The sequence below is a fragment of the Sciurus carolinensis genome, chromosome 1 (genome assembly GCF_902686445.1).
Source record: "Sciurus carolinensis chromosome 1, mSciCar1.2, whole genome shotgun sequence".
Classification (NCBI taxonomy): Eukaryota; Metazoa; Chordata; class Mammalia; order Rodentia; family Sciuridae; genus Sciurus; species Sciurus carolinensis.
This window is the reverse complement of record NC_062213.1, coordinates 203,126,381-203,703,096: the sequence shown is the minus strand read 5'-3', so window position 1 is coordinate 203,703,096 and position 576,716 is coordinate 203,126,381. Positions and strand designations below refer to the sequence as shown.

At 43.8% G+C, this 576,716-nt stretch overlaps 2 protein-coding genes, 3 long non-coding RNA genes and 1 other non-coding gene across 7 annotated transcripts; 2 read left to right on the top strand and 4 right to left on the bottom strand.

The window, feature by feature from the left end:
• Positions 1 to 20,997: 20,997 nt before the first annotated feature.
• Positions 20,998 to 23,935, bottom strand: LOC124961527 (uncharacterized). Its single transcript, XR_007104272.1, has 3 exons — positions 23,181 to 23,935; positions 22,064 to 22,212; positions 20,998 to 21,272 (listed from the first exon to the last, which is right to left on the bottom strand). It is a non-coding gene; the product is annotated as an uncharacterized LOC124961527 (long non-coding RNA).
• Positions 23,936 to 55,884: 31,949 nt separating this feature from the next.
• On the bottom strand, positions 55,885 to 59,119 carry LOC124976666 (uncharacterized). Its single transcript, XR_007107046.1, has 3 exons — positions 58,452 to 59,119; positions 56,546 to 56,648; positions 55,885 to 56,021 (listed from the first exon to the last, which is right to left on the bottom strand). It is a non-coding gene; the product is annotated as an uncharacterized LOC124976666 (long non-coding RNA).
• Positions 59,120 to 126,650: 67,531 nt separating this feature from the next.
• Slc45a1 (solute carrier family 45 member 1) lies at positions 126,651 to 145,798 on the top strand. Of its 2 annotated transcripts, XM_047539589.1 has the most exons (9): positions 126,651 to 126,757; positions 131,639 to 132,058; positions 132,569 to 132,661; positions 133,055 to 133,279; positions 137,042 to 137,778; positions 139,962 to 140,115; positions 141,427 to 141,603; positions 143,300 to 143,505; positions 145,390 to 145,798. In XM_047539589.1, the coding sequence occupies exons 2-9, from the start codon at positions 131,662 to 131,664 to the stop codon at positions 145,654 to 145,656; spliced, it is 2,256 nt and encodes a 751-aa protein (XP_047395545.1). In that variant the 5' UTR covers positions 126,651 to 126,757; positions 131,639 to 131,661; the 3' UTR covers positions 145,657 to 145,798. The 2 variants fall into 2 exon arrangements, with proteins under 2 accessions (XP_047395545.1, XP_047395459.1); XM_047539503.1 differs by lacking the exons at positions 143,300 to 143,505; positions 145,390 to 145,798 and having other exon boundaries at positions 141,427 to 142,733.
• A 727-nt stretch (positions 145,799 to 146,525) lies between these two features.
• Positions 146,526 to 154,768, top strand: LOC124963023 (uncharacterized). The gene is made up of 3 exons (XR_007104630.1): positions 146,526 to 146,909; positions 150,518 to 150,617; positions 153,856 to 154,768. It is a non-coding gene; the product is annotated as an uncharacterized LOC124963023 (long non-coding RNA).
• Rere (arginine-glutamic acid dipeptide repeats) lies at positions 152,350 to 467,479 on the bottom strand. The gene is given in 24 exon segments (XM_047522366.1): positions 152,350 to 154,825; positions 154,979 to 155,159; positions 155,745 to 155,891; positions 156,841 to 157,561; positions 157,857 to 158,079; positions 158,208 to 159,553; positions 159,800 to 159,913; positions 160,381 to 160,542; positions 161,743 to 161,942; positions 162,346 to 162,438; positions 163,071 to 163,233; positions 224,847 to 224,927; positions 254,653 to 254,751; positions 285,831 to 285,930; positions 287,408 to 287,532; positions 293,889 to 293,937; positions 318,283 to 318,387; positions 333,728 to 333,824; positions 335,230 to 335,304; positions 335,307 to 335,334; positions 380,968 to 381,093; positions 390,651 to 390,721; positions 419,587 to 420,056; positions 467,086 to 467,479. Coding segments are annotated over 23 exon segments (4,665 nt in total). The 5' UTR covers positions 419,912 to 420,056; positions 467,086 to 467,479; the 3' UTR covers positions 152,350 to 154,791.
• LOC124968118 (U6 spliceosomal RNA) lies at positions 216,703 to 216,809 on the bottom strand. The gene has a single exon (XR_007105636.1). It is a non-coding gene; the product is annotated as a U6 spliceosomal RNA (small nuclear RNA).
• Positions 467,480 to 576,716: the final 109,237 nt, after the last annotated feature.

Sequence of the window (576,716 nt, the reverse complement as noted above, 5' to 3'; positions counted from 1 at the left end):
GACCCTGACCTCGAATTTGCAGTCCTCCTGCCTCAGCCTCCTGGGGAACTGGGATCACGGTGGAGCTCCCCCTCCCCTCACCCGACCAGCTTTGTATGTTGATCACTGATAGCGTTCAATAGATCAGATAGGAGGGGGTGAAAATGCTGTCGAAAGACAATCACAAAAAATTTAGTTGCAAGCCTAATAGGCTCTTATTTATGGTTCACAAATCTGGGTAGTCTCGCCTCTACAGAGTGAAAGAGAAAGGTCTCCCTGGACCAGCTGTGGAGCCCCCGAGTGGGAACAAAGAACAGGACAGCTGTTGTGAGGATCAAAGCAGAAGGGACTTCCCTTTTACATGGACTCTGGCAGGTTGGAATCTCCTGTTTTCAGGAAATATTTGGCCTGTTTTGGAATCTGTTTCCTTAAAGTTTCCGGTGACGGTGTGGCATTTACGGCTAGCGGGTCCCTATTGGATTGATCTGTACAGGAGCTCGGTCCAAAGCCATAGCCTCCCAGAATTTTGCTTGAACAATGCCTCGCCCCACTTGCTAAACATCCCCATCCCCGGGGCAAACAGAAAGTAGGAGACGGTTGACAAGGTCTGAAACATTTCACGCCACTGCTGGAGAATTTGGTTGAAACCCAGGGCTGTGCTCCGGAGGCTTTGGCTAAGTGCTCATTTCCTACCTGCTATCATTTCCCTCTTAAGCAACTAGGAAAACAACTGTTCCTCGGTCTTGACCAGAGGGGAAGAGGGAATCAGAAGTCCCTGACCCCTCATTTCCTCTCAGATTGTGAAACACAAAGGTAAACATTTAAGGGAATGTGGCAACTCAGAACAATCGGCCACTGTGGCATGAATGGTGGTTTCTTTCCCTTTTTACACAAACTCTTTCCGGTGGAGAAGCCCAACAAAAGGAAAGACAGCTCTGCCAGGGGCGGCCTCCCAGCCGCCTGGAAGCCAGACTCCAGCCACATCTGCGGAGACTGGCTTTGGGGGCAGTTGGAGGCTTTTTCCAAAGTCAGGGCTGAAGTGTCCTTGGGTTCCTCAGAATCCTTTTCTTTAAAGGAAATTGGCGTTAAAACTTCCGAGATCCTGGAATTTCTCTATAGCGTGAGAGGGGATCTGCCATAAGGTCCAACGTGTGCGCGGGGCGTCTGGACCTCTGACTGGCTGTGGTCCCCGCTCTGCTCCGCGCCCTGGCGGTCTGAGCCCCTGGCGGTCTGAGCCCCTTCCTTTTTAACTCTCCACTGAGCTGTAGGAGAACAATGTCCCGCTGATCTATGGCAGTGACTGGGGCCAGAACTTTCCTCTGCAAAGACTGAGCAGAGCGGACCACAGAGCCCTGCCAGCATCCCCAGGGGAGGTCCAGGTGGTCCATCAGAGCCCAGGCAGGTCCATTACTGGGTTAGAAGTCCCCAAGACCAGGAAGAGCAGACTGTCCTTGCATTCGCCTGCACATGCCTGCCTGGACCTGTGTCCATCTCTGGGGATGCATGGACAGGGCCAAGGCCACCTCTCACCTGACTCAGGAGGAGGTGGGCAGTTACAGCCACCCTCCCTTAGCACTGCCATGGGCCGCCCAGACGGTCCAGCGAGAGCTCCGCAGTCAGATGTCTGACCCCGACTGGGGTCAGCCACGGTGGAATGGAGGGAATGTGTCCCCCAGGCCAGGGAGGCCTTCCTTGACCACCCGGCTCCTCCGGGACAGACTCCCCTGCGGGTGTGAATAACCCCTTTAGACATATATTTAGGAGAAAATAATATGATGCCTTGTTCCTGTGATTCTTGTGATATTTTCACTCGTAACCACAAACCTACCAGAAAGTCGCAAGTTCAGTACAAAAACCTCTTTTTCTGGAGCCTCCGAGGAGTTGGTGGCCAGGCAGGCAGCCCTCGGTGACCGCAAACTTCTGTGTGTGACTCCAACAAGGACATTCTCCCCCAGGTCCTCTGGATGACCATCAACACCAGGAGTCAGCAGCCACTCACAGCCCCCTTTGGACCCCGGGACCCCCTTGAGTTTGTCACTCGTCCCTACGACATCCTATAGGGTGAAAGGCCCCGATTCCTGGTGACGCACTGGGCTGGGTTGTCATGGCCCCTTCTTCAGGCTTCCCCGTGTGACCTTGGCACTTTCGAAGCCACTAGGACAGTTGCACTGGAGGAGCACCTGGGTCCTCGGGGCCCGGTGTCTCCTCAGCTGTGGCAGGAGCACCCCGGGGGGTGGTGTCCAGTGCACGTCTCCCATCAGGACGCGCGGCGCAGGGCCCTGAGCCGCCACCCTGGCACCCGCTGGGCTTCCTGCCTGTGGCCGGCTCTTTGCCCCTCACGGTCACTGTGTATCCTGAAGCCCTTCCACAGCAAGCTCCTGGTGCTCCCTGGACAGGTCCACGTTTTCCCCTCTGTCCAGCAGGCGACCACCTGGATGGTGCTGCTCAGATTGCCCGGGAGCCACTGGCCTCTCCGAGTGGCGCCCGGTGTGGTTCGGGCAGCTGCTCATGCTTGGATTGCTGCTCGCTTCCTGGCCAGACGGAGGCTCCAGCCCTGGAATCAGCCCTTCCTCCAAGGCGCTCGTGGTGCAGAATGGTCTCCAGACACCACGATCGGGCACCAGGCGAGCTCCTGGCTGTTGAGCTGCTGCTGCTCTCAGGGCCTCTTGGTAGCCAGAGCCAGAAGGCAGCTGCGTGCGTGATCCCCACACTTTTGCCTGTGTTTGCTTTCACTGAAATCCCTGCGTCTGCGCCAGGACCTCAGTTCCAGGCCCACACGGCGGGGCTCGCTCTAGTTCCTCGTTGCTCTGGCCCCGGGGACCTGGCTCCCGTTGTTCCAAGTGCACGCGCTTATTCGATGCATTCCCTGTCACTTCCATCTGGGCCTCCGCTCCCCGAGGGCACCCCTCACCCCGCTGGGCTCTGACGCCTCGTCCCAGGTCTTTAAGGTGCACGGGTTACTCCTGAGCCTGCGCCGCCGGCCCACCTCACATGGCCTCTCCTGGCGCACTCGGCTGTGGGGCCCCAGGGCCCGGTTGCCCTCACCCCGCTGGAGGTCCGCCGCCCCGTGCCAGAGCTACCCTCCTTCCCTCACTGGGACTCTGACACCCCACACGGACAGAGGAGAAGCCACGGAGGGGGCAAAGCAAAGGAAAGAGGGCAGGGGCCACCAGGCGGAGGGGAGGGCCGTTGCGCCTTCTCCTGGCTCCGTTCTGGCTTCTTCCTTTGAAGACTGTCACCTGTCCTGGTGTCAGATTTTGTGTCTGTGCAAGGGGCCCCTGCCTGACGCCCTCCCTGCTGGCCCTCTCTCCTTCCACCAGCTGCTCCCTCTCCCTGTCCACATCCAACGGTCGCCCATCTTGGAATCCGCTCCAGGATGGACACACGGGACCGTCCAGTTTGTCAGCATTGTTGAGATCCAGTTACCAAAAAAGAAGGAAGAGTTTTAACTCCTCGAGGCGCCCCAGGACCGCAGACCCAGGACATCGGGTCGCTTGGATGTGGGTCCACCCAACACGGGGCCGTATCTCTGAGAGGGCGAATGCAGATCTACGGCCCTTCGAGGTTTAGTCCAACTTAAAACATGAGAATTGGCGTTATCTTTTATCTCGTCTTCGGATGGTTTTGTCCTTTGAGTAAGTGTAGATATTCATCACCTCCATATTTCAACCTTACTAAAACGAATTAAGAAAGTCAGAAAAATGAAAGCAAATGAATACTAAGAATACTTAAAAGTTTAAACTGTAGAAACAGATCCCAAATTTAAGTATAACATTTCAAAAGGAAGCTTGAACCAGTATTGTCTGGTTCCACTCAAATTAGTTCCTAAACGAACACACAAAATTTTAAAAACCCTCAAACAACTGGAGAGATAATTTATTCCACTCCAAATTTTAACTTTCCTGACATTTCCTCCCTCTCCATATTCAGCTGGGAAGCGGTACATTTTAGGGATTGTACAAATAGACGCCCACGGGCAGCCCTGGGTAAACACCAGGTCTGTGCAGGGTTGCAGTGTCCCCAGTGTCCCAGGCCCTGGGGTCCCCGTGTGAGCACCTCCGAGATCGACCTCTACCATCAGAGGAGACTCGCTTGGTAAGTGGAGGCCGATTCCCGTGGGTTGTGCTATGGCCAGTATCACAGCCAAACGTCAGTGCTGGCGCCTTAGCATTTATTCCAAGTAGGATCAAAATGCCACTTGGAAAAAAAAATCAGCATTTTACTTAAAATTTTTCAAATTCACAAAATAGCAAAATGAAGATCAAAAGCAGACCTCGGTAAGCATGTTACAGAGCGCCTCTCGGAGCCTGGCTGGTCTCCATCTTGTCGTTCTCTCTCCGCCAGGCCCCTCCCCGGTCCCCCCAGAGCTGGCCCCAAGGCAGAACTCTGGGTTCTGCTGGCGCAGGGCTCTGCTGGCCCAGGGGAGAGATCTGCGGCCTGCAGAAACTCCTGGGGGGATGGGCCTGTTCGCTGCGGCTCCAGGGATGAGCATCTGCCAAAACTGACCCGCATGCTTATTCATGTTCATCTTGTCTTTCGATAAAGCTGTTTTTTAAAAATATGGCGACGTGCAGAAAGGCTAAGCCCCGGTACTGTGGTCGGCAACTGTGTCACAACAGATGCAGGTTGCCTGGCTGGAGTGTGTCCCCCGGAGCTCACCTGCTGAAACCTTGGTTCCTCCGAGGGGCCCAGCGGGAGGTGGCTGGGTCACCAGGGATTCCTGCCTTTGGCTCGGCCTCCTGTGTACCTCCATCCCCTTCCACTGCCTCATGGAGTAGCATGAAGCCTTCACAAGACGCAGCTGCCTGACCTGGGACTTCCCAGGCTCCAGAACTGAGCTACGAAAACTTCTTTCCTTCATAAGTTACTCAGTCTCAAGTATCCTGTGCTAGCAACAGAAACCGGACTAACACACAGGTCAGGCGGCATTGGGCCTTTGGCTGGGAACGAGGAGGCCTGGTGCCAGTGACATTTTACTTACTTATTTTTGGGGGGTGCTCAGGATCAAATCCAGGGTTTTGTGCCTGCTGGGCACATGCTGTCATACACCCCAGCCCCCATAACTTACTTCTAACTGCCACGGTTGACGCCTAGGCTCTTAACTCCCTAGACCAAAGTTCTCATGGGGCTGGTGGTTCGTCCGGAAGCCCCCATTTTGTGTGGCTTTTGTGTTTCAGGAAGGAAAAGCTTTGCTTCTATCCTCCTCTTAGGTTCAATTCTGGGGCCTGCAAATTAATCTAGCAAAAGACAGATGAAGAGGAGGAAAGGCACATAGTTTTCATTAACATTTACACACGTGGGAATTTGCAGGAAACCATGAAATTCAATGAACAGACTCAGGGGTGTATGCATCATTTAACCAAGGAGAGGGAGTTCGGGCTGCCGGGATAATACCTCACGGGGATGCGACCGGAGGCCCCGGGGACCACTGGAGACGTGCTCCCGCAGACCAGTTGGCGACCCGCTCCACCTCTGGCCACGAGCACCCTGCTCCTCCTGGCACAGGGCACAGGGACAGCCACACAGGGAATCTTATGCCTTACTTCTAGGCGGTCGAGGGGAAGACAGAGAGCTCTTCCTGCGTTGGTCAACGGCCTCCAACTCCTGTGATCCTCATGCCAAGATGCAGGCTTTGGGAGGCTCATTCGGATCCTCCTCACAGGGACGTCACCAGCAACTTCTAGGACGCTCCTTCCCTCTCCCCCCACCCCAACCCTGTTATTGTCACCTTCTGGTGAGCAAGGAGGTACTGGGACCTCAGCCAGCCTGCCTTGGAGCAGCCAAGTCAGTGTCCCCTCTGGGACGCGGCATTTTAAGTATCTCTGTATCTTCTTTTTTTTTTTTTTTTTTTCTGTACTTGGGGCTTGAACCCAGGGTGCTTAACACTGAGCCACGTCCCCAGCCCTTTTTTATATTTTATTTAGAGACCGGGTCTCACTGAGTTGCTTAAGGCCTTGCTAAGTTGCTGAGGCTGGTTTTGAACTCCCGATCCTCCTGTCTCGGCCTCCTGAGCTGCCGGGATGCAGGTGTGCACCACCGCCCGGCGTCTCTGTGTCTTCTTGAGTCTGCATCTCCCCCTCTTGCCTGGGCTCTCCCTGGTGCCATCAGAAACTGAACCCGTTTGAAACACTCCGCTGTCTTTTTCCTCTTGATTTTGTCTTTCTATCAGTTTCGTATTTTTTTTTTCTGGATTTTCGGATCTTATACATTTTTATGAATGCCAATAACTTCTGTTTTTTCCAACTTCAAATATCCTCTTCTGCTTAATAACTTTGCCTATATGCTGTCTCCCTTTACAGAATCCCTAAAAAGAAAGAAAGAAGTCTGACTCAAAAGCCCTAAAATCAGCGGCCACCAACTGAGGTCCTAAAGTGACCCAAATGTGGAGCTGGGAGAGAATGAAATAAAACAAATCCCTTTCCAAGAAGTTCGGCCTTGGAGAAGAACATCTGTGGCCAACACTGGCCTGCGGCCACCTTCCAGCCTCTGTTTGGGTTGGCCGAGGGCCCGCCCCTCGCTTCCCTCCTCACCAAAACAATGCCTGAGATAATGAAGACCTTTTGCATGTTTCCTTAAAAACACTGTGTAGTTCAGTTAACGTTTAAATTTTCATTCACCAGGTGTCTTTCAAAAGCCTGAAACCCTGACCTCTGAAAATCTTTAAAAAAATTCGGCCGCTGGGAGAATCTGGGCGTTCCAGGTCTCAGACCGCTTCAGCCTTGTCTGTAAGAACAGGGGGGCTCCAGCGTCACCCTGGCTCGCTCACGGTCAAAGGCACCAGGAGGACTCGCCGGCTCTCCTCTGCTTTTGAGTCGGTCAACTTGTGCCACCCTGGTCCTCTCTCTGCTCCTTGGCCCACATCCTCCCTGAGCATCACCTACTGCTGGATGCACCGTGGTGGCAGTGGACGCTGGGTGGACTCTTCAGGGCCTGCTCCCCAGCTTCCCCGCAACGACACTTCCCACCACCCACATCTGCAGCCGCCAGAAAGCAGCAAAGAGAGCGAGGAGCCACCATAACCATTCCCGAGTTCAGATGGTCTCTATTCTCCACGCCCCAATGTGTCTTTTTCAGGGAATTTAAAACAAATTGTAGACTGGATGTCATTTTATCCACAAATGCTTCAGTACGTTCCTACCACAGCTGAGCCTACCAAACACAATGAACAGAAATCCTTGAACTGTAGTAACTGCTGTGGTCAGAGTGGACCACAGCCAAGCATCTAAGGAGAGGCTTGGGGCCACTGCTGGCCAGCAGAGCCGGAGGCTGGGGAGATGGGTGGAATGGGGACAGGGCGGGGAGGACACACTGGGACCCACTGACTCTCGGGTCTGTCTGCCCCGGCTGCTGCTTCTCTTGCCCTCCCAAACCTCACAGAGTGCCTCTTGGGCCACCTCTTACCCAGAGATGCATGGAGAGAAGAGTGCAGAGGAACCAAGCTCCAGCACTGGAAGGTGACCCAGCACAGCCACCAGGCACCTCACAGCCTGTGCTCACCTCTCCCAGAGACTCAGGGAGGAGTTTCAACAGCTGACTTGTTCAGGCTGGAGTCTATCCGAGGTCCACACACTCACCGTCTCGTTTCTTTGATCCACAGGGCTCTCCTCCCTGCTGTCCCACGACGCTGGTGGGATGCTGTAGATCCCCAGGCCACCGTCCCCATTCCGCCCCTGCGATGAGGGTGGTCGGCTCTCGGGGCTCCTCGAGGTCCAGGGCTCGGGCTGTGGCCATCTTGTTTGGGTGGGCAGGCCCGGGGTGGCTCAGCTCCTCACCTCCCCGGGGGCCTGGGTTGCCCCTTGACTCAGGCTGATGTGGCTGGGAGCAGCTTGTGGTCCACTTTGCCTTCAGCTCGGCTTCCTTAGTCACTGAGCGTCAGTGGCCCAGAGTCTGGGGCGTAACGTTCCGTGGATAATTCCACAGCTAAGGCTTCCCCGCCTCCTGTACCCACTCGCTGTAAGATTTGGTTAAATCTCCGTTATTTTTATTTATTTATTTTCTTTCTTTCTTTTTTTGGTACCAGGACTTGAACCCAGGGGTACTTAACCTTGAGCCATGTTCCAGCCCTTTCTTATTTTATTTTGAGGCAGGGCCTCGCTAAGTTGCTGAGGCTGGATTTGTACTCTTGATCCTCCTGCCTCAGCCTCCAGAGCTGCTGGGGTCAAAGGCGTGTGCCACTGCGCACAGTTGAATTCTCCATTCTAAGGCAGCCCAGGTAGGGGCAGATGACACAGTGTCACCTCTGGTATCAGCAATGGACTGGTGGATCTCCTAAGGGGCCTCTAACACTGCCTGTGACTTTCGCTAGATGGTTACAATCTGGGTTTTTTGTCACAACTCAAGAAAAGCTCACCCCAGCAACCCATGGCTTTCATTCCACACGGTATTTGTCAAACCCCCAGTTTCTTAAACCAAACTCATCCTCAGCAAGGCCACTTCCTCATCTGGGAAGAGACCCGTCAGCGGGTTCCTGAGCTCCCCCAAACTCTACCCTGACCTCCCCCAAACTCTACCCTGACCTCCAGACTCCTAATGTCCCGGGAAGTCCATTCCTGACAGTTGCCTCCTCCCCAACTCCTAATCGGTGTCCTTTAGTAGCGATGTTGGATCCAGAATATGGAGTGAGGACACAGGAAGCCTGTGTGAGTCCTTCCAAGATTTTCATTTAAAAGAAAACAGTTGAGATGTTTTTGAAAGAACTCACAGATGGTCAAGAATGCACTATGGGCCAAGGCTTGATTGACAGCACATACATGGAGCTAAAGCAGAGCCAGAGCTGGGGGTGTAGCCTCCTGTGCACAGGAGGACTGTCCATCTCCTGTAAGCAGGGAGAATGTTCTGGAAGGCCTGGGAGCTCAGAACAGATGTGCAGTAGAGGCCCTGGGTTTGAAAAGGGGCTGGAAATAATGTGGTTCCTGAAGCCCAGTAGATCTTTTCCACACCCTCCCTGGGAAGCAGGTGCTTGGATGTGGGATTTCCCCCCAGCACCCCAGAGGGAAGAGGTGAGTCCATAAAAGGAAGTTTGGAGGGTATTGGCCGCTGAATGGATGCAGGACACCTGAAACCCGGGCATCTCTAGGCAGCAGGTAGCTCAGAGGTATTCCTTTTATTTAAAGCAAGAAGTGACAGCCAGCTTCCTGGTATGAGACAAAGTTTACAGTTTCTGGGCTTTAAAGAAACCAAACCAAACCAAACCTAAAACCTTGAACATAACAGAATTCGCTTTCCAAAACCCAGTATTGTAAACAATACCATGAAAGGCCAGAAGGAAGGTTATCAGATTGGCATTTTTGTGTTTAATTTCTCAACTTACCACGTTCCAAGAGCAGATTTACAGTCCCACCAAGGGAATGTGTCAAAACGCATGGGGGATCAGGGAAATGCGGTCATTTGCATTTCGAAACACAGGGCTGTATGTTTCCTCAGCTGCTGGCTCACCCGCTCTCTGGGGATGCAGCTTAGTGCATCTTGGCTGAGGGACAGCGTGATGGATTCCCTCAGTCTCAGAAATTATGCTCCCAGGGTCCAGGGCTGGGGAAGGGGCAGCTGTAGAATCAGATCCTGCAGTGTGGGGGTGGGAGATTCGGCAAGAAGGGACGTGGGGGAAGAGATGCTTGTGCTGCTGGACCAGATGTTTCATGTCAATAAAAGCAGAAAAGAGTCTGCTTTCCTTGCCTATTAAAAAAAAAAGTCATTAAACTCCTGTTAACGTCCAAGGTCCCCACAACTCAGTCCCTCAGTCTGTGGATCTGCAGCTGATTCTACCTGCAGCTAAAACACACTTTGAAACCATTTTTCCCAGTGACTCAGGAGACTGAGGCAGGAGGATTACAAGTTCTCAGTCAGCCTGGGCAACTTGGCAAGAGTGACTCAAAATAAAAAATACAGAAGGGCTGGGGATGTAGCTCAGCGGCAGAGCCTGCGCTTAGCAGGCACAAGGCCCTGGCTCCATCCCCAACGCCACACAGAAAAGTCATTTTAATTTTTCGTTTATACCCGTCCTGGATCTGGAGAGCCAAGTGAAGGAACAGAGATGAGGAGGAGAAAGAATTAAAAAGTCTTGCTCACTGGCCCCGGGGTGAGTCTTCCAAGATTTCTCAGGTCATCTGATCGAAAGCAATTTTTTTCAGTATTGAAAACCAAAAATAACGATAGTGACATCCAGTTTCGCTGGTCATTGGCTGGGAATGCAGATGACCCACACCCTGTTGGTCACCTGCCGGGCCTACGACTAGCACCCTGAGGCCTGCTGAGCATTGAGTAGCAGAACATGAGGCCACGCACCGTGGGCGCTGGCACGGAGGGTTCAGCCCACCACAGGCGGAGGATTCTCAGGGAACCCGGTGGCAGACGTTTCTCCTGTCATTGTTCCCTGAGAAGCACAGTGCGACCACTGGTCACACAGCACTCAAACTGCATCGGGTACTTTCACAGATCAGAGGAGACCGGAACCCTGGGGGACATCGTGCGTAGAGGCTGGAGCCTCTCCTGGGCCCGCCCCCGGATCCGCCCCCGGACACCACCCCCGGACACCTAGCGGGGGCTGCAGATTTGAAAACCGAGGTCACTGACCCTGGTGTTGAGGCCGGTGGCCCCCGTGGAGGAGCGCACCTGAGCGCAGGGTCCCTGGGTTCAGGCCCCAGCTCCAGACCAACCAAAAACCCAACGGCAGACCTTCCGCACGATTCACAGGACCAGGCTGCGTCTTTTTTTTTTTTTTTTTTTTTGATGTCATAGCATGTATTTGACTTTGAGTCGACCTTCGTCCCAGAGCGCATCACTTTGAAGTTGGGTGATAAATCACACCGCCCCTCATGTAATTAACTTAAAGCCAACTAAACAGCACCTGCCTGTCCTCAGAAGAGATCAGACTGACATAAATGTTTTTATATCAAGTGGAGCTTTTTGGTAGGGGTGGAAAGGAAGGGAGGGCTGGGCAGAGGGCCTCAGCCTCCACCCCAGGCTCCTGTGTGGCCTCTTGTCTCAGCCTCTTCCCCAGGGAAACCTGGGAAACCTGCCTGGGAAACCTGTCAGCAGAGGCACTGAAAGGGGAGGTTCTGTGGGGTCGCTGGCTGCCGAGCCTCTCAGGGACCCACGGGCAGGAGACGGACAGGAGCCAGGCAGGCTCTTCAGGATGGAAGGCCCGGTTTTCTCAAAGCCATTGGCATGAGTTGCCAAGGTGCCTTCCAGAGAACTCAGAGACTCCTGCCTCCCTCTGCCTCCGCCCTCGCAGCTGCGCCCAGCTAGGCTCCCTGAGGGTCTCTCACCTGCGCTCTCCACTCACCCAAAATCCCACCTCCCGGCCCGCCGGAACCTCAGCCTTCCTCTAGCCTCTGGGGTGGACACAGCTGCCCAGTGGCTCTTAATGGACATCACCCTTCCACTCCATCTCCTGGCCCTCGTGTGTGATGGACCTGGCTTCTTACCTACTCGGTGACCACCCTCAACTTCGGATTAGTCATGAGGTTGGCACAATGCCTTTGCAGCTAGGGGTGGCCAGGTGACATGGTTCTGAGTTGTGCAGGAAAGCTGCCAAGGAAATCTGTAAATCCCTTGCTTTCATGATTACAGTAACATCTTATCGTCTTTCTCTTGGTCTTCATCTTCCTCCTTGGAATAGGGACATGAGACTGGAGCTGGGGCAGCCACCTTGAAACCAGGAGGTAAAAAAAGAAACACGCTAAGGATAGTGGAGCAGAAAGATAAACAATATCTAAAGGGAACACCTGGGGGCCGAGCTTGCCGCTGACCTGCGGGGGCCTGGGTCAAGAGAACAAATGAAGGCCTACAGAGCACATGCAGATCTTAAAAATCATCAGGCAAGAGAACAGACTGTTCAATAGAGCACGTTCCATCTTCCTACCTTGACAATACACTTCATTATGATAAAATGTAGGAAGCGTGTGTCAAGGTGTGGTTTTGTGTCTGCAAAATGTCAAAGGCAATTGAATATTTTAACACTTTCCTGTATTCCAGTACAAATCCGTTCAGCGTAAGCTGTGATTCGGGACCTCCTTGCGCCCTGGATGCAGATACTGGAGGAGAATTATCCACACATTACCCAGGACGTAGCCTGGAAGTTTTATTTTCTACTTTTAAGTAAATCTCAAACGCGGGCTCATTCTGTTGTGACTGACGTCTTCTTCAAGAAAAAGAACAGAACAAGCCCCCGTGTCCCCGGGAAGCTGCGTTTGGGTCTGACCTGGTCCTCGTCAAGGGCACGTCTCCCTCACCCGTACATCTCGTGCGGGGCTCTGGAAACCAGCTAAGCCAAATAATGATGAAAGCAGCTCCCAAGGGTAAGGGTTAAAGAAGGCCCGACCGCGCCGTGATGGACGGGAGCTTTCCCTTTCCTAACAGCCCTGCGCGGGTCACGCAGGAGGCAGACTTAATAGGTGGCTATTATGTCAACCACAAGTGCTTCGAATTCCGAATTCCGAGGCGGCGGATTCTCTGACCTCACCCACCGCCAGTGCAAGGAGACTTAACTCTTCTTGTGGTTTCAGATTCAGAAATGCATTCTTTTCCACAGCCCTTCTCTGCAAGTTGCCCGAGGAGAAGCTTCCAGCACCCTGGCGGAGTGGGCAGGTCTGCTTCAGGAGAGGGGTTCAGGGTTTGCGGGGCTGCGGCTGCATCCAGGAGCCCAACCCTCACAGCACAGATGCCGGCACCCTCAGGAGACCATTCTTACGGATGCTCCAGAGACTGGAAAGTTCCACCAGCCTGGCTCAGTGCACAGGCTCAGCTCTGCCGGCTCCTCTGGGCTTTCCACGCAGCCTCGGGCACCCTGCTCCACATGGGGTGCTGGTCTCTCTTTGGAGTCTCTGACTCGACTGCTCTCCAGACTTGTTTGGGGTGGACGTCGCCCAGGCTGGCCTCAACTCCCGGGCTCAAGAGACCCCCCTGCCTCAGTCTCCAAGCAGGTGGGACCACAGGTGCACCACCAGGTCTGCCTGGCCTCCCAGTTCGTGGCTCTGAAGTCATTTGGCCCTGTCCATCCTCCCCCTGCCTCCTTGAGGCCGCGGGGCCCTTGCTGCGGTTGCTGTTGAAGAGGATCTGGGGCCCTGGGGGGCTCCGTCTCAACAGCAGAGAGCAGCTGTGGCAAGGCCCACTCCGCGTCCGGGAGAGGAATCCGTGTGTGAGAGGAGCAGGTGTGTTAGGGACCGAACATGGTTCCAGCCCCCAAATTCACAGGTTGAAGCCCTCGCCCCACGGGGACTCGCTTGGTGGCTGGGCCCTGAGGTCCTATGATGCTGTAGGGATGGGGCCTTAATGTCCTCACCAGCAGAGGAAGTCACGTGGGTGCACGCAGAGAAAAGGCCACAGGGCAGGAAGGCGGCCATGTGCAAGGCAGGACGAGACCCCTCCCCAGAGACCAGCCCTGCCAGCACCTCCACCTTGGATCTGCAGCCTCCAGAACTGCAAACACTGATTGCTGTGTTTTCAAGCCCGTGCTCGGCCCCGCAGAGGACAGCACAGCTGACCTAGAGTTCGTCTCTGGTTTGCGTCCGTAGGGAAGTGCGTGCCCAGAGCTCTTCCTTGCCAAGACATTTGATAAGAATTTCACTGCAACGAGGTTTAGACACATTGGTGATTCCACGTTCCGCTGTAGCTTTCCCTGTGCTCTGATCATCATTGTGTGAACGCAAGGAAACTTCCAGGTGGACCGGTGGGAGGCAGGCCGAGGGGTGCTGGTGAGGCGCTGGGATTGTCTGCTTGGCCAGGGGAGAGCGCAGGTGTCCTGGTGCTGATGACTGTGACAAGCACTGAGCACTGAGCACTGAGCACTGAGCACCAGCAGCCCACAAACACCTGCCCGTCAATGGTGACAGCTGGGCCTCATCTTAACTCTTGCAGGTCTGGAGCACAGTGAAAAAATAGCATGTCTCTTCTAGAGGCACAAAACTGAGGCTCTGAGGAGTCAGAGGCTGGCCAGGGTCAGTGGTTGAGGGCCAGAATCAGGAGTCCACCCGCCCAGGGAAGGCAGGGTGGTTCCGTGTGCAGCGCTGTGTGGGGGCGTTTTAGGAAATTACCGTAATGAGCTGGATTATCCCGTGTACTTCACAGAGGCTCCGCAGGGAGAGCCTGGGCGAGCTCCTCCCGCAGGCCGGGCTGCCAGGCCCCCGGTGCCTCAGGGCCCTCTGCCCGAGGAGGTGGCTCTAGGCCTGGATTCCCAGGAAGTCGTATCCGTAACTCCATTTCAAAACAGCAAAGGTTTTCATAGAAACAGACCCATTTTCTGCCTCTCTGGGTCAAGAGCGGTTCCCTGTGGCTTGGCTCACCCTGGTGGCCAAGGAGGCCGGTCCCCGTCGCTTCTTGGAGATGCCCCTCAGAACGAGAAGCAGGAGAAAGAGAAGCACAGGCTCAGTCCTGGATAACCCCGGAGAGTCCTGTGGCTGAGCTGCCGTGGGGAGGCGGGGCAGACGGAGGCAAGGAGTCGGGGAGTGGGACGCTCAGCTGGAAGCTTCTGGAACAGGAGCGGCCCTTTCTCTTCGGAAGTCCAGGGTGAGCTGGGCCCGAAGCCTTGGGAGAGCCTCCTCACTCCTCTCCCGTAGACCAGACCCCAGGCCGGGTCTCGCCCTGCTGCTAATGACTCACAAGGGGGTTCCAGGTGCTGGCCTGGGCCTCCCTGCACTCTGCCTTCCCCAGCTGGGGCGCCGGGGCAGAAGGGCCTGGTTTCCTCTCCGGCCTTCCCCTGCTCTTTGGGCTCTGCTGGCCCCAGACGGCGGGTTTCCCCAGCAGCTCCCCGCTGGGGGACAGGCCACCGCTTTTCAGCACTGCCCAGTGGATGAGGCTGGTTCTAGGGTGCAGCCGGGGTGCAGCCGGGACAGCACGAGAAGCCACGTCGCAGCCAGAGAGCCGCCAGGGCTCATCTCTCACTAGCTCTGTATGTTTTCTCAGGCAGCTTCTGGAAGACAGGGTCCCTCATAACAAGGGAGAAACCAGGAGCCAGCAGAGCTGAGCAGAAGGGATGTCCAGGGGCTGGTGAAGGGGAGTGTGAGCCAGAGGCCAGGCAGAGGCTGAGGGAGCCCAGGCAGGGAGCCCGGGCCTCCGGGCAGAGCGAGCATCCTGGACACGCACACCGGCTGTTGTCAGATGGCTCACCATGGGGTCCTGGCTCACTGTCTGATCCTTCAGGACGCAACTTGTACAAGGTTCTAATAGTTACACGTTGACTACTGGCCTCACCAGAAACATCACTGCAACTCTGCCAGAGAAGACAGGGTGGGGGGACCCCCAAACGCTCCACCGCTGTTGGAGGAAGAGCACGTCTAGAATGGATGAATCCAGACAGCTGGTGCCGGGGCTCCAGGCACTTCACAGAGGTGATACTTGCCACCCTTACCTGGAGTGGCCTGGCGTGTGCAGCAGAATCCACACGCAGCCTCCCGCACACTGACTCCTCCCTACATAACTGCAATCAACCCCTCACGCCGTGTGACTGCTGCATGGACCGTCCTTGTACGTAGGGACTTGGGATTCACGACAAGAAAAAAACGTGTTTAATGCCAATGCCATTTTTTCCCCTAAATATATTTGCTCCATGGTCATTTGCATCTGTGGATGTGCATGATGGACAGGGAGGCCCAAGTGCAGTTAAAAACATGGACGTCACTTATCAGGAGGTTCTGCTGGGAGTCAGAAGTACCCAGGGGAATTGGCTGTGGGGGAGCAGGAGACGGTTCTGTTGTTATGCTTCTGCCTTGTCGTAAAAACCTTTAACCCTTCTTGACCAAACAAGTCTTTAAACTTGCTTTTCACCTTGATAAAAATAAAAATTAAGAAGTGCTTGCCTTTTGTTCCCAGCAGCTCTTGTGGTGCTCGCCTCTTCCGGGCAACCCTGGAGGCTGAGGCAGGAGGATTGCAAGTTCGAGGTCAGCCTGGGCAATTTAGTGAGACCAGGACTCAAAAAAAAAGGGCTGAGGATGTGGTTCAGTAGTAAAGCTCCCCAGATTCCATTCCAGTATCAAAAAAAGGAGAAGAAGAAGAAGAAGAAGAAGAAGAAGAAAAAGAAGGGGAGGGGGAGGGGGAGGGGGAGGAGGAGGAGGAGGAGGAGGAGGAGGAGGAGGAGGGGGAGGAGGAGGAGAAAGAAAGAAAAAGAAAGAATGAGAAAAAAGAAGAGCTTAGGCAATCTCTGCCCTGAAAGGTTCTCCACCTCTTCTTGCCCGTGGCCTATATCCAGGCCAGTCAGCTAGGCTAAGTGCATGATGAGAACGTGTTGCTAATGATAATAATGATTGGTGACATACCGGGACTTCTGCAGAGCCATTAATGCAGAAAGTGCAATTCTGTCGGCTAACGTCTAATAAAGAGGAGTTTGTGCTTGATTCCCAACAGGATGGAAAGGAATTCTGCCCAGTGCTGGGGATGAACCCAGGGCCTTGCACATGTGAGGCAAGTGCTCCCCCACTGAGTCGCCCAGTCCAGCAGGCATTTCGTTGATCCTGGGGTAAACTGTGCCACCCCCTTCGCCTCACACAACATCTGACCCATGTCATACTCAGAGAGCACCCAGGGACGCGCTGGTCTCTCAGTGCTACCAAGTAACAGAGACCCAGTGTGTTCTCAGAATGGGCACAGCGGTGCACACCTGTCATCCCAGCAACTCGGGAGGCTGAGGCAGGAGGATCTCAAGTTCAAACACAGCCTCAGTAATTTAGTGAGGCCCTAAGCAACTCAGGAGACCCCGTCTCTAATAAAATATAAAAGGTTGGGGATGTGGCTCAGTGGTTAAGTGACCCTGGGTTCAATTCCCCCCGCCAAAAAAAAAGACACTTTATAAGTAGAAATCGTTTGATCATATTTTAATACTAGTCTGTAGTCCCATATTCTTCCAAAAGGCTTTTTGCCTGTGTGCCTGTGGGACTGGGGATTAAACCCAGAGATGTTTTACTGCTGAACTACGGTCAAATAATGACAATGAAAATCAGTGAGAATATAGCTTTGTTCAGAATCGCCAAAAATTAGGAGCAACCAGGACATTCTCCAGCAAGTGGATGGGTAAACCCACATTGGTACATCCAGACAGAGGGATACCATTCAGCAGCAGAAAGAAAGGAACCAACACGCCAGAGAGAGACAAGGAGGAACCCCCGACGCAAGGTCTGGAAAATCTGTTTAATGTGGGACTCCAACTCCGTGACACTCAGACCAGGCGGGAGGGAGCAAAAACCCAGATTGCAGGGACTGGGGGGCGGAGCACAGGGAGACTGAGGGCTGTGAATCAATCATCCTGTGTGATATCATACAGTGGGTTTACATAATGATACTTTTGTTAAAACCCTTGGAATGAGCCAGGACTGTGGGGCACGCCTGTAAGTCCTGCAACTCAGGAGGCCGAGGCAGGAGGATCAAAAGTTCAAAGCCAGCCTCAGCAACTTAGTGAGGCCCTAAGCAACTCAGTGAGAACCTGTCTCAAAATAATATTAAAAAAAAAAAAAAAAAAGTAAAAGGGCTGGGGATGTGGCTCAGTGGTTAAGCACCCCCTGGGTCTGATCTTTGGTACCAAAAACATTAAAAGGGATAATAATAGGTCAAAGCTGGCTCACCAATTTTAATGTGTGTACCACACTAACACACCATGACTCTGTACTGTCTTTTCAGCTTTCTGTAAACCTGAGGTGAATAGCAACACCTCAGTGAAGCCATTAAAATAAGAACAAAGTGACAGGCACAATTACTTCGGGGAACTTAGTAAAACCACTCAGCGGGACACAGGCCTCTGCTCTGGATCCTCTGGCGATCAGGTCAGAGGAGGGAGGATTACACAGAGCACTTGTTCACGGAAAGGAAAGAGGCCTGTTCTTCGGGAGACACAGGCCAGCTCGGGAGGAGCCTGTCCCCCAGCGCCTGCTCCTCGGGGACGGGGACGCAGGGGTGCTGGGTGGTGAGCGCCGCAGGAGTCCTGAGTCTGGCCGGCCTGCAGGGCGGAGAGGACTGGGGGCAGAAGCGTCCTTCCAGAGGAGTGTCCCTGGGGCTTGATTCTGTTAACAGCTGCGTCTTCCTCAATTTCAAAGCCGAGGGGAGGCGGGGCCCAGTGGTGCTTTGTATGCTTCTACTTTCTGTATTTGCTCAATTTTTGAAAAAAAAAAAAAACTTTCACAATCAATGCACAAGACATGGTCTTATGATCGATTGAACGACAGAATTCTTTTGTTTCATTCCTTACGTTAGCAAAAGAAGCCAGGCTCTCATGCCTGTTAGAACTGAAGAGACTTTGAAGATGAGGGAGTTTGCATCTTCTACAGAGGACGGGACTCAGTTAACGCCAATGACTTGCTGGCCAGTGCAGCCACGAAGGGAGCCTCATCTTACCTCATGCGAGTGACCTGGGGGCAGAAAAACACCTGCAGCAGTAGAGACCAGTGCCCCACTCAGCGGCCTCTGCTCCCCTGCCCAAAACAACAAAAACTGCCAAACATTCGGCATCAAAGGACAGTCTCATAATGGCCTAACTCCTGAGGCTTCAGAGTGGGCAGCGGGGCCCGGCCTCGGCTCTGCCAGCGGATCCCTGGAGTTAGGACGTCCCTCTTTGCACTGGCTGACATTCCTGGTGCGTGTTTATTTTGTCTAGTAGGGGACAGCGCTCGCTGGGGACTCTTCTGGCTCGATACATTTCTTGGTCGCTTGGAATGGTAAAGAGGAAGCCATTGAAGCCATTCTGAACACTTGGGACATGGATTCTCCGCCAGGACCTTTGCTGCCGTGTGATTGGCGTTATTAGCGGTGCTGGGGTGAACCCAGGCCTTACCCACACCTGGCAGGTCTCTGCCTCTGAGCTGCCCCCGGCCTGGCCTCCCTGGATTCGCATACGGAGGCTGCGGACTCAGACGCCGAAGCCCCTGAGAGCGGCTCCGGGGCAATGAACCTGGGTCCTTTTCATCCCCAAGACGAAGAACTGGCTGGAAAGCATCTTGCAGACAGACCAGGAAGACGGAGGAGCGGCCCTTGCTCTGCGCCCCAACCAGCCTCCCGGAGGCTCACATGGCCGTCTCAGGATGGTCCTGGCGGGGACCCAGAGCTGGGACGATGACTGGAGCTGACTACTGCATCTGCAGTGCAGGGTGCAGCTCACCCCCCAGAGAGATGCAAAGGGCTCGCTGTGTGCTTAGTGTAAAATGATTCTGTCCTCAGAAGTCAGAAATCTGGATTGCATTTTTATCTTTAAAAAAAATGGGTTCAAGCATCTATTTTTTTTTTTTTTTAGTTGTAACAGATTTCAAAAATCTTTAAATGATGAAGGAAGATGTTTCTTTGTGTCTTGAAAAAGAACATATTCTCCTGAAAGAAACGAGGTAGACTTTGTGTCCAGCCAGAACTTCGAAAAATCATGGGTACTGAAAAATACAAATATTTTAAAATAATCATTAAAAGACAAGGAAAAAGCAGTAAATGACATAAAACTCAATTATTGTGAAGAGAGAAACTGTCTAGTCTTTCCGACCCTAATCCTGGGAAGCCAGTGTTTGGAGAGGTTGGCCATCCAGGAACCGAGGAGGATGGATAGATGGGGTCCTCGCTCCCCGGCAAGCAGCCCCCCACCCCCGCCGTCCCTGCTGCCCTTCACCATGTTCTGGTGGTTTGAAAGGGTTTGAAGACAGCGTAGATTTTGCAATGAGATTTACATGCAATTGACTCATGTGGGGTTCCTTTGTGTCCCTCTCCGTCTGCTCTGTGCACCCAGCCAGGCCTTGAAGGTTCCTGAAGTCCCTGGAGAACCTGGAGGCCAGTTTGCCCAATCCAAGCAGGAACAATCTGTTTTGGCCTCCACCCCTGGGAATTTGGTTCCCGGGGGCAGAGAGGCCGGGGAGGCCTCTGGAGGCAGCACAGTCACTCGGTTTGACGTGGGAAGGGACCGAGCCTCTCCAGGCTCCTCTCGTTGGTCAGTCACTTCTGCCTGCATCTCTGTGGCCTTCAGGGTGGCCACTTGCCCTGTCCTCCTCTTGGCTAGCACACCACCCGATCCTTCATGCCCAGGCCCTCCAACCACCCCAACATACGTGGCTTCAAACACAACCAACTGCGTTATGAAGGCAACGAGGGATCGAGTGATCCAGGAATCTCATCAGAGTCAGGTTGGCCTGTCTCGAAGGAGCCCCGTCTGCCTTTCCAGCTCCTCCATGCCGCTCCTACGCAGCTTCAAGTTCCCCAAGCCGGCTGGTTGGAGGACGAGGTCAGGTTTGCCCTTAGCAAGTGCTGACTGGTTGGCAGAGTGTTCAGGGTGCTTGGTACCCTGCTTGGTACCCTGTGATGAGGAGCAGATGTCCCTAGTTCCTGCACACTCCTCTGCAACTCTTGAAATCTCCAGAGCGATAAGGTATGTTTGCAGGCTAGGGAGATGATGGGGCCCTAGGTGGCTTCAGGTTGGGGGCTGGTCACCAGAAGACCTGGGCATGATTGAGGGGAGGAGCTAACACTCCACCCACTCCAAACTTTGGGGAGAGGAGAAGGGCTGGAAATTGAATCGATTGCCAATGGCTGACAACTTAATCAATCATACCTGTGTCATGAAACCACCACAAAACCCCTAAAGCTTGTGGGTTGGAGCACCCACCCCAGAGAGGGCACAGAAGCTGTGTGACCCTGAGCTCAGACTGTGTCCCCTGCCTCTCTTCCATTTGACTGTTCCTGAGTTGTAGCCCTTAAAATAAACCACTGACAGTAAGTACAGGGCTTTTCTGGGGCCTTTCGAACAAATCATTGAAGCCAGGGAGCGGGTTATGGGAACCCCTGATTTATAGCCAGTGGGTCAGAAGCATGGGTGGTCTGGGACTTGGGGCTGGCCTCTGAGCTGGGAACAATCGGCGGAGGACAGTTAACCTGCGGGGTCTCTGCTAACTCTGTAGTTAGCATCAGAATTGAGCTGAAATTTTGGACACTCAGTTGGTGTCTGGAGAATTGGGGAATAGGTTAGTGTAAGAAAAAATAAAAGAAAGAAAAAACAACAAACTCCATATATTTGGTGTCAGAGGAAATGCGAGTAAAACAGATTGCCTGGCGATTATGTTACGTGTCTTCTGTTTTATTAATCGACAATTTATTTTCCATGAGTCGTATTAACGTGAATCCACCTAAAAACCAGTTTCCGACCACGCACTGAGCAGAACCTCGGACCCTGAGCTCCCTCAGACATCATGTGAGCCCACCCTGCTCTTGGCATTGCTGGAGGCTCAGGCCACTTAAGGAGCTTGCCTGAACCCAGGGAGGGAGTGGGACAGGGTGAAAACCCAGATCCTTGGTGGCTAGTCCTGTGTTCTTTGCACACACTGCTTCCCGGGACCTGAGAAAGTTCTGGCCTGTCGGAGAGAGAAGAACAGGCAGCGTTACAAGCGTGTACAGTATAGACCGGTACTGTTGACTCTAAGCATGCCGTCTCCTGATCCCGGTCCCCGGCCCGGGAGAGGAGGGCCTTACCAAAAGGCTCTCGGAGGTCCTTGCATGGATGAGCTGGTGTGCAGCCTTCTGGAGACCCACCCGCCCCAGGTGTTGGCGAGAACCAGACAGAAGGTCCCAACACCAGGAGAGGGACCCTCAAGGATCAGGGGCCAGAAGAAGCCTCAGATTTGGTTGGTGAGGACAAACAGCACAGGATTTGACCACCAGGGGCCCTAGTGGGCTCTTGGATACCACCACAGGGGCCAGGGATGGATGGCCATGCCCGGACCTGGTGGGATAGGCCGTTCTTCTTTTTGGGTGCTGGGGATCGAACCCAGGGTCTTGTGCTTACAAGGCAAGCACTCTACCACTGAGCTATCTCTCCAGCCCCTGGCCATTCTTAATAGAGGCCAGGAAGGACAGCAGGCCATGGGCCGGGTGCACCCGTCTCTGTTCACAGCACCACGAGGCTGCACACACTGCCCGGACCCCAGGTTCTACCTAGGATAGGGAAGAAGAGGAGGGAGAGGGTGGACAGATGCCTCACCCTGTAAAAGAAATGGACTCTCAACCAGATGTCCGACTGACCTGGGACAGGAAGTCATGTTAGGCTTCCTGTTACCAAGCTGCCCACGGCTGAGCCCATGTCTAAAGCCCATTGCCCTGTCTGTCAACGTTCCCTGGAGGCCCCGGGCTGACAGGGTAGATTTACCGAGACATGTATTTAAGCAGTTGGCTTCATCGTGGCCACAGGGCTTGCCAAGCCTGAACTGCAGGGCAGGCCTACAGGCTGGAGGTCCAGGTAGGGGTCGCCGTGCAGCTTTTGGTTTTAACTGTGGTTGTTTCCACCTATTTGGGCAGCTGTAACAAAATACCATAAACAGCGTAGCTAGGAGCAACAGATTGTGTGTGTGTGTGTGTGTGTGTGTGTGTGTGTGCACGCGTGTGCGTGCCAGGAGTTGAACCCTAGGGCACTTAACCCCTGAACCACATCCCACACCCCAGCCCTTTTTATATTTTGTTTAGAGATAGGGTCTCACTGAGTTGCTTAGGGCCTCCCTAAGTTGCTGAAGCTGGCTTTGAACTTGCCATCCTCCTGCCTCAGCCTCCCCAGGCAGCCTCCTCCTGCCTACCCTTTCCTAACTGAAACTATACCTGGTATCCATAGACTCCCCATTCTTCTTCCCCACAGATCTGGTGACCTACTGAGCCAGAATTTCTTCCCTGGGGACCTTGGGTTTGGCTCTTTGGTGCACTCAACTCACAGAACGAGGCCCACCAGAATATTGAGAGTAGCCTCCTATCTTTCCAGTCAATGGATTTGTAAATGCAACCACATTCACCAAATCCTTTCACAGCAACACCTCGGCCACACTGACTAAATAACACTTGCCATCAACCATGACGGGGATGTTTTACACCATGTCCAAGTTTGTGATTCTGTTAAAATCCAAACCTGATACAAATGTGTGTGCATCAATATACATCCCGATCCTTCTAACCAGACTCCAGGGTAGAGGCCACAGGACTCCGGTGTGAGGAGAGCCCTGCCTGCCTCCACTTCCTTTGGGTCTCAAGTCATCCTTCCTCCACAAACAGGAAAAGAGCAGGTGCCCTGGAACAGCCTGACCTGGGAGCCGCTCCTTCTCCAGACTCTGGGCAGTCCTAGCCTCCCCCTCTGAGACCTTCTCACCATTCGATAAATGGAGGTTGCTCCTCCATCTTCCTCCCGGGTTTACTGACGGGTTGTGCCTCCCATCCTCCCTCCACTGCCCCACGTCCAGGCCACGTCTCCTTCCCTGAGGCTCCACGGCCTCAGGTCCACCCACCTTGCTGGTTCCTGCCGCACCTCCCGCGCTCCTCTTGACTCTTGGCAGGTGGGGGCTTAATCCCCATCGTGACACGGTGATCGATGGCTGCCACCAAGAGCAGTGGCCTCAACACCAAATCCAGGGCTGCCTCTGGCCCCTTCCTGCCCGAGACATTGGTCTGGGACCATCCCGCGTGGCCCTCCGGTGAACCTCCCGGCTCGCTGACCTCTCCTTCTCCTGCTCCATTTCCTCTTTCCTTATCCCTGTCCCTTGATGCGGAAGCCCGAGGTTTCCATCCATGGCCTCTGAGGTCTGCGGCTGCTCCTCTCCTTCCAGCTGGGAACCACTGGCTCTCAGATCTCCTTCTCCAGCCCCCGGTTCTCTGACCTCCTTGGATCCAGAACATAAATTCCTGCTACTGGGTCTTGGTGGTCTTGGTGACCTTGGTGACCTTGGTGGTCTTGGTGGTCTTGGTGGTCTTGGCGGTCTTGGCACTCTCTGCCCGGATGCGGAGAGCACTCTGTAGTGAGAGGCGCCCTCCTTATGACCGGGCCCCCCTCGCAAGCCTGCGGGTCTCCTGGGCTCCTGGACTCAGTGTGCATCAAATCTGCAAACGGCCGCCGCTGTGCCTCCTCCCTGCCCCTCGCCCTCCCCAGCCAGTCCCCAGGCCTAAAGAGCGGCATCCGGGTGGTGCTGCTCCCAGGCTCGGGCCCTCCACAGCTCCCCCCGCTGCTGGAGGGCCAAGTCCCAGTCCTTCAGCAGGAGCTCTGAGTCGGGAGACCTCCCTGCACCTTCCACCGCAGCTCAGACAGATAGATAGATGCCACTAGGCACGAATCCAGATGTAACCCACTGCCCCACAGGCTGGCTTTTGAAAGTATTTAATTCCAGCCTGGCGTGGTGGTGCACACTTGTAACTGAAGCAACTCGAAGGCTGAGGCAGGAGGATCCCAAGTTGGAGGGAGCCTGGTGACTCAGTGAGACCCTGTCTCAAAATAAAAAATAAAAGTTAGAAACGGCTGGGGACATACTCAGTGGTAGGGAGCCCTGGGTTCAATCCCCAGTACCACAAAAAATAGATGAGACACACGATCCTGTGTTTTTAGCGCATTCACAGGCTGTGCAACCCCACTACTAATTCCAGAACATTCTCAACACCCCAAAGACACCTGTGCCCATCAGCAGCCGTCCCGCACCTTCCCCCAGCCCTCCGGCCAGGAAGCTGCCGGTGACTGTCTGTCTGTGGCTCTGCCTGTTTTGGACACTCCACTCAAACGGGATCCCACAGCTGTGCCCTTCCAGGTCTGGTTTCTGTCCTGCAGCACGTGTTTGAGGTCCATCTGTGTCGAGGCAAGCGCAGAACTCCTTTCCTTTCTGTGACCAGACGCCGTTCATTCCACGGGGAGATGCACTTTATTTATCAGCCGTCAGTTGAGGAGCATCTGGGTTGTTTCTGTTTTCTGTCGGCCATCAACGGTGCTGACCAATGTCCACCTACAAGTCTTTGGGTGGACATATGTTTACAATTCGTCTGGATGTAAATACCCCTGGGAGCAGGACGGCCACTCTGTTTAACTTTGGAGGACCGGCCAGAGCGGCCTTCCACCAAAGCCCACGCTCCTGGGTTCCCAGGCCTTCCCCGCCCCAGCCGGGTCTGTTATCGCAGCCATCGAGTGGGTGAGCCCTGGCTCGTTTGTGTTTTTGCAGGGCTGCCAGCTGAGTGGCTCTGGATATTTTATAGTTGTGGACCCACTCACGCGTGCAAAGGATACGAGGTGCGAAGCCTGTGGTGCGCACGGCCTGGCCCTCCGATCACGTGACAAGTGACTTTCTCCTCTGCTTTCCTACCGCCTCCAGTGTGACTGCCTGGCTTTCCCCTCCACCTCCTGTCCCTGTCCTCCTTAAGGCCCGGGTCAAATCTAATTTCCTCAGGGAAAGCCTCCCCTGGTTCCCTTCCCGCAGGGCTCCTCTCACGCAGGATGGTGGCATTCATCACTGGGTCTGGCTCTTAGCCCTGGAACCTCCCCAGACCCTCGGGGACAGACACGTGCTTGTTCCGCTCCTCTTCCTGAGCCATGTCTAGTGCTGGGTACGGCGTTTGCTCACTGAATGACTGAAAGCCCAGGAGAGTGAGGCCCCCGGCCCCCACAAGGAGACACCCAGCCCTGTGTCAGGCACCAGGGCACAACCACCACTGAGAAAGGAGCCTTCCTGCCCCCAGGAGCTGGGCAGCCTCGGCCACCCTGAAGGTGGGGCCAACCACCGGGAGACCCCGCAGGCCACCCATCCTCCAGCCAGGGGGACCCTCCAGGTGACAGACTTGGAAGGCTGTGGCCCCTGTCCTAGAGTGGCATGCGTCATGGCTGGGACTCTCCAGTAGCCCTTACGGTTCTCTAAGGAGGTGTCGGCTCTTCCCTCCCCAGGAGCTCTGCAGGGTCCCCTAGTGACTGCCGCGGCCACTTGGCTGGCTTTGACCTACAGAACACGAGTGGACCCACGGGTGACTCTTCAGGCAGAGCCTCCAAGGCAGGTGTTTCTAGTTGTTTCCCTCCCGAATGGTGCAGTGGCCGTGGGGAGTGTGACAGACGGCACCTCCCTCTGCCTGACACACTCTGCCAACCAGAACCTTCCAGATCACGTTGGCCACACCACGTAGGAACCGTGATCTGATTTAGCCTGTCCTGCTGGAGTTCACCGGAAGGGAGTGACCCCAGGATGCTGTAGGAGGTGGGTTGACCCGGGTCCTGCAGGAGGGGTGGGGCCAGGGAGGCAGGGGGCGAGGGGAGTGAGGGCCAGAGAGACCTGGAGGGGCAGCTTGCTGCCCAGGAGGGTGCTGGGAGATGCCACTTGCAAGCCCACATCCCTGTTTTTCATGCAGGGTAAAGCCACTCCCAGAGTAAGCTCTCCTGAGTCTCCCTCCGTCCCTCCAGTGCTGTGTTTTAGTTCCCAGCAGATACACAGGGATCACGCCAGGATCACACAGTCTGCAGCTTCTTTCTTTGCAGGGACAGTGATGAAATGTTCCTGCTCTGTTTGGATCACATAATCACCCAATGCTGGTGCGCGGACGAGAGCAGGGGCCCAGCACCTGGTGTGTTCTCAGCAGAACGATGGTCAGGGTGCCCGGTGAGACCTACGTCCTTGTCCAGAGTCACCTCCGGGAGGCGGTGGCAGCATGGTATGCTTTGTGCACAGACCAGCCAGTGCTTCCGACCCAGTGCTTCTGGTGAGGCCAGACGGGGCTTCTTAGCAGGAGTTTATAAGCGCTCCTCGTCCCTCCTGGCTCAGGCCACACTGCTTCCTGTCACTTCCGCCGACCCGCATGGGCCCGGTACTCGTGAGTTAGTTAACCAAAACTGTCTCGGCACCCTGGCGGCACCTCGGGTGAACGTTGCGATCAGGGTCACTGGTGGCTTGTCCAGGGAGACCAACATTGCCTCTGCCTCGTGGCGCCCCCGGGCTAACCAGAGGAACCCGGTTCCCAGCAGGCCCCTTCGGCCGGCCGTCCAGATGCTGCTCTGTGCTTCCAGGGACCCGAGAGCAAGAACAATGACTCTGCTTCACCCATTGATGACTAAATAACCTTCTCCTGGGCCAAGAGGCCAGGTGCAGGTGTTTTCCCTGCAGGGAGTGTGCGCTGCATTTTATGGGCTGCAAACTCCTATCGGAAGGTGATAAGCCAGGCTCTGGGCCATTGGCTCTGCGCTGAGTGGAGACGTATTTCACCTCAGGATGAGTCATCCACATGGCCCACGAGAAAATGTGTCTGTCGGCACACACACCCAAATCCTAGGGCTTGCACGCGGGGCCCCCGAGGAAGAGATGGTCATCAGACAGGCAAGCTGTGGACCAACCCCTCCCCAGTGACGGTCACAAAGCGAAATCCCTCCGAAGAGGAGAAGGGTCACCTGGATACCTGGGAAGACTGCATAAGGGGTCCTGGTCCACTGTCCTGGGCAGCCCAGGTCTACTCTCTTGAGATTCCCTGGGGGGCATCCTGGGCTTTAAGTGCCACTGGACTGAGACCTCTCCTCCTGCCCACCCAGAACCTCCCCAGGACAAGCGCCAACCGCAGAGACTGGTCACCTCAGCCATGACGCGGTGGCTGAGGCTGGGCCTTGCGGGGCTAGGCCACCAAGCCGGCACCTGCGGGTGTTTGAACACTCGGGAGGTGTCAGACTTCCGGTTGTTCAATAAGTAATATTTCATAGCCCACATCTTCTGTCGCATGAGCACAGTACCTTTGGGTCTCGTTCTCTGCGTCCCCCACCCCACCCTCAGGTGGTAGGAGAGAGAAAGGTTCAGAGAATGATGGGATTTACCACCAGGGGGTCAGAATCGGAGTCTCTGTTATTTTATCTTTTTGAGGTCCCATGTTTTTTCAAATGAATGAAATCGAAAGCTCTTGAAAGTACCTGAGACTGGACACTCTTCAAGGATTTAACCAAGCCCATCATGTGAGATGACTCAGTGATGGTGAATCTGTAGGTAGAGAAAACGTGTCATGCAACACTCAGCGGCCAGGTCACAAGGGCCTCCCTGCGGCTTCCTCTTCTGACCTGGGGGGTCTGAGCTTCCCTCTGCCTTGGTGGGTGGTGCCCCCCCCCCCAGGCCTCCAGGGGCCTTTCCTGGCCTCTGCAACTGCCCTTGTCAGAGTTATCGCCCCTCGTGGGCTCTAGTGGTTGCTGGTGACTCTTGAAGTCAGGCTGAGATACGGCAACCGAGACGTGGCGTTTAAATGCCATAAACAGCTAGTGCAAAATCCACCTCGTCTGGGGTGACGGTTGATCTTAAGATGAGTGAGAGAAATAAAGAGGAGAAAGGGCGGGAGAGGTGTGAAAGAGAGAGAGGAACCATCTGGCATTTGTCCCAAGCATTTCACCCACAAACTGGTTTAGGCCAGTGAGACAGGATGTTCTGCGGAGCAAAGATCATGTGATCCCCATGAGCAAACAGATGGTGTATCATTAACAAACTGCAAGGCTGCATTTCCTAGTCTCTCCAGGGTGTCAGCGAACGAGGCGATTTAATGAAAAACATAAAAAAAAAATAAATAAAAAAAAATAAAAAAAGTGACCAAGGCCAAAGTTTCATCCTGTTCAGACTCAACCAGGTCAAGAATGTGGAAGGGGCCGCCCCTACGTGCCGGTCCACTACCTGCCCCAGAGTGTGACCAGTCTGCAGGTCCCCTGCACCTCAGTGCTCTGGCTAGCTGGGAGCATGCTGATGGTCACTTTGGCTGCAGGGGGTTGGGGGTGGCTCCCTGCCCAGAGGCTGCAGGACCTGGGGGAGGGTATGCACTGAATCCTAAGGATGCCCAGCAGTGGCCAGGATCCCCTTGGATCTGAGAAGCAGCTTCCTGCTGGGCCAGGAGCCACGGAGCAGCTGTGGGAAGACCCCGAGCCCCTTCGTGTTTTATCCCAGCAGATCTCGGGCTCAGTCGGCACGGTTCCCACTCCTGGTCACAAAGCCATGGCCGAGGGGCAGGCTGCTGGGTCTCCAGGCTCAGTCAAGTCCCTGCTCAGTCTGCCCATGGGGCAGGACCCCTGGCTGGAGTCAGCTTCAGGTTGTCACCTGGAGGTCTGGTTCAGCACTCTCCCCTTGGGAGGAATAAATGGGCTCCTCACTGCTCTACAAATCAACCCCTGCCTTCTGTCGAGGAGCTCAGGCAGGGCCATCGGGGAGCCAGGCTTGCCCCTGGGGAGCTGCAGATCACACGAGCAAAGAGGGAGAGGCCAGGCCCAGGCAGGCGGGAGGAAGGAGGGCGAGCCAGCAGGGACAGGGAGGAGTTCCACGGAGCCGCAGCTAGGGCTCGAAGTTAGCAGGCTCGGTGGGCCAGCTTGCTAAGACCTACGTGACCAGCACCAGGAGTCTGATCCACAGGTAACGAGGAGCTGCTGGGGTTTTAAAGGCAGGACCTGAGCCCAGGAGATAGGGTGACCCTCCCTCCATATCCATGGGCGCTGGTCCAGGGATGCCACCAAACTCGGGTCAAAATTTCTGGGAGAAGAACCGCGCCTGTCCAGGCATGCGCGGACCTCACATTCTGTCACTGATCCTAACAACCCAGCGTGACGGTGGTTTACGCAGCACTCACATCACCCTGGGCCTGATAAGTAACCCAGCGGGGGAGGGACTCAGAGGCCGTGTGCAAAGGCCGCATCACTTAATCCAAGGCTCTTGAGCATCAGTGGATTCCGGCATCTGCAGGGGTCCTGGAGCCCCTCTCCCAGACACAGAGGGATGACCCTGCGTGTCTGAAGTGAGAATCTGAAGGGACGGTTCACCCTTTGCCATCTGTGGAGAGCAGTCGCCATCTAGATGTAACTTGGATAAGCCTCGTGAGCACAGTGACACCTGTACAGGAAGCACAGATCTAACTGCCCTGGGGGGAGGGAGGCTCATCGCGCAGGGTCACAAGGAACATGCCAACACTCTGCCGTCTCTCCTCTCAGCGTTTGGGCCTCATCTGCAAGTCTTCACGAGCAGCCACTGCTCTAGATGTGGGAATGGCAAACCAGCCCCCGTCAACCCCGTTCCTTCACATTCTAGGAGGAGAAGGCACATAGAAAAACTAAGAGCTAGATCTCGTCAGCTCTGGTTACTTTAGGTCGAGCAGGTGTCGAGATCTCTGTTGTATTAAGTGTGATCTGAATGACTAGAAGATTCCAGGCACACACAATGTTTCGAGAAACAGCCTTCCAGGAAGATAGGCAGCTTGTGCAAAGGGCGTGAGGTGGAAATGTATCTGGCGTGTTTTAGGAAATGAGGTCAGTGGAACTGGGGTGTGGGGAATGAGTGGGGGCTGTCAGTGACATCCACAGGAGCAAGATCATCAAGTGCCTGTCAAAGAAACCTGATCATCGCGGACCTGCAGATGATGCAGCATTAGGGAATCTGTACAAAAAAGCAATTTGGCTTCAGTCAGCAGACCCACAAGCAAAGAAAGCTTTGGCTATACTGTCACAAGAATCGAATGAATATAAACTCACACATCTAGCGTTCTAGCGAAACGCCCAGGGGTTGTGTATTTCACACTTTATGATTCCTGCTCTAACCAACATTTTTAATCAGCCAATCCTGCAGCTCTAACTGGTTTAGATTCTAGGGCTTCTGCTGTTCTTAAATGCTCTGTTGCAAATGATGGCAACCATCAATGACTTTACAACAAAAACTAGTAATTCTACATGCATATAAAAATGGCAGTTTCTTTGCACCCAAAACCACACAATGCCTTCATTTTGTGTATGCACACGGACACACACAAGAAGACTGGAATTTCTTCCCTGTCCGCTTGGCAATGAAGTTTAATTCACAACCACCTGAGAGAGAAAATAAACCTTATTTTTGGAAGTTCTGTTTGATTGAGCCATGTCATCCAAGCAGATGAAGCATGTATTTATTAACCAAGGTCTACAGAAAGGCTTGGCTCTTGGAGAGATGTTAAAGCAGTTCAGTTGCTCAACCAAACCAATGAGCTAGACTTCCACACAGAAGCAAGAACGGGGTAGGACTGGCCACAAGAGAGGACTTTGGTCACTCAGACGGGCCTTGCTCTGTCACCCCTTTGTGGGTTTGCCAATGTCAGAACTGGCTTTCACCAAAATTTCTGTTGCTGACTGCTGTCTATAAAAACCCATGTCCCTTTCCAGTACGGCTTCTTCCAAGAATCCTTTTCAAATTTTCCCATCCCAAAGTAACCATTTCCTTTCGGTTTTTTAAGAACATATTATTTGATGCTTAAAAATTTCGGCTGTAACACCCACGTTAATAAGAGTTTAATAATCGGAGTCCTCAGACCCAGTACTCAGAGCAAGAACCAGAACATCACCAATAACGTGCCCCCTCCCTCAATCACTTGGCAAAGAATGTTGGAGAGCCTTCCCCGCTCTCTCCCCCAGGTTCCAGAGGTAACTTCGAGCTTCAATTTTGTATTTATCATGCTGTTGCTTTAAAAAAAAAAAAAAGTTGTGTAATTTCTTTCCAAATGTACTTTCTCAAATTAAAGTATAATTCACATACCAAAAAAAGCAGATTTGCAGCATCTCGCTTGATGCATTTGAAAAACGTTCGCACCTGTGGACCCACAAGAAACGCATAGGGCAATCCTGTTACCACAAGCCCTTCAAGTCCCCTCCTGCCCGCCCCTCACCTGCCAGAGGCTCCCCACACACAGACCCTGCTTTCCTGCTCTTATTCGCCTTGCTTGTCTGAGAACCCCGCACAGATGGACTCACGACGCGTACAGACGTTTCCCAGCACCTTGCGTATGGATTCTTCTGTGCTGGTTTGGCTGCTGCCGTTGGTCAGGATGCTTCTGAGTTTGTTCTGTGTTGCTGAGAATATTGGCAGCTATTTCTCTCTATTGTGAAGTAGTATTTCATTGTGCCTGTTACATTTTTTCATTTATTTATTTATAAGCAAATAAATTGGGTATGTAGGTTGCTTGCAGTGTAAACTTTTAAAGAATAACACTACAGTGAATTTTGTGTGGACATCATTTTTTAAATGATCTATCTCGGGAGAGTCTCAAATGTATACTTGTTTACATTTTGAGTTTTATTGAACTGGCATCATGTTATACTCAGTTTCCTGGGTCTTTTCCACCACTTTGTCTCCAGGACTACTAGTTGTGATTACACCCGACAGATACTTCAAGACGAAAGCCATCCTGCTACACCATCTTACTCTGTTAAATAATTTATCTTTATATTAGTTTAGATTTTATATGTAGGAAATCCTACTGCCTACAAAAAAAAGCCCCTTTTTTTTCTTTCTAGTTTTTTTTTTCCTAGTTTTTATATTTTGAATTTATCTTTGTTGTTTCTATATTTTCTAGGACGCCAGTAAATTTTGGGCAACAGTAGTGACGATGGCGTCCCTGTCTCGCTCTCGACACTGAAGGCAACGCGGTGAGCGGCTCCTGCTGCCCCTGTTGGCTTGTTGATGTTCTCTGATGGGCTGAGCGAGTTTTCTTCTGTCTATGATAGGTGGGTTTGACTTTTTAAAATTGAACTGAGTAGGAAATTTTATTAATTTTTTTGTGCATCTGTTGAGATTCATAAATGGTTTCTCACTGAATCGGTCACTGTGGTGAGGGACGGTGGTGTTAGCTAGACTCAAGGTTAGCAGTGGACTCCCAGGTTCACAGAAGCGGCTCACAGACCTCAGGGAAGGGCCCACTGGCTATTACAGTTTCCTTCTGGCCAAAGGGTACAAAGCAGAGGCAGTAGGTGGGTGCGGTGTCTATGCCTATAATTCTAGCGACTCTGGAGGTTGAGGCAGGAGGATCACAAGTTCAAAGTCAGCCTCAGCAATGTAGCAAGGCTCTGAGCAACTCAGCGAGACCTTGTCTCAAAAAAAGAAGCAAGCTGGGGATGTAGCTCAGAGTAAAGTGCCCAGAACCAAAATAAAAAACAAAGCAAAAGAAAAACAGGCAGTCAAGGAAGAGCCCCAGGGGCAGAGTCTGGGAAGGGCAGGGTGTCAAACCCAAAGCCGCTGTGTCCTCACTCAAGTCCCCTCTGGCATGGGGCAGTGTGCAGGTGCTGCCCACCCAGGTGCTGGTGGAGGCCAGGGTACAGGGGCCTGGCCACTGGGCTGTGTGCACACGCCCTCTCCCAGCCAAAGCCTCCATGGTGTCAGGTGGCCCTGCCCGCTGGCCACAAGGCCAGTCCCGATCACCTGGCCAGCCCCTTCCTGAGTCCTCTGGTTGGCATAGACTCTCAGATACGGTCCAAGGGACCCACCATGAGTCATTTCATTAACAAAACCATCGGGTGTGGCCCTCAGTTGGCCGATCGTGAATAACCAGGACACTCCTATCACTCAGGAAATGTCAAGGGTTAGAGGTCGCCTCCTGGGGTTTGAGATGAAAGGCAGGACTTTTTTTTTTTTTTGTCAGTACTGGGGTTGAACCAGGGGTGTGCTACCATTGAGCTACATCCCCAGCCCTGGGTTTACCTTATTTCGAGACAGGGTCTCACTAAGTTTCTGAGGCTGGCCTTGTACTTGTGACCCTCCTGCCTTGGTCTCTTTGAACTTGTGATCCTCCTGCCTCAGCCTCCAGAGTCGCTAGAATTACAGACATGGATACCACACCTACCTACTGCCTCTGCTTTGTATCCTTTGGGTCGCGGGGGTTAAAGGTCGGTGCCACGGCCTGCAGCAGAAATCTCTTTAAGTAAACCTAATTCCCCACTACCAGTGACATGGATTTTTCAGATGTCAACCCATGCTTGCATTCCTGGGAAAACACAACACTCTTGTCAAAACTTCGCTGGATCCTTTTTGCTGATCTTTAAAGGGGTTTTCCATTGGTGTGCCATTGGCTTATGACTTTCCTTTCTCTACCTGGTTTTGCATGGTTTTTAAACTTGCGTAAGCTCAGAGAATGAGCTGGAGAGTGTCCTCTTCCTGAGATGGAAGGATTTGTTAGATTGAGCAATTTGCTCCCTGAAAGATTTGAAGAACTCAGTTGTGAAACCCTCTGACCTGTGTTGTTGTGACCAGAATTCTAATTCCGTTTCAATTTCTTTAATAATTCTAGGATTATTCAAGCTTTCTATTTCTTCTTGAATCAGCATGAACATTTTTCTAGAAATGTGTCTCTGATATAATTTTCAGAGATAGTCATAAAATTGTTTCTTGTATTTTTATTTTTATTATCATTCTTATTTTTCAGGGCTTAAGGTGTGTTTTTCTTTCTCTCATTTTTTTATTATTAAGATCTTTTTTATTTTTTACAGACTGCATTTTGATTCATTGTACACAAATGGGCTACAACTTTTCATTTCTAAGGTTGTACACAATGTAGATTCACACTACTCACGTAATCATACATATACACAGGGTAACGCTGTCTGTTTCGTTCTACTGCCTTTCCGTCCCCCACCCCTCCCACTCCAGTCTCCTCTACACTATGCAAAGTTCCTTCATTCTTCTCTCCCTGCCCCCGCCCCCCATCGCCATCCCCCCTATTTTATATCATCATCCACTTATCAGAGAAAACATTCAGCCTTTGGTTTTTTGGGCTTGGCCTATTTCACTTAGCATGATATTTTCCAGCTTCATCCATTTACTAGCAAATGCCATTCTTATTTTTATTATTATTTTTCAGGGCTTTTTGTGTGTCTTTCTTCCTTCCTTCCTTCCTTCCTTCCTTCCTTTCTTTCTTTCTTTCTTTCTTTCTTTCTTTCTTTCTTTCTTTCTCTCTCTCTCTCTCTCTCTCTCTCTCTTTCTCTCTCTTTCTCTCTCTTTCCTTCTTTCTTTCTTCCTTCCTTCCTTTCTTTCTTTCTTTCTTTTTCTTTCTTTCCTTCTTTCCTAGGGATGGAACCCAGGGCCTCGCACATGCTAAGCACATGCTTTATCACTGAGCTACACCTCAAGCTCCCTATCAGTTTAATCTCTGTTGTGTTTATAGTTAAATATCTTCTGCTGGATTTATAGTTAAGTATTTGTGCCTTTTCTTTTTTCTTGACTGATAACACCAGATATGGGTCACTTTCACTTATTTTGTCCCAAAGGGTCAGCACTGGGCTTCAGTGAGTCTATCGTACCGTGGCCCCTGCTGGCCAAGCCACTGCTGTGGTTTGCACTGTTTGTCCCCCGAAGGCTCATGTGCTGGAAGCTGGGTCCTCGGTGTGGCCCTGCTGAGGTTGTGGGACCTTTAAGATCTGGGGCTACGGGAGGCCTGTGGGGCTTTGGGCAGGCTGCTCTTGGTTCTCCTGGGACTCCAAGTTGTTCTCGAGAGAGTAAATTATTATAAGATCGAGCCTGGACCAGCTGCAGTGGGTGGTGCTGCCTGAAATCCCAGTGACCAGGAGGCTGAGGCAGGAGGATCTCAAGTTCCAGGCCAGCCTGGGCAACTCAGCAAGACCCTATCTCAAGATAAAATAAACACATAAAAAGAGCAAGAGATGTAACTCTGCAGTTAAGTGCCCTGGGTTCAGTCCCCCAAACTGCCAAAACATAAACGAAATGAAATAATAATAATAATAATAATAATAATAATAATAATAACAATAATAGTGAGCCTGCCCCCCAAATCACGCTCTTTCTCCCAGCCTTTGCCTTGTACATGCCAGTTGTATGAAGTCATCACCAGCGATGAGCTGATGCCAGCACAATGCCCTTCAACCTGCACATCTGTGAACTCAATAAACCTCTTTCTTTATAAAGCTACCCAACTCAGGCATTTAATTATAGTAATGCACAGTGGACTAATACACATAATTTATTTTTAGATATCTGCTCTTATTCTTTGCTATATATGGTCCCCCCATTTTAGTTGGAGTTACTTTAATAATATTTGGCCTTCATTATTTGCAAATATGTGTATTTAACACTATGCATTTTCCTCTGAATATAACTTTCCCTATAATATACAAGTTCTATGTGATTTTATTATTGTTTTAAGTATTTTTTAAGTTTTCATTATAATTTCTTTTTTAACCATGGGTTATTTAGAGTTCCGTTTTTAATTCAAAAATATGAAAAAAAAAATTTCTTTTTGCAGTGCTGGGGATCGAACCCAGGGCCCATGTGCTTGCAAGGCAAGCACTTTACCAACTGAGCTATCTCCCCAGCCCTGAAAACTTCTTAATTGACATTTTGTTGTTGACTTCTACTCAATTATATTTGGTTCAGACTAGGGATGTAGATCAGTAGTAGAGCACTTGTCTCCAAGAATGAGGCCTGGGTCCAACTCCCAGTACCAAAACACAAAAAGAAAAAGAAAATCACATTTTGTTAAAGCAAATGATGGGTGTGATACCTACTGTTACAAAATGCATTGGGGTGCATTATGGTCTTATCTCTGATTAACCTCTGTGACTGGTCCCTGTGTGCTTGAGAAAAATGCAAACTCTCTAAAGGTTGCAAGGGGAACTTTTTACGTGTTCCTCAGAAAGGCTTTCAATCAAATTGTCCAAATACATTCATTGTTTTTTGCTCTAATTAACCTACCAGTTATTGAGAGAGAAATGTCTTCCTGGTGCATTGAAATTTTGGCATTATATTTCTCAGAGTCTGTGGGTGTGTGTGCGTGTGTGCGCACGCATGTGTGAGGTATTGATGTCACACCCGCTCTCTCCTTCAGTATTCCCGGGCGTATTTTTCCATCCTCTCAGTCTCAATTCTTCCCTTTCACTTTGCTTTCTGTGTTCTCCCCACACCAGCGTTTCTCCTTGTCTGATAACATCTGCCTTTTAACTCATGGATTTAACCCGTTCATGTTTGGTAGGGTGTGAATATGGTAAAGTGTGATTTTCCTGCCCTCTGCCAGGCTGTTGCAGAGAGTGAGGCTGAGGACATCCCTCGCTGCCCCTCCCTAGAGCCTGGGCCTGGCATTCGGGGACATTGCTGTCTTAGGCCCTCCCTCAATAGCGCATCTATTAACCGTTTTGCATCTTCAGAAAAATGTTATTTTCTGTTTAAGTACAGAGATGAAACCAAATCCTTGGGAAACTGGTGAATTCACATAATCACAAAGTTTTTCTCAGGAAACTCCAACAGGCAGTGTGGTTAGGGAGGAAGCAAAGTCTTGCATCCTCACTTAGCTCTGCCACTTCCAGGGGGTTAATTCCTTCATCTCACCTTCTGGAAACTGAGAACCGTCACACCTGGGACTCTTAGCAGGCAAGTGGAAGAACCTGCACACAGTAGGTGCTCAGTGAACATACCCACTCTCCTCCCCCCCGCTTTCCGCGCCTGTGGCCTTGATGATGCCAAGTACATTTCATAAAGACCACAGATAAGAGGTAGGTAGCGTCATGATCGTGACTTGGTGGAATGCTTCCTGGCTTAGGTAATTCACTGCAACCCAAAGAAAGATTTGCAACGTCCTGTCTGACAAAAACTTGGCAAACCAGCGCCTGCTGCCGTCTATCGCCTGTCCCGTGGAGCTGAGATGACACCAGCGTTGATTCAGGTGGTAGCTGGCTAGAGCCTCCTGTTTGCATATCTGTCTCGGCACACGCAGTCAGTGGCTGAGCTCACGTGACCACATTCTCGGGAATTCAGAGATCAGAACACGGGTCTGAAATTGTGCCAGAAAGAACAAGATGCCCCCAGTGTGGAAGAGCAGAAAAGCAGGAGGAAGCCAAACCTTCCCCGGCTGCCTCCGGGCCGGATGAGAACTGAGGACCCTCTTTCTGGGCGTGGACCAGTGCGAGTTGATAAAACAGGGCTCCTACTCTAACATCTACGGGTGTCGGAGGGAAGTGGCTTGACGTGATTCTTGGCCAAGGGCATCTGCGTGTCCCTCCGAGCCCCGCCTTCTGTTTGATTCATGCTCCCAGCAGCTTGGAATCTAGTACAGAGGCTACAAAGGGAAGACGAGGCCGAGGAAGTGTGGAAAGAAGGCCACAAAGTTGAGTTTCTCATGCGTGCCGTGGTTTGGCCAGGTTGGAAACGTGGGGTAAGCCAGGAAAGGTTTGTTAAGGAGGCTGAAGGAAGAGAGCTCGGGAGCCTTGAGCCTAGTGCTAGTGACGACTGCCCCTTTCCAGCTGTGTGATCTTGGGCCAACCGCTTCACCTCTCTGGGCCTGTTTCCTCGACGTGATTTGAGGATGGCGTGCCTTCCACTGCCCAGGTACGAGGCAAGTCAGTAGATACACAGTGCTCGCTGCCAACGTGTCGGACTGTCGCAGGCACTTGGCAATGAGTTTCCCGTCTGTGCACCCGGGAACGGCTGTTCTAAACTGGGCTTTCTGTGAGCGCCAGGAGATGGCCAGCTGGCGGGCACTGCCACGCCTGATTCTCCTAGATGGCCGTGTGGCTGTGGCAGGCAAGGCCCCGGGTAGGAGTTCGGCCAGGCCAGTTGACCTCTGAGGGTTTTGAGCTTTATTTGATCTGTGGGCTGCAGTGTCTGCCCCTGGGGAGCACAGCGGAGGCCACGCATCCGAAGTGACCGCGCCTCTTCCTCCAGCAGGAGTTGAATCGAGTGTGAAAAGCGGTTCCTCCCCGTGCACATTTGCACTAGGAGCTGAGCTCCTCCCTCCGCCCACCTCCCAGCACACTGGAAGCTAAGGCACCTTCCACAGGCTAGAGGATGGCGCGCCTCACAGCTAACTCCGGTTTGGAGGAATCGTCTCAACAGTTCGTGCTCCAAACTTTGTTTCTTGTCTGACTTTTCTCCTTTTGTCATTTTGAGAAGAAAGTCGCTTAAAAGCAACAAATCACGAGTTAAGACTCCCTGGGACCAAAGCAATAATGACGGGAACAGACGCACCTGTGCCTCCCACGGCGTGGACGTGTCCTGACGCCCCAAGGAGCCTCCCTCCGCCCCCGGAGTCCTCGCCACAGCCTGGAGGACAAGAGGACCTCCTCCCCGCATCTCGGGGCTGGAGACTGAGGCGCCCATTCCAGGTCACACGCCCACCGAGCACCCACCCCAGGCCACAGCCCCACTGCCCAGGCCCTTTGGTCCCAAGTTGAGCTTTGGCCCAGTATTTGGCAAAATCTGTTATTGCGCTTAGGCTTTGGGACGGGACCAGACGCCCACCCCAACAGTTTCGGCGGCCTTGAACCTGGGTGTGTGGCGCACCTGTAGCTCAGCGCCAGGATCACAGATGAGGCTATAGTCAGGGGGCCGTAGAACATCGGTCTCTGACCTTCCAAAATCCAGGAAGGCGTCTTAGATGCCCCTCGCAGGAAAGGCCTCCGACGTGCTCTGGTCTTAGAATTCTGCCACTGAAGAAGAAACACACCCTGAGGTCAAGGAGAAAGCCGCTGCAGTAACCGATGTTGTGAGAGATGTGAGTTTTGTGTGTCAAACGATGAAGAACAGCCCAGAAGTGAATAGAGAGGGAGATGGTGGAGCTGACACCCACCTGTGGGAGGAACTTAGCTAGATTCAAGGTCAGAGATAAAGAGCACGGGATCTGAGATGACCACAAGCAACAGTTGGCATAAAAAACAACAAATAAAACAACCCATGCTAGTGTGTGCAGCTTGGGAAGGTAACTCCTGTTCTAGGTTTTGAGTCAGTCAAATATTGATGGCGTGTTATATCAACCAGGATTGGCAAGGACATATAGACTCTGGGCAGAGTGTAGACTTAATTACATAAAATGGGCTTTACTTGGTGGATAGTTAAATAAACTAGAATCGTTTTGGCAACAAACAGTTGACGAAGCGTTATTTTGATTACTTTTTCAAGAATGTGACAGTTTTTGTTTTGTTTTTGTAGCACTAGGATCAAGTAAAGGGTCTTAATAACCTAATAATGCAAAAATACACATGGTGGCCCCTGGAGGCTGAGGCAGGAGGATCATAAGCTCGAGGTCAGCCTTGACATCGTAGACAGATCCTGTCTCAACACCAAAATAAAAAGGGCTGGGGATGTAGCTCAGAGGTAGCACACTCCTGGATTCAATCTCCAGTACCTGCCTCCTCTAGGCAAATGCAAAAGGAAATATTCCCTGTCTACAGAGGCTTGAAAACCACCTTGAAATTAAATCACACTTTTTACGGAGGATTTGGAGCCTCCAAATCTTCAATTACTCAATCCAAAAATACAGAGTGGGTTCAGATCATTGGCAGGTACTGCGTTAGGCACCGGGGACAGATGGGTAAGCGGGTGTTACCCCCACTCCTGCCCCAGACATGGGTACCCCACAGGCCTGAGGTTCAGGCACAGCAAAATAACAGAGTCCTAAATCGTATTAGCTACTAAATTCAGGGGGAAAAACCCCAGAGAGTAACGACACGAACAAACAACTCGGCTTTCCAGATAAGACAGCGCAGGTGGGGCATCTCACCAAGCTGATTCCACCTTGACACACTGTCGTCAGCAGAGAAGCCACAGCTCATCCAGGACGTCTGGTCTCGCTCGTGGGGAATCCACAGCAATTAAAACCCACGGCTGCAGCTCACACCTCAGGATCAAGAACAGACTGGAGAGTCGCATTTCAGAGAGACTCAGGTAGGTCCTGACTCGATGGCCAGAGTTCAGCAAGTCCTGCGTCTGAGGGTTTCCACAGACACTCCGAGGACCCAGGGGCCTTCACGCTGGGCGGACATGTCTCCTTTTCCGACTGTCCTGGCTGTGATGTGTCCATTCTGCAGGACGGGGCAGCACTGATGGACCCCCTGGAGGTCCCGGAGCTTGTCCCCCGCCTCAGACTTAGGAGCTCCGGGCTGCTGCGTGACACTGTGGAGCTAACACATGTTTTGATCCTACAAAAGAGATGTGGTTTAGAAAAAAGAACGGGGACACAGATCCTCGCATTTGAACCAGGCGCCACAGCGGAAAGACCGCCTGCTGTTCCAGCGTCATTATCTGTGATTAAAGGAGGTTCCCAACTGGGTGCAGCAGCTCACACCTGTCATCCCAGCAGCTAGGGAGGCTGAGGCAGGAGGATCGAGAGTTCAAAGCCAGGCTCAGCAATTTAGCAAGGCCATAGGCAATTCAGCCAGACTCTGTCTCAACGTAACAAATGCAAAGGGCTGGGGATGCGGCTCAGTGGTTCAGCACCCCGCGTTCAACCCCTGCTATACAAGGGGGGAAAAAGCCTGCGTCTAGGAGAAGTCTGGATCAGAGAAGTTTCCAGACTTTCTTCTGTGGTCCTTGAGTCTGCGGCAGGCGACAACGCAAGGCTCATTAAGAGAACCGGTGACTCCGAATCCATGGGAGCACCCTGGACACCGCAGACCCTCTCCCAGCCTCCAGACGGACACGGAGCTGCACAAGTCCCGATGTCAAACCAGACCGGAGAAGAACGTGTGGCCTACAAGAAGAATACCCGAGGCAGGGACCACGGGCTCCTGGCAGCGGGGCCAGAGGTGTTATGGTCACAGAGAAAGGCGCTCTGTTGGGAGAGGGCCTCTACATGTGAGCCTCCGAGGACATTCCCGATCCAGCCCGATGGACCCGAACAGCCCCAGGGTCCACATCGGTCCCTGCCTCGGTGTGGGATGAGCTGAGAATCCCTCTGGGTGTAACTGCATTTCCCAGAAACAAGGAAAAACCGGTGAACTGATCTGTCACCCTCTGGGCGATGCACCCAGTGGGGCCCAGGATGTGTCAGCAGTGCTTCCAAGGACCTGGGGAAAAGCCGGAAGAGAAGACAAGAGGCTGGCGCCAGTGGCCTGAAGTCCGGCTCCTTGGGCAGCTGAGGCAGGAGGATGGCTCCAGTCTGGGGCTGCAGACGGCTGGAGCAGGCACAGCCTCCCTCCCCAGCCCGTGCTCAGGCCAGGCAGGAGCGTTCCTGAGCAAGGGGACAGCCACCCATGGCGGGAAGAGCAGGCTGGACGCCAACATCTGCCAAGAGAGGGCTGCGTCCAACCAGGGGACATGCGGCCAGGCAGAGGCCTCACAGAGACCCCAGCATGAGCTGAAGGTGGGGACTGGAGAAGGGATGGGAGGAGCAGGAACCAGACATGGCAGTGACATGGACGCCGGGAAGGAGGGAGGGGAAGGGCCAGCGACAGCGCCAGGCTCCCTGGAGGACTCCAGACCAGTGGCCAGAGCCCAGCACAACAGGCTTGGCCTGGAAGGCAGAGCGAAGGCGTCTGGGTCACTGGAGCGCAGGCAACGGCGGGAGCGCCTGCAGTTCTAACCAGCCTGGCCGGCATGGCCAGGGAGGTGTGGACTTCGTATCTGTCACCAAACTGGAAATGAGAGGTTAACGTGGGAGAAGGAAGAGTGGGCTCCAGCAAGAGCCCAAGGAGGCCCAGCAGGCCCTCCTCCCCCCTCCTCCCTCCTCCCTCCTCCCCCCTCCTCCCTCCCTGCTGTCCTCCCTCCCACTCCCTCTCTTCTCCTTCCCAACTCTCCCCCCACTTCCCTCTCTATTAGTGTACCCCTTAAAATCTTTTTTAAATTCTCCCAGTCCCCTCCCTTTCTCGCCGCCCTCTCCTAACGCACTCCACGGGGCTGGTTTGCTCTTTACGCCACCTTGCACGCTGGGTGCTGCTGCTGGAGTGTGTATTCTAGTAACTTTTCATTTTGGTGTAATTTCACATTCTCATAAAGCTGGGAGAGCGGCACCAGGGGCCCCATGTGCTCCATCCAGACCCACTGAGTGCGCCCTGCCCACGGCCGTCCGTCCTGCACGAGTCCGCTCAGCACGCGCACGACGTGCAGGCTCCCTCTGGGCACACACGGAACCGCAGCACGGAGGCAGCATAACAGAAGGCCAGCTTCCACTCCCAGGTCCCCGGTCCGCGTCCCCGGAGCTTCCCCGCTGGGCCTCATCCAGGAGGGCAGAGAGGTGGAGGCTCGGAAGCGGCTCGCCTGCGCCTTGCGTAACGGCCTCCTTATCTCCGGGCTTGGCTAACCATCCGCTCCTGCCTGCTCGTCCGGAAGTGGGCCGGTCCCCGCCCGGCTTCTGCACCTCACCTCCGGGGGCCTGCCTTTCACCCACATCCTGCCCGCAGCTGCAGCTCCACGGAAGTGAGAGCCACGTCCAGGGACGAGGCTGGGGTCCACTGCAGAGGCCGGTGTCGGTGCTCTGCAGGGGACACCAGCGTCCGGGGTCGGCCTCTTTACTCCAGAGCGGTGCCACCTTGGGCAGCCTCAACCAGCCAATTCAGCTGCCAAACCAGGAGGGTGGTCGCCCTCTCAGGAGTTTCCTGAGGAGTAAACAGATCTGTTATGAGAGTGAAATTTTCATCTATGCAAATGATATGCAAATGAGCACTGCAAATGCTCCACTAGGAGTAGCACTCAGGATAGAGCCTGGCTCACAGTGCTCAGTAAACAGGCTCCTCCAGCGTCACCCAGCACCGTGCCTGGTGCGGAGGTGACACTCAACAGAGCACTGTGGGGTGGCGAAGAGCCCTGGGGAACATCTCAGCAGCAGGAGGGCTCGGAGAAGGGCGCCTAGAGACGGACAGGTCAGCTTTTCGCTCTGCACGTCGTGGACAGGTAGAAGAACCGAGAAAAAGACTTGTGAGGGAAGAAGGAGCTTGGGGCACAAGGAGGTGGTGGTGCACTGACCTGCCTTCGTGTGTGTGAAGATGCTCCAGTGCAGGGCAAGCCACGGGACTGGGGTAGCTCCATGGTGGGAGAAAGGGGAGACCTTCCAGGCTGATCAGGCTGATCCGTCATCAGGGACAGCCATTTCTGGCATGGCCATCACCTCCTGTGAGTGGAGTGCTGCTGACCCTCCAGAAGGTTCTGGGTGACAGCTTACCCCTCTATCTTTACCACAATGCCCGTGACTGATTCCATCAGCCCCACCATCCAGGTGAAGAAGTGAGGCCCACCCAGAGATTAAGGGCACTCAGGTAGCAGGGGCCTGGGAGGGCAGATGGCAGACCCTGCGGGAGAGGAAGGGATGCCCACCTTCCCTGGAGCCAGAAGCAAGAATGAACAGACAGAGAAGCAGCGGCTCGTGGAGGTGGGTGGGGGTCAGGGCCCAGGCCAGGGCCCCTTTCCCTGGCTTCTGCATGGTTTCCTGGGAAGGAAGTCGGACAGGGGAGCCCCTCAGTAGGAGCTGGGGAGTTTTGCCAGGAGGGAGTGAGAGGTGAAGGAAAAGATGGGCCAGGTGAATGGCTTGAGCCTGCGACGCGGGTCCTGTGTCTTCCAAGCTTTCTGTGACTTAGGAGCAAGAATGGAGAAGGTGGCTGGGCGGGAGTCCCTGGGGGGCGGGGCGATGTGCAGGCAGCACAGGTCGGAGGCCTTGGCTGTGGCTGGGGTAGTGGGGGGAGAGAGCGCCGGCTGGGGCAGAGAGGTCCGGTGTCCGGGAGGCCCCCACCTGGTGAGTCAGTGTCCTTTGTTGATTCAGGAGGGAATTCATGCCCTCGGTAACTGGGAGCAGTTAGACCCAGGGCGGGAGGTCCAAGGCCAGAACCTTCAGACTTGTCCACCTGTGGGGAGGAGGGAGGAGAGGTGGCCGGGGACGGCGGGAGGAAAGTGGTCAGAGAAGTAGGGCAGCAAACACAATACCACTGTGCCCCAGAGGCCCGGGGAGGACTGCCTGGGGCAGGCCCCAGATTCACACCAGAGGTCCCAGGGGACAAGGCCACCCCAACCCTCAGGTCCAGCATGAGCTAATATTTAAAACACAGAAATATAAAATTTATCTGGGTCAAGAACAATGCTTTCTTTCTGAAGAATGGAAACTGAGCCGTCCCTGCCTGGGTCCCACACCTGACCCCTCCCTGCACATAATTAGAGGAACAGAAGTGGCGGCCGCTGGGCCCCTAGCTGGCGGGCCTGCTGGGAATGGAGCGCACAGAACCTGCTGCTGAGAAGAGATGCTCAGGGTGACCTTGGTTGACCCTGGGACCCAGAGATGGGACCATAACCTGGACTTTGTGAGCACCCAGACAGGCTTCAGCCATGTGCAGGAAACCAGGTCACCAGGAAGGGGCTCGGGAAGCCCCGGCCGCGTCTCGCGGGGCGTGAACCTGCTGTGGTCCTGCCCCCATCAGGGAAGAGCACGCCATTTCCTTTCCCGCTCTCACCTCCCCATTTCGAAAGGCCTGGGGTCTGGGAGGGCCAAAGCTTGTTCATCCTGGGCCTTCCTTCATTTCCCTTTCTGAGCTTTCAGTAACCTAGTCGGCTTCATTGCGAAAACATTAAATGCAAAATTCCAGAAGCAAGCAATTCCTACTTTTTAAGTTGCACTGTGCTCCATCCACCCAAGTCGCTCAGAATACCCATCCTGGATGCTCAGGCCGTGGCCCTGAGTCACCTCCTAGCCATCTGTGATCAGATCACCCTTCTCTGGACCACAGTGCCTGTGTGTAGGCAGCTATTGTTTTACTTAATAATGGTCCCTAAGCACAAGAGCAGCGACGCCGGCCATCCAGATATGCCATGAAGCGTCCTGTGAGTGGAAAAGGGAAAGTTCTTGACTTAGTAAGGAAACAAGCCAGGAACCGAAGTGGCCAAGGTCTGGGTAAGAACGGAGCATGTAGCCATGTGAAGAAAGGAAAGAAGCCCAAGCCCGTGTTGCGGTCACCCCTCAGACGCCAAGCCTCGGCAGGCATGGGGTGAGCGCTCGGGTAGGGTGGGAACGGCATTACACCTGTGTGAGTGGACTTATACGGGAAAGCAGCACGTTCAGGGCTTGGCACTGCCCAGGTTCAGGCCTCCACCGGGGTCTTGAAATGCATCCCCTCCGATGAAGGTGGGCTGCTGTCACTGGACGGTCAGGTCTCAAGCAAGGAGGCAGCTTTGGCAGAGTGCTTCCGCATGCCCGAGGGTGGCAAGGCCAGGGCACAGGAGGACTGGAGTGCAGGCCCTGCGGCACACAGCACCTTGCAGGGAAGGGCGGGGGCTGCTGATGCCAGAGGGGCACTTCTGGGGCCAAGTCCTTGGAGCACCCACAAGAGCACTGAGAGCCACGGGACCCACAGCTACAGCAGCGCTCAGCCCCAGAGGCCGGGGAAGCAGAGGCCCCCGTGCACCCAAGTCTGCTTCCTCTGTCCCAGGCTATTGGATGAGCAGCTGGACAGACAGAGTACCGGGATAGCGACGGACAGTGCCTGAGATCAAAGCCAGAGGACCTCTGATTCGGAAAAACAGTGCAACGGTGCTTGTGCCCACATTGGGGAGACCAAACGCCCTCCTGCCTAGCCCTACCGCGCCTGATGCACGTTCTTCACTTCAGCTGCCTTAGACTCCAAGTGTTTAAGTTGCTTTAACAAGAGTCATCAAAGAGCCAGGCTATCAAATCAATCTTTAAAAAGACATGTGCATTCCTCCAGTTCCACCGAGCACACGCCGGCTTCCAGCGGGGCTGCAGGCGAGGCAGGAAGGGGACTCACGGGTCATGATTTCACACCTGACGCCAGCTAGGCTCTGTCAACAGAAGGCCTGACGCGGGTGGCTACTCCCTGGCCCACTCCCTGGATGCTCGGTGATTACAGGCCGGACAGCACGTATTAAGTGGGGCGAGGTCATGGCTCCAGAGCTGTGTGACTGTCATCTTTGCACAAGAGAGCGCCGTTCCCCTTGGCCTCATGCCTGTCCTGCAGCATGCTCTGGGCTGAAAGAATGGAGAAAGAAGTTGATTTATGTCTTGCTAATAGAAGCATCCAGATTTAACTAAAAGATCCTTGACTTCAGCCCGTGCTTGGCTCTGGGCTAAGAGCCCCGGGAACGGCGGTTGCAGGAGATGCCGTCACTCCTCAGCCCAGTTCCATCAGGACTATTTACGTCCTGTGTCCTCTCTTTCGGGACTATTTTTTTGACATTTGCCTTCTGGCAGAGCCAGGACCCCTGAGGAAGAGTTCCAGGGAGGTGGATTTTGGCAAAATGCAAGGAAGAATTTTCTTAGTCAGAGCAGTCCAAAAATGGAACAGCCTGACTCAGAAGACAGAATGTCCCCAGCCTGCATGAGGTCCTCCTGAGGTCCCTTCAGGGGAGCTCCACCGGGTGCTGTGACAATGTGTGCAGATCAAAGACCGCCCTCCACTTGCGAGGGCTAACTCCAGCCCCGCATGCTCCCAGCGTTTCTGTGTGCACGCGCCCCTGGAATCGCCAATCAGCCTGTGAGATGGGCGTGGCCATTGCTTTCCTTTTACAGAGGAGGAAACTGAGGCGGGGAGCAGCCTCGTTACCCGCCTGAGTTCACACCACGGTGTGCAAGGGAGTCAGGATTAGTCCCCAGGCATCTGGCTGCTCTGTTCTGCTTGCTCCTCCTTAGGCCCTAAGCTTCCTTAGCAAATGGCCAGATCTGAAACTTGTGGAGCATGGACCCGACAAGTGGAAAATTCCACACCTGACTTCGTGTAATGGGTTGCAGTCAAAATGCCCCAAAGTACTAAGAATATTGTATAAAATTAACGTCAGGCCTTGTGTATAAACATACACTGGCTGATATGAAGCATAAATGCATTCAGACTTAGGTCCCATCCCCAAGATATCTCCTTACGTACACGCGAACAGGTCCGAAATCTGAAAGAAAGCCAAACTCCACTGCGCTTCTGGTCTCAAGCTTTCCAATAAAGGACACTCAGTCTGTACTGTGATGTCCATCTGCTCATTAGGTGTTCAAGGGTCACGTGGCCAGGCAGTGACCAGCTGTTTTTGCCAAAAGGATTTAAAACTGGGGGTGAGGAGGGAAGCCTTGGATCCAGAGTCAAGGCCATCACACCGATGGGCTCAGGCTTCAGAAAAGTAGCCTCCAGATGGCCAGGCCCATCTGTTCTGGGCACAGGACAGGAAGCAAGTGGCACAGGAGACCCTGAGATCCGTGGCCCTAGGGCACAGCATCCTGTTGACTCTGCCCCTGGGGAGAGTCTGCCTGGGAAGTGGCTGTCTGCCTCTCTCCTTCGGGCAAATCTGACTTACCCTGCAGGGTCAGGAATCTGCCCTGACTTCTCCCTGAGGCTTCTCCCTGATCATTTGCCAGGAAGCTGACATCTCTGATATGGTCGTGGGGCACAGCAAGAACCCAAGCCTGGGGATCGCGCAAGCTCTGGAGAAGTAGCTCACCTCTAATCCACCTTCCCCTTGGTTGTGAGTGGGAGTGAGGGGCCCCCTGCCTGAGGTCTGGGGAAGACTGAAGGAGCTAATGGAAGAAATGACCAAGCCGTGGACAGTGGTTGACTCCGCCTTGCCCACTGTCGTCCAGAGACTGAGGGTCCTGAGGGTCTGTCCTGGGGTCCTGAGCTCAGTCATTTGGCATTTGGCCATGTGGATACTCCGGCCAGCTGAGAACCTTCTACAAAAACCCACAGCTCAACAAAGGCCAGGGAAGAATGCTCTTGTGTACATTTTGGGCCCACAGTGGAAAAAGTTAGCAGGGACCACCAGAGACACTCAGGGCCATTCAGTCCAGCACTGCTACATACGGGCGTTTTGCTCAATGATAGGACTGTGGGTCCGTAAGATCGTAAAGGAGCTGCAAAGTTCCCTGGCCCAGGGCTGGGGTTGTGGCTCAGTGGTGAAGCCCTTGCCTAGCATGTGTGAGGCACTGGGTTCAATTCTCAGCACCACATACAAATAAATAAATTAAATAAAGGTCTATTGACAACTAAAAATAAATAAATAAATGAAAATTTCCCTAGCCAGGGTGACACCGTGGCTATTGTAATGTCTTAGCAGGACACGTTCTTTGTGTGTTTCTGGTAATCCTGGTGAAACCAGCCTGTGGTGCTGCCAATCATATTAAAGCATACGCGGTAAAGTACAGACGCACCTTTTCAGGTCAGACTTGAGAAGGAAAATAAGCGACTGTTGCTGGTTTATGTATTTACTATACTTTTTTTTTTTTTTTTTGAGGTGCTGGGGATCGAACCCAGGGCTTTGGGCTTGCAAGGCAAGCACTCTACCGACTGAGCTATCTCCCAGCCCTGTATTTACTATACTCTTTATCGTTATTTTGGAGCATACACCTAACTGTTGGGCGGGCATCTCCCTCAAGAGGATGTCAGCTCCTTGCACGTGACTGCCCCCAGACCTTCCAATGGGACAAGATGCAGAACCGGAGGGCAGCAAAATGGAAGATCCTAACCCCAGGCTCACGTGTGCGTTTGTCTTCGTCTTTAACAAAAAAGTTTGTAAAGTAGAAAAAAAGTAAAATGTAAGAATAGGCAGTGCCACGAGGCCTGGAGGAGTCGCGAGCCATTCCTCTGGGTTGAGCGTGTCCTCCACGGCGTCTGCGTGGCGAGTGTCCCCTCTTAGGCAACGGCTGGCTGCGGCTGGGTTGAGCTGGGCTCTGACTCAGAAAGCTCAGGTTCTGCTCAGCCCAGAACCTGCTCCCCCCGTACAATGAGAAACAACTAGAACATTCCAAACACTCGTGGCTGTAAAATGCTCGGAGTCATTGGAGAGAGAAGGAAGAAAATGTGCATGTGATAAAATAGAAGTCCTTTCTGGCTGAGAGAGGACTGGGGCTTTGCCTGCCCAACTCAGGACCTCTGGCTGCAAGCTCAGCTCTGGTGTGACCACGCGCGACACACACACACACTCACACACACACACACCTGCTCTCCTTACACTCTCACCCCAGGGATGTTCCCAATGGCCTGATAATAGATCCTAATCACACCATTGTCCTGGAGGCTGCAGCTTACACAATGCAGGCTCCCCTGATGGGACCCCTGGGGTCAAGAGGTCTAACCCTGACCCTGTTATCCTCAGGATCAGGCTATAAAGTAGGTTGAAATGATTTTTCTGATTTTCTACTTGGGAAAATTGATGTACAGAATGTTTTAGTTATTTTTCCAAAATATGCTAACATAGGAAAAGTGGGAGAGGTTTTGACCCCAGAATTAGCTAGATCCTTCCTGACGAAGCCCTGGGATCTTTACCAAATTCCATTTTGAAAAGGAAGAAAACTTCTTCTTACCCTTCATCAAATATTTGCTCCCAAGTTACTGCACCTGCTGCAAAATAAGAGATTTCTGAGGGCTGAAGAGGTTGAAGCTTCTGTCTTTCCTTCAAGGTATCTTGGGTCTGAGACCAAAGTTTCATTCAGAGTAAAGCAGGAAATCCAAGCTGGCCCTAGGTGTCTGAGGGTTCTGCATTCACAGATTCACCCGATCGTAGGTCAAAGATATTTGAAAAAAAATTTATGGGCTGGGGATGTAGCTCAGTTGGTAGAGTGCTTGCCTTGCATGCACAAGGCCCTGGGTTTAATCCCCAGCACCAAAAAAAAAAAAAAAATTTACGCCTGTACTGGACACGTCTAGACTTTTTTCTTGTTCCTAAACAATCCAGCAGAACACTCAGAGATAGAGCATTTGCATTGCATTGGTGTTATAAGTAACCAGGGGATGATTAAAGTGTCCAGGGGTGTGTGCAGGTTCTGTTCAGCATTGTGCCGCTTTACGTTGGGCATTGGAGCATCTTAGGGGTGTAGTAGGACACCAAGAGATGACTGCCCCTCCATTGCTGCTTTCACTGTCTTAGGAAACTGGACCAGAAGCATTTTAAACCATTTTAAGCTTTTGAACCATGTTAATTAAGTCTCTGTTGTATGACATTTGTTAAAGCCTTTTGTTAAGTTCCTCACAATTATATTTCTCTTATTTTCATTCCCCAAGCTACCTGGCCCTTCTGGTGATTTGAAGTAACAGAATTTCTGAAATCCTAATCATGTCCTCTCTGCAAAGGTAACTTAGCATCCTGGAACCCTGCAAGCTGGTTCAGGATTGCAAATAATAATAATAATAGTAAGAAAACACTTCAACGTGCCCCTCTCCACTGCTTTCAGCCTCCACTCTGGATTTCTGATTTGCAGATGAGCACGCACTCCCCAGCCTGGTCTCAGGGGAACGGAGGAGCCTCTGCTGTTTGCAGTACCAGGTTTGCAGGAGCAGAAACCGGTCGTATCATGCACCAGGAATCCCAGTTACTTTCAGAACTAGAAAAGATGGTGAAAATCATGTTGTCCTGTCTCTTTTCACTGGGGAGGAAGTCAAGACTGGGAGCCGGTGACGGCTGGCCCTGGGCAGTGGGGGACAACCCATCATACCACACAGCCCTGGACACGATCCGTCCCTCGGCATGTCCCTGAAGAACAGGGGGGCCTTGTCCTCTGCTCTGTAATGCACAAAATCTAAGCTGCAGAATCCAGAATCCGATGCATCTCCAGCAGAGGTGGGATGTCACCCAGGTCAGGGAGGCAGGCCAGGTGGCGCTAGCTCCTGTCACTGGGTCCCTGCTGGTCCCTGCTGTGGGACTCTGTTCCAAAGCAGGAGGAAGGCCTTTTTCCTCTCCTCCAGGGTCTCCCTCTTGACCTCTCAGGGTCTTTTGGATCTACTATTTAATGGGACACTTAGGACACTGGGATTCTCACAGAGCTCTGGTGGCCCTTCCCCGTGACTCTGCTTGGGGTGTGCGTGTTCACGGTGGCCACTGCAGAGTTTGACCTCCCTGGGCAGGGTCCCCTCTGAGTGCAGAATCTGTCTGCACTGGCCACAACCTGAGAAAGCCGGACCTCAAGTGGGCACCCTTGTGATGGCCCCAGGGGCGGCAGAGACTCAGACGGGGAGGAAGCCAGCCCACTGTCATGACCCCGGGTCGGGGGAGGGTTTGGAGATGGACTCTAGAATGACATAGTTTCTCTTTTTTTAAATGTTTTTGTGGTGCTGGGAACCAAAGCCCCGGGCCTGCTAGCCAGCACTCCACCGCCGAGCTACAGCCGGGACCTGACTGGGGTTCTTCCTACCTGTTAATTTGTGTGCAGGTTGCACGTGCGCGTGTGCTGGGGATGGACTCCTGGAGCTGACTCTCCTTGGCCCGGCCGTCTCCTGAGAGATGTGCACAGGAGGCCCTTCTCGTCGCCATTAGAGCCCATCGTAGGTCCACGCCTATTTTCCACTGAAGCTGGCCTCTTCTGGTGACAGAGGTGTCCCATTCGGTGTCTGCTGAGTCTCCCGCTCTTTGCCAGACTCAGCTGGGGCTGAGCACTCAGGTATGTTGGGCTCAGGGACTTGAACCCTCAGAGACACAGGGCAAGACTCAGGCCGCGAAGCCCTGAGATGGGGAGCCCACACCTGGCAGCGCCACCTGGTAGCCACCATGCCCTGGGGCGGGATGCTGGCCTTCCAACTGAGCTTCATCCCCAGCCTGGGACAATGGCCTTTTTCATTCCTGGAGCCCCAGGGTGCCTACGCGCTGCTGTAGGTGCTGCCCAAAAACATGGAGTCAGCGTGTCCTGACCACAGCCCTACCGGCTGGTGCTGTCTTACTCCTGGTCCTTGGAGCCGAGAGGCCCCGGCTGACGGTCAAGGAGAGGCACAGCCATCAGCCCGGGTCTGGGAGCCCAAGTCTGGGAGCCCAGGTCTGGGAGACCGGGGGCCCTGGCTTGTGCCCCACCCCCAGGTACCACTGCCACAGCCACATGCAGCTTTGGGACAGTGACAGCGAGTGGGGAGACGGGAGAGAGTGCTGGGCATGGAGCTGGCCCGCGGCCTCCCCCCAGCGGCCTCCTCGGCTGGGGAGAATCTCGGGCTCCCGCTGCTGCTCCTGGCCTTTGGTAATGGAGTTCTTCTTAGCAGCCTTGGGACGCGGGAGTTTTCTTTCTTCCAGGCGAGTAGATACACAGGGGGAGGCGCGTGGAGACAAGGCCCCGGTACCCCAGCGCGGCCGTGCTTTGGGCTACAGGCCCCTGAACAGGGAGCACCGGCCCGCCAGCAGCGGGAGCCCGCAGCCGGGGTGCCCGGGGACGCGGCTGAAGGAGGCCTTTGGCAGCGCGTGCTGGCGACTAGACGTCTGTCTCGGGGCTCATTAGCCCGCGGCCGGGTGCCCAGAGGTGGGTGGAGGGGACAGGTGGCTTCTCTCTGGAACATCACGAAATCCCTGCAAAACTTGAGCTTCACTTTCAGGGATCGTTGCCAAGTTTTTGCCCTCAAAATAATTTTCCAGGTCCTGCTACTCGGAAAGTTGTTATGCTGCAGGGTGAGGGAGACAATGTGAGGCCTGGGAGGAAGAGCCAGGTGGGCCTCAAGCTCCGAGGCCCCTGAGAAGAGGGGATTAGAACGGCAAGGCCACGTCCAAGCACAGAGGCCCCTCGCACAAAACCACAACGAGGTCAGAGAATCTACCACGCCAGGTCCACCACCATCCTCTTCCTCCCTTACACATCCCTCTGCAGGACAGGGGTACAGCCAGGGATCTGCAGGCACCGGTGGACCCAGGGCCCCCTGCAGCCTGGAGAAAACCTCTGAGCTGACGGCTTGGCCACAGCAGCCCGGGTCGGGGGCGCCGGGCAGGCCCCTGGTGTCCTTGGACTTTCCACCAGCCCGTCCTCCTCAGCACCGCCCGGGCTCGGCGGTGGGCTGTGGGAAGTCAGGGGCTGAGTCACCCTCCTGCTTTCGGCGTGTTTCTGGGAATGCGAAGCACATGGGAGCGACGTGACATTCCTTAGCTCCCAGCAGCAAGTCAAACACCCACTTCCTTTCCAGTCATGTTGCCTGGGCCGGGGACAGGACTAAACAAATCTGCGGAGCGCCGCGTGCCCTCAGGAGAGGAAGGGGCGCGTGCTGGGGGCCGCCCTCCCTCGCTGAGCGCTGTGCAGGCCAGCGCTGCACTGCCCCTGCCCCTCCAGGGCCAGGAAGGCCCTCTCCCCAGGCATGTGACGCTGCAGCCCTGCCTGTTCCAGAACCCATGCGCACGAAGCATCTACCAACTCTTCCGTTCTGGTGACAGGCGTGGCCCTGTGTGAAATTCTCTGTCCCCGTCATCTCAGAGTTAAGTCACAGGGAAGGTAACACTGCTCTCTCTCAAACAGGCCAAAGGTGTTGCGCATCTGAATCCTCGAGTAAGGTTATCCTGAATCAGGACAGTGAGCAAACATGGAGAGCTGGGGGTGGGCCGGTGGAGGGCGCAAAGGGGAACCTGGGGCGTCCGCTCTCAAGAGGGACCAACGCCACGTGGAGACAGAACCTCAGAAGCACAACGTCAGGGGCAGGATCAGAGGACGGGGGCCGGATGCAGGGGCACCAGGGGAGACAAGCCCCAGGAGGGATGGGCACCAGGCAGGGCCTGCTGGGACCTGCTGGGACCTGGAGAAAGTCTCTGTCCAGGGGTTGGGCATATTTCAAAGACGGGTGGGGAAGGAGAGGGAGGTTGGAGCAGAGCTTGGGGCAGATGGAAGGGATGGTGGGGTAGGTGCAGGTGAGCAGACCCTGCAGCCAGGTTCGCAGGGCGAGTGGAACCATGTCAGGACGAGTCTGGATACGGAGCAGAGGGGGACATGCTCCAGACAGGGCTTGGAGAGGTCACCCCAGCGTGATGTGGAAATCAAGCCTGGCAAAGGTTGAAGGTGGGCACAGTTAGAAGGCGGCCTCAGTGCCGCAGGAGGACAGGAGCAGCCGGGGCAAGCAAGATGGCAAGGATAAGGGCCGCCAGGCTCCTCCCAGCCTCACCTCGGGGCACCAGTGACCGTGTGGTGCTAAGCACTGACCTGAGCTATCGCACTTCTCCATTAGAGCCGCCACCTTGAGTCGCAGGTCTGCTATCACCCCATCTAACAGATGAAGAAACTGAGGCTCCGGGAAGGGAGGAGACTGCTCTCAGCAGTGCAGCTCGGAAGCTGCTGGCCAGGATTCCAGCCGTGGTCTGTCGGACCCCAGCCACACCTCGTAGAGAGGACGGCAGGATGGCTTGAACCCCAGTTAACAGGGAGGCGTTCTGGTGGTTTCTATCCAGGTGCCTCAGAGGCAGATGGCATGACAAGGGCCAGCCGGCAAGGCGGGAGGAACTTACTCCTGGCCTGGGTGAGGCCGGCTGAGAACGAGACTCCAGCAAACGCCGGCTGGGGTGCCGACAGTCTGAGGGGGGCGCCGGGCACGGGCTGCTGCTCCAGGTGACGGCCAGGTGCACAGGAGGGGTGTGCAGCCAACGGGGAAGGAACACAGAGCCCGGCTTGAGGGCTTGCAGGGTGCCAGCTGCTGGCTACGTGCGGGACGTGCCCCCCAGGGACAGTCCGTGACCTGGTCCTACCCTCCAAGATGAGGGAACAGAAGCTCTGAGACGTGAAGCCCTCGCCCAAGGCCACAGAGCCAGGGGGTGGCGGGGCTGGGGCCGGAGCCGCCTCTCACCCCCCAGCTGTCTGGCAGCCGAGCGCAGGAAGAGTCCTCAGGGCTGCGGCTCCTCCCAGGTCCCCCTTGCGTCTCATGCCCTCTAACGTGCCTGCCGTCAGCATGCGGGGTTAACAGACGGAGGAGCAAAGAGGTGGAAGCATAAACCGGCAGGTGTTTGGAAGACAATTTGCCAGCGTCTACTAAAAGCTGAAGATCTGGCATATTCTTTGACCCAGGGATTCCATTGTAGAAGATAAACAAGCAGGCAGAGACCTAGGCAGTAAGTAATCTAAAGCAGTAGATTAGCGACAACTTGGAAATATAGCCCGTGTCCAACCCCAGGGAGTTAAGAAGAGTTTGGGCTCAGCCTTCCTGTTGACTGCAGTACAGAGTAGCATGTGGCTTGGAGGTCCCCTCGAGGCTCACGCTGAAACATCATTGCCACTGCGGTAGAATTAAGAGGTGAGGCCTTGAAAAGTTGGGACTTAGGGTCTGGGCCCTCATGAATGGTCCATGCCGCCATCCAGGAGTGGGCCAGTCACCTCAGCAGCGCCTCTGATCAAAAGGATGAGTGTGGACGCTTTCCTCCCTGCCTCCCTCGCATGCCCCCCGCCTTCCGCCACGTGCTGACGCAGCAGCAGGCCCAAGGTAGATCTGCCCCATCTTGGACTTCCCAGCCTCCAGAACCTTGAGTCAAACACTATAGTTTATAACGTACCCACTCTGTGATATTTTGTCATAGCAGCAGAAAACAGACCAAGACACACAGACATGTAAAGACCGCTCACGATACCTCAATCCAAGAGGGAAACGTGTTATAAAACATTATCTGCTGATGGAGCTCGTCTGGGTAAGGAGTGCATTCACCTGAATACACGTGTTAAAGTATTTGTAGAGAAAGAACCATGCAAATGATCACTTGAGGCTTCAGAGGCTGTGCCCCTTCACCCAGGCCCTGGTCAGACACGCAGACCCGGTTCGCTCACCTGCAAACCCCCAAGCTGAGTCTCATTCCAGAGTCTTCCTTCCCTCTCCCTACATACATTTAATGACTCTTTAAACATCACACCCCTCTCACCTCCAGGCTGCAGCCTCAGTCAGCTCCCCTCCTTTATCTAGACCAGCTGGCCTCCCTCCCACCCCCTGGCCTCCCTTGCAGCCCCTGGCCTCTGTGGCCCCACCTCCAGTGGGCTGTTTGATCCACATCATGACACCCTTCTTCAGCACCCACAAAGAAAGCCTCACTTTCAAACGCTGCAAGTAGTGAAGCGAGGAACTTCCACCTTTGCTCATGTACAAACTTGTTTGGTTTTTTTTTTTTTTTTTTCATTCATTTTCTTCCATAGAAATTCCCAGGTTGGAATTCTGGGCTGAGGGAATGGGATTTCTTTCCCTCCCCATTCTTCTCCAACATCCAGACTTTGAGGTCCTGTCAAAAAAAAAAAAAGAAACACTTCATTTCTGTGCCCTGGTTCTTCTGCTGTCCTTTCATCTCTTAAATTGGGTTGGAATGTGATCTTTTCATCCAGAAAATTTATTTTGATTTTGAAACACTTAGGCACCTTCTTCCCCATGTTTTTGTTTGCTGGGCTTCTCCTGTGCATGGCTTCGGGTCATGGAAACCTTTTTCTTCTAATTGGCCTGCGTTTCACAAGTTTACATGCTGTAATTTCTCCCCAGTGAACTTAAAAAAAGAGAAAAGAAAGAAAAGAAAAGGAGCCCAGCAGTGGGCCGGGCTTCCTCCCAGAGCTCCAAGTAGTGAACAGTGAAAATAAATAAATAATAACAAGAGTACAGGGGGGTCATCTGTGTTCATTTGCATTAGCATAATGAGTCATTCCTCTTTCTTAAAAAACAAAGACAAAAATGTAGCAGGGAGGGTCCCCAGGTCTGGAGGTGTGGAAGACCTCCTTTGAGTTGACTTTCAGCAGATGTGGTGAACTTTGGACTTACCTGGAATTTTCACTAGGCTAAAATGATAACAGAAGACGTCATTGGTAAGTTCCTCCTCTGGGGCATTGCTCCCTTCTCCTTCCTCTGGAATTATCCGGGAATCCTGTCCAAAGGTGTCAAGGCCATAAGTGCTTATAAACCTCTGACTGATGTGTGCACTCTTTTGGGGCTAAACAGGGAGATTCAGGACTTGGATCTTTTATATAAGCCATCTGCTTCAAATAAAAGTTATCATCTCCAGGTCAAATATGACTTTCAGCCACAGAGCCTTCCCCCAACAGGACTATACTGGGAAATGCATTTTTTAAATGCTCTTATTCCCTCTCTCCAAGCTTCCGACTGGCTGTCTCATCCTCACAGATGACACCCAAGTCACAAAGTTTGCCCCATCTACTGCTACAAATCACCCAGTCCTGCCCCCATCCTACCTTCTTTGCCTTCTACTTAGCAAAGTTTCCTAGAAGAAGCCCTGTCCCTCCTGCCCCAGGACCTTTGCATATGCTTTTACTCTGCCAGAAGGCTCTCTGCCCCACCCCACTCACTTCTTCCCAGTCTCAGATCCTGCGGGGCTGCCCCAGACCCTCTTTAGCTGCTCTTGAGCTCTCTGGACACTGTGTGCCTCTCCTTCACAGGTGTCACTTCATATTATTCTGTATCTTTGTTTATTTTCAGCCCCCCCAACAAGACTGAGCCCAAAGCAGGCAGGGCCACTGTCCAAGGTCCTCCACAGTGATTGCTACCCAAACAGTGATAAGAGCCCAACCATGAGTATCACCTGCACTGTCAAGATAGGAGCAGGCTTGGAGGGGCTGGAAGACAGCCTCACGCTGCAGAGCAGTACCCTCTGGGGAGACGTTCCCACGTGTGATGGGGTAGCCAGTGAGCTAACACCACGGGAGGTGGCGGCTGCCTGGAGAGAGCACGTCCAGCCGGGCCTGGGCTGCCTGCAAATGTGGACTCGCCCCTCTCCTTTCCACCACCATCTCCTGGCCAACGCCTCTGCCAGCTCTCTGTGACCATTCAAAAATCCTCCAGTCATGTCCCTTCCACTGTGGCTCTACGAGAGCACCTAGAAACACTGTCGAGTGGCACTGCCACCATGCTCAGAGCTCGGCCCGCCCCTCCTGGTCTGGGCAGCCCTGGCCACCGGCCCTGACCTGCCTCTCTCCTGGCCCCTCTGTTGCACCACACTGGCTGCTTTGAGGAACTTCAGACCTGCCAAGCTTGTCCTGTACCAGGCTGGTTCCCTCCACTGGGAAAAGGCTTCCCCAGGGTCTCCCTTGGGTGTCCCTCCTCCCGCCAGGCCGGGGAGACACAGGATGGATGCGGGGAAGAGCAGCTTACTCTGAATTGTTGTCAAGGGAAGAAATCGTGGTCGCGGTGGTGGAAAACTACAGAATGTTCCACCACCAGGGATTGGTCTCACCCCCCACCCCCAAGCATCCCAAGCGCAGCCTCCAGCTTCGCCTTGACCTCCTGCGGTGACTGAGAGCCATTCATGGCTCAGCAGACAAGGGAGATGAACAAAAGCAGCCACCAAAGTGACCGACGCCATGATCCAACAATGGGACTCTGCACAGTTTCCAGAAGCTAATTTAGGAACTCCCCTCTGATTCGCTTCTTAGCATCACACTGAGCAACACACAGCAAAGACCTATTCGAGAGGACGGGGACGAGCCCCGGCGGCAGTTGGGAGTGGGATGTGGCTTTCAGTTCGTTTTCCTGCTCCCAGTTGTGTCTTGGTGTTGGTGAAATATAAAAATAAAAATTGAAAAGGGTGGTGTAGGAAAATGGTCACAATAATACCTAGCGTGTAGTCCGTGTCCCCCAACACCCGTTTCCTCTCCCTGGTGATTGCTCCTGCTGGATGCAGGTCCGTCTGCTGGGTCTACATTTCCCAGCATACCTTGCAACTTCAGGGGTTGTCCTGGCCAAGTTCTGACAGGGTGAGGTGCAGTCGGCTGTGCGGGCTCCTGGGAGGGTCTCACGTCTTGGGCAGGACCCCTTTCCGTGTCTCCTTCTCCTTCCCCTGCACTGGAACAGGCTTAATGGGGACTACCTTCAACCACAGAGATGAGTAGAAGTCCCTGGAAGTTGACAGGGAACAAGAGCCTCCTGGCCAGCCCACGGCCTCCAGCCGTTACAAGAGGCAGGGGATGAACGGCTAGCTCAGCTGAAATTGCAGTTCAGGGCCCTCGGCAACATCGGCATTGCCCTTAACACACACCACCTGTCCATCAGGAACGCTCAGCCCAGCCACTGACATTTGAATTGTTCCTCCAGGGATGAGTAGAACTTCTCACAGGGGATAGTTGCAAACCCCTGGAAAAGGGAATTTCATCGTGTGCAAAAGTCCGGAGGTCGGAAAATCCATGGCATATCCTGGCCCAAGGGTTCTTAGGCTTTCCTGACAGTTAAGTCAGATTCCTGGCTCACACCAGCCCTACCCAGTACCACCACTCAGACCCTGTGGATCAGGACCTACAGGGCAGGGGTCAAGGAATAGAAAATTTTGTCCAGTGCCTCAGTCATCCTTGTGACCAGCAAGTCTGGTAAATGCTGGTCTGGACACCTTGGCTGTTGACGGAAGCTACGGGAGCACAGCTGGGCACGCTGGATGGAGCTAAAAGTAAATAGCTTTGGAATTTGAACTTTAACACGTGAAGTTGCTTCAGCAGCAACGGGCTGTTGCGTCTTATCTTTCCTTCGGGGAGACAGATGACACAAATTCTTTTGAAATTTCAGTGAAAGGTATACCTTTTTTCCAGAAAGTCCTCCCCTGCCCCCACAGTCGAATACATTTCCAGGGTCTCAATAATCTGTTCTCTGGAACCCAGTGGAAGGGACTCCAGGGCAGGATTTCAATGGAGGAGGATCTGATCAGATCAGCGGCGACCCTTGTGGAAATATGGGGACTGAAGGGCAAAGCAGGGCTCCAGGGAGCAAGTCCAGGTGAAGGAGCCCAAACCGGGTGGAGCTCAAGGCCACAGAGGAGGTGGCTGGGGTGGGTGGCCCGTGACCAAGGAAGGGGACAGAATTCAAGGCTGAGGGAGGCTTCGGGTTTTGCGGTGGGGTGTGCAGGGACAATGACTTCAGTTCTTTGACATGTCGAGTTTACAGCAATAAGCAAAAGGACTTTGAGGAATTCTGCAGCTGGTTCCTGGAAAGCCATGGAAACTCAGGTGGACGTCGGAGGCTTGTTGAGGTGGGGGGCAGCGGATGCCAGGCCTCCTCCAGGGAGAGGCTGGAAAAGAGACCGAAGCCAGACCAGGTGGAACCCACTTCAGCGGGGCAAAGAGGAGTCCTGGAAAGAGGAGACAGGGAAAGAGAGACAGACAGGGGAAGCAGGAGCAGAAAGGTCAAGCCCAGCAAACTGAAGAGGTCACTGGGGAATCTCTAAGAGTCTTTTTCTCACTCTGCCAGGCACACCCTTGTGGTTAGTGAAAACACAACAGAGAATTTAGGAAGACTTAACCTACCCAACCCTCCCACACACTTTAAACCTCCGGACAGCTTCTCAGACGTTATTCATGCTGGTGCCATTGTTGAACTGTACTGGTTAGGGACTAGCAATATGCATGTTGGGTAGAGACGCAATTTTTTCCCTGAATATTTTGTATCTGCAGGTGGCTGAATCCACAGCAGAGTCCATGGATCCCCAGGCGTTTGGATATATCTAGAGTGACAAGGAAGTGTGGGAAACACTCTCAGGAGCAGAAAGGGCACAGAGGCCCTGACAGTGTTCTTGGTTTTTGTTTGTTTATTTGTTTGTTTTTGTCTTTGGTTTGGTCCTGGGGATTGAGCCCAGGGGCTTTGCCACTGAGCTCCACTCCAGCCCTTTTTAGTTTTTATTTTGAGATAGTGTCTCATTGGTTGCTTGACCTCACTGAAGTCCTGAGGCTGACCTTGAACTTGCACAGGTGTTTTTGGTATTCTTACCACATCTTTAAGTTTGAAATGACATAAATGCAAAAATCCCCTTGTTTTAAAAAGAATCCTTTGAGGAGAGTGGCAGGGACGGGAGCGAGACTGTGGTGGGGTAGCCTGGTGGACCAAGCTTTGGAGAAGTCGGAGGGTGAAGGGGAGGAAGGGGCAGGCAGGGATAATATGAGGGATGGGATACTTGTAGAGAGGGGGACAGGGAGGAGTGGGTGCCTGGGCATGTTTGGGGGCTGAAACACTGTCCCAGAGAGGCAAGGCCAGGGAAGGAGGCCAGGGAGAAGCGGGAGGGGAAGACCAAGCGGGTTGAAATTGTAGACTCCCGCCCAAAGGTCAGCCTTGCAGGAGAATGGGGGACGCTCTCCAGAGTGAGGGCAAAGGAGGTGGCAAGGGGGGACATGTCCCTCTTGCTGAGAAGGGGCACCTGCAGGGCCCGCCACCGCGGCGGCCGGACCCCGGCTACAGGAAGCGATTGCCCTTTTAAGGTACCGGCGGGCGGGCTGTGAGTCAGACTGCGGGGGCGCAGTGGGCACCGCCCGCAGCCCGGCCGCACCACGCCCCGCCCACACCTGCCACGCCCAGCAGCCACGCCCACGCCCGCCACTCCCACGTCCGCGGCCACGCCCACGTCCGCCACGCCCCCGGGCGCCACGCCCAGGCCCCACGCAGGGACAGAAGGGTGAGACCACAGTGTGGCGCGGGCGCCGCAGGAAGTGGGTTTGGCGCGCGGGGTCCATTCCTTTCCGCTGAGCCAGGCGTCCTCCCGCGTTTATCAAAGCTATTTTTACGCCAGGAAGTTTTCAAGTGAGCACTTGTGCGGTGGCACCTCCTTCTTGTCGCGCTGGAGCCTTGAAATTCGCGGCCTATTTATAGCCCGCGTTTATTTTTACCCCGCTCCCGACGAGCGCCTTCTCCAGGGCTAGACCCAGCGGTGGCGGCGCCGGCTGACCCGGCCTTCCTGCCCCCTGGACCCGCCACGGGGCCTCGCGTGCCTTTCAGCGCAGCCTGCATCCCGGGGCTCAGAGGCAGGTGACCCCCGCAGTGAAACGGGGATTGTGGTCACTGTCCTCTCCCGCAGTGCATTTTGATCTCCGCAGTCTCCTTGTCCTGTGCCCCCACCTAGGTGCACAGGCCCAGGAGGGAAGGGCCGTGGCTCATGGCTGATTTCTCACAATTGAGGGTATAGATTAGAAAATGGGTTTCACTGGGAGTAGATCTAGACTGCTTACCCTTTGATGGACAGGAGGGGACCCAATGGTCCTGACACCAGATCTGGGCAGCAGAGAACCTTGGGGTGGCACCGGATTTGGGACTTTCAAAAATTGGTGGTGGTACTTGCCTGTAACCTCAGTGGTTCAGGAGGCCGAGGCAGGAGGATGGCTGGTTCAAATCCAGTCCAACTCATGAGACCTTGTCTCTAAATAAAATACAAAATAGGGCTGGGGCTGTGGTCGCCTCAGTTCAATCCCTAGTACAAAACAACAACAACCACCGGTGGTGGAAAGGATCTTAGCCCGTCCCCAGGTGTTTGCAGTTTAGGGCTAGGATGCAGCTCAGTGGCCCAGCACCTGCCTGGCACGTGTGAGGCCCTGGTTTCCAAACCCAGCACTGCAAAAAAAAAAAAAAAAAAAAAAAAAAAAGAGAGAGAGATAAATAAACTTAAAATCACAGTTTAGACATGTTTACACAAAACGTGTGCCTTGCCCCTCCCACCCTCTTTCCCTCTGGCTCCTGTCTGGCTGTGTTTTCTACCACCATTTTCAAGAAAGACACTTGGGTTTATGGAAAATGGAACTCAGACCACTTTTACTCACCCTTAGTCCCTCCTCTGGGGGCAGAGCAGTGACAGTAGACTTTGGTGGAAAGGGTGATTCAGCTGTTGACTCACCCCTAAGGTCAGGTAGAGACATGGCCTTAAACTTGTCTCTTCGGGTCTCAGTGCAGTGACATGGAATTCCACTTTACAGAGACCACATGTGGCATTGAGAAGGACTTGGAGCCACCCCAGGAGGGTGCAACAGGGCCATGAGGGACCACCCACTCTCTTCACACCCTAGCATTTGGTGGGACTTCTCTCTGCCTAAGAAAGAGCCATATATATATATATAAATAGATAGAGATATAGATATATATGGTGAGAAAGAGTGAGAGGTGTAACGTAAAGAAATGAGTTCCAGAGCTGCCACACACTGACTCCCCCGCACCCCATGAATGACTTACAGAACTTTCCAGAAGTTGCCCAGAGAGGGTGAGAGCTCCCAGCCCTAGAAGGTACTTCTGGCAGAAGCCCTCATCTGGGCTGGGGTGCTCCTCTGCCCTGGTCTGCTCCGGCCTGGTGGGGCCCGTGAGGGTCATCTTTAGGGCTCTTGCCGCAAGGCATAACTCAGCACTGAGTACGCCCCTCTTGGCTGTTTTACGTGTGCCCACAGCAGCTCACGCTGTGCTCTGTCCTGTGAGTCAGGGCCTTCTGAACTTGTTTTTCAGTCACTGTGAGAGCCCTCGGTCGGCCGCTGGCTCTCCCACTTCTGCTCTGTGCTCAGACACCCCCTGGCTAGCAGTCTGGTCAAAAGAAAGGAGCGGAGTGTGACACCCTTCTGCCTGATTTTGCTTTCACCCTTTCTGGAAAATGGGTCTGTGTGTGGGAAGGGATGGATCAGGAGCCCATAATAAAAGATTCCGCATCCTAGGGTGACCGGCTGGACCCTGCCACTGCACAAGCAGCCCGAGGCGCCCTGAGTGGGTTTTGTTAGTGGTTGAGGATGGACCTATTAGAGGAGGGTGGGCGGGAAGACTCACTGTCAGAAGGGTCAAGGGCTCCCGGCCAGGCCCCTCAGCCTGGACCCCTCCCACCGGCCTCTGCCTGGGAACCCAGGTGACTAACCTGGTTAAACGGGTGGTTGATCCTCTCCCCCTTCCCTCCTGTCCTGTGGGAGGAGCAGGGCCACATTAGGCAGCTGGACCCTTCTGAGAGTTGCCTCCCTGGGCTGGCCCTGGGCGGTCATCTAAGGAATTGGCCTGTCCGGTCAAACCCAGACTCCACCTGGGTTATTTAAACCAACACTCTCTCCTCTCGGTGTCGTTCCTTTATGTTTTATTAATGTCAAGGGTTCTTCATTGAGTAGTGGTAACGGCTAGAAAACTCTTAAATAAAAGGCCCAAGTGCCTTTAGTGGGACAGCAGGATGACTGACCGCCTCACGGTGAGGATTTCTGTGACATCAGCCTCATTTGCTCAGGCGTGTAATAAAGTGCATTTCATTTTCTTGCCTTTATCCTTCAGAATATGGGATGGGTACGCTCAGAACGGAACTTGGCAGAACACTGGGCTCTTTGAAGGAAGCATGCTAGACACCCTCACACCCGGTGGTCCCAGGTGAGCATCGGGCCCTGGAAAGTGGCAGACCCGGGTTAGTGTGGCTGCCAAACTTCTTTGCCTCTGTGTCATGCAGCCATCAGGGGATGAGGCCTGGGTGTTGGTGATACCTGCTGGTGACAGCCAGGCACAGGACCCTGGGACCGAGTCCCCAGACAGGCAAGCAGAGGCTGGGTGGGTGGGAAAGCACCTCGGGTCGGGAGCCCTACGTCCTCCATCAGAGCACTCAAGGACGGCTCTTTAGGAAACCTGGAAACTCGAGCTTCTTCCTCTGATGTGATTTATCAGCTTCCAAAATAATGACCGTCCCGTGATTTATTCGCATGTGTACAAACCGTGATGTATTCAACCTTGCTCGTGGGAAGCGTGTAATAATTTATCTTCCTGTTGTCAAAAGGGTTTCACTGAGCAAGAAAGATCAGAGGGAAGCACTTCATTTATATAAGAGAAAAACATGTTCGTCAGGACGTTAGAAGCCCGTGCTTGAACGTGGAGCTGATTAAACGGTCCTTCCCAGTTCCCCGGACTGACAGCTTCCGCTTCCTCTCCTGTGGGTTTCTCATACAGTTCCAAGGACATTATCACTGGGTTCCTTTAAAAATACTGAAGGGGATCCGAATACACCTCCCTTAAATATGCCCCTGGGGCACAAGGGTTAATTGGAGCTGATGGCAACTGAGGAGACCCGGGGAGCCCCCTGTCCTGGCCCATCCGCCTCCTGCCGGGACTGCTGCTCAGCGCCTCTGCACAAACCTTGGGGGACAGCCTGACTTCCATCAGCTCCCTCATGGAGCACCTTCCCATGGCCAAACTCCTTTTCCTGTGCCTATGGCTTCTCCAGAAGTCCTCTCTCTCTGTTAAAACAATATGTCAGCCCCCCAACCCAGTTTAACCACATCTTTGGGTCTTCATTTCTTTTCTGTCAAGACCTCTGGGCATATGAAAAATAAAATCCTAACATCTGATAAAACGCGCAGGCTTTGCCTCTGGCCGATCTGTCTTCCTCACTCTAATTTGCATACCCCAGTGACAGAACACAAGAGGACGGAGGCAGGCTATTTTTCCTCTGCTGGGGTATTCCCTAACTAGAATAAAGATCGGTGTTCCTATAACGTAATCTGATCTATAAGATTTTATCCCAGCATATGATAAGCAGGTTGAGGGAAAACATTCAATTTATTATTACACTTATTACTGCACAAAGGATTCACCTGAAGCCTCTGCGTTGTTTGTTGGGCGTCCAACACAGAGCCTTGCACAGGCCAGGCAAGGGCTCCAACGGGGCACACACCCCAGTCCCTAAAACCCCTTTCTAGACCGTTTTGAAACCTCTCCAGCACCCGCAGGGGTATTCATTTCCGAGTCTAGAGACAACAGCCGAGGGACCCTTCCTAACTGCAGCAGCGGGCGAGCTTCGATGTGGGTCTTCACCTTGGCTCACGGCCTGGCTGCTGAGCCCACGGCACTGCCGATGGTAGCCAGGCCTTTATCCCCGACCCAGAAGAAAGCAGCTCAGCTCCCTGGGGCGGGGCCGGTGGCCAGCCATCAGGGAGGGCCCCACCCAGGACACTGCCCAGCGCCCTGGCTGCTTCACACTCCCCTGGAGGAGCAGAACCCTCTGGATTCCACCCTACCCGAGACCCCGCATGACAGTCCCTGGGACCCACAGTGACGCTGTGCCAATGTGCATCTTCCTGGACCGGGAGAACTACAGTGGCTTCCAGGGCCCAAGAGAAGAGAAACCAGTTCAGGGCCAGTTTTGGCTTCTCAGGGAGGACGAGGAGTTCCGGGAAATGACTTATTCATTTGTGGGACAAATACCTGGAGAGCCTGTAGTGTGCAGCCGCAGCACAGGTGCTGGGGACGGGGAGAAGGAGACGGGTGGGCCTGCTCTGGGAGGGGAGAGAGCCTCCCCCAGCGTGGGGTGCCAGGCAAGTGGAGGAAACCAGCATTCTCAGATTTGGATCACTCTCCGCCCAGGACCAGATCAAAGAGAGCAGAGGACTGTGCCTCAGAAGAACAGAAGAAGAGAAGAAGAGAGCCCAGCCGCTCCTGGGAGTGGAGCTAATGGAGGCAGGAGACCTGCGGGGTGTGGAGAACCGATCCTTGACTCCTGGCTCCCTTCCCGAGGAAACCTTCCAAGTCAATAGCATTGAATCTGTGGAGGAGGGCAAACCTCCTCTACCCACCTAGGTGCAGTGAGGGGGGTGTGCAAATTAGACTGATGAAAGGCAGAGTAGCAGGTGAAAAGACACGTCGGTTTTCTTTGATGTTAATATTTTACAGAGGGTTAGGGGACTCCAAGTCAGAGTCTGATGAGGGTGGGGTGCCAGGAAGGAAGAGGGCCAGTTTGAAAATTCATCTTTCAGAGAAGCAGGCCCACAAATTCTCCCTAAGAAAAGGAAATGAGTCATGGGACTGGGTGCTCCCAACACTGCCCTGGAGATGTGTCGACTTCCAGGAGTGCCACAACCCGCCTGCCTCCACCATCTGCTGATTCTGTCCCTGCAGTGGCCACTGATCCCTGTGGCATCTCCAAGGACTGGAACAGACAGGTAGCCATGGTGCAGGACGAGGCAGGTAGAGGGGCAGGGGCTTGCGGTTTTCAGAAGGAATTTCTTGCTGCTGCGTGGAAACTGGCTTGAGTGGGCTTCTGAGAAAGTCTTGTCTGCCTTTTGAACTATTTGACGTCACGAAAAAACTACTCCTTGGGAATGGCCACTGTGCAGAGGGGCTGCTGGCCACAGACGGCACAGGTCTGGAATCAAGGCCACAGTGCCGGTAGCCTCAGGGCTCTGGATGTCCGAGAAGGATAACCAGGCAGGCTCCGCGATTTCCAGTCCTTAGTAGGGGAGATTTCAAACAGCATCCGAGGGGCTGGGCTGGGGCTCAGTGGTGGAGCACCTGCCGAGCATGCATGAGGCACTGGGTTCCATCCTCAGCACCACATCAAAATAAATAAATAAAATTAAGAAAAAGAAGAAGCTGAAATTCTTAAAAAAAAAAAAAAAAAAAAAGTCCAAGACACTTGTCATTCTAAGACCTTCTCTCCAGAGGGGAGAACCATTTGGAAAAACTGGGAGTTTCTGCTTGTAAGGACAAATAACTTCTTTCCAATGAGAGAAAATTGTGCAGTGACTGTAAACAGGGTTCCTGGGGAGAGCTGAGAGTTTTAAGGACAGGTTCCCAAGGAAGGAAAGCAAGTTTCCTCACACGGACAAACGCAGGGAACCCGAAGGATAATCTCAGGAAAGCCAAGCACAGTGTGAGGGGAAGCTGGAACCATCGGGGGCAAGGAGAGGGCATGCCTGCACTGCCCACAGCAGGGGACGGCTCGGGAGGAGGCTTCTTGCTGCACCACTGCACCCTGCACCCCACACACCTGAGCAGGTGCACTGGGGGCATCACCCCGCTTGACAGACATAAGTGCACAACAGGAAGGTGGAGGGTGGGGCAGAGGTGGGCCTCCCCGCACAGTGGGGAGCTGTCAAGTGGCCCACTGGAGTCCTGGGTCCAGAGTGTGGCCCAGCTGTCAAGGCTGCGGGAGAGACTGGAAAACATCAGTTTCCCATGACGCTGGCAGTTGCCGGAGGAGCAGGACCAGCCCCCAGGTCTCCGTTTTATGGAATGGGCGGAGGAGTCTCAGGGAAGGGGGCTGGACTGGCTGGTGAAGCAGGCAGAGGGGTGCAGGGCAGAGTCCTAGGTGCCAGCTGGGCAAGGGGGCAGTGGTCATCCTGGAGAGAAGGACCGGGTCCCTGTGGGCAGCCAGGTGAAGGACATGGACTCACTTTGTCTACACTCACAGTCTGTTCCTCAGTTCAACACAGTGAAAATCCACCCAGTTCGGAGCTGTGCAGGGCTGGCTGAAGCGAGGGAGAGGGAACTCGGCTTTGGCTGGGCACTTGGAGGAGATCTTCTTTCAGCCATGAGATCTTATTATGCTGGCTCTAATTTATGTTCAACCAAGGGGGAAAAAGAATTTAATTAAAATAGAAGTAAGTGGATCCAGTCACGGACACATATTTCTGGGGCTCCTACTGTGCGCTGGGCACAGAGCGGTGAGCAGCCACAAGTAGGACAGCTGGGCCCCGAGGAGTTTGGGATGGAAACCTTTAGTTCCCTCATGAGTATTGGTCAGCTTTCCGTGACTGTCACAAAATCCCTGAGGTAATCAACCTGTGAAGAGAAAAGGCTCGCTCTGGCTCGCGGCTCTGGAGGTTCTAGCGGTGGTTCACAGGCCCCAGGGCCTTTGGGCCACAGCGAGGCGGCATGGCATGGGGGAGAGGGGAAGGGGCCAGCAAAGCCGCTCACTTCATGGCCAGGAAACTGAGGAAGAGGAAAGGTCTGTGCCCCAGAGTCCCCTTCCTGGACCCTCCCACACTGGCCGAAAGGCCTCCCGGCAGGCTCCACCTCCTCAAGGCTCCACCTCCTCCAGGCTCCACCCCGTCTCTCCTGGCCACGTGGAGGCCCAGCCTTCGACTCCGGGCCTCCAGGGGGATTCGAGGTCCCAGGGCGGCACTTCCACGCGGCTCACCCCGCTATCTGGCGAGGGCCGGGCAGCCGCTGGCGCAGCGAGGGAGGACGGGCCTGTGTCTCGGTAGGGAGGAGCCGCTCCCCAGCCTTCAACCCGGGAGGCGGAACAGTGCCGTCCGGCTCCAGGACAGCGTCCCCTCTCGTCTCAAGAAAAGCCCCTGCCCTGTGTCTCCCCTGAGCGCGCGGTGAGGAGGTGGCCCCGTCGGGGCTCCTCCCTCCAGCCTCCAGGTGCCTCCGGAGGCCGGTCCGCAACACACGAAGCGGCAAAACCAGCCCAAAGTGTGCAGCGCAGCGGCTGCTCCTGCGCCCGCAGCACCGCCACCCCTTTGCTTCGCCTTCCTGGCCTCGGAGAAGCCCAGGCTCCTCAGGGCAGACGGGGAGCGGGGCCCAGGGGCGGAGAGGGCCGCAGGGTCCCGAGTGCAAAGGACAGAAACCAGCCCACTGGGCGAAGGGGAGGGCAGCCGCTCAGGGGCGGCCTCCCCACAGCACGGCCCCGGGGACAGGTCGGCCCAGGTGTGCTGGCCAGCGTGCCCATGCCCGAGCCCGGGCTCAGATCCCAGAGCGAGGTCCCATCGAGGGTCGCAGCTGGCGCTCCCCTCCGGGAGGATTGGGCCTTTTGGGGTCCACACCACGCGATGGGGGACAGGTCGTCCCTCCAAGGACAGTCTCCTCTGTTCTGGTGGGGGAGACATCGCCAGGGTCCCAGGAGGAAAGGAGGGGCATCTCCTGATTCAGGCATGGGGGCGGGGACCTAACCTGGCCGCAGAAGCGGGGTCCACATCCAGCCAATGCAAAACGGGCACCTGGCTGGGGGAAGACAGCTCAAAGACCCCCTCGAGATGGACCTCTGGGGTGGACAGATCACGTGCCTGCTGGGCTTTTCCCAAGGACCTGGGGAGGTGTGAGTCTTCTCACAGGATCCTGAGATGGGGTCGCCTCTGAGCAGGGATTTATTTTTTACATAGTTCTGGAGGCTGGGAAGTCCAAGGTGGAGGGACCTTCCTCTGATGAGGCTTCTTGTCCTGTCCTTCATGTGTGCAGGCCAGGGCGGGGAGGACAAACACAGCCCTCCATCAGGAGCCCACCCCGGAAACATTCCTCTGCCTGTGGGGGCCGACTCCTCGCCCCACCCTGGCTCCATCCCCACCCCTCAAAGTCATCGCCTTGAGAATGAAGTTTCCAACCCATGAACTTTGGGGGACACGTCCAAATCATAACAGCACAGAAAGATCTTTCAAAAGAAAACAGCGTGAACTTTCATTTTAAGGATGGCCTTAGCTGCAGGGTAGAAAATAAGTTAGAGGGTGCAGACGACAGACAGCTGCACTTTGTGGGCTCTGTGGAACTGGACTGTGCTTGAGGGGGGCCGGCACGGCAGGCGGAGGGGGTGTTATTGCAGGAAGGGGAAACGGTTATCACCAGTGGAGACAGAGCAGGAGCCTGAGTCCATCAGAAGGAAGAGCAGCAGCCACCATGGGTCCAAGTCCAAGAGCCAGGCTGTCCTTGGCAGCAGGGAGGAGCCCAGGGTACCAGGCACCCAGGCAGGCAGCCGCGGGCACGGGAAGGAGCAGCCGATGCTGGGACCAGATAAGCCATTAGGTCCAAAGTCTGCACAGGCTGTGACAGGAAAAAGAGAAGACGGGTCACAGGGAAAGTCCTAGAAGACAGGGCCGGCCATCTGCCCTCTCCGCCCAGGGTTGCCTTCTTCCTAGAGGGAGGAGGAAGAAAGACCTGAGGCTCTTGATGAAGCAGCACAGAGTCTGTCTGAGCTTCCTTGGGTGAAGAGCTGGGTGTGGGGGCTGGAAAACAGCCTGTGACTAGGAATTCCACCTGTTAAGCTGCAGATACACTTGCAAGATGCAGGGTATTCACAGGGCATTGGTAACGGCAGGTAAACAGATGAATCAGCAGATAAGGAAACAGCCTCAAATGAGCAGGAAAGGGGATGACGTGCCACAAGTCATCCACGCAGAATAATGTCCAAGATTCTTTATTTGAAAAGAAAAGAAATCATAGAATGGCATGCATGGTGTGTGCTCTTTGTGTGAAAAAAAAAGGGGGGTGCATAAAAATGTGAACTTGGAAGTGCATTTACATTTTTGGAAGGAAAGAAAATGTTAATAGTGGGCCAGGTGCTGTGGCACATGCCTGTAATCCCAGCCACTTGAGAGGCTGAGACAGGAGGATTACAAGTTCAAGGCCAGCCTCAGCAATTTAGCAAGAATCTCAGCGACTTAGTGAGATGCTGCCCCAAAATAAAAAGGGCTGGGGGTGTGGCTCAGTGGTAAAAAGCACCCTTGGGTTCAATCTCTAGAACTTAAATAAAAGATGTTCACAGTGTCTGCATGTGAAGAGCATGGCTAGTACTGGGAAGGGACATTTCTACCTTCTTACCTGTTTGATTTGTTTCTCTGATCACATCTAACTAGTATAATTAAAATATCAATTAGTCAAACTTTTTTTAAAACCAGAGCAAATGTCATACCCTGTCACTGGTCAGAGAGTACTTGCCAAAAGTCTGCAGCAAACACAGACTTAAAGATTAATTGGAAAACATTCCCTTAATGCCAGGACGGTGCCCATCCTTACCACTTCACCCAGCCCCAGAGGGTCCAGTGCTGACTTGCACACTGAGCTCAGAGGAAGGATCAAAGGCCCAAGGTGCCAAGGGAACAGTGACCTGGCGTAGTTCACAGACAACGTGAGCATCTGTGGAGGTCGGGAGAGTTCTGGAACTAAGACACGCTTTGGAACCAAGAGAGCTGGTCGTGGCTGCTGGACTTCAGACAGCTGCATCAAATCCAAGTGCATTCCTGCACATGGACAAGGACACTGTTTTCAAACTACCATTTACAAGAGCAAGGAAAACTATGTAAACAGAGTAAATGTAAAAAAGACCTGGAAGACTTTTGTAAGGAGAATTATAAACTAATTACAAGATTGCCATTTATAAATTATGTAATTTTTTTTGCAATGCTGTGAGATGGAACCACTATGCAGGCAAGTGCTCAGTCCTGAGTTACAGCCCCAGTTCACAGAATTTATGAAATTGTTTAAGACATATGTGTTAAAACATAAAAGATAGAAAGCTGTATACCACCTATACCACCTTCATGTCTAGAAATATTCAATGTCTCATAAAGATGTCAGTATGTCCTATATGAGTGTATAAATTCAACACACTATCAGCCAAAAGCACAAAAGGGTTTTTGAGAAATGGACACATTTGTCCTGAAGTTTAGATGGAAGAGCAAACAGCGAAAACTAGGTAAGACCATTTGGACAAAGATATAAAGGAGGTTGAGGAACTTGCCCTCCCAGGTACCAAGGCTTACCATACAGTTACAGAAATCAAGACAGGGGATTGGTCCAGGAACAGAACCCCCGAGTAAAAGCACACACACTATTACCTGATGTGACAGACAGGGCACCAATGATTGACACAAGGATAGACTGGTGGATAATGTGTGCCAGACAACTGATTATGCATATGGAAAAAAGGAATTAGATCCCTACTTCGCACTTCACGAATTCCAAGTGAATTAAACATGAAACAAAATTTGAAAACCTTTGGAAGATAAGTTAGGAGAAATAGAAGATTTCCCTCATCCCTGGCATGGAAAGTACAAACCATAAATTAAAAACCAACAATTTATTAAAATCCAAAACTTGTGTCAATCAAACAAAAACAACAAGGAAAACCGAAGAATCATACAAAGCACAAACTGGGTTTTCCCCACTCTGTGCAGTTCATAATTAGCGAACGATTCACATCTGCAATCTACCCGAGAACTCCTGCAAGTTAATTAAAGAGAACCCAAAACAGAATCCGGCAAAGCTATGAAAGAGAGTTCACAATGAGGAAGCCCAAACGACCCATGCATAAGAAACTCAGTTTCAAAATAATAAAGAGATGCCCATCAAAGCCACAGTGAGGCATGATTTCACACCCATCACACTGGGGGAAACGCAAGAGCCCTAACTCTTGGGAGGGCCATTAGCAAGACAGGCCAAAGGTGTGCCTTCGTCATAGCAGCAATGCCGCGCTGGAGACATGAGGAGAGAGACAAAACAATATTTTTACCGATCTGTTTTTATTACTAGCAAAAGTTCGAGAATGACCTAAATCAGGGTCAGTAAGCCAGGCCGTGGATGGAATCGGGCCACTGCTTGTGTTTGTAGTAAAGTTTCATTGGAACATGGCAACGCCCGTTTGTTTGCATCCTGCCCAATTGGGACGCGGCCACGCCCATTTGCTTGCATCCTGCCCAATTGGAACGTGGCCACGCCCATCTATTTGCATGTGCCCTAGCTGCTGTCCTGTTGACCCCCAAGGCAAAACTATATACAGTCTAAGGGCCTGGGATGTGGCACAGTAGTGGAGCGCTTGCCTGGCCTGCAAGGAAATAAATAAAATTAATTAGTTAGTTAAAATATATATAGTCTGGCTCTGCTATGGCATAATTCCCCAAAGTTCATTTGTTAGAAACTTAGTCCCCAAATTCAGATCTTGATGGTATCTGGAAGTGGAACCTCACCACCATCTTGATCTTGGACTTCCAGGAATAAATTTCTGTTCTTGGTCGATTGCCCAGTCTGGGGTATTCTGTTGTAGAAGCAGAAAATGGACCAAGATTAACTCTCCCTGGAAACAGTTTGCTGACCCCTAATCTAAATACACCCGGGAGAATGTAGATAAATAAATGTTGGGACCTGTTTAAAACAGATTCTATAATGAAAAAACTAAGTACATAAAGGTAAAAACAAACAGATACTAAAAAGCAGTGAAAACGGAGCACCACAGCTACATGTATTGGACATGGATAAATCTCAAACATATGATATTATGAAAAGCAAATCATGGAACAAAATAGCATGAGGCCGTTTCATAAATTGTGAAGTGTGAGCTCACACATAAAATGTGCACCTTTACAGATATATGTTTGTAGCAATAGAATTAAAATGTACATGGAATACCAAATTCTGCAAAGCCGTTCCCACTGGAAAACAAGGAACTAGCTTCAGGGATCAGGGACCAGGGAAGGGGGTACAGCTGGGGCTTCAATTATCTTCAACATTTTACTTCCTTGAATGACATAACATGCAAATATGGAGAAATGTTTAAAAACTAGGTGGTCGCCCGTGTGTTCATTGTAATTGTTTCCTGTATTTTTCAATGTGCCGGAGACATTTCCTAATTTAAAAAACCAAGGCTCTAGTGCCACGTCTCCCAGTCTGGCTGTGTCACCCGGGATAAGTCTCCTCTCCTGTTACAGATTGAAGGCTGTCTTCTGTAACTGCAGACTGTTTCTCCTCGCCTTTAGAAGACTCAGGGTCCACTAGAGGATCTGCACCCCTCTGACTTCCCTTCCAGTTTCAAAATTCAGTGATATGGATCTATTGATGTGGAAAATGAAATGCGGTAGATCCACACGAGGGGATGTTATTTGAATAAAGGAATGAAGTCTGACAGGCTACAACATGGGCGGGCCTGGAGAGCAAGTTCCTCCAATCGGCAGGGGACACATTCAAAGACCCCCAGTGAACACCTGAAACCTGGATGGGACCAAGCCCTACATACACACTGTGGTTTTCTTATGCACACATACCCATGATGAAGTTTAATTTATAAACTAGGCCTAGTAAGGGATTAAGAACAACCAACAATTAAACAATATAGTGGAATGAAAGGTATACAAATGTGCTCTCTTCTCTCTCTCTCTCTCTCTCTCTCTCTCTCTCTCTCTCTCTGGCTCAAATATTTTATTATTCTTTTAAAGAGTTGGTGGGTGGGTATAGTGGTGGCCAGAGCTGGGGACACCGGGAGGACTGAGCCTGATGGCTCAGTGGGGGAGGGTCCTCTGCGAGGGTGAAAATGTTTGAAAGCAGATTGTGGCGGTGGTCGCACAGCTCTGGGTATACTAAAAATCACTTAGATGGGCGAACTCCGGGGGTATGCGAATTGTATCTCAACGCAACTGCGAAAGATAAAAGCTTCCATGTAAAAACAACTTGATGACCCTATATTTATTCTGTGACTATGGTCTTTGCAGCAGCAGGGGCAGTAACCAATGCCACAGCTAGAACAAATGTCTTAAAAGCTCGGGCTAAGCCTTTTAGAAGAGCGGAGGCAGCCTGCTGGACGGGTCGGGTGTTGCTGATGAACGGCGGCTGCGCGGAGTCGGCCTTTTCAACTGCACGGGTTCGGATGTGGAAGAGAGAGAGGGGATTCCAGTTTCCCAGGGCAGACTGATGGAGGGGAGGGGAAGGGGAGGGTCCTACCCACTGAAGGGCCCAGACAGTCCTCCACTACTGAAGGCGGAAGAATCTAAACTGTGCTGGGGCTGTCGCTGCCACTGAAAGGAAGGAGCAGCAGGAAGCAGGGGTGGCCGGGGACTGGGTTAAGGGCCTCCTCCGGGTCCTCACAGGAGAGTATGCAGCAGCTTCGGTGGTTGTGCAACTCAGCGAATTTGCTCCCAACTCTAGCAGTGACTAGGTGCCGGATATCAATGTTAGGGCCTTTCCCTGGGTGGAATAACCGGAAAGTGCCTGGCAAACCTCTGCTGGGAACCTGGAGGCACACCGCTTCCATCCTCCTGCCTGTGGGAGCTGATGGAGAGCTAGCAAAGTGCATTAGTTCTGCAATAAAGCCTGGTGCATCCATAATAAAAGTTAATGATTAGGTCCGCTTTCAGACATGTCACGAGAGTCTAGACTGAAAATGCCAAAGAGATCTTGTGTTTCCTCTGTAGGTTCCACGAGGGGGGTTTTAGTTACTTCAGTGCCAGCCTGTAGCCATTGGTTGGTTTGGTGGCTGTTTTTTCTTTTGTCACCCAGACAGCCCCTGTTAGAAAGGCTCTGTTAGGACTCTCAGGCAGGTCTGGGCTGTGGACCGTCTGGAACATTCAAAAGCGGTAGCACTGAAATGAATAGCCGCGGCAGGACACTTGGGGTTTGAAGTTCCCTTCTCTTTCTCCAAACACTATAAATACCTCCTTTTAAATTCCCTCCAGTTCAGCTTTTCATTTCATAGAAGAGGAAACCAAAGGGCAGAAAGGTCAAATGACCTGGGTAAGGTCATGGCCCGGGGAGTTGGTGTCCTGAGACTGATTTCGACTTCACATGAGCATGCAGGACCCAGAACCTTCCTAGTCAGAAAGCACACTCCAGCTGGTCACTCACTGAGCCCTCAAGCACTTGCTTACGAATCCCGGGCTTTGGGGTCCCAGCTGTAGTGGCAGCCCCCCTCCCGAAGCTGACCACAAAGGGAAGGGGCCTAGGCGATGAGCAGCAAGTCCACCCAAGACATGGTGACTGGGACTGCAGGGCGTCCCCCAGGCTCTTCTGAAGAGGTGACACTTGAGCTAAGATGGGACCAGGAGGCAGCCAGGTGAGTGGGAGGCTGACACAAGGAGACTGAACCCAGAACATCCAACAGAAAGCCACCGAGAAGAGACAGTGACAGGTCTGACTTCCTGCTGGCAAAGCATCCTCTGGCCAAGAGGAGGGTAAACGAGGAGGGGACAGTGGAGGCTTCCACAGTGTCCAGATGAGGCGTGGCCAGCCAGGCGAGGGGGTCCAGGGAAGCTGGAGAGCAGAGCACAGACTCAGGGTCCTCAGGATGGGGCTGGCAGAGCCTGGGCACCCCACCCAGCAGGTAGCCAGAACAGTGAGTGGCCTCTTTCCTGGTCAGAGAGGGTTTCTGAGCTGATCATAGCCGGCCTGTGTGCACTCTCACCCGGGCTCTGCCCAGCTTTTTAACTGGACCTATCGGAGGGGACATCAAGACCAGAACAGATGACAGAAACATGCTACTAAAATACTTAAGTGCTGTATTATAGTATTTTCTATTTTGTTTACAATCATCAGCAAGAATAATGTCACCCTCAGGGATCCTTCTGAAGTCTTCCCGTCCTCCCTGACAGCCAGACCTGCGCAGGACTCGAAGGGCTCCAGACCACAGGCCCGTGAGGCCCTTATGTCCAATTTTTTCATTGAATTCTAAATCCATTTAATACAGTAAATAAATAAAAACCTGTAGACCTACCCCAAACTTTTATGGGGCCAATAAGTATTAATGCCCCCAACTGACGTCCCTCTGCTTCTCGTCTCAGGCCCCGTCCACCCCACCCCACCCAGCCCCTCAATCTCTGTGGCTGCCTCCTGCCTCACTACCCCAGGGGCCTCTTGGCCACCCTCCTGTCCTAGAGGTACACACACCTCTGTGGCCACTCAGGGAGTGGGGCTCTGTATCCCACAGAACCACAGTCCAAGCTGAAGGTGTGGCTGGGATCTTGTCCTGTAGGAGGGCAAAGGGCCAGAGCAGCCCCCCAGGGCGTGACAGCCAGGCCAGGGCCCCAGCTCAGGACCCTCCTGCGGGCACCGCCGTGCAGCCCGCAGGCCTCCCACAGCCCTCTGATAGGACAAGACAGAAGCCGCCTCAGCCTCCCGGGGAGGCTTGAACCGTCTGGTTCGTAACTTCCATAGCCTGATGCATCACACTGGGACGAGAAGCCTGCTGCTCTGAGATTGAAGGGAGGCCCAGGAAGCCGCTCTGACTTCTGCTGCAGCCTCGGAGCTGCCGGCAGCCCTGGTCAGCCCCCCGGAGGCCTGAACCCTCGGCCACGTTAGAGGGGGTGGTGAACCGTGTGGCAGCGGGAAGACAAGCATCCACCCCACCCTCTACTCCCGAACCAGACCCGCCCTGTCCGGCGCGCAGGGTGCCCAATGCTGACACCCCCGGTTTGCAAAAGAGTTTACTCCCAGGGTGTCCACGGAGGGGGAGACGGGAAAGCCCGTCTGGAGTCCACCTCGAGCAGGATGGGGCTGGGCACTCGCCGGCCGAGGCGTGAGACCGGAGGCTGGTTGTGCGCATGCGTGACCGAGCTTCATCCTACACGAATTGTGACCTCGGGATGGAGCCCAGGGCCTTGTGCGTGCCAGGCACGTGCTCTGCCGCCGAGCTGCTCCCCAGCCCCATGATGTTGTCTATACCAGTGAAACCGGTGACTTTTTTCAGTCAGCTAGAAGCCAGCAGCTGAGAGCAGGCGAAGTGGGTTCGGTGTTCAGGCATCCCCCGCTGGCTTCCATGACCAGTTTTCCTGGTGCGTCTTTCTGGCCTTTGCCCTTAAGTGTCTGCAGGTCTCTGTCTGTACGTCCAAGCTTGTGTTTTGCAGGTCTCATTAGCATACCGCCTGTTTGATTTCGACCTTTCCTTGACTATACTGTGAGCATTTGCACACATTAAATATTCTTCTAAGGCTGGATCGTGAACATGTTTCAAGTTGTGGGGTTTTTTGTTTGTTTGTGTTTTGTTTTTTTAGTACAGGGATTGAATCCAGGGGTCCTTAACCACTAACCCATGTCCCCAGAATTTTTTATTTGCTATTTTAAGGAAGTGTCTCACTAACTTGCTGAGGCTGGTCTGTAACTCGTGATCCTCCTGCCTCAGCCTCCAGAGTCACTGGGGTCATAGGCATGCACCAATATTTTAAGGTTCTGATGAAGTTTTCCAAATTGCACTCTGGACAGTGTAGCACTGTGTCAACTCCTGCAGCCTCTGAGTGTGCTCTACTCCCCAACATTGGCTGTGGGCCTCTAAGATGAGAAGACGAAGACCACAGATTCTGGGCACCTGCTTAGGTCCAAGCCCCGCTTTGTAATGACACCACATGTGACCTTAGATGTTTTAGTGCAAGGTCAGTTAACTTCTGAAGGCCTAGTTGAGGGGAGGTCTCCAGGGCTCTCGTCCTGAGCAGTCACAAGGATCCCGGGTCTCAAAGACCATCAAGTCCAGTTCAGCGCTCAGCCATCACTGCTTTACATTCTTAATTTACAAACAAGGGGCCCTGCATTTTCATTTTGCATTGGCCCACAAACCACGCAGGGCTGGAGGGTAAATATTTTTGGCTCTCTGAACTGCCAGGTCACTGCTGTGACTACGGACATTTGCAGCTGTAGGGCAAAAGCAGCCAGAGAGAGCATGTGACAGACAGGCCTGGTGGGGTGCCAATCAAACTTTATCAGCAAGTTCAGCCTGCAGGAGAGAACTGACCTGTAAGCCCCAGTGTGCTGACCGCTGAGCTAGAGCCTCAGTGTCCCCAAGGTAAAATGGGGAGAGCAGTGTTGCTCATTTCAGAGGGATATCCCAAGCACTGGGCTCTGAATGAAACAAACAAACAAAAAGACCATAAAGAGAAGGCATTGTCCACTGACTGCTCTATTATTTTTTAAGATTATTTATTTTTTAAAAAAATATGGTGAAATAGACATAACTTAAAATTTACCCTTTTAGCCGTAGCTAAACGGGCAGTTCAGTGGTCATAAGTGCATTACTGTGTGACTGTGTGCCTGTGCTTTTAGGGCCAGATCCACAAAATCCTGGCCCGGTCCAGCATCCTGAGTCTTCCCCCGATGTTTTCTTCTGAGAGTTTTATCATGGGTCTCGGGTCCACTCTGAGTTCATGTGTGTGTGTGCTGGTGGGTGAAAGTCCAGCTTCATCCGCTGCGTGGGGACGTCCTGTTCCCCAGCACCATTTGCTGGAAGGCTGTCCTTTCCCTGGTGAATGGTCTCGGCAAACTTGGCGAAAACCATCCAACCAGCTGGGCACACTTGCATTAGACATTAGCCTACAGGACGAGGTGGGGGAACAGCAGGGCAGTAGACAGACGGGGGTGGGAGGAGTCTCCAGACCCAGAAGTGCAGATTGGGCTAAGTGACGCCCAGCAGGGAGCAGCGTGCTGAGGGGTTGATGGAGCCTGGGGCTCAGGAAGTGGTACCACTGCCTTGCTAAAGAGAAGAAGGAAGCAACCAAAGGTGGTGTGGGGAGGGGACCCTCCTGGAGAGGTCCTGGCATGTGCAGGGACTGACAAGGAGCTGGCGTGTCCAGGGACATGGAATAATAATTGGAGCTGAATGTTTAGGATAAGAAGTGAAGGGAAGCAGAGGTGGAGCTGGGAGGAGAGTCCCAGACAAAGGGGGGCATTCGGACCTTCGGAGGGGCAGCGAAGAGTGTGTCCCACCCTTCCAGACCTGGGTTTCAGCGGCGAATAAGTCAGCCGCCAACTGAGGCCGAGGCCTATGGCTCAGGGTCTTCTTCCACCCTGAGTTCTGCCACTTTCTTTCTTCCTTTAATCTGCCCGCCCCACACTGACTATGAACCCTGCGCGTCTACAACTGAGCCACATTCCAGCCCTTTTCATGTTTTATTTTTAGACAAGATCTTGCTAAGTTGCCCAGGCTGGCCTCAAATTTGCTCTCCTCCTTCCTCAGCCTCCCGAGTCGCTAGAATTACAGATGTGCACCACTGTGCCCAGCCTAATCTCTGCCATTTTCTTGGATGAATTAATTCATCACCCCCATCCTGGTGGTTGCCTTGTTTGGCTCATTCATTTATTCCACAAATATTCATCGAGCACCGGGAGATGCACAGGCTTTGCTCAGAGCTGCTGGGGCTACAGCAGGGAGGGAGACGACAGAGTACTGGCCCTCAGGACAGGAGAGACCGGCAGCAGGCAGATGTGCAAATAAATCAGCTGATCTCAGATTAGCAAGTCCTTGAGGAGGATTGACGAGGAAAGAGTGCCAGTCCAGCTGCCAGAGCTGAGCCACCCGAGGAGGAGGCTGGAGGGCAGGGTGCTACAGGTCCCTGTGGTTGGGGACAGGTCTTTCTCCATCCTCAGGGCACAGGGACTTCACAGGGGGTTTTCAGCTAGAAAGTGTCCCCCTGGGATGAGTGGTTGGGAAAGGTCTCCTGGTTTCTTCCACTGAGCACAATGGAATGAGCAGCAGGGTGGCCCCTGGAGGTGATGGGAGGCCATTTTGGTGATCCAGGCTCCTGGGAAGGGGTGGAGGTACTGACCACAGAATGGTATGATGGATGGGTCTCGTGTTCAGGAAGATGATCAGCAAGACCTGCTGAAGGATGGAGAGGGAGGGAGCCCAGGATGAGGCCCAAGTCCTGGCCAGCAGGGCTACGGAGGGCGCCATTTATTGAGAACAGGCAGTAGGAGCCAGCTACCCAGACAGTGGCACTGATTTATGTAAATACGTGTCCCCATTTGTCCTCTGCCTTTTACTCCTGTCTACAGTGAAACTCATTCAGCTCAATACTGAGAAAACCGTTTTCCCTGCATATTTTATTAAAGTACAACACGTGGAGGGAACAGAAATCTGGAGTTATGTTGAACCAATATCCTCAAAGTAAATTCTTCTGTCTCCTCGGAAATAATCCAGCCAAAGCTGGGCTCACACTTCTTCCAACACCGGCAGCACCTGGGTTTGCAGGTGATGGACTCCCACACCGTCATCGTCCCCAGATTGTCCCCAGGTCGTCCCCTTCCTGGTGGGACTGAGAGCAGTTTCCACCTGGAGGTCGACAAGGTTACCTAAGAGCAGCACCTACTGCTCAAATCCGTTTTTTGTTTTTTTTTTCTTGAATCACTTTTTAAACAATCACCGAACAACAATTTCTGTTGTTCCCAGAACAGCTCTGAGCCACGAAAATTAATTACATCACCTCAGAAATTAGCCCTGTGTTTTGCATCCAAAGGTCAATGTTCACACTGAGAAACGGCTTAGTGCTTTCAAACACAGGGCTCAGCATATAAATATTTATCACCCAGAGGACAGGAACTCATTGTACATGGTGTGTTTACCTTATCAGGCAGTTACCTGGGGCAAAGAGTCCACCGTCTGCTTCCTGTCCCAATTTCTCTTGCCCAAGACCTTGGGCAATTATTTATTTGACAGAGTGTTCTGTCCCATGCCCTCTCTTCTGGGAATAAAAGCATGCGATGCTAAGCAAATAAATTACCTGGTCCCTGCATACCTGATTTCTGGAGACAGGAGAATTCTAGGCGCCTGCTAGAAAGATCCAACATCAGTTACAACAGAGAAAACAAGAAGGATCGTGCATTTCTCCGTCCGTGACTTTTGCTTGTGTTGGTCAGTGTTGCTAATGCCGTCAGTGGATTTTATGGAACCATTTTATCAAGCTTGGGGCAGTGAAAATGAAATCCTGTAACGGAGACACCGGTGAACAGTGGCCATAGGCATGATTTGTGGCGAAAGCACACAAATTGAAAAGCTTCAATTTTATTCTTTTTCTATGTCTGTGCAATGCGAACGTTAGAGAAACACTGGCCAAGTTGGCAGAGTCCTAGCCACATATTGATTTTGGCCACGCTTGGCTTTTATTTCGCAAAGTCTCATTCTAACTAGCTCAGGTCGCTGTTGCATAAGGAAGCCCAGCCGGGCTGTGCGCCAGAAACCCAGCTCAGCATTTCCCAGCTGCGCCCGGTGATGCCAGCAAGTGGATCTCTGAACCTTCAGAACAGAAGTCTCAGGTTAGGGGACAGCTGACAGGCGGGAGCTCTGTCAACAAACTGATTTCAAGTGGTGGCGCTCATATGCTCCAGAACCCTGTTCTCACTCGTCAGCCACCACACCCCTTGTGAGGACGTATCAGAACGTATTTTAAATCTCTTAGTTGAGTCTCTTCTACTGGCGAAGTTAACAATTCTGAAAGTTTACTAGCAACTCACTGCCTTATTGCACTTTAACTTGAATTTAATTCTGCACACATTTAATTTGCCTTTAGTTTTCATTCAACTTCATCAGCCCTTGAATCTCTTCTTTGCGACTTGCCTGCTGTCCTTCGCACAACCCCAACCCCCTTTATTTTTCAGTACCGGGTTTGAACCCACGGGCGTGTAACCACTGGACCTCACCCCCAGCCCTTTTTATATTTTGTTTTGAGACAGGATCTTGATAAGTTGCTGAGGCTGACCTCAAATTCATGATCCTCCTGCCTCAGCCTCACAAATCGCTGGACTTACAGGCATGTGCCAGGGTACCCAGCATTGCCCACTTTTTCTATTACAGTCTTAACCTCACGAGTGTAAAAACATCCATGCTTCTGTCGTCATATCAAATCCCCAGCTATCTGTGGGGCACCTCTCTGATCCTGGACTCTGTACATGGGTTCTCTTATTTGCTCTTAATGCAGACTTCATGTGATATTCCTTCCAACTAATTTTCCAAAAATTTGGTAAACAAATACCCCATGACCCTTCAAGGGCAAGACTTGGCCTGCCTTGTCCGTTGTTGGATCCCCGAACTTACTTAAACCTGGCCCAAGTAGGATTTTGATAGATACTTGTCTCACTAATAGAAAATCCATATGGAAATTACTCTCTTTTTCCCCTGGGCCACGCTCTTTCTAAGTTACGACAAGGAAAACCCTGATCTTTTATTCCACCCTCAACATCATCCTTTCATTCCTGTGATTAATATAATGGTTCTTCTTTAAGATGCTTTCTTGATGCACAATAATTAAAAATGCATATGGCGGACTAGGGGCGTAACTCAGTGGTAGTGTTCTCCCTTAGAGCAAAGCCCTGGGTTCAATCCCCAGTACCCCCCAAAAATGTATATGGTATTCTAGGTTATATACAAAAAGTAGGGACATATTTGTAGCTTTGTTTCCAAAACCTATTTCTTTTTATTTTTGGGGGGGTACCGAGGGGCTCTTAACTCCTGAACCACATCCCCAGCCCTTTTTATATTTTATTTTGAGACAGGGTCTTGCTAAGTTGCTGAGGCTGTCTTTGAACTCTTTTTTTTTTTTTTTTTTTTTTTTTACAAGATGACTTCATTTACTGAGTTATCAAAACCCACAACGTCTGCAAACCACAACTCTGCCAAGAAAGAGTGTGAGTCACCAGGACGCACAGGAAAGGGGCCGATGGGGTGGTGGGTGGGATGGGGTGGGCAGCATGGCACCATGAGGAAAGCTAGTATTTTGACAACACACAGATTCAGACGCAGACATAGCTCTGGGGACTGCAGCTCCCTGAGTCTCAGTTTCCTATCTTTAAAAATGGGGAATAATAAGAGTGTTTGCTTCATAGGTTTCTTTTTTCTTTTTTCCTCTTTTGTTTTATTTTGTTTGCTATTGTTTTGTTTTTCCAGTGCTGGGGCTTGAGCCTGGGCCCCTGTGTATGAGGCCAAGTGCTCTCTCTCTCACACCCCCAACCCCATAGAACCATTCTAAAGGTTCAATGAGTTAATCTACATAAAGGACTTCAGCAATAAATGTGACTTATTATTTTGATAACCAAGTTCTTAATTTTTCCCCAAGTTGGAAAAATGTGTCATTCTTTCTTCTCAATTCTCTCCTCACTTTCGCTGCCCCTGATAGGAAACTTTAACTTCATTTGGAGGCCGGGGTGGGGGGGATACTGGGGATTGAACCAACCCCGGATGCTCTACCGCCAAGCTACAGTCTTTAAAATTTTTTGTTTTTGTTTTTGTTTTTGTTTCTGTGGTACTGGAGGTGAACCCAGGGATGCTCTGCCACTGAGTTGCATCCTTCAGCACTTCTTACTTATTTTTTAAATTTTGAGACACATCCTCACTAAATTACTGAGGTTGGCCTTGAACTTGCAGTCCTCCTGCCTCAGCCTCCCGAGTCACTGGGATTACAGACCTGTTCATCTTCCATTTTGATGGAAGACCTGAAGCTCAGGCCTCCCTGTCTTTTTTTTTTTTTTTTTTTTTATTATTGTACACAAATGGGATACATGTCGTTTCTCTATTTGTACAAGGCGTAAAGGCATACCATTTGTGTAATCATAAATTTACATAGGGTAATGTTTGATTCATTCTGATATTTTTTCCCTTCCCCCCACCCCTCCCACCCCTCTTTTCCCTCTATACAGTCCTTCCTTCCTCCATTCTTGCCCCCCTCCCTAAACCTAACTCTAACCCTAACACTAACTCTTCCCACCCCCCATTATGTGTCCTCATCCACTTATTAGCGATATCATTCTTCCTTTGGTTTTTTGAGATTGACTTATCTCACTTAGCATGATAGTCTCCAGTTTCATCCATTTGCCTGCAAATGCCATAATTTTATCATTCTTTATGGCAGAGTAATATTCCATTGTATATATATACCACAGTTTCTTTATCCATTCATCAATTGAAGGACATCTAGGTTGGTTCCACAATCTGGCTATTGTGAACTGAGCAGCTATGAACATTGATGTGGCTGTATCTCTGTAATATGCTGATTTTAAGTCCTTTGGGTATAGGCCAAGGAGTGGGATAGCTGGGTCAAATGGTGGTTCCATTCCAAGTTTTCTAAGGAGTCTCCACACTGCTTTCCAGAGTGGCTGCACTAATTTGCAGCCCCACCAGCAATGTATGAGTGTACCTTTCTCCCCACATCCTCGCCAACACCTGTTGTTGCTTGTATTCTTGATAATCGCCATTCTAATTGGGGTGAGATGGAATCTTAGGGTGGTTTTGATTTGCATTTATCTTATTACTAGAGATGTTGAACATTTTTCCATATGTTTGTTGATTGCTTGTAGATCTTCTTCTGTGAAGTGTCTATTCATTTCCTTAGCCCATTTGTCGATTGGATTACTTGCATTCTTGGTGTAGAGTTTTTTGAGTTCTTTATAGATTCTGGAGATTAGTGCTCTATCTGAAGTATGATTGGCAAAGATTTTCTCCCACTCTGTAGGCTCTTTCTTTGCATTGCTGATAGTTTCCTTTGCTGAGAGAAAGCTTTTTAGTTTGAATCTATCCCAGTTATTAATTCTTGCTTTTATTTCTTGTGCTATTGGAGTCCTGTTGAGGAAGTCTGGTCCTAAGCCGACATGTTGAAACTCTGGACCTACTTTTTCTTCTATAAGATGCAAGGTCTCTGGTCTGATTCCGAGATCCTTAATCCATTTTGAGTTTAGTTTCGTGCATGGTGAGAGATATGGGTTGTTTCATTCTGTTGCATATGGATTTCCAATTCTCCCAGCACCATTTGTTGAAGAGGCTATCTTTTCTCCATTGCATATTTTTGGCCCCTTTGTCTAGTATGAGAAAATTGTATTTATTTGGGTTTGTGTCCGTGTCCTCTATTCTGTACCATTGATTTACCTGTCTATTTTGGTACCAATACCATGCCGTTTTTGTTACTATTGCTTTGTAGTAGAGTTGAAGATCTGGTATTTCGATACCCCCTGCTTCACTCTTTCTGCCAAGGATTGCTTTAGCTATTCTGGGTTTTTTATTCTTCCAGATGAATTTCATAATTTCTTGCTCTATTTCTGTAAGGTACATCATTGGGATTTTAATTGGAATTGCATTAAATCGGTATAGCACTTTTGGTAGTATGGCCATTTTGACAATATTAATTCTTCCTATCCAAGAACATGGGAGATCTTTCCATCTTCTGAGGTTTTCTTTAATTTCTTTCTTTAGTGTTCTGTAGTTCTCATTGTAGAGGTCTTTCACCTCTTTTGTGAGATTGATTCCCAAGTGCTTTATTTTTTTCGAAGCTATTGTGAATGGGGTAGTTTTCCTAATTTCTCTTTCTGAAGATTCATCGCTTATGTATAGAAATGCCTTAGATTTATGTGCATTGATCTTATATCCCGCTACTTTACTGAATTCACTTATGAGATCTAACAGTTTTCTGGTGGAATTTCCTGGTTCCTCTAAGTGTACAATCATATCATCAGCAAATAGGGATAGTTTGAGTTCTTCTTTTCCTATTCGTATCCCTTTAATTTCTTTGGTCTGGCTAGAGTTTCAAGGACGATATTGAATAGAAGTGGTGAAAGAGGGCATCCCTGCCTTGTTCCAGTTTTTAGAGGGAATGCTTTCAGTTTTTCACCATTTAGAATAATATTAGCCATGGGCTTAGCGTAGATGGCCTTTACAATGTTAAGGAATGTTCCCACTATCCCTATTTTTTCTAGTGTTTTGAGCATGAAGGGATGCTGTATTTTATCAAATGCTTTTTCTGCATCTATCGAAATAATCATGTGATTCTTGACTTTAAGTCTATTGATATGGTGAATTACATTTATTGATTTCCTGATGTTGAACCAACCTTGCATCCCTGGGATGAAACCCACTTGATCATGGTGCACTATCTTTTTAATATGTTTTTGTATGCGATTTGCTAAAATTTTGTTGAGAATTTTTGTGTCGATGTTCATTAAGGATATTGGTCTGAAATTTTCTTTCCTTGATGTGTCTCTGTCTGGTTTAGGTATCAGGGTAATATTGGCTTCATAGAATGAGTTTGGGAGGGTTCCCTCCTCTTCTATTTTATGGAATACTTTGAGAAGTATTGGAATGAGCTCTTCTTTAAAAGTTTTGTAGAACTCGGCTGAGAACCCATCTGGTCCTGGACTTTTCTTTGTTGGTAGGCTTTTGATGACTTCTTCTATTTCATTACTTGAAATTGGTCTATTTAAATTGTGTATGTCCTCCTCGTTCAGTTTAGGCAATTCATATGTCTCTAGAAACCTGTTGATGTCTTCGAAATTTTCTATTTTGTTGGAGTATAGATTTTCAAATAGCTTCTAATTATGTTTTGTATTTCAGTCGTGTCTGTTTTGATATTTCCTTGTTCATTCCGAATTTTAGTGATTTGGGTTTTCTCTCGTCTTCTCTTTGTTAGTGTGGCTAAAGGTTTATCAATTTTGTTTATTTTTTCTAAGAACCAACTATTTATTTTGTCAATTTTTTGTATTGTTTCTTTTGTTTCAATTTCATTGATTTCAGCTCTGAGTTTGACTATTTCCTGTCTTCTACTACTTTTGGTGTTGGTCTGTTCTTCTTTTTCTAGGGCTTTGAGCTGTAGTGTTAGGTCGTTTATTTTTTGAGTTTTACTTCTTTTATTAAATGCGCTCCATGAAATAAATCTTCCTCTAAGTACTGCTTTCATAGTGTCCCAGAGATTTTGATATGATGTTTCTTTGTTCTCATTTACCTCTAAGAATTTTTTAATTTCCTTCCTAATATCTTTTGTTATCCATTCATCATGTAATAGCATATTGTTTAATCTCCAGGTGTTGGTGTTTTTTACTCTTTCATTTATTTCTAACTTCAATCCATTATGATCTGATAGAATACAAGGTAGTGTCTCTATCTTCTTGTATTTGCTGACATTAGCTTTGTGGCATAATATATGGTCTATTTGTGCTGCTGAGAAGAAAGTGTATTCGCTCTTGGTTGGATGGTATATTCTATAAATGTCTGTTAAGTCTAAATTATTGATTGTGTTATTGAGATCTATGGTTTCTTTGTTCAATTTTTGTTTGGAAGATCTGTCCAGTGGTGAGAGAGGCGTGTTAAAATCACCTAGTATTATTGTGTTATGTTCTATTTGGTTTCTAAAATTGAGAAGGATTTGTTTAACATACATGGATGAGCCACTGTTTGGGGCATAGATGTTTATGATTGTTATATCTTGCTGATTTATGCTTCCCTTAAGCAGTATGAAATGTCCTTCTTTATCCCTTCTGACTAACATTGGCTTGAAGTCCACATTATCTGAAATGAGGATGGATACTACAGATTTTTGCTGAGTCCATGTGCATGGTATGTTTTTCCCCATCCTTTCACCTTTAGTCTATGGGTATCTCTTTCTATGAGGTGAGTCTCTTGCAGGCAACATATTGTTGGATCTTTCTTTTTAATCCAATCCGCCAGTCTATGTCTTTTGATTGATGAATTCAGGCCATTAACATTCAGGGTTATCACTGAGATATGATTTGTATTCCCGGTCATGTGGTTCATATTTAAAATTTTATTTATTTATTTATTTATTTTTTGACACATCTTGGTTCCTCCTTTATTTGACAGTTCCTTTAGGATAATTCCTCCCTTTGCTGATTTGCTTCTTTGTTTTTTATTTCTTCCTCATGAAATATTTTGCCGAGAATGTTCTGTAATGCTGGCTTTCTTTTTGTAAATTCTTTTAGCTTTTGTTTATCATGGAAAGATTTTATTTCATTGTCAAATTTGAAGGTAAGCTTTGCTGGGTATAAGATTCTTGGTTGGCATCCATTTTCTTTCAGAGCTTGAAAAATGTTGTTCCAGTCCCTTCTAGCTTTTAGGGTCTGGATTGAAAAATCTGCTGATATCCATATTGGTTTCCCCCTGAATGTAATTTGGTTCTTTTCTCTCACAGCCTTTAAAATTCTGACTTTATTTTGTATGTTAGGTATTTTCATTATAATGTGCCTTGGTGTGGGTCTGTTGTAATTTTGTGTATTTGGAGTCCTATAAGCCTCTTGAACTTGATTTTCCATTTCATTGTTCAGATTTGGGAAATTTTCTGATATTATTTCATTGAATAGATTGTTCATTCCTTTGGTTTGTTTCTCTAAGCCTTCCTCAATCCCAATAATTCTCAAATTTGGCCTTTTCATGATATCCCATAGTTCTTGCAGATTCTGTTCATGATTTCTTACCATCTTCTCTGTTTGTTCAACTTTGTTTTCGAGGTTAAATATTTTGTCTTCAATATCTGAAGTTCTGTCTTCCAGGTGTTCTATCCTATTGGTTATGCTTTCTATGGAGTTCTTAATTTGGTTTATTGTTTCCTTCATTTCAAGGATTTCTGTTTGGTTTTTTTTCAATATCTCTAACTCTTTATTGAAATGATCTTTTGCTTCCTGAATTTGCTGTTAACTGTCGATTGGTGGGATCATTCAATGCCTGCATTTGCTCTTTCATCTCATCATTCAATGCCTGCATTTGCTCTTTCATCTCATCGTTTGCTTCCCTAATCATTTTAATTATGTACATTCTGAACTCCCTTTCTGTCATTTCTTCTGCCATGCTGTCGTTGGATTCTATTGATGTAACATCTAGATTTGTTTGGGGCATTTTCTTCCCTTGTTTTCTCATATTGTTCAGGAATCAGTGGGTCATTAAGATATTGCAGATTTCCTCTATCGACTTATAATGTCCCTGAAGATTGCTAGTATATCCCCTCTTATCCTTCAGTAGCCTGAAGTCTTGGAGGAAGTTGATAATGCGGAGCTCCACGAAGAAGCTGCCTCTCTAGGGTGGTGACCCTCAGGTGGCGTATATTCCCTGCTAGTGGGCAGAGGTGCCTCCACTTGTTGACCAATGGTCATCCAACGGGGAACTAGGCTGCGGGTTGAGGCAAGTCCTGTTTGTGCCTGTGTCTCTGGTTTTACTGTCCCTGTGGGAAAACCTCTCCTGGTAGGGAAGACTCACTCGGTGGGAACATCTTGCTGGTCAGTTCCCCTCCTAGAGGTTCCCCTCAATCTACAACTACCACCTGGGCTGGGCTGTCTTCCTCTGCAACGTTCCCAGGGGCCCGGACCTACCTCCTGGGCCTGGGAGCCTCACCCTCCGCAGGCGAGTCTCCTTAGGATGCCTCTCCCAGATAACTTCTCTCCGCCCCTAGGCGTGTCTCTGTGTGGCTCTTCCAGCAAGAAGCCACCTAGCTCCTGGGACCCTACTCTGCACCTAATCGCCTGGCTATGCGGCCCCTCCTCTGAGCCACCACCTGGAGCCCCGTACAATAGCTCCGATACCCAGAGACCCGCCACACACCTCCTCCTCCGGACAGCGGCCGGGTTTCCGACGCAGTCCTAGGAGCCCAAGCAACTCACTTCGCGTCTCCTCCTCCCGCCAACCTCCCGTAGCCCTAGGCAGTCACTCCAAGTCCAAGTGACCCGCCCTGTTCCTCCTCCTCCTCCTCGGGGTAGCCCCCCGGGTGTTCAGGGGCGGTGGCTCCGAGACCAAGTGACCCACCGCGCTCCTCCTCCAGGCAGGCCACCGGTGTTCAGGAGCGGTCGCTTTGAGTGCAATCAACTCACCACTCGCCTCCTCCTCTGGCAACCGCCTGTGGCTCTGATGCAGTCACTCCTAGACCAAGCGACCCGCCGCGCTTCTCCTCTCCTCCGGACAACCCCCCGGTGTTCCGAAGCGGTTGTTCTGAGTCCAAACAGCTCGCCACGCAGCTCCTCCTCTGGCAGCCGCCCGGAGCCCCAGTGGTTGCTCCGAGTCCAAGCGCTGTGCTGAGCCGCCTCCTCTACGATGCTCCCAGTTGTCCGTGTTCACCGCTCCCTCGGGGGGAGGGGCATCTCACCGGGCAACTCCATTTCACAAATTCCCTGCGTTCCGGGGCTACCACCCCATCCGGGACACCTCCCCAACGGGAGAGACTCACCCGGCGGCTTTGAGTTGGTCCCAATTCTCTCACTATCTCCTCTTTTGAATCCTGCGTCCTGGAGCGACGTGAAACGCATGTCTTTGAACTCTTGATCCTCCTGCCTCAGCCTCCGGAATCACTGGAATTTTAGGCATGCGCCACTGGCCAGGCTCCCAAATCCTTTTTGTTATATTTTATGAATTTTGACCATGGGAAGCTATTGAACCATGTCTTCATTGGAATGGTCCCCTCTGCGTGAAAACTGATACAATAGTTTCTTATTCTATTAGAATGTGCATTTCAAAGCCAAATTTCCCTAATTGAAGTTGTTCACCTTGGAATGAGTCTGGGGGCTTCACAAGCCCTACACACTGGGGAACATGGGACGCATCACTATGCAGGGTCCCCTCGGGCTCTGGGAGGGCCCCTCTTGCCCAGGACACCCTGCACTGTGCTGGTTCTCTCCCTGTTTATTACACGTGCTGCCTCTGTGTGGGGAACATTGTGAGGGCACCTGTGCAGAGGTCTGTGCTTGGGCCAAAGATTTCTAGACATGCTCTTTTAAAGAGTAGGTTCAACAGGAAGAGACGTCCCATTAATCACCGGCGCCCGGGCTCAAGGTGGTGTCAGAATCCCCAGCCAGGCAGCCGGCTCCACAAACTCCAGGAGGTTGTCTCCCTCCCACGTCACTGTTTGGGGAGGGCGCTCCTTCATTCCAATCACCCTGCCGTTCCCCAAACAGGCTTGGAATTACTCTCTCGGCTTTGATTCAGTTCAAGGAGCCTCACTTTAGTTTAGCAAGCTGCTGGTGTGGTGTTCACGAGCCCCTCACTCCTCCTGCCCTGGTTTCCTCATCTGGAAAACGAGGAGATTAGACCCGCTGGTGTGTTTCACAAGGGTTCTTCTGGCTCTGGCGATCTGAGACCTGGAAGTTTCCACGGAACGACAGCGCTCCCCCCGTGGGGAGCGTGGGATCTTAGCTGTTCTCCGTATGTGGACATTTCCACTTGCCTGGCCCCAGGCAGGGCGGCTGGGTGGATTCTGTGGACAAAGCACGAGGAGAATCGGGGTGTGGGTCGTCCTTTTATGTCATCCGGTGGCACCAGAGGGAAACCCCCAACAACCCTCCGGCTTCTCTTGCCTTTACTTCCTTTGACCACGAATTTCAGGGCTAAGCAGGACGGTCCAGGGCTGTGCTGTAGATGGCACCTCTGATGCAGGTGTCAGCCTGGTAGCGTCGCCTAAGTTGCTTTCCGGGGACTGAAAGCAGCTCAAGCCAGTTGAAACCACGGCCCCGTCACTCAGCCCCATGGAGTCCGAGGGTCCAGCAGGTGACCTTCTCACGTCAGGGGGTCACGACCTACATTCTCAGAGAACCCAGCGTGGCCACTTTCTGAGCCCTGGAGAGCCCTGAGGTTTGGTTACACCAGCGCAGACCGTCACCTTTCCCACCCCTCGTATCTGTTTCTGTGTCCCACAGTACCCCCAAACCTCCCAGGGAGCTGGTTTTGAGACGCGGGGCTCCTGCCTCCTCACGTTCGGCCACCTTGTGCGTAAACTTTTGCAGAACTCTCGGCTTTGATGATTGGCGTCCTGCAGGGGGTGAGGGTCCTCACTCCAGCCTGCGATCCACCCTGACGTCCTGTTCACAAACAGGTATTGAGCACCCCCTCTGTGCCTCGGCTTTGTTTCTGTAGACACTGGGATGCACAGATCCCACACTCAAGGAGCACACAAGGGTGAGAGATGGACGTGGAGACGAGTCAACTGGACACAGGAGAAGCACCACCAAAAATCAGCCTGGCAGAGCCAAAGGCCAACAGCCGGCCCTGGGCAGCTTGTCACCTCGGGGCCAGGGCGGCTCAGTCTGAGCCCCTGGCTGGGTTGACTCATGCACCCCTGGAGCTTCATCCAAGTCCTCTCCCTGGGACAGTGAACGTGACCTTGTTTGGAAGCAGGGTGCTGCAGATGCAGTCACTCATGGTGAGGTCACAATAGCCCTTCGCCTGATCTCCGTGGCACCCTCGAAAGAAGAAACACCCACAGAAGAGAGAGCCACGTAAAGATGGAGGCCGGGATTCCACAGTGCGTCTCCAAGCCGGGGGCTGCCAACTGCGCCAGAGCTGGAAGAGACGGAGAAGGACCCTCCCACAGAGACTTCAGGAGGAGCCGGCCGGCCAGCACCTTGGTCTCAGACTCAGATGTGAGATTGGCCAAGCTCCGTTGTTTCAAGCCACTTGGTCTGTGGTACTTTGCTGTGGCGGCCACAGAACGCTGTGCCAACCCCCAGGAGCCAGCCACCAAGGACGGAGGCGGAGGATCCCTGGCCGAAGGCACAGTGTTTGCAATGACTTTGGGGAAGCAAGACCTCAGCAAGTTGAAGGAATGGAAACAAAGCCCACGAGGTCCAGCCCCATGGTCCCCTGGAGCCTGGACAGGCAACTGGACCTGGCCAGGAACCTGGCTGCCCTCACGGCGATGGGAGCCCCTGGGGCAGTGGCCGGAGAGTGGCAGGACCTGGCTCCTGAGAGATGGTTCTGGGGCGGGACCTGGAGGCTGTGCAGGGAGCCCAGCAGCCTGGGAGCAGGCGGAGGGCCCTGGGCTGCAGGGGGGGACGCCGCAGGACATTCTGGGTACACATATGCGAAACTCCGCTGGGAGTCCGTCGGGTGCGGTGCACTGAAGGGAGGGGACTCTCGGGGTGTCTTCCTTTTAATGAAGTCGGTTTTCAGGCTGGAGGATGGCGATAGTGTCAGGTAGAGCCTGGGCGGTGGGGACGGTGTGGGACGGGGACAGGGATGCCTGGCCAGTCACCTCTCCCACTCCCAGCCATCCGCTGACTTGGCTGCTTCCGAAAGTTGACCCCTCGTCCTCCTCAAGAGCGTCCTGTCCCAGGGCAGAGTCACTGTGCCCTTCGGATGGGCACACCGTTTGACCAGTGCTCCTGCCTCAGGGAGGAGCACCCACCTGCCCAGGTGCGGGTCCCGGCCTGGGTGTAAACCTGACCCCACTGCTTTAGAGCGGAACCGGCCATCCGGGTTCCAAGAGCCTGCCAGTGCGTGCCAAGGTGCCTGGCATGGTTTTCAAAGGCTGTTTGCTTATAAATAAGTGATAAACATATTTTCCCATCCCGTTTAATTAGGAGCTTCACAAGCTCACCCTGAGCTAGGAGTCTCACTGTTCAAACAAGGCAGCCGGAAATTCATAACGGCTCTGCCTATGGCCATTTCCCCTCGTGACTCAGATTTTCTAGGACTTAGAAGGATGTCGGTGACAACAGAGGAAGTGGCTTCGAGGTGGCCACTTTTACATGAACCGCTCGGGAGATGAGGCTGGGATGGGGGTGGCCGGGAAGAGAGAGGCAGCCACTCAGCCCCAGAGCTTTGTCATATTTCCAAACCATGGGACAACCGCGTCCCTCCCAGGTCCCTCGCCTCTCTCTCCCCAGGGGGGAGAGTATGGCCCCTGACTTGGTCTGCTAAGCACAGAGCTGGGCGACCCCCAGAGCTGCATTGTCAGCACCTGGTCCCACTCCTGGGCTTCCTATTGGGTCCCTGTTATCAAAGGCTGGCACTTCCCACCCTGGTGGGCGCTCTGGGTGCTTCTCCTGGGCCCAGGGGCACCTCCTCCCCAGTTCCCTGCCAGGGCAGCATCAAGCTCTGGGGTCCTGTCCCTCACCTTGTCACACACGCCCCCTGCCCCCGTGCTACGGCCATGGCCCAGGCTGCCACCGTCTCTGCCGTCTCTGCAGCGGGCTCCAGACTCACTGTTCTCCTGCTGTCCGACCCCCTGTCCACCATGCCCCCGGGATTATCTTTCAAGGATGTAAATCTGCCCAGAGACATAGGCCAGGAAGTGCCAAGAATGCCAGTCCCTTAACGTGCCGCTGCCAGCCAGCTCCCTGCCCCTGGGTCCCCTGGACCCCACACGTCCTCCCTGAGCCCCAGGCCTTCCTACCAAGAGCTCACCTCTGGCCTGGCGTGGAGACCCTGCTCAGAGTGGGTCTCACCGCCCACGGGCAAGAGCTCCCGTCTCCCTTTTCTCTTCATCCAGTTTGACTCAGAGCCTCCGCCCGCCCGCAAGCGGGAAGCTAGCGCCCTTCCTTCCTGGGGCTCCCGGCACTCTCCCCATCCTGGGCCAGTGTCCTAACCAGAGAACCGTCACCCCTGCATCCGAGGCCATGCTGGTGGCTCCAGATGCCCCCATGGAGCCCTAGAGTCCCAGGTACCGCCAGGAGGGGGCGCAGGTTTCCCTCCACCAGCTTGACTCTCTCCGCTGGGGGGTAGCCAGCTGTCTCCCCGGTGGGTCCAGACCTTTCCAGAATCCAGGGAGGGTGGCTTCCCAATAACTCCTGTCCCAGGAACCTCCTCGGGAAGGACCTGCGACGGGAAAGGGGGAAAGAGGGAGCCCAACACACACCGGTGTCCTGGCAACCTATCTGGATCCTTCGTCCCTCACTGAGCCTGGGAACACACATGCCTCTCACTTGGTTGACTTCACCCGTGCCCGGCAGCAGCACCACCCCGACCTAAGGAAGCCCCGTGTGCGCAGGGCTGTGGGGGCCAAGGGCTCCGACTGGGGCAGGACTGACCACAAATTGGGGCAAGCGCCCTGGAGACAAGTTGAAAACACTAGTGACATTTAAATAGGCCCCTGCCATGAGCCCCGCATTCCACCCACAGGGACTCAGGAGCCAGGACTGAGACAGACCTGAGAGGGACCTGGACGTCCATCGCCAGGCAGAAAGGCACCTAAGTCACAGAGCATCCCACAGGGACAGCACGGACCACCGCTGTCCACCTTCCAGCCTGTTGACCCCGGCAGGCGCGAGTAGAGCCCTGTGCCCGCAAACGCTCTGAGTCGCCGTCTAACATGTCCATCTTTCCTTAAAGAACTTGAAGGGGTCATTTCTAGGGTTCCGTAAATGAGTATAGACATTTAAAATTATTCCTTCCATCACTCTTTCAAATGTGTCTACTGACATATCTTATTTCATGTCTCCTGCAATCGATTTTTTTTTAACACAAACTTTTGTTTAACAGTGAGAAGTTTTTCACTTTTAGGGAATCAGTAACTCAAAGGGTTCACAATGAGCAACTGTCAGTATTTCCTACCAGATGCCAAGTGACTGCCAGAGAGAATTAATACATTTGAAAAGATAATAACGGAACTAATGAAAATTGGAAGAAGATTTGGATCAACTTGAGCTGTGAAAGCAATTTGGAAATTAAAGCAGGTCTTTGTTAGTCTGAATAAGCTGAGAAATGAAAGTAAATAGTTTGGAAAATGAAAACAGGTTTGAATGGTTGACTTTAGTAAATGATATAAAAGAGACCTCGGTACCTTTCTTGGCTATATAAGAAATGTTTCGTTGCTGGGCACAGTGGTGCAAGCCTGTAATCCCAACGACTTGGGAGGCTGAGGCAGGAGGATGGAAAGTTTAAAGCCAGCCTTGGCAACATAACAAGGACTTAAGCAACTCAGCAAGACCTTATCTCTAAATAAAACATAAGAAAGAGCTGGGATGTGGTTCAGTGATTAAGCACCCCTGGGTTCAAGCCCCGCTACCAAAAAAATAAATAAATAAACAAAAATAAAAACAAAAGAAAGAAATATTTCAGCTCAAATTTGACATTAGTGGGATGAATGATAACGTGCCTGAACTTATAAAATTAACATAATAAAACTGCCAAAGAGAAGCGAAAGATATTACAGGAATAAGAAAATGATACATAACAACGAAAAAAGTAATCATTTCAAGTTTAAAACTATTAGACTGTTTAATACATTGCATGAAAATTTGTTCTTTAAGTGTGAAATGTAAAGACATTAAAAATCTCTTGAGTTAATCCAATTTATTAAAATTTGAAACCTGGCTAAATGGGATTTGAAGAGTCTATGGCTTAAAGATATAACAAAAATTAATAAAATTAAGCCAATTTATCAAATATGATATGTCATTAAATTTTTATGTCTTAATTGACAATAGTTGGTGAATTTTTAAATCTCAGGACATGTAAAAACAGCTAGAAAAAGTTTCAGTAGAGTAAAACAGGCATTATTACCTCATGTACATATATGACTACATGACCAATGTGATCCTACAACATGTACATTCAGAAAAATGAGAAATCATACTCCATTTTTGTATGATTTATCAAACTACATAAATGCATTCTACTGCCAAGTGTAACCAATTAGAAAAAATTCAAAAATTAAAAAAATATTTTCAGTAGAAATTAAGATTCAGTTTCTTGACAAATATTGTTGATCTTAAGATCTTAAAAGAAAATCTCTGATTATGTAAACTGTGGGGACCTAATAATTCTTAGTGCAGAGGTCTTTGGAAGATCTTTTGGGTTTTTTTTGTTTTGTTTTCTGGTGGTACTGGGGATTGAACCCAGAGGGGCTTTACCACTGAGCCACATCCCCAGCCCTTTTTGTATATTTACTTTTTTTATTTTGAGACAGGGTCTCACTAAGTTGCTTAGGACCTCACTAAGTTCCTGAGGCTGGCCTCAAACTTGCGATCCTCTTGCCTCAGCCTCCCAAGTCACTGGGATTACAGGCATGAACCACTGTGCCCTGCTTCCTTAAAAGATTTCGATGTCAAAAATATTTTTAAGTGATAAAACCATTATAATTTATATAAGAATTATATGAACAAAAGATTTTTTTACTCTCTGATGAATGAGTTGATGTTGCAACCAGCTCTGAAGGAGATTTCAGAGAGCACACAGGTATTTCAATTTATTTATAGAAATAAATAAATTTGCAAATTACATCTCTATTGGACAATGTCAATCTGCATTTCTATGCACAAGTATCAACTGTGTCAGGCAGACAGATCTGTGACATAGCCCACAACAAAGTGCGGATGAGCCAGGACTGGGGACGTGGGACATCAGTTTATACCATGGATGAAAACATCCAGGAGGGGCTGGTGTGTTAGACCAAGCGAAAAGAGGATCGAAGAGAGCCAAGGGCGGCTTTGGTTGCCTGTCGCGGCTTTGCGTTGCTGGGGGTGGGACCTGGGCCTGGCTCACACCTGGCACGTGCGCTGCCAAGAGCTGCCCTCCAGCCCGAATGAGACTCTTGAGTGTTGACAACTGGGAGAAGCCAGAGGCTCAGGCAGGAACAGGGGAGGACAATCGGGTCTAGAAGTCAGGCCTTGGGTGGACACCCACTTCCAGCAAATTCCACGAGTGCATTTCCCGCGGGCCCGACCCTGCAGCCAGCCGGCTCCTCTGCCCCTGGAAGGAGGTGCTCGCACTTACTCCCCCCTCCCCGCCTCCCTCCACCGGGTGAGGAAGCTGAGGTCCCGGAGTGAAGCAGCTTCCCCCAGGCGCTGGGAGCGGGGATCGCAGCCCCGTGTCCTGGGTGCCTACTCCTCCGCACACCACCGGCCACGGCCACCCACTCATTACAAATCCAGCCACGACTAACGAGAACCTGAAAAGTGCGCTCACTTTCCAAGAAAACACTTGGGGAGCGTGCGGCCTCGAGGCCAAGCCACCAGGCCTGCTCTCCGGTCAGGTGCGGAGGGCCCAGCTGGGGGGAGGTGCTACCCACCTGCCCCTGCAGGAATCTGAGGCCCCTGCTGCCTCTTGGCCGGCACTCAGGATGCAGTTGGATCATCACATCTGTGAGGAAGGAGACCCACTTGCCAGCAAACCCCGTGCAAGGCCTCTGCGCGGCCCCCGGGGAGGAAGCCACCGCTGTGCATGGTGCTGCTGTCCTGGAGGCAGTGCCCCTGGGGACGAGAGAGTCAGGAGCCCTGCTGTGGCCCCCCAGGCGGCAAGGTAAGGCCACAGCTGATCTGTGCCCCCGTGTCTGATCCCCATCCCTGGAAAGGGGACCCTCCTCTACGCCATTGTCCAAGAAGTAGCTGGCTGCCGTTTAACTTCATCCAGGAGAGAGAGGAGACCCTGAGCAACGCTGATAAAGCCACCATCTCTGCCACCTTCAAGCCCAAGAGCCATCTCGCCTCTAACCCAGTCACCCAGGAATCCGTGCAGACCACTGGTGGGCAGTCACGAAGAGTTTTTACTCAGATCCCCCAGCGCCGCCCCCAGAAATTCGTTTCCAAGAGTCGAGTTGCAATGTCAGGCCCTCGTTTGAAAATTCTGACTCGAGTAAACGGTAAAATTTGAGCCCTGCTTCTTTGTTTTATCTTTTCTTTTTCATGGTACTAAGGATTGAACCCAGGGGTGTCGACCACTGAGCCAAATCCAGGCCCTTTTATTTTGAGACAAGGTCTTACGAAGTCGCCCAGGCTGGCCTCCAACTTGGCTTCCCAAGCTGCTGGGCTTACAGGCATGTGTCGCCGCACCCAGCTAAGCTAGGGAAATCCTGTTAATTTTTTGGTATGATAATCTTTTGTGGGATTTTTGTTTTGAGAGTGCTTTCCTTCTAGAGGTAGATACTGGACTCTGCCCTGATGAAATAACATCTGGAATTAGCTTTGCAGCAGAAGTGGGGGAACCAGAAGGGTTTCATCACATAAAAGATCGGGGTACCAGCTTCGTATGTTTGAATTTTTTCAGAGTGAAGAGTTTCTTATATTTTTTCAATAGGTTTTAAAGCAAATTCCTGGTGCCAGCTTCCCTGTTCATCTTGAATTCCCCTCACTTGTGGGGGCTTGTTCTCTGTGCTCAGCATGGTTTGGGGACGCCATGGCTATGAGCAGCCTCTCCACATGGCCTCTCCCAATCTGCCGCCAGCTTTTCTCCTTTAGGAGAATATTCTTCTCTAATTGCCCCAACTAATCAGATAAAAGATACTGGTCTTCTTTCTGCCCTTTCTGTTCTTCACTGCTTTCCCAACGTGAGAAAGAGCCCAAAGCGGGAAGAATTATAGCACGTTGCCATGTGAATGCAGAGGCCCGCGTGCCAGAATTTCCAGTTAGAAGGGAGGGATTGTCCGCTTGATTCTTTTCTAAAAAGAACGGTCTAAAAAAACGTGGCCTTTCCCTCGTCTAAGAACATTATCCCCTGCTGCTTAAAATTTACACTTGTTGGTTACTCTCTGTTTTCCATGGAAACCTTATCTATGGTCTGAGCTATAAACTATTTTAGAAACCAGAATCTCTCAGACCTGGGAGGACCTTTTATGCTACCAGCAGAAAACCTTGCAGCGAAGATTCAAGCAGAAAACTTGAGCAAGCCCTCAGTTTTTATTATGATCTCTAAGAAGATTCTGATCATGAAAATTAACGTCTTACAACCCTTCCATCCCAGAATGACCTCTTCACAAACTCAGGAACCACAGGACACGGTTGCCACTTAACCTGGGCAAACGGCAGGGGAGAACGTTCTTGCTGACGTTTGTGCTTCTCTTGGGAAGGGACCAACAGGTGGTTCCGCGATGTTAGAATGGTGGTTTTCAAAGTCGTGTGTGCCGCCCTCTTTCTGTGTGATAGGAACAGTCACACGATGAAGAGGGAGATGTGTTTACCATCTCTCTTTAAAGCCTCGATTATTTCAAGAAGAATATTTCTAAATCTGTAGATTAAAAATCAGACGTTGAGAAATGCAGGTGCATCACAGGCTGGCGGGGAACAGAAGGGGTTCAAGCTCGGGGCTCCTGACCTGGAAAGCCAGACGGAACACGGGGGTAGCAGGGACGCTCCTCTGCTGGGCCACCGCCTCTGCATCCTGATGAGCCCAGTGCTCCCGGGAACAAGAGGAAGGGAATAAATCTGGCCCTTGGCTGCTCTGACTGAAGTATGGCTTCCCTCCCCGCCTCCCGCTCCTCCTGGCAGGAAGGGCCCCGGGAGCTTCGTGAGCACCATGGAGACCTTGGGCCATAAAACTGTCTCCTCTCATTTTCAAGGTGAACAAATGTTATTACCGCCAGGAAACAGACCACATGAAGAGAAGCGCCGGGGCTGGAGCTGCTGCCCAGGCAGGCAGGCAGGCTTTGCAGTTTCCAGGTTCATTACCTCATTAACCAGAGTCAGTGGACAAAACACCAGGCCTCCTCAAGGGCCCGTGAGCACAGCCACTCGTATTTCAACTCTCCGAGGGTAAAATTGCTAAGCTGATTTTTCTCCTGTTCACAGTGCTTTTTCCATCCTTTCTCTGCCCATGTGTCTGGTAATCCAGTCCCTGAACCCTGCGCTCCCAGGAGCTGCTGATCTTGGACGTGTGGATGATGGCGGACAGAAGTGAATAGCAGGGACCAAAAGTTTCCCAGGGCCAGGTGTTCTAGATGGCGGACATGCTAGTGACCCTGATTTCCTCCCTGCACGTTGTATGGATGTAGGAAAATATGGCAACACACCTCATAAATACGTACAGTTACCCTGGGTCAAGTCAGCAAAAGAATTCCCAGTGTAGACGGTGACTGTGGGAGACAGCTTGGAGTCTGAGCTCTCTTGAGGGTCAAAGGCCTCTGTTTCTGTGAAATGTCTGGGGTCCTGGGGCCTAGGGTACACTAGGCCTTCCCCTCCAAACTTAAAGGACAGCAGCTGCACTTGGGGGTCCCTGCCAGTAGATAAGAAAGGCACATGATCGGGAGGTCACTGGCTCTGGAAGCCACATGGGGCACTTTCAGATTACATACTCTGTCCCACATACTGGGTGACACAAGAAAGCCACCAACTTAGAGAGGGCCAGAGAGCTAGAGCTGGACCAGGCTAGAGTGCCGTGGCTCGGACCCTTAGCACTCAAGGCCAGGCCTCACGCCATTGAGAGTCGCAGGTCTCGCCGGGTACGCCAGGCCCCAGAAGCACTGATTTTACAGGGTGCTGTGGGTAATGGCATACATCAGCTTGACTGGGCCTTGGGGTGCCCAGATAGTTGGTCAAACCTTATTCTGGGTGTTTGGGGAATGAGCTTAACATTCATATCAGCAGATCGAGCCAAACAGATCGCCCTTCCTGACCTGGTGGGACTCACCAGTCACTCCAGAGCCTGAACAGAGTGAAAAGGCCGAGCCTCCTGAGAGTAAGGGTGAGCCTCCTGCCTGGCCTGCGGGAGTGGGGACGTCAGTCTTCCTCCTGTCTTCAGACGGAAACAGCAGCTCTTCCTGGGTCTCCTGCTGCTCAGGCCTCAGGACGGGGTCTGGAGCTTCACCAGCTTTTGACTGCTGATCTTGGGACCTGTCAACCTCCCTAGTCACTTGAACTTATTCCTTAAAATAAACCTGTCTCTCTGTCTCTGTCTCCGTCACTGTCTGACTCTCTCCCTCCCTCCCTCCCTCCATCTCTAATACAGATTCTGAAATGGCCCTCCAAGAGCTCCAGTAAGTGTTGAAGGTTATGGAAAATAATATTCCTGCAAGATAACCCCCCAAAAACATAGAGAGAGGTGCAGCTCGGGAGGAGGGAGGGGAAACTAGCCAAGGATGAGCCTCCCAGGTGGATACTGAATGCTGGGCCCTAAACCTTGACCTTCTCCCATGGAAAATTAGTCCTACCTACCCTGTAAAACCCTGTAACCGAGGGCCAGTTTCACATCTGGAAAATGAGCCCCGGTCATGCCAAGTCCGCAAATGAAGAAAGGCTCCTCGGAATCCGTTGGGGTCTGCAGCCCGTCCTCTTGCTCTTACAACCTGACCAAGAGCTTGTGAAGGAGGGCGCTGCCCTTCAGGAGGCAGGGACTGTCCGCCTGCGTCTGGACATCCATGCTCGGGGCTCTTCTCCTTAGAGCTGAAGAAGGTGGGTCTGGACCCACTGGTGCAGGTGGCCCTGACCCTCTTGATCCCACCCTCCAGATCTCTTTTAAGACGTTTTCTTCCCGTCCCCCTGCCACCCGCCCCGCTGCCCAGAGAGGCTTTAGCCACCCTCAGACTCCTGCCAGACTCCTCACGTCTGCGACCCCTGGATGAGGCTGAAATGACCAGTCCTGTTGAGGGAGCGAGGCTGCCGCTGCACCGTGGCGGGGACCAAGGGCTGGACTCCAGCCAGGGTGTCCGAGGCTCCGATGCTGTTGGGAGCTGTCTCTGGCTCTGCAGGCCCTGGCCGCTCAGCATAGGAGGACCAGGGCCCCCATTGTCTCCGTCACGCTCAAAGGCACCCACCCCACAGGACACATCTTTGCTACCGTATGTGTGCGGTGTGGGGACCAAACCCGGGGCTCTTAGACCTTCAGGGCAGGCTCTCTACCTGAGCCACTGCCCAGGAACCTACCACTAAAATTTTTATTTTTTAATCATAGATGGACACAATATCTTTATTTTATTCGTTTATTTTTATGTGGTGCTGAGGATCGAACCCAGTGCCTCACATGTGCCAGGCAAGCGCTCTACCACTGAGGCACGTCCAGTCCTCTACTACTAAATTTTTGAAGAGAGTTTTTGTTTTTGACATTATTATTAATTCTGAATTTCAGTCTCTCTCTCTCTTTTTTTTTTTTTGGTACCAGGGGTTGAACTCAGGGGCACTCGACCACTGAGCCGTGTCCCCAGCCCTATTTTGTATTTTATTTAGAGACAGGGTCTCCCTGAGTTGCTTAGCACCTCCCTGTTGCTGAGGCTGTCTTTGAACTCTCAATCCTCCTTCCTTGGCCTCCCGAGCCGCTGGGATTACAGCCAAGTGCCACCGTACCTCCTTTATTTATTACCAATATCTCTTTCAAATTTCAGTCACATCCAGACCCTTGAAATGTTTGTAGCTTTCCAACATTGTCCCAAGAGTGTCCCATCCCGGGGACAACCCGTCCGTCTAGAAGGACAACGTGACTGCAGCTCTCCCAGGAATGAAAGCTGAGTCACTTGGGCCAGCGTGGAAGCAGGAGCCAGCAAGAGAGGCTGGCTGGTCCAGGGAGAATGGGCGTGTGTGCAGGTGGTTTGCAGGGTGTGTGTGCGTGTGAGATGCACCCGCCTCTTTTCCTCATGGCTTCACTCCCGCATGGGCTGCACGTCTGTGGTAGGTCCACCTGCTGCTCCACAGCCGGCCTCCGTCGAGATGGGCTTGTGAGGAGCGAGCTTTCCTGCAGACGCCGGGCTGGAAGCGCTGCCCGGGGCTGGGGTGAGGAGCTCCACTCCCCCTGCCGGTACGAAGCGGTTTCCGGGGCTCTCCTGACCTCATTCTTCTTGCAGTGACTCGGGCAGCCCAGCCCAGGCCGGCCTGCGGGGACCCTCTGTCCCGGCCCCGCCTCGGGTGGATTGCCATCTTGGATGTGGTGCACCAGTGCTGTCTGGGGAAGCCACTCCTGGCCTGCTGGACGCGGCCTCGAGGACACCAGCAGTTGAAAGGCTCCTTCCTGCCGCCAGCGGCTGGGAAGTCTGATCCGTCAAGTGCTGTCTTCAAAGCGCAGGGTCCTCACACAAAACCTTAAAACGACCTGAGCCCAGTCACCCCGGCCGGGACGCTGCTCCCGGGGGCCACGCCCTGCGGTCCCACTCTCTCCATCCTGCTCTTCCCTTTCCCCACGACACCGCGGGCTGCTCCGTGTCCTTCCTGCACGTTCCATCCGGCTTACTCGGGCCAGAGCCGTCGTCTCTGGGGGTGGGACACCGGGTAGCAGAGAGAGCAGCCCTGGGAGGGGCGTTGTGAGGAACCCAGGAGGCAGTGGCGTGGAGGCCATGATGGGCAGCTCGGAGGCCAGGGGAAGGCTGGAGAGGCCAGGTGTGGGAAGCCAGGGACGTGTGCCCGGTGGACACTCTGGCAGCAGCTCGGCCCCTGCGGGCAGTCCTCCAGGGCTGCAGCCGGGCCTGGGGGAGACAGCGGCTTCTGCCTGTGGTGAGGGGCAGTGGCTGTCGGCAGGAGATGTAGGGAGGGCAATGGCTTTTGGAAGTCACTTGCTTACCTAACTTTGTGGTCAAATAAGAACTGTGTGTTTATGGGGCACAACGCAGCGTTTTGAAACCCTCTGTGGAGCCGCTACAAACGCGTTGCCTCCCCTATTTATCATTTTCTGTGGGGAGAAAACTCAAAATATCTCTCAGCAGTTTCCGGGTGCACAGTGTGTTGCTAGCTGTGGTCACAGTTGTACAACAGTTCCCGTCAACTCGTCCTCCTGCCTGACTGAGGTCAAAGCCTTGGACCACCCTCGAGTCACCCAACCCTGGCCTTCTATGCCCTGCTTCCGCCTGAGGGAGGTCCTGTGGCCTGCACCACTGAGGCCCAGCTTATTCCACGTGGCACCAGTCCACCGGGGTCGTCCATCCCGTCATATATGACTGCATCCTAATTTGGGGGGGCCTGAGTGGTATTTCTTTGTGTAGGGATACCAAATTTTCTTTGTCCATTTAGGCTGAGTCCATGAGGACATGGGAGTGCAGATATCTCTTAGAAATACTAACTGAATTATATAGTAGGAGGATTGTACAATCATATGGTAGTTCCATTTTTAGTTTGGGGGGGAATCTCCATACTGTTTTCCATAATGGTCATACTAATTTACATTCCCACTAGATAAAATCTTAACTAAGGTATTGACTGGGCCACTTTCACAGACCAGATAATAGGGTCTTAGACAAGACAGAAGGCTGAGTTCTCTTTCCTGCAAAGGCCAAAGCATACACTGAGTGGGCTGTGTAGTCAGCTTTCCATCACTGTGACAAAACACCTGAGATAAGCAATGAAAAAGGAGAAAAGGTTTATTTTGGCTCCTGACTTCAGAGGATTCAGTCCACCGTTGGCCGGATCCACGCCTTTGAGCCTGCAGTGAGTCAGCACATCAGGGAGGGAGCCCGTGGCAGAAAAGGCCACTCCCCTCCGGCCCTGGGAAGCAAACAGAGGCAGGAGAGGCTGAGGGCCCAACATCCTTCCAGGCACAATCCATGACCTACTCTCCCACCTCCCTACTGTGCCCAGGGCCTCTGGGGGACACTGCAGAGCCAAACGGCAGCGCGGGCTGCGGGAGGGCGTCTCCTTTCCACCAGCCGTCCTGCCACCTGCTCCTTCCGCGGGTCACTCTGGTGCTCAGTGGGGCATTGGCCTCACCTGGGCGTCGACGCCAACGCCACGCACACCTGCATGTCCGCCTCCCAGTCCTCAGAAGGGGTGGCCACTTCCCTGATGGGCTGCGCCGCCCCATTAGACCCACAGTGGGAGGTCAGCGGCCACCGCGGCTGGTGAGAGGGGTGGGCGCGCGTCAGCAGCGTGTGGCCCGCCAAGCCCAAGAGAAAGACGGGGAGTGGCAATAGGGGCGAGAGCGGTCACGGTCACTGTCAACTCTGCCCAGGGGTGAACGAGCTGCGGGGGAGCTGGTGGGTCCGAGAAGGAGCAGCAGAGAGGGTGGAGGCCCATGAGAAGAGGCCATGCTCCAGGAGGAGGCCGCTAGGGTGGTGCCCGGAGGAAGAATGGACCCGATGGTCGCCCAGCCTGAGGCAGGGTGGGAGCCGGCTGGCGGCTGCCTCTCTGTACAGAATTGGAAACCAGGACTCCTGTGGTGACCGAGGGGCACGTGTGAGTTGGAGCTGGACAGAGGGGATGTGGTTGGAAAGGGTCCCTGTTGAGACTGCTGACCGGGGACGCGTGGGGCTGCCTGGCAGGACTGAGGCGCTGGTGGAGTCGGGTACCGCGTGCGGGGTGCCCATGGGCAGCAGCCAGAAGGCTCCCGTCGGGGCGCAGCGCGGGCCAGGTGTGGGCTTGAGAGCAGGCGGTGTGTTCCAGCCCCGGTCTGGACGATGGCAGGTGCACAGTCGCCCCCCAGGGTCCCAGCGGGCAGTCGGGAGGGAGGCACCCGCGTTGGCTCCCAGGTCCAGGGTCGGGCCTGGGGCCTCGCCACTTCCCTGGAGGCGCCGACCCCTCGCCTGAGTTAGAGTTGGATGAACGCCAGTGTTTTTTGAAACCGAGCGCCGTTCTTTGAGAACAGAAGCAGAATGAGTGGCTGGCTCAGAAGGAGCCCCGAGGTGAGCAGGCACCCCGCTCGGCCCTGGGCCCGGAGGCAGGGCGGCGGGTCCCTGCGGTGGGGCACTGGAGGTCCCGGCAATCGGCCAGCTTTATGGCTGGTAATGGTTTTCTGTAAATGACAGTCGCTCCTCCTCGCAGGGCAATTGAGTTCTCTCTGAGTTCATCTGGGAAAGTCTTGTTCATATTAACTGTGACATGCATGAGTCAGAGAGTAATTGTCACCCAGAGGTTTACAGGGCACTGCTGTCCTTTCAGCCAGGACAGCCCCGCGACTCTGGCCTCTGGGCTCACAGGGTCACGGTGGAAGGACGGGGGTGACCGTCTCCAGTGGACTTTCCTCCTCCCAGACTGGATGAAGTTCATCAGCTACATGTCAAGCTCAGCAGAAAGACCTTCCTTTCCCTGTGGCCTCTCTGCTCCTGTGGAACCAGGTTCTTGAGACGCGATTATGATAATAGCAACAGCAAGGACCCTCCCTCTCTGTGGGGTCCCCACTTAGGCCTTTGCTGATTTTCCCCAGGGAGTCCAGTAAGGGGAAAGAAAAGCTTTCACCTGCTTCCAAATGTCTACTCAAGTTCAAGTGTACTCAAGAATGAAACTTGTGTTTCTGGCACGTGGTTTTCCCCTGAAAGGCCCAGAGCAGCGAGCGCCGTTGCCTTCCGCGACGTGGAAGAAGACAAACGTCCAGGCCAAAGCCAGCAGGAGACTGGCTCTCGCTTGCTCCAGTGGTGGACACGCCCGGACGGCCCTGGACAGGGTCCCTGGGAGACCTGCACAGCAGTGTCCTCCTAAGGCCGTGGCTCCTGGCCACTTGCTGAGGTTAAGAGCACCTGGCGCTTACCAGCCATGGAGCAGGAGAGTCGAGCCAGGAGAGAAAACAGGTTTCACCACGGAGGAAGCCCGAGGAGAACAGCGTTTGCCATTCCATTAACGGACAGAACGACACCCCGACCCCACCAGCCACTCAGTTCTCAGGAGAAATTAAGCAGAATTGCATCAAGTCTCCGAGGACAGAATGGAAAAGGCGTGTCAGTGGCGAGTGGACTGGGCTGCTTGATGGACATGATTTATTCCGGGGGCTGCATGCACCGTCCAGATGAGTCATAAATGCCACGGAGTCGTGTGTAGGTTTTTAAACATCAACCCCAAAATTGAAAAGTAGAACAGCCAAGGACTCAGAATGAACTACAGAATCAAAGACTCTATTTTACTTTATAAAAACATCAGTGAGCCCTCGTCCCTCTGGTAGCTTTCTTGAGGATCTCTGCGTATTGTTAAGAGGATAAACTCGATGAGGTGGAACTAAGCATACTCACGGCGACCACGGGGACTCAGCTCATACGGTTCCCAATCAGCTCAAGGCCAAAGTCAATTTTTTTTTTTTGGTGGCGGGGGGCACTAAACCACTGAGGCACATCCCCAGTCATTTTTATTTTTTATTTTGAGACAGGGTCTTGCTGAGCTGCTGAGGCTGGCTTTGAACTCACCATCCTCCTGCCTGGGCCTCCCGAGCCACTGGGACGACAGGTGTGCACCACCGCGCAGCTCAAAGTAGATTTTAATACTTTCTTTTATTTTCACTGATAACCAGGCCTCGGCCTCAACTCTCACCCCGATGAACCCGCCCACAGAGTAGGAAGAACCCTCAGACGTGCACACCTGCTGGTCCTGGAGACCTCTAAGCCCACGCAGCACGGCGAATCTACCTGTTCAAAGAGGGGTCCGCGATTTTCAGTAGGTCTGAAAGTTTGCATCGAGATACAGTCTTCAAAGCATCTATTCGTATCAGACCCCTTGGGCTCCAGATCCCCGCTGCCCTCTCACTCTGGTTAGTCTGAGGGCTCTGCCAGCGTCGCCCGGGAGCACCTGGCACCGCTGCGCAGGCTGATTCCTGCCCAGCCCAGAAGTGTGGAGAGCACGGCCAGGTCCCCCTCGCCCCTGCTGGGTACCTTGCTCCCTCCCTTCCTGGAGGACATCTCTGACACTAGCCAGCTCCACAGGGCTCTTCAGAGGTCCTCGCGAATGGGCCCACGGGCCAGCTCCATGTCACCTGCCCCTGTTGGCTGCAGCTGGCCTCCCTCACTCCCGCAGTTGGCTGCTTTGGAGGGGACCCAGAGAGCGATGTGAGTTATTTCAAGGAAAAAAAAAAAAAAATTGTTACTTCTAACAACATTTTGATTTCCTAGGCACAGAAATTTAATTTTAATATTTCATTACGATTTTAGCAATTAAGCTTCACCGTCCCACAATGACACCTGGAACTTTGCCTGTCGTGATTACGCATCACATCCAGGGATGAAGCGTGAGGGGCAGGGGACGGGTGTAGAAGGGAGGCGGACCCTCCTGGGGGCTTCCGGGCCTGCCCTGCCCCTTCCTGTGTGTCCTTGGGCAAGTTGCTTCACTTGTCTGATTCTCTCAGACTCATTTGTTAAATTATCTTAATACAATAAAGCTAGAAATTAACAACAAATTTAAAAAAACTTTCATCTAGAAATTTAAGAACTCTTAAGTCAGTAGGGAAATAAACAAAACTCAGAAGGTCTTGAAAATGACGAAAACACATCGAGATTTGTGTCGTGGAGAGAGAGAAAAAAATGCCCAGCATCAGAAGAAAATGATGAATCCTTTGAAATGCACCAAGACTTGTCCAGCATTGGCCAGTGTTTGCCAAAACTCACATGCATTTGAAAGGATTATATGGCTGCATTTGGAGACAGAGTTCTATACATTTTTATATCAATCAAATCTTTGTCGTGTGTGTGTGTGTGTGTGTGTGTGTGTGTGTGTTTATTTTGCCACTGAGCTACATCTCCAACCCTTTTTATTGTTTTTATTTTGAGACAGGGTCTCACTAATTTGCCAAGGCTGGCCTTGAACTCGGAGAGCCTCCTGCCTTGGCCTCCTGAGGGCTGGGATCATGGCCTCGCCCTGGCGGTTATTTAACACTCTTCCTTTGGCTCTTCCTTTGGCTAGTGTTGGCCCGGCACACCCTTCTCCTCCTTTTTACTTTCAGCTTTTTTCTATCATTTTATTTTAGGTGTGCTTCTTGTTAGCAGCCTTGGGATGCCGTGGACTTTTTTGATCCAGTCTGACAATCTCGTCTTTCCGCTGGTGTTTCCTGTTTTCACATCTGACAGGATCACTAATACCCTGGTGCTGAAATCCGCCAACTTAATATTTATTTTAAATTCACCCCACCAGCCCTGTGCCCATTCTTCTCCCTTTCACTTCTTTCTTTGGGTTAAAATGTTTCCAAAACCTACTTCATTCCACCTGCACTGGCTGCAGAGGAAGCTCCCTTCCCCACAGCGCTGGTTCTGGGGTGCGCCTGGTGACAGCCTCCTCGGCTCCCCGGCACTGGGCCACTGTGACCAGTCTGCTCTTCCTTTTCTTGATCCTGCCATCCCATAGTTCAATGCTCACCCCGGGTTATTCCATGGGACCCATATTTCTTGAGATTCGCCCCGGTCTTTGCTCTTTTCCCTGTTGCCATTCCATCCTGTATCCCTGTACTTTCCTCTAGGATAATCTTCCTTCTGCCTGAAGTTTTCTCCTTATTAGTTCCCTTAATGCAAATCTGCTGCTGCAAAATTGTGTCCCTTTTTATTTTCCTGAAAGTCTCTTTATCTCGCCTTCATTTCTGAAATTCATTCTCTCGGCATCTAGAACTGAACACAATCCCTGTCAAAATCCCCACTGCCATTTCTACAGGAAAGTCCATTCCTAAAATCCACGGGAAGAACAAAGACAGAGGAGTCACACTTCTTGAATTCAAAACTACAGAACCGAGTTGGCAGAGAGGCAGGAGGATTGCAAGTTCAAAGCCAGCCTCCACAACTCAGCGAGATCCTGTCTCAAAATAAAAAATAAAAAGGGCTGGGGATGTGGCTCAGTGGTTAAGTGCCCGTGGGTTCAATCCCTGGTACAAAAAATACCCTACAAAACTGCAGGAATCAAGACGGTGTGTTACTGACAAACGGTAGGCACACAGATCAATGGAATTCAGTTGACAGTTTAGAAATTAATAATTAACATAATTCTATCATCCATCAAGTTTTGACAAGAGTGCCAAAACTATTCAATAGAGAAACAAGAGTCTCTTTTCTTTCCTTCTTTTTTTTTGGTACCAGGGGCACTTAACCACCACTGAGTCATGTCCCCAGCCCTTCCTAAAGAATCTATATTTTATTTAGAAAGAGGGTCTTGCTAAGTTGCTTAGGGCCTCACCAAGTTGCTGAGGCTGGCTTTGAACTTTCAGTCCTCCAGCCTCAGCCTCCCAAGCTGCTGGGATTACAGGCGACACCACTGTACCTGGCTTCAAGTCTACATTTTAAATAATTCCTAGTTAGATTTCTTCCTGCATGTTTTTAGGATTATGGAGCTTTATTTTTCTACATAACTTAAAATGAACTTCTAAATTCACTATACTATGTTTGGAGAAACAGGTCTGAATTATATCAGTGCCAAGCAACTTATCAAATTTATTTGTAGTCTAATAGTTGGTCAACTTTTTAAAAATGTTCTCTACGTACTTTAATTTTTTTTTGTCCATTTGACAAAATAAATAAATGTATTCATTTAAAAACTCTTGCTGGGCACAGTGGTGCATGCATGTAACCCCAGCGGCTCTGGAGGCTAAGACAGGAGGATCGTGAGTTCAAAACTAGCCTCAACAATGGCAAGGCACTAAGCAACTCAGTGAGACCCGTCCCTAAATAAAATACAAAATAGGGCTGGGGATGTGGCTCAGTGATTGAGTGTCCCTGAGTTCAATCCCCGGTACCAAAAAAAAAAAAAAGAAAGAAAGAAAGAAAACAAACCTCTTCATTTATCAGCCTGGGTTGGAGAAGAGAGACTATATTTTATTCTTTATCTAACATAAAAATCAGTTCCTCTGCTGCTGTTGATTTTGTAGGATTAAAACCATAGGATAAAGTGCAGTCAGCCCTCCGTATCCAGGGTTTCCATGTCCACTGCTTCAACTGTTTGGGGAAAAACTTGTGTGTGTCCTGAACATGTGGAGACTTATTCTCGTCCTCACCCGCTAAGCAACCTACTCTGGCAGCTCCCCACAGAGCCAGGGCTGGTGAGCCACGCAGCAGTTGTGCCAGGGCTTGTGAGCCACATAGCAGTTGTGCCAGGGCTGGTGAGCCACGCAGAGTCGGTTCTGAGCACACAGGGTTTGTGTGGGGTCCTGTGCAGCACTGAGCCTCTAGAAGGGAGGGAGCATCCTCTGGTGGACTCTGGAGCCCTCAGGTCCTGGAGTCCTCCCCAGGGACGCGGGGACACTGTCCCCACGCATGAGGCCTCTCGCTCTTCCATTCTTCATATCAGGCGGCTCTGAACTTCCGATAGGCTTGCTGGGCTTTGGCCTGGGTCTGGACCCTGATGAGCAGAGACGCTGGGGTCTCTTGCAGCACATGGGGACCGTCTCTCAAATGGACTGCATATTAAGCAGACAGAAATCCCAGGAAATTGCAGGGACTGAGAATCCAGACCTTAATGTAATGAATTCGTAAGTTTGCTCTTTAAAAGTTAGCTTGAAAGAGAGAAGGCCACAGTCCGAACAAAGTCAAGATGAAACCCAAGCAGACTGATTTTGCCTCTTGTCTGCTGTGCGCCTCTGGCGGGCAGGAGAGGGCAGGAGGTCGCCCGCAAGGTCGTGGCCAGCACGTCAACGTTCTCTTCTTGTTCTAATGGCTCCTTTGGAGGATCTGCTGCTCCCTGGGCCCTGAGCTCTGTCCTCCCCCACATGTCCGGGTGTCCCCAGGTTTCTCCTGCTGCCGGAGCCAAGCCCGTTCCCCCGGGTGACCTCGTCCCGCCTGCCCACGCACGCCGGTCAGTTCTGCCCTTGTTGTCTGGCTGGTTTTGCTGGAGGTGCTGCTTCTCTGGGGACTTTTACAAACTTGTTTTGTCCGCAGCTCCGGCCTCCTCCACAGGTCAAATGGAAACGAAGCCTTTTATGAAGTTTCCCCCTTTTGAAGCTGGAAAGTTGGCAGCCGCGGGACGTAGAAGTGAGTCGGAAAGTCTGGGCCTGGCTGGCAGCGCCACGCTCCTGCAGAGGAGGCTGGGTTACCAGCTTGTCCGTAAGACGCAGGTGAGGGGGCCGCGATGCTCGAGGGACGAGATCGCACCACAGGCGTGCCCACCCTCCTCCCTGCGGAGGCGCCCTCCAGGAGGCAGACGCCGAGTTCAGGGAGAAGGCAGCAGGCCCCCCTCCGTCCCCCTGCTACCTCACCTCCAGCAGAGCCCCTGGGATTGACCCTTTCCGGAAAGATCCGGCATTAAGCCCTCTCCGAGGTCACAGGGAGCTTGGAGACCGCTGTTGGGGCAGGTAGGATGGATCTGACCAACTCAGGTCACAAGCAGGTTGGCCAGGAGCAGCAGGGACAGAGGGAGACCAACTCCTGAGCTGGAAACCAGGTCGAGGCCGCCTGCTGGTTCAGTCCATGTCCATCGCTGTTCTAGGCCCCCAGAGGCCAGGGGCACAGCTCAGCTGCTTGAGCCCAGGGCCTGCCCAGGACGGCAGCCTGCAGGCCTGGATAGCTGAGCTGGGGCCGGGGTCCCAGGCAGGCCCAAGGAAGGGCTGACCCAAGCCCAGGACCAGCCTCAGCTTGCCCAGCCCAGGTGGAGGCCAGAGGAGGCCCCGTCAGGGCCTGGGAACGTTATTATGGGGGCTGGGCAGAGAAGACTCTCGGATCGTGTGCAGCGGCGTTACCGTCACAGGTGGCCACACTTCACCAAAAGGCAGGCTGTGAAGCACCGCTTCCTGGACAAGGAGACGGCATCCAGGGGCGGGACTCCTCCCAGGTGTGGCCAGGCAGAGCTGTTGGTGCGAGACCTCTCCAAAAGGACCACGGCCACCATGGATGTGGGCAGGGGACAGGGACGGCAGGTGCTGGCGGGCTCAAGGCGGGAGGGTCCTGGGTTCCGGGACTTTGCCTCCCCCTGGCAGCAGCTCCCTCCAGGAGCTTGTTTCCTGGGGGCAGAGGATTAGGGTCCTGCTGGAGTCGCCTCTGAGCTGTGTTGAGAGGCATGAAAGGGAGCCACCTACCTGCCCAGGCCGAAGGGCCCAAGGCCGACCCCAGTCCAGCCGCTCCCGTTCATCTCAGGGGCGTCTCTGCTCTGCTCCTGGTGCTGCTGCTCATCTCAGGACCGGCCTCGGCTGCCGGAAATGGAACGTCGCTGGAATGTGAGGACTGGGAGAGAGAATGGCTGGCTCTGGGCGAGGGTCCGCAGCGCCCCGGGAATGGCCTTCTTGATGCCCTCCTTGCCCACTGCAGTCATGGAGCCCCAGGCTTCCCCGAGGACAGCAGCCCCTGGTGTTGGGGTGGGGGCCCAACACCCCACGAGCCAAGGAATGAGCGCTGGCGCCGTGCATCTGCCCGAGGACGGGCGCTGGCCCCGCGCCTTCCGCTCTGGGGGAGCTTCGGAGTGAGTGGAGGCCCAGTCTTCACGCGGCGATCACGACATCCGCCGTGGCGGGAAGTTAGGTCTCCTCGTCTTCACGACTCGCGGCTGGTCTTCCCTCTCATTCCTTTTCAGGTCTGAAATGAACACTGCGAGTTGGCCAAGGAGGGGCGTCCAGAACCTGCTGACCGACTGAACACAGAGGAGGCTCCCAGCCTCACCGGAACCGTGTCCTTGTCTCCCAGGTCAGCGGGAAGGCTCCAAGGTGAGGTGTACACCCCGGACGTGGGTTCACAGACCCGCGACGGCCCGGGAGGTGCAGGTCCCTTTCACCTCTCTGACAAGGTGTCAGTGGGATAAGCTGGGCTAAGGTCTCACACTGTCTCCAAAGCTCCGCGGCCCCCAGCCCCAGCCGGTCGGTGGCTCTCCTCCAGCAATGACTCGGGGATCCAGCCTGCTTCCGTCCAGAGCTGTCATGGAGCCCTCGCCATGGGACTTGAGTGAGGTTGTCTGCAAGCCCCAGACCCCCTGAGGTTGACTGCAATGTGGTTAAAAACGAATGCGGGAGGAATTCCTAAAAGCAGTTGAAGGTGAACAGGAGGCGTCGGACTTGCTGAAGCCACAACCCGGCTCCCTGTTCTTTTTCACCAAACACCTCGAATGCCATCTGCTTTCCAGAAAGAATTCTTATAAGAAAGGAGCAGCGTATTCGAAGACGGACTGCACCCAGACCAGCTGGAGATGATCGAGCCGACCACGTGATAGCAAGGAAAGCTCTCGGCCCTCCTGCCCTAACCATAGACCCACCCGACGGTACACGCGCTTCCCGCCCAGAGGCCTCTCCCTGCTTCCCTGGCAGTTTCTCTGCCTGAAAAGAAGTCGGCAGATCAGCTGACCAACTCCTCCAGGGGAAGGGGCTTCCTGGAGGAAGCAGCAGAAGGCACCTGGGCCTCACTTGGTGAAACTTGACCCGTGAGCAATGCGGATGGCTGGGGACACAGATCTGCAGCACGTTGGGCAGGATTCATGGGTGTCCTACAGCCACCCAGAGCCACCTCAAGGTTACTTGAGTTGACAGCTTCCAAAATATAGGCCCAGAGCAAAGCGTCTAATTTTATTTGAAAGAAATAACAGCTGCTAACCAGGTGGCTCCTGAGTGGATGAGTCCGACCCACTGAGCTCAGTAGAAAAACAAGTTTAAATGGGGTTAAAAAAAAAAAAACCTCTTTAGGAAAGAGAACAACGTGGGCTGTGTTGGGGCCGCGAGCGGAACTTCACCCCACAGGAGCAACCGTTCCCATCAGAGAAAGAGGGAGGTTTCCAAGAAACAGGAAAATAATCCGGATTCAAGTTCGGTAAATAATGAGGTGTCTGTTGGCGACCTGTGCACCCAGCCCAGCGAGGCCCAGTGGGGCGGGGTGCACTGTCGGAGGAGATTCATGGAAGGAGGAAACACAGCCCCTTAATTAATACCGAACCGCCAGAAGACAGGGTGAAGCTCACCCTCCTTGATCAAGTTCAAACGAAGACAAAGTTCTTTGCATGCAAAACTGATTCTGGACACGGCGCTGCCATGAGTACCCAGGACCGAGCTGTGGCTTGTGCCACGCCAGCTGAGAAAGTCCTAAATGATGCTGGGAAGATCAGAGGTCAGGAAGCTAAGCTTTAAATTGTGCAAAAATAGAAACAAGGGCCCAGAGAGACCCAGAAATCTCTCGATTCTAGTGTCTCATAAATTGCCGAGGAAGCCCTTCCCGGGCAACAAGAACTATTAAGCTCCTAATTACTGAAAGGTCCTTCTAGAGTCATGAGAAGCCTTGGGACTTGGTTCTAAATCACAGCTCCGGATTTTAAAACAGTCCAGGCATTTGTGAGCAGGAGCATCCAAAGGGGCGCGCGTCCAGTTCCCGCCGGGACCTCCACCACACCGCACTGAGCACAGTTGGAAGCTTTCTTTCAATAGCCTGTCCTGTCTGTGGTTCTTTAATTCTTTTTTCCCCCAGTGCCAGGGATTGAACCCGGGGTGCTTAGCCAGTGAGACACATCCCCAATCCGTTTTTATTTTTTTTTTACTTTGAGACAGGATCTTGCTAAGTTACCTAGGGCCTTGTTAAGTTGCAAGACTGGTCTCGAACTTGCAGTCCTCCTGCCTCAGCCTCCACAGCTGCTGGAATAACCGGCATGAGCCACTGCGCCTGGCTTCTTCAATTCATTTTTATTATAAAAGCTGCACATGCTCATTGTTAAACAACCACACACACACAAAAAGCACCAAAGTGCCTGAATTTGAAAGGTTACTGTCACCTTCCCACACCAATGCACAGCCCAGGGTAGCCACTTTTACAGTTCAGTGTGTGCCATCCCAGGCGTGTTTTTGCATATAGAGTCCAAAACACGTCCCTCCTCATCCCCCTAAGCTTCCAGATCCCAAAGCAGAAGCTTTATTTAAGCCTTCCTTTCTCCTGAGCGCCATTTGATAACGTGCTCGTCAGAACCATGATCTGAACCAGGGAACATTCCCCGGGGAAATGTGCTCCATGCCACAGGATGGGGTCAGACCCACCCCAAGGTCAAGGCGATCGTGGGTAGAGGACCAGGACCCAGAGCAGGCTGCACTCGTCAACTTCGCTGGTTCCTGAGGCGTGTAGAAACCCGTGTGCAGGGCCGTGGGCTTAGACGTGACTCTGCAGGGAGGGCCCAGGGGCCCAGAAGCGGTCATTTCAAACCTGTTCAGGTTTTTAATGATCCTTTAGGAAAACCTGAAAGGAAATATGAAAAGGAGATTTCATTTAAAACTAGGAGGACAAAAGGGACCCTGTGAGAAAAGAAGTTTCCAGAACAAAGGGGAGTTTAACCTCCGAATCCACCCAAAACTCACAGAGGGTTGACTTGTCAAACTGTGGTCCCTGTTCCTTCTGCCCAGAGGCACCAGGCCCTCCTTTGAGCTTGCCTTTCCAGAAGCCACGAAGCAGACTCCTGGGGACAGTCACAAGCATTTCAAATGCACCCCAGCCAGTGGCTGGTCACACTGACGCATGAGAACCGTCATCGGGGGCTCAGAAGAGCAGGCAGAAACTCTGGTCTCCTCTGGGGTATTCCAGGTGGGGTCACCTGTCAATATGGCACATCCCCGCCAAGAAGACTGGACTCCCAGTGTCCAGGTGTTGGGAGGGGCCTCCTGAAGTGATTAGGTGACGAGGGCCAATGCCTTTCTGTGGATGTGGCTTCGCTCATGAGAGAGTTGGTGGCTAGACCACTAGGACACCCACACATTTTACCTCAACCGTGTAGTGAAGCAGTGTGGGGCTCCCAGCACCCACCAAGACAAAGACACACAATATCTGGCATTTAATTAAAAAAATCATTTGGCATGCATAGAAGCAGAAAAATATAACCCAGGATGAGGAGAAAGCCCAATCACTCTAAATGGTAATTCTCAGTTGAGGCCACTTCCCCGCCACCTCTCGCCTGGGAACATTCGTCGATCTCTGGAGAAATTTATAATTGTCATGACTCAAGATGATACTGGAGCTAGTGGATGGAGGTCAGAAGTTCTCCTTAGTAGCCTATAATGCACAAAATGTAAGTATTTCCACTGCTAATAAATCTTATTCTAAACCAATTAAGAAATTATAGAGGCCATTACATTAGTAAACAAAACCATTAAAAGTCATAACTTTAGCATATCAGTTCCAGAAGCTAGCAAAAAAGGGCACATATAGAGATATAAAATGTACATGTAGAGATATAAAAGACATAGAAAGGACACATATCACCCAGCACAGTGATGCACACCTGTAATCCTAGTGGCTCAGGAGGCTGAGGCAGGAGGATGGGGAGTTCATAGCCAGCCTCAGCAACTTCACAAGACCCTGTCTCAAAATAAAATATAAAAAGGGCTGGGAATGCGGCTCAGTGGTTAAGTGCCCCTGGATTCAATCCTTAGTATTAAAAAAAAATAAATAAAAGACACAAATCCAACTTTTAGAGGTAAAAATTAGCAAGAATGAGATGAAAAGTACACTAAATGGGATTAATGGCACATTAGACATTGCAGACGAAAGTTAAGTGAAATGAAAGCAGAGCAATAGAAACATTCAAACTGGAACAAAGGGGGAAAAAACTGGGAAAGAATTCACAGAACGAAAGTGAGCTACAGAACAACATCAAGTAATTCGGAGTCTCAAAAGTAGGAGGAGGGGAGATGGGAAAATGTAAAGGAAATTAGGGTTGAATATTTTCAAAATATAGTGAGAACTATAAGATGATGTCTAAGAGGCACGAAAAATTCCAAGCACCAGAATCACAAATACAATATGGAAGCCCATCATAATGGAATTGCTTCACAGCAGTGAGAAAGAGAGCCTCTGCTCTTCAGCACTCACTCTTACAGTAGAGAAAAGCAGACTTAGACAGCTGAGAGGGGCTCTCAGAGCCCTGACCAGCCAAGGCATGGGTACAAAAATCAAATGCAAAGCCAACTTCTCCCATGCAGAGGAAGTGAGGATTTCCGGAACGACAACACATAGTTTTTGATGTTGCAAATCAGTCCCTATCAGTCAGCAAGTAGGGCATATTTACTGAGAATTAAGTCTTTGCCAAACATTCTGGGGGTTGTTCAGGGACAAAAACCAGGAATACACAAAACAATATTGAACAATGGAAGCCAATGTATAATTAAGTGCTGAATTATGTAACCCAGACAAGGAAGTTTAAAGCGTAGTCCTGGGCAAATGTGGGTCTAGATTATGGGAGTCAGTCATTCAAGTCAAGAAGAAAGAACCTCAGTAGAGAGAGGGAAGCAGCCGATGGAGGGCCTAGAAAATGAGGCAGAAAGTTTATGCCCAGTGAATGGGAGATGCCCACAGGACATTCGCAAGCAGATGCTCAGGAAGTGTCAGTCTAATGCACAGAGACACGCCGGTCATCTTCTGACACACATACACACATCTTCACAGGCACACACGTGCAAAAGCATTTCCATAGGTTTAGGGTCCTCTAAGTTTCCCTTGGTGATTACTGAAGAAGCAGAGCTGGGGAAAGAAATATGAAATTCGGGTTTGGCCATGACAAATTCAAGGTGCCTATTGGACATCAAAGTGGAGAGGTCAAGGAACAGTGGGCTTGCTGACTCACTGGTGAGTTTTCTAAACTTTTAGTAAACATATAGTGCCAACCTTACCCAGCTTCTCTCTATAATAGAAAAAGAGGGAGGGACATACTCTGATTTATTTCATAAAGCCATCATGTCCTTGAACTGAAAACCTGATAGGATAATTTTTTGTTTGATTTGGTTTGGTTTTCTGTGGTCCTGGGGATCAAACCCAGGACACTATACCACTGAGCTACATCCCCAACCCTTTTATGAATTTTGAGTCAGGGTCTTGCTAAGTTTCCCAGGCTGGCCTTAAGCTTGAGATCCTCCTGCCTCAGCCTCCTGACTAGCTGGGGTCATGGGTGAGCACCATCATGTCCCACTGATGGGATGTTTTTAAAAGGGAAGATTATAGCTCAGTAGAAGAGCATTTGTCTTGCTTGTGCACGGCAAGAAAGAAAGAAAAAGAAGGAAGGAAGGAAGGAGAGAGAGCAAGAGAAAGAAAAAGAGAAAGAAAGAGAGAGGGAGGGAGGGAGGAAGGGAGAAAGAGAGAGAAAGGGAGGGAGGAAGGAAAGAAAGAGAAAGAGGGGGTGAGGGAGGGAAGGAGGAAGGAGGAAAGAAAGAGGTTATATAACTACAGATCAGTATGTGCAAGATAGTATCAAATCAATAAATAGAAAAGTATATTACAGCAATAAGGCAAGAAAAAAAGAAGAAAGAAAGAAGATCTAGAAATAAGGGGGATATTATTTCACAGACATGTCTATGTATACAGAAAAGCTGAAAGAATCTAAAAAAATTATGAAAATTAGTTAATGAGTCTAGCAAGGTTGCTTGATCTAGGATAAATATACAATTACTATGTTTCTCCTTATCTGCCACAAACTAAAAATAAATATTTTGACAGTGACACCATTTCCAATTGCAAGCAAAAATATTAAGTACCTAGGAATAAATTAAAAATACATACACCATACTACAAACCACTTCTGAGGGCTCGGGTTATAGCTCAGTGGTAGAGCACTTGCCTAGCATGTGTGAGGCCCTGGGTTCAATCCTCACCCCACACAAAAATAAATAAATAAAATAAAGGTATTTTGTCTGTCTACAACTAAAAACTATATGTAAAAAAATTACTGATAGAAATTTTTAAAGACAAAATAAATGGAGATGTACAGATAACGTTTATAGACTGAAAATAAGCAAAATGTTTAATTCTACTCCAACTGAGCTTGTTTTAAAATTTAAGTTTAAAAGTTTTTTTAAATACATGTATCATGGGTATGGAAAGACCGATTCCAAACATGTGCCGTCAAGAGCCGAGACAGTCAGAAACATTTTAGTAAAGTACAAAATCTGGCCTCACTGCATCACACATGGAGACGTACCTCAGAGCGACGTACACGTGGCAAACCCAACCTTGAAAGAGGCCCCACGGATCAGGAACCTCGGTGAGGACAAGGGGGCACTGTGGAGGAGTAGGGAAAGGCGCTTGGCCCCGGGGATACTCGTGTGGAAAAAGTCAACTTGACACCTCTTACCAAAAACAAAAGCCAGTTCTGTCGGGTACCCAGGCGCACGCCTGTGATCCCAGCAGCTCAGGAGGTCGAGGCAGGAGGATCGTGAGTTCAAAGCTAGCCTCAGCGAAAGCCAGGCACTAAGCAACTCAGTGAGCCCCTGTCTCTAAATAAAATACAGAAGAGTGCTGGGGAGGTGGCTCAGTGGTCGAGTGCCCCTGAGTTCAGTCCCTGCTACCTCCCCACAAAAAGTAAATAATAGATCTAAGCATGACAGGAGAAACGATGAAATTTCTGGACGATTCCAGGAGACGTCTTTGCGACCTGGATGCCCACTGGTGGGAGGCCCTGCTCTGTCTTGACACGTGTGCACCATACAGCAGCAGGATCTGACCCGTGTCCTGCCCAGTACCACCCTCCCACACCTCCGGCCTCCTCCTCGTCTCTTCCTTCTGCTCTCCTGATCTCCCTTGATTTTCACAAGACCCCTCCAGGCAAGGAGAAGCAGGCAAAGGCTTGATCAGGCCCCTCAAAAGGGGACACGCCCGGCAGCAAGCGAGAAAAGGGCGCTCGCCCTTCCCGGCCAGAGGAATGCAAGTTGTCCCTGCTGGTCCGCGAAGAGCTTGACCAGGGAACCCAGAGCTATGACAGCTCCAAAGGGCTCCGGGGCCAGGCAAGCTCGCTGCGTTGGCAGTGTGGGTGAGCAAGACCTCAGGGGGCACCTGGAGCCACTACTGATGGTGGACACGTATGCACTGCAAATGCCACTGATGGACACCCTGAGAGACACCCACGAGGGCACCAAGTGCACCTGGGTTTAGGACGTGGACACCCCGACAGAGATGCCACCAGCTCACCAAGTGCACTGGGGTCAGGACGTGGACGCCCCGACAGACGCCCACCAGCTCACCAAGGGCACTGGGGTCAGGACGTGGACACCCCGACAGAGATGCCACCAGCTCACCAAGGGTACTGGGGTCAGGACGTGGACACCCCGACAGAGACGCCACAAGGGCACCAAGGGCCCCTGGACATAACGTCCATTGGGCAGCACATGACGTCCCTCGGGTCTGGAGCAGCCCCGGGTCTGCCAGCAGACCAACCCCCTTATCCAAGGCAAGTGCACCTCAGGGACGCAACAGCATGAGAGTGAGCGCGAGCCGCACGCAGCATGGACACAGGACCCTCAAGAGGGACAAAGAACCAGACGGAAGGAGGCGCACTTCCAGTTTCATTGACATAAGCTAAACAAGGAAGGAGGGCCGAGGCCCTGGAGTGGGTGGACGGGTGGCTCGCGGCTCCTCGGGGCTGCTGACCCGGTACTGGCACCTGGGCCCCTGGAGTCAGGAGTTCCCAACCCGACATCCTGACCCCTGTGAGCTCAGGCACCTGGTTCGGGCGGCAGGACCTGCGGGTGGCGGGTCAGCAGCTGGCCACAAGCTGCACTGGGGAGGCACCGACTCCCCTGCCCTGGGGCTGGCGGGCAGCGCCTGCGGTTTCCCGCCCCAGGCTCGGCAGCCCCGGTTAGGGATGGAAGTCTGCACCCAGTTCCTACGGGAAGCCCTCCGCCCAGTGACCGTGTTTGAGACTCGGCCTTATGGAAGCCGTTGGGTTAACTGAGCCCATAGGGCAGGGCTCTAATCTGACAGGACTAGTGTCCATGAAGATGAGCCCAGAGTCTCTCTCCTTCTCTGCCAGGTGAGGACATGGCAGGGAGGCCGCCATCTAACCAGCCAGGAAGAGAGCCTTCACAGAACCCAGCGGGCTGGCACCTGGCCTGGGTCGTCCAGCCTGGAGAACTGTGAGAACGGGAATTTGCGTTGCCCGCACCTGTCCCCCCGGTGGTGCATGGCAGCCCGAGGCTAAGACAGCCACCACCAGGCGCCACTGCGAACGCCAGGCCCTGGGCACTCCCGGACAACCCTCGACTGCACGTAAGCAAATGCCCAGCCGCCTCTCCTCCAGCAGGGAAATCGTAAGGTGCTCTAAGCTGAGTGTGTGTGCTTTCCCCAAAGTCCTGTTAGAACACAATCTCCAGGTGAAGGATTTGGAGTTGGGACCTTGTGGGGTAAATAGGTCACGAAGGGGATTAGCACCCTTATAAAAGAGACCCAAAGATCTCCCTTCCACCAGGTAGGGACACAGCAAGAGAGCGGTTATCTGTGGGTCAAGAAGCAAGATCTTACAAAGCCAGACACGGTAATCCCAGTGACTCAGGAGGTTGAGGCAGGAGGATCGAAAGTTCAAGACCAGTGGGAGAAAATTAGTGAGACCACCTCAAAATGCAAAAATAAAAAGGGAGGTGGGGATGCAGCGCAGTGGGTGGAGTGCTTGCCTCACATGCACAAGGCCCTGGGTTCGATCCCAGCACCAAAAACAAAATAAAATAAAACAAAAAGGGCTGAGAGTGTGGTTTCGTGGTGGATGTGTACCCCAGGTTCAGTCCCAAGCACCACACGTGCGCGCGCGCACACACCAGCCACACACGCACCCAGGGCAGGAGGGGGCTGGGACGTGCTGACTCCTCTCAGGGAGCAGCACATGGAGGGAAGGTCGGCAGAGGAGGCTCCAGGCGCTGGAACGCCTCGGAACCTGGGGTCGGGTCGGCCATGGGGCTTCTCGGTCCTGGGGGGTCTGGCGCTCCCTGGGCGGCTGCCTGGCTCCAGGAGCTGTCCTGACAGTGTCACCAGATGGGGCAACACAAGACCTAGATGCCGAATGTCACTGGAGCACACGTGTGTGTAAACGTGGCCTGGTCACTGCAATGCAAACTCAGGTGGACGCTGTATTTTATCTGGCAACGCTGTGTCCCAGGGACGCCCTACCCCAGCCCACGGACGAGGAGTCCACCATGAGCCAGGGGCCGACCACTGCCTGGGCTCTAGAGCCCCTGGGTCCCCAGGCCGAGGCCTCAGCTGGCAAAGTCCACCCTCGCCCAGGGAGCACGGCCAGGGCCTGTGAACCACCCCAAAGCATGGCAGCCTGGCACATTGGCTCTCGGTCACCACGCAGGAGGGCGCAGGCCTCTGCTCTGCGGCCCTGGGCTCGGATCCCCACCCCAATCCTGGAGGCCATGTGGCCCTCCCCGCCCCACGGCTCAGACTTCTGAAGGCCAGGTGCTGGTGGGGAGGACACCCACGGCCAGTCACCACGAGCGCGAGAGGTGTGAGCACTCAGAACCTCGCCCAAGCCCGGCGCCAGGTCTGCTGCTGGAAGTGACGCCATTCACAAAAGCCCACGCAGCTCCGTGGTTTGCTGAAAAGTGTCTCAAAGTCAAGGGGAAAGCCAGCCTCAGAACCCAGAGTCCCCAGGGGTCAGAAAATGCTCGGAGCCCAGGAAAGGTGGCGCTCTTCCACCACCTGGTGGACACCCGGGGACGGCAGGTGAGCAGGCCCGCTGGCCCCAACCTCCAGCAACACACACACACCCCGCTTGGGTCGGCCGGTTCCCGGGGCCGACTGGGTCTCCGGGAAAAGCTGTGTCTGTTGCAGTCTCCATTTTCTTTTCCTCTTCAGGATGCAGTTGGGAGAGTGCGCGGGGGTCTGGTGACCTCCAGATTGGTGGGACTGGGTCCCCTGTATGTACTGGCCTCTGGGATTTGACAGACCCTGCTTGCCTGGGGTTCTGATATGAAGTTGGTGGGACCCTGCCTGGCCCCTGGAGCCCCTCTGGGTCTCTGTCACCATCTCCACTAACCTCCTGGCCCACCTGCCTGTCCACATTGAGATTAGGTGTCCCTCCATGACGGGTCAGCCCTCAGCCGCGCCTAAGGGGTCCATTGCTCTTTCTCTCTCCTTGTTCAACTCTGGTCTCCAGTCTAGACCTACCAGCAAGACAGAGGAGGGGGTCCTCCACACAGGGGAGAGGCACCACCCTCATGGTCTTTGAAAGAGTTGAAAACAGAAGGTTCTAGACTTGGAAGGCTGAAGAAGGCCAAAGGAATTTTTCCAATTCTTTTCTTTCCCAGCAATGCTAGATTCCAAGCCCTTCCTCTTACTGCAAAACCCTGCTGTGAATATTAGAAACTAGCCTCTAACTTTTGTTTCCATGGCGATCTGAGCCTCCCTCCCTCTCTCCCCACGCCTCTCCAGCACGCAGGGCTAGGAGGCCAGCTCCCGCCCCGACCCCTGGCTGGGCACAGGGGCCACATTCCCCAGGCTCCTCCCTTGTGGTTGAGGGGGGCCTGTCACTCCGTGGGAGTGTGGACGGAGCTCCTCGCAGGGCTGCTCCTCCCTGACCCACCAGGCCAGCAAGACCAGGAGCCTGAGCACCCACCCGTCAGGGGCACCCCGGGAAGGTCGCCTGAGCCAGAAATAGACCCGAGAGGCTGGGGGTCTGTCAACTGCTGCTTTGAGCTTCACGTAACTAAATGCGTAAGCGCAGGGCTGAAAGGCGCCCTGGCGTGCTTTCCGACTACCGCTTCTCTATCGGAGAGAGCGAACGGGCTGAACCAGGTCTGTGAAGGTGCCTTCTTCGCGGCCTGGCAAGAGGCAGGCACCTTCCGTTTGGCTCCCCTGGGGCCTCTGCCCCGAGTCTCCGCGTGGTCCACCATCAGGCCTCAGTTGCCCTCACGGGCAGGAGAGTCTTCAAGGACACCTCTGTGTCTCCAGTGGCCTGAGAGCTTCAGGGGCCCCTCTGACTCAGCATGTCCCCAAGCAAACCCTCAACTCTGGCTCACCACACACCTGCTCCTGGCCCGCCACCTCCTTCATTCAGGTGCTCAGGCTGGAATGTTCCGGCACCTCTCTCCCTCCTTCCCTCACCTCCACCTTGGACACTCCACCAAGTCCTGTTGGTTTGGCTTCCAAAATACCCAGCCAGTCTGTCACCTCTGACCCCCCACCGTCACCCCCATCCGTGCCCACCTGGCCATTCTGCACCCCACCTGGCGTGCCCACCTGGTCCCTGATGGCTTCCGCTTTGAGCTTCATGATCTTTGCAAAATAGGAACATGGTGTGTACCTCCAGCTCCACCATGGGGCCCCAAGGCTGCTTCTCGCTCTTAGGAGAGGACAACAGGGACACAGCTCAGGCAGAGCACTTGGCCAGCATGTGCCAGGCCCTGGGTTCTGACCCCCAGTACCGGGGTGGCGGGGGGACAAAAGAAAAAGACACACACCCTTTAATCACGGCGTGTAAGGCAGTGGGGTGCTGTGTGTGGAGTTCCAGGGCAGTGTAATGGTTATGTGGCAAGACCCAGAAGAAAGTGAGAGAAGGACAGGGGAGGAGAGAGAGAGAGAGAGGGGAAGGAGGCAGGGAAGCCACCACAGCCCTAGGCCCACCCTGCCTCTCCAGCTTCCACCTCCTCTAGTGACCTTGGGCCTCTGCATTCCAGCCCCAGTGGCCTCCTCCAGCGCTGCGCATGCCCATCCTCTCCCAGCAAAAACCCTGTACGCCTGATCCCTCTATCTGAAATCTGCTGCTGTCCCTACTCAGTCCTTAGTGGCCCCTCAAGTGACACTTCCTGAAGGGCCCTCGGTCGCCCAGTGAAGTCAAATCCCCCCACTGTGCACCCTCATGGAAGCACATGTCCCTCCCCAGCAATTCCTGCGGCCGTAATTTCACTGCAAACTATTTGAGTAGCCCACCTCACTTCCACCCCAGGGCCTTTGCACGCACTCTTTCCTGCTCCTGGCCTGACCTTCTCCCATGTTAGTGTTAAATTGACAACTCAATTTAAAACCACGCCCTCCCTTTCCCAGTCCTGTGTGTCCTAATCTCTTTCTCCGGAGAGTTATCTTTTCAAAATATATTTTAATTGATAAGCCAACATTTTATTACTATGTTATAACAACATGATGTTTGGATACACATATACATCATGGAATTGCCAAATCAAGCTAATTAAAACGTGCCTGGCCTGGCGCAGTTTTGTTTTCTTCACTTTGGTGAAGAGAACGCTTACACTCCACTCCGCAGTTTGCAAGTGTCCAGCAGTTTCCCGAGTCACCAGGCTGCTCAGCAGCTCCAGGACCTCAGCCCTGCTGTCTCACCGGCTGGGAGGGCCGCCACTTCTGGGAGTCTGTGCATCTCCTTTAACGTGTATCTTCCTCTCTAAATGTCACCCCGACAGGACTTTTTTCTTTTTCTTTCTTTTTTTTTCCCTTCCTGCTGAGTCAGCCGGTGCCTGGAAGGGGCCTGGCACAGCCGTGCGCACCCCACGAGTTGAGTGGATGCCCCAAGTCCAGGCAGGCTGCCCGCGTGGGGCAGCGGCCCTGTCCCCACCACATTTATTTACAGACGAAGGAGGGTGTAAATGAAGGCCGGGAAACGGGTGTATTTCTTTTAGAATCAGGAGAGGCAGGGCGCCCTCTTAGGCCGGGGAAAGGTCTTCCTCTTCGCCCACCGTCCTGCCCGCCCCGAGGAGGGACCCCGGCCCCGGGCGCTTTAAGGATGCTCTGCGGCCGCGGGCGGGGATGCGGTGACGTCACGGCCCCGCCCCGCGGTGATGCTGCAGCAGCCGGGCCGGGGGCGGCGGGCGGGCGGCGAGCTGCCGGGCGGCCAGGAGCCCAGCCGCGGAGAGGGATGCCTGCCGTCTGACCACAGGTACCCGTTCCTCCTGCGCCGCCGGCTCCGCCCGGGCGGCTGGCCGGGGTGACCCAGCGCCCGGACGCCGGAGCTCGGCCCCAGACCTTTGTTCTTGGAGGTCTGGTCACTGAGCCCCGTCTCGGCCCTCCCCTGGGGGACCCTCGGGCCCAGAGGAGGGTGGCAGCTGGTGGCAGGTGCATTCCCCTCTTGCCCAGCCCGGGGGCCCCGGGGCTCGCCAGGCGATGGTGCTTGCTGAGCCAGAGGCCTGTTCCCTGGCACCGGGGCTGGAGGCCCGTTTCCTGTCACCTGGGCAGGTGTCTCCAGCCTCCAGCTCACCTCCTGGCGAGGCGGAGCCTTGTCGTTGGCCAGGGGCCATGGTCACCTCTGCTAGGATGCTGGTTACTTAGGAACAGCACCAGAACTCCTGCCGACTCGAGTCACTAACCAAGAGTGACGCGCCGAGGTGGACCCGCAGGCTGGAAAGCCACTGCCGCCCTCCCCTTGCACAGATAACCTCCCGCTTGCCTCTGGAGTTACAGGGTATTTGTTTTCGGCTCTCACAAGGAAGTAGAGTCAGGTGCTGATGAGCCAATCCCGTGTGCTCCTGGCCAGGGCTCAGGGGACAAGTTGCCTTCAGGTAGGGCCAATTGGCTGGAGCTGGAAAGTGAGAAATGGGTCCCAGTTCAGTAACTGCCTCATAAATACGTCCCCGGACTGCAGGGTTCTCTAATGTCCCAGGCAGGTTTCCTTGAGGGTCACATCTGAGAATCCGCAGGAAGAGAAGCAGGAAGGCAAGGGGCACGGCGGCCCCACAGTGGGAAGCCACATAGAGAAGAGAAAACCGGGAAGGGATGTGGGCTCGCGGAATGATTCCAAGCACTTCATTGACATGGACATTGCTCTTTGGGGGGTAGGTCCTGAGGATTGAACCAAGGGTGCTTTACCACGGAGCCACATCCCCAGCCTTTCTTAGTTTTTATCTTGAGACAGGATCTTGCTAAGTGGCTGAGGCTGACTTTGAACTTGGGATCCTCCTGCCTCAGCCTCCTGAGTCGGTGGATTTACACCCCTCCCAGTGGATATTGCTTACTTTTATTAAGCTTGTGCCATTTAAACTCCCCACAACAGTTGAGGGGTTCATTATTTGACCCATCCTGTGTTCTGGAATCTCAGTGGGCCTATGTATAACATTTGGGGCATCCAGGGATATCATGCATTTCCTTCTGACTGAATAAACAGTCACTAGTGGGCTAAAGATGAATATTTATGTGAGTGTGCTAAAATTCTACTTCATTATTTTAAATTGCATTTTTGCCCATTTTATAGTAACATTCAAAATTGGATTTTTAGCCAGGTGCAGTGGCACATGCCTGTAATCATCCCAGTGATTCGGGAGGCTGAGACAGGAGGATCACAAGTTCAGGGCCAGCCTTAGCAACTTGGTGAGGCCCTAAGCAATTGAGAGAGGCCCTGTCTCAATATACAAAATCAAAAGGGCTGGGGATGAGGTTCAGTCATTAAGCACCCCTGGTTTCAATCCCCAGGACCGAAAAAAAAAAAGAGAGAATTTTAAAAATTCTTTTCAGGATAAACTTTTATGAACAGCTTTCAGTTCAATATATTTTTTTTAACAAAAAATGTGTAACAGGGGCAACGCCTAAGAAGCCTTTTCAGGGGTCTGTCTGGGGTGTGCGTTTCTCCCTTCCTCTGGGTCTGGCTGCAGGCCTTGTGTTAACGCTGGGGTGGCCTCGTCATCTCGCAGGTGGAGAAGTGGGCTATCTACATAGTCCATTTTAAGTTGGGTGGAGAAGCGTCCGCTTTCCAAAATTATGCTTCTTCCACATGTTGTTAAAGGGGAAATTTTTCTGAACTGGGCCCACAGTTCTTCATCCCCAAATTAAGCACGTGCAGTTAAGTTCTAAGTATGGGGTGAAATGCTGATAGGAAGGAGGCGGGGCAGGCTGGACCTGGGTGGGGAGGGGTGGGAGGGGTGGGAGGGACGTTGGCCCTGGAGGCAGTTGAGGGTCTGCAGACAGGTGCAGTCAGAGGAGCTTCCTGCGCGCCTGCTGAAGGTCTCACCTCTGATTCGTAGGGAGACACGGGTCTTGTTCTGTGTGTATGGACTCCTGATTTCTGTGCTTTTCGTGAATGAGGCTCCAGGAAACACTAGCAGCTCCCTGGGTTTGGGGCAGGAGAGCCGGCCAGTTGACAGATTTCATTAACCCAGAAGACCCGAACCAGACCAATGAGAAACATAAACAAGCTGAGCTTTTTAAAACTTCAGTCTTGATTTAGTCTTCACACATCAATTGTATTTTAAATGAAGTACTGCTTGTCTACACATGGTCCTTAGTTCCCTCTATTCTTGTTTTGTAGGACAGCCTGGCATTTTTCTAAGGTCACAAGATGAGTCATTTATAGAAATGAGAGTGGAGCCAGTTTCTGGCCATGTCATTCCCCGCCACCTCCGTGCAAAATCCCTCTCTCTGCAGACTTCAAGGCCCCTAGCTAATGGCTCCATCTTTCACCACACCCCATTGTGCCCAGCGGTTGATCTCCTCTCCTCTCCGTGAATGAGCCCACTGCTTAGGAAGCCTTTCCTGTGCCCTTTTCCTAACTCAAGAACAAGAACTCTTCTTTGCTTTATCTCTGTAACCTCAGTATCTTCACTCTCGGCACTCAGTCAGACTGAGGGGATGGATGAATGACTGGATAAATGGATGTTTGGGAGGTTGAATGGGTAGATGAGTGGATGGAGGGACAGGCAGGTGCATGTGTGAATGGGTGGGTGGGTAGGTGGATGAATAGATGAATGGAAGGGAGGTTGGGTGGATGGATGGATGGAGGGAGGCAGGGATGGTTAGGTGGATGGATATTGAATGGATAGATGGAAGGATGTAGGGAGGGAGGAATGGATGGATAGATGGATGGTGGATGGATGGAGGGAGGAAGGGATGGGTAGGTGGATGGATATTGGATGGATGGATGGAGGGATGTAGGGAGGGAGGAATGGATGGATAGATGGATGGTGGATGGATGAATGGAGGGAGGGATGGGTAGGTGGACAGATATTGGATGGATGAATGGGTGGGTGGATAGATATTGAATGGATGATATTAAATGGATGGGTGGATGAAGGGATAGAGGGAAGGAGGGATGGGTAGATGGGTAGTGGATGGATAGATGGAGGGATGGATGGGTAGGTGGACGGATATTTGATGGATGAATGGGTGGGTGGATGGATATTGAATGGATGGATATTAAATGGATGGATGAAGGGATGGAGGGAAGGAGGAGTGGGTAGATGGGTGGTGGATGGATAGATGGAGGGATGGATGGGTGAAAGGGTGGCTGGGTCATTAGATTAGCTCAATGTTCTGAATCCTGCTGGGGTGTCTCTAGGTCCAATCATGTCTACCATCGATGGCTTCTGAAGAGAAGAAAGGTTATCCCTGAGCATGTTGAATATAAATCTGGGGTGAGGAACTTCAGAGTGACTATAAAGAAGTTATCAACTAGCAGTAGTGTGATGGAAAGTGGTATACTTAAGTCAATGTCAAAAATAAGGGCCTTATTTCTGAAACTTAAAACTAACTTTGGAAGAAAGCCTATAATATTTTGATAAGTGATAAACACCGTTATCATGGAACCCACCAAGGCTGGGAACGTTGTCTGGGTTAGGGGGCTACTTCTCAAGAAGAACTTCAAAGGAAATGGAGTCGATTGCTTTTCAGAGAGGCCACGCGGGGCCTCGGACTTCCTCGCTCTGAGGTCTACACCTGTCTCTTTCCCTCTGATCTCAGTAGGCTTCTCCCTGTGCTTAGGAAAGTGGACATGAGCTAAAACACAAGTTGCACGCTGGAGCTCCTTCCTTTAATATGTATGGTCTAGATTCATTTCAAAGCAGGGAACAGCATCTGCAAGCTCAGGAGGTCTCCGCGTGGTACAGACTGTGCACCCCAGGGCAGGGACGGGGGCCTGAAGGTGGGGAGTGTGGGCAGGGGGCGCTGGGCAGGGGGTACACAAGGACATCGCCTGTGCTGATTGCCTCCCTTCATGGGTGCCGTGGAAATCGTTCAAAACCTAAACTCGCCGAAGCCGGGTCCACTTCTCACCCCTCCATCGTTCTTTTTCTGTTTCATCTTTGCTTTTTGCGGTGCTGGGGACCAAACCCAGAGCCTCACACACACCAGGCAAGTGCTCTACCGCTGAGCTGCGCCTCCTGCCCTCCTCCTTTGGAGAGCGCAGTTTCAAACCTGTAAAAGTCTCCAGACTTGACTGACGGTTCACTTGACTGACCGGTTGATGCTGAGAAGAAATGGCCGTGTTCATCGGTCCAGCTGCTTGGAGGCAGGCGTCCCTCTGGCCTCCTACGGGGCCTGAATACAAGGTGTAGGGAGCAGAGGGGATGCTGTGACTTTCTGTCCTGTGAAGGAAGGCTGCCCCCGACTCAGGGTGCCCACAGGTGGCTCCTGTCCCAGGCCTGGTCTGCCCATCTCCGGGCAAAATTGGCCCTGGAAGTGGGCCACAGGTCCTCAAAGAGCCAGGCTTCCTTCGGAGCCTGCAAGTAGCCACTGTGCCAGGGCTGCCCTCGCCTCACAGGAGGGTCTTGGCGCAACTGTCCTGAGAGGGCCGCGGGGTTTTATGTGGGGACCTGAGGACTGGGCTCCTCTCTCCCGGCGGCATCGGGCTGCGCTCCTAGGCAGCTAAGCTCAGTGCCATCGTCCTGGACAGGCGACCCTGCTGGGTCGGTGTGAACTGGAGGTCTTCCGGGTGGACTCAGCTCCTCCCGCGTGCAGAGGGCCAGTGGGTGGGGAGAGCCGCGGGGCCCCGGGGAAAGTGGACTCTTGTGGTGGAGGCCCTGGGAAGTAACTTGTCCCCGCTGGGTTCTCCTCGCAGGGACGCCCACCAGCCCTGCCGACATGATCCCGCCCACGAGCAGCGCCCCTCCGGGAGAGGCCCTCTTCCCCAGCTTGCCACCTCAGGACACCTGGAGGTCTCAGATCTCGGGCTACTCGGGGTCGGTGACTCGTCACATCAGCCACCGGGCCAACAATTTCAAACGACACCCCAAGAGGAGGAAGTGCATTCGGCCCTCTCCGCCCCCGCCCCCCAACACTCCGTGTCCCATTGAGCTGGTGGACTTTGGGGACCTGCACCCCCAGAGGTCCTTCCGCGAGCTGCTGTTCAATGGTTGCATCCTCTTTGGTATCGAGTTCAGCTACGCCATGGAGACGGCCTACGTGACCCCCGTGCTCCTCCAGATGGGCCTGCCCGACCAGCTCTACAGCCTGGTGTGGTTCATCAGCCCCATCCTCGGTGAGCCCCTCCAGCCCCGGTGGGGGGCCTCCAGACTCTCTGGAAGCTTCTGGAAGCCTCAGTTGAAGCAACTTGAGGGTCCTGAGGGGACAAGGGGGGAGCAAGCGTTATGATCCACTCGTTAGTCAGGCGCGGCTGATCCTGTCCTGCATTTCAGTTCCTTTATATCAGTCAGACGCTAGATCAGGAACTCAGTCGGCCGCAGTGACCAAGCGATCATCGAGGAGCCAAGCAGGAGTGCGGGTGGGATCTGGGTCTGTGAGGTCCTAGAACTTCTTGGATCCCAGGAGGGTCAGGTTGCTCAGTGCTCTGCGGAAGTGGAGAGCTCTGAGTGCTCGTGGGGGTTGCCTCCCTTTTGGTTCTGGCTGAGGTCCGTTGCCCACTCTGAGCTCCACCATCTGATCTTTTGGTGCATTGGGACATTTGAGTGCGGGAATGTGACGAGGCCATCCCCAGTGTCCCCTGGTCCCGGGGGGAGCCCAGCAGTGACACTGGCCTGCTCTGTTTCAGGATTCCTGCTGCAGCCTCTGTTGGGTGCTTGGAGTGACCGATGTACCTCAAGGTTTGGAAGGAGACGCCCCTTCATTCTTGTCCTGGCTATAGGTCTGTTGTCTTGGCATGGAGATAAAACGAAAAAACCAAACCAGCAGGCCCAGCTGCCACCTTTTAGGAAAATCTTATAAAAAGTCTGCCAACGCAGTCCCGGTGGCTCCCGGCCCTCACTGGTGCGGCCACAGAGCCCCGAGCCCGCCTCAGTCGACCCTCAGGATAAACCACTTTCATCATCACGTACAAGAGCGAGGGTCAACCGTTCACCCCACTCCCGCTCTGCTCCTCAAACCCTCACCTGGGGCACACACCTGGGCCGCAGGTGGGTGTCCCACCCACTCTGCTCGGAGTTTTTAAGATTCCTGTAGGATCCTGGACTTAGGTGGTGGACGGCAGGGGACAGAGCCGGTGCGCATTTTCTCCGGGTGACTTCGTCTCTCTTTGCAGGGGCACTGCTGGGTCTCTCGCTCTTGCTGAATGGCAGGGACATCGGCCTTGCCCTGGCTGACACGGCCAGCAATCACAAGTGGGGGATCCTCCTGACCGTGTGCGGGGTGGTGCTGATGGACTTCAGCGCGGACTCGGCAGACAACCCCAGCCACGCCTACATGATGGACGTGTGCAGCCCAGTGGACCAAGACAGAGGCCTCAATATCCACGCCCTCCTGGCGGGTGAGTGCCCCTTGGCAGGCTGAGCCTGCAGAGCCCCCGTGAGGTTGCACACTCGGGGACCTGACTTCGCTCCCTGACTTAAAAATAAGTTGAGAAAATTCAAATATAGGCTAAACATTTAAGTGATTGAAAATATGTATCTCACTGGGGGTGGTGGCATGTCTGTGATCCCAGCAGCTTGGGAGACTGAGGCAGGAGGATCACAAGTTCAAGGCCAGCCTCAGTAACTCAGCAAGGCCCTAAGCAACTTAGGGAGACCCTGTCTCAAAAATTAAAAGGGGTGGGAATGTGGCTCAGGGGTTAAATACTCCTGGGTTCGATCCCTGGTACCAAAATAAGAAAAAAGGAAGAAAGAAAGAAAAATGATCTATCTCAAACGACATGTCTCCACAGTGACGTACTGTGTTAACACACCTCTGTGTGCAGATCCACATCTATGGTCCTCCCTGTATCCGTGGGGAAGAGTCCCAGGACCCCCTACCCATACCCCAATCCACTGCTGCTCCAGTCCTTGGCATAAACGGCACAGTAAGGGCTGAGATGTGGTCCAGTCCTGGCCTGTGCAAGCCCCTAGGTTCAATCCCCACGACAGAAAACAGGAAAATAAAAAGGCACGGTGTTCACCCGTGACTCTGCCCATCTTCCCACACACTTCAGTCTCCTCACTTATAATACTTCCTGCAATGCAGGTGGCACGCTATCATTTAGGATGGAAAGAAGTTCGCACGTGTTCACAATTATCTTCTGAATAATTTGAATTTGAGGACGTGCACCCTGTGCATCTGGAGGGTGGGCTGCATCTGTGCATCTAACCCTAGTTCACGTACACAGTCGGGCTCCTTATTTGCTCTAGCTGTTCCTACAAGGTCAACGCAAACCCTGAGTCAGCGAGGACTGACCCCTTGCTCCCAGGAAAAGCACAGGGTTGGATCCTGTGAACTTCTCACAGTATTTTTATCAAACTGATCCACACGTAACCTCGTTCTGTATCTTCCCGTTTGAGACGCTTTATTCCAGTGCCGACTCGCTAATGTTGAACTCGGTGCCCGCAGCCCCGCGATGCTCACATGAGCGAAGCTTGCGTAACACATTTCTCCTCCCTCTGGCACCTCACAACCTCTCGGGCTTGGGAACACCAGGTGGTCCTTCAGCACTACTCGCAGGGGCCATTTGAAACAGACAGAACCGCAGGGAAAAATAAATCACAAACATGCAAAATCTGTGGCACTGATTAGACCACGCAAGGGACACTGTACATGGAGGGCAGCTGGGACCTCGCACCTGGGGCGACTTAACCTTTCACTGTTCTGTGCGCATCCTCGAATGACAGCCAGACCCCGTGAGCCGTGGCTTCAGGGAGTCCCTGAGTCCACGAGGGCAGATTCTACAAGTCGGGAGGCTTGGCAGCGGGCCCAGGCCGTGGCGCTCACGCTCGGTGCCAGAGCAGGACCTCCTTCCTCTGAGCGTCAGAGGGAGGCACTGAGCCCTGCACAGCAGCGGAGGGCAGGCGTCAGCACGAACGCCGGTTGCCTATGTCTGCACCTCTGGAGACTTCCTGGTTCTGACCATAGAGCAGCACAGGGACCAATCAGGCAATCGGTCATCAAAGCATCGCATGGACATCAGCGCCTCTGGCTTTCCTGCAGGAAAAAACTGGCCTCATCACAGAAGAAAATAGGAGAAAAAGTCCCACTTAAAATAGCAGTTGGAAAGAGGTTTAAAAATTAAAGGAAAGAATTAAGAAGACACTCGCAGACCTGCGTGGGGAGGCCGGTGGCTCAGTGGTTAGAGTCACAGGCTCTGGGCACTGAAAATGGGGCACTGGACAAGCTGCTGGGCTCTCCAAACTTCAGTTGAGGCTTCTAGCAAATGCCGTCACCTGTTTCTGTTCACACACCCATTTGCAGGGGCTGAGGGACATCTGAAGGGTGAGCTGGGCCAGGGCTAGGGCCGCAGGATAGGAGGAGGGACTTGGTTTCTACCATTCGTCTTCTGTATTGCTTCTAATCTGTGAAGACACACGTTTTAGGCAGCTTTTACGCTGCCTAAAAGGATCTGACAGCACAATTATAGAAGAGGAAAGGTTTATTTGAGACTCACGGTTTAGAGGCCCCAGTTCATAGAAGGCCGGCTCCATTCCTCGGGGCTGGAGGTGAGGCAGAACATCATGGTGGAAGAGCGTGGCAGAGCGCAGCAGCTCACATCATCAGGAAGCAGAGAGAGAGAGTCTTCACTCTCCAGATACAAAATATATACCCAAAGCCACATCCCAGTTCCAGTCTCCTCCAGCCACAGCCTCCCAGGTCTGTTACCACCCAGTCAATCCCACTGGGGATTAATTCACGGATTGGGTTAAGACTCTCACAACCCAATCATTTCTCCTCTAAACCTTCTTGTACTGTCTCTCATGTGAGCTTTTGGGGGACACCTCACATCCAAACCATAACGACACATCCTTTAGATAATTTTTAAAAAACTAGTTAATAAAGTTGATCTGAAATCTGACCTTTCTCAAGGGTCATGAAACAGCAATTATGTCTTCAAAGCGAAGAGATAATTAGGATCCTGATGCACGAAGTCAAAAAGAGTGAAACACCACAGGCACAGTGGCGCATGCCTGTGATCCCAGGGGCTCAGGAGGCTGAGCCAGGAGGATTGCAAGTTCAAGGCCAGACACTTAGCAAGGCCCTAAGCAACTTAGTTGAGCCCCTGTCTCAAAATAGGAAATTGTAGGGGCTGGGGATGTGGCTTAGTAATAGAGTGCCCCTGGGTTCAATCCCAGGTACCAAGCAATAAGCAAATAAATCAGGGAGAATAATGACATGCCAAAGGAGGGCAAAAAGCAGGATGGGCAGAGGAGGGATGGAGACTCGACCTGGAATTTGAAAGTCAGTGTGAGACACATGGAAGAGCTCGGATCCACGGCCATGTCACCCTTAGGCAGGTGTGCAGGGCTGAGCACGGGAGTTAGTGCTTAAAGGTGATGTGGCCGGTCCCCAAAGGTGAAGCCCGTTCCAGAGCACAAGCTGGAAGAAACCCAAGGAACTCGCCTCCCGACCAGGAGGTGGCTCAAGATCCGGCTGAGGGCAAAACAAAATTAAGGAATGCTGCCCAGAGGGTCGGCAGTGGAGGGGCGGGTGCTGGGGACGTGGGCTTCCCTGCTCCGGCTCCCAGAAGCACAGAGCGGCGGGAACGGCACTCTGAGGTCGCTGCTGCTGGGTCCCCAGGCCTGGCTCACCTTTCATGGGCGGCTCTGGGAGCCTCTTGGCCCTCTGGCCAGCGCCCTGGGGCTGTGGGGTGAGAACCCCGCACCCCGTTTGTTTTGCCGTGGCTGGAAGACCCTGAGAGCCAGGTGGAGGAGAGGCGGGACGTGTGGGGTGGCTTTCCTCCCGGCGACCACGGGCCAGGACACCGTCCAGGAGCACCTACGCGAGCTCGTCTGTGTCAGAGTTCCGTGACTCTGAGGCTGGCGGGGACCGAGGGGAAGTGGGACCTGGAGGGACAGCCACGTGGGTCCTCCTAACCGCCTGGGTGCGAGGGGAGCCGCAGGGCAGGGGCCACATGCCAGGCCCCGGGCAGGTGGCCTGCACAGGCAGAAGAGGGCACGTCCCTGGGGAGCTGCCCTGGAAATGCCACTGTCATTTTGGGGTGCTTGGGTGGGACGGGATGGGCGGTGCCAGTGCAGTGTCCTAAGCAATGGGACCCCGTCCTTGGGGTTCTCGCTGCCGTCAGGAAGGAACCCAAGCCCCTTTCTCTCCCCAGGTCTCGGAGGAGGGTTCGGATACGTGGTCGGGGGAATCCACTGGGACAAAACCGGCTTCGGGAGAGCCCTGGGGGGCCAGCTGCGCGTCATCTACATCTTCACCGCCGTCACCCTGAGCATCACCACCGTGCTGACCCTGATCAGCATCCCAGAGAGGCCCCTGCGGCCCCTGGGCGAGAAGAAGACGGCCATGAAGAGCCCCAGCCTCCCGCTGCCCCCCTCCCCGCCGGTGCCGCTGGAGGAGGGGGCCGGCGACGCCCTCCCCTCCCAGGCCACCAGCTTGTACGCCAGCTTCTCCAGCCCCATCTCCCCGCCCAGCCCCCTCACGCCCAAGTACGGCAGCTTCATCAGCAGGGACAGCTCCCTGACCGGCATCAGCGAGTTCGCCTCCTCCTTCGGCACCTCCCACATCGACAGCGTCCTCATCGACTGCTTCACCGGAGGCCACGACAACTACTTGGACCTTCCTGGCAGTGTCCCCAGGCAGGCCATCAGCGTCAGCTTCCCTCGGGCCCCCGACGGCTTCTACTGCCAGGACCGGGGGCTGCTGGAGAGGAGGGAGGTCGCCCTGGCCTCGGGCTCGGACAGGGACGTGCTGCGGGTGGGCTCCCTGGACACCTCCAAGCCCAGGGCCTCCGGGATTCTGAAGAGACCCCAGACCTTGGCTCTGCCGGAGGCGGCTGGAGGGGGCGGCCCCGAAACCAGCAGGAGAAGGAACGTGACCTTCAGCCAACAGGTGAAAGCAGTGTCGGGAAGCCAGGGGTCAGATGGCCAGGGGCAGCGGTCCCTCAGCAGTTGGGGGACGGGGGGAGTTGCTTTGGAAAGAACTGCCCATCCCGCTGGGCAGGGTCCCGCGTCCTGTCTGCGGGGAGGAGCCTCCGGGTTCCCATTTCCCTCTGCCCGGGAAGCCCCCGCTCCAGCACGCGTCTCTCCCTGGGGGCTACGGAAGCTCTGGAGCCCCCAGGGCCTGGCAGCTTCTGTGAAGGCACAGAATGGCCAAGAAGGGGGTTTGAGTCACCTCTGGTGTACGCTGGATTGGCCTCAGGGCCACCAACAGAGATGCGAGGTTTCACCAGCTTTCAGAATCCCTGATCCTAAGCTGGGCGCAGTGGGGCACCCCTGCCATACCAGCGGCTCAGGAGGTGGAGGCAGGAGGATCACAAGTTCAAAGCCAGCCTCAGCAACTTAGCAAGGCCCTAAGCAACTTAGCAAGAAACTTAAAATTTTAAAAAGGCTGGGGATGTGGCTCAGTGGTAGAGCACCCCTGGGTTCAATCCCTGACAAAAACAAAAACGAGAATCTACGATTGTGACCCTGAGGAGGCTGCTTTAAGCCAAAGGGAGGGATTCTCTTATTTAAGCAGACACAGTCCCGCCTGTGGCCCGCTGGTCTCGGGGCCTTACAGGGCAGAGTGCCAGGAACGTGGGGGTTGCTGACCATGAGTCCTGTAAAACCCTCTAGCCTGCACGGGCCCTGAGGGAGGCAGCTCTACAGGCCGGGTGGATGAGGCCCAGGGAGAGGCTTGCTCAGGCCACGGGGCCTGAAGTAGATCCAGGCCGACGCCACCCCGTCCAGGTCCACATGGCACCAGGGCCACGGGTCCCTCAGACAGCTTCTCCCAGGAGCTCAGGGTCCCTTCTCGGGCTCAAGAAGGCACCCTGGCTGAGTCAGAGGTTAACTGGAGACAGCCTGAGGTGGCTGCCACTCTGTCCTCACAGCGAAACACTTAGGCCTGACGGGGACTCTCCCGCGCTCCTCTGGTACATTATGGCTCTTGGATCTAAAGCCATGGCTGGCTTACGGTCTCATGTGTGGGAAGGGCCCTGCAGAGCAGGGCAAGAGGGAGGCTCCCTGTGGTGGTGTGGAGAGCATCACTTGAGCCCGTGTGTGGAAAGGGCTGGAAGGACCAAGATCCCGAGTCAGGAAGGCCCGCTGTTGGCTAAAGCAGGAGACGTCCTCATCGCTCTGTGAGGGGCATCAGACGTGACGTCCCGCTGACCAAGCCCGCCTTCTGTCAGTACCGGGCGTTCCTCGAGGTCTGCCTGAAGCCCTCCCTGGAACCCCCTTTCTAGTTCCACCCTCAATCCGCTGCAGCGTATGCACCAGTTCCTTGAGGAAACCACAAGTCACGAGCTAAACACGGACACATCCAGGCTTCGGAGGGGACGTGGTATAAGTGACAGTCTTCCTCCAGCAGGTGTGGGTGACAGGCTCTGTCCATGTGGCCCTGGGAACCAGCGTCCTGCACGTGCCTCTTCCTTTCCCTGCTTTGACACCTGGTGCGGACGATGCGCGAGTTCCCCCACGGAGCCAGGGCAGCGCCATATTCTCAAAACAGCTCAAGTCCAGAATGATGAGCTCCCTGGCTGCAGCCTGTGCCCAAGCCAGGCAGGGACTGGGGAGTGACCTTCTCTTCCAGGAAGAGCAGGCAGAGGCAGTGAGCGGCTGCGTCCCAGGAATGTTGTTCTCGGGTCCCAGAAAGAATAGTCCCCCTTCCTTCTGCTTCTCGTGTTGACAGGGGGTCCTTGGCCACACGGTGGGTCCCCGCTGAGCTGATGTGCCCGCCCTGTGCTCCAGGTGGTGGGAGTCCCACCTGTGCAGAGAGGTTCTGGACAGGTGTCCCGCCCCATCACCTTGAAACAAGGGACCTCCTGGAGAAGGGCCCTCTGGCGTCCCGGGTTGGACAGGATCCTGCTCTCTGAAGCGCGCTCCGTGCTTTGCCAGGCTTCACGGCCCCAAGTGGCACAGATCCTGCTCACGTGGCCCACAGTGGGCACATCCCCGCTGGCTTCTCCCGGCAGCCCCCGGGTCTCAGGAGGCGCGCTCCGGTCGTTTCCTCCACTCTGGCGCGGCAAGCGGCAAGCGGGTGGCCCATGCCAGGGACTCGCCCTGACGCAGGCTCTGCGGGCTCCGTTACAGGTGGCGAACATCCTGCTCAACGGCGTGAAGTACGAGAGCCAGCTGACGGGCTCGGGCGAGCCGTCGGAGCGGCCCCTGTCGCTGCGCAGCCTCTGCTCCACCATCTGCAACATGCCCAAGGCGCTGCGCAGCCTCTGTGTCAACCACTTCCTGGGTGAGCGGCCACTCCTTCCCGGGAGGCTCGGCCTTCATTGGCCGAGGAGCAGGGAGCTCCAGGGTGCCGCTCTGCACAGTCCCCACGAGCTAGGTGTTTAGGTGGAGCATTGTACCGCTTCCTAGGGCAGGGCTGGACACCTGGGTCTCCACAGAGCCAAACCTCACTCCCCAAAGCTCTTGGACAGCTCACAGTTAAATGCCGCAGTGTCCTGCTCTGCCCTAGAGCCCGAATGGCCGCCGCTGCCCCCGCCAGTGCTCTTAAACCCACAGGGCTGGCAAGCCCTGGGCCTGGCTACGGACTTGCCTCTTATTCTGCTTGGTGTCTCTTTGCGGTGGAGTTGCTGGCCTTCTGAGGGTGATTAGGAGCTCCAGGGTGGGTCATAAATCAGCAGGACCTTCTAGGCAGCCATCTGAGGAAGGGCAGGAGCCTTAAACACACTCATGACTTTATTCCAGTGATCTAACCAGATGTTCCATGCAAGCCCACAGTCAAAGATGTGTGTAAGCCAGTAGCCAAAAACTGGCCAGCAAGACACGATGTCCATCCAGCGGTCGGGAGGGTTAAGTAGACTACAGCACAGGCGCTCTGTGGAGTATTAAATGAGTCTGCTTCACAGTGTTTGAAGTCTTAGGAAATTGTGTGTGATAATTTCTCACGGCCCAGTACATACCCCGTCCTCCTCCCACAAAGAAACTGACACGGAAGTCAGAGGGACTGAGCTCTAAGGGTTTATTGGTGATAAAGCACATGGGGTCCATATGCCATTTGAACTTCCTGATATGTTTCTCCCAATTAAATGGAACCCCACCCTGTAACTGGAGCACCAATGGCAATGTCTTGCCTGGTGTTATAAAAATACACATTCATTTGACCCGGACGACCCCAGGGACCCCTAGAGAGCTTTAACAGAGGTTGTCTCTGAGTGGCGAAGCTATGGGTACGTCTACTTTAATTCTTGAGTCTATAAAAATTGTTTGCTTTGCCAGTCACGGTGGCGCATGCCTGTAATCCCAGCGGCTCAGGAGGCTGAGGCAGGAGGATCGCAAGTTCAAGGCCAGCCTCAGTAACTCAGCAAGGTCCTAAGCAACTTAACAAAACCCTGTCTCAAAATAAAAATTTTTAAAAAGTGGGGGGCAGCGGGGGCGGCAGAGGTGAGGATGTGACTCAGTGGTCAAGTGCCTCCAGGTTCAATCCTGGGACCAAACCAGGCCAAGACCACTTGTTTCTTTTGTCATCAGTAAAAGCAGCCTGGTGGGAGGGCGGAGGCTGGGCCTCTGCCCCCCGAGGTCACGCCCTCTGCCCCCCCAGGCTGGCTCTCCTTCGAGGGGATGCTGCTCTTCTACACGGACTTCATGGGCGAGGTGGTGTTCCAGGGGGACCCCAAGGCGCCACGCTCGTCGGAGGAGTACCAGAAGTACAGCAGCGGCGTGACGGCCGGCTGCTGGGGTCTGTGCATCTACGCCTTCAGCGCCGCCCTCTACTCAGGTAGGCGCGTCCCCGCGCTTCACAGGCAGACGCAGAGTCCCGCCCCGGGTGGGCTGGGGAGGCCTCACCGCTGTCTTCTTTCAGTCCCCCAGCAACTGCTGGGCCTGCAGGGCCTGCAGGCCACACTGTCCTGGGCCCCAGGTGGGCCCTGGTGGGTGCAGGTCAACCTGTGGGCATCAGACCTCCAAAGAGCGGGTGGCCTGAGGGGGACAGGTGCCCGTCTAGGCCTGACTAAGCCGGGGCCAAGGGCAAGTGGGGACAGGAACGCACCTGGGGCCACCCCAGCAGCTGGGCTGCATGACCCACCCACGTCCTTCCCCGGGCGTCCAGCAGCAGCGGGCCCAGAGGGCAGTGGGGCTGGAGGGGCCGTGCAGCTCGGTGAGGGGCCTGTGGGCGACAGGAGAGCCCTGGGAGTGGGCGGCGTGCCGAGTGAGCACAGGCCGCCCGTCCCCATCCTGCGGATCTGGCTGCGGTGGACGCCGGCACGTGTCCTCTCAGGGTCTGCACGCTGTCTGCAAAAGGCCACACGCAAGTACCTCCAGCTCTCTAGGCCAAAGGTCCGAGCCCTCTTGGCTTGGAAGCAGCCTTGGACGGTCTGCAGCTGAGTGGCCGTGGCCCAGTGCCGGGAAACCTCGCTGCTCCCCGAGGTGTGGCGTGCATGGGATTGTCATGTGTCCCGAAATATTTGTCTTCTTTAGATTTTTTTTTTTTTTTTAAGCTTTTTGGGAAAATAAAGCTACTCTTAGCTCCGGGGCCATGCAAAGGGGGCTGCAGGCTGCCCCGTGCCGGGCTTTATTTTCCCCACAGTGAGGCCGAGCTCGAGAGGCCAGCCGCTGCTCTCCAGGGCGGACAGAGAGGCTACTAGGAAGGAACTGGCAGCAGGGATCCCTTAGCCCAGGGCCTCCTGGAAGGGACAGGGGAAGGTTCTAGGACTTCTTAGGAGCACTGCCAGGCTCTAAGTGTCAGGGACCCCTGGAGCCTTGACCCGTCTGTGGGTCGCTTCGCCACGGGAGAGCTACGTTCCCGCCCTCATTCCTCCAAGGGTTTTGGAATGGGCTCTGAGTTTTCTTTCGTGACATATACCAAGCTCTCTGGCAAAATTAAAAAGGAAAGAATGAGAGAGAAGGAAGGGAGGGAGGAGGGAGGGGAAAGGAAAGAGAAGAGTTTTGGGGCTGTGGGTGAAGCTCAGGGCTAGCGTGTGCCTTGGCGGGTTGAGGCCCTGGGATCCATTCCTAGCACAGCACCTGCAGGTCTCTGGCTCCGCAGTTGGGACGTTGGGTCCCCCACAGCCAGGTGGCCTCAGCCGTGGGAAAACAGCTGTTTAAATAAAACAGACCCACTGCTGTGCCACCTCTGGGTACCCTGTGGCGGTCATAAAGATGGTGGCCAGCCAGAGGGTGGGCTGTTGCTGTCCCCGTCGTGGGAAAGGACAGAAAGGAAGATCATCCAAGCCCCACGCAGACTGGCTCCGACCCTGCAGCCTTGGCCTCTCCTAAGATTCTGCCCAGACCTCTTCCCCTGCCGGAGCCCCAGGGCCTGGCTGGGGCGGGTGCATGCGATGCCCCAGGCCCTGCCGTCGCACTCCCCAGGGAACGCTTTCTGGCTGGGGCCGGGCGGCCAGCCACACAGGGTGCCTCTGGGGGTGGCGCAGGGCGGCGCGGTGGGCAGCGCGGGCAGCCCTCTCCCTCCGCCGCAGCCCTCCTGGAGAAGCTGGAGGAGTGCCTGAGTGTCCGCACCCTCTACTTCATCGCCTACCTCGCCTTCGGCTTGGGCACCGGGCTGGCCACGCTCTCCAGGAACCTCTACGTGGTCCTGTCCCTCTGTGTGACCTACGGGGTTCTGTTCTCCACCCTGTGCACCCTGCCCTACTCGCTGCTCTGCGACTACTACCAGAGCAAGAAGGTAAGTGCTCCCAGTCTTGGCTGCTCGGCTACCCTGCCTAGAAGTGTCCCCAGACAGGCAGGCGAGGGGGCGTGCCTCCTGCAGCCACGACCCCCGAGAGCCACCCCTTGCCTCCTCAGCGGTGCCTCCAGATCACCGCACTCTGTGCAGGGACCCTGGGCAGGGAGAGGCCGGGCCCCTCTGTCCCGTCAGGCTTCCAGGTCCCCTGTTCACACAGCAGTTCACTCAGGCTCATGGCGGGGAGAGGGCTGTGGCCGGCGATCTCGGGATTTCTACAAACCAGAACTAAGGCCCAAGCCCTCGCGGCACGGAGACCAGCCCAGCCACAGGCCGCGCTCCCAAGTGCTGCTGCTCGGAGCCCGGGTGGCCGAGCATGGCCCTGCCTCTGCTGGAGACCCGCCTTTTTATGTGGTGTTTCCTCTGAGGCCGGGTTGAGCCACCAGGCCCAGGGGTTTCCACATCCTCACGGAATTGCGTGCCCACGACCACAGCCAACCTTAGAACATGTCACCCTCAAAGAAACCCTTTCGCTGCCACCCCTCTGGCCTCCAGGGCCACCACTGCTCAGCATTTCAGGCTGACGGCCTGGGGCTCCCGCGTAGCAAGGAGCCGGTGAGTCGCCCTCTTTTATGGCCCCTGACGCTCCCACCATGGTTTTTTAGTTTTTGGTTCCGCAGTAACTTTGAAGGTTTTAAATACCGCATTAAAATACTACCTTGCTCGCTGAGTTGCTGGCACGTCTTAATTTGGTGCCCAGTCAGCCCCGGCCCCGGTCCAGCCCTGGTTGGTTTGAAGGGTTCGGGTTTCTGACAAGTTCAGCCTGGGCTGCCCAAGGGCAGTGCTTTTTATGAAGAGCAAAATCCCCCAGTGTGATGCTCCCAGGAGCCACAGACGGGAGGCTGGTGTCTCTGGGTGGTGGCGGTGACAGCTCCCTGTTGGCCCAGTCACGCCACACGAGCTGGGTGTGGCTACAAGGACTTGGCCTCGGTGGCAGTCATGTCCCCTTGTCAGGCCCCAGAAGCTCTGTGCCCCCTTCACTGGAGTAAACCATGTGCCAATGTTGGGCAAAGGACTGTCCTTCCCCACAGGCAGGGGCACGAGGGTCAAGGGTCGCCCTGATGGGATTCAGTCACGGTTGCCTAGAAGCTGGGCCTCCGTGGCCACAGCCTCCTGGAGGCTCCGTCTGGGCTGAGGTTCAACCCAGCACCCAGTGGCCCTTCTCTGCAAAGGCAGAGTGTCGCCCCAGGGAGCTCCAGGCTTCCCCGGGACACAGTGGTGCCTGATCACAGAGCACCTTGACGGTGGCTCCCATCGGATGTGGCCTCGTCCGGCGCCCCAGAGTTGCCCGTTTGTGAGTGGATGCCGTCTCTAGTGGTGGGCGCGCCCCCCACCCCGTCCATGGGAGGCATTGATGGGGCACACAGGTGGCTGCTGGTGGCCCGTGCTGGGGGCAGGGCGTGGCCCACGCTGCCCCTCCCGCCCTGCTTTCAGAGTCCTCTCACCTTCCCCGGTAGCAGGGAGGATGGGGAAGGGCCCTCCAAGCTGCTGCCTCAGGAACCTCCAGGCCACAGGCCAAAGGCCACAGGGGACGTCCCAGGGCTGCAGGCTTGGTGGCCGAGGAAGAGACGGGGCCGCGGAGCTGGGCAGTGGTCCTTCTGGGGAGAGTGGGGCGCTCTTGGCGACTCAGTCCTCTGTCTCGTTAGTCACCAGCTCTGCTCCCTGTCGTCATTCCTCCGAGCACAGATGTTACCCAGCTCTTGCTCAGCTTCCTGTCCGTTGGCCTGGACAATGTGGAGCTGCTGCAGGAAGCTTGGACTCATGGCCAGTCGCCGCCCTGCGCAGCCAACTGCGGGGGATCTGGCTGATGGGTCCCTCTTCGGTCAGTTTGCAGGCTCTGGAGCGGATGGCACGCGGCGGGGCATGGGCGTGGACATCTCTCTGCTGAGCTGCCAGTACTTCCTGGCCCAGATCCTGGTCTCCCTGGTCCTGGGGCCCCTGACCTCAGCCGTGGGCAGCGCCAACGGGGTGATGTACTTCTCCAGCCTCGTGGCCTTCCTGGGCTGCCTGTACTCCTCCCTGTTTGTCATTTACGAGATTCCTCCCGGTGACACGGCGGACGAAGAGCACCGGCCCCTCCTGCTGAATGTCTGACACCTGGAGCTGGGCTTTGGACTCCTGCCTGGACCCGGGCGCCCACAGTGGGCTGGCCACTGGAGACCAGAGGCTGGGTGCACGGGGACAGGCTTCCTGCGGAGTGTAAATATGTGGTCCAACAATAAACGACAGCAGCAAAGCTCTGTCTCTCTGAGGGTGAGGTCACCTGGGCTTAGGCCACTCTCCCCGGGGACAGTAAACTCAGTGATCCTCAGTCGGGGTGGTTTTCCTCCCTCCTACCCCAGGGGGACATTTGTTAGCCCCTGGAGATGCTTTCTTGGTACAGCTCACCTGGGTGCTGCTTGCTGGCCAGGGATGCTGCAGAGGTCTGCAGTGCACAGGGAGCCCGCCCGCCTGCAGTGACAGTAATGCTGAGGACAGAGCACACGTGCTGCATGGTGCTGTTTCAGTCGGAGTTCTTTGGATCAGAAGGTCTCAAATTCATGCCCCCCCCCAGTCATCCTTCCATCTGTCTTCTGTCCACCTGCTGTTATTTGTTTACTTATTCATTTATTTATTTTTGTACCAGGGATTGAACCCAGGGGCACTTAACCACTGAGCCACATCCCAGTCCTTTATACATTCTATTTAGAGACAGGGTCTTATAGGTCCTTGCTGACTTGCTGAGGTGGGCTTTGAACTCTTGATCCTCCTGCCTCAGCCTCCAGAGCTGCTGGGATTACAGGCATGCGCCACTGTGCCTGGCTTGTTATTTGGAACTTAAGTGTTTCCCAAAGGTCCATGTGTCAAGAGCTTGGTCTCCAGACCACAGTGCAACTGGGAGGTGGTGGACCCTTTAAGAGGCGGGGCAACCTTGGAGGAAGTGAGGTCATTGGAGCTCTTGGACCCCAGCCCCTTCCCCTCTCCCTTTGCTTCCTGGCTCCAGGGGGTCAGCAGCTTCCCCAGTGGCCGTGATGTTCAGTGCCACCATAGGCCCAAAGCAACAGGACCAACCGACTGGACTGAAACCAGGACCCAAAATAAAACTTTCCGCCTTGTAAGGCATCTCGCCAGTGACGGAAAGCCAGCCGAAGCACCGTGCACCCCGACTGTCCAGCCAGAGCCGTGGGTGTGTAGGCAGGGGCGGGCACTGGCTTATGGAATGGCACGGGGGACAGGAAATGCCATTCCTTCAGGTTAGTGTGAGGTCGCAGGTTCGGGGATTGGCAGAGCAACAGATGCCACCTTATGGAACCGAAGTGCGAGGACCAGGCTCACTACGCACTGGGCTTCCATGCTTGAAGGTCGTGGTAAGTGCTGGGAGACACGTGAGCAGTGGGGACGGGGGCCAGGGACGTCTCTGATGAGATACTGATGAAGAGGGAGCCATCTCTGAGGGGGAACTTGCTTGCACATTCCAGGGACCACAGACACCAAGAAGCGCCTGAAGTGGGAGGTGCACCTATTCAGCACCCATGCTCCCTCTGCCTGGTGGGCAAGTCACTCTCCCCATCCACCCTCCGGTACCCTGTGGGACTTGGGTTGGAGACATGCAAGCAGCACCCTCTGCTCCCAGTGCCATTTGTAGACCTGAAGGGAGTTCAGACTGAGCAGGACAGTTGTTCCCCATCTGGCCTCTGATCACCTCCCATCATGCCACACCCCCAACTTCCGAGGCTCCTCCCCAGATACCCAGGCAGCCTCTGCACCCCACACTGTGATTACTGGCCATGCGGGTGATGACCTGGCCCTGGTGGTGCCCAGTGCACTGGATCCAGGCCTGGCATAGGACAGGGCAGCCCCTGGTACCTCAATGCACAATCCCAAGGTTTTACACCAACCAACAATGGGGGCTCCAATCCCGCAGCCTATCTTGAGGTAGGTCACATCATGTAACAAGTCACACGTGACCAGTCAGTCAAGCGGAAAAGCCACGGCCTCTGTAGAGTACTTTGGCCTCCTCTCCACCTGGGCCACAGTCTCCCAGCTTGTCATGCCCTCCCACATCAACCATGACCTCCTCACCTAGTCCACAGCCTCCCCCAGGCTTCTCCCTTGAGACCACTGCCAGCTGGACCCAAGGTGGCTGCACTGCTGTGTGCCACCACTTCCTGGCCCCCCTCTACCTCATGCAGGTTCCACCCTGCACCTGGGAGGCTACAGACAGCTCTGAGCCCATCCCCTCCCCTGACCCCTCAGGAGCCTAAGGAATGTGGGGTGAACTCCTTGTGACCTGGGGGCAGCCCATCTCCCCTCACCTGCTGCCTGGCCGCTGGCACTGCCATGCCCAAGCCCTGGCAAAGCCCACCTCTCTGCCCATAGGATCTGATTCTCCCCCTAGACCACCTCAGCTGCCACCTCTGTCGGGCCCTGGCTCTGCCTGCAGCTTGTCCCGGAGTCTCCTTGTCCTGATGGGGTGCAGAACGGCAGAGGTTGGTCAGCCACACCGCCCAGGCCTCCTGTCAGTTCCAGGCTTTTCCTGGAAGCACAGATTCATCCTCCCACACTTATGGTGCCTAGAAGAGCATGAGGTTTCTAGAAAATGTGTTGGATAGCTATCCTCTGGGCTGGGCTGTTTTTGCTCACAACAGCTTAATCCGCAAGAGAGAAGAGTAGGAGTTCCCCCGCCCCTACCTGCTGTCAGCTTTTCAAATCCCGAGTCCTCTTACTAGAACTTTCTAAGTAAACCAATGTTTTTCCATGTGCGAATGGAAGAAGCCATGACTTTTGTAGTGCACTTTGTCCCCGTCTCCACCTGGCCCATGGCCTCCCCCAGGCCACGCCTCTCCTGTCATGCCCACCCAGCCTGGCCACGCCTCTCCCGTCATGCCCACCCAGCCTGGCCACGCCTCTCCCGTCATGCCCACCCAGCCTGGCCACGCCTCTCCCCTGTCATGCCCACCCAGCCTGGCCACGCCTCTCCCCTTTCTTGCCCGCCCAGCCTGGCCACGCCTCTCCCCTTTCTTGCCCGCCCAGCCTGGCCACGCCTCTCCCGTCATGGCCGCCCAGCAGGGCCACACCTCCCCACTCTTCACGGCCCCATCGTCAGGATCTTCTGAGAATCTGCGTAGAGGGACACTGGGGAAGCAGAGCATAGAAGCACCTGCAGAAAGCTGCCCCGAACCTTGGGGCTGTTCTGGGACTTAGGACAGCCACACCTGCTGAAGTCCCCTCTCAGGATGGCTCTCCACTTAAAATCAAGCTGGGCTGGGACCGTTCCTTAGTCCTGACTCCAGGACTGTGACACACAACTTGCTTCATGCTTCAACCATGCTGGGAAGGAGTCTCATCACCCCATTTTACAGACCAGGACCAAGACAGGAACATCAGATGCCTGTCCCCATCACGTCATGCAGTGGCGTCACTTGCTCATGACTGGCAGAGTGAGATTTGAACCTGAGGGCACTGCCTGCAGACCCCACCCTGCCAAGTACCTTAGAGTTCCTGAGGCAGCAGCCTCCTCCCCTGGGCTGTCCACCAGGTCCCCTGCTGGGGGTCTGGGCACAGCCCCAGGGGTTCACTCAGAGGGAGCTTCTCACTCTCTGGAGAGCAGGGAGAGGCCTCCTTCTCTGCCCAGTGGCCCTAAGATTAACCTTCTCAGATGGTTAGAAACAAAATAAAGCCACCCCAACAAAATGGGAAGCTGCCCCTAGTCTCGTCCTCAGCAAACCTGAATGTCAGCGCTTCTGTACGTGACTGCCCGCCTTGGAGCCCTCGTGAAATGGAAGCTGAGGACTCAGGTTGTGCCAGTTTTGTTCCCATCTTCCCTGGGCCACAATTTGAGATCCTGGGGCCATCAGGTGGCACCTGGCACTGCAGGGTTCCAAGTGGGTGGAGGTGACCCCAGAAGACAGGCACCCTCACCCTGACAGCAGGCTCCAGGCTTTGTAGCCACTGCCACCTGGTGGTCAAGACCAGGAGTGGCCACTGTTCTGTAGCAGGGCCAGCCAATGGCAAAGACTCAGGAGTAAGGAGGACCTGGGACTGACCACCAGTGGTAGGGCACATAGACAACTATGGCCTTAAAACAGCTTGGTGGCCTCAGGAAGTGTCCCTGGTTTGAACAGGTCTTTTTTTTTTTTTTTTTTTTTTTTTTTTTTTTTTTTTTTGCGGTACTGGGGATCGAACTCAGGGCCTTGTGCTTTCGAGGCAAGCACTCTACCAGTTGAGCTATCGCCCCAGCCCTGAACAGGTCTTATAAATAAAAAAGAAGTGCTTTAAAGTCCTGCTGTTAAGTCCAATTCGCCACACCAGGCACTCATACTCCGAGGGCTCTCCAGAGGCCATGTAGATCCCTCCAGCAACCCAGACCCATCCCAGGAACCACAGAGCCTGAAGGGCAGCTCTGTCCTGCAGACTGAAGCAGGTCAAACCAAGTCAACCATGCAGCCTGCAGCCCCCTCCCCCCACCCCCGAGCATTTCCCTAGGGACACAGGGAGTTCAGGGCCGTTTCCCCAGGTCTTCACAGGCCAGTGGGAGGGACCTGCTCAGTGGTCCACTGTGGGGCGGCACTTCCCCTGGTTTGGGAGCCTATTAGCTTGACCCCCAGGGGTCTGGGTAACAGGTCCTAGTCTGACTTCAAAGCTGAGTTTAGGAACCTGGCTGGACACTTCTGGATTGGCCAGGGAGCCATGGTGGTAACTGAAGTCCCTGTTTGTGCCCCAATCACACTGCCCTGGGTCTCACTGTGTGGTCAGGGGTCCTGTGGGCGAGAGGTCCCCAGGTTTCCTCTCACTTCCATGCAGCAGGGCCCTAGTCTGCCCCTCCTGTCAGCAGTCTGCACCCCCAGTTGTAAAGGTCTGTGTGATGGAGTCCGGAGGGCCCCAGGCTCGCAGCTCCAAGTCCATCCGGGATGTCACTGCTGGTCTCTGTATGGTGCCCCCCTGCCCTTCCGATAAGCAACCTTGTTTTACCCAGGGCGCTCCTGCGGGGTACCACGTTCATCAATCAACAAAGCAGCCATGCGCTCAGCTCCACTCCTGGAGCTCAGTGGGACCAATGACCTGGACAGCCAAAGGTGAGGTCTGGCCTGGGGCAGCCACTGGCATCAGCACCCTTTCCCTCCTCACTGGCCCAGCAGACACTTGCCCTCTTCCTTAGATTGTGTGGCAGGGTGGTGACAATGGCCTGAGAAATGTCCGTGCCTTTTTACTTAGTTAATATGTATTTGTAGGAGTTTATGGAGCACAGTATAAATCAATACTTGTATCCAATGTACAGTGACCAAATCAAGAAGATGAGCGTTCTCATCTCCTCCGACACTGATCATTTCTCCGTAGGGGGAAGGCCTGTCCTCCTCTGGCTATTAAAAAAGGTTCATAAATTACCGTAAACCATAGTTACCCCGTTGTGCTCTGGACACAGGGACCACTCTTCCAGCCTTTGGTGATGTCATCCAGACTCCCCTCCCCTGGTCTCTAGTGAGTCTTCCTACTCTTTACTTCTTTTTACCCTCAAAGAATTAGAACATGCAGTGTTTGTTTTTGTGCCTGACCTATTTCACTTAACATAATGTCCTCCAGTTCAACCACATTGCTGCAAACAGCAGGATTTCATTCTTTTACGGCCAAATTCCAGCACGTAGATGATTTTTCTTATCCACTTATCAATCTACGGGCACCTGGGTTCATCCTCAGACTCCTGTGCACAGTGCAATCAACATGGGAGTGCGGATATGTCTATGCCATGAGGTTGTGTCCTTTTGATACATACCTGGTGGGGACTGCAATCACCTGGTTCAACTTTTAAGGGTTTTGAGAAACCTCCATGCTATTTTCTGCAAGTCCACGAGCACTTAACAAGGGCCTTTTCTAACTTTGGTCTCTCCTATCTGACCAACTTGAAACCTGTGTCTCATACACATTTGACAGACTAGCCACAATGCCACCTGGATTCCACACCCACCCCTCTGCACCCGGCAACTGCCCCAATTCCACCAGCTTATGAAGACCCAGGACATCAGCTGCCTCTATCTCCCACGGGACCAGGGGTATCCAAGCTGCTGACCACACAGGAATTGCCTTGAGGGCCATCAACCTACATACCACTTGGCCCATTTGGTAACACTTTCCAATGTCCTGAACTGGGAAGCATCTGACATCTGCTGTTCCCCAAGTTTCCATGCAGGTCCCAGATGTAAAGGTTTGCATATAAAATTTCAGGGCTAGCTTAAGGCTTCAGGAAAATGCCCAACAGGCTCTGAAACCAGAGTTATGAATCCATTTTGACAGCTCCAGCCCCCTTGTGGCCACAGCTGCCCACTGCACTTCCCTGGGCAATTCCCCCACAGACTAGAACACATCTTGACTCGGGCTGAGAACAGGGTGGGGCAGGATGTGCAGAGAGGGGTCTAGGCAGGAGAGGCCCCAGGAAGAGGCCACTGCCTGGTTAAGTAGTTCTGGCCTCTCTCCTAAGGAGGCGAGCAACCCCACGCCCCCGTGCCTTGGTGGATGTCCACAGGTTACAGGTGTAACTGTTACAGGCAGTGGCTGGAGGGCTGGTATTCTTGATCCCAACCTTCCTGCCAAGAAAGCATTTCCCAGGTAACAAGGTGACTCCTTAGAGAAACCCTTCCTCCCAACAGCACAGCCTGGACCTTTCTTTTCTGGAAGGAAGGTGAGAGGATCCCCACAGCAGAGACCAGCTGACTCCCTCCCCTCCTTCCCCACCCTGGGGTTAGGACAGGATCACGGCCAGTACCCCCACCACCCTCCAGGAATGACACACAATGTGTTGCTGGACACTCGGTGTTGTAGTGTAGCTTGGTTTTATTTATGTCCACAAATATTTCAAAAAAATTACAAAATACTCAAATGGAGAGAACACAGAAGTCACGATTTCTGGGTGTCTACTCTGTTTACACTGTGTTATCTCATGGCAAACTACTCATATATACATTTAGCTTCAAGATATATATAAACGTAGCAAATCAGAATATACACTCTGTTCTGCTTCTGCTGCAGTGAAACGTGAAGCTCAACCTCGACAACATTGAACAAGATACGTACAAAACACAGAAAGCAAAACCAAACTTCAAAAGAAAGGAAGGAAAAGCCAAACGGAAACCAAGCGGTCGGGCTTCAAGGACACCACAAAGGTCTGGGGCCTCCTAAACAAACTCTAGTTGATTGGGCAAGGGTTTCAGATTGTGGGTTTCAATGGAAGAATCTCAGTGCTTCACCTTGGGATATGGGGAGAAACCCGAAACATAACAAGGAAACACCTTCAGACGGTTTTCAAGTACAGACTTCAAAGTACTTCACTCTTTCTCTTTGGAAAAATGGATAATACAGGAGATAAACAAGCTGAACTGAAGGGGAGGTGTTCGGTTCTTCCAAAAAGTGGGGGAAGACAAGAGCAAAAGAGGAGGTGGCACGGGAAAGGGGGGGCAGAAGTGCACCCCGCGGGAGGAGGCCTCCCGGAGCCAGAGGCAGCCTGCAGGGAGGAGCACCTGGGTGGCGCGTCCCCCACCCCAGGAGGAACAATGCCTGCACAGCAAGGCGGCCAGTCGTTTGACAGTGAAGGGTTAATCTGAGCTTGCCTCCCCCAAGGAACTAAAATTAAGGCAGAAATGGAATGAGAGAATATGAAACAAAACAAACTACAAATATTTTCAACAGATAAAACAATCCTATCTGTCCCAACTCAAAACCCAACCCGGTTTCGGTAGAAACTGGAGGGGGCCTTGCTGCAGGTCTGCGTCAAGCCTCTACCCACCCTCACGGCCTGGGTCTTGGGTGCACCTCAAGACAGTGTGAGAGGATGGGAAGGGGTCCCGTCCTGGCAAGGGGTGTGGCCCACAGATGCAGCTCTCCCCACCCTTGGTTCTGCAGGGACAGCTCTGCTCTGGAAGGACTCTACCTCCTACTAGTGGCACCTCCAGGTGGAAGCCGGCTTCCCAGTTTGACGTGGGTCACCAGACTGCTTTGGGGCCAAATAGCAGGCTGTCACCCACAACCATGTTGACCCCAGGTGTTCCTCACTCAAGCAGCCTCAGTCTATGGTAGTGACGAACTGACTGGTCCTCAACAAGGACATCAAAATGGTGACATCACACAAGGGCAGATTTTGAACAGATCCCACTGGCAGGCATATGTCCTGGCTCTTTCATGTGCTAAGTTATATGGAATCATTTTCTTGGATTTTCTAGAATGTTTCTGAAATCTTCAATTTATCCAGAACAAATGTGTGTGCACAGAACCTTATAAGGAAATCTACCATCGGACATATGTAAACATGCGCTTTCTATCCCACAGAGACAGGACGACGGTGACACCAGGGAACTGAAAGCCAACACGGAACTCCCGCACTCCTGTACACAACTGAAGAGGCTCGCTGTCAGACGTCTGTGCCACTGGCAAAGCCCGTGCGGGGAACAGACGGAGTGAAAACCAAAGCAGCAAAATAAAGAGTCTGTAACATTGTCCCTGCAAACCCCTGGACGCTCACTGCTGTGACCAAGCCTAGTCCAAGCTTCTGCCTGTTTGTAATTAGTTAACGCCCATCTGTTCCCTTTAATTAAAGGGATAATTATATATAACTTTTTATTAAAAAATCAACTCTGTATTCTGTCAATAGCCGGTAGGAATTCACAATTAGTGACGTGGCTGGAAAAAATAGATCAGAATAGTAGTTTGTGGAAGGAAAAAAAGGCTGTTCTAAAATTATTTATTTACAGACATAAAAAGCCATGCTGCAGAGCTTTCTCAAATTATGAAGATTTCCTACAATGTATTAAAATAAAAGATTTTTTAAAAATTATAGCTCTTGGATTCCAAACTCATATGCCACCTCTCTGCAAGCCCTGCGGGTTCTGGAACCCACATATCCATCGTGTCTGCACGCACAGTGAAGGGTGTGAACGGATTCTAGCACCTACTGAGAAATCAAGGGAAGAAAACTAAAGCCAAACCCCAAGACTGCAGGGAGGTTTTCTGGATACTCAGTCCAGTCCAGGACTCACTAAATTTCTGGGGCACTGTCATGCAGGGAGACCCGAACTGGTCTCAGGGAATCCTTTCGACAAACGAACACTATTATGCAGATACATTTTAGTTGCGGGGTTTTTAAATATATAACGAAATCTTTAGAAGATACTCTTTTTGCTTTTGTAGCTCCTATTGTAAGTAAAAAGTCCTGTTTCTCCCCCCAAGAACTGGGGTTTCCACAGCCAGCATTAACAAATAAATAACTTATAACTGCTTGTCACCTTCTTTCTTCAGTCGACTGGAAAGAAGAAAAGGACACTGGCATCAGGCCCGGGCAGACAGGCAACACCACCCCACAAGCCACAGTCACAGGCCAATGGCCAGAGGCCCCTGCCTCTACACAGGCAGCCTCGCTCAGACACAGCCCCTCCCCTCCTCCCTCCCACCTCACCTGTAGTAATCTTCCTGACTTGGTAGGTGGCCACCATGCATGTGGGGGTGTCCATGCAGCCACTGTTGCTCCATGGCCAGTCTCTGTAGCTCGGCCGACTGGGCATGCATGGCCTGCAGCTGATGGGCCGCTGACATGGGGGGTGGGATGGCCCCAGGCAAGTCTCGGGGGTAGGGGGTGCCTGCCAAGCACAAAACAGTCTCTACTATGGAAACAGCCAAAGGAGTGGCCAGTACAAGGGTGGCACAGACACGGTGACCAGCAAGGAGGTCAGGGAGAGACAGCCAGCCCAGCAGCTGCACGCCACTGGCCAGGGATAGCCAAGGCAGACCTTCTCGAGCTCTGCAGAAAGCATTCCCCAAGGTGTGCGGCAAGAGGCTGCTCAGCAGTCTGAGACCAGGGAAAGGGAAAGGGAAGGCCCACGCGGGGACCTGTGGTCGCCCCACGGTCAGACCTGCCAGCCTCCTTGACCTTGCCCAAGCCCCAGTCTCAAGCATCTTCAGAGACCTTCCCTGAATCGGTCTAAATTAGAGGGTTCCTGCTACCCTCCCACCAGCCCAGGAGACCTGGCTCCCTCCTGCAAGACGGAACTGATGAGCCTTCTGAGAACTGAAGTTTGCCTGCCTTGCCCCAAGTGGATGCCGCGCATAAAGGGTGCGAATCCACAGGAGTTCAGTGCATAACTGAAGGAACGCGCAGGGACAGGCGGCCAATCCAGCCCCACTCTCCAGTGGAACCCCAGCGTCCTGCCCAGGAGAATTCTTACCAAAAACCGGGTGGCGCAGCATCTCGTGCTCATGGGGGGGCTGTCCAAGCAGAGGGTTGGGGAGGGTGCCAGGGGGGTAGGGGAAACGAGCCAGGTGAGGGCCAGCAGTCAGGGGATCAACCAGAGGGTGAACTGGACCTGCCGAACCTGAAGAAAAGGAGGACACAAATCCAATACAGGCCATGTGTGGCTCCTGGCTGGTAAGCAGTGGCTTCTCCCTCACCCAAGCTGGCTCCTGGTCACCTGGCTGCAAATGATCCTGACTGAAGGGGCTGTCCCAACATCTTGAGTGGAGCGGAGAGCAGGAGAGCAGGGACAGGCCAGTCGTTCAAGCACAGCTCCCCCCTTGCTCCCCAGCACCCTCCCAGCAGCACCACCCACTTGTTCAAGACCCAGGACCTACAGAGCCCACTGGCCTGGGCCCTGCCGGGTGAGCCTGTTAGGGCCACAGCAAGCCATCCCGCCCCGGCTGGAGGTGAGACGTGGCTAGGCACAGCACTGCTCTCGTTCCTCTGTGGAAGCACATGCCATGGCTCCCCTGCACCCTTCAAGCGGCCTCTGATCGGGCCCCTCCACAACACCCTGCAGGGGTCTTCCTCCTGCCTGTGCTCCCTGGTGGCTGGCACTCGCCCTCACGCCCTCTGTGGCCATCTTCCCTCTTCTACCTGCCTTCGAGTCTGCGCCAAGCCACCTCCCGGGCTGGCCTCTCCAGAAGCAGTGCCCCAGCCCTCTAGCCCTCTCCTAGCCCCACTCTGTCCCCAACATTGACCTGCTCAAAGACAGCAGCGGTCAGGTCCCCACGGGAATGCTGTGCTTCCCAGCAAGTGCTCAGGGAACACACATGGCTTCCCTCCCACCCAGCAAGGGGCCAAGAACCCAGGCTCTCCCAGGAGCTGCGACAGAAGGTCTGGGTAGCGAGCAGCTCTGGAGAGCCGAGGGAGGGGCCGAGCACAGCAAGGGCTGGCTGCCAGGCCTGACTCCTAGGGATGCTGGAAGCCCAGGAACCTCCCAACTACGCTTCACTCAGAGAACACTCTGATCCTGTCTCTGCTCAGGCCCCAGGCGCCACCCCGTGCCCCCAGCAGGGGGCACCTACCTTGGTGGAGGGGGTCCTGCTGGTGGAGGTGGAGGTGGGAGTGGATGTGCGAGTGCTGGTGATGGTGTGGGGTCACGTTGAACATCTGCAGTCGTGCCAGCGGGTCGCTGGTCAGCGAGGCCATGCGCTCGGCGTGGATGCGCTCGGCTGCCAGTCTGTCAGGGTAGCTCATCTCGGGCCGCAGCTGGGGGCCCGCCAGGGCCAGTCTCTCGCGCTCCAAAGGGTTCAGGCCCGGGTGGAAAGAGGCAAAGGGGTGGGGACCGGCCGCAGGGGGGATGGTGAGGGCGCTGTGCCGGGCGAAGTGCTCCATGGGGTTGGTGGCAGGGTGGAGGGGGTCCAGCTCTGGGGGCTTCACCTCAAAGCCCGGCTTCATCCTCTCCCGCAACTCGCGCTCCCGGATCTCCCGCTCCCGGATCTCCCGCTCTCGGAGTTCCCGCTCGCGGATGGTGGGGTCCACATTGTAGAGGCCCGGCATGTGGTAGGCCAGCAGCGGGTCGGTGGGGTTGAGGGGCATGTAGAAGGGGTGGTTGCGGTTGGTGGGTGACATCACGTGGGGGCGAGCATACTCGCTCAGTGTCCGGAGAGCAGGCGTGTCAGGACCAATGTAGGGGGGCACAGCAGCGATGGTGGTCGGTGGTGGCTCAAAGGAGGGCCTCATGTGGCCAGGACCACTGAGCTGGGGGTCGCCAAGGCGGGCTTCATGCGCAGAGCTGGGCGCCTTCTGCTGAAGAACAGAGGGCGTGAGGGGCGGGGCCACACCGCTTGGGTGGCAAGGGGCGGGCTGCAGGGACAGGCAGGCCCTCCCCTGCAGGGCCCTGCCAGTCAGCCTGGCCTGTGAATGCCCGGCTACCCCAGCGGCTCCAGGACAAGCCACATCACCAGAAAAACCCAGGGATGGTGCCAACGGCGTTGGTCCCTCCAACTGCAGAGTGCACGGGGCAGCACGGAGCAGAGCCCGTCGGCTGCCACAGCACAGCTACCCACAGGGCCCTCCCCACCCGCCCTCTGGCACTCACGGCTGCTCGCTCCGCCTCCCTCTCCCGTTCCCGCTCGCGTTCTCGCTCCTTCTCCTTCTCCTTCTCCCGCTCCCGTTCCTCCCGGGCTTTCTGTTCAGCCTCCCTCTTGGCCTTCTCAATGGCCTCCTCCCTCTTCTTGGCCAGTTTGGATCCAGCCAGAGGCATGAAATACAGGTCTGTCCGTGCACATGAATTGTAACCTCGGTCCAGGTGTTTGTAGAACCTATGAAAGTCACGTCTTTAGCTGGGGGGCTTCTGACAAGACCTCTGTGTGTGGATGCTGCCTCCGCCAAGTCCCGCGACATGCTTGGCTGGGCCCACCCCCATGCCCTGGTTCCTGGGAACCAATACCTGGCAGACTGGCTGGCATGGCTGGGGGTGTCCACCACAGTGGGCTCAGGGGAAGGGCTTCTTGGTGGAGGAGGGGGGCTCTCAGGCTCCTCAGCATCATCGAGAGCCTCCTCTTTGATTTGGACAGTGGGGAGTGAGCAGGGTGCCCCTCCTGGCACACTGCCTCCTGAAGAAACTGTAGCAGGGCAGGGTGGCTGGGTGGATGTGCTGGGCCCCGCAGGCGGGGTTGAGGTTGGGGGGCAGGTGGGGGGCGTGATGGGAGGAGGGCCTCCAGGGACAAAGGGGTGTTGAGCAAAGGGAGGCTGGGTGGCCACCTGGTGGAGGCTGGTGGGGGGGTGAGTAGCAGCAGGAGGGGGCAGGCTCTGGCTCTGGGTCAGCCCAGGGGGCTGGGCAGGAGAGGAGGGCAAGGGTTGGCTCTGAGGCATGAGCTGCAGGGGTGGGGGGTGGGCTGAGGGTGGGTGGTGTGTGGACAGGGAGCTGAGGGGCTTCAGGGCCGGAGGCGGTGGCAGATTGGCATTCAGAGAGAAGGGTGAGGGCCCTGAGAGGTGAGGTGGGTGTTTGTGGGCCTGTGGGGCTGGAAGCTGGGGGATGGGTGTGGTGGGTGGGGGCTTGATGTGAGGCATGGCCAAGGGTGCTGGTGGCAGAGGCTGTTCCCTTGGGGGCTGCTGAGGCTGCAGGGCTGACTGAGAGGCTGGGAGCTGCAGGGCAGTGTGAGGGTGAGCTGCTGCTGCGGGGTTTCCCAGAGGGGCTTGTCCTTGGGAGGCCTGAGGAGGGAGGCCAAAGGGCTGAGGAGGGCCAGGGTGCTGCAGCAGGGACCCGGCCTGCAGGCTGTGGGAGCCGGGGGGACCCTGACTGTGCAGGGAGGACTGGGTGTGAGGTGGTGCGGAGGCCTGGCCAGCCGGCCCAGTTAGGGGCTGCAGTGTCGGGTGTGGTGAGGGCAGCCGAGGAGGGTGCAGGGAGGGCGCCTGCTGGATGTGGGCATGGGCCGCAGGAGCCTGCGGCTGGTTAGGAGGCTGCGAGGCCACAGGGGAGCCCTGTGGAGGAGCCGCAGCGGCAGAGGGTGTGGGTCCTGGGGCAGCAAGCTGGGGTGCCCCTGGAGGGGCTGTGGAGGGGGCAGGGGTAGCCCCACTGGGTGCCTGCAAGGCTGGAGGCTGGGCCTGCAGCATCTGCTGCTGGGCTGACGAGTCCGAGTCACTCTCATTGTCCTGAGGGCTGGGGATGCTGGGGGACGTGCTGCGATTGTCCTGGTCGATGTCTTTGGGGTCACTGCTGCCCTCATCGTTGACACTGCGACTGTCTGAACTCTCTCCCTCGCCTTCAGAGGGCGAGTTAGGCCGGCTGATCTCCTAGAGTCAAAGGAAGGGATGGAGGCGCCAGGAAGGCAGAGTGCTCTGCCCCACAGGCAGCAGCTGGCACACAACCGAGCACGTGACAAAGGTCTACTGCACACAAACAGCGGCAAGCGTGGCCTCAGGGCAGTCCTGCCCTGGCCGGGCCAGTGTCGAGGGCCATTTCAGCTCCAGCCCCCTCCCTGGAAGACAGGGCACTGCCGCTCCACCCTGGAGAACCCTGGTCAGAGCTGCCAGCCTCACCTGAGTCTTGGTCTTCTTGGAGCTGGTCCTGTCAGCCTCCTCTGTGTCAGAGGCCACCTTCTCCCGCTGGCGCTTGCTGCTCTTCAGAGGGGACGAGGCTTCCTCCTTTACCTTCTGCAGCAGAAGGCCCATGAGGAACAATCAGGCCAAGGAGGACGTCACATTGGACTCAGTTGGGGAATGACCAGTTTGCGGATACTTTGCTCGCTCATTTTGTATTCCATCTCCAGAAGCAAGAAAGCTCTGGAAGGGGCCAGCTGGGGCCAGGAGGAAATAAATATCTGGGGATGTGAATACTAGGCTCTAGGGGCAGGAAGCCTTCCCCAAAACTTACCACCCTTTGCCTGAGGCCTTGGGAAGCCCGAGGCAGAGACGACCTCAAAGGCTGATGTCGAGAACTAGTGGGACCCTTCCTCCAGCCCCGGGCCTCTGCAGCCCACAGGCCAGGGCAATGCTAATGTCCAGAGGCTTCCCTGATGAGCTGCAGCCCCATGTCTGGGGAGCTGAGCACAAGCTCCAGCAGTCCAGCACCAATGGAAGGAGGGAGAGACATGGCTCGTGCTCCACCCAGAGCTCCTGACCTTGGCTGACTTCCTCACTGTCTCTGCTTTGCTGTCATTGCTGGAGGTGCTGGCAGCGCTGGGGGAGTTACGGCCGCTGGAGCGAATGTCTTCATTGATGGGCGAGGTGCGACCATCAGGGCTAGCTGGCTGCTTCTTCCGACCACTGCGTAGTGTAGACATCTGTCCCCCAAAGCAGAGGCTGGTGAGGCTGGATACCCAGGTCACACCTGAGCCCAGCCACAGGCAGGAGCCTGAAAAGCAGGCTCTATCACACACCTCACAGTAAACCCTCGACCCTGGCAAGAAATAGGCAATCCTCCTGTCCCTCAACTGCACAATCAGTGTGGCGCTGAGGAAGCAGGTGGCGTGAATGGACAGGGTCACACAAAATGGAAAGGAGAATCATTCTCAGATCCAAAGCACCCCAGGGGCCCTCCTGAACTCCTTGTGCTAGGAATAAATGCGGCTTTCTGAGAGTCAGAAAGAAGTCAGCTGGGCCATCTACTTTGATGCTCAAGGTCATCTTTATAGCACCTCACCTTTCTGTTTATTCCAAGTGACTGCCTGCTCTCCCAACAAACCAAAGGCAAACCATGTACTTGTGGAGTTAATCTGACAGGATGGGAAGTGACCCAAAGAGATGAACTGTCAAACACTGTGGCCCTGCTCCTACGCCTGCTGAGCGCTGAGCGTGCTCCTGCAAAGCCAGGAGGGTTCAGCAGAGATTAGGGTGTGATGGCCCAGGCAGCTTCACGGCTCCCTTCCGAGAGCACGGCGGCCAAGCAGACTGCATTCTGGACAGAGGAGGGTGGACAGTACCCCCCACCAGAGGGTGACTGAGGAGGCTGGCGCTAGAGGGAAAGACCCTTTGGTATCCGTAGCCCTAAGCCAAAACACCCTCTCTCCCTCAGCCCAGCCACATTTCCAACCCAGGAAACAAAGTTTCTTTATGAAAGGGCCTATGCAGTGAGCAGGAAAATGTACCAGAAGTTTTAAAAATGGGACCAAATATTTGGCTTTAAAAAAAAAAAAAAAAAAGAAAGAAGACAAGAAGAGAAGTTTGTAAAAGTTTAAAATGGCAGAGCCACATCACACTGGAAGTGACTGGTCCCTGGGCCAGAGAAGTTTTCTGAGGCACTGGGAGAGCTGGCACTGAGATGCAAACCAAGATCAAAGAGGTCTCTGTAGAGCCAAGCTCAGGATGCACCCCCAGGCCCCCAGCAAGAGGACAAAGGTCTTCCCACCCGCAGGGCAACACTGCCTGCAGGCCAGGTACCACCCCAATGGGTCTGTTTCTCCACCTAAAACCAAACTGTGCTTCCCCTCTGGGGGGATGAGCCCACGGCACCCGGCACTGAGGCGCAGGTGAGGGAGACTCACCGAGCCCCGACTCCGCCGCGTCCTCATGCTATGCTTCCCGCCGAGCCCATCCTCCTCCTCCTTGACGGGTTTGAACATGAATGGCGGGGGGTCCACGGGCTTCTCGATGGGCGGCAACTCCCCGTACTTCTTGAAGTGGATGCGGCACTCAGTGCACAGCAGGATGTTCTCCCGGCCCCCGTGGTGCCAATCTTTGGATGCTGTGAGGAAGAGGGGTTAGGAGTGCCAGCCCTGCAAATACCTCCCCTGGTGCCACCAGGGTCGCACAACGTGGGGCTGTTACTCAGACCATCCAGGGCAAAGGAATGTTCCAGGCATCCCACCCAGGAGGAGAGGGCCAGAGTCCCCATCACGCCCCCCTTGGACAAGTCCTCCTACCCACCAGTCGGTACAGAACTCCATACTGACAGACAGACAAGCAAAGTAAAAAAAAAAAAAAAAGACTTTAAATTTCTGAGGTACAATACAAACGTCAACTCAATCACTTCCTCTGGCATGTTTCCAATCTGCTGCCCGAAACATTCAGAACCTGCAAGTGCTGGAGCCTGGTCTGACCAAGGAAGAGCCCAGTCCCTTCCCCAGGGGCACGACAAGGCCACTTACTGGTGGTGAAGCAGTGGCGGCAGGCGTAGCCCTTTAGCTCCTGTTCGCTGTCCTCGCTGTCAAAGTCATCCTCGCTGGCTGAACTCAGGTCCACTGAGCAAGGCGGGCGTTAAGTGGAGATAAAGGAGATGCCATCATGCTCGGTCAAGTCTGGGATCACCTCTATCCTGCCCTGGGCTCTGGGCTACCAGTCAGAGGGGCTCCACAGGCTGAGGTGGGACAGCACTCATGAAGGATCCCTTTGAAGTCCTCAGGTCAGTCACCAGAACTAAGAGCTTCCATTTGAGGGGCAGTACTCAAGGGCCTGCCCTGCTGGATTTTGGGGGCTGATGTCACACACACATCCTGGCTGGGCAGGCACTGGTGCCCATACTGGACAATCTGAACACACACACATAACGCCTTCCCTGAGCAACGGGGCATTCTAAGGATCCCTGTCCCACTGAGCCTCCATCAAGCCTACCAGAGAATTTTTGGCTATCACCATGTACAACATGGTGACCCTTGTACAAATGTCCTGGGCAGGGACATAACTGCAAGGTATGGCTGCTACATCCTAGCTTTAGGGGAGGGAAGGCAGCGTCTCAATGTCACATTCCCAAGGGCTGTACACACATACACACGTGCCTCACACGACTGTTGGGGCTGCCAACTCCAGCAGGCCCAGAGTTGGATGTGTCGTGAAGTCTCTCACCACCCACTAAGGGGCCAACCCTCCCACTTACGGAATTCACTGGATGGGGGTCTGGAGGGCGTGTTGACTGGGGTGGATGCAGTGCGAGTCTTAATCCTCCTGAACACAGCCTGCCTGCGGTGCCGACGATGGGCTCGGGAGCTGGCTGCTTCAGGGGTTTTCTTCCAGTAGTAGTAGAAGGTGATTAGCTCCCCCTGCAAGGAAGAAGGGCCAGTTGCAAGGGCCACGTGCAGAGGGGTGACCTTCCTCTGCCTGGTGCAGAGAGCAATTAATGGCTATCCTGGGGACAAGAATGAAGACCAGACAGTCCCTGGAGCTGGGAGGAGGATCTGGTGCACTCTGGGAACATGGCTACCAAGCAGCCTGAAGGCTGCACCGATGGGGCTGGTCTCCCTCAGCCCAGCCACACCCACTGGAGAACACCCACTCTGCTGGGTGTCCACTATGCACCAGATACCACCAGCCAAGGACAGAAGCCAGACATGCAAGGAGGAAATGGAAAGCTATAAGAAAGGAAGAGAATAAAAGGGGAGGAAAAAAACCAGGTGAGCAGGCTGGGGCTGCCATGCTTCTGAGTCTTCCTTGAAGGCTGGAGATGCAGCCACCCAGACGTTTCTGAACAGCATCTGCCTAAACTGAAACTGATTGCCTCTATCTCTCAAATGTGAATGTTCTGAAAGAGTCTTGAGTGGTTTTAAAAGAGAGCATAACTTGCAGATTAAAAAAGAAGCCAGAGTTCAGAGAGGCCAAGAAAGTGACCAGACACCAGGCAGAAAAGGCGGCTCCAGGAAAGCCAGCTCTGCACTTGCAACCTGCACCTCTGCACTGTGTCCTGCTAGCAGGTGAGGTCATCCAGACCAAAGGGAAACACACGACCCTGGAACGAACAGCAGCTTCTTGTCAACACATAAGCAAAAGCTCTTAAACAAGAACAAGGAGCATAACATCTGAGTGCCAAGGACCAGCACGAGCAGACAAGAAGGACCCTCCTCCGCAGATTTGAAACCACCACTGATGAGAAAAAGAAAGAATATACTTTACATCTGGGAAGGTGGGGGAGTGACCAACACTTGCACACAATGTTGGTGGGACTACAATACGGTCAAACCACTTTGTAAAAACTATTGGCAGTTCCTAGAAAGTTACGCACCATGTGACCCAGCAATTCCACTCCTACACGTTTGCCCAAAAGATGAAAAACATGTTCACACAAAGACTTTTGCACATATCTTCAGACAGTTTATTCCTAAAACAGACCCAAACTGGAAGTCACACGAATGCCTGCAGACAGGAGAATGGATGCTGGATGGTGGCACAGCCTCTCACTGGAGTACCGCGTGGTGATTAGAAAGGCGAAATGCCGCTTACACAGATGATCTCAAAACACCCCGCTACACGAAGAGAGCACGCGACACAACTCCACTCTAGAAAGGTAGATCCAAGACCATGAAAAGCAAATCAGTGGTCGCCTAGAGGGCGGAAGATAAAAGTGCTGGTGAGGGACCCAAGAAAACACCAACTGGGTGATGGATGCAGTCTGTAAGCTGATGGCGGTATGGTTTAAAGAACGGATACAGTTGTAAAAAATTTATTGAACTGTGCACTTAAAATGGGTGCTTTTTTATTGTAAACATACCACACATGGCACATTTATCAATTATATGTCAACAAAGTTGATAAAACAACAACAAATCCAGACCAGGTTTTATTAGCAGCCTCTCAGCCACTGTAATGTCTACCAAGGGATTAAACACTGGAATGGAGCGAATCTGAATCTGGGAGGATTAGAAACAGCATATTGGTGACTGCATGGGTGGCGAGGTCTTGAGCACAAACAAAAGAACATGTCGGAAAGCTCTGGTTCTCCAAATAGGGAGTGAAGCAGCTTGAGGCACCACCAGGAATGGAGTCAATTGAACTTTAATCAAACATGCATAGTGTGTGCTGCAGAGACCACTGCACATCAAGTCAGGGAACAAAAGCTGTTGCTGAAATCAATAGCTTACTGAAACATTAACACAGGCAATCATTGATCAAAAGGCAGCTCCACAAAGGCAGCCTTGCAAATTAGCCCTGCTTGTGCTTGCGAGCAAACACTGAGGTCTGACCGTGGCAGACACCAATGACCTATTACGATCATGTTCCCGACGCTCCCCTCGCCTCACAACAAGCTCTTGCAGCCAATACATCCGACACCTTGGTGCTACAGCTGCACGCGGCACAACCAACTGAAGTGGCAGAGCACCTGGGTGAAGAGAGAAGCAAGGGGCACAGCTCCCCGCTCGCCAGCATCATGGCGGCCACTTGGCCAAGAGAAGTGCTGGGCTTGAAGCCACCAGCCCAGTTAGCGCTCTCTCCCTTTCCAGCTCCATGGAGGGAAGGTGGATTTCCCCACACATCGTACGTGAAAGGCCACTAGCAAGGCTCCCAGAAGCAGTGTCTCCAGTCAGCAGGGGTGTCTTCCCAGAACACACAAGGAGGTTAGAGAAGTAAGTGCCACTAGGTTCCTAGGATCTTTCTATAAAAAGAAAAATGGAGGGAAGGGAGTGCCACCACAGAGAAGAAGGGAGAAGAAAAATCAAAGGCTGCCGGGGCAGCAGCATCTGGACTGGCTGGGGCTTGAAGAGAGAAGCAAGAGTGAAGGGCGCAGTCGGGCCGAGGGCTGACTCCAGCCCGGGGGTGGGGTGGGGGTTGTCTGCTCCTGTAATTCACAGGCTGCCTCCTCCTGGGCTGGGCTCAGTCCACCAAGTTCACCCACACAGAGCACTCCCTCGGCCTGCTGGGAATCTGAGCTGAGCAGCCAGGGACCAGGGCTGCTTGACCTCGGGTACACGACAGGCTGGCAGCACAGCACGTTCCAGGGGCTGAGGGCTACCCACCACATAGCCGTGCCTGTGGCGAGTGGGAGGACTCCCCTGCTGCAGGTGCAGGCCCTGCAGGTCTCTTCCCTTCTCTCCGCACTGGATGCTACAACACTGCCCACAAATCAAGGCCGTCTCATTTCCCTCAGGCACTGCAGAGCCAAGAGAAGCTGTAACTTGTTCTGCCCTATTAAAAAACACCTGCTTCTAAAAGTAAGGCAAGCTCCATGCCGTGCCTCTCGAAGGGACGTGGGGAGGAAGGGTGTGAAACAGACTACCCAGGTGGCACTGTCGGAAGCATCCCGAGCATCCAAACGTCTTCATCATCAAGAGCTTCTGTCCCCAGCCTCGAAGGAAAAAGAGCTCCCCTGACCCCTGGCTCTCCTTAGGTTCAGCACTAACTTCTCAGACAGGAACCTCTGTGAGGCTGATGAGACTGAGTCTAAACTTTCTTCTGCAGAGATGGGGATGGAATCCAGGGCCTTGTGCATGCTAGGCCAGCTCTTCACCACCAGCAATACTATACCCCAGCCCAAGGCACAGTCTTTCTGTAATGGTACGATCCCACATCACTATTGCCACATCATGCAGGGAAGTCTGGACCCCTGAGGAAGAAGCCAGGAGTGGTGGAGGGGAGGTCTGGGACCCCAGTGCAGAGTCCTGGGTGCTCGTGGCATGCCATCCACGTTGGGCCTCCTCTCACAGCCCCGGGTGGCCTGCCTCTTGGGGTTCACCCTGCACACGTACCCTCCTTCAGTCCGGCTCTCACAGCCCTGTTCTTCACCTTCCATTCTCACCGCTGGTTCTGTGACCAGCAGGAGGAGGAGGAGGAGAACGATGACAACTGCTGGCGCGCAGCTGTCTAGGAAGCTGCATCCTACCTCCTTCCAGTAGCCCTGCACCTTCATGGTAAGGGACAACTGCAGCCCACTTCACCACCACCAAAGGGCGCCCACCTTTTCTGGCCAAGCACCACCCATGGGAAAGGATAAGGCAGGAGAGGGAAGGGCAGGCCTGGAGGCTGCTCTTGGATAAAGGGACCATGAACACAGCTTCTTCCTAATGCTATGTCACAGTCCCTCCAGCCCACCTGCCACTGTCAACAACACCTTAAATCTCAGTACTCACATGCAACTGGCTGGAACCCAGTGCCGTGCCTGTGCTAAAGCTCTGCTGATGGGTGCCGATGCCCTCGCCTGTGGCTGGAGTGGTGGTCCACCACTGTTTCCAGCTGTTTTCAGGGAGATGTTCCAGCAAACAATGACAATGAAAAGCAAGGCCCACACTAAGCAAGGAAGGGAGGGAGGAGGAAACGGGGTGCACAGCTCTTTCCAGCTCCAGCCCCAGACCACTAGGAAATGAGCCAGCCCTGGGAAGGGTGCACAAAACTCTGTCCCATGCGTTTGAGTTGTTCCTCTGCTCTCCACAATCACCTCTGCCTGGGAATTTCAGCTGCTTTATTTCTTGGCAAAAACTAATTCAAGGGTAGTGAGGCAAGCCACTAAAACTCCTGGCACGGAGTTTTAGGCCAGTCATTCCTTCCTTCCACTCCCGGACCCACTCAAGGGTTGGGTCTGACAACTGTTCAGAACATCTGAGGTGAGAAAAGCCGGGTATGGGGCGGAACAGCAGCCCTGTCCTGGGGCGGCCACCTCTTACAGATCTTTTTCCAGCAGGCAACTGGTTGTCTTCCAGTAACAACTCTGGTAATTAAAGCAGTGTTCTCCTGGGCTCCTTCTTTTGTTAACCAACCGAATCAAATCCCCTAATCCCTAAAGGAGCCCAATACTGTCAGTGGCTCTGATGCTAATTGTTAAATACCACCTCTGTGGTCTCCAAGTGCATTTGGGAGAATGATGATCTGCTTCAAAGCACACACAGCAGAGAAGTGGCACCCTAGAATCAAAGCCTCCTGCCTGAGAGAGGCTGGAAGAGCCTGTGATCTAACCCCATCCAACAGGAAGTCCAATGTTGGTGAAGCAGACCTGGCCCAGGACAGGTAGACCCTCCTCACAGCCTTCTGGGGCAGGCAAAGGGAAGAGAGAGAAGGTCTCGGGTTTTACCTGTTACAGACAAGACCAAACTATGGTGCCCACAGAGATGTTCCTGAAACAAGGGTCCTTTTTTTTTTTTTTTAAATTTTAAGTTGTAGATGAACATAATACTTTTATTTTATTTATTTTTATGTGGTGCTGAGGATCAAACTCAGTGCCTCATGAACATGTTGGGCAAGCGCTCCGCCACTGAGCTACCAGCCCAGCCCCAGGTGCCCTTTTAAGAGCTTCTCCCTCACCCTAGCAACCAAACAAGACCTCGTTAGGGCAGGTTTTTGTTTGGTGCTGTTGTTTCTGCAATCCTCACCACTACATTTATACAACGCAAAGGAACTGAACAACTCGCTTCTATGATCTTAACCAAAGCTGTAATGAGATCTCCTAAGCCCCTTTTGTCTTAGACACTGACTCAGTCACATGCCACCCTACCTCTGGCCCCACACCTCCAGGCAGGTTTGAGGTCCTACTACAGCCCTTCCCTGGGCTGGGCTGGCCTGACCCTCCTGCAGGGCTAAGTTATCAAGTCTTCCCAAGGCCAGCTCTTGCCCTGTCACTTCCTTTCCAAACCACTGAAGGCTTCTTGGGTCCTGGTGAACAAAGGTCTAACTGCTTCCCCACTTCTTCCAGACCTTTCCCTCTGTCCCCAGAAGACCTTGGTACTGAATTCCCTACCCTTTGGCTTATGTCAAACACCAGGAGCAGTTAGCTGTTACTCAGCACTTTCCTTCTGCCAGCAGACTGCAGCCCAGTCACCCCATCTCTTCAAAATCTGGGTCCAATCCCACTCACTGTTCAGGGCTCAGTTCATAGACACCCCTCCCCAACCACTGAAGGTTACCATGGTGACACCCTTCCTCCTATACTTGTCATTCTTGGCTCTCAATGGGTACACAGGCTTTCCTCTGGGCCATAATAACCATGAATGAGCCTAACTTCCTGTAGTCAGTGTCCATTTCATCTGGGAGTCCTCACAGTTCCAGGACAATATCTTGAATATAACAAATATTAAGTAAACATCTGATGGAAAGTGTATTTCCTGAGGATCAAAATTCACCTGAAATTAGCTCTAAAAGGACAAAACTTTTGAGAAATGGACATAGAATTGCCAACTTATTTTGCCAAGTAAGGTCATTAGGAACAACTGTCCCCTAGCAGGAAGTGGTGGCAAGAACCTGCAGCCTCAGCTCTGGGGAGCCTGGGCAATAGAGTGGGTGGAAGGAGGAACTGATTCCTGATCTCACATTATTTAATAAAAGAAATTTCATTTGCCCAGCAGCTCCGGAGGTTGAGGCAGGAGGATTGCAAGTTCAAAGCCAGCCTCAGCAAAAGCGAGATGCTAAGTAATTCAGTGAGACTGTCTCACTGATAAAATACAAAATAGCTGAGGACAGGGCTCAGTGGTTGAGTGACCCTGAGTTCAATCCCTGCTATGGAAAAAAGGGGAGGGGAGGGGTGGGAGAAATATCATTCTGTCTTCAAAAAAGTAGAAAAAATAGAATTAGTCTCCAAATAAGAGTTCAATTTGACTATATTAAGTGCTATGCAAAAAAAAAAATCACGACTTTTTGTTGTTTTATTTCTCATGGGCCAGTGAAAATGTAATGCATGCAAAAGTGTTTGGAAGTAAGTGCTCTGAAGGTGTGGAATCACGGCTGGGAATGTGAGCTGGTGGGATTAGGAACTCACTGCCAGTGTGCCTTCAACCAGTAGCTGTATTTACAAATAAGCAAGCAAACCACCACCTTTGACTAGGCTATAAAATCTACAATGATAATAGCCAAGCACTCTTCAGTATGTACTTCCATGTCAACATGCTTCACCTTCAGAGACACTAATAGATAAATTCCTTCATTATCCCTGCTTCATAATGAATGAGGAAACCAATGCACAGAGATGAAGTCACATGGCCAAGCTCACCCAGCTGCAAGTGGCAGCCCGGACTCTGGTCCCAGAGTTTGTATGCTCGAGTACTCCGCTCTACTGCTTCTTGGAAAAGGTTAAATATCACAGTTTAAAGCGCCAAGGGGAAAGGGTCATCCTGATTTTTTAAGCCAGAGTTCAACACAACAGCATCTTACATCTCTTACCAGGGCCTTCAACAGTTGCAAGTGAAAAGCACAAAAAACCACTGTGTGTCCCTGATGGTGACAACAGGCCTCCAGCCTTCCCACTGCTGGATGAAGGCCCCCACCATAGCACCCATAAATTACAGACTCTACCTGCTTAAAGCAACTTCGAGGGTGCCAAGATCAGAAACACATTTGGTGCACACAGGGCAGGATAAAAATCAGGAACAAGCCTGGACTCTCCATACCAAGGAAAAACTCTATGGCTTAGAGTGTGGACTGTGCAGCACACTCAAGAAGCCCACCACCACGAGCAGCCCCACCACCTACTCACCTCACCTCAAGTCAGCCAGCAGCTCATGTGATAGAAGGCTCTGCCTCCTTTTGGCTCCAGGCAACATATGCTCCAGAGGTGTGCCAGTTAGTAGCTATTATGGTTTAGATGTGGTGTCCCCAAAAGGTCATGTGTGTGACAATGCCAAAAGTTCAGAGGTGCAATGACTGGGCTATAAGAGCCTTAACCTCATCAGAGCATTAACCCACTGATAGGGAGTAACTGGGTGGCAGCTGCAGGCAGGCGGGGTGTACTGGAGGTGGTGGGCTATTGGGGACATGCCTTTGGGGGTTACATTTTGTCTGTGATGAAGGGAGTTCTCTTTGTGCTTCCTGGTGCCAAGTACTGAATTGCCTTGGCCCAGAGCAATGGGGTTGGCCATCTATGGACTGAGACCTCTGAAACCAGGGGCCCCCCAAAAAACTTTTGCCCCTCTAAAGTTGTTTTTGTTGGGTTTTTTGGTCATAGCAGCAAAAAAACTGACTACAAAAAAAGTTCATCTGCCTCTTCACCCAAAAGCAGCAATGTCCAAGTTTAGACAAGGCACAGTCCAAAACCACAGCCTCTTTTCTTCTGCTCAGAGTGCAGATGTACCTACTCACCCGCCCATCCACTCACCTACCTACCTATCACCAGAGATTGAACTCAGAGGTGATTTACTACTGAGCTACATTCCCAGTCCTTTTGGGAATCCTCTGGCGTTAGCCTCCCAAATCACTGGGATTATAGGCGTATGCCACCACACCCAGCTTAGGAGCATCTATTTAAAATAGTGGCTTCAAATAGTGCTTAAAACCACAGAGGTGTTCTGAAGCCACTTGAGTGGGTCCTCGGAACCTCTGCACCCTTGCTGCCACACCCCCTTTAAACAGTTTTCATTAAATCTGTTTGTCAAGCTATAAATAGAAGATCCTTCTGCTTAACAAAAAAACAGCATCTAAAAAATAAGTCACAGATATTCCAATGACTTGTTTGAAAACAAAAATCAAGGCTATTGCATAACTGTCTACAGACCACGCAAACCAAAGGGCTCCCCCAAGTGTGGCAGTTGTCCAGACCCTCACAGGGACACCCCAGGCAGTCCCGACACAGCAACAGGGCAAAATGGAACCTCACAGAGGGCACACACAGAGGCTTTGTTTTTGTTTTATTAAACTATTTGTTGAAATAAAAACTGCTCACATTTTAAATGTAATAAAGCCAATACTAGGAATCTCATTTTCTCAGAAGACCTCCTAGACCCCAAGAATTCATTTGTTGACATCAGTTTTTTCCCACAGCTGAACACTTCATTATTTCCTGCATTCATTTTATTGGAGTTCAGCGACAGGGCAAGAGGGATGTCACTGCAGCTGGCTCGATTGCCACATCACCTTTCTTAATGCTTTTTTTTTTTTTCCCTGTAACAAAACCACAATTCTACCAGCAACGAGGGAGAAGAAAGGAAAAAGAAAAGCCATAAAACTGTTAAAACCACCCTTCTCCATCCCGTAAACACTGTTCTATTTATTGGCCTTTCATTATATGTGCAATCTTATTATCCCTGCACAGCATCAAAGTGACATCCGTCAGGGTCACCCTATAAAATATACATTGGCAATGTAACATTTAATGACGAGAGCGGGACGAAAGATGAAGGATGCGTGCCGGCTGCAGGACGTGTTAAAGGGATCATCAGTTATATCTGTGCATTTCCCGAGGTGATAATTGAATGACAAGGGCTGGAGGGAAATCCATTTTTGAGCTCAGAAAGGAGAGTTAGGAGAAAAATGTTTTCATATTGGAAGCATGTAATGACTGCCAGGAAATGAGAACAGCTACTCCAAAAACATTGCTTCTTGTACTTTATGGTTTTTATGGATGCACAGCAAATGATCATGTACAATCTATTTCTGCAAGCCGAATTTTAAAATAAAGGACAGACTTCCTCATTATAAAGAAAGGTAGGAAAGTGTACTTACTTTTTGTCACAGTATCACATTTATTTAATAAAAGGAAAAGAAGCAAAGAGTACTCCTTCAAATCACAAAGACACAATCACTGTACCATGTTCTCGGATGTGAAACACCTCGTCTCTTTTGCCTGAATTTGGGATTTAATCTAAGGCAAACATCTTAGGAAAATAAGGCAAGCCTGCAAAACTGAACATATGCTCACCTGTGATCTTGTCTCACACAGGGCCCTTTAGCACAGAAACCCCACGACAGAGGGTGAGAGGCAGCAGCCATCTTCACGCTACTGCATGGGTTATACTGTGACCCTCAAAATTTATGCTGCTGTCCTAACCCCACTACTTCAGAATATGATCTTATTTGAAGACAGGTTTTTTGTTTTGGTACTAGGGATTGAATCTGGGGGCACTTAACCCTTGAGCCATATCCCTAGCTTGTTTTATATTTTATTTAGGGACAGGGCCTTGCCTAATTGCTTAGAGCCTTGCTAAGCTGCTGAAGCTGACTTCAAATTAGCAATTTTCCTGCCTCATTCTCCTGAGCCACTAGGATTACAGGCATGCACTACTGCACTGGATGAAGACAGGGTCTTTAAAAAGGTAGTTAATGTAACTGGGCACCGTGGTGCACACCTGTAATTCCAGCAGCTCAGGAGGCCGAGACAGGAAGATTGCTAGTTCAAAGTCAGCCTCAGCAACTTAGCAACTCTAAGCAACTCAGCAAGACCCTGTCTCTAAATAAAATACAAAAAAGGGGTGGGGTTGTAGCTCAGTGATTAAGTGCCCCTGGGATCGATCCCTGGTGCCAAAAAAAAAAAAAAAAAAAAAGTAAAATAAATAAAATGTGGTCATCTTGGTAGGCTCTAATCCAATCTGCTACTGTCCTTATAAGGGAAGACCATATGCAAAACAAAAGAAGAAGAAAGTCATCCTCAAGTCAAGACAGAAGCCTCAGATGGAACCCACCCTGCTAACACCTTGATCTTGGACTTCCAGTCTCCAGAACTCCAGAACTATGAGAAAATAAATTTCTGTGTTTGAAGCCCCCCATTCTGTGTCTTCTGTTATGACAGCCAGGGCAAGCTAGTGTACAAGCCCAAGGGCAGGAGGTGTGCAGAGGAAGTTTATGCCCACTCAACCATAAAGTCCTGTGCATGGGATGTCAGTTAGCTGCCTCATCTGGAGGGACACGACGAGAAGGAAGAAGAAAGGCCCTGAGATAAACAGAATATAAATGAAGAATTGCCCACATTCTCAGAGGACAGAGTTGAGCTCCATCAGACTGTGCTGGCCCCAACACGGCATTCCCCAGAGGCTGCCATTAGGGGAATGGTAGGTCACATAGCCCACATTTCAAGAACAACAAATGTGTGAGGCACGCTTAATGCAGCATCTTTGGGGTCCCAGGGGTCTCAAGAGAATGTCCAGATTCCTCATACAAACACACACACCGTGACTTAGAAAGTTCATGACACACCTTCAGAGTGTTGGGTTTTAATTTATAGAAACACTTGAGGATTCCTAATCACAGATCATGACATGGGATTTGAGGTTGTCTCTGCTTGGACCATGTCTAGTCTCCTTCAGGTTCTTGTCAGGTTGCCTGGGTCTTATTTCAATGTGGTAGGCATTCTGACCTCATGTGGGCTGCTGTGGAAAAGGCACTCATAAAGGGACACACAGATGGTTACTTTCTGGGGACTCTGTTGACTCAGTTGCTCCCTTTGCAACACCCCATCCCCAAGGGAACTTGGGAAGATGATTCTGCCACTTTGGGGCTAACTGCCCCACCCCTTTGGCCATTTACTATATCTCAAAAAAGGCAGATGGTTACAGGTCTCTGAAACAAACTGAGCCAGGGAAGGCTCTCGGGCTGACCAGAGTCACTTCCAACTTCGAACCAGCACATTTTAGGCTTGTGCACTGACTCCTGGCCATTTTGTTCTACTGACAAATCACCTCGTCTGCCATGGCTGGTGTAGGGCGAGGAAGAAGCAGCATGCTGAAGTGCTGCCAGCAGACGTAGTGACCCCAGCCCTACCATCTACGTGCTGTGTTCAGACTGGTCTAAGACAATGCTGTGCAGTCACACCCTTCAGGCCACTCGTGGTGAAAGGTTACTCTTGGGCAACACCATCACCAAGAGCTACAGAGGGAAGGACGCTGATGGATAAATTCTGCATTTTTACGGCACAAACCTGAGGTCCCAGTCACAACTCTGAGAAAGACAACAAACCTCATTAACTCAGGAGCTTTAAATCTTAAGAGTTTTGCCAGATGCAGTGGCAAACGCCTGGAATCCCAGTGGTTCAGGAGGCTGAGGCAGGAGAATTGCAAGTTCAAAGCCAGCCTCAGCAAAAGCAAGGCTCTAAGCAACTCAGTGAGACCCTGTCTCTAAATAAAATACAAAATAGGACTGGGGATGTGGCTCAGTGGTTGAGTGTCCCTGAGCTTAATTCCTCGTACTCAACCAACCATCCCCATGCCCCAAAATAAAGAAACTCTTTTAGAGTTTCCAGTTGCAGGAAGCCTCAGAATCTGGCTTTTCTCTGGTTTTGCTTCACTTCCCAACAGTAAAGTTCTTTGCAGTGAAGAACAGGAAAGTAGATATTTCCTTTTGAGGCAACTTCAGACTTGAACCTGTGGTCAAAGAGCCCCATTCTGCTGATAAAGGAACAAGAGTCTGGGCAGACAGCAGTACTTCCAGAAGCCCCCAATCTCTGCCTCCTACCACATTCAGCTTAAGTCTTTCCCTTGGGAAAAGGGACCAATGGCTTTTCTCACATCCTGCCTGTTTTCTGGCCCCAGGATCCTGGGACACCTTTCTCACGGTTGTTGCCAGCCCACTCCTCCACCCCACCTGTGGTGATCCTGTCCATCTTCGGGCATCCAGTCATACAGGCCACCTTGTACATGCTATTTTTTCCTGACCTACAGGGGAGAGTTTCTGTGAGCTTTTCATGAGTAACTGCCCTCACTTAGCTGTGACCTTCTGTGTCTCATCATCACTGAGTCAAGCAGAATGCTAGACTTTATCTGCATCTTGATTATCCTTCTCTTCATCCAACTGGACCTAAACTGCACATTATTAGGGGATGTGGCCACTCTGCAATCCCGAGCAATAACTCACAGAGCACCAGACGCAAGATAAGTAATGAATGAGTAGGATCCAGTCATAGGTACATGAGAATTACAGTTCACAGGGAATGTATAAAACTGAGAAGTCAGGCATATTCATAAAAATGAGAAAACTCTGGAAGATAGAAACTTGGACAGCTTTCAAAACTGAGATAAACATAAGTAGAGGGGATTTTTTACTATGATGCTCTAAAGTCTTCAAGATTACTGTTTCCATGGGACTTTGTCTCTCAGCACATTGAGACAGGATACCTTGATTCACCTAATTACTAAGGCAACTCTCAAAGATGAAGAGGATTTCCCCACCCTAAGGGATGCTGCAGTGTGAAGTGAGAACAGCACTGCACAAGCTGAGCTGCCTTGTGCACGTGCCGACCTGTGCTCCACGCCAGCCTGACTAGAAGCCGCTGCGGGGGCTGGGTCTTAACTTGAATTAACAAAGCTACTCAGAAGACTGTCTCACGAACAGAACAAACCTAGCACATTACTGTACCACATACAACAGATGCTTTGTGCTTCTGGGCCAGACTCTCAACCAGTGTGGCTAAACAAGACTTAACAAACCCAGGTCAGCACCTGCTGCTGCAATGACTGCCTTTCATTTGCACCCAGTAACCTGTGTTCAGGACAGATCAAAACACTACCACAAGCTAGAATCCACTTTTGGAATCCAGCACCCAACCCATAAGGTTTTCCCTGCCAATGTCAAATTCTTCTTTCCAGTCCTCTACTCAGAAGGACCAAGAAGCTCTCTGAGGCTCTTTCCTCACCTATAAACTAGGAGTGGTTCAATATTAGCTCCCTCCTCTAGAGGTTGTGGTGAGGATTCAGCTGTCTAAAAGGGGTCTGGCACTTATGCCAAATAAACAACTGACACTATTTTTATTCTATCTCCATTTGGGAAAAGTACCAGATACTCAGAACTTAATTAATTCATCTGAAAGGCCTACTTTAATTAACTGATACATATATCTTTCAAAGAATAGTCTCTGCAACTAACTTCCTTTCTCTATTATGTTTTCCCCAAAACTAAAGGTACATCACATGGTCAAAGAATAAGGGAATGGGCAGAGATGGAGCATGGGTGAGGTCACTAACTGAAAGTTAGCACAGGTCAAGGGGGTCAGCACGCACTCTGAAAGACCCCACCAGAACCAACAGAATGGTGCATGCCCAGCAGCCTCATGGATGCCCTTTGCTCAGCTCCAGCTTCCACTCTGACCTCAACAGCAAAGAATGACATGCAATATCATTAAACATTTCAGCAGGAATAAGAACAAAGTCAAGAAAATGCACCTGCCAATCTGAAGCTGGCTACTCTGGGGTTTATGAGCCACCCGCACACTTCAATGTAGAATTAGCTTTGATGCACAAATTGGAAAGGTCAACACCAGGAACTCATACCATCTCATCATTTATTTAATTCATTTTTCCCTACACCATAATTTTACTCTTTAAAAAGTGTCAAAGCCTAGCATGGTGGTACATGCCTGTAATCCCCACAACATAGGAAGCTGGGGGAGGAAGATCCCAAGTTTGAGGCCAGCCCCAGCAACTTAGTGAGACTCTGTGTCAAAATAAAAAATGTGCAGTGCTAAAGTGCCCCTATTCAATCCCCAGTGCCCCCCTACCCCCAAAAAAGTATCAAAGAAGCCAGGCATGAAGGAACACACCCTGAGGATCCCAAGTTTGAGGTCAGTCTTGGCAACTTGGTAAGACTCTGTCTCAAAAATAAAAAGTAAGAAGGACTGGGGATGTAGCACACTAGGAGAGCACCCCTGGGTTCAATCCTTAGTATGAGGGGTGGGGGAGTGGGCAGGGAGGCAAGTCATAGAACATGTACTTAAGTTAAAAAATATGCCTAACTGAAATGAATTCTACTGTCACACTTTAAAAATGTTCTCTTTTGATAATGGGGGACACATCAGAGTGTCACAAACCCTAGAATGAAAATTGATGACTTAGATTACTCCTGGGGGAGAGAGATGATCTAAAAGACTCCTGAGGAATTTCACTGAGAAACTACCTACATTTCTGATGCTGAGCTGAGGAGGGGAAATACGTAAGACTTGCTGTGTAAAACCAGCTGTTGCTCTGTCACCCTCTGCTGAGTGTGCAGGGCACAGGTGAGCTAGCAGGCTTGTGATCAGTCTCTCCCTGAAGCATCCTCCCGCTGCTGCCCCAGCTTTTCCCTCAGGACATGATACCAGTTTTGTTAAGTTTCCCCAGAACAGACAGACTGGGCTAATGCACCCATGACATTATCATGCTGCTCTGTGTGCACGAGGTTCTGTGGCACCTTCGTCCTAACAGGAAGCTGCCAAGCTGAGTCAGGATCCTTTCCTGGGAACACAAGCAATGAATCCAACATTGACTCCCAGATGCAGCAAATAAGAGGCAAGAGCTAGCTGCTTAAGGCAGCAGCAGAGATAAAGAGGCTGTACACCAAGCAGACAAGAGAACTGGCCTGATGAACATCACTTAAAAATTCTTGTCACATGTGATTTGGATCAAAAGGCTCTGAAGATACAACCACTAGCTCTGAAGGCATCTGCTTTGCTTCCTTGTTAAAGAGACCCTGGGTGTCTGACACACTCTTAGCACCGGTCCCAGAAGCTACTAATAAAGACATCTGGCCCATGCATGTCAGCCTCTTCAGTTCTAAGAAGTCCAGGCTAAACTTTACGCCTCACCCGAAGGGCAGGACGGAGAGTGGAGTGCAAGCAGGCCTCCTGTACCAGAGGTAACGCCATTTTAGCCATCGATACGCTAGTCACAGCACATATTCTCCATCTTTGCAAACCACCATATCCAAAGAGCAGTCTAGAAAGGAACTCACAGCATCATGTGACGAAGCCCTCTTGCCTGAACTCTTGTCCAGGCCTGCCAACAGCTGTTCCACATGGTCACCTCTGCCAGCCACTGGGATCTGTGTCCTCTGTCTTCCTTTCCTGGAATTCCTAGCAAGACTGTGTCAAGTATGGTCTTGGGTTATGCTACTTTTCACAGGTGATATGGACAAAAACAGGTGACTGCCTAAACAACCACGGACAGATTTCTTAGGCAAGAAAAAAGCTCAAACCATAAAAAAGATTGTTAAATTTAATACTTTAAAATTAAGGACATGCTGGGCAATCCCAGCAACTCAGGAGGCTGAGGTAGGAGAATAAAAGTCTGAGGACAGCTTCAGCAACTAAGCAAGGCCCTAAGCATCTTCGCCAGACCCAGTTTCAAAATAAAAAATAAAAAGGGCTGGGGACGTGCCTCTCGGTGGTTAAGCATCCCTGAGTTCAATCCCTCATACCAAAAAAATTTAATTTAGGAACATATCTATCTTAAACTTACCATAAAGAATATGGAAAGATAAATCACAAACTGGAAGATTATTTCTGTAATACATATTATTAAAACGAGTATCTACCATGCACAGCCATGTTTATCACAGCACAACTCACAACAGCTAAGTTGTGGAACTGGCCTAGGTATCTTTTAACAGCTGAATGGATAAAGAAAATGTGGTACATGCACTGCTATGAAGAATGAAACTATATCACCTGCGTTGTATTCCTGAACAGATGGAAATGGAGTGCATCATGTTAAATAAAGGGAGTCAGACTTAGAGAGAGGGACTACATGCTTTCTCTCCTATGTGGAAGTGAATGGAGAGTTTAAAAAAAAAAAAAAATCATAAAAGTAGAAGGGAGACCAGCAGGACAGAAGAAGGTGTGGGGAACTGGGGCCCTGGCTCAGCGGTAGAGCACTTGCCTAGCACGTGTGAGGCACGGGTGTTATCCTCAGCACCACATAAAAATAACTAAAATGAAGGTATTATGTACATCTGCAACTAAAAACGTATTTAAAAAAAAAAAAAGGAGGATGAGGAGAGGATTGGGTTGGGGGAGGGAGCAGAAGAGGAAAGGGAGGTGCTGAGGAGTGAGACTGATCAAATTACACTATGAGCATGTCTGGTGTAATACAATGAACCCGCCGGTCTGTACAATATGAACAATAAAAAAATTTTAATGGACTATCTAACAATTATCACAAATTAAAAAGAAAGACAATGCAATTGAAAAATGTGCATAAGATCCACATATGGAATCAGAAGGGTATTCTTGTTCTATGATTCTGTGTACATAAAATTCAAACCCATGTGACACTACACAGTAACTCACTGTGTGTGTGGATGTGTGTATGGACACAAAGGTCTGAGGCAAAAGTGAAGGAAGAGGAAGGGGAGCAGAGCAGAGGGCTCGGAGGGGTCCTCGCGTGCCCAGGACCGTGGCCGGGGCCTCAGCGTGCAGTGGTGCAGGGCGCTTCACCTCGCTCCCATCTTCACATAGCACTCGACTTTCACAGAGATTCTTTTGTAACTCAATATTCACTATAAAGTATTTTTTAACACCCAGAGATTATCAAACATTCCAACTCCGTCATTTAAAAAGTGTTTCTTGCCTCTATAGAGAGTATGAAAATTCACACAAGTACTTCCTACTAGTGCTCGCCAGCGTTCCTTCTGTGGGACTCACTTCCCCAAATGCCTTCCCTTCTTGAGGTGCTTTCTAAGACCCCCCAGCACATCCACGACAGACTCACTCCAGCTTGGGTTTCCTGTACTACCTGGGTACACGCGAGCTCTTCCGATCCCAGCGTGGGTTTCAGGTCTGTCTGAGACTTCCCTTCTCTCTCAGGAGCACTGTGCTCCTGAGCACTGTATTATCTTAAAGTACACATTCTTATAAAATGACCGTCTTTAGAAAGCAAGGTATGAGCTAGGAAGGGTGATGTGAGGCCTCAAAATTACCACATCAGCTTGAAATAAGCAGAACTGTGCTTCTAGATATGGCCCCAAATGACAACTCTACAGACATCACGAGTATTCAGTTCAACTACAGGACAAGCAGGTGCAAGGGAAGGGAAAGTGTCCGAAAACTTTCAACAACTCACGCTTACTGCTGAGTCCACATCCTGGAAGGTTAGTGGGCGCCTGAGAGACCAGTGCCGCCCTCACCGCCGCCTCGCTGGCGGGGCGTGCGTCACACAGCTCCTCGGCACAGCAGTGGCAGAGGCCTCCCTGCCCCTCCACCCTCGCCCTTTCAGACTGTGGCTGGAAGCCTGGTGGATGAAGCTGTTTAACAAAGCCCAGTGAGGGCAGAGCAAAACCAAGGGCAAAGGCCACCCGGCTGGGGACCCGCCAACTCAGGAAGCCTTCAGAGCCCTCCACCAACCAGCCACTGCCAACAACCATGAAGAGGGGCAGAATCTTCTTTGGTAACTGAGGCTTTTGCAGTTAGTTTAAGGCCCCACGCCCCTCATGAAACTGGGAAACTGACCCCTTGTGGGGTCAGATATCACTTATCTTTGTCAACTGCAATAAAAGCTGAAAATCTGTTAAAATAAAGGAGCCATTCACCTCCTCAGCGAGCCAGCAGTGTATGTTTTTAGATTAAAAACAAGTCTTCTCAAGCATAAGAAATGAGAACCAACTGGGACTCCCCTTCAGGTGGCAGGAGATCTGGGGGAGCTGCCAGAGAGGGTCCCAAACAATCTCACGGCTTCGCTTCCTCTCTAAATGGAGCCCCAGCTGAACAGGCAGATGAGACAGCCCATCGGCCAGCACTGCACCGTGTGTACACAGGCTCCTGCAGTGGGCAGCCGTCACAGCAGCAGTGGCAGCCCAGGCGCTAAAATGCACCTGCAACAACCCAGTGGCACACATATCTGCCCCCCAAGATCTGATTTCACCCTTCTATCAGCAGGTCTGAGAACATACAGAGCCACGGGGACCTGCAGGATGAGGTACACCTGGAGCTAAGGACAACAGTAGTTAGATGGTGAGGGCACAGCAAAAGGCATGCACAGAAAAAAGGAAAGCCAGTGCCAGACTCCTGAGACCCAAGGGCCAGAAGCAGCTGCCCCAGGACCTGCAGCAGCGACACTGTCCTTGGTGAGTGTGCAGAAGAGTGAGGGCTCATGGCAGAACAAGCACAGCTCCCACCTATAGACGGCAGCCCCCACACCACACAGAGCCCCGTTGGTGAGACACCTGGCCCTCCACCCCGACACCAGGTGGGGGTGGTGACTGACCTGAACAGGAAGACAAGCCAGGCAGGCAGGGCTCAGTGCCACCCCTAGTTTTATTCTACTACTCTTCATTCAGAACCTGGGGAAGGGAGGAGAGGTACTATTTCATTGGACCCCCTTGGAAGCCCAAATGATACTGGAGCTAGAGCCCCAGAAACCTAAATCTAAAATCTTACAAACCAATTTCCCTCTGCCTAGTAAATATTTTTAACAATTAAAAAAATCATGTTTACCCAATTAACATAGGTACAATTTAAGTTTTATTTTCACAGAAAGATTCCCATTCTACCTAAAATAAACTGATATACGCTGAACATCAACATCAACCTGTCCAAGAGGGAACTCCTGGTCTTCATTCCTATCTCCCAAACTTACTTCCCCCCAAAAACAGCATTTCCACCCGCCCAGTCGTGCACACCCAAACCAGGAATTCTCTCTTAAACCAGCTACATTCAGACACTGAGGATCCCACCTCTAAAATGTCTCCTCTTTACTTCTCTCTGCCTCTCCTGCCACACCCAAATCCCATTTTGGATCACCTCCTACTGGGTTTATCAAATTCTACTCTTGGACTATCACAACCCCCACTTTCCACACTGGCCCTTAAACATAACTAAATAAAAAGAAAAAAACAAATCTGACATACTTCCCTATTTGAAATTCTTCAGTGTCTTGTGGCGTTTTAGCATAAAAATCTATTAAGGTGTTTAATAGCATGAACCCTGAAGCCTGAATGCCCGAGAGCGAACAGTGGCTTGGTGAGTTCCACTTCTGTACACTGTGCATTGGGGTTAAGTCACTCTGCCTCCTATCTAGGTAGGCAAAGCTTCCACAGTGGCAAACAAGTGTCCCCAGGACAGACCATTGCTATTACGCAGCCTGCAAGGTTACATCAGTCAGACCTCACCTCATACTGCGACTTCCTATGCATTCTCCATTCTGTTCAATACACTCCAGCCACTTTCTTTTAGCTTCAGTTTCAAGCTCATCCTACTCCGGGGCCTGTGTATGGGCGGGATCCCTTGGTCTGGCGGTAGGGTGGCATGGTGAGCAGAAGGACTTCAGATTCTATACCTTCTTTCCTCATCTGAAGTCACAATTTAGATGAAATCTACAGATATCCCTTTCTTAAAGTCAGGATTCTCTGCTATAATTTCTCATAATACCTACCCTGTGCTTTGTGTTTGCCGTACTTGTGAGGATTTGTATTTATACACCTGAGGCATTATTTACTTAATATACTTTTGTTTACTGCTGCATTTCTATCATCTAAGTGTTCAGCATCCTGTAGATCTTCAATAAATATTTGCAAAGTGAATGAGTATAAGGAAATCTAATACCTACCTTTTTTACCTTTTTAAGAAATAACCTAAAAAGTCATTTATATACTCAAGAGTTTACATATTATGCACAACATCTCATTCTTTTGAGACAAAAAAAATCTCACAGGACACTAAAAAACACAAATCAGAGATCCAAGATGGCAGACTAGAGGGAGGATGCACTGCTTAACTCAGGATTCAAGCAAAGGAAATACTATTTCTCTGTGAGGCAGTCTTTGTAGCCCACCAATCCCCTATTGTTTACCCCATTCATCAGCCTTGATCACCGGATCACCCACCCTCTGCCAGCATATCACCTGCTTTTGAGTACGGATCGCTCATTGACCACAGCCTATCATCCGCCATTTGCCCATTTGCCTGCCACTGGCCTCTCCATCGCCCACTACCTCACATCCACCCACAGATCCTGCACCGTTAGCCTGCAGACTGCCATCGGATCACCTGCTGCCCGCTGTTGCCTGGAAATTCATTGTCACATATGCAAGTCTGGTTTCATGTGGCCGCCGCCATCTTGGGACAACAGCCAGGGCCTGCAGGTTTAATGCAGCCGTCTCCGGGTGTGGCCACCTCGGTCTGGGCACTCAGGCCAGGGCCTGGAGACATGTGGGGTACCTGCAGCTGTGGCGGCACCTGAGGTCTTTCTGCTCAGTGTGGTAGTGGCTGCCCTCTGGCTGCCTCTGTGCAGGGTCACTCCTTTGTGTGAGCACATCCCTGCTGGGCTCTTTGCAAGTTCCAAGGGCACTGAGATCTTGGGATTGCAGCAAGACAGGACCTGGGGAAGATGAAGCCCAGGTCCGTCAGATTACAGCTGGGTTTGCGTGGGCCAGTCTGGGTCTGGCAAGCCTGTGGAAAGCCGGAGACTAGGGGCAGTTCCCAGGGGGAGCAGAGGTTGAAAACTGGGTCCCTCGAGCTCAGTGAGACCTGAAGTGCACGGGGACAGAAGGTGCCAGCTACAACAGGTGGGAAGACTGGAAGAGGGTGTGAGGGCACCTTGCTGTCGGCTCACCCACCCAACTGACCCGGCACCCACGGGACTGCAGCTAACATCAAACTTCAGACAACCCCACCTGCTGGTGGAGAAGGGAAGCTGAGGAAACATTTGAAAGCCAACGGAAGCAATCAATTTTCCATTGAGACTTTCCTCCTTTTTATTTTCTTCTTTCGTCTTCTCTCTCACACCTCTATCATCTTTGACTCCAAATTTTTTTTTTTTTTTTTTTTTTTTTTGCGGTACTGGGCATTTGAACCCAGGGCCTTGTGCTTGCGAGGCAAGCACTCAACCAACTAAGCTACATCCCCAGCCCCCAAATATTTTTCATGCATCAATTTATTGAGGAATGGGATGTCTGAATAGTGTATGAAAGTTGTGCTGTTTATGCTTATATTTTTACTTTTTAAAAACACGTGTACATATTTTTTCTCTCACCTCCTGTCTCCCTGGATCCTCTTCCTCACTTCTCTCATACCAACAGCCAACCTCTATTAATTCCTCCCTTGTTCTTACTATAAAATTTTACCTCTATCTTCTCTCCCTCTCCCTCATAAACACATCTTAACCTGCTTCTGTTCCCTCACTGCCCATCATTTAAAATGGTAAACCCCTTAAGCAAACTTACGGTTAATAAGTAGATAATAATTGAATACTTCATTGCTATTGTGACAAAACTGTAAACACCTTAGTAACAGTCATTTGGTTTAAAGTGGTATATCATTTGCATTGAGCGCTGTTAATACTGGTCTCCTCCTTAAAAGTGAGGTACTGGAAGCCTTCAGGGACACTAAAAGAATACAGGGTAGACTCTGTACTGCCTCAGCTCCATACTGCTAGATGAGAAGACACACAAACAGCACGAAAAAACAAGGGAAAAAAGCGCCTCAAACAAAACCAAGATGTTCCAACAACAGAATCCATAGACAACACAGTAGAAGAAATATCAGAGGAGTTTAGAAAATACATAGTTAGGTTGATCTTCCAAATAAAGGATGGTAAAATTCAGGAAGTGAAACATCATTTCAATAAAGAGGTAGAGATTATAAAAAGGAATCAAGCAGAAATCCTCAAAATGAAGGAAACAATAAAACAAATTAAAAATTCAATGGAAAGTATCACCAACAGACTAGACCACTTGGAAGACAGAACCTCAGACAATGAAGACAAAATACATATTCTTAAAAATAAAGATGACCACACAAAGATGGTAAGGAACCATGAACAGAACTTTTAAGAAATATGGGACATCATGAAAAGACCAAATTTAAGATTTATCAGAATAGACAAAGTTGTGGAGTTACAAACCAAAGGAATGCATGATCTTTTCAATGATATAATATCAGAAAATTCTTACAGGACCCCAAATGTACAAAATTATAGCATGAGAATGACTAACATACAGAATAAGAATAAAATTTTAAAGGTTAAGAAAGAAAGAAAAAAAAAAATCAAATTACATATACAGGGAAACCAATTCAGATCTCAGCTGATTTCTAAACCCAGACCCTCAACACCAGGAGGTCCTGGAATAACATATATGAAGCTCTGAAAGAAAATGGATGCCAACCAAGAATTTTCTATCTAGTAAAATTAAGCTTCAGATTTGAAGATGAAATAAAAATCTTCCATGATAAACAAAAGTTAAAAGAATTCACAACTATAAAGTCTGTACTACAGAACATTCTCAGGAAAACATTCCATGAGGAAATCAAAATAACAACAACAATGAAAACCAGCAAAGGGAGGAACTACATTAAAGGAAAGGTCAATCAAAGGAGAAAATGGCCTAATCATCGATCAAAAGACAGACTGGGGCTGGGGATATAGCTCAGTTGGTAGAGTGTTTGCCTTGCAAGCACAAGGCCCTGGGTTCAATCCCCAGCACCACAGAAAAAATAAAAAAAAAGGACACGACTGGCAGATTGGTTTTTAAAAAAAGACTCTACAATATGCTATCTTCAAGAGACTCACCTCCTAGGAAAAGGCATCCACAGACTAAAGGTGAAAGTTTGGAAAAAAAACATGTCACTCACAGGAACTACGTAAACAAGCAGGGTTTCCATCCTCATATCAGACAAAGTAGACTTCAAGCCAAAGTTAGTCAGAAGGGATAAAGAAGGACATTTCATACTGCTTAAGGGAATCATATACCAACAAGACATAACAATTGTAAATATATATATGCCCCAAACAATGGAGCATCTATGTACAAACAAACCCTTCTCAATTTCAAGAATCAAACAGACCACAACACAATAATACTGGGTGACCTTAACACACTTTTCCCACTACTGGATAGATCTTCCAAACAAAAACTAAACAAAGAAACTACAGAAATAAATGATACAATCAATGACTTAGGCTTAGCGGACATTTATAGAGTATTTCATCAATCATTGAGCAAATACACTTTCTTCTCAGCAGCACATGGATTTCTCTAAAGTAGACCTATCTGTTATGCCACAAAGCATTTCTCAGCAAGCACAAAAAAATGGAAATACTACCCTGCATTCTATCAGATCATAATGGAATAAAACTAGAATCAACAATAAAATAAAAAATAGAAGCTACTCCAATACCTAGAGACTAAACAACATGCTATTGAATGATGAATGGATAAAAGAAATCAAGGAGAAAATTAAAATATACTAAGAGGTAAATGAGAACATTGATATATCAAAATCTCTGGGACACTATGACAGCAGAGTTAAGAGGAAAGTTCATTGCACTGAGTTCATACATTAAAAGAATAAAAAGTCAACAAATAAATAACATAACATTACAACTCAAAGCCCTGGAAAAAGAACAAATCAACACCAAAAGCAGCGTAACACAGGAATAATTAAAATCAGAGCTATACTCAATGAAACTGAAACCAAAGGAACAATTGAAAAAATTGACAAAACAAAAAATTGGTTCATTGACAAAATAGAATTGATAAACCCTTAGCTATGCTAACAAAGAGAAAGAGAGAGAAAACTCAAATTACTAAAATTTGTGATGAAAAACGAATTATCCTGACAGATACTACTGAAATACAGAAGATAATTAGAAACTATTTTGAAAATTTATACTCAAATAAAAAAGAAAAACTTGAAGACACAGACAAATGTCTAGAGACATATGATCCACCCAAACTGGAGGACATACACAATTTAAACAAGATCAATTTCAAGCAATGAAATAGAAGATGCCATCAAAAGCCTACCAACCAAGAAAAGCCCAGGACCAGATGTATTCTCAGTTGAGTTCTACAAGACCTTCAAAGAACTAATACCAATACTCCTCAAATTATTCCATGAAATAGAAAAGGAGGGAAACCACCCAAACTCATTCTATGAGGCTAGTATCGCCTTTATACCAAAGCCAAAGACACATCAAGGAAAGAAAACTTCAGACCAATATTCCTGATGAACAGGTGCAAAAATTCTCAAAATTCTGGCAAATCACACAGAAAAACATTTAAAAAGATAGTGCACCATGATCAAGTGGGGTTCATCTCGGGGATGCAAAGTTGGTTTAACATACGAAAATCAATAAACACAAAACACCACCCATCAATAAACTTAAAGACAAGAAGCATATGGTTATCTCAATAGACGTGGAAAAAACATTTGACAAAACACAGCACCTGTTCATGTTCAAAACACTAGAAAAACTAGGGACAGTAGGAACATACCTCAACACTGTAAAAGCTATCTACGCTAAGCCCATGACCAAAATCATCCTAAATGGAAAAAAAAAAATTGAAAACGTTCCCTCTAAAAAAATGGAACAAGAAAGGGATGCCCTCTTTCACCACTTCTATTCAACCTGGTCCTTGAAACTCTAGCCAGAGCAATCAGACGAAATAAATTAAAGGGATACGAATAGGAAAAGAACTCAAACTATCACTATTTGCTGAAGACATGATTCTATATATAGAAGATCCAAAATATTCCACCAGAACACGTCTAGAACTCATAAATGAATTCAGCAAGGTAGCAAGATATAAAGTCAATACACACAAATCAAATGCCTTTCTATACATAAGCAACAAATCCACTGCAAGAGAAATTAGGAAAACTATTCCATTCACAATAGCCTCAACAAAAATAATACACTTGGGACTCAATCTAACAAAAGAGGTGAAAGACCTCTATAAAGAAAACTACAGAATACTAAAGAAAGAAACTGAAGAAGACCTTAGAAGATGGAAAGACCTCCTATGCTCTTGGACAGGCAGAATTAATATTGTCAAAATGGCCATACTACCAAAAGTTTTATGATTCAATGCAATTCCTATTAAAATCCCAATGACCTTCTTCATAGAAATAGAAAAAGCAATCATGAAATTCATTTGGAAAATTAAGAGACCCAGAATAGCCAAAGCAATTCTTAATAAGTAGAGTGAAACAGGAGGCATCACAATATCAGACCTTAAATTATACCACAGAGCAACAGTAACAAAAACAGCATGGTACTGGCACCAAAATAGACATGCAGACCAATGGTATAAAACAGAGGACACAGAGATAAACCCACATAAGTACAGTTATCTCAGACTAGGCAACAGTGCCAAAAATATATATTGGAGAAAAGATAACCTCTTCAACAAATGGTGCTGGGAAAACTGGAGATCCATATATAACAAAATGAAAATTAAACCACTCTCTCTCTCATCCTGTACAAAAATCAACTCAAAGTGGATCAGTGACTTAGGCACTAGAACAGAGACCCTGTACCTAATAGAAGAAAAAGTAGGCCAAATCTTCATCATGTCAGCCTAGGACCTGGCTTCCTCAACAAGAGTCCGAAAGTGTAAGAAGTAAAATCAAGAATCAATAAATGGGATAGTCAAACTAAAAAGCTTCTTCTCAGCAAAGGAAACAATCAATAACATGAAGAAAGAGAATGGGAAACAATCTTTACCACATGTACCTCAGAGCACTAATCTCCAAGATATATGAAGAACTCAAAAAACTTAACACCAAAAAATAACCCAACCAATAAATGGGCTAAGGAACTGCACAGACACTTCACAGAAGAAGACATACAATCAATCAACAGACATATGAAAAAATGCTCATTCCTTGCAATTAGAGAAATGCAAATCAAAACTACTCTAAGATTCCATCTCACTCCAGTCAGAATGGCAATTACGAGAATACAAGCAATAATAAGTGTTGGTGAGGATGTAGGGAAAGAGGTATCCTCAAACTTTGTTGGTGGGATTGCAGATTGGTACAACCACTCTGGAAAGCAGTACGGAGATTCCTAAAAACAACTTGAAATGGAACCACCATTTGACCCAGCTCTCCCACTCCTCGGTTTATATTCAAAGGACTTAAAATCAGCACACTACAGTGACACAGTCACATCAATGTTTATAGCAGCTCAGTTCACAATAGCTAAGAAACCAACAGATGCCCATCAACAGATGAATGGATAAAGAAATTGTGGTACATATACACAATGGAGTATTACTCAGCCTTAAAGAAGAATGAAATTTTGGCATTTGCAGGTAAATGGATGGAACTAGAGGATATCATGCTAAGTGAAATAAGCCAATCCCAAAAATCTAAAAGTCACATGTCTTCTCTGATAAGTGGCGGAATGAGACAGACATTATTACCCTATATGCGTATGAAAAAAAAAAAAACAGCAACAAAAAATAACCCCACAAATCAATGAAATATTATACCTTTGAAAAATCAAAATAGCCAAGACTAACCAAATTCTTTTTTAAAATATCTTTTTAGTTCATATTTTTACCTAACCTGGATGCTAAATATATGTAACAAGCTTAGGAAAGACTTCTTCCTCTCCCCTGGGTCTCATTCTTCATTCTTACCTTTCTGAAAATTCAGCAAAGAGATAACATTCGATCCTCCCCATCCTCACTGAGCACATGCTTTGAACACAGTTGACATCTCCTCCATCCTTCCACTTAGCAATTTTGATGATGTCCCCAGGTATTCATACTCACACTAGCACGGAGTTTGTCTAAGGGATGTGGGGGCCTAGAGTCATGGCATGTAAACCGGCACACCAGAGCCAACCAGCACTTGCTACAAGGTTGTGGTGGAAGCCCTTCTCTGAACTGGGCCTACTGCCTGGAGAATCGCCGCCTGGAGAGACGTTTGCAATGAGCTCCACCACTCGAGAAGCAGCACTCCAAGCAGCACCCAGCATCACTAACAGAGTGGCAGAGCACAAACCGCCTCCTCTGGGGTTTCTATTTCACAGGAAATGACAGAAGAATTCTAAACTACACAGAACATGGTAAAAAAAATACAGTCTGAAATCCAGGTGTGGGGACACACATTTACAGAGTTACAACTCTTCAAGAGGCTGAGGCCCAGGAGTTCCACACCAGACTGGGCAACACAGTGAGACCCCATCTCAAAAAAAAAAAAGTCTGACACCACCCAAAGAAGATGTGCACTAAAACAAAGTATAGTTTACCATCATAAGAAGGAGTACTCGGGTCTCTTCTTTTCATTCATTCACACTCCTGGGATGAAACCCAGGATCTCACACATGCTAGGTAAGCACTCTACCATGGAGCTGCATCCTTAGCCTTTTCTATTTTGAGACAGGGTCTCTGCTAAGTTGCCCAGGTTGGCCTTGAATTTGTTATCCCCTTGCCTCAGCTTACCAAATAGCTGGGATTCACCAGCTGCTACTGAGTGCCACTGAGTTAGATTTATTCTTTTTTTTTTTTAAACTGGGGATTTGAACCCAGGGACAATAAGTTTAACCACTGAGCTACACCCCCAGTTCTTCTCTTTTTTATTTTTAGAGAGGGTCTTGCTAAGTTGGCAAGGCTGGTTTTGAGCTTCCTATCCTCCTGCCTCAGCCTCCTGAGTTACTGGGATTAAACATGTTCTCAACACTCCCCCTATCCCTACGGGTACTGCTTTTTATATATTACTTTATTTTACCTTTCCAGATATTTCTGTGAATTTTTAAAGTCTTATACTCTTTAGGTTTACCAATTGTTCTAGAAGGATCCAAGTATGCATTATCTGTTATTGATAACATCAAGAGAGCACTGGAAGATCAAAGAATAACTCTCAACTGTGATGCACCCAAAACTTAACGAATATATAAACCAGAGACAATTTAAATGATTTAAAGTTTACTGGCATCAAATTAAGAATGGATTAGTGGTATCCTGATAAAAGTAAAAACTATATGTAGTTTTGTGAAATACATATTTGGGAGCCTTTGTCCTCAGTGTGCCATGGGTGTGGTTATTTGAAATTTGAAGGTGATTTAAAAGTTTATTTAGGGAGTTTCAAGATGGCGGCCTAGAGGGCGGCTGCATTTCACGTCGCTCCAGGATGCAGGATTCAAAAGAGGAGATAGTGAGAGACTTGGGACCAACTCAAAGCCGCCGGGTGAGTCTCTCCCGTTGGGGAGGCGTCCTGGATGGGGCAGTAGCCCGGGAACGCAGGGAATTTGTGAAGTGGAGTTGCTCAGCGAGACGCCCCTCCCCCCGCTGGAGCGGTAAACACGGACAACTGGGAGCATCGTAGAGGAGGCGGCTCAGCACAGTGCTTGGACTCGGAGCAACCACTGGGGCTCCGGGCGGCTGCCTGAGGAGGAGCTGCATGGTGAGCTGTTTAGACCCAGAACGAGCGCTTCTGAACACCGGGGGGTTGCCCGGAGGAAGAGGAGGAGCACAGCGGGTCGCTTGGTCTAGGAGTGACTGCATCAGAGCCACAGGCGGTTGCCAGAGGAGGAGCTGCATCGCGAGCTGTTTGGACTCAGAACAACCGCTTCTGAACACCCGGGGGGTTGCCCGGAGGAAGAGGAGAAGCGCGGTGGGTCGCTTGGTCTAGGAGTGACTGCATCAGAGCCACAGGTGGTTGCCAGAGGAGGAGTGAGTAGTGAGTTGATTGCACTCAAAGCGACCGCTCCTGAACACCGGTGGCCTGCCTGGAGGAGGAGCCTGGTGGGTCACTTGGTCTCGGAGCCACCGCCCCTGAACACCCGGGGGGCTACCCCGAGGAGGAGGAGGAGGAACAGGGCGGGTCACTTGGGCTTGGAGTGACTGCCTAGGGCTACGGGAGGTTGGCGGGAGGAGGAGACGTGAACTGAGTTGCTTGGACTCTTAGTGACTGCGTCGGAAACCGGGCTGCTGTCTAGTGGAGGAGGTGTGTGGCGGGTCTCTGGGTATCGGAGCTATTGTACAGGGCTCCGGGTGGCGGCTCAGAGGAGGGGCCGCATAGCCAGGCGATTAGGCGCAGAGCAGGGTCCCAGGAGCTAGGTGGCTTCTTGCTGGAAGAGCCGCACAGAGACACGCCTAGGGGCGGAGAGAAGTTTCCAGGACTGCGGGCAGATTATCTGGGAGAGGCAGCCTAAGGAGACTCGCCTGCGGAGGGTGAGGCTCCCAGGCCCAGGGGGTAGGTCCGGGCCCCTGAGAACGTTGCAGAGGAAGACAGCCCAGCCCAGGCAGTAGTTGTAGATTGAGGGGAACCTCTAGGAGGGGAACTGACCAGCGAGACGTTCCCACCGAGTGAGTCTTCCCTACCGGGAGAGGTTTTCCCACAGGGACAGTAAAACCAGAGACACAGGCACAAACAGGACTTGCCTCAGCCCGCAGCCTAGTTCCCCGTTGGATGACCACTGGTCAACAAGTGGAGACACCTCTGACCACTAGCAGGGAATATACGCCACCTGAGGGTCACCACCCTAGAGAGGCAGCTTCTTCGTGGAGCTCCGCATTATCAACTTCCTCCAAGACTTCAGGCTACTGAAGGATAAGAGGGGATATACTAGCAATCTTCAGGGACATTATAAGTCGGTAGAGGAAATCTGCAATATCTTAATGACCCACTGATTCCTGAACAATATGAGAAAACAAGGGAAGAAAATGCCCCAAACAAATCTAGATGTTACATCAATAGAATCCAACGACAGCATGGCAGAAGAAATGACAGAAAGGGAGTTCAGAATGTACATAATTAAAATGATTAGGGAAGCAAACGATGAGATGAAAGAGCAAATGCAGGCATTGAATGATCGCACCAATCGACAGTTAACAGAGCAAATTCAGGAAGCAAAAGATCATTTCAATAAAGAGTTAGAGATATTGAAAAAATACCAAACAGAAATCCTTGAAATGAAGGAAACAATAAACCAAATTAAGAACTCCATAGAAAGCATAACCAATAGGATAGAACACCTGGAAGACAGAACTTCAGATATTGAAGACAAAATATTTAACCTCGAAAACAAAGTTGAACAGAGAAGATGGTAAGAAATCATGAACAGAATCTGCAAGAACTATGGGATATCATGAAAAGGCCAACTTTGAGAATTATTGGGATTGAGGAAGGCTTAGAGAAACAAACCAAAGGAATGAACAATCTATTCAATGAAATAATATCAGAAAATTTCCCAAATCTGAACAATGAAATGGAAAATCAAGTTCAAGAGGCTTATAGGACTCCAAATACACAAAATTACAACAGACCCACACCAAGGCACATTATAATGAAAATACCTAACATACAAAATAAAGACAGAATTTTAAAGGCTGTGAGAGAAAAGAACCAAATTACATTCAGGGGGAAACCAATATGGATATCAGCAGATTTTTCAATCCAGACCCTAAAAGCTAGAAGGGCCTGGAACAACATTTTTCAAGATCTGAAAGAAAATGGATGCCAACCAAGAATCTTATACCCAGCAAAACTTACCTTCAAATTTGACAATGAAATAAAATCATTCCATGATAAACAAAAGCTAAAAGAATTTACAAAAAGAAAGCCAGCATTACAGAACATTCTCAGCAAAATATTTCATGAGGAAGAGATAAAAAACAAAGAAGCAAATCAGCAAAGGGAGGTATTATCCTAAAGGAACTGTCAAATAAAGGAGGAACCAAGATGTGTCAATAAATAAATAAATAAATAAATAAAATTTTAAATATGAACCAAATGACCGGGAATACAAATCATATCTCAATAATAACCCTGAATGTTAATGGCCTGAATTCATCAATCAAAAGACATAGACTGGCAGATTGGATTAAAAAGAAAGATCCAACAATATGTTGCCTGCAAGAGACTCACCTCATAGAAAGAGATACCCATAGACTAAAGGTGAAAGGATGGGGAAAAACATACCATGCACACGGACACAGCAAAAAACCTGGAGTATCCATCCTCATTTCAGATAATGTGGACTTCAAGCCAATGTTAGTCAGAAGGGATAAAGAAGGACATTTCATACTGCTTAAGGGAAGCATAAATCAGCAAGATATAACAATCATAAACATCTATGCCCCAAACAGTGGCTCATCCATGTATGTTAAACAAATCCTTCTCAATTTTAGAAACCAAATAGAACATAACACAATAATACTAGGTGATTTTAACACGCCTCTCTCACCACTGGACAGATCTTCCAAACAAAAATTGAACAAAGAAACCATAGATCTCAATAACACAATCAATAATTTAGACTTAACAGACATTTATAGAATATACCATCCAACCAAGAGCGAATACACTTTCTTCTCAGCAGCACATGGATCCTTCTCTAAAATAGACCATATATTATGCCACAAAGCTAATGTCAGCAAATACAAGAAGATAGAGACACTACCTTGTATTCTATCAGATCATAATGGATTGAAGTTAGAAATAAATGAAAGAGTAAAAAACAGAAACTACTCCAACACCTGGAGATTAAACAATATGCTATTATATGATGAATGGATAACAAAAGATATTAGGAAGGAAATTAAAAAATTCTTAGAGGTAAATGAGAACAAAGAACATCATATCAAAATCTCTGGGACACTATGAAAGCAGTACTTAGAGGAAGATTTATTTCATGGAGCGCATTTAATAAAAGAAGTAAAACTCAAAAAATAAACGACCTAACACTACAGCTCAAAGCCCTAGAAAAAGAAGAACAGACCAACACCAAAAGTAGTAGAAGACAGGAAATAGTTAAACTCAGAGCTGAAATCAACGAAATTGAAACAAAAGAAACAATACAAAAAATTGACAAAATAAATAGTTGGTTCTTCGAAAAAATAAACAAAATTGATAAATCTTTAGCCACACTAACAAAGAGAAGACGAGAGAAAACCCAAATCACTAAAATTCGGAATGAACAAGGAAATATCAAAACAGACACGACTGAAATACAAAACATAATTAGAAGCTATTTTGAAAATCTATACTCCAACAAAATAGAAAATTTCGAAGACATCAACAGGTTTCTAGAGACATATGAATTCCCTAAACTGAACGAGGAGGACATACACAATTTAAATAGACCAATTTCAAGTAATGAAATAGAAGAAGTCATCAAAAGCCTACCAACAAAGAAAAGTCCAGGACCAGATGGGTTCTCAGCCGAGTTCTACAAAACTTTTAAAGAAGAGCTCATTCCAATACTTCTCAAAGTATTCCATAAAATAGAAGAGGAGGGAACCCTCCCAAACTCATTCTATGAAGCCAATATTACCCTGATACCTAAACCAGACAGAGACACATCGAGGAAAGAAAATTTCAGACCAATATCCTTAATGAACATCGACACAAAAATTCTCAACAAAATTTTAGCAAATCGCATACAAAAACATATTAAAAAGATAGTGCACCATGATCAAGTGGGTTTCATCCCAGGGATGCAAGGTTGGTTCAACATCAGGAAATCAATAAATGTAATTCACCATATCAATAGACTTAAAGTCAAGAATCACATGATTATTTTGATAGATGCAGAAAAAGCATTTGATAAAATACAGCATCCCTTCATGCTCAAAACACTAGAAAAAATAGGGATAGTGGGAACATTCCTTAACATTGTAAAGGCCATCTACGCTAAGCCCATGGCTAATATTATTCTAAATGGTGAAAAACTGAAAGCATTCCCTCTAAAAACTGGAACAAGGCAGGGATGCCCTCTTTCACCACTTCTATTCAATATCGTCCTTGAAACTCTAGCCAGACCAAAGAAATTAAAGGGATACGAATAGGAAAAGAAGAACTCAAACTATCCCTATTTGCTGATGATATGATGGTACACTTAGAGGAACCAGGAAATTCCACCAGAAAACTGTTAGATCTCATAAGTGAATTCAGTAAAGTAGCGGGATATAAGATCAATGCACATAAATCTAAGGCATTTCTATACATAAGTGATGAATCTTCAGAAAGAGAAATTAGGAAAACTACCCCATTCACAATAGCTTCGAAAAAAATAAAATACTTGGGAATCAATCTCACAAAAGAGGTGAAAGACCTCTACAATGAAAACTACAGAACACTAAAGAAAGAAATTAAAGAAAACCTCAGAAGATGGAAAGATCTCCCATGTTCTTGGATAGGAAGAATTAATATTGTCAAAATGGCCATACTACCAAAAGTGCTATACAGATTCAATGCAATCCCAATTAAAATCCCAATGATGTACCTTATAGAAATAGAGCAAGAAATTATGAAATTCATCTGGAAGAATAAAAAACCCAGAATAGCTAAAGCAATCCTTGGCAGAAAGAGTGAAGCAGGGGGTATCGCAATACCAGATCTTCAACTCTACTACAAAGCAATAGTAACAAAAACGGCATGGTATTGGTACCAAAATAGAAAGGTGGATCAATGGTACAGAATAGAGGACACAGACACAAACCCAAATAAATACAATTTTCTCATACTAGACAAAGGGGCCAGAAATATGCAATGGAGAAAAGATAGCCTCTTCAACAAATGGTGCTGGGAGAACTGGAAATCCATATGCAACAGAATGAAACTAAACCCATATCTCTCACCATGCACGAAACTAAACTCAAAATGGATTAAGGATCTCGGAATCAGACCAGAGACCTTGCATCTTGTAGAAGAAAAAGGAGGTCCAGAGTTTCAACTTGTCGGCTTAGGACCAGACTTCCTCAACAGGACTCCAATAACACAAGAAATAAAAGCAAGAATTAATAACTGGGATAGATTCAAACTAAAAAGCTTTCTCTCAGCAAAGGAAACTATCAGCAATGTGAAGAAAGAGCCTACAGAGTGGGAGAAAATCTTTGCCAATCATACTTCAGATAGAGCACTAATCTCCAGAATCTATAAAGAACTCAAAAAACTCTACACCAAGAATGCAAGTAATCCAATCGACAAATGGGCTAAGGAAATGAATAGACACTTCACAGAAGAAGATCTACAAGCAATCAACAAACATATGGAAAAATGTTCAACATCTCTAGTAATAAGAGAAATGCAAATCAAAACCACCCTAAGATTCATCTCACCCCAATTAGAATGGCGATTATCAAGAATACAAGCAACAACAGGTGTTGGCGAGGATGTGGGGAGAAAGGTACACTCATACATTGCTGGTGGGGCTGCAAATTAGTGCAGCCACTCTGGAAAGCAGTATGGAGACTCCTTAGAAAACTTGGAATGGAACCACCATTTGATCCAGCTATCCCACTCCTTGGCCTATACCCAAAGGATTTAAAATCAGCATATTACAGAGATACAACCACATCAATGTTCATAGCTGCTCAGTTCACAATAGCCAGATTGTGGAACCAACCTAGATGCCCTTCAATTGATGAATGGATAAAGAAACTGTGGTATATATATACAATGGAATATTACTCTGCCATAAAGAATGATAAAATTATGGCATTTGCAGGCAAATGGATGAAACTGGAGACTATCATGCTAAGTGAGATAAGCCAATCTCAAAAAATCAAAGGAAGAATGATATCGCTAATAAGTGGATGAGGACACATAATGGGGGGTGGGAAGAGTTAGTATTAGGATTAGAGTTAGGTTTAGGGAGGGGGGCAAGAAAGGAGGAAGGAAGGACTGTATAGAGGGAAAAGAGGGGTGGGAGGGGTGGGGGGAAGGCAAAAAAATATCAGAATGAATCAAACATTACCCTATGTAAATTTATGATTACACAAATGGTATGCCTTTACGCCTTGTACAAATAGAGAAACAACATGTATCCCATTTGTGTACAACAATAAAAAAAAAAGTTTATTTAGTATATAATACCTACTACTGAATTAAAATTTTAAACTCCACTGCAATTACATGAACACAGTCTTATTGAATAAGCATTTTTTTTTGTAATTGAGGAAATTCATGTTTTTGTTATAAATTTGTGTATAATACCTTCTTTATTGCAAAGATTGTGATTCTGTTTGTCTCTGTGTCCTGTTACTCCCTGGGGTGTTTATGTTAAGTTCCTCTAGTATGGGGGTCAAATTGATGTTCATTTCTGACTAGTGGTCTGGAAATCATTGAATTTACACTTCCTCAAGATGTTGTACATAACTTCACCTCCTTTCATACATTTCCACCAGTACTCTATTTCAGCATAGCATCTGAAATATTTTTCTTTTTCCCACTAAATGGGAAAACCCCAGCTCCTCCAACAATCAGGAAAGAAAGTAGCAAAAAAAAAAAAAAAAAGAAATACATATTTGGTTTTAGCCTCCATATGACTACTAAAAACCTTGAAATCATTAAAAAGGGCAGTGCCTGTTTCTGTGTTAACAAGCTGAAAGGCCAGAAGCCCCCAGGTAGCTTCTGGATAGGGGCTGGTCACCAGAAAGAACAGGGAGGAATGAGTAGGGAGTTGGGGCTTTCAGTCCCACCCCAAAACCTCCAAGAAGGACATAAGAGTTGAAGAAGAAATTGATCACCAATGGCCAAAGATGGATCAATCTTGCCCAAGTAATGAAGTCTCTATAAAAATCCCAAAAGGGCAGGGTTCTGAGAGCTCCTGGGTGTGCATGTGCATGCAAGGCCTGTGGGAGGGCACACAGAAATCCACCCTTGTGCCAGGAGGGTGGCGCACCCCAACTCCACGGAGATGGAATCTCATGCTCTCAGGACCCTTCCAGACCTTGCCCTAGGTATCTCTTCATCTGCCTGCTTATCTTTAAAATTTTAATTAGAGGGGCACAGTGGCTCATGCCTGTAACCCCAGCAGCTTGGAAGGCTAAGGCAGGAGGATTGTGTATTCAAAGCCAGCCTCAGTAACTTAGCTAGGCCCTAAGGAACTTAGTGAGACCCTATCTCTAAATAAAATACAAAAAGGGCTGGGGATGTGGCTCAGGGGTAAAGCACCCCTGGGTTCAAACTCTGGTACCAGAAAAAAAAATTTAAATATGATGTTAAATATAATCCGTAAATATAAGAACAATGCTTCCCCGAGTTCTGTGAGTCATCCTAGTGTATTAATCCTCACTAAGGAGGGGGATTGTGGGAACCCCAATGTGTCGCTGGTTGGCCAAAAGTTTCTTTCCAAGTCCCAGACTTGTGACTGGGTTCAGAATGGGGCAGTCTGGGGGACTGAGCCTTCAATTGGTGGGATATGATGCTATCTGCAGATAGACACTATCGGAATGAACCGGATCAAAGGATACCCAGGTGGTTTCTGCTACTGCAGAACTGATTACTTGCTTGATGATGAGGAGAACCCTCCAAATTTTTGGAGGTCACTGAAGTCTCTGTAAGAGGTCTGCTTTTACCACATACGATATACAATGGAGTTCAAAATATCTTAAGGTGTAAAAATGTAAGAGAACTTTAAAAACTTCTGTTATTTTCTGTTTACAAATCTGAGGGCAACAAAAAGTTTCAGAGAACAGGAGCTCAAGTCCTGTCTTCCCCAGCGAGGACTGACAGTCACCCATCTCCAATGGGGACTCTACGAAAGCGATCCCTAGTACAGTCTAAGAAAAACCCTTGGTTTCTCTATGAAGACTCCTGAAAGCTTAGAGGCAGCAAGATGAGTGCTCTGCATGGACAGAGCCAAATCTAATGTACTTTCAACGTGAAGCCACATGCCCTACCTTGAACTACAATGCCATATACTTCCTCATGATTGTCTGAGAAGCTTAACAGAAAAGTTTCAAATACACTGTATACAATTGCAAACTACAGTTTTGACTTTTTTGTGGTACTGGGAACTGCACCCAGGGGCACTTAACCACGGAGCCACCTTCCCAAGTCACTGAAATTACAAGTGTGCACCACTGAGCCCATCTTCCCCATACTTTTATTTTGAGACAGGGTCTCACTAACTTGCTGAGGTCGGCCTGGAACTTACGACCCTTTTGCCTCAGCCTCTGAGTTGCTGGGATTACAGGTGTGCACACCACCATACCCAGCTTGACTAAAAATTTTTGCTTTTCAGATTCTCAAGATATTTTAAGTATGAGTCAAGCATGGTGGTGCACACCTATAATTTCAGCAACTTAAGAGGCTGCGGTAGGAGAATCACAAGTTCAAGGCCAGCCTGGACAACTTAGTGAGGCCCTAGTAAGCAACCTAGTAAGATCCTTTTTCAAACCAAAAAATAAATATATACAAAAGGCTGGGGATCTTGATGGTAAAGCACCCCTGGGTTCAATGACCTGTGTGAAAAAAAAAATTAGGTTTGATAATTTCATACAGGCAAGATCATGTGACTATCAATAAATCCTCAGTGTGTCCTGGTAATTAAGTAATGCTATCTCTACTTTATAGATGGGAAAAGTAAAGCGTAAAGAGATCAAGTAACTTGTCCAAGGTCAGAGGGAGTGGAAGAAGAATTTATCTGTGTGCCAGTGACTTCAGATAAGAGGGAAGAGGCTACTGCAGCAGGGCCTTCTCCTCAGTCATGGTTCTCAACTCACCAGGGTCTGAGAGTGAGAAAGGCTTTCATAAAAAGTGAAGACAAGTCACAAGCCCTGAGTCTTAACTCAGCCAGTCACCTGATCGCTAGAATATCACCAAGATGGAAAGAGATAAAATGTCAACCTGCTCTGCAGGCCATAAACCTGTTACAAGTTAGTTATCATACCCCCAGTTACTGTGCAGGTCCACTTGGTTCTGTTTGTTTTTCTTAGTAGACTATGAACACTTTAAAGATAAAATCTCACCCATGTTTTTATATCCTCCCATCTACCTAAAATGTCTTACACAAAGGAACTCAAATGTCTGTTGAGGGACTGGATGGTAAATAAGTAAATGCAAATAAAATAAAAAGGAAAGCACAGGGCTGGGGAGATAGCTCAGTCGGTAGAGTGCTTGCCTTGTAAGCACAAAGCCCTGGGTTCGATCCCCAGCACCACAAAAAAAAAAAAAAAGAAAAAGAAAAAAAAGAAAGCACAGTTTTAAGGGCCAGTTCACAAGCATTCAACATGGGGAGTCTGTTAATAATATCAAGCCGATAGATAAGGTGTCCAGTACTTCCCAGATGCTGCCTATTTACCCCTCCCCCAAAGAAACTGAGTATTAGGAAACTAAAAATAAGCTTAATAATACCAAAGAATGAGCAATTTCCTCTTTGGCCTTGTTTGCATTACTAGTTTAGGAAAAAAAGGAACCTTTCCGGCTCAGCTGTGCAGGCATCTGAGGACACTGGAGACTGAGGGAGGAGGGGAAGGTGGAGGAACTGGCTTCAGAGCTAAGGATCTTGAACAAGGTGCGCTGAGACAACACCAAACCTGCCTGCTCCTGCCTGCTCCCTGCGTGCAGGTTAAGTTCCTAAATTCTTCTGTGGAGCTTACAACCTCTGGGTCTTTAACCAGGGAGGGGACCATCTTGCCAGTAAGAAGCTTGCGATGAGCAGAGAAGGAAGCATTAGGAGCTCTGCTGGCTGAGCTGATGGGCTGTGTGCACAGAATGAGAACAGGAAGAGCCCAGAGAACATGGGGGGCAAGAGGAGAAGGAACACTTGCGACAAGGGTAGTTTCTAGTACCTCCCTCTTCATGCGTAAAGACGGCCATTCTGTGAACTCCCTCCCGTCCAGTGGGTTTCAGGGAAGAACTGCCCACCAAGAGTGAGCAGAAGCCTTCGAGCCTCATGACTAACGAGAAGGCACAACCCGACCAGGCAAGGCTGGCCTCCCGGCAGCCCTGGGACCCTCTCATCCCTCCCCAGGGCACGCCAGCTCGCTTGGCACATGGGCTGGAGGAGAGGGGCCCGCTTTGCTGCGCAGTGTCCATTTGCTGATGACACTTCCACATGGAAGGTGAACTCCAGTTCAGAAAGCTAAATTCGGGGTTCTCTGTTGTCCATCACAAAGTGAAAAGCTGAAGAAGCCAGAAGTGTGACGGGAACACACCTCGAGGGCTATGGAAACTTAGAAAGCACCTGTCCTCTTAGAGCCTACCCCTGTTATATATCAACTCCTTTCTCTTGAATAAAGCGATGAAGTGGCAGGGAGTGCAGCAGAATCCTAAAGAAGGCAGAGCCAGGGCAGGCAGTTCAGTTCCTTTGTAGCTGTGTGTGACCCCGAAAGCAGGCACCTCACAAAGCTAGCTCACTGTAACAGTAGGGAGCATTGCCAGCACCCCACTTTCGAATCAGACTCCCAAAGGTAAAGCCAAAGTCAAGCACTTTAAAATTCTATATTGAGGTGAAATTCACATGACAAAAAAATCACTTTCAAGAGTATACACCAGAGACACTTCATACATTCATGATCTGTCCGTCATCCTGTGGACATCTATCATCTCCAGCAGACACACCCGATGCTCTCCATTACACAGTCCAAATTCATTTTTTTAAAATGACATTCATGGGGCTGGCGTTGTGGCTCAGTGGTAGAGTTCTTGCCTAGCAAGTGTGAGGCACTGGGTTCGATCCTCAGCACCACATATAAAGAGATGAATAAAATTAAATGACATTCATTGTAACAATATCATGCTTTCTCTACACACCATCAGTTTACTCACCTTCAACACTGCCTTCACATCTCAAAGGTCATGAGACCAATACCACAAATATGATTTCCAAACAATCATACGATTTTATTCATTTATTTATTAATTTTTGGTACTGGAAATTAAACCCAGGGGCATTTAACCACTGAGCCACATCTCCAGCCCTTTGTTTTTTTTTTTTTTTTTTTGAGACAGGGTCTTGCAAAGTCACCTAGGGTCTCAATAAGTTGCTGAGGCTGGCTCTGAACTTATGATCCTCCTGCCTCAGTCTCCCGAGTCACTGGGATTATAGGTGCGGGCCACTGTGCCTACCATAATCATATGATTTTATACAAACCCAGTGAGAGCACCATCTTGGGCAAAATGTACTTTCCCTGGGAGGAATACCAGAAGCTTACTCCAACTCAAATGTCTGCTAGGTGAAAGACACCGTATCAGAAACACTCAACACAGTGCCCAAGTTCAAGTCTGGACTGTGTGAACCATGTGCCCTTTAGGCAGATCAATGTGACCTCTAAGGCCTCAGTTCCTTTGTGTGTAATGTAAGAACAGCAACAGTGCTTGCCTCATGGAGGTGAAGGTTCAAGAGAGTTTTGGTGAGCAGAATAATGTCTCGCATGTAGCAAGTGCTTAATTTATGTTACCTACAATGTTTACTTGTTTCTGCACTGCTGGAGACTGAACCCAGGCCCTGGTACAAGTGAAACAAGCACTCTACCACTGAGCTGCGTTCCTGTCCCACACAGTCGCTGTCTTTATTGTGGGGGAGGTTGTGTGTGTGCCCCCATTTCACACTGAGAGAACGAGCGGGCAGCTGGGCCTTGAACCCAATCCTGAGTTGTTTGCTCAGCAACTGTGCAGAAAAGCTACCACAAAACAAAGCCTTCCTCGTCACATATACCAAACTCAGCAGAATCACAGGTGAAAATGTGAAAACCTCATCACGTCTGAAACTGTCACCCAAATGATGGCTAATCCAACTTGGCTGTGGTTTTAATCACTACCAGCTCCCCAGTTCTCCAGGCCTTGAGGGTTCATTCTCTCTACCCACTGTCACTGTCCCACACGCCATCGGTAGTGGTTGTCTGTCCTTCCACCTCCCTGAGCATTACCACTCTAACAGGCACTCAACACCCAGATCCCAAGATACAACTGCCATTTTGACTCCAGACTCCTTGTTGTCTGACACCTGCTGCTGCCAGACTGAATTCAACCTTCAACTCTGATTCTGTAGCACAGATACTTCTTGAGCACTAATGTGCAAGGCGCTGTGAACTATGGTGGAGAGCAACATGGGCAAGAGTTCTCACCTCCAGGAGCTTGCTCCAAAGGAGGCTCAAGAATGGATTCTGAAAGACAAAGCAGAGTCACGTGAAAATCCCAGGAGAGGCTCCTTGCTTTGGGTGGGGGGAGGATCATAGGAATTACACCCCCTTTAGCTGAGAAGGATTAATAATGGAAACAGATATGGTTTCCACACAAAGTAATAGAAGGGCAGACTTCTGCAGGAAACTACAGAAGTGGAAAAAGACAGGAAGCCTGAGTGTTTGGCAGAGGAAAACAGCAAGAAAGAAGGCTGGAAAGGCCGATTTGGGCAAAGGCCTTGGCCACCAAGGGCGCTCTGTCAGATCGATCTGTGCAGCCACCCTCTGAGCCACAGGCAGCTGCACTCGGTCTCTCCTCAGCAGTACAGGCTCTCCTGTGTCCACGCGCTTCCCCTGGCCCTAGGGCTCTGCTTGGCTGGTTTTCCACCTGCCCCATCACAGAAAACCAGCCGCGCTCTTCAAGGCCTCACGACTCACCTCCTCCCTCAAGTGTGCCTCAACCACTCAACTCAAAAACACCTTCTTTCCACAATTGCAGCAAATGCTGTCTCTACAATTTAGGTGGCGATTCATCATCTACTGCCTCTAATGTGTTATCAGTCTTAAAGCACTTTTTCCTCTTTATGATTGAACACGTTTGCTTCTGTCCTGACTCAGTGAAGAACTATCTATAAGCCTAGAGCGGGGAGGAGGTGCTTCCCGAATCCAGATGGTCACCAGAAAACACCAAGGAGGCTCTGTACGAGCTGAGTGTGAGCGCCCACCTCAGAGAAGCTAGACAGAGCCTCGTCACCTGTGGACCATCCCTCTTACCACAGACATCTGCCACTTTCCCATCAGCACTGATACAGCGATACCAGCTGCGCTGGGGAATCCCTTAGTACTCTCCTTAGTACTGTCAGACTTTCTGTAAACATGATGGGTTCACGTGAAATCGTTGTTAATTTGCACCTTTCTTTTTGCAAGCGAGGCTATGCAACTTTTCATACATTTTCAGATTCCCTTGGATAACCTGCCTGTTCATCTCGCTCACCCATTTTCCTACTGAATTAATTCTATTACAGATTTATACAAGTTCCTTGTTTTAGATACTTAATCCTATTATATGTGGTAAATATTTTTCTCCCTCACCTTGTTTATAGCTTCCCGAAATTTTAAATCCTTTTCTTCTTTTGGTGGGGAAGGGTGGGTACTGGGGATTGGACTCGGGGGTACTCGACCACTGAGTCACATCCCCAGCCCTAATTTGTATTTTATTTAGAGACAGGGTCTCACTGAGTTGCTTAGCACCTCACTTTTGCTGAGGCTGGCTTTGACCGAACAATCCTCCTGCCTCAGCCTTTCAAGCCACTAGGATTATAGGTGTGTGCCACTGCATAGGGCCTAAAATTTTAAATCTCAATAAGGACAAATACATTATCATTTATTTTTGAATTGTACTTTCTGTGTGATTCCTTCTGAATCCTTTCCTACTCTGGGAACATCAAAATGTTCTGTTTATGCTTTTGAAGTCATCTTTCCCCTGGAAAGATAACCTAATCTTATTTTTATTCCATATGCTAAACCACACATTCCCAAATCATTTAAGTTCATTAGTTCTCCACTGACACCATACAGGTCTGCCTCCATCCCACAAATTACACACTGTTAGTCACCGTAACTTTACAAGTCTTACATCACAGGGTAAAGCTTACCTCCTGTGTTCTATTTTTTTTTTTTTTTTTTTTTTTGGTGCTGGGGATCAAACCCAGGGCCTTGTGCTTACAAGGCAAGCACTCTACGGACTAAGCTATCTCCCCAGTCCTCCTGTGTTCTTTAGTTAGCATTTCCTTCCTATTCTAGGACATTTATTCTACCTTACAGGCCCAGCTTGCTAAGGGCTAGGATATAGCTCAGTGACAAAGGGCTTACATAGCATGCACAAGGACCTGGGTTCCATCCTCAGCGTTGCAAAATGAAAGTTTGCCACTTAAAACAAACAAAAAACAACCCAACTTAAAATTTGGTTGAAATCACATTTAGTCAGGCAAAGTGGTACATACCTATAATCCCACTGGCTCAGGAGGCTGAGGCAGGAGGACTGCAGGTTCGAAATCAGCCTCAGCAACTTAGTGAGACCCTGTCTCAAAATGAAAAGGGCTGGGAATGTGGCTCAGTGGTTAGGCACCCTTGGGTTAAATCCCTGGTACAAAATTTTAAAAAGAAAGAAAACAGAAATTATGTTGAATTTACATAGTAATTAGTCTTTATAATGTTGAGTACTTTTACCTATCTATACTGGCACATCATCTTTCCCTTTATCCTGGTCTTTTACTTTTAAGGGCCTTAATCTATTATATTTTCTCCTTGACTATTGGTCCACAAGAACACCACTGATTTTTTGAAATCTTTCCATTAAAGCAATTTTTCTGTTTTCATTTGTCCCATTAATAAAGCCTCCAGATTTTCTATGTGGCTAAACCTGTTCCTACAAATCACAATCTTATCTCTTCCTTTTCATTTCTTGTTGTGTCACACACTCAGGATTTATGTCTGCCACGTTTATGCAGAAGTTGGGATGTGCAGACTAATAATGCCAGTTATGACACTGAGCATCCTTATTTTGCTCTTTATTTTAAATTAATTACTTCTAAAAGTTTTATCTCTAAATATGAAATCTATCTCCTATGCTGAGTCTGCTACAAGTCACCATTATGAAGAAAGTGCATTTAACTATAGAAATGATCACATGTGTTCCTCAGTGCACTGTATTAGGTGGCAACTGCATTTCCAAAGATGCCACAATGGATCTCTCATCTCGCTTCCTCTTCTTCAGTGGGATCTTTCTGTTTCTTCACTTAAAGATGGGACTTGTCCTTTCCCTTGAATTTCAACTTGCCTTGGTGACTCACTGTAACCAATACAATGTGGTGGAGCAATGCTGATGACTTTTAAGGCCAGGTGAGAAATGGCCAAGGAACAAAGCCAGCCATCATGCTGAAAGAAGCCCAAGTACAAGTACTCCAGGCGGAGGTCCCAGACACGTTAGTGAAGATTCTCGCTGTCTGTGCCACCCTCAGCCATTCTGGGCTTCCCAACTGAGGTCCCAGAAATTGTGGAGAAGAGAAGTGACCTTTACTATGACCCGTTCAGAATTCCTGAGCCACAGGATTCCTGACCATAACAGAATGGATGTTTTGCCACTGGGTTTGGGGCCCCAAGTCCCACAGCAGCAGATGGCTAGAAGACATGTCGAAAGCCTTTGATACACACCATCCCTGCATCCCTGGTCAAATCTACAGGGTCTCCCTGTAGTTTTCCTTGAACATTTTGGGGTTCCACCTGGTCATGTTTCACTGAGGAGGCTGTATGTTTCTGTTTGTGAAGTGAGAGCTGGCCCACAAAAGTCCTCTCCTTCCCAGGTTGCACTTACATAGTTCAGGTATTGAGTTCAAACTGACCTTTTAAAAGAGTTGGAAAGCTTGTCTTCCTTGTCTCTGAAATAGTTTATGTAAGACCTGTTAATTAAATAGTGTATATAAGATCAGTTAATTAAATATAGTTTATATAAGATCTGTCATAATACATCTGGTAAAACAGCCTGGAGCCGGTGTTGGGGGAAGGGTGCTTGAATTACAGACAGACTTTATGAACAGTTATACAGCATCTTCATCCTTGAGTAAGTTTTGCTGATTCTTCTTGTCACCTTTTAAAATTTCCTGCCATAAAATTGTTCACAGTAGCCCTGGTGTGTGTGCTCAGAATTCTGCCTGGCTGCCTGTGCTGGGTCCTCTGTTTCGAGTGTTATTTACTTGGCCTTCTGTTTCTTTTAGAGTTAGTCTCACTCTATTATGCTGGCATTCTCGAAGACTTGGCATTTTGATTGGGGGTGGGGCTACTGGGGATTGAACATAGGGGTATTTAACCACTAAGCTACACTCCCATCCCTTTTTAATTTTTGTTTTGAGACAGGGTCTCACTAAGTTTCCGAGGCTGACCTCAAACTTGCAATCCTCCTATCTCAGTCTCTTGAGTTGCTGGGATTACAGTCATGCGCCACTGGACCCAGCTAAGTCTCAGCTTTTGATGAAACGTGGGTCTCCTTTTCTATTTCACTAATGTGTTACCTGTCTTGCTTCCCTTTTTAAATATTACTTTATTTAACTGTTATTCTTTTTCTGATTAAAAATTCCTTAATAACTTTTTTACTTCTAGTTTTTAAATCAGAGAACCCTAGAGATTGTGAAGTGAGATCACCAGTATTTAGCTCTCTCTTTCCACAGACACTGTTAACTGGCTACCTCACTAATCATGGAAATAGCTACCTTCAATTAATAGGAGTGAAGGAAGGGGAAGCAAAGCCCACAGATAACCCAATTCCAGTTAAAAATCAAGCACAGTTAGTGATGTACTCGGCTGCGCCCCAGGGCATAAGGACAGCAGGGGCTGGAGCTGACCACTCCAGCGGCCGGGCATGAAGAGGGCTCTAGGCAGGCAGATATGGCAGAGGTCGAGCAGCTGCCCCAGAAGCTTCCTCCCCACCTGACTCCCCAGAGGACAGTAATCAGCTCTGGCCAGTGACCACAACACTGCCAGGGCTGCGGAGATGGGGGCCCCATCCTATCATTCACCTTCCTCTTTATTATGTCAGTTTTCGGTTTGGGGGGTTAGGTTTTTTCATGTATCACAAAGTTTTCCAAGAACAAGGAGAGCTATGGGCTGGGTAAAAGTCACCGAAAAGAGTGACAATGGGGTCAAAGGTGAGTGGGGAGCACAAGGAAGAGGGCACTGGATGCAGACCTTGGAAATGCCCCCACTCTGCAGGAAACACATCTGAGAATGAGTCCTGAGGAAACAAGTATTGAGGAAATAAATGCCTTCGAGTAAGACAACTCTGTTCATTAGGAAGATTTTTCTTTTTTAAATTGGTGATGACAACCAAAAAGCCTGCATATTGGAAAGAACTTAAATGTTCAAAACTGGAAGTTGGTTAGAAATGGTATAATGTGTTTTTAAAAAAGTTGATGGAATCCAGGTGTGATGGCGCACACCTGAAAACCCAGCAACTGGGGAGGCTGAAGCAGGAGAATCTCAAATTCAAGGCCAGCCTGGGCAGAGACACTGTTTCAAAACATAAACAGGGCTGAGGATGCAGCTCAGTGGTTAAGCACCCCGGGGTTCAACCCCTGGTACCAAAAAAGAAAAAAGAAAAAAAAAAAAGAAAAAAAAAAAAAAGTATTTATAGATACATGCTTTACAAAAAAAGATCGCATACAAGTAAGTTCAAAAACTTACAGAGCAGAATGAGGTCTGTTTAAAATACTTACTTACATGTTTCTATAAACAGTCTAAAGAAAAGAACATGGATTACAAAGTTAACCAGTAGTCATCTCTTAGAGTGCAATTACTAGTGATTTTAATTTTCTGCTGTGTAATTTCCTGTTTTCAAATGGGAAAAATGACAAAAAAACATACCCCTCTTTCTCCAATACCTACAAAAATTAAACTTCAGTACACAGAGATTTTTTAATAGCAGTAGGCTGCTGAGTGAGTCTGTAAACAGATGAGTAGCTCTATTTTATTTATTTTTGGTACTGGGGACTGAACTCTATCCCCAGTCCTCTTTATTTTGACACAGATTCTTACTAAATTTCAAAGGCTGGCCTGGAACTTGTGAGCCTCCTGCCTCTGCCTCTTGAGTTTGTTGGGATTATAGGTGTGCATCACCAGACAGGGACAGATAAATATTTTAAAGGGATTAGTGATACAAATTTCACCAACAAAACAAAACAAAATTAAAGACTGCATGTTGAGGTTTCTTTGGGGATAAAAATCTCAATTTACCTTCAAATGACTTGGGTGGAAACTACCAAACCCCACTCCCACAAGAAAAAGAAGAGAAAGTAATATGATAGTGTTAACATCTGGGGAAGCTGGGTAAAGGACACACATCTTGCAGAACTGACGTTTGAAATTATTTTGAACTAAGGACTAGGAACTGTGCATAGAATAGCCAAACTTTTTGAAATTACAGCATCACTCATTCAAAGATGTTTATTATGTTTGTATATGTCTATGTGACAGAGAACAACAGCTGGGAATAATCTGCAGGGTTTGAAATTTCTAGTCTACTCTTTAAAAACCTAAGAGGTACTATTTACATATATGACTTTAGACCAAATTTTCAACCCAGGCATCACAGAAATCTGTGGGAGAACGGCTAAACAGAACCATGCCACAGATGTTCTAAGAGCCCTCTCTATTTCCACAATAAGTTAAAAAACAAGAATCCTAAACTCAAAAAAAAATGTGAGCCTCTGGATAGAACTGTTAAGTCAATGGGAAGTTAATGAACCCTGAGGGTGAGTTCCAGAAAATGCCATCTGCAGAGTGACCGTCAGGAAATCCACTTCAGCACAGGCTCTTCCTGTGGCCAATTTCTGTTTGGTGATTTGCATATTTTAGCCCCAAATCTAGAAATGATGAAGCTGTGCTGGTCATGACAGAATTCTGTTTTTTGGTGTGATCAAACTGTGGCAGGTTCCCAGGACTTAACCCGGAAGGAGGCAGGGCCACATTTTTTCTCAAGAAAAACAGACTGAGCGCTCTTGGAAACCGATCCAGCAGAAGTTCCAATCCCAGTGCCCTCTGCTAGTTTCCGCGATGGCATCTCAACAGCCAGGAAACACACCCTCGTGTGTAAGGGATCACACACACAGCCATACTTCAAGGAGCCTGGATGAGAATAAAGACCTCCATGAGAACAGAAGCTTGCTTTTCTCCCACAAGAAGAATGAGCAACACTCAACACTGCCTCACACCCAAGCAGCCCATGACCAGGGCAGGCCCGTGCAGACGCCATTTCTGGTGTCACAGTGCCTCAGTTTCTTCACCTGTGCACGTGCAACACTGCCAGTACCCTCAGAGGCCTGTCAGGAGGACCAGAAAAATGATGTCTACAAAGTGTTTCAATTGCAAGGATGAAAAGAGCTATAAATATGAGGTCAAAGCAGTACTAAAAAAACATTTTAAAGCTACAGCCACCTTCTTTCTTTTGAAATGAGAACCACAGGAAGATCAAAGCAGAGCCACTGCCTGCTGACTGCTGCAGGCCTCCTCCTCCCTTCACCTGGCAGAAGCCCCAGAGAAAAAGGTCTACGGTGATATGTAACTGGACTAACAGAATCTGCAGACTAGCCGTACCACGGCTTCCTGAACACCCTGAGCAGAAGCACTGGAAAACCAGCACGGCCTCCACACAGCTTGTCCCGCTCTGCTTGAAAGTAAAGGCAGCCTGGGAAGAGAAAGCAAACACGCAGGGAACGCGGCTCCCCTGCCACCCTCTGCCCAGGCCTGGCACAGCGACTGCACCAGGCGGTGGCAGCTTGCGCAACACCTTGCTTAACCTTGGCTCTGCTACCCCCTTAGCCGTGAAGACGGGCGAGGGGAGAGGAATCAAGCTTATGGGAAATAAACCCAATCAAAGCCCAGCGATTACAAACGTTTCTCCTGTATCACACCCACGGGCTGGCCAAGAGCCCAGAATTTTCATTACAACTTTTCAAAGAAAGGGAGACGAGGAAGAAAAAATATTTCATGAAAGCATTATCAAGGCCCCAACCCAGGATGCCCTGCTGTACAACCAAAATTTGTGAGAGGTCAGCTTTTCAGGGAGGCAAAAACCCAGCATGTGGAAACCTGCCGCCTTCTGTACAGTGGGAGGGGCTCTCAAAACGACCAGCTTTCTGCACTGAAGCCTGGCTTCACAGATCATTAAAGGTTTCTGAACCTCAGAGAAAGGAGGCAGAGTTAAGGAAATAAATCAAAAGTTCCTCTGGGATGCACAAATGCCTACTTGGATAGGCTTTCAGCACGAAGACCCCCCACAGTAAACAACAGGGAGGACGCTTCACAATAAAAGCAGGAAACAGCTTCCTGTTATAAGCAATATACTTTTTGAAGTAAAGGTTATGTCTGCTATAAAAAATGACCCCTGCTGTGAGTGCAGGGACGGGGGCTGGGGCTAGGCAGGGGTGAGGAAAGAAAACAAGGGAGTGAGCAAAAAGCCAGAAAAATGTTCCACGGGTGCCCAGTGACCAACAAGTTAAAATGCCTGTGATGTTTCGCAGGTAGGACGTGAGACAGGAGAGCTACGGCACTAGTCTCTTGCCATTCTTGCCTGAGAATGGAAATCACTTTCCCACAGCTAGAAAGAATGCTCTTGCTTTTCTTAGGCTGCACATAGGTGAAGACCTGGGAAGGTCTTGGGAAGGTCTTGTCATCTTGAAGGGGGCCTTGCGTTTCTTCAGCAAGCACATGCTGTCTCAGAGCCAGCGGAAGGAGGGAGCAGAAGGCTACCAAGGCAGGGCCCTGGAGTTGAGCAGAGCATCTTCTCACACTGCATCAGTCTGCCTCGGACCAGATTAGCTTGTGACAGCAGCCAGGTGAGGCAGCAGGGAGAGGAGTGGAACTGTCCCACCTCTGCCAGGATTCAGTGGGGTACAAAGGCTCAGGGAAAGGCTGAAAATTCAGTCTGGAAAACTGATGGCACACTCCAGAGCAGTGTTCCACCTTAAAATCCAGGGCTCCTAGGTTGGTCTGTGACAGCCATTTCCAGAGATTTTGCGGGGTGGGGGTAGGGGTGGGGGTGGGGTGGAGGTGAGGGTTGGGGGGGACACAACAACGGTACTGGATGGAACTCTGGTATCCAAGCTTTGCTTTCAACAGATGTTTTAAAACAAAGCAGCAAAGAGATGAGGGCCTGTGTCTGGTGAATTGCTGCTATCACGCTTCAGCTGTCGTTTACCAAAACATGCAGGACTGAAGAACTGCCTGGTGCTGATACTGTCATCATGGACAAGGTTCCTGCAGTGCATCTGGGGTCATAACTGAAGCAAATGGTCTCTGCCTGCAGGAAAGACCCTACTATTTCAGGCATGAGTATGCCCAGCCTGGGCACTGCCAGTCTTTGCTCAGGTCTGCTCTGGGTGTCAAAATGGCCCAGTCAATGGTCAGTCTAGGCATGCACTGCTGTGCCAAGTAACAACTTTAAATCCTAACATGAACATTTTCTCAAGATAGGCTCAATTCAAAAGAACAAAACCTCCATTAAAACTCAGGTTACCTAGGAAGAACGCACAGATGCACAGCAGGTACAGAATTACTACTTGTGCCTGCCTGCCAATCTGGTGAAGAAAAAGGCCAAGCGCAGGATGGGGGTGACCCTGGCCCTACTGGCCACTTTCTCCTTTCTGTGGATATCAGGTTTCATAGACGGACAAATAATAAATATCCCAAGGAGCTTACCTAGATTGATGTTGCTGGTTCCTGAGGCATGCATGGACAGCGGAGACAGGCTGGGCAGATGTGCCAACCACCCTGATCCACACAAAGAGCGCCCGAGAGGCAGTTAGGACAACAGTTCTCTATATCCCAGGGCTTCGCACTTCACCGTAGGAAAGGTGAAGTAAACTCAGATTTCAGCTTACTAAAAAGAAAACACGTCAAAAAACGAAACTGTACAAAACCACCAGGAGTTCAGGATCAACAGGAATGCTGTAGAGGATAGAGCACTGGTCAACAGACAGCAACGATACTTTGAGGACATTTTTGGCAAGGAATTTCAAACAATTTTTTTTCTTTTTCTTTTTTTTTTTGGGTACCAGGGACTGAACCCAGGGCAATTTACCACTAAATTACATCCTCAGCTCCTTCTAATTTTTGAGACAGGGTTTCCATAAGTTAAATCATTAAGGCTTGAATTTGCAATCTTCCAGTCTCAGTCTCCTGAGTTGCTGCAATATACCACCGTACTTGACTTCAAATAAGTTTTAACGTTTTAGAACACCTGCCCTTCAAAAAATTTCAAGACACAATTCCCTGAGCCTCCCATTACCACCTAATGTCCACACTGCACAGTTTAGCACTTGGTTTCACTCCAACTTGCACTGTGGCAATTAAACAGTCAGAGATTCCTAGGGAACAAAACCACCTCTTTATCTCCTCACCATGCTCCATAATCACAGGCAGTGTCTGATAACTGACTGGTATAAAGAACCAACTATGAACTTCCTAATTTCCCACTATCCAAACATTCTACTTCAAGGATTTCTAGAAAACTTTCATAATAAATAGAACCACTTACAGACTTGCCAGATATTAAAAGCATAGTAAATAGTAGAAAGAGAGAGAGAACACAGTATTGTACAAAAGAAAACAGTACCCTGGAGTTTGAATCTAAGAAAAGTACACAGGACAAATAGGTACATACCCCTATTTGTAAACATGTCATCTTAATACAGATACAGAAAGACCACAGAAAGCGCTTTCTATCCTTTAGACGTATCATTCTGCCTAATATCTGGTAGACATGAAATGGTCCTGAGAAGCATATGGACTTTTCTCCTGAATCACCTGGAAGGTTTATAAGATCAAATGAAGTAAGAGCTTCAAGTTTTATAAGCAAAATGTAGGTACTCTAGTAAACAGCACCTAAAGAGTACAGCTTCCCACCGTGCCCCCCAAGGTGGCAGATGGGAGGGAAGCCATCTTGGAACTTCAGATCAACCCATCTGGCAGCAAGAAAACAAAGGCCAGACTGAGTCTGGCCAAATTCCTGATCTACAAAAATCATGATATATAATAAAAATCTTTGCTGTTTTACACCATTAAGTTAATATTTTTAGAAGTGTGAGTTTTTAGAAATGTACTAAAGATGTTTTTTAAACCCCACATTCCACAGAAAGCACCTAGTTCACTGGCTCTCTCCTTCGCTTTGTGAAACCAGCCACATCACATTCTTCTTATTGTTCCACAAGTTCCAGATTCTTTAAAATCAAAGCACCTCCCTTGGTAACTTAAGGCCATCAAACCTCTGACCTGATTTCATGTGTTTCATTAGCATATTTCCCATACAGTATCTGTGGGGAGGAGAACCATGTTCTGATCTTAAAGGGGCATGCCTAGAACAATGATCACTAAATCCCAAAGACACTGGATATACCTTGCTCCAGCCAGCTAAAACAATCAACCACATGAAAGTCACCATTTCGCTCCAAACTTAAAAAAAAAAATCCAACTCCTGAACAGGAGGACAGAGAATTACAGCAGCTGAACATACAAAATCAAAGGCCTCACTGAAGAAAAACTTCATCTTAAGACTGTTCAGAACACCCTCAATGGTGCTGCACTCATACAGCAAAGACATAGAATAAAACATTCCAGAAACTGTTCTTAAGATAATAAAATGGCATATGATGGTGACTCACAGACTGAAAGAAAAAAATCCATAAACAGTCATAGGACGCTTACAAAGCTGCAGAGATCTGGCAACCTGAGCTTCTGGTCCCTCATCCCTTCTTTCTCTGTCTCTCTCGTTACTGTTTTGAAGTCAAGCCATAAAGACAATATTTTATTCTTGACTGATACAATAAAACTGCTAAGAAACAATAGGTTTTAATCTTTAAATAATCTAGAACACAGAACCGCTGTGCAGAAGTAGTGCTGAGTGGCTGACGAACAGAACAGAAAGGCCTAGTGTGGCAAAGTGAACCCCAAGCTCTAGTCTTAGTGTCTTGGGACACTTGAGTTAACAAGGATTTTCGGTCCATTACATAAAGCCAAAAGCCTAGGGCACCCAGGTTTCATTGGTCTTAAAAACAAAAACACAGCCTTGCAAACCAACACAGTGAGCAAAGGATGAGGAAACCATTTCCTTGAACACTAGAAGTTAAATTTTATCTTTTAGGACTGATTATTATATCTCTGTGGTTACGATGTATTCCTAACCCATTATTCTCAAGTGTGAACACACATATTTCATTTTTTTTCTCTTTCAACAACACACATTTCATTTTTGACAAATATTAAGTCAGACCCTATAAGGGGGCACTAAAAGTAACGTAAAGAGGTATGAAAATGTGGTTCCTGCCCAGAAGGCCTTGCATTTGACACAGATACATGTATGCATCCATGTGTACAACAGAAATGTATGGAAAAGAGGAAGCAGAGTCAAGTCCAAAACAAAATAAAAATCAATAGTCAAAGGGCAGAATAAAATGGAAGAGACAGTTGGGCCTCTGTGTGAACAGAAGGTGGCCTACAGGAGGGTACACAAGACTCTCACAACTGTGCAGCCCAGCAAGGCCTCTGTGGGCGAGGTCGCTGAGGAGCACCCATCCACCTGGCTGCTTCCAGAGCAGCACCACCCACCTGGTCCCTTTCCTAGGCTGAGAGCTTGGCTCACGCCCATACTAAATGGCACAAGTCTGGGGTTATCAAAAGCTCCCCCCAAACTCCCAACTTGGCTTACTGTGATGGCGCAAGTAACTCAACAGTCAGATCCTGGGCCTTAGGACACCATACTGAGAGAACTCAGAAGATGACTGAAGACAGAACAAAGACTCAAATTTCCAAAGAGGACAAAAGAAAATAACAAGGGCCATCAGTAGTAAAACTTAATAGAAAAACCAAACTCCCCAGGGGCAGGGGTGCAGCTCAGCGCAGGGTGGGTAGCATCCCCAGCTCTGCCCCTCCTGACACAAACAGGGAAATTGAACAGTTCAGAAAGAAAACAACTCAACGAATGCTGGCATTTCAAGAAACTTCTACCCACCCCCTTGCTTTTCATATTCACATAATACAATTAACAGTTTTCAAATTACATACAACAGGAAAATATTTCACTTGGGGTAGATGTTTTCAGACTGAGGTTAATGTTTTACTTTTCAAAACAATAATTTTTACTCCAGTCTCTCAAGCATTATCAAAGACATAACTTCAAGTAAGATTAAAATGAACCAATTATTCAAGGATAATCATTTCAGATACATTTTTTTTAAGCTTTAAGAAAAAAAAATGTGGAACACTTAACGAATTTGCATGTCATCCTTGCGCAGGGGCCATGCTAATCTTCTCTGTGTCGTTCCAATTTTAGTATATGCGCTGCCGAAGCGAGCACTCAGATATGTTTTTAAATTGAATTTAAAGTAAGTTTTCTAAGACATGCTATATTTTTCAAACTAAGTTTGCAAACTAAGGTTTCAAAGTCAGAATGCGTTCACAGATCTTATAAGTCTTAAAAAAACACGCACAAAACAAAGCCACAAATGTCCACCTAAAAGTCATCCAGATAAACAAGATCCAGGCAAATAGTAAGAAATACCAACAGCAAATAACAAACTGATCCTTGTAGGCAGCATGCTATTCAACAGCGCCTTAAACATCCGAGGCATTCTTCATTTGGGTGCAGGTGCCACTAGCAATGAATTTCCCATCATCACGCGCCTACACACCATTTCCACTAGTCCTCATGCATAGGAGGAGGCCAAACACAGGCCTAAGACCCTGACACAGAACACAGCAAATATCCAAAGCCCTTTGTTTGAAAAGCCACAAAACATTTTAATACCTCCTTTTCTTTCCAACATCAGCACCAGGAGTTTCTTATATACAAATTATTTAATTGCTTTACTTACATAAGGGAAGCAGTCACCTCTGTTGGATTACCTTAGTTAAGACTGGAACCCACTCAAGGTATCCATACAGCTTAGACTATCAGAATTAATAGATTCAAAGGTACAGTACAGTGATGCAGCCACGTCAATTATAGCAGCTCAATTCACAATAGCTAAACTGTGGAACCAACCTAGATGCCCTTCAACAGATGAATGGATAAAGAAACGGTGGTATATATACACAGTGGAATATTAATCAGCCTTAAAGAAGAAAAAAAATTATGACATTTGCAGGCAAATGGATGGAGTTGGAGACTATCATGCTAAGTGAAGCCAGCCAATTCCAAAAAACCAAAGGCCAAATGTGTTCTCTGATAAGTGGATGCTGATCTACAATGGGGTGGGGGTGGGGGGAATGGAGGAACTTTGGATAGGGCAGAGGGGAGGGGCTATGGGGTGGGAAAGATGATGGAATGAGATGGACATTATTACCCTGTATACGTGTATGAGTGCACGAATGGTGTGACTCTGCATTGTGTACAACCAGAGAAATGAAAAGCTGTGCTCCAGTGTGTACAGAGTCAAAATGCATTCTGTCATTTATAACTAATTAGAACAAATAATTTAAAAAGAATAGATTCAAGCCCGGGAACAACCCCTCAGCACTGCAATTTCTGTAAGATCACAGCACTTGCCAAAATTCACTGCCTGTTTCTACTGGCAATCCCATTTGCCTTGAATGGAAAATTCCAACTGTTTGCACCCAGGCAGGGTCAGTTATCAGGAGAAACAGCAGGGCACACGCTCTCTCCTACTCATCTCCTCAACCCCTCAAAGTGCTTACATTCATCCTCACATGGAGGGATGGCAGCAAAAGAATGCAACACCTGAAAACACTGCAGAAGTAAAGAACACAAAAGCTTCTTATTCATAAGATAACATCAGTCTTTCAAATAAAAAGTTTTGTTAGAAACTGAAGCAGGGTCTTATAGTCTAACTCACACACTGCCTTCATGCTACACAGTCTTGAGAAGTGTAGGATTTTATATGAAATAAGACAGGAGTCATAACTGTGTTTCTAGGGGGAAATGGGAAAATTCTAGAGTAGAGATGGGAAAATAACTCCAGTAAATTCTAGGGCTGGGAATGTAGCTCAGTGGCAGAGCACCTGCATGTCAAGGCCCTGAGTTCCATTCCTAGCAGCACAAAAGAGAAAAAGAGAAGGCTTAAAGAAATTCTAATATTGAGAATGGAAATAAGCCCAGATACTTTTCTATATGTTCGAAATACTTTGTAATAATTTGAAAAACAAAAATCCAAAAAAATCAACCCCTAGTAGTGAAACAATTTACAACTTAAAAGAATGAATAAAGACACTAAGAATGAACGTGCCTTACAGGGTGAGGGTTCTGAAGTCTGCATAGCTGTAAACAGCAGCTGCTCCCAGCACTTTTACTATAGATTTGAATCACCTGGGGAGCTTATTAAAATGCAGATTCTGGCTCAATGGCCATGGACAAAGGGCCTGAGAGTCTGCAATTTTCACAAGCTCCCAGGTGATGGTGATAACGCAGCCCTGAGGACCCCACTGGGGGCAGCCAGGAGCTTCTTAAGCAGTGTTATGTGACTGCACCACATTTGGCAGTTCTCAATAGTGTCAACTTCTTCAGGAAGTCCATACTTTGTTATGAAACATTAGATTAAGCATTAATGAGGCTGGAAACTTGTTTATCTAAGGTTATAATCTGAAATTAAATAAAGTTCATGCTGTAACCTCATAATGAATGCTAGAATCATTTTTAACCTCTCAAGATTAACAGAATCTTAATTACTTGGTCTTAAAGTCCTTTCTCAACAGTATTTTTTGTTGGGGAAAATAAGCCCTATGCAAATGACATTTTTGCCTGGAGAAAAAGAACAATTAATATCTAGTGGTTATGCACATATTTAAAAGAATTCAATTCACAGGAATATGGCCAAGAAAAATGGTTGATTTTCATGTTATTTCTCAAATTAAAAATCTCAATCTGCAAAATCAGCCAATGTTAATAAAAACATCAAAACCAACTGTCCCTTCACCTGGGCTCTTGGGCCATATCGAACAGTAGCACATTTTCTTTTCTTTTTTTTTTTTTTTTTTTTTTTTTTTTTGCTGTGCTGGGGATTGAACCCAGGGCCTTGTGCTTGCAAGGCAGGCACTCTACCAACTGAGCTATATCCCCAGCCTGCACATTTTCAATAGGAAAATCAAGATAAAAGGCCGGTTTCCATTCTCAGAAAGTCAATTTTCAACTCCCCATTTTCTATCTTCCTGTAAATCTGAATTATTACTAAGCTTCCTGCTCAGTTCCTATCCATACATGTTGCTCCTCCTGTTCCTGGCTCCACAACTCAGCCAGGGATGCCCTCACTGCTCTTCTCAAAAGTCTTCAGAAATGGGTCCTGCTTTCACTCACTCAAACACTCTTTGGAGGTAGTTCAAGGTCCCCCAAGCTCTACTCCAAGCTAGAATTTGGGCCCCAGTTCTCCTGTATCTGCTTATTTAATCTCTGCACATGTGTCTGTCCCTGCTGGGCATGTTTTACAATTTCCTGCCTCTGTGGTTTTGCTCATGATACTTCCTATGGCTGGAAAGTTACTTTTCCTTCACCCTCCCAACCAACCCCATCAAAAAATGAGCACCACCATCAAAGTCCACTTTCTTTTTTTTTTTTTTTTTTTTTTTTTGCGGTGCTGGGGATCGAACCCAGGGCCTTGTGCTTGGCAAGGCAAGCACTCTACCGAGTGAGCTCTCCCCAGCCCCAAAGTCCACTTTCAAAATCATGTTTTGAAATTAGCCCTTCAGGAACCCTAGCCTGTATGATCACTTTGTGGGGCCTGAATCATCACCCACCAAGGGTCGAGACATTCTGCCAAGTACTGCAAGGCATGTAAAGGGTCCACCTTCCCCCTGCAATGGCAGCTCTCTGCAGGGCAGGGGTGGCACCCAGTTTCTTGATAGACACTCCACCCATTAAAGCACTTACCCTAGGGTTGGGGAGATAGCTCAGTTGGTAAAGTGCTTGCCTTGCAAGCACAGAGCCCTGGGTTCGATCCCCAGCACCACAAAAAAGAAAAAAAAAAGCACTTACCCTAAACTTTAAAAAAAAACTGAATGATATGGAATGTTTAGTTCTGAAAATGAAAATGAACTTCTAGTAGAGTAACTATTAATGCATCATGAATGGGCTTACAGATAACATAAGCTTAACCTCTGTTGGGTTAGGTGCCCAGAAATACTGGAAAGTCACGTACATGCCTTCAAGCCTTCCCTCTCCTCCAGAGACTGGCAGCGTAGGGCACCTCTCCCCTTCCAAGTTAGGCAGATCAAAATGTTCACTGCATCTGAGACAAGAACAGCAGTGCCAGGTCACCAAGGAGGTGCTCCCATCTACAGCCCAATGCTAGGAACAGCATACAGCACTGTGGACAAAGGTCAGGATTCAACTGACAGTCACCCAGGTGTCAGAGAAGGAGAGAGACACTCTCAGAGTAAGAGAAGGCAAATGTCACTATGGTCTGAGAAAATATCTCATGGTTTTGCAGAAAATGGCAATGCATGTTAAAAAAAAAAAAAAAAAAAAATATATATATATATATATATATATATATATATATGATTTTATATTATCCATAATATTGCCCCTCTAAGTTTAAGATTTGGCTGTATCAGATCTCCTATTTTTTTCAGGTATGATCTTAACATCAAAGGCCATGTAACTCATCTACCCAACAATAAAGCAGCAGCGCTCAAAGCAAAATCCAGAGGCCTGGTTTCTTATTGTCATCTTAGAAGGCCAGTGACCGAATACTCACTGTGATTCACACAAACATACCAACACCCAAAACTAAGATGTGGTTTAGGACAAATGGTGCCTTGAGGGGGAATTACGTTGTCAAGGTGGACCTGAGATGTTCAGCTGACTTCTTACCACATTCTGCTACTAATTATACATTGTATAAGCATATTAAAGGGAAACAAATGGTCATAGAGAGGGAGAGGGAGAAACAGAGTGGGTAGAATAAACTACAGGGTATATGTACAACCAAGATACTAAAAGATTTGAATTGCAGTATTCCCTTGGGTACCATGAGGTTAACATGTAATACCCATCCAACTAAACCTCTATAAACAGTTGGTTTTCCACACTGTGGCCACTATTCCCACTTCAGTGGGTAGCAACGTTCAGAGAAAAGTCAGATTTAGTTCCTGTATAATAAACAGCAGAAACCAAAAGAGCTAGAAAAACTGTTTATGGCCATGCCCACCGGGATCCCTCCTCTGACGTAACTGCACAAGATGAACTGGCAGAAACCCAGTCCCCTCAACCCAGCTTCAAGGGTGAGGAGGAATGTTCCTAAACTAAGGAGGGCCCTCCACTCCTCCCAGCTTTTCAACTGAAAGGGTCTGGCAGGACAGATTAATGAAAACAGGTAGTTACTTATCTTATTCAGGCCCAACAAAGAAGAACAACTGCCTTCAAGTGTTCTTACGCATTCTTCACAGACATTACCTCACTTAAATTCTCCAAACAGTTCTAAGGGGTAGGAATTATCACTCCATTTCATACATACAAATTTTAAAAGAGAGAGCTTGAATAACTTGAGGCTCACAGCAAGTGAGTGGCAGAGGCAGCCAGAACCATTACTGTTCTCAGGCACAGCAAACGCTAAAGGTGTGCACACGTTTTTATAAAGATGGTAGCACTATTTATAAAACGCTCATGCACACAACCATAACTTCAGATAAAACAGCTTCTCCAGTCAGGATGTGACCTGAACGCCCCACTTCCCAGCTCCAAGCAGACTGCACAAAGATCATCAAGTACTACAGTTCCCAGTAAGGCCCAGAATAGCACACAGGGCTGCTGGCCCTGCTCCATGCCAGACGGGTATGTTCTTTTGGATGCTCATGCCCTTCTGAAGTTTCAAGTCACTTAAGAACAGCAAAGAAATGAGTTTAACAACTCTGGCAGACAGGAGGTGAATGTGGGAAGTACTAGATTAGAGAGATTCACTATAAAAAAAAAAAAAAAAAAAAAAAAGCAAGACCATAAGATTTTTACCAAGAAAGTTTGAACCAAAAACACTGGTACCTGCAGATCTTCCCATCTTCTGAAGCAAAAATGAAAAACCACCTTTGACCTCTCCTCCCTCAGGGCTGTGAATGATTAGCCTGGCTACACTGATAACTAAGAAAATAGTAGATGAGTGCCTCTCCCAGCTGATTACAGTATTTATAGGTTTACCCTACTACCAAATTCCTCCCTTGCAGTCCAAAGAGAGCAGGACACTGAATGCCCAGCAGGTCAGCCACAATAAATCTTCCATTTCTGCAAACCAGTCTCCCATTTACTCCATTGATGGTGCCCTGTGAGTAAGAGGAAGGGTGCCAGAAGAGAAGGGAACAGCCTCAGCAAGTGAGTGACGGGCAAAGGTCTTAGGAAAGACAACCACAGGCAGCTCACAAGGCTGGTGCACCAAGAGCAGCTATGAGAAGAAAAGGCTGTTTAGGTGCCATCAACAAAAAGGGACACCCAAGAGTGAGAGGACAGATAATAAGTTAACTTTCAGATCAAAGAGCCTTACCTAGGTTAAAGGTTAGTCAGGTCTGTTTCCACCACAGAGATAAAACACTAGATAAAACTGTCTGGCATTTCTTAATGATAGACCATAGACTCTTGATGCAATGCTTAATTGTGCCACTGTAAGTACTTTTTAAACGAGAAAGATAAAAATGATTGTCAAGAGATTTCTTGTGTAAAATTCTTCATGGTTTACAACTTTTAGCAGAGCACAGGGATATATAAAACGAGTTAAGAGGGACAAGCTGGCTGTTCACAACTTCAGGACAAATTTATTCATATGGATGCCTTTTCACTCAGCCAAACCAAAACTCCTACACTTGGGTCAAACCATTTTAAATTTTAAAAGTATGTATGAAGCCTAAACAATTGAAATCCCCAGACAACTTCAAGAATATTCATTTCAGTGTTTCACAGTAATTACCTCTTTCCAACCTGTTCTGGAAAAAGTAAAAAAATAAGTTGATTAAAGAGATCAGTTCCATAATAATTTTACTTTAATATTTATAAATGGCTCTCTCTCCCAACCACTCTCAATGACCCATCTCAGTATATTCAGATGCACAAAAAATATTAAAAGTTTAATCTAAGTACGGACTGACTGATATAGTCATCAACTGTATTAAGACCGTACTTAAAATCTCAGAACCTTTCTCTCCATTTTGCATCATGAGTTCCTTAAGGTACCACATAGTGAAGTATCAAGAAAGACAGTTCTTTCAAAAAAAAAAAAAGAGAGAAATAAAATTAAATAAGAGAAATTGGTAAAGGATACCAAGAGAAAACAAAAAAGCAGACCAACAAAAATTCTACTACCCACTCTTATAATGGATATTCTTCCTTTATCTTCCACTTCCTAAAAAACAGCCCAATGTATAGGCAGATTAAATATCAATTTAAATATCTGTCCAACCTCCCTCACCCCCCCCCCCAAAAAAGTCCTGGGGAGTACTTCCAGTTATTGGGTCTTACTGGTAAGTGGTGGTCCATTCCCTAGTGACCCCTATACTCTGGCCTAGCCAAAAGTCTAGTCTCTCCCACCCTCAATACCACCTGTAAGAAGAGCAGGAGGGCAGATTACAAGCAAATGAAACTGAACTCCTTCCAGCAATATCCTCATATAATTTCACTTGTAAGTTTCTTCAGCAAAACCTCCTACCCCAAGTTTATCAGTAGTATTGTCCGATCTGATCCCCAGCTTTGTAAAATATCAAAGGAATTTTTAAAAATTCTTCACTTAAGCAACTTACTAAAAAAACCCGGGGCTGGGGAGATAGCTCAGTCGGTAGAGTGCTTGCCTTGCAAGCACAAGGCCCTGAGTTCTGATCCCCAGCACCCAAAAAAAAAAAAAACAAAAAAAAAAAAAAACAAAAAAACCCTTATGTATCAGTCCAATGAGAAGTGCATACTTTTAGGGCTAGAATATTAAGAGTTAAAAATTACTCTTCAAAAGGGCAACTTTATATGAAGGGGGAAAATCCTAACATAATTCAAATTACAGGGAATCACAAATCCCTTAATTCTCTTGTCTGGCTTGGTTAATGACCTTTGCCAATTATCGAATCCAAACCAGTGATAAATGGCATTTCCTATCCCAGTCACTATAGTTAACATTAGAGGTTCAGACCCCACAATCCCTCCCCCAACTCACCCTCTGCTCCCCAAGGCTTTTCTATTCCTACAGTTACAACACAGTTCCTTCAGGGGGATGAGCGTATGTCACTTTACCATCTAAAATCACAGGCTAAAATTAAAAGTCAAGGAAGTGGGGCCAATACAATCTTAAACGCCACCCTTAGTCTGAGCACTGCACAGGGTTAAAGGAAACCATTTCCTAAGATCAAATGCAGAGAAGCAGCAGGAGCAAAGAGGGGGGGGGAAAAAAAATCAAGTTACATAAAGTCCGATTGTACTCACTGTTTCCTTATTGGGAAGCAGCTCTTTTCTAATTCTGAAGAAGTTCTTGCCGTACTGCCTGAGTCCCTTAACGAAGCGTTTCTATGATAAAAAGAAACAAATGGGATGTAAAACCCAAAAACAAAACAGGATGTCAGCAAAGCAAAGATATCTGCAATCAGCAAAATAACAACCACCAAAAAAAGTCTCAGCTAGGGAATATTGACTATGCTGGAAGAATATTTCGGCAGCACAGCTGGGACTCACCCGTGGACGAGGGCCTGGGGCAGCCCCCATCGGAACCCCAACCCGGGCAGCGCATTTAAGAGAAAGACATACTCTCTCTATAGCTAAGATTGTCTCCTATGCCACCAGACGTAGTCTGACCCACGAAGGTCTAAACAACAAATATGCCCATGTTTCAATAAAACAGCACAACTGCTTTCTGCTCCAGAACGAAGCTTCCCAGAAGTGTTGGGCAGAAGGGAAACAGAACCAAGCCTGGTGACTCTTCCAGAAGGGCACCCTAGGGGGTTAAAAGGCCCGATTCTTTAATCCCGAAATTCGCCAGGAAGGCACGGATATCGCCGAAGCCCGCCGGGAGCCCGAAGCCCAGCCGGCCTGCCCCGCCATCTCCGTCATTAAAAGCCACTCCAAATAAAGAATGGCCAGCACCTCTTCCTTCCTCCAGACACCCCTCACCGCCCCCTCCATTTTCGCAGCAGTCTCAGACTCGTCCCCGAGCCCGGCCCGGAGACTTTCACTTTGTCCCATTCCTCCCGAGCAGCCCTTCCCGCCCGGCCCCCACCTCCGGGCTGCGAGCCGGGTCCCGCGCGGCCGACCCCGGCAGCCACAGGTAAGTGCACGGGCCGGGGGCGGCGAGGGGCCGCTGCCTGTCACTCGGCGCCGCTCCACAAAGCGCAGGGCGGAGGCGGCCGCGGGCGGCTCGGCGTGTGACCGCGGCGGGGCCGCGCGGCGCGGGGCGCGGGGGGCGCGGGGCTGAGGCCGCTGCCGCCGCCGCCGCCGGGGGAGGAGGCTGGAGCGCGGCGCGCAGAGCCCGGCGCGGCCGCGGGCGGCTGCAAAAGGCGGCCTGGATCGCCGCGCCGCCCGCCGGGGCCCCGCGCTCCGGCCCCGGCCCCGCCCCCGGCCCGACCCCCGCTGGGTAGCCAGAGCCTCCCGGCTGCGCTGCGCTCCCAGCGTCTTCCTTCCAGAGCAGCAGCACGCCGAGGCTGCAAGGCACGGAAACTTCCTCCCTGCCGCGGAGCGCCGGGGGACCCGGGGCCCGCGGGGCCGGGGCCTGGCCGCTAGGTCTCCGGCCCACGCTCGGGGCGCACAGGGTCGACAGCGCCCGGGCCGCACGCCCACAGAGCCTGGGCTGCCAGGCGGGGGCCGCCCCCACGACCCCCGCGGCCCCTTCCGGCCGGCGATTGTGGGCGGCCGCTCCCCGCCCGGCCCAGGCATTGGCCTGCGCGTCACAAGGCGCCCTTCCACAACTAAATCACCGCGGAAGCTCCCCAGCCAATAAATCACCTGCCCACGGAGGAAAGAGGCCCTCCCACTCCTGGTGTTTTGAGACCTGCAGATTTGGCCTGCAAGACCCGTCGGCAACCCCCTACTCCAGTCCCGGAGACTTTGCATTTTCTTGGCTGATATATGACTCATCGTTGTCAATTTTCAATATAATTCACACAGTCCGAAGGAAATATCTGTCAAGGCACCAGAAAGAAGCACGCTTGTCCTCTTGTCTGAAGAAATGTGACCTTTGTTACTAGACCAAAGTATTATTCATATGATCAACGAGCATTCCCGACTGTGTGCACACAGCATCTCCAGAAGAGATGAGGTAAGAAAGAGATGGCCTTGCCCTCAAGAAGCCTCCAGTCTGGCCTGGGAAGCAGACAGGTAAACAGATTTGGGCCTGGAAGGAAAGCAGCAGAGAAACAATAGGGTGGTGGGTGGAGCTGAGGAGGAGGCAGTACTTTGCTGTGCTTGCTGATGTCTTAGAGGAAGTGACAAGGAAGAGCCTGAGTTTGCCAGGTGGGCTCCAGCAGGGCTCTCAGTCAGCCAGGAAGGCACACAGAACATTCTTGGAACCGCAAGGACACGGTGTGCGGAACAGCGTGCCTGCAGATTAAGACTGAGAGGCAGGCAAGGATCGGGATGCAAGTAGCCTGAAGAGCTGTGGTCCTAACTGTAGGCCAGCAGAGATGCTGACATGAGCTTTCCCTGAAGAGAATGGATAAGGACTGCTCCAGGGGCAGTGTCCTACGCGGGGTTAGCCTAGGTTAAGAGGCTAGGGACATAAGCCCAAGTGTGAGATGAGGAGGGCTTCAACTCCTGTCATCAGAATTCCTGCTTATTCACCCATTCTTTTAAGTATTTAAGAATTTGTTGAGCACCTATCCTGGGGGTGCTCATGACAGCCATGGACCTTTATTAAATGGATTCCTTTTTAGGCGTTCCTGTAATATGTGCAGTTCATCCAGGCCAAGCATATAAGTACTGAACAGCTGATCAGAGTAGCAAGGGAGCCCAGAGGAAGGGGGCCTGAGGTGGCCTGGGGTGGCCCAAATGCCTTCACCAAGGCGGGAGACATGGACCAAATCACTGAAGAGACAGCATCTGTAGAGGGCTCTCCATGAAGGACAGAGGTGGCACATGGAGGTGAGTAATGGAGTCAGAGTCTGCGTGGGGTTGAGGTGAGTGTTCTGACACCAATCAGGTGACAGAATGCCAGAACCATGTAATCAAATGTGGGTTTGATGCCCAGAGACATACAACAGGTTCATCAGGAGAGGCCAAGACAAGGAGGGTGAAATGTGAGAACACTGATTCTGGAACATCAGGTAATGTAGGAGAGGTGTACAGACTGGAGTTCAGATCTTCTTTCTTCCACTTATTATGATGAAATTCTCTGAACATCATTCCACTCAACTAACTTTTTCGTACCTTCTATACCACAGGAGCCTCATATGTATTAATTCAAAATCCTCCTAACTTAAAAAGGAAGTTCTATTATCAACCTCATTTTATAGACAAGGAAGCTGAAGCATAGATAGTTAAGTAATCAGATCAAGGTCACCTAGTTTCTCAAAGGTAAAGCCAGACTTCAAACTTAGCTTCCCAAATCCATGTGTATCACTGCCACACTCTCTGTAAAATTCAGACAACTTTGGTGATAATTTTCTGTCATGGCACCATTATCTGAAATGACACACTTCCCAGCTGGATCCAACATCAATCACCAAGGGCCTGGTTTTCTTCCTAAGAAAGGTTGCTCAAGGCCCTCCTGTTCTGTCCAGCCTAGTGCTGTTCCCTGGCCAGGCCTTGGTCCCTCTTTCCTAGTGCCTAGCAGTTCAGGCCACCTCCCCCATTCAGTTACAATCCTCTGCCCAGGAACTAGGGAAACAACAAATTTCATCATGAGTCCCACACTATCTTGTCCCAGCCCCTACCTAAGAATAGCACTTTGACCTCTCTGTAGGATAGTGTTTACACCCCCAAGTCCTGAATTCCAGGCCCTCTAGGACCTTGTTCATGCCTCCCTTTCCAGGCAGATGTCCATCAGTAATGTCACTACAATGTTAGGTACCTTCAAGGTTCATCTCAACCCAAGCTCAAATCCCTCACTCTAAAATGAACTCCCTGATCCCTTCCTTTTATTTCTTTATTTGCGTAAGACTTCATTTACTCAGAGTTCATAAAGTCTGCAAAGGCAGGGATTATATCTTATGCCACTTTGCCTACCTTGGCACCAGGCAGTTGGTGTTCACTGAGTTTCTGAAACATAATGAAATCAACCATGAGATGAAGAGGGCCTGGGCTGGGGTAGTCAGAGTAAAGATGGATTAGTAAAAGCTGGAGGGTCCAATCTGAACCATAACAACAGAGTTGACCTTGATTCCCTGACACCAAACATTCCTGGTTTTCTCATATCACTTGGCTTAATTCTCTGCTCAACCTCTAAATGTTTGCGACTCCCCAAAGCTTTGTTCTAGGCTTCCTCAATATGATTTCCACTGTTCCCTTGGCTCTGAACATCATCTAGGATATGCACTAGTATTTCTATGACTAAGTATGTGACCCAAGCCCCCACCTTGAGAACGCTGACTTGACTGTCTCAAAGACATCTCGAAAGGATACTTCCAGAAATTATACATCAGACATCTGGAGGTGAGCACAGACCTTCCACAGCTGTCCACGTATACAAACGACTAATGCTATCAAGTGCACAACACCCTTGGCCCCACTGGGGTGGGGGAAAGAGGAAGTAAAAGGTTCATGTGGCCAGTACTGTTACTTCTCTATGGAAAGCCACAAGGCCTCAAAACCTGCAAAACATCTGCTTCTCAGAGACCAGCCTTTACCTTGTGGTTTACCAGAAATGCACAGTAGCTGCCTTTAAAATCGAAACCAAGACAAGGCTCCAAGCGTCAGTGATTGGAACAGACCAACACTGAAACAGGTTTCCTTCGCAGCTGTCACTTTTCCTCTACGTTCCCCGCTTCAAATGAAAACCTGGCTGTTTTGAAAGCTCTAATTTACACCATCAACCTATCAACAGGCAGGTACTATATGCCTCTAAATGAAAGTCCATGGACATGGTATGTTTCTTAACCGTTTTATAGTGGTCAGGCTGGCCATCAGCATTGCCAACACTGAAACTGAGGGCCTCATGCGTTATTTCTACGTCCATTAGCTTTGTCTCTAACCAGGTATAGACGTTAGAAGGCAAACATGCCACCGGTGACGGAGAAAGAATAATGTGAACATGAAAAAGGTGGCAGGCTAAGCATGCTTCATGCTCCATGGTCCCACCTGCTCTCAGACCATGACCAGAGGGCTTGGAAAGCTGGCACTTGTTTCTCTGATGTGCTGCATGTCCAACCAACCTGAATGTGAACACGGACAAGTCATTTTCTCTTTCTTATCCCTACAGCCAGGTGAGATTCAAACAGAAATATGTATTTATTTATAGCAAGGAGACTGTTCTTTATGTTACAACTTGGTTTATGACTGTGCTCCAAGTCTTAGAAAAACTGATACAGTATTCTACTACTGAGCTAAAAACTCTATCACCACCTGGAGTTATCAACCCATGTAAGTTCTCAGTAGAGAAAATAAACTCCTGGCTTATAAACAAACAAACAAAAACAAAAAATTTGAGTACCTGAATCCTGTTACACTAGGGTTTTAATACAATGTATCTGGAAAGCTCTACTTCTTAACTTTTGGTAGAGTGAAAAGTACATGAGGTTCAAACTTAGAAGTCATAGGATCTAGTCCTTCCTTGTGTTTCATAAAGGAAATTCTGACACGGCTGTTCAGACACAACCACTTTTAAAATGAGAGATATGTAACAGCAATAGAAGTCATTTGGTCAAAATGCAGGAATATTATCTCTGACTATCAACTGCTATGTTCAGATGCTCCTGCTGCTGCTGTGTCCCCCCCACGCCCCCAACCGCTCCGGTGCTGGTCCCAGCACTGTGCCTCACTGGCCCAACAGCTGCTGATTCTTCTCTCAGCCCTAGGGAGCAGCTGGGCCTAGACAAACAGCCTCCCTGTAAAACTTACTTATCAATATGAATACTGTCCATTTTTAATGTGTCATGATATGAAGAAGTGAGGGACGAGCTGCCCAATACAGCAGTAAAAATGCTCAACACGAGCGTCAGGCACCACCTCAAGGCTCAACGCGCAACGCCCTGTCTGACCATCACCACCACCTTGTGAGGTGGGGACTGCTGGTATCTCCACCTTACATATGGGGAAACTGGCCACAGGTCACCAAATCCTTGGCCCAGGGCAGGAGGGCCAGGGTGACATGTGTAAACAACTGGGGAGCCTCAGGACTGGGGTGGTGCCTAGGAATGGAGTCAAAGGTACCGACTGGGGATGTGACTGGGTGACTACTGTTTGTATTTCAAGATACTGTATCTCAAAAAAAATGGACAATACCTAAATGGACAAATAAAGGCTAGATTGTCATAACAATTTATTCTCATCTCAATTTATCTTTTAAATTAGCCATAAAATAAGTGCTCCATGTAACTCAAGAAATTATTCTGAATAGCAAATTGTACTGCAGATGGAAGAGTCTGAGGTCAAGAGTAACTCCTCCAACGGGTAGATGTGCCTGTGCCCCTTGTCCACCCTCAAACTCCCAACATGGCTCATTCTGGTGTCATCTGAGGTGTGGGATCCCACCCGTGACTGCAGTGGGAAGAGAGCAGGCGAGGCTCTAAAAACAGCTAAGAGATGCCTCTGCATTAACCCCTGGCTGAGAGCTTTCAAAATTAACTCTCTCTGGTGAATTTTAACTAGTGTATCACAGTCAGAAACTCACCGGGACTTCTAGAGAATGGCGTGCACTCAGTCCTCTTACATAACTGTTTAGAAAACACTGTAGGTATTAAAATGATTCCCACTGTGAAAATGGCTCCTTCTGCTCTGCCCCGTTTTCTGCACAGAATTTTATGTTAATGACTTATTGGTTCTTAGGGGACCGAAGCACAAGCAGATCTGCAAGTAAGCAATCTCCAGTCTCCTCTGCCAACAGACACACTCAAGTTTTAAGCCCAGCAGCCCAGCACTAAGGAAAAGGAATACATCCATAGCTTTCTGAAGGTACAGAGCAGCTGAAGAAAATAAAGATGTGTCATGAGTGAAGTCCTGTGTTAAAGAGGAATAAGGTGGAGAAAGCAAGCCTGAAGTCAAGTGAAAAACACAAGCCCTTCAGAAGGGTGTGTTCATGATGCCTACTTGTTTTCCAGAGGTTCCAAGAGGCAACCCACTGACTGAGAGCCTGCTACAGCTCGCCCGCAAAATCCTATTTGTTACAGATTCCCATCATCCCATGTCAAAGACACATTTCCCTTTGGAGGTTACTGTTGATAGTGCTTGAAGATCTATCATTTGATTTTTGTTCTAAATATTTACACACTACGGGGACCTGCATGAAGCACTGCATTTTCAATAAGCAACACCAGAACCAATCTGCCTAGGAGGAGACTGTTGCTCCTGACTTTTGTCTCTACTTTAAACACACATTATACTTACTAGTGTTATTGCAGGACAGCGAATTAATAGTTTAAATGAGTTAGAGGGCTGTGGGTGTAGCTCAGTGGTAGAGCACTTGCCTAACATGTATGTGCAAGGCCTTAAGTTCATCGCCAGCATCCTCCAAAAATGAAAAATAAACCAGTGTTATGATGGTTTGGATATGAGGTGTCTCCCGAAGCTCCTGTGTTAATATAGGAGTATTCAGAGGTAAAATGGTTAGATGTAACCCAATCAGTTCCTCCTACTTTGAATGAACTAACTGGGTGGTAAGTGTAGGTAGGTGGGGTGTGGCTGGAGGAAGTGAGCCGCTGGTGGTATGCCCTGGAAGGGTGCATCTTCCCTGCAGTCCCTTCCCTTTTCTCTCTGTTTTGCAGTCACCACATCCTGAGCTGCTTCACTCTGCCATGCTTCTCCCCCATGATGCTCTGCCTCACTTTGGCCCACAGCAATGGCATCAACCATCCACAGACTGAACCTCTGAAACTAATGTTGAATTAAACTTTTCCTTCAAGTTGTTTTGGTCAGGTATTTTGAGTACAGGAACAAAACCTAATTAATACAACCCATTAGTTTTAAAAACAGCAAACAGGATAATTTTAAATACTTAGCCACTGTTTATTGATGATTCTTAAATCTCTCTTTGATCTGAAATTTTACCTTAGCTCAAACTTGATCCCACGCTTTGTATTAAGAGTAATATACTAGTCCCAGGACAAGACAATCCCAGTGTGGACACCCATCTTCTTCAAGCAGTCTGGTCATGAACCCAGGGAACTGACTAGTATTATTTCAATGTTGCTCAAGTTTCCCAGACTCACATGGTTCCCTCAAGTCTCAGTGCAAAGAGTGAGAGAGATAGTGCTGATGGCAACCGATATGTTGTCACTGGACCCATTCTACTGATAAAGAAACCACAGTTTAAATTGAATATTCTGTTCCAAACCATAGCTTGTCATCACTAGGGCCAGGATTCAGTCCAGATCTAGTAAGAAAAGCCATGCCAATGATAAGAAGGCTGTGCCTCCCACAGTGACTGCTAAGTGCTCTGAGTCCCCTCACTCCATGAGGTTCACAAATGCCCTCGGGCTGAGCCACAGTAGAGTGGTCAGGGCCCTTGAGGCCTCCCTTGTCTTCTATGCTCACTGGGCTGCAGGTTCTTATCCTCACCTCACCAATGACAGGAGTCGTCTTCCAGGGCTCACTTCCTGCAAGTACCCAGAGATCACCCAGTGCAGTCCTCCTGTACCCTTTATCTCAAAGGTTTCCCCTCAATGGCTGAGTTCCTACAAAGGACGCTCTCCTGGGATCTCCATAAATGTCCTACCCAACTCACAGTCTTAAGGGCCCCACACTTACCAGCTTAATCACTTTCAGGACTTCAGGCCCATCCTAGAGATATCCCATAGGTCCCACTTCATCACTCCCCATCAGAATCTATGATGGAATGGGGTCCATGCACGCTGCCATAGTATCTCATGGCCTTCACACCAAAGTTAGTGTGCCCTCTCTTAGCCTCCCGTGTCCCTACTACTATGAGATGCAGCAGACTTCTGCTGAAAGAAATGCCTGCTGTGTCCCTGTTCCCACACCTTTTCCATTACTTTCACAAGTCATCACACCCCCTGGATTCACTGTCCTTGGAATGTCTTGTTTACTTTGTTCCTCTCTGATGGGGACAGAGGGACTCTGCCAACTACAGGCCCACAACATTCCACGCCAATAACTGCACTTGTCTCCTCTCCAGCCTCAACGTCTCTCCATATACCTCCCCCAATATCTCACTTTTGGGCATTCGGTACATTAATGTATCCTCTTGTTTGAAGAGCTGCAAGGACTCCTAGCGGGTCCAAATGATTGGTTAATAGGTAACAGCTTTCATCACTGGGTCCCCAACCACCTCTCCAACCTTGTAGTGGATCCACTGCAATGCCCCATCCTCATTTCAGTCTCTGGGTTCCTGTTATTGCTGTTCTCATGCACCCAAACTAGAATGTCTCTTCCTCCCCAGGCGCAGTGACGCGCCTATAATCTCAGCGACTCAGGAGGCTGAGGCCCTAAGCAACTTAGCAAGTCTAAAAAAAATAAAAAAGGGCTGCAGGTGTGGCTGAGTAGTTCAGTACCCCTGGGTTCAATCCCTGGTGCCAAAATAAATAAACAAACAAACAAACAAACAATCAATCCCTTCTTCCTTTTGTTTACCCAAATACATCAATTCAACAAATGCTTAATAAGCACTAATTGCAGTGAATACACTGTGCTAAAAGCATGGCACACAAGCACTTAATGAAGGGTGACCCAGTTTAAATGCTCCTTCTACCATGGGCTCCACTGGGGTTCCCGTGGTTCACTCTCTCCCTTCTCTAGACAAAAACCTGTGTTTGGTGTTAATAAATACACTTATCATTCACATCGCCCACCAAACTATGGATTCCTTTCCAGGAAGAGCTAGGCCTACCATGTCTCTTGTAAATCTCAGAGTGCCCAGCAAATAGTAACCAAGTAGATGATACCTGCTGGACAACTGGATGCGATTTTGGTCCTAGAGGTTTTACGCAAAACACAAATATCTATTTGGTAGGATGGAAGCTTCAAATGAGATTTCAAAACAGGATTAACTGCCTGGAATCTAGGTGCAAAAAACATTTTTGGTACTTACTACATGTATGAGAGGAATTATAAGATGTTCTATTTCTTTAAAAACAAAATCTTTAAGGGAAATGTCTCTCTCTCTCTCTCTTTCTCTCTCTCTCTCTCTCTCTCTCCCCCCCCCCTCCCTCCCTCTCTCTCTCACTATTCAAGCAGAAGTACCTATCAGACTGTGTGCTGCATATGTATTAAAATTCTCCCAAGAAACAAGTCGTTCAGAGTACACAACCTGCCGCCCTGGCCCTGGTCGCCTGCCGCAGTGCTGCCTGTACCTGGCGTGAGATAGCCCACCTTCGTACCTCCGGTTCTCCAGCGCGGGGACAGCAGTGGAGGCAGGGCAGCCTCCCTCCCATCTGGAGATAGGAGGACAAACCTCTTTCCAGAGAGATCCCACTGCATATAATGTGTTTTGTCAACTATCTCAGACACTTTAATACCCAAAAGATTATGTGAGACTTAATGACAGCTGCCCAAATCCGAGCCCCGGGTTAAGTTCTCTCTGGGTCAGTGACAGCAGTTGCTTAGCTATCACAGAGGAATATCACAGAGGAAAAAGTTCTCTTCTGTCCCTTCCTTCCTAATCTTCCAAAGGCCAAGAGGACAAGAACGAGCAGTCAGCTTCTGCATGACTCCTCCCCTCCTTGACTCCTGGCTGAGATCCTTGTTTTATGTTCCCACCAGATGGGATTAGTGAGAAGAACATAAACACAAGGGGTAAATGAAGTGCCAGGTTCTTTAGGGTCTCAGGTCAGTGAACAGCAGCAGCCCCTTTCCTAGCCCCTAGCTGACTCCTCTGGCAATATGCCCAGAAATTTCTATAAAAGCCAGCAGCTCTCAACTCTACACTCACTCCCTGCCACACCTGTAATATTAGTAGATGCAGAGAAAGAAAAGGAAGGAAGCCTTGCAGCACCTAAACTTGTTAAAACCCTGTCTTACAGATGAGGACCATACGTCACTTAAAACAAAACCAAGGGCTGGGAAAGTAGCTCAGTGGTAGACTTGCTTGCCTGGCATGTGCAAGGTGCAGCACTGTGAAACAAAACAAATTAAAGCACACTTACCCACAAAATCTTTATTACATTTGTGAAAATGTATTTTCCAGAGGTGGCGCCACAACACTGTTACATCCCATGCGCTGCTCTTACAAGGTGGTCCCAATGCTCCTCCTCTAACAGGAGGGGGTTTCCTCCTTTGGAGCCTGGGTGGACCTTGGCCAGCAGAATGTGACAGAAGTGATACAGGGTGACTTCTGAGGCTATGCCAGAAAGGGAAATGCAGCTCTGCTTGGCTCACCCTCCCTGCACACACGTCTTTGGACCCCTGCAGATGAAAAAGCTCAACCACCCTGGATGCACTAGACTAGAGAGATCACAAGGGACAGAGAAGCCTTGGAAGCCGCAGCAGTTTTGGCCCTCAGCTCTGAGACTTCTCGCTCAGACTTGTGAGTGAAGGAGCTTTCAAGAGGACTCCAATCCCACCAACCATCTGACAGGAACCTTACTGCACAGCCCCAGTCACAACCACAAAGCCATTCCTAAATTCTTGTCCCAGAGAAACTGTGAGAGAGAGAAAATGAAGGATCCTAGTAGTTTTTAAATTGGGGTGATTTTTATTGTTAGGAATAATTTGTAACGTGGCAAAAGGAAACTAATATAAGATTCATTACTAAACCCAAAACTTTAATCTCGATGTTACCCAGTTGTTAATTTAATCACCCTGGACAATTTTCATGCCCCATCAAGGGCTGTTTTGCTATTACATCCCCAGGATCAAGCAGAGCACCTGACAACACACAGCAGGTGACCCACAAACAATGCTTGAATGAATATATGAATGTATCTGGGGGTGACTGGGCCTAGTCTTCCCACTGACTATTTCATCTTGAATCATCAGCCTCCAGATTTACTCAATGTGTTCAGATGTTTCCACTGTTAAGTTTCTAACTAACCAACTTCTTTTTTTATAGACAACTAAAGACTCAAACCAGTGAAAGTCCTCTTTTCTAAAGAGGTAAATTAACTTCATAAACTGTTGGAATAATGGGCAATGATATAAATAAAATAAATAAAACCATAAAGGCTAGTTATTTCAAATTAAGTAAAACTTGCCTTCCAGAAGAACTTGACCAAATCTAGAAGTTCTCAAGATCTGCCTCACTTCCCAAATCAAGGGAACTAGGGCCCTAAAGCATGTACAGGCTCACTTGAGCTCCTGGCATAGAAGGGATTCATGGACTTTGTTTTCCCTTCATAACCACATGACATGGACAGGGCTCCTTACTGAACTCAGATCAATTGAAGAATGATCTCCACAAAGGAGGAAAATCAATGATCCCTTTAGGAAATGATGAGCAGGGTGGGAGAGGGGACAGTAGCTCAATTACAAAAGGTAAACCTCAGGCGGAAGATCCCTGTCCAGTCAGAGGTGGCTGTTCCTTGCCTATTACAAGCACCCTGCTTTGGTCTCATGCTGTCCCCACTCAGGAAAGCTATCACACTTAAGAGTCCCTGGGATGGTATGACCCTACCTTGAGGTTGCTCTGCTGGCTTCTATTTGGAACAATAGTGCTCCCATGATAATCTCCCTCTTGCTGAAAATTTTGGCATTAATGGAGCATGAGCACAGCTGTGTGTAAATTACACACACAGATCAGATCTGTAAATCTGTAAAGAATACAAACATACTAAAAGAGCATTTACATACACCATTGAATACACTGGGCTGTACACACAGCACAGTTTGAGTTCCTAAGTATTTTCTTACAATTTTTAAAAAAGAAATGTTGGGGGCAAGCTAAGTCAGGCTGAGATTCTTCTGCTCCCACCCCACCTGGTGCAGAAGACTCCCAGAAATTGATTCCTCTTCATCCTCATATGCAGTATTGAAGAAAGTATTTGAGACTCTCTGAAGGGAAAACCTCAGCAACAACTGTTAGATCTCACTTTTACATGAAAAACACACCAATGAAATAATTTTTAGTGTGAAAAGTTTATAATTATAAACAGGTCAAGGGCAAGAGAAGGCAGTCTAGACAACAGCAGAAAGTGAGAAGAATGTGAAGGAATCAACAAATGGCAGCCCTCTCTTCCCCATTCACAGACGCACACTTGTGAAGAGGAAGACCCACTACACCTGTTACCACAGTAAGGCAGAGTCTTTGACTATTTTAAAAAGTGTTTTAATAGACAATTTTTTGGAGTAGTTTTAGTTTCACAGAAAAACTGAGCAGGAGATAGAGATTTTCCACATATCCAGGTCTTTGGGTTTTGTAAGAAATTTTGAAAAATAGGGGTAAGAGAAATCAGCATTTTATAGTTGTTGCATTAAATCAAGAAGAGAGGCAGGCAGTGGGAAAGGGGTGCTTCAGGCCTGACTCTGCAAGGCCTTAGGGTAGCCCTTAGGCCATGAGGTTCCCTAGCTGGAGTTCCTTCTGGAAACAAAGCATTCCAAATATTTACTACAAGAAGGACTGACTAACAAAATATTGAGTGTTCCAGTACAACAATTAAGGGGGGGTGGTGGTAATTATCTAACCAAGTAAAAATACCAACCTATACATGTGGTATGTGGACAGAAACATAATAAGCAGCTCATTAAAGGATCCAATTCTATTCTTTATAACTTCTGCAAGAAAATCGTCCAATTGATATTCTCTTATTTTTCTCCTGTGGTTTCTATAAACTCCTGGTTTAAAAATAATAATAATAATAATAATAATAATAATAAAGGTCCATTTCTGAGGCTTGGGTTTACTGTGCTTACAGTTCCACCAATAAATCATCTCCCAATCTGGACTTGGAAAAGCACTGGCCACGGTTTGATTACTCCGGCCCCAGGTTGCCAGGCAACCAACACAAGGGGGAAGTCTAAGAACCGCTGACAGATAGCCAAGTGGCTGAAACAACAGACTTCTCTCTGTCAAAAATGTGTTGCAGAGAGCCACTTGCCCACCTCTGCTCTCTGCTAAACACTACATGATTGTAAAATCAAAATCAAAGGCCACTGTAATAAAAACACACTTCCTGCTCAATTACAAATTGTTAAAAAGCTATGGGGAGGCCCAGATCACACAGTGTATGGCAAAAGGAACGTGATACTGTAAATGAGATAACGTCGGCAGCATGTAAGAAACATGATCTAAATGTAGCGCTGTGGTTTCAAGTCAGGGAACCTGGTGCGTGGAGGAAATCAGCTGCCTGAGAGCACCAGAAAGAAAAGAATGAATGTTAAGGTGTTAAAGACAAACCAAATTCTAAGTAAGTAGGCCACAGGTCAAGATCACCTAACCATAAAACCAATAACATACTGAACTGCTGTGAAAAGCAATCTGGAGACCTGTGAAGGTTTTCTCCCTCTCAGATGAACTTCAGGGGTAGAGGGCGAGGGAAGGATAGTGACCCTTGGGAGACATGCTCCCCTGGTAGTTCCAGGTGGATTCCATAATGCTAAGCTGTACACTGGATTACAGGCGATACTGGTGTCCTTAGGATAATTCCTGATAATACCACTCTGAGATCTGAGAGTCTAAGGTAACACCTGAGTCACCTAGGGCATGTGCCTTAAGCTAGCAACACTGCCATTGTCATAATAAGCATCTCTTCTGTGCAGTGTCCTTTCATGAAACCACTTTATTGAACTTGTCATCTTGGATGCTTTGGAAACTATCTGTGGCATTTGGAAGAGGCACAGTTCCTAATCTGTTTTCTACCAGGGACCCTTTGGCATTCTGGTAAAGCCTACCCCCTTCTAAAAACTGTAGAGGCCTAAAATAAAATATATGGGATTGCTAAGAAGTCAGTTATATTGACATTTCATTATCAAAACATTTTTTTTTTAAAGTGCTCTAGAGTAATATATGCTCTGTATTAACATTTAAAGGTAAGACCTAGGGCTGGGGATATAGTTCAGTGGTAAAATACTTGCCTAGCATGAGTGAGGCCCTGGGTTCAATCAATAGCACCACAAAAATCATTAAATAAAAGTAAACAAAACAAAAAGCAAAAACAAGATCTAGCGAAGGGTTTTCTTCATTATTTTATGGGTTCTTGGGGTAGGGAAGCTGTTTTGCTTTCTTTTAATAATGTGAGCTCATGTGATAAACTCCTAGAGGGCAAAGGCAGTAAGTCTGTCATCATTTAATCAGCAAAGCAATGTACAGCCCACTTCCCTGCCTGTGGCTCCCAGGCTGGTCCTCTCCACACCACCAGCCCACCTCAGACAAGACCTGCTCCCCTGGGTTGACCCAACACCCACAATTTAGCTTGGCACACAGGATGTGTAGGTCCATGGTCTGTAAACTAGGAAGTGCAGAAATGAAATACTTTCTTGAGGATACAGGGAGTCAAATCATTCTAAGGGAATTCATTTTCAAAACCTCGACTTTCAGATGTGCATTCACTTTCCTAAAATCACCAACAAGGATCCTCCTGTAAGAGGGTACTCTTCCATCTCCCATCTATCTCTTCACAAACAAACGCAACCCCCCTTCCCCTCTCCAAAGTGGAAGCTACTAGGTAGCACTGTCCCTGGGTCACTACATGAAGGGGCAGTTCAAAGCACTCCTGTTGGTGTTGGTTCCAATAGTACCTAACTCAGGTCTAAATGAGAAAACACAGCAAGTCAGATACCTTCCACTTCTTTGCTATCAACAAAACTGAAAAAGACCCCAGTGAGATGACATCTGATAGATTAGTGAACATAATGGTTGATGACAAGTTATATTTTGACATTATTATGGAAGGAATTCAAATAACTGAATGGCACTAACAAAACCATGATTCCCATCTCCTCATTCACATAAACAAGATAAATGAAGAACAGGAATAAACTTGACACAGAACATGACCTCATCCTAACTATAAGTAACATTCACCCAAGAACTAATGTGTTTTAAATAACCCATCCATCTTATTTCTAACAGATATTGAACAAAAAGTAAAATTATATCAACATTCATAGTATTTTGTTATTCTGATCAACTGTACACTAGAAGTGTTATAACAATATGAAAAAAATTTTCTAGCATTTATAACTCTATTGTTCATTTACAGCTCTCCTGCTAAAGGAAAGTACAAGCACATATTTGATACACATATTTTTGTTGCAGGGAAGTATAAAAGGGTGATCTGACACAAGATTCTCAAGTACAAAATGAACTGCCCTAGAATAAAGCCTTTGGATGAAACAGCATAGAAACAGAAGTTCAAGGAAGGAAAGGATAAGATGCATAATTTGCTAAAAAAAAAAAAACACCTCATTCATGTATTTTAAAAATAGATGATAATGGGTATAAATCCCTACAGTATTTAATATTCAGTGAATATATTTAAAAGAATGACTAGATAGTTTATTTTTAAATGTCAACATTGATAATATGTTAGAAATTTCATCCTTATAAAAAAAATTAAACTTGGGAGGGATAAGTTATTTTAGGCAAAATGCTTTCCGGGGCTTCATGGGGAAATTTTTTTACCTTTGTATTTACTGAACAAAGAGGGAAACGTTTTCTGGAGTTGCAAACAAGCTTCCACACATCGGCCAGACTACTAGACTGTTTTTACCAAGCCAAACTAGGGTTAAACATGCCACACTTTCTAGAACCAAGTCCCACTACCCAGGGAAGGTCCTGTACCGTGCAGCTATTGCTCCACCAAGGCACGGTGGCTCTCCATCTGAACTCCAAAACTGATTCTGATACTTCTACATTTAAATAAAGAGCGCAGACTCCACAGTGTGCTAATCAAAGTGCTTTATCACGCCAGCCTCTACTCCTGCCACCCCAGACGTGTGGATTAGAAGGCAGAGCTAAAGTGGATTCTGAGGTCACAGTCAGCTCGAGGAGATGGGGCTGTCAAAGCGTGTCTGAGAAGGATATGGGGGAAGGGGAGAGAGGCTCTGCTACACATCTGCCACCCCTGCTCCACCTGTGTTCAAGCTAGGCCCCTGCTGTTTCTGGGTGTGACCCATCTGCTCTGTGCTTGTGTCTCCTTATGTAAGACTTCTGTCATCCGGGGAGCCTTTCTTGGGTGGGACTATTTGGCTTGGATTCCTGAGTGCTTCACTTACCATCACTGTGACCCTGAGCAAATTTACACTGTCTCCTGCCCGAATTTTGTCTTCTTCCTCTGGGTTTCTGAACCTGCCATGGAACTTCCCACATTCCACCCTCACTGCCATTAAGGTATCAGCTTCTCATGGCGGGAAGGTCTTGCCTGTGCTATCTGGCAGAGAGAGGCTTTTGCACTGACGAACATTTAATACATGTTTCTTCAATGACACTTCCTATCATAGTATTAGTACCTGGGCCGTGGGGAGCTGGAAGGGCCTGCTTATTTAATAACACTCTTACTTCTTAGACGGAGGATCAATACTTACCCAAGGTACAGCAAGTGGTCCGAGACACAGACTCAACTAGATGAATCAGGTTTACCACTACTTCTGTCTGTCTTTTCAGCCTAAACACTCTAAAACGAAATAATTACATTTCTATAATGGGAGACTTTCTACAGACAGATGAGGGTTACTGGAAAAAAGCAGACAGCAAATGTTCGGAGGGACCCTCACCACAGCAGTGCATTTCTTTCCCTTGTTTAACCTGGAGACAGCCCAAAGGGTCAGCCTTCTCCGGGACAGATCCCAGCTGCACTAGCGCAGGCGGGCTGGGGGCTGTGCGACCTGCTCAACACGATGCGCTGGCTAACGGGCTTGTGGCTCAATAAAGAATCAAAGATGAAATGAATGACCCACACGCCAAACTACTTCTTATGTCTTCTGTTTGTTTTGGGTCCTTTGGCCTGCTTGACAAACATATCACACTAAGGAAAGAAAATGAAACCGCAGTGACATCCAAAGGGAGTTCCATGGCTGCACAGAGCCCCATTCTGGATTTTGTCTCAGCCTCCCCACTCTATTTCCTGCCCAGAGGAACATTCCCTCACATCTACCATCAGATTATCGGCAAAGGTATTACCAAGAACCAGATCCTTCACTTTTAATCTTTTCCCAAAATCTAAAGCCATGAAAGAAAAAAAAAAGTTAAAAAAGTTAAAGCATCTTTTTTTTGCTGTTAAAAATATTCTATTGTTATTGTTATGTTCTTTATGCTGAAAAAGTACACATATTTCTATATAAAAAAGAAAAAAAAACATCATTTTTAATTTCACAGCAAAGTCCCCATCTCTCCTTGCAGTCAAATTCAGCCTGTTTTAAATTCTTTTTAAAACTCTTGAATCCTAAAGCCATCTATCTGGTCCTGACAATAAGCAGTTTACAGGCAACTGAGACGTGACCCCAAGGGGGTCAAATAAACTGAATTACTAGAAAAACACCTCACTTGACTGACGTATCGGTGATACCATCTGTGCAGACACAGAAAGAAAAGCCATGGCATGAGAAGCAGCTGCTACCTGGAAGGTGGCGCTCCAGCTGTGTAGCCCCAGCCAAAGCAGCTTGTCCTCTTCACGGCACCTAGGTGAACACGCCCTGCTTAGGTGGTTTTATTTATGTGCCTGTGTTCCCCACCAGAATGCAAACTCCCGGAGAACAGCACGTCCGTGCTTCTTCCCAGCATTTAGACAGTGCCCGGGATACAAGACAGGCCCCGTCAAACACAGCAGAGCCATCACTGGCACCTTGCGTCTCAATTCCGCACTTTCATCCAGTCCCTTCCCCTCCCCCTCAGGCTTTCCTCCACATCCACCTCGCCCCAGCCCTGAGTAAGGTCTGCAAGAAACAGGTCAGCCCTCAGGAAGCACACGCCTCCCTCTACTCACAGCGCCTGAAGTGACCATTGCAGCACAGCTTTCCTTCCTTCTCAACCCTCTCCCTGGACTCCCAGCCCAATTCAGAGCAGACCTGCTTCGGACCAGGGACACTCACCAGCAACCCCCACTGGCTCTTCACACCACGGCCTGTAGGGACACATTGTCCTCTCTCTGATCTCCAGAGCCTGAGCCTGATGACTCCACTGCCCCACCTTGGCTTCCCTGAATAAGATCCACACAGCATCCTCCTCAACTCTCAGTCCCAGGCCCAGAAGCTCAGTTCTGTCAACAGCAGCAATCCAGGGAGACCAGCTGGGCCTCCCTCCACAGGGCGCTTCTGAGCCTAGCCAGAAATCTCCTCTCACCCTGTCTTCCAATGGCATTCTCAGGAAGACACAAATCTTGCCTGTAGCCCTTTTGATGCTCTGTCTGTGGCCACCATCCTTGGGCTTTGATTCCAGCAGAGCCACCTACTAGAACACACCTAAGACAGGAAACTAGAGATGCCCCGCTGCCCAGCCACCACTGATATCACATTACCCCTCTTGCCTGGGACCTCTTGCCCTCACCTCCTCTGCCACCTCTGTCCTGGTTTCCTAAGTGCTCTAAGCAGCCTGTGTGGGACTCACGATCACTTATCCCAACAGTGTGGTCAATACTTGGCATCGCAGCATCCTGAGAATGCCTCACCACCCTGTCCTGTACCAGTGTCCTACTCAGGTCATTTGGACAGGCTACGTCGAGACTGGCCCAGTCCTATCATTCACCACATGACTACTGTATACACGTGAATATATGTAATTATCTTTCATTTCTCAGAGACATAATGCTTAATAAATTAAATAATATGGAACCCAAACCTTTCTCCTGCCTTCTGATATTCCTTTTGTCTTTGTCACTGGCTAATGTCCATGTTCTGCCCCTCGACATAAGTATTCCCTAAGAGTCTTGTCTCAGGGGACCTCTTCTCATCCCTGGCCACCTCATCAGCCCCTGGCTCTGCCACTTACTGGCTCTAGGACCCTGGGCAAGCTAATTACCCTCTTCAAGCCCAATTTTCTCAACTGTGAACTTCCCTTATGAGCCAGAAAACTTCTATTTTGAGAGCTTCATTTCTAACTGCTACATCTACTTGTACCTTCTAAATAATTTCAAATCCAACACAAGCTCTGCTCTTCTCCCCTAAAGTCAGCACTTCTGATTTCCTATTTTATTAGAAGCATACCAGTTTCCTCCCCATCCAGTGGCAAAGCACCCAAATGTCCCCTCTCCCTACTTCTCTGCTACTCCCCCATGGGCTGGGCTCCTCTAGAGGCCACATGGTACTGAGGGTCTGTTGGGGGACACAAGCTCACCCAACAGCTTGCTCTGTGGCCTGGAGGGATCCCTGTTCTCTGCGACTGGCTTCTCCATCTATAAGAGGGCAACATGTGAGTTGATTCAAGTCACATGCTCAGAAGAGCACCAGGCACATAACAGAGGCCTCATGCCTGCTCCAGAGAGCCTGTCACTGTCACCCTCTTCTTGTTTCCTCTTCCTTAGCTCTCCTCCACCACGGCTGTACATTAGTACTCCAGCTGAATTAAGTCAGAGTCTCTGGGGTGACCCAAGTCTGCTTTGTGTGTTTAAAGTTCCTCATGTGATTCCAGAGCACAACCCAGGTTGTGAGCTGCAGGGAAGGGGTTGAAGTCCACACTGAACATCTAACAAGAAATGAAGAATAATTACATATATTGTTTTTAAAACACAGGGAATGAAAGAACTGTGTGTATTCTTGACACAAACTCAGCTGAAAGACTGAGGTAGAAACACTGTAGCAAAGTAAGAGCTCTTAACATCTCTCTTAAGGACTGTAAATCTTCCCAATTCTTACTGTAGTTAATTTAATATCTATTGTAAATCATGAGACTTCTAGTTTCCTTTGCTTTCAAGTAAATTTAACAAACTGGAGTCTTAAAAACAAAGAATTAAGCCACAGTCCCCACACTCAAGACTACCTAGTCCAGTGTGGAGGCACCCAAGCAAACCCAGTGAGCAGATGCACACGCAGGACAAGGAGAACCCTGAGGACCAAACTAACTTCCAGGCCTTCCCCAGGAAAAGGATACTCTTCATTCTAGGGCACCTGTGAACATCCAACCTCTCACAAGAAGGAGGGGCTGGGGAAGAATCGGAGCAACACTGCTGGGGAACAGTAACCTGGCCAGCATTCTGCTGGGCACGCGCAGCATCAATCCTCAAAACATTAAAGATAATCACCAAGGCCTCGACCAAGCAAATGTCAGTGGACAGGTACAACTGGTCTACTTGTTCAAACAATATTAGAGGGCCTTTCCTAAGCTGATCCTTAAAGCCAGGGTTTTGGCCCAAAGGAGAAAGATTTTTGAGAATACCTCCTCTTTCACCTAAGTGATGTCACTCAGCGCATGACAGCTGAAGTCCTAAATTGTCTACTCTTTACTTTCTGAATTAAAATTTGTTAGAAATGTCTAATGACACAACCAATTGCTACTCCACAACACAGGGACAGTACCTGCCCTTACCTTTCCGAGTAGCTTTCTTTTGCCTATGCAGGAAAACCAAACTCCTCTCATGAATACGAAACGCAAATAAACACAAGAGGCAGACACTGACTACACTGGTTACAAACCTGAAATGTTTCAGTCTAACCCAGCAAGCCACGGTAGGAGTCAGAGGGATGTGTGACTCAGAAGCCCGCACAACTGAACCATAAAAATGCCACTGCAAGGTATTCTGGGCAGAAGACTAAGCTTAGTCCTTGAGGCCGCCTCATTAATTCCATAACAATAACGTAACTCTGTGACACCAAGGAGCTGCTAAGGCCTCTGGTTTGAAAAGCCCCTGGCTTTCTGGCCTCACATCTTCCTCTGCTCTTCCACAATGGGGCCTCCTTGCTACCTCTGGACACCCCACCAGGAGTTCCTTCTCCTGAGGGCCTCTGTATCACGGTTTCCTTGCTCCAGAATGCTCTTCCCTGTATCTTTACAAAAATAGCTGTCACTTTTTTTTAGGTTTTTACTTGAAAGAGACATTTTGGGGCTATCTTGCCAAACCAATACCAAGCACCAGGAAAGCAGACCGACCGACCCTGGGTCTCCACACTAAGTTGGTGAGGTCTCTTTCTACGGTCACCAAGCATACTCTGCTTCCTAATACCTCAGTACTTTGCTTTACAAATGTGGAAAACACATTAGAATCTCCCCGTAAAAAGACACTTCAGAATTGGGAAGCTGAGACAGAAGGGTCTCAAGTTTGAGACTCATCTGGACAACTTAAGTGAGACCCTGTTTCAAAATGAAAAACTAAGAAAATAAATAAGGACTGAGAATGTAGCCCAGAGGCAGAACACTTTCAGGTTCAATCTCCAGTGCCCCCTAACCACACACACACAAAAAGGTCTAAAAAACGTCTTAAAGCAGTGCTGAAACCTCAGTCCCAAGGGCCCCACTGTAACACTGAAATGTTTCAAGGGAAGAGGATGAAGCAGAAAGAAGGCTGGCGCTTTAGGGAGGAAGCAGTGAGACTGCCGAGGCCCTGACTGCGTCCACCGTGACAGCTTCGGATGTCAGACAGCAGTGTGCCAGAGGAACACGTCTCATGCAGGTCGGCGTTCTTCACAGCCTCTTTCTGTCCCCGACCTGAGCTTGCCAGCCTAACACGCCTCACCAGGAAGATGCAAGGCTCCAATGCCACTGTACAGAGGAAGTTCCAAGCACACACATTAAAATTGACTTTCAGTTGCTAAGAAACTGCCAAAGAAAAAGATTTTCCATCTTCTTCATTTATAAAATAACCACTTTGTCCATGGGAGAACAAATGCAATCTCTCAAGTTGTCTTGTGTCGTGTTCACATTTTTTAAATGAACAGAAGACCAAGTAACTCAAAGTGTATGCTATCCTTAATTTTTTATATGCCCTTGAAAATGAGATGGAAAATATGGTTTCAACAATCCACTGACTATTTATGAACCTTTCAAGCACAAGATCCCCCCCATGCTCCCTCCTCAAGCAAAACTAAAAAAAATTCCATAAAAGTAATCTTTGATTTAAAAAGATTATCCTGAGCAGAAAGGAATAATTTAGGGTAAGCTTCTGTTCAATGTGGGGCTCCTTCCCAGCTCTCTCTTCTGCTCTGCCCAGCCTCAAGGCCTAAGCACACACACACACACAACGCGTGCAAACACGCACCTACTAATTCTGTGTGGGGCCTGGAAAGGAGCACAAAGGGTTCTTGATTTTAAGAAAAACATAAGATGGGGATAATAAATCTTTAAAAACATTACCAGTTAAATAAAATAGGACAAAGAATGATCTTGTTTAGAAAAAAAAAAGTGGGTGGGGGGGGAATGGGCATAAATATTTCTTTGACCACAATATAGAGAGGCAGCCTGGAGTGTTACAAAGCCATGTATGTGAACGGCAAGGTCACAGCTGAATTGCAAGTTTAACCCAGGGGCAACTTCTGCAGAATGAAATACTGAAGCAAATTCTTAAAATATCTCATTCCTTCTAATGCTTGTCCTATCTCATTTACTCAAGGATTTTTAAAATACATTCTCTTTCCAGCTTGTTAAACAGTAGAATCTTTCTGCAAACTAATGGACAGAATTGATTGCCTTACACCAACTTTTCTGCACATATAATTGATTTTTAATTCGCTGTCTCATTTCCGAAAGGACTTGACAATAAACTCTACTCTATCCACACTATCGACTTCTTTAAACAAGGATTTGGTACAAAGGTTGATGGGAGTTAATCACAGGAGAGACGGTCCTGTTTCATTAACACTTGAAATAACAAGCAATCTTACCTGAACCTACCTTTTTTTTTTTTTTTTTAATACCAAGAACTGGTTTTTACCATGAGTCACAATAAAAATGTATAACATGGAGTAATAAATGATTACAAATGTTTAGGCAATAGGTCAGCATTTATATTTCTCTTAATTTTTTCCAACTCTCATATCTAAGAATTCAGTTCTTCTTCAGAAACAGTTACCAATTTCATTTGAAAGAAGGGTAGGAGTAAAGAGAAAAATCTACTTTGATTCATTTTAAAATTAACTAAGTTCTGGGCTGGGCATATAGGCCCAGAATTTGACAGAGAACTTGTTTAGACCATGGGTTTGTTCACCCCTCTGCCCAAATTCACTAAGTTTCTAGTACATGATTCAATGATTCATCGAACATGCATGTCTGTCTTTCAGATTAATAGTGAAATTACCAAGTAAAGTTGTAAGATTTCTCACATTAAAATGTCTTTAGAAAGATTATAACTTCAGGGCTGGGGTATAGCTCAGTTAGTTGGTAGAGTGCTTACCTTGCATGCACAAGGCCCTGGGTTCAATCCCCAACACCATGGGGGTGGGTGGTGGGTGGGAAGAAGTTATAATTTTAACGTTATGGTTCAATTTTCATGTATGCAAATCTGCACACATAAAATAAGTTTACAATAACATAAAACCATAAACAAAGACCCAATGATCACAAGAAACAGTAAGTAAAATGTACAACATGGTGTTTAGTGATGATGTTTTAATTACCTTCAGTGTTTCTATAATGCATTCTTAACAGTAGAGGAAATTTACAAAAAAAATTGTTGAAAGAAGAAAAGGAATGGATTCATCTTAGATGACCTATATGACAGGATCCCCTTACCCTTCACATATTTTGTATGACTACATAAAATGGCCAAAAACTCAGGAAATTATATAGTTCCTCAAATAGGTATCATACAACTAAGCCTTCCCCCCCATATTGTGAATGTGAAATTTTAAAACCAAACATCAGGACTGTGGGTATCTGAAACCCACGTGAGGCCAACTGAAGGTGGTGGGAGCCTTTCTTTCCTTGCATCCCCTCCTCTGCATTCACCTCCACACTCTCTTGCTCTCCAGGGCCTTAACTTTTGATTTTGCTGTGAATTATATTTTCTTCAGTTGCCACACAAACAGTAAATAAAATTTATTGTATTTTTACTCCACTAAGCAGCTCTGTCTTTGGGCTTGTCCAGATGCCTGGTCTGAAAGAGTGAACAATGAAAACAATGTTTTCTCAAGCAGACATTCCAAAAAGGGTACAACAAAGGTACTGAGGACCTCTGGGGAGACCCCGCGCAAATGGCCGTGCCACTCTGCCCGAGTAATTCCCCCACCAGCCACACTGGTTCACTGGGTTACAAATACTCTGGAAATTAGTTTGCCATGTCATGTCAATTTTGAAAGGATTTTCATTTATATTTATGATAAACCAGCTTTAAATTGAAGGAAGGTTTAAATGTTTTAAAATTTATGAACTTGTAAATAAATCCATGTACATGGCCAATTAAGGTTTATCACTACCATGGATTACTATCTTTGGAGAAAATTTTCAGTTTATTTTTATCTAGGTTGTTCACCTCAATGTATGACATCAAAAGTGGTATAAAATATTTAATGGATGGCATATTTCAAGATAAAAGCTACTGTTAGCCAAGATGAAATGGAAACACTCTGCTGTACTACTCTAAGCAACAAAACCTTCACATATGCAGCACCTGGATTTTTGCTGAAAGCTAATTCAACACGAAAATAACTTCAAAAACTAAGTAACAGGCAACAGGACAGGAAGCAAGGGGTGAAAAACACCCAGCTCAGTGGAACACCCAATCTTACAACCTTGCAACTCAGGCTGAACTGCACAAGGAAAGAGCAGGCCCTGAATTTTAAAAAGAATTCAATTAACATCCCCAGTATTTCCCTAATCAACAGCTGAATGCTAATTAAGAGCACAGCATCAAGCAGCAGTGGAATCCCAGTGCAATAAGCAGCAACACAACAGCAGCCAGCGCTACCTTCAGCCTGCATGCATAAATAAACAGAATTAATAACTATCCAAGCATGGAAGGGTGACTTAATCTGTTTCGATTAGGTGCAGTTCAGCCCAGGGCCTTTGTGTTATATTTAAATGTGTTCATCATGTTTAATTAAAAACCTAATAATCTAGGATTTCTGGGGTTTTGCTTTTGAGGTTCTGATATGTAGCGCCTCCTTTTTCTTAAGTTCGAACAATTTGGATGATTTTTTGAAAAGAAATAATATTTTATTTACTAAGTCACTACTACGGAATTACATACACACTCCAGGTGGGCCTCAAATTTGCTTCTCGGCCTCCTGAGTAGCTGGGATTACAGGCGTGTGCCACCATACCTGGTTGGAATCATATTTTTAGCATAAATGTATGTGAAATTGGTTAATCACCAACAGAACAGTCAAAGGTGGCATCTGGCCATTTCTTGTGGCTCTGTCCCTGCCCTACCATAGTATTTGAAAAGCTTCATAAATTCACCTAGGATTTCTTCCAGAATGTTTCCCTGGTTTGACCCACTGTATTTTACCTAAAATATACACTATAGGCCAGCAACCAAAGCATTTCTTGCAGTCACTCCACAAAAGCATAACTGTTTTGCAGTATCTGATACAGAATCTGACAAACTGGCACAAATTTGACTTCAGAGCAACAAGATTTAAAGAATCTTAGCCCCAAAGCAACTTCAATTAGAAATACCATATCTACACTCACACACAAACTGTCAGAGCAATTACTGAGAGAAGGTGTGAGATGAAAGGCTTCTTCTAGTGTAATTTTTAGTCTCAGATCTACAGAATTAGTGATCTGAGAGACTTAGGAAGAAACAGTTGAGTGACGTTATGATGATGCTGACAAAAATGACAATGATGATGAGTAATTTGAAAAGCATTTTCCAAAAGTCAAATTTTCAAGGTCAGTTTTGGATGCATGTAAGAGTTTTTTGATGTTAATTCAATAATATTAACTATTACAAATTTCGAAATGCTGGACTGAGGAAGAGCTGAGTAAAGAAATTTTAGGAACAATAACCTTAATTAAACAAAGTGCCATCAATATTTTTCAAGCCCCTACAGGGAGAGACATTATCCTCACCTTAATAAGTTTACAAACTAGGAAGGCAATCGGCTCAGAAATAAAGTTTGTGAGGTACAACCAGCTCATGATCATGACATGAAAGTCAGCATGAGGAAGCAGCGGACAAGTGCCAGAACAGATGCAAATGAGAGGCACACTTCGGAAGGGGGCTGACAGTTGTGGCTGCAGAGGGCTGAACCAGCTAGGGAAGGGTCAGGCTCCATCCTGGTGGGAGAAAAGCTAGTTCCTTCCAGGAGCAGGGAGCCTGCCCATCAGGAGGTACAGCTGGCGGGCACTCCTGCCTGCAGGCACCGGTGGTCACCCCTCTCACAGGGGCAGCCACTTCAGCATTCTCATACAGGCCATGGCAACAACCTGTGGAGAGCTTTGCTGGTGCTGGTGAGATCAAATTAATACACCAGAGACAACAAAGTCTAAAAATAACTAGAATGTTCAAAGTGTACAGAAAACTGTGAGAAGAAATAAGGTAGGTCCTTATACTTATTTGGGTGGACACACTTGTTTACGTCTGCGATTCCTAGGGTGAGAAAAAGTGGCAAAGTCATTAGAAGGGGGCCGCTTGAACACAGCAGGTGTTTCTTCACAGTCAAAGGCAACCGAGGTAAAGAGGGACTGCCTTGTTGCCACATAAATCTATTCAAAGATTTGGATACATACATCAGACGCCTCCTTCAACCTACCAATTATTCAATCACTCCCTCTCATTCACTGTGGAAGCTTTAAAAAGCAAGCTTAGCTTCCTACAAATCAGAGAACCATTTGATCCCTAGGCTCTGCAAGGGCTGGGTGACTGCCAAAACATTTCTTGAAACAAGAAGCAAACATGATAAAAATAAGCCCAAACCAACTTGAGTTTATGCAGTTAGGGATCATTATCCCATACTTGGAATGGCTGCCACTTTGGAGTCCTGTTTTGTTTTTCAAAGTTAACTCTGGGCTCTTTCTGAGGCCTGAGGTTCCCCCGCACACACTGCCAAGTGGGGACACAGTCAGCATCGTGCCTGACAGAAGCAAGTACTGCAGGAAAAGGAAATCAGCTTTCTCTTAAGCAGGAAGAGAGGACTTTGTGCTGTGTATTTAAAAAATTCCAGAGGGAATGAAGGTCATGAGAAAAATGGCAGAAGGGAGAGGAGAGAGTCAGCGCCAGAAGGTCAGAGTAAGAAGGAAGGGGCAGGGGGCAGAAACTGAGAGAAGGTGGGGGGGTTGGGGGCACCACAAAGACGAAGTGAGAGGACAGAAGAGGTGCTCAAGAACCAAAGGTGAGCAGGTCAGGGGAGCAGCTGCTGTGGTACCCAAGCACCAAGAGAATGCCCGAGCCAGGCAAAGAGGAGGGAAGACAGCCTCCAAGTACTGCTTACATACTCATTCCCTCTTCTTCTCCTTTTATCCTTCTTCACAAAAAATGTGGAGTTTAAAATCTCACCAATCAAACCTGTCAACTTCTACCCACATAAATAGTTTCCAGTGAAGAGTATCAATGTAACTTCTCAAAACATCTGAATTTAATGTTTTCACTTTGGCCATTTTTGAACATTCAAAATGTTTAAGATATTACCATCTCTCTACTAATCGAGGAGGGTTTGTAATTTTAAAGCAGTTACAATAACTTCACCCACAGTTTGTGCAAGTTCAGTCTTGAGGGGGACCATTCAACAGGTGCCCTATCACCCAGGCCTGCAGGGCCACTTCTGTCTCCCTCTGCTGCCTCCTTGTCCTTCCCCACTCCTCAGAGCCCTCACCAGCACTTACTATAGTCCCAGGATGAACACATCCCCTGCCTCTACCTTCCCCAGGTCCTGCCACCACTCACCACCCTACCACGGCTACCGTCCTGCCCACCCCAGGTTCCAGCCTGGACCATGGATCTCCCTGGAACTCAGCAGACTCAGAAACTGTACATGCATAGCAGAAGACAACACCCTGCTACAGCCCACAGGCCACATGTGATCTGCCCCTGGGACAGTCACACCCTCTCCTCACTATGCCCCAGTTACATTCCTGCCCCCCCCTTTTTTTTTTTTGGTATCAGGGATTGAACACAAGGGTACTTAACCACCACTGAGCCACATCCCCAGGCCTTTTTATGTTTTACTTTGAGACAGGGTCTCACTAAGTCACTTTAGGGCCTCACTAAGTTGCTGAGGCTGGTTTTGAACTTTTGATCCTCCTGACTCAGCCTCCCAAGCTGCTGGGATTGCAGGCGTGCACCCATCTGCACCAGGCCTCCTGCCTATTTAAAACACATGCCAAGGATGCTTTCAGTTTGCGAACCAGGATTCTCTTCTCTTTGATATCAAGAGGCTCCCCTCCTCACTTCACAAAGTTCTTGCCTTTCCTGACCTCTTCCACGAGGCGATGCCCCCGCCCAGTTGTTCCCAACCTCATTACCTTAACTACGCTGTTTATTCTTTGTACTTTTCCACCACTTGAAACACAATTGAGTTAGGATGATCTCCTCTCTTAAAACCTAAGACCCTGAGGAGGGACCTCATGCTCTTGACACAGCTCCTAGCACAACACCTGGCACATGATATGCTCTCAATAAATATTGCTGCATAAATGAAATAAGCAGGATCAAGAAGGCACACGCCATTTCTAAACACTCTTCTTCAGCAGGCTTCATAAAACAGGTGAGGAACTCGTAATCAATATGTGAATCAGGGCCAGTCTTCTCTTCAATTTCATTTACCTGGAGGCAAATATCAAGCAGTAACACTCCAATTGAAGACTGTGTTTGCAAAAGCACAGGAAATCTCTCAGTCTTTTACAGCAATACCTTTTAAAAGTCACAAGATGGGGATGTAGCTTCACGGGATCTGTCTGCTAGATGGAACTGAGGGTTTGCAAGTCTGTATTTGTGGGCATATTTCTTTCTCTCCAACTCCTTTAATGTACCACAGCAACAAAATGAGCACATAAAATCTACTGTTTTTATTTCAAGTCTATCCCTCCTTCTTTTGATGAATGACCTTGAGAAGCTAGGGGTTCTGCAAGCCCTCAAAATAAAAACAAGTCACCAGGACCACTCTAGATTCTGTATCAACTGGTTTTGATGTGAATGTACCTTAAAATAGGGAGTTATCGCAAGACGGTTTAAACCAACGCCGACAATAAACCATGTTGACTTTTACAAAAGGAATAATTCATTTCTCCTCTCCAAGAAACCTGGGGACATCTTCCCCATCATCTATGGAACCTAATCTTACTAAAGTCAAATCTTCCTGTGTAATTGTGAGGCCTGAAGGTTCTTCTCTTTTGATTCACAAATGCCATGGGCAGTCTGTCTTCCAAATGAATCCCTATTCCCTGAGCAGCAGGGAGGTCCCGCGTGGAGGAGGGAACACCCTGATGGCCCAGAACACAAGGCAAACACAGGTCCATGCTCACCACTTCATCCTCCGTCCAGCACTTCTCGATCAGCTTGGGCACAGGCTTCTTTACCAGGCGCTGCAAGGCTTTGCCAGCATCATAGCCACTTTCATGTAGCTAAGAAAACAATAATTTTAGTTAGTTAGGAGAACCAAATAGCAGAATTGGAAGCAACAATAAAAGGCAAGCCCAGCATTTACTCTAACACAAGAATCACGGAAGGGTCACAAGACGCTCAAGAACTCCATCAGCAGGCAACCTGCTCTCATCCAGCCACAATGCCCGCTGCTGTTCTGTGAGGGTACTTTGGATCTAAAAAGTAACCTCGCCCCAAGGCCCAAGTGTTGAAGGTTTGGTCCCCAGTGTGGCACTACTGGGAGGTCTTATGTCACTGGGGGTATGCCATGGAAGGGGACTGTAAGGCACTGGTCTCTTCCACCCTCTTTGCTTCCTGACTGCCACTGGGTGAGAAGTTTCCTTTACCATGATGTGCTGTCTCATCACAGGCCCAAAGGCAATGGGGCCAAGCAACCATGGACTAAAACCTCTGAAAGTATAAGCCAAATTAAACCTTTTGTCTTATTAAGTTGATTTATCTCAAGTAATTATTATAGTAAAGTTGACTAACAGAGAGGGAGAGAAGGCAGAGAATATTCTGGCAATAACATGAATAGCATCGAGAATGACAAAGCAAACATCTGATGAACATGTGGCTTTGCAGAGTAAGTGGCACATTCCTTGCACTCACTGTCTTCCCTACTCCTGTAAGAAAAGTATTCTCTTATTTAAGCTCATGAAAAAGAAACTCGCACCATTTCATTTTATAGTTGAGAAAAGCAAGGCACAGAAAGGTCAAGTAAAGAGGCTCACCACACTGCACCACTGGGTGACAGAGCCAAGACTCAGATCTAGCCAGCAGTACTAGCACTCTTGTTCCACTTTTCCTGAAGCAGCCCAAGGACACCCTAGATTATGTTCTTTACTTTTGGCATTAAGTTTTTCTACTGCAATAATTCACTAGAAAGCATTTAAAGTGCCTGAATTTAAGTTTTTAAAGAAAACAATTTTGTTAACACTATGTTCATTTTTTAGTACTTATGAATGAAGATGCTGGTATATCTACTCATGGCCTTTAGACCAGACTTCTCTTGTCAAAGCTAACCAACCCCACAGGCAGTACTGGGCACCATTAACCTCCTCCAACCTTGCAAAGACACTCTTCCCACCACGGCCTGTACAGCCCCCACCCATCCTACTTGCTGAGCCCAACTTGCAGAGAGAAACAGCAGGTAGAAAGATTCTCTTGTTCAATCTATACCTCCAAACCATAGCTGCCCTCCAAAATCTTCACTAGGAACCTCCTTTTCATCAAGCCTCTAGTCCCCTGCCACTAGAAGCTTTCTGTATATCCATTGCTTAACACAGTCTGTAACCTAAGGCGAGCCTTCAGAAACACATGCCAAATCAAAAAATGACAGATTAAGTAAGTAAACACCTTTGACTATTGTCCCTTGGCAAACTCTCAATTCATCAGAACTCATTCACCCACTAGGATTCAGGCAATATGCTGGGAACTAGGATATGGCAGTGAAAAGTCTACTTTCAGAGATATAAAAAGATTTAAAATAAAGTTAGATGTTTACTTTGCCGAATATCTAGAACAAGTAGATATTTGCCAAGTTCCATAACAAGGATTTTTTAATGAGTTAACAGAGATTGAAAATGGAAAAAATAAAACAAAAAACTGTTTTCCCATTCAATTAAATAAATAAATAAATAAATAAATAAATAAATAAATAAATGGGGGAGGGCTGGGGATGTGGCTCAGTAGTTAACAGCCCTTGGGCTCAATCCTTGATAACAGAAAAAAAAAAAAAATTATACACACACACACACACAAACACATATATATGTATATATATATATATATGTATATAAAGCCTGGCATGATGGCTTTAAACACTTGTAATCCCAGAGACTTGGGAGGCTGAAGTAGGAGGATGGCAAGTTCAAGACTAGTCTCAGTGACTCAGTGAGTCTCAAAATAAAAAAATAATAAGGGTTGGATATAGAGCTCAGTGGTACAATGCTCCTAGATTCAATACCCCCCCCAAAAAAGTTTTATTGTGTGTGTGTGTGTGTGTGATAATTTGAAATCAAATTAAGTTGATTAAATTGTAAGTTTCTAAAAAGCTCATGGTAATATGGATGGTTTAGAAGAAGTGATTATGGAATATATGACAACTATAAGGAAGTGTGGAAAATCTATAGGCTGCAGAGCCAGACAACCTGGACTTTTGGATCTACTACTTAGTGGGTACATGATTCGAGCAAGTTACTTATCATCCTAGGTGCCTCAATTTTGACATCTCTAAATGTGGGCATCAACCTCTCAGGGCTATTGTGAGGATATCATTAGGCTATATGTTAGCTATATTTTGTTTTAAATAGAAATGCATCGTGGTGCACATCTGTAATCCCATGGACTTGGATGGCTAAGGCAGGAGGATCATAAGTTCAAAGCCAGCCTCAGCAATTTAGTGAGACCCTGTCTCAAAATAAGGGTTGGGAATGTAACTCAGTGATTAAGTACCCCTTGGTTCAATCCTCAGTGCCAAAAAAGAAAAGAAAAAAAGGAAAGCAGTCTTATCTCAATTTTCATCATTTTTCTAGATTAGAGAGTAACCTTTTAGAGATACAAAAGAATTAATTAAGCTCTAAATAAAAACCACTTATCTTCCACATAATTTCCCTCCTCAATACTGTAGTTAGTGAAATCTGATTAAAACTATGGTACAGTACACAGGAAAAATTTTAAATTTTATGTGCATGATAACAGGATATTTCTCATAAGAATGTAAGCCCCACTCGAAAAGCAAACTGCTGAGTGGGTGAGTTGAAATCACATATTGTTAATCCCCATGTCATTCCTGTCTGTTGATGGACCAAGGAGGAGATGACGTGAATGACTTGCTGTGCTGCTTCTTGTGGCCGTTTGGCTTGGAGGGGGCCACTGCCTGCACAATGCCCCTCAGCTGAATTTCTACTGAGGTATTCAATGGAGAAGTATTCACACTTCTTTACAAAACTCTCCCCTGAAGAAGCTACTGAACTGAGCTTCCTTCCACTACTAGTAAATCCCTCCGTTCCTTTGATCTACTGTCTGGCAGGTCTCTTCAAAAATTCCTGCTCCCGACCTCCCCATGATATAAACCTAACTGCCCTAACTCAAAGATATACATGCAAACTACAAAGTGGGATTATTTACCTAAAGTGACGGGATGCTTCCCGAGTGAGTAGGGCTGGCACAGCACTGTGCTACATAGTGTTTAGTAGCTGCGCGAAAATGCCCTCTTTCTAGAAGTCACATGGACCTTGCTAGAGGGAGACCTTCTTAATGTTAATGAATACTGATTTTCACCTACCAGGAATCTTGTCTGAGAAAACTCTGAGAGGGAGTCTTACAACTTTAAAGAAACAACACTATTTGCCCCTTATCCATAGGGACTGTGTTTCGAGACCTCTAGTGGATGTCTGAAACCATGGATCCCACAGACCCTATCTATATATACAATGTGTTTTCCCATACATCCACACCTATGACAAAGTTTATTTTACAAATAAGGCACAACAAGAGAGTAACAATAACTACTAATAAAATAGTATAATTATAACAATATACCATAATAAGCCAGGTGTGATGGCATACGCCTGAAATTCCAGTGGCTCCAGAGGCTGAAACAGGAGGATCGTGAGTTCAAAGCCAGCCTCAGCCAAAGCAAGGCACTAAGCAACTCAGTGAGATGCTATCACTAAATATACAAAAGGGCTGGGGATGTGGATCAGTGGTTAAGTGCCCCAGGTTCAATCTCCAGAACCAATAATAACAATAATAATAACTATTATTATTATTTAAAACTTGTCAATTTCTTATTTATGGAAATTTTTCACTTAATATTTTTGGACTACAGTTAGCTCAAGAGTGGAAAGTGTAACTGCTGGGGTGTAACTACATTTTATTAAATATGCTGGAAGTGCCAGGGGCCTATGCAGCTCCCAAAAGCAGATAATCTTCAGAGATCATTGGGACAGTGCCTGCAGGCCAGGGCCTCCCTCACCCCTGCAGCACTGGCTCTGTCATGCTTACCTGTGCCAGGCACTCTTTTGAGTTGCTGGGGCAGACGCAGATGCAACAAGAAGATAAAGGAACACAGAAATGTTCTTTGGCCAAGAAAGCCACACCCTCTGATACTTAATAGAAAGGACTGTGCCAAGATGACATATGGTTTTAAACGTCACACCCAAACTCGAGGGCCCTAAAAGGTTGTGTTCTACCATTTGCTGGATGCATTATGAGCAAGTAAGCCCTTCTCAAAAAGGCTTTCTTTTCTGAATGATTGTGAAGATTTCCTGTCTTCAGAGAGGGACCAAAATAACATCAAGGAAGAACTAAACTGGACACTTTGACTGCATTCCTCACGTAAATTGGTACATTTACCAAAATATTATCTATCTTATATCTTCAAAGAACTAGCATTAAAAACATTCTCCACCAATATAGCATCAAGCTCTAAAGAATTTAAATTTCATTTTGTGAAAAACGTTATGTTGCGTTCAAATTTTAAACACCTGCTTAAGACCATGCAGATGATCTGTATCCTCAAGACATTTGATGCAGGCATCTCAATATTGCTAAGGTCAAAGGTTCTTTAATGTAAGACTTTCATTTTCCAAGGGAAGACTGTCAAAAGAAATTTCAAGGAAGATGTTGGGGTGGGGGTGGGGACTGCTTCACTTTCTAGCCATGGAAAAGCAATTAAAGCAAGATAATTGAACCTTTCTGTACATTTTGTAGCCAAGTCAAGCTGGGAAAATCTGAAATGCAATTTGAACAGAGAATGTAGAGAACAGAATGCAGAGAACTGTACACATTCAGAGCTACTGAAAAGATCACTGCACATGCACTGAGATCTCACACCACCCCTCACTCCAGCGACCACTGCAGGAAGACCTCATTCAGCAGAAGCTATTGCAACCTCCTCCCCATAGGTGTGCAGTGTTGTTTTGTTTTAATCCAAAGAAAAAATACTTGTCAATCTGTCTGCCTATTTTTAAAGTGTGTAAATGCACTTCTACACAAGTGAAAGTCATCTTCCCCGAAGCCAGGGCCAAGACCAAGGATTGATGATTGGGGAATGTGGTAAAAAAATGGTGATTCTTCACCAATCCACTATTCATTTCAAGTGGTTCCATCACAGAACTATCCTGTTTTGCCGTCTTTCAGCAATGTGTTCCAGGGCCCCCAGGCTTGCCCCATATACTGCAACGAAATGTTTGTTTCTTTTGTTTTGTTTGGTTCCTTGTGAAAGAGCATAGGTGAACTCTTCTTCCCCTTTTAGGGTCCAGCCGTCTTCTACTACATCTTCTGCCCAGAAGTGCTGGGACCATGAGATCCACCAGGGCAGTCCAACTTGAGCAGCTTTCCGTTCACTGCTCAAAGAGATACTGAGCAACTCTTTTTTCAGGCAGTGGTGGGTACCGGAGACTGAACTCAGAGGCACTCAATCACTGAGCCACATTCCTAGCCCTATCTTGTATTTTATTTACAGACAGGGTCTCACTGAGTTGCTTAGCACCTCACTTTTGCTGAGGGTGGCTTTGATCTGGCGATCCTCCTGCCTCAGTCTCCTGAGCCACTGGGATTATAGGGGTGCACCACCTCGCCCTGTGCTGAGCAATTCTTTATGTAAATAACTGGGCTGGCCATAGAGCTACAATGGCATGCAAGGATGGGCATGCATGAACTCTTCAGAGTGGACTCAGGAGGGGACTAGGTGGCTGAGCACAAGAGGAGTCTCTGAATAACACCTGGTGTGGTTGCACTGTGACAACAGAAACGACTCCACTGACTCACTGTACATCTGGAACTGGACACATTTTGTCAACTGCACAAAAAGCTCTAAAGGACTCCAATGCCTTCTGCAACCTGGCAAAAATGGCAAAGGACTGGAGGCAGGAGGCCGACTCATTGCCACCTCCGTCCCAGATCAGCTGAGTGGAGATTTTCATCTGTCAAATGGGCACACACCACCAGCTATGTCACAAAACAATGGAAAGCACTGCATGAGACACACATGCCAAACGCTCAAATGTACGACAGCTGTGCACCATGCAGTGGTGTTTCCATGGCGCTGGTACTACAGATGCACGGCTCCTACACAAGACTGGCCACCCAACCAGGGGTCAACAAGCCAACAATGCTGACTGTCACTGCACATCTACCCTGTCTTGTTGCAGCCCCTGATCTGCAGGAAGGATTAGCAGTAAGAGTACCATGCCATGAGTAGAAAAACACATTTCTGCATAATTGCCCAAGTTAAATCTGCTCCTCTCACCCTGCCTGACAAATCATTCCCCGCTTATTACTTTCTATAATTTAATATATATAAGTGCTTTACTGGCAAGTTTCTCAAAAGAATAAATAATACTTAATGACTGCCTACAGTTTAATTAACTCATGATTGAACTTCTCCTGAATTGCCATAAACATTAAATTATATCCTTCCTCAAAGCTGCCACGGACAGAAATCTTGTTTCAAGCTTTAACTCTGCTCTAAACAATTTTGAAATTTCAGCAAATCTGTATGTTGGACAGAGGGGTGAGAGAACAGACCTTAATGCCTGGTTATAAAGTGTGTTATTTTATAGAGCAAAGACAAGGTCTTAATTTAAATAAGATTGAAAATGCGCACATGTCTGAACACCTCATTTATATTACAGCAGTCATTAAACATCTCTGGATCTCGGCAGTCTTATTAGCATAAACTCTGTATTACCACAAGGTTTCAAGTTTCTACTCCTGCTTCTCATCTGAGCTGCCATTTTCTGTCTGCATGATGTTGCAAATAAATTTTCCTTTTGGCATGGCTCAGCTGTCAGGCACCTCTGTTCCATAATGAACCCATGAATTACATCTCCCGGTTCTGACATCTCTGGTCTCACACATCAAAATATTGTTCTTCAATTGTAATTTATAACTTAATTTAAATGTCCCTTTTCCTGTGACCTTTTTAGATCAAATGGCACTGTACCTGGCAGTTTCTACTATACCAAAGCATCCTTCTGCAATCGTAGCTATTGTAACAACTGCAGAAAAAGCCCAGGTCAGCCTGCTTTCAGGCTGAATATCAAATAATTGTAGTCCACTAAGAACAAAAGGCGATCTCAGTCTCCTACTATGCAAAAATGCTGTTTACACAAGATAAGAAATTATTAAAATAATCTAGAAAGGAAAAAAAGTGGATTTGGAACCCTCGTTCTTATAGTTCTTCACGTAATTTAAATTATCTCAATTATTTCAACAAGTGAGAAATACTGACAAAATCTGTCAAAAACAAAATTAAAAATTTTTCTCCTAAACCATAATTCATAGATATAGATACATTTCATGCATACCTATATCACCAATGACCTAGCATCAAGTATAAAGTATGATACATGTATATGCTAAAGAAATGAGAATTAAAACTACAAGCACAATGCTGATTTTTGTTTGGTCACTGTCACACCAAATAACACTACTTAGGCACCAGAGGGGCTAAATTTGTCTGAATATTCAATAGGAGCACATTTCCCAGACAATGGCAAAAACACAGAATTTAACTACTAAGAGTAAAACCCGAGGGAAAAGGTTTAATTGATTTTCAGAAGGAACTAGTCTTCCCTCTCCTCTTCCACCTTCTAGGTGCCAGCAATGTCGCAGGAATCATGCTGTCCCTGAGGCTGCGCAGAAGAGAGCAGGAGCAGGGCAGGGTTTGCTGAGCAGAGCACAGGGGCTAGCAACTACTGGCCCTTCTGCGTTTGTCACTCTGTGGCCAGAGCTCCAAGATGAGAAAACAAAACCCAAAGGCTTAGCGTCTGCATAAACCCACATTCTGTGAAAAAGTCAGAGACACAGTCTCTGCTCCAAGCATCCCAACGTGCAGCTGTGGACAGGCACTCGGGTGGGAGTGACAGCACCAAGACTGCCTCCTGTTAATGACACAGCAAGTACACGCATGTTTCTTAACGTGTGTCTTGGAGCTGGTGGGGGTAGGTAGAAGAAAGGACGGAACCAGCGCTCAAAGAGGAAAGAAATACGTAAACAAAACAAAACGTATGCTATCAGGAAAAGGCACATAAGACCAGGGAACCCTGACGGGGATGACATTTACTCAGTCTGAAAATCACTGATTAAGTTCTAGAAACCACCGGTCAGTGTACGATGACTAGTCTTGCCTGTACTTGGTGACAGCAACAACCCAATAAAACACACTATTTTAGAAGCAAATAAAAATAGGCCATGACATGTCCAGGCCACACCTCACATGTGACTCAACTTCTCAGGCTGCCCTGCATCCCCCTCAGTCCCAGTCCAGCCCTGTGACACTGCATGAGAACCCCAGGCCACTTGGACCTGGCAGCAGGCTTCCTGACCCACAGGAAGAGAGCCCGGCCAACAAGATTAGAAAGGAAGCACCAAAGACGGTACTTCAACAGAGGCCAGCAAGCTGCTTGGAAATCAGGGAGCAGACCAAACTAAGAAGAGTTTTTTTCTTTTCTTTTTATTTATTCATTTATTTAGTTTTTGTTTGTTTCTTTTTGCTACTTTCCGCCACCTGTCTTTTTGAAACTGTCTTCACACCAACAAAAACACCAAGAAGAGCCTGGTACCAAAGACACAGGTTTGGGAGGTGTGAAAAGTTGAAGACTAAATAGAACCAGTTCTGGGTTGGATTTAAATGTCAGTTTTGCCACTGGCTCCATGACTTTAGGTCAACTATCTTGCTAAGTCTCAGTTTTCTCAGTCTCAGAAAGGGAGAACAGAGAATGTATTTTGGGTGACTACTTAGCATGAACTAAGATCTGTGATAAGTGCTGATTAAAAAGGGAAGTGGGCAGACAGACCACCAGGAAGCAGCTCTAGGAAAGAAGCCGAAGGTCCAAGAGCTCAGGACAGATTTTTCCTTAAGAGACCCAAACAGCCACATAATGACACTAGGAAGTGCATTAGTTTGTTAGACTAGAAGACAAGTTCTGACTTGCCAAGGGCTCAGGACAGAGAACAAGATGGAGATCAGGGGAAGCACGAAGGTACTCTGATTCTTCAGACCTTCCCATTTATCACATTCCTTCACTTTATAAAGATTCTTAAAAGGCAAAATATTACAAGATATCCCAAAATAATGAATGAATATTAATTCATTAATTCAGAAAAAAAGATAGCCACTGGTCTAGGCCACTTCCCCAGACCAAACATTCAACAGCTACACCACTTGCTTGTTTGACTTAGACTACAGGGATTCAAGTTGTCCTAATTTTCAAGTCTCTGTGCAAGTCAAGTTTACACAGATTTTTACATGAAATTTCAGATAATTAATCACTTAAGCCAGTTAGCATGCACACAACCTTGCTTCCTCCTGCCACAGGACCAAAGAAAGCAGGGGCAGTGAAGGCAAAGGCAGCAGCCAGTGCTTCTAGGGGAGGGGCTGGCTGCTCAGAACTCAGCAAGTGGATCTGCTATCACGCGACATCCAAGGAGTGGAACTCTGGCCACAGAGAGAAGCTACTGGCAGGTTCATGAATCCACTGTGTATGTCCTTTTCTGAAAGATTATCAGCTGAGAAAGACTTGTATCTGGCCACCAGTGGAAATGGTCCAGGATCACAAGTAGAAACTGAAATGTTTTTGTTTACTTCAAGCATCCCATCCTCATCTTGAAAACAGAAACGAACATGTAACATGAAAATGGGCAGAAGCCTAGAGGGTGACAGCAAAAACACAGCCGTGTCTATCTCCTGTAGGAACGAGAGGGCCACTCATAAATGTTGAATTGACCTAGCGTGTATAAAAGAGAGGTTTTGACCAGACTCCTTCAGAGAGTCACATTTTACTCGTTTTTTTGGTGGTTCTGGGGATTGAAAACCTAAATCAAGACTAGTTTTGCCAGGATTAAGAAACATCTATAGAAACTACTTATTCACAAAAGAGAGGCAGTGGAGAAACACGTGCAGAGGAGAAGGCAAAGTGAGAACGAACAGAGCGAGAAGTGAAGCTGCAAGTCAAGGACCACTAGCAGCACTAGGAGCTGGCAGAGATGAGGAACAGATTCTCCACCAGAGTGTGGTCCTGCTGCCGTTTCCTATTCCTGGCCTCCAGAACCATGAGAGAATAAACTTGTGTTGATTTCAGCCACCAGGTTTGTGGTAATTTGTTATAGCAGTCATGAGAAATTAATACACCAATCTTCAAAATTTGATGGTAAAAAAGTCACTAAGGAAATTAAAAAAGCATTCTAAAGAATACTTCAAGAGAGCATGAGAAACCTGTACTAGGACAAATACTGTAAATGCTAGCCTTTTACAGTACGCTTGAGAATGCACATTAGTGCACGAGCCTCTCTGAGACTCGTGGCTTGGTTTGCTCTAACAATGAGGTGGATGCTTAGGTCATCAGCACCTTCATCAGATGCTGTACCATACAGTATGCAAACAGCAAGAACTCACATGTTTTTATTACTGAAAAAATACAAATAATGAACTTTTTTTCCAAAGACTCTTTTAAAACTATGTTTTTGTTGTCATTTTTTGTTTTTGGTAATGGGGATTAAACCATGGTCCTCAGACACTAAGTCACACCCTTAGCCCGTTTTTTATTTTGAGACAGGGTCTCACTAAGTTGCTAAGGCTGGCTTTGAAGTTGTGAACCTCCTGCCTCACCCTCCTAAGCTGCTGGAATTACAGGCGTGTACCAGCATGACCAATTCTGAAAGCCTCTTTTAAGTGTAGAAAGGCTGATTTGTCCCAATCTGCTAAACTGCTATTAATGATTAATACAGGCTCAAAGATATTAAAATTTTAAGATTGATATTAAATGCACATTTCTTGAAACATCAATCTTTATCGAGAAAAAGTATCACCTGAAAAAGGTTCTTAGATTAACAAATGAACTTTCTAACTTTTGCAAAACAAAAATGAAAGAATCGCATTTCTCAGTCCCTGCCAAGAACCAGGAAGACAGGATAGACACACAGGGACATGCACGAAGCAAAGGAATTTCTAACTGGCTAAAGAGCAAATCCTCCAAATTTGCAGATTCACCAAGACCTTTCAAGAGGACCTGCTATAAAGCCCCAGCTGGCCTCACTTCTGTCCTCAAGTTTAAATTTTTATGTTTCTAATTATAAGACAGGTGCATTTATTAATTTATAGATGATAACTCACTTACTTTACAAAATTATTCAAGATTAAACTAAATTAGTTCATTTATAAAAAGCACTTAAACTTATGTCTAGTATAAAGAACTCAATTGATAATAAAATTTAATTTTATTGTTGTTATTAATGGTGTTAGGCAGCTAATAGCTGAAACCTAATAAGGTGAAAACGACAGTGATAAACGTAAGGCTCTATGCCTGGTTCAGAGTTCAGTGGAAAAGCTCTGGGTAGGAGACAAGTAGCCTTGCAAAGGCAAGCACACAAAGAAAAGCACAACAAACAACACGAGACTGAAACCAGACCAAAAGGAATGGAGCAGCACAGGCCCAGGCTGTGCTCGGAGGAGCTGTGGGGATGGCCGCCAGCACCTCCCGCTCAGCACTGCTCAGCTCGGCTCTGCTCCCAGGAGCTGCTCTGGTGAAGGGGCCATGCCTTAGAAGACACAGCGAAGCTGACCAGGAGGAGAAACAAACGGTTACACATAAAAACGGCCAATATCACACCTTCAGACGAAACCTGAAAACTCCACCCTTAGAAAAAGAAACTCATGGTGGAAGGCTAATACCGCAGCACCAGCTGTGTGACTCTCCAGAGGAGGCGGGCTCACAGGACTGCGAGGGCTGAAGGAGGGGGCAAGTGGGAAGCCATGCTGCCAGGGACAGGGTTTCTTTCTGGGGGTGACAAAAACGTTCCAAAATTGATTGTGGCAATGGTTGCACAAATCTTGAACACACTAAAAGTCATAAAAGTGAACGATTTAAATGGGTAAACTAAAAAGATTTTGAATTACATCCCAATAAAGCTGCCATAAGACAAAGAAAAGAAAAGAGAAGGCTGAAGAATCTTGACAGGGGCTCCTGAGGAAAAGCAGAGCCCTGTCTGTGAAGGGCTGTGCCGGGAGCAGGACAAATGTAAAGAACCCACGGTGAACCACTCTGCTAAACACGCACGTCACGGAGAGGCTGGGATACAAGTGGCCACAGTGCTCTCGCTCATCTCAGGGAAAGAAGAGTGGGGCATGAAACTCAACTTTAAGCAAAGCTACAGACCACCTGAGAAAGAACAAAATATTAAAACATTAAAATGTAAAAGGCATATTGTTCCAAAAAGACCAAGAAAAAGAAATAATCTGATAATTTCTTACAAATTGCCACCTGGCACTTGAAAACAGAAGGGAGTTTATGAAGTTCTTATCCCAAAGAAAACCACATTGGTAAAATTTCTTAACACTTAATTTTCAAAATCAAAGCTTAAATGTTTCCAACTGGTCAGAGCACAATAAATAAAAGTTGAAGTTTATATGTTATTATGTTAACAATCAGTTAAAAAGTATCGATTTTACCAGAAAACCTCAACTGCATGATCTCAACTAAATGCACTAATTAACGGCACAGCATGCAGCAGACTCCAATACCCTGTTATTACGTAAACAGAACACTAGCAGCAGTACTTGTCAAGACTGATTTATATGAGGCGCAGCTCTGAAATTTATTGGATTTCCATAATAAGAAATCATGAAGCACATCAACTTTCCCCATTATTCTTTTCAACAACAAATCAAAAACCCTGGAAAAACCCCCACATCCCTCCTTAAACCAAGTCAGCAAACATTAACCATTTAATGTTAATTCATCTGAATGGAGAAATACTAAAAAAGGAAGAATATAACTAAAGCGCGTACGCGTGTGGAATAAACATCAGAAGGATCCTGACTACAAGCTTTTTGCAGTCTGCACAAAAGAGCCCTCAGGAATGCCTAACTTGGGAGTTGAGAAATATACCACACATCCATTCTGTCACAAGTGCTGAAGAGCTAATCCAGTCTGGAGGCCTTAGTGACTTTCACTAAAGATGAACAAACAGCCAGTTGGGTGAAGTGGCACACACCTATCGTCCCAGAGGCTCAGGAGACTGAGGCAGGAGGATTTTGAGTTCAAAGCTCGTCTCAGCAATTTAATGAGGCACTAAAGCAACTCAGTGAGACCCTGTCTCTAATAAAATACTTTAAAGGGGGGGGACGGGCAGGGCTGGGGATATGGCTCAGTGGTTAAGAAAAAGAAGATGATGATGAACAAATAAGAAATCTATGACAGAAATCTATAGACTTGATATTTTTAGAATAAAACAAAGATGAAATTGATCCTTACTTTAGGCTAGTCTGCATATTCTGCAATAGTAACCTCATAACACCAAGTTCAGGATGATCAGATGTGATATGGATTTGAGCCTGATTTATGGATTCTACCTTTCAACAAACATTTAGTACCTTTCCACCATGAATCAGGTGTCAGTCAGGGTAGGGCTCAGGAAACAAAGATGATTAATATCAATGGTTAACAAACAGTAGTATTTATAGATCACAAATGAAAAACCATTAGGCTATTGGAAGACTCAAATTCTTTGTTGAAGAAGATGTGGGTATGCATAAATAAATAAGCAAACAGACACACACACTGATGAATATGTAAAAAGCTTAATCCAAATGTCTAACAGCCATCCATATTTCATGGAATAAAGCTGTCTCCATCGAGGTGAAATCCTTGTTGCATGAGTATAAATTTTACTTATATAAAGTGAGTGTGTATGCATGTGTCTGTGCATACAGATAGGTAGATAGAGATGTATAGATATAGTATTGGTGAGAAAAGGTAAACATAAAAGTGATAATAAATTACTAAGAAAAGGAAGTTAAAAGAAGTTTAATCTTATTAGGAAATAAGACAGATGCCTGAGTCCCAAGAAGAAAATCTAGTATCAGGGTATAAAAGAAGTCAGGATGATTTTTCCAGAAAACCATAGTCTCAGATGACAGGGCTTTTCTTTCTGCTACAGTTTCTAAACATGAATACAAAGATCTGTATTGAAAACAGAAAAAAAATATGGCTAAATAACCCCACGAGTCTAAGACTGGTCATCTGTATGTTGCACAGCATCATGCTTACAAATCATGAAAGCTGAAAGTGTACCAGGGAGCCTGTCAAATGCACACACAGAGACATTTCAGACAAGATCTTCCGGTGGAACACTACTGCTTCTTCATTATTTTAACATAATTGTATATTTAACATAACACATCAAAATATAAATAATTTTACATTTACATGTAACTATAAATACATTATAAGTAATTTTAAATTTACATCACAATTTAAAATATCAAAGTAGGGCTGGGATACAGTTCAGTGGCAGAGCGCTTGCTCCACATGCCCAAAGTCTGGGTTCAAGCCCCAGTTCAAAAAAAAAAAAAAAATTAAAGTACTATAAAACATACTATTATTACACACACAAAGGGATATGCCCATTATCACTGAGAATACCTTCAACTTCCAATAAGAAAAGAGGACATTTATTATCATATCTTCTTTCTCTACAGTAGTACAAAATTGTTCTTATATAAAAAGTAAAAAGAAATATATGTTAACATATATGAGCAAATAAAAACTGTCCTGAACTATTCTACAAGTTCCCCAATGAACCAAAAAAACAAGCCTTGTGACCATGAAAATAAGGTATTCACCAAAGTCCTCCCTTGCCCTCAGGGGATCCATTCTATCACTTCCAGTGGATGCCTGAAACCACAATGGTATTGAACCCTTGGTGTAATATTTTTTCTCCCTCATATAAACACACATCTTCCATGAAGTTGAATCTATGAGTTAGGTACAATATGAGATCAACAACAATAAGTAGTAACAAAACAATTATGACTATATTGCAATAAGAGCTAAATGAAAGTGGCCTCTCTCCTGGTACCATAGTGCCCTTCTTGTAGTAACGTGAGAGGATATAACTGCCTACAGATGAGATGAAGCAAGGTGAAGGACACAGACCCTGTGATCTAGCACTAGCCAAGTATTTCAAGGGTCACTTGAACACAAGCACTGGGAGACTACATCAATGGATTTGATAACTGAGAGGCTGCTAAGTGACTAATTGACAGGTAGCATATACGGTGTGGACACACTGGACAAGGAGAAAATTCATAAGTTCAACCCATCCAGGTGGATCAAGTGGGACAACAAAAGAGCACTGCTCAGAAGGACATACAAATTAAAAAGTATGAATTGTTTATTTCTGGAATATTCCATTTAATATTCTCAGACTACAGTTGTTCATGGTTAACTGAAACCACAAAGATAAAAACCACTGATAACGGAGAAACTATTTTATAAATTGGTGCCTCCTCTCGTTTTCCAATGAAGGCACTGATATTGAAAATGTGTACATGTGGCTCAAGTTTTATATAACCTGTGAAACATCAGCATTAAATTATAATAAACAAATCACTCCAAATAAAAGTTAAAGCATCTGACACTGGACTAAAAAGCAGGGAACAACTGAAGTACACAAAAATGCATTTTAAATACAAAGAAAAAAAATACGATTTAAAATAAGAAGCTGGAGAAAAGACATACCACACAAACAAGCACAAGCAATCTGAAATGGCTGTATTATCACCAGATGTGGAGAAAGATACAAATATACAAATGTTCATGTGTCTAATGACACAGCTTCAAAAATGCATGTAGCAAGCTGGGCATGCTGACACATGCCTGTAATCCCAGTGACTCAGGAGGCTGAGGCAGGAAGACTGCAAGTTCGAGGCCAGCCTCAACAACTTAGCAAGACCCTGTCTCAAAATAAGAAAAAAAGGGGGAGCTGTAGTTGTGGCTTAGTGGTAGAGTGTGTGCCTAGCATGTGCAAGGAACATAAATAACTAAAATAAAATAAAAGCATTGACAACTAAAAAAGTCCTTTAAAAAAAGTATGCAGCAAAAATGAACAGAACCAAGAGGAGAAATAATCAAATCCATAATCTTTGATGAGGGCTTTAATACATCTCTTTCAGTAACTGAGAATACAACCAGATTAAAAACTTTAGTACAATATAGAAGATCTGAATATCAATCATTTTTTATTTATTTATTTTTATGCGGTGCTGAGGATCAAACTCAGTGCCTCACACGTGAGGCAAGTGCTCTACCACTAAGCCACAACCCAAGTCCCTCAATCATTTTTTAAAAACTAACAATATAGCCATATACCCAATAATTGCAGATTAAAAATCATTACAAGTACATATGAAACATAAACCTAGATAAAGCACATGCCAACCAAGGAAAAAGACTCAATATATTTGAAAAGTCTAAAACCATATGGAATACTCTCTGACTACTACAAAAATAAATTAGAGCTGGGTGTGGTGGCACAAGCATGAGGCTGAGGCAGGAAGATCTCAAGTTTGAGAACAGGTTCAGCAACTTAGTGAGGTCCTAAGCAACATAGGGAGATCTTATCTCAAAATAAAAAGAGCTGGGGTCATGGTTCAGTGATTAAGCACCCCTGGATTCAATCTCCAGTACAAAAAAAAAAAGAAAAAAAGAAAATTAGGAATCAGTAATATACCAAAAGTTAAAATTTAGAGATGCTACAAGTATCTGGAAATTAAACAATTTAATTCTAAATAATTCATGGGTCAAAGAAACATATTTCCAAAACTCTAAAAAACATTTTAAACAAAAAGATAACTCAAAATTTTATATAAGGAGATCCAAGATGGCAGACTAGAGGGAGGCTGCATTCTTTGTCGCTCCGTAACTCCGGTTTCAAGCAGAGGATATCTATTCCTTGGTGATGCAGTTTTTGCTACTTATTGATCCCGTACTGTTTACCCCATTTATCTACTGTGATCACCTGCAGTCTGCCAGCATATAGATGCCTTTTTTTGAGTGCAGATTGCTCAATGTCAGGTGCCTATCACCTGCCATTTGCCTGCCTCTTGCCTGTCCATTGTCTGCCTTTCACCTACCCATCACCTACCACCCAAGGTTCACCTCCAGATAGTCTGACAGCTGCCAGCAGACTGACCGCAGATGGCCAGTGGAGCACCCGCTGCCTGCTGTTGCCTGGAAGTTCACTGTTACATGTTACAGTACCTGCAGGTTTGATTACACGTGGTTGCTGCCATCTTGAGACAACAGCCAGGCCCCGTAGGACCCCTGGGCAGACTGACTGAGCCCCGTCTCCAGGATCCCTCAGCAAAACCGATCACTCCCTGCCTCTGGGGCCCTCACATCGACTGACTGCTCCCTGCCGCCAGGACCCCCAGACCAACTGACTGTGTCCTATCACCGGGACCCCAGAACGACTGATTGCACCCGGCCTCCAGGATCCCACAACCACACCAAACACACCCGACCTCCAGGATCCCTGCCTGACCAGCCACACCCCTCCTCCAGGACCTCCAGCTGACCAAGTCCACACGGTGAGCTGCAGCTCCCCATTTGCCAACACATTTGGAAGCCAGAGCGGCCATCTTGGATAATCCTGGAAGCCATAGCTCCCATCTTTAGGTGGGGCAAATCCCATTCTGAGACGCCCACTGGAGACTTGAAGTGCATTGTCAGGTACCTCTCATGCATCAGGCTACTGAAGACTGGGAGGTTTGAATACTATGACTATTAGAGTGTAGATTTTCTTTTTTCTCCTTATTGAAAAATTTTAAGTCTTTATTTCTTTACTTTTCTTGCTCTCCTTTCCTTTTGTTTACCTGTTCCCTCAGAGTCTCTTTCTCCCTTTTTGCATGCTAACATCCAATTTCCTTTGATTACACTCTCACCCTTTCTATTATCTAGAACTTCTGTATATTCTTTTCTTATCCCATTTACAGCTACATTCTACATCCCTCTGAATCCTCTTTGTCCTCCATTAGAAACTGCAGACCTTATTGTAAATCTGTTTGTTATACTGAAGATAATATTTGAATTCATTCTGTTTATTATGACAATTTTGTTATTGCCCTCATAGGGGCTATTTGGTCTAGGATTGCATAGTGTCTGAATTGGGCACTGCTAATATTGATCTCCCCTTAAAGAAAAGGTTTTGGAAACCTATAGGGCCACTACAAGCCTATAGGGGGATATCTGCAATACCCCAGATCTGCACTGCTAGAGGGGAAGATACATGAACAACATGAAAAAACAAGGGAAGAAAATGATCCAAACAAATCTAGATTCTATATTAATAGAACCCAATGACAGTATGGTAGAATAAATGTCAGAAAAGGACTTCAGATTATACATGATTAAGATGATTCACGAAGCAAAGGATGAGGTAAGAGAGCAAATGCAGGCAATGAATGATAATATCAATAAGCTGAAAGAGCACCTGCAGGAAGCAAAAGATCATTTCAACAAAGAGATAGAGATTCTCAAAAAAACCAACGGAAATCCTTGAAATGAAGGAAACAATAAACCAAATAAAAAGCTCGAAGGAAAGCATCACCAAAAGACTAGACCACTTGGAAGACAGAACCTCAGACAATGAAGACAAAATATTGAATCTTGAAAATAAAGTTACCCAAACACAGAAGATGGTAAGAAATCATGAACAGAATCTCCAAGAACTATGGGACATCATGAAAAGACCAAATTTAAGAATTATTGGGATTGAGGAAGGCACAGAGATACAAACCAAAGGAATGAACAACCTATTCAATGAAATAATATCAGAAAATTTCCCAAACCTGAAGAATGAAATGGAAAATCAAATACAAGAGGCTTACAGAACACCAAATGCACAAAATCACAACAGATCCACACCAAGGCATGAAATGTTAGGCATGAAAATGCCTAACATTCAAAATAAAGATAGGATTTTGAAGGCCACAAGAAAAAGGCATCAAAAACATACAGGGGGAAACCAATACAGATAGCAGTCAACTTCTCAACCCAGACTCTAAAAGCTAGAAGGGCCTGGAACAACATATTTCAAGCTCTGAAAGAACATGGTTGCCAACCAAGAATCCTATACCCAGCAAAACTAACCTTCCGATTTGAAGATGAAATAAAATCCTTCCATGATAAACAAAAGTTAAAAGAATTTACAAATAGAAAGCCTGCACTATAGAATGTTCTCAAAAAAATATTCCATGAGGAGGAAATGAAAACAACAATGTAGGTCAGCAGAGGAAGAACCACCTTAGAGAAAAAACCACTCAAAGGAGAAACCAAGCCAAGTTAAAAACCAAAAATGAGCCCAAATGAGTGGGAATACAAATCATATCTCAATAATAACCCTGAACGTTAATGGCCTAAACTCATCAATCAAAAGACATAGACTGGCAGAATGGATTAAAAAGAAAGACCCAACAATATGCTGCCTGCAAGAGACTCATCTCATAGAAAAAGACATACACAGACTAAAGGTGAAAGGATGGGAAAAAACCTACCATGCACATGGACTCAGTAAAAAAGCGGGAGTTTCCATCCTTATGTCAGATAAAGTGGACTTCAAGCCAAAGTTAGTCAGAAGGGATAAAGAAGAACATTTCATACTGCTTAAGGGAACCATAAATCAGGAAGACATAACGATAGGAAATATTTATGCCCCAAACAATGGTGCATCACTGTACATCAAACAAATCCTTCTCAATTTCAGGAATCAAATAGACCATAACAAAGTAATTCTGGGTGACTTTAACACACCACTGTCACCACTAGATAGATCTTCCAAACAAAAACCAAAGAAACCACAGAACTCAATAACACAATCAATAAACTAAACATAATAGACATATATAGAATATTCCATCTATCAACGAGCGGATTCACTTTCTTCTCAGCAGCACATAGAACCTTCTCGAAAATAGACCATATGTTATGCCACAAAACAGCTCTTAGGAAATGCAAAAAAATAGAGCTACTGCCTTGTGTTCTATCAGATCACAATGGACTGAGAGTAGAAATCAATGACAAAATAAAAAACAGAAAATTACTCCAACACCTGGAGTCTAAATAATATGCTACTGAATGAAACATGGATAAGAGAAAACATCAGGGAGGAGATAAAAAAATTCTTAGAAGTCAATGAGAATGACGATACAACGTATCAAAATCTCTGGGACACTATGAAAGCGGTGCTAAGAGGATGCTAAGAGGAAAATTCGTTGCATGGAGTGCATTTCAGAAAAGAATGAAAAGTCAACAACTAAATGACCTAACATTATAGCTCAAAGCCCTAGAAAAAGAAGAACAGAATAACAGCAAAAGTAGTAGAAGACAGGAAATAATTAAAATCAGAACTGAAACCAATGAAATTGAAACAAAAAAAACAATTCAAAAAATTGACAAAACAAAAAGTTGGTTCTTTGAAAAAGTAAACAAAATAGACAAACCCTTAGCCACACTAACAAAGAGAAGGAGAGAGAAAACTCAAATTACTAAAATTCGTGATGAAAAAGGAAATATCACGACAGACACCACTGAGATACATAACATAATGAGAAGCTACTTTGAAAATCTGTATTCCAACAAAATAGAAACTACTGAAGACATTGACAAATTTCTAGAGACATATGCTCCTCCCAAGCTGAACCAGGAGGACATACACAATTTAAACAGATCAGTATCAAGCAATGAAATAGAAGAAGTCATTAAAAACCTACCATCCAAGAAAAGCCCAGCACCAGATGAATTCTCAGCCAAGTTCTACAAGACCTTCAAAGAAGAACTCATTCTAATACTTCTCAAAGTATTCCAGGAAATAGAAAAGGAGGGTACCCTACCAAACTCATTCTATGAAGCTAATATCACCCTCATACCCAAACCAGGCAAAGACACATCAAGGAAAGAAAATTTTAGACCAATAACCTTGATGAATATAGATGCAAAGATCCTTAACAAAATATTGGCAAACCGTATCCAAAAACATATTAAGAAAATTGTGGTACAGAATAGAGGACATGGACACAAACCCAAATAAATACAATTTTCTCATACTAGACAAAGGTTCCAACAATATGCAATGGAGAAAAGATAGCCTCTTCAACAAATGGTGCTGGGAAAACTGGAAAACTATATGCAATAGAATGAAAATAAACCCCTATCTCTCACCCTACACAAAACTCAACTCAAAATGGATCAAGGACCTTGGAATCAGACCAGAGACCCTGCATCTTATAGAAGAAAAAGTAGGTCCAAATCTTCAACTTGTTGGCTCAGGATCAGATTTCCTTAACAGGACTCCCATAGCACAAGAAATAAAAGCAAGAATAAACAACTGGGATAGATTCAAACTAAAAAGCTTTCTCTCAGCAAAGGAAACTATCAGAAATGTGAAGAGAGAGCCTACAGAGTGGGAGAATATCTTTGCCAACCATACCTCAGATAGAGCGCTAATTTCCAGAATCTATAAAGAACTCAAAAAACTCTACACGAAGAATACAAATAATCCAATCAACAAATGGGCTAAGGAAATGAACAGACACTTCACAGAAGAAGATGTACAAGTAATCACCAGATATATGAAAAATGTTCAACATCCCTAGTAATAAGGGAAATGCAAATCAAAACTACCCTAAGATTTCATCTCACCCCAATTAGAATGGCGATTATCAAGAATACAAGCAACAATAGGTGTTGGCGAGGATGTGGTGAAAAAGGAACACTCATACATTGCTGGTGGGGTTGCAAATTAGTGCAACCACTCTGGAAAGCAGTGTGGAGATTCCTCAGAAAGCTTGGAATGGAAACACCATTTGACCCAGCTATCCCACTCCTTGGCCTATACCCAAAGGACTTAAAATCAGCATACTACAGAGATACAGCCACATCAATGTTCATTGCTGCTCAATTCACCATAGCCAGATTGTGGAACCAACCTAGATGCCCTTCAGTTGATGAATGGATAAAGAAACTGTGGCATATTTATACAATGGAATATTACTCCGCAATGAAGAATGATAAAATTATGGCATTTGTAGGCAAATGGTCGAAATTGGAGAATATCATGCTAAGTGAGATAAGCCAATCTCAAAAAACTAAAGGACGAATGATCTCGCTGATAAGCGGATGAGGACATATAATGGGGGGTGGGAGGGGCTAGCATTAGGTTTAGGGTTAGGTTTAGAGTTAGGCTAAGGAGAGCAGTAAGAATGAAGGAAAGAAGGACTGTGTAGAGGGAAAAGAGGGGTGGGAGGGGTGGGAGGGGTGGGAGGGGTGGGGGGGAGGGGAAAAATATAATAAACATCATTACCCTATGTAAACGTAAAAAAAATAAATAAATAAATAAATTAAAAAAAAAAAAAAAAAAGAAAAAGAAAATTGTGCACCACGATCAAGTGGGGTTCAGCCCTGGAATGCAAGGATGGTTCAACATCCGTAAATCAATAAACGTAATCCATCATGTCAATAGATTTCAGGATAAGAATCATATGGTTATTTCAATTGACACAGAAAAAGCATTTGACAAAATACAACACCCCTTCATGCTCAAAACACTAGAAAAAATAGGGATAGTAGGAACATACCTGAACATTCTAAAGGCTATTTATGCTAAGCCCAAGGCCAACATCATTCTTAATGGAGAAAAACTGATAGCATTCCCTTTAAAACCAGAACAAGACAGGGATGTCCTCTTTCACCATTTCTATTCAACATTGTCTTCGAAACTCTAGCCAAAGCAATTAGACAGACCAAAGAAATTAAAGGGATACAAATAGGAAAAGAGGAACTTAAGCTGTCACTATTTGCGGATGACATGATTCTATATTTAGAGGATCCAAAAACCTCCTCCAGAAAATTTCTAGACCTCATCAATGAATTCAGCAAAATAGCAGGCTATAAAATCAACATGCATAAATCTAAAGCTTTTTTATACGCAAGCTATGAAACATCTGAAAGGAAAATGAGGAAAACAATTCCATTTGCAATAGCCTAAAAAAAATAAAATACTTGGGAATCAATCTAACCAAAGAGGTAAAAGGTCTCTACAATGAAAACTACAAAACATTGAAGAAAGAAACTGAGGAAGACCTTAGAAGATGGAACGATCTCCCATGTTCTTGGATAAGCAGAACATTGTCAAAATGGCCATACTACCAATAGTGCTATTCAGATTCAAGGCAATTCCAATTAAAATCCCAATGATGTACCTTACAGAAATAGAGCAAGCAATCATGAAATTCATCTGGAAGAATAAGAAACCCAGAATAGCTAAGGCAATCCTTAGCAGGAAGAATGAAACAGGGGGTATCACAATACCAGAACTTCAACTATACTACAAAGCAATAGTAACAAAAATGGCATGGTATTGGCACCAAAATAGACAGGTAGATCAATGGTACAGAATACAGGACATGGACACAAACCCAAATAAATTCAATTTTCTCATACTAGACAAAGGTGCCAAAAATATGCAATGGAGAAAAGACAGCCTCTTCAACAAATGGTGCTGGGAAAACTGGAAATCCATATGCAACAGAATGAAACTAAACCCCTATCTCTCACCCTGCACAAAGATCAACTCACAATGGATCAAGGATCTTGAAATCAGACCAGAGACCCTGCAACTTATAGAAGAAAAAGTAGGTTCAAATCTTCAACTTGTTAGCTTGGGATCAGACTTCCTTAACAGGACTCTCCCATAGCACAAGAAATAAAAGCAAGAATCAATAACTGGAACAGATTCAAACTAAATAGCTTTCTCTCAGTCAAGGAAACTATCAGTAATGCGAAGAGAAAGCCTACAGAATGGGAGAATATCTTTGCCACTCATACTTCAGATAGAGCACTAATTTCCAGAATCTATAAAGAACTCAAAAAACTCTACACGAAGAATACAAATAATCCAATTAACAAATGGGTTAAGGATATGAACAGATACTTCACAGAAGAAGATCTACAAGCAATCAACATATGAAAAAATGTTCACCATCTGTAGTAATAAGAGAAATGCAAATCAAAACTACCCTAAGATTCCATCTCACCCCAATTAGAGTGGCGATTATCAAGAATACAAGCAACAATAGGTGTTGGAGAGGATGTGGGGATAAAGGTACACTCATACATTGTTGGTGGGGCTGCAAATTAGTGCAGCCACTCTGGAAAGCAGTGTGGAGATTCCTTAGAAAACTTGGAAGGGACCCACCATTTGATCCAGTTATCCCACTCCTCGGCCTATACCCAAAGGACTTAAAATCAGCATACTACAGAGATACAGCCATATCAATGTTCATAGCTGCTCAATTCACCATGGCCAGAGTGTGGAACCAACCTAGATGCCCTTCAATTGATGAATGGATAAAGAAACTGAGATATATATCTATATCTACACAATGAAATATTATTCAGTCATAAAGAATGATAAAATTATGGCATTTGCAGGCAAATGGATGAAATTGGAGAATATCATACTAAGTGAGATAAGCCAATCTCAAAACACCAAAGGATGAATGATCTTGCTGATAAGCAGATGATGACACATAATGGGGGGCGGGAGGGGGGCGAAAATGGAGGAAGGAGGGAATGTATAGAGGGAAAAGAGGGGTGGGAGGGGTGGGGGGGAGGAAAAAATAACAGAATGAATCAAACACCATACCCTATGTAAATGTATGATTACACAAATGGTATGCCATTACTCCATGTACAAACGGAAACAACATGTATCCCATTTGTTTACAATAAAAATAAATTTTAAAAAAATTTTACATAAGATGAATTACTAAAATCCCACTTTAGGAAGAGCTAAGGGGAAAAAAATCTATTTAAACCCGCAAACAGGTAGAAACATACCAGGGATTAAACCTAGGGTCACTTTACCACTTAGCCGCATCCCCAGCCCTGATCATTTTATCTTTTAAAATGAGACAGGGTCTCACTATGTTGCTGAGGCTGGGTTTGAACTTGTGATCCTCCTTCCTCAGCCTCACAAGTCACTGGGATTACAGGTGTGTGCCACAGCACCTGGCTAGAAACAACGTTAATAAAAAATAATGAAACCTAACTCTTGCTACCTACCTCTAGCTTCCTCAACAGATCAATAATGTTGATAAATTTCTACTGAGATTGGTCAAGAAGAAATAAATTAGCAATTTTAGGAATAAGAAAAGGGTCAATATTAGAGACTAGAGGCATAGGCCTATAACTTTTTGTAACTTAAAGAAACTATCCATATATAAGTATTTAGACACTGATTTCCTGTGAATTCTAGCAAACATTTAGCACCAAAAGAAAACAAAAGCATTAAGACTTTATAAACACTTTAAGAAAATAGAGTTGGAGGAAATAGTAGCCAATTAATTTTTATATACTTTATTTTTTTAGTTGTCAAGGTACCTTTATTTTTTTAATTTATATGTGGTGCTGAGAATCAAACTCAGTGCCTCACACATGCTAGACAAGTGCTCTACCACTGTGTTATGAGCCCTAGCCAATTAATTTTTGAGGGTACTACTACTCCGGTATCAAAACCAGGTAAATAAATATATCTGAGCCCTTTTATTGTTTTTGAAACAGGGTCCCACTACTTTGCTTAGGGTCTTGCTAAATTGCTGAGGATGACCTTGAACTTGTGATCCTCCTGCCTCAGCCTCCCAAGTAGCTGGGATTACATGCGTGAACTACTGCACCCAGCTACAAACAGTTGATTTTCAAAATAAAGTCATCAGGGCAATTAAATGAGAAAAGATTTTTCAACAAATGTTGGTCCAATAACTGGTAATTGGATGGAAAAGAAAAAACTTTCAGCCCCAACTAGCATCACATATAAAATTAACTTAAAATATAAAAACCAAAATTTCTAGAAGCAAACGCGGAAACAATCTTTGTAGTCTCAATCAGGTTGCCATAAAAGAAAACAACTGATTTACTGAACTTGAGCAAAATTAAATATTAAGGACATCATTAAAGGAAAACAGATCATTGTATGGAAAAAATATTCACAACACATCAAAAAAGTATCAATGAATTTCTATCTTGAAGACAAAAAGAACTCTTACAACCAAATTATAAAGGACAAATGGTCCAATTTTTAAAATTGGACAAAAAATTTAAATAGAGACATTAAAAAATAATATATACAAATGGGTGATAAAACTTGAAAATACATTCAACATCTCTAGCGATCAGGAAATTCAAATTAAACCTTCTGTGAGCTATCACTACACACCCACTAAAATGGCTAAAATTAAAGGAACCGACGCAGCCACATCTTGGTTAAGACGCTGGAGAAATGAACCTGTAGCACACTGTGTATGGGAGTAGCAGCTGTTGCAATCACTGTGGAAACTTGTTGGGACGGTTTCTGGAAAAGCTGTCTACTCAACAAGAAGCCACCACCTGACTCTTAACCTATGAGAAATGAAAATACAAATCCACACAAAGACTTGTACAGTATTCATAAAAGCAGTTTTTCTAACTGCCAAAAGCTTGGAAACAACTAAAATGCCCATCAGCAGATATATGGGAAAAAAGGGGGGGCACATACCCACTCAATGGAATTCAATAAAAGGAATGAATTATTCCCAAATGAAAAAACATAAAGATATCAAAATTATTCTGCTGAAAGACGTCACATCCAAAGGATGACACACAATACGATTCCACTACACACAATTCTAGGCACTGTAAACTACCCCACGGTGACCGACGACGACGACACATGAGTGGTCACCCCGGGCAGGAAGCAGAAGTGCGTTTTACAGGGCGAGAGGCAGCTCTGAGGGCTGCTGGAAATGCATGCCTCTCGGTCATCACAGTACTTTCACAGGCACATACAACTGGGGGAAAAAACCTCACCTAAATCATAGACTAAATCAGAAAAGTTTACGTAAATTATATTCCAATAAGTTGTTTTAAAAGTTACATATTAAAAACCACATTTGTGAGGGATGAAGAAAAAGAATCAAAATAAGTAATCCAAGAGTTTACACTTAAAGATAGGTCCAGATAAATGTCACAAAGAACTGACAGTTCAGCCAGGCAAAGTGATTCAGGAGGCGGAGCCAGGAGGACTGCAAGTTTGAGGCCAGCTTCAGCAACTCATCAATACCCTGTCTCAAAACAAAAAATAAGAAGGGCTAGGGATGTGACTCAGTGGTAGAGCACATCTGTATTCAATCCCCACTACCAAAAAAACAAAAAACAAAAAAACCACAAACTATTTTTAAATGTATTTATATTTAAATAGTCTGACTGAGATGTTTAACAAACTCTAATGTGACCACATAGATTTCACATACATTGCCTAACCACTCATAGGTTTATTCTATGGTAGGAGGAAACTTATAAATGTCTAATCTTTTTTTTTTTTTTGGTAACAGAGATTAGAACCCTGAGACACTGAACCACTGAACCCATCCCCAGCTCTATCTATCTATCTATCTATCTATCTATCTATCTATCTATCTATTTATATTTTGCCACAGGGTCTCCCTCAGTTGCTGAGGCTCGCTTTGAACTTGTGATCCTCTTGCCTTAGCCTCCCAAGCCACTGGGATTTCAGTCATGCACCACCATGCCCAGCTACCTTGTTTTAAATCTATGCTATACTCCAAGAAAACATAAATCTCATATATATATATCTTCTGAATGTATTACTTAATACAGCTCAAACCTTCAACTATTAGGTAATCAAAACAAACACTGGGGATGTGACTCAGTGGTAAAGTGCTTGCCTAGCATGCATGAGGCCCTCATTCAATCCCCAGTTTTGCATAAACAAATAAATAAATACTTACTGCCTGGCACAGTGGTGCATACCTATAATCCCAGCAATTTAGGAGGATCACAAGTTCCAGGCCAACCTCACCGACTTAGCAAGACATTGTCTCAAAAAAGAAAAAGGGGACTGGGGAAGATAGCTCAGTCGGTAGAGTGCTTGCCTTGCAAGCATCAAGGCCCTGGGTTCGATCCCCAGCATCGCAAAAAAAAAGAAAAGAAAAAGGGCTGGGGAATATGGCTTAGTGCTGAAGTACCCCTGGGTTCAATTCCCAGAACCAAAACAAGCAAATATTAACTTCTCATCATATTTTTCATTCATTTTACTTTTTCCATTAATAGATTTAATGAAGATAAAGTAATATTGAACTTCTGTGATTATCACAAAAAATTTGGTAAATCCTTCATTTCCTAAGCTGCCAATCACTAATCTGGCCAGGGACTCTCTGATACCACCTATCTCATTTTCCCACACTAACTGGGGAATCAACAATTCAACTGAATTCTGAAACCATCTACCTGGAGTTAGTGTCAGATCCCTCCATTCTACACAATTGTCCCCATTTTAGACACTAGTTGCAAGACATCCAGTACATACATTTTACTTATTCTTTTAATTATTAACATTAATTTTTTTTTACTTACTTTTCATTAAGGAAGTACGTACAACCGAACTGTTAGCCAGTAAACAAAGAAGCACAAAAACTATAACAGCACTAACCTTTTCTGATCACAACTGATCCTAACTGATCACAAAATAAACACACAGTACACAGCCCTTCAGTGGTGAAATGCATCAGTTCTGCATAACAGAAGACATGGGAGACATCATGGGCCAGTCAACACAGCAAGAATGTCAGGTGACAAGGCAGCTTCATGGAAATAAAAACTCACAAAATCCAAAACTCTCTAGCAATGTTAATGAAATCTTCAGAAACAACCTGTCACAAAGGACCATGAACAAAAAGTCAAAACTATGCTCTATGGAATCCTTAGAGGTTATGGATAAGAATAGGAGTGAGGTGACAAAAATAGACATTTAATTAAATACAGCAAAATCTTCATTACTCAAAACTCAACTGAACAGCATAGTCATGAAAGCAGATTTTTTTCATCCACTATTTATTTATTTATTTATTTATTTATTTATTTATTTATTTATTTATTTTCAGCAGTACTGGCATCAGAACCCAGATTCTCACACGTGCTAGGAAAACATTCTACTACTGAGTTGCGTGCCTAGCCCCACCTACTTTTCTCTCTAAGTTACTGAAGCTGGTCTTAAACTTATAAACCTCTGGCCTCAGCCTCCTGAGCAGCTGAGATTATAGGCAGGTGCCACCACACCAACTCATAAAGCTTTTATACAAAATTCTCAACAGAAGAAAGTTCATATCAAAGACTTTCTTTGAATGCATACACACTTTTAAGGATTTATGGCCCTTGTGAATTCATAAGACACTTGCACCTAACCTACCACAAGCACTGTTTGCAGTATCACCAATCTCTGAGTCTAAGTTACCTCATCTGAAAGATAATCTCAAAGGTCCCCTCTGGCTCTGCAATTTTATGTTCAGGAAAAAAAAAAAAAAGACAATTCAATCAGTGAGAAAGTATACAAGTCTATTTTAAAGTACACCAGTGTGTTTTATGGAAATGTGAAAAAACATGCAGTTATTTGGAGCACAGCACATTCTCAAAAAGTTCACTCAACCTCCAAAACACAAGAGGTTATTACAGCTCTTTGTAATACCCCCGCAAACCCTAAACAGACTAGGAATAAAATCAACCATATCAGGCTTATTTCTGTGGTATAAATTGTGCAAGTAAAAAGATTCCCAGCCAGGTGTGGCGCTGCATGCCTGGAATCCCAAGGGCTCAGGAGGTTGAGGAAGGAGGATTCCAAGTTCAAAGTCAGCCTAAGCAAGTTAGTGAGATCCTGTCTCAAAGTAAAAATAAATATATAAAAGAAGCTGGGGGTGTAATGTAGTCGTTAAGTGCCCCTAGGTTCAATACCTGATACCAATAAACAAACAAACAAATAAATCCCTAAACTGGGAATGAGTATTATTTTCTTTCCTATGCAATGATCTTTTTGGACTCTGACCATTTAGAAAGTCATCTGACCCTTCTAAGCCTTGGATGCTTATTTAATTAGAGATAGAAAATATGAGCACTAAAGTCCCTTTCAATTATAGTGACCTCTCAAGAAAAGGGGGGAGGGGTGTTAACTAAATTACACTGGAAGAACTGCTCAAGCCTCATATTTAATGTCCCATATAAACATACATAACCAGGCAGACTATCATATCATATCAAACTTGATTCCACAGATATTCATTATTACTTATTTGGATTTGGTGATTTCATATTAGTAACCATACAGAGATTATTTCCCATACAGGGATTATTTCAGGTAACTTCAAGATATATTAATCTCCCTATATGGCTTGTAGTATATTCTAAGGTCAAAATGAAGTGTCCAAAAATAATAAACTGCTTTCAGTAATCATATTATTTATGGCAGCAGGAGTAATGCTGTTCTGAGCTGCTGTGTAGCTATTACAGTATTAAAGCAGATGACTGACTATGGTGGCACATCATGCAACAAACTTAGTAAGCTCAGTAAGGTTCAGCTCACTGATTTCATTTTGCTTCCCAGTTTCTGGTTTCAGGGGTCAGGGGAGTGGATTCTGGGGATTGAACACAGGGTCGTTTTAACACTGAGCTAAATCCACAGCACTTTTTGTTTTTTATCTTGAGAGGTCTTCCCAAATTGCCCAAGCTGGCCTTGAACTTGCTATCCTCCTACTTCAGCTTCCCAAATATCTGGAATTATAGGCCTGAATCACTATTCCCAGCAGGAACTCGCTTATTATCATGTGAAATTTTAAAATGGTCCCAAAGTAAACTTTTTAAAAAAAGAGTAAGTTATTTATCCTAGAAGCACAGCTTCTTCTGTAGCCCTCCATGCATTTTCAAACACATGCTTTCAGACAAAGTGGAGGAGGTTAAATGCATGATGTCTGTAGTCACACCATGTATGACCTTGGATTGTGATTTAATTGTTTTCTTGTGTCTAAAAAGGTGCTAACAGTAGAACCTACCACAAGCGGGTGCATGAAGATGAATTAAGATTATCTACACACAGGGCTCAGTTCATGAGCTTTCAGTGAGTATCAACCACTATTACCAGGATCTCATTTGAGGTTCATCACAATCCTGGAAGTGCCAGGTCACTGGTCTGAGGTCAACTGTCTGGCAACTGGAACAACTTGAGCCCAAGGGCCAAGACAACAACTCAGCTCCCTTTCCCAGCAGCACAACACTGCACTCCCTTCTGGAACAAATGGCTTCTTCACACTCCATGGTCATCATATACCCCTACAGCTAGCACAGGGGGGAAAAAAACTGTCTTTCTGCCCAGGGTGACTTCAAAGACTTACAGTGTTCAGTGCATTCAGGGTGGTGTCATCACGAGATGCTGCGACACAGCCATCCTCCGTGGAACCTCCATCACACATTCCTGCAAATGCTGCCATGCTCCTTGGGAAGAAAGGAAATTGTTTGCTTCATCAGCACACAGCAACACTACAGAGATCTTCAGAGTTCATGTTCAGCCTATTCCAAATTTCACTATCGCCTGCACAATAACCTGCCTAACATGCCTGTTATGACCCTTCACTCCTTCAGCAACAGAATGTTACAGTTGCATCCATCTGTTGTTTCTTCCCCATCTTTATTAGTCCTAAGATTTCAGATCTGAACACATGAATAATCTGAATCTATTTGTCACGATACTCCACTACTTTACAATCTTTTTTTTATGACAACATTACTTAAACACAGGAGTTGGAATCATTTTGACAAAATCATACATGCAAGGCATTTGGTTATGATCACCAACCCGCCCACTTGCCACTCTCCTCTCCCCTCCTCTAGGGATCTTCCTTTCACTCCTTTGTTTGTTGTGTACCAGGAATTGAACCCAGGGGCACTTAACCACTGAGTCACATCCCCAGCCCTTTTATTTTTTATTTTGAGATAGGGTCTTACTAAGTTGCTGAGGCTGGTCTCACACTTGCAATCCTCCTGCCTCTGTCTCCCAAGTCAGGGATTACAGGCATGTTCTGCCACACCCAGCTTTATTTATTTTTGATTGGTACTTTCTATATATACATAAAGCAAAATTTCCTTTGGTACAAATAATATATGCATAAAACATGATTTGATTAAAATCTTTGAAAGGAAAGTCTCCAAATATACACTCACTGTGTTAAATTAAAAAAAAAAAAAACTTAAGACATGTGAAATTAATTCTTATTAAAAGTGAAAAGTTGGAGAGAAAAAAAAACCCTTAGAAGTCATTCACTCCATTTGCACATTCTTATCTCTACCTTCTAACACAGTGCCTAGCACTGCTGACTAGAAACATCTGAAGCAGGATTCAGGCACCTGCAGCTGTGCTTTCCAGGGTCTTCTACCGCTCACTGGCAACACTGCAGTGTCTCAGAAATTAGTGCAGACTAAGAAAGGCTCTTCTGCCCATTATGTACTAGGAGGGGATTTAAACTGCCCTTCTGCATCTCTGGTATTTGTATGTTAGCAAGTTCTACAGAATCACAGGTCAAAGTTCTCATGTAGCTAAGCCACGAAAAAAATCAGGTTCAGGTCTGGCATTAATAACAACCACAAAGTGGAGAGAACGTGAAATCCGAAATGGAACTATAAGATGGGGTAAATGATTCAATTACTCAACTGGAACAAGGGTGGTAATTATTACATATAGGGTTTAAAAATGTTTTCCTTCTGAAGAGCTCCAAAATCTGATGTGGGACAAAACCAAGTAAGAAGAAAAAAAGTGACTTTACCATGGTAAACTGTTTTCTCTAGTAAGATCAGGGCTCTGATCATAGAGAATGCCCAATATACAAATAAAATGTCAGGGAAAGGAGAGTTTTTTGTCTTCTAATCAATTCAGATGGCCTAATTCAGAAAGCAGGAGGGGGCAGATTCCTATTACCTTGCTGCCCTCAAGTACATAAGGAGGTCACAGTCATTAACACCAGGCATCCAGACCAGTTCCTCATGCTGGGTCACAGTATCACCATCTGGAGAAGGAAATGGCTGCAAATCTGGAAGTTTGGCCTGCAAGACAGGGATGAAGAGGTCACAACCATGCATGTATTAGAAAGAGCTATCTCAGTAGGCAGTCCTTGGGATAGATGCAATGGTTTCCTGAGACTCTTTCTTCAGGCAACAGAAAAGTAACAGCAAAACCACAAGTCATTTAAGGTGGCCTAAACCACATCAAGACCATTTCACCACAGAAGTTATTATGAAAGACTGCTTCATCTCTATTTAGGAAGCAGAAAACACTGTCAAAGTAAACCTGTACCAGCACAATTCAGAGGAACAGAAATGAACATGTGTGAATAAAGTAAAAAACAGAACATAAAATGTTGTAGGAGATAATAGCTACATGATAAAGAAGTGAAACACACATTCATTTCCAACATAACAAGTTTACAAAGATATATGCAAATAGCCAAACCTTATCTAAGGATATATGATGAAAAAATTAAATTAAGTGAGCCATCCTATTCGATTAATGTGACTCAAGAGAGAGTCAGTAGCAACACTAGTCAACAATATATGGTCAACATCAGAAAACAATGAAGTATTAAAATTGACATTAAAAATTAACATAGTAAAATGGACCTATGGTGACAGTGGTGGTTGTGTGTGTAAAGTGGGGTGCTTATGAGAAAGAAGGGAAGAACTTTCTGGGATAACAAAAATGTTCTGTATCTCGATATGAATCATCAACATGAACTGAACAGTATACATAAGAACACTTCACTGTGCATAAGGTGAACCTCAAAAACATGACATATTTAACAACAGTATTCAACAACCAAAATTCTAAGTTGTCAGATTAAAATACCTCAGCCACTTTCTCATCCTCACTCTGCTCGGGCAGAGCAAAAGTAAGCAGGTTTCTATGACTACATATGACCATCAGAGACCTGTGAGAAATTAAATGTTTGTAAGACACACACATTCTTAACTCAGCATATGGTGAACATTTGCATGTGAGTCTAATATTTTAAATTGAGAGTTAAAGTTAAGAAGCTCTGGTGTACACAAACCCAAGGCAAAAAATCTGAATGAAGGACATAGGCAACAGTACTGCCCAACAGTGATGAGAGCAACATATTTAATTTTAAACAGTCTAGTAGCCACATTAAACAAAACACCATGTCCCTATGTGTACTAGCCATGTTACAAGAGCTTCATAATGAGGCAGGGCAGTGACTCCTAGAGCAGAGAGTGGGTGTTCTGTACTGAGAAGTAAAGTGGGCTGTGGTAAAAGGAAGGCCGGGAACAGAGTCACCCTACCCTGGGACTGTCACCACACAGTGACAGGAACCAGTATTTGAACACCCTCCCAATTTTCTCCAAACTCCAGAAATCTTCACTTTTATGTGAAAACTCATAGTTTCAAATGTTTTTAAAACAACTGTGTGACAAAAGACAACATCGGTAGGCCATGTGGCTCAGGCCAGCCTGCAACCTCTGCTTTGTATACTATCTTCTATACCCACAAAAGTACATGAAGCGCTGACTTTCTCTAAACAAGGATGCTCTTCTTTGACTTAGTGTTGACTTTTATAACATTCCCTTGTGTGACACAACTATTTCTGCTTAACATTTAGTGAAAATATTAAAATAATACTAAAACACAATAAATACTGGTATTGAAAGGTCTTCAACTTGACTACTGAGTTCTGCTTCCCCAAGTACAGAACCAGGTACATAGCTCTCCAATGGCTGTTTGTTAAAAGTCTTATTGTTGGAGAGCAAGACCAACTCCCTCAAGAGAAATGGACTAGAAATATAATTAGGTAGTATGAAGAAGAAGAAGAAAAAAAAAAAAAAGAAATGGTTTTAATCATAGGAAATGGTCAGCCTTGCTGACAAGAGAAATGCAAATTAGTAACACGGACACCGTTGCTCATCTATGAGTGATGACAGAAAGGAATCAAAACTACACATATGCTTGCCCTCCAGGCCTGCTACCCCACGTCTGAGAACAGACCCAAAGGCACAATGAGAAATATACAAAAGTCAATATGCAAAGGCTATTCACTGCAGCAGTAGTTGTAACGGTGGAAGACTTGGAGTAGCACAAATAGCCATCGACAGGGAGTGGAAGAATGAACTGTTATGTCCACTTGGAGTTCTATAAAATGGCAGAAGGGAAAGAGAAGGAGCTCTACATGCTGCTGCGGAGGAAACAACAGGATGTACTGCCGAAAGAAAAAAGAAGGGGGAAGAAGTGTGCAAATCATTCTATCATTTACCTAAATAAGTGATATAAATACATTAAAATAAGAAGTTTACAGAATAACAATCTCAGCCCAAAGTGGTGGCCATGTCTGTAATCCCAGGGGTTTGGGAGGCTGTGGCAGAAGGATGGCAAGTTCAAGGTCATCCTGGGCAACAGAACAAGATCCGGTCTCAAAATAAAATTTAAAAAGAGCTGGGTTATAGCTCAGTGGCAGAGCACTTGCCTAGCATGTGCAAGGCCCTGGGTTTAATCCATGGGACTGAAAAAAAAAAAAAAAAAAAAGAAAAAAGAAAGAAAAGGAAGAATGAAAGGAAGGAAGGAAGGAATAACAATAACTATGTATTGAATTGGTTCCACTCTAGAAGCTACTTCCAGTAACTCTAAAACATTAATTTGCCTATACAGCACTAATGGGATATATATATATTTTTTTTTAATTTTTGTCAATAGACCTTTGTTTCTCTGTGATGCTGAAAATCAAACCCACTGCCTCACACATGCTAGGCAAGCACTCTACCACTGAGCAACAATCCCAGTCCTAGTGGATATGTTCTACTGCAGGCCAAACAAAATGTAATCATACACTGATTCCAAGGGGCTGAAGGCGTAGCTCAGTGGAAAGTCATGTGCTTTGCATGTGAAAGGCCCTGGTTCAATCACCAGTAACAAACAAACCTCTTTCCAGTTCTCTTGCCAGTACAAAAACAAACAAAAGTGTTCGATATTGTTGTAGCAGTGTGAGTACTGCTATTCTGAGCTATTTCTACTACATATATATTATATATACTGAGATAAAAGCAAATAATTATATGTCTGTGGCATTAAAAAATGGGATTTAAGGCATGGGAGAAAGATTAAGACATAGATGAAAGAACAACAGAATATATATATATATATTCTGGATTTGAATTAGAAAGCACCAATAAAAATACACAACATATTTTGTCTCTAAAAAGAAGAAGAAAACAAAACAAAAGAAAAAAAGCTATTTTCTAACTCTGTCTACTGAAACCAGGCCTAGGAATAGTAACAAACCTAAAAATGAACCAGGTCATCCTCTAAATACCATTTTCCATCACAACAAACGAGGGTTCCACTGAGAAAAGTATGACTCCAAATCCAGAAAAGGAAATGTTCAAGGTGAGGTGATTAAAATCATGTCACATCGGATAAAAGGACCAAACCAAAAACACCAGGATCAAGTCAGAAGAACACCAGTGGCAGGAAGAAGCTCCTACTGGCTCAAAATGGATCACTTAATCATCAAAAAGAATTGATAAAAGACAAAGACCAACTTTAAATCCACTGGTGACCACTGGAAGATACAGCGAAATCAACTCCATACTTTGAAAACTGGGAACCAGAGGGAAGGAATTAAGCATTTACCTTGTTTTCCCATGTGATTCAGGGAACCAAGCAGTTGATAAGGAGGAAGTTTCATTTAGTCAGTAAATAAATGAATAGATGACAGAATTAGATTATCACCATTTTGAAATTCCCTAATAAAATAATGGATCTAAGAAATAATGAGCAGCTACTAATTATCATTAAAATAAAGATGTTATGTGCCTCCTGACAGAAATACTTACCATTATCTATGACATGTTCTTGCAGAAGGCAAGGGTACCAAACTAGAATGTGATTAAAGCTCTAGATTTAACTGCTAATTATTAAGAAATGCAAAAGACAATGAAAAATGTTTAATGGCTCAAAAAGAATGAGTCAAATCTAGACTGTGAGACATCCTATAGAATACCTTAAGTCTCTCCATCACATACCCTGAGAAAGGGGACAGGAGGGAGAACCCTGTGGATTAAAAGAGATTCAAGAGACATAGCAATCAATTGCAATTATAACAAATGGATCTTACTTAGATTACAATTTGAACTATAAAAAAGAAAAAGACAAACAATTAGGGAAACCTGGATACAGATTTAATATACAGCAGACATCTGGATAAAGAAACTGATCATTTTTATTTGGTGTGATATACTGTGATTTTTTTCTTTTAAAAGAGCCCTTCAATTTGGAATATTTGCAATTAAAGTGTTATATTTGTGATTCCTTTCAAAATAATGGTAGGAAGAGATGTGAGAATGAATGAAACAAGTCTGACTAGGACTTAATATCTGTGAGTCCCAAGTACTGACAAGAGGGCTTCATTGTACTATTTTCCTCTGCTTTTATATCTGTTAATATGTTTTTATAAAGTGCTTTTTTTAGTGCTTCTTGGAAAATAAAGCATATAGAATGTATTTAAGATCTGATATTAAATAAACATCTGATTTTAAATGAAGGGTAAAAAAAAAATCAGCAAATTTGCTTCTTTTCTAAGAACTTAATCATCTTTTCCTTAGAAATCACTTTTTCTGTTATAGCAAGAGGTCTATAAAATAATTCTGCTACAAAGATGTCTGGATACTGGAAACACACAGTGGGAGAAAGAATGCGTGGGAGAATGCAGTGCATGAGAAAGCAAAGAAAGGGATATATAACTGAGGGAAGCCAACCAGTTGCTGGGTCCCTGGTCACTGACAGGCAGAGTTTGAAGACAGCATCATCCTCCTGCAGCTTCCTTCTGCCTTCTCAGTCATCTCCCCAGTTCAAGGATGAGAAACGTGTTCCAGAACTTATACGACCTGATAGTTTCTGTGTCTGGGTTTTAATGTACCTTATTTTAAAATTTCTCGTTACACAGTTGAACTAGATTCTTTGAAAAATGTGAATGGCATACCAAAAATAAAAAAATAAAATAAAAAAATAAAAAAAAGCTCAAAATCTAAAGAGAAAAATGAAGCAGGAGACACCTGAAATCTCTACACCCATAAAGGATCATGGCTTGATGGGCTCAGCTGCTGGCTTCCCAACATCCATTTCAACTCAAATCATAGCCACACCATTCCCATTTCCTACTGCTTTAGAAAGAAGCACATGACTGAATACACAGCAATGAGAGGTGGGCTACTCTGAGGAAACTGTCCTTGCTCCTAAGGAAAAGAAAGAAGGTCCTTTCCTCCTCTCAACATTTGCTGCACTTCATTTATTCTAAGAACCACTATTAGTTTACATGCTAGAGAAAGGACAAATGTAGTCATGAAACTAAAATCACAGGATGAAGTCCAAAAGCAGAGCTAAATTGTGAAGGAAAAGAGTGCATCTCAAAATCAGTAAACAGCTACCAGCCTGAGGAGCCAGCAAGCACCATGAGAACTGCAGAGAAGCCCAGCAGAGCCCAAGTCTACCCTGCCCAGGACATGCTGATTCATAAGCCAGAATCCTGCCAGTCAGAGCATCCCACTTGATATTAGGGTTGAAAGTGGAGGAGTCTCAGTAAACTGCGTAAGATGAGTGGCATAGCTCACAACGCAACAAACTGCCAACTTTGAAAATACTGCCCATCCTGACTTGTCTGCAGGAAAAGGTGCTGAAAAAAAATCTTCTGGGGGAGGATGGGGAGGAACGTGGCTCAGCAGCAGGGTGCTTGCCTAACATGCACAAGGCTGGTATTCAATCCCCAGGGAAATCAAATCCAGGGCCTCCTGCATACAGTCTTTTTACATAAATGTATGCAGTAAACAAATGTTCATCAGTGGAAAAATATATAAACAATCTGTGATACAAACACACAATGCATTATTCAGCTTTAAAAGGAAGGAAATTCGGTTACATGTTGCAACATGGATGAACCTCAAGCACACAACTCTACATGAAATAAGTCAGTCAAAAAAAGACACGGCACTGCACAGCACTGCACAACTTGGCTTCCACCAGGCACAGAGACTGAACATGCAGAGACAGGAAGTCGAGCAGCAGCTGCTGGGAATGGGTGAGACAGGAACAGGGACTTACTGCATAATGAAACTGGAGTTTCAGTTTTGTAAGATGAAGAGTTCTGGAGATGAATAGTGGTGTGGCTGCCAACAATAATGTACTTAATGTCGCTGAACTCCTCAATTAAAAATGGTTAAGATGGTAAATTTCCTATTATGTACATTTTATCACAATTTTTTAAAAAGTATGTGATGATCTGAACACAACTTCCGAATTTAAATAAAATCCCACATAACAGTTTGCTGCTCAACAAAATAAAGTTCTAGCAAAAATGTGAGGACTAAAAACACAGTAAAGGAACAACTAAAATGTGTCTTACCTGGTGGCTTGGACCAACACGGATCTCCCCCTGTGTGCTGTTCAACCTCCTGCCATGAAAGAACAGAACAGATTAGGTCTGCACAACAGAGTTTTGACATAAATATTTACATATTTTTCAAGGAAAGTAATTTACTTCAAATAAATGAGGGATAACTTGAAGAATTCACTTTCCCAGGATTTCTGATGTTGCCCCTACATGAGCCCCCAACCCACATCTCTAACTCCTTCCTTCCTAAGACCTGACTGCTGCAGTTTCCCAACCTGAGTATCTTCCTGTACTGTCATTCTCTCATGCCTCAGACAGACAGACAGACATTCCTACAGTGCAATCCTACAGACATGTCTCCTTTTCAAAACACTCTGGGCGCCCTACCATAAACTTCAAGAAACACAAATGAGATAACTGATGGTCCTATAATTCCCTGGATCACTCGGTCACTCACTCATTCAGTAATTGTTTGTTTAGTACCTACTGTAAGTCGGGGATTTTCCTGGATGTTGGGGATAAAGCAAATTTTAGAAAAGCATCCCTATCTTTTTGAAACTTACATTCTAATTGGGGGAAATCAAAACAATAGATCAGGTAATAAGTGCCAACGAATTAGATGGCAAAAGATACAACATTTTTATAGTCTTTTACACAGGACAGTCAGAAAAAGCACTGCTCATAAAGTGAAATTTAAACAAAGAAAAAGAAATAAAGGACTGAGCCGAGCAGGTGGAGGAGGCAAGAGCAGCTCCCTTTAAGAAGGCCCCGCTCACTACTCTTTGCGACCCTCTCTCCCTTGCTCCAAATCCAAACCAGCCAGGCTTTAAAACGACCAAGACTGCAGGGAAGCATTTTTTGATCTCCTGCCCATTTCACCCCATGTCACCTCCTCACAAAGGGTACAAATGTCTTCCTCTTTCCATTCTTTCACAAAGCATTTTTTTTTTATTTTGTTGTTTATGGTATTAGGGATTGAACCCAGGGGTGCTACCACTGAGCTACACTCCCATTCCTTTTATTATTTATTTTAAGACAGGGTTTAGATAAGTTGCTGAAGCTGGTCTCCAACTTGTGACCCTCCTCTTTCAGCCTCCCAAGTAGTGGGCTTACAGGCGTGCGACACTCTGCTTCTGGTATCTTTTTTCTCCCAGGCTTTGCATAGGGCACTGTGTGCATGCTGCTAGATAAAGAAATCCTGCCCTCCCACAGCTTTCTAGAACTTGCAACCTGGGATCACAACTACCTGTGGTCTATCTCAGGAAAACCCTTCCATGCCGGTGACAAGGCTCTGTTTTTACAGGAACCACTGAATTTTCAGCAGAATGAAGGAAAAGGCTTTTAAAGAGTGAGAACTGATTGACACAGTGGTGCACACCTGTAATCCCAGCAGCTCCAGGCTGAGGCAGGAGGCTCATGAGTTCAAAGACAATCTCAGAAAAAGCGAGGTGCTAAGCAACTCAGTGAAACCCCATCTCTAAGTAAAACACAAAACAGGGCTAGGGATGTGGCTCAATGGTTGCGTGCACACGAATTCAATTCCCGATACCCACCCAAAAAATGAGTGAGAACGGCTTGACAGTTATTTGTTGCCGTGGACTAGGCTGAAGAGCACAATAATGCAAAGAACCCAAAAAGGGACCCAGTCCCTTGTTTACCTCCCGTGGATCTGACACTTATCCCCATTGTTTGAAGTGAAAACCACTATTTCCTTTAGAGTCCTTGGTTTCAGTACTCTTTTCTTCTTTAAACTCAATAATTCTTTTCATGAGAGCTTTGTTTTGGCAATGGTGAGTGGCAGACATGATAAAGGAAGAGAAGAAAGTAACACGAGAGAAGAAGACATGTGGTTCAGTCCTGAATATCAAAATCCAGCCAGCTGGGGAGGTAGTGCCCATCCCCCAGAACAGGCCCAACCCCTCTAATTACAAACATAAGACATTTCAGGAGCAACAATACAAAAATACTAAAGAGTGTTATGAAAATTAGACATTAGGTAGAAACAATTTCTAAAGTGGCGAAGTTCTAAAAAGCACCTGGAAGAGAAACCAATAAGTCAGGCAAGGGCAGGACCTGGGGTAGGGGATAACCCATGCCCAGGGGGCAGACCTCGGGCAGGGGCCAAGGTGGAGAAGAGCTGGCACCAGGGCTGACTCTGTTACCCCGCCACCTCCTTTCTTTAGAAGAATATCATGCTGGAAAAAAAGAAGTTGGAGGCAGATTGTTTTAGTAGGTTTGTGCAGGAATTAGAAGGTTTTATAGCAAGGGATATACCGATTTTATTTTCAAATGGGATTAAGTCTGAAGAGTGAACAATGGCATACCTATTGTAGCCAGGGAATACATACAGAATAAATGTTGAGATATTTCTTAGGTCAAAGATAGAAAGAGGCAGGAAGCAACACATCCCATTAGACAAAGTGGGATGCATCCGACAGGAAACTATCAAAACTGAAGATGAAAGGCAAGAAGTCTGGAGGGAGACTGGCCTCAGAGGTGCAATCGCAGTTCTCCTCCTTGATCAGACGTGCTGCACCTACTGTCCCGGCCCCTCCTCAACACACACCTATCAGACACTGCTACTCCGGAGGACGGTGGTAGAGGCCTGCTTTACTGCAGGAGGCCCAGCAAAGGAGGGAGGGACGCTCTAATCTGGGCGGCAGCCTGGGGCTGTAAACTGTAGAGTACAAGTGCTGAGATTAAATTCATACTTTGTGCCCTCAAAATCTGGTAAATTACCTTACCTGCCTGCTTCTATTTATATACTTAGCACACATTAAAAGTTCCTTGGCTTCATGAACATTTCTAGACTACTAACACGCAAAATTTAACAAACAAGAGAAAGTAATACTTAAACATAATACCAACAAAAAAAAATACTCTTTTATTTTTTTTCTTTTTGGTACCAGGGATTGAACCCAGTGCCACTTAATCACTGAGCCACATCCCCAGAACCCCACCTTTTTTGATGTTTTATTTTGAGACAGGGCTTCACTAAATTGCCAAGGTTGTCTTTGAACTTGTGATCCTCCTGCCTCAGCCTCTGAGCCACTGGGATTATAGGTATGCGTCACTGTGCTTTGCAGGAAATATTCTTAATTTTCATTATGATAAACTCACTACATTTTCCCTCATACTAATGCAGCAATTTTAAAAAATTTGGTCTGAGGACTATTTTATACTCATTAAATGACCAAGCATACCAAGGACTTGTAGTTTTGAGAAATTATAAAATATTTGTTTGTTAACTTAAAAATAGCAACAAATCAATCCAAATAAATAGTAACAAGGATAATATATATAAAACAGCAAAAACATAAGCACTGTTTTACAATGCTGCAAATTCAAATCTTGTTATTATTTGACTTCACAGGAAAGCAGGATTCTTTTTTCCTTCAGTTTGCTGTAGTAAACTGTTTTGTCTAAAGTATATTAAGAAAAGTCAGCCTCACACAGCTATGTAACTGAAGAAGGGAAGAATATACCTTGACAGATTTTTGACATTACACCAAAGCTCAACAAGAGATTTTCTTTCTCTCTCTCTCTCTCTCTCTCTCTCTCTCTCTCTCTCTCTCGTTTATTTTTTTGGTACCAGGGATTGAACCCAGGGGCGCTTAATCACTGAGCCACATCCCCAGCCCTTTTAAAAATATTTTGTTTGTTAAAGACACGATCTTGCTGAGTTGCTTAGAACCTCACTAAGTTGCTGGGCTGGCTTTGAACTGGCGAGTCGCTGGAGTCGCTGGGATTACAGGCGTGCACCACTGCTCCAGGCAAGAGATTTTCTTGAAGGCTTATGTACAATGTGATTCTAAAAATTTAACAGAAGCCAGGTATGATAGCACAAGTCTGTAATCCCAGCTACTCGGGAGGCTCAGGCCAGGAGGATTGCAGGTTAGAGGCCAGCCTCAGCACTTTAGTGAGACCCTGTTTCAAAATAAAAAATAAAAAAAGATGGGGATATAGCTCAGTAGTAGAGCAGCCCTGGGTTCAATCCCCAGTGCTGTAATCTATCAGTCAATAAAATCTTAATAATTTTTTAATTAAATTAAAGGTTTCTTTTTGCCCGTGAATGGATCTTCTAACTCAAACATGATTTTGCAATGTCATGAATTATTATATGGAAACTATTGCTTTGCTAAGTTTTATAAACCTTCCATATATTGACAGTTCATTAAACAATATTTTTATAAAATTACATTCATTAATATCACCATCCACAGTCTAAGAAAAGTCTTCAAAGTACAGAGAAAATGTCAGGTTCATGGTGATGGGGCCAGGATTTTTAAATTTCTAATTTTTACTTCAAAGTTCAAATCTTAGCACTGGCAAACATCAGTTGTTTCCTTCAAATGACAGTCTATACTTCATTCATTGTCAAGTAATCTCCACCAAATCCACAAGTCTAAGGCACCACAGTTTGTCAGTGGTTCTTTCAAAAAGAAATGGTTCCATGAAAACAATGGTCAGTTCAGCTTCCAATTCAAATCACAGGAAGTCTTCCTCAAAACCACCATCAGCCTTTGGTCTGCAGCAGAACACATTTATATCCCTTCCCATTTCCTTGTAAAGTACTAAAGAAACAGGAAGTCAAGGATGGAAATTTGATTAAAAATTAATAATCATTTAGGCATGGGTCATAAATTCAAAGCCAGCCTCAGCAACTTAGTGAGACCCTGACTCAAAATAAAAAATAAATATTCCATTGTGTATATATACCACAGTTTCTTTATCCATTCGTCAATTGAAGGGCACTTCGGTTGGTTCCACAATCTAGCTATTGTGAATTGAGCAGCTATGAACATTGATGTGGCTGCGTCACTGTAGTATGCTGATTTTAAGTCCTTTGGGTATAAATCGAGGAGTGGGATAGCTGGGTCAAATGATGGGTCCATTCCAAGTTTTTTGAGGAATCTCCATACTGCTTACCAGAGTGGCTGCACCAATTTGCAACTCCACCAGCAATGTATGAGTGTGCCTTTTTCCCCACATCCACGCCAACACTTATTATTGCTTGTGTTCTTGATAATAGCCATTCTAATTGGAGTTAGATGAAATCTTAGGGTGGTTTTAATTTGTACTTCTCTAATTACTAGAGATTATGAGCACTTTTTCATATATTTGTTGATCACCTGTATATCTTCTGTGAAGTGTCTGCCCAGTTCCTTAGCCCATTTACTGATTGGGTTCTTTGTATTTCTGGTGTAAAGTTTTTTAAGTTCTTTATAAATTTTGGAGATGAGTACTCTGCCTGAAGTGTGTATGGAGAAGATTTTCTCCCACTCTGTAGGCTCTTTTCACATTTGCTGGTAAAAGGATGGAGTTTGAGAATATCATATTAAGTGAAATAGGCCAAGCCCAAAAAACCAAAGGCACAATGTTTTCTCTGATAAGTGGATGACAATATGTAATGGGGTGGGGGTGGGGGACTTTGGATGGTGTAGAGGAAAACGGGGCAAGAGGGGATGGGGGAAGGAAAGATAGTAGAATGAGACAGACAGTATTACCCTATGTATATGTATGATTACATGAATGGTGTGAACCTACATTGTATACAAGCATAGAAATGAAAAGTTGTACCCCATTTGTGTACAATGAATCAAAATGCAGTCTGTAAAAATAAAAATTTAAATTAAAAAAAATAAAAATAAAAAAAATAAAAAGGGCTGGGGATGTGGTTCCGTGGTTTAGCACCCCTGGGTTTAATTTCCAGTTCCATAAACAAACAAACAAACAAATAAATAAGGAGGTCCAAAAATCACACTTTGGGAAGCACTAAAATTCAAAAGACCCCTAATCTACAAGATGCCACACTATCTTCCATTCTTCCATCATCAAGGGGAGTGGCTAACATCTAGGCACTCACCTCCTGCTGCAGATGCTCTGTGGTATTCTCTTATTTCTAGGCATTATTTATGTTTCGACATTACCAAAAGAATTAGTATTGTTATTCCAGAAATTCAGGGCTCATTCTATTCTGTATTCAAAGCAGCAGAGTCACCAAAGAGATTTCTGCCTGGATGGACAAAGTTGCACAACTAGCCCAGTGAGGCAGGGGAAGTGTGGCAGGGGGAAAATCCAGAAAGGATGCTTGCTCAGTCACCAGAAATGAAGGGAACTCCAGGATGATGTAGGACACCCGGCAGCACACACACCGTTTCCCCTGCCTCAAGGTCTTTACATACACTACCCTAAATCCAGGTGTATTGTAGTTTTATGATACACACACACAAGCACAAAAAAATAAGAGAACTCTCACTCATGAGGTACTTTTATATCCCAGGTGTACATTATTCCAATGACAACCTTAGTCCAATGACAACCCTGTAAGACAGTATCTCCACTTTATAGATAATAAGAATACTAACTGTCACACTAATAAACAACAGACTTATACATTGAACACTTACTATGTACTAAGTGTCACAAGCTAATTTCCTTATATGGGGCAGGTAATGAAGCCCAGTGATAAACTGCTTGCCTAGCAAGCACAAGGCCCTTGGTTCAATTCCCAGAACTAAAAAAGAAAATATTAGGTGGCGGGCAGGGAGTCCCCACCAGGGATTGAACCCAGGGGCACTTAGGCACTCGGCCACATCCCCACCTTTTTTAGGTTTCATTTTGAGGCAGGGTCTTACTAAGTTGCTTAGGACCTTGCTAAGTTGCTGAGGCTGGCCTGGAATTTTGTTCCTCCTGCCTCAGCCTCCCAAACTGCTGGAATTACAGGTGTGCACCATCAGGCTCGGTTCCAAAAGTAAATTAAAAAAAAAAAAAAAAAAAAAAAAAAAACCACACATACATAGATATTTTCTTACCTACTCTTAAGGTCTGATTCTGTAATATAGGGGCTACTGTAATCAGAAAAAAAAAAAAAAACTGAAGCCTTATATAGTAGTCTAAGAGCACATGGCTAACGAACTGAAGTTTAACTGACTAAGTCATAGCTCCCAATCGCACTCCCATAGTGACTGATTATTTATAAAACCAAACAAACAATGATTACAAATAAAAGTATGAGAATACATAGACTTTTCTCTATTTTGGTTCTATGTTACTACAAAATAATCTAAAACTTTCTTTAACAGCACTGAAAATCATGTTGAAAGAGAAACCGATTCAAGTTAAAAGGCTAAGGTTTGTGTAACATTCTTGAAATGACAGAAATCACAGAGCTGAAGAGGAGCCTCGTGGTTGCCAATGGTCAAGGAAGAGGTGTGCTGGGGAGTGTGCAGTGCCAGGACAGTTGAACCCTGACCACGGTGGCCTCTGCACTAGCCATTTAGGTGACAAGCTGGCACAGAAGTGTACACACACCATGTACTATTGCCAATTTCCCACCGTCATATGGTATACTACTGGTATAAAATGGAACCACTCGACAGTGTCTTTGCAAGTTCTTGTGAATCCAAAAATTTTAAGTTTTTAAAGTCACAGGCGGAAGTAGATATGAGAAAGCTGAGTACAAAGACTCCCCCAGTTCTCCTGCAGACATCTGAACCGAGAGGAAGTGATGACATTCGAGGAGTGACTCCAAGTCCCGTACTCCCTCCCCTTCCCTTCCCTGCTTCCTAAGGGTTCAGGCCACAGTGCTATCATTTTGAAGATATCCTTAAACTGTGGCTCAGACTACATAAAGTGAATTAAGAACTGTCGCCATCCTTGCCAGCAATAGGAGGCATTTCTCTGTGTAGCTAATAATAATAATATATGTTTTTAAAACAGTTGAGATTCAGCTTTCATTATTCTACAAATCTTCACTTAGGAATATGTAAAAAAAAAAGTCCCAGAAGTCAAATTATAACAATAATGGTAAGTCATTGTGTTTATTTCTTGAGTATAAAAAAAATAGAAATTCATTGTATATGAAATTTGATACAAAAGAAACCGATGTAACAAAGCAGTATCCATAGCAACTACAACTTAATATTTCAGTCCTCTTCAGCTGCAGTGGATTAAATAAAATGACAAGATGTTCCCTTTGAAAAGTAACCTGTTACCATGGAAACATTTTAGTCTAAGAAGTAAACAGAGAATGGACAGAAAGGAGCGGAGAGCCTGCAACTGAATATCAAAAAGGGAGCAGCTCTCTGCAGAGATGAGAAGGCCATGGCCAGACGCAGGGGCTGCCCCAACCCAGGCTTGCCCACTGAACCTGACGGCATCACGACAATCACCTAAGAGAGGAAAGGGGCACAGGGGCAACAGTCTGAGTGCTCACTCAAGATGCTCAAATGTCTTGAGTCTCCTGGGAAGAGGAGGGACAAATGCTCCAAAGAGAAGACAGGAGCAGAAGCACTGCCGTGACTGACCAAGAGCAAGAGCTAAGAGAACGAGGCCTTTCATAGACAGGTGGCATTACATCCCATTGTATCCCAGAACTGACCCCACCCCCAATCCTGGGGACAGGACAGCAGTGAGTCCTGTGGCCCATTCCCAAGGGGCTGGAACTGACCACTCACAGGTCAGAGACTGGGCAATCTTCCCTGTTCCTATCCTTCAGATCTTGAGAATGTGATAGTAATAATTCTTATCTTTTCCACAGGGTGTTACACTGAGAAGGAAGGCTGACATGACATCAAAGCAAAGAACACTAGAACCTCTACTTAGTAGCCCATTTAGAAAGTGACCACAGAAACAGTCTGAGAGTCCAAAAAAAGACAAAAGAAAAACCCCACCAAATTTTAAAACCAAAGAGCAATTCATTAAAATCACTTATTTTGGTGAAAAATCTCATTTTAGGGGATGAGGAAAATGAGGATGACAGGAATAAAGAATAAAATAGTATGCTGAGTTTCTCAATAAAGTAGTATGCTAGGTTTAGCCAGCATTATTGCTTACTTCTAAAGCACTTATTAAGTTCAAAATTTCTTTTAAGGTCAGATGTAAATCTTTAAAACTCATTCAAATTTTGTATTCATTCCATAACACATTACCATTTATTTCAAGGTTAAGAAAAATTTCACTGACCCTGCTTTGTAGATCCTATTGGGATGTCCATGACAGGGGCAACTCACTGCTGAGCACTGTCACACATACTTGAGTCTAAACACTAAGGTACAGGAAGAGGGCACAGACTTCAGAGTCAAATGAACTGAATGAATTAACTTTTCAATACAAAGATTCTGTTAGCTCGTGTGTGTGTGTGTGTGTGTGTGTGTGTGTGTGTGTGTGTGTGTGTATTGTGGTACTAGGGACTGAACCAGAGTTCTCTACCACTGAGCTGCATTCCTAGAACTTTTCATTTTTATCTTGAGACAGGGTCCCCTCAAATTCCCCAAGCTGTCTCGAACTTGCAATCTTCCTGCCTCAGCCTCTCAAGGAGCTCCAAGTATGATGTTGAGGACATGATTCAATTTCTCTGAGCCTTGAGTTTCCTCATCTATAAAATGAATTTCATAGTGACCATTTTGCAAGGTTGCTATAAAAACAACAAAACATGATCTACAGAAAGAACTAGGCACAGTGCCTGTTATAGGGAGGTCATGGCTGTTACTGGTAACCAGTGAAAATGGGAGCTCATCCCTCTCATGTGTTCTCACAGCACTACTTCTCTCCCCTCCCGCAAGTATCACAGTGGTGAATTCTCGGTTTTGTGTAATTATTTCTTTCAGTGGCTGTGTTGTCCTCCAGATAAAAAGCATCTTGAAGGCGGGAAGCAAGCCTGGCTTCGGCTCACTACTGTATCTAAGAGCCCACACCTCTCGCTACATATATTTTGAATAAATAAAGACTCCAAAAATCTAAATAGACTACTGCTCAGTCACAGACAGTAAGATATTTGTCATAAAAATTAAGATAGTTAATTGTGTTGCTTGTGACAGAAGACTAGCCCTCCCAGAAAAATTAACCTGAAAACAGCACTGATAAACTGACAGAAAAAACAGCCTTCTTTCAAAAACAAAAACAAGAACATAAAGAGAACCAGTCAACAACTGAAAAAAGTAAATGTTTCAAACTCATATGCAACTACAAAGGTCAACACAGGTCAATTTACCCAAATCTGCAATCATAAAATTCTAAATTTTCTCTTATGTAAGTTTCCTGAGAGGCTAGCTAATCGAATTTAATAGCTTTATAGAAGAAACCAAGGCCTGAGGAAATAAGAGTGCTCTTCTGAGAGGTCACACCGAGTTCAAAACAGGATTCCAGGCACCGAAGCAGCTCTCCCACAGGTTTCTCCTAAGTATAATTCAGAGTCCACAACTAAGAAACTAAGGCATTGACAGAGGAATAATGAGAATTTCCATGCTGACAATAAGCTGATAATGGCCTCCATATACAATAATGTGTTCAGTAATTTCAGGAAAAAAATGGTTTTAAAAATTTTTAAAGGTGAGAAAGATCTCTAGAAGTGCTATAAGGGTCTTGGCTCCATTGTCTGCATTTCTTTTCTATCCTATTTCTCCATCATTGCCATTCTGTGGTAACATTCCAAGTACTTGGCAATGACATATAACTCAAGTTATCTCAGGCTCCTCAGGGCTTTCCTTTAATCACCTGCTGCAAAGATGGAAATGGCGTAAGGACTGCAAAGCTGCATGCACATAAATATCCAGCTCTTAAAAAAAAAAAAAAAGAAAGAAAAAGAAAAACCCCCACCACAACTGCAAACAATTTATAAAGCAGCAGTCTTTGAAGATTAAGCCGATCTTCTGACCAAAGATGTTGCTGGCTTTTCTGTGCATTGAAATAAAACTACATAATAAACCTGAATAGTGTGTTCCAGAAAAAAGAGACTTTGGACCAAGTAAGCATGTCTACAATACAAGTCTAAAGGTCTCTTTGTTCCCACTGGGAAGACTGAAATGCTATAAAAAGTATAACAAATCTCTCTCTCTCTCTCTCTCTCTCTCTCTCTCTCTCTCTCTCTCTCACACACACACACACACACACACACTCACATACACACGTCCTGAAGAAAGTGGTAACATGCTGAATACGCCAAATATTACAAAAATATGAAAGTACAGTATAGCTTCTTTTAAGAACAAAATTTCAAGAAGTGTAAAGAAAAACAGTCAAGAATAAAAAGAGAATAGATCAGTAAATTGTGGTTAAACATATTGGTAACTAACTACCTTAATTCCTAAAATAATTTTAATACTGCTTCAGTGGACCATAAGCAATAAAGATGCTGTTGAGGTAATCTTATACAAGAGAGACTTAGGTCTTTGAATGAATAACAAAAATGTATCAAGCAACTATGTGCCAAGCACTTTCCTATTATTTTCGTCTCATCTTTACAACTGAGAAATATTTATCTCCATATGATCCACGAGAAAATGGAGGTTCAGAGGCATATAAAAAGAAAAGAAGCATGTGCCATGTCATGTGTAAAGCAGTATATAGACTCTAACTTGGCTCCCAATCCAGCCTTTCTGCTTATCCTAGGTGACGCTCCCTCGTGAACTTATTCATGCCAAAGACCCATTTGCCAGGCAGTCTACTGGGAGCCAAGACCATAAGAACACACACAGTCTTCAGAAACTTCAAATCCAATGGAAAAGAGAATCAGACCATCACAAATAAATGTACAGTCCACAGACATTTGACAGGTATGATCTCTAATTATCCTAGATGATTTAAAATGAACTGTTTTACTTTAGACTCAAGATACCACAGGGTATACAAAATGAAAATAAAAAGTTTTCAATCTGTTTTAAACACATATCCATTTGCCTGCATGTGCCCACATTAGGTAATGCTCAATTCAGATGATTAGCAATTAACTGGACTTATCCAAGAGAAGACTCATGAATACACACAGCATTTCAAATATTTCTTTAGCGTTTAGATAGAGTTTCTTGTCTTCTCTCTTACGAACTGTCAGATGTTTCTTTCATAGTGTTGGGAAAATATCTTTTGATGAAAAGACAGCCTGGTTCAGTAATGACCAAAATTAAAATGGAAAAGGAAAGATGAATTCAGAAGGAAAAGGATCGGGAACAAAAAAGAATTGGAGAACTACAGACATTGTAGAAGTCAGGTCCTGGGTGTCTCAGAGTTCTCTAGATCATCAGTGAGCACATTAGGGTGGAGGAATTGCACTATGAGATTAGAAATGATGTGTCAAGGAGACACAATCAGTTTTCCGTCAGGGACCACACCACATTCGCTGATGGAGGAACACTGCAAATAGAAAACACAACTGTGCCCTGATTCAAGAGTCTACCAAGATGACATGAAAAACTGATAAGACAATGATTTAGTGTACTTCTATGTGCCTTCCGAAACATACTTTCTATATTCTCCCACATTTCCTGAAACTCTGAAGTGTCTCAGGAAGGGAACAATCAGCCAAAATGCAACTGACTAGCATCTTTTCAATGTTCAGCTCACACAGACCCCAGAGGTCCTCCCAAACCAAGACAGTAACTTCCACATGCTGTTCCCTCACCTCTGCCACATCCACAGAAGCAATGAATCCCTGAAGCAGGAGATGGGTGGTTAGCGAAGAACATTCCAGAAATATAAGAAACACTCTGGTGACTTACTTTACTTTCAATGTGAAATAGGGGGGAAAAAAAAAATCGATTCTTAGCTACAGAGGGTGTCCAAGATTAGAGTCAGCGAAATGGGTGGCTGCACACAAGCTCCATGAACACAGGCATGTACCAGGCCCAGTCAGGCATTTGTACAAGCAGGAGGAAGCTGAGCCAGAGCTGGTCAGTTGTGGCACAGCTTCCTGTTCACATTTTATTTGCTAAGTGTAAAGAAAGTTAAGACGTAGACACCCAACAAAAGACAAGACCCCATTCTTCAAGTCCGAAACAGCAGGCCTTCACGGAGCTCACGTGTGCATGACCAGAGTGCTACTGTCTGGTTCCTCTAAGCTAGAGAGAGGAGGAATGTTTTAGACAGAGAATGGAAAGGAAGAGCAAAAGGTGCTTCTTTTTTCCTTTCTATCTCCCTTTTTTCTTGTTTCCAGTACTCAGGATTGAACCTAGAAGAAATTTTACCACTGAACTCTATCCCCAGCCCATTTTTATTTTGAGACAGGGTCTTGCTAAGTTGTGGAGGCTGGCCTTGAATTTGTGATTCTCCTGCCTCAGTCTGCTGAATAGCTGGGAAAAGGTGCTTCTATCTCCTTTGTTCTTTTATTTCTTTTTTTGGGGGGGCTACCGGTGATTGAACTCAGAAGCACTCAACCACTGAACCACATCCCCAGTCCTATTTTGCGTTTTATTTACAGACAGGATCTCATCTCACGGAGTTGCTTAGCACCTTGCTTTTGCTGAGGCTGGCTTTGAACTCATGATTCTCTTCCCTCAGTTCCCGAGCTGCTGGTGTTACACGTGTGTGCCACCTCGCCCAACAGGTGCTTCATTCCAGAATCAATGCTACACAGTATGGGGAAAAGTGGGAAGTTGCTCCAAACCTCCAAATGCAATGTTCAAACAAATATGATCATAACGGGAGGAGAACCCTCACATTATGGAAAAATAGATCTTAAGATAGCAATAAATATGTCAATCTGAATTATTCCTCTTTAATTCATCTCCTTAGTCACAATCCTAAAATTAAACCTGCAAGAATACAGATTATATACTTCAGGAATATTTTAAGTGTCAAGAATCCACCAAGTAAGTGGGGCTGCAAATTAGTGCAGCCACTCTGGAAAGCAGTGTGGAGATTCCTCAGAAAACTTGGAATGGACCCACCATTTGACCCAACTATCCCACTCCTCGGCCTATACCCAAAGGACTTAAAATCAGCATACTACAGAGATACAGTCACATCGATGTTCATAGCTGCTCAATTCACAACAGCCAGATTGTGGAAGCAACCTAGATGTCCTTCAATTGACGAATGGATAAAGAAACTGTGGTATATATATACAATGGACTATTACTCAGCTATAAAGAATAATAAAATTATGGCATTTGCAGGCAAATGGATGAAATTGGAGAATATCATGCTAAGTGAGATAAGCCAATCTCAAAAAACCAAAGGAAGAATGATCTCGCTGATAAGCGGATGATGACACATAATGGGGGGTGTGGGAGGGGGACAAGAATGGAGGAAGGAGGGACTATATAGAGGGAAAAGAGGGGTGGGAGGGGTGGGGGGGAGGAAAAAATAACGGAATGAATCAAACATCATTACCCTATGTAAATGTATGATTATGCAAATGGTATGCTGTTACTCCATGTACAAACAGAAACAACATCTATCCCATTTGTTTACAATAAAAATAAATTTAAAAAAAAAAAAGAATCCACCAAGTTTAGCCTTAGTTAAGAACCTTCTGCTAAACTCAGAGGCTTTCTCTGACAAAAGCTGACCATGCAAAGGTCTGTATTTATACTAATATATACAACTAAAGAGTTTACACAAATCACTTCTCCTTTGTATCAATATACACTAAATTTCTTTCCCTACCTATGAGGGTTTTTCACACTTTTCTATATTGTATGTTTTCTTCACAAATACATAAAACTTATTGTAATTTCAAAATTTTTCCCAAAATTTATCAGAAGAAAAAAAGGGGGAGGGGGAGCAACTAACTAACATAATTCAGAAACTTCACTTAAAATCTGCTTGAATAAGAATGCAACTAGTCCTAAATCTGCCTATTCTGACTGGCTCCCTAAGTTTACCATGGAGAGAGCCATCTGTCTGAGCCCTCTCAGGGAACAGGAGGCACCAAAAGGACAACTTTCCCTGCGCAGTAAAGACCAGAATTGGCCATCAGGCCATGGGCACCCAAGGTGGCCTTGTCAACACCTCTGCATCCTAAGGCACCCACGACTCTTTTCACACCTCTTCTATGGAATTCACAAGTCACACAGCAAAACACACATGCACACAACAAATGTTACCCTATTTTAAAATGAACTTACAAAAATAAATGCATGGAATACATGGAACCTCAACTTCTGACACAAACGTCAATGCACATATTTTTCAAATAATTGTGAAGAAATCTTCCTAAACTCCAAAAGGAAGATGGGTCTGCTTCCTTCTGAACACCACAGTACAAACTGATGTGATCCGACCTTTTCCTTTTTAAAATGCCATTTTAAGGTGAAACTGTTGCCACCCTAGTCCACAACTATTCCTTGTCTGTGTCAGATTTCAGAAAAAGATGACAAGAACTGTAATTTGTTCTGGCAAACAGGCTCTCAATCAAAACAGGTTCCACCCACCTTCAAAGCAACCAATAGCTGCCCACCTACCACCATTCCTAAAACATCCAAACAGAGCTGCTCTCTGGCCCAGGCAATCCCGACCGACCGCCACATGCGCAACAGGGAGGGGGCCTGCAGGCTGGCTCTGCAGGTGGGGAAGAGACAGCAAGCACCCAGCACGCTCAGTTAAAATCACGCCACAGGAGGGAGAGGTGGGGGGAAAGGTGGGGAGGGCAGGGAGAGAGGGACCCACAAGGCTTCACATTCCACATCTGCTTGCTGCAGCCCTGGGTAGAGCCCGTCCCCAGCTGTTTCCACACTCCCAACACCACCTCCAGGGCCAGCCGGGCGGGATCAGAGCACTCCCGGGAGCGTGCGCTCGGAAGGATGAAATGATTCAGGACACCTCCAGAAGTGAGGAGGAGCAGCAAAACCACCGCTGCGCCCGCAAGGCCAGAGGAAAGAGCCTACCTGCAGGGGCCGAAGGGATCCTCCATGACTAACAGAGCCCCGGGTGAGTCTAGCTGGATCCTACACCTCTACTTACCGCTAAAACTCTGCCCTTTTCTACTCTAACTACTCAAAATGGAGGCACATGCAGTCTGAGAGACCTCACAGAGCTTTCACTGAGCTTGTGCTATGACCTAAGCCTCCACGCAGAACGCAGAAACTTCCCCTCACACTGACAGGACTGAGCATGTGCTGTGACCCTCCCTCATCCACACACTGTCTCTGCACGACGCAATCAATCTCAACCCTGCTGTTTCCGTAAATAAAGCCCAGCCAACAGACGCTGCAGCTTCTCCCTGCACACCAAGCTAGTGTGCAGGGAAGTGGGGCCTTAGGAAGGGGATCTGAGACAGCCAACGCCAGGGAGCTCGGCAAGCCCTGCCAGGCGGAGGCTTCAGTCCATGCCTGCTCCTCCAGACAACAGCAAGTTCTGTTTTATCTTTTTTTTTTTTTTTTTTTTTTTTTAGGAAATGGTGGTTTTAAATAGCAAGATCTCCCAAGAAAGAACAGAAACAAAAGACATGAACAAGTAAGTAAGATTAATTAGCAGAAACATTCCAACACATTTAAAATCATGTAGGAGCTAATTAAGAAAAGCGACTCCATCCATCTCTCTTTGAAAATCTTCAACATTGGGAAAACAAACACATCAAGGTAAACTATGGAGTGCATGGTACTGTCAAACAGAACAAACGCAGTGTCTGGATGGTATAACAAGAAGGGTAACTCGCAGTGACTATGAAGGCTGAAGCAGGAGGATCCCAAGTTTGAGGTCAGCCTCAGCAACTTAGTGAAGACCCCACCCCGCAAAAAAAAAAAAAAAAAAATCTGTACTGTATGCATAGACCTAAAATCTTCCTTAAAGAAGCTAAAAAAAAATCTCCCAATACTAAATTAAAAGGTTCCCTAAAGTAACACTAGCCCGATCTGATCTAGCTTGAAGACTGTCCTCACAGTAAGAAGGGCAAGAAAAATTCAAGCCAAGAGTTCAAAGAACGCCATGCCACAAACACCTGAGCACCCTCAAACCACATTTGAGGTCTCCTCATTCAAAACTCTGAGACCTGGGATGGGGATGTAGCTCGGCAGCAGAGCACCTGCCTAGCATGCATGAGGCCCTGTGTACAATTTCCAGCAGCATAAAATAAATAAGTAAACTCATTAAGGTTTACTCAGAAAGATTTCCAAATCTACATAAGCAAGGTCATCCCATCCTAGGTTGGTGAGGATGAGGAGAGTACTCTTGCTGCTTACACTACCAGCAGAGACACTTTCTATTAAAAATCTTTAAACACAGTTCACACCCTCTCTCCCAATCTCTGCCTCCCACAAACAGCAACCATGCTCTCCACCCATAAGAAACCCTCTGTGTAGGCTTACTCTCCACCTGCAAACTTAGGAATGATTTTATGTATTAATTAGTTAAATTAAAAAAGAAAAACAAAAGGAAGACCATGACTCTCCCCAAACCATAAATAACAAGAAAGGATGAAAAGGCAGTGCCAATTCTGTTTCCCAGAGATATAATAAAGAATTAGTACCACAGAAGCAAGCCCATGTCCACAGTACTCCTCCTATGCTTGGTGTGAACTAAGATTCAGTAAATCTCACTCTGCTCAAAACATGACTTAAAAAATACAAAACATGCCAGATACACTTAAGTTTGCCTTTTGACCCAACACATGATATAGGATCTCCTAGGGTATACAGGATATATACGACATGTCCACGGAATTGTTGTAAGAAGGAACAGTCTAAAGAAAATTACTTTCTGAAAACAAAAGTAAAGGAATTAGAACCTGGCAGCCAAATACCATGAATATGACCAGAACAGAATTCCTCTCAGAAGGATTCATTTAAACACATACACACACACACACACAAAAAAAAAAAAAAAAAAAAAAAAAAAACTATCAAACCTTATCATAGAGAAAATGTTCATTGGGAGAAATCAATGTAATAATAATCTAATACATTCATCATTACTCTGAGAAACCATGGGAACTATTACATAGAACAGTATAAAACATCACTTTACAACAAGTCAAGAAAATTATATTTTCAAAACTGTGTACTTTATCCCATTAGATACCTGGGAACCACCAGAGGCACTTTATCAAAACCTCTGTAACATCCACTTACATCAACATCTTCATTATCTTTCCTAGCACTGGCATCTCACAGTTGTTCTTTACATGCCAACTGGAAAGACGCCCATTTTTCCTGTCACCCATCAATAACAGTACACCCTGGGTGACGCTCCTTCACACCCTCTCTCCCACAATTCCAGCCACCCTCTGCCTCCCCGCTCCTCTGCCTGCACCTTGCTGGGCAATTCCCCGTCCTAGATGGTGAGGTCTTCTCAGGCAAGAACAATGTATACACCATCTGTTTAGAGTCACCCAACACTCTCATGCTGTATCTCAACAAATAAACCTGAAGACAAAGATGGATACAATATTATTATATAGTATTTCTTGGCAAAAATTACATAATTCATGTAATTATGAAGAAAATATCAAAACAAACTCAAATTGAAGTTCATTTGGTAAAACTGGTTCCTACTCTTTAGAAAGGCCAATGTCATGAAAAATGCAGAAAAGTAAGGAAACATCAGGAGACTAAAGACAGCCAAAGGACAATTAAGAGATAGCAATGAAAAGGTGACACAAGATTGTAGGGAAAAAGTACTAAGAACAACACTACTGGAAAAACTGGCAAAACCTGAATATGGACTGTGTGGTATTATAGCAGTGTTAACCTTCCTGATTTTAAGAACACATGTATTGAAGCATTTGGAGAAGAGAAGGTTGCTGTCTGCAGTTCAGTGCCAACCTGGGCATCTCAGCAAGACCCCATCTCCAAAGAACAACCAAGGGGAAATACTCTAGAAAGTACTGAAGCAAAGATGGCAAACACAAAGATGAATATGGCAAAAATGGGCATAATAAACACATAATGATGTTGAAAAGGTAGTAACATGAAAAATACATAAGACAAAAAAATTAATAAAAATAAAATAGGGCAAAATGTTAACAAGTGGTGAGTGGGTAAAAAATATATTCTATGTACTAATCTTGTATCTTTTCTTTACATACCTAAGATCCCAAACTCAAAATTCAAAAATACCCAAAGCAAACTAAAAAATACCTTTACTAGCCCTCAACATCCAGTTTTCGTGGCCTCCAATGAACAAATATGTTAGGGCAATGAGTGACTTGCCTGGCTACTTTTGCCCCTGGTGCTCCGATTTCCAAACTGAAGCCACGTAACACCCAGTTACAAATGGAGTCCAACATTGGAGGGCAAGTCTGGTGCCAGCAGCGGCGGTAATTCCAGCTCCGATAGCGTATATTAAAGTTGCTGCAGTTAAAAAGCTCGTAGTTGGATCTTGGGAGTGGGCAGGCGGTCCGCCAGGAGGCGAGCCACCGCCCGTCCCTGCCCCTTGCCTCTCGGCGCCCCCTCGATGCTCTTAGCTGAGTGTCCCGCGGGGCCCGAAGCGTTTACTTTGAAAAAATTAGAGTGTTCAAAGCAGGCCCGAGAAAGAAAAAAAAAAAAAAAAAAAGAAAGAAAGAAAACAAAAACAAAACAAACAAACAAACAAAAAAAAAACAAATGGAGTCCAAACTCAGAATATGGTTAACAGCCCTCCTTCTTCTCACAGAAGCTCAAGGAGCCCTAAACATAGTGATCAGGAATCAAGGACACCACTGTGTTCCTTTTAATCTTAAGTCCCAAGGCTAGAAATGGGGCTATGCATCCTCTAACCAATCCTTGCTTCACACAGTATCTCAAATCCAGGACTCAACAATGCCAGGCAAGTGCTCTACCATTGAGCTGCATGCACTACCAGGTCTCTTCTGATACTCTTGAACATTAGATGTCTGCTTCCTGATGCTGACTTCGCTCTGGACCCCATCCCTGTACTGCTGTTCCTAACCACAGGGACATACATATATGCCCCCAGGCTGCCCTCCAGGGTTTCAGTCTGTGGACTATTTCTGGGGCCTTCCCAGAAGTCATGTGATCCCAGATGCATCTACACCATTTCTGAATCCCAGACATCGCTCCCTCATCCTATTGATCCCTATAGAACAACAGGTGAAGGAAGCACACTTCTGAACAGTTTGGGGGAGGGGTGCTAAGTAAGACAAATATACTGTACAAATGGATTTTTTCTACAATTAAAAACGTTTATTATATAAAAACTGACTGAAATACCACTTGTCCACCAGAAAGGGACCCTGTCCCAGGAATAGAAGACACAGACCCAGAAGGAACAGGAGTACAGAAAAAAAGGCACTGGCCCATGGAGGAGTGCTTGACCTGGGGAGATGGGAAGACAGGGAAAGGGACAAATGAGTTCAGAAAAATCTAAGTGCTATCAAAAATAAGTTCATTTGCTATAAAAAGCCCAAAATCTCTTTCTGAATTCTTGTTCTGATTTTTCATTAAAATAGTCCAATTATAAAAACTGTATTATTTCACATTATTTTCTTTACATACTCAATAAATATTGTTAGGTAAAGTTCACTATGGTCAATGAAGAAGTTTAGCAAATGGTGCATATTTGCAAGGGATTCTATAATCAATATTCCAGTCAAGAATTCACAGTACTCAGGCTTCCTTGTCAGCATAATCAACCAGATGGTCAAAAAAACCTCTACCAGAGGTTTTTCAGGACTCAAAAATTTTTAGACTTTACTACTACAGTGAATATATCACACAGTGTGTAACACCCCAGCAGTGTCTAGACTACCTCATATACTATCACATTTGAATTTTTACAGCAAAATTGGTACACATTCACATGAAGCATATAAATTAAAAACAGAAATAGCCTCAAGATGATTTTCAGGCCAGGTCTGGCCACCAAACAAGCTGGATGCTATATTTAGCATACGGAGTTTTGGATTTTCAGAGCTTTCAGATTTTAGATTGAAGAGAGTATGGATAAGTATTATCATAGATCCTTTATTATATTAATGATTAGTATTCTAGGCTAAAAATGAAATATAAGTTTATACCTAATAATAATACTCAAGTGATTCTAAGCCCACTTACCAAAAAAAATCAATATTCCCAAATTTCAAAGGCATAAACCAAAGAGCACAGAATAGTTGATTTGTTTCCCATTATGATACATTAGTTCAACTAGTAACACAATCAGGACCAAAAGTTCAGAAAAACAAGGTCCCTGAAAAGACACAACATTCAGAAACATAAAGACCACATTAGTGGAGAAATAAAAAGGGAACTGAAGGAATCCTGAGATTTTAAAAGGATCTATGAAAGTGAATATTAAAATTTTTTTTCAATAATTTAGTGCTGACTGATATGCAAAGTAAATTTACAGAAAAATACATACATTAACTTTTAACTATCAGAAAGTTTGCTTTGAGAAATAATTCCACCTTGAAGTTCAATTTCAACTGCTCACTTAGTGTTAAGCTCTTGCATTATGTAAGGGGAAGGTACCAGTTATCAGTTTACAGTCACAGAATTCCTACCCCTTAACTTTCAGTGGTCTTATTGATACATCTGTTATCTCTGAGGAGCATTCCACAAGCTTTAAAAAAAAACAGCTTAACATTTCCTCTCCACATGAACTTCCACTTACCTAAATGGCACAGGGTGCCAAAGGCTGGCACACAGCACTACATCTATGTAGCCACGACTGCATCCTAGTCCTGCTCATTCAAGTAAGGGGAAACTATACAAGAAACCAGTTTATCACACAGCTTCAACCCTCACAAACTTGAAACCAAGTCAGAAACAGGTAACTCTACAAGAATATGCACCCTGGGCAGTCTAAGAATCGGGCTGCACATAAATGAGATGAAGGAAATGCAAAGTCTTTTTGTACTGTGTTAAATCACACAAATTCTTGTGATCTTTTGAGCAGCTGTGAAAACTACTCAATCAACCCTGAATTTCAGAGATATAAAGTGGTATTCAGGATGAGACCAGCAAGACAAAGTGACAGGCCATACTGGCTCTAATGCAGCAGCAAATGTCTTTCTTTTTCTTTTTTCTGAGCTAGGGGGTATTGTGTGGTACTGGAGATTAAACCCAGGGGGTGCTTTACCACAGAGCTACACCTGCGTAGACCTTTTGTTTTTTTTATTTTAAAGTTTTAAACTTTGAGGCAGTGTCTACTGAGTTGCTGAATGTCTTGCTAGGTTCCTGAGGATGGCCTTGAACTTGCCATCTTCCTACTAGAGTCCTGGCTCCCCAAGATTAAAGACATGTACCGCCATGCCCAGTGCTGTACCAAATTTCTACAAGGGCTTTGACACTTGAACTGTGAAAAGTGTGATGTGCCTCAAACTGTATTTATAAATAAACATTCATATATTTGCTGAGTTCAATTCAACCAATGTCTCTCAAGCACTTAAAATATATGAAGCACAAGTTGAATGAATGTTAAGTGTAGAACTGAACAAATAACCACCACAAATTTCAAAATACTTATAAAAGGGCATTACTGTGCTCTTTTTCTGTAAAGAGAGACAAACAATATTCTTCTACTGCATACTTAACCCAACTTTTACAACAAATCGAGGGATGGAAGTATAGCGCAGTGATAGAGCACTTGGTTGGCCCTGGGTTCAACCCCCAGTACCTTCTGCACCACCCCCAAATAAATACCACCTGATAGGAAATGTGACCCTGAATGACTGCCAGCAACACACAATGAAAAAACTGAGACACCCGGTGTGCCTCTCTAGCTTAAAGAGGAAAGTTATGTATTGCTTTTAATAAGCATTCAACAAAAAGGGCTATGGATGTACTCAGTGGTAAAGCATCCCTGGGTTCAATTCCCAGTATAAAGCAAAACAAAACAGAGGTACAACTTAAAATAGTAAAAAATAAATTTGAGGGCTGGGGTTGTAGTTAAGTGGTAGAGCGCTTGCCTAGCACATGGGAGGCACTGGGTTCCATCCTCAGCACCACCTAAAATTAAATAAATAAAATAGAAGTGCTGTGTCCATCTATAACCAAAAAATATTTTTTAAAAAAATTGATTGATCATGAATCTTAGAACCAAACATTTAAAAGACAAAAACTATTGTAGCTAATTGACTAATGCACTCTAACTTGTACAACATATATATCACAGTTAAATAAGTATGGGATCACTAAAATAACCACAGTCAGGCACAGTGGCACATCCCTTAATCCCAGCAACTTGAGAGACTAAAGCAAGAGGATCATAAGTTGGAGGCCAGCCCCAACAACTTAGCAAGATCCTGTCTCAACACAAAAATCAAAGTTCAGTGGTAAAATGCCTCAGGGTTCAATCTCCAGCATCAAAATAATAACAAAAACAAACTGCACTGAAAACCATCACCAACTCATTTTTCTCTATACAGAAACTCACCTAGAAAATAGAATGACATGACAATGCACATATAAAAAATTTTCAAAATAAAAGATACTTCTGAAATATGTCCACCAGATCTTTTTTAACCCTTAAAACATGGCCTTCTTTTGAAAAAGAAAAGCTCAAGTTTCACTGTACTATAAAGGAAAAAAAAGGGTATTCTTAAGAGGTTAGCAAAAATAGATAAGCATAATCCTCCTACTCCTACAGCTATTGTCCAGGATAGAGAGGAAGAGACAGAAAAACAGACACACTAATATATATTATGCCTCAACAGTTCTCTGTGCAGACTTATGCAATCACAACAAAATATGTTCCCTTTAATCAACTCTTCAGTGACTGTCCTAGAATATTCAGAATTTTGTATATGACTTCTCAGCATCCTCTAGAAAAAGTTTTCATTAAAATAGTATTTGTTTTGCAATTACATTCAATGGATAATAAAGTAATATTCCTTGAGTCAATTTTATTTCTTTCTAAATTTTCACATTTGTAAATAGGTCTTGGGTGTCCAGAGCATGAATTACTTGATCACCTGCTAATATTCTCCATCTTTTCCCCATCCCCACTTCCTGGCACTGATAATTGAATCCATGGGCCTTCTACATGCTAGACAAGCACTCTAACACTGGGCTACATATTCAGCCCGTTTGTTATTTCTTTTGAGATAGGGTCTTGCTAGATTGCCCAGGCTGACCTCTAACTTGTCATCTCCTTGCCTCAGCAGGTGCACAACCACACCCAGCTCCTTTTTCAAAAAATACTTAATAAATCATGTAGTCACATGATTGATCCAGGGCACATGTACAAACACACATTCTTATTCAAACTTTTCCATATGCTAAGAGTATTACAGACATAAACAAATTCTTTCTATGAAATTATTTTGACCCTACTGCTTTTTATTTAAATAATCGTAATTCTGTTGTTACATGGATCTTAAGTTGGCTAACAATAGGAAGTTTCTGTTTCATAACAGTAGCCTCACTAAAGATATTTCAGTGAGCGCTCCTGGGATTTTATTACCAAGAGTGAATAAAACAAATGAGTTACCAACAAACTTTCCAAAATTACCTAGTCTTTTTCAACATGGTACCATGGAAACACTTGGATAAAATATGCATCAGAGAAAAAATGGGCCAATTAAAAACACAGATCAACGAAGTTTTTTGTCCCACCCCTCTACACCCAAATTTTCCCATCTTTCCTTTTCCTAACAAAACTAAAGAATAAGCAACAAGCTGATTTAGGTGCCAAAGACATTAAATACAGAGTTTACATCCATGTGTATAAACATATACATGCAGTTACATACACAAAACACACAGTGAGAAAAGGAAAAAAGTTCTCACCGAGTGGACACAAGTGACTCACTTACCTTGTCTCAGGGTTGTAGCCTAATATGTAGAAAAAGGAGTCTACTCGGGCTTTAAACTCTCTAGCAGCAAATATGTCAGAAAAATGGGAGATGTTACACTTCCCTCTGGGGGCAGAAAAAGATAAAAAATATATTAGTAATAACCTCGACTGTCTTGCAAATCAAAATACTACTGGAGAAATAAGGAAGCACATGACTAAATCCATGGTACCTGTGGAATAAGGTTACAAATTCCATACTTGTTTCTTAATTCATGAATTTTTTTAACTCAAGGGCTTTTATTTCATCATTTTGGCAATAAAGTAAAAATTAATAAACTGGAGGTAGGACTATGATAAAAGAACACTAAGCAAACTAGAAATGAATGGGGAAGTTAAGATTAAAACCACAGGAAAAGTATGGATGGAAAATTCAGTCTAAAGACTTTCTAAATCATCAAAGCAAAATGGGCCTTTTCTTAATGCTACATATTAAACTGTTAAAGCTAAAACGGGTATCAGACATTTCTTGGCAATACAGCTTCAGGTCAGTATTTTTCTTCTTCTGTAACATGCAAGAAATAATCTGGCTTGGAAATGAAAACAGAGAAATTTGAATTTTTTATATAAAGATGGGCTCCGGTACACAAACAGTTCCCCAAATGTTCAGGCAAAATTAACTGACTAAGTTGGAAATTACTCTCCTACAGAAATATTGCAAACAAGAGCAGTAAGCTTTCTAGGTTCAACTAACAACAAAAATCAAACCACCTTGTAGCTAAAAACCACAATATGACAGAACTGCTTGAGCATCTTTTTACACACCAAGAACCCAACATAGATGTTAGAAACATTATACCATGCAGCAGGGTCCAGCTTCCCATTATAGACATACAGATAGACAGACACACACATACATAGTGTAAGGGTTTCCAAGGAGGCAAGAATTGGAAAAACTTCAACTCAGTTGGTGATCACAGAAGGTAACTTTAATGTCAAGTGGAAGCCAAAGCCTGTAATGCAATTAGATGGAAATCAGAGGATGGACAGCCCCCATTTCACATCCATAACACCTAAAGCAAGCCTTCAGGACTTCCCGTCCTGTCCCCCGACTCCAGCAGGCTATCCTCATGGGTATGCACCTTAACAACATACTCAACAGCTAGAGAGAAAAACTGGCTGAGGGATACCAATGGGGTACCTTCATTTCCTACTAAGAAACTTTAAAACTCTTCCTTTCCCCAAGGACTTACATAACTGTGACCAAAGCTTCAGTAATGAGCAGAAGCTAAGAATGTCTCAAACCAACTCTATTTTTTAAATTAAATAATGACATTGTTGGCTTATTAAAGTCCCTTTAACTACAGAGGAGAACACAGTTCAGGGTGACTAGGCACTTGAAACATGGCTAATAAAATTTATAGGAACTGAATTTTAAATTTTACTTAATCTTAATCAATGTAAATTTAAATAGCCACACGTAGCTGGTGGCTACTATTGAACAGCACAGATTTATAGAACATTTCCATCACCACAGAAATTTCTACTGGAAACACTATAACATTCCTACTATAAGTAGATATCAAGAGTCAATTAAAAAAATATACAAAGCAGACATCAGCCTTCCAGGCCCCCAGAACCTATCCCTCTGATTTTATTTATTTATTTATTTTTTGTGGTGCTGGAGATTGAAACCAGGGCCTTGTGCATGTGAGGCAGGCACTCTACCAACTGAGCTATATACCCAGCGCCCCAGCTGATTTTTTTTTTTTTGAACAGTAATGAGAAATATATTTTAGAAAGATAAATTATCAAAAATGGAGCTTTTTTAAAATTTATTTTTATTGTAAACAAATGGGATACATGTTGTTTCTGTTTGTACATGGAGTAACAGCAAATGAGCTTCTGGAAAAGCAGCAGCAAGTCAGGTCATTGAGCCACAATAGTGGGCTCACTCTGAGACCAGCTACCCATCTATGAAAAGTGGTTCAGTCCCTGGAGCTTAGAGGAGGCAAGTAAGGACCTCTTCACAGTTAAATAGGATAATGATACCTATTACACCTACCTTGAACAATACTAAGACAATCACATAAAGAAAGTCTATGAAACTCTGCATATCACAATGCAATGAAGAATAAGTTATTACTATTACTGTTCATTACCAAAGAACGATTCTTATTATTCTTTTGATACCTTTAAACTGGAGAAATTAATTAAAAAGAATAGAAACCCAGCAACACACAATTCTAAATATAGGTACTGCAAATCAAACATGTTAGGGCAGTTTATCAATGTCAGCATTGCTGATATTTTGGACTGAATAATACTTGTCAGGGGCTCTCCAGTGAACATTAGGACGTTTAGCTATAACCCTGGTCCCCTACCCAGCAGCATTCACACACGGTTTTTGAAATATTTTTTTTTTCAGTTGTAAATGGACACAATACATCTATCCATCTGTCTGTCTATCTATCTATCTATCTATCTATCTATCTATCTATCTATCTATCGTACCAAGGCTTCAACTCAGGAGCACTCGACCACTGAGCCACATCCCCAGCCCTATTTTGTGTTTTATTTATAGAGACAGGGTCTCACTGAGTTGCTTAGTACCTCAATCTTGCTGAGGCTGGCTTTGAACTCCCTATCCTCCTGCCTCAGTCACCCTTACCACTGGGATTACAGGCGTGTGCCACCGTGCCCGGCTTATTTTATTTATTTTTATGTGGTGCTAAGGATCGAACCCAGTGCTTCAACACATGCCAGACAGGCCCTCCACCACTGAGCCACAAGCCCAGCCCCTCACACACATTTTTTTTTTCATACCCATATTTTAACAATCAAAAATGTCACGGGACATTGCCAAATGTCTCCTGGGGAGGGCAAAATAACTGGCTAGGGAAAGCCAAAACAGCAGGAACTGAATCATGTCGTCTGCTAAATGGTTATGAAACTGCAGCAACGGTATTTTTCTCTACCATGTGTCCCCTATGTGCTTAATGTTTGTGTCTTGAAGGTTACTGATCTTTGTATATTAATTTTATATCCTGCTACTCAACTGAATTATTATTTTACAGAGGGGATTTTTGCTGTTTGGTTTGGTTTTTTGCTTTGCTTTTTTCTGAGACAGGGTCTAACTATGTTGCTCAAGCAGGTCTAGACGCATACGTTTAAATGATTCTTCCTTCTCAGCCTCCCAGTTCACTAGACTAGACATGTACCACCACACCAGGTCCACAGTTTCACCCTTCATTATTTAAGACTTGCAAAGAAACACAGCTGTACTTCTTACCTTTCTCATGCCTCTCACTGCACCGTACATCTGGTACAACATGGAAAGCAATAAAAGTAGTAGACATTGTTGCATAGTTTCTGATCTCACTGGAAATATCTTACATGTTCCCATTATATTAATCAAATCATGATCCTAGCTTTGGAGAATATCATATGCTTTCTTCTCTAAGATTTATTAATATGGCATAGGACATTCAGAGTCTGTAACACTGAACCAATCTTGCTTTCTTGGAATAAATTCCAGTTGTTCATAATATATTTTTAAATGATATTAGGATTTTAAAAAACAGGACTTAATTAGCTCTAATGTTGTTTCCCCTTTAATTTCTGCTTTATTTTTCTCATTGTACTTTGTACTTTTCTATAAATAGCTATTATTCATAACAGCTTTATTCATAGTACCCAAAAGAATTCAAATGTCCATCCCACATGAAAATAAAAACAAATTGTGGGGCTGGAATGTAATTCAGCAGCAAAGAGCCTGCTCATATACACAAGGCCCTGGGTTCAATTCCCAGTTCCAGAAAAGAAAAAAAAAAAAAAAAAAATGTACTTGTACAATGAACAATACATAACACAAAGAACCACTGATACACAGAACATCATGGACACAACTAAAAAATGAATGAAACCATACGCCCAAAAAGTATATACTGAATGATTCCACTTATAAAAAGTTCTAGAACAGGCAAAAATAATGCATGTTGAGAAAAACCTGAACAGCAGTTTGCTTCTGAGTAGGAAATTTTGAGAAGGAAAGAAACCATAGGGAAATTTCTGGGACAGTGGGAATGTGCCAGATATTGATTCAAGTAAAAAAATTCATGAAAATGTACACTTAAAAATCTGCATTTTATTGTGATTTTGAAAAAAGTATTAAGGGGTGGGGCTAGTGATATAGCTCAGTGGTAGAGCACTGGTCTAGCAAGCACAAGGCCCTGGGTTCAATCCCTAGCACCACAAAAAAATTGTTAAAAAATAAATACAGAAGCTGGGCAAGGTGGCACACACCTGTAATCCCAGCAGCTGAGGAGGCTGAGGTAGGAGGATCATGAGTTCAAAGTCAGCCTCAGCAACTTAGCAAAACCCTGTCTCAAAATTAAAAACGGGCTGGGATGTGGCTCAGTAATAAAGCGATGCTGGGTTAAATCCCCTGAACCAGAAACAAAAAACAAAGCAAAACATAAAAACTTTCTGAGGCCAATAAAACAACGGGAATCATCTGCACACAGCTGTGGCTGTTGAAAGGCGCTCCTCTTACCATCACTGCAGCCTGCGGCCCTGAGTACTAAGCAAAGCTCGAAGACAGAGTTGACATAAGCAAAGGACTGTCTGTGACTGGTTCCCTCTTAAAATTCCCGTCCCTCCCACCTTGCTGAAATACCTGGTCTCAGAGTTTATAAGGTTCTGCCTTCTCCCCATACAAAGCAATGCTTCACTGTCAACAGCAATACAACTGAAGGCAGGGAAGCCCCGCATCCTAGAACCCTGCTGTTCTCCAGTAAAGAAGTTGCCCTGGGTACGATACCAATGGAGGAGTCCTCTGGCAAGTGGAATGGGCCAAGGAAGGATGAAGGACAAGAAAGAGAACCTCCACCATGCAAGGAGACAGTGCAAATGGGACCAGTGGCCTAAACATTCACTCCCACAAGCCACCAATAACTGGGAGTATCCTAATACCCTAGCACAGGTGAACCCCAAAGAAACTTGTGAAGAGCACACCAGCACACATGGAATGTTTATGGTACAACTGTTTCTGTAACTCTTACCTGACCATGAAAACAAACAAGGAAAAAACTGAGGGAATCACTATCTTGTCTACATATCCTAAGCCACTGGATTAGACAGGTACAGAAAGTTTTTAAAAATTTACTGCCTGTTTTGCATTCTTCTGTTTCTACAGTCCTCCTGTGGGCTACCTGAACTTTTTTCAGAATCCCATCTTGATTTATATTTACTGTTTTTGAGCACAATACTTGGCATAGTTTTCAAAATGCTTGCTTTAGGTATAACAAGTATACACACAACTTATTACAGTCCACTGGTATCAATGCCTTATCAGTTCTAGTCAAGGGCAGAAATCCTACTTTCACTTAGGTCCCCACTTCTGCCTTTTCACTTTTTAAATATAACTGACTTATGTGTTTCTTCTACATACATTCAGCAAAAAACACATCACTGTTTGGATTCCATGGTTGTATTTATAATATAATCTTGAAATTTCATTCATTTAACTGGTTTTTTTTTTCAATTTTATTGATATGTTTGATGCAAATAATTTCTCTCTGATCACTGCTTTAAATGAACACTGAGAATTCTGAAACACAACATTTTTATGATAATTTTTTAAAATTTTCTTAATCTCAGCTTATATTTCCTCCTACACCCTAAGAGAAAATTTCCAGGTGAAAGAGACTTGTTCATAGTAAATAAACTATAGGCTTATTGCATTACAACCAGATATTTTCTCTATAATCTAATATATGATTGATATATTGTGCCAAAGAATAAAAGAATATACATTGTCTATTATTAAGAGGATACAGTTCACTATATGTCTGAGATTAAGGGGAAAAGTAATCAAAATGTATAAAATCTATATGAAGAAAATTTCCAAACACTCCTAGAAGGATACAAAAGTCATCAAGGACCAATAGAAAAATACCACTTGTCCTTAGATAGGAAAACCAAACACTGCACCTCTCCACAGCCTCATTAGTAAGCTGAATACAATACCAATACTAATGCCAACATACTAGTTATGGACTACAACAATACTAATGATCGCATGGAAAAACAAATGACTAAACAATGGGGAACTCACTGCACCAGACATTAAATCACACTAAAAGGCTTCTTTAGTTAAAGGAGTATAGTGCAAGCATATAAACAGACAACAGAATAATAAAGAAAGAAAAGAAAATCCAGATAACATATGAAAAATAACACAGACAAAGCTGGTATCTCAAACTACTGGGTTAAAGACAAACAAGCCAGATGAGATGGCACACACCTGTAATCCCAATGACTTCAGAGGCTGAGACAGGAGGAATGCAAGTCTGAGGTCAGCCTCAGAAACGTAGAGAGGCCCTAAGCAACTGAGTGAAAACCTCTTGCAAAATGAAAAATAAAAAGGGCTGGGGATGTGGCTCAGTGGTAGGGCACCTCTGGGTTCAATTCCCAGTATGGGCAAAAAAAATTAAAAACAAACTTGACTACATGGTGCTGGGACAATTAAGTAAAATTCTTCTTTAAATATGTTATAGGAAAAGGCTTTTTAAATATGGCTTAAATTCCAGAGTCATTCATGAAAGAAAAGACAGATTCATCTGACTGAATAAAAATGTGCATAAAAAAAAAAAAAAAAAACACTAAACAGGGGTTGGGGAGATAGCTCAGTTGGAAGAGTGCTTGCCTTGCAAGCACAAGGCCCTGGGTTCGATTCCTAGCACCGCAAAAAACAAAACAACAACAACAACAACAAAAACTAAATAAAATCAAAGAAAACTGGCACTAGTGGAAGAAAATATTTGCCACATGCACAACATACCCCACACATATAAAGAACTTTTTAAAAGTGAAAGACAAAAACTCAACAGAAAAGATCAGATAATTCATATTCTTTAAATGTAAGGAAAATGTTCAAACTCAAGTAAAACAACACTACCATGCCACTTCTAACCTACCAGACAATAATGCATGTAAGTGGTTTACACAAATATACACATACACACTTATGTATTTGTTTATTTATTGGTACCTGGGATTGAACCAAGGGGTACTTACCCACTGAGCCACATCTCCAACCACCAGCCCATTGTTTAAAATTTGAGACCCTAAGTTGCTTAGGGCCTCACTAAGATGCTGAGGCTGGTCCTTGAACTTGCAATCCTACTGCTTCAGACTCCCAAATCATTAGGATTACAAGCATGTGATACTGAACCTGGTGTAAGAAATTTTTAAATAAAACAAATGGGGTTGTGACTCAGTGGTAGAGCACTTGACTAGTATGTGTAAGGCACTGGGTTAGATTCTCAGCACCAAAGAATAAAAATAAAGGTCTATCAACATCTAAAAAAATATTTTAAAAATAAATAAATAAAAAATACTAGGAAAACAAGCAGTTTTATACATCATCAGAGGAAATGCAAATTGGCAAATACCCTCTAAAGAGAAATTTGGTAATAGTTAATAAACCATGTAAACATAAACCATTCCACACAGCAATCCCACTACTATAAATTTACCCATAGATATGCACAGTCAGTAAGAAAATACATATGTACAATGATATTCACTGAAGCACCACTTACAGCTGCAACATTTACAAATCACCTAAATACCTACACACAGCAGAGCAAATGAATAAACAAATGAATAAACGATCGTAAATACATTTAACGAAATACAAGAGAGAATGAGAAAGATCTCTATAAACTAATATGAGCAATTCCCAAAACATACTGTCAAGTGAATAGTGCAAAGGACAAAAGATAGCAATAGCATTCTGCTCCTCATGTGAGAGGGAATTCTGAGAAAATAGACATGAATTTGCAAATTTGTGAAAAGAAAGTGCAGAGAAGATAAACCAGGAAGTAAATTAATCAGCTCCTGCTACATAACCTGGATCTTGCATGACCCACAAAGGACCTTGTGGGAAGTGAAGTAATCTTTGAAAGGAGGGTTAGTGGGAACCTGGACCCTTTTTCTTTTTTAGCACCAAGGATTGAACCCAGAAAAACTTTACCGCTGAGCCACATCCCCAGCTCTTTCTGTTTTTTGAGACAGGGTCTCGCTAAGGTGCTTGGGGCCTCACTGAATTGCTGAGGCTGGCCTTGAACTTGCAATCCTCCTAGCTCCAGCCTCCTGAGTAGCTGGGATTATAGATGTGCACCACCAGGCCCAGCTCTCCTCCTTTTCTGTTTTCTGGTCATAAAGTGAGCAGTTTGACTCTGCTGCACTTTTACACCTGATGTGCTTCCTCTCCACAGGGCCAAGGGAATGTGGATTAGAACCTTGAAAACTGAGAGCCAAAACAAACGTTTCCTCTTCACAATTATTTCAGGTATTTTGTTATAGTGACAGAAAGAGGACTAACCCAGTTACCAACTGCAGGCAGACAGGAAAGAGGGAAAGAATGAAAAACTGAAACACGACAGCCACTTGAAGTGTCTATTTTATTATAGCTCTGACCTTTAGAACCACCCAGATATGGTGGATGCCGTGGTGTATGCCTGCAACCCCAGCAACTTAGGAAGCTGAGGCAGAAGGCTTGCAAATTCAAGCTCATCCTCAGTAATTTAGCAAGGTCCGAAGAAACTTAGTGAGACCTTATCTCAAAATAAAACGTAAAAGGGGCTGGTGATATGGCTTAGTGGTAATTCCCAGGGCCCGCTCCCCGCCCCCCCCCCCCCAAAAAAAGAACTCACCTAAGTAATTGGAAAACAGTATCTTACCTATACACTGTAAGGCTAAAGACAAAAAAATGAGTCAATAAATGTGTTTTTCACAACAAAATGGGTTACAAATTCTGAAACTAAGTTCTATGTATTCTAGAATTGAACAAAAACAGGTAAATATATTTTAACAATAAAAACCAAGTTCCTCACTATTGGATAAAGAAGTTACAAAAAAAGGGGAAGAATAAAACAAATAATGTGGAATTGAACTGAAATCCAAAATATCAGTATTATCTCACAGTGTGTGGTGCAGGGTGGGGGAATGCAGACAGGAGTCAGTACACACACATATACATCCTGCTCTGTGTAGCAAGAGAGCCTAGAGGCAACAACACCCAGTGGTTCATGAGTAGGCCTAACAGTCAGATCTTGGCTTCCAAATTCTGTTATCCACAAAAAGGAACTAGGGCTCCTTGGAAAATAGTTAATTCCAGCACCAGGGCTGGGAAATTATGAAACAAGTCTGAGAATATATCATGGAGTCCGAAAATAAGAAAGGTAGCCATTAATAGCCAGGTTCGCAGGCACACACCTGTAATCCCGGCAGCTTCCAAGGCTGAGGCAGGAGGATTACAAGTTCAAAGTCAACCTCAGCAACTTAGCAAGAACCTATCTCAGAATAAAAAGTAAAAAGGGCTGGGAATGTAGCTCAGAGGTAAAGTATCCCTGGTTCAATTGCCAGTACCACAGGGAGTGGCGGAGTGTGCTTAGCTTAAAATGCACTGATCTCAGGAGCTAAGCAGGGGCAGGCCTGATTAGTACCTCAAAGAGAAAAAGTGCTCAAAAAGAATGGATGCTTGCTCAAAGAACTCTAGGGTCAATGTGAAGTGACTCCTCATGGTGAAAGCTGGAGTAATTCAAGCAACAAAACAACAAATGATAATATTAAACTATAATCAACAAATAAATATTCATGAGTTCATGATGATGTAAATATTTAATTAGATTGATTCAGGAAAGGGAGAAATTTTTTTCTACAGAATTCTATTTACCAAGCACAGGGGCAAAGACAGAAAATAGAAACTACCACTAGACAAGCAAATATTAATAAGAGTGGCAAATGAAATCCACTGATAAGATGCTGAAATCAGTGCATGAAAGCTTAAGGAGAGAAAAGATCTGCACAGTCTCACAGACTCTCCTTAAGTAAATTAACTCCAGGGAAAAAGCTGCTTTACAGTGGAGGAACTTGGCAGAAGCAACATTAATCAAGTGGTCAAGGTCAATGTCACCAGTAATTAGACAAATCACCTCATGAAGCCATGATAAGAGAGCTAGACACATTATTTCTGTGGTATTCTTGCCAAAAAATGTGTTAACTTCAATGCAATCATGTGAAAACACCAGGCTAAGACAAACAGGAATGTCTGGCAAAATTCATACTCTTTAATTAAAAAGTATCAAGGCTGACCGGGTGTGGTGGTGCACACCTGTAATCCCACTGGCTGGGAGGCTGAGGCAGGAGGATGGGGAGTTCAAAGCCAGCCTCAGCAATTTAGATAGACCCTAAGCAACTCAGTGAGTCCCTGCCTCTAAATTAAATTCAAAAAAAGACTGGGGATGTGGCTCAGTGGTTACATGCCCGAGGTTCAATCCCTGGTACCAAAAAACAAAAAACAAAAAAGTATCAAGATAATGTCATCCAAATAAGCCAAGCCCCAAAACTAGAGGCCAAATGTTTTCTCTGATATGCAGGTGCTAATTCACAATGTGGGGTGAGGGGATAGGGAAGAATAGAGTTACTTTATATTAGGTAGAGTGGAGTGACAGGAGGAGAAAGGGGATGGGAGTAGGGAGGACAGTAGAGTGACAGAGACATTATTACCTCATGTACATAAATGACTGCATGACCGATGTGATCCTACAATATGTATGATCAGAAAAATGTGAAATTAACTCCATTTATATATGATTTATCAAAATGTAGAAATGCATTCTGCTATCATGTACAACTAATTAGAATGAATTTTTAAAAAGATTATGTCATGACAGACAAGGATGGACTAGGGAATCATTACAGAATACAGGATACTAAGGAGAAACTAACTGTAATGTGGGATCCCCAAATACGACCCTAAAAACAAGAACAACAACAAAAAGGATACTGCTGAGACTGAAAGAGAATCCTTAGCTTGGTGGGTGGCGTTAAGGCTGGTTCCTGGTTCCCATCACTGCACCACAGTTACAAGAGGCTGCCATTGTGCGGGTAAGGGAGAAAACATGAGAACTCAGTACCTGTACCTTTTCTTTGTGTCAAAAAGTAGCTCCAAATAAATTTTTAATGACTATGAAGTACTCAAGGGCATAGAGTATCTTTTCCATGTTCCCAGCACCTGACAGACAGCCCTCCATCTACTAGTAGGACAACAAGGTTATTAAATGATGAATAGATGAATGAACTGACAGAATGTGACAGTGAAGTACTAAGCCTGTGAAGACAACATAATAAAAATGTGGTCAAAATTATTTCATACATAAAACAACTGTAGAGTAATAGGTCTCAAGCTACAAAACTAAGAGCAGGAAGACAATGAAACTCCTTAGGGAACTCACAGGAACTAAAGGACTTATTTTTGGGTTTTTTTTTTTGTTTTTTTGGTGGTGGTGCTGGGGATTGAACCCAGGGTCTTGTGCATACTATGCAAGCACTCTACCAACTGAGCTCTATCCCTGGCCCCTACAGGACTTTTTTAAAAGGCAAACAATGGTTGAAGAATTGTCCACAGACGTAATTAATCTGTTTAAATCCCTAAATATACATTATATTTAAGGGATTTATATGTATATGTAATATACATAATTCATAATATGCAATATTATGATAAATGTGGATTTAATATATATTTATGTATTTTATAATTATATATACTGTGTGTGTGTGTGTGTGTGTGTGTGTGTGTGTATTTGGAACACACACATACATATATTTTTCCTAGATGCCCACAACGAGGCAAGGAGATAAATTAATTCAGGATTTAATAAATGAGATTAGAAACCCAAAATAGTTTTTTAGGGTGTCTTGGCCCTGGGCGTCTAGAAAATTCAACCTAAGATCTCTTCCTATTGTATAAATCCCTAGGTAAGGCGATTGCTTATAGCCTACCTAGGATTTTTTCCTCCTGGCTGCTTGACGTAGGAAGCAGATAATGAGAAAGCTGGAAAAGCCTACCGCCCACAAGCCACTGCTGATCTGGACTGTCCCCACAACCAACACTTAAGGATGCACTGGAACAGGCGTACAGTAAACCTGAGGCTTTCCCAGGTCACATGTTCTCAGTCCCACTGCACAGCAACCGCCCAGATTCCTGGATCACCAACAAAACATTATCCACAGGGGGAAATTAGTGACATAGCACGCAAACTGAAAGCTTGCAGTGCCTCTGCCCATCCTCAGGGAATCTCTAGATAACTCCCTGAGAAGATGATTCTTCTTCCCATACCTAAAGTCATCTGAAAACCCAATCTACCCATCCAGCAGACCACCAAGAAATAAAACCAGTGGATGCTGAGTACTCACACTGTCACTCTACACAAAACTGATTTCACTTTTAATTTTCTTCCTTTTACACGTTCACAAACGCAGACGCGTTTCAATGAGCAGAGGGCTGTGAAAGAGAATAGGACCCGTGAGCTGCCCTGTGACAGGCCTCCACACACTTGTGCACTGGGTATTGAATCAGAAGGTTATGTGTCTGTCTGGTTCAGCGTGCTATGGCTCAGTCATGCCACCCTAAACAGGCCTGTCAAAAGGATAACTCAAAGGTTAGCAAATGTGACACTGATCACAAAGCTATATGGCGGAGTCACAAACTAAAATCTTCTAATTTCAATCTCGTTTTTTTTTTTCCCCATTATATCACAAGATTGGCCAAAAATTCTTACTTGGGAATAAGGAGAACATAAGAAATACTCAAGATGCTAGCTTTTCTAGTGGTAGCTACCTTAAGAGCAGTGTAGTGAAATATGAGAATAAGTCGTTATAGGAACTTTGCTGAAAGGTGGAGGGCCAGCCCAGGCAGAGCGCATTGCCTCACCACACAAGGCACAAGCACAGAGGTCCACAGTTATTTCAGGAAATGAATTTAGTTTTGGTAAGAAAAAGCTTTAACCTCACAATTCCCAAAGACGTTACATAGGAATTTTGTTTTCCTTTTGATTCATGATGATGGCTAAAGGATAAAGCTTTCACTCCTCCTTTATAATCCAACTTTAAAGAAAAATGTATACCTGTTTCCTCCCCACTGAATGGAATGGACAGAGCCCCCCAAGAGTTACTGGGAGCCCAGATAAATCCAAAGGACTGAGCCTCTGACAACCAAGGAGAACGGTGCTAAGCACAGGGTTATCAATCTTTTCCTCTGTCCTCTGTGGTTTTCCTATAACTTTCCTTCCACTCCTTTTATGTATCCACAGACTACTTTACTTGTGTTTCTCTCAATACTGAGTGTATTTTTGGCAGTACTGGTTTCTGTGAAGAAAGAACAAGTTATTTTGGGTGGGTAAACTGTGGAAAGGAAAATTGTAAAAAAAGGTTAAATCTTAATTCCTCAAATCACCCCAAACATATGCTTAAGTTAAAGTAATCTAACGCTGGTGAGGAGAAAAGGGATGAACAGACATCCCTGGGGCACTGCCATTCCATTCTGTTTTCTTGGAGGTGAGGTGAGAGGCAACCCAAAGCTTCTCTTGTGGAGAGCACACTGCTGCTGAGAATGTGGTGGGATCACTACACAGCAGTAAGAACCACACACACGAGGAACAGATGCCAGCAAATGCCCGTGCATCAACAAGTAAATTATCACCAGGTGTCTGAAGAAAAATCCAGTTGACAAAGTGGCAAAGACAGGCTTTTTTTTGAAGCTAACAAAATCAAACTTAAGATGAAAATTTTATAACAGAGCTATCACTTTTCATAACAACTTTAAATAAAATGCCACAAGAGGAAAAAATTATCAGTAAGAATTCTAATCACATACCCAGGAAAAAGAATCTCTAATGTTCCCTGCAGTGGGCCAGTGTAAGGACAGTGCTTCAGTTACAGATCTCCAGGAAGTATCTGAGTGTAAACCTCCTTAGAATAAATTTATCTGGATCCAGCTGGAATTATTTGAGATAAACAGTTCTTCTAAAAATGATACAGTGAAATGAATATTCCTCTACAAATCTGAATAGCATTGATAATACTCAAATATATTCATTTTATGCAATTATGTCAAAATAGGTTGAATAGTATGAGTTATGTATCTCACCTATTTGTTTTAACTGGAACTTTAAATCCCTCAACATCATTTACCTCAACCAATGAGATAAGATGAGAAGATGGAGGAAAAAGTAAGCAAGCAGGATAAGAGCTATGTTACCTATCTCTGCTTACAATCTAATTGTTCCATCAATCAAGTCACCTTCTATTAACTTGCTTTGTTCAACAAGCAAGCTTAAGCTAGCAAGCAAGCTATCTCCCAAAGATAAATAAAAGCTTATGGGGGTTTAGAAGAAGTTTATGAACCACCACAGGAATTTTCTAAATTTATCTAAAGTCTGGTCAGAAGTCAAATCTAACTACACCCACTTCCTTCTCCTATCGCAGGGGTCAGCAAACTGCTGGTCAACAAGCCAAGTCTAGCCTATCACCTGTTTTCATATGGTCTGAAAGAATGGTTCTTATATTTCTAAATAGCTGAAAAAAGAAATCAAAGAAACATGGTTCTTCCTGATGTGAAAAATTAAACTCATATTTTAGTGTCCATAAGTAAAGTTTTATTGGAACACAGCCACCCCATTTATTTGTATACTGCCTATGGTCTTTGTGCTACAATTGCTGAGACATAGGCCACATGAAATATATCTGGTCCAAAAAGTTTGCCAAAATCTGCCCTAATTTACCTTGAAGTAACTGGCCTTCACTCTGTAGCTTTGCACAAGAGATTTTAGATGGTTTTACTGGGTACCATGAGAGCATTGTAAAATAGAAATTACTGTAGTGAAGCTAAAAGCTGGCAAATCCCAATGACTTTTTAAGAAAATCTTATTCTTTAACAGAGAAAACAGTTCTTTCACTGCACTATTGTTTATTCTTTTTGATGAGGAAGAGATGTTAAGGATATTAGTTGTTATACTTCCTATGCCACCTACGAGGTCCAAAGTCTGCCACATATATGCAAAATTACCTAAGACATTAAGACTAGCTGCAGTGTTACCTTGTCTTAAAATCTTCAATATAGTTTCCCTACCACCCCACCAAATCTGGTAGGAAATTTTTCAGACATAAAAATGGAAATAAAAGTTGGATGAAAATCCGTATAAATTCTGCTGAGATAATTAATAAGTATGCCACAATATTTGCTTAACTCATTTTTTCTAGTGGTAGGGAATCAATCACTAGAAAGTAAACTGCAGACCATCAGAATATTTTACCTTCAACATCAACAATATCAGAATATCAAATTTCAAGGAGCTAAAGATACTTCAGCAAGGATGTTTTTAAAAAAAAAACCACTAAATTAGAACAAAATATAGAGGGAGGTAAAGTCAGATTAATGAAAGTACTGGCAACCTCTAAAATCTCAATTATTCAAAGTCTTAGCTTACTAAGACCTTAACAGTTGTCTAACTAATAATAGTGGTCATCAAAAGAGATGAGGATAGTTTAGATGTTTTGCCTCCCATATTCAGTGACTTCTCCTTAACACGGAATATCACATCCTTAGTACTTACCTAAGGGCAGCAGCATGGTATGTGTCAACATAATCAGAAATGAAGAGCTCTCTGTTCTTGATAACTGGGTCTGTAATGACAAGTTCTCTTCCAGAGTCTGTCCAAAAAAAATAATAATAATAATAATTAATTACCTAAAAGGCTATTAAAGCCAATTTTCCCCAAAAAGAGATAGAAAGTTTTTGTACATTTTTTTTTTTCAGGTTCACCTCCCACTAAAGAAAGCCCAATAAATAGCCAGGCCTGGTCAACATCTTAAGTGTGCAAAATAGGGCAGAGGAGTAATACCTGACAAGAACAAATAATACAGTTTCAGACAACTGACAAATTATCTGGTTGGATGCATGTTATACTCTTTACTAAATTCCCGATTTGCTGAAATGAATTAATTTAAAAAGTAAAAAACTAAAGAAGGAAAAAGAAACAACTATTACATCCTAAAAACTTGTGAACTACTAATATATTTAGTGATCCTATCCTTCCCTCCCACCCCCCAAATATTCCTGAATGGAATGAAGCCACACACTAATCCAGTTGAAAAAAATGACCAAGCCAGGCACAGTGGTGCACAGCTATAATCCCACGGACTCAGGAGGCTGGGACAGGAGAATTTCAAGTTTGAGGCCAGCCTGGGCAACTTAGTGAGACTGTCTCAAAACAAAACATAAAAAGGATGGGAGATGTAGCTCACAACAAAGCAACCCTGGGTTCAAACTCTGGCATCCACACCCCCAGGCAAAAAAAGAATGTCACTATTTTTAACAAAGAGTAACAATTTAACTGCTTTAACAGAGTTTTTATTATTTTGAAGATGAGGGGGTAATTAGTGAGGTATCAAAACCAACATTATTCTTTAAAATCATTTTGATCAATGATTTGTGGACTCAATACCTATCAGCAAAGGCAACGCAAGAGCAGAAGAGCCCAGACATCAAGGTCAGACAGACTGCTCCTCCTGCTCCAGCACCACCACTTAGAAGATATTTGCCCCAGCAACTCCCACAGCACCTCTAAACTCAGCTTTCTCATCTGCAACTACAGGCAGGCCTGCCTCACAGGATTCATGGGTGACTGATGTCAATTATACAGCATGAGGCCTAGTATCTCTTGAGAATCAATTTTAAAAAGGTTATTATACACCTATACAAATGTAACATACATTTTATGTATGTATCTTCTATGTCAATAAAGTTACTGGGCAGAACCACAATGTCAGGGGAGAGGAAGAAAAAAAACTCAGTTGCCTGGAACTATCTTCCTATTGTTCTCAAAGTCAGGTATCAAAGCTGAATACTAAAACGTAATTCTGAAAACTTTGCTTTGAAAATTGAAGTTCACGACCCTGAAAATATAGGAAAGTTCAATAACAGATTACAGGGAATGGGGGACAAAGTTCTTTCAGAGAAAATTTATCATAGAGGCTATCTCCATTTAATGATTTTTAGAAAAAACTTTACTCAACCTAAGATTTATAAGAATCAAATCAAAAGGACATAACTTACCATTTTCATTATGTCGATCCTGAACCAAATGCTGATACACAGAATCTGGAACTTCAGACTGACGGTAGTACCATTGACGTTCATGAGTAGATGGTCCCTCTTACTCTGAAAAGGAAAATCTACAGCATTAGAAACAGGATTTCAGGTGTCCAAAAGTGCAGATCACACCCATGATTGAAACCCTGTAAGGAGGCGGGCAGCAGACAGGGATAGACAGTCCAAATGTAATTTTTCAAAAATCCCATCTGACCCTGCTCCTCAAAGTAGTTTATTTCAGAAAACAAAAGAGACCAATCCCAAAGCTGTATCTCCCACTGTAAATAACTATTTCATTCACTGTATTTTCATTTGACACTATACATGAAACATCCTTCTATCTTATTTCTTAATCATTTTGGTAAATATTTATCATTGAAGCATACTGTGGAGGTTCTTAAAAAGCAAGTGACTAGAAAGAACTTACCTAGCAAGACATGACATTAAGTCACCTTGTTTCCAAGGTCTATCATGCAGACTGTGTCAGAATCAACCTCTACTTTGTTTTGTTACAGGACTTTGCAATTATTGCTTTATGCCAAAATAGGGGTAATAGGTAGTGATGAAGGTGCTGTGAATCCACAGAGCACATCTTATTTGTCTTAGAATTGTCAGAGAACAGAACTACTTGTACATAATTATTGGTTAACAATGAGTACTTCTATGTTGATCATCATCCTATAATGTTTGTAGAGCAATTAATCATGTTATCTCTAAAAGTCAAATTTGTTCCAGTTCATTCAAACAGGAGAATAGCTCAGTGGCAGAATATTTGCCTAGCATACAACGAGGCCCTGGGCTCCACCCCCAACATAACCAAAAACAAAAACCAAAACAAACAGGAAAACATGGAGGTAAATATTGTCCTTTCATTTGAAGGCTATGGGCCTCAGCTTGAGGTAGACTGTCTACGTTCCTGGTCATGAAGCAGTTCAACAGGGAATGCATGAAGATTTCCTGGGCTTCATAAAATACTTTTCAACCCAAGTTGGGGAACTTACTTCCCCCAAGGTGTATGCAATATGGTGCCTCTTAGCAGCTTCTACCTTCTCATCACAGGCCCACTGGTCAGAAACGAATGAGAGATGGTTAAATCCTAAAATATGTCAAGAGCCCTCCTTAATGAAGGTGCCTCCTGCTTTATTGAGAGATCATAAATACAGACCACACTTAAAGACCAGGAAGGTTCCAAACACCCTTTGCTAAAATACTTAAGTCACTAAATGAATCAGAAAGGGTGGGGAGAGGGGGACCTGCCATAAGTCTCTCAGAATTTCAATGTGAAGAAGGCCTATTCCAAAGTATCATGAACACCAAAAATCTTCCTTTGCAATTAACCGTGTCAAATAGCATGACCTTTATTTAATAAAACAGACTATATATATGAAGAATAATCCTACATGATGTACAGTCTTTAATTTTTATCCTTCTTGTGCTTCTATATTGAAAAGTTTAATGACGAAACTTATTCTGGGGCTAGGGATGTAGCTCAGTTGGTAGAGTGCTTGCCTCGCATGCACAAGGCCCTGGGTTCAATCCCCAGCACCACCCAAAAAAAACAAAAACAAAAACAAAAACTGCACTGCCTATTCTACAAGGGGGAAGAGAGGACAAACCAGTATGAGGATAAATAAATGAGTAGAATGAATGTTGTAGGTAAAGGAGCAATTATTTTCAGCAGGAGACTATGGTGTAGGTAATATTTGACCCAGAAAAACTCAGAGATTCCAATACACTATTTTTAAACAAAGGAGGAGACCTGAGAAATAAATAAAAATAGGCAAAGTAGAAGATGCATTCATACTTCATACTTCACATGATCCATCTACATGCAGATGGCATAATACTGAGAAGAGTCTAATCCTCTCTGTGGCCTGGCCTTTAACTGCTGACCACACAGGCACAAGGATCTGAAGAAGGCACCTAGAAGGCCTGGGAGGCCAGAGTATGCCACCCTGAATATGCCTGGAGGGCAACAAGGATGGTTCCAGGGCACAGGGACAATTATTTTTCCCTCTCCTAAAAAGCTGTAGTCTTCTCTAGGTTGGGTGATAAACAGCAGGATAAGGATGAGTTTACACACTGTGGAAAGAAAAATAAAACCTGGAGAAAGAACAGAGCCTACCTGAGTACTCAGAACTAAAGCCATTAAAGTAAAATAGACTGTCTAACACCAGTGTTTTCACCTCTGCACACTGACATTTGGGCCAGATGATCCTTGCTAGGGCTCTGTCCTGGGGACCCCTAGACGTTTAACAACACCCATGGTTTCCAACCACTAAATGTCAATGGCATTCCTCCCCCAGTTGAGACAACCAAAAAGGTCTCTGAACATTGCCAAATGTCCCTGTGAGGACAAAACTATACCCAGTTGAAAACCACGGGTCCGTTTTTCATTTTATTTTGTTTTCTAAGGAGAGTAAGGCCAGGATGAGAAGTATAAAACCTGGCTCAAGCCCTACAGGCTAGGGAACATGGACTACTGGGAAGAATACAGTCAATCCTGTTTTAGTTCAATCCCAGTGCCACAAACTCCCCACTGTAGAAATGTGGGCACTGACTAAGAGTCTCTGAATCTCCCCTTTTTCTATAAAATGGGGATAGTGAGACCAATGCAAAAGAACTACTAGAAGAATTTAAAAGACACCCTCTGGAACTGAGTAGGTGCTCAAAGAAACACTGCATCCTCCACAAGCAGGTGGCTGTAACCAGGGCTTCACAGAATCATTTCAAGAACTTCGCTGGGAAACCTAAGAGTTATTCTCCATCAGGACACTGTTCCATATAAAGGATGTTGCTGATCTCTCATCACTGGGCTTCCAAGCTCATGCTAACTACTAAACAGAGCAGGTAGGAATTCAAATCTACTAGCAGTCCTAGCAACAATGTTCTAAAATCTCTATGTCTATGTATTTCTGCAACACATTTAAGATATCTGGAAACCTGAAAGTCCCAGGAAATACCCCTGAAGTATAATGCTGGCAACTGTAAAATTGCCTCTTTTTCTGAATCAAGTTAATAACTCTGGCAACCTTTTGAAGTAGTTTTTAAGTTGTCATCTGACCTAGGAATACTGACTCATTAATAATGCAAAAAAATCAATGCTCTGGTTTGGGGCTCTGGATTTATGACTTTTTACAAGGACTGCTATATTTCCTAATGTAGTACTACCCCATAACCAGACAGTGGCAGTATTGTGTTAAAATAAAAAAGACCGAAGAAACAATTCCACTGATACAACAAAGGTATACAGAAATTTTAAACAAATTTAAGTAGCTGTAATAAGCATAATATTTCTTAAAAGGCCAATAATTTAAACATCTATAAAGGAAGACAGTGTGCTGTTTCAGAAAGTTTCACAAGGTACTAGACTGAAATTATCTAACTCTAATTTCTAGGAAGAATTGCAGCTCAGTCTGCCACACCACTAGTGAGTTCCTTTAGTCAAGTCACTAAAACCCCTTACAAGTGAAAGGACAGAACCAGATGACTTCTGTGATCTAGATTTCTTGCCCAGACAAAACCAAACAGATAAAATGATGTTTGTGAGGCAATCTCTCATGCCTTCCCTTCCTCTGTTCAATGTATTAGCTAAAGGTTAAAAAGATCACCTCCACACTGGGGGTAGTCCAAAAGTCATCCACAGGAAATTCTCACATATCCTACTCCTTCCGAGCACAGTGGCACACACCTGTAATCCCAGGGACTTGAGAGTCTGAGGGGAGGAGGTTCAAAACGAACCTCAGCAACTTAGCAAGACTCAGCCTCAAAATAAAAAATAAAAAAGAACTGGGGATGTGGCTCAGAGGTTAAGCGCCCCTGTGGTCAATCCCTGGTACCAAAATAATAATAATGATAATTCCTACCCCTAACTAGTCAGATCTTTGCTCAAAATCACAGAAAACCAAATCCAGAAATAAACTTAGGATCATCTCATTCAACTCAAAACACTGGGTTTTTGAATTCTGGCTTTGCAACTTACTAGCTGTGTTACTGGGCAAGAAATTTTTCTTAAACCTCAATTCTCTCGCATATAAAATGTGGGAGAAAACACAGGTTCCCTTCCTCGTTAAATTGTGAGGATTAAACAAATTAGTATCAGCTGAGTGGACTGGCTCTCAATGGCTGGACATTACTATCACTGTTTCACAGATGAACAGTCAGTCAGGAAATATCAAGAGGTCCCATACAGGTTTTGCTCTTCTCTGATTCAAAATCATACTGGTAAGGCGACAATACAAGCCACATAGGCCGTGGAGTAGAACATCTTCATGTCTTAAAAGTTCTAGAAGCCTATCAAGTAAGGCATAAATATGCCTCATTATTTACTAGTGATAAAACTGAATTATGGTATAAAAGTCAAAGTGTTAATAAATGACATATTTTAAATAGTTCTGACCAAAAGGGAAGGCGGGAGATGCTTCCTAGGTGAAAGTATCCTGGGGAATATATCCAGATAGGAGAAGAGCCCACCAGGAAATATTTCTCCTCATTTCACCTTCACAATAAAAGAAAGATTACAAGTGCTGGGATACACCAGAGCCAGACAGAGTACCACACAGAGGCACATCACCTTCTCCCAGTAAAGTTTCAAGAGAGCAGCTCTGTGTAAAAGGGGTGGCGGTGGGTGTGTGCTCCTGGGTTAAATTAAGGGTTGCACATCCCAGGTCTGGGTCTCACTGGAAATGAAAACTGCACAGGAATTTAAGGAAATGAACAGAAGACAAAACCCACCCTTCCTTCCCACCAGGGCTTAGAAAAAAAAGACAAACACCTAATGGTGGGTATTTGGAAGAAGAGGGATGATTTCTATAGGGCTTTAAATGTCAGGCAGAAGTGCTGAAATTACCTAATTCAAAAGTCAGAACTGAATTAAACATTCAAAACCATGACTAACTCACAAAGATGACTGACAAGCACAGACCAGGGAGAAGGAAGACGGAGACCAGAAGGGCTGACAGGGGACTACTGGTCAAGGGCAACTCTGCTCATTTTATCAGGGCCACACCACTCAAGGGACCCTTCCTTCTTCCCACAGAGACACAGTGATGAGAGCTTTGAAATAATGTGTTTTCCTAGAGATTTTTTATGATGATTAATATAGCACTTTCATTGATTTAAACAGTCTTTCCCAGGAACAGTCTTAAAGTCCTTAGGAAAATGTTTTTTCTGCAACATTAAAAAATAACAATATCAAGCAACGAAGAGGAGGAATTCATTGGTGACCAACAGGACAGGTGCAGAGATTTCTTTACACAACTCAGAGGCAGCCTGTAGACAAAATGAGAACAGCAGCATCTTAAATTTATCTGGTTAAAGAAAAGAGCTTCTTTAATCGCCTTGCCGCTGTTCCTGGCAGGTACCATAAACTCTTCACAAACCCCAGAGGAGGCCACTCCTGTCCCTTCAGTGTTGTTGAATGGACAGATATTGAAGAGGACTGAACTGCGCATGTGGGGGTTGGGGGCACTTCGGAATGAAGAGCAACTTCCTGGCATTGGGTGGAGGGGGTTGCTGACGGGTGCCGAGGAAGCCTGGTGGAGACAGCCCTCTTCCTGCTAACTAACACAGCTAACCCAGCCTGTGTGTGTCCCCTGCCTCTCCTCCTTACCAGCCTTCAGAGATTCTGAAGATGTAACTTTGGAACAATAAGTTTCTTCCAACTTCTATCAAAGCTTGCCTTGAACAGAACCTAATTTTAGAGCAAAACTGTTTTTGGAGTAACTACCTTATAGCCTAGCATCTTCCTCCGAATGGAGCAGGTGTCAAGAACAAGTTGACCAAGCTACAAAGCTGGACATTATCAAATGAACGATAATCAAGTAAGAGTCATCTGCTAGAGATGGGAGTATCTCCTTCAAATTTTTACCTCCTTAGTTAATTGGGGGAGTATATTTCAAATAATGCAAGATCTGGTTTCAGAGTTGGGTGAAATAAAAACAAAATTCTTGCTTCATAAGCCAATATAGCCAACCAAGATTTTCTAGAAATTAGGGAAATAAGGGAGTATAAGCAGCTCACATTTGAATACTGAAGCATATGAAGACATCTTCTGCAGAAACTTCTCAAGTATTTCCACAAACAGCAAAAGTGAAGTGAAGGGCTAGATGATTATTAGAGTTTTACTACATAATTGAGAAATGTGGGTGCTGAGGCTGTGGCTCAGTGGTAGAGTGCTTGCCTCACATTTGTGTGGTACTGGATTTGATCCTCAGCATCGCATATAAATAAATGAATAAAATAAAGGTCCATAAAAAACTAAAAAAATTTAAAAAGAAAAGAAATGTACACATAAAAATCTCAGCTGAAAGGACACTTCACATACAGAGGGAGGGAAACTCTACCGAGATATCATGGTATCCCTCTGAGTGTGCTGCAACTACTGCTTTCAGGTGGCCCTTCAATCCTGCTGACTAACCTACACCTACAGTCAAGAACTGCTGCATCCATCACCCTCACTAAGACCTTGGGGAGACAGTGGTTTCAATAGTCCCCGACTTTGGGGGAGAGAGAGAAAATCAGTGGGGTCAAAGATCACTATTCTTCCAGAGTCAAAGACAACTACAAGCATATTGCCATTCTACAAAAACCAATCAATCTAAAGATTAAAGCTTTCCATAGAGCCAGAGGATCATATTTACCTAATTTCTGAGTTAATCAGGGTTAAAAGAGACCAACCAAAATGAAATCAAATCCAGCAATCCTTTTACTGGTTATTACCCCAAAGATCTGACATTAGTTTTCTAGAGACGTCTGCGGTGACTACAACACCCTTCACAATGGTGAAGTTATAGAAGCAACCCAAGTGTTCATCAACAGACGAACAGATAAAAGAAAATGTCCCATCCACACGGGATAAATACTATTCAGCCTCAGAAAGGAAGGAAGGAAAGTTTGTCATTTGTGACAGTATAGATGGAACTGGAGATTATACTAAATGACATCAGTCAGGCACAGAAAGTCAAATACTATGTCTGCCCTTACGTGAGGAATCTATAATAATCAATCGCAGAAACAAAGCACGTGGTGGTTGCAGAGGCTAAGAGACAGGGAAATGTGCTCCACGGCTGAGCACTTGTCTAGCACATGTGAGGCCTTGGGTTTGATCCTCAGCACCACATCAAAATAAATAAATAAAATAAAGGTATTTTGCCCATCTACAAGTATAAAAAATTTTTTTAAAAAATGAGATGGGGAAAAGAAGAGATGATAATCAAAGGGCTCAAAGTCTCAGAATGGAAGAACAAAGGTTTAGATCTACTGCACAGCTGGGGAACACAATAATAGCGTACTATACAATTCAAAACTGCTCAGAGGAAATTTTAATTGATCTCACCACAAAAAAAAGGATAAGTATTTGAGGTGATGGCTATGTTAATTAGGTTCACTTAAGAATTCTATATTATATCTATGAATTATAACATCACTTTGTACCCCACAGATATATGCAATTATAACCTCCATTTACAATAAAAATTTTGTAAAATTTCTTTCAAAACCTATGAGCGGCCCTCAATCCAAAAGACTGTTGTCAAGAGACTGCAGCATCTGGGCCATCCAGGAGGATGTGAGTCATTGTAACTCCAATGGTGAAACATGAAGGAGGAATTCTAGAAAGGCAGAGGGCTTCTGCAAGAGCTTACATCCAAGACGGACACATAACTGAGTACACACAACCCCCAGAAAGATGAGGAAACCAAAAGTGTTCACAAACAAAAGCTCAGGTGTATCAGAAACAATTTCAAAACCACTGTTTCTTGATGAAGTCTTGTTTGTTAAAGAAACATTTACCTTTCTATAAAATTATTTTTACAGCTTGAACTAGACACAAATCAATCAACATCCATGAAAAGTAAATCACCTCTTAATTGCTAAAGAGTCAAAACTCATTAAGACATGTTCTATCTAGGATTATACCATGTATACACACTAATATTTTCAGGCAATTCCTGTATACTTTTGCAGTGGAGAGATCAAAACTGATTACCTGGGTAGCCATAGGAAAATTCCTATTTCTTGGCCTCCACTGGAAACAAGGAGGCTGGTGAAGGTCAGAATTAAAGACAGGCAGTCAGTGTAGATAGGTGGGATGGAGCGAATGGAAACCTCCCCTGGGAGACTGGAACGTTCATGTCTCCAGAGCTCTTTGATTCTACCCATCCCAAAAAGGCTGTTAATGAAGCAACTCTGGAGCAGACAGAGAGCTACTAATCAATGCCCCCTTCCTGCCTAGCACTCCACCTTGGCCCTTCCAGCCCACCTGGCTCACCCCCTGGTCATCCCACCAGCATCTCCTGGGCACAGTCATATACTCAGGAAAGAGATGTAAGTGGGGAGAGAGCAGGAGAACACAGAAAGGAGAAGTCTATAAAGAAGCAGGGCGCTCTCCCTTCTGAGATACCAGAATACTAGCTATGGCCCCCTTCTCCTTCCCATGAGACGTCTGTGTTACTACTTTTAAGTAAAACCTGCTTTATATGCTTGTCTCAGCGTGCTTCTCTAATGTTCAGACTTCAACATTTGAGGAAACAGAACTCATTACCAATAACTGGTGTTATCACTGGGTCACTAGGTAACCTGTTGTCCTTAAGGTTGCATATACACAGACAGATAAGCTCTATTTAAAAGGAGACTTCACACATGGGACAGACATGCTAAACTAATGAGCACGCCTGTAACTACTCATGTGTCCCACACAATGTCTACCACCATCATTCTGCCTGTGATGGTCAGTGTCAGTATTCTGGATGGATTAAGGAATATTAGGAAAGGGAGTAAAGCAGTACGTGTGTGTGTGTTTGTGTGTGTGTGTGAGAGAGAGAGAGAGAGACAGAGAGAGACAGAGAGAGACACTCTGGAGGAGACTGGTGTTTGAGTTTGGGAAGAACTATGTTCAATGTCAGCAAGTGCCATCCAATTTAACCTCGGGACTGGACGGAATAAATAAGCGGAGAAAAGGAAAATTTGTTCTCTTTTCAAATCCTGACACCCTTCTTCTCCTGCCCCTGGACATCAGAACTACCGGTTTTCCAGCAAAGCTTTGAACTCTGTGACTCAAAACAGGGAGCCCTCAGCTCTCAGGCCTTTGGACCCAGACTGGGAATTATATTGTAAGCTTCTCTGATTCTCAGACTGAGCCAAGCAATCAGCCTCCCTGGGTCTCCAGTTTCCAGGTGGCCTGTCATAAGACTTCAAGGCCTCCACAGCTGTATGAACCAACTCCTTAATAAATGCCTTCCCACCCACCCACCTGCTCACTATTTTTTTCATCTACCCATCTATCCTTCTACATCTACCCACCAATCCTTCTACCTAATTGGTTTTGTCTAATACAGTGACAAAAACATCAAACATGAGATTCAAACTTTAAAAGTTCCAAAGTAAGGATGTGAAAAGTCAATTTAGCATGTAAGATCATACACTTAGATCCCAAAATGTGCAGACCAAACCCAAATGAATTCCCTTCTAAAACCCACTTTCTAGCTAGGAACTATGGTCATATCAGATAAGCACATAACCACAAATTTTCTATTTGTCCAAAAGATTTCTCTCATTAAAGGAAGAGAAAATAGCTATTCTATATAGCATAGAAACTGTCACTGTTACTCTGTTCAGGCCCAAGGCTAATTGAATGGTGCTTGCCAACACTGAAAATAGTTCTTCTCCACTTAGCCCTAAATTCTTACTAATTAAACATTATTATTTTTAAAATTCAAGCTCAAATGCCATAAAATGTGACGTTTTTAAAATACTTTGGCTTTGTTTGGTGATGGTGGTGACAGTGCTGGTGATGTTTCTCATTTTGAGGGAGTTAATGACTTCTCATTCATGACAGGAAAGACAAAGCCCTGCCATATATCGTACAGGGTTAGGTGCTGCAATAGTGAACAAGATATTGGGGAATGGCAGGATGCCTGGACAACGGGGTACCAAAATGTACATTCACACACTGAACTTAACATCTCACGATTTTGATACTGTATCATTTTTAAAATAAAAATCACTATTTTGTGCTTAAGATTATCACAGGGATTTTGTACTTAAAAATTGATGGTGAAATATCCTGAAAAGATTTCACCAAGTCAACTCAGGTATTACAGAAGTGGTTCTTGAACATCTTTGATTCAGAATTCCTTACTTTTTTGGGGTGGAGTTACTGGAGATTGAACCTAGGGACCCTCTACTACTGAGCCACATCCCCAGCCCTTTTTATTTTGAGACAGGGTCTTGCTAAGTTGCCATGCCTGGCCTTGAACTTGTGATCCTCCTGCCTCAAGTTCCCAAGAAGGTATAGGATCGCAGGCATGTGGCACTGCAGCAGGCTAGGATTCCTTGCATTCTTAAAGTTATTGAAGAGGGTTCAATTTAAAAAAAAAAAAAGTTATTGAATAGTCAGAGGAACTTTTTATGTGGGTTATATCTCATTGACATTTACTACATTGGAAAACAAAAATTTAAAGAGTTATCAATTCATTTACGTTCATGTTAACATAAATAACACAACTTCTAAGTAACTATAATGTTACACAAAATTTTGTAAACGAGTAATTCTTTTATTTTTGTATGTTTCCTATGTCTGACTTAATTAAACAGATTCTCACATCTGTTTCTACATCCAATCTGTTGAGGTATCACACATCAGTTAGCATTTGGAAAATGCAGTACATATTCTTGAGAAAATGAGAGCAAAAAGGCACATGATGTCTTGTTATTGTTGTAAAAACAGTATGAATCTACAGACCACAGGTCTGCTCTATCAGATGAACGAATTGCACAAATAGACCCTTTCAGACTCTAGTAGTTGAAATAACATAATGTTTTGTTTTGCGGTGTTGGAGATCCAAACCAGGGCCTCGCACATGATAGACAAGTGTTCTGCCTACAGCTGAAATAATATAATGTAAGTACATTCCCCAAGCCAAACCATGACTGGACATTTTAAAGTACAAATGCACTTAGATGGGAGACACTATGTTAAAATACATTTTCCTGGGTCTTGACGCCTTAAAAAAAAAGAACCAAGATTTTACATTTTTTTTTTTAATATAATCAGACATTCTAGTAAGGAATAGAAAGAAAAGAAAAAATGGAAACTCTATATTAAAAGCTCTCATTTCAAATTTAAGGCATTTTTCTTTCTAAACATTGAGTTCATAAACTGGGAGTGATGGTGCATGCCTGTAATTCCTGGGACACCAGAGGCTAAGGCAGGAGGATCACAAGTTCAAGGCTACAGCAACTTAGCAAGACTCTGACGCAAAATAAAAAAAAGGAAAGGACTAGGGATGTATCTCAGTGGTAAATAAAGCACCACTGGGTTCAATCTCCAGTAGAATAGACATGTGCACCTATGAAAGTGTGCTTAAGTATGAAAATTGAGCTCATAATATCAAGAAATATTTTAAGTTTGATTTAAATAAGTATTTACTGGTTCTCTGTTTAGATGTATTTTAGAACAATAGTGAATCTATTAAGCTAAAAGCATGCAGAAAACATCATCCTGGATAAACTTTGTTCAATAATATGCAATTCCAGGCAGCTTTACCATTTCAAAAAAAAATGATAATGCTTCCTTCCTGAGAAAACTGACAACATTAAACAAAATTAACTTTTGGTTTTTTGTAGTTGTAGATGGACAGCATGTCTTTATTTATTTATTTTTATGTGGTGCTAAGGATCGAACCCAGTACCTTGCTAGGCAATGCTCTGCCACTGAGCTGTAGCCCTAGCCCCAAACAAAATCAACTTTTAATGTAAAAGACATTGGTTATACTACTATTCTAAATCATCTTTCATGATGACAAACATTATCTATTTTGTGTGATTCTAGCAAACACCCTCCCCCTCCACATGATGAGCTTTTGGTACATACTGCTTCCTGAAAGTCTGAGCCAATAACAACATAAAATAAAAACTTTTAGCAGCACAAGAATTTGCAGTTTTAAGGAGCACTAGTGATAATGGTTTAGAAATTTTTATTGACTTAAAGACTGTCTGAATAAAATCAGAATTACGGGGAGAAAACACTTCCAATTTGCCAATAAGCAAATTAAAATAGGTAAGAAAGAGGAAAATCAGTAGGAACACTAAAAAAAAAAAAAAATCACACTTTCCTATTTTATGTAAATTAAGCTGTCTTTGTTTTGTTTTCTTTTCTTTTTGCCTTAGGTCAAAACAAGTTTTGTAACCTTTAATATGTATCTATTTATAATTATTCTATCTACAACCTTTTTCTAATACAAACATGCCCTGATGGCTTATCTCAGTCCACATGCCACACAACAAAAGGCCACTGGCCGGCTGGAGAGAAGAAATGGAAAGCAGGAAATGAGAAGGTTTAGCTAATCCCCACATAATCAGTGTGTTCAGTCAAGTGTGAGCTGAGCTAGAAAAGTGCTGCTGTACAAAAAAAAGGAAATCAAAGAACATATTGATCAGAGCCAAAACTTATTTATTTATTTATTTATTTATTTATTTATTTATTGTAATGGGGATTGAACCCAGGGGCACCTAACCACTGAGCAACATCTCCAGCCCTTTTGTAATTTTTCTTTTTTCTTTTTTTTTTTTTTTTGGTGCTGGGGGATTTCAACCCAGGGCCTCATGCTTGCCAGGCAAGCACTTTACCTAACTGAGCCACATCCCCAGCCTGTAATTTTTCTTTTAAGACAGGGTCTCCCTAAATTGCTGAGGCTGGTCTCAAACTTGCAATATTCCTTCCTCGGCCTCCGGAGTTTCTGGGGTAAAAGACATGTATCCCCATGTTGGGCTCAAAATCCATTTTAAAATATGATAATTTAGGTTAAAAAGATTCTCCACCATGTTCAAGCACCCATATCAACATATAAGTAAATGTCCTTTGCAGTAAGAACTTTTGTCATCTTTTTTTTTTTCCCCAAAAAAACAAGTTTTACCTTTTGGATTTTATTTCTTGTTTGATTTCTTTTTTAATACTGAGGCATAATTGAACCACAATATAATTAATTCACACATTACTTCAATTAGTATTGACAAATGTATACAAGTTGTGCAATAACCACTTCAATCAAGGTAGGAAACATTTCTATTACCACAAAGAGACAGATTTTAGAATCAAGCTGAAAAGGTGTGGGCTCCAGAGACAATTAGAAAGATAACATTCTAATCTTAACTCCTTCCTCATTTCAATACACTAAGAATTTGGACAAAAATATAAGTAAGCTGTGACACTTCTGTCTACTGCTAGAGAGTACCACAGAGAAGAAAAATCAAATTATTTTATTAGGTCAAATTTCTGGGTCAAGATGCAATATGATCTCTTGAAATTCCCAGAATATGGATAAAATTAATAACAACACTAATGAAAATAAATGAACAATAATTTCGAATTAGTTTTAAGGTACTCTTTTCTCAAATCATGTAATCAATATTTACCAAACATCTACCACATATGCAGATGATCACCAGGGCTGATGAAGAAGCCCTGAGAAAGACTGCATTCTGAGAGGAATAGACCCTTTTCCAATCCCTCAAAAGCCGCCCCCCTACAAGTCATAAATGTTAAGTGCTTCAAAAAAAGTTCCGGGCAGTGAAATCTCCCATTTATTAACCACATACCCTAGGCAAGTAACATCTATTTACACTGATATTTAATCCCTTTGGTTATTATTTTCCTTAAAATTAGTGGTCTTCTAATAAGCACCAAAACACATACTGTGACTTGGCTGCTTTGCTTCATACAGAGAAGGGGATAAGTAAATGGCAAACTTCAACACCTACCTCCCTCCTCCAGAAACAATGAAGAAACTCAAATGTGCTTCTTGCTCATTCTGTCAGCCAAGGCTGAGCTTGCTTATGGAAACTCCCAGTTCTACCTTCTACTTTCATTTCTTCCTTTCTTTCCTTCCTACCTCCATTCCTTTCTTTCTTTGGCAGTGCTGGGATCCAACCCAGGGCCTCAAGTACCACTCAAGTACACCACTAACCCAACCTTCTTTCTTGATTTTTATTATTTTTCTTTAAAATTATTTATTATAAAATATTTGACATTTAGAAACATAAAAATGATATAACCAGACAGGCGCTGTAATCCCAGCAGCTCAGGAGGCCAGGGCAGGAGGATTGGGAGTTCAAAGTCAGCCTCAGTCAACAGTGAAGTCCTAAGCAACTCAGTGAGATCCTGTCTCTAAATAAAATACAAAACAGGGCTGGGGATGAGGCTCAGTGGTTAAGTGCCCCTGAGTTCAATCCCCAGTACTAAAGAAAAAGGAAAAAAAAAAAGGAAAGATATAACCATATACCAAACATTTTTTTTGGGGGGTGGGGCTCAGGGGAGGAGGGGTGATACAAAGAATTGAACTGACGGGTGCTCTACCAGTGAGCTACAGGGTCTCCTTAAGTTGCTGATGCTGGCCTCAAACTTGTGATCTTATGCCTCAGCTTCCCACAGAGCCAGGATTGCAGGCAAGCAATCCTTAAGTAATAATAAAACATTAGTTTGTTTAAAAAAAAAAAAATACATACTCAAGTATCAAGAGCAATGGGGCATTATTTTGCCACTTATTCTCAAGTGATAGGGGGAAATAAGGTTCTTTAACCGAACTTCCAGTTTTCTGTAAGATTGGGGTTGGTCAGATAAAAGACTGAGGAAATAAACTCTAGTGCCAATTATAAACATGCATAATAAGCACAGACACTAAAAATCATTGTGACAAGTATTCAGACTTAAAGCTGGGAAGATGTGTAACATGTAATTTTAAGGATAAATGCATGCTACTGTCAGTTTAAAAATTACCTTCAGGAATTTAGACTATGAGAAAGATAGCCATCAAAACAGTGAGAGAAGCTGAAATTCCACTGAGATTACTGGGAAATCAAATAAGGGAAAAAAAGTGATATTCTTATTTTATTATGCCTTATGCCAAAATGGTTCTAAATAAATTGGTCAAATTTAAAACATGAAAAGTAAAACCATAATAAGAAAAATGCAAATTAAAATTACACAAAGAATGTAGTGTTCAGATAGGCAAATAACAAAGCGGACAGGCTTCCAGTCAAGTTTTGGATAAACAGATTCTCATAACTTTATAGAAATATAAACTGGCACAAATGCCTTAGAGAGGGCAACAGGGCAATACCTATGAAAATCAGAAATATATTTACCTGTTTCCCTAGCAATAGCACATATTTGCTCATATACAAAACAATAAATAAATTTATTCACTGCAGCAAATCTAATAAGGATTAATAGGAGACTAATTACTTAAATAGTTTGTTTAAACTACAAAACATCTATATGACAGAATACCATGCAGTTGTATATTTTTAAAGAGAACGGGTAAGAGGAGAAGGAAATGTTCTATACACTCAGGGCAAACTACAATATACATTTCTTTTTTTTTTTTTTTGGTGCTGGGGATCGAACCCAGGGCCTTGTGCTTGCAAGGCAAGCACTCTACCGACTGAGCTATCTCCCCAGCCCCTACAATATACATTTCTTAGTGCCAGCTGCAGAACAGTGTGCCTATTTTGATAGCTTTTGAAAATATTTACTTACACACGCGTAGAGTCACTCTAAATGAAACATACGAATGTATTAACAATGATTGCCTATGTTGGGAGAGGTTTGAAAAAGAAGAATTTAGGCAAATAAAAGTTCGAGAATGGGAGCCTGACTTGTCAGTATACCGTCTAATACACCTTGGTTACTAAATCATGTGAATAGATGTACTACTACCTATTTGAAAACAATTACACAAAAAAACAAACCCAGGTTGTTTTGCGTCACAAGCCTTGGCATCCATGTTTCCCCCATCCTCTTTCCATCTCGGTGTGTTTCCACTGTTTCTTTTTCACATAGGTAGCCTTCCAGGGGATGATGGACTATGTAAGAGAGTCAAAACCAACACCCATCATACATACAACTAACCAGGAACAAGTCTAAATAATTACAGTTGTCTGTGCCAACGGTGTGGTGAATAATTTTTTACACTTAAAAGCTCCTATAGCTTTTAAAATATAGAGCAGTCACACATTCTCAGCTACTTGCAGGAGAAAGTCACATATTCTAACCCCCCATTCATATCACACCATCCTTACACAGTACCCCTTGCCTCAAAAATGCTCAGTGTTTCTAAATGTAAAGACACACAAAGCATTTAAATATGGAATCTAAAGAGTCTTGTACTGATCCTAAGATGTTCCACTCAATGCAACCTTATAAACAAGTCCTGAAATGAAAACAGTATTAATAATCAAATCCCACCCATACTGTTATATACCACTGAGGCAGTGCACAATTAAAAAGGGAGGAAGAAAGTCATTAATACAGTATAAGTGAAGCCAGGTGAAAGCAAGCAATAAACACTACTTTTTATCATAACATTTTCTATCTGTTTGCTATTTCCACAAACTTCTCTTTGATTACAGATTATGTCTTTCCAAGAAGACTACTTGGCAGCAAACTGCTGACAAGGTATTGATGGGGGCCCTCTTTACATGCAGGCTTATTAGCATTTCTATTGTTGCACTGCATACACTGGCAGTGTAAATCATGCACAATAACCAAAGAGTCACCTAACAACTAAAGGCATTACAAATGCATCCCTCATCTTTGAATATATGTTCTGATAATTAAGGGCAGGCGACACCAAAAATGAGTGCCATCCACAGGGTCCTCACATTTGCCATGAAATGTCATTTATATTACAGAACTCACATCCAATTACTGAACTGCAGCAGTCAAAATGTCTATCACTTACATTAAAACAAGCAAACCCAGCAGTGGGGCTGTTAGAAGTCATCATGTGATTTAAATGGATTTCTCACCTTTCAAATATCAAGGGGTCCTCTTTCCCAGAATATCTCACTAAAGGGGTTGGCCTTTTAAGAAAGAGAGCTGCCCAAGTTGAAAGAAACATTCAAAAGACATACACGCTGCAAAGCTTAGCTTAAAGCCAGAGACATCTGCCCCTTGTGTTACAATACAAAACAGCAAAAGATCCTTTATAGGAAAAATAAATATGTGACAAAAGGGGGGGGGGGCGCTTTTGTCAAAGTTACTAACAAAGAATTAAATTCCTGTCCCTAAAGAGTCCCTGTTTTTTGGCAAGTACCTCCTCAGAAATTAGGGAGCCCTCCATCTGGAAGATCTATTAATTTCTCAACTCTTATGAACAAAGAAACCTTTCTTAAGTCCTTACTTGGAGTCCTAAAGTCAAAGCTGACATCAAACACAAAGCTCTGCTTTCTGTGCCCACGTTATTCATTCAGAGTTACAAGGTTTATTGCAAACTAAATCTCACGGTTTGTAGAAACACGTATTTAGACTCTGCCTACTTCCATCAACTGATGATCTTTAAAACAAAGAGTCAAGATCACGTCCCTAACACTGTGTGTTCAGAAAAGCTTTTACTGTCAAAAGAAAACTTTAATAGCGGATTGCTGGCAATTAACATGTAATAGACCCCCATTTACCTGTGAACAATACTACCATATTCTGTAACTAGATGGTGGAAATAACTATAGAGGGAATTGCTCTAGGAAATAATTTTCTAGCTCCACCATCCATGTTACGTCAGATAGGCTAACAAGAGAAATTGTCAGAGTTCTAATTGGCAGTAATTATTGGGACAGAAAATGAAACAAGCCCCCCCCTCAATTTAATCTGATCAAACAACAGAGGTTACAGTGGAATCAACTAACTAGGGAATTTAGAGAGCCTAATGCCTCTTTGCATGTACATAGAAATCAATATCCAGTAGCTACATTTCAAGTCGGGCTACAGAACAAAGGTTCCTAACCTCTCCTCTCATCTCCTCTCTCTCAGATTTCTCTCCCCCACCCCCACCCCCCATACGTGTCATTTAAACCATGTCTCAGGCTGACAGAGCATTCCAAGGCTCCCAGTTTAAGAACCACCATACCTGGTGTAGCCTTTCCTGTCTGTATCTTTACCCGGCAGTCTAAGAGAACCTAAAATCAACAAGTACAGTATTAATCATTAGTTTTGTTCCTAGCTATTCCCAGGAGTGAAAACCATGTCTTGCTCATAATAGACACTTAACTAAAAGGAATGAGTGAGCGACTGGCAAAAAGAAATACAATAAAAATGTGATATAACCCAGGCAGACATGGTGGTGCACATCTGTAATCCCACCAACTCGGGAGGTTAAGGCAGGAGGATAAAAAATTCAAGGCTAGCCTTAGCAACTTAGGGAGACCCATCTCAAAACAAAACAAAACAAAACAAAAACGAGCTGGGGATGTGGCTAAAGTAGTAAAGCATCAGTGGGTTCAAACTCCAGTACCAAAAAGTAAAAAATTAAAATTAAAATAAACTGCTATAACCTCCTCAAACAACAAACACTAAGTTGCCCTAGTCTAAAGGGACAATATACAATATAAAATTTAAAACTCTCACTTGGCCCTACCCTAGTGATAGTCTGATGCCTCTACATACTAACTACACTCAGATCTTCACCCACTTCTTTTTAATAGCACACAAGCAAGGGGAAAATTCTTGAATGTTACACTTTCAACAATTCATAACAAAAGTAGATTACCGCCTAGGCAATTCATTAACATATGGCTCCAACAAAGTTTTTAATAACCAGTAATTTTTTAAAAATCACAATTTCTAAAGGAAGGATTCAATTTTATGAGTTCTGTTTGTAAGCATTATTTGTAAATCTGTTTACCATTATCACCAAGTCAGATTCAGCCATTATTAAAAAAATTCATTATTGTTGCTCTGTTTAAGAGGTAAAAAACAAGAACCAGCGTCACTCATTATAAACAGAAAATTAATGTCTTCTTAGTCCCCTTTCCCAAAAGAGCTGCAAACAGAACCCAATTTTTATTTAGTCCACTGACAATATCTTGATATATTTTTATATCATACAGAAGTGAAGAGGCACAAATTCAGTAAGGTGAAACACATTTCAAGAAAACAAATATATAAAGGATCATACTTTTCATAAGGATTCATAAAAACATCATTTTATCTTAAAGTCTCATGAACCTGAAAGCTTTACACAGAAAAACTTCTTTGTCTTTAAAAACCTGGCCTCAGCTGGGTATGCTGGCTGATGTACCTATAGTCCCAACAACTTGGGAGGTTTAAGGCAGGAGGACTGACTGTATGTTCAAGGCGGCCCAACTTAGTGAAATTCTGTCTCAAAATAATAATAATTTTAAAAGGGTTGGGGGATGTAGCTGTATCTCAGTGGTAAAGCATTCATTTAAAAAAAAATCTGGCCCCAGACTAGGGATGTGATTCAGTGGTAGAGCGCTTGCCTGACAAGTGTGAAGCCCGGGGTTCCATCCCCAGCACCACAAAGTGAAAGAAAACAGAACAAACAAATAACACACACACACACACACACACACACACACACACGCACACGCACGCACGCACAGAGCGAATCTGACCCCATTTCTCCTGTACTTTACCTGAGGGAGGAGCAAGAAATAAAACAGTTCCTAACTATGAACTTATTAGCAAAGTAAACATAACCAACACCATTTTCTTATAAATGTACCTGAACAAACTCCATGCCCAGTGACTAAATGAACTCTACGAGTGCCTTTCTGTGAGTGCCCAAAGAAAATGTATGGTATACTACCGGCACGAACGCAGAGCTCTCGGTGAAAAATAAAGCCCTCCCAACTAACACTGGGGAAATCATATTATTTTCTAGATTATCATATTCTGTCTCCTTCCTACAAGAAGAACATGTTAAAAAAATGAACTATATAGTAAATAAACATTTAAGAATAAGTTGTTTGCCAAATTCAGTGGCACATGCCTACAAATCCAGTCACTCAGAAAGCTGAGGCAGAGGGATCACAAGTTCAAGGCCAGTCTCAACAACTTCGGGAGCCCCTGTCTCAAAATAAATAAAAGGGAGGTAGAGCACCCCTGGATTCAATACCCAGTACTCCACCACCCCCAAGAAAGAATAAGCTGCATTTCATATTCCAGTGAGTTTTTTATATAAACATTAACAAAATAGCTAAGACATAAAAAACAGGACACAGAGGTAATTCAAACTAGTTTGCATATATAATAGCCAGTATTTCTAGAGGTTCCTCTATCATAAAATAGGACAAAGGGTATTTGAAAACTAACCAGATATCCGGTTGAGAACATAGTTCAGTGGTTAAGTGCTTGCCTAGCGTGCACAAGGCCCTGAGTTGATCCAGTGCCATAAAAACATATCCAAATATAAATGGTAAAATGGAAGGATCCCCCCCTATAAAGGGGGGGGTTGCTGCTGGGAATGGAACCCAGGGCATGATCTTCTCTTTGATATTTATCATCTCATCACAGGATCCTAATTAAATAGTCCACAGTGGAATAATGAAGGCAAACTTTCATGAAAAAAGACTTTCATTACCACAAGCTATTATTAAGATATCTTATACATCTAGAAAAAGGCTTCATTGATTGGAGTGACCTGAATAGTTCATAGCACAACCATATAACCTTTAGTTACATTTATCACATAACCAGTGCATGTTTATGGGAACTCGTCACATGGGCTATAGTAATGCCTGCTAGACAGCAAGAAAGAACAAATGTAAAACCTTTGATTACAGTTCTACTCTAAAGCATTTTGTAATAAAATTGAAACATACATTCAATTAAGCTTTGAACCAAATCTAAAAACTGAAACTTAATGGAACAGCATTATAAAATTTATACCTGCAAAAATACATTAAAGGTTATCTAATCCGCATTGGATTTTGAAATTTGTAATCATTTACAGGTGAAATGTGGAAATTTTAGATACGCTGTTCTGTTTCTTATAAAGTCATATACCTTTTGTAATCCAATCCAAAACATTTCTACCACACCAGAAAGTTCCCAGCTAACTCCCAACTCACCTACAGGAAGCGACGATTCTCATTTCTCTCACAGATTAATCAGAGGGAGATATACATTTAACAATTAAGAAACTGTCATACTGTTGCTGTGCCTGTACTATTTTCCTTCCCACAAGAACCTAAGAGATTCTCTTGTGTGTGATGACATCCTTGCCAGCACTCCAGGTTACCAGGCTTTTCTGTTTAGCCACTCTTAATTAATTCACTTTAACTTGCATTTTCCTGAGGACTAATGATTCTTAGCACTTTTTCATGTGTTTATCTGTCATTCATATCTCTGTTTAACTCTGTCCATTTCTTAAAACTGATGTGGCCTTATTATTGACTCTTAAGAGTTTTGTTGGTTCAGGTTTATTTTTATGTCTTCTAGATTCACTTCTCAGACACATGCACTGTGTCTCAATCCAAGGCTTCCCTATTATTAATTTTCATAACTGTCTACACCAGGACTGTAAAATGCTCCCCTGTTTTCTTCTTGGAGCTTTACAGTTTCTAGTTTATGTTTAGATCAATGATGCATCTTAAATTAATTTTTATGTATGACACAAGGTAGGGTTGTTTTTTGTTTTTTCCAAATGGATATCCAGTTGTTAGAAAACATTTGTTGAAAGCATTTTCCTTTTTCCATTGCAAATAACTTGATAATTATGTGTAGGTTAATTTAACTTCGCATTCGATAAATAAAGGGTATGTCTTAGTGCATAGAATCATTAGCATTTTATTCTTACTTTATATTGGTATTACCAATATTGGAAAGTATCATTTCCTATGGCAATACTTTATATTTAAATAAAATAAGCAGTAATACTGACCCAATGGTTATACATTGAGATTTTTTCCAGTTGAAGTATGCAGCTACATTTCATAAATACTTATATTTAGTACGTATGTATGCCATACACTGAAACTGTCAAGACACCTAAAAGGGGTATGTTTACATCTGTAATACGTAAAATTTCAGCTGTAATTGTCCTTGGGCTTATTACACCAGATAAATGTATACAACAGAACCAGTATAGAGTAACGCATGTCCTCAAATATCCAAGCCTACCCACCAACTCAGTTGCTCCTTTAGCTGGAAGCAAAGTTTTCCTGAAAAGTTAATGTATTTTAAGCTACCTTTTAACAGATATGCTCTTAACAGATAAGGAAAACTCAAACCTGACACAGGCAATGGGCTGGGTGGTGGTGTGGAAAATGCATACTCTTAACACCAATAGTAACATTTCACAGGTCAGTCAGGGCATCTATATAAGATGGGACCAGGGAGGTCTCTTGTAAGAATCTAAATCTGGCCTAAAAAACTATTTTAGAAAATATCAAATATTTGTGTCTCTGACATAGGCTGGACCAGTATGTAGATGGGATTAGGGGACAAAGGCCAGTGATAGAGATAAAATGTTCCTTTGTCTGGATGTGCCTTTGATACCAACTTCCCCAGTCCCTAGAACTGCATGGTTTATGCTGGAATAATGGCAGCCATGACAAACAGCAGGTCAGGATTTAATAATTAGCATTTGTGGACCAGAGCTTAGTATAATGGCATCTGGGAGGATGGCACATGCCAGCATAGTTGATGGACATTCCTGAATCCTCAGGTAACATAAAGGCAACTAGAGGGTCAAAACAGACCCCTGTAGATACCATGTTACTTTCACAATCTCAAAATACAAACAGATGGGAAAGCATAAACTACCAACAGCTACAGGCCTAAGGGTCTAAGCAACTACATGGGAACAGAAGACCGCACTGGGGATGAGGGGATTCCCCAAACAGGTACCAGGCAAGGACCTGGGCTAATGCTGAAGGCTACAGGCACCAAGAGGTTAGCATATAGAGACGGGGTCAGGCTGGAGAGGCTAGAGTAGCCTACCCACTTGTGAACTCAAAAACTGGCCCACCAGAACTCCCTGCCAGAACAGGCACTCCCTGCAATGGAATATAAGTTCCACAAAATGGGAAAAAGAGATTAAAGGAAAAAGAAGATCCAAATGAAAGAGAATGAGAGGAACATAGTTGGAAAATTACAGACAATAAGTCAAAATTTTAACATGAAAATAATAGGAAAGCTTTGGGAAGGTAAAAGAAAAAACTACTGTGAACCACATCTCCTTCTGAAAGTTCAGAAAAATTAAATTCACATAAATATAAGCAAAAGAAAAATGTGGAGGTTAAACTTCAAATACTGTTACTATTAGGAAAAAAGAACAAAGGGCAGAATAACACCCCTGGAAAGAAAAAAGCACAGCAAAACTAAATAACACACATATTCCTGAAACAAAACTATATTCTACGATTGCAAAACAAACCAAAGACGTTATCAAATAAATGATACCAAAACTTAGAGAGCAACGTAAATCAAACAGACAAAAGTCACTTTAGAAATGAAAGCTAAACGGCGTGGGTGGGGACAGTGAAAAAGCATAGCTAACAGAGCCCTAAGAAAACCAAGGTAAAAAGAAGAAAATTTTAAACACCCAAAAGAAATATAAAGTATTAAAAGAATTCAAAAAGTGACCAAAAAGGGGCTGGGCTTGTGGTTCAGTGGCAGAGCACACGTGAGGCACAGGGTTCGATCCTCAGCACCACATAAAAAAATAAGTAAATAAGTAAATAAAATAAAAGGTATTGTGTCCATCTACAACTTAAAAAAAAAAAAAAAAAGTGACCAAAAAGAAAGTGGCAGCATGGTGACAAGACAGGAAGATTCCAAGTTGGAGGCTAGCCTCAGCAATTTAGCAAGGTCCTCTGTCTCAAAATAGAAATAAGAAGGGCTGAGGATGCACCACCCTTGGTTCAATCTCCAGTAACCCCCAAGTGTGTGTGTGTGTGTGTGTGTGTGTGTGTGTGTGTGTGTAGAGACAGAGAGAGAGAGAGAGAGAGAGAGAGAGAGAGAGAGAGAGCGCGAGCGAGCGAGCGTGGCACACACCTGTAATCCCAGCAATCTGGGAAGCTGAAGCAGGAAAATTCTGAGTTCAAAGTCAGCCTCAGTACCTTAGCAAGGACCTAAGCAACTCAGTGAGACCCTGTCTCAAAATTTAAAATAACTAGGGGTCTGGGGTTGTAGTTCAGTGGTGGAGCACTTCCCTAGCATGTATGGGGCACTGGTTCTTTGACCCTCAGCCCCACACACATACATACATAAATGTTTTTAAAAAATAACATAAAAAGTGCTAGAGATGTGGCTTAGTGGCTGCGTGTCCCTGGGTTCAATCCCCGGTACCTAAAATAAAATAAAAAGGACAGAGTATGGTATATACTCTGAAAATACAGACATACTACTGTCATTTAAAACAGGGAGAAAATAAGGAGAGTGCTAGCTAAAATTTTTCCTCCTTTTACTGTTTTCAGAAATCATAAATGATGGTAGCACTAGTATTATTACTCAGAAGCCATTATATGGGCACATGAGATAAAGACTATAGAAATAAAAGATATTCAATTTTGTCACTTTCTAGTGTCCTTGAGAACCATGAGTCTGAGTGAAAGGAGATACAGGTGGAATACAGTTGAAGTTAAAAAAAAATTTAGTGATCCTGGATTTCAATAAGAAATATGATTATGACTAGTAAGGTGTATATTTCTCAGCCTTGCCCACTGATATTATAGAAACATTTTTACATTAATAATATATAAATCAAAAAGCTTAGAAATAATAAACCCAGCAAAAATAAGTCCCAAATGTCCTAGATTATGCTCTGTAAATATCACTTCCCAGAGGTTCTGCAGGAAATGCAGATTTTCAGTCTGATGCAGGAAATACACATGAAGATGCAACATCTGGACAAACACTACAAGGAAACAATCAAAGATTCCAGAGTCATATCAAAAGGACTCAAGAGCCAACCTACAGCCAGGCACAGTGATGCATGCCTGTAATCCCAGCAGCCTGGGAGGCTGAGACAGGAGGACAGCGAGTTCAAACCCAGCCTCAACAAAAGCAAAGTGCCAAGCAATTCAGTGAGACTCTGTCTCTAAATAGAATTAAAATTATTTAAAAAAAAAAAAAAAAAAAAACCTAGGGCTGGGGATGGCACAGTGGTCCAGTGTCCCTGAATTCTATCTTCAGCATACACATAACTCCCCCACCAAAAAAGAAGACCCAACCTACAAAGGCGAACCAACGGTAGGACGGCACGGCATCTATAAAGGTTAAGAATTACAAAAATTAGCTGGGTGCCAGAGGATGACAAATTTGATGCCAGTCTGAAAAACTCAGCTAGACCCTGTCTCAAAATAAAAATAAAAGTTAAAAAAGGTCTGGGGATATAGCTCAGCAGTACAGTGCCCAAGATTTGATGCCCAGAACCATAAACACAGGAGCAAGTATGTGTGCATGTGCACACACCCACACCCACACAGAGGAATTACAAAAATTAACTGAAATCCATCCAATATGTTTAGAAGTACTCATTATTTGAAAACTGCACAGCAGGAAAGAATTATGCCAATGAATTGGGAGATGGAGGCAGGATGACCACAAATTCAAGGCAAGCCTCACCAATTTAGCAAGACTCTAAGCACCTTAGTAAGACCCTGTCTCAAAATTTAAAATTTTAAAAGGGCTGGGGAGCTGACTGGACTGTAGCTCAGTGATAAAGCATCCCTGGATTATATCCCCCAAACGAAACCAAACAAACAAAAACAAAACAAAACAAAAACCATAGCCCAGGAAACTAAAATAAAAGAACTACTCTGAAATATAAACAAGGAAAACCAAACTCATGGGAGCACTTGCATTCATTGGTTCTCTCCTTCATAATAAATACTACAGGTGGAACAGCATCCTAACCAATCCTATCTCTAGTCTCTCTTTGACCATAGTCCTGACTGTGTACTCATCTGCCAAAAAGTCATCCAAGAAGGTTGTGCTCAGTGGTAGAGTGCTTGCCTGGCATGTGTGAGGCACTGGGTTCAATTCTCAGACCACATATAAATAAATGAATAAAATAAAGGTTCATCAATATCTAAAAAATGTTTCTTAAAAGTCATCTATGATTCCCCGATGACTAACAAATAAAATCTAAGTTTTCATTTCAATCCCTCTGCAACCACTCACTTCATGAAATCAAGTTAATTTCTATATTCAACAGATATATTCTAAGAGGTTTAGAATATATATATATCCCTTGCCTAAAAGGTTTTTCTGCTCTCCAAACATCATTCCAGTCCCATAAGCCACACCTGAAAAGTACCATCCTCAGGCTGCTTGTCTGAGTCCTCCCAGCCAAGTCACTCTCAGCTCCTTCAAGCTCCACTTTCTGAGAATTTGGAAAAACACATGACCAGCATGCTTCACTTCTCCCACTCACCTGGAACCACTAAATACAACGTCATATTTTATTCATACTCTTACATTCAACAAATATTTATTAAGCTCCACTATTTGCCAGGCACTGTGAAGTCCTGGATCTGCAGCAATGAGCAAAGCATGCACACATCTCTCCCTCTTGAAGCTGGCCATTCTTGATAGGGAGACTAATTCACATCTCTTTGCTCCTGCACAATAGATGGCTCTGCACATAATAGTCATTTAATAAATGTCAACAGAACTTAAAGGAAACATTTTAAAAGACCAATTAACACACTGGGAAATTTTAAATTAGTGAATACTCTCATTTAAGATCTAACTGGCAAATGTGACATATTCTAGAACTATTTCTCTTTCTCAAAACATATTTGGCCTCTTGTAAATTCATCAGAAGTCCCTAAAAGCCACCTGAGTTAGAGAAGTCCCCAGGGCCACCCTCACCTCACTCCCTGGGTTAAGTTGCCCAATCCAGTCTCTCTTGGTGGCCACACTTACTTTTATGTGGCTCTGACCTAGAACATACAACTGACTGTATGAGAAATGACCACCTAATTCAAGAGGCAGCTAAATCCTGAGCAGTATAAAACACCCAGGACCCAAGATGATAAAACAATCATACTAAATTCCTTCAGCAACAGGAAACAATGGCAACTAAGTAATATCAGTGGAGCTCAAGAAGGAGAGATGCACTAAAGGTTAGAAACCAGCTTTTTAACCATCTTTTCCAAACACCGTATTTACAGTTAGTTCTAATAGTGTACTTACTCATCAGCTAAACCTTCCTCTGGCAGAAATGGGGCCAGAGCCGCCCTCATGCACCCACCCTCTGGCCACTTTCCACAGGCACCACCTCAACATAGTTTAGCTTAGGAAACCAGGAACCCAGACAAAAACCAAGTAACCAGAGTTTACTACGTTGCAAATATTTATTCATTCACTCATGAATTCAATGCCTATTATTGACTATCTGAATGCTAGGTCCCATGACAGTCACAGAATAAAACAGATGAGTTTTCCTTCTATTTGGAGAAGTAAACCAGAGTACAGTCTCCCGATTCCCTTCTTTGTACTGACTGAGAACCCAGGATGCCTTGTCAGTTCTCTGACCCCATAGCTGCATGCTTTCCCTGCAGGCTAGAGCCCAAACTGGTGCCTTTAACATTTCAAGGCACCAATAGTTTGTTAAGATTGTTACCTCAAACACTGAAAGACCAAACGTGACTAATTCAAAGCCCCAACCCCAAAGCAAATTCCCTAAAACTCAGACAGCATCTATGATCTGATCCCTCCTTATGGACACAACTATGTAGGACAACTTCCTACATTTCTACTGTGAAGACAGTACTGCCCTAAGATCCTTTGCCCATCTGCCAAAAAAAATGCTTGGGGTTTACTGACTCTCTCTGAAATCCAACTGGCCCTAATTTAAAATGGTTTGGGTCAATTCCTTCTTGGAACCTTGCTATTGCTGCCAATTGTGGGCTCAATCCAGCTGCAGGTTTGGTAAGACAGACCAAGTAAATGAATCTGCCAGTAAGATGATTTTCAATGGTTATCAGTGCCATAAAAAGAACAAAGAAGGGATGGGGTTGTAGCTTAAAGGTAGAGTGCACTGTAGCATGTTCAAATCCCTGGGTTCAAAACCCAGCACCAAAAAAAAAAGGAAAAGGGAGGGGGAAAAAAAAAAAAAAGCAAACCAGTAATACATAATAACGGGACAAAATCTAAGATGACTTGCAACCCACAGAGAATGTCAGAAACATTTAAAACAGAGGTTCAATTAAAACGTTTAAACAAGAGGTTCAAGTTTCATTGGAGGGAGGAGTAAATTAACTCACAGAACAAATTTTATAAAACTTCAGAATCAAGCAGAAGACCAGACATGTCCTAAGGACTGAAAGGGAAATGTTCCTCTTCGAAGCCCCACAGGTCAAGTTCACTCAAGGGTTGAGCCAGTTGATTTGGTATTATTCTGGTATATATGCTGCTGGGAAAAGTACACAAACTATGCCTTTAAGCTTTCCAATGTGGAACCTGGAGTTTTAAAAATCTTAATGAGTTCACTCATAGAAAGTAGGGAAGGAATGCTTCTCAGCACCAGGGTAAACCAAGTCTCAATTTGTCATTCTGGAAAATCTAGACCTCGAATTGCATTTCCTTCATTCAAACTGTAGGGTTTGACTATTTGACTTTCCTCCCATTTTTGCAGCCTCCTAGGTTATGCTGATTCATAGTTGCTGCTTCCCTCAGAGAGACCACAATACCTGGGCTCATCCAAAATCCTCTGGCAGTTTTTTTTTTCTAGAAACAGTTGAAGAACTGCTGAATGGAAAGAGTCTACAAACTGCCCTGACTCAACTGTCTGGTTCCGTTAGTGCACAGAGCAACTGAGGGTGATTTGGTCATTTCAGATGTCAGGTCTGACCATAACCTTCACAAGGTTCACTATATGGAAGAAAGCCAGTGAACCTCTTTCAACTGAGACTCTGGAGGGAGAGCTACCAATTTTCTGTGGCTCTGTCTTCAGATTCACTGCCTTGTTCCAAACTTCAAAAGGCAATAAGGTAAACATCAAGTCACCTGTGTTGGCAGACAAGTTACATTTTTTTCCTTCTGAATAACCTAGTGATAAAGAGGATTTTTTTAGGATTAAAAAAAAAAAAAAAAAAAAAAAGGAAAAACATATTTAACATGCCAAGTGGTCAAGAAAAGATGGTCTGAGAGCAAGAAGAGCCTTGACCCTCTTAGAGGCCACTGACCACCATTGGTTCTCTCACTGACAGTGAATGCAAAACAACCAGCACTGACTTTGCTGAGTGGCAGTAAAAACAAAAATGGCAGTTTAGGCCTTTAGATGAAAATCCAAGCATCACCTATTTTCAGTGCAAAACTGTTTACTTAAGTGTATTAATGGGCACCTCCCATACAATCTTCCCCTACTCCAAATCTAGTCACTATGACTAAAAATTATCCCTATGATGGTAACTGCAGAGGACAAGCACCACTGTAAGCTACAAGCACAGGGTTAAGTTTCTCCACCTAGAGTTCACTTTCTTTTTCCTTCCACTGCTCTACATCTGTCTAAGCCAACTCCAAACTCATCCCCACAAATTCTCCGCTTACCATTACCAAGTAATACGCTGCACTCTCTAGCATGCACACCTGCCATGGCATGCATGCTCTTGCTACTCTAAGGATGTCTACTTATGTCTGCATCTCCCCAAACATTTGCACATGCTGAGGTAAGAACTTAGATCTTCTCTTAGAGTCAGAATTCTTTTTTTACCCATCCCTTTAAGGTGTCCAGTACCAAATACTACACAATGTGAGGATTTAATAAATTCTGATTTAACATATTGGAGAGAGACAATTTTTATATCTGGAAAAACATCGCAATGCTAATCCCCCACGTCTTACATTTTAGAGTAAAGACATGTTACAATTCCTTCCTGCTCAATGAAAATGGACAAAGAAATAATTCAACTAAATCACAAGCCACTTCATTCTTATAAGATTGTTTTAAAAATCATCCCTAGACTTTCAACCTATATGCATTTAATGCAAGATTACAGGAGGCTAGGACCAAGCCAGGCATCAAGGCGCACGCCTGAAATCCCAGAGACTCAGGAGGCTGAAGCAGGAGGGCCACGAGTTTAAAGTCAGCCTCAGCAACTTAGCAAGGTCCTCGATAACCTAGTGAGACCCTGTCTTAAAAATAAAATACAAAAAGGGCTGGGGATGTGGTTCAGTGGTGAAGCTCCCCTGGGTTTAATCCCTGGTGTTTTATAAAAAAAAAATAAAGAACAAGAGGCTCATGCCAGTTTCAAACCAATGAAAAGGTGCTTTTTAAAAATCATCTTCCCTCATCTTATATAGGAAAATCAGACTTAATCATATTTGCACAAAGATAATCCATATTAGTTCAAGAGAATGAATGATAATTCAATTCACAAGTTTAGATCAAAGTTATTAAAACATACATGCCACATCTGTTAAAAATGTTCACCTCTACAAACAATGGCCATATGATCTCTTATCTACTTCTACTGGCTTTGGATACTCTTAGTATGTTTTTCCATGTGAGATAAACAGCAGTTCTTCCAGTCCCCAGCAATGGCTGTGACCCCTGAAGTCATTACTACTCAGGAGCTGGGCTGCATTTGTGGATCTGGTTCCGTGCTGAATGATGCTGCTGGTTTCAGACGTGTCTAACGGACAGTTCACTGCCTACTCAACTCCCTTTCCCCCAAAAATAGAGCCCATACATCGCCGGAGCACAGCCTACCCTGAAGATGGAGGGGCTATGTAAATCAGAGCTGTTGAACAGAGCTACTGGGAAGCTCAGCAACAGGCCTACCTAGCTCCTGCCTGTGTGCTGCTATCTTCAGCAGCCTGACTGTGGTGAAGGACCAATGTCCCCTAATCTACCACATAGCAACAGTTTTATAAAATACAATTAAGATGTTGGGGATTATCAAACAACCAGAAGTTTCAGAACAGTTCCTCTTCATTTCTGCACTTCTCTCACAGTGGCTGCAAACAGTTGGGCCTGTGAACCTTGGTATGACTCACAAGGCCCCACAGCTCATGAGGAAAACATGCCCTGAGGACACCAGCACCTGAGGACCATGGTCACTCTCCCACTATATGAACCTTCTTTTATTATGAGAACAGACATTTATCTTAAACCACTGTGACTTAGGGTTGTATTACACACGGCCAATCCTAACAACTGATAAAGATACATTTGAAAACCACTGCAAATTTTTCAAAACACTGTATCACGGCTTTTTATTTTCAAGTGAGAATAATCCATGAAGTAAGCAGGATGAATATTATCTTGATTTGACAGCTATGGAAATAATGTCCTAGAAGATTAAATCGCCTGTCTCGGTGACACAGCTAGCCAGTATGAAATGGAAAACAGGAGTCAGCTGGGTACACTTTCCACATGAACGACCCACTCCTCAGTGAGGTGAAATTACCCCACCAGGATCGCATGTACAATATAAATAAATGATTAGAATTTGTACTCAACAAACGACACGAAGGCCACAGTTAACTAGTAAAGACAGGATCAGATTTAACGGCTATAAACTATACCACATTTTACAATACTAGCAAAGCATTTTTGAAAAGGAGAAAACAAGCCAAGAATTGCAGCCTTTTTTTTTTTTTTTTTTCTTTTCTTTTTTTAAGGCAGGATCTCGCTGTGTTGCCCAGACTGGCCTTGAACTCACAATCCTCCTGCCTCAGCCTCCCAAGTAGCTGGGATTTACAAGAGTACTCCACAGAGCACAGTTTGTAATGTCAGTCAGCAACACAGCAACTGAACTATGAGTGAAAAACACACCACATTAATTTAGCTCAGGACACACACAAACCCTCAAATTCTTGTCTGGAATAAAACATGAAACACTAATACTGAATATAGATACAATCTGTTAGTGGAGTAAGAATATTTCTAAAAAACAGTCTAGAGAATAATGGCATGTAGGAACTATGTAACTGTCCCTTGTCATAAATAAGATTTCTGAGAACCATTATCAGATGAATTCTAAACCATTTGCTCCTTCGGTTATGAAGAGTTGCTGGCATGCAGACATCCCCACTCACTTCTCATGATGCCCTTAAGATCAAAAGTGTGCTATTCAGAAGCTGCTGGTTTGGATCAGCCATGTCATCTGTGACTGTCCATTAACTCTTATTTGGGCAAACTTCCTTTGCCTCTGTGGGCATCAAACATTTAAATTCACCTGAAAAAATGCTAATAGATTTGCCCATATATCAAGACTTATCTATTAAATACTAAATTAAACAGAAAAGTCATACTTATTAAAATTTTCTGCTGTCATTGATATTTTGTTACAACTTTTTTTAAAAAATAAGAAAAATCAGGACATCAACTTTATTCATGTATTTTATTTTGCATTTAACCTTTCATATTTTCCCTGAAGATACAAGTTAATTTCCAAAGAAAAAGTGAGCTGAAAAGGCCTATTTACTCCTAATATCTATAAAATCCTCAGGGATCATTACTGAGAACGAGTTCTTGCATCTGCTAGCTCACTATATAAAAAACAAGTAAAGAGGGGTGGGTAGAGATTGAGGCAGGCATAGGTGTAGATATAGACATAGAAGAATTCACCAGTTCAAAATAATACAGGTGGAAAACACCTAATTTCCTACTATTCTGCAAATCATACCCCATACCACAGGGGTGTGAATTAGAATGGAGGAAAGCAAGCTGTGGACAGCCTACTGCAGGGGACTAACCCTCAACCATTTATATTAGCTCAGGGCCAGCAAAGGGTCAGGGGCCAGCATCTACTTCTGTAAATAAAGTTTTGGTGAAAGACAGGCACACAGTCATGCACATGTGTTTGAGCATCATTTCTGGCCAAGCTGAATCATTACCCAAGAAAAGACAAAGATGAAAACATGTATTATCCAGCCCCTCATAGAAAAGGTTTCTGCACCTGGTGCAAAAACCATCTGTCAATAATAACGTTACTAATCAGCTGGCTGAACCACAGCACAAAATAAGATGGCTCTCCTCTAGAAACCAGCAGGAGACCTTTTTTGGTAGCAGCAGTGGAACAAGGTGGGGGGTTGCCAGGGATTGAACCCAGGGGTACTTAACCACTAAGCCACATGGTCACATCCCCAGTCCTTTTTATTTATTTATGTGTGTGGTGTGTATAAATATATTTGAGAGGACAGGGAGACAGGGTCTCACTAAGTTGCTTAGGGCCTCACTAAATTGTTGAGGTTGTCTTTGAATTTGCAATATTCCTCTCTCAGTCTCCCAAATTACAGGCATGTGCCACCACAATTGGCAGGAAGAAGCCTTCTATCTCATAAGCACCTCCATGGGTTAGTGTATGTAGTCTGGGCTCAAGAGAGATAAGATTTTAGAAAAAAGCTGACCTAAGTGCAACCTAAGTGCAGACACAAGTCAGAATATGAGGCAAATCATATTCTGGCACTGGTATTTCTCCTTAGAGAAAAACCCAGTTTGAGTAAGGAAATAAATTCTCCAGATTAACAGATTTGTGGCATAGTGGAAACAATGCTGATACTGAACACCTGACAGTGCTCAAGTTAAGTCCCCTATGACCTGAGAGAAATTTCAGCTTCACCAATCCCTAAGATCAAAAGCATTATTAAACATAACAGATGCCCAAGGCATGAGCCAGTAAAAGGAAAAGTTCACTGCTTCTCTTGGTAGTTAAAACAGCATGAGCTTAAGCATTTAACAACTTATTTTGACACTAACCTCTAATGAGACATTCGAATTTTCAAAGAAATTCACGTTGCCTCTTTACTAAATCAGGTCTCTACAATAAGCCAAATCAGAGACAAAGGGAGGAAAAGAAAAGATTGGAAAACTGAGTGAGAATAACAATCAGTGTGTTAAGATTTCATAAGTAGAAGATCTAGAGAGCAAGGAATTTACCCTGCAAGGTAACAAAGAAAAACCCCTGCCCTATGGTTACAGTCGCAGGGAAGGAATAAGATCTGCAGCACAGGCCTTCTCTCTCCAGAGTCAGAACCATGGCACAGAGGAAAGGATGCACACTGAAGACCAAAGCTGATGTGGACAAAAATGCAAGGGAATTTCAAATAACATTTTAAACCAAAATTTTACTAGATTTTGCAAGGGGGTGGGTAATAGGGATTGAAGCTGGTGGTGCTCTGCCAATGAGCTATATCCCCAGTGCTTTTTATTTTGAGATAGGATCTCACTAATTTGCTGAGACTGGTCTCCAACTTGCAATCCTCCTGCTTCAGCCTCCCCAGTTACTGGGATTACAGATGTGCACCACTAAGCCAGTTTTCTGTTTATAAAGATCAACTCTGCTGACAGATTTCTGGGCCATCTTGCAGAAAAATTATTATTCCTCTGCTCAGCTAACTGCATGGTGTTCCAGTCAATGGAGGGTAACTTTCCCTAAGAAACAGAAGGCAAGTAGTGTCGCTTGATTCAAACAGGAAATCAGAACAATGGTTATTTAGGTTTCAGTCCTTCTGTCTTCTTCCCCAAAACATAAAAGTGTAATTTGTCCCTTTTAATTGTTTTTCAGATAAAGTTAATGTGCTCAGAAAAATTTCAAGTGCATTCAAGGCAGCTAAATAAAACAAGCTGAATATGTGACAGGACACACTTGTGTACTCTAGACTTCCTCACTGGGGCTGTGAAGTATACAGCTGGCCAGCCTCCTAAGACCACCTCTCTTTCACTTCAGACAGACTACACAACCTGTGTCCTTCCCTTATTCATTCAACCAAAATTCATTCAAATTCCAAAAACAATCTGGTAATGCAAACAGAAGCAACTCACTCACAATATACTTTAAAAGCAGCACAACAAAAGAACAGTCAGGCAGAAAAGCAGCACATAAAACATAAAGGATTATCTGCAGGAAGATTATCTGCTTGAAGCAGGTGACAGGTAGGACAGGAAGGGCATTCCCAGCCCTCCAGCACATGCAACATCAGGGAGCAGAGCATGGAGGTTGCATTCCTCAAAGTTGCACAGCTCTTTCCATCTGCCCCTGGGACTACAGGTGTGTGTCACAGTGCTTGGCTTGAAGTTCAGCTATGGCTCCACAAGAAAAGACCTCCAACCTAACTTCTGCAGCTGGTGGGCAGCTACAATGCCAGCACCGAAACAGCTCAATGGTAGTCTTCTGCCCCCAGCCCCCACCCCCCAGATCTTTATTTTGGTGGGGAAGAAGGGTGGAGGCTGGAACCCAGGGCCTCCTGCACTGGGCAAGCTCTCCCTGTGAGCTACATCCCTAGCCCTGCTTTTCTTTTTCAATGTTTGGCTGAAATCCTGCTAGCCATCTAACAAGTTAATACCCCCACATCTACCCACCAAAAGACAAAAACAAAAACAAAACAAACAAAAGTCAACCCAACTTCTTACATAATTTCCTTCATAAGGGAAGAATATAAGGCTTAGTGTAGGTAATCAATGTGCTAGATTAACATAATATGCCAAATGCACTTAATATTTGCTAAGAACTGTAACAATCTGCTAACCAGGTAACCACAGCTACAAGACACAGAAAACAAAGAAAAAATACAAAAAAAAAAAAAAAAAGTACACGTACCCAACCAATAATTCAAAACAAAACAAAAGCCCCCCAAAACCACTTAGGCAAAAGCAAACTACAAATCTATTCAAAAACACAGTAAAATGAAAGGGAATTATCCAAAGGGATTCACCAGCCTACTGACTAATTTTAATACAAAATGCCTCACAAATCTCCCTATGCCTCAGACAAGTCACCAGCTGAGGTAAATCCCAGATAATAAAATGCTGTAAAAAGGGTTTTTTTCCTCTTTCTTCTTTTTTTTTAATAATTTGGCCTATCAGGAGAAGGTACTGATTCTTGTTTGCAGCATGAGTGTGCTATCTTCAGCCTTACAGATCAGTGACATCAGGGAATTTAACCACAGTGCCTTTCCTGCCACACAATTCTCAAACTGTACCCTGAGATTCTTTGTCACTCTTTATCCATTTCTAGAAAATCCCTGGTCTCATGGATATGTCTTCCCTACTCGACCCACAGTAACTACAGCAGCATTTCAAGTTCTACAGATTAAACACATCTGTCAATAATCACTTGCCAGATCTTTTTCTTTTTGGGGGGAATGAGATTTAACCCAGGGGTACTTTACCACTGAGCTATATCCCCCAGGGCACCCCCCCCCGCCCTTTTTTTTGAGAGAGGGTCTAAGTTTCTTAGGGGCCTGCTCAATTGCTGAGGCTGGTCTTGAACTTGCAATCCTCCTGCCTCAGCCTTTGGAGCTGCTGGGATTACAGGTGTGTGCCACCATCCCTGGCAACTAGCCAGCTGTTTTTCTTACAAATAATTTTCACAATGTACCAGATATTTTGTGATTCCCATCTTTTTAACAAATCTGCTTGATACCTCAAGAGCAGTGATTAGGCCAATCCCTGGACACCTGTGGATATTTTTTAATCTATCCAAGACAATACTACTAACAAAAGGAAAAACCAGCAGTAAGTATCAATCACTATTTCTCAATTCCAACATACAAGATTGAAAATTCCCTCAAACTTCAGGGAAAATTAAGCAAATTTAGCCATACTACAATGACTATTCCTACCTTTTTAATTACTAGAAAAAAATACATACATACATATATATATTGTGTGTGTGTTTGTGGTGCTGGGGATTGAACCCAGGGTCTTGTGCATGCAAGGTAAGCCCTCTACTGAGCTATATTCCTAGCCCTAGAAAAATATATTTTAAAAAGAATTCAGACTGAAAATAAGTTAGTGTGCTTTCTGATTCAAGTCGATATCAAACTGCTGTCATTCCTCCCAGGATGTTCTGCACTCCCATCACACTACCCTAAAACTCCACTACTTTCACCTTGTAATTGGTCCCACTCTGCCTTAAGAGGCTATTCTCATTCTCCTGGGATCATTTAGATTCTAAGCCAAAGTGCCTTCATGTCCGAGGTCCCTACACAAACATCTTCTACGATGGGGCACCAGAGGCATTTACAGTTGCCTCTTTACGTCCTTCCACATTCCCACCCAAACTGTACACTGCTACAGGGCGCACGGTACACAGCACCCAGCACAGTCCACCCTACATTCTGATCAAGCATCAAAGAGAAGATCACTGTCTAGAGGCTACGACCAAGGGCAGCTGATCCTGTGGCAACCACTCTTCTGCCACAAAAGTACACAGTACACTTGTCTCTAGGGAAAATTCAAAAGCCCAAAAATCAGCATCATAGGCCAACATAGAATAACAAGATAAGGAAAGTTTCACGGTAAATGGAAAGGATATATGCATGTATATACAATGTTTATGTTTTATGAGCTACATAAACCCCACAGGAATTATAACAGTTGAGGCAAAAAGTTAAACTTAAGCTAGGTACTGACACTACAGTCAGGAACACTCTTGATTCCACACTCATCTCCTTTTTATGGCAGGTGGAAGGCAGTGGAGAGATACAAAACAGTTGCTGTGTTTTAAAAAATAAAAATAGTAGCTTACCTCTAGCTAGTACTGGCCAAGATTTCTCCCGTTAAATGCTATATTTTGCTGGTGCAGGGCTGGAAGCAAATAATTGGAATTCTCTCAAGTGTGTATCTTAATGTTTTTAACATTCATTTTTTTGGATGATATATTTTACAACTTCATTAACAGTTTAAGATTTTGACATTAAATAAATTTACATACAGTTAAATAATTAAGTAATACTACTGTAACTATCAAACGCTAGTAAATAAATAAGATGAACCCAACCTGCCACTGGCACATTTTGCCAGTCACTTCCTGGGAAAGTCACTTCCTGGGAAACTGAACTTAAACTGACAGAGGTTTCTCAATGACAATAACAAAAATACAGAGAAGTGAAAGAAAAATTGAGTTATCGTAAGAAACCAAGTGATCTACACATGCCACAGGCTGTTCCAACTCTCAAGAACTTGGACTAAAAGCAATCAGGAACAGATTTATGCCATATATGGTTATTTTATTTCAGAAAAACATCACCATAAATCCTACTGAATTAATGCTGGTAATTAGGATTTTAATAGTTTTGCCATTTTGGGTGGGGGCTCTGGTTATTTTGGTAACAAGGATTGAACCTAAGGTCACTTAAACAGTGAGTCAAATCACCAGCCTTTCTTTCTTTTCTTTCTTTCTTTCTTCTTTCTTTCTTTCTTCTTCTTTCTTTCTTTCTTTCTCTTTCTCTCTTTCCTTCTCTCTTTCTCTCTTTCTCTCTCTCTCTTTCTTTCTCTCTCTCTCTTTCTTTCTTTCTCTCTCTCTCTTTCATTCTTTCTTTCTTTCTTTCTTTCTTTCTTTCTTTATTTATTTTGAGACAGGGTCTCGTTAAATTTCTTAGGGCCGCACTTAATTGCTAAGGCTATCTTTAAACTTGCGATCCTCCTGCCTCAGTCTCCCAAGTTGCTGGGATCACAGGTATGTGCCACCATGTCTGGAAGGATTTTAATAGTTTTGTAGTTTGGTTTTTAATTAATTAGTGAACTGCCTTTTATGGTTACATTAGAGCTATAAGTACACAGATTATACCTAACTTATGTGCTGGGTAAGGAAGGAAATTAAGTAATACAGGAGTACCACAAAACAATTTCTGTCTTGAGTCCATGACATACTTAGGCTTGAGAAGCATAAGAAATCCTAGAACCTCCACATCCCACAAAAACGACAAGACCAGAAATGCTTTTACAAGGGTTCCCAGGGTGAAGAGCAGACCTCAATTCCCTAAAGTCGCTGCCCATCAGAATCTCCTGGGAAAGATTAGGAAAGAAAATGGATGGATTCCTGGGCCTGACTCCAGCATCCCTATTTTGGTTTTACAAGTGAAACTGAGACTCAGTCAGTGAATGTTGCCAGCACAATTCAAACCAGCACCATTATGTCAACAGTAAAATGTATGGTTTTCAGTCACCTCCCTGACCTGGGGGAGGGTACAAAGACAGGTCTTCATACTGTAATCCCAGAGGCTCAGTAGGCTGAGAAAGGAGGATTGAGAGTTCAAAGTCAGCCTCAGCAACTTAATGAGGCCCTAAGCAACTCAGTGAGACCCAGTCTCTAAATAAAAAAGGGTTCAGTGGTCAAGTGGCCCTGGGTTCAAGCCCCAGTAAAGATATTCTGTGAAACTCGGAATTTAACAGTACATGCCATCCACACACCTGACACTTTGTCATCTTAATGAATCAATGTGAAACTGTCCCAGGAAATTTCTTCTACCATTTTTCACAGACTTCCTTTTAACACTGTCTCTAAAAAATTTCAATGAGTAAAACCCACTGACACTCCTTTTAAAAACAGGGCAATTTAACTCTTTCAACTTATTTTAAATGGGTAACGAAAATAAAGTGATCAACTAAACTGATCTATACTGCTAGCAGCAGGAACTAAATTTGTTTTAAGAAATACTTAACTTTTACATTATACAGATGAAGTTGATGGCCAACTATTTCTAAACCGATTATAACATAATGTGGTTGGAATTAGAAACTTAAAATAATTCAGCAATGTCTGCTGGCAAAAGAAGAAGTGGGCTATGCCAAAAATCTTTCTTAGTGATCAACACATGAAAGAGTGAGGCTATATTCTTTGGCCTACAAAATCTGATATAACCATGGCCCTGAATGACTTTCCTGTGCTCCCAGTACAGGCAACATGAATATTATGAAATGTCTTTACAAATGGCTTTTACTAATCCTAATTAGTTTAAGCTACATTTTTATATAAATTTCTATTTTCGAGATTCAAGAATTCTACCTGCTTTTAAATCTACGTAAGTGTCATGTTAAAAATTTCAAGATAAGCCAGGCATGGTGGCCATGTCTCCAATCCCAGCAACTCTGGAGGCTGGGGCAGTAAGTTGCAAGTTTAAGGCCAGTCTCAGAAACTCAGCAAGACCCTCAACAACTGAGTGAGACTGTGTCTCAGAATAAAAAATTAACCAAACACAGTGGCATATCCCTGTAATCCCAGCGACTGGGGGAGGTTGAGGCAGAAGGATCATGAGTTCAAAGTCAGCTTCAACAATTTAGTGAGGTTCTGAGAAACTTAGCAAGACCCTGTCTCAAAATAAAACATAAAAAGGGCTGGGGAAGTGGCTCAGTGGTTCAGCGCCCCTGGGTTCAATCCCTGGTACTTTAAAAAAAACAACCCAAAGGCAATCTTAATTCTGTGGGTTGAAATGTCTTTGGCAATTATGTCAGTAGAAGCAATTCTGGAGAACCTACAAAGCCTAGAATAAACAGACAGCTGTTTAGATACTTTTTCAGTCAAACAGTAGGAAAGACCCCAAAAAGGCAGGGTTGAAAGACCTGAAAATGCCCAGAAGTGATAAAAGGCAATGAATGCATGGCCCTGAAAGAGAAGGCGGCTCAATGAAACTTGGACAGGATCATTAAATGCTACACTGACACACAGTAAAAAAAAAAAAAAAAAAAACTTGCTTCAATCACAGCAGTTAATAAAAGCATAGGATTGCTGAAATTCATGTTCTGAAAACATGACTTAATGCCCCCCTTTGGTAAAAAGGATATGAATCCAATGGAAAGGCAGCCTTCAGAGAAATTAGCTGACAGTCGGCTTCTATGGGAGAGCAGGGTATGAAAATCAACTGCTCTGGTGAAACCAACTAATCTGGAAGCAGAATGTGTGTTCTCTAATGTCGACATCGGTGGGTTACTGCAGTATAGGACAGCTGGGTATCTAAGAATTCTTTACAATTTGCTATGTTAGAATTCAATAGCTAGTAATCATCTTTCATTTGGGTTTGCTGGATTAATTGCAGCTTTGATATTAGCAATTCTTCCCAAAATTCAGTCACATTAACACTTTTCACCATACTCAGATATAAAATATAGTGTGACTCATCATTTTTCCCAAGGTTATTTTGTCATACTTGATGTCAATTGCAACAGTAAATAATGAGAGTCCCACAGCTTCTGAAAATCCTGCAAGGCTAAACAAGCAACCAGATTAGACTTCTTTCTAAGCACCAAATAGGTAACAAACATAATCAGCTTCACTTCTAAGATAGCATTTTATAATAAGTTTTCATTTTTAATTATTAAGTGATACTGATTCCCAATATGAAAAGCACTAATATCAGAAAAGAACAGTAGAATACCTGGGCACAAAGTTAAAAAAAAAAAAACACCCAGTCCATTTACTTTCTGAGCAAACAGCTAGCTGATTTGAAGTTCTAAGTGACCTACTCCACAGCAGTTCTTTTTTATAAAAAATATATATGCTTTTTAGTTGTTGATAGACCTTTATTTCATTCATTTATTGATATGATATGTGGAGCTGAGAATCGAACCCAGTGCCACACACATGAGGCAAGCATTCTACCACGGAGCCACAACCCCAGACCCATCCACAGCAGTTCTTAACCTCAATTTTTACATTATTTTCAACACCGTAGGAATATACTGATTAATATTCATGACAAAAAAAAATGCACACACACATCCCTATATTGTTCCTCTCAAATAATCCTCTTTGCAGAAAAATGCATATACACGTAAGACTTTGCAAACAATGACAATAAGCTCACAGATGCTCTCAAACTCAGAAATTAGAAGTCTATATGGACATCAGATTAAGAATGTCTAGAAAACTTAAACTAGAATTATTAAAACCAAAATTTGCATAAATCACAAGTCTTATGTAAGGTAATAACAGATAAGGATGAAGGCATTGTTTGTTGTATGCTAAGTACAGCTATGTACCAAAAGTTTCAATTAACACTGGACCACATATATGCTGATGGTCCTATAAGATTACAATACAGCATGATAATTTTTATCATCTAGTATTTCTATGGTGCCTTTTCTATGTTTAGATACCATAATGTTATAAATGCCTACAGCATTTAATACTGTAACATACGCATGGGTTTGAAGTCCAGAAGCCGTAGGAAGTCCAGAAGCCGTAGGCTATTCCATATAACCTAGAGCTGCGTACTTACATTCTATGATGTTTGCACAATGACAAAATTGCCTAGAGATGCATTTCTTAGAACGCGTCCCCAACATTAAGGGGACACATAGATGGCAATGTGCTCAAGAATTTAATGAATCATTTCATTTAATTTTTGCAACAACCCTCTGAGGTAGACAGAATTACATCCCTTTTACAAATGAGAAAACTCAGGGTTAGGAATTCTATTTATGTATGTGTCACACAGGACCAAAAAAAAAAAGAATGGAAAATTCCCTAAAGGAAAATGCACCCAAAACAAAACCAAGTGTCTTTTTTTTTAAGTTACGGAAAACAAAGCAGCTTAAATTACTGCCTTTAATTATGTGTTAGCCATTCAGGAGAGGTCTTAAGCACTAGCCCTTCATCAGCTAGTGAGGAAGTGGACAGGCACAGTCCACATGGCCTGCAGGACCACATACATGACAATAGAAATAAATGTGCATTTTAAGTCCCCTTGAAATGGCAGCACCTTTCCTTCTTTAGCTCAGCCCTCTGCTGTGCTGTCAAGTAGTTTCTATTCAAATTAGCTGGTGGGGGGTGGTCACCTCTGACCAGTCCAGGGAGGATCTGGCCATGTCATCTTTGTCTTCCTTCCTCCCCCACTGCCACTTCCTACCAGTGAGCATAGTACTTTTTGTTAGATAAACATCCAAGCTAGTGAATTCTCAGTAACAAGTAAAAAGGTTGCCTCTCTAGCACTGATACAAAAATAAACAGAAGCCAAGTATGGTGGCTCTGTAATCCCAGCTTCTCAGGAGGGTCAGGCAGGAGAATCACAAGTTCAAGGACGGCCTCAACTACTTACTGAGGCCCTGTTTAAAAATACAAAGGGCTGGAGGTACACATAAGAGGTAGAGCAGTCCTGGGTTCAATCCTCATCACCGCTCCTCACCCTACCCACCCTGCGCCCCGCAAAAGGTAAAAACTTATAAAATTAAATCTGATGAGTTTATGCTACCATTAGTATAGAAACATAGATCACATATACCTGAATATACAAAGAAAGCTAAATTATGAAACAATTATTGCTATCCTGTAAAAACTAAATTAGCAAAAAATAGTCTATTAGGGAAGACATCTGGTGTCTCATGGCAAAAAAACGTTAATAATATTGTCTGCAACCCTGTAATCATTTTTTTCCCAGTGACTCTCATTACACCATATTAGATCTGTGTGCCTGCAGAATTTATGAGAGTTCCTCATAAGGGGCGGGGATGGAGTGGGGAGAGTGGGGGGCTCTGACAACTGGATCTGATTCAGATCAAGCACAAATGACTATGGCAGCATGAAGCATCATTAAGAAACAATACAGTTAGCTTTACGCAGCATCATCTTGACTAAAAGATCTATCATCTTATACAGAATCTTCTAAACCCACATGATGGTATCTGATAGTTCCACCAATCATGAATATATTTAAATCCTCAGTGGACATGAATAGTAAAAATAAATACTGGCCAAGAACAGTGGTGCACACCAATAATTTCAGGTACTCAGGAGGATGAAGCAGGAGGATCACAAGTTCAAGGGCAGCCTGGCCAACTTAGTACAACATTGTCTCAAATTAAAATATTTATAAAAGGACTAGGGATGTAGCTCAGTGGTAAAGCACTTGACTAGCACATGGGAGGCCCTGATTTCAATCCTCAGTACTGCAAAAATTAATACTGGTCATCACTAACGCTGTTATAGGAAGTTTATTTAAAAAAAAAAAATCAGTGTTATGGGCAAATTTTAAAACCCATTCAGTGCGGGGCTGAGATTGTGGCTCACATGCCTGGCACGTGTGTTGCCCTGGGTTCGATCTTCAGCACTGCAAATAAATAAATAAATAAAATAAAGGTCCATCCACAACTAAAATAAAAATTTTTTTAAGAAAATTCAGGAGCTGGGGAGATAGCTCAGTTGATTGAGTGCTTGCCTTGCAAGCACAAGGCCCTGGGGTTCAATGCCCAGCACCCCAAAAAAAAAAAAAAAAAAAATTTCATTCAGAGCTGAGGGTGGCGGCACACGCATGTAATCCCAGCAGCTCATCAGAAGGATGCTGGAGGATCACAAGATGAAAGCCAGCCTCAGCAATTTAATGAGCCCCTAAGCAACTTAGCAAGACCCTGTCTCTCAAAAATATATAAAAAGGGGTAGGGATGTGGTTCAGTGGTTAAGCACCCCTGGGTTCAATCCCCAGTACCCAAATAAATAAACAAATCCATTCAGCAAATCCTTGTTATTTAGAATTAAAGTAAATAAAAATTTGACACATCACATTGACTCATGAGTACAGCAAGGAAGTATCAACCTGAAAAATAAAACCAATTCTTTAGATATACTTATTCCCAAGGCAGAAAAAGCTGAAGTTTTACAAGTAAGCAGTCAAGACTGGACTAATTTGTCCCTCAGGATGTCAACATCATAATTAGATGTTTACCCTATGCTGGGTTCTTTCTTCCATTGTGAATAACTATTATTTCAAGAAATCCAAGTGTTCCATAATATGAACCGTTTTTTGGGTCTAATGCTTGCATAATTATGGCAACTATGTTTGCTGTTGTAGTGATATGGTTGTTACTTCCCATCTCTCATGTCTTGGTCTTCTCCATTTTAACACAGGGATGTCTGTCCAGGTAGAACTTTCCCCGTTCCACACTGCATACTGGTGTCCAGGGAATATTCTGAAGTAATGGCCTGCAAAATAGCTTGCCTGTAACTTAAAAAAAAAGAACCTACAAAAGTTCTCTACTGCCTATTGCATAAAGATCTCAACTTGTCTAACCTTTAAGATCCACTGTGATCTGGTCCCAGTTCATATTCCCACCTCTGCCTCCTAAGACCCACTAACCTGTACTCTTTCTTCACTGACGTGCTGTAGGTCACCTTTCTTCTCACCCACACTCACCAGGCACATAGTACAAGTTGCTTATATACACAGGAAGGCAGGCGCACCTGGAAGGCTCCTCCACTCTGCCTATCCACATCTTACTGGTATGTCAAAAACATGCCCAGTTTCTCAATCCAACCTGCCTTCTCAAAACTCCCCCACAAGTGCTACAGTCCATCTGGAAAACTCTCCTTTCTTAGTGCCAAAATGTTAATATCATACACTGCAGCTGAACAATTCATCATGTATCAACAGCACCTCGTACTGCATGTGTGCTCGGGTGGGGAGGAGAGCGACAGAGACTAAAATTTTCTAATTCAGTACAAATTTAAAGCTCAACAGTCCAATTACACTTCTTTAGTGATTAACAGTCTTAGGCACTCAGCTTAGAAACAATAAACACCTGTTGTTCTAAAAAGTTACCGCCAAGCCCTCCCAAAAGGGAAAGGAAGACAAGTGTGTACACAGCTTTCAAAAAGGGGGGTACTGCATTACACAGGAAGACCTCTTATGGATCACCATCAGGAGACCCCTGCGTCCTAGGGGTGGATCACACAAGTCACTGCTTCTTGCTGCATCTTACACCTCTGTACACCATCATGTAACAGCAATTACCACAAGAAGCAGCTGGGAGAGGTAGAGCTTTATTCTATATCTAGCATTACTGTAAAGCCTCACTGCTTCAACAGCCTTTTACAAAACATCCTCTGAGAGAAGAGCATTCAGTTAATGTCCGAGGGCCATGAGTCCCAGTGAGTCTGGAAAAATGCACATTCCACACTTGCACTCAAACTTACCCCCTTTTCCCCCATTTCAGTTGCCAACATCCATACTCGCTGCTGATTGCCAGCTCCTGCTCCTTGCAGCAGCCCAGCATGCTCTCTGCTGGTGCCAAAATACCCTTCCACCAAACCCCGCTAACTCCTGGAACTGTCCTAGAGGGGTAAGGCAAGTCCCGTATTTTGCTTCCTCTGTGCATGTACTTGTTACTCCTTTAAAAACACATACAATACAGCACATTTTTAAAGGGGCTCTGGGGAGGGAGGTAATATTCCTATTTTATACCCTATGGGATATAAAATACTGACAGCTTTTAAAAACGGGATTCTCCTTACCCCTACAGGCCCTCTCCCGGCTTCAGAAAGATGCTGTGGTGGCTGTGATGCCACCGGCAGAGAGCATGCTGGGGGGTCACACAAAGCAGGAGTTGGAGATCTGCAACAGGCCTGGGAGTTGTGGACCTAAAAAGAAAAGAGTTTTAAGGTTAACGTGCCCAATGCCCCCTCATACCCTGGTTATTAGGGGCACTCAGCACACAAGCAGGTATCTGCAAAAATCCTTTAGCAGACGGCCTCTGAAATCTCAGAGACTTTATTCTGCCACTAGAGTTAGGCATTCTTCATTAATCAGTCTCCTTATTTCCGTGTGAACAAACATATGAACCTTCTGGCTCCATATTTTAACTGGGTCCTGTCCTAAAAGTATGGTGTGTGCCCCTCAAAATAACCAAGTTAAGATGTGACACAGTGCCAAAGCACAGTAACAATGGCATGCTTTGCTTATAATACAACAAAACACTCAATGTTGTCATGTTAACACAACAGTAAAAATAAACCACGGGTGGACCAACAAGCTTTCAGAAGAATTTCTAAAGCAAGATGCTAGAAGCCCATGTATTTAATAAGGAAAGAGTCAAGGTATTAGGGCAGCCAAAGAGATATCCTGCCAATTTCTTGAAGTACTAGTTTAATTTTGTAAAGATGAAGGCAAGGTAAATAGACAAAGGTTTAAAAAACAGAGGGGGAAAAAGGAGGACATTCAAATGAGATTTAATTTTCTCAAAATGCCCACAAGGTGAGGCTAATGAACAGGCACTGAGCACAAAGCTCAAGATAGTCATTTTTTCCTGGGGGCAAAGTCAGTTAAGCATGTACCACATCTCCATCTCTCTTCCTCTTTTTTTTTTTTTTTTTTTTTTTAAAACATTTAAAACTAGCACACACACACACACAAAAAAAAAAAAAATTAGAAAGCACTTCTGAAAGCCAGTATAGTCCTTCTAAGTATCAGAAAAGATGCCACAGATAATAGTTTGAATATGTTCCCTTTCAAATATTCTAGAAAGCACATATTTTTTTTAAAAAACCAACCAACTCAATGTCATGTGGTTGTGTATAAACTTCAGAAATCTGTAAGCCCAAATCCTTAAACATATAAGAACCTCTGTTCTTAAAGATGATTAAGTAACAGAAAATTCAACTTTTTAAAATATTAAATCATCATCAAGGCTCCGTCACATGGGATCCTTTTTGAGAAACAATCACTCTCTAAATACTTCTGTAAAACAAGACTGTCATAAAATCCATTAACCACTATTTTTATGTCTCTTTTAACAACCACAAATCAAGAAAATAAGCTATTAGAAATGTCTTTATCATGATCAAGCTCTTTTCCTTTCTTGCTCTAAAGATCACCATCTACAGTATATCTTCAGCTCCTCATGACTTCTCTGCAGTGTCTGTTCCCCAGAGCCTCCATAACAATATCGATGACTGTCTTGTGTCAGCAGAAATAACTTCCTCCAACATACACCTCCCTTCTTCCCCCGCTACAAAGCAAATTCAAGTAAAAAAAAATCAACGGTACATTTAAATGTACAACATATTTAATATTTTTTACCATAAGCATCAAGACAAAGATGAATTCCTCTTTAATGCCCTGTACTAGGAATTCAATGATCCAGAATTTAAAACCAAATAAAACATTCAAATTGAGAGTTTTCAAATTTTAACACATAGTAAAGGATTTCTAAACACTTTGGCATTATTTTAAATATGCAAGTAGTTCAAGTAATGATTAAAATAGTTTAGGCCTTAAAAACAGCCTTTCCAAAGCAAATCATTATTCTTTTTTTTTTTTAATTGTAAACAAATGGGATACATGTTGTTTCTCTGTTTGTACATGGCGTAAAGGCATACCATTTGTGTAATCATAAATTATACATAGGGTAATGTTGTTTGATTCATTCTGTTACTTTTTCCCTTCCCCCCCCCCCCCTCCCACCCCTCTTTTCCCTCTATACAGTCCTTCCTTCCTCCATTCTTGCCCCCCTCCCTAACCCTAACTCTAACCCTAACATTAACCCCTCCCACCCCCCATTATGTGTCATCATCCACTTATTAGCAAAGTAGTTCAAGTAATGATTAAAATAGTTTAGGCCTTAAAAACAGAGCCTTTCCAAAGCAAATCATTATTCTTATGAATCAGAAAACACTGACAATATCTCAGTTCCCTAATTTCCTCTCAAGCACTTGGGGTGTTTTCTGAGATTATTTTGAATTGGTTCCTAATACAAATACCCATATATACATACAAATTACAAAATTTCCAGTTCTAAGGAGTCAAGTTTGAACAAGACTTTACCAATATTTTCTTGCACAGATGTCTGCAAATACTAGACTGTCCCAACTTTCTTAAGTACCATGAAAAATAAAAATTAGAATATTTAGAGTTTTCTGCATGAAGTTTCATACACATGTAATAAGTAAATAATATTTTCAGAAGTATTTTATGGAAACACATATAGTTAAAACTTAAAATGACTTCTTGGAACCCTAAAATCTAATTGAATTAGGAGAAAATGAATTACCCAAATTCTCAGTGTTCATGTACCATTAAAACTTTAGTTTCCAGGGTCCCATCCTGCCCAGCAGCCAGGAATAAAAACAACTGCTGAGAAATAGAGAAAACAGAGCCAATAAAATGGCCTGAGATTATTTACTCCCAAAGCCTCACTTTAACGTCCACTTAAGTGAACATCTCTCTGTCCATTTCTAAATTGACATCTATGTCATGCAAACAGTATGTGTTAGTCAAAAACTCTGCCAGCACTGCTCTGTAACTGAGAGGGGATGAGGTACAGATACCCAACAACCTCATCTGACTGTATGTTCATCAGATGAGTAACTCAGAGTTAAGGAATTTCATTCCTTCCATGCCTCTTAAAAAATTAAATGAAATTATAAACTTCAAATTTACAAGTGCAAAGGATGTTTAATCCTTGCACTTAATAGCATGGAGCAAGCCTAGGATTCCCTTGTACTTTTTTTTTACAAGGCTAATATAAGCGAGGATGGCCTTTATTTCAAACAAGGAAAAACAAAGGTATGGCCTCTAAAACTCTGGCACCAATTCAGTAATAGGCACTGTTTCCTACCTTAGAAACCACTGCATACTGTGCCCTACAAATATATACAATTAGTATGTGACAACTTAAAAAAACAAATGAGGGGCTAGGGATGTATCTCAGTTGGTGGAGTGCTTGCCTCACATGCACAAAGCCCTGGGTTCAATCAACAGCACTAAAAACAAAACAAAAACCCCACAAATGAAGTAAAAAAGAAACCACAGTATAAGGAGAGTACAACCACATGGGTGCACTCACTTCTGCAGATGAAAGCACCTGAGCTGAAAGAAAACACCAGCTTCTTTCCAAGAAGCATCCTACGGGCTGGGGAGATAGCTCAGTTGGTAGAGTGCTCGCCTGGCAAGCACTAAGGCCCTGAGTTCAATCCCCAGCACCGCAAAAAAAAAAAAAAAAAAAAAAGCAGTATCCCACTGTGCATTCATTATCTGTTTTTAAATGACACTTAGGTCTGCACTCTACAAACTAGAACATTTCTGCTACATCATCCAACACAACACATACACCACAAAGCTATAACTGAATGGTACTGAAATTTCTTATAAAGCACAAACCAGGAGGGTAAAAGAAAGGAACTACAGAAAGAAACACTGAATTCTACAGACCTGCCCTGGGGGATGTCAGAAACACAATCTAAACCACCACAGTCACTCAGAAGCTGGTCCTCACACCCTGAGGCACTTGTCATAACAGGTGGCCTTGTCTGGGATGTTCACATATAGACTAAGCCTCACTTAACTTTTAAAAGCCAGTCACACTGAAAATTTAAAACAGAATATAATGACACCTAAAAAATGTTATGACACTCATTTAAAAATTGTTTATATTGGAGAAATATTTTTAAAGGAATAGTTTCATTGTTTAAATATATTAAATAGCAGGCTATTTAATACATTAAACTGCAGGCTAACTAAAGGTAAGGGAGCAGATTTCTTGGACTTGTCTTTTTTCCCCAAACTCTTTTCAGTCAACCAATATTTATTGAACATCTACATTTTACCATCTTTTTAGTCAGACAAGATGTTTAATAGTCACAACATTAATTTGTAGTTACTTCATGAATTTTGTCAGACAACTACAACTGAAGTTTTTCAAAAACTTATCCAGGGAATTTTTTTCCACTGAAATGTTACTTCAGTCAATGTTTAGTATCACTATGGATGTTAATGTCAAGTTGAAGTGCTAAGCACATGATATTCATCAGTGAACAGAATAGACATGGTATCTGTTCCTATGAAATGTAAATCTAGAACGCCAATTAAATATCAACATCATGATTACTGTCATTCTTCAGGGCAGGCCCTGTGCTACTCAATTTGTAGGTTTGACCTTTAGATCTAAAAACAGCCTACCTGGTAAAGTAAGTCTTTATACCCCAACTTCACAGATAAATAAAGCAAAGTTAAAGGGGTTCAGTGTCTTGCCTAAGATCATTAAAGACAGCAACTCATGGAACAGACCATAAGAACCTAGACAACCCGATGTCAAAGTTCATTAGTCCCAGAGTTACATATTCCAACAGACCTCCTCCCCAACCATTGAAAAAAGGCTCCAATATATGATTTACCTATTATTAAAATGAATGTCCATTTCATGAATATGCATATACAGTCTGTGCTCTACAGTCACAATAGCAAAACTGGAATTAAACAACTGTAATATGTAATGCGTGTCTGGTAAGTCATTATGTATACTTGTGAATATGTACCCAAAGAGTACATGTTAATGAAGTCTCTACATGACATTTCCTATGTTCCGTAAGTTTTCATTTTAAAAAGGGAAAAAACAACTTCTTGTTGCTTTTAATCCACTTCTGAGCAGCTAAATTTGGTGAAGGGAGGGCAATTTCCATAAGCAGAACTTAAGCCGAAGATAGCTTCTCTGCAGCCTCTCTTCTGCTGTACTATCAGAGATCACATGAATAAGAACTGACAGGTGGTAATAAAGACCAGAGATCACAAATAAATTTCATGTTTCCCACTCCAGCTGCCCATATTTGGCAAAGAAACATAGATAGGGTATGTCTGGATAACCTGGCCTCCTCGTTCATAGCAGAAATGGAGACACGTCCCCTCCAAGGTGACTAGTGATATGTACTCTTAGTTATTCCACACTCACAACTAGCAGTTAAAATATATGCTCTTTGGGGATATAGAGAGCAACAGCACACTCCTCCATGTAGTATTGCTAACAATGTACTTGGCCAACACTCCACTGGAAACACCACAACATCCTCAATGACCATGTCCTCAACTCTAAGGACTAAACCAAATTCAATCCTAGGGATGATTTTTCCAATTTTAATAAAATGGATCAATTGTTGTCTTAAATGGTATTCAAATGATTACATATTTTTCCTGGAAACTCATTTGGCCTAAGTAACAGCTGAAACCCCCCCCAGTGCATAACTCTAGGAAACCAAAATCATACTTCCTTTTAGTGTAAGAGTTATGGCAACTCAAGAATCCACATAAAATCCCATGCAGAATATTAAAGAAAGAGTTTCAATTACTGATCTATGAATAAAGAATTAGGTAGGAACTACTACAAGGATTTCCTTGGTATTACACTGAGTCAAAATTACTAATCTTGGTGATCTTTGTTAGCATTCTCAGACTCCATGATTATTCCTAGATAGCAAATTATCTCTATTATACTTAAGACTTGAATTTTTTATAAAAATGGAATTGTACTATTTTTAGTAAAAAGTAAGAAATATTTCTTTTATAACAAAGTGAATAAATAACTTTTTCTCCACCAATCCTGTTGAGTATTCTCTTTAAAAAAAAAAAAAAATGACATCAATAATGCCACAAACTGTCTATCCAATTATAATCTTAACCACTGAGAGAAGAAACAATATTTTACACTTCTTCACTCCCCTTTATGGTTGTTCAACAAAGAACACAAGTTTTCAATAAATGTCAGTCAGAGACACTGAGGATGGCCAAAATTGCATTTTGGGACATACTATACTTCTCCTTAATGACGCTGACTCATTCATGAACAAACCTTCCAGGCAACCTAAGTCACACAGTAACCTAGAAAACACAGGAGAGGGCAGTAGAAGAAAGGGCTGAAGAGGTCATACCAAGCTCTTTCAGTTGCAGCTAATGGAGATCCACTCAATCTAGCCCAAGTAAGGAGTTCTTTACTGAAAGGGAGCAACGGAATGATCCAAGAACTCAATGGGTGGAAGCAGCACCCACCTCAGGTGGTCCTCTGCTTTCACAGATCTCCCCTAACTTCTCAGTGTGTCACCTAACATTCAGGCAATTCTTGACTCATCCTTTCAGCCTACACCCCTGCTAACTGCCTCAGTTTTCTGTATCTAAATTCTTTAAAAAGAAGCAACAGTTTGATTAATTTTTTCAAGTCAGGCCACAAAGATCACAGATTGTCACTCCAGATTATTACTGTTTTAAAGAACTAAAGATTTTGCCAACTGTTTTATTATTTATGAGATAGGTGCAGAAACCTACTTTCTTGTTGATCCTTCTTTCTTCCTGCTTCCAATTAAGCACATACTGCCTTCTGCTCTTTTGAGCCTCTGCTTTTGACGACTTGTTCCATAGAAAACTTTGGTTGATGTATTCAAACAAAACCAGATCTCCTGGTTTGGAAATAAGCCAAATCAAATGAGTAATTCCTAAAAGTAAGAAAGCTTTCTAATAGAACACATAATTCGCTTCCCTTGAAAATGCTACCTTTAAATACCTCAGCACAGTTAGAAACGTAATTACTCTGCACCTTCATAGCCTCCACCCTCTCTGAAAGTAAGTGCTATAAATATGCCTAGCAGCCCTGGATGACTGTATTCTGATGCTTAGCATTAATAAGGCAGAGGCCATGGGCCCCACCCAACCAACAAAAGGCCCACATATCCTATTATCTGAACTGAGACATTGTGAACAGTGAAAGCGGAAACTGTTTAAATAGTCTGGCTGGACCAGTAAGTTATAAGCCAGGATAGAAAAGGAGCTGTGTTCTGTCCTACAGACCCAGATTCTAAGGGAATGTAACAGAGCTTAGAAGACAACCCAGGTCTCCACCTAAAATCCTTACCTCGTGTGTAACTAGTGTGTGAAATGTTACCCAGAGTTCAATAGCTTAGCATTACTCTACTGTCATGACAGGTAGAGGGTATCTCCTCATTCCCACTTCAACTCATTAGCTTTTGTTCTCTTAAACACTGTAATTTTATCTTAGAATAATCTTACCATTGTAATACATACCATAAAGAACAATCATCAAATTCTTTTTACAATCCCCTTTCACTCAATAAACCCACAATGGTAAAATGATTAATTCTCATTTCTGGTATAAACAAAGAAACACATTTCACATCTCTCAGTTACAACACACAAACCAAACTTCTGCTTTATAATAGCTAAAAGATAAAATATGTAATTACAACATTTCAAAGCTATTGGATTTTCCTTTCATTTTTCATTGCTTCACTCCCCATGTGACTTGCTATGGGCAAATCCAACTCCAATTCTTTAAAATCTTGCAGAGAAACAAGCATATTTCCTTCTGTTCATCTTTTCCCCTTATTGCTTGGGTGAAGTGAAGGGGGAAAAATCTTGATTATTCTCATAAGAAGTATGCAGAACCAAGGAAAGAAGAAAGTGAAAATAACTAGTTTTTCCAGGAGCAAATATTTCACCATCTCCATTATTCTCACACAGCAATTACAAGTATGTACTAAACAGAATCTCAAACAAAAAGATAAAAATGCAGTGTGTGTAGCAGAAAAAGGTTATACATACTACACCATACTTCCCACTTATCTTTGCAGAGAGCTTTGTATGTATGGTATTAGACCCATAGTGACAACAGAAGCTTCAGCTTTTATTGCTGTTAATACCCCAAGCAATTACTGTATCTCAGCAGGAGTCGCTGCCCAGAACAGAAACTATCACACTGTAATCAGCATTTTGTAAGGAGCACTGTTCAAACATGAAGGCACCTGCTAACATGCAAAAAATTGTACAAAGGAGCTCAGAATCTGAATAGGTAAGAGAAAAAAATCTTTGCAATTTTATTTCACAGCTATGTACTTTACATGGCACACAGGAATTTGGTTTAGTAAAAATCACAAACACAGATAATAAACAAGGACAGAACCAGCAGCCACTACACCAAAATAAAACTCTTCAGGAAACAAGGCAACCTCCTAAAATTTCAGGTGTCATTGCAGTATCTGTGAAAAAAGAAACTTTGTAAGGAAAGATACAATAAAGAGCAAAGATCTCTGAAAATGGTAAAACTTCATCTTGGCAAGAAACTGACTATAAAGCATTTAATTTCCAAGATAAAACTGCAAAGCTGCTTTGCAAAACAGCCGGTGAAGTGGTAAGCAGCCTGCAAAGAATCAATAAATCTTAAAAGTAAATGGCACAGTTTCTCTTCAAAATCAGTAAGCATGTGTTATTGATGTAACTTTTTAACAAGGAAAAAGAAATAACACATACTTGTTTAAACAGCTGAGTAAGAATATACTAACTTGATGCTTGGGTCATTGAAAATGATAAAAAGAAACAAGGGAAATGAGGAGTTCAAGAACTTTTCATATTACATTACTTTTCTTTAGATTGAAATACCAAATGAAATGTGTGTCAGAACACAAATATTGTTGAATTTCAAAGGATTTGGGAAACAGGACACTCCCAGGTACTGATTGATATACATTCTCTACAAACGTAAAGAATCAGGATCTCTCTCTACCTAACAGTAGAGACAGTGGTTCACAACTTTTAAGCAAAAGGATCCCATTCTAAGATCAAAACATTTCAAAAGATTCCCAAATGATACTACTTCCATAGTATTTTCATATATCAGGCCTTTGAAGAAAATATGTTAATACACAGTGATTTTTAACTGCATATTGCTTGTAAGAGTAAATTCTGAAAAATCAGAACAGCATGTTAATATACTTGAAAAAAATTTATAGACATGTCAAGTGCATTTATATACATAAGATTGAGAATGCTTAATTTTCAGATATGTGCAAAAATCTTTCAACATCTAGAGATCCAAAGACCAAAGTGTGGGAACCACCCACCTAAACCCAAGAGATTTTATAACAGGGAAGAGGAGCACAGCTGATGTTCTCAGAGGGCAAATCCCCTGGGAAAGCAGGACAGCAGGCCCACGCCCGACGCAGACTTCCTTCTCACAATCTCCACCTCTGACCCCAAAACCAGGGGCCAGGTACACTCCATGCCCACCAAAATGTCACAGAAATATTTACAGTTTTTCACAAGAAACTAGTTTCTGGCTCATTTGTATTACTCTTCCTACTTGTTAATTCCTAAATTTACCTCAGACTCTCAATAATGGCAAAAGCAAACTACTCCAGAAACTCAAGAGAATCTCTGAAATTGTCAAAACAGCTACTAAAAGAATAAACACTCAGAAATATTGTTTACAATATAAAAATGTGATCACACCAGTATGACAAAATTGAAAAGATTAAACCAGCAACTGCCTTGTTCACTGCTTCCCATCAGGGGTGAGGGCGAAGTGAGAGCCGAGGGGCTGGCCACAGGAGGCTCAGAGCAGAAGGAACGCACAGGAAAGCATGCTTACCAGTTTGAAGTCTTGAATGCTACAGATGAAATACGGTGTGTTTGGCCTCCGACTCTCGATATACACACAGTCTTTAAAAGAAAAAGAGATTTTAAAACAATGGCATTTACCTTTAAGGGAACAAGACAGGGCCCATAAAAGCCACTGCATAACAAAGCACATACCTTCTATAGTACAATTTCTTTTCAAAGGCAATACTAAATTATAAATATCTTTAAGCTAAAAGAAAACTGCCCTTTGGTTCTCTTTGACCACCTTCTTGATAATTTAAAGAACCTGATGTAGTTTCAATGATTTTTTTCAGGGAAAGGGGGATCCCATAGGACTATCCATACCCAGATGAAGAAGTTTAGATAAAAGGAATTACTTGCTCAAGATTACACATCAAGTCAAAATTGCAAATAACTTATTCAGATAGATGTTCTCACATTCACAAATAAAATGACTTTGCCAAGTGCTACTTTATTTTCAATAAAAATTTTGAGGAAATAAATGAAAACTGCAAAGAAAACTATTTGAATATACTATTACAATGACCTTGTCCTCTAAACCACAAAAAAAAACTAATCTCTTGTACATAACTATTAAATATCAACCTAAACATAATTTATTTTCTAATTGTAAAGAAAACCATGGCAGCCAATCAGAGATGGAATAAAGTAAACCAAATTGCATTTTCTTCATGGAAAAAAGAGCACTTTTCTAAACTGCATTTGATATGGCAATGGTTGGATAATTATTTGCTCTCAAACAGCTGGAGTAGAAAAGGTTGTTTTTTAAAATGGTATGTTAAAACTTTAAAAAAAAAAACGCAATAATTTTAAGGAAAGCAGTAATCTATAGAAAGGTAAAATCCCTCCACATTACAACTGACAATCATCATAAAGCTTAGGACAAGAAAATGTACAGATTATTTACCGAGAAGGAAAGGTACATAAGTCAACCAAGCCTCCCAGGGAGATGCCCACAAGGCCATGATGAAATGCCATTTGTTTTATCCTTTCTCCTGACCCTTCAGAATGAGTTTGTCTCAGGAGTTCTTGACAACACAGGCAAATTCCTCTACTGCCTCACTCTTCACACGTTAAGAGCCAAAATGAGAAAGGAGCAGCCATCTGGAATCATCCCTCTTCCAATGGAGAGTTCAGGCCACCAGGAACTCCAGCAAACCCACAAAGATTTAGATGATGAAGAAAACCCTCACTATAGAACACATCTTTCCAGGAAACTATGTGCAGGACTTCAGGATCTCTGTACCCAAAAGTCATTCAAAAGAAGAAGAGAAGAGATCTGAATGTCAACTATTTTAGGCATCCAGAATTCCCCAACTGATTTCTCTCCTTGGATGCAGACTCAACAGATTCAATCCCTGAGTCCACGCACAACAGCAGCTCAGAAATGAGTTACTGACTAAATTTTCTATCTTAATCTGGGTCCCAGATGCTAAGGAAACAAACAACCAAACAAAAACTCCTCCACTTAACAAGTTAGAGGCCTCTTCCCACTAGGGTAAACTTTGTCTTCACAGCCCTAACATGGTATTCAAGTAAAAACAGAATTTCCCAGATAAAAACTGTAGCTCCAACTTACATGACATTGGGATGACCCAAGCTCTTCGTATCTGTGCCCTGGCTCCTCTTGTACACACTCCCAGCATTTCAAATCTCTGGGTATCAGTAATACTCATCTTATTCAACTTGAACACAGACCACAGTCTACAATGTCCTCTTCTTCCAATCACTTCCTATAGAAAGCTGTATTTTTCCATTTCATGACAGAAAGTCATCCTAGCCCAGCTACTCTTCACTGGTTGCAAAATGAACAGGTCACTTCCGAACTAATGACTTTTTACCTCTTAAGGGTCAAGTGACAAAAATAATTCAATGCTTTCAATGACTTGGTCCTATGCCAACGCAATTCCTCTTCCCCTGGGCTGCATTCTCCAAAAGAAACATCAACTCCTATATCCCATCTGTGCCAAACTGCTTTCATCCTTCATTCCACCAGCTTCTGATCACACCAATCTTATAATTAATTATAAATTAGATAGCATAAATTCTCATGGTTCTTATGCAAAGAAATAACAACACCTCCCTTTCTATATATAACATTAACAATTCTCATTCCCTGTTTTTTTTTTCAGTTATTTGTCCACTGTAATATGAACAGTGAAGGGCATATAACTCTGATCTCAATCTTACAGGATCCGAGAACTCATGTGTACATTCCCTCTACCCACCAAGAAGCCATTTCTGGTATTAGTGTGAGTAAAGTAAGACAGGACTGAATTAAGGAACAGATGCTTAAACACGCAGTATTAGGTACATCTTTGTCATTATTTTACACAGAGAAAAGTTTTACATGTTTTTCATAATCAAGAATCATTTTGGGGGGCTAGGGTTATGGCTCAGTGGTAGAGCGCTTGCCCAGCATGTGTGAGGTACTGGGTTCAATTCTCAGCATCACATAAAAATGAATAAATAAATAAAGGTATTGTGTCCATCTACAACTAAAAAAAATTTTTTTTTAAAAAGAATCATTTTTACTCTTATTTTCCCTCTTATTGTGAGACATAAAGCAGCTAAGCTATACTCTTTAACTTCTTACTACAAATTGACATTCAGGGAAATGATTACCTGTAAATATACCAGGGGATAATTCTGTTAAGAGAAGGAAGGAAAGGAACCTGCTGGCCTGTCAAGGGCAGCCCTTGACATCTGCTTGCTAAACTCTTCTCTGCAGTCTTGCACGCTGGCCTGAGGATGCTGCCAAGAGGAACAAGGTAGGGGAAGGGCAGATCCTCAAGCCTGGCCTATGGAACGATCACAATGACTTATTAATGTCTTATTCCTAGATTTAAAAAAAAGCTATCTCTTCTTGTTTAAAAATTACCATGGCAACCTAAATGATTCAAACTGATTTCATGAGATCTCAATATACAATCTGCAAAAACTGGCTATTTCAAATCATCTCTATCAGTACTTTGAAACACATTCCAAAAAGTCAGATAAGCTCATTACAAAATTAAATGACAAAACCTAGACTTTATTTGATATAAATAGTACTAAACCACAAAAAAAAAAAAATCAGAGGTGATATGAACCAAAATTTTTTAAGCCAAGTCAACATACCATAGGAGGTTGGGGAAAGGGGGCTGCATTGTTTTGACCCAATTTCTTTCATTCACTTTATAAATGAAAATACGAAATTAATGGAGAGTCATATTTTTCTTTACCACCTTCCTACAAAAATTAGGGTGATCACTGTGTGGTGGCACTTACCTATAAGTGACCCAGTGACTCTGGAGGCCTAGGCTAGAGGGTCTCAAGTTCAAAGCCAGGCTCAGCAATTTAGTGAGACCCTGTCTAAAAATTAAAAATACAAAGGGCTGGGAATGTGGCTCAGTGATATAGAGGCCCTGAGGTTCAATCCCTATTTCAATACTGCTAGAGGGCTGGCAGAGTGATCCTACTAAAGGAGACTATTTTTCTTCCTTTCTTCTTCTTCTTTTTTTTTTTTTTCTAATTTGGTACTAGGGATTAAACCCCCAGGGACACTTTTACCACTGAACTATATCCCCAGCCCTTTTAAATTTTTATTTTGACACAGGATCTTGCTAAGTTGCTTAGGGTCACACTAAATTGCCGAGTCTGGTCTTGAACTTACAATCCTCCTACTTTGGTCTCCCCAGATAATTATAGGTAATTATAGGAGTGCACCACCAAGCTCAGTTTTAAAGAGCATACTTTCTAAGAAACAATTTGAAATTCAAGTCTCACCCCCTCAAAAAAAAAAAAAAAAAAATATATATATATATACATACTTTTTTTCTTAATGTTTTTCTTAATGTTATTCTGAACAAGGTAATTAAATTAAGGCCAAACAGTGATTAGAAGTATTCCCCATTTGTCTCATTAATCTCATTTATATTGTATATAAATGTTTGGAGTTATCACAAAAATTAAGTGGTTTATTTCATAGGGAAAGACAGCCTATGTTGATAGCAATGTTAAAATCTCAGTTGGAATGTGCACCCAGTCATCTCCTAAAGCCAAAATGATTTGGCAATATTCTCATGCAACTTAGGACTGCATGGATCATCAAAAGTTGGCTATAAAGTTGGTATTAATCAGTTGGGCCAATGACCTTCAACCTGACATTCTGAAATAAGTGAGCAAGCTGATGCAACCTACTAAATGCATGATGTACATTTTCAAAATTACCCACAGATTGAGCTGTGGGAAAATATACATTTTTTTAAAAATCTTTAAAAAATGATTGAAGGGCTGGGGCTGTAGCTGAGTGGCGGAGCACTTGCCTAGCATGTGTGAGGCACTGGGTTCGATCCTCTGCAACACATTAAAAAAGAACAAATAAAATAAAGGCATGCTGTCCATCTACAACTACAAAAAAAGGGTTTTTTTTTAAATGATTGAAATAGGTCATAAAAAAATAAATGAGACTATTTCTATCAACATCAATATTCCAAACATCATATCGTAACTAATTTTTCTTTTTACTGAGGATACCTGGAAATGAAACTATGGGTCTTTGTGGAGATCTATTCTCTTAACACCAGCTTTGTACATAAATGAATCATATGATTAAGACATCTCAAATCCTTATGAACATGGACAATAAAATCCATGATTTGTGGAATGACACTGAACAGGGGTGTTTCTGGTCATTTATCACAACTGTTACATAGTTTTTTGTCCGAGAATCTCTTGTGCCATCTGCAAACAACAGAGCATTCACTCACTATGCTGGGGCAGGAAGTCAGCCAAAACTTGAAGGCAAATTCTCAAGGCAAGTCTACTTTTTCAAACCCAAGCAAATCAGCAGGTTTATTTATGTAAATAGAGCAACAGCACATTCCTCTAGAGGGTAAAACTCACAGCCTGAAACATTGGGCAATTGGTCATCATGAAACAGAGAACCTGTCAGCCTCCTTCCTGAGAGCCTCCTCCCCAGGCAGTGTGAACACTTACTTTACCCCCAAATTTAGTAAGCAGGTCTGTGGCCCCAGAATTGAAGTTGTGGTCATAATACACAGGCAATGCTCAACCACGGCTCTGTCCAATCAAGAAATCTCCTCTCCATCAGTGTATTTCCACCTATTAATTTTTAAAATATTGTCTTGTTCCCTTTACAAACCATGACAGTGCGACTTGAACAGAACTTCCAGTAGAAAACCTCTGCTCATAAAAAGCACATATCAACAAAGTCTCTCTCCCAGAAATTCCCCAGAGACACGGTAGGAGGTCCTGCAGTGTGAATAGGGGAAGTTGACAGGTTAAATAAACTAACTAAAAGGAATTTTGTTCAAATTTCCACATTTCTTTTCTAAAGAAGAGCATTGCTCTGCTCTTCTTTCTATTTCTCTTACATATAATTCCTGCATCTTTGGTGCTCAGAACCATTCAACTAGGTAACAGTAGGTTGGTCTTATTTTGCAGAATGAAAGTTCACACATATATACAGTCTCCAAAACAGAAACAGGGTAGACATATATTTCTGCACATGTGGATGATGGAAACAATGAAGTTCTGATGCCCAAATCCCAATCTTGAGGCACTGCCATACAACACGGCCTCTGACCATGGCCTCCTGGCTCCACTCTCCCTTTCAGCACAACAGTCCAACCCAGCACCACTCATCACCTCTGTAACCAACAGCATATTGTATTCTACATAATAAACACAAAAAACATATGAGGATGAATGAATGAAGATGTGAAGACAGAAGCTGACTGGGATCCTAAAATGCTGCCATATTCACAGCAATATGGAAAAAGGAATGCTGTTTTCTAATATCTAAGCAATAACTCGACTAGAGGGAGGCTCACTTCTAGTTTCTGCTAGATAGTAAGAAGCTAAGTGTCTGGTGACAGTGGACAACTCAAAAGAGAAAAGGAAACAAGCATGAGGAGAACAGGACCTCAGCAAGGAACACCTTCCCAGCTACTGCCACTAAACTTGTTTTGCCTCTTATCAACTGTCACCAAAATTGGCTGTATCATCTTGAAGATGATAAACTCACTGGGAAAAAAAATCTCAGGTAACATATGTCACTAGCCCCTTCCTTTTTCAACATCATGAAAATTCAGCCCCATACACTAAAATATCGATGATTTTTAAATAGGGTTACAAGGCTTATTTGGGCTTTTGTCTAAACACAGAACATCACATGCTTCTAGGGAGTGTTTATCTGTCTTTATCCTCAGTGTTAGCAGGTAAAATTAAATCAAGAGAAAAAAAAAGTAGGACAGGAAGGATAGGAAAACAGGTTAAATAAACTAACTAAAAGGAATTTTGTTCAAATTTCCACATTTCTTTTCTAAAGCAAGGAAAACTTTCAATGCATCAAAGCTTTTAAAAAAAAAAAAAAAAAACTCATTATCTCCCTGGCTTTAAGAAGTGAATGTTTTGATATAACTGCTATAGTATGTCCCTTTCCCAGTCAATCATGTTACATGGGCTTAACTCAATAAAACAGGGCACAGCAAGATCACCCTGCCAGCAGCAGAATACTTAGTTATACTGATGTACTCAATTATTAGCATAATTTTACATCCACAGTACCCAAGCAAAGAACATTTTAAGCACCCTCATCTCTATAATTTATTAAGAAAATGTTACTTTAAAAGCCCCTTCTTATAGCTGGGTAAGGTGGCATGTGTCAGTCAGCTATTCAGAAGGCTGAGGCAGGAAAATTCCAAATGTAAGGCTAGCCTGGGAATAGTAAGACCTCTATCTCAAAAAAAAAAAAAAAAAAAAAAAAATCTCCCTATAATGCATATTTAAAGTCCTACCTACTATGATCCCCAGGACCACAAAAATTTTAAAAATAATAAAGCCCTACAATGAAAATGATTCTAACCCAGTTTAACATCCAAACCCCAGTTGAGTGATGTGGATCTCTCTCTTAACTTGTGTTTATGTAGTGTTTATGCCAAATGAAAATACACTGCAGATAATCTGAGGGGAAACGTGTATTTTGAAAATTGATGATGAGACTGAGGTCTTATACATAGCTCAATGGCAGAAAGCTTGCCTGGCATAAGTAAGGCCCTCAATTTGAGCACCAGCACACGATAAAAAATAAAAATAAGCCAGGCTCGGTGGCGCACACCTATACTCCCAGGAGCTAGGGAGGCTGAGGAAGGAGGATCACAAGTTCAAAGACAGTCTTGGCAACTCAGCAAGGTACTAAGAAATTCAGTGAGATTCTGTCTCTTAAAAAAGATTTTAAAAGGGCTGGGGATGTGGCTCAGTGGCTAAGCACCCCTGGGTGCAATGCCCAGTACCAAAATATATAAATAAAAATTTTTTAAAATTAAAGAGGTGATGGTCATCTACCTATGGAAGTAAAGTGTTCATGGCATTAGACACCGTCTCCTCTTTTGTGGCCCAACATACCTTCCTTAAAATGCCGGAAATGACTCTACCAAATCAGTGACTCCTGTGCAAAAGTAATTTTTTTTTTCTTTTAAACTCTGCTATAAAATCCCTATTAAGTAAAGGGTAATTACTAATGGAAATGTTAACACATCTTTCACTCAAAGATTAAAAGTGGAACATGGCTGACATCATGTACATTTAAGAACACAATGCAGAACACAAAGTCCAGTATCACAGGAAAAAAAAAAATCATCAGTGACAGGTAGGCTGTTGTGAAGATTCTTCTCTCCCCATATGGCTGACAACAAACAAATTGCTCATCTGATCTGGTGTCACATCCTGCAGGGCAGATTTCAAGCAACACTGCTGGCTCTGTTTTAGAAAACAACACACTGGGAACCTGGACTTCACAATAAATGCTTCAAATCACTTTGCAGTGCTCACTGGAAATACACATGAGAATTCACAAAGCCTGGGATATAATTCTTATTTGGCAAATGATTTTATCATAAACTGGTATCATAATGAATCCATTTTCTGTACAGATTTTCTGCTACTGTTTAATGAACTGTCAGTATAATTTAGATTTCAACTATTTAAACTCATTCAAGCCTAGTCCTGATCGTACAGTAAATGGAACATAGTTCTATTCAACAAAATTAATGACAGTTAATTGTAGTCTCCAGTTCTCAATTTTGTAAAAGCAACTGTTCCACAGTTCAAGCATCAAAATTTCCCATACCAATTATTTTTCTGTACTTTATAAGCATCCACATATCATGATGCCTTTCTTATAACACTAATGTTCAGTAAATATTCCCTTCCATTCAAATACTTACCTTCAACTTTCCACAAGAGTTAGAACAACTTAAATATAATCGCAGTGGATAAATAAAAGTTTCACTGTCAGATTGCCAGATAGATGCTCTAATACTATGAATTTTTTAAAGTTATCAAAATTGAAAATCCAAATTTTCTTTCTTCTTTAGTACTTACTATTGGATGTTTTTCTTATACATTCCAAATCAGTCATAATGTCTACATGAAACAAATGAAATTTATTATGAAGTAGACTAAATATACCATATTTGGATCTGGACATATGAAGCACATGGCAAATATTAATATATACTGAACTCAATTGCTTCTGAGACCGACAGTCTACTTAAAAGAAATTTCCTTCTGTGTTTTATTTAGCAGGCAACACAATGCTATGAGTGACTTTTCTTCTTATGTGATTAGTCTTTCACCTCAGCATCCATCCAGTTGTGTAAGAGATGTTTCAAGGAGAAAAGGGCATAAGAAGAAGCACCTTGAAAGAAACTTACCAAACGAACATTTAACGACCCTGAATTTGTTGCCCCAAAATATTCTATAACCCTTATGGTTATAGAAACCACAAGGGTTATAGAATATCAGGTCATAGTTCGTGTTCTCTCTCTCTCTCTCTCACACACTCACACACACACACACACACACACACACACACACACAAAGGCGGCAGCGGGTGGGGGGCACAGATACCTTACCCTGCCCTTCTTCAGTTGGCTTTGCGTCTCTCCTTCCAGCCCAGCAGTCCTGCCCTGCCAGGCCCTTCCTCCAGTGGCTGTTCCTACCAGAGGTACTCTCCCTCTGCCACATCACAGATAATTCTGGTCAAAATCCAGGACCCAAGTCAAGGTTTCCATGGCCCTTCTGATCTTCCCAATGCCACCAAATTATAGTCTGTCCTGTTCAGCTGGCATTTTGCCTTCTAACTGCCTGTTACTTACACATGACTTTATTTGAACAAGTGTAATTTCTCCCCATAAAATGAAGGATCAAGAGTGAGGATCCAATTTTTGTATCTTGTCCTACCACACTTTAAAAAAAAAAAAAAAAAACCTTCCACAATCAAGAGAACACTGTGTACTTATTTATTGGACAAAAATGCTAATAGCATAGTTGACATTTAAAATTTCACTGGCTTTCCCAAAGTCTATTAGTTTCAGTGAGTGTCAAGTTTAATCATTTGCTTTTTAATTAATATAAACTTCTAGGGTAAATGAAACCTGTTCCCCAACTATCAAATTCCATTTACACCTTTCTTCTTTCCTTTACATCATTGTTGCTTTGCTTTGGGGTTTTGTTACTGTAGTTACTAATGTTTGTTTGGTTTTTTTTTTTAATGAAATACAAGAGTAAAGGTGATTTTATTTTTCTTTGAGTACTGGAGATCAAACTTAGGGCCTTTGAACAAGCTCTTAGCAAGGGCACTACCAATGAGCTACATCCTCAGCCCCAAAACTAAAGGTATTTAAAGAATAATTTAAAATACCTAGTCACCTTCCCATGCCTGAATAAACATTGAGACCTTGAATTTTCATTAAATATCTTCAGCCTACCATAAATTACACATGTCATATCACAGCTATTCTACAGGTTTTTGGAAAAAATATAATTCCACCTACACGATGATTTCCATTATCTATCTCCTTAGGAGTCTACGTGGAGCAATTCTGCTTTATAACATAGACATCATTATTAGCATAACAAGCATGGGTGACAACTATCCTGTCTGGGGTTCCACCATCCACCTGTTATTTTTACAATCAAAATTAGCATAGATTTGAGTAAGGTTGTAGTATTTAAAGTATCTAAATGCTTTTTGATTCCTAAAAGGAGATGGGAGATTTCATTTACTGTTTCAGCCATAGGAAACTCTGCTGTTTTCCATATGAAACTGTATTCAACACACTTCAACAAGGAAGTGCAGCTGCTCTGGGCCAACATCACCCTTCATGAGAATTTTGCATCAGCACGCTCCTTTTGTAATTTGTACATTGGAAAAATCATATTTTGAACATCTGCTGAGACAAAATGAATCTGAACTTCAGGGGGAAAAAAGTAAGACTTCTCCATTTCAAAAGTGGTAACAATCTGTTCATATCAAGATTAAAATAAAAAACCGCAAATATAAAATATACTACAAGGAAAAGAATCATAAATTCATAAAACATTCAAACACAATATTACTGGGGACCACCAATGTGCCACTAAGGGCTGGAAATACAGAGATGAACAAATATATTGCCCTTCTCTGGACAAGTTCAATCTAAGAACTAAATATGAAAAAAATAACTATGTCTTCAATAATTTTAGTTGTACTTGTTTTTTAGTATCTGTAACAGAGACTGTTAAAAAAAGTTCAAGATTGCCTCCCTGCTTCCCCCTCTTCATTAACAAAAGAACATCTGGTTGCTTAGCTGGGTACATGGCCCCTTCAGAAAGAAGACATTTCTCAACTGGTTTAGTCATGTGGTTAAGTTCTGCCCATGGAATACAAGCAGATCTGTACTACTTCAACTTCTAGAAATAGAATCTCAGGAAACCCTGCTCTTCCTACCATTCCTGGGAGCAAACATATAGGCTGGAGGTAGAGCAAGGTTCTGATGGAGTCTGAGACAAGGAGGAAGGAAGCCACATACAATGAACTAAAAAAAGGCTTAACCTGTAGCTAAAGAACCAGGCCAAGAATCCACATCTACTTATCCACAATTCAACATTTTGGGATGCAATACTCAATATTTTTACTTTTTTTTTTTTTTTAAAATAGGGAAAAATAGGGCTGGGGTTGTAGCTGGTAGAGTGTTTACCTAACATGTGTGAGGCACTGGGTTTGATTCTCAGCACCACATATAAATAAATAAAATAAAGGTCCATCAACAACTACAAAAATTTTTTTTTTTTAAAAAATAGGGCAAAATATTTAAACTATGTTCATGAATAACATCCAGAACACTAATTTTGGAAAAATACCCCACAATCCCCCAGTACTGGGGGCTGAGCATAGCAACACCCTATCACTGAGCTACATCCCCAATCCTTTTTAAATTTTAATTTAAGACAGGGGTCTCCTAAGTTGTCTAGGCTGACCTTGAACTTTCCATCCTCCTGCCTTTACCTCCCAAGTAGTTAGGATTACAAGTATGTGCCACTAAGCCCCACCTGGGGTCTTTAAAACAGGGACAGCTAATAAGCCAGGTGTACCGGCACATATCTGTCATCCAAGTGACTTGGGAGGCTAAGGAAGGAGGATACCAAGTTCGAGGCAGGCCTCAGCAACTTGGTAAAACCCTATCTAAAAAATTAAAAGGGTTGGGGATGCAGTTCAGCAGGAAAGGACTTGTGGGTTCAAGGCCCATTACCTCACCCCCCCCCCCAAAAAAAAGAAAGCTAGGAACAGGTGACCTTAGAAAGTATTCTTTAAAAACATAACACATAGTACACATCCATAATCCCAATGACTTGGGAGGCTGAGGTAGGATAATCACAAGTTCAAGGTTGGCCTGGGCAATTTAACAAGATCCTACCTCAAAATAAAAAAATAAAAAGTACTGGGGATGTAGCTCAGTGGTAAAGTGCCCTGGGTTTAATCCCTAGTATACACATACACACACACACACACACACACACACACACACACACAAAGAACTTTCTGCATGGATTAAGAATCATCCCCTAGAGGCAGACTGAAGTGAGTTCACAGCTGGCTCCCTGAAGCCATTACTTACAGGTGAGTCTCAGCCCTGCTGGATTCTACAACACGGTTTTGCACAGAGCAGTAAGAGAAGGCAAACTGGCTGGGAGAGGTGACTGGCACAGATTAACTGGCACCACTTGTCTCCCTCTTTATTTTTCTACTTCCGTATGGATTTGATTTCAGAACTTCAGAGGGAACTCATGACTATTCCTTCCAGAAAAACACAGGGACTCCTGATAACCACCTTTTCTGGACTGTTAAAACACCTCTAAGAGTTCAAGGTAACTATAGTCACAGCTACTCAGGAGTTCACAGATGGCTCACCTGAACCTAGGAGTTCTAGGCCAGTATAGGTAACAGAGCAAGACCCTATTTCTTTTTTCTTACTTTTCTTTTCTTTTTTTTTTTTTTAAAGAGTTTTAAATGCACAAAGACAATATGCTGAAATATTTATCACAATGAGAAAAACAAATTTGCAATACATGTACTTCTTAATTGGTTTATTAAATAACAAGATTTATAAGGGATTATTCCCTAATAACCTCCCTAACTTCAAAGCAGTGAAGAATATGATCATCATTTTGAGGTGTTTTTCCTCTATGTGATGTGATATACCTGCCTCAGGTGACACCAGTATCACTGTGGTTACTGCCTGCCTTCATAATTAAATGGAATGCTAAATGTCACTTGAAAATTAATCAATTAATGAAAAATACAATTTTTTCTCCAGTTCACAGTTCCCTATTCATACTTTCTTTGATTGGTCACATATACTAGGTTATGAATCCCTAAGCATTAATGGTATGCAAAGTAGCATACCATTTATGGCATGGCAATAAAGTCAGGACACGCTGAGAAGCATATTATAAAGCCACAAATAGCATAACTCACATATGTTCACTAAGAAAAGTGACTATACAACAGATGTCAACAGTGGCATCCGTTTATCTGAATTTTAACTTTTACTTTTGCTAATCTGAATTGTTCAGTTTTCTTTCTTGAAAATGCATTATTTGTTCACTAAAAGGAAAATTACAGGAAGGGAAATGGAGGGGGCATATAAAAAGAGAAGGCCTATAACCAAATATTATAAATGAACCTCTAAAGTAAGAATTTTTTTTTAAAAATGCAGTGCATGAATTCAAGGGAGAGAACTGAAAAATGCAGAGTCTCTAATTATTACAAGTTACAAAACAATACTGAAAGAGCAACTGGAAATCCATATGTCCATGTATCAAGCATCTTAATCTCAGTCCTAACAGCTGGGAAATAACAGAAGTTAAATATGTGACAAAAACGATGGTCTCTACAAATAACCAGCCTGGCACCAATCCTGACCGGAATATCAAGAACAATTTTTTTAAAAGACTGTACTCCATGCCACCAATATCTATTTTTTGGATAGTTGCTAAAGACATCAAAATCATTCTAATTCACAGGCCTGAAAAGACCAGAATCTTTCTTCTTCAAAATGCCGTCCAGTTAGAACAAAGAACAAACAGGAAATCAGGTTGCCATTGTCTATCCTAAAAGGTGAGATATAAAACTCCTTTTAAGGAAAAAAATCATAATCTCAAGTCTGAGTGTTGCTAGAATAATTCTCAAATGCAAACTTCAAAACCTTAAGTGCATTTTTACACTATGGAAGAGTTGATAATTAAACCACCATTTTTCAGCTAAACTGTTACTGATGATATACAAATACAACACACCAAGTGAGACCTTTTTGTGACAATTCCCTTCCCTGTACCAAAGAAGAAAAATTACAATTATACACAGTATTAACATTCCCACAACAATGAAACTGTATAATGCCTATGTTTTATAATACCAACACAATGGGATGCCAGGTCAAGTGAGGTATGAAAACTAAGTATCATCTAGTAACAACAATACCTTGCCTGAGAGTCAACAGCTATGCATAGCTTTTACCAACAGAGGACAAACTAAAATGTTAATGTAAAAATTGAGAACGAAATGCAACATACTTAAATATTTTAAATCTGTATTATAAACTCACTCCATTTACCTTTAATAGTCAAAATCAATCCTCCCTCTTTTTTTTTTATTGTTAACCATCTCTATTGATCAGTCTGAAGTGAGATACTATCACGCCATCTGTCAAACACCAGCGTATGCCCAGCGCACAAAGAAAGCCTGAACAATGCCTGCAGACTTCAAAGGGATAGAAAACAACTATATCTTAGCCTTTTACAGCAAAAATTCCACATTCTACACATTACAGTATCACACTAGACATTACTGAAAAAGGCATTCCCTTGGAAAGGCAGCTGAATGGGAAAACTTACAGATATAAGGAAAAAAATTAATTTAGGGGTTAAATGAGTGAACAAAATGTGGAATATCCTTTACATGTAACATGCACTATTGCTGTCTCATTAGCTTGAGCCCGTTTTTAAAAGTGAAATAATGAAAAAAGATGTACAGAGGCAGGACAGTTAATGCATACATACTGATAGTTATTATATATGAATTTAATAGACCTGTTAAAAGTGACTTTAAGAAGTCAAGTAGCTAATTTACCTCCTTCCATCTACTTTCTGGCACTTAACATACCCATTACAAAATCTATACTAACACAAACATGGGTAAGCAAAGAAACAGAAACACATACATGTATTTACTTTGTCTAGTATTTAAGGTTTTTTAATATCTTCAAAGCAAAAATTCATGCACATAATCACCTATGGTTCTGGGTTGAAATGTTTTTTCAAGAGATATCACTCTTATCCACACATCTGTTACCTAATTGAACAAGGCTAATATACTGCTCCATTTTTGAATTCAGAGACAACATTTTTTAATTTTGGAAAGTCTAATTTTCTCAGCTGGGGGAGCTGACAGAAAAAAGGAAGATAATATCTGGAAAGATGTCAAACACATGGGTCAATATCAAACACAACCCAATTTCTGTCAAGAACAGAGTCAAATTCCTGCATTTCAATTTGAATTATGTTATCCAACTCAAATGCCACCATGCCACTTTAAACCAAAATTGTTTCCTTTTAAAAAGAGCTTTTTCACAAAACTGATAGTATATAACAGATTAAACAACTTTTTTAGCAATTTCCTCAGCTACTACAAAGCAAGGCATCAATGTATGATTATAATAAAGGGAACATTTAACAATTAATTGAGCCAGCAAAAACTAACCCTCCAGAGCTTAGGAGTTCAAACGCTTGCTCACTAAGCAAAAGGGCAGAGGATTTGAACATAACTGTAGGAAATCTCAGTCCAATTATATTCTAGGTAAACATAAATCTCATTCCACAGTGATTGGGACTCTATTCGTCACACTTCACTGGGCTGATTTTAGCATCCAGCTTGGAGATTCAAACAAAAGAACCGCCTGCTCCCTCTGTGGTCTCTCCCTGTGCTTGTGTATTAATCACACACCTCCAGGTTCCAAGCTGAACAGAGAAGGTCTCCCAAAGGTCGTAAGTTTTACAACAGAAGTATCATATTGTTGTGAGCTAGTATCTTCTCTGAAGACACTCATGATTTGTCAAGGCTGCAATGGTTACAACATAACTAATTTACTTTCTTTCATTTAGTTTCTGTTCAGATTCTAAGTAGAGGATATATATATTTATACTCTTTCATAAAGAATACAGAAATGAACACAAAAGATTTCCAAGAGGCATCCTTTGGAATAGTAATCGCTTCCCAGGGTATCTTCTCTAGCCAGTCTCTTATGAAGAATTTATACTAAATAAATCAGGGAAAATCCCAACTGCCTTAAGAAGGCATCCATTCTATGCCTGGTAGAGCTTGAGAAAAAACAGAGCAGGTTGTAACTTGATACCTAAATGGGCTCGTCAATACAAACATGTAAAAATTATTTTAAAACAATTTACTAGATAGGTCCAAATATATTTTTAATGTTGCACAAAATATCAGAGGATGAAAGATGTTGTTGTTGTTATTTGGTGGTGCTGGGGATTGAACCCAGGGCCTGGCACATGCTAGGCAAGTGAGTCACCACTTTTAAGGATTATAAGAACAGGCTGAAATAGAGACTGAGGCAGAAACCTTTACAAAGAGTAGAGATGGGCAAACAAAAGGCCTATAGGTCTGCTCAGACTTGTTCACTGTTCTTGTAAGGCCCACAGGGTTCTACATTTTTTCTTGGTTAAAAACAAAAACCAACCAACCAAAACAATATTATTTGTTGACAAATGAAAATTATACACAATTCAAATTTGGTGTCTACAAATAAAATTTTCGTGGCACACACACAATCACGCCCACTCATTATCTACTGCTTTGTTGCTGTAAGGGCAGAGCTGCGTAGCTGCACCAGAGACCACCCGGCCCCTGACAGGAAAGTCTGCTGTTCTGGCAATGCTCACTGAGCAACAAGAAAAGCTCAGTTGATAACATGAACTCATAGGAGACCAAAGATGTAAAAGACATATGCTCAGAAACCATCTGGGAATAGATTACTTAAGAATTCCTCTACTTGGGGGGCTGGGGTTGTAGCTCAGTGGTACAGCGCTTGCCTAGCCCATATGAGGCACTGGGTTCAATCCTCAGCATCACATAAAAATAAATAGATAAATAAAAATAAGAGGCATGTGTCCATTACCAAAAAAAAATAATAATTTCTGTCCATGTTAATATTAACCTTCACAAGAGTAACAGAGTGCCTGCAATATCATGACTCCAAAGTTCTTGTCATATTCATCATTTTGGCCGAAAACTTAATTCATTTTATGAATCTAGATGAGTGATGGCAAATATTTCCATACTGTCAAAAGTACTCTTTCCAAATGGACCTATATTCACCCTGGAAATGCCAGGTTTCCAAGAGTCCCTGTCAGCTGGATAGAAAAGTTCATCTGACATTTTAACTAGATCATCTGTTCTATTCTTCTTAGAAGAATTCTATGAGATGACATCACCAGGAAGACAACTGGCAAGCAACCCACTGAAGATCATTCCAAACTTCCATAAGGATTACAGTTCTAAGAAAATGAAAGAATGCAGGCCATCCTGACAGGTTCAAAGTTCTCTTCTTTGGAGAGGAAACAAATATCTTAAGATTCCATCATGTTCAAGTCTTTAGAATCAAACACGAATACTACGATATAAGTAAATAATTTAAACCAGGGCATCGACCCCTAAGAAAGTTTCAGACTTTTGGAGTCACAGAATCAGATAATGTGAGGTGAGAGGCATCTGGAGTTCTGACAATGAAGACCCTGGAACTGTGAACTCTTAGAATTAAAAAGTAACACTTGCCAGGCACAATGGCGCACACCTATAATTCCAGTGGGCTTAGAAGGATGAGGAAGGAGGACCATGAGTTCAAAGCCAGCCTCAGCAACAGATGAAACTCTAAGCAACTCAGTGAGACCCTGTCTCTAAATGAAACACAAAATAGAGCTGGGGATGTGGCTCAGAGGTTGAGTACCCCTGATTTCAATCCCTGATACCAAAATAATAATAATAAATAAATAAAAATAAAAATTAAGTATAACACTAGTAACTGGGGTGGTAACTAGCTACCTTGAATTGATATGCATTTTCTACCCCTGTGAAGATTTAGAAAAGTAGTCAGGTTAGTCCTAGCTGCTGGGAGGCTAAGAGAGGAGGCTCACCATTCAACATCAGCCTGGACAACACAGCAATACCTGTGTCTTAAAGGAAAAATAAGGGGGCTGGAAGTGTAGCTCAGTAGTACAGTACTAGCCTAGCAAGGCCCTGAGCTCAACCCCAAAGTGGGTGGGATTTTTTTTTTTTTAAGTGTAACAAGATTCAATAGAATCAAAAGTATCATAGTTTAAAAAAAAAAAATAGTATCATAGCAGCATTTCCAAGGTTAAAAAGAAATCAGGCTGGGCACAGTGGAGCACACCTGTAATCCCAGCAACTCAGGAGGCTGAGGCAGGAGGATCGTGAGTTCAAAGTCAGCCAGGGCAACTTAGCAAGACCCTGTAAAGGCTGGGGATGTGGCTCAGAGGTTAAGGGCTTCTGGCTAGATAAGGGAGGGAGGGAGGGAGGGAGGGAGGGAGGGAGGGAGCGAGCGAAGGAAGGAGGAAGGAAGGAAGGAAGGAAGGAAGGAAGGAAGGAAGGGAGGGAGGGAGGGAGGGAGGGAGGGGGAGGGAGGGAGGGAGGGAGGGAGGGAAAGGGAGGAAAGGAAAGGAGGAGAGGGGACGGGAGGAGAAAGAAAGAAAGGAATAAATAAATCAGGCTTGACACAGTGGTAAGTCTGTAGGCCCAGCAACTTGAGAGGCTAAGCAGGAGGATCAATTCCAGGTAAAAGAAATAAGAAACAGATAGAAAGGAGACAAGAAGGAAGGAAATAAGAGGATTTTAATGCAGAAGTTCCACATGTATTTCCAGGCCTATCACTCCCTAAATCTCTTGATTTAAATATCTTAAGAGAATTTTTTAGGTTCACTCATTTATAGGTCTAATCAACTTATAATAAGAGTTAAGTTTTGGGGAAGGTTTATATTAATAGACTTTTAAAAATGAAAAAATAAATAAATTATTAATAGGAAACAATAAACCAGGGGAAAGTTTAGAACACATATTTAAAAAGTGAAAATTAATTTTAAAAACAAATATTAGATTTATAAAGATAAATACAGAACTATCACATGACCTAGTAACCCCACTACTGGGTACATATCCAAAGGCAATAAAATCAGTTATGCTGAAGAGACATTTGCAGTCCCATATTTATTACACCATTATTCATGAAAGCCAAGATAAGGAATCAACCTAAGTGTTCATCAACAGATGAATGTCGTACATATAGTCAATGGAATACTATTCATCCATTAAAAAGAAGGAAATCCTGTCATCACAAAAACATAGATGAACCTGGAGAACATTTCTCAGTGAACTAAACTGGGCACAAAAAGACAAATACAGCATGATGACCTTTCTCATATGTGGAATCTAAAAAACTGATCTAATGAAAGTAGAAGAACAGAGTAATAGTGACCAGGGGCAGAGGTGGTTGTGAGTGAGTAATAGTTGGAGAGATGCTGGTCAAAGAACACAAAGTTCCACCAAGCACAGTGGTGCATACTTGTAATCCCAGCAACTCAAAAAAAAGGCGGGTAGGGATGTAGTGAAGTGGTGAAGTGCTCTTGGGTTCAATCCACAGCACTGCAAATAAATAGGTTTATATATAAAGTCCTGGGTAGAGGACAGGTTACCGAAAACCTATGCAACTCTGAAATCAGAGAGCCATTTTTATTTTGGGTTTTTTTTTAAAAATCATTAAATACACCTTCAGAAATAAGACCATCCAGGCAGGTATCCAAGAATGGTTGAAGGCTGCCTTAGGGATGATAAAACCAACAGATGCTGGCTTGAAGGCACCAACACAATGCAGATAAAAGACAGGGGTTTGTGGAGGTAAACACAGCAGTTTGTAAGGCTGGGGTGCACCTCTCTACTAAGGGGTAAGTGCTCGTTTTTTATTTAATTTTAAATAGAAATGAAAAAGTTCTTGCCTGTGCCACTGTCAGACTGAACTTTTAAATTTCCACTTTCTTCCTTTCCTGACAAAACCCAATCCCATATTATGCCATGTTATAGATCATAATTCTAACTCCTCTATTCACACTCCTCTTCCTTAGGAAAGCTACTTATGAACCAGCACAAACTGCACATGTCTTCACATCAGTCCTCAATTGACCTATCACACACACATGGCAAAACAAACTGCTTCTAAATATCTGTATGTGATAACAAGTTCTCACTGTGGGCTCTACGCAGTGTTCTGGAAGTGAATGCAATGATCGTGTGTCCTTTTCTGGCTATCCCACATCCATCTGCCAAACTGAACTGCTTCCCAATTTTGTTGTGGGGAACTACCTGAGCCCCATCATGTACAGGTTTAGAGGAAACAATAAATTGGGGTGACAGAGACATGGAATACAAGCTGAACCAAATGAAATTACTCTTAGGGACGGTGACTTCAATTGACTAATAGCAAGAGCAGGGAAAAGCTGAAGGGCACCTATTCCATGGGAGCATCCAGGTAACCTGGTCAGTAGTTCCCACTAACCACATCCCCAGCATTTTTTATTTTGAGACAGGATCTCACTAAGTTGCTGAGGTCCTCACTAAATGCTGAGGTTGGCCTTGAACTTGCGATCCTCCTGCCTTGGTCTCCAAATTTGATGGGATTACAGGAGGAGTCACCATGCCAGGTACTATCCCCTTATTTCTTTTAACATGGGTGCCTTTGTTTTTATATTCTCTTTCCCATTTATGCAAATGTCCATTCACTCTTGGTTTTAACCAGTTCTCACAGGTTTGTGCCATTTTACAAACTAGCCATGTGACCCTGGCCTCTCAGCCTTTATTTCATCTATCTATATATTAGGGAAACAATGCCTAGGTCTTACAGAGATATTTTAAGGACTAGAAACAATATGTGCAAAGCAAGACCAGCACTAGAAAATATCTGGTACTTTAAAATTGGTGGTGAGGTATCATCCATAGTTGATACTCCCTCATGTCTTTCTATATATGCCCAATAAGCTCACAGTTCTCTTTGCAAACAGCACAGCATTTTAATTAATTAATTTAATTATTTACAATACTGGGAACTGAACCCGGGGACAGTCTACCACTGAGCTACATCCCTAGCCCTTTATACAATTCACTTTGAGATAGATCTTGCTGTTACTGAGGATGGCCTTGAACTTGCAATCCTCCTGCCTCAGTTTCCCCAAGTCACTGGGATTATAGGTATGTGCCACAACACCCGGCACGTTAGTAGAAGAACCAAATCATTTCCAATCAACTAAGTCAGGATTTAATTCCTCTGCTCCTCCTGTTGAACTGTAATGCATTATACATTTCACATCAAAATCTCAGGCCAGGAAATAATGTCTTCCTTTTTCCTTTAAAAAGTTTTTGGCTAAGTACAGTGACACAATGCCTGTAATCCCAGTGACTCGGGAGGCTGAGGAGGATTTAAAGTTCAAGACCAGCCTCAACAACTTAGTGAGACCCTGTCTCAAAATAAATAATAAAGGCTGGGGTTGTAGCTCAGTGGTAGAGCGCTTGCCTTGCACTTGTGAGGCACTGGATTCAATCCTCAGCACCACATAAAAGTAAGTGAATAAAATAAAGGCCATCTGCAATTAAAAATATTTTTTTTAAAAAGGCTGGGGTTGTAGCTCAGGGTTCAAGTGCTCCTGGATTCAGTACCCGAAAAATAAATAAATAAATAAATGTCTTTGGTTATTATTTTGCTTTGTTTTTGATCTTCCTGAATTCTAGCTATGTGAGTGACAAGCATGCTGGGATACTCTCCTCTCAGCTCCCAAGACTATGAACTCATTTTCTTTTTGTGCATAAACTTCAAAAAGATTGGGAAGTACTGGCCAAGATCAGTAATTCCCAAACCTTAAAGTGTATTTAAATATATTTATCAAATAAAAAACAGATTCTGGATTCAGCGGATTGGGATGCAGCCTGAGCTTCTGCATTTCTAACCCAGTCCCAGGGGATGCCCATCTGTGGACAACTGATTGGGGCCAATTACTTTAGAAGCAAGCAACTAAAGTACAGGTCACTAGACTTACTGATCCTGACTTAGGAAATTTAAAAAAGACAAGGTTAGCCTTAAATTTTCTATCACTTCCCCTTTTTTTTAATTAACATAACTTCAGAATAGCAGTTTCTCTTGTTTCTTCTAACCCTCAGAGATAAAATAATCATTTTCTTTTACACATGCAGGATGTGATTCCTAACATACACTAAAAAGGAACCATTCCCTTGAGCTCAGAAAGAAGATAAAATTTCAGCAGAAATGAAAAACTAGCAGTATAATGTACTTAAACACATTTTCTAAGGGAGCACAACTAAGAGTTAACGTAGTCACTCAGCCCAGGGTAAATCAAGTCGCAGTCCATCGAGCAACAAAGGTCTGCCTGCCTGTTATAGGCTGAATTCACGTATCAATGTCCCGATTCCCAGTACCTCAGAAAGCATCTCAGAATATGGGAAAATAGGGTAGTTGCACGTTGGGTCATGATTATGCTACAGATGTTAACGAGTTAAATGAAGCAGAGTGGACCCTAATCCAATATTGCTAGTGTCCTTATACAAGGGAGAAATTTGAAAAGACAAAGAGATATGTTTACAAGGAGAATGGTAAGTGAAGACTGGAATTATGCCACCACCAACTGCAAGCAGGGTCCTGAACAGCTTCTGCCCCAGCCCCTTCAGAGGGAATATGTCCTCCAGGCTCCAGGACAGTGAGCCAACATATTCCTGTTGCCTACACCACTGTTTTGTTATGGCAGCCCTGACAAACTAGCACTGCCTCACTGTGCTTCCTCCCAAATAAAAGACCTACAGATGACTATGGAAATGAGTGGCAGCTCACAGAAGGCGTAGCATGCAGGACAGAAACCCTGGGCTTTCACTTGCTGGCAATCCATGAGAAGGCTTCACGTGGAGTCTCTTACGTAACAACAGACTCTGAACAGGAATCATACACCTTTATTCAAGCTAAGCTAAGCCCAAAAGTTTCTTTGTGCCAAAATTCGGGTTTCAGTCATCACAAAACTTTACTGTACCTCAAAATAAGAATGACTCAAGAAGATATGCATGTCATATTTATCAAAAACCTTCTAAATATTAGATTAAATGTTACAGATCAAATTTTAAAAATAATAATATATCCTGGAACACCAAAATGCCAGGGTTTTGTTTAACTTTATCAGGAGGAAGAAGTGTTTGAGCGATTTCCTTAAGACAGTTTTCAATAACTCAGAAAATGAAGACTAAAACTAAATGCATGAACTGGGGCTATGGCTCAGTGGTAAAGCGCTTGTATCACACGTGAGGCACTGGATTCGATCCTCAGTATCACATAAAAATAAATAAATAAAATAAAGGTACTGTGTCCATCTACAACTAAAAATAAAAATAAACTAAATGCAGTCTGTAAATCACAGACTAGCCCCTAAGTGGAAAAAAAAAAAAAAAAAAAAAAAAAAAACCCAGTAGCTAAATGTGAGGATATGCTATTTGGTAAAGGCCAGGACTCCTTTTTCCCTCTTAAAATAGTAACTTTAAAAACTCAAAGGGAAATTATCCATTCAGAAAAGTTTCATGTTTAACCTTACTTTTCTTTTCCAAGCAAACTTTTCATTGAAGTACAACACACACAGAGAAAAGTGCAAAGCATGATAGATGCTGACACACTGAACATGAAACGGCATCACCACAGCCTACCTGCTGACACTGCGCTCAGACATCCAGGCCCACTGCCCAGCCTCTCCTGACCTCAAACAAGATTAGCTGGGCCTGTTCTTAATGCTATTTAAAAGGAATCTTACCCTATTATACTCTTTTGCAACCACTCATCAGTTTGATAAGCCTACTTTTAATAATTTAAAATATGTATATTCCATTTTTAATTCAAACTAGACTCCCAGGTCTCATTTTGCCTAGATTAGATTTTTCCAGCTTAAATTCAACATGAATCAAAAGAAATTAACCCTTTGGTATTCAATGTATAATCAATTCTAATTTCCAGGTCATTTTCCAGTTAAGTTCCAATTCCTAAAAAAAAAAAAATTTGCAAATAAGAGGCAGATGTTCTATATCACATAAGAGTTCCATAACCACAAACTTCAGTTCTTTGTTTCTCATATATAAAATTTATCTTCATGAAAAATTAATTTCACACTTTGTTCATGAAAAAGCATAAAGAATACAGATGATAAAGACTTGAAAAACTTAAATTTGGGGCTAGGTGCCTTGTGCATATCTGTAATCTCAGCTACTCAGAAGGGTGAAGTAGAAGGATTACAAATTCCAGGCCAGCCTGAACAACTTAGTGAGATCCTGTCTCAAAATAAAAGTATTAAAAGGGCTGGGGGTGGTGGGATAGTTCAGTGGTAGAGTGCCCCTGGGTTCAATCCCAGTACCACCCACTCTCCAAAAAAACCACCTTCAATTTTTATTTTTCCCCCTTCCCTTTCTTGTATGTGCTGTAGATTTCTATTATCCAAGGACCATATCTAAGGCAAACAGTAGTCACAAATTATGAGCTAAAATGACAGAATACAGGCAAGAGAGAACCAGCTTAACAAACTTTTCAAAGAACCTTTTTTTTTTTTTTGGTCTTTTTATTTTCTCCTTAGTCACTTATATTACAATTTACTTAGCTGGTTCTGCAAGAACTTGTTTTCTTATCCAAATAACTGATAGCAGACATATGCCAAAATTTTTAAATGTCCTACAATAAATTTAATCTTCTGACCACTTCTACCTGGATCAAAAATAAAAGAATTGAGGCTGGGGATATAGCTCAGTTGGTAGAGTGCTTGCCTCGAATGCACAAGGCCCTGGGTTTAATCCCCAGCACCACAAAAAAAAAACAAACAAACAACAACAACAAAATAAATAAATAAATAAAAGAATTAAAGTTCCTAGTATTTAATTGAAAATAGAAAGAAATTAATATGCCACCTACAGCAAACTAGAAGTCAATATCCCATGCTCAGAAGCCAGAAGGGAAATCTGGTTGCACACAGCCCTGTAATAAATCAATCCATTACCATGACAGTCTTCTCAACAGTAGAGTTATGGATGAAAGACAACAAAGAAGTAAGATCACAGGGGTGGTCTACAGTATAGCCATACAGGCTTTGGGCTTTTTTTGTTGGTAGTGGTATTTTTTAACAAGTCTGTTAAATCATTCACTGGATAACAAACGATTCAAGATAGGATTTCACGGCTAACGTGAGTAATAATAAAATTTTTTTAAAAAATATTTTTGTAGATGTTGATAGACCTTTATTTTATTCATTTATTTTTATGTGGTACTGAGAATTGAACCCAGTACCTCATACAATGCTTGGCAAGCGCTCTACCACTGAGCCACAACCCCAGCCCCAGGAATAGTTAAGTTTTTTAAAAATGTTTTTAGAGATTATTTATTACACAGGTATTATGCAATATACATTATGTATAAACTTTTGTAACAGATAATTGAAATTCTATGATAAGCAAAAACAGAGCTGCTGTCATTTTGGAGGAAGGAGACAAAATTAACTCTAAAATAACAGAAATAAATTAAAAATGATTACTGCTATTACTGCTATAAGTGCTAGAAGGAAAGCTACAGACTGCCACAGCAGTATCTATTAAGGAAATTCTACTAACCTAGGAGAAGAAATACAATGCCACTCAAGTAAAAGAGCTGAAGAAAGGATGAGAATTTTTAAAAGTAGGTAGAGGTCCCGTAACCAGAGGCAACAGTATATGCAAGGGCCCTGAGGTAATGTAGGCAACAAAGTCCATTATGCTGAGCTCCTAAGGACAAAATAAAGGTAAACTTCAGAGATGAGGAGAGTGCTGGTTATGACAATGTGTGAACTTAAACCCTAGTGACAACTTCTACATAATACTCAATTTCTCAAAAAAATCTCATGTTTCTCAGATCAAATATTCTGAACGTAGACCTGTCCCAAATCATAGTTCCATAATAGCCTATTTTTATCCTCAAAGTATCACTGCTGGGGTTTTTTTGTTTCTTTTTTTTTTTTGATCACCTTGTGAGTGCAGGTGGGTACTAGAGATAAACCCAGGGGTGCTTTACTCTAAGCTATAACCCTAATCCTCTTATTTTGAGACTAGGTCTCCCTAAATTGTTAGGGCTGGTCTCAAATTTGCAAACTTCCCTACCTGGGTCTCCTGAGTCACCAGGATTATAGGTATGCATCACCAGGCACTCAGTTTCAGCTTATTCTTCCTCCTCCTCCCTAATCTGTGGTTTATATCTTAAGGAAACAAACAAGCATTAAAGACCTACCATTAGAAACCTAGGAATCCCTTGAAGATGTCCCTCATGGCATTCTCTAGGAGACCTAACTGTTGAAGAGACAACTAAGCACACAGAATCTCTGCAAGGAACTGAGTACAGTTTTTCATCATTAACTAAAGGTATTATTTTAATAGTTTACACCAAAAGAGAAAAACAGCAGAAGAAAAACAAAGGAAAGAGAAAATCAACTACTCTACTTTTGACTCTTCACTTTAAGCAAGCCTAAAGAATAGGCAATATTTACCCTCCTCTAGAAGTTATTTGGAGAAGGCAGCTAAGTTATTTAGCTACAAATCATCCCCTCAAAAGAAACTACTGAATAAGTCAAAGACAATCTCTTTATCAAAGAGTGAAATATTCACTGTATGTGGCAGGATGCAAACCACAGGCCACAGCGCTGTTCCCAACCAAACACAAGGGACACCACACATGAACCAGTTGTGCTTCAGGAACCACAGGAAACTTCAAGTCATTCTGAGCCTTCATAACATATTTAGCTTCCAGAAAGAGTATACTTTTTTATATTTCCCAAAGGTTTTCAGATTTACTAAAACAATGTCTCCTTCATAAATATGGTCAGTTCTATTATCTGCTGGTTCCGCATCATGGTTTCAACCAACTGGGTGGAAAATATCTGAGGGAAAAAATTTTGCCTGTACTGAATAGGAGAGACTATTTTCCTTTCCATTATTCCCTAAACAACAAAAGTAGGGCAACTATTTACACAGCATTTATATTATATCATGTAAGTAACCTAGAGAAGACAAAGTATTCAAGGGCATGTACATAGGTTATGTGCACATACACCATTTTATATAGGGCCTGATCATCTACAGACTTTGGTACCCAAAGGGGGATTGGAACCAGTCCCTCATGTATATCAAGAGATGACTGACTGTACACATTACTTCCCAAAGCACTTTATTAAAAACCATTTGATATAATTAAAAAGAACCAATAAAAGTTTGTTTGTTTGTTTTTTTTAAAAAGAACCATTTGGCAAATGAGCCCTTAGCAATGTACTTCCACATATTCTTGGAAAGATTAAGAAAGGAAGAATCCCTGTCATTGTGGAACAAGTGCAAAAAGAATGTACTTTCCCAAACTTCTAAAAACATTCCACAGAAACAGGGTGCCATGATCCAATAAATGGGGAAAACAGCAGATAATTTCACATTTAAGAGGTTTCCTTAACTGCATGGCTTCTTGGAGTCACTAATTATGCAACTCATTAGGGGACAGTTTGGGCAGCATTTTCTGCACATATCTGACTACTAACATGTTGGTAAATGGTCTCCACTACACAAAAGTAGTGTCCTATCTCATACAAGATGAGAAGGTCTGGCATTGAGACTAATGCATCAACTGGTATTTGGACAAGGATCCCACATTCAACTATTATATACCAAGAGAAAAGGGGCTGAGTGTGATGGCACACTCCTGTGATCCAGCAACTCAGGAGGCTGAGGCAGGAGGATTGCAAGTCCAAGGCCAGCTTCAGTAACTTACCGAGGTCCAAAGCAACTTAGCAAACCCTGTCTCAAAATAAAAAGGGGAGAAATGGAGCTCAGTGGCAATAGCTTCCCTGGGTTAAATCCCCAGTGAGAGACAGGGAGGGGGTTGGGGGGAGAGAGGAAGACAAGACTTCCCTTATTTTTATCTTGATGTAATAATCATCTAAATGAGTTTAAACACATTCTGTTCCTTTCTCAGGATTTAGAAATATACAGGCCCTCAGTGAGCAATGTTGGAAATAGTCTTACTGTCCAATATCAGAAAAGATAAATACCAACAGTACTGTAACCTACGTACTGAAAACTACATGAGACTCAATCTGCACAGCTGAGCTCCAACTTCTCTAACCTTTGCCTTTGTTTCTGTTGTTTGTTTGTTCCCCTGTATTTGTTTGCAGTGCTGGGGATCCAACCCAGCGTCTCATGTATGCTAGGCAAGTGCTCTACCACTAAGCTATGTCCCCTAACCCTCCAACTTTGATAATTCTACATATCACATACATATCTTCTCCATTATCTTCAACCGAGAAATGGGAGTTGTGAATACATGTGTGTCTGTGTAAATTCTAGTACTGAATCTTTAGAAAATCAAAACTAATTCCAATAGTATCAAAATAAAGTCTGGAACTTTTTGCGAAGTTCAGAACAGCTATAGTACTCATTAAAATGACTGTGCCAGGTTGACGACATAACACAGTTAAGTCCTTCAATCCCTTTCAATCGAGACTGAGTAACTATTAATTAAATCTATGCAACTGCTGTCACTACTCAGCAGTGTAATTCAAACAAAATGACCTTCGCTCGTTTTATGGCTCCTATATGAAAAATGTCTTCGCTGGTGTGCAACAGATTCTGAATCACCTGCTTCCAAGCATCTCGTTTAAAAGCTGGGCCTGCCTCCTTGAGCAAAGCCATGAGCAGCAAAACACTGAAGGGCCCAAGTTTATTTTCTGGGAAACTACACAGGTTAGTTACTTACATTTATTTTCACTGATTAGTGAGCCTGAAGCTCAATAGTTTGGAAAAGGATGGCAAGGAGAACAATAAACATTGGTCAGAAGTCCATTAAAAATAACTTTCTAGGGCTGGGGTTGTGGCTCAGTGGTACAGTGTTTGCCTCGCATGTGTGAGGCACTGGGTCCAATCCTCAGCACCACTTAAATAAATAAAAGAAAAGGTATTGTGTCCATCTATAACTAAAAAAAAAAATTTTTTTTTAATAAAATAACTTTCTGATTCTGACCAATACTGGTCCCACATAAAACTTTCTGACTTCAAGCATCTTAAGGTCTACTCAAGTTTATGGTGTATGTTTTCCATTCCTCAGGGTCATCACAGACTAATTTGTGGCTGAAGATGAAAAGCAAGGATGAATCCAAAAGACAAAAAGTACTAAGCAGAGAATTAAATGAGAAACAAACAGCATGAGAAAAACAAGGAAAGAATTTGTACATGTACAAACCAAGACAGGGGGTCAAGGCAATAAAGACACAAGCAAGAAAGTGGCTCTCGTGTTCACTAACTTAGTTTTCCTAGCCCAGACTAGTGTCTGCTGGCTGGGATGCAGCCTCCTCAACCCGTCCACAGGGTCTACTCTCCTCCACGCTGCAGCCAGCCTCTCCCACAGCACCCTGGCAACTCAAGGGCTCCTTACCTCCTGGCCTGTAGACCACGTCGTCCTCGGTGATGTAGGACGTTATCTCGCCTGTATCTGTCCTTTCGTAACGAGATTTCTTTTTCGGTGGTTTCTTCTTGTTCTTCTTTGTGGACTCCTCTGTGGTGGCACTGTTGTTGTCATTGTCCTCATCTTCACTGTGATCACTCTCAGCATAATTTTTGGCTCCTCCTTCCAAGGTACAGCTCCTGCGTGGCCTTGAATTCTCACTCTCTCTGGCTTTGTCTCTTTTCTCTCTTTCTCGGTCCCGATCTCGGTCCCGGTCCTTGTCTTTGTCTTTGTCTTTGTCTTTGTCTGCTGTCATGATTCGCCACGTGCCTTCTTCTGTCCTCTCACGGCTAGGCCTCCGTGAAAGGTAGACAGTAAGCCTGGGCTTCAGTCTTCTGAATTTCTAACTCAATTCCAGGGAAAATCCAACCACTCCAACAACCCCGACGGTTTCAAAAATGCTACGGACGGGCGGGGGGCGGGGGTGGGGAGGAGAGAGAGAAATTGGCTTTATTTAATGTTTCCTTCTTAAAATAATGTTTTGTTAAACAGATCTCTAAGTCATCCTTTAGCTCTAACTCTCCCCACAGGCCATCATTAAGAACTAGAACAAGTGACATGCAGTTTCAACATATAGATTTTGGGTTCAACTAGCAAGTGGTCAGGGGATTTCTCCCACCAAGAGTGAAAACTGTCTGGATACCTACGAGTAAACTATATTTCTGTACACCAACTGTTTTCTCCTTTTTAAGGAAAAGGTAAAGTATACCCCAGTGGGCAATATATAAAAGGAATAATTTCCAAAGGAACTTCATAACCCACAATATAAATTTAATGAGGGAAAGAACATGCAATAAAATTATTTCCACCTGAAAAAATAATAATTTGGACAGCTGTGGGGAAAATCCAGGATGTCACATAGTGCACTATCTTCTGAAGACTCAGCCTACTACTCCAAATTTCCAGAGTTCCTTACAAGAATAAACACAATATTTGGCTCAAATGCAAGGGACAGCTTCAAAACAAGGGTCTTTCAACTACCTTTAATTACATCTTACACATTACCTCAGTATACCATCCTAGTTATGTTCCAGAAAATTGGTTTCCCTAAAGTCTCTGCTTTAACAAAACTAACTGCATTTAAAAACAACCTTCCAGCTTTAGGGACTATTAGCTGGTTTTCACATTCTTCCAAATTTCCGCCATTAATTACTTCCCCAAAAAAATTTCTCCAGAACTAAACCCAACAAGAAAAGTCTGAAGTTTTTAAGGGTCTGCAATGAGAACAGTGAATTCCCAAGCCCCAACTCAATATAATTCTTACAAAATGTTATTGTAGGTAAAAAAAAAATTTTTGTTTACATGTCAGTTAGAAACTCCTCATAACCAATAATTTATCTTGTACAATTTTTCATTATCTTCCCTGATAGCCCATGTCATTTTTTCAACAATCTTTATTAATAGTGTCTAAATGCCAGGTGTTCAGAACTAAAAATACAATGAGTGAAGCACTCATGATCCTTGCCCTTAATGCTCAAATCCAAGGGAAAGGAGGCAAGTGATCAATCTGAGAACCACCTGTTTCTCATGCCACTAGGGCCAGACAGGAAACAACACATACAAACAAACAAAAGACTGATCCTGTTCACTTAAACAACAATGGAAATCCATTGCAATTATATGCCTCAGATGCAGAGAAATTCTCTTTGGTCATGCCAAACCATAAAAATTATCACAGACTCTTTCCAAAATTCATGGATCAAACCTGACACCAGAAAAGACCTACCGATAAGCAAGTCAAAAATCCTTAGAAATTGAGAATAAAACAATGTTAAACAGTACCTTTGGATGGTACCAAGGAAAGGGCAGTCACACTGATCAATTATAAGCAGGTTAAAAGGCCAGAAGCACGTAGTACAAACCAGAACACTTCTTTCTACATCAGAGACCCATCCTCAAACAGGTCTTCAGTTTCCTAGGCATATTCCAGTGACCAGATGAAGCATCTGCTAAACAGGCAGGCCACTGGTGTTAGCAATTTAAAATACACAAACATATTTTTCCATCAGGCTTAAGTTAGAGAATGAACAAGTCAAAGAAAGAAAACTACAAGATGGAGTCGTCCATATTATTCTTTGACATCATAAACCTAACAAAGTCTACTGGGAGCCCAAAAAGGAATAGAACTATAGTACGAAAGCACCTCTTGGTTGCAGTTCAGAACGAAAACACTTCTCATAGGTTTAAGAAAGATTATTCTCTCTAGGATTAACAAGCCAACTGTTTCAGAAAATTGTATTTTAAAATGTTATTTCAGCACTCAGAGAAGAAAAAATAATAAATCCAATTGTACATTAAACACTATTCATTATAAAAAATCTTCATTGATTTCTATTCACAAGGAAAATAGAGTTATTTTTGCCAAAAGTGAGCATGTTAAAAAATTCAAATTTGGAAGAACGTGGTTTTCACATTCATCTAAATTTCCACAATTAATGGAGAAGACATCCACAAAATGAAATCCAGCATATGGGTGTGTGTGTGCTCACATGCACAAATACATAAATATAAGGTCATTATTGTTCTTGGTTATCTGAAAGTTGGCTATATTTACATAATAAGACATATATATTCATATATTTAATATGTTCATTTTCTTATTTAGGGGGAGGGGTATACTAGAGACTGAACAGAGGGGTGCTTTACACTGAGGTATACCTCCAGTTCTTTTTTTATTTTCAGACAGCGTCTCGCAAAATTGCTCAGGATGACCTTGAACTTGCATTTGTCCTGCCTCAGCCTCCTGAGTCACTGGGGTTGCAGGCATGCACCACCACATCCAATTATATTATGTTATTAATGTATAAATTTACAATATGTAATAAAGATACATTTATATAGTCAACTTTCAGATAATTAAGAACATGGGTAATACAAAGCCAAAGTCAATCGAATTACCACTTACACTTAGCTCTAAAATACAGCTCAATAGAAATATTTTTTTTTCTCCTCAGCACCTAACGTACTAACCAAATTTTTCTGAGACTCAGTATACAGTGACCCACACACATCAATAAAGCAATCTTTGAAAAAAGAGACCCAGAGAGGAACCAGATGGTACTGAGGACAGCTGTGGCTTCTACTTTATAGTAATAATCTATAGGGTACACAATACAACAGCCATCTTTACAGCAACCTAAGATTTATGAAGCAGATCCCTAATTTCTGTAAAGTAACTTGGACAGAAATTGTCATCTCCACTTCACAGACTACAAATCAGTTCACCTGCACAAGGCCACACAGCCAATGAGCAGGGCAGGATTCTACAGCAGCTCTTAACAAAGCGAATCCTGTCTGACCTGAGTAGGATGGGCTGCTCTCTGGGCCACTGGGGTCCAACTCTTCACAAGCACCCTCTTTCCTACATGTTAACAAAGACATGTTTAGGAAACACATTCACTCTGCCCTCTACCTCTTTCCCCTCCAAAACTGATGTTTTTCTTCAGTAAGAAAAACCAAAATATTGAAAATGTATCCATCTCCCAGTGAAGCAGAAACACAGTATGACATACTTTAACAATAAAAAGAAGACAATCTATAATCTAGAACACAACTCAGATTCACACGTGTCATGCATTTATTGAACAAATATCCAGTGAACATCTACCATGTGCTACTTACTGCTCTAGGTGCTAGCAAACAACGGAGAGACACACGAAAATCTCTGCCCTCACAGAGTTTATATTCCAGGGAGCGAAGAGAAGCCACAAACAAAAGGGGATCCATGCACCTGGGTCAAAGGTTTAGTTTCAATTTGGTTTATAAAGCCATGAGACTGAGATATGAGTGAAAATAAATTTCTTAATTTCACTAAGAAATGAGTGAAAATAAAATTTTTGATAATAATTTTAGCACTCACAAAAACATTTATTATTCATATTTGAGTAGTATGATACATAAACACTTATCAACTATACACTTCCAAAAGCAGTACTCCAGTATTCACTGAAGTAAAAAGGACATTCCTTTTACTAGTTTCCTGATTATCAAAATGTAGTTTGTCATTTAATCTTAATTGATAAAATTTAGCCAGCTGACTTAATTTAGTTTTAACCTAAACAGGGTCAAGTCCTTCAACAGTCAATGATACAGAACTACTCTTCCTTACTTTGAGTTAGTTTGACCTCTACAAACATCTTTATACCTCCTCAAAATGAAGCAAGAAACACCTCATAGTACTTCTCAAAATCAATTCAGACAAAGTACCAAAAATTTTAAGGGTGCTCAATTCAAATCTCATCTAAGAAAACCACTTCCTGTCACCACTAAAGATGTCCCAGAAAGTGTGGTTCCATGACAGAAGTGCTTCACACTGGCCTGGGAAGCCAAAATCCAAGGTCTTAACACTGTCACGTGCTGTGCACCTTGAGTAGATTACTCTGCCCGTCCGAGTCACAGTGGCACTGCTCCAAAATGGGGACAGCACCTGGTTACTTCATAGGGCTACTGTTAAGAACGAAGTATGCCATGTGTAAACGCACTTACAGATCACAAACTGCTTCACAAAAGCAAACTCTTTTTTTTTTTTTTTTGCGGTACTGGGGATCGAACTCAGGGCCTTGTGCTTGCGAGGCAAGCACCCTACCAGCTGAGCTATCTCCCCAGCCCCACAAAAGCAAACTCTAGATCATATATATTTACATCAGCCGTGATTTCTGATCCGCCACAGATGGTGACAGTCAATAGCACACTGTGCTATGCAAGACAATTTGCCAAAACATCTCTATCAGGAAACTTACTTTTCCCATTGTATGATTAAGAAATGAATCATGCAGAATTAACTATGAATCAAGTAAAAATTCCAAAGTAACTTCTTTTCAATCATGTTTAAAATTCAGTTATCCAAAAGCTTGACCCTCCCCGTTCCCTCTTGAGCTTCCAGTCCCTGAGTTCTATTCGTCTCAGTTGATCAAGCCAGCTTCTCTGCAGGACACTGCATCAAATTCAGTGAGTGGAATCTGATTAATTATTCTCATTCTCCTCAGCAAGAAACCTTTGGATTTTCCAAATGCCTAACCACACACCAAACACACCCTGAACATCTTCACATGCCTATTCCAAGTCATCATCCTCTCTCCAGATTCACACGACTGCCTTCTAAGAGTTCCCGTGATTACGAGCTTTCCTTTGGATTTCCTCCCAATCTTCCCTCCAGTGCAGCCAGTCAACAAATGCCGCGCCACTTTTGTTAGTTAGTTGGGTTTTTTTTGTTGTTTTGTTTTGTTTTGTTTTTTAATTTTGGAAGGGGCAAGGATAACAGCTTTATTGAGATATAATTCACACAGCAAACAATTGACCGTTTAAGGTGTACAATTTGAAGCCCACCATTCCTTTCCAGCGTACAGGTCAAGTCCTGGCCATACCATCACCTCTCTAGCTTCACCTTTCCCCCTACTGTTGCCACCTTTATCCCTCCTACAGGCTAAGACCTCCAGATACTCCTTGGATCCCTAGAACCCACCCGCCCTCTAGCCTAATTCTGTTCACCGGCAGTCTCAGGACTTCTGCTATCCAGATGCAGGAAGCCTTCCAGGTCCACCAAAGCTCAGCCTCTCATTTAGCCCCATCCTGCCTGTACTACAGTCCCTTGGGATCCCACCAACAACAACAACTGTCACTTCTCCACCCACTGCAAATCCATAAAGAAAGGACACCTACCACATCATATTCTATAAACAACTCCCACAGAAGAAATCTCTTCCTGCCTCAAATCCACTGCAGAGTCCTCCTCCTCATTTTCATGACCGTTCAGCATCGGCAAGGGGGTTGACCACGCTTCTTCTGGAATGGCTTCCTGGCACACTCTTCCCCTGGGTCTGACTGCTCTTCTGCCTCCAGAACTGAGACCGCCAACCTAGGAGTTCTGTCAGGTACAGTCTGGAGCCCTCTTTTCTCACCCTCTACTCCTTCTTCTCAATCTAATGTGTGTCCATCAGTCCTCGGATACCACCAACACACAGGGAATCCAAAAATGTACCTGTTTGCCAAACTTCTTGCACTCCAGATGCATGTGAAAAACTCCTGAGAACTTTTTGGGGTTTATTTGTTTGTTTTAAATATCACACCTATGCTCCCCAGGCTGTTTCCTCAGGACTTGTCAACTCCCTAATTTCTGGGAAATCTACAAATCTTCACTCAAAATCTTTTTTTTTTTCCCTGTTTGATGTCAAACTTTTATTTGATGTTTGATTTTTTTAATTCATTTTTATTGTAAACAAATGGGATACATCTTGTTTCTATGTACATGAAGCAGAGGCATACCATTTTTGTAATCATACATTTACCTAGGGTAATAGTTTTTGATTCATTCTGTAATTCCCCCCCACACTCCTCCCACCCCCCTTTTCCCTCTATACAGTCTCTCCTTCCTCCATTCTTGCCCCTCTCCCACCCCCCATTATGTGTCATCATCCGCTTATCAGCAAGATCATTCGTCCTTTGGTTTTTTGAGATTGGTTTATCTCACTTAGCATGATATTCTCCAATTTCATCCATTTGCCTGCAAATGCCATAATTTTATTATTTTTTATGGCTGAGTAATATTCCATTGTGTGTGTGTGTATAATACATATATATATTATTTATTTATATATATATATTATATATATATATATATATAATATATATATCACAATTTCTTTATCCATTCATCAATTGAAGGACATCTAGGTTGGTTCCACAATCTGGCTATTGTGAATCGAGCAGCTATGAATATTGTTGTGGCTGTTATCTCTGTAGTATGCTGATTTTAAATCCTTTGGGTATAGGCCAAGGAGTGAGATAGCTGGGTCAAATGGTGGGTCCATTCTGAGTTTTCTAAGGAATCTCCACACTGCTTTCCAGATCGGCTGCACTAATTTGCAGCCCCGCCAGCAATGTAAGAGTGTACCTTTTTTCCCCACATCCTCACCAACACCTATTGTTGCTTGTGTTCTTGATAATCGCCATTCTAATTGGGGTGAGATGGAATCTTAGTGTAGTTTTGATTTGCATTTCTCTTATTACTAAAGATGTTGAACATTTTTTCATATGTCCGTTGACTGCTTGTAGATCATCTTCTGTGAAGTGTCTTCAACAAATGGTGCTGGGAAAACTAGAAATCCATATGCAGCAGAATGAAACTAAACCCCTATCTCTCACCCTGCACAAAAATCAACTCACAATGGATCAAGGACCTTGAAATCAGACCAGAGACCCTGCATCTCATAGAAGAAAAAGTAGGTTCAAATCTTCAACATGTTGGCTTAGAATCAGACTTCCTTAACAGGACTCCCATAGCACAAGAAATAAAAGCAAGAATCAATAACTGGGATAGATTCAAACTAAATAGCTTTCTCTCAGCGAAGGAATCTATCAGCAATGCGAAGAGAGAGCCTACAGAGTGGGAAAATATCTTTGCCACGCATATTTCCGATAGAGCACTAATTTCCAGAATATATAAAGAACTCAAAAAACTCTACACCAAGAATACAAATAACCCAATCAATAAATGGGCTAAGGATATGAACAGACACTTCACTCACAATCTTAAAGTCACTGAAGTTCACCTGCTTAGAAATTTTGCTTTAAAGTGTATAATATAGGGAACTATATCTATTAATTAGATAATAGAGACAACATCAATCTAAGGATTCTAAGAACTGCCACATCACCAGATTAATGTCATCCCCACATACCTTCCAACGCCTAATCTTTATAAAGTTTCCTTTAAAGCTGAGTAAAGTGCAGTGGTACAGACCTGTAATCCCAGCCACTCAAAAGGCTGAGGCAGGGAATCACAAATTCGAGGCCAGCTGGAGCAACTGAGCAAGATCCTGTCTCAAAATAAAAAATAAAAAGGGCTGGGGACATGGCTCAGTGGTAAAGTGCCCCTGGTCTCAAACTCTAGTACCACACACACACACGAGCCTGGGTCTCCCAAAAGCACCTCTCACCCACGATTGTGTATTCCTTGCTTTTCTCATAACTAACTCTGTTTATGCCTCTGGCAAGTCTTAAAATTTCTTTCTACTGGGTTCGTCAAGGACCCCAATGTCAAGAGTTAAGGTCCCCCTCTCCAGGACCCCCTCAGACTCCCTACAATGAGAGTCTCTTCAAATCCAGTTCTTCAGACCCCACAATTCAGGGTACTTTCAAAAGGCTAATGGCATTATGCCAATCCCCACCTTCAATACTTTGGTGACTTTCCTTTAGATAAAAACCCAAATCCTTCCAATGCTCTGCAAGGCCTTTATCTTGTTCTGGCTTCATCTTACACTCCTCTCCTGCATTATCTGCTAAGGCCCCAAGATGCTTCAGCCCCAAGGTGCTTCCTCAGGTCTCTGAACACTACACCCACTCCCAGAGTCCTCTGTGCATACTCTGCCTGCTATATGCCCTGCTCTGCTTCTCTCCTGCCCTAAGTGTCTCTTCTCTTCCTTCAGGTCATGGCTCAACAGCAACTTACTCAAATACCATTCTTGTCCAAGTTAGGAGGTTAGACTCCCTTCAGAGCACATTCCCCATCTGTACCTTTTATGTTTATTTCTGTGACTTGATTAACTTACTTCTCCACCTCAAGCTAGAAATTCACTAGGGATGAGCCCTTGGCCATCTTGCCCTCTCCTACCGGCACACATAGACAAGGAATTAGTTACTGTCAATTCCTTTTCTCCTTCTCACACATGAGCTACATCAATAAAAAGGGCATTGTAATGAGACTTTCATTTGGGAAAGAAAATATTTCATGAATTACTAAAGTGGTACTTGAGCTGGCTCATAAACCATGACTAAAACAAGGAGATGCAAAGAGAAGGAGAAAGCCATTTGGTGGGAGGAACTTCAGCACTCAATCAGACAGCTGTCCTGGAGAATGGATAATGGAAGCGACCAAAATCATAAAGCTGCTAGCACTCACTGGGCGCTAATTCACACCTAAGCACTTTACACATGCTAGCTCACTTCATCTCCACCATAACAAGGGTGACTACATTGTCATCTACAGTGGAACACACCTGAGAGTGAAAAACAATCAGAAATTACACAGGAAAAATATGCAAACCAGACCAGACCATTTTATTTTCCTAATTATGAAGCTATTCAGTAGGTACTGCTTTATGTACATGTTACCAATGTAGAAGTAAAACAGAGAGACTGAGCAGTTTGACCAAAATAACACAGCTAATGTGTTAGACTTGGTTTATGAACCCAAACTGCTGACTCCAGAACCAACACTCTTCCCCCTGGCCCCTGGCAGTTCTGGGGATTGAACTCAAGGTCTCAAGCATGCTAGGCAAGGGTTCTACCACTGAGTTACATCTCCAAACACCAGAGCCTATCCTCTTAAGGACAAGGCTTTCCTGCTTTACATTAGGAGTCCTTAAAAGCCAAGTTACTCAAGGCTAAGCAAACATGGTTTGCTAAGGCTAAGCAGCAGGTTACTGGGTTCAACCCCCAGTATCAGGGTGGGGGAGAGGACTTGGTGTCATTGCAAACAACTTTGCCTTCAAATCCATTATTTCTGAGGTCTAAGCAAGGAGCCAAAGCATCTCCATTACTTCTGCCTTTGCCATTTCTGCACTGTTTCAAAATCAGCAGTTTGCTCTGTGGGTCTTGCCTCCCAGAGGCAGCTGCAGCCAGTACACCCCAGAAAGCCAAGGAGGCATTCGACATCTGGGAACTTGCTTTCAAAAGGAAATCAATTTTCTTTTCCTCTTCTCTTTTGTATCAACACACCTGGTAAAGAAAATGTAACGACTTTTGCTCTGGAAAAGCAAATGTCACACAACACTTGTATTCACTGCTTAAGAAATAAGACATTCTTTCAACAGCAACCTGCTGTGCAAAATACCTCAAAACATGCCTACAACTACTGAGTAAGGTGCAAGGTGACACTGAAATGTGGAGTCAGCAGACCTGTAGACCCTTGCAGAAATAAAATGTTGTCATCTGAAACTGATGTAGTACTAAGAGTAGTTTATCCATGCTTAAAGTCCTTCCACTTGACCAAATCCAACCACAGAAGCAAATGACTACAAGAACCTCTGTGCAATTCTCTACACTTATGGTTAGTGAATATTCAAACACAATCAATCCTGTTTATGTGCTCAATCTCAGAACACAAGCCTCATGGAAGGAGTCTGACAGCTGTGACGGAACACAAGTCAAATTCAGAAAGCCTTTGTGGTAGCAGAGCAGGAGGCACAGAGTGAACACTCTCACCCTGGGCAGCTTAGAGTTCCAGAGGCCTTGGGAGAAACTGAGAACTAAGACTGACAACTATGACAACTCACTTCTTTCCATAAGACATAATAGTAACAAGGAAACACTGGAGAGAGTGGCAAAGTACCCAGTGCAGCAAAACTCTAGGTTACAATTACCAGCCCAATTACATTAAATAAGCAGGGGCTGGGGATGTAGCTTAGTGGTCAAACACTTGCCTAGCATGTGTGAGGCACTGGGTTCAATCTTCAGCACCACATAAAAATAAATGAAATAAAGGTCCATCGACAACTACAACTAATATATATATATATATATATATATTATCTTTTATTATTTGAAGTAAGAATCCCCAAAGATAAGGCTGCCCCAGGTTTCCAGTAAAAATTTAAAATCCTGTCTTTCAAGAAAATACACATATATTCATATAATAAATAAAGGAAAGTAATAAGCAATTACTTTCCTATTTTTTTTTTTTGAGGGGATGAGGTCCTGAGGATTGAACCCAGGGGTGCTTTACCACTGACCTATATCCCTAGGCCCCCCTATCTCCACCTCAAACAGATTCTTGACTTGTTACCCAGGCTGGCCCAGAACTTACAATCTTCTACTCTACCCTCACCAGTTGCTGGGATTACAGGTGCATACCACCGCACCCAGCTCCTTCCTATACTTTTAAATGTGAACCTTCTATCAATAACATGCAGATTCTTTTTAGTAGTTATTTTTCTACTATGAGTATTTCAAAGGGTTAAGCATCTGTGTTGCTTTTTTCAAAATTATGCCTAATATGGAATCCATGAAACTAACACTATTACAAAAACTATAATGTGCCATGTTCTTTGTTCTCTGAAATAAACTGGATTAATTCAAGCATGGCCTGAAACAGTAATTACACAGATGTCTGAAGCTGAATTAAGAAAACAGAAGCAAATATACCAAGAATCTTGGTGTTGACTGGCAAGCCCTGAAGACTATAAAGAACAATGTTACTTTCTGGTGATCTGCCCTGCTCACAAGGCCAAGAGAAGGTTTTTAAAGAGAAACCAGTGTACCAAGAGCAAGGGATATTAAATGCCTGTAAACCCAAGTCTCTGGCATGAAAAGAAGAAAGGATTCCCAAACTCACTCTCCCAGAGCAAGGCAATAAACTGAAAACCAAAAAACAGAACACCAAGCAGATGGATAAATATAATGTGGCAAATTCACATAGCAGACTATTGTTCAATGATAAGAAAGGAAATACTGATACATATCATGACATGGATTAACCTGAAAAACATTAGGCTGTTTAAAAACCAGTCACAAAAGCCCATACACTGTGTGATTCCATTTATATTAAATGTTCAGAGAAGGAAAACCCACAGGAACAAAAAGCAAATTAGCAGTTATCTAGAATTTGGGGGAAAAGGTAAATGGGGTTTTCTGCTATGGTTATGGGGTTTCTCTTGTGGGCAACAAAATAGCTTATGATGATGGCTGCCAGTTAACTGTGAACACAATAAAGGTCATTAAATAGTATATTTCAAAGAAGTAGATTATATGTGAATTGTATCTCAACAAAACTGTTTGTAAAACATGCACTTAAAGCAAGTAGCAACATTACAAACTATTAAGAGAAATTTCAAGCTTTGCTACAGCACAAGAAAGAAGATACAGCTGGCTATAAAATTCACAAGGAAAAGTTCTACCTCTGTGATTGATGGGGGTACAGCAGAGACTGGGGATTGAACCCAGGAATGTTCTACCATTGAGCTACATCCTAGCCCTTTATATATTTTCTTATTTTGAGACAAGGTCTTACTAAGTTGCCAAGGCTGGTCTTGAACTTGCAATCCTCCTGCCTCAGCATCCCAAGTGGCTGGGATTAGAGATGTGCACCACGAAAAGTCACCTTTTTAAAGCTGTAAAAATATAATTAATTAAATACATAAATAAAGTTTTTTGCATGTAATGCCAAGGATGAAAGAGAACCATTTTTGGACTACATCAATCTTTAATATGCAGGAATTCTTGGTCAGGCTCACTACCTCTGCATACCATGTTTACAAGCAGATAAGGTAGACAGAGTTTCTTTCCATTTTCAGAGCTCTAGGATTCAAAGCAATCTGCAACCATGGCACATAAGTTCTCAACATTTGATGAAAGGAAATGACAGGATGAATTTTACACTTAATACAATTACACTTCACATATATGAAAAAATCAAGAGCATTCAAAATATAGTTGTAATCCATGGGTACAAATTATATCAAGGGAAAAATGGAATTATAAAACTCACCAGAGCAGTCCTTCCTAAACACTTAGAATCTCTAACTCTTAGATGAAAGAGAAAAGAGGGTCTGACTGAAAGCAGAAGGCTTAGTCAAAACTCAATTTCCATTTTCTGAGTCTTTCTAACTGGGTGTGATTCTAGGTTGACCTAATTTACTGACCCTCCCAGTTTTGTTAACCTGATATCATTCAAGGAGAAAAGCAGAAAAGTCACTGGAACTATTCAATTCCAGGTGCCAGTAATTAGTTAACAAGGCAGAGAATAGAGAGGTGAGGGCAGACCTAGGGCCTGGATGGAGGACAACACCTAGAGGCTATAGCTGTGACACTCATCATCAAATAAGTATCAACCTGAGAAGAAGATTTCCCATCAATTCCACTATTATTTCAGCCTTCCGTATCAAACACATATACTAGGTGCTGAGCACTGCCCAAGAATATATGCATGCCCAGAACACAAGCCTAACCTTAGAGCCTACAGTGTAGGGGGAGGAAACAGACAACAGACAAGTAAATGTATACAAAACATAACCATGGGCGGTAGTGCTATGAGGAAAATTAAGCTAAGTACAGTGCATTAAGGATCATTAATGTATTTAAGATAGTCATTGACACAGGGTCACTTGACCTAAAGGAAGTAACAATTCAAGTTATATGGTTATGCGGGGCCACGCACGGGGAAGCAGAAGCGTGCCTGGCAGTGGCAAGGTGCCAAGCTGGCTTAATCAGTGAGATGAAGAGGCAGATGGGTGACATCTACTCAAGTAACAGAAAAGCTGTGGCAGTTATGCCTAGGAGGAGTTATTCGAGTTACATCTTAAAAGGCACCCTCTCCTGGCAGCCCTGACCCTGGAAGGTTAGGAAACAGTTATTTCAGGCAAGGCAGAAAGAGGAAGGTGGTCAGCAGCAGTCATATTGTGCATACATCTGAGGGAGCAGGGCCATCAGAACCCAGGGGCAGACTGGATGTGGTAGGAGACACGCGAGTCAAGGAAGATTTGGTTTGACCAACTGGAAAAGCAGATCTGAGCAAGAGAAGGAAAACTCAGAATTGTGTGGAATGTGTTAGGTTTGAGATGCCTAGCAGGGATACAAGCATGGGTCCAGAGGTCAGACAGCTCCAGGATAGATGTAAACCCAGAAGTCGTCAGCATACAAGCAGCACCAATGACCACGAGGCCAGACAGGGCTGAAACACACTACCAGGGAAGGAGCAGTTCAGGTGGAAACAAATACTTGACAACAAGGAAGATGCTGTGGGCAGGACACAGTGTGCAAACTGCTGATGAAGCTGCACTGAGAGGATGATGGGAAGACTTCTCAGAGAGCCCAAGATGGAAACCATGCACCGTCTGTGTCTGGTTCACAGAGAAGCCCTCTATGTACTTAACAAAAGCCAGTGGACACATTCCATATTAATGCTGCTACCAAATGCTGCATTTAATAAAATCCAGGCAGTTCCAGTCCTGGCTGGAGGAAGACACATAGGATGGGAACACCTCCCCCTGCCGTTTCCCAGAGAAATACACAAGCTGTCCAAAGGAAACCTTGTCAAGCTAAAAGAATTGAGAAAAAAACTCAATGATCCTCACACGTTGCAAATTAATGGAACGGTGCTACTGGATTTTAAAAACCTCTTTCTTAACTAACACTTTTGAGGATCTAAACTGAAAATGTTAAGGTCCATTTAAAAAAAAAAAATGCAGTGATCAAAGTACATGAACTAAAAACAAAATTTCAATTTGAGGGAAAAAATGAGATTTAATAGTGATGTTTAGTTTGTGCCACAATTCAAATCCAGAAGAACTAATTAATTGGCTGGGTATGGTGGTGCACAGCCTATGATCCCAACTGCTGAGGCGGGAGGCGGGAGGCGGGAGGCGGGAGGCTGAGGCAGGAGGATCATAAGTTCAAAATCAGTCTCAGCACCTTAGTGAGTCCTTAAGCCCTTAAGCAACTTAGTAAAAACCTGTCTCAAAATGTAAAATATGGGGCTGGGGATATAGCTCAGTTGGTAGAGTGCTTGCCTCGCAAGCACAGGGCCCTGGGTTGAATCCCCAGCACCAAAAAAAAAAAAAAAAAAGAATGTATGTCTCAATTATTTATCCAGTACTTGATTGCTGGGTTGTGGACGTGGCAGTGACTGAGCATCCCTAGGTTCAATCCTGGGTACCAAAACAAACAAGTTAATTAGAGCAGTGTTTATATATGATTCAGGAAAGCTTGTCTTTAAATACTTGATAATGAAAAGGCTTAACTGGATTAAAAATTGATGGGTATTATCACAAGAAACTTATGATTACATTTCCATGAAAGAAAGGAAAACTTTTAATTTTAAAAAATTTTTTAAAGAAAAGGGTAAGCTGGTTACTGACAAGAATGATGTTTCCAGCAACTACTGAAAAATTTGGCATATTTCCCAGCAACTCAAGAGGCTGAGGCAGGAGGATTGCAAGTTCAAAGCCATCCTTAGCAACTTAGTGATGCCCTAAGCAACTTAGTGAGACCCTGTCTCAAAATAAAAAATTAAAAGGGTTGGGGATGTGGCTCAGAAATTGAGTGCCTCTGGGTTTAATCCCTGTACCATGGTGTCGGGAGGGAGGAAATATTGTTCTATCACATGCCACTTACTCCTGAAGGAGTAAATTTTCCCAATAAGAGTACATACAGAGGAGGAAACTAAGAAGGGAAACCATAGAACATTCACTAAAGGTCCTCCTGAGCGATCAATAGGAACCTTTCTGGATATTCAGCCTCAGCTATGCCTGGCTTCTGATCCCACAATGTTAACTCCATTGTAATGTCACAAAAACAACTCGATAAGATAAAATAAACACAATAACTCAAAAACAACAAAATAAAATTTAAAATATGCCAGCACCTCTGTATCAAGTGTTCACACACAAAAAAAATCTTTAGTATCTCTGGCTCAGGGTGAAATACCAATTCTATATGCAAACCCAAAACACAAAACTTGAAACACATAATCAGTGATAATCAGAATTAAGAGAGCAGAATGGTCACAAGAGGCCAGGTGTCTCTGAAAAGGGTCCAAGGAGTTCCTGGAGAGAAGGGGGACTTCAACTTAGGGTGAGTGGGGTTCCTGGCATTCACATCAGCAAAGAATTTCAGCACATGCCAGTAAGAGCACGGACACCAGTTTTATTAGGAAAGGAGATACACATTGAAGGGGAAAGAAGGCAACCTCCAAACAGTGGCACCTTTAGGAATAATCAAGGAACATACATCCCAGGGGGAAAGAGGTTCATTTTGAGAGTGGGAGATGCTGTTTTAGGGGCTCCCAGCTCTTCTATTATAGGAAACTTGGTGAGAGCGGGTATGAAGAGGTTGGAGGAATGATGTCTGTCTGGTCTGAATCAGGATCCTCAGGCTGATGTGGTCTTCATTATCTGATCAGTAGACAGAGCTGTAAAGTCCCATGAATTATACATTTCTTGAAATAGCTTACCTTTCTTTACTTAATCAATTTATTGGAGGCTTACTTTACAGTGCTTGGATAGATTTACAGATTTCCCACGAATTTGGGAACAATCAGCCTTGAAGAGAAACTGACTTAAGGAGTGAAAGGTCTGAAAACTATGTGGAATTTCTGAATTAAAATCTTACTTCCTTGTCCTTCCTTTATGTCTCCTTTCTACACATTTATTTCTTCTTCTGTCCTACCTCAGAATGTTTAGAATCAGGTGGGGGGAGTGTTTTTCATTTTCACCCTCGTGATAAGGGGAATAGTCACACATTCAGGAATAAAAATCATCCTTATCTTTACAGAGCTACTTAATTTAGTACAACAAGCTTTAAAGTATGATGTAACAATCTCATGTCACAGGTGACATATACTGGTCCCATTCCACATGTAACATATTCTCTAATGGAAAACTCCTTAAACCCCCTGACCAGGCCCACCTGAGATTGAAAAGAAAGTGTCACCCAAGTCTACATCATTAGTTCACAACACAAATACAACTCCTCTCTAAACCAAATGTCTGTCAAGATTTCGGAAAGAAGGTCATTACTGAAAAAGTCATTAGTTTGTGAAATAAAGGGCTCCAAAAGTGACAAAATATGAAAACATGTTTCTTTAAAGAATGGGGGGAGAAAGCAAAATGCTGTTTTTATTTTAGAACACATTTAATTTAGTCATAGCACTAGAATAATTTTTGATTTTTAAAAAATATTTTTAATTATCAATGGATCTTTTATTTATTTATTTATATGCAATGCTGAGGATCAAACCCAGGGCCTCACACATGCCAGTCAAGCATTATACCACTGAGTCACAACCTCAGCCCACAGCACTACAATTTAAAATGCAAATTTTAGTTAAAATGTTAAAAAGTGCAGCTTTTACCACAGACCAAAGGTCTAAGACAAGGCTCATCTTAATATTTATGAATTATAAGCTCAGGCTTATATGTATCAGTAGCTTAAAAGAGAATTTTTTGGAGTTGGGAATGTAACTCAGGGGTAGAAGGCTTACCTAGCATGCTCAAAAGCCGTGGGTTAAATCCCAGCACTGGGGAAGGAAGGGGAGAGGAAGGGGAGAGAGAAAGGGAGTGGAGGATGGAGAGGGAAAGGGAGGGGATGCTAGGGGAGAGGGAAGAGGGGGGAGGAGAGGGGAAGAGAGGGGAGGAGGAACCTGAAAGTTGTCATCAGAAGTAAAGTAATACAGACTATTTTTTCAGGTTTAAAAAAGAAAAAGGAAGCCAGGTACAGTGATACACACCTGTAATCCCAGCAACTCAAGAAGCTCAGACAGAATGGCAAGCTGGAGGACAAGCCTGGGCAACTTAGTGAGACCCAGTCTCAAAATAAAACAGGGTCCAAATGTAGCTCAGTTGTAGATGGCCTGCCTAGCATACAAAAAGCCCTGGGTTCAATCACCTGGGGGGCTGGGGAGGGGGGGAGTTCTATCCTTAGAGCTTTCAATCAACCAAGTTTTATTTTATCTTTTAAATATAAAAGCAACTGAAAGGGATCGATCTTATGAATAATATCTGTGATAACACTCAGAACTGAAGCAGACCTTCCAAGACCAGTATTAGCCATGTGTTGGCAGGTTTTTTGTTGGTGATGGGCTGAGTGGTAGGCGCTGAATCCAGGGGTGATTAACCACTGAGCCACATCCCCAGTCCTTTTTATTTTTTATTTTGAGACAGGATCTCACTAAATTGCTGAGGCTGGCTTTGAAGTTATGATCCTCCTGCCTCAGCCTTTCAGACTGCTGGGATTCTGGGTGTGCCACTGAGCCTGGCACTGGCAGGCTTAATCAATACTACACGGCCATTCTTTTCTAAGTTTTCATCTTGTATAATGTAAGATAACAACAGTACAGTATTGACAGATAAGGTAATATGGTCTGGTTCCAAATGTTCAAAAGTTAAGGTCCCTTGACAAACTTCCTCAATATTATAATTAAGAAAAAATTAAACGTACAAGCAAAACACTCATTCCATGCTCCATAAACACAAAAATCTCAGAAGCTCAGCTTATGGCCCCATGTAAATGCATACCAAAGAGTTCTAGTCTCTAGTGACCTTTAAGATCACTGGAAAATGCAAGCAAGGCAACATTCAACACTACAGAACATAAATCCAAAAGCAACTGACAAATGCCACCTGGAAAGCTAAAACATAAAGGGAACACAGGACTACAAAAGCATTCTCAAAAAACAAAAAGGCCTCTTTCTCACTTCAGCAAACAGAGGAATTTCTTCTCATAAGCTTTCAATGGAAAAACTGCCACGTTTGATTAAAGCTAATTTGATCTAATCCATGGGACCTGGGGGAAATGCACAAATCCCTTGCCTTTCTCTCCTCCCTGCTTTACCTTGCAAATTCCAACTGAGTAACAATATGGCTAACTACCTGGAGACTTGTGTTTTCAGCACCTGGTAATTTACAGTACATATATTTTTTAAACTGGCTGGACATGATGTGTTATTTCTTCCCTATGGGTCTGTCACTTTTGATATCTTTTAAACAAATTACATGTTACAAAATATGTGCGAGGCATGTTTAGAATATTAAAGAATTGTAGAATTCTGCAGAAAAGACAGTTCTTCACACCAAAGAAAACCCCACAGGCATTCACAAGAGTAGAGTAGAGATGTCTAGCATTCTGCCCCCATTACCATAACCACACCCAGACCAAGCTTTACTCTCCACCAGGATCAAAATCAGCATGGTATGTGTTAGTTGGTGACATTATAAACATTTCCTGTAGAATTCAGGTTGGTAATCAACCAGATGGGACTCAAAGACAGAACTGTTTGATTTTAACACCTGGAGGTAGGCAAGTCAAATGAACTGAGAAAGTCAAGGAAAGCAGGGAGCTTAGGTTGATGGCTAATGAACATTAAAGAGATTTTTTAATTTTAAAAAGTGCTGGTTGGGTGTAAGCTGCCTGATATAGGGCCATCTACACTGAGGTATCAGAGGGTAGCTGGAAATACAACCTGACACTCCAGAATAGACAAGATATAAACTTTGAACACACCATCACACAAGAGATACTACAATCCAAAGGAATGAATGAGATGACCCAGGAAGAGCATGAGGTAGAATATCAGCTAACCACAGAAACCTTCAGCATTTTCCAAACCAGATTCCTCAGAAAAAAAACATCTGGAGACTCTAGGGCAACCCCATACCAACAACCACAACCAATGTGTAAAACAATCACAGCACACATTGTCTACAAATACTTTGAAAGTGTACAGCATGTATTGTCACATAAAAGATCTCGTAAGTATGTAGGGAGGAAAACCACTGAAGTTAAAAACAAATCAAAACTCAGTAAATTTCCTGATGTATTTTCACTCCACATTATAAAACAACCAATGTCAACTGTCACCCTTCTTTGGTACAGTATGTAGGTTCATGGACAGGAGTTACGAAAACCTAACAACTGCATTTAAGTGACCTGTGTTCATGGTGGCAATCAGACTTCCAAACACCTGACACACCAGCATGTGACTTAACCATTAATCAGGTGGGAGAAAAGTAAACCAAAATAGTAACTGGTCTTTCTTGTCAGGTTACAGACTCAATTCAAACAACCATATATACACAATGATTTGTCACAAAGCATTCCTAAATGGCAAGTCGGAGCTCTAAATAATGCAAGTCAGATTTTTAAGCCCCACCCACCCAAAAGAAAGAAACCCAACAGTCAGCAATAAGGCAGGAGTCAGCCCCCTCAAGTGGGACCTTAAATTAAAATGTTAATAAATCAAACAAACAAAAAGGACGCTGGGGGAGAGCAGATGATCGAGAACTTCAATAAAACACCCTGGGCATGCAAGGTAACGGGATCATATCTGCTCATGGGGCACCCTCACCACAACTCAGGCTCCAGCCAGAGGAAAGGGCAGAATTAGCCCACTGCCCCAAAGACACCAACCAACCAGACACGAGCACTGCACGACAGGAAGAGTACAGCACACAGGAGGTTGCTACTGGTCACTCAAACAACAAACTGGAAGAAAACATTCAGGGAAGTTCTGGGAATCTTTCTCTCCATTCCCAGTGCCCTCATTTATCATGGGCCTTAAAATTCTCATTTTTTGGGGGGGGAGGGTCTGAACCCAGGGGTGCTTAACCAGTGAGTCACATCCCCAGCCCTTTATTTTTTTTTTTTTTTTTGATTCAGGGTCTCCCTAAGTTGTTGAAGCTGGCATTCAACTTGGAATCCTCCAGCCTCAACCTCCTGAGTCACTATTTCATGTGTTTGTGATGACATCTGGCTCAATTCTTACTCTCTATAAACACAAATGCCACTTGACTCTTGTCTTAATTTTTAATATCTTATTCCAGAACTTATAAGGAAAAGCACATCAAATCCAATTTATTTCCGAAAGGTAAAACCACTCCAGTTCTTCCCACACAATTCTTGTACTAAACGTATTGTTGACACCATGGTAAGAGGACAATGTCATAAAAGTTGGGGCTTGGGAAAGTTAGCTTAAGAACATAAATAAGTACAAATATTAAAAACGGGATTACTCAGCCTCCATCTGATTACAAAGTCTGTCCTTTTCAATTGAAATTAAATATCCTCTTTAGCTATGGCTTTAAAATACATTTTAAAAAAAGAAAGATAACAAATCACATTTTTCACATCTTTAGAATCCCAGGCATTCAATAAACATTTCTGCAGAAAACAGGATCTAAAACATCTAGTTGATCCTAGGAAAGCTCATTCAGCTTGTATTGCTAGGTAGGAAGGGTTGTCCATTCTCCAGGCCCGACTCCTCTAAAGTGCGAAAGGGTGGGCCTCCACACCCTCTGGGAGTCTGCTTTCCCCCGGCTTGAGAAACATAGGCTCTTGCTTGGATCCACAAAAGCAGACACTGTCCCATGTTTCTTTTGAAAGCAATCAAACATGTGATGAACTAAATCTATTCATTATACTTCATTTTTTATTATCCACTAAAAAAGTCTCTTGTATAATCAAATGGCACAGGTTCTTAAGGCAAAATGATATGGTTCTCATTAATAATTTTCTTATACAATTAAAAAACAGACTACCTTTAGGCATTTGGTTTTAAAAATTAAATTCTAACTCTCCATCTCATACACAAATAGTGCCTTTATAATCAATCCCCTTTTCTTTCCAATTTTCTCTTAAATGAAATATAGGAATAAAAGATGTAACCATAAAACTACAAAATGTCTATACGTTAGAGAATGTCCTCATTTTACAGCCATGTACATCTCTTACAGCTTTAATCCAGGGCTGTGCTATCTAAGATGGTAGTCACCACTCAGAACGGCTACTTAATTTAAATTAAATAGGAATTTCAACTCTTCAGTCACACTAGCTGCATTTCAAGTGCTTAGCAGCCATTAGCGGTCAGCAGCATTAGTGGTCACCACACCAGACAGGGCAGGCACAGCACACTGCCAGCACCTCACGAAGTGCTCTTAGCACTGATCTACTGCTAAATGCATGTAAGTAGAAATATTTAAGAATCCAATTTTATCAATAAGCCTCTCTTTTAATCTGCTCTAATACTGTCAAGCACAACAATATGCATATATATGAACCCAGGGGCTTTACCCTTGACTTTCACAAAGGCAAGAGACAACAATTCTTCTTAGAGAAGATAGTGAGTCCCAGAGCAATTCAAGGCTTTATTCTTACATTTTTTCAGCAATTTATACAACCTGACCTGAAGGAAAAAAGAGCAAGAAAGCATTTTTCTCCACTCTGCCTTTATCAACATAGTCACGTCTGCCAAGTTTTTAGAATCACAGATTCCATTACCTTACACTGTCAGCACTCTTTCATTGTAAATTCCCACTCCCACACCAATCTCTGACTCACTGGACATATTATGCCATCTCTCTAAAATCAGGGCCTGGAGTCTCTGGTATATAGTCTGCAATGACATGCAATGACAGTCTGTGAAAAAGTCTTAAGTCTATCTGCTCTCTGAAGGCTTTTCTAATTCTATGTCACTGTTGTGCAAGTCTGAAGGAAACTGCACATTTTTCTTCCTAATCAACGCACAGTCCCAAACTGCAAACTTGGTATTTATAACACATGATGATAAGAATTCTCTTTTTGTATAAAACTAGAGACTTTAGGAACATGTTTTCAATCACTTATTTCTCAAGAATGACTGAAATATCTCAAAGCACTCCCTCCCTCCCTGGGCTCTTCACTATTAGACCCGCCACTTGCTATCACAGGCTGCTTATGTACAGTAAGAACTCATGACTCGGTTCAGGGATGCTTCATAAAACTCCTCTCAAAAATCTGAACCCTAAATGCTTTCCCACAATGTAATATCATGGTACTAGCTTAAAATGATGATCAGGGAAGACCTGTTTTCTGAACAATGTTTGGGAAGAGAGGTGCAAACACAAGGCCTCCCCCAACCAAGGGAATGGCAGTCACCAGACCCCCGTGCCCTTTTCATAGGGGCCAAGGGCAAGGTGGGGAAGATCCAATAACTTTGTTCAATGGTTATCATTCCCAGTCTTTGGTCATTACAAGAATAAAAAACACCACCTTGAGTACATATATGAGTTGCATTTCTCTGGAAAAGTCACTTCCTTTCACCCTCAAAGTCCCAGGTAACAATAATCTGTGAGAGAAAGGTCAGCCATTTCTGGTGAGAACAGAAGAGGCTAAACCCTGAGTAACTACTCCGGTTTTGGGAAGAGTATGTGGTGATGCAAAAGGTCTGGTGATGGTCTATGGAGCAAGTTATCCCCAGGGAATTCTAGGATTTCCCCAGGAAATGGTCTCAGAATCTCACAACAGGAAAAATCAATCCAAGAACAAGGCCATAAAGTCTTATAGATGGATGAAAGAAAGTGGAGGAAGGGGAATTTACAAGGAGGGGAGCATTAGGTCCTGGGCTTGATAATCAAGAACTGTGAGCTCCAAGGCAAAAAAGAAACAACTATGTGCAAAGGGGTGCTGGGAGAAAAGCGGCACTGCTCCAGGGTCAGGATTCAAGGAAAAGAACCCAAGTCCTGCGCCCCCAGGTGTGCAGACCCTTAGGGCCTGGAAGAGCACAAGCCCTTTCCTGGTTCCTCCAGCTCCAGTTAGGACCTGCCGACCCAGGCGGCTATAACCCAACAGAAGTGCTGGGGAGGGTTCAGGAGCACCAAAATGGCGGAGGAGGGGCACAAGAAAAAATGCACTTGAGGGCCAGACCAGCAGAGGACTCGTCAAGTCCTATTCACGGTGAGTCCCATTACCATGATGATCCCGCCACCAGGGATTCATCCCTTTGAAAACTCCACCACAGACTCCATTCCATGTTCTAAAATAGCCAATGGGGGCAAAGCAGGGAGCATTTCGATTAGGTGTTTGAAAGTGACCAATGGGGGTGAGGCGGGCAGCATTCCTACTAGGTGTTCTAAAGTGACCAATGCGAGTGAGGCAGACAGCATGCCCACTGGGTGTTCTAAAGTGACCAATGGGGGTGAGGTGGGCAGCATTCCAATTGGGTGTTCTAAAATAACCAAAGGAGTAAACTTGGGACAGTATCTTAATCTGGTATCACAAGGCAGTCAATGGGAGCAAAGGGGTTAAGGTCTTCAACTAGGTCCACATAGGCAAGTCACCGCCTTATAGCTCAGCCTATAGGACAATAATTCCCAGGGGGGGCCTTGAGTGCCTTCCTCTCTAGGTCCACTCTGCTCTACCTTCTGAAGTGCTTTCACCATCACCTTCAAAAAATCTGGGCTTCCCGTGTTACTTCTGCGTGTCTTGTTCAATTCTCTGGGACACCAAGGACCTGGATACCAAGTGAAAGCCCCAATGATAACAAAAGGAGACAGGTAAATACATGCAAGAATGAGAAAACTGCTTGTCAAAACAAAAAACAAAAAACCAGTGTGTGTCTTCTTACAAATGCTAAAAAAAATACAGCTCAAAATTTCCAAAAGCTCAACCACCTGGTTGGAGGGCCAGAAAAGGGAAATAGTGCATGTAAAGCAAACAGAGAAAATTAAAATATGAAAAATCATCATAAGAAGATGATTTTTTTCCCCCCAGAAAAAAAGAAAAAATGGGAGGGTAAGCAACAGCAGAGAGACAACAAGCAGCTACTCTCCTACCTAATGCTGGGACAGAGGTGCAGACACTTCCAACAAACCAGGCAGGAATTCCATACATAAGGAATAAATTGTAAGATTTTATAGACAATCACTCATATACTAAGTCATTCATAATAACTAGGGGGTCTTTCTCTAATACTTTTGTCAGGTGCTTTGAATCTAAGGTTTTAGAAACCACACCTTACCTGTTCATTTTAGAAGGTAAGACAGCTGGTTCTTCAGTTTAACTAAGCTTTAATTTCTATAGTAAATATTTAACTTTAGAACATCTAACATTGTGGCAAAAGAGCAAATACTTACTTAGCTTAATCATTCTCTATATTATACTACTTCCCCTGTAAATACAAAATGAGACATGAAACCTAAAATCATTAATGCCTCAATTTAGCCACAGATTAAAATGTGCTATAAATGTCAACAAAATTTGAGTTTAGGTAATACTTTAAATTCTATATCTCAGTTGCTCTATTCTATCAAGAAAACAAAATAGAATTAATCTATAAAACTCAATACCCACACAGACAGTAATGTAAACTAGATAGTCATATAATCACCAGGTGTTCTTTTTGTGTAGTGCTGGGCTGGAACCAAGGCACTCATGATAGGTGCCTCATCACCAGTCCCTATAAGCACAGTAGATTTTCTTAGATCACAGTAAAAATAAATACAGTTCCTTAACTGGAATTTTAAGGGCAGCATTATGGAAGTAAGACAAGAATTGGAAGGAGAAACTAACTCTAATATGCTTTAAGAAGAAGCAAAAAAACATACTGAGTGATCTGGGCAAATATGATAACTCAATTTGGTTTTAGGTTTGACAAATAAGCACTTAAGACACCAGAAATATTTGTATATTCTACTCTCATTTCAGCATAATCTTGCAAAGCCCTAATAAGGTTTGGGCAAGATGACCACTTTACTTAACTGTGCATCCCAGCCTACTTGCTAAGTGACAGGGATTTCTGCCTCCCTCACCAAGAGGCTTTTCTCCTGCACTGAAGCTCTCCCCTATCATAAGATCAACTGCATTAAGTCATGTGTGACAAAGGGGCTATTCCTTTCCTTGCATTATAGGTTGTCTAGAACAAAGTGAATCTGTACATCCTTCATAATTCCATGACTAATAATTTATGGAATCTGATACAATAAATTATTAACATTTCAATATAAATCTTGCTAACAACACAGACTAAACTATAGTGTTTCTGTTCTGAGTTACTAGAAATTATTGTCTTTTTGGTTTGGGTATTTAAATGAAACTTTCAAATGTGCATCTCTGTCACTGTACCACCTTTAACATTATCTATCCAGTGGATTTTACCTACCATAATGTTTCTCAAAATGAATGCAACCATTTCTTATTTTATGAGTATTTTTCCTGGTTTAGGATTAAAATGTTCACTATGTGCTGACAATAACCCTTCTAATCTAGAGGTAATGAAAACTATTATCTACAAAATAAACTATACTAACTCTCTACTGTCTCCATATACAAGATTGTAAGGCATGTAATGATTGCTTAAAAAGAAATGCTGGCTCTAGTAATATAACCTAGAATAAAAATTAGACCAGTAAGCAATGACTCATATCACAGGTATGCCAACATCAATCAGGTTTTTGCAATCAAGTCTTTATTAGAAATTACAAGTGCTTCTTTCACATGCCTTAATTCAATCCAAACAGCAACCAAGTATCTAAGTCTTAGGAAGATAACAGATTCAACGATGGGAAATAAAACTGCTGAAGGCTGTGATTTGATAGAACACCAGTAAACCTCACAGATGACAATCACAAACTGGACCTTTTTATGAACCAATTGTGCCCCACTTTTCTTTGCCTTTAAAAGCAAAACAGATGAATGGAACCAAACTTCTACTGGTATGATCACCAGACTTCAACTAAATAACTTCATAAACCAAAGAAAATAGTGTCGCATATTAGCAATATTTTAAGTGCCAAGAGCCTGTAGAGTTAAGAACACCAAAGATGGAATATTCAGGTAAGAGAGGACAGACCCATAGAGGTCAAGCCACACCCCATGCACAGCCACTCCCAGGCCCTCCACAGCTCAAGTTCATATCCTTTTCTCCTGATCCCATACCCCCTTGGGCTTGTTCATTTTTTCCCCTAATTCACAGCTAGAGTAGCAATAAAGAACACTACTTAGATCTAATGATGCTACTGAAGGACTAAAGAAGAAAGTAAATTGCTAGACCCTGATGAAGAGAAAGAGAAAAAAAAGGAAAGAAAATCACTTTTCTACAAACTAGCTGCTGTAGATTACCTCGGGGAAAGCCATCCCCAGAATGATGCTTTTGACAGAATATCAATACATGTACAAAACATAGAAAATGTTCATATATAGCAGAAATTTAAAACAAATGTATCTACCTATATGGCTTTGATTTTTTAATAATAAATATCAACCTAATCTTAGTATAAAAAACAAACTTACTGCATAAGCCCTCTTTCAAAGTTAAGCTAATAATACTGTTTCATATTTTTTTAACATTGGCCTTAAAATCATTACAACCATAGAAATGAAATGATGTACCCCATTTGTGTACAATGAATCAAAATACAGTCTGTAAAAAATTAAAAGCTAAAAATAATTTAAAAAGGGGGGGGCTGAGGATATAGCTCAGTTGGTAGAGTGCTTGCCTCGCAAGCACAAGGCCCTGGGTTCAAATCCCCAGCACCGCAAAAAAAAAAAATAAAAAATAAAAAATAAAAATAAAATGCAATCTACTGCTATTTTGTAACAATATTATGCCCAATGTCATCTTGGAAATGCTTAGAAATAAGGAATAATATCTTTTTTTAAAAAGTCATACTATTGCAGTAAAATATTTTTACAAATACATGGCATATGGCCCAGTTCAATTTGAATATAGTTTAATAACCTATATTAATTACCGGTCCTTTCTCAAGTCATTTAGTAAAAAGACAAAAATCTCTGAGTATGAGGTTTCTTAGCTCCCAAATGGAACCAAGGATCTCCCTTGCTTCTGTTGCAAGATTCTTATATGTATCTAGTGTGGACAGAGTGAAAACAGCACTTGATTAAGAATCTAATCTTCAATTCAATGAAAAGAGTAAAAAAGGCTTTGGGTACTATTATTACACAAGAGAAAAAGGGGGAGCTCATATTAAATATTGAATGGTATATATACACAATGGAACATTATTCAGCCATAATGAAGAATAAAATTATGGCATTTGCAGGTAAATGGATGGAGTTGGAGAATATCATGCTAAGTAAAATAAGCCAAGCCCAAAAAACCAAAGGCCAAATGATTTCTCTGATACGTGATGATGGTACATTACCAGGGGTGGGGCGGGGGATGTGGCGGGTAAGAGAAGAATGGAGGGACTTTGGAATGTGTAGAGGAAAATGAGGGAGAGAGGGAGTAGGAGAAGGAAAGACAGTGGAATGAGACAGACATCATGACTATGTGCGTGTATGATTACACGAATGGTGTGAATCTACATCATAAACAACCATAGAAATGAAAAGTTGTACACCATTTGTGTACAATGACTCAAAATGTAGTCTGTAAAAATTCCAAAAAATCCTTTAAGACTTTATAGCATATATACTATTGTATTCAATGATCAGAATGATTTTTATTAAAGTAAGAAATAATTTGGAATGTGGATTACAATTGCATTAAACACATTAAACATTTAGAAAGAAAAAATATTGAATGAACATCCAAGAAGTCTTTTCTAAAACACAAAAAGGATACAAATAAATAAAATGTTTCCCCAAAAAATCATTACAATAGAACACTGAGAGGCTCTTAGTAAATGAAAAACATATATTAAATAAAATTTCCATTTGTAGTCATGCTAAAGTATGACTTACTCTTACTCTTTCAAGGATAGATCAAAGAATACCAAAAGCCTTCCTTTTAGCATACTTCAGTAATCAAATACATTTTCAATTGATCCATGTACTAAACAATACATTAAACATATTAAAACGTCCACTTTAATTATAGATATGAAACTGCTAGAAAAATCAGTTTCATCAAGTCAGAGTCATAAGCCAGCAGGGGCTGGGGTTATAGCTCAGTGGTAGAGTGCCTGCCTAGCACGTCTGAGGCACTGAGTTCTATAATCAGTACCACATAAAAATAAAGGCCGGGTGCGGAGACACATGCCTGTAATCCCATCGATCAGGAGGCTGAGGCAGGAAGATGAGAGTTCAAAGCCAGCCTCAGCAAAAGCAAGGTGCAAAGCAACTCAGTGAGACCCTGTCTCTAAATAAAATATAAAACAGAGCTGTGGGTGTGGCTCAGTGGTTGAGTGCCCCAGAGTTCAACCCCCAGTACTGCCACCAAAAAAAAAAAAAAAAAAAAAATCCACTGGATATAAGAGGCCCTCCTTCCCCCATGATGGGATTAATCCTAAAACACCTATTTTGAACTCGCTTGTTGAATTGTTGTATTAGCACCAAGTATCATACTTTAAGCAAGGGGATCAGGGTTTAAAAGCCAATGTTTTCAACTGGTAATATTTTTTTAAACAAACAAAAATTATGAAATAAGCAATAATCTGGTTCAAATTTTTTGATTAGATAATCCTGTGGCTCCAGCAGAAAACTATTAAGACCAAGCACACTATGATGGTCTGCACCCCTTCCCCCACTTTGAGAAGCTAAACACGTTGGAACAGAAACCTCTTACTAATTCAAAGTTAGCACTAACCTCCTGAATTCCCAGTAACAATTTACACATGCCATCAGTCTAAGCAATCAGTTTTCAATTAAAAAGTTCATTTTTTCCTAGTCTTCTTCAGAACCTAACTGACAAATTTAGCTACTACTAATTTAGATTATTAGCTTTTAAGAATATTTTTAACATTCTGAAAATCAGAATAAATTTTCCTTCAATTTTTTTTTTCAAATAAAGTATTATAGAAGTTAAAAGAAATAGAACCTAATTATAGAATATCTGGGTGAAATATGTCAATACGTTAAGATCTGATTTTCATCTTAGAAGACAAAACATTAAAAAATGAAAAAGAAAAAAAATACACATGATCAATCTAACAGTTAAAGCAAGTCTGTAATCCCATCAACTCAGGAGGCAGAGGCTCCAGATTCCAAGTTCAGGGCCAGCCTGGGCAAGTAAGCAACACTGTCTCAAAATAAAAAATAAGAAGGACCATATAACACAGTGGTAATGTGGGGTGAGGGGTGGGGGTTTCAAGCCTGATCACCAGAATTAAGGATATCCTTAAGAACTTAAAAAAAAAAAAAAAAAAAATTTGAATCAGATTAAATCTTTTAAAGATACATTATTGGGATAAAGTCCATTTTGCCTCTCAAAATACTTCTCTAATCTTCCCCAAAGAAGAAACATATATTTAGATATGTATATGTCCGAAACCATCTTTCTAAGGACCTTCTCTAAAACCAAACCATCAACCCAAATCAATCACAAAGTATTATTTAAGACAGTCAGGCAGCCCACAACTATAATTCTAGCTACTTGTGAGCCTGAGCCAGGAGGACTGCAAGTCCCAGAGCAAGACCTGTCTCAAAAGTAATTAATAAACTAATTCAAAATTAAAAGGGCCAGGGATATAGCTTGGAGGGGGGAGTACCCCTGGGTTCAATCCCCAGTACCAAACAAAAACAATAAACCACCTACTGTAAGCTTCCCCTTCCTCCCTCTGTACCTCTGCACATCACATTTGGTCCCTTCCAACCATTCTAGAGGCTGTAGTGTAGAAGAAATAGAACTGGATGTGGAAATCAAACTAGAGGCTGAGGGACACTGAGCAAGGCAACTACCTTGACCTTACAGAGTTGTTTCCTCCTCTGTTAACAGGAACTAGATCCTACCTCTAGAGTTGTTTTAAGATTTAAGTTTCAGACGTTTTAGTGTTACACAATGGAAAAGTATTGCCAGATTTGTAAACAGAAACTGTATCTCTATCTTCGACAGTTCATCACGGATCTATTCCATACTGAAAGTTTTTCAAATGATTATCAAAGACAAATCCTGCATAAAGAAACTCAATGAAAAAGTAAAATCTTCAGGCAAATTCCTCCATTTTTGCCCATCTACCAAATACCAACCGACCTTTTCACAAGATCAACCAGGTTATCTTGGCAAGGTCTGGTCAAATTCTGATTTCCTTTTACAACACTAACACACTAAATCAAGATAAACAGGATTGTTCAGTTGGTTTCCTGGTTCTAAAAAAAGAGAAGACATCATTACAAATTTCTTTGACCTCTTTCATCTAGGAAAATCTAATACTCGATTAAGCACATGTATGTATTAAACAAGTCCCTAGTCATTTTCCCCTCTAACAGGACTGCCTACAGTACCCAGACACGGTCCTGGAAATGACCAATATGTACTGTCATCTACAAAGACAGAATTCTTTGCAAAAGTTTTATGGGCAAAATGAAGCAAAAAAAAAAAAAAAATCTAATAACTACTGTTAGATATGAAACTGAATTCCCACTTCAATCCAATTTGAGAAGAAAACTATCTCAATACTTTTGAAGCTATGTGGCTTGATCAGCATCTCTGAAAGCAATGTTCAAACAGCCATGTCCTGTCAAAACCCCACCTATCAAGTTTGGATTTTGAAAGGTTAATCTGATATTCCCAGAGAGCGCAACTCTTCATATTTATTGATTAGACAGTTTGCCTACTACATACTCAGCCTTTTTAAGAAATATTTTATATTTCCTTAGTGCATGACAAAATACTTCAAAAAGCAAGCCAGTCACAGTGGCACACGCCTATATATCCAGCAACTTGGGAGGCAGAGGCAGGAGGACAGCAAATTCAATGCCAGCCGAGGCAAAGCCAAACAAAAAATAAAAAATAAAGAAGGCTGTGAATGTAGCTCAGTGATAAATTGCCCCTGAGTGCCTTATGCCACCCTTGAATTTTATGAACCAACACTAAGAAATTCACTTAACGGGAGGCATCAGTTGACTACCTTTCTATTAACAAAGGTGTCTAACATATTTGGAGTACACCAAATCTAAACCCATGCTGGGGGAAAGTTGCAATTTCTCCAGATAATATGCTGAACAAGGGCTGGGGCTGTAGCTCAATGTTAGAGCGCTTAGAACCCAGTGGGGAATGAAGATATCGTGTCCATCTACAACCAAAAATATATTTAAAAAAATATATCCTGAACAAGATTACACGCCACTTTCACATGGCATTCATTATTGCTTCATCATACCTTGAAGGGAGCCCAGTCACTGAAGGACTTAACAACCTCAGGCTGACCTGTCAGACCTTAACAACCTGTCAGACCACTATAAACAAAAGCTGGGTTTGAATACTTTAAGTCTATTATTTACTGCAGTAGTGAAGCATGAATTTAGTTATATTCTTAGCCAGAGAATTGCAAATTTACACACAAAAGCTTATCTAGGAGCACTCAATAATCACCAGAAACTGCTATGTAAAAATCTATTCCTAATTATAAGGTGGTAATGGCTGCACTACCTATGAATATACACTCAAAAACCTTTGATTTGTACAGTTTTTAGGCGGATAAATTATCTGATGTGGGAATTTTATCTCAATAAAGTAAATAATTTTTTAATCTCGAATAGCTTTTATTATCACAAAGTAAAATCTGACTATTTTCTAGTTTCTTTGTTAAAATTTCAATGGGAAATGGAGAAAATATAAGTCTTTTCTGATAAGCTTTGTAAAGACCCAGAATTCTTTCAGAGTGAAGGGCAGTGTGGACTGTGGTTTTGGGATATCTTTCTTCTTTAAAAGCTTAAAAGTTTCTACCTTCTGATGCTCCCATTTCATTCATTTGATGTAAAGGTCACTTGGGACAGAACAAACAGCAATCTTCTGAGGGTAGACAGTCACAAATAATTCCTACACTCCACCACAGGCACTCATCAGCAAAACTGAATGCCAAACCAAACCAAAATAAAATGGTAATACTCCTCAGAATTATGACACTTAAAAGAAATTTTATACTTCAAATCTAATCATCAGGCCGAAGAATTTAAGTTCTAATTTTTTCCCTGAGATAAAAGAAAATTTCAACAATTTTACCTCCAAAGTTTCAGTTCCCATGCTGAAATGTAAAGTGGGAGATTTCTCCACCTTAGAACTACTACTACAGGCCAGGCGCGGTGGTGCACTCCTGTAATACCAGCGGCTCAGGAGGCTGAGACAGGAGGAAACTGAGTTCAAAGTCAGCCTCAGCAATTTACCAAGGCCCTAAGCAACTCAGCGAGACCTGTCTCTAAATAAAATACAAAATAAGACTGAGGATGTGGCTCAGTGGTTCAGTGTCCCTTGGTTCAATCCCAGTGCCCAAAAAAACCTACTACTATAGTAACCACCATATGACCCAGTTATCCCACTCCTTGGGTTATACCCAAAGGACTTAACATCAGCTTACTACAGGGACACTGCCACATCAATATTTATAGCACCTCAATTCACAATAGCCAACCTAGGTGTCGTTCAACGGATAAATGGATAAAGAAAATGTGGTATATATATATACACAATGGAATATTACTCAGCCATTAAGAATGAAATTAAACCTATGTAAATGTATGATTACACAAATGGTATGCCTCTACTTCATGTACAGAGAAACAAGATGTATCCCATTTGTTTACAATAAAAATAAATTAAAAACAAAAAGAATGAAATTAAAGCATTTGCCAGTAAATGGATGGAACTGAAGAATATCACGCTAAGTCAAATAAGCCAGTCCCAAAAAATCAAAGGCCAAATGTTCTCCCTGATATGTGTATATTAAGCTACAACAAGAGAGGGTGAGGAGGTGAAGTAGAAGTCCACTGGATTAGACAAAGGGGAATAAAGGGAAGGGAGGAGGAGGAGAATAGGAAAGACAATAGAATTAATCGGACATCACTTTTCTATGTTCATACATGAATACATGACCAGTTTAATTCCACATCACGTACAATCACAAGAAGAGGATTCTAATTAGAATAAGTTATACTCCATATATGTATGTCAAAATACACTTTAATGCCATGTATATCTAAAAAGAGCAAATAAAAACAAACAACTACTACAAAGACTAAAAGCAAAGGTTATGTTCTCCTAACCAAAGGAATTAGAAGATTGACAATATTAAAGTGCTTGTGGAAGGAACAATGGATTCAGAAATCAGAAAACATACCTACTAGAAGTCTAAGCGCCTTCCAAAATGGAAACTAAATTTAGGCAATTTAACTGACTTCTCTAGACTTGGCTCTCTTGTAACCCAGAAGCCGGCATCTGCTCCTCCTACTTCATAAGGTAGCTCTGAGACCTGAACAAGAGGTCAGTGAAGGCTTTTCAGTGGGTGTAAAACCCTTCTACAAACAGTAATCTAATCCCACCCCCCCACTCCCGTTTCACTCCCCAAGAGCTCGGTCTCTGTATAAGCTACTGATCACTTTCTATTCTGCATGTGTAAAATGTACTCATTAGTCTGCTCAGGCTGTTACAAGGATGCCATAGGCTGGATAAGCTTGGACAAAAGGGATTGGTGTCCTAGTTGAGGAGGCTCCTGAAGTACCAGATTAAGGTGCTAGCCCATTCTGTTTCCCAGTGAGGGGTCTCTTCCTGGTTTACAGACAAACACTTTCTGACTGTGTCTTCAAATGGCAATGAGGAAGAACTCTCACCTCTCTTCTTTATACTAACCCCATCATGGAGCCCTACCTCCAAGTACATCTCGTTGGGAATTTGGATTTGAACATATGAATCAGAGGGAAACAATTCAGCCCCGCAGAACTCTCCCACACATTTCTTTACTGACTCTACTGAAGCAAAAACTAAACCTTTGTATCTATCTAATATCTGAATCAGGGAAGAGAAAACATGAGACTGAGATTTAAAGGATGGCTTACTATTTTAAAAGGGCTTAAGGCAGCATAATATGATTCATATAATATAAAATCTAAAATAAATAAGGGTACTGGGATAATGACAATAAATAGGATTTATTCAGCATTCACCTGTACCAGGTACTGCTTGCTCTAAGATCATTCCAGTCTGCTCCTGTAGCCACAAGAATGAATTATAGAACAGGACCCTGAGCAAACAGCTTCCCTCAGGTCACACAGACTACCAAGCCTCTACTCTTCCCCTAAAGTTGCAAAGTGAAAAGAAGAATTCAAGAAAATGAAACAATGAATGAAGTAGTACATAAATGTACATAGATTTCAGGTTAATTTTATACTTGTGTTAAGTGTGACCAAAATTTTATGGGCAAATAGCTCAAAGGAACAAAAGAACTTCATCAGTTACAGGATTCTAAATTCTTTACAAACTACATGCTCGGGAGGTGAGTTTTTTCTTTTATCAAAAGTTTCTCCTCTGGGTACTCATAAAAAGAGAGTAGTGTGACATGGTACAGGACAGCCTGGACAGTCTCTCTACAAACCATTCAGCACACTCAAACAGTACATTCTCTAAGTCTCCATATAAATCAGTAGCCACAGATCAATATGATCCAAGTAACGTATATCTGCACAAAAAGAGAACTGCATAGCCTCCCCACTAATTCAAAAAGATTCAAGGCCACTAAGACAGTGTCTTGATGACAGGTCCATGGAAGGTATTTAGGGATTCCATAAATGACCTGCCACGAAGTATTGTGGATATGGATCCAAACAGCTACAAATTTTTCTTCAGGGGGAAATCATGTCTTTCACCAATATTCAAAGTTAAGAAGCCCTGACAGGAATTAATGAACCACATAATCATCAGGAAAAAATATCCAAATCATCTTTATAACCACATCTTTGGGTACTAAAAAAGCACAGTGGGGTTGTTGTTGTTAAATTCCAGTAACTAGTACTGGATAACTGCAGTCAAAAATGTTCTAAATAGGGGCCGGGGAGATAGCTCAGTCAGTAGAGTGCTTGCCTTGTAAGCACAAGGCCCTGGGTTCGATCCCCAGCACCCCCCCCAAAAAAAAAGTTCTAAATAAGCATGGCTGGGACATAGTACTAACCTCCTTTTAGAACAGAATTACACACCACTGGGGCTAGGGATGTGGCTCCGTGGTATCGCGCTTACTTCATACATGTGAGGCACTGAGTTCAACCCTCAGTACCACATAAAAAATAAAGTTATTGTGTCCATCTACAACTAAAATATTTTTTAAAAAGTAGTACACAATATCTGCAGCATAGCAAACCTTTCAATAGTTAACTGCCCTGATTATATTAGATACATTATAACTTTCAAGGTTAAGATCAAACCTTCCTCATTTATGAATGCCTTGATCATAGAAATAAATGGCATTCAAAAAGAAAATAATACAACTCTAAGTCTACACATATCTAGCAAATTGAGACCCTGGCAAAATGAATTCATTTGTAACCATTCTAAGTACAGGATCCTACTTTTTTAAAATGAAACCTTTGAAAATGATGAGCACTGGGGAAATTACATTTACATGGAACCACTAACAAATTAATGTTACTACATTTTACATGAACCCTAACCTAACAACACCCTAACAGAGTAATACCCACTAAAGAATCCAATCAGGCTACATTATTCCTTTTAAATTTTTACCTTTATGCTTTCTTACTACAGGATAAAAAATGAGACACATGTAACACATAAAATTTATTATGATCGTTTCTCTATAATAAAAGTACAGAAAATTAAAATTGCCACACAGCAGACTCCAGAAATGAGTAGTCATATTTAAAAGTTTAATAACTAAATGGGCCTAAAATCCACAGCACCAAATACCAACAAGCATGTGGAGCAACAAGAACTCTTTCATTGCTAGTGGAAATGCAAAATGGTGCCAACCCTTTGGAAGACAACAGTACGGCAGTGACTTACAAAACTAAACATATATGCAACAGCAACCACACTTCTTGGTATTTACCCAAAGGGTTTGAAAACTCATCTCCACAAAAAAACCTGCACATAAGTGTTCATAGAAGCTTTATTCATAATCACCCAACTTGGAAGCAACCAAGATATTGCTACCTTCAGTAGGTAAATGAATAAATAAACTAGTGTATCCATACAATGGACTGCTATCAGCGAAAAAAAGTAGTGAGATATTATGCCACAGAGACATGGAGGAAATGTATTGCTAAAAGAAATCAGCCAACCAGAAAAGGTTACATATTATTATGAGACCAATTATATGACATCAAAAAGCAAAATTATAAATACATTAAAAAGGTCAGTGGTTACCAGGAGTTTGAAGGGAGAAAAGGCAGGATAAATACATGGAACACAAGGTATATTTAGAACAGTGTAACTATTCTTTGGCACTGTAATGGTGTCAAATATTTGTCAAAGTCCACAGAATATATAACACAGTGAACTTCAATGTAAACTATGGGCTTTAGTGATATATAATGTATCAATATTGATTCATCACCTATAACAGGTACAAGGGGATTCTGGGGGTCAAGGGCATATAGAAAATACTTTTGATTCAATTTTTCTGTAAACCCAAAATCATTCTAAAAATAAAGCCCATCTTAATAAAAATCATTAAATGTTTTTGTATTTTCAATTTGTTTTATTGGAGGAGGAGGGTCACTAAGCATTGAACCCAGGGGTACTCGACCACTGAGCAACATCCCCAGCCCTTTACTTTTCTATTCTGAGACAGGATCTCTCTAAGTTGCTCAGGCTGATCTCAAACTTGCTGTCTTCCTGAGTCATTGGGAGGTACGCACCAACATACCTGCAATAGTCATTAAAAAAAAAATTAATGTTGCTGGGAGTGGTGGTGCACACCTGTAATCCCAGTGGCTCAGGAGGCTGAGACAGGAGGATCTTGTGTCCAAAGCCAGCCTCAGCAAAAGTGAGGCCCTAAGCAACTCAGTGAGACCCTGTCTCTAAATAAGATACAAACTAGGGCTGGGGATGTGGCTCAGCAGGTCAAGAGCCTCCATGTTCAATCCCCAGTACACCCAAAAATAAATAAATAAAAAATGCTGGGAATGTGGCTCAGTGGGTTTAATACCCAGTACTCTATATAAATGTTTTAATTTATCACAAATAATAAAATATTAATAACTGAAGAACACCAATTTTCTTTTTCTTTTTTTTTTTTTAAGCCATACTGTTTTAATGATCACATTCTGCAGCATGCTTTCTGCTCTCCATTCAGACATCAACTTTACACCCGAGGCAGGAGGATCACAAGTAAAAGAAGCCTTAGTAACATAGGGAGATCCTATGTCAAAAGTCAAAGGACAAGGGATGGAACTCAGTTTTGGAGGACCCCTGGGTTCAGTCATCAATATGCAAACGAAAACAAAAAACTGCTCCAGACCCCAACACACTAGTGGAATACTGACCGCTGCCATTCCTCCTGGGAAATGTGAGCACTGCATGACTGAACATCTGCCTATGTTCAATGTGATAATCACGCTCTGTGGAAACAGTCTATGAAAGAAAAGTAAGCAAGCAGGTAGGGAGTCAAAGAACAGGTACGCTAAGGTGAAAACTCTTCTGCACAATTCCCCTAAGTATTAAATATTCTCCTTCCAAAACACAGTAAGAATGCAAGTGTGAAACCAAAAGAAAAAGATATTCAAAAGGTTCAATCTAGACAATGGTTTTTCTATATATAACCAATTAACACATCTTTCTTCCCAACTATACACACACACACATACACACACAAAATTACTGAATATCTCACATTCAATCCCCAGAACTGCAAACATTTTTTAAAAGCCAGGCGCAGTGGTGCACACTTACAATCCCAGCTACTCGAGAGGCTGAGGCAGGAAGATCAAAAGCTCAAAGTCAGCCTAGGCAAGATAGCAAAACCTTGTCTCAAATTAGAAACATAAAAAGGGCTGGGGAGTGTAGCTCTATGGTACAGTACCTCTGTGTTCAATCCTCAGAACTGCAAAAAAATAAATAAACAAAATTAAAACAAAAGCACCAGATGCAGTGGTGCCTGCCTGTAATCCCAGCAACTTGGGAGTCTGAGGCAGGACTCTGAGTTCAAAGTCAGCCTCAGCAACTTAGCAAGGCCCTAAGAAACTCAGTGAGATCCTGTCTCTAAAAAAAATGCAAAAAAGGGTTAGGTATATGGCTCAAGGGTTAAGTATCCCTGAAATCAACCCCCCCAAAATAATAAATTAAAACAAAAATCCTGGCCAACATTTCTATTTTCCTGTGTTTTGCATTTAATTTATGCAAACTTCATTGTACTACATTGTACTATTTATTGTACCTTATTTATTTTTATTGTATTTCATTGTACTATTTATTTAATAGTAATATGTGTAGCAAAAAATTAAAATGTAACAGAATAAAAGCACTCATGACAGAGTAAGATTTCGCTGAAGGTTCTACCTTGGTTGGTGGGTAATATCAAAAAAAATTACAGAAGGTTCATCATATATTATGCCACATACATGGGAAGTGTCAATCATACATAACATTTAAGTGTTTACAATGATAAAAATGTTGGTGGGTGTGTTGATGCATTCCTGTAATTTCAGCTATTCTAGAGGTTAAGGAAAGCAGGAGAATCACAAATCAAAGTCTAGCCTGGGCAACTCAGTGAGACTCTGTCCTCAGAAATAAGAAGTGCTAGGTGATATAGCTCAGTGATAACCCCTGGGGTCCAATCTCCAGAACCACAAAATACAAAATTAAAATGTTAGTAAAACAAAAACACTTTTGAGTGACAAATCAATAAAATTTCTCACTGAGAGACAGCCACAAAAAAATCTACTAAACTGCCTCTGTTGTTTGTGCAAAGCATAAATTGGTTCAACTAAGAAATCCTAAAGGCCATTCCAAAGAACACATTTCAAATGCCATTTTATTAAAATACATACACGTCAAATCACTACAGCTGTTGAGGTTCAAAACAAGCAAAAACCTGAATATACTCTTCTAATCAGATATTTTTTAATTATTAGTAATAATCTGGTGAGCTCACGGTACACAGAGGTATGAACACAGCAGCAGACACCATTTGGAGACAGTAATTTTTCAAATATACACTATATGCACTCTATTTTGTTCCTCTGAAGCTCAACAGTCACATATAAACTAGTCCTTTTTTAAAACCACAACTACAAGAGTCCATGCACTTTGTGAAAAACAAGGCAGGAGACCAAATCTAATTGTTCATTTTTTAACTCAACAATTATCTCAAATGTTAATGGAGTACCTTCAATCTTATAGAGATCTCCTATACATACCTACCATACTCTTAACTATCTTAACTGGGGTTGTGGTTCAGTAGTGGAGCACTTTCCTAGCATGTGGGGGTCACTGGCTTTGGTTCTCAGCACCACATATAAGTAAATGAACAAAATAAAGGTCCACTGATAACTAAAATATATATATATATATATATATATATATTTTTTTTTTTTTTTTTTAATCTTAACACATGCCAGATACTTTGGCACAGGCCTATAATCCCAGCAACTTGGGAGGCTGAGGCAGGAGGATCACTAAGTTTCAAGCCAGCCTCAACAACTTAGTGAGGCCCTGACTCAAAACAGAAATATAGAAAGAGCTAGGGATGTGGTTCAGTGGTTAAGTGCCCCTGGGTTCAATCACTAGTACCACTCTCCCCCAGCCCCCAAAAAAACTTAAATCTTAACACATAACTTCCAATAATACTCTAAAATGTTTCCTATTTTCTTTTATAGCTAAAGTCAGATGCTTTAATTATAGTCACTATATAAATGTATTCTACTTTCTAAAGTGGCTTATATTCATTACCTTATTTTAACCACAAAACTGAACATAACTGTCATATTAATCACCATAAAATCCTACCTACAGAATGTCATATGCTATTTATCTTCTGCATTCAATGCCTTAACCAAGTCAATGCCATGTACCTTCAGTCTCTTCTTACCACTATTCTGTTATTCCTGCTCTCAGTGCCAAACCGCTAGTTTCCACATATCACTCACTGGCCATCCGTGACTTTTTAAACTATAACCGTTAGCTTTAGAAGAATGAGAATTTTCAGCCCAGTGCAAGGGCACATGCCTATAATCCCAGTGACTCTGGAGGCTGAGGCAGAAGGGACTGCAAGTTCAAAGCCAATATTGAAGAGACTTAGCAGCGAGACCCCGTCTTAAATAAAAACAGCTGAGATGTAACTCAGTGGCAGAGCTGCCTTGGGTTCAATGTCCAGTACTATAAATAAACAAACAAACAAACAAAATGAGTTGTAGCTCAGCGGTGGTATAGTGCTAGCCTAGTACATGTGAGGCACTGGGTTTGATCCCCAGTACCACATAAAAATAAGGAAATAAAATAAAGGTATTGTGCTCCCCTACAACTATTTTTTTAAAAATGAGAATATTTGGGGCTGGGGAGATAGCTCAGTCGGTAGAGTGCTTGCCTTGTAAGCACAAGGCCCTGGGTTCAATCCCCAGCACCCAAAAAAAAAAAAAAAAAAAAAGAGAATATTTGAACAATTGTCCAACTTCTCTGTAGGTGAGGGCATGTTTAAAGTTTTTTAAATAAATGTTATCTGATTTTTTTAAAACCTCAGGTATCTTCAAGGAAACCTGATTTGCTTAATTATCTTTTCAAAAAACTTTTGATAAAATAAGACCAGCAATTCTACATCTAGGAATTCATATAAAGTTATGAATAAGGAAGCACAGGTTTATGAACTATTCCCACAGACACTCTTTGGAGTACTGCTTATAATAAAAAAAAAATTTTTAAAAACCCATAAATAACAAAATGCTCAGCAATCAAGTACTGGATAAATAATTGAGACATACATTCTTTTTTTTTTTTTTTTTTTTTTTTTTTGCGGTGCTGGGGATTGAACACAGGCCTTGTGCTTGCAAGGCAAGCACTCTACCACTGAGCTGTATCCCCAGCCCGAGACACACATTCTTTGTAGACCCAAAAAAAGCAAATAACAAAGAATGAAAAAACCATAATAATAATAATAATACTGCACATGTATTTGTAATGTCAACGTGTGTGTGTGTGTGTAAAGGGGAACAGGGAGAAGCTATTTTCACTATATACCTGTTTATAGCATTTTAATTTCTTAATAAGAAAGCAAAAAATTCATAGAAAACCAATTGTTAATGAAGTGGGGAGAAGTTACTGTTCTGAGTGTCAGGCTCAAAATGACAAATGTTTTCTGGAGCATTTCAAAAATAAGAATGAATATAAGCTCCAAATTTATCAGTATAGAACCTAAAGATCATAAGCAACCCGCTCTCCTTTCAATTGCATGGAGTTTTGCCTGAATGTAAGTTGTTCTTTTACAGGAACAATTTATATGAGGAGCACTCCTCCCATTTAGGAATTCAGTTAGCACCCCTTGGTTAGCAACAGATAAGTGGTATGGGCCACCAAGTAACCAACAGGGTGAAAGAAAGCCCTTTCTCAGAGTCAAGAACATGGGATCAGGGACTTGGCTTGGAATCCTAGCCTCACCATTCACCATTTGGAAGGCCATAACACAATCACTCAACCTCTCTAAGTCTCCATTTCCTCACTTCTACCTCCATGTTATTAAACCTGGAGAGATTCAGTAATTCATGAAAAGATAAAATAATATTAAGGAAATGAAATCATACATAATCTCACCAACTAGAGATCAGCACTCTTAATTTTTGGTGTATTTCATTCCAATCTCTCTCCTCGGTATCAGCTGAGTAAATGCTGGTGTGCGCATTACTGGAATCATACTGATTAAACAATGTCATCTATATAGTTTTTTTCCATATAGCTTTACATTTTTTTTTTAATATCACAATGATTTCCCCTATTGCTAGGGATGGAACCCAGGACCTGGCACATGCTAGACAAGTGCTATGCCACTGAGCTCCATCCCTATCCCTCACATCGTAACGATTTTTTAATGGCTGAATAATATTTCTTTGTATAGATGAGTCATAATTCAAATATTCCCCATCTAATATTGAATGCTTGTACTAACAAATCATTCTTTAATCTCTTTTCTGTTCCTCACCACCCCCGCTTTACCAGGAGAAGTCTCTTACTCCCCCTCCTCTATTACACATGAGCCAAAAAGAGTTAACACTAGCTAATAAATCCTCCTACCAGTAGTATGAAAAATGCATTCGTTACCATGGAAAAAATGATGCCTTAGAGACTGATGTTAGAGGGGGCTGTGGTTGTGGCTCTGTGGTGAAGCGCAGTTGCCTAGCATGGGTGAGGCACTAGGTTCAATCCTCAGCATCACATAAAAATAAATAAATACAATAAAAGCATTGTGTCCATCTAGAACTAAAAAAAAAAAAAATTAGAATGAAATTAGACTTCTCATGTTATAGTTCTAAAAACTGCTAGCATGCCCAGAAGTTGTCTTTGGAAGTTTCACAAATCATTATGCTCAATTTTATTTACTTCTTTTGCTTTCCTCCATTGCAGTGTAAGTGCTAGACAGACCAGGACTTGGTTTTTTTTGTGTTGTCACACCTATTACCAAGCACATAGTCAGTCAGTGCTCCCTGATGCTGTGAATTTGGTGTTAAGTGCCAGGCACGGCCCTGGGCACTCTATACTGCTATGGTTTGAGTCTCTCCCCCAAAGCTCATATATTGGAAACTTAATCCCCATGCATCAATGTTGGGAAACAGAACCTAGTTAAGAAGTAATCAAGTTGTCTAAGGAGTGGGTTAGCTATCCTGAGAGTAGGTGCCCTCGTGCCTTCTCAGGAGAGCTCTCTTGTCCTCTACTTTCTGCTATGGGATGAGGCAGCAGTGGCCCTCACCAGGTGTTCGCACTGTGCTCATGAACTTGCCAACCTCCAGAAGCCAAGACAAATCCGCTGTTGTAAATGAGCTAAGCCATGGTATTCTGTTAAGAGCAATGCAAAACGGACTAAGCACAACCCAAGCCCTCCAGGCAGTCATCATTTCCTCACATTAAGGAAGCAGCCACAGAAGGTAAGCAAATTATCCCAGGTCTCAGAGTAAACAGCAGAACTAGGAAAAGCTTCTTGCACAGCAGTTGACTACCAGGGTATACTGAATAAATTGACTAATTACACAAGAAGAGCTTCCCTGCGACAGCAATAAAAACTGAATGAGGGCTGGGAATATAGCTCTGGGGTGTTGCTCACCTAGCATGTGCAAAGTCATGGGTAGGATTCCAGCACTGCATTAAATAGAAAATTAAAAAACTGAGTAAGATTACAACTAATTTGGCTGGGCATGGTGGCACACACCTGTAATTCCAGCAACACAGAAGATGAGGCAGGAGGATTCCAAATTCAAAGCCAGCCTCAGCAACTTAGCAAGGCTCTGAGCAACTTACCAAGCCCTGCCTCAAAATAAAAAATTTTGAAAAGGGCTGGAGATGTAGTTCAGTCATTAAGTATCCCTGGGTTCAACTCCCAGTTACCAAAAAAATAAAAATAAATTAAATTACACTAATTTTTCTGCTAATTAAATGTCAATATTATTGTTTGTTTTTCATTACAAATGTATATCCACTATACTGTGGATTAATTGTAATTCAGAGGGCAAGTCTAAGAATCAAATCACCATTAATATTTGAAATGGAGCTGGGGTTGTGGTTCAGTGGCAGAGTGCTTGCCTACCATGTGTGAGGCACTGCATTCAATCCTCAGCACCACATATAAATAAATGAATAAAATAAAGATCCATCAACAACTAAAAAATAATAATAATAATAAAAATAATTTTTAAAAAATTAGAATCAAAAAACATGGTCACACCAAGCACAGTGGTACATGCCTGTAATCCCAGCAGCTCAGGAGGCTGAAACAGGATTTCGAGTTCAAGGTCAGACTCAGCAAAAGGGAGGCCCTAAGCAACTCAGTGAGACCCTGTCTCTAAATAAAATACAAAATAGGGCTGGAGATGTGACTCAGTGGTCGAGGGTCCCTGAGTTCAATCCCTGGTACCAAAAAACATGATCACAACAACAAAAAGACTTAAAAATGAACTTTTGAAATGATATGTTTGGAATGGACGTAGGATACTTCTTTACTTCTCTCTTTTTTGCTTGAATTCACCAGTCTCTTGTGACCAGACTAAACCTTTGAATTTCCTCTAACTAGAGAAAATATTTTCCAGAAAAATCATATACAAATTACCACATCTTCTATACAATGTTGTACTTTTTTCCTCATTTTAGGTTAAGAAGGATACTTTTCTCCAGTAAGTTATAAAAATAATATCTCCACCTAAGCCAACTTCCCTTCCCACCACATACCAATCCCCTACACCACACCCACCAGTAAAAAGGTATCAAACTAGCTTTATTCATAAATATTGAAATTTCAGTTCCTTTAAAAAAATGTACGGTACAATGTTAGAAGCCTGTGATAACAGCTCTAGATAGTTTTATCTCAACCAAAAGGGGGACAGTAGGGAGATTTGATCACTGAGAAAACAGGTTACTTATAATCTGCTTCACCCTGTGAAGTCTGACTTTATCACAGGTCTATAACCAAAGATTTAAATCCAGCCAGCACAGTGGTGAATACCTATAATTTCAGCTGTTCAGGAGACTGAGACAAGAGAATCTCAAGTTCAAGGGCAGTATGGGCAATCTACTAGTGTCCATCTCAAAATAAACTTTAAAAGGGCTGGGTATGACCTACCTCAGTGGTAGAGTGCCCCTGGGTTTGATGCCCAGGGCCTTAAAACACAAAAATTCAAACCTATCCACTGTGTGTGTGTGTGTGTGTGTGTGTGTGTGTACACTAGAGACTGAACCAGCTCAAACCAGTTCAATCTTTTGTTTTTTAAAGTATTTTTTAAGATGTTGACAGACCTTTATTTTATTCATTTATTGATAAGTGGTGCTGGAGAATGGAACCCAGTGCCTCACAAATACTAGGCAAGTGCTCTACCACTGAGCCACAATCCCAGCCCCTCAGACCAATCCAATCTTAAAGTAAATGCTTTCTAATTAACTTGGAGCCATTAACACAATTTAAAATTTAAAATTCTCCACTGAGCAGAGACATTTCTAAACCCTTCTACATTCATCAACCAGCCCATGATGTCTCTCTCAGTTCCTTTGTATACTCTAAAGAGGTAAGAAGGAGGAAACATTTTAACCATGTTATGCCATTGATACTAATGCTTATTTGTTTTGAGTTTTACAAACTCATCCTAGACTGGGAAAACAAAGAACTACCTCCATTTTTAAGCAAAAATATTGGTTTCCTATTATAAGTGGATGATTCTATTGGCGTTGGAAGAGCATGATAAAATGCAATTACCTACTAATAAGGTACATGGTTTATCAGTTTCCTCAAACCAGAAATAAATATCTCACAAGTAAACTCTTACATGAATCAACAAAAGCTTGTCTTGTTGTATCATTTGCTTAAAAGCAAGTACAGGGGCTATGGGAGAGGGATTAAGAAACATAGCCAGTCAAATCCATAAAAACCTCTAGTGTAAGATAAAACTGTCCTGCGGGAGCAGCCAATGCATTCTAACCTAACAGCTGTACACAGTTGCACTAATTAAAATGAAAAGCTAGTCTGCATAACACACAAGCAGTTCACTGAACCTCACTGACAAGTTGACAGGGTTCACCCGTCAACTTCTCCCGTCCCCCTACCCCACGATGTAATTAATTAAAAAAAAAAAAAAAAAAAAATTGACACATAGCTAGGGGTAGGGGTTTGTGTGAATACACATACACAATCAAACATTTCAGAAATAATCACAACCACATAGACTGGAACATATCCTATAGGCTATAAAAACACATAAGCACACAAAGGAAGTGGTTCGGCTATATTACATCAGTTCTCGCCTCACTTCATAAATGCAAAACCACAAAACAAGACAAAAATCTAAAGGCCTTTTTCTGGAAACCTTAGAGTGAATGAATGGATGTGGTTTAAGTCTTTATGTTACTGAACAATTCTCATTGATGCATCACTTTCAATGACCACAGGGAGGGAAAAAGTGTAATCTTAGTCAATTCCATCATGCAAGAGATCAAATAGCATTTCAAACACAGCCTGTCAAGCCCCAGCGCCTGCCAGAGTACAATGAGCACTCAAGGGCTCTGGACTAAAAACCACCTTTCACTAGTCCCAGAGATCTTTATAAAATAGTTTAAACACAGTAAATTACAAAGTTGAAAAAATAAATAAATACAAGCTCCAAACTGGTGCCCTCACACTATTGTGAAGTTGCTGTTAAGCATCTAAAATTCTGCCTTGTGTTGATTTACTAAGCCATATAAATATTCAGGAAGGCAACTGCCTCTCAGGGCCCAAATCCACATGCTTAAAAATGTAGAGTGGGGGCTGGGGAGATAGCTCAGCTGGTAGGGTGCTTGCCTCGCAAACACAAGGCCCTGAGTTTGAACCCCAGTACCGCAAAAAAAAAAAAAAAAAAAAAAAATGTAGAGTGGGTGTGCTTCTGGAAACAATTGCCCACAGAGCAATGGGCCTACGTAGGATATTGTTCCCATGTGTAAGGTTTCAAATCATGTCTAATTTAAACTTGGAGTCGGGAGGTGGAGGGGACTGAACACAGTATTTTTGGCACAGAATTTCCCAAGATTTTGTCAACTGTTTTCAACTTCTACTCAAATGTCTCAGTCTTTCAAGCACACATGCACACAATTTCTAAGGGAAAATGTAATCTATTGACCCCTGTATTCATTACATACCACTTTTTAGGTTTTCCATATGGCTGGAAGGAAGACCAGCCAAACAATGCCCCACAGAGTGCGGTGGCACATGTGCGCCAGGGACGCTTACAGGCTGAGAGTAAAACAAAGTAACCTATTACGTGAGTTTTTCTCAGCAAACAGAAAGTGGCCAAGCAGGTCTCCCCAAGGCCTCAGAGAAGGAGATGTGAGTCAACAGGGGAGGAGGAAAGAAGGGAAGGATGGCAGAGCAGTCACCACACACGCACACAAATTTAAACTTGAAGAAATCTTCAAGACTATCCCCTGCATTTTTGCTACTCCGGCAAAATAACACTATTCTGGCCCCCAAAGCAAATTATATTAGAGCTTTAGTAGCCCCGCATTATTTCATAATCGAATCCGTCAAATTCATCTTATTTTTAGGCTTAAATTTACTCCACTATAAGCAATGAGGTTTGCAGATCAACAACTACTTTTGCATTACACAGACTTTCCTCTCAGAAGAAAAAACATATATACACACACACTCATATAGTGCTTTCTCTGCCCCAAAGATGTTTCCTGTTCGGTTCAATTGAAATTTCCAGAGTCTGAGGCAACTAACAAGCTAGGAATCCAAAACAGAAATGCAACGGAGACGCGATGAACCCCCACTGCCTATTCCTGGAAAACCACTGCCGTTCTCAGCACTCGAGCTCATCCTCCTGGGGTCAGCGGGACACGCGAACACCCACCTCCAAGAGCGCCTACGCCCACGCTTGCCCAACTTCCTGCCCGGGACCGCTTCGCCCTCGTGGCCCGAGGCCACAGGCCACTTGCCAGCGGCGGGTCCGCCGCAGGGGCCGAGCCAGCCCGCCCGTACTCCTCCTCCGCGCAGGGCCCCGCAAACTCCCTGCGGTGGGCAGGGGCGGGGCAGTAGCGCGGGGCGTGAAATTCACTCGCCAAACAAAAGGAGGCCCGGGCGGCCGCAGGGCAGCGCCGGGTGCCCGCAGGTCCGTGGCTCGAGGACTTGGAGGCGGGGGCCGCGCGGGCCCGCCCGCAGCTGGAGGATGCGGCCGCTCCGGCCCGCGCCTGCTGCCCGCGGCCGCCGCGCTCCGCTCCCGCTCCTTCAGCCGGGGCGGCCGGGCCAACACTACCACTTGCCCGTGACCCAGACACAGGGAGAGAAAGAGCAGCCTCCCCGCGACGGCGGCGGCCGGCAAAACCCGGACTGGAGCCCAGCCCGCTCCGTGCGCGCCGCTGCGGGCGCGCTCGCGCGCGTACACACACAATACCGGCTACGATTTTATCTCCTTTTTTGCTTGGCCAGCCTCCATTCCCCGCATCTCCCCCCTTCCCGACAGCCGGAACTGGGAGGCTGCGTGATTGATGGCGGCTCTTAATAGCGTGGTCAGCTAGAAAATGCATCTGCAAGCAAGATATTAAAGAGCAGCTCATCCCCGTGAGTGATCAGCAGTTCACACATCCTAGAACTGCCTCTGCTTCTGCCAGGAATAATAATGCCAACCACTTCTGACGTCTAACAAATGCAGATGGAACAACCAACAACCATAGACAAGCCAAACATTTGTTTCAATGATGCATAGGAGAAAGCAGCATTGGTGTCAAACAACATTTCCGACCCCAATTGTCTTTATAGTTTAAGAATTCTTTGTAAGCCACTTGTTTTAAAATCTCTCCAAACCCTTTTCCACAAGAAAATAAAGACCCATCTGCTAGACAAGACACAGCTTAAATTGGGCTTGATTGAAAATTCATCTAATAAGGAAGCAAAATAAATGCACATTCCCGTACCATGTGGCTTTAAATAAACATGTAACTCACTGGCTACTGGATTCCAGACTCCCTCATTAATTCCCTTTGTATATGCAAGTAAAGACAATTTCCAACTGTTGACCGCCCCCCATTAAGTCTTAAAAATACATCAACTTACCATTACGTACAATTTTTATAATGCACCTTTTTTTAGTGGAAGGAAAACATCAACATGCTAAATTTCATTAACATAAAATTAAACTACCCTTATGTCATGTATTGACCTAGTAGTGATCATAGCCAAGATCTTTTTTTTTTTTTTTTTTTTTGGGGGGGGGGGGGGGTTTTGAACCCAGGGATGCTTTACCACTGAGCTACGTTCCCAGTCCTTTCTTATTTTGAGACAGGGTCTCACGAAGTTGCTTAGAGTCTTACTAAATTGCTCAGGATGGTCTGGAAGTGGCAATCCTCCTACCTCAGCTTCCAAAGTCGCTGGGTTTAGAGAGGTGGGCCACCATGTCCAGCATCCTTCTATCCTCTTAACACTCCATAGGAATTATTTTTTAAAACAAAAAAGAATTCTCACAGAATATGAATTCAAAATCTAGGGACTGGAATTGTGGCTCAAGGGTAGGCGCTCACCTAGCAAGAGGCTCAGCACCACATAAAATAAATAAATAAAATAAAGGCATTGTGTCCATCTACAACTGAAAAAATATATTTTAAAAAATATTAAGCTTACTCAGTATCAGCCCAAATTTAAAAGTTACAAGTTCAACATTTGAATGATCACTTTTGGTAACTTTACTATTATAACTTGGACCTTCCAGGCAAGTTTCAAGGAACTCTCAAAGTAGCTTTATAAATGTTAATTAGACTTTCTAAGGTTCCTTAAAGTTGCTGGATTATTGGGTACTCTCTAGCCAACAGACAGGGAGACTGACACAAATTAAAGTGATTTGTCCAAAGTTTCTCACACACGTGGGAGGTGGGGGCATTGACAGCAGAGGCCCACAGGTCCTTCCTGTTTGGCACAAATAACCAAATGACAAGCAAGTGTGCTATTTAAAGATCATCCTGCATTTTTAAATAAAAATCAAATTATTCTACAGGAGATTGGAATATCTAAAACTAACAGCATATGTCCTGAGAGCAAGAGTGAATGAAGCACCTGAAAGGTGGCTGTCACTGATACAAACAGGAAGTGTCTATATCTATCAACGTCCACTAAACACCATTCCTTGACAAGACCATCCTGAGATTTAAAAATCTGCTTCACAACTAACTGATTCTGAGATCACTCCACATATCTAAGAGATGAGATCCATCCTAAGGCCTGCCCACAAAAGCTCCTCTTGTACTTGGACTTACTTCCAATTTTCCAACGAGCTATATCCAGACATGTAGCAAAGTCTGAAGAGGGTTTTTGTTTCCTCCACATACCATTTAAAAAGTGCTGGTTTACGCTGAATTGGAAAAGGCTGGTGAGAACTACCAAATCCCTAAATTCTTGGAATTCACCAGTACTTAGCCTCTGAGAAATTCTAATGTTTTGGTGGCATTTTATTACACAAAGTCTTTTGTTCTGGGCTGGAGATATAGCTCAGTTGGTAGAGTGCTTGCCTCTCATGCACAAGGCCCTGGGTTCAAATCCCGAGCACCGCAAAAAAAAAAAAGTCTTGTTCTTGTCTTACACCCTCTGCTAATCCACCCCCACCCACCACCCCACCTTCCAGTTATACCAGTCCTATTCCCCTCAGGTATTAGAATTCCTACCTCTGCTCTGCATTGCTTCTTCCCACTGAAACAGGAATAACCTCCCTGCCTCTCTCCACCACATACACAGTTTAAAGCTTGCTCCCCCTTCAAATCTCAGGTCAAACACCCCTTTTTCAGAGAGGGTTCCCCTGAGGCCCTATTCTAGGTCAAATTCCTTTATTGTAAGTCCTCACAGAACTGTGTTCCTTTCCTTAAGAGCATTTAGCTTAGTTTGTAATTCATTGGTGTGATTTTCTGATTAATGTCATGGCCCCTCTAGACAGAGTTTCATTAGAGAAGGTTCTATACATTTGTCGTCCTCAAATTCCAGTGTCAAGCACCCAGATCTGTGGAATGAACAAGTGAACTGAAGGCAATGACCCCATTTTATTCATTTTGTATATTCTCTGTACGTTTCCTGGCACAAAGAAGCCTATCTCAAACAAGGAGTATAGTATCTCAAGTAAGTAGCACCTATACAAATAAATATATCTACTATTAGTCTTCATAAGCCTAATAAAATGATTTTTATCCTCATTTTACGGAAATGTAAACAACTATGCCTAGCATTATTCATAAAAACCCTGATGCTTTAACCAGGGTCCTATTTGCAAGTTACGTTTTTTAAAGAGTTAATGAGGTACAGAAGGCATCATTAATTTACTCAAAGTCAAGTTTTTCCTACTTACTGGCATTTAAGCAGCATATAGACAGTAGCAGGTAAATCGATAGACCACTAAATTTTGAACACACGGAGTAATGAAAACAAAATATAAAACTTGGAAGGAACTTGTTCACTAGTTTGTCTTCAAAGTTTCTTGGAATGCAAAAGTACTACCAAATTCTTCTCCAAAGAGAGGAATTAATCCTCACCCCTCTTTGGCACTGAACTTTATTTGCATTTTTTTCCTCTTAAAATAAAAAGCCTCTATGGTCCCTAAGATGGAAGCTTACATAAGAGCTCTTTTCACCTAATGGCTTCTAGTCAGTGGTCAGTGGTAATAGAACATTCCAAACCCCACCCTCACTTTTCAAAGTGAAGAACAGATTTTAATCACCATTAGAGTGAATTTGTAAACTGAGGAATCTGCAGAGCAGAAATGGAAATTTTAATACAAGAACTACAATTTTTCAGGTGCTTTGCACATAAGCACATTAAAAGTGAAAGAATAATTGTGTAAGATGAATGAAAAAATATTAGATATAACCCCCAACCCCCTAATTAGTACACATTATTGCTGTGAGTATTCCATATGGCATTGCTTGGCTCCTACATGACTCTCCCTGGCCTTGTCTGGCATTTCTCCCTTTTGTCCTGCGCTCCATTCCATACAAAGTCCAGCTCCCAGTTTCACAACTCCCTTCATTTATCAAAACAACCCTGGCAAGTTGAGTACCATTAACAGATAATAAGAGGAGGCAACAGATGCAGTTAGGAGCAAAGCACTCCATATTCTACAGGCCTCAGCATGCAGCCAAGTGAGCTGACATCTGACTTTATCCTAACAAGTTATAATTAAATCGAAAGTCTAGTTAAACTAACATTATAGCTATGACCAGGAACCGCCCACAGGGGAAAAGAGAAGTATAACCTTAGTACTAGGTAAACAGGACCCAGGTTATTCCAGACCCTGACCCTCAAAACCCCTGCTAGATGGGAAATCACTGTCCACCATTGTCACTGTAAGGAGGAGTCTTGGCCACATCTTAAGATGGCCTCATCTGGCCAATACCCAAGACCACCAAAGGGAGAGGAAGATTGCATTTTTATGTGATAGTTTAAACAGTAATATTCATCTAATAACAACTGAAGTCAACCAATTGTAACTATTAAGATGAGACAATCAACCTTCTTTCTAATAGTGCTATCTAGTGCATTCAAACCTAGCAACTTGACTCACAAGTGTCAAAATGTCAGAATACCCAACTCAAGAAACCAGTAACTGAATCAAAATAGCCATGTTTGCACAGTATGCTTCGGGGAGGTTTTAAGTTACTCTGCAGAATATGGATGTAGAATTTTATGCAAATTACCTCTTCTTTCCCTTTTCCACTCACCAAAATGTCACAAAACAACAAAAAACTTAATTTTTTTTTCTTTTAGAAACCCTTTTTAATTGTTTTTTAAACTAGAGCAGTATATGTTCCATAGAAAATACAATTCCACTTAATACGTTCAAGTCTCTCCAGGTTCTCTTCTAGAATGTATGTAATACAAACATGCACACGTATCTAAGAACACACATATTTATTTGTCTGAAGGTTCATCCTGTTAGTTTTTATTTCACAAAAATTCAGATCTACTATTAATGTTATAAGGCAAACTGTTTCTCTCGCTTTATATTAGACGATAAACATCCCATATCTGCATGTAGATGCACAGAATTTTACAATGGGAAAGTAGCAAAAGTACCAAGTTCCTAATTAAAACCACTGCCACCATTCTTCACTCTCAAGATTTTAAAACAAATTTGTGTAAGTCTTTGTGCACTTTAGTTCTACAGTACAGGAATCCTTAATTCAGTGGATACATACTGTCAGGGTCAGAGAGATTCATTCCAACTGCCTTCCAAAAAGGCTGAACCAATGTATACTCCTTCTTTCCCCCATTTTTTTTTTATTGGTTCATTATAGTTATTCAAAACCAATATATACTTTTATCAACAGTGGGTCTTATACCCACACTTTCTTTTTTTTGCTGTACTGGGGACCGAACTCAGGGCCTTGTGCTTGTGAGGCAAGCACTCTACCAGCTGAGCGATCTCCCCAGCCCTATACCCACACTTTCAATCTGGCTTTTTGCTCCTCTAATTTTGGATTATGTATTCTCCTAGTTTGCATACCTTTCTGGCCATTCTCTATTTCATTCAATGATTCCTCCTAAATTTAAGTAGTCCTGGACATGTCTAGCCTCTTCTTATCATACCCTGGCTTCCCTCACAAGGGAGGAGATTCACTCTCAAGCTGCTTCATGTTAGTGATTCCAAAATTTTATTTTTCCAGCTGAGCTTGCTTCTTAGCAACAGACCCACGTTTGCAAATGCCCTGTGGGGTCCACCATAATGCTATTCTACAGACACTCTCAAATCATCTCAAATCAAATCAAAATGCTCTTCTCCATATGTCTTGTTTTCTCCAACAAGGTCCCAGGATAAAAGGAAATTGTGATTTTTATCCTTAAATGCATATGAAATCGGAAATTAGCATATGAAACAAAACACTTCTTAGCTTTTAGGACTACCGAATGACTCACATTATTTTGATAACAAGCAATATAACCTTAAATCATAGTTCAAAAATCTTAAATGCAAATTACAGCGAGGTATATACTAATATCAATCTTTAAAACAGCCTTCCTAATTATCTATCCATTCATTTATCATACCATTTCCATACAGTCAACATTTAATGATTAACTACACTTTCTTTGTAGGTAAAGGTGGTAAAGAACAGAGATGAAACATTTTAACTCAATTGGGTTGGTGATGACAATTATAATGACATCCACAGAAAAAAGGTTTACACAGAGAACCATGAACATATATGGTATAACAATTAGGCAAATATTCTATCAGTACTAGGGAAAAAATGAATTTTTATATTCTTTAACACCAGCATCTTAGTAAATATTTACTCTTTTCTACATATCAATAAAACTTATGCATTAACTTCAACCTAGAGAAATACTATTGAAATCTACAAAACAGACTCTTGAAAAATAACCAAAAATAACATAGGGTTATAAAAATCAAGACAGTGGTCATCAGAAATCTATACAATACATACTCCAATATTAAATATGTAAGTACATTAAAGCTGAGCATTAATTAAAACTTGACTTTTATGTTTTATACTTTCCAACACAATCCCAAGCATATCTAGTAGCAATAAATTGCTGCTAAGTATTTAAAGTATTATTTCACAAAGTAAGAAAGTATCGCCATTACTAAAATATAGTCCAAGAAAACAGCTTACAGCAGCCACATGTCTATTTCCAAGAACAGAGGGCAGAAGCATGCCTGCAAGTGTGCATGAGTGTGTGCATGTGTGTGCTGGTGTATGCTCCTGACAGAGTGCACCAGTCATTAGCAGAAAGAGGGAGTCCTCTGGAGAACATAAGTTTAAAAACAACTGGGGTGGGGGGTAGGGTCACATTCCTAGCCCTTTCTTATTTTGAAATGGGGTCTAAGCTGCTTAGGGCCTCTCTAAATTTACCGAGACTGCCCTGGAACTTTCCATCCTCCTGACTCAACCTCCTGAGTCCACGGGATTACAGGCATGCGCCACCAAGCCCACCCAGCAAGCTTTAAATAATTTTAAGGACATACTCATTTTGACTTCAAAATTCACCGGAGGTCTCAGAATGCATAAATGAATTTATAAAATTCCAGCAGAGATATACTTGGCAAGGACAAAATATAGCTAAGAGAGACTTCTCATTTGGAAAAGTATTACAGATTTAAAACAAAACAATTAAAAAAAAAAAAAAAAAAAAAAAGAGCTCAGGGACTCTGAACCCTATTGGAAGTTTAGAATGAGGGCCCGCATGTATCCTGAGCTTATAGTGTATAAAATAATCAGTTGAGAGATTCAGCCAAGTTTACTGGAAGCAAACTTAGGACAACTCAAAACCCCAACTGAAATCATTATTCCAAGAATTCAAAATATTAACTAGATAGGCAGATATCTGTATAACAACATAATTTCAAAACATTGCTTTGCCCTTTTAATTATTATTCTGATTGTGTTTTTCCTAGTATTATGCCTCCAACAGACTAAACCATTTTAAAATAAAATAACACAGTAAGTGTTTCAAATAATTAAATAAGTACCATTTGCCAGGTTCAACCACAGGTAGCATTACTGATTCAGGTACCAATTCAGTAATTTCCTGCCTAAAAAACAATCATTTCTCTCCAGAAAAAGTCCTAAGACTAAGTCAAATATATACTCAAACACAGCATAATACCACGAAACTCAAAAGCCAGAATTTCAAGAATGCCTGACCTAAACAACTCAGAGTGGTTTCTTTTCTGTTCTTCTGTGCCCAGGTCAGGGAGGGGGATCAGGAGTGAGAGAGACTGTCACAAAGACAAATGCTAAACATTCAGTTCTGGAGTTTAATTTTAACTGGCCAGAAAAAAGCAAATATTTAGACTGCAGGAAATACAATTTTGTACAAAATAAGAGTCAAGCTAACTTCTAATGTTTATACATCATTTGATTAATTCCAACAATAAAATCTAAACAGTGATCATGCCCTCCAATCTTCAGAGCAAGCTAAGTCTACAGTGAAACACATGAAAGCCCTATCAGCGTCCTCTGCTAAGTTTAAACGATTATAATGTAAAGCATGTTCATTCTCATAAGTGAAAGGAAATGACTGCCAAATGCTTCCTTTACAATCTCTCCAGAATAGGGCAGGTCCTTTAATGTGAGATTTTCCTGACATTCCAATTGTAGCAGACATTGAACAAACAGAGGCACATTAAAAGCTGACCTGGTTCTATTATCTTTTATTGAAGGCCTGGCAAAGATCAGACAGGAGTCCTGCGCTATTTACATTTTTTGGCGCATTAATCACTTTTATACTCCAGGGCTTTAGAAGAATTCAATAGATTTTTTTTTAAACGAAAATAACCACAGGATGTAACCATAGCTATATTGGTCTTTTTCTCAGGGAGGTCAGAAAAGCTTTAAAAACAGGAAGTCTGTGCTATAAGGTTGAGAATGTTTGTTTTAACAGTCTAAGGCATCATCATTGGAGTTTCTAGTCAGATGTTATAGAGAAGTGCAGTTTATTCTTTACAGCCAAGGATTAATGTCCCTAAAGAAAGATTCAAAACAGTGCCCAAATAACTAGATGAGCACATTATCTTGAAATAAGATTTGTTATAAAATCTGAATAACAAATCTTGTGAGATACCCTTCAACACTGAACAGGCACTAATTCAAGAGGAAGAACATTTGCCTTCTACAAAGGCTAAAGAAAAACCATAATGATATATACAAAGAAAGCGTAGAAAAAATTAGCAGTGTGGTTAAGAATTGATAATTGTCCTTTTATACCTGTTTTCAACTAACTGCCTTGTTTTTCATCATTATACTAATATTTATCATTGCAATCAAACATAAGAATGAGCAGGGTGCAGTGGTGCATGCCTGTAATCCCATTAGCTCAGGAGGCTGAGGCAGGAGGATTCCAATTCAAAGCCAGCTTCAGCAAATTAGCAAAACCCTAAGCAATTTAGGGAGTCCCTGTCTCAAAATCTAAAAATATAAAAAGGGCTGGGATATGGCTCAGTGGTTAAGCACCTTTGGGTTTCAGTTATAGTACCAAAAAAAAAAAAACCATTTAAGAATGACAATCCTGGGACTGGGGAGACAGCTCAGTCGGTGGAGTGCTTGCCTTGGAGCACAAGGCCCTGGGTTCGATCCCCAGCACCAAAAAAAAAAAAAGAATGACAATCCTTTCTGAATACAAATTCTTGACTAGGGGAAGAAAAACAAAAAAAAGAACTAAATCAGCCAGGCATGGTGGTGCACACCTGGAATCCTACCTATTCAGAGCGCAGCAGCAGAGGATCAAAAGTTTGAGGCCACCCTCAGCAACTTAGCAAGAGCCTACCTCAAAATTTAAAAAACAACAAAATGGCTAGGTAAACTTGGAAGGTCAAGGGTCATGGAGACCAACAAAGAAAAAAAGGGGAAGTGCTCCAGCACAGGTAGTGGAAATCTCATGAAAACAGAAGCCCATCAATATAGTAGAGGAAGGGAAGGAACAAGGGGAGGTACTAGGTAATGAAATTGACCAAATGATATTGTTCTACTGTCTGCATGTAGGAATGTGTTATATCATGTATGATTATAGTGCACCAATAAAAATTTAAATTAAATTTAAATTAAAAATTTTTTAAAAACATAATCAAGAAAAAAAAAAGAGTCTGGGAATGTAACTCAGTGGTAGAGAGCTTGCCTAGAATGTGTGGGGGTCCTGGGTTGGGAGCAGGGGACTAAATCATGCAGATTAACTAAAAGGCGGGGGGGAGTTTATTCCCAACAAAATGATTGATTTCTGCTTTTAAGGAAAAATTTGAAACTAATTTTAAATTTCTACTAGACTATTAAGCATATTCATAACATATCCAACATCAAGGATGTTTTATTTCAAAAAAAAAAAATTCCTTTCTCTTCTTTGTTTTCACAGGCAATCAAAAAGAATGGTTTTTTCACTCATTAACTTCATTTTATATGGAATTAAATATTATAAGCCCCAAAATCCAAGTATTAAAATACACATATATCAATTTAAAATTTAGGAGCTAGAGTGTAGCTTCAAGGTAAGTTCAATCCCTGGCACCAGAAATAAATACATACATACATACATACATACACACATAAAACACCTACATACATTTGTGTTAATGTGAAAAAATAAAGCATCACAGAATACTGAATTACTTTAAAATACAAATACAAAGGATTATTACCACAAAAGATTACCATTCACCCCAAGAAGAAAAATAAGTTGAACTAATTTTCTATTCGATATTTATAACAACCTTAAAATGTTTTAATGTGTCCTCCAAAGCACCCCTCGGGGGTTGAACTGCCTTCGTGAGGGAGTAAATAGAATCTTTTACTTGTGTTTCAGAAGGCATCACTAGAATGACCTTATCTTTCCAAGGCATCACTCAAATAACAACTAATTCCAAAAAGGTCTCACTGGTTTTCAGTTTAGGGTACTATGCTGTGCTCAGATTTCTTTCATGCGTACCGGAAGACAACAAAGCAATGCCTTTTGACATTTCTGAGGAAAGAAGAGTCTCCAAACTAAAATTCTATACCCAAACTGTGATTCAAGTATGGGTAGAAACTAAAGATATTTTCAGACACCCACAGTCTCAAAACACTTCTCAAGCATCCTTCTCAGGAAGATATTCAACAAACAGTACAGGGAACCAAAAACCCAGCAAAATGACCTCCAAGGGGATGCCCAGAGGCATTAAAGGTAATATCCCTTGCAACCACCAGGCAGTTTTCAAGACACCTAACAAGAGGTTCTTAGGAAGATATCACAGAGTATGATTTATTGATTACCTAATGTTTCCATTAATTGAGAGGTAAATTAATTGAGGGGGAGGGGTGGACTATGCTGGGGATTAATTCCAGGGTCTCATGCATGCTAGGCAAGCACTCTACAACTGAACTACACCGGAAGCCCGTTTTTTTTTTTTTTTTTTTTTGAGACAGAGTCTCACTAAATTGCCTAGGTTGGCCAGGCGAGGAGGCACATGCCTATGACCTGGAGGTCACGAGGCTGAGGCAGGAAGATCTCTAGTTCAAAGCCAGTCTCGGCAAAAGCAAGGAACTAAGCAACTCAGACCCTATCTCTAAATAAAATATAAAATAAGGCTCGGGATGTGGCTCAGTGGTTGAATGCCCCTGAGTCCAATCCCCAGTACCCAAGAAATAAAAAATAATAAATCGCCTAGACTGGCCTTGAACTTGTGATTTCCCATCTCAACCTCCCCAATAGCTCAGATTACAGGTGTGCACCAATGTGCCCAGTTTGATGCATTTTATTTAGTTCTGTTGAAAACATGAGACTGATTAAGACACAGGAACATATAAAACTAAGCAAAGAAGAAACAATTATTAATTCCAGGAAAAACGAAAGTAATTGTTGAAGAAACAAAATTAAATCATAGCACAATATGTATTTCAGCTATAACAATATATACATTCCTATTAAAAACAAAAGCATTCAATACTGATATAACTACAAACTGATATAACCACATTCCACACTGGGAAGACTGAGGAGGAGAAAGTAGGCAATATACAAAAGCTAAATCCTCATCACTCCTTGGGTGAACTCACCAAATAATGTCAAAAACAGAAAACACAAGCAAAAGTATGTCCTTTAGCAACATTAAAATAAGTGTGTGGGGGGGGGTGGGGGGTGGGAAAATGAGTGATTTTAAGTTAAAACAGTCCGGCAGGGTGGCGCTTGCCTCGCCTATAATTCCAACCACTCAAAAGGCTGAGGAAGGAGAATTGCAGATTGGGGCCAGTCTCAGTAACAGCCAGTCCGGGTCTCAAAATGTAAAAAAAAAAAAAAAAAAAAAAAAAAAAAAACAGAGTGTAGCTCAGTGGTGAAGCAACCCTGTGTTCAATTCCCAGTGTCAAAAAAAGGTGGTCTCTGAGAAGTGGAACTAGGGTATGGGGGGACAGAATAGGAAACTACTAAAATAAACAAACTTTGAAACACCATTTAATCCTTAAAGTTCACACACATATATTATCTATATTAAATTAAAAAGTAACAAAATTAAGACCATAACTACACCTTTTTAATTCAATGACACCTATTGTTACCATTCTGTGGTGTGCTTAGTCACCTGGGAGAGAGACCAGAAGAGCAGTAAGGGGCACTAACCAAGAAGCAGGTATCAGATTGAAATTTGATTTTCTTCACAGACCAATTTGCACTACGTTTTGCCACCTGCTGGCAAAACTATTGAAATTTAGGATCTCCATAATAATAATCTCAAACAAAAAAGAAAAACAGAACCACAGAACAGAACCAATAACTGATATAACAATATTCAATCACTGTAGTTTTAGTATGCATTAGCAATCAATCACTAACTGAAGTAGTAGCTTTTAAAAGCTAGGCTGAGTGGCGCATATCCACAATCCCAGCAACTCAGGAGGCTAAGGCAGGATGACTACAAGTTCAAGGCCAGTCATAGCAACTTAGCAAGGCCCTAAGCAACTTGGTGAGACCTTGTCTCAAAATAAAAATAAAAAGGACTAGGGATGTGGCTCAGTGGTTGAACCCCCCTGGATTCAAACCCTGGTACCCAAAAAAATGAAATAAGCCAAAATACAAATAATTACCATATAACTTCAAAGAACTTAATGTGAATTTTTTAAACAAAATATTTGTCTATTCATAACTATATTCCATAATCAGTTAAAGATTTTTTTTAATGAGAGTAAAATGAATAAAAGAAAGGAAAATTTGAGGATATTTTTAATTAATTATTAGGTCAACAGCAGTGGTTTTCAGTATCAAACACAATGGTTTGGACTTTGAGAATACTGCTGGATTTTAATGCTACTGTTTTGTCAATAAAAAGTGCTTTTCTTTACTTCACAAGTTTTCTAATAATCCTCTAGACCCAAGTTAAAGGTTGGCAAGCAGTTTCTCATGAAACAAAATTTCCTTTAGTTCTGGTTTGTTAGAACTAAATGTGCCAAGTGGCAAATTAAGATGTGGAAACACACTTTAAAGGTTATGCTTTGAAAGCATTCAATGACTCAAACAGAGGTATCATTAGGCAGTAGCAAAACAAATACTGGAATACCTATTTCATTTGCAATCTGTTAAGTTTCAGATGGATAATTTTACAATGACCACCAAGAGCTATTAGGATAAACTTTGAAAGGAGACAGGCGTACACAGCCTAGATTTCCACTAGAAGCCTGGAAGGTAACCAGAATGAGTCCGTTTTCAGCATTAAAGGCGATCAAAACAGCCCAGCAGCCCAGTGATTCGCAAAGAAACCACCACTGTGCAGACTACGCTGCATGTGCTTGTGTCCATGGGAATGCTGACATGTGCACTCCAAGTGGTGACTGAAGAGTCAATTAAGTAGTGGGAAAAGGCTTGCAGCAAAAATTTAAACTAAGAATAATCCATTCACAGGACAGCATTACAAGAAAAGCCACTGAACTATAATCAGTCTATTCCCAGTTTCAATAGTAAACACAGCTGTTAAGAGTGGTTAACACACTAGACCATAAGTGCATGCAATTTCAAGTAAGAAACATCTGTTTTACCAATAGTATCCTCCGTTAAAGGCCCCATTCCTCTGCTCCAGAAGAACGTGAGAATGAGAACAAGAGTGAGTACGACACGTTAAAGAGAGCAGTTTGTTTCAGGTGATATTGGGTCTTTCATGTAAATTCCTAAAATTATGAACTCTAATGCTGTTAGATTTCTAGAACTTTGTAGATTTTCTTTAAAAACTGGGTCAGGGGGCTGGGGAGATAGCTCAGCTGGTGAAGTGCTTGCCTCGCAAGCATAAGGCCCCGAGTTCGATCCCCAGTACCGCAAAAAAAAAGAAATAAATAAAATAAAATAAAAACTGGGTCAGATGAGTCTCTAACCTCTCACTCTGCTGTTTTTTAGTCCCCACCAAGCTGGGGCAGTGCTCCTGCTTCTACACTGCTGAGTGGTAAAACGAAGAAAATCAAGCACACTACACAAAGGACTTCTGTTTCAAGAAAAAAAGAAATGGTGTGAGCCCAGTGGATCTCTGGCTTCATCAAGTAAGGCACTAGTTAATCAAGGTGTGTGTATGTTTTCTGGAAATAAAACTGTCATTTAACTTTACCACTGTATTATTCTGGGTGATTTTAGTGGTGAGCGATGCTCTCCTTGTCTGGTGCCCTGAGAGTAGGCAGCCCATCTCATCCCTTACTAACAAAGGAAGTTTCTGCAGGTTCACCTCTCCATATGCTATCTTTAAAGTGTGACTTTAGAACAATAGTATCTAATACATGAGGTTACTAGGATAAAGAAGTTAAATAACTCAAGTAAAGCTTTGTTCAGAGTGCCTAGCCCACAGGATATGCTGAATGAATGTTAGGCATTTATCAGCACTGAAATCATGGACTCTGTCATGCATTTATTGCAAGAACCTGATTAAAACAATAAACCATGGTCTCCTAAATCGCCCCATCAGTAAAGTTAGTGATTCGTTATTTGTTTACAAAGCACATCACTCTGTAAAATAAAGGGGGGGTGGGGGGGTAGCAAACACAGCATTTTGTTTTTCATACTTGTTATTGACACTGCTGCATTTTTTATATCACTGAGGGAGAACATGTCTGGAAAGATGCTCTGCTGGGTCCTGCAAGTACAGCATCTATCACAAAAAGGCAGTACCTACCTCAGCAGTGAAACAGCAACTCTCTTCCTCTACCTGACTCACACTCCAGAGGGTGCATGGAGCCACACAGTGGCCAAGCATGGTCAAGGCACTGTGGAGTAAGCATTCCATCCAATGTTTCTGATGAAATGCAGTGTTCCACTTACGTCTTTAAGATATTAAATAACCAAAGGGGTCCAAGGTATACTAGAAACAAAGTGGGAAGAATCACTAATTCATTTTCAATAGGCACCCTACCATAAATATACTAATTTCATTACCAAAACTAATTGAAATACCACCAATTTATATAACATACACAAAGTGGAACAAATAATGGAGATTTACCATCTGTGTAATTTAAGCTAGAGAAAAGGCACGTATCCAAAAAAAAAAAAAAAAATTTCTATAGTCACAAGCACTGAATTCAAATACTTTTCTGATTTCTATTTTCTCTGAATTAGGGAAAAAAAAAAATGGTACTACCAACAGTTTATGGATCCCAAACTGTCAGTTCTCAAAACTTATTTAAATGAATACCATGTTTACTATCACCCTCAGTGTTAACCACATCCATCTTGATGTCACCTCTCTACTCTCCAGATAATTCTTCTGTTGCCTTTCTCCCATATTTAAAATTATGTTCTTGAGCAGGGAATGGTAGCACACACCTGTAATCTCAGCTACTCAGGAGGCTGAGGCAGGAGGAGCATAAGTTCGAGGCCAGCCTGGGCACCATACCACAACTCCATATTAAATTTTTTTTTTCCTTATAAACTGGTCCCCACTGCTACATGAAGCCACTTCACAGCATAGAGCATGTTTTATTCATCTCTATTAATCCTAAATCTTCCTAAATAACATGTTCAATATTGATGAAACTTTCTAGGCCTACTATGGACCACTTTATTCATTTAACAAAAATGTAAAGAACAGGCACTGATCTAACCAGGTGGAGTAAACCTGTAAACCTGTCAACACATGAGTCCTGGTCTCATGAAGCCTGCATTCTGTAAGGAGAAATAAAACCAATATATCTAATAATGCCTTATCCAGTACATCCAAAGGCAATCGATGCTAAGGAAAAAGAGAACACAGTGCAGTATCAGGAGGGCTAAGTGTGCACAGGGTAAACTACCAGCACGGTACTAAAATGAGTGGTCAGAAAAGGCTCACTGAGAAATGAAATTGAAGCAGACCCTTCTAAGAATGTGAAGAAGTTAGCAAGATTGTAAAGTGGGCTTCTGGGGAAGGCATCCCACATGGAAGAAACCAGCAGGGCAAAACCTTGTTTAAGAAACAATAGGCTGAGCCCAGTGGCACATGCCTGTAATCCCAGCAGCCAGGGAGGCTGAGGCAGGAGGATCTCAAGAGTTCAAAGCCAGCCTCAGCAAAAGTGAGGTACTAAGCAACTTCTTGAGACCCTGTCTCTATAAAATACAAAATAAGGCTGGGGATGTGGCTCAGTGGTTGAGTGCCCCTAAATTCAATCCCTGGTCCACGCCCCCTCACAAAAAAAAAAAAAAAAAAAAAAAGAAGAGGAAGAAAAGAAAAAAGAAAAAAGAAACAGCAACAGTTGGTTCTGTGGTATGTTCTAGAGTCCCACCTACTCTGGAGGCTAAGACAGAAGGATCAGTTGAGCCCAGTCTGAGCAAGAGAGACAGGACCCAAAATATAAAAGAAAGAGCAGAAATGTCAGAAGAGCTAGTACATAATTAAAATGATGAATTAAGAACTAGCTATAGATGTGAGTCAGGGAAAGCATTATAGCACAGTAGGAGTGTTCTTAAAATTTTACAACCCTAAGAGTAGACAAGAAATATACATCCTAAAATATAAAATATGTATATTTATACATGAAATATATTCAGGACTGACCAAAGTTTAAAAGTAAGTTATACTGCCTCTCCTGCACTCCAAGGAGTCAAGGTGTACAGCATGTTCCTTATGTAAGCTCCTCACTTTGAATTCAGTGCTCTTTGGGATCTAGGCTTGGACACAAACACTGTATTCTCAGTCAGCTGGTTGCGGTGCAGAAGTGTGCTTCCCTAAGACCTTCACCACAACCTGGGACTTTCCTGCAGTCCTAAACACAATGTCAGGATGTACAAAGGTAGAAATGGAAGAGTATATGAACTTTTCACCCAAGAGATTCTGAAAATCTAAGTGAGGCACCTCACCAGGGCCAATGGGATTTGGAGACTTGGGTCTCACACCTGCTTTCTTTCTGCTGGAAGGGCTAGTAGCTTCTATTAGAAATTTTAATTACAATCTGGAAAGTATGTTATCCTTTCTGATTCCTTAAACATGTGAGATGGATCTCTTCATGTGCTAGTAAATATAAAAATTCAAAGCTAAATCATCTCAATAATGTAAATCCTCATCTGTCTTAACTTGGAGAAGAGGCAAAGGTTCTTTATGACATCTGATTTTACTTTTAAAATATGCACCTTTCTCTAGCTCAGTGCATATTATAGCTTCATTTTCTATACTTAGCCAGTCATCATAAGAATCAGTTTTTTTGGTTTGGTTTGGTTTGGTTTGGTTTAGTAGGGGCTTCGATGTTAAGCTCTCCTGAATTCACCCAAAAGAAAGAAAGTAACAAACAAACTGGGAACCAGAGATCACAATGAAAATAATACTGAGTTTATTTCCCAAAAGATCCCTTAAACTCAACATGCCACATAACTCCCTCCTTTCTTATTTCCAGTATCAGCTGAAGGTGGCACCACCATCTGCTCAAGTGAACTCCTCCCACCTCCTCACACCCAGGAAGTGACTGGCTGCTGGCTGCATTCATCTTTCCTTCTGCCTTCTCTTCAGTAACACAGGCACTGCCTCCCTTCCAATTTCATCCTCTGCCTCATTTCCTAGGGCTTCCCTAATAGAGTACCTCAGATAATTGGTTGAACAAGAGGAATTTCATAGTTCTCAACAGTAAAAGTCCAAGACTGAGAGGTTGGCAGGGTTGGTCCCTTTTGAGGACTGTGAGGGAAGGATTTGTTACAGACCTCTCTTCTCGGCTTATTAATGGCCATCACCTCCCTATATTTCTTCCACAACATTTTCCTCTAGTGCTTGTGTACATGTCCAAATTTCCCTTTTATAAGAACAACAGTCATATTGATGTGATTAGGATCCACCCTAAAGACCTTATCTTAGCTAATTATATCTGTAACCACTATTCACAAATAATGTCACATTCTAAGGTACTCAGGGAAAGTATTTTGACATATAGATTTTGGGGAACACAACTCAACCTATAACACTAGTCTTGCTGCCTCTACCTCTGCTTACCCAGAACCACATCCAATTTCACCTTTATTATCAAATGAATTTTTCCAAAACACAATTATGATAATGCACCTTCCTGCTTAAAACATCAGCTGCTTTTCAACCCAACAGTGAAATGATGATGATGATGATGATGATGATGATGATGATACTAATATTTATGAGTTGCTATCTAGGTGCCAGGCACTGCTCTCAGTATTTTATATATGACAGTATTCCTATAAGATTGGTATTATCAGGCTGGGGCTAGGGCTCAGTGGTAGGGCACTTGCCTAGCATGTGTGAGGCACTGGGTTCAATTCTCAGCGTCACATATTAATAAATAAAATAAAAAGGTCCATCAACAACTTAAAATATATATATGTATATGTATATATTTTTTAAAAAAATTGGTACTGTCATTCCTCCATTTTACAAGCAAGCAAACCAAGGGACAAAGGTGTTAACAACATCTGTCCAGTGAAGCTATGTAGTAAATTTCAGAACCAGATTTAAACTCAAACTTTGCACTCCAAAATAAAAAGCTACCTGACAAGGAGACCCAATTAATCAGTTAATATAGGACTCCCTCTTTGACACTTTATCCACCTATCAAACTACACACAGCACAAATCAATTATAACTTTCATGAAAGAGAGAGTACTTAGAAGGGAATGCTGATCCTACTTTACACAACTATTAAATCCTGAAAGCCTCACAAACAACAAATTAGTCATTCATTACCAAATGGGAGAGGGAAAGGATAAAACCCCAGAATGACAAGAAAGAAGAAAATTTAACTCAGCCACAACAAACTCTCAGGTTAAAAATAAGGATAAAAGATGAATAAACAAATTAGTGTCTCAAATATTTTTGCCAAGAAGAGATGAGTAATTAGATTGAATAGCTGTGGTTCAATATAAACTAAACAAATACCACCACCACCCCGAGTCTAAATAGAGCACAGGAAGAACCCCAGAAGTAATTTAAGGAGAATTTTTTAAATGGGAGTATAAACTCAGAAAAATGTTTTTAAGCACCAATCCTTTTTTTTTTTTTTCCTTGAATCTGTTTTAGGATGCTACCTGACAAGGTCTTAAAAGAATTCACCTTTAATTAAATCATTTTCTTGGCTTAATGAGTTTGAGCACCTATTAACTCAGATTCTGTTTGTAAACTGATTTCTGTTATAACCAACCAAAGTAACAGTTCTTCAAATCAAGCAAGCACCTATAGTTATGGTAGAAAAAGTGGGTCAGCTGTGAAGTACTGTGTCCGCCCGCTATTCGGTGCCCACAAAAGTTGGCACTCAGGCTCTGTTGTCAGGCTTAAGCAGAGGAAGGAAAGTGGCCCCCACCCATGAAAACAGTTTGGCTTTCAGGCTTTCAGATATAAAGTTACAATGTTGAGAAAGGATCAGAATTTGCAACAACATACATTCTAGTCTTCAATTATTATGACTACCTTGCATAAATCAAGTGGCTGGAGAGAATACATCAAAATAGAAATCACCAGCTGAAATAGCCTTGAGGGCAGTTTTTTCCCTTTAATGAAATTCTTATATCAAACCAATCTATATAGTTCCAGTGTAGTCTAGCCTTTCCTTGATTTGTAAATCAAAGATTTTGCTCCATAGCCCTTGGCAATTTTCCACATTTACTATCTGACAAAGAAAATGCTTTAATAAAAAGTTATTCTATCCCTAGACCTTAAGTTACCATTAGAAATCATATCATTCATATTGTCTGTCTATCACTAACAAATACATTTATTCTAATTTTGGTAACAAAAACCACCCTGGATATATGCATAAATTAAAGCTGTCAGTAAATAACCACTTTTATGTAACTCCTTCTTTGGGTTTCTAGTCCAGAGGTTGGCAAAATAAGGTCCAACTGATAAATTCACCCCAAGCCTGCTTTTGTACAGTCTAGAAAAGAATGGCTTCTCTATTGGTAAATGGTTTGCAGGAGGTGGGGGTGTCAAAAGAAGAAAAAGATTCTACAACATGTGAAAATTACATGAAATTCAAGTTTCACAGTTCATAAATAAAATTCATTTGGAACAGTTAACATCTATTCATTTACAAATATTCTATGACTGCTTTTGTGCAACAAAGGCAAGACTGATTAATTACAACAGAGACTGTATGTCCCACACAGCAAAAAATATTTACTATTTGGCCTTTTTCATTAAAAGTTCGCTTGTTCCTGTTCCACTTGTAGTAAGGGAGTTACAAAACATGATTAAAGAAGTACAGACAGCATCTTGACCACAAGGGGTGTAATTACTGAAAGGAAATGTTCTCTAACGAGTAACTCTGGAGCTGGAAGTAAATTCCTGCTAGCATCGATTCAGCTGACATCTTCATTTCATGAATTATCCCAGATCGAAAACTGGGAATTAACACAAAAGCAAGTGAGCCAGGCACAGTGGCACATGCCTGTAATTCCAGCCACTCGGGAGGTTGAGACTGGAAGACTACGAGTTTAAGAACAGCCTGGGCAACTTAGAGAGAGACCCTGCCTCAAAATAAAAAGGACTGGGCATGTAGCTCAATGGTAGAGCACCCTGGATGCAATCCTCAATGCCAAAAAACAAACAACAGCAAGTGATTCTCCCAAGTAAAACCCAAAAGTGCACATCCAGATAGAACAAGGCATTTACTAAGGTAGACAAAGTCAAGACATTTTATAATCAGAATTTAAGAACAATTTTTTTTTTCTTGAGCAAAAGGAACTAAGGCCACCAAAGAAAACCACAAAAACAAACTCAGCAAATTGGAAAATCAAAAAATGAATGTGAGAACAAACCAATACATTCAGGTAAAATAGGAGAAAAAATTGTAAAATTGTTCTCAGATGAAATATTGTACAAAGCAAAGTTTTCCAATATATGAGAAATAATATGAGTTGTACATATTGAATAGAATACATTTAAATCTACGGTTAAGGAAACTTTCTCATATATATTTCAAAATACCAGACTTTGGCAGTTTACATTCAATTAAAAAAAAAAAAAAAAAAAAAAAACTAATGCTACATATACCAAAACAATGTCACCTGCTAGAATAAAGAAACGTGTAGTAAATCTGGTAAATTCAAGTTTAAAAATTGAGCTAAGTTTGATCAAGGAGATATCTCCCAAATCCCCTGTAAAATCAGGGAATTATTTATTTTCTGTACATATTACATAGCTGCTTAAAATGTTTACCTTCTATTTCCGGACAATGTGTAAATTAATATTCAACTTACCTTCTCAAAAATATTCCAACTGGGGCTGGGGATATAGCTCAGTTGGTAGAGTGTTTGCCTCGCATGCACAAGGCCCTGGGTTCAATCCCCAGCACTGCAAAAAATAATAATAATAATACGTGTGTGTGTGTGTGTGTGTGTGTGTGTGTGTGTGTGTGTATTCCAACTCACTTCCAAAAAAAAAAAATTCCTTTGAGTTACCATACCAATTCTGGAAAAAAAAAAAAAGTCTCCCCTGTAAATACTAGGGATAGAAACCGGTGGTACTCCACCACTGAGCCACATCCCCAGCTCTTTTTTCTTTTATCTTGAGTCAGGGTCTCACTCAGTTGTCCAGGTTGGCTTTCAGCTTGTAACCTCCTGCCTCAGTCTCCTGAGTGGCTGGGAATTCAGGCATGCATCACCACGCCCAGTTTGTAAAACTTTTTTAAACATTCAATTTCAGGTGAAAGTTCTGATGTGCTGTGCATTTCATATACATGAGTAGCCATTTGGTATTATTCTATGTGATTAGGATGGAAAACACACTGTATGCACAGGTACTGCCAGAGGTAAAGCTAATATCCAATACCAAAAAACAAAATTAATCCACAATCTTTTCTTAACTCCTGATTTCTTTCCAAAGAAGAAATACTTGTAACTAGGTCAAATACTTGTGTTACTGCCGGGGTTCAGCCCTAGCAGCAGTCAGGGGTCCTAGGGGGATGGGAGGCGTCAGTGCAGTGGAGAAACAGCAGACAGAGACACCAAGTTTTCTGAGGCTGAATCTCTATCTTTATTGTTCTGCCAGCCTTTTTATACATTTTTTTCTTTAGTAATGACTATATCATTTTATGGTTAGTTTAAAATAAGAAGAACCTTCAAAAGTACAATCTATGCTTCTTCTCAAAGTACACATTTCCTCTATATGACAGCCCAGACCAAAACAACCTTATTTCCCAGCCAGACAAAACAACCCCCTCCCCCAGCCAAAACGAGAGCACCAGGATCTGCCAAACTTCAACCTTCAGAACAAGCACGTCACTAGATTTTTCAAGAAACCACCCCCACCACAAACTCCAGTGTTTAACAGTGAAAATCTTTTACTATTATTAACAAAGGGCAAAGAAATCAATTTATAGTTAATATTTGGTCTATTCTATTTCATTTAATGGCAGACTACAATCTTATTTTAATTCTCAAAGAATTAGACTAAACTTAAGAAAAACACAAATTATATTTATGACTAGCCCAAATATTTTTATTATGTTAAGCATCTCTAGAGTCAATTATTAAAACTAGGAAGCAACAAAGGCTAAACACCGCATCCAAGCTCAGAGGACTGCCTCTCTATTTATCTATATTTAGAAATTATTATACTAAAACAATCACAAGCTCCTTTTAACTCCAGCATAGCTACAATTGTTTTTTTTATATATTTTATCTATGTGTTACTACTAAATTTTTATTGTGTACTATTTTGTGTCCAAATACAGTAAAACCTTCCCAATGTTTTTCCAATAAGTTTCTAATGATATATTGATTACTAATATTAAAAAGCAACTACACATGGAGACATGCCATTTCTATGGCCCCCAAGAGGGAGGATGATCAACAGAACCGTGTCAAGTGTCAGAGTGGTAGGAAATAGATGCGGCATTTTGCCCAACTACAAGTAAAAGCAACAGGCAACTGGAATAAATAACTCTTACATAATAACACAGAAGAGAGAACTCATTCACTTTAGATGGTATCTATAACCCAATGTGCACATACCAGAAACAAAATCCCCATAGGATAGTTCTTAATTTTGCAATATTTGTACTTGTATAGGGCTTTTTAATTTTTTTTAATTTTTATTTGTAGATGGACACATACCTTTATTTTATCTATTTATTTATATGTGATGCTGAGGATCGAACTCAGTGCCTCACACATGCTAGGCAAGTGCTCTACAAATGAGCTACAACCCCAGCCCATGTATACTGCCTTTTAGCCAAGAATTTCAACATGCTTTCCACATATTTCAAGCATGAATGGTATACCTGAATTATTCTAGATCAGATATAGAAGATGAAAACATTAGAAGAACTACTTGTAAAGTCATTCTAAGGTCAAGATTAGAACTAAAAACTCAACCACTAAAAATACCAATTCCCATACCACCAAAAGACAGAGTCACAAAAATTCTTTCCCAAACTTACAATTCAAAATTTAAAATCTTGAGATTCTAGGAGATCCATAGTTTGCCTTTTGTAAATCCCACTTTCTGCTTGTAAGGGAGAAAAAATTTAAAGGTTCCCAAAACTCCTTCAGATGTCTCACCCATTCTTTCCAAACCATATTTGATGACTTATGCACAAACCAGTCAAAAATATACAGAACAGACTCCCATGGAAATACACAGAAGTTTATGAATTAGAGGAAAAAGTGATTGGCACAATATGCTTTGGATTTTGCTGGATACAGATGTTTGAGAAGCTCTAAAAAGTTCAGCACTAGTAGACATTAACCCATTCTGCATCTGGTTTCAACCATTTCACTAAGAGTTGTGGGGAAATGTGTCAGAATTTAGGTCTCTAATACAGGGTACATTCATTTCCTATGCAAAAAGATTTGAAAATACAAGATGTACCATTTATTTTGCTTGATGTACCACAAATGCCTGAAAAGCAAACAATTTAATTTAGTCGAATCAATAAAGAATGCCAGTTTTCTAAGCCAGTATGTTTTAAAGCAAGTAAGAATATTCCCTAGGGCCAAATAAATTCTTAAGTATTATCTAACCCTTCTAAGCCAAAATAGATCATCTCTTTCCATGAACTAGGAGACCATGTAGTAGGGAAAGAGTTCAAAACACCTGGATAAGTTTTCCAAAGCAAATACCTGGATTATTTTTCCAAAGCAAAGTTTTAAGTGCCAGGAGAGGCATAAACAAGCTGAGCTCTACTGCCCTCTAGAGTCTTCTCCTGATATTCTTTAAAGTCCAAAAATTACATTCTAATTATAAACCTCTTATAATTACACAAGTGTTCAGTATTCTAATATTACAGACTAAATTTTAATGGATTAGTAGTAGTCATTATTAAAATTTATAATATTTCAATTACCACCATTATCAAAGGTCAGTAGTACTTCCCAAAAGACACAGATACCCCCAAACAAAATTTTCTAATTTGCCTTTTTAAGTTTTAAAGAGCTCAAACTGCAGATATATCTAAAACAAAAATCACTTGTAACATGTATTAACACATGTGGCCAGGAGTGCTATCTGGCAAAACCCCAAGTTCATACATGACCCCCATGGGAGCGTGCACACACAGACACACATGCACCCACGCCTCAGCCAATACAGCTGGTGAGCCCCAGGGACAATTCCTGCAATTTGCATCTGTCCTCACAGCAACCAGAGCTCCAAAGGGATCTTAAGGAGCTAATAAGAAGCCCGCAACCACAACCTGTAGTAGCTGTAAAGCACAAACACCAATATCTACTTTTACCAAGCATGCAATTAGCAACCTGATAAGGACTCAAAGTAAATGGAAATCACCTCTCTAATCTAATAACGCTGCAGGCACCTAAAACAGATCACAACTTGAGGTTCTGTAGTCTTTGTATTTAAGAGCTCATTAAGACATGCTTTAGCATGCACCACTGGTTGTAGAGTTGCATCAGCAGTTACAATAAGTGACCAGGGTTTCTTTTGTTTTGTCTTCTTGTTCATTTTAATCTAGATATGCATAAAACCATAAGAAATCAAGCCTGCTCAAACCTTGTTTCAATGTTGGGGGTGGGGGGGTCTCTGTTCTTCAATGCCAAGAAAACATGTCTCAGAAAGGAAACCAGAACTAAGATGCAATGTTTCACATCCAAATATCTACTTTTACTTCTGAAAGCAAACTAAGATTCCAATCCAATAAATAAAAATATCAACATCCTTTGGGGCACAAAGTGAAAATATGATTTCCATAGACTCCAGAACTGGGCAAGCAAACTAAGTCCATGGACCAAGATGGTTTTTTGTTTGCTTGCTTGTTCTAATTGGTAAGCCAAGATGTTTTTGTAAATAAAGTTTTACTGGAACAGTCTCATCCATTTGTTCACATGTAGTCTGTGGCTGGGGCTTTCCCACACCGTGGCAGAGTTGAGTAGCTGCAACAGAGACCCAATGGCCTGCACTAAGGTATTTACCCTAGATGACCCTTTACAGAGCAAAGATTCCCAGCTTTATTCAGATCAAAACATGGAGGAAGATCATGTTTATGAGCTCTGCTGTCCATTCTACAAATTTAAGGAAATGAAATGATGGGAATTCCTGGAAAGGAAGCACTGACAGATATAGTTGATTCATCCATATGATGATTCATATTAGGCTTTATAAAAGACTTAAGAACTCTAAAGTTTTCTTGTAGTTACTTTAAAAAACTTCTACAGTAGTCTCCCTTTATCCATGGAGGATACGTTACAAGACCAGAGTGAATGCCTGAAACCACAGATGGTACTGAACCTTACCATGTTTTTTCCTATTCATATGTTATGGTTAGAGCTGGAATATTCCCCAAAGGCTCATGTGTTAAAGGTTTGAATTGCTCAAAGCAGCAATGTTTAGAGGTGGGACTTTTGGGAGGTGAATGGATCCATGAGAGCTCTAATCTCATCAATGGAATAATCTATTGATGGGTTCATAGCTGAATGGACTACTGGGAGGTGGCAGAAACTGTAAGAGGTGGGACCTAGTTGAAAGGACTGGGTCCTTGAAGACTATATATTGTCCTCAGCCCTTCCCCTTTGCCCCCTCCCCTGTCACAAGACCCCCTCCTTCCTAGATGCAATGAGGTGAGCAGTTTTGCTCCACCACGCACTCCCCATCATGATGTTCTGCCTCACTACAAGCTCCCATAGTTGGGAGCCAAGCTACTATGAACTGAAATCTTTGAAACCATGAGCTAAAATAAATCTTTCCTCCTTTAAGTTGTTTTTCTCAGGTGTTTTGTCACAGCAACAGAAAGCTAACATCATGCATACCTATGATAAAGTTTAATTTACAAATCAGGAAAAATAAAAGATAAACAATAAAAAAGAACAATTATCATAATACACTATAATAGAAGTTATATAAATGTGGTCTCTATCAAAATATCTCATTGTACTGCAGTAACCATTCTTCTTGAGGTGAGAGATGATATAGGAAGTACTCTGAGGCTTTTCCTTGGCATATGTGAATTGCTAGCATCACTATTCTTGCACTTTAGAGTCATTAGTAAGGAAAATAACACAACACTGATAAGTGAAATCACTACTAATAGGAAGGTAGTGTACACTGCATCAATACCCAGAACAAGGGGATGATTTGTGTCTCAAAAGAGTTATAACAGGGCTGGGGTTGTGGCTCAGTGGTAGAGAGCTTGCCTAGGATGTGTGAAGCACTGGGTCCGATTCTCAGTACTGCATATAAAAAATGAATAAAATAAAGGTCCAACAACAACTAAAAAAAAATTTTTTTAAAGAGTTATTACAGTGCAAGACTGCAAAATGTTACTCAGAACAAAATGCAATTTAAAACTGAGGAATTGTTTGTTTCTGGAATATTCCACTTAATATTTTTGGGTCACAATTGACTGTAGTTAAATGGAACTAGAAAGAAAAAAACAGATAAGGGGCAACTACTGCAAGTGTCTATTACATCTTAAGAGAAGCAAGAGAAAAACAAAAGTAAAACCTTCAGAGGGTCACACTTTGACATCTTCCTTCTTTTATAATTCCCAGAGTTCTGAACAAGAAAGAATAAGATTATTAGTTTACCCTTTCTTTAGAAAATATATTCGTCCTCCTTCTGAAGATTCAGAAGCCAACTTCTCAGGAGAATCTCTCGATCAGACAGTGCCATTCCAGTCAAGAGCGTCCTCAACAAGGACCTGCAGATAGCACTTCCAAATGTTCAATGACTTGCTTTGTTTTGGTTTTGGTTTGTTTTTTTCCTCCTGTAAAACTGGAGGTCTTCAGTGAAAGCACAACATACTTCACTTAGGACAGAGGTAAGACTAGAAAACTGACAAGTGAGATGTATTTTCAAGGAGGGAGTAGTAGTTTGTCAGACAGAAAAAAAGAGAAAAAAGAACATCTGTTCACAGAGGGTTTTAAGACTGAAATGCCCCTTTTTTCCCTACAAAGAATTGAAAGTTCATCATACATTTATTTCTTACATCTCCAAAAATTTGAATTACTGAGAAAATGGTCATATGATTTTGAGGAATTTCCATTTCTTCAATAGGTGAACTTTTCAAAAGAAACTGCCAAGTAGAAGAGACCTCAACAAGAACTGTAATTCTCAGTTTTATCAATGTCCAGGAATCAGGCAAAATTATTGCATCCTCAGAGTAAAGTGGCACTAGGTGTAGTAGTTTTCAACTTCTCTTCTAAAATACTTCAACCTACAACACACAAACCTCATATTCCAAGAAAGCTTACGTAATATGTTGTCACTAAATAGAAGTCTTAAACAGTTTTAGATTATTAACTAGCAATGGTTCTGCAGAAATTATTTTTGAAGTCACTAAATGAGTATAAATTCATGAGAAGTACAGTATGGAATATAAAAATGTGGAATAAATCTCTCTTTGGAAAGAGGGCCCAAGATACATCCTGTCCCCAAATCAAGGGGCAGGCCATGAATACACTACGGGACTGCCCTGCTGCTAATGCTGTTGCCTCTGTTCATAAGGCCCTCCCTCCCCTCTCCATGGAGCAAACCTGCACCCCTCCAGGATCCAGCTCAGTCTGTATTTCCTCTAGGACCCCTAGTCAGAATCCCTTAGGCAAAAGTATCTGTCACTTTAATCATGCTTTACTCTGACACCTGCCACTCACTGTAATACACTTAATAAGCTTCTTCTTATTCCCCACTGCCTCAGGGTATAGCCTATAACACTGGTCATCTTTTTATCCCTGTCACCCACCACAGAACTCAGCATTCCAACAACAGCATAGTCAGTTATCATGTTTACTAAGGGTTCATGTGCCAGACCTAGTGCTCTATGCTTTACATGTATTTACCAATTTCATCCTTGCAATAATAGGACAACCTATTATGAACATATTAACAATATATAATGACCATTACCCTTAAGGCTGAGACAGAGCACTCAAAGAGCCCCTGACCCTGGGGCTGAAATCCAGACCTACTACAAAGGGTTCACATCCAGTAGAACCTCAGGAAACCCACGGCTTGCCAGAAACCCGTCCTCGGGAATGCCAAGAGAAGTCGTTTATTGGAATCTCAATGGGAGCATTCTGCTGTGAGAACCCCTGGAGTAGTGGGGTACTGTTCATGCTGCTGGGAACTGCAAAAGTCTGGGCACTGAAGAAGTCACACATGCTGCAGCAACCTGCCCAGCAAGTACCCTGGAACCAAGAAAATCTCTTCCTTCAACATCTCTCCAGAGCCCTCTACCAACAAAAATTAACATCATACCGACTAGCAGAAGAGAAGCAGAGTTCAGATTCATTTCCACAGAATAGGCAGTGAAGGACATACTTGGAGGTGAGAGGCAACAAATCTATAATTGGCAAAAGAGTCATCATCTATCAGTTGCTCAAGTCAGAAACAGGAGCTTACTTTGTTCTTCCTTTAAGTCCTGTAGGTTCTATCTTCCAAAGGTTTCTTGAATCCATTTCACTTCTCTCCCAGTGTTAATGCCCCAGTCCTGGTTAACAATGTCCCTTAAATAACTGCCACTACAGCTGTAAGCTTCCTACTTCAGATATGCCCAATCTTCAAATGCAACCATGATAATCTTCACCAATGGCAATTCCAGTCCTGTTCATTCACTGCTAAAAATCATTCAGACATTTCTCCAATGTCCTTAAAAAGGAATTGAAAATTTTTAATGGCTTTGGAAGTTCCCTGCAGTTTCCCTTTTCAAATCTTTGCTTCAGACATTGGGAACTTTTGTGCTATTTGCCATGTGCATTTGCTATTTTTGTTTTTTCTGTTTTGCCTCTGGGTCACTGTACATGGGTTCTCTCTGCTCAGAAAAGATTTCCTTCTTCTCCATATTGTCATACCCAATTTTTGCTAGTGAACTTTTCATCATTCTTGATTTAGACAGCTCAACTCAGATGTCTCTTGCTCCAAACAAGATGCCCCTGAGTGCACCCAACAGAACCCTATTCTTCAAAGCCCACTCAGTACAGCTACCACATACTACTGCAAGTCCCTAACTGTCCTGTATTTCATACTTCCACCTCAATGGAGGCAATAAAAATCTCTTCACCATTAAATTCCAAAAAGTTAACAAGATGTCTGGAACAAAGTAGATTCTCAATAATAAATATCAGGTAAGTTAATAAATGTTGACTGAAGAGGGGGAAAGATTTTATGAGGTAATTAACATCTTAAAAGGAAAAGACTGGTTTTGACATTATACCTCACAGATTGATCAGTGTACATGCAATAAAATGATTATTCACACATTATTCTTAGGATGAGGAGAAAAATGCCTTTGTCCCACACTTTACAATTAAGATAAAGTAAATATACATATATATAGTTAATTCACAAGGAGAAAAAAAATAATCCAAATATCTGGAAATATAAATGTATAGGTTATAACATATTAAGGAAAAAGACCATTATTAAGTTTTCAAGGTGAACAGTACCAACCTAAAGTAGTATGTATATCAAAAAGGATCCAGTTTATTTATAACAATTAATGAAAAACAAACATTATAACATGACATTCCATAGCACATCATGCTTCTACAGTAAAAATTAATACATCATACTCATTTTTCAGTAACTTGTTTACCCAAACACAGAACTAGAGTCATTATGCAATGCAAACAGTCTTCTCAAGTACTCCAAACCCCTCTGATACCTACTCCAAAGGGAATTTATCTATGACTACCAGCATTTGCTCCCCTAGTGAAGCAAAAGCTATAGAGCTGAACTGGTATGTAAAGTCACTCTACCACTTTAGGAGGAGATTTAGCCAAATGCCAATATTGATTTGTAATCTTATCTCTTAGTGGCCAATGGGAAAACATTCAAGACTTTTGGAACTTGCTTTTTCATATAAGGCAAAGCACAAAAGAAAGCATAACTTTAAGAGTTAAGGTTTTGGGGCTGGGATTGTGGCTCAGTAATAGAGCGCTTGCCTAGCACTTGTGAGGCCATGGGTTCAATCCTTAGCATCACATAAAGATAAATAAATAAAATAGAGGTATTGTGTCCATCTACAACTACAAAAAATATTTTTAATAAAGAATTAAGGCTTTTTTCTTTTAAAAAACACATCTAAAAATATATACTTTTTATTTATTTTTTTATTTGTCAACGGATCTTTTATTTTACTTATTTACATGTGGTCGAACCCAGGGCCTCACACATGCCAGGCAAGCACTCTACCACTGAGCCACAACTCCAGCCCCTCTTCCTTTTTTTCTTTCTTTCTTTCTTTCTTTCTTTCTTTCTTTCTTTCTTTCTTTAATTATGTTGTGTGGATCAAACCCAGGGTCTCACACATGTGAAGCAAGTACTCTACCACTGAAGTACATTCCCAGTCCTAATTATTATTCATTTCTAATTATAAGTTATTCATTTATGATAATACACTGAGTTGGTCAGCTTTTCTTACTAAGTTAAGGTTTTGTTACTGTTGTTGTCTATTAACATCATTCAGCCTAAAGAGGGAAAAATCTTCTGAGAGACCATACAGTGGTCTGATATTTTCAGCAAGTCAATAATGTTGCATTAATTTTACAATCATCTTAAGATATATTGCAGATAATTGGCCAGGCATGGTGATCCTTGCCTGTAATCTGAGTGATCTGGGAGGCTAAGGCAAGAGAATCACAAGTGTGATACCAACTTAGTGAGATCCTCCCTGTCTCAAAATAAAAAAAAAAAAAAAAATTAAAAATTAAAAAAATTTAAAAGGCTGGGGATGTGACTCAGTGGGTAAAGTACCTCTGGGTTCAATATAAATATATATATATATATTGCATATATACTGCAGATAATTCTATTGTAGAACTTAGATGCATAAAAATTTATTACCACTACTCTTTTAAAAAAGATATAATAGGTTGGGGTTGGGGTTCAGTGGTAGACTTTTTCTCTTCTTATTTATTACTGCTTTGCCTCCCACTGGAATATTTTCTCCGTGAATAAAGGATATGGTTTGTTTCATTCACTGCTACTTCCTCAGAACTTATAACTGTGTGAAACACAGTAGGTGTTCAACAAATATTGGTTGAATTAATAAAAACAGAGTGCAAGAAATTGATATTTATACTGCGGTTGTGAAGTGAAAAGTTGCACAAGCTGGACTGAACATACATTTTATTTATGTATTTTTATGTGGTGCTGAGGATGGAACCCAGTTCCTCGCACATGCTAGGCAAACACTCTACCACTGAGCCACAATCCCAGACCCTCTGAACATACATTTGAGAGGTGATTCCCTTTAACTTAACTGAAAGCTTAAAGAATATCACAAAATTAAATTACTAATCAACTTGCATGCATACATCACTAAAGCTAGCTGAGAAAATACCTGAGTTCTTTTTTTAACAAAAAGCAAAAGATTCTATGTGTATTACTGCCTGGCATGGTGGCCCACCTGCTACCCCAGCTACTCACGAGGCTGAGGCAGGAGGATCACAAATTCCAGATCAGCCTGAGCAACTTAACAAGACCCTGTCTCAAAAGAAAATAAAAAGGACTGGGAATGAAGCTCAGTCCCTGAGGCTGAGGCTCAATCCCTAGTACACTTTAAAAAAAAAAAAAAAAGGAAAGGAGGGAGGGAGGGAGGAAAGGAAGGAAATTTAAATCACTTAAGTCCCATATGAGGGTAGGGTAGTTAGGATTTTATGATACCATTCATACTGCTATGAATCAAATAATTCTAAAGGAAAAACATTATATCCTTGGGGGTGCCATTTGACCATCAGAACTACAGGGAATGGAGAGCTGATCAAAATCACCTCATCGAGTCCCAGAACTCTTTCCTAAACTCAAGGCCCATACTTGAACAGTGAATTAGAATTTCCTAACCTAACATTCAAGACACATTTTAGCCCCCCAAAAACCATACTCCTCCTTAAATTCCTAAGCTGATTGTCTCACTGTTAGCAAAGATAATAAGATATATTTACTAATCATTTTCTATATTACTAGTTCTTTATTACATATGATCTCATCTAAACCTCAAAACAATTGTGAGAAAAACACCACTTCTACTATCTTATAAGCAATGAAACTGAATTCAAAAAATGAAATAAATTGCCAAAATGTATTCTGCTAGGAAGTGGTAGAGACTCAAACCCACATTCCTAATTCAACCAGTCACTTTAGTTGGAAACCTGAGGTTATCTTAGACTCTCCTCTCAGTCCCATACTTGGTGGATCCCCCATCTTCATTCTCACACCCACCTACATTAGCTCAGGGCTTCTGCATCTCTTACCTCAGTTCCCACTGCAGTCCCAAAGGTCCTACTGCTCTCTTACACTGCCCTCCTTCTGTCTTTCTCCAAACTATCACCAGACACCCTCTTCATTTCCAAACATAATATTTGTGCTCCAACCGAAGCATAGGATTGGAACCCTCAGATCAGGGAAAACGAGCTACAAGTGTCAGAAGTATGCACGTATTAATTCCAAGACCAACACCTTACCACACACTTTTCAACAGCCACCCAACTCCAGGACTCTCGGTAATACTGCCTGGTGTTGCTTCTACTTCCCCTCTTGGCCCCTTCCAAATTCCAGAGGCTTGACCTTTAAACATTTTAAGGACCCCATCCCACCTACTCCCACCTTCCTATATTCTTTCCTTTCTTATCCAATCAAAACTGGCATTCCTAGAAGGTACAAATTATTATTTGTCTGATTAAAATATTTCATAATAAAGTATGGGAATACAACTCTCTCCTGGGGACTGAACCCAGGGACACTCTACCACTGAGCTATATCCCCAGTACCTTTTATTATTTATTTTGAGATAGGGTTTCTAAGTTGCTGAGGCAGGACTTCTGGCCTTTAAGTTTTCATTTTGTTTTATTTTGTTTTGTTTTGTTTTTTGGTACCAGGGACTGGACTCAGGGGCACTCGAGCACTGAGTCACACTCCCAATCATATTTTGTATTTTATTTAGAGACAGGGTTTCACTGAGCTGCTTAGCACCTCACTGTTGCTGAGACTGGCTTTGAACTTTCAATCCTCTTGCCTCAGCCTCCCCGGTTGATGATATTACAGGCATGAGCCACAAGATAGCTAAAAGCATACACATTTAAAAGAAGAACTAATTAAACATATGGATCTCTAATCAGGCAATTCACAGACATGAAAGATAATGATGATGGTAATAATGATGGCTAAAACTACCAAGATTTAGTAAGCTCTGTGCCAGGTACTGTTTTTCTTGCTTTACAAGTATTTAATAATCTACTTCTTTAATCATCACAACTACTTCATGAAATGGATATAATCGCGTAATTATTATCACAATTTTTTAGATAAAGAATTTAAGAGCTGGTGGAGTTAGTAACACGTCCAAGGCCCCACAGTCAGTAAGTGGCATCAAAATTACAGCAGTAAATGCCCAGACCCAGTACTCTGAATCACTTACTACTAACAACTTCACCAAAGACTGACTCCAGCAGAAATTTGTGGAGATCATTCAAACTCATTCCTTTTTTAAATGTTTCTTAAAAGCTTACAATGTTCTGAGAACTTTTCCTGCCACTAGGAATTCAACCTGTAGACAATGTTTTTAAGGAATTTACAGTCGAGAAGGCATCCACAAATATCAAGTGAAAAATATAATATTGTTTTGAAAAAAATAAAGCAGGATATGGTAATGTAGAGTAATAAGCTACTTTAGAATGGTGACTAGGGCTAGGGGATAGCTCAGTTGCTAGAGTGCTTGCCTTCCAAGCACAAGGTCCTAGGTTCGATCCCCAGCACTGCAAAAAAAAAAAAAAAAAAAGAATGGTGACCAGACAGTTCTCAATACTGAGAACTAGTAGTGAAATGAAATCTAAATTATAAAATGGAGCAACCAAAACAAAAGCCCAATGGAAGAACATTCCAGGGAGGAATCATGATAAACACCAAGGTGAGAGTCAGCTTGTCAGTTCCTCACGCAACAGGGCAAGTCCATGTAACTATGGCTATAGGAGCAAGGTGGAGGGCAGTTGGAACCTCAGTCAGAGACTTGAGAGAGCCAGCCTCTTCCTGGAACTCCAACACAGAAAGAAACCCTAATTGTATTCCAAATGGGATGAGACACTACAAGGTTTTAAGTGAGAGAATGTTTTTTGTTTAAGAGAATAATGTTTTGTTAAGTAAGAGATAAGGTTTTTTGGTTTCTGAAAAAGGGCTCTCTCCCCCACTGTGTGAAAACCAGACTACTGGGTGACAAAAGAAGAACGAAGAGGAATTGGGGGGGGGGGCATTGCATCTAGAACCCTTTGTAGCACAGAAGGGTCAATAAAGATTTGCTGAATAAATGAATGATGCCACAGTCAAGAGAAAATGAGGGCTAAGACTAGGCTGTGACAGTGCTGAGGGCTAAGTCTAGGCTGTGACAGTGCTGAGGGCTAAGTCTAGGCTGTGACAGTGCTGAGGGCTAAGTCTAGGCTGTGACAGTGCTGAGGGCTAAGTCTAGGCTGTGACAGTGCTGAGAGCTAAGACTAGGTTGTGACAGTGCTGAGAGCTAAGACTAGGTTGTGACAGTGCTGCATGCATAGAAAATGTGTGGTCTGACCGGCGTCTATCAAGTGTCAGAAACCAAATGCTCTTTTTTCTTTAACTGGGGGCCGAACCTAGGACTGAACCACTGAGCCACATCCCCAGCACTTTTTATTTTGAGCCAGGTTCTAAATCGCAGTCCTCCTGCCTGTCTCCTGAGTCGCTGGGATTACAGGTGTGCTCCACCATGCTTGGTCCAACTTATCTTTTCAGAGCCAGCAGGCATTGGCCCAAGCGCTCTCAGCACCCTCCTGCCTATTCAAGTCATGACTGGGGAAATGAACTCCAGAATGGACCTTCCCAAATTCAGACCTAGATTCCATTCTTTCCAAGCAAGTTATTCTCCTGCTCTGTGCTGCCACCCTGCCACCGCAACTGCCATGCTGCCTCCTCCCCAGCAGCAGCACCACTCCTGCTCGCTGGATGCTGTGCCCTAACTCCCCAACCCTCGCTTCTTCAGCCTTCTCAACATTCTGTCGCTACAGTCTTCCTGCTGACTAGCAAATGCTACTGACAGCACCAAGAAGAACCTAGTGATGAATGAGCAATTCACTTAGATTGCACGACTCTTAGACCTGTTAACCTCTACAAAGAACTTAACTAAAGCAGTTCATTTGTACACATATGACCAGTTCTTTAGCATGACTATTTGATCTTCTGTAATCTTCTGCAACAGCAGACTGATACAGATTAATCTACATATGCCTACAATTTCTTGTCAAGGAAAATAGTGTTGGATTTTTTCCAGAATTAACCAACAAACAAATTAAGTTTTTTTTTAAATTTCCATGTTAATCAGAATTCCTTTCAGAATTACTAAGTATTACAATTAAACTCTTAAAACATTACATCATTTTGTGCCTTCAAAATATCTATTCCCAAAATAAGGTTCTCCCCTGCCAAAGTCAAGGTTAGAAAAGAATGAAGGGTTGGGAGGTGCTTTTCTATTAGGAATTAGAATAGAAAAACCACTTGTTAGTTAGGATTGCAGTAGTAATCAGCAAATGGCCGTGTGGTCTGTCAGCCTCTGGTTCCAATTTGTGCAATTCTGTACTCCTCTTTTCTCTCTTGTTGCCATAAAACTCTTTAAGCGAACTACCAAATACAATCATACTCTTGCCCTGAGTGGCCCATATTTAAATATAACAGAGTTTTATAATGTATTAGTAGTGCCTTTAAAACCAGAGTTAGAAAGAAGATATATTTTACCTACTACTGGAATCACATTATTTTATTACCAAATGCCTTGAGTTGCCATGAGAAAACAGTTGTTTAAGCACAGAATCTTAGGATACCGTTTTCCTCTCCCATGACAGCTCAGGTCATGTAGGTACCAAAACACAGTAAACACAGCAAGTACTGCTACTATAAGCTGCCAGGAAGAGAAGCAGAGAAATGCTTCGAGTTGAGGACACAGTGAGGGGTACAGAACCCACAAGCTTTCTGCAGAAGCTTTCTCCAACATGCAGACGGTGTAACTGCAGCAACCAGGATCCATCAGAGTCAGTCCCCCCAAGGAATTCCCAGGGAGAGCTGGATTCTGTGGACATCTTCTGTAACTGTCAAAAGCTGCAATGAGTAGACTCAAAAGAATACCAAGAAAACAGCATGCTAATTATCAACAAGATTTTCCCACCATACAGATATTTTCCTGAAAAAAAAAAAAAATGAGTTAAGGAAACTAGCCAGAGCAATTAGGCAGACTAAAGAAATTAAGGAGATACGAATAGGAAAAGAGGAACTTAAGCTGTCACTATTTGCTGATGACATGATTCTATATTTAGAGGATCCACAAAACTCCTCCAGAAAACTTCTAGACCTCATCAACGAATTCAGCAAAATAGCAGGCTATAAAATCAACACGCATAAATCTAAAGCATTTTTACACACAAGCGATGAAACAGCTGAAAGGGAAATGAGGAAAACAACTCCATTTGCAATAGCCTCAAAAAAAATAAAATAATTGGGAACCAATCTAACCAAAGAGGTAAAAGATCTCTACAATGAAAACTACAAAACATTGAAGAAAGAAATTGAGGAAGACCTTAGAAAATGGAACAATCTCCCATGTTCTTGGATAAGCAGAATATTGTCAAAATGGCCATACTACCAATAGTGCTATACAGATTCAAGGCAATTCCAATTAAAATCCCAATGATGTACCTTACAGAAATAGAGCAAGCAATCATGAAATTCATCTGGAAGAATAAGAAACCCAAAATAGCTAAAGCAATCCTTAGCAGGAAGAATGAAACAGGGGGTATCGCTGTTTCATACCAGAACTTCAACTATACTATACTACATAACTTCAACTATACTACAAAGCAATAGTAACAAAAACGGCATGGTATTGGCACCAAAATAGACAGGTAGATCAATGGTACAGAATAGAGGACACGGTCACAAACCCAAATAAATACAATTTTCTCATACTAGACAAAGGTGCCAAAAAAATGCAATGGAGAAAAGATAGCCTCTTCAACAAATGGTGCTGGGAAAACTGGAAATCCATATGCAGCAGAATGAAACTAAACCCCTATCTCTCAACCTGCACAAAAATCAACTCACAATGGATCAAGGACCTTGAAATCAGACCAGAGACTCTGCATCTTATAGAAGAAAAAGTAGGTCCAAATCTTCAACTTGTTGGCTTAGGATCAGACTTCCTTAACAGGACTCTCCCATAGCACAAGAAATAAAAGCAAGAATTAATAACTGGGATAGATTCAAACTAAAAAGCTTTCTCTCAGCAAAGGAAACTATCAGCAATGTGAAGAGAGAGCCTACAGAATGGGAGAATATCTTTGCCACTAATACTTCAGATAGAGCACTAATTTCCAGAATATATAAAGAACTCAAAAAACTCTACATCAAGAATACAAATAACCCAATCAACAAATGGGCTAAGATATGAACTGATGCTTCACAGAAGAAGATCTACAAGCAATCAACAGACATATGAAAAAATGTTCAACATCTTTAGTTATAAGAGAAATACAAATCAAAACTACACTAAGAATCCATCTCACCCCAATTAGAATGGCGATTATTAAGAATACAAGCAACAATAGGTGTTGGAGAGGATGTGGGGAAAAAGGGACACTCATACATTCCTGGTGGGGCTGCAAATTAGTGCAGCCGATCTGGAAAGCAGTGTGGAGATTCCTTAGAAAACTTGGAATGGACCCACCATTTGACCCAGCTATCCCACTCCTCGGCCTATACCCAAAGGATTTAAAATCAGCATATTACAGAAATACAGCCACATCAATGTTCATAGCTGTTCAATTCACCATAGCCAGTGTGTGGAACCAACCTAGATGTCCTTCAGTTGATGAATGGATAAAGAAACTGTGGTATATATATATACAATGGAATTCAGCCATATAGAATGATAAAATTATGGCATTTGCAGGCAAATGGATGAAATTGGAGAATATCATGCTAAGTGAGATAAGCCAATCTCAAAAAAACAAAGGACCAATGATCTAGCTGATAAGCGGATGATGACACATTATGGGGAGTGGGAGGGGGGCAAGAATGGAGGAAGGAGGGACTGTATAGAGGGAAAAGAGGGGTGGGAGGGATGGGGGTAAGGAAAAAATAACAGAATGAATCAAACATCATTACCCTACCTAAATGGATGACTACGCAAATGGTATGCTGTTACTCCATGTACAAACAGAAACAACATGTATCCCATTTGAAACTATCAGAAATGTGAAGAGAGAGCCTACAGAGTGGGAGAATATCTTTGCCAACCATACCTCAGATAGAGCGCTAATTTCCAGAATCTATAAAGAACTCAAAAAACTCTACATGAAGAATACAAATAATCCAATCAACAAATGGGCTAAGGAAATGAACAGACACTTCACAGAAGAAGATGTACAAGTAATCAACAGATATATGAAAAAATGTTCAACATCCCTAGTAATAAGGGAAATGCAAATCAAAACTACCCTAAGATTTCATCTCACCCCAATTAGAATGGCGATTATCAAGAATACAAGCGACAATAGGTATTGGCGAGGATGTGGTGAAAAAGGAACACTCATACATTGCTGGTGGGGTTGCAAATTAGTGCAGCCACTCTGGAAAGCAGTGTGGAGATTCCTCAGAAAGCTTGGAATGGAAACACCATTTGACCCAGCTATTCCACTCCTTGGCCTATACCCAAAGGACTTAAAATCAGCATACTATAGAGATACAGCCACATCAATGTTCATTGCTGCTCAATTCACCATAGCCAGATTGTGGAACCAACCTAGATGCCCTTCAGTTGATGAATGGATAAAGAAACTGTGGCATATTTATACAATGGAATATTACTCCGCAATGAAGAATGATAAAATTATGGCATTTGTAGGCAAATGGTCGAAATTGGAGAATATCATGCTAAGTGAGATAAGCCAATCTCAAAAAACTAAAGGACGAATGATCTCGCTGATAAGCGGATGAGGACATATAATGGGGGGTGGGAGGGGCTAGCATTAGGTTTAGGGTTAGGTTTAGAGTTAGGCTAAGGAGAGCGGCAAGAATGAAGGAAAGAAGGACTGTGTAGAGGGAAAAGAGGGGTGGGAGGGGTGGGGGGAGGGGAAAAAATAAAATAAACATCATTACCCTATGTAAATGTAAAAAAATTAAAAAAAAAAAATAAAGAGAAATATCTTTAAAAAAAAAAGTAAAAAAAAAATTAAAAAATAAAAAATAAATGAGTTAAGATTAATATATGCACACACATATTTTCATTCCCTAGCACATAGTAGAATGTAAAGAAGCAAATGCTATACTGATATTCTCTTGGAGGGGTGGTGGTACTGAGGACTGATCCCAGGGCACTCCGCCACTGAGCTACATCCCCAGTCCTTTTTACATTTTACTTTGAGACAGGGTCTCACCAAGTTGACCAGGATGACTTGACTTGTAACCTCCTACCTCTGCCTCCTCAGTGGCTGATATTACAGGCATGTGCCACCACACTTGGCTTCCTTTCGGTCTTTATGAAGACTGTATGTAAAAAAAATCTCTTTATCCTGAAAAAAAGTAGTAGTTAGGATGAAAGGAAAAAGATGATAGTTAAGGAAGAAAAAAAACTAAACATTTAAATGGGAGTAGAATGTGCAAATTAGATTGTGGAAAGGGTACACTTGATTTGTCTTTTTTAGACAATTCCTCCTACACACATTTATTTTACAGTGTCTGCTAAGGTTTATGAAGGAAATAGTTACACATACTCTAAGCTTTCAGAATTAATGGTTGTATTAACAAGAAGATTATCAAAGATTTTCATCATCAAAAACTAATCTTAGTAAATGTTTACGAATAATTTGGATATGTAAGATCTCTTTCAAATTGTGGGTTTTTCAATGCCAACTTTTCTATTTAAACAACCCCCCCCAAAAAAAAAAAAAAAAAAAAAAAAAGCCACACTATTAGCTCTGATTTTAACACGGACTAAGAACTTTAAGCTTTATTAACAGATCCCTTTTCATAACTAATTAAAAAGAGCGTTTTTTAAAAACCTAGTAATAAGAATCAAGACATATTTTTAGAAAACTGTTTTTGCTAAAAAGGTGTTCTCTCACATGTAATACTTTAGGGATGTTTGCATACTACTTTAAGACAATTTTTAAATATTTAACAGGAAACTGGAAAAACTAATACTATCACCACATAAAAATCATTTTTCTTTCTTTCTGAAACACCTTCTTCAATGTGATCTGAAACGTATACATTTCTACATGAAAATTCCACCTCCCCTTTTTTTTTCTGTTCTCTCTTAACAATCTCTATGATTCAGTTATGAAAATTCTTCAGATTAATAAGACTTTTGGTCACCGTTTGTCTTTGATCAATTTGAACTACTATAATACTGACCATATGATCTGAAAAGCAATTATCAGCCTTGATTTTCTCCAGTGTGAGCTGCTTCAAAGTGCATGACATGTCTGGGCACACTTCCTGAAACAGATATTTTCCGTTGCCCATCATGGCAATCTCTGGAAAATATGTAGTCAAGCAGTTCCTGTTTACAAAATCCCACCAACCCATCATGCCCCTGCAAAAAACAAAAAACATTTAGGACATGACATTTTAGATCTAGTCTCTCATTTTCTCTTTTCCATACATCCAAAGAGTAGGTATTATTATTATCCCCATGTTAGAGATAAGAGAACTGTGGGTGATGGGGGGATTACACAAAATTCAGATTAAAATGCAATGTTGTCTCAGCTGGATATGGTAGCACACACTTGCAGTCCTAGCTACCCAGGAGGCTGAGACAGGAGGATCATTTGAGCCCATGAGTTTGAGACCAGCCAGACCTTGTCTTAAAAATAAATAAATAGCCAGTGGCAATGGCACAGGTCTGTAATTCTAGTCACTCAGGAGGCTGAGGCAGGAGGACTGCAAGTTTGAGACCAACATGAGCAATTTAATGAGATCCTGTCTCAAAAAATAGAAAGGATTGGGTATGTTGCTCAGTGAAAAAGTGATTTAATCCCCAGTATCTATCAATCAATAAACAAACCAAATGCTCTTAACTAGACATTTACAAGAATAGGAAGGAAAAAGTAACTGGCAAAGTAAGTAACTAATAAAAAGGTTAATTTTGAGGCAATGTGGACCAGCCTGAAGGGAAAAACATCAAAACCCTCTGTACCTCTCTTCCTAATCCCTAGAGCCTCCCCACAAAACATCTGACATGTCCCCTGCCCTGGCATTTCACCCTGACTACCTGAACTCTAACAGTCAGAAATCTGATGAAAAGAGGTAGCTGAGCACAGAGGTTTAGCACTTGGGCTATGGACCCTGACTACCAGTGTCTAAGCCCTGCTCCACCACTCACTAGCTGTACATCCTCTGTAATTACTCTCCCTGCTGCGGTTTCTTCATCTACAAAATGGAAAAACGCCAGCATACACTTCACTGTACTGTTACAATGATAAGTTTTCCTTAACATAATGTCATGAAGTTTGATAAAATGTCTGGCACATAGTAAGCTTACAGTAAAGGTTACCCCTTATTATTTATGTATACCTTCTTTTAAATGCAAAATTTTCTGGAAGAATAACCTGTAAAACAGCTTGATGGGAGACAGTTCAATCAGATGACTGAAAGTTGGAGCCATCAAAGCCTTTACATTTCAGAAGCTCAGATAAGTATAGTGCAGGAAGCACCTGAGGGGTAGAGTTGCTAGCATGGAGGGTCCTCAGGCTGAGGGAAGAAGCAGGAAGGTCACAGAAAGAAAAATGGGAGGATCCCAAACTTTGTCCACTTCCTAATGATACCTAAAGTCAGCACTGTTCCCAAGGAGAAATATATTCTTCTCTATAATGTCTGGAGATAACATGACTCAACCACCTTTCTAATTAAAAAATAAAATAAAATTATATGTAGTCAGGCCTCTGGTTACATCTGCAATATCATATTCTTTGATTTTTTTCATATTGTCTTTTCCTACAACAACTATGTAGAAGTAAAACAATAAGAACACTTCATTGAGCAGACAGGGTCTCAACATCTGTCTATTACAAATTAGCATATCAGCATTCAAAAGCAATTCCAATAGCTCAGCCTGAACACAGGTAATCTAACTTTTTAAAACTTAAAAACAGTGGAGTCATTTTATCTCCAACTAAAAAGCAACCTGTGATAACAAGGGCAATATTCTGATAGGAAGCGTGTTTTTGTTACCTGGTACCTACCTCAAAACCTCTCTGATGGGAGAATTTAAATGGTAGGGAAGAAGGAGGCAAATTCATTTCTTAGGGCTCCTGAACTACACCACACCAAAGTCAAACTTAAGTGAACCTGGTTAGTTTTGTGCTGCTGACCTCCTTTATGCTATAAGATTAAAAAAAAAAAAAAAAAAAAAAGTACACATGGTGTTATTTTGAAAAGCCCATACTGTGTTTATTCATTCCTACTGCAACTGGTAAGCTAAACAGACTCAATGTTAGCTTCATAAACTACCCCCAGAGAAGCCTTCTGTTTCCTTCTGTATTCTTATACCAGATCTTTAGCTTAGGATCCCTTTCAGTTAAAAAAAAAAAAAAAAAAAGTAATTTACACAACCGGTATCCTCATAGTCTCATCATTGTGTTATATACAAAGCACAAAAGAGCTAAAAGAAAAAAGGAAACCTAAAAATTCCCCCCACCTAACAGTACCATTATGTAAGCATTTGCCCAGGTAACTTTGCTTTGATTGCAAAAGATTTTTAAAAACCAAAAGACTAGTTCAAAATAATAATAGGTAAAATTTACACAGCTCTTGATTATGTAGCAGGCCTAACCTGGAATAAACATTTAATGCTCTCAACAGTCCTTGAAGGGCCACATATTTCAAATGCCAAAAAGATATGGAAATCAACTAACTGGCCGCTCTGCCACATAGCTGCAAGTGGTAGCAACAGAATTTGAATTCAGACACCCGCCTCCAGAGTCTGCACTCTTATTCACTACACTGTGCTGCTCTTCAAATGAAAAAAAAAAACTGAGTCATTCCAAAGACTGTCAAATGCTTGTTTTTTATTTCTAATCCTTCCACCTATGAGAAGTTCCTCTTCGCAGTTTTTTGTTTTGTTTTGTTTTGTTCGGAGTTGAGCTACATCCCCAGTTCTTCTTTGCAATTTTATATTCTTACACTAAATCATAATTTAGGAACTTTTTTCTTTCTTTTAAGAAAAGGAAGACTTAGTATCATCAACTAATTATGAGAAATATGGAAGGCACATTATATTATACCTTGTAATCTAAGCAAGAGAAATTCAGGTTGAGACAAGAGTCTATCAATTGATACTTTACTGTAGTAATGCAGAAAATTTCAAATTAACAACAAAAATATTCTCTCATTGAAGAACGTATTATAAAAGTAAGAACACTTGCAGAGCACTGTGGCACATGCCTGTAATCCCAGCAACTCGGGAGGCTGAACAGAATTCCAAGTTCCAGACCAGCCTCAGCAATTTAGCAAGACCTTGTCTCAAAATAAAAATTTTTTAAAAAAAGACTGGCCATGCGGCTCACTGGTTAATAAGCACCTCTGGGTTCAATCCCCAGTACCAAAAAAAAAAAAGTAAAAACACTGATAACTTGACAGATATCTCATCTTCAGCCAGAGGACTATAAGTGAACCAAAGTTTCCTAAAATCTAGACTGTGCCCTTTCCTATGCTACATTCAATATTTCAAGTAATAAACCATTTTCCTTTATAGAAAACTGATATGATCAAAAGAAATAAGGGAAACTGTCAAGACAATTTATGCTCAAAATAATTCCAAGTATCAAACTTTCAGCTATTTCATAAACATTTTGTTATAAATAAATATTTCCAAAAACATTTTAATAAAAGTTCTATTTAATGTATATACTGCACAGGGCTGGGGTTGTGGCTCAGTGGTAGAGCACTTGCCTACCATGTGTGAGGCACTGGGTTCAATTCTCGCACCTCATATAAATAAATGAATAAAATAAAGGTCCATCAGCATCAAAAATTTTTTTTAAAAATAAAATGTATACTACTTAAAAATAATAATAATAATCTATCCTGAGTCATTAGAAAAAGAGATATGCTATGTTCTTTTAATAGGCCTAAATGAAGAAGGATCAATATTATTTTAATTTTTAAAGGTCTGTTTATGAAATGCAATCATCCTTCATTAAAAATGCAAGCTGTGCTTCATGAGAGGTTAGCGTAAATGATTCATAGAGATCTCTCTCAGTATAATCTTCCTCTCCTGGGAGCTTCCTTCAGATGTTTCATCAAACCACTCAAGCTGTTATTAAGAAAGCTTCCCTGTGACTAATGGGGAAAAACAATAAGAATACACTTCCCCACTCCCCTTTACCACTGCCTCCTCCACTTGAGTGATTCATGCCTTTTTCAGTCAAAAGTAAAATTAATTCTTCACATTCTATGCATTTTTGCAATCATTTCTCTTCAGAGGCATTTTAAGGTTCTTTTATAATATTCAAAACAAGGAATTCAGATTTTTTTAAAAGTCAGGTTATAATTCACTTCCCTACTCTGATATTTCATTATGTTGTTGCCTTTCATTAAAGTTGAAGGAAATCTACCTTTTACGCGATGGATTTTAAAAGACTTTAAAATGTTAACTCATCAAAGTCAAGACACTCCAAATTTAAATTCAATTCTCTACGATTTAAAAATGCTAATGAAAATGGCTGTTTCCATGCAGCAGCATCTGGCTCATTATAACATTTGGTTTTAACTAATAAATCCTTAATTATTAAATTCTGATGTTCCACTTGTTTCGCATGGATAAGCCAAACACATACTGCTACAATTAAAAATACCTGAGAAAAATTACTTACAACGCGCCATAGAAAAGCCTTTTCCTGATGTTCTGGCTGTTATTTAACCAAGTATCTCAGGGACACACATCCAAAAGACTACCATTAAACATTTGGGCTCTGGTGTATGTAGGTGCTACATTACTGGCTAGCAAATATTGAACTCTGCTGGGTACTCAAGCATAATACAAGAGTAATTTGTCTGCTTGTGCAAATGGGCCAGTTTTTTCCCCCCAAGTGCTTTTTCAGAACAAATGTGTCAATGCTGAATGTAATCATATGCCCTAATTCTGGCTTTACCAAGCAGACTCTATCTCCACCCAACTTGATGTTTTTATTAAGGTGTTACTGAGTACATTTAATCAAGTTATTATTGCACATCATGATGTCTAGTAAAGGTTGAAATCCCTAAGAGATACATTTGGTTTTAAGCCTTAATACATGTTAGGGAGCTTTTCATTTTTCTCTTCCACTCCCAATTCTTTTTTTTTTTTTTCTCCTCCTCCTCCTCCTCCTGTTTAATCAGCAACATCGACATTACTGACTGAATATTTTACAATGGAGTTGCAGAGTATGTGTGTTCAATCGTTAGGCTTCCCAGAAGATTCATTACTGTTACATTAGAAAGTCAAATCAGGCAATTCTGCAGTCTGGTGAAAGCTAGCATAAGAAAAAAGGTTAATACAAAAGAATTTCATTTTAAATACAGGACATTTAGGACTTTAAAAAGCAACATTATGATAAAATTCTCAAGATATTTATTCTGGCATTAGCCCATGCTTTACATCTAATTTCAGAGATGTCTAAATGCTATTCTAAAAGAGTTAATAGTACTCAGGGAAAAGACTGATCCACCAGTTCTGCCAGGATCCTCCTGCTAAAAACACTGCAGGTGTATGTTCCATCCTCACTCCTGGGGAAAAAGGACATGGATCCTCAATTATGCTGATAAGGTGTGATCAAGAAAAAGTCAAGAAGTATTCATTTAAAACATTATAAAGATATCTGGTGATTTAATACTAGCCTGAGTATAAATAAAACTAAAGAATTTTCAGATTTTACATATTTCTATGACAAAAATCAATAAATCAATGATTTTGCATGATAAGAAGCAGGTACAGAAAAATCTTCTCAGACATTGTTTAGCACTTGTATATAATAGTTCTACTTTGTCACCAGGTGCAATGGTGCACACCTGTAATCCCAGCAACTTGGGAGACTGAGACAAGAGGATCGCAGGTTCAAGGCCAGCCTCCGCAGCTTAGCAAGCCCCGTCTCAAAATTTAAAAAAAAAAAAAAAAATTAAAAGATGTGGCTCAATGATAAGCACCCCTGGGTTCAATCCCCAGCACCAAAAAAATAAAGTTTCCCTCTCTCTATACTTCAGTCTTCAAGAAACTCCAACTTATTTGTTTCCACTGGTTTATAGGTAACCAAAAATAAAAGCTGATGTCTATGGAAAAGAAAACCTCTTCCTTCCGTACTGTCCACTTAACAGAATACAAATTTCAATTTAACACAAAGGTTCACCTTTGCATGAGCAATTCCAAAGTCTAAATATCATGGCGAGAGGGAAAGAGCAGCTAGCAGTGGTAACAAACACCAAAGGAGGCTGTCTTCAGTGCCTACGACTGGCAGCAGTACAGATGGACTTTGTAGGCCACTGGCTATGCTTAATTTAATATGAAGCTAAATACAGTCAAAACATCTGGTGCACCACTGATGGTTATCAGGATAAATTAAATCTGACATCACACACAAACCCACTAGATATTCTATTTATGTCCTCCCTTTTATTTAAAACATAAAACTAAAAATCTCCATTTACTTTTGTTTTTTATCTTAACAGTCTTCTATAGTAGAAAAGGCAGGTTTTGTGGAAAATGATGTTTACACAATTTGGGGACCTTCTTCAAAAAGACAAAAAAAAAAAAAAACTACAAAATTTTGTGTATGAACTGTTAAGGGGTCTATGCAAGTGAAGGTCCCTTTAGTTTAGGCTTCATTTAGCTCCTTCCACCTCTGGGCAAGGTTGAAAGGCAGCACAAAGACCAAATGGTATACAAGTGGCACACAAAATTGGTTCAAACAATACAAAAATATACAAAGCAGATGATTTAACTGACAACCTGAAGAGGAGGAAATTGGACTTTCTAGGCAAGCACATCAGCAAGCAAAAACTCACTCTAAGAACTGATTTAGAACGTATATTTCTAAAATGTAGAACCCCAAATCTTTGGCACAATACCACAAAAAGTACTATAATAAGAATCTGAGCTGGGGATGTAGCTCAGTGGTCGACAGCTTGCCTAGCAAGTGTGAGGCACTGGGTTCAATCCCAGCCCTGAGAGAGGGAGGCGGCTGGAGGAGATTAGTTAATGAAAGAATCAAATGATAAATGAAACAATCAATGTTCTATACGGGGGGGTCAAGTCATGGCTCAGTGGTAGAGCACTTGCCTAGCATGTGTGAGGCCCTGGGTTCAATATCACATATAAATAACTAAAATAAAAGATCCATTGACAACTAAAAAAATTTTTGAATGTTCTATACATATATTTTTTCTTTTTTGTAGTACTGGGAATGAAATCCAGAGCCTCAAAGATGCCAGGCCCCTGCTCCACCCTGAACTATACCGCCAGTCCTGACTCTGAGACAGGGTTTCAGTAAATTACCTAGGCTGGCCTCAAATTTGCAATCCTCCTGCTCAGCCTTCCAAGTAGCTGGAATTGCAGTACGTATACTTCATAAAGCAAAATTAGTTGTTGGTTGTTTTGTTTTGTTTTGGGGGGTGCGGTGCAGTACTGGGGACTGAACCCAGGGGCCATTTATCACTGAGCCACATTCCAGCCCTTTTTGTTTTTCTCTGAGCAGGGTCTTCTGCCTCACCCTCCTGAGTCGCTGCAATATTAAAAATTATTTCATTTTTTATTACATCACTTGAAAGATATTCAGTGAAAAGAATTTTTAAATCTAATGCTATAGAATTTAACTTTACTCTCTCTTCTTCTTTTTTTTTTTTTTTTTTTTTTTTTGGTTAAGATTGGTCTCAGCTTGTTGAACTCCCATTTCCCCAGTAACTGGAATTGTAGGTACCTACCCCACCACACCCAGCCTCACCCACTCTTTTAAAGAAGGACCTAAATTCTGATTCTACACCTAAAAGGAAGAAGGTATGCCATACAACAAATTCAGTACAACCAAAATGAGAACTATAGTGCTGTTTAACTTTTTTCATCTTAACTCAAGTTGTTAAAAATAAGTTATTAAAATTAATGCATAAAACTATCATAATTCTGTTCTTTTATTACTGGTAATATTACTTCTAAAATATTAGTCTTCCTTGCTATAGTAGTATATCTTTTTGAAAGTCCTCTGTAAAGAGAAGGATCACTTTAACATTAGAAGGAAGACGTGCAATTATATTAATTTGGCACAGAAAATAAAGTTGTTATAGTTTTAATGGGTATTAAACTTTGAAACTAACTCCATCATTAGAGAACTAAATTTTTCTGCACTGCTTCCAATAGTACTAGTAACAGTGAAATAATGAAGCCACTCACCATTCAACACAAAAACACAAAGCAAACATCTCCAGGTAAACATTTTCCTGTTTCTGTTAAAGAAAATTTATTTCTAATAGTCACTGTCCCTAGATGGGACACTGTCCCTCTTTTCCTTTACTAAATAATTCATTTTTTCTAAAATTAACACTAACACTGCGGAAATGCCACTGGAAATTCTCATCCTCTACTCACAACTAAGTGAATGAACCACAGGGGCTGCTGCTATTGTTTAGACCTTCAACACCCCTCCTCCCTCCACCAAAAGCCAATGTTTTAGAGGCTTGGTCCCCAGCCTGCAGCATCACAGGGAGATGCTGGGATCTTTAATCTAGTGGAAGATTTTAAATCATTGGGGCTGTGCCCTCAAAGGGGACTGTGGGACACTGGTCTCTTCGTCTTTTCTTTTTTTCTAGCCATGAGGTGAGGGGTTTTGCTCCCCATGGTGATGTGCGATGGTGCCAATAGACAATGGGCTGAAATCTCCAAAACTGGGAGCCAAAAGAAAACCCTTTAACATTGTAAGTTGATTCACCTCTGGCATTAGTTACAGAATCAAAAAGACAATTAACACAGCTCCCCAAATCAAATTCTCTCCAGTCAAGGAACCAATTTACACAATTTCCCCTTTAACCAGAAAAACAAATATAAGACAATGGGAAGGAAAGCAGCATAAGCTAACTGTTGCAGTTTGTATATTCCAGTTTCTCTTGACTCTCCACACAGTTGACTCAGTTTTGTAATTGGGTTAAAAGGGCTGGTATATGGGGCTGGAGTTGTGACTCAGTGACAGAGAGCGTGCCTGGCACGTGTGAGGCACTGGGTTTGAGCCTTAGCACCACATACAAATAAATAAATAAAATAAAGGCATGCTGTCTGTCTACACTGCTAAAACATGTTTTAACTAAATAAATAAATAAAAAGGCTGGTATAAAGTACCTACTAATATTTTTTATTTAATTGGACCTCTATTTTTCATTCTAAAGTATTCATTCAATGAAAATATCAAATATTTTTTATGATCTTGAACATTTAATGTGTCTCTAAGGACACAGAAATGGTATTCACGATCACCAAAATATGGAATCAATCTGTCCATCAAGATGAATGGATAAAGAAGCTAGGTAGGCATGGTGGCACACACCTGTACCCCAGCTACTCAGAAGGTTAAGGCAGTCTCAAAATGAAATAAGAACTGGGGCTGTAGCTCAGTAAAACATTAGCACTGTTTTTCAGTCAGCAAAAACCCAGGCATGGAAGAGCCAAGAAAGCTAAGGACCAGTTAAGTTCAGAAAAGAAAACAGAAACTCTGAAATTTCCTATATGCAAACTACAGTTTTGGAGGACAAAAAAGAAAATGAAGACTATTTCCAGATACCCTAAAGAATGAAAATATTTACCTCAGTAAAGTCACAATCACAGAAACAAATCCAGAGTCTGTTTTAATTGTTACATGATGTAATTCACTCCTTGGGTCATAAATAAGTCCTTCTTAAGAAATAAAAGGGATAAAAATCAATCCCATGATCAGATTTTCCAATATGGTATTAAAAATGACTGACCTATAATTCAAAAACTAAAGGCACTAGGTGGCTGAATCTATTTATTCTCAAGCAAAAATCTAACTCAAGGTCAAGAAGACCTCTGTCACCAGCTGCAGTATACCAATCCCAAAAGGCTTTTTCTCAGAGTCCTACACTTCACATCAATTCTGTGGTTCCATTTTTCCCCTCCCAGCCCAGTGCTAGGGATTGACCCCAGGGCCTTGTGCTTGACGGAAAGCACTCTATGAACTGAGCTATCTCCCCAGCCCTGTAGTTCTATTTTTGATCTTCCCTTTCCTTCACTCTGCCACCTGCAGGTCAAAGAGCATTCCCAGCACAGGCTGCAGGTGCTCCTGGTGCACTCAGCCCTCAACTCAAGAGTGAATGCAGGTTTGGTCTCACTTCTGTCTCTAAGGGAAGCACACCAGAGAGCATTAGCAATGCACAGCTTTCTGTAAGATGCTACCGTAGCCCCACCCAGAAAACGTGGGAGGCAGCAAGGGATGCACATGAAACAAGAAATATTGCCCCAGGTCTATTAAAACTCCTAAACAGGGCTGCTTTTTTTTTTTTTTTAAGTTAAATATTTTTTAAAAGGCTACATTCATCTATGTATTATTTAGCCAAACATGTGACAGGCACAGTCCCAGCTGAGTATTTTACTGTCTTGGTAGGAAGGAAACATAGATGAATAAACACAATATGGTTAGTTAAGTGCTAGTAGTACCAGTTCAGAGATGGCCTCCTGGAAGAAATTATGTCTAAACTGTGATGGTCAGTTTTCTGTTGCTGTGACAACATACCTGAGAAAAATCAACTTTTAAGGAGGAAAGATTTATTTTGGCTCAGTTTCAGAGGTTAAAGTCCACAGTCACCTATCCCTACCACTCTGGGCCTGTGGTGGCACAGCACATCGTGGCAGAAGCATGTGGCAGAGGAGGTTGTTCAGCTCATGGTGGGAAAGCAAAGAGAGACTGAAAACCAAGATCCCTTTCAAGAGCACATCCCCCAATGACCTAACTTCCTCCCACTAGTCCTGCCTCCTAAATGCTCTACCACCTCCCTGCACCACAGGTTCCAGACCAATCCTTAAACTCATGGGTCTGTGGAATATCATTTCAAACCACAGCAAAACTAAAAAATCAGAGCAGGGGGGCTGGGGAGATAGCTCAGTTGCTAGAGTGCTTGCCTTGTAAGCACAAGGCCCTGGGTTCAATCCCCAGCACCGCAAAAAAAAAAAAAAAAAAAAAAAAATCAGACCAGGGTAAGAAGGGAAGAATGTTCACCACCAGAGGGCTTTACCCAGGGAACTAATACAATTCAATTTGTATTTTTAAAAGGATCAAAAAACTCAAAAGTCGGGCATTGCAGCACACACCTGTAATCCCAGTGGCTCCAGAGACTCAGGCAGGAGGATTGAGAGTTCAAAGTCAGCTTTAGCCAACAGCAAAGCGCTAAGTAACTCAGTGAGACTCTGTCTCTAAATAAAATACAAAATAGGGCTGGGGATGTGGCTCAGTGGTCAAGTGCCCCTGAGTTCTACCCTGGTACCAAAAAAAAAAAAAAAAAAGCTCCAAAGAAGATAGAAAACGGCCACTAACATAAGACAGAGCTCAACATCCTATGTAAAATGTAATCAAAACTACAACAGGGTACCAACTTGCACCCATGAGAATAATTAAAATGACAATATCAGTGATGATGTGGAGAAACTGGAATTTTCACACATTGCTGGTAGAATTTTAACAGGTATAGCCACTTTGGCAGTTCCTCACAATGTTAAGCAGAGGTACCATATGACCCAACAATTTGATACCCAGGTATATACCCAAGAGAAATGAATTCATGAACAAAAAAAATAATGTACAAAAAAACTTGTACATGAACATTCATAAAAGTATTATTTATAACAGCAAAAAGTGGAACCAACCCAAATGTCGAGGGGGGGGGGGGTGGGAGGGAGGGAGGAGGGCTAGGGTGTGGCTCAGCGGTAGAGCCTTTACCTCCCATGCCTAAGGCCCTGGGTTCCATCACCAGTACTGCAAAATGACAAAAAAGCTACTATTTAAATAAAAAAAAAAAAAAACTGGGGACTGAGGTTGTAGGCAGTGGTACATGTGAGGCACTGGGTTTGACCCAGTTTATTTATTTATTTATTTATTTATTTATTTATTTATTTAAAAATGAATAAATACAATAACAGTATTGTGTCTACTTACTACTTATTTATATATAATATATTTATATATATATATATATATATACTTCTTTTTATGTGGAATAACCAATGGACTAGTTAAAAACAAAAGGGAATAAAACACAGATACATGCTATGGGTGAACCTTGACAATGTTATGCTAAGTCAAACTAGTCAGTCACAAAAGACTATAGTATAGCATTCCATTTATGGGACATGGATAGCTTAGGAAATAAAGAGCAACTGCTAATGAATACAGGGTTTCTTCTGGGCATAATTTACAAATTGTGGTGATGGTTATAAGACTCTGTGCACAAACAAAACAAATTGAGCTGTATGCTTTAAATGGTGAACTATAGCCGGATGCAGTAGCACATGCCTCCTAATCCCAGCTATTCAGGAGACTGAGGCAGGAGCATCACAAGTTCAAGGTCAGCCTTGGCAACTTAAGTGAGACCCTATCTCAAAATGAAAAATAAAAATGACTGGAGATGTAGCTCAGTAGTAAAGCATCCCTGGATTCAATCCCCAATAACCGCCTCCCTGACAATGGTAAGCTGTAGGATATATGAATTACATCTCACTACTACTCATAAAACAAAAGATCAAAAGGACCGTGAACTCGTAAAGCACTAGAAGAGCAGAGGACGTGAACAGGCTGACTGGTTTGCAAAAGTTTAAGTCATTCAAGTCAGAGAGTGGCCTGAACTAGGATAATATACCAGAAAGTGATACAGATAAAGAAGAGTGGAGAAAGAGGGACTCTGCACTGCACAGGGCTACTAGCTCAGGCGACTGAGCGACTTTCACTGAAAACAGTAAAACACAGAAGATGTTTACATGAAGGGACACTTACTGTATTTAGAAGTTTAACTATGTTTATGAAAGTTATATAAATAGAGAAAACCTGTTTTTTATTTTAAGAGGCTATAAGGTTTCTTAGGCATTTATCTATTCAATTTTCAAGTGTAATTTAATGTTATGTTTATAACCAGAACTGGGTATTTTTTTAATTTAAAAAAAAATTTAAGTTGTTGATGGACCTTTATTTTACTTATTTATTTATATGCAGTGCTGAGAATTGAACCCAGTGCCTCACACATGCTAGGCAAGCAATCTACCACTGAGCCAAAACCCCAGTCCCCAGAACTGGATATTTAAAGGGAGTTAAATCCATTCAAATTGAATTAATAGACATATTTGAAAAACTATACTGAGTAATTTTTCTTTCATCTTAGTATATTGAATTAGTGAATAGAGTAATATGAATTATAAACCAAATGTAAGGCTTAAGGAAAACAGTTTTACATTTTTTAACTTTAATAAACTATAATTTTTTACACCAGTAATGACATGTCCTTGGGTATCAATGACATCTAGCATTCATTAAGGGTTGGGAACTGAGACCAATTTAGTTAAACTGAGTTCCAATTTAGTGGCTTCTATTGTCTCTGTGAAACAGAAGAAGAACATCACTTTAAGAGGTGAAAGCGAAGGACAGTGGCAAGTGGATGAGGGATCCTACTTTAACTGAGAAGGAAGCAGTATGTGTGGGCTGAGGAGATAAATAAGGACCACCCATCACCACAGGCCTAGTCTGGGCGCAGAGACCACAGCTTCACAGCGGCATCCATCAGCTGAAATGAGGCCTGGCTCTCTACAATTGCTTGCTAGCATGATGACTTTCTTCCAAAAAATGTTACATATATTTGGCTACTCTGAAGTATAAAAAGAACATGTTCCCAGACTTTTGCTTTTCTGCCAGAACTTAAAGATAGAGATAACTAAAGGGAAAACCTGATTAGATGGTGTATTTGAGGGAAAACACTCTATGATCATGATCAAATTTCCAGGAAAAAAGTATAAACCATAATACTCATTCCAGAAGATATTCAGATAACATTTATTCATTATACTTTAGTATCATCTCCATGTCCCTTTTCCTCTAATCCTTAAGTCAAGATTCTCAACATGTTAGTCAATGAACTTTTTTTGCAAAGATGGAAATATTCTGTACACATGCTGTCCACCTGTGGCTACTGACATTTAAAATGAAGCTGATGTGACAGAACTGAGTTTTAAATTTTATTTAATTTCATTAACAATATAAACAGACACATCTACTACTGTATGGATACAAAGTAGAGCTTCCTATTGAAGAAATTTGGGGGCCAGTGAGGCTCCCAACAGTCCTGAGATTATAACACAAAAGGTGTGTTATATACCACAGGTGCTCCTCAACTTACAATTCAGGTCCCAAAAAACTAACAAGGAGTCCATTTTCAATCGAAAATGCAGTAAATACTCCTAACCTACTGAATGGTGCACTACCCACATGGTGCACTGTGAGCACTGGTTGTTTCCCCTCATGATTACATGGCTGGCTGGGAGCCTCTGCTCACTGTTCCTGCCCACTATCTTCAAAGTGCATGAGATCACATATCACAAGTCAGGGAGAGGACCAAAATTCAAATTCTGAAGCACAGTTTCTAAAGAATGTGTATCACTTTTGCACCATCATAAAGTTGAAAAATCATAAGTTGACCCACAGCAAGTCAGGGACAATCTGCATGTGAATTCACTTAATTTTAAGTACCCATGGTAACACTGACCCCTGCCTGTGAAAAGGCCTTTGATTCTCCTAAGAGCTCTGCCCCTCAAAAATGTGAGAGTGGACTAGAAAACCAAAAGAAACTCATTTCACACCCCAAGTTCCAAGAAAATCCAATTTACTTAAGAGATCTAGGAGCCCATCATCCTTGCGGAATAAAAGTTTATCAGGCAGTCTCTAAAAGACAGTCGTCAGCAAGCTACAGCCCCAGGCCAAAGGTGGCCTGCAATCAGTTTTTGTCAATAGGTTTCCTGGCACACAGTCACACCCATTCATTTTAAGAGATATGTCCACACCTCTGGTTGAGGGGGGCAGAGTTAAGTAGTTGTGACAAAAACCACAAAGCCTATATCATCCACTATCTGGCCACCTACAGAAGGTCTGCCAATCCTCTTCTAGCCTAAGAGCTGCTAAAGCTGTTTGCAACAGGTAAACTGCAGAGGACACTCCATGAGCCACAATCAACTAAGGAAAGGAGGAGAAGGGTGGGGAGTGTGGCTCCATGGAAGAGCACTCAACTAGCAGGAGCAGATCCCCGGGGTCCATCCCCGGTCCAGGGTGGGGGTGGGGGTGGTTCATCCTCATATCTAAGTCATTTAAGTTACAAGAAAAGATTAAACCTAAAAATTATGTTTAAAAATCTTAAATCTCAGGGTGTTTTCTCTTTTTTATTTTTTTTTTTGCGTGGTGGAGCTGGGGATTACTCCCAGGTCCTTGTGCATGCTAGGCAAGCACTCCACCAACTGACCTATATCCCTAGCCCTCAGGGTGTTTTCTATTAATTTGTGGCAATGACACAAATAAAAGCACTTTATCTATCTGAATAAAAAAAAAAAAAAACTTCTGCTACATTTTATTTTAAAGCAGTTTTAGGGGGAAAAATGAAATATGAAAGATTTACTTACAATAGTCAGTCCTCTGTATTCACAGGAAACACTTCTGTAAACTCAACTAACTGCAAAAACGTATTTGGGGGTAGAAATGTGTCTCTACTAAACATGTGCAGACTTATTTTTCTCATATTTTTAAACAATATCTCATAGCAATTGTTTGCACAGTATTTACACAGGTGTTACAAGAAATCTAGACATGATTGAAAATACAGGAGAGGTCTGCATAGATTATGTGTAAATATGACATTATTTTATAGAAGGGCATTTATATTGAGCATCCATGATTTTGGTGTCCACAGGGGATCCTGGAACAAATCGCTTGCAAATACTCAGGGACAACTGCACTGCACGCCCACTCGTTATCCCTAGAACTCCACAAGGTTCTCTGACCCATTAATGACTGCAGGGCACGGCAGTTTGCCTGATTCAGAAGGACAGCCTTCGCTGGATGCGGTGTTGCACACCTGTAGTCCCAGCTACTCAGGAGGCTGAAGTAGGAAGATCATTTGAGCCCAGTAGTCTGGGGTCAAGATTGGGCAACACAGTAAGACCCCGACTCAAAAGAAAAACAGAATGACAACTTTAAGACAATGAATTCTCAACCATTTTAATGGGTGCTAACTATTTTTGTTATTTTTAAAGTACACTAATATATACTGAAGATTTTTTAAAACAGTCATCATCAAACGTTGTTTTCTAGAATTCCATGAGCTGATACCAGAGCACACAGTGTCTTCATCTGCAATGGAGCGAACACTCACCTGGGAACACTACTGGCAGAGCTGCAGGGCCTGACAAAAACAGGAACTCACAGCGGGCGGACAGTCAGTCCCCAGGGATTGTGGACAATCGAGGCTTTACTCTCTCAATAACACAGAACTATTTTCAACCTTGTTATTTCCAAGCCTTCAATGTTTTGGCCAAAACTACATTTAAGACAAAATGTCGCCAAGTTAACATGCTCGTCAACAAGTAACTGCCTCAGCTGACACACAGCCTTCCTGCCTGCGTCCTCCTGTTCTCACCTAGGAAACAATGCTTCACTTTTCACTTCACGAAGGACTGTAGTGACGTGGAACAGTCCTGTGCCACTGCACTAGCACTCAATAGAAGAATGTTTGTTAAAACCTGTGGCTGATTATTGCCCACAGGAATATAAACTGATACAAGCTTTGTAGAGGCCAATCTAGCCATTTTTTTATTAAAATTCAAAATGTGCCTTTTTACTTCATTTGTAAGAATTTGTTCTATAAAAATATTCAAAGGCTTATAAAAGATATTGACAAAGGTATTAACTGTAGCATCATTCATAATAGCAAACAACTGGATACAGCTTAAACATCCATCAACAGGGAATTCGCTAAACTGTAACACTCACACACTTTATCATAGAATACCAAATGAACTGTGTGTCTACACAGAAAAATGTTCAGGATTTGTAGTCGATGTGGAGTTTCACTGGTTGTGTATTCATATATGAGCATAGGAAAGGTGTGTCTGATTCATTCTACTGCCTTTCCTATTCCCATCCTCCCTCCATTCCCTTCATTTCCCTTTGTCTAATCCAATGAATTTCTATTCTTCCCTCTCCACCCCTATTATTGCATTGGCATCCACATATCAGAGAGAACATTAGACCTTTTGTTAGTTGGGGCTGCCTTATTTTATTTAGCCTGATGATTTTCAAGTTCCATCCTTTTACCAGCAAATGTCATAATTTCATTCTTCTTTATGGCTGAGTAATATTCCATTGTATATGTATACCACATTAGAAAATGCATGTATTATTAATAGAAAATGTTACCAACAATTATTATTTTGGAGGTCATAACTATTAGGGAATTTTATTTGCTAAATTATAAACTCTGCTTTATACTAAATTTATTATTAGCATATATTACTTTTGTAGATAGGAAAAAATAGTAGGAAGCCCTTAAAACAGGTTTTTAAACACTTCAATGATGTGAGAAATTTTTATGCTACAAATGCTGCTTTAGGAAGACATAAAACTATGTGGCCAGGTTGGTGCACGCCTGTCAATACCAACAACTTGAGAGGATCACAAGTTCAAGGCCAGCCTCAGCAACAGCAAATCCCTGTTTCAAAATAAAAAGAGAACTGGAAATGTAATCCAGTGGTAAAGCACCCCTAGGTTCAATCCCGAGTATGAAAAAAAAAAAAAAAAAAGAAACTATATATATGTGTGTGTGTGTGTATATATATATATATATATATATATATATATATGTTTATGTGTGTTTGTATTCTCCCAATTTTGGAAACAATCCAATTCTATAATATATATGACTAGAAAAAGAGATCAGAAGAAAACACACCAAAATGCCAACAGCTGTTATCTCTACAAATTCCACAGACTTTCAAATAAGGACTTTAACTGTTTTATCCTGAAATACACATTGAATGAAAAAATATTTCGTTATAACCTACTTATAAGTTGGACTAAAACTTCACTACTACTTCAAATATTTTGTTCTGATACATGATTTTACATTATCCTCTTGAAGCACTATTCCAAATAAAATTTTACAGAGTATAGACTATCCTTTCTCTAATGTATGTATTGGTACCTTTGTGAGACAGTCAGATGGCTCTAAGTATTGGATTAATTTTTGGATTCTCCATTGTTTTGCTGGTCCACTTTTTGGTTTTCACATCAGTACTATGCTGTTTAATTACTGTTGCTTTGAAGTACATTTTGAAGTCAGATGTGATGCCTCCAGCTATATCTTTTTTGCTCAGGATTGCTGGATATTTCGTGGAGCCATATGAATTTTATATTTATTTTTTCTATTTCTGCAAAGAATGTCATTTTGATATGGACTGCATCCAATTTGCAGATCACCTTGGAAAAATGAAATCGCTATATCAAAGGAATATTTGTACCCCAACTTTATTGCAGCACTACTCACCATCACCAAGACACAGATTCAACCAAGATGTCCAATGACTGATAAATGAATAAGGAAAATATGGTATATATACACAATGGAATATTATTGGGGCTATTTAATAAGTTGTGAAATACCTGTCATTTGCAAAAATATGAATGGAACTAGAAGACACAGAAAGACAAATACTGCATGTTCTCACTCATTTATGTAAGTTAAAAAAGCTGATCTCACAGAGGTAGAGTGTAGAACAGAGGTCCCTAGAGACTGAGAAGAAAAGAAAGAGGGACAGAGAAGAGGTGAGCAATGAATACCAAAATACGGTTAGATAGAACCAATTAGTGCTAGAATTCGATAGCACACCACAGAATAACTATAGTCTGTAATTCATTAAAATTTCAAAATATTTTTTAAAATTTTTCAAAATAAAAAGAAGTGTTCCAAGATTCCCAACACATGGAAGTGATCCATGTGTAAGGAAAGGGAAATGTTAACTACCCGATATGATCACTATATATTTATACATGTAAATACTGTGGGACTTGGGATGTAGTTCAGTGGCAGAGTGCTTACCTAGTTAGCATTCATGAGGTCTTGGGTTCAATTCCCAACATCACAAAAAAAGAAAAAACATACTGCATTCCACAATTATGTACAAATATTATGTGCCAATTAAAACTTAAAAATTAAAGTCATTCCAAGATAGAAAAAATTTTTTTACAAAGTGAACTTAGGAATCTATCAAGAAAAGGAGTACAATTACACACCTTGCTTTGATAAGAACATTATTTTGACCTTGAGGAATTTAACAAGGAAAATCAGTGTTTCTAAGAAAAATTCACTTCTTAAGTAAGTCTTATTCCCTTAACTAAATAAGTGAACATCTAGTCTGCACCTTTAATATAACATCAAATAATTTTTTTAAAAAAAGAATTACAAAAAAAGAGGTTTTTAATTTTTTTTTTTTTAGTAGTATGGACACAATACCTTTATTATGGTTATTTTTTAATGTGGTGCTGAGAATCAAACCCTGTGCCTCACACATGCAAGGCAACGCTCTACCACTGAGCCATGATCCCAGTCCCCAAAAAAGGGTTTTATAGCTTTTTTTAAAATATGCTTTTAGTTGTAGATGAATACAATACCTCTATTTTATTTATTTGTTTTTATGTGGTGTTGAGGATCAAACCCAGTGTCTCACATGTGCTAGGCAAGCGCTCTACCACTGAGCCACAGTCCCAGTCCAGTTTTATGTTTTCTTAAACTTCAAAAATATTACCACTATTCAACGACTCAATGAAAAGACTTACAAGTCAAACATTTGTCTAAACAGAGATGTTTAATATCCCATTCTTTGAAATCCTACAGCAATAAGTTAAAATTACATAAAATCATATCCAGAGGGTATGTCCTTCATAACAAGTCTCATCCAAACAAAGCAGATGCTGAAAGTAAGGTGCCATTTTTATGCCACTCAATAGTAACTGAAGGTAAAGAAATACCACCACTATATGAAAGCACAGGCACAGCATTGTTTCCAGAATATAAATGTTCTTACATATTACTTTTAAGAATCAAGTATTTATATTTTAAAATTTTTTTCATGAAATGATTTCAAAAAGAGATAAATAATAGAAAATAATATAAGGGATGCCCATATCCACCACTAAGATGTAACAAATGTTAACATTTGGTCTTATATGCTTCAGACCTCTTTCTCTAAGGCAATCAATAAAATACTGCAGATATAATCAGAGCCTTTCTTCCTTCTTTTTAAAACACATATTTAAAAAGAAGAAACTGGAGCTGAGCGTGGCAGTACAGGCACATAATCCCAGGTACTAGGGGGCTGAGACAAGAGGACCACAAGTTTGAAACCAACATGGGCAATTTAGTTGGACCTTGTCTCAAATTTTAAAAAATAAATAAATAAAAATAAAAACGGGTTGGGGGGCTGGGGAAATAGCTCAGTCGGTAGAGTGCTTGCCTTGTAAGCACAAGGCCCTGAGTTCAATCCCCAGCACCAAAAAAAGAAAAACGGGTTGGGGATATAACCCAGTGGAAGAGCTTTTGCCTAGCATGTATGAGGTCCTAGATTCAAGCTCCACTACTGAAAACAGGTGGAGGCAGGCACAGCAGCACACACCTGTAATCCCAGCTACTCAGAGGCTGAGGCAGGAGGATCACAAATTCGAGGCTACCACGGGCAACGTAGGGGGACCCTGTCTCAGATAAAAATTTTGGAAAATGGCTGAGAATGTAGTTCAGTGATAGAGCATGGACAAAAAGTCCTAGGTTCAATCCCTTGTCCAAAAAAGGAAAAGGAAAAAGGCAAGGTAAAGGAGAGAAGAGGAAAGAAAACCTGAAATTACATATGTGGCTCATATTTAAGGCTCTTCTTAAATTTTGGTTGCAATGCTGTCCTAGATACACCAATGAAGTAACAGAGTAAGAACAACAACTTTAGAATTAAGATAGAAAAAAAGACACCCAGGCATGGTAGTGCACATCTGCCGTCTCCCTACTGGAGAGGTTGAGGCAGAAGGATCACTTGAGTCAACAAGTTCAAGACCAGGACTGGCAACATAGTGAACCCCCATCTCAATCCATCGATTAACAAAAATTAAGAGAAACATCTGATTGTTGAGAGTCAAAACAGTGTTATGGCTTTTACCTGAGTGATTCAGAGGGAAGAATTCTATTTGGGAAAAGTGGAGTTCACAGCTTATCTTTCTATGTCAACAGAACAATCCAGATAAGTCCTCTTTGCCTTACTTCATTTTACTCATGTGTATCTGGAAAAGTACTCTCCTAGTTAATTCTTTAGTAACTTGAAAACAGATCTCATGCAATTCATTCATTCATCTAACAAGTTATATTCTCTGGGCACTGGGGATACAGTAAAGACTGACTTGCTTTCAAGTATATTGGGGGAAGTCATATGCAAACAATGAACAAGTAATCAAATAAATGAAAAACTCCAGGAAAGTGTTTTGAAGAAGTCATGTGAAAAAAGTCAGTAGTCAGTCTTTCCAATCCAAGCCTGTCTTTAGAATCAGCTTGTAGGAGTGCTCGGATGCTGTAGGCACTTAAGATTTATTTTGGGGGTGATAAATTTGTTATTCCAATGTGTTCATACCACAAGCTCATTTCTGTGTAAATATTTTCAATCAGAGCATTCTGCAAAACACATGTACAGTTCCCAAGGACATCACACAACAAAATTCAAGGCAATTTATGTCATTTTCATGATCTTCATAACACTTAAATGTCCAATTTGGTTTGATGCTTAATTAAGGAGGAGGTATCAGTGATTATTTACCCTTTTTTACTAAAGAAAGGGAAATGAGAATATGTTGCTGTATACAATACAAAACAAATTCCAAACTACTAAGCACTCACAATTTTTTGTTTATTTCTGGAGGGTGGGGGTACCAGGGATTGAACCCAGAGACACTTAAGTACTGAGCCACATCATCAGCCCCCAACACACACCTTTTTCAGAGAGGGCCTCACTAAGTTGCTGAGGTTGGCTTTCAATTTGCCATCCTCCTGCCTCAGCTTCCCCAGCTGATGGGATTACAAGTGTGTGACACCGCACATAGCAAGCATCCAGAATTTCGACATAACTCTTCCACTTCGGGAAATGGCGCAAAGACTCAAACTAACACAGTCAATTTCTGCTCTTACCCTGCAGAGAAAACTACTCGCCAAACCCTGGGACTTTGTATTGTAGACAAAATATTAATGTGCATAGCCATAACCACACTGTTGAATTAGACCTCTATAAATGAGGTGTCAATCAGATATGAGATGAAGAAGTGACCCTTTACTATTGTTAATTCTTGTACACCCACACACCAATACACTATGCAGTTATTATAAACCATATTAACTTAAAGACAATACACAATTGGGTGAGGAAAACAGCAGATGTTAGAAATGTTCAAAAATAACTGAATTGTTAGTGAATTACGACAAAAATTTATAATAGAACACTATACTATTACCTAAATAATTCTGATAGTATATTTATTGACATTGAAAACCAAGAAAGTACTCATATTTTACTGAATATGGAGTAATTGGAAAAATACATCTAATGTGATATCATTTTTGAAACATATTTATACAGCACATATAAAAAATAGCTTGGAAGAGTATATCACAAATAGCTAACATCAGTTATCTATGGACACTTTTCAGTTTCTTTTTTTTTAAGCCTGCTTTCTAACTTCTCTACAATAAACATATACTACCATTTTATATACCAAAGAAAAGTTTTAAATTATGTTTGAAAGTTACAAAGCAGTATATATACTTGGTACTGATAATATTTGTAGTCAATGAGAAAGAATAGGAAATTACACAAAAGTATTGCCACAAAGAAGTTAATAAGATGTTACTAGGAAGGCAGAAGCAGGAGGATCCAAAATTCGAGGCTAGTCTGAGCAACTAAGTAAGGCTGTCTCGAATTTTTTTTAAATGGCGGGGGTTGTAACTCGCTGACAGAGCATTTTCCTAGCATGCACAAGGCCCTGGAGTTCTGTTTCTGGTAATAAGAAGGATGGGGAGACTCTGGGTGACCCTTCTCCCTTGGTTACTTAAGTCTTTGACATTTGTTCATAGTCCTCCTTCTCAGCCAGTTCCAGCCATAATACAGGGTGATGGCAAGGAGAGGAGAGGTCCTAGGTGTCCTCATCCCCTTAAAGCTACCCACTTGTACAGATACAACTTGCTCCATCTCCAAAGTCGTGGTTTCCAGGACTTCTGTTCTCTGACCAAATTCCCAGCAATCCTAAGCCCCTGCAACACAGTCAGGTTCTCCAGCCTCAGCAGAACCTTTTCTTTGATCCTGTTTCCTTCCTGTTGGCATCTTTCAGTTTTCATTTCCACTTTCACTGGCTTACACTTGCTGCTTCTAGGAATTTCTTCATTCTCCCTTCATTTTCATAAAGTATTTACAATCTATGCCCAACCTAACTCACTTCAATGACTTTAAGAAAAAAAATCAATGTACAGACACAAGAATGGGAAGTTATACTCCATGTAGATACAGTATGTCAAAATACACTCTACTGTCATGTGTACCTAAAAAGAATAAATAAATAAATAATAAATAAAGTGAGATTTAAAAAGAAAAGAATCAAAGCAGAATTTTATTCGACCATATAGAAGAACCGCCCTGCTTTACCTCACACTCTCAAGATAATCAGAGTTGCTCAGGCACTGGGATGCGTTTAACTCTTGAATACTCACCACCATTTCCTGTTTTTCCTCAGCTTTATTTCATTATTCCATCAGAGCAGAATTCAATCATGTGAACTATCTAATCCCCATATCTTCTCTCATAATATTTCTTCACTGTTCAGAAATCTTTCCATACCTACATTTCCCCATCTAACATGAAATACACAAGGTAGGTATTTGGTAAACACTGGAAGATCTGACTCTCTCATCACTTAAGCTTTGCATACCAAATGCTATAAGTATTATTATCCCCATTTTATAGTTGAAAAACTGAGACCCAATGAAATTAAGCAACTTTCTCATTTATAAGCTACTACATGGCAGAAGTGAATTTTAAACCAGATGGTTGTCTTCTGATTCTATTTTGAATTTTCTTTTGTTTTTGGTTTTCACAGTGCTAGAGATGGAACCCAGGAACACAGGCAAGCTAGACAAGCACACTACCAATGAGCCACCCCTACAGCCCTGAGTCTGTGCTGCCTCTCAAACCAAAGTAAATTTCTTCTTCTTCTTTTAAGCACACAAAAAATGGGCCCATGAAGTGTCCATTCGTTTTCTTCACTGCGCAGTCTGACGTTGGGATTGGGGACTCTGATGGCCAGTCGGTCTGCTCTTGCCACGATGGTTTTGCGATTCTTGGAAGAATCGTTGTGAGCAATCTCAGCACAGTAAGACTTGTTGCACATGAGCAGCATTTCCAGGCCCTTGACGTTGTGGACCAGGAACTTCAGGAAGCCACTCGGCAGCACGTGCTTTGTCTTCTTGTTGCTCCCATAACCAATATTGGGCATCAAGATCTGGCCCTTGAATCTTCTCTGCACCCTGATGTCAATACCTCTGGGTTTCCGCCAGTTGCGCTTAATTTTGACATATCGATCTGACTGGTGCCAGATGAACTTCTCAGTCCTCTTTTTGACAATTCTGGGCTTCATGAGAGGTCTGATGGCAGACAAGATGCCGAATACAGATGGCAGCCACCTCTGTAGGCAGCTCCAAGGAAGAGAGAGCAGTAAATCTCTTCTTAATGGAGGGGTCTTTCAGTCAAAATTATTTTTAGTAATTAATTTCAAAATATTTCAGTAAATATTAAATTGGTACATAGTTTTCATGCCAATTATAAAAAATCCTAAGTTCTTAATCCATTTATCATTTGTAACACAATAATACATTTTATTTTCACAAACTACTTCCTATATAATTTTCCAAATTGAAGTCCCTTTATACTGGCACTTCACTTTCTAATTTTTTCATTTGTCTAAAGTTACCAGGTATTTTCTTCACCCCAAAAATCGCATCATTCTGGGCTGGGGTTGTAGCTCAGTAGTAGAGTGTGTGACTATCATGTGTGAGGCACGGAGTTCATTCCTCAGCACCATATAAAATAAATGAATTAAATAAAGATATTGTGTTCATCTACAACTAAAAAACAAACTCAAAACTTGCACTATTCTATTGTAAGCATGTAATCATACAACTTATCAATTTTAGAAGTAATTTTTTCTCTTTCCTACTTCTAAAAGTCATCAGTATTTGAGAGTCCCTTCAAAGACTTTCTGTTAACAAATGTTAAAACAACATTGAAGTAAAAAGTCAGAACTGGGCTAGGGTTGTGGTTCATGGGCTGGAATTGTAGCTCAGTGGTAGAGCACTTACCTAGCATGTGTGAGGCACTGGGTTCAATTCTCAGCACCACATATAAATAAATGAATAAAATAAAGATCCATCAACAACTAAAAAAAATTTTTTTAAACTATGGATTAAAAAAAAAGTCAACTACTTATAGAGTGAAGCCAATAAATACTTCAAACTTGGAAGGAATTCTAAGTTGAGCAAGAAGTTTTCAATATTTTATCTGCTAACATTTACACTGAAAACTACTTAAAACAGTAAATAATAAAAGTTCTTTCTAGAAAGTAACTTACTTATCTGAGAAATTCAGATTTTTGCTGGGACTGGTGGTGCATACCTTTAATCTGGAGCCAAAAGCAAGATAATCACAATTTTGAGGTCATCCTGTGCAACCGAGCAAGACCCCATCTCAAAATAAAATTTTAAAAGGACCCAGGATGTAGCTCAGTGGTACAGCATCCCTGGGTTCAATTCCCAGGACTAGGGACTGGCAGGGAGGACACTACAACCACCCAGTCTGTATTCTGAACACAAATCTTTTACTACTTACAGTGAGACCTTGAATAAATTAACTTCTCTGAATCTCCATGTCATCATCTAGAATAGTACAGAGTGAATATCCCTTATCCAAAAAGCTGGGACCAAAAGTATTTCAGATTTCAATTTTTTTAGAATTTTATACTATATGTATCTGTAATGAGATATGCTGGGTACTCAAAACTAAATTAACTTTGCTTCAAGTACACCTTACAAACAAAGCCTAAAGATAATTTTATATTTTCAGTATATGTGCATTTTGACTGGGAACAGTAATATGAGGTCAGTTCTGAAATTTTCTATGACATGAGCACGATCATGTCAGTTTTCAAAAATTTTAGGATTTTAGAGCATTCTGCATTTCATATTTTTGGATTAGAGATGGTCAACTTGTAATTACACCATCTACTATGAAGAATGGGTTTAGAAATAATAAGACAGAAGCTAAATCATTCTTCTTTATCCAACCCTTTCTTAAAATCATCATACTAAGCAAACATCAAGAATTGACTGACCTCGAGGATTAGCCATTATATAAAATTTGCCCAATACCTTAGCCAAAGTATCAAGAAAATTCTCCATGTGATTGCACACCCTCACTGAGTACTGTCATAAAGTCTCCGTATGGTCAACAACAAGAACTGACTCTCAAACTTACTTTCAATTTGAGATTTGGTTATAACTTTTTTTAACAGAATTTGTTGTTGTTGTCACTAACGTAGACACACTTCACTTCGAGTGAAAGCTCAAACTGGGCATATGGCCACCATAAATCATACCGATTTACCTAAGATGTTGCCAAATCCCTAGAGAATTTGTAGAAATAAAACCAAGAGAGGAGAATTGCATAAAACAAGGGATAAGAAATTACTAGTCAACTTTACAACCTGAAATATGACTTTAGATTTTATTGGTTAAACTTACAACAAACTGAAAATTTTTCCAATCATGCCAAATATTATAGGAGTTATTTATATATTTTTAGCAATCCAGTGAAACAAGGCAATTATCCAAGCACTTTATCAAGAACTGATGATACTTAAATTTCCTTTCAGAAGTTCCTACTCATTTTAATCTGTGATAGCACTTGTGTGTGAGGGAGCAAACACTGTATTTTAGCCAAAGAAAATAAGAATCATAAAGTACAGAATTTAAAAGAAAGTTGGTTCTGCTATTTTAAGACACAGTTACTGAATACTTTTATTAGCAAAACCAGAATTCACTTATACACTATCCTAAGAATAACTGTAAATGTTAGTTGACACTCGTCTATTAAAATATAAGCTCAATGAGCCAGGTGTGGTGGCTCAGGAGGCTGAGGCAGGAGGATCTGAGTTCAAAGTCAGCCTCAGCAACTCAGTGAGGCCCTAAGCCAACTCAGCAAGACTCTATTTCTAAATAAAATATTAAAAAGGGCTGGGATGTGGTGCAGTGGTAAAGTATTCCTGGGTTTAATCCCTGATACCAAAAATAAGGAAGGATGGAAGGATGGAAGGAAGGAAGGAAGGAAGCAAGCAAGCAAGTTGGAATGTGCTCAGTGGTTAATGCTCCTGGGTTCAATCCTCAGTTAAAAACAAACAAACAAAAAAAAAAAAAAAGGAAAATACTATGAGGCACTATACATTCATTATAATAAATATGAAAATTACATAATCACACCTAAATGTTAACTGGTTTAAAAAACAAGATTAACTTAAGCATTAACGAAATTGGGTCCTAGTGCCAGCTCTGCCACTGATTTCACTTGAGCCACCCTCTGTATACTTTCTACCCCGACTGCTTGGCCCCGGCTAGTCTTGACGGAACTATCCTTGCATAGAGATTAAAGAGAGAAGAAAATGCCTGAGATGCCTCAGAAAGCAAAGTCTAACAAAGAGCCTGAAAGAGAAAAGGAGACCCAACCAGCACCAAATCAAACATGCTGTCCCACTGGACTAGAAGGTCTTAAGGACATGCCATTCAAGCCATACTGACTCCAAATTATTGATTCAAGGGTCCCAGAGGCATACTTGAACAACTTTACAATATATAGTCAGTAATTTACAGAACAATGTCAGCCAGGGCACACCAAAATATCAAGCCCTACTGTCAAAGGAACCAGAAAATACACTAGAGGTAGAAAAAGAGTGATTTCAACTGCTAGAAATAGAAAAACTGGATCTGAGCCATGCATGGTGGCATACCCCTGTAATTTCAGCTACCTGGGAGGTTGAAGCAGAAAGACTGCAACTGAGGCCAGCTTGAACAACTTAACAAGACCCTTTCTCAAAACTTTTTTAAATAAGGGCTAAGGGGGCTGGGGCTGTAGCTCGGTGGCACAGCACTTGCCTAACACATGTGAGGCACTGGGTTCAGTCCTTGGCACCACATAAAAATAATAAAATAAAGGCACACTGTCCATCTACAACTACAAAAAAATTAAAAATTAAAAAAGGGTCGAGGATGTAGCTCAGTGATAGAGCAACCCTGGTTTAATCCTCAGCTGTGGGAGGGGGAGTTTGGCCCTGCCACTTCCTCATTGGGTGTAACTCTGAGCAAGTTACTAAGGGATAATAATGCCTATTATATAGGATTGCTATAAAGGTTAAATTCACAGCTGGGCACAGTGTCCCACACCTATAATCCTAGCAACTGAAACAGAAGGATCTCCAGTTCAAAACCAGACTCAGCAACTCAGTGAGGCTGTCTCTAAATAAAATACAAAAAAGGGGCTGGGGATGTGGCTCAGCGGTTAAGTATTCCTGGGTTCAATACCTGGTACCAAAAAAAAAGGGTTAAATTCACACAGAACAGTGCCTAAGTACTAAGTGTTAAATGTTTTGTTTTGTTTTGTTTTGTTTAATGTAAAAGCAAGCGACTAGTACCAAGGTACACTCATTACAAGGAAAATCAAAGACACTTAAGAATTCTCATTCTTTGTGGTCTACTTAATTACCAGAGCATGAAATTTCTTAATGTAACAGAAAACTCTCAAGGGAGAAAGTAAGGTTAGTGACCATGGTTTTGCTGACAAGCCATGGACCAAGAGAAGTATTGGGGGTACCCACCAATCCCCTGAAATCATACCAAATTTTGAAGAAGTGTAATACTTCTAGTGCTATTTCTCATCTTAAAAAAAAAAAAAAAAAAAAAAAAACTCAACAATTTGGCAAAACTCTAAGCAACTTAGAAAGACCCTGTCTCAAAATTAAAAAATGAAAAGGGCTGGGAATGTAATTCAGCTGTAAGCACCCCCAGCTACAAAAAAAAAAAAAAAAAAAGTTTTTTTTTAATTGGAGGCTGGGGCATATCTCAGCCGTAGAGCATTTACCTTGCATATACAAAGCCCTGGGTTCATCCCCAGCACCACAAAACAAAAACAAACAAAATAAAATTGTGCTTATAAAAAGAAAAATAAATACAATAAAATAAAAAATTGCTGGGCATGCCTACAATCCCAGCAACCCAGGAAGCTGGGGCAGGAAAAATCACAAGTTCAAGAACAGCCTGGATGACTCAGCAATACCCTGTCTCAAATAAAAAAAATAAAAATAAAAAAGCGTTGGAGATATAGCTCAATGGTAAAGCACCCTTGGTCCAATCCTCAGTAGCAAAAAAAAAAAAAAAAAAATTTTAATTGAAAAGTCAGGTCTTCACTAAATTTCTCTATTCTCCTTCACAGCAAATATCCTCAAAAAGATGCTATACTCACTCTCTCCATTTCTCCTTTCATTCTCTTAAACCCACTTCAAAAAGGCTAATCTTAACCCAAATAATACTCCACAGAAATTAATCTTGCCAGGCTAGGGTTATAGCTCAGTGGTAGAGCACTTGCCTAGCACGTGTGAGGCACTGGGTTTGATCCTCAGCACCACATAAAGTAAATAAAAATAAGGTTTTGTGTCCATCTACAACTAAAAATTAATTTTTTTTTTTGGACGTGGGGGTACCAGGGATTGAACTCAGGGGCATTCAACTACTGAGCCACATCCCCAGCCCTATTTTATATTTTATTTAGAGACAGAGTCCTCACTGAGTTGCTTAGCACCTCACTTTTGCTAAGTCTGGCTTTGTACTCGCAATCCTCCTGACTCAGCCTTCCTAGCCACTGGGATTACAGGCATGTGCCACCATACTCGGCTAAATAAAATTTTAAAAGAAAAGAAAAGAAATGAATCTTGCTGATCTCCACTTGCTAAATCCAATGATCAATTCTCAATCCTAATCTGACCTGAGTTAGCTGGGGTTCTGACAGCTCATCTCTCCTTCCTGCTTGAATACACTGAAAAGATATTAGCATAAAAGAAGGAAATTGATAGACTATAGACTTATAGGCATCCTGGAAGGAGATGTAACAACAAAACAAAGGTCACAAGTCAAGGAATGACCAAGGATTGTGGGTGTCACCAGAAGCTAGGAAAGAAGCATAGAACAGATTCTTCCTCACAGCTTCCAGAAGGGACCAACCTTGCTAACACCTTGATTTCAGACTTCTGGCCTCCAGAACACAATAAATTTCTGTTGGTGTTAAGCTACCAACCCTAGAATTGACATACCACTCTCCCCCTTGCTCACTCTGCTCAAATCATGTTGTCTTCCTTGTGGCCACTTCAGGACCTTTCCACAGACCATTTCCCTCTATCTAGACTAATGCTCAAACCCCAGAACTAAGAACAACCGACTGCTGCAGCATTTTATCCTTTTGTTCAAACATTACTCTTTCTTTCAGGCCTATCCTGAAAGAAATTAAATTTAAATTTCAACAATTACCATCCTTCCCCTATTTTCAACTTTTTCTACTTCTTCCATAGCATTTACCAAATTCTAACACACTACGCAACACCCTTATTTGTTGTGTTTGTTTATGGGCCCCACTGAAATATAAGATCCACATAGGCAGGATTTTTGGGGTTGCTTAGGCCTGCTTTTTGGTTTGTTGCTATTGTTTCTCTTTTGTTCACTGTTATATCATAACACTGTTGTACAGTGTGTAGTGGATCACACTACAAACTATACCTGGCAGTTAGTAGCTATTCAATAAATATATGCTGAATATAAGTGTTGACTTGAATATGTACATGTACTTTTCTGGAAAGAGAATCCACAGTTCTCATCAGATTAATAAACAATCTGTTACCACAAAAAGTTCCTAAATCTTCATTCTTAAGATTTAAGTGGCTAACGAAAATTCTCTTAGAAGATCTGACCCAAAAAAAGCAAAAAAAAATTTTTTAAACATCAACACCAGGGCTGGGGCTCAGTGGCAGAGCACTCACCTAGCATGTATGAGGCACTGGGTTCAATCCTCAGCACCACATAAAAATAAATAAAATAAAGGCATTCTGTCATCTACAACTACAAAAAAAAAAAAAAAAAAAAAAAAAATCAACACCATTACTTCATATCTTGCAAATAGTAGATATAAAGTTTAACTTTCATACTCTCAAAACCAAATTTTGCAGAAAAGTAAGTTGGAAAGATGGTGTAAAGTTAGTTTACATTAATTTAATAGCTTACAAGTACTTTCACTCTGGGGTTGGGGTTGTAGCTTAGTGGTAGAGTGCATGACTATCATGTGTGAGGCACTGGGTTCAATTCTCAGCACTGCATGTAAATAAATAAATAAAGGTCCATGAACAACTTTAAAAAATAATACATATATACATACATGTATATAATATACATATATTTTGTGTTTATATGTATATATGTATATTAAATATGTATGTTATTTATTATTTATACATATATATTATATATACATACATATACTTTTAAGTACCTTCATTTACTTTTCATAGGACCTTCTACAGTACCTAGCCAACTTAAGTGTCTCGCTGTAGCTAAAGCAACAAAAGTGGCCAGTAGGTCAAGCACTCACATTAGCCAATTCAAAAGCTCAAGAACCATTATCCAAGGCCTATCTACCGAGGTAAAATCCTACCCAAGGTAGAAGAATATAATCATGGCAAACCATGACCTGTCTAGCAACTATCATTACTATGGAGTAAACTTAAGTTTGTTCAAATACAACATCACTGTTGGTAAAGGCTTGAGAAATCATTGCATAATGGATGTCATTTACAACTACAGCTTTAGCATGAACCATAAAGCGGAACAATGAAAGACAGTCAAGCACAGCAAAAGTTGTTAATGGATTTCCATAACAACAGAAAGGCACCCACTGCATTCCTTATTATTGCTGCAACATATTTCACAGTTAATACTAAATAGCTCTAGTTGAACACAATCACACTAAACACCAGGATTCAAAATATTATTATCCAAGCATAATTCTCCAGACACACCTTTTATATTAAATAAATGACCACTACAGATGAAAATTTGCACATCTGCCGTTTTGGAATCTTTCTTGTTCTATCAGCAAATGGATTCACAATACAACCAAGTCCCAGGCTTTTTACCTTTCCTGGTTCCAATTCCCAGCTAAGAAATTTCAAGGATACAGAATCTACTAAATACTCTGAGAAAGGTTGTTAGAATACTAATTCAGTTTCCCTTGAGTTGTTTTTCAACTAATGGTAAAACTCTCATTGGTCAGGACAAATCATATCACCACCAAATCCCAAGACCCCTCTTTATTACCTCCACAGTTACCAGCGTATTATGAGCTCCCATCATATCTCACCGAGATGCCTAGAGGGCCTCAGAACCAATCTCCTCATTTCCACTCTCGCTGGCAGCAGTTCAACTTTCCCACAGCACCAAAGGAATCATTTAAAATAGAGATGAGATCCTGACACACCCTGATCAATGGCTTCCAGTGGCATCCCACTCTATGTAGAACGAAAGCCAAAGGCTTACCGTGGCCTACGGGATCTATATGACCTGGCTCCCAGCTTGCTGACCACCTACTACTCTCACACGGATGCTCCCCCTGCCTGCAAAGCTCTATGCTCTATTCCCAGACCTCTGCATGGTTCCTTACCTGCTTAAGGTCTTATTCCTAGTGTCACCTCTTTAGAAGTCAGATCAAAATAACCTACTAAAAACAAAACTATTCACACACTCCATCAGGGTTGCTTCCCGTGTCTAAGCAAAACACATTCTTATTTTACAAGTTATTTAACCTAAATAAGAACTAAGACATAAATTTCCTTGTTTAAAATGAAATCTGGGCAAAGCAAGTTCTATTTTACAAGTCACTCATTCTGAAGTGAAACACACATATAAACACAAACCTCCTTACAAACAAATATGGGCTTTAGTATATGGTTCTCCTTTATCATTTTTAATTTACAAGTATTTAAATATAGGTGCTATATGGGCTGGGGATATAGCTCAGTTGGTAGAGTGCTTGCTTCTCAAGCACACAAGGCCCTGTGTGGGTTCAATCCCCAGCACCACAAAAAAAAAAAAATAGGTGCTATATATACAAGAAAGTTTATGGTAGTAGCACTAGATACAGTAGCAAAAAGAATGATGAAAATACCATAAATGTTCAATAACAGGAATATAATTAAGTAAAGAATATAAATATATCTAAAAGAAAAGGAAAGCTAGGCACAGTTATCTGTGCCAATATTCCCTGCACTCTGGAGGTTGACGTAGTAGATTACTTAAGTCAAGAGTTCAAGACCAGTATGGGTAACAGTGACACCCTATCTCTAAAGTAATCAACAGTCAAAGCGGGGTTGGGCACGCCTATAATCCCAGTGGCTTGGGAGGCAGAAGCAGGAGAATCTCGAGTTCAAAGCCAGCCTCAGCAAAAGCGAGGCACTGAACAACTCAGTGAGACGCTGTCTCTAAATAAAATACAAAATAGGGCTGAGGATGTGGCTCAGTGGTAAGTGCCCCTGAGTTCAAACCCTAGTACTCCCCCCACCTGCCAAAAAAAATCACATAATGCAATCATAAGCAATAATAATGAACACAGAGACAGACTGTGTGTAGGAGATTTTGTTTTAAAGAAACCTACAATTACGATGACAAAAATGGCCAATCTTTACATCACACAAATATTACTAACCACAAAGCACATATCTGACCAGCACTGGCAGATGAGAGCAGATTCAACAGACAAGTCCCTGTCCTCTCAGAGTTCACAGGATAGCAGCACCACTGACAACTGTGTGTGTGATTATGGTATGATGTGATGACAGATGTTACGGGAAGCCAGGCACAGGTGTGTATCCCTGTAATTCTACCAGGAAGGCTGAGGCCAGAGGAGTATAAATTAGAAGCCAGTCTGAGCAACTTAGTGAGACCCTGTCTCAAAAATGGGGGGCAGAGTTGGGGATATAGCTCAGTGGTAAAGCACCTGCCTATTATGAGCAAGGCCCTGAGGCCCTGGGTTCAAGCCCCAGTACTGGGGGGGGGGGGGGGGCCCAGGGTGGGTTTTACTAAATAAAGCCAACAGGGATGCTTTATCAACCACTGAGGCTTCTCAAAACCCATCCATCCTGTGGCTATCTCCTTCGAATTCCTTCAGTCTACCCACTATCTGATCAAACACCAGTAAGTGGGGTTGGGGTTGCAGCTCAGGGGTAGAGTGCTCCCCTAGCATGTGTGAGGCACTGGGTTTGATCCTTAGCACCACATAAAAATAAAATAAAGGTATTGTGTCCACCTACAACTAAATAAGTAATATATATATGAATATATACATATATATATATGAAAAATATATATATATATGAAAAAAGAAACAGAAAAAGAAAAAAAAACACCAGTAGGGGCAGGCAGCAATTTGTTTTCTTTTTTCTTGGTGCCAAGGAGGCCTCCAGAATAGCTCAAATTATAGGCATGTGCCACAAAAGGAATCTTTTTTTAATTTATTTATTTGTACTAGGGATTGAACCCAGAGATGCTTTACCACTGAGCTACATCCCCAATACTTTTTAATTCTGAGACAGGGTCTCACTATGTTGCCTCAAATTTGAGAATCTTCGGTCTCAACCTCTGGAGTCTCTGGGATTGCAGGAGTGCACCAGCTAAACAGTAAGTAATTTTACATACCTCTTTATCTTTATCAGGTCAGCACATTTCCTATCACTTTACAAATTTAGTCACTTACTCAACCTATTTCAGGTTCTGGATGATTTTTACCTCTACTCCCTTACCTCAGGTGCCAGCAGTAACTGTGCCTAGGATTCCAAGCCCATCTTATCTGGTCTACCTAATTTATCCGATTATCATCCAAATCCTCCCCACAGATTCTGTACTCCAACTAGGTTCTCTTTACTTGACCCTACACATTTCACACTCAGTCCTGCCTCAGGCTAGCCCCTAACCGGACTACTCTAACCCAGTCCCCTATTCAAATAGCACCCATTCTTCAAGGTTGCACTCTTAGCTTCTTAGTAAATCCTTAGTCAATGTCTTTAATCCACAAAAATCTCAATTTAACCTGAAATCAAGGTATATTTGTTAGGCTAAGCAGTAAGTACTTGATTATATTCCACTTTGTTCTAGACAGCTCTAAATGTTATATTCTTGCAAAGCTTTAAGTTGCCAAGCCAAAGGTAATAACTTTTATTTCATTTATAACCTAGTAATATCAGCATTAAATTCGGAAACCACATATCCAGTACCTGGTAATGGGTTACAGACCCTAGGTGGAAGGCTGAACCAGGTAACATTCAGTACCAGCTATTTTTTCTCTGAAACTATAGGATTAAGTACCAAGATGAGCACTAAACATACATGTTCCAGGAAACGAATCACAAATACTGAACAAAATAAGACAGTTAAAGAACCACCTCCCCATTAAAAACAAAACAAAAAAAACCTAAGGGGCTGGGGTTGTAGTTCAGTGGTATAGTGCTTGCCTCGAATGTGTGAGGCACTGGGTTTGAGCCTCAGCATCACATAAATAAATAAATTAAAGATACTGTGTATATCTACAACTAAAAATATTTTTAATTAAAAAAAAAGGAAAAAACATTTATTCCTAATGTGGGCAAACATGCTATTTTGCAAGTCTCCTCAGCATCTCTTACATTACCTAGCTAATAATACAAATAAATAATAAATCTATTTGGTAAATAAATAAGTAGATTTAACCCATCATGTCCCATTATCCTATATATAGAACTTATAAAAACCTATGAATTTTACAGGACACCTATAAATTGCTCAATTCAAGCTTTTATAGGCATCCTATATACCAGACATAATGGGTTAACACTAGGAAGAGAACTATGAAGGCAGCAGGTATGACGACAGCATAGAGTTTAACAAATTAGGGCCCGAGTTATTCCTTTGTCTTTTTTTAAAAAATAACAATGATTTTTTTTTTCTTCTGGTGGTGCTGGGCATTAACACAAACTTAACACAAACTTAACATAAGATATCTGACCCTGAACTATACATCACCATCCCCTAATAAATTGAAGGTGTTTTGTTGTTTTTTTCTTTTCTTTTCTCTGTTTTGTTTTAATTATGGAGATTAAAACTCAGAGGCAACATTCCCAGTCTTTTTTATTTTGAGACAGGGTCTTGCTAAATTGCTAAGGCTGTCCTTGAACTTGTGATCCTCCTGCCCCAGCCTCTGGAGTCACTGAGATTACAGGCATATGCCATTATACCCAGTTAATGAATTGTTTTTAATGATTTACACATCCTTCACTTCTCAGGAAGAAAAAAAGTCAGGTTTTACTTCATAATTAGGGAGAAAAGAGGATTGACAGGTAAGGAAAAAACCAAATATTGTGTCCCATGTATTTAGAAAGAGCTTTTTTCCAAAAAAGGGCCCAGGAAAATAACTTTTTTTTTTTTGGTGGTACTGGGAATTGAATCCAGAACCTGCAGCATGCTAGGCAAACACACATAAGCTCTGAGATAACATTCTTAAAAGCCAACAAAGTGCCAGAGACAGTGGTACACAGTTACTGGTGAGGCTGAGGTAGGAGGATCACATCTGAGGGAAACCTGGGCAACTTAGCGAAACCCTGTCTCAAAATAATCTTTAAAGGAAAAAAAGGCTTGATGTAGCACAGTAGCACTGTGCCTGAGTTCAAGCCCCAATACCAAAAAACACATTTAAAAAGTTTTAAAAAGCATATAAAAGATATTTTGGAATCTCAATTCAGGAAAATAATAATTTACTCCCTAGAAATCATTAGTGACTTGGGAAACCTCACCGAAGTGACAGTAGACCACACATCCATAATAAATGTAGCTGCCTAAAGGTGTGCAGTAAAGGACAAGTTGCTATATCAACACATGCATGCTATCAAGAGTCCAGGATGAATGCAGCCTCTGGTTTGCTGCAGCATGATATTTCTACTTTTGTTTTGGTTTTTGTTTGTTTGCAGTACTGGGGATTGAACCCAGGGATACTCTACCACTAGCTACATCCCTTACTTTTTAAATTTTATTTTGAGACAAGGTCTCACTAAATTGCTGAGGTTGGCATCAAACTTTGATCCTCCTGCCTCAGCCTCCTGAGTCGTGGGATTACCAATGTGTGCCATGACGTCCAGTTTTTTCTGCTGTTATTACTACTTTTCAGACTATGTATTTGTTCATGTCGCCCCTTTTGGTCATGGACTCCATGAGGACAGGGACACATCTTCCTCATCTTTGTATCCCCAGTACCTAGCATACTAAAAAAATACTGAGTGAATGTCCACTAGATCACTCAGATGATCCCTAATTATCAGCCAATTGCTCAGAGAAAAGGAAACTTAGGTCAAAGCAGCTTCCTACAGGTATGGCCTGAAAAGGTAGATTGTTTTCATAACAGTTATGTTTCCTTATTATTACTTGATCTGTCCTCTCAGAATAATGTGCACCTTTTCATAGTAAATATTAAAGTACATGGAAAGTATGATTTTTTGAAATCTTTTTTTTCCCAAGAAAACAAGCACATAACTCCTAGGTATCAATAAGAACCATAAGAGAAGAAAAGGAAGAAGAAAAAGACATTTGTTTCAAACATGTAACTCACTAAGAGCCAAGGGGGGAAAAAAACTGAATGAAAGAAAATCTGTCAGAAACCGTATAAATTCAAAGTATGCCACCACTAAAAAATCTGAACAACGTTCTCCCAGAATTATCAACAGAACAGATGGAGGCACCTTCTTTACTTGCTGAAGCCCAAGTTCTATCTTCTCAAAACTCACTGAGTTTATAATTGGAAGAATACCAAGTGTACAACTTTCTCTATGTACATAAAAACTAGTCCGTTCAATAATTTACACCAGAAACCAGTTACTCACAAGTACAACTCGCTTATCTTTCAAACATTCTTTTAACTATTTATTTGGTTAATTTCTTTTTTTTTTTAAGCTGTAGATGAACATAATATCTTTATTTATTCATTGATTTTTTTTTTTTTAATGTGGTGCTGAGGATCGAACTCAGTGCCTCACACATGTGAGGCAAGCACTCTACCACTGAGCTACAGCCCCCAGCCCTTGGCTAATTTCATAGTCATAATTATTTCCACAGACCCCATCAAGTAGAAATTTTCAAAAGCAGGTCTCTAATTCACTGTAACACAACAACAGGTCTTCAAGTGGTCACCGTTCCTTTTTCAGGAACACCATGAACAGGAAGCCAAAGTCCTCCACAAATCACCTCTGCAGTGGATCCCACAGTGACTGTGCCAGGTGCAAAGAGTGCAGGTACACTGACTTCCAGAAAATTATCTCCTATAAGAAGAAAGACAACTGTCATCAAGTCTAAATGAAACACCTCAAAAATGCAGCCCAACAACCAAGTGTCATTACAGCTTTCTAAACTAAACAGATGTTGCAAAAGAACTCAAAATAGGTCAAACGCCTCTCTCCCTGGGGCTGTAGCAACATTCAATTCTCTAACACTCCACCAAAATGTTGGATTCTTTTTAGCGGTGTTTCTCACCAAGTCTCTTTTCTCAATTTTAAGAAGGCGTAAAGAAGCTATAAATGGGGGGAAGGGAGGCTAGAGAAGTAGGAATCTATTTTTATAAAGAAGCTTGAAATGAGTCATTTGAGAGATGCACACACAAGACTGAGGTCTACCTCCATGACAGCTGTATCAAAGGCCTAAATTTCTGAGGCTCATAAATCACTACAGTAAGCACATCAACAGTGTGTGGTACTCTGTAAGCATTTTGCAACCTTAACATTTCCATCCTCTACAGTCCTTTGATATCCTTAAAAGACACCCTGGATTTCAAAGCCATTCCTATACCAGCAAGGCTGGCAGTCATCATCCTAGAAACTTGTAGGCAGGGCAAAACTCCAGCAAAATAGACCTGGGGATAAAAAGACTGTCAGTACCTGGGTTCTTCTAAGGGAGGGATGAAAGTATGTCCACTAGTTCAGAAGGAGAAACTACCCCAAATATCCAACCTTGTGAGACGAGACACTTAACCCGACAACCTCTCCCATAACGCAGGACAGTTTAAAGGAGAAAATACAAAAAGTACCCATATTACTATTCAACTATTCTAATTATAAATTAATCTTTGACTACTAGAAAGAAAGAAAAAAAAAAAAAAAAAAAGTCAGGCAGAGTAGCACACACCTGTAATCCCAGCAACTCAGGAGGCTAAGCTGGAGGATCACAAGTTCAAGGCCAGTCTCAGCAATTTAACAAGATCCAAAGCATCTCTGGGTTCAATCCCTAGTTCAAAAAAAGAAGAAGAAGAAGAAGAAGAAAGCAAAAAAAAAAACACTACAAGATTTCCTTAATGATTAGATTGAAACAGCTACGGGGGCAGGGGTAGCCTCTAAAATCATTTCAGGGGCTACGAGTTAACCGTAGCTCTCTATAGGGATTGAGATGGCAGGAAAAACTTCTACCTGCTCCACTGCTAACTCAAAAAATGTTCTGATATCATCTCCATTGTATTTTTCCGCAAACAATTCATTTACACATTTCTGGGATTAAAAAAAAATCTGAATTTCATAGAAGAAAAAAAACACTGCCTTATCACTCTCATAAAATGCCTTTTTTGGGGTGGGCAGATGCTAGGGACCAAACCTTGGGCTTTATGCATTCTAGGAATAAAGTGCCTTTTTGACATCTCTTGTCATAAAGTGAAAACAAAACTTTTTTTTTTTTTTTTGGAACAAACATCTAAAAACAAAACAACAGTTCTCTATTACATCTGAAAAGTAGTCAGCACTATCTGCATTAAAGTATTCAGAAAAAAACACATCTGCACATAATATTAACACAGGAAACACAGCAAGAAAGCAATGGGTGGAGGAAATAGAGCACATGCTTCACACGCGCAAGAACTGGGTTCAATCCCCAACACCAAAAAAAATGGATGACATAATAAAAGGAAAGCAGTCAATTCTCCAGCCAGCATTACAGAGGAAAAATACTGAATAACTGTGGCAGGCTCCAACAGCCCTTAGTTCCTGAGTCAGAAAAAGATAACTAAATCACTTCATGTAGGGGTTCAGAGGACTGAATCCAGGGGTACTTTACCACCGAGTCACATCCCCAGTCCTTTTTATTATTTTTGAGACAGTGTCTCACTAAGTTACTTAGGGTCTAAGTTGCTGAGGCTGGCTTTAAACTTGTGAGCCTTCTGCCTGCCAAGTCACTGTGACTACAGGCAGGTGCCACTACACCTAGTTTGTATAGGGTTATTTTTATATTTTCATGGGTTTTTTAAAGTATTTTTTAGATGAAGGTGGACACAAATACCCTTATTTTTATGTGGTGCTGAGGATGGAATCCAGTGCCTCACACGTGCTAAGCAAGTGCCCTACCGCTGAGCCACAAGCCCAGCCCTCGGGGTATTTTTGTATCTCTCTCTTTTTTTTTTTTCTTGTCAGTATATGTACTACCGTCCCCATCTGACAGCTAAGGAAGCAGAGCACATAATCATACTGTAAGCCCACAGTTCAGGTGGAAATGGAATCCAGGTCTTCTTGTGCTGAGAAAGAGGTATATCAAGCTTATTTTCATAATGCTCAGAAACTATTCATGGTTCAGGACATTTTAGTGAAGAAAAAACTTGAATTACACAACATATATGCAAAGATCATCTGAAAGACCCAATAATTCTCAATCTAATCAATATCACTTCCCTTGGTAAAACAGTTTCTGTGAAGAGTTATAGACACTATGCCTCCACAGATCACCTAGTTCTCAGAACACAGCTTAACTCAAATGGGCATATTACACTAGAATTTTTGCTTTGTTTTTGTTGTTGGTTTTGTTTTTTTAGATAGGGCCTTCGAGTCAGTCAACAGTCTTAAACTGCAAAAGGAAATATCCACAAGCTAAGTTCAATGCTGTATTCAAGTAACTCAACATTCACACTAGTCTTATCCTAAGTAATCATGCCAATGACCCAAGTGTCAGTCAGCCTCACTAGAAGAGCTAAAGGAAAAGAAAATCTAATTAAAAGCCCAAGGAAAAAAATCCACTTTAATCAAAATTGCAATTAAAAGGCCAAGGGACTTAAAGGTATGAAAAAAACTTAGAACATTCAAAAAAAAAAAAAGGAAAAACAAGAAAGGATGTTCAAGAGTGAAAAAAAAGGCCAGGTGTAGTCACAATGCCCATAATCCCAAGTACTAGGGAGTCTAAAGCAGGAGGATACCAAATCTGAGGCCAGTTTGGGCAACTTAGTGAAACCCTCTCTCAAAAAATAGAAAGGTCTTGCTAGGCATGGTGACATACGCCTGTAATTCCAGCAGCTCGGGAAGGTGAGGCAGGAGGATCACAAGTTCAAAGTCAGCCTCATCAACTCAGTGAGACCCTATCTCAAAATAAAATACAAAAAGGGCTGGGGGAGTGGTTCAGTGGCTAAGTGCCCCTGGGTTCAATCTCCAGTACCAAAATAGTAGTAGTAGTAGTAGTAATTTTCCAAACAGAAAAGGCATTAAAATAAGAAAAAAAAAATAATGGAAATGAGAGTTAAAATACAGAGAACTGCAATTTTAAGGTATTTTACAAAGAAAGATAGGAAACTGAAAAACATTCTCTTCAAAATCAACAGAAAATCATGTCCTAAAAGCCTAACATCTTTATCCAGGTGGAACAACCATATAGATCAGGATCCCAGACACAGCGAGTAATAAGGACTACTCCTGCAAATCATCCTTAGGCAATCGACAGGAGCTTCTACACACTCTATTAGATGGGAGTCAATGCTAGAAGACAAAAATGGTTTACTCAAAAAAAGCAGACAAATTGCTGTTATGCTTTTTTCCAACTAAAATATCTGTGAGAATCACAATATACATTATGTACAGATGAGATTATTACTGTTCTTGTTATTTTCCCCCCTGGTACTGGGGACTGAACCCAGGGATGCTCGACTGAGCTCTACCCACCTCCCCGACCCTTTTTATTTTTTATTTTGAGAGAGAATCTCACTAGGTTGCCCAGGCTGGTTTTGATCTTCTCAAATCACTGGGACTACAAGTATGTGCCCCCATGTCTGGTTTATTACTTTTCTTAAAAGTGAAGCAGTTTAGTTACCTTAACACACCAACTTTAGTAGGTATTAAGAAACCTCTGAACTAAAACCTGACCAGAGTGACCACAAATCACCCACCTAAAAATTTAATTTTTAAACACTTACCGTATTTTTTAAGTCTCTTTATCTCAGGAGTCTTTTTCACTTAAGATTTTGTATTTAGAACATTTTAAGAAAAAGTCCATAAGTTTATTGATCTCTAGCAGTTGGAAATCAGTTTCAAGCACAAATTATTTAAAAGAAATCACTCCCATCCACTTTTTATCCAGTACCAAAGCACCGAGATTCCAAAGCAGTTGTCACACATAACTCCATTTCAGAACCCAGCTAGCCTGTCTGTGCGCTCAGTTAGAGGTCCCAGGTGGAAGAGCAATAGGAAGAGCTGCATTTTGCAGTTCCAATTTTGGGTCTACTATGGAAAGAAAGAGAAGGCCTCAAGTTCAGCTTGATAAGTTATTTATACACTCGATTTATATATTTATTGGGCTGGGAATTGGTCCCAGGGCCTTAAGCATGCATGCCCTTCCACTGAGTTATACTACCAGCCCTTTGATTTTAATATAAATAACTTAAATACACAAATTGCAGTCTCTAAATGGGTAAATCTTATGGCACGTGATAAACCGTTATTTTTGAATGTTTACAAAAAATAAATGATACTCACAAAGAAGTACTCTGTATAACATAAATGACCTGGCTCCACTAGTTCGAGACCACAAAATGTTCATTTTAAAACTATGACATAGGGCTGGGGTTATAGCTCAATGGTAGAGCACTTGCCTAGCATGAGTAAGACACTGGATTCAATCCTAAGCACCACATAAAAAATAAAGGTTAAATTCTTTAAAAAAAAAAAAAAAAAAAAAAAAAAAAAACTATGATATATAAGCCAGGTGCAGTGGCACACACCTATAATCCCAGTGATTTGGGAAGCTGAGGCAGGAGAATCACAAGTTCAGGGCTAGCCTCAGCAACTTTGTACGACACTATCTCCAAATAAAACAAAATAAAAAAGAACTGGGGATGTGGATCACTGGTTAATCACCCCAAGTTCAAACCCCAGTACTCCCCCAAAAAAACTGTGATATATGAAAAGATCATCAACTTTATTATCAAAGAATGCAAATTAAAATATGATATTGTCCATTTTTTCACCTATCCAATACCACTTGTATACACTAGTATATGTTGGAAGCAACTTATTAACAGCTTTTGAAATAAAAAAATGTACATATCCATTGATTCAGCAATTCAACTTAGAATTTATCCCACAGACATAATTGTAAAACAACGGTACAGATTTCAGGATTGAAAAAGAGAGAGAATTAGAAGCAATTTCAGAGTTCATGAACAGGAAAAGATTACAACCACACAATGTCCCACAATGTAGTTGTTTTTAAAAATCAGTAAAGACACAAGGCACAGTGGCACACGCCTCTAATCCCAGTAATTTGGGAGGCTGAGACAGGAGGATCTCAAATTCACAGCCAGCCTCAGCAATTTAGCAAGGCACTAAGCAACTCAGTGAGACCCTGTCTCTAAATAAAATACAAAATAGGGCTGGGGATGTGACTTAAAGGTCAAGTGCCTCTGAGTTCAATCCCCGGTACCCACTCCCCAAAAGAGAGAGAGAGAGAGAGAGAGAGAGAGAGAGAGAGAGAGAGAGAGAGAGAGAGCGAGCGCGCGCTGGATGTGGTGGCATCTGTAATCCCAGAGGTACAGGAGGCTGAGGCAGGAGGATCACAAATTCAAGGTCAGATTGGGCAAGTTAGCTAAGACCCTGCCTCAAAATAAGAATGAGGATGTAGTTCAGTGGGTAAGCACCTCTGGATTCAATCCCCAGTACAAAAGAAATAATAATTAAAAAAATAAGAAACAGAAAACACCTGAAGTATGAACACAACTAGTAAACTGAAAAAGATATGCTTGAAATATTAAATAAAAAGAAAAATTCAAAACAGTATGCTTAAATATGCACAGAAAATGTCTGAAACAATTCTGGAGGAATGAACATTACTCATTTTGAATTACAAATACGATTATAATGAGTATATATTTATTTTATAATTACAATTTGATTTTAATTTGAACACAATGAGATGATCCAATAAAATCTTTAAACCATATTAAATCTCCCCATCCCAATAACCCCAACCTGTCTTTCCAATGCCTGTGGTTCTGGCCAAACCAGTTTGTTCTTCCTTTGAGAAATCAACCCAAGCAGCTCCTCTCCAAAGTGCTTGTAATTTGGTTTGAACAGCTACCAGCTATAGCCTTGAATGTAAATTATTCAAGTTGAACCATCTATGTCTGCCTGCATGTGCTACAGGACCTTCTTAAGGTTTTTTGTTTTTTGTTTTTTTTTAAAGAAAGAGAAGCAAAACACATTATAGAAGTAGCTAAGTACTCACCATTTCTCATGCCTTCCAGCCTCCATGCCTTTGCTCCACTTGATTTCCTGCCTGAAATCCTCTTATAGTTACTTCTCATATGTCCAAATCCTGCCAATCCTTCAAAGCATAGCTTAAACACTACCCCTTACACCCAATCTTCCCTGATGCCTACGCCAGAGCTGACTCTTCCTTACAGCACAGTAGCATCACCTCCTGAAGCAATTTCTTCTACCTAGCACTCAGCAGTGTGCACATATTCTCTCTCACACTAGTGAGAAAATTAGTCAAGGACACAATATGCATCCTGGTCATTTTATATGCCCCATTTCACAAGTAAATTCATATTTCACTAAAGCATATGATAAAAAGGGAAGGACAAAGGGCTGGAGTTGTGGCTCGGTGGTAGAACACTTGCCTGGCATGTGTGAGGCCCTGGGTTTGACCCTCAGCACTGCATATAAATAAATTTAAAAAATAAAAAGATCCACTGACAACTAAAAAAATATTTTAAAAAAGGGAAGGGGGCTGGGTTTGTGGCTCAGTGGTCGAGTGCTTGCTTAGCATGTGTGAGGCACTGGGTTAGATCCTCAGCACCACATATAAATAAATAAACAAATAAATAAATAAATAAAGGTCACTGACAGCTAAAAAAACGTTTTTTAAAAAAAGGGAAGGATAAGAATCTAAAAAACGTTTAAAACCACAGGCTTTTATTACATAATTAATTTTTAATTATGTCATGTTTACACAGGACAAATAGTATTTGAAAGAATGAGAGTAAGATGCTCCCCTCTCAATTTCCCTCCCAGTACCTTGGGGTGCCTCTTTAAAATACTACACTATGACCAAGGTCTTAATACAGCATTTTAAGAAGTCCTTGGACACTGTAACTTCATAATATATTCAGAATTTTTTGTCTAAGTTGAAAAATAATTTATAAACATCAATTAAAAGTAAATGACAATTATACAACTATACAGTTTATTTGTATGCTGGGGCAAATAACAAGCAATAAATGAAAGGAAACTGTCCTATGACTTGTAAAACTAAAGTTATCTGACCTATCAGAAGAAAAGTTACTGCTCATTATCAGAAAAACTACAGCAAACATACTCCAAGCACATAAATAACCCGAGTTATTAAAGTCTGTGTATAGTGTCTAAACTGCTTAAGGATTCCATAAAGACCTTAAAATTCTCACTAAGCTATGAAAATGAAGGCATTAAGTCAATTCAAATAAAATATTAAAGTATGTATTAGATGTTTTATAAAGCTAGACTTAAGGATTCATAATAAATGTTAATAAAAGCATTTCTCAATACATTAATAACAACAAAATGCCCACACACTTTTCTAGCTTATAAATGGGAAGATTTAAAACTCTTTAAGAGCTGGGTGCAGTGGCATAGGCCTGTAATCCAAGTGACTTGGAAGGCTAAGGCAGGAGGATTGCAAGCTCAAGACCAGCCGCAGCAACTTAGCAAGACCCTACCTCAAAATAAAAAAATTGATGAATGGACACAACTCAGTCATAAAGCATCCCTGGGTTCAATCTCAACAAGGTTAGAAGGGAAAAGATGAGCAACGCAAAGTTCTAGTAGGCTACTTTCCTAAGACTCAGCAACCAACCTTCAGTCAAGCGAAAGCACTGCTTAAAGATCACTAATCATAGGGAAAAACATTTTTTCCAATCTGCCAATCCTCTCTCCTTTGAGCCCCTGCGGTAGTAAAAATAAATCCAAAAATTCTTTGAGTTCCCCTCTTTGAATGTGGGTTAGACTTAGTGACTTAATTCTAACTAAAGTACTAAGATGGAAGTGATGGTATTTGAACCCCAAGACCATCACAGAAAGCACTGCCGCTTCCTCTTTTCTTTCTCTTTCTCTGATTACCTGCTCTGGAGGAAACCAAACGCCATGTCATGAGGTCACTCAAGTAACTACATTGGAGAGATTCAAGGGGACAGCTTCCTGCTCACAACCATGTGAGTGAGCCATTCTAGAAGGAAATCCTCCAGTCTCAGAGAGGACTTCAGAAGATTGTAGTCCCAGCTAACATGTTTGTTTGTTTTGTTTTAGGTACTGGGGATTGAACCCAGGGACGCTCTACCATTAAACTACATCCCAAGTTCTTTTTATTTTTTTGAAAGAGGGTCTAAGTTGGGAGGCTAGCCTCAAACTTGTGTTCCTCCTGCCTCAGTCTCCTGATTTGCTGGGCTTATAGGTGTGGACCACTGCATGTGGCTTCTCAGCTAACATCTTGACTATAACCTCAAGAGAGACCCCTGAGCCAAACCCCAGTCACTGCCAAACAACTGACACAAAAACTGTTTACTGTGACATAAAAAATGTTTGCTGTGTTGGCCCCAGGTTTTGACATTGCTATATAACAATAAGTAATAGAACCCTATATTTTTGTCTCTAAAACATTCATTTGCAACTTCTAACAGTTATGTGATACCAATGGCCAGTATAAACAGTAATTTCTTCAAGACTGTTCTTTTCATCTTTACATATCTAGAAGACTTAACCCAATGAACTGCAGAGTCAAGCATTTGTTTCTACTATTTGTTGAAAATTTCTTGCCAGTGCTTATACAATTGACCACAGTTGTCCAAAAAATGAAGTGATTAAACACTGAATACAAACATACCTAATGGAGTGAGGTAAAAAAGAAAAGAAAAAAAAAATCATTTGATTGATCAGATTGAGGTGGATAGGAGGATAATGGATGCCACAATCAAATGTAACTCCAGGATAACATTTGCATAAGGTGGGAAAAGAGGTCATTTTGCACCCTTAGATGTACTGGAGTGTGTAAGTAGCTTGAAGAAAAATACGACAAGCAGTACTTACTTCTTTATAAGGAGAGAAAACACACCATTAACTAACAAAGGATTAATCTGACATGTTTTTCAAAATATGTTCTAAAGAATTAGTACTCCATGAGAAAGTCACAGGTATTCTTTGGAGTAAAGAGGGCTTTAAGGTGCTAACATACATTGTAAATTTATTTGACCTCACTTAAAATACTTGTAGCATATTTGTATACTATAAATGCAGTTTAGGAAACACTGAGATAGAAATGCAGAAAAATAGGTATATGGGGGGGTTAATTCACAGAAAATTTTTTAAAAATAAGACATGCAACAAAACAATCTCACCTAAAAAGGTGATCATATGACTACTACTTATGATTATGTAGTTTCTTAAAGCAAATAACCTGTTAAATAGAAAAAGCTATGAAAAAGCAGCAAGAGCCATACCACATGTCAGGGAAAATGAAGACGGGGAAAACTTGTAGGCTCTAATAGAAAAAAGGAAATTCCTTTTCCACAGGCCATGTGGTTCAGAATGCTTCCCATTCCCTCAACTCCAACTGTGTCCCTCTCCATGTGAGCTTGCATACTGGGGTGAGCATCCAGCCTAAGGGCAGCCCATCTGGAGGCTTGTGGGCAGCTTATGAGGTGGTCTGACCCCAACCCTTAATCAACAGTGGTGATAAGTAATAAGCTATCAGATCTCTTTTGGAAAATTTTAATTACAGATACAAAGAGTCCTTAGTAGTGGAAGCGAAGGCATAAAGACACAAAGAAAGCAGAGAAAAAACAGCTGAGTTCTAGCAGAGGATTAGCTGAGCCAGCCCTGGATGTTTAGTGCCTCATGCAAGAAAGGAACACCTTCCTTCCATATGAAAATTTAAGTTAGTAGGACCAGACTTCCTTAACAAGACCCCCATAGCGCAAGAAATAAAAGCAAGAATCAATAAATGGGTTAGATTCAAACTAAACATTTTTTTCTCAGCACAGGAAACAATAAATAATGTGAAAAATAATGTGAAAAGAGAGTCTATAGAGTGGGAGAAAATCATTTCCACACACACGTCAGACAGAGCACTCATCTCCAAAGTTTATAAAGAACTTAAAAAACTTACACCCAAAATACAAAGAGCCCAATCAATAAATGGGCTAAGGAAATGGGCAGACACTTCACAGAAGAAGATATACAGGTGATCAACAAATATATGAAAAAGTGCTCATCATCCCTAGTAATTAGAGAAATGCAAATTAAAACCACCCTTAGATTTCATCTAACTCCAATTAGAATGGCTAATATCAAGAACACAAGCAATATTAAGTGTTGATGTGGGGAAAAAGGCACACTCATACCTTGCTGGTAGAATTGCAAATTGGTGCAGCCACTCTAGAAAGCAGTATGGAGATTGCTCAGAAAGCTTGAAATGGACCCACCATTTGACCCAGCTATCCCACTCCTTGATTTATACCCAAAGGACTTAAAATCAGCATACTACAGTGATGCAGCCACATCAATGTTCACAGCAGCTCAATTCACAATAGCTAGATTGTGGAACTAACCTAGATGCCCTTCAATTGATGAATGGATAAAGAATCTGTGGTATAGATACACAATGGAATATTAGCCATAAAGAAGAATAAAATTATGGCATTTGCTGATAAATGGATGAAGTTGGAAAATATCATGCTAAGTGAAATAGGTCAAGCCCAAAAAAACAAAGGCCAAATGTTTTCTCTGATAAGTGCATGACAATGTATAATGAGGGGGAGGGAGATGGGCAGAAGAGAAGAATGAAGGAACTTTGGATGGTACAGAGGAGAAAGGGGTGGGAGTGGGTGAGAAAAATATAAAAAAAAAAATAGTAGAACAAAACAGTATTACCCTATATATATGTATGATTACATGAATGGTGTGAATCTACATTGTGTACAACCACAGAAATGAAAAGTTGTATCCCATTTGTGTACAATGAATCAAAATGTGTTTGTAAAAATAAAAAATATTTTAATTAAAAAAAAAATTTTAAGTTAGCCTGGCACTGTCCAACCTGAACCCCACATAGAGGCCCTGAGCAGGATGGCAAGCTGATATGCCTTCACTCACATTCCAGAAAGGCCACAAAAAGGACAGAGAGAAGAGTGAGACGAGGGGCAGAGGGAATGCTACCTCTAGTTCTAATAAGGAATACCCAGGGTCAGAGGGGTAGCTCAGTGGTAGAACCTAGCATGAGTGACAACCTGGGTGCCATCCCAGCACCACAAAAATAAATAAGGAGCACCCAGTTTAAATGTACCTGAATGATGTTTTCATATATCAAATGTCTACTTAAATCAATGACCAAAGCCCTGCATCCCATCAGGAATTAAACCAAACTGCTTATGCAGATACACTTCCTCAGCACAGTCAGGTTCTGCCAGGGAGGGAGGTTTCCAGTGCCTCCTCAGACACATGCCCACATTCCTGCCTCCACACACTCCCCTGAACTGTGTTCACCTCACATACACCAAGTGCCCCACAAGTAGGGAGGGGGTTAGAAAGACGACCTCTGGGAACCTTAGGGACATATATAGGTGCCAAGGAATGTGCGCACTCATGCCCTTGCTAAGAGTGTGCTGGAACGGGTCTTTGCAGACCGGCTCTCCCCAGCTAGGACTCTGTCTAGAGATGCTGCACAGTCACGCTAGCTCACAAGCTCTCTTTCACGGTAGTCCAAGCCAACAATGTAGAATGGTGTCCTTATTGCTATGAACAACCCTGGCATTAGGGTATGGCTCAACAAACTCCTGCTAAGGAGGCAAAAAGGTATCTGGTCACTAACACTGGGTGGCATCCACATCACTAACAGTATTCCAGTGTCAGTGAGGCCCCACTAAATCTGGGATCTTATTCTTCCGTGAGGACTGACTCCAAGTATCTGTTCCACTTTTCCTCAATACTTGAAATGACTTTGAAGATCTGTTCCTTGCAACCCAAACACTCTAACCAAAGCCCTTAAAGGTATGATAAATTAATTTAAACTTAGGGCACGACCCATGGCTTCGACTTCTGATACAAAAACCCAAAACAAATATACTATGAGGAGTTCTGAAATATCAAAGTGTCTATGAAATAGAGGTCCTATCATTTTGAAACCTAACTATACAAGAAAACTATTACAAACACAGTTAAATGTATTGTCTATGACTGCTAATGTATTAGCAACTTTTATCAATTAACAACAATTTACAAGAGGAATGTGGTGGCACACACCTGTAATCCCAGTGATTGAGAAGGCTGTGGCAGAGGATCGCAAGTTCGAGGCCAGACTGAGCAATTTAGCAAGACCCTTACATGCTAGGCAAAGGAACTGGGGGTCTAGTTCAGTGGTAAAGTGACCCTTTATAAGTTTATAAGCTAAACTCTTATATTAACAGTCCTACTTGATACAGTTATCTCATGTAGGGACACGTATCTTACATGGCTTGGCACACCAACAAGTTAGTTATACAAATCATAACTCCAACCAAAACTCCAAGGAAGGCCAAGGTATGGTGGTACACACCTGTAATCTCAGTCACTCAGGAGGCTGAGGCAAACAAATCACCAGTTCACAGCCAGACTCAGCAACTTAGAGAGACCCTGTCTTAAACTGAAAAACATAAAAAGGGTGGGGATGTGGTTAAGTAGTTAAGCACCCCTGGGTTCAATCCCTGGTACCAAAAAATAGTAGCAATAATAACAAAACTCCAAGGTAGCAAATATATTTAGTATTTGAGCATGTTTGAGTTATTTGTAGTCAAATATTCATTAAAATGGCATAAACAATTTTAATAACCTTCTAACACATATTTAAACATACATTTCTCCTCACTTAAAAAACACTAGAACCTGTTAGACAAGAAACTAAGCACAGGCTAACGGGTTACCACAATCACATTCAAATAGGATAAGCAAAGCTTCAACTTCGGAGAATTATCAGAATACCAATAATTAACAGTCACTTGAATATGATTCAAAAGGAATTCCTAGTTGTTGAAAACCCTATGATCAACTAGAACACAGCATTATCAGAAATGGATTACATAAGACAACAGTGTATTGTTTCAGGATGTATATGTGTATGCAATGAAGTTCATAGCTAGGTTACAGTAATGACTCACTTAAACATCTGAATTTTATGCTATCTTAACCTTTAAATCAACTACAAAAGTAACTGCCAAAAGCAGTTAGCAGGAAAGCATACTATTCCCAAAAGAACTTGGTATATACAAATTATTTTACTACTTAAATGTTTTTTTGATTACTGAAATTTGAACAAGATGTTAAAGATTCAAAACCATTTTTAAAGTAATGGGTGCTTGCAAAATGAACAATAATATTCAGCATATACAGGTTCTTAGACAGGCACAGATCATTGTCTTCCCTGTGTGTTCAATACTACATGTAATTATTGCACGACCAGGCAATTAATGTACCATTTTTTAAAAAACTTTATTGACCCAACAATAAGTCAAAGTTGAAAAAGCAACCAGTATATTTAATTCCTTGATTTGTATTACCACTTTAATTGAAATTGGTTCTCAGTTACTCTAGTTTCCTTTCAATAAAACATTGGCAGAGAATAGACTGGATTGAAATTACCTGATTCTATTCCTACTGAATAAATAATATACTTGAGCTGTTCGCATTTTTTTTGTAAAAGGTACGTAACTTTACAGATTATGCTTCAATTCACTTTGGATATCACATTCTCAGGAGTAGCCAGTCTGGAACAGATGTCTATTCCACAACTACAACCTACAGTAGTGTTCATTATATTAAACAATTGAGATTGGTTAGGATAAGCAATAATAAAGTCCTTCAAGGTACTTGAAGGTACCTTGGTTTTCTGCCTTTGAGCAGGAATTCAACCCTTTTCTGTATTAATCTGTGCACACACTCATTTAAAATATTCTCTGAACTCCCCCATATATATATATATATATATATATAATTTTTTTTTTAGTTGTAGATGAACACAATACCATTATTTTATTTATTTTAATGTGGTGCTGAGGATTGAACCCAGTGCCTCAGACCTGCTAGGCAAGGCGGGCTCTACCACTGAGCCACAACCCTAGTCCCTGGCCTCCGTTTTTTTGAGAATCTAATCCATAAACCATCCTATCAGACTTATTTTTGAGTATATGACCACTGAAAACATTATCGCAAAGTAACACTATTATGTCTGCAATTTGCTGATTTTAGTGAGATTTCCCCACCCTAACTCTTCCACTAACCTCCCCTCCCCCACATTAAATCCCTGAGGAAAACCTCAGTTCAGTGCCAGGGCTTTACTTGTCATAGAACAGGTTTATTTTACTTTTTCAAATGATATTAAAAACTTTATTTTTAAAGGACTGTTAGTGTGTACACAGCTTCCAACACCTGGAATGCAAATAAACCCCCTTGTTTTTGTTTACTATTTCAAGACAAACGATTTCTCGTAAAGGATTGAAGAGTATCAATTCAAAGCAGTCCTTGTCACAAGGTGTAAATACCTCTGATAACAGAACAAATTAATGTCAAGACACAGCCAATAACACAATAAAGCCTCGATGCAACCATGCCTGTCAAAGGGCATCTGTATTAGCAGCTCAGGGAAGTGGCATTTGCAGAAAGGCACTGCAACTGCGTTTCAAAGAAAATCATTAAGCTTCAGCCGTTAATCCCCTCCCCCATTCTCTTCCTCGGGATCCGTCAAAGCAATTAACCAGTAGAAGGTGCTATTCTACAACCCACAAGTATTCACACCAACCTATATCCTTGGCCCAGAGCTGGGTTTACCCCTAGTGGATCCTCAGCCCTGCTCAGTATTCCACAGAGCTTCTACACTACCCCCAAACAGAAAACCAGATCTCTGTGTAAAACCCCTACTTACAAAAACCACCACCACAATGATAGTTCAAAAGCCAGCAAACCTGACCATCAAACTATCAGACCACTAATAACTCATCCATCTCTTTCTATCTTAAATACTAATCTCAAATACAATCTTTACAATTTTACCTGAGGTAATCTATTTCTATACAGAAAAGAAGACCTGGTCATATTCACTACAATAAGAGTCAAGTGAACAAATCACTGTCCCCAGGAAAGTCAGGGGCAATGAGGAAAGAGAACTCAATATGAGGACACAACACAGAAAGAGGGATTTCAGCATTACATATACAAAAAAGAGCGAGCAGCAAAATGCAGGGCTGCAGAGGGAAGAAAGACGGAGGAGTCTCTGAACATGCTTCTGAGTGTCCTTTAGTTTCCCATGTACTCTTCTGCCTTGCAAGGTTGCAAAAAAGCCAGACATGAGATGGGGGAAGGAAAACTGAGAAAGAAAAGCACCCACCCTTCCCCCATCTTCTCTGCTCTCTCCCAAAAAGAGCTGTGTTTGTCTGTGCAAACCTAGTCCCAAATATGGGAGAGAGAGAATGAATGTGTGTATGGAAGAACAATGAGCCCTCAGCCTGGTATTGTGTGTGTGTGTGTGTGTGTGTGTGTGTGTGTGTGTCTGCCTGCCTCTGCCTCTTTTCCCTTCGACCTCAACAACAGGGAGAGCTGGAAGCCAGTTTTCCACACAGGCTAGGCCATCAAAATCAAAACTGGTTTATAATTTACAGTGGAAATAACTCAGCAAGCAAATCCATGGAAGGAAATACCCAAAGATGATTTTATTATTGTACAGATCCCCTCCCCCCAGCAGACTGAGACTAAAGAAACCAGTGTAGAACAGACAAAAAGGTCTTTTTTTAAATGGAAAGCAATTATCAAAACTGTTTCAAACCTAAACACAGGATGCATTAGTTTGTGCTAAATTAAATGTTTCTTGTAATTCACCAAGTTCACCCATTTTCTAAGTTATCTTTTTTGTGTTTAAAAAATTGCTTTGGAGAAAGCTATTTCAGGATTCATACAAAACTACTTTCTAAATGTACCTTAAAATAGCAGCACATACTGAAACATTTAAAGCACCCAGTTTCTCAAGGACACATTTTGCTTAAATCAACGTTTGAAGTCTGTAATCCAGAAAAATTGTAAGCAAACCTTGGAAAAGAGACAGAGGAAAATGACAATTCAACAATGAATCATTTTGTTATCCTTTCAACAACTTCTCAAGTACCCAGTTCCAAAGGAAACCTGCAATACCTCCCCCCGCCCAAAACACACACACACCCTAGTCTAATGTAAAAAGTACTTATTTTCTTTCCATAACCTTAGAAAAATATATAACTAGAAGGCGCCCTCTTTTCAGACAGCAAAACTAAAACATGATGGGAAGATGTCTATTATTCTGTGATTTCTGGTTTCATAATTTTGGAATCAGACCAGAGGGCCAGAGATTGAGAACACAAAGAAGGACTCTTCCCCCAATGTGAAAATGATACTTTTTAATAACAGTCTGCCTCCAGGACCCCCAAGTCCACGAACGCTCAAGAAATCCATGGCTTCGGCCCCTGACTTCCTTCCCTCCCACATTTCAGCCAATAATTCTGTCCCGTGAAACAGTTGAACCTCGGACGACAGCGGCGGAGAGCGTGAATTAGCGGCCCCGGGAGGCGCGGGGTCGCGGGGTGGCCGGGCCCTCGGCGCCCGCCCGGCCTGCTCGGGGCCCGCGGCGGCCCCCGCGACCCCAGGCCCCGGGGCCGCGGCGGGGGCGCGGGCACGAGCGGCGGGCCGGAGGCTTACCTTCCCCAACGCGCTACACCATCGACCGGGGCTGCGAGGGCGGCGCGGGCGCGGCGGGGGGGCGGCGGGGCCGCGGGCGCGGGGCCGGGGGGCGGCCCGCGGGGGCGCGACGCCGGGGCCGGGGCTCGCCTGCCGCGGCCGCTCCTGCCGGGACGAGCCTTCAGCAGCAGGGGCCCAGGACCATGTCTGGTGGTGGTGCTCGGAGGGCCAGGGCTCCCTGAGGAGGAGGGTGATTTTCTTTTTCTCAACTGGGAGGGAAAATGAGGCAAAGACAATGTGGGGAGCGCGAGAGGGAAGAGGAGGAGGCGGGGGCCGAGGCGGCGGGGCAAGCGTCTCGGGCGTGCGGGAGGAAGAGGAGGCTGCGGAGCGCGGGGGGCGGCTCGCGAGCGTCTGTGGGAGCAGCGGCACCTCCGCGATGGTGGCGGAGCCGCGGCAGGGCTGCTGCGCCGACCCGCCGCCCACTCCCCGCTCGGGCCCGGCCCACCTCGCAGTATTGCGCCCCGCCATTGGTGCAGCGAGCCGTGACGCGCTCGGGGGCCGGGCCAATGGGAGGCGGAGGGAGGGCAGAGGGGCGGGACTTCTCTTTTTTTTTCTTTTCTTCTCTCTCTTTTTTTTTTTTTTTCCCTTTCCTCTTCTGTTTAATAAAATGAGCAGAAGGGAAGGCGGGGAGAGGCCGAGCTCCGGCGGCGTCGCGGCCCGGAGTGGGGGCGCGCGCTCCGGGCGGCGACCCTGGCCGGTGGGCTGCGCTCCGCGCCGGGGCGCGTCTTTGTGCCGGGCCGGCCCTCCCGCCCGCGGCCGCGCGCCGGGCCGACCCCGCGGGGCCCCGCGGCTGGCGGAGGCTCCGGGCGGCCGCGGGTTGACCCGCCGGGACCCGCGGCGCTGAGCGGGCAGGTCCCAGGGGCGGGATTGGCAGGAGTCCCGGCGCTCTTGTTATTAACAGGGTCATAATTGCTTTTTCAATCATTTAAGATGCAGATTCATATCCCTGGGAGTGCTACGGAATGGGCTCCAACCATTTGCTAGAAGACGCCTTCAAAATTCTGATGGGCCGTTCATAACGTTTTTTAAGTAATATATGCGTTCAATAATATGGATGAGTTTTTTAAAAAATAGCAAAATTGGTAAATTGCTCTGCTTATTTGAAAAGAATAATTTTTTTAAAAGTCTCACTAAGGAATAAAGACCGGATACAGAGAGGGTTTAGAAAATACTGTGTACTAAAATGTTCCAAACTGTGCCCTAAGTTGGGAAAATCTAAAAATGGGAAAAGTCAAAGATCACCTTTTTTTTTTTTTGAAGAACAGTTTTATGTCCCACTGTCCCCAAAGTCTGATAAATCATAGTGTCTAGAATGCTATAAGGGAAATAGGGGCAAATCAAATGTTCACATTCTACTTAATATAATTTCATAGAATTGAGGGGTTTGGAAATTTTAATTGTGATTACCGGTTTTTTCAAATGCATATCATGTTTATTGAGTTCTTTCACAGACCCTGGCATGAATCCAGGGTGTATCATCAACCTATTGTCGGTTTGTTAATATTCTGTAAATGCTTGTTGGTGTCCTTAAACCATACTCTCTCGAGGAGTTAAAATCTGTATATAATAGAATAATTAAGGACTAGAACATACCGCAAAATAATTCACTCATTTATTTCAAATAAAGTGATAATTTTCTCTTGGAATATCTATTCACATTATAATTTCCACATCCAGTGGTTCCTTTTAAGAATAATTCAGTCTAACAGATACTATTGAACTGTGACCCAAGGGATCTAAAAACAAATGGGTTCTTGCAACTACCTTTTTCTTTTCTTTTTTTTTTTTTTTTTTCACCCCTGGGTACTGGAGATTGAACCCAGTGTCTCTTTACCACTGAGCTACATTCCCAACCCTTTTATTTTTTTTCTTTTGAGACAGGGTCTCACTAAGTTGCTGAGGGTCTGACTAAATTGCTGAGGCTGGCCTTGAACTCACTATCCTGTCTCAGCCTCCCAAGTTGCTGGTATTACAGGCATGTGCCACCAGCAATTACCTTTTTGAGTAACTTCAGCAAGAAAAATATTCTTTGTTATAGTTCCTTCAGCTACGAAATGGGGAGGCTAATTCATGCCTCTATCTCATCAAATGAGAACTGAATTAAAAAAAAAAAAAAAAGAAACTTCTATTTATTTATTTTTTATGTGGTGCTGAAAATTGAACCCACTGCCTCACATATGCCTGGCAAGCACTCTACTACTGAGCCACAACCCCAGCCCTGAGAAATGAATTTTACAACATAATAAATTCAGTAAACTGCTTTTAACCTTGTAGATGTGGATGGAACTACTTAACATCAGTTTGGAAATAATGAGGAATAAAGTACATTAGTTAGATGGCTTCAGTTTCTATCAAAATCTACATGTACAGCGATGCTATTTCTAATAAAGACTCATCTCTGGGGTGGGCAAATGCACAACTGTTCCAAGAGGATGTCTTGGATCCCACACTGCTTTTTAGCAGAGAGGAGAGAGACTTTCAGGAGTAGGAAACAATACTTACTGTAGTATTAGGGATTGGTGGTGTTTCCATTTACTTATTAAAACTTGTATTTAAAGGTCTCCATCCTTGGTACTGCAAAAAAAAAAAAAAAAAAAAAAAAATCTCCAGATTCCACATAATTACAAAGCATAAAATTAGCAAATTAGACCTATTCAACAAGAACGATCCCATGTAAGAATTGTGATTTAGCCATAAAGCCAGACAGCGTGGACTTCCTTCCAAGGATCTCAGAGGCAGATAATGTAGTAACAAAAACCTTCATAATAGGAACAACTATTAAAGCATTGATTGAAAGCTTATGATGTGCCGAGTACTATACTCAGCATGTTGCTTTCTGTAGCCCACTTAGTCCTGACAACAGTCTGTGCAGTGCATTATTATTATCTTCATTTTAAAGGTCAAGGAACAGAGACTTAAGGAAGTTAAATAACTTGCTGAAGGTTAAAGAGGTCAAATACCTAGTGGGTTTTTTTTTCCCATTATGAAATTAGAAGGTTCCCATTTTCTCTTTTCAGCAAACTTTAGAAAATGGGGATTACTTTGGTTATTGAATCTGAAAACATCAGGGACTTTTGGGGCGATGGGGGTTTACTGGGGATCGAAGCCAAGGGCGCTTTACCACTGAGCTATATCCCCAATTCTTTTTATTTTTTATTTTGGGATGGGGGTCTCACTAAGTTACTTAGGGTCTGGCTAAATTGCCGAGGTTGGCCTGGAACTTGTGATCCTCCTGCCTCAGTCTCCCAAGTTTCTGGGATTACATGTTTGGGCCACCATGCCCAGCATCAAGGACTTGTATTAGTCATCTTATGTACCTTGATACAGGTAAAAAGTTACTTTTTAATTTTTTTGTAAACAGAGATAAGATCAGATCTCTGTAGTATGTTATTTAAAAGATGAAAGGGAAAGGGATTATTTAATAAATGATGTTGGGACAATAAGATGGTTATATGGGAAAACAAAAACGAGCTACATTCTTTTTTTTTAATTTTTTTTTTGGGGGGGGTGTTGGGGATCAAACCCAGGGCTTTGTGCTTACAAGGCAAGCACTCTACCGACTGAGCTATCTCCCCAGCCCCTAAATATTTTTTTAGTTGTTGATGGACCTTTGTTTATTTATATGCAGTGCTGAGAATCCAACCCAGTGCCTGGCATGTGCTAAGAAAGTGCTCTACCTCTGGCCTACCACCCCAGCCCACAAGCTACTGTCTTATTATTCCTGAATACCACACACACACACATTTGCAGGTGGGATGTTTTTTGTTTTGGTTTTGTTTTGCAGTGCTGGATTGAACCCAAGGCAAGCTAGGCAAGTGCTCTGCCACTCAGCTATACCCCCAGCTCCTTTTTTTTATTGTAAGAAATTAAACCACTGAGCCACCATTTCTCAGATTGAATTTATTGGTATTTGTTTTATTGTTGTACTCTATGACCTACACACATTATATACATTATTTTGTATATATCAAGTATTTTATGATTTCTTAAAATTAAATCATAAAAATATTAGAGGAATACTAAAACTTTTTTCAAATCATGGATTGAGGGAGCTCTTTGTAAGCATGACAGAAAACCCAGAAGCCATAAATAAAAAATACCAATAAATTTTACTGCATAAACATTTTATCTCTATAAGGCATAAAAATACCATAACAATGCAAGAAAGAAGCAAACAGGGGAGGGGGGATATTTTCAATACCTAGAAGCAAAAACTAACTTCCTTAATACAAAGAACTCTTGTACATCTATAAGAAAAAAGTCCATTCAAAAAAAGAACAATCATATGAACAAAACGTTTGCAGCAAACATGCATAGAATAAACATAATGCAATCATATTGAAATAAATGCAAATTAAAATCATCTCTCAGAGTAGTTCATTTTTTTTTAACTTTATGATGTCCAGTTATCCAGTATTATTGGTAAACATGTAGGAGAACAGTCATTCTGAGGCACTCTTGTTAAGAATGTAATGGTTTCATTTTTTTTAGGATACAATTTGGCAGTACCAGTCAAAATGTTAAAATATACTTATCTTTTGACCCGCAATTCTCCTTCTAGAAAGCCAATCTACAAATAACCTTATATCATAAGTGTACAAAGATGTATAGAAAAGCTCTGCAGCATGATTTGTAATAGTGAAAACAGGAAAAGCCCAAACACCCATCAACAAAAAAATATTTAAATAAATTATGGTACAAGCATAGAATAGCTTAGAACTTTCAAAAGGGGGTGACCAGGTGAGGTGGTGCACACCTGTAATCCCAGTAATTCAAGGAGGCTGAAGCAAAGTTCCAGACCAGACTCAGAGAGTTCTCAAGGTCCTCAGCAATTTAGCTTGACCCTGTCTCAAAATAAAAAATTAAAAGGGCAAAGAGCCCCTGGGGTTCAATCCCCAGTACCAAAACAGCCTCACTGTTGCTGAGGCTGACTTTGGACTCAAGATCCTCTTGCCTCAGCCTCTGGAGCCACTGAGATTATAGGTGTGTACCACCAAGCCGAACTGTTTGTGTTTTTAAAAGGACAAGTTTGTATATGCTTCATAAGTTACTAGGGGCTGGTGTTGTGGCTCAGTGCATAGAGCACTTGCCTGGCATGTGTGAGGCCCTGGGACTGCATATAAAATAAACAAAATAAGAGATCTATTGACCACTAAAAAATGTTAAAAAAAAAAAAAAAAAAAGTAAAATGTGTCCTCCAAAACCTGTGGACAGTGAGCCCATGAGGTATGGAATGAGGGGTCAGGAGGGAGCAAAAGACTGACTTTTGACTTCATTCGGTTTGTTCTATTTGATTTTTTCCCCTTTCATATCAAGCATGGATAATTTTTACAATTAAAAAAGAATTCAAGTTCTTTGAACATATGGCTTGTACCTGGCCTTCATAATTCACCAGAAGCGCTCAAGCCTTAGAACATGTAAATCATTTTCCCCTAAGATGCCTTAAGCAGAGCAGGAGCCTGTCTCAAGCTGGGAGCGGAGGGAGCTTGTGTTCAGGCATTTTCCGTGGAATCTGCGTCCCGTTTCTGTAGTGCCAGCGCCAGCCAGTCAGGGGGCCGCTCTGACCAGCTGCACGTTTTCAGGTTGGGCCAGGAGCCTCAGTTCCTCCTCCCTGGGGTGCCCTCCTGCCTTTCACCTCGCAGCCTCTGTCCTTAGAATTTCTCCTCTCCATCCCATCCCCTCGGGCCAGTGGGCCACCTCTGGAGCCTTTGGAAGTCCCTGTCCTTAACTGGGATGGAGAAATAGGTGATTATTGGGCTTCCCTGGGGGCCGGCAGCCTAGGGGAGCAAGCACCTGGGGACCTGGGACAGCTTCTCACAACAAAGGATCGGACACCACAAACCACTCTCCCTTGTTAGGATGTGGCTGATGGTGCCGAGCGAGCCAGTGCCCTGTTCACCTCCAGACTGTTGAACTTTACTTCAACCAAAGTAGAGGTGCGTCTGGTCAGTTTGCCAGGACCCTGGCAGGGGCGGCGAGCAAGGCCTGCTCTGCCCAAGCCGCTCAGGTTCCCTGGGCGGCGCTCTTCCCGGGCATCGCACTGGGCAGCGCCGCTCCGGTGAGAGCTGCACCCACCCCTGCCTCGGGACCACTCTGGTTATGAAAAGTCTCATGGGACTTGAAAAGAGTTCCGGGGCAGCGATGCCGGTGTTCACTGTCTTGGCCCTGGTCCAAGCTTGATAATGAGGAGCCCTCCTCCCTCTGTCTTCCTGCCATTTTGTGGCGTCTTGCTATTCCACATTTCCTGTGAGAAACAGCTGTCCACTGTTAACTGAGCGAACCAAAGAGCCAGCAGATTCCACCCCAGGGGGAGCTGCATTGCAAGATAAATAGTTCCTCCACATTTAAATTCAGCTTTGGGCTGGGGCTGTAACTCAGTGGTACAGTGCTCTTACCAGAGCATTTGCCTGGTAAGTACAAGACCCTAGGTTAGGGCTGGAGAGATAGCTCAGCTGGTAAAGTGCTTGCCTTGCAAGCGCAAGGCCCTGAGTTTGATCCCCAGTACCCAAAAAAAAAAGACCCTAGGTTAAATCCCCAGTACTGCAAAAATAAACAAACATAGTTTTAAAAAATGACTTGGGTTTACCTTGGAGGGAAGGCATAATTTTCTAGGGACTATGAGAACATGATAATAAAGACTTGAAGACCATGTACAAACCCTATTTTGTCAAAATGCCAAACAAGACCCACAGTCAATCACACAGAGGCCCTCAGAAGGAGTCTCCTCTCACAGGAAAAACATTTTAGATTCCAAAATTGTAACCTAGTGACCCAAAATAGGGCCTCAGGATAGTGACCCAGGATAGGGACCCAGGATAGGGACCCAGGATAGGGCCCCAGGATAGGGCCCCAGGATAGGGCCCCAGGATTTAACTGTGTAACTATGGTGTGGCAGGTGCAGTGTGCAACCCGAACCCATTTCTTCAGTCCAAGTCACCATCAAAAACCACACAGGCAAACAACTCCCACCCAGAAAGAGCCATAGAATGCATCCTACCGCCCAGACATCACCCTCCACCATGCCTGGATACTTGCTTTGATGCTTCCCTCCCTTCTGCCCAAACTTGAAGTCACTTTAATTTCAAAATATCTACATTCCCATTCCTCTCAACCCCACATATCTTCTTCTAATACTCTAACTTTCAGAATGGATTATACTACATTCACTTATTTTAATCCTAAAAAAAAGATTTTTAACTTGGAAGTAAACAAGAAGCCCTTTGCTAAACAGATTAACTGTGATATATTCATTCAATGGAATATTATTCTGCACTAAAAAGGAATGAAGTACCAAGCTACAAAAAGGCATAGAGGAGGAGATGGGTGCAGTGGTGCACGCCTGTAATCCCAGGCGTGACTTGGGAGGCTGAGGCAGGAGGATCCAGAGTTCAAAGCCAGCCTTGGCAACAGTAAGGCACTAAGCAACTCAGTGAGATCCTGTCTCTAAATAAAATACAAAAAAAAAAAAAAAAAAAACTGGGGATGTGGTTTATTAGTTGAGTACCCCTGAGTTCAATCCGTGGTTACCCCCCCACAAAAAAATAAGGCATAGAGGAGCTATGCATGGTGGTACACACCTATAATCCCATGAGCTCAGGAGGCTGAGGCAGAAAGATAGCAAATTCAATGAGGCCAGCCTCAGCAATTTAGTAAGACCCTGTCTCAAAATAGAAAGGGTTGGGGATGATGCGCTGGCAAAGTTCTCCTGGGTTTAATCCCCAGCACTGCCCCCCCCCAAAAAAAAAAGACATTCAAGAAGCTTAAATGCATATTATGAAATAAACCAATCCAAAAAAATCTGCATGCTATTTAATTCCAAGTATTGGATACCCTGGAAAAGGCAATAAAACGAGAGTGGGGAATGAAGGATTGTGTCCAGCAAAGAGGATTTTTAGGGCAGTGAAGTTACTGTTCTGTATGATAGTTGAAAGGTGGATGCATGTCCATATGCATGTGTCAAAGTCCACAGAGCATGCCACGCAGAGCAAACTCAAGGTAAGCAGTGCACTTCAGTTAACAGTGAAGCATCGACACTGGCTTATCACACTAAAGCGCAATGTCAGTAATGGGGGAAAAGGGGCGGAAGTCGGGAGATAGGAACTCCATACTTTCCTGCTCGAGTTTGCTGCGAAGCTAAAACTGGTCTAAAAAATAAAGTCTATTGCTAAAAAAAAAAAAAAAAAAAGGAAAAGAAAGATTCTTTCAGTTCTGTTCTTCTACTGTGAGGAATGGAGACTCACACCACATCTCAAGTAACGGGATTTATAATAAGTGTGTTCCTATGCAGAAGCCCAGGCCAAGCTGCTCCAGCTGACTGCAGGGAGAGAAGGGGCTGTACCCAGGGCAGGACCCAGCCTCTCTTGAGCGCCTGGTCCTGAGTTCCTGCTTCTCCACTTCCATGCCCTCCTCACTGTGTGTCTGGTCTCTCACAGCCTCTCTGGTTTTTCTGCAACTTAACTTACAGTCTTCAGTCGCTTCTGTCAGCTGCTTCATGACTTCAGTATTTCCCAGTTAACATCCTTAAGAGGAAGAAACCAAATTGGCCTAGTTCATCATTTTAGACCCCCGCTTTGTCTTGGTTACTGAAGGAAGTTATGTGTGCAAAACCAGACTTCTCGGATCTGATCGGCTGCTTCCTTAGAGTCTCTGGCAGGCTTCAGAGGGGTCTCTGGGTCTGTTAGCACTCTTGAGACATGTATTAGTCCATTTTCTGTTGCTTAAACAATATCTGATACCAGGTGATTTTCAGAGAAGGGAGGTTTAGATCTGGGCAGGGTGGTGTGCTCCTATAATCCTAAACAACTCAGGAAGCTGAGGCAGGAGGATCCCAAGATTAAGACCAGCCTTGCAACTTAGTGAGGCCCTATCTCATAATAAAAAGGGCTGGGGATGTGACTCAGAGGTAGAGCATTTGCCTAGCATGTGGGAGGCCCTGGGTTAAAAATCCCTGGGAACAGGCATGCAAGCACGCATGCACATGCGTGCACGTGCGCACACTCACACACACGCACGATAGAGTTTTACTTAGTTCGTGGTTCTGGAGGCTGGTTCTGGAGGCTGGGTCTCTGCTCACCTTCTGGTGAGGGTCTCGTGCTATTTCAACCTGTTATAAAACTTGGAAGAGCAAACATGGGAACCCAGAGGGACACGTGCAAAAGAAGCAGAATATAGGGGGCAGCCTTATTTAATAAGGATCCACTCCCTCAAGAAAGATACTGATCCCTCTTAATGACCTAATCAACTATTAAAGGTCCCACCTCCCAATACAGCCACAATGACAATCAAATTTCAACATGAGTCTCAGAGGGGTCCAACCCTGTTCAAACCCTGTTTGAACCCTGTTCAAACTGTAGCAACGTAAAACATAAATACTGCTTTTGGAATGAAGGATGTCAAAAGAATGACAGAGGAAAATGGAATGTTAGCAACTAAGTATTCATTACATTTTCAGACTAATTACCTTTATTAGTCTTTCTTATACAGAAAATGCAAAAAGAAGTCATAGACATAGAAGTTACAGAATATTCATGTACTCTTGATCAATAAAAATTCTACAAAAATGATCTATCAACACATCCCCTCAAGATGCCTTCCCACAGTTCCAAAAGAGCCCGTTGCCTTACAACAAGTAGCAATTTCTTACTACATCCAAGGAAAGTAAACATAGCCAGGGAAGAAGTGGATGGAGCCCAGCGTGGTGGCACTGACCTGTAATCTTGCCACTTGGGAGGCTTAGACAAGAGCGTCACAAGTTCAAGACCAGCCTGAGCATCTTAGCGGAACCCTGTCTCAAAATAAAATTTTAAAAAGAACTAGAGATGTAGCTTAGAGGTAGAACATTCCTGGGTCTGAACCCAAGTACCAAAAACAAAAGAAATTGTTTTTTGCCATCTTAATCATTTTTAAGCACATGATACAGTAGTGTAGGGTCATGTGATGGATCTCCAGAATCTCTCACCTTGCAAACCTCTAACTCTAAACCCATCAAGCACAGCTCACCACTTTGCCCTCCCACCCCGGCATCCACCTTCCTACTCTCTGCCTCTGAGTTCGACTCTGGACACCTCGGGTACATGAGATCACACAGTGCCTTTGTTGGCTGCTGCCCTAACAAAATGGTACAGCTTGAACAACAGGAGTGTATTTTCTCAGTCCTGGAGACTGAAGTCCATGGTCTGGTGGCAGCAGGTGGCTTCTCTGAGGCCTTCTTGCTTGGCCTGTGCATGACCACCCTCTCCAGGTGTCCTTGCGTAGACTTTGCTCCGGGCACAAAACCCCTGCTATCTTTTCCTTTTTCTTTCTTTTTTTTTTTTTTCCTATGGTGGTACTGGGGATTGAACCCAGGGCTTCACTCATATCAGACAAGCACACTGCCACTGAGCAGCATCCCCAGCCCCTTCTTCCTCTTTTTATAAAGACATTAGTCCTATCAGATTAGGACCCTGATTTAGGACTTCATTTAACTTTAATGACTTCATTAGAGGCCCTGCCTCCAATTATATTTACACTGGGGGTTAGGACTTCAACTTATGGGTTTGGAGGACCCCAGTTCAGCCTGCCACAGTCCTCAAGGTTCATCCATGGTATCAACATATGTCAGAAATCCTTCGAACCTGGGCTGCTTAAACACTGATGAGCCGCATCCCCAGCCTTTTTTTTCTTAGTTGTCAGTGGACCCTTTTCTATTTCACTGTGGTGCTGAGGACCGAATCCAGTGCCTCACACATGCTAGGCGAGTGCTCTGCCCCTGAGCCACAACCCCAGCCCCACATCCCCAGCCCTTTTTGCATTTTATTGTGAGACAGGGTCTCGCCAAGTTGCTCAGGGCCTGCTAAGTTGCTGAGGCTGGCTTGGAACTTGTGATGCTCCTGCCTCAGCCTCCTGAGCCACCGGGGTTACAGCTGTGTGCCCCTGTGCCTGCTAACGCTCGCCTTTTTAAGATGGGTGAGTATTCCCTCAAATGTGTGCATCACATTTTGTTTATCCGTCATCCCTTGATGGAGGTTTGGGTGGGGACCTTTTGGCTGGTGTGAATTATGTTGCTGTGCACCTGCTTTCAGTTCTCCGGGGTATAAGCTGCAGTGTGGTACTGCTGGATCAGGGTAGCAAGGGCAACGTTTTCCACTATCGCCAGCAGTGATGAGGATTCCAATTTTTCCACAACCTCCACAACACTTTATTTTCTGCATTTGTGTGTGTGTGTGTGTGTGGTGTTGGGATTTGAACCCAGGGTCTCCCACATGCCAGGGAACGGCGCTACCACTGAGCTTTGCATCTGCCAGACCCTCTGGTTTGTTTTTGTTTTTTTTTTTTTTAATTTTTACTAGCAGCCATCCTAATGGATAGAGGTGATATCAATGACTTAACTCCTTGAACTTCTGTCCTCCAAGGACCTCGGTCTCCTGCCTTCACACCATATCTTATATTTTTAAAAAATTGCAACTCTTACCTAATTTCAATGCCAGGCATCTTGTCTTCCAAACGTCTCCTTCTAGCGTTTTGTCATTCCTCTGCTAACCCAACTCCAAAAATACTTTGACCCCAGTGGGATGTCTCATCCATTGTCCCTTCTACCTCTTCACATTTTGGGGAGGTGGGTACCAGGGATTGAACTCAGGGGCATTCAACCACTGAGCCACATCCCCAGTCCTATTTTGTATTTTATTTAGAGACAGGGTCTCACTGAGTTGCTTAGTGCCTCACTTTTGCTGAGGCTGACTTTGAACTCATGATCCTCCTGTCTCAGCCTCCCAAGTCACTTGCCTCTTCACTTCTAAGGATGGTCTAGGTTCTTCAATTTAAAGGGATTTATCTGTCTTTGAATCTAAAGAGATCACCCAATAGTCTATTTTCACTTACATTTCTACCTGCGCATTGCTTGCTTGCTGTTTGTTGGTTTGTTTTTTTTTGTTTGTTTTGGTACTAGGGATTGAACCCAGTGGCACTTCACCACTGAGTCACATCCCCAGCCCTTTTTATTTTTATTTTTTGTTTTTAGACAGTCTCTCTAAGTTGGTTAGGCCTTCCCTAAGTTGCTGAGGCTGGTTTTGAACTTGGGATCCTCCTGCCTCAGGCTCCCAATATGCTGGGATTACAGGTATAGCCACCAAGCCCAGCTCCCATTGCTTGCTTGCTTTTTCTTTCTTTCTTTTTTTAATTTTTTTAAACTCACTGGTTAACTTTTTAATATTTTTTAGTTGTCGATGGACCTTTATTTTATTTATTTATATGTGGTGCTGAGGATTGAACCCAGTGCCTCACCCATGCTAGGCAAGGGCTCTACCACTGAGCCACAACCCCAGCCTGTTTTAATTTTAAATATTTTCTGGGAACATGTGGCTAGACTGTCTATCCACATGGTGTGTAATTGTGTGTGTGTGCATCTCTCCCTGCATGGCAGTTTCATTTCTTCCTCGGACAAACCTGAATCAGTCCTAAGGCCCCATCACCAGGGGCTGGACACCCTCCCTCCCTCGGTCCCCGCCTACACTCCAGTCAGTCGCAGACCCTTTCCCTGTGTATACCCTCAGCTGCTTCCTCCTCTCACTTTTTAAAACCACAACCCTGTGATAATTCCAGTCTGCTGCCCACTGGGCACCTGCACCTGTCTACCCAAATGAGGCTGGCACCGCGCCGGCTAGTTTCACTTTCAAATTCACGACCACAAACCTCAAATGGACTCAGCGCCCCTTGGCAATCATACAACACTTATCCAGGTTAATTTCTCTCCTCATTTTCCAGTCAGTTTTTTCACTCTTTCTGCTCAAACCTCCAACACTCTCTTTCCCTCACCCTCAGTTGTTGGCTTTCTTTATGAATTAATTGTGAATATTAACTATTGATGTAATTAGCAGGGAAATGGCAGAGACTCGGCCTGCTGTTCATCCATCAATCCATCCCAAATCCCACACCTGGGCTTCCTGCCTGCCATCCCAGATGAGCCACCTACGCGCTCACCAAAGCCAGGCCTCTGTCGTGCCTTTGACCCATCATCTCCCCTCATTACTCAGGAGGGGGCTCAGACATTTCCCTCTCTGCTATGTGAGTATTTTATTTTTTCCTCTCTCTCTTTCTCTCTCTCTCTCTCTCTCTCTCTCTCTCTCTCTCTCTGTCTCTCTCTCTCTCTGTCTCTGTCTCTCGCTCTCTCTCTTTCTGTCTCTCTCTCTCTCTCTGTCTCTCTCACTGATGGATCATTTCCATGAGAATACAAATCAGATGGTTCTTTTTCCTCTTTAAGTCTTCCCTTGACCACACTTTACATGTTATCTACAGTCCTATTTCTTTGCTCCCTTTTGCAGGAAAATACATTTAAAAGAATGGCCTAGCTGGGCACAGAGGCACACACCTGTAATCCCAGTGACTCAGAGGTTCAAGTCCAGCCTCCACAACTTGGTGAGACCCTGTCTCAAAATGAAAAAAAAGGGCTAGAAATGTGGCTCAGTGGTTGAGCACCTCTGGGTTTAATCCCCAGCACCAAAAAAAAGACAACAACAAAAACACAACAACATATACATATTATTTTCAATGCCTTTTTTTCTTTTAATGTTAATTTTCTTTTTTTTTATTCTTGCAATGGGAGAGATCAAATCCATGGCCTTTTGCACGGTAGGCAAGCGTTCTACCACTGAGTTACACACCCTGTTCTTTCCTGTTTTTTTGGTACTGGGGATTGAACTCGGGCACTTACCCACTGAGCTATACCCTCAAACCTTTTTAATTTTTATTTTGAGACTAAGTTGCCCCAACTGTCCTTGAAACTCCCATCCTCCTGCCTCAGCCTCCTGAATAGGTGAAATACCCTTAAGAGAGACAAAAATTGGGGCTGAGGTTGTGGCTCAGTGGTAGAGCGCTTGCCTACCATGTGTGAAG

Coding starts and splice junctions, on each gene's coding strand:
- Slc45a1 (XM_047539503.1), top strand. CDS start 131,662: ATGATCCCGCCCACGAGCAGCGCCCCTCCGGGAGAGGCCCTCTTCCCC. Junction 133,280..137,041: donor TATCCACGCCCTCCTGGCGG/GTGAGTGCCCCT, acceptor TTCTCTCCCCAG/GTCTCGGAGGAGGGTTCGGA. Junction 137,779..139,961: donor ACGTGACCTTCAGCCAACAG/GTGAAAGCAGTG, acceptor GCTCCGTTACAG/GTGGCGAACATCCTGCTCAA.